At 38.6% G+C, this 570,853-nt stretch overlaps 6 protein-coding genes, 1 long non-coding RNA gene and 3 pseudogenes across 10 annotated transcripts; 5 read left to right on the top strand and 5 right to left on the bottom strand.

Moving 5' to 3' along the window:
• Positions 1–21,977: 21,977 nt before the first annotated feature.
• On the bottom strand, positions 21,978–63,597 carry LOC127653776 (uncharacterized; annotated as a pseudogene).
• Positions 58,127–58,245, top strand: LOC127654516 (uncharacterized; annotated as a pseudogene).
• Positions 63,598–118,193: 54,596 nt separating the features above from the next.
• Positions 118,194–278,100, top strand: LOC127654359 (receptor-type tyrosine-protein phosphatase gamma-like). The gene is made up of 29 exons (XM_052141498.1): positions 118,194–118,656; positions 157,705–157,791; positions 209,741–209,920; positions 213,787–213,935; positions 218,938–219,033; positions 227,142–227,208; positions 231,752–231,909; positions 232,889–233,084; positions 239,794–239,978; positions 243,327–243,435; positions 243,574–243,623; positions 247,028–247,787; positions 250,360–250,483; positions 257,469–257,560; positions 261,783–261,874; positions 265,436–265,532; positions 268,768–268,850; positions 268,935–269,069; positions 270,096–270,230; positions 270,322–270,482; positions 270,734–270,869; positions 272,222–272,368; positions 272,479–272,572; positions 273,020–273,096; positions 273,783–273,911; positions 275,070–275,216; positions 275,358–275,500; positions 275,699–275,834; positions 277,365–278,100. Exons 1-29 carry the CDS (start codon positions 118,569–118,571, stop codon positions 277,509–277,511), a joined length of 4,200 nt encoding a protein of 1,399 aa, XP_051997458.1. The 5' UTR covers positions 118,194–118,568; the 3' UTR covers positions 277,512–278,100.
• A 7,713-nt stretch (positions 278,101–285,813) lies between these two features.
• LOC127654363 (TAR DNA-binding protein 43-like) lies at positions 285,814–294,641 on the top strand. Of its 4 annotated transcripts, XR_007971919.1 has the most exons (7): positions 285,815–286,060; positions 286,259–286,518; positions 287,799–287,977; positions 288,618–288,758; positions 288,898–289,068; positions 292,105–293,179; positions 293,943–294,634. XR_007971919.1 is itself a non-coding variant. In XM_052141501.1 (5 exons), the coding sequence occupies exons 1-5, from the start codon at positions 286,278–286,280 to the stop codon at positions 292,591–292,593; spliced, it is 1,221 nt and encodes a 406-aa protein (XP_051997461.1). In that variant the 5' UTR covers positions 285,815–286,277; the 3' UTR covers positions 292,594–293,887. The 4 variants fall into 4 exon arrangements, 1 of the variants encoding a protein (XP_051997461.1); XR_007971920.1 differs by having other exon boundaries at positions 285,814–286,518; positions 287,814–287,977; positions 293,943–294,641; XR_007971918.1 differs by having other exon boundaries at positions 285,815–286,518; positions 293,943–294,632.
• Positions 294,642–295,996: 1,355 nt separating this feature from the next.
• Positions 295,997–299,041, bottom strand: cenps (centromere protein S). The gene is made up of 5 exons (XM_052141506.1): positions 298,942–299,041; positions 298,687–298,810; positions 298,574–298,607; positions 298,383–298,449; positions 295,997–296,162 (listed from the first exon to the last, which is right to left on the bottom strand). Exons 1-5 carry the CDS (start codon positions 298,966–298,968, stop codon positions 296,061–296,063), a joined length of 354 nt encoding a protein of 117 aa, XP_051997466.1. The 5' UTR covers positions 298,969–299,041; the 3' UTR covers positions 295,997–296,060.
• Positions 299,042–299,456: 415 nt separating this feature from the next.
• Positions 299,457–300,929, bottom strand: rbp7b (retinol binding protein 7b, cellular). Its single transcript, XM_052141505.1, has 4 exons — positions 300,666–300,929; positions 300,293–300,471; positions 300,017–300,118; positions 299,457–299,911 (listed from the first exon to the last, which is right to left on the bottom strand). The coding sequence occupies exons 1-4, from the start codon at positions 300,736–300,738 to the stop codon at positions 299,858–299,860; spliced, it is 408 nt and encodes a 135-aa protein (XP_051997465.1). The 5' UTR covers positions 300,739–300,929; the 3' UTR covers positions 299,457–299,857.
• A 6,802-nt stretch (positions 300,930–307,731) lies between these two features.
• On the bottom strand, positions 307,732–319,349 carry LOC127653774 (GDH/6PGL endoplasmic bifunctional protein-like; annotated as a pseudogene).
• A 3,834-nt stretch (positions 319,350–323,183) lies between these two features.
• LOC127654360 (ephrin type-A receptor 2-like) lies at positions 323,184–338,855 on the top strand. The gene is made up of 17 exons (XM_052141499.1): positions 323,184–323,310; positions 323,474–323,541; positions 325,674–326,337; positions 331,930–332,085; positions 332,484–332,816; positions 334,690–334,817; positions 334,962–335,139; positions 335,277–335,379; positions 335,650–335,705; positions 335,943–336,068; positions 336,176–336,361; positions 336,491–336,552; positions 336,663–336,872; positions 336,987–337,136; positions 337,421–337,614; positions 337,717–337,872; positions 337,990–338,855. Exons 1-17 carry the CDS (start codon positions 323,223–323,225, stop codon positions 338,096–338,098), a joined length of 2,967 nt encoding a protein of 988 aa, XP_051997459.1. The 5' UTR covers positions 323,184–323,222; the 3' UTR covers positions 338,099–338,855.
• An 11,144-nt stretch (positions 338,856–349,999) lies between these two features.
• Positions 350,000–355,613, top strand: LOC127654367 (uncharacterized). Its single transcript, XR_007971921.1, has 3 exons — positions 350,000–350,107; positions 350,273–350,393; positions 351,421–355,613. It is a non-coding gene; the product is annotated as an uncharacterized LOC127654367 (long non-coding RNA).
• A 3,406-nt stretch (positions 355,614–359,019) lies between these two features.
• Positions 359,020–515,817, bottom strand: LOC127654362 (contactin-4-like). The gene is made up of 21 exons (XM_052141500.1): positions 515,738–515,817; positions 504,846–505,021; positions 489,625–489,720; positions 465,585–465,788; positions 461,130–461,232; positions 460,316–460,500; positions 450,530–450,669; positions 437,040–437,166; positions 434,057–434,207; positions 412,675–412,802; positions 384,979–385,154; positions 383,049–383,169; positions 382,460–382,618; positions 379,514–379,663; positions 378,570–378,640; positions 365,811–366,045; positions 365,456–365,571; positions 363,439–363,625; positions 362,952–363,064; positions 359,516–359,684; positions 359,020–359,121 (listed from the first exon to the last, which is right to left on the bottom strand). The coding sequence occupies exons 1-21, from the start codon at positions 515,800–515,802 to the stop codon at positions 359,030–359,032; spliced, it is 2,964 nt and encodes a 987-aa protein (XP_051997460.1). The 5' UTR covers positions 515,803–515,817; the 3' UTR covers positions 359,020–359,029.
• Between the last annotated feature and the right edge of the window lie 55,036 nt (positions 515,818–570,853).

Raw genomic sequence — 570,853 nt, 5'->3', positions numbered from 1 at the left:
CTAATATATTCATCCTGTTTAAGGCAGGTTTCAATCAAACAGAGCACATCCAAACTATGTTCTCTAATAATTGCCTTTACAGTTTTAGTAGAAAGAGATCTAATGTTTAGTAGCCCTACGTTTATATGATGTTTATCTTTCATTTATTTTTTCAAGTTTGACCTTAATCAATTTTTTCTAAACGATTTAGTGAGAGTTTTGTGTTTGGTAGTTCGGAGAAACAGACACAGTCTCTATATGATATCTAGGTGATACAGTCTCTGTGTTATAGATTATGTGAACTGTGTGACATCTCAAGACAGCTAGCAGATGTTCAAAACAATCAGTTTGTCTGCTTCCTAACCTGGGCCCCAGTTAGTCAAATACTGTCACTATTAAGACTATGAGCCAAATTACTAGAGAGGAGAGCGGCACCTTCCCTAGAGGGATGGAGTCCATCACTCTTTAGCATGTCAGGTCTACCACAAAAACTCTTCCAATTATCTATAAACCCTATGCTATTCTCTGGACACCACTCAGACATCCAGCCATTTAGTGACAGTAATCTACTATAAGCTTCATCACCACGATGAGTAGGTAGGGGGCCAGAGCATATTACAGTGGCTGACATAATTTTTGCAAGTTCACACACATCTGTAACATTATCTGGCGAAGCCGGACATCATTAGTGCCGACATGAATAACAATTTAAAAAAATCTACATTTAGCATTAGCCTGCACTTGTAAATTAGATCTGATGTCAGATGCTCGAGCCCCGGAAATGCATTTAATAATAGTGGCTGGAGTCTGTATTTCCACGTTCCTCACAATAGAATCAGTAATTATTAAGGCTCTTTCAATATGATTCTCAGTGGGTACATCACTGAATGGGGAGAATCGATTGGAAACCCTAACATAAACGGGAGAGTGATTTCCCTTTGCCGAGCGAGTATGCTGCCGAGACGTCACCCAAACGCCCTGCTGCGGGGGCTCTACATCTGTAACAAATGTGTGTGTGTTGCTCAGTGTACTACCTGTATCCGAAACAGTATCTACCGATTTCTCTTTCTCACTGACCTAACTCATTAATCTTCTCTATCAGCCTGACTAATTCCTTATATTTATCACATGTGAATCCCTCACTGCTGACGGAAGAAGCTATAGTAAATATGTGGTATGCAATGCAGGAAGAAATAACATGAACGGATGCCATGACTTCAATAGTTTGTTGTTGTTGTTATGGTTGCTCTTTAGCGGCAAGGGTTTGAGATGGATGTGGTTCCTAATCAGCAGATGTTTGAGATTGATGCAATAATCAGTGTAAAACACAGTAGAGAAAACTAATGCAAACAGTTGAGATTTGAGCTAGAAAAAGGGGAAAAAAAGAGAGAAATGGATGTATGTGGTAGAATACATGCAACTGAAACAGCAGAAAAGAGGAAAAAAATCGAAGCACGTGGTAAAATGGCAAAGAATAAAATGATGTATGTGAATAAGCAAGAATAAGCAATACTAAGCAGGCTAGCAAGCTACAAACACAGACTCGTGCAGCATGCTGACAGCCCACGAATTATGCCCATAATGGGATAATAAAAGAAATATATGCTACTCCTGTAGTTAAATCCATATCTTCTTAAGTGAAAGGATAGATAAGGGTGAGAAACAGATCAATATTTAAGTCCTTTTTATTATAAATTCCCCTCCTTGCCCAGTAGGTGGCAGTATGCACAAATAATACAAATAGCCAAAAGCAAAAAAAGAATCCTGGAAGTGAAAGTGGAGATTTATAGTTAAAAAGGACTTATATATTGATCTGTTTCTCACCAACAACTATTATATCACTTCTGAAGAAATTGATTTAACCACTGGAGTCGCATGGATTACATTTATGCTGCTTTTTTGTGCTTTTTGAAGCTTCAAAGTTCAGGCCACCATACGCTTGCATTGAATAGACCAACTGAGCTGAGATATTCTTCTGAAAATCTTTGTTTGTGTTTTGAAGAAGAATGGCATGCACATGTGGAATGGCATGAGGGTGAGTAAATGACAATAAAATTCTAATTTTTGGGTGAAATATTCCTTAAAACTGAATTCACTAAATAAAAATAAGTAACTGAACTTGACTGCCATCTGCTGGCTGGGATATGTATATGCAAAGGATATAAACTTTCCAGAGTTCAGCCCCTTTGTGGGTACATTTTGAAGTGAGATTAGGAAATAACAGTGGAATTGGGCCAGGTTATAAATTAAGGCTGAGATTAAGCTTTTGTTCATGACTTTGCTTTCAGTCTCAACAGCCTCCTTAAACAATGTGAACATGCTTGCAAGTCTAGGTTAGTTCCCTGCTGAAAAACAAATCATTTAAGATGGTATGTTGGTCTTAGCTGGTTTTAAATGGTGTAGCTGTCTCCCAGCCTACCCAGCTGACATTTCCCCATTTCTTCTCTGTCCCATCTCTGATCAGGGTCTATCACGGATCCCATATCAGAGACTAAATCTGAAAGAAGGAGATGGGTAAAATAATTTTTTGTTTTTAAAGACCACACACTTGCCTGTAGACCACTAGAATGTATCGAATGTGAGAGCAGTGAATGTTTTAAAAGTGACAACCATACTCTATTTCCTTCCACAGATTATAGCACACAACATATATTAATGCAATTATGTCAAATAATATAAGAGAAACATTGAAAACCTGATGCACCAGGTCCAACAAGTGGTTGTGCACAGCTGGATTTATGATGTTGATGATTTTGATCTGCCGAAGGGAGAAAATAGGATATGACTCATCATAAACATTTGAAAAATATACAACACAAAACTTTTATATTTTAGTTTTTTACATAGACATGGCAACAAAATCTAAATAGTAAATAACTAATATCTATAAATAAGTACTGACAAAATTTCTCCCAAATTCCAAATAAAGGTATTGTCATTTAGTGCATTTATTTGCAGGAAATGACAACTGGTCAAAATAACAAAAAAGATGCAGTGTTTTAAGACCTTGAATAATGCAAAGAAAACAAGTTCATATTTATGTTTAAACAACACAATACTAATGTTTTAACTTAGGAAGAGTTCAGAAATCAATATTTGATGGAATAACCCTGATTTTCAATCACAGCTTTCATGCGTCTTGGCATGCTCTCTGTCAGTCTTTTACATTGATGTTGGGTGACTTTATTCCACTCCTGGTGCAAATATTCAAGCAGCTCGGCTTTGTTTGATGGCTTGTGGCCATCCATCTTCCTCTTGATCACATTCCAGTGGTTTTCAATGATTTTCAGGTCTGGAGATTGGGCTGGCTGTGAAAAGGCTTTGGCGGTGGTGCTCCATCCACACCTTGATTGACCTGTCTGTGTGGCATGGAGCATTATCATGCTGGAAAAAAAACATTCCTCAGCGTTTGGAAAAATTGTCAGAGCAGAAGGAAGCAAGTTTTCTTCCAGGATAACCTTGTACGTGGCTTTATTTATGCATCCTTCACAATGAGGAATCTGCCCGATTCCAGCCTTACTGAAGCACCCCCAGATCATCACCGATCCTCCGTGAAAATCCCAGGAGATCAACAGTTACACAAATACTCAAACCAGCTCATTTGTCACCAACAATCATGTAAAAATCACTGAGATCACATTTTTGCCCCATTCTGATGGCTGATATGAACATTAACTGAAGCTCTTGACCCGTATCTGCATGGTTTTATGCACTGCTGCCACACGATTGGCTGATTAGATAATCGCATGGCATGATTGTTGGTGACAGATGGGCTGGTTTGAGTATTCCTGTAACTGCTGATATCCTGGGATTTTCACGCACAACAGTCTCTAGAATGTAATTCGAATGGTGCCAAAAACAAAAAACATCCTTTGAGTGGCAGTTCTGTGGACAGAAATGCCTTGTTGATGAGAGGTCAACAGAGAATGGCCGGACTGGTTTGAACTGATAAAGTCTACGGTAACTCCTATAACGCTCTGTACAATTGTGGTGAGAAGAATAGCATCTCAGAATGCTATACTGAGATGAGGGTTGGCGCTGTTTAGGTGGCACGAGGAGGACTTACACAATATTAGGCAGGAGGTTTTAATGTTGTGGCTCATCTGTGTGTATATATATATATATATATAATATAACTGATATAAACTTTATTCATATCACATGTATATATTACATGGCTCTTCAAGATTACCATTTTGTTGCCACTATCCCATATATTGTCCAAATCCCATAACTTTCAAAACCATTCAACCCACTAAAATGTAAACATTGTTCAACATTCAATTGCTTGAGTTCTTTTTTTTATTTTAGTTAAATCAAGGTGGAGCCTAAGTTAAAACCTGTAGTTAAAAGTACATTGCACTTTTTTCAACCATTTAATTTAATTGCTGATAAGAGGGGGGTAAGCGGGGGTAAGTAGAACAATACATTTAAGAAATTAGATACATTATTAAGACAAGTTAAATGATTAAACATTGCAAAAATCATGGTAATAACATGGTACTTTCCTGTTATCCGATCTTTGATTTTTCATTAGATATTACACTGTCTCATCCATATCTGTCCGTCTAAACATTCAAAATGAATCTCCAAAGCTGCTGATGAAGTAGACAATAGTCTTGTGTGTGTTGAGAGAAAGCTGCACAAACACAAGGCTGGCAGTGTATGTGTGTGTGTGTTAACACCACGCTGGGTTAATCATATTGGACTAAAATGGTTTCGTGACCAGTTGGTGTTCTGCTACCTCATTACTGGCCCTGCCAAACCAACTTGCCATTTTCTTGTCATTTGTTTGTTGTCTAGATTAGAATGCTATTGTTGCAGGAGAGTCATGAGGAATGTGCTTGGACTAAATCGCTGAAGAAAAGTAAACCAGGGTTGAAAGAAAATATTTCAAATAGGGTTGGTGATTGTTAAACATATGACCAAGCTTTTTTTTTTACAGGTGAAACACTCTAAATTCTAAATAGATGAAAGGTAAAGATTATGTGCTCTGACGTTAATTCTACCTGGGTGATATACTCATAAACAGACAGTAAGTCAATACAGAGGTGGGTTTAGTTGCTGTAGTAATGCTTGATTTTACACAAATGCTTAAGAATCAGAACTAACAAAGCTGTAATTTGATACTGTATATAATGCATGTTCAGCGAATATGATATATTTTAGCCCAGACCTGCAATATCAGATGATAGAATGTGACACCCCAAAATTATTTGGACCCTTTAGCCACACTAATAATGTGTGAATGCCATTGTAATTGATAACAAAACATCAAATCAAGTGGCATTTACAAAACAAATGATGCTAGACCTGTTCTCCGAACTTTTTGTTTTTTGCCATTACATTTAACTAACTGATCTAAAGGTAATTTTTAGTGGATTTATGAAGTCAGTTCCTCATAGTTCCTCTCATGTATCTTACCATAGTAAACAGAGGTGTACACATCAAATTGAGTAAAACTCAAATCAAACAAATATATTCAGCTCAAAATTATAATTTTTTGGGGGATTAAACAGTTTATCAACATGATCCACATACATTAATCCGTGCCTTTAGAGTTTTGTAAATCTGACATTATGACACAATATGACATTCTCACACTCAACACATAAACAAGTTGATAAGCATTTGGATATGTGACATTGCAACAGTTTCCCTAACTTTAAATTGGATTAAAATATCCTTACATTCTTTCCATGGGTCACTCCCATGATTCCAAAAATGCGGACCACTCACTGCCACAGGACTGTCCCAGAAACTTCCACTCTGCATCAAGGGCTTCCACCTACTATCTTCACAGAAAGCAAGAGGAGAAATGGGAGGGGACCTACACCCATCCAACCAAACTCACATACACACTGATGCAGACTAAGCATGACCCCAGAGTGAATACAGAGCATGCCGTAACTGGTACTGCAGAAGGAGGGGTGTGTGAAATATATGGACTGTTTTAAAACTGATGTCCCTGACTCCTTACAGTTAATGTGAATAGCAACAATGTTACCTTTATAGAGTCTAAACCATGTGTAAAGAATTCAGTCAGGTTTTAAATCAGGTCTTTTTTTATCTTTCTTATTTATTTATGATTTACTATCATGTTGTACTGTATATTGTATAAAATATAGTGTAAAAGGAACAGTAAACAAAAAAAGGTAAAATTCTGTCATCATTTACTCACTCTGCTATTTTTACAAACCTGAACAACTTTATTCTGCAAACAAAAATAAATTTAGCCAAATGTTTATTCTGCTCATTTCCATACAATTAAACTATATATTGACATGGGGCTGTTGAGCTCCAAAAAGAACAATAAAAGTACTGTAGTTCATACGACTTATGCACGGGAAATTGACATGTTGCTTCTGAAAGTTTATGTACCTGAAATCAACCAAATTTAGCCAAATTACAAACCCCGCATCAGACATTTTTTGCATCAATTCAGGTGCGAATACAGTGCTACTGATGGCATATTGCACAAGCAACCTCAGAAAGATGGGATCATGTACAGTGGGAACCAGGAAGTAACTGCGTTGACAATAACAAAAGTAAGGCTGTTTCAGATGTTGCATTTTCGCTTTAAAATTAAATGTTTACTCAACTGTTGGTTAGGTTTAATATTGGGGTTTGGGTTAAGGGGTAGGGTTAATAATATATGCATTCCTGTTGACTGTATTACATAATTTACGTGCTAATATACAGCTCGCTTTTAGCGCCACTCTGTGGACATTTCTTTAAACGTAGGTGCCCATATGTTCAATAACACTTCCAGCTTCGGCCACTGGGGGCAGTGATTCGAAATTCAGTAAGTTCAGACCGATTTCAGCAGCAAAAGTTTCAACCTACTGAACATCTGCTTTTGTGTACCATGGAGAAAAAAAAAACAGTCAAGACATGAGGGCGAGTATCTAAATGACAATTTATATTTTTGGTTGAACATTTCCTTTAATGTTTATTGCACCAGGGAAGGAAGTTAAAGTTGCTACACTGTTACGTAATGTCCTATTTCCACATGTCCCAAACAAGTCATGATCTGTGGTTGGTAGACGCATCAATCTCAATTATATATTCTGGGAAAGCATCCAATGATCTCCCCAATCTCTGGCCAGTCTCCATATGCATTCGTCGCCATATTATTTTGAAGTAGCTAATCATAACAGAAAAATGAACTTTATGCTTTTTTTTTCACAAAAGAAGATGTTAAAAAGAGATTGTTAATGGTGCATGTCTCAATTTTTCACACAGACCAGCTTCTTTAATTCGATATGTGCATGCAAATACGCAACTATCCCTCAGATTTACAGTTCTGACCATAGTGCTGCCCAAAACACTGAATATATCTCTAATTTCATCAGTGACCCTGGAATATAGGAATTAAGACAATGTATGAATAATTGAACTCATAAAAAAAGGGTTAATAATTTTGACATGTGTGAAGGCAATTTTTACTTTGTTGCAGGATTGACATGCAAGGCCACAAGTACTATATTTCCTGGCATAATTGTCTTTAGATAGGCAAGTAATTCCTCTGCATCTTGAAAAAAAGATGGTGTCAATGTTGAATATAAAGTGTTTTCTGTTTCTCACCCACACCTATAATATCACTTCTGAAGATGTAGATTTGACCACTGGATCCATATATATTACTTTTACGCTGCCTTTATGTGCTATGATGAGAGAATTTTCATTTTTAGATGAAATATTCGTTTAATGTCATGTGTGTTCTAAAACAGATTTCATAGTTGTGTGCTGCTCTCTTTTGGCTATATTTGGTATACTGGGGCACGTTGTCACACTTTGACCCATTGACCCTTGCCTGTCTGTCGATGTGGTTTTATTGCGTTCACTAATTTACCCAACAACTACAGCAAAAATATAATGATACTGGAATTTCAATATGGAGGGTAAAATCCACAAAAGAAAATATTCAAATTCAAAAGTGTTTTGAATAGGTGTTTCAAACCAACATACAAAACCTCTGCTAGAAGAAACATACATTAGTGTAACTGGACTTTGACTGAGAACATTATAGTTACAGCTCTTCTGGCAACTTCACTGTGTGAAACCCAGTCTCACCTAAAAAAGGAAACACCTAAGTTTATCAAACACACATTAAATATATATTTTATTTATTTATTTTATTTTAAACTTTTTTTTTTCAACAGTCATTGGTGGGAAACATTCCAGTCTTAATTAACAAAATGATGGATATTTGATACATATGCAAAGTACAAACATAATTAGCGAGAAATAGAATTTAATCATCAAAAATTGAATTTATTGCCCACAATATTGCGGTCAACACGGTCACCTTAAATCAAGGTAAATACCAATGCCAGCATGTGCTAAATGGTTTGCAATCATTTTAATTTAATTGAAATAATACAGATTTCACAGTAAAAGTTTCCAGTAAGGCACACAAGATATGTCAGTTTTACAGCATAAGTACAGTTGATATAGTAAAACTATTAATACATAAAATTATTAATAACAAAATATGAATAAACAGTACAACAATGTTTGTAAATATTATATTATGTTATTAATTATACTATTGTTTATAAATGTGTATTTTTTATAATAATATTTAATATAAATTACAATATAAAAAATATGTAAATGTATTATTAAATAATACAATCAAATATTTGAAATAATAAAATATATTCTAATAATAATAATACAATCATTTAAGCTTATTTGTAAACTATAATAATTAAAAAATTATAAGAACTATAATTTTAAAAAGTTTAGAAGGCAACTACTTTTATAGTGTCACATTTATCTGATAAGTGTTCTAGTCTTTATAGTGCTAACCTCATCTGAATCATCATACTCTTCTCTGGCAGCGTTTTGCTCTCTCTTCCGTTTTTCGCAGTTCCGAGTATCTATATGTCACATGACGGAAGCAGAAGACATGTATTTAGAATAAACTTTTATTCAGTACATAAAGCACACAAATGGAGAATTGGACATACTTCTGCGGACAGCAGCTACTGTAACATTCACAACAGACACGATCACTCTGAAGTCTTACTGCCTGGGAAACATCAACCTCAAATCAGGTATGGCAAATATTAAGTATGTAGTAGCCTATGCAAACAGGTGCTCTTGATAGATAAGTGACTGCTGCAAACAAATCAATCACAAACCTGTTGATCATCTGGTGTTGATGTGGGATTATCCAAACTTCTGAACTGTCTGGATTCACTATTGATAACAGCGGAAAGGAGATGGTTTTCTCTTCAAGAATAGAGTATATAACAACACTGAAACTGTAGGTCTTCATATTTATAGAGTCAAAAAATCATAACCAAATTATAGCTCATAGCCAACAATTTGAAAGATTTATTTAAAATGAAAAACATATTACAAACAATTAAATAAATGTATACTTATCAAATCAAATGACATTTATAGGTCAGCAAGCAATACATACATGGGGTCAGAATGGATCAGCTGTCTTCTTTATAACTGTGGATCTCATAATATTTCCCAGACTGTGGATCAAAGTAGCAGTTGAGGCAGGGATCATACAATAAATATCTCCTCTACAATGCTGTCATGTAACTTTGACCCTGTGAATAATGTAAAAAAAATAAAAATAGTTCAGTTCTGTGACCACATATCTAAACCTAGTTGAAAGTGTTTCTAAAATATTATTTATTTTTAGCAAAAGAGCATTGAGAATATGAGCCTTGGATGATTTTCCTCTGGTAGAGACCTTGTCCTTTGCCATCTGCCATCTGTTGATTTGGATGAACTGTTGGAGGGCTGAGGATATCCATCCATTCTCTACAAAAGAATAAAACCATAACTCATTAAAACACTACCTGATTGGACACATGAATAATTATTGTTTTTTTTCAAATAAATGTTTCTTATAAACCTTGGGATCTAAAGGTGTATGCTTAAATGCTTGAAATTTGTTTTTGGAGACCAATTCTGAATTGTGTTTATGTATGAATTTCTTTACAAAAAAACTAAAGTATTTTTTCTTTTTTTATATGGATGAGCTGGACAAGAATGTATATAAAGCAGCCAACAAGTGACCAACATACACGGGAGCTCCTTCAAACCCATTTAAATTTGGTTGAGAGAATACCAAGTAAAGTTAAGGTTTAGGATTTGGGGTTAAATTTAGGAAAAATCATAAAAACATTGTTTGTTGGTAATTTTTGCTCAGCTGCGATTTAACCTTCTCAGTACTACTATTACAACTTGTTATGAGATCAAGTAAAATGTGTACATTACAAATAAGTAGGTTTTTGTCTTGACTAGACATGGGCTTGTGCAGCAATCCAAAATTATAACCTTCTCCTTTTTTTCTAGTTTTAGTCTGGTCTAAATGAAAATCTCTCTTTCCAAGCCTTGTCTGAACATAAAGCAACTTAAAGCAACTTAAAGCACTTTTTTAATTTTGAAATTTGTGACCTTTGGAGTTTGAATTAAAGAGCGGCCTGTTTGAAGATTCAGTTCAGGCAAATTAGCAAAAACCGCATACTAAAACATACCAAGATAAGAAGTAAGATACTGTACACTCACCTAAAGGATTATTAATAACACCATACTAATACTGTGTTTGACCCCCTTTCGCCTTCAGAACTGCCTTAATTCTACGTGGCATTGATTCAACAAGGTGCTGAAAGCATTCTTTAGAAATGTTGGCCCATATTGATAGGATAGCATCTTGCAGTTGATGGAGATTTGTGGGATGCACATCCAGGGCACGAAGCTCCCGTTCCACCACATCCCAAAGATGCTCTATTAGGTTGATGCTCTATTGTGGGGGCCATTTTAGTACAGTGAACTCATTGTCATGTTCAAGAAACCAATTTGAAATGACCAATTCGAGCTTTGTGACATGTTGCATTATCCTGCTGGAAGTAGCCATCAGAGGATGGGTACATGGTGGCCATAAAGGGATGGACATGGTCAGAAACTATGCTCAGGTAGGCCGTGGCATTTAACCTATTTGTAGTGGAGATGAGTGGTACCCGGTGGGGTCTTCTGCTGTTGTAGCCCATCCGCCTCAAGGTTGTGCGTGTTGTGGCTTCACAAATGCTTTGCTGCATACCTCGGTTGTAACGAGTGGTTATTTCAGGCAAAGTTGCTCTTCTATCAGTCGGCCCATTCTCCTCTGACCTCTAGCATCAACAAGGCATTTTCGCCCACATTTTCGACTGCCGCATACTGGATGTTTTTCCCTTTTCACACCATTCTTTGTAAACCCTAGAAATGGTTGTGCGTGAAAATCCCAGTAACTGAGCAGATTGTGAAATACTCAGACCGGCCCGTCTGGCACCAACAACCATGCCACGCTCAAAATTGCTTAAATCACCTTTCTTTCCCATTCTGACATTCAGTTTGGAGTTCAGGAGATTGTCTTGACCAGGACCACACCCCTAAATGCATTGAAGCAACTTCCATGTGATTGGTTGATTAGATAATTGCATTAATGAGAAATTGAACAGGTGTTCCTAATAATCCTTTAGGTGAGTGTATATTCTAATAATATGAGAAATTATTATTTCTCATATTGTAAATTGTAAATTTCTTTACAAAAAAACTAAAGTATTTTTTCTTTTTTTATATGGATGAGCTGGACAAGAATGTATATAAAGCAGCCAACAAGTGACCAACATACACGGGAGCTCCTTCAAACCCATTTAAATTTGGTTGAGAGAATACCAAGTAAAGTTAAGGTTTAGGATTTGGGGTTAAATTTAGGAAAAATCATAAAAACATTGTTTGTTGGTAATTTTTGCTCAGCTGCGATTTAACCTTCTCGTACTACTATTACAACTTGTTATGAGATCAAGTAAAATGTGTACATTACAAATAAGTAGGTTTTTGTCTTGACTAGACATGGGCTTGTGCAGCAATCCAAAATTATAACCTTCTCCTTTTTTTCTAGTTTTAGTCTGGTCTAAATGAAAATCTCTCTTTCCAAGCCTTGTCTGAACATAAAGCAACTTAAAGCAACTTAAAGCACTTTTTTAATTTTGAAATTTGTGACCTTTGGAGTTTGAATTAAAGAGCGGCCTGTTTGAAGATTCAGTTCAGGCAAATTAGCAAAAACCGCATACTAAAACATACCAAGATAAGAAGTAAGATACTGTACACTCACCTAAAGGATTATTAATAACACCATACTAATACTGTGTTTGACCCCTTTCGCCTTCAGAACTGCCTTAATTCTACGTGGCATTGATTCAACAAGGTGCTGAAAGCATTCTTTAGAAATGTTGGCCCATATTGATAGGATAGCATCTTGCAGTTGATGGAGATTTGTGGGATGCACATCCAGGGCACGAAGCTCCCGTTCCACCACATCCCAAAGATGCTCTATTAGGTTGATGCTCTATTGTGGGGGCCATTTTAGTACAGTGAACTCATTGTCATGTTCAAGAAACCAATTTGAAATGACCAATTCGAGCTTTGTGACATGTTGCATTATCCTGCTGGAAGTAGCCATCAGAGGATGGGTACATGGTGGCCATAAAGGGATGGACATGGTCAGAAACTATGCTCAGGTAGGCCGTGGCATTTAACCTATTTGTAGTGGAGATGAGTGGTACCCGGTGGGGTCTTCTGCTGTTGTAGCCCATCCGCCTCAAGGTTGTGCGTGTTGTGGCTTCACAAATGCTTTGCTGCATACCTCGGTTGTAACGAGTGGTTATTTCAGGCAAAGTTGCTCTTCTATCAGTCGGCCCATTCTCCTCTGACCTCTAGCATCAACAAGGCATTTTCAGCCCACATTTTCGACTGCCGCATACTGGATGTTTTTCCCTTTTCACACCATTCTTTGTAAACCCTAGAAATGGTTGTGCGTGAAAATCCCAGTAACTGAGCAGATTGTGAAATACTCAGACCGGCCCGTCTGGCACCAACAACCATGCCACGCTCAAAATTGCTTAAATCACCTTTCTTTCCCATTCTGACATTCAGTTTGGAGTTCAGGAGATTGTCTTGACCAGGACCACACCCCTAAATGCATTGAAGCAACTTCCATGTGATTGGTTGATTAGATAATTGCATTAATGAGAAATTGAACAGGTGTTCCTAATAATCCTTTAGGTGAGTGTATATTCTAATAATATGAGAAATTTGAGTTGATGCTGATACAGCAGATGTTGTTGGGAAACTTCAAACTGTGCTATTTAACCGAGCATAAGATTATAATAAAAAAATGATCATCAACTCAACAATCCTCAGCCATTTGCACTGAAATGGAGATGTACAACACTTGTACTACTATTTATTTAATTTGTTTTTATTATTTTATGAGGCTCCACCAAAGCATATTTTCTAAAATCTTTCCAAGCTTCTGATGGGCTTGTTGTGAATTAAGACCCCCACTCTTCCTGTCGCCCTTGCTCATATTCTCTCATTTACATGACACATTTAAGGCACCATGTGGTGTTGATAGACAGGCTCCATGGTGGGATGGGAGGAGGGTGGATGATGAACTCCCAGTGGTGACAGCTAGGTGACACATGCAAGCCTCTGAGCACATGCACAACTCCTGCTTATTCATTGTCCCTGACAACCATCCTTAATTAATCATTGAGGTGTGGCAGTGTGGGCAGCTTCCCTTGACAGAAAACGTTTTGCATAGGAAATTAGCCATAGGTATGCTGAGAGACTGTAAATAGTAGTGTGTAAAGAATTATTAGCTCCATTAATGCGTTTTAAAAGTTCAATTTAAGTGTCTAATTTAAACTGTGTTGGAAATATTACTTGAATTATTGTTATTTTTATAATAAAACAATTATTTAAAACTATTCTATTTTAATATGTATTATTATTGTTGTTGTAGTTATTATTATTGTTATTTACCATCATAATTCTGAGGTTTATAACATCTTTAAGTTTTTTGGAAAATTTGTATTATTTATATTTTTATATTTATTATCAATGCTGTTATTATTAGTATTATTATTATAATTATTTACCCTATAATTTATCAGGTTTACAACATATATTTATTATTAATATTATTGATAATAATAATAATAATAATAATAATAATAATAATAATATCCATATTATTTTTCAGGCTTGAAACATTTGAATTGTTATTTATATTTTGATATTGATTATTATTTTTGTTTTTGTTGTTGTTGTTATTATTTACCCTATAATATTTAAGGTTTAACAATGTTTTTTTATTTAAATTATTATTTCTGTTTTAATATATTTATTAAAAAAAATTACATTGATGATTACAATTATTATTATTATTATTATTTATCCTTAAATCTTTACAGGTTTATAACATCTTTATTTACATTTCTATAAAAATGAGGACATTTTTTAAAAAGTTGCATCGCTCCATTATGCCAAAAATCTGCCAGATTCATTATGCATGAGTGGCAGCTCAATCTTTAAAGACTGAAACAAAAATGTTGTGAAGCATGCTACATATTCTCCTGTTTTGTTCATTGATGCAGAGAAGTTCTTATGTCTTAGAACTGCTGAATTAAATTGAAAACGGAGACATTTCAAATGTTCGGGTCTAAAATGTTACCATTTCATAGTGTTACAAAAGTCCAAACTGGTGAAATTATTTATAAGGCCTGAAGGCTAGGAATAGTTGTATGAACTCACCAGCTAAAGTTAAGTTATGATCCAGCCTCAACACTCAGTTTACCACAAAGAATAGTAATTCGAGTTATGCCTTACAGTTATGATTTCAAGAGGCCAAAAATCTCTTTCCTGGGACTAGATTGTAGAAGAGGGTTAATTTCTTTCTGGTAATGCTGACCTTGTTCAACTGGCTGTGAAGCACAAAGGGGATATGCATAAGCACATAATATTCGCTGAAAATGTAGCTCTTTGCCATAGCTCACAAATTTCCTTTTGCATTCCACAGAAGTTACAAAGTAATAAGAGTTTGGAACATCATGAAAGTGAGTAAATTATACTTGTCATACAGTATTATGCATGTACCTGATGGTGGCAGTATTACTATGCTTTCACAGTCTTACAGTCCACTAATATGCTTCTCAATACCACACACACCACACCAGGCATGATTAACAGTTGCAGCATATCTCTCTAATCAACTGACAACAATAACTGATGGATGTGGTCTTATGCTGCAATGCCATGGGAGTTTATTTCACTCTGGCCTAATTAGTGGTTTGTATGGATAAACTGCTTGATTGTCCTTCCTAATAGGATGCACATTATTAAAATTCACCCTGTTATGTGCCCAATAGCTGCAGAACATGCAAACGAGACACTGTTTAACTGTGTAGCCTAATGATCATGGTTAAGTATAGACTTTCCATTGTTGTACTCAAGTGAGACAATGAGGCTGACTACTTTAATTATAAATGTACTAAATGTCTGGATAGTCTGTGTGTGTGTGTGTGTGTGTGTGTGTGTGTGTGTGTGTGTGTGTGTGTGTGTGTGTGACTACGCATTACTGTACGGAGAGCTTAAGACCTACAAGTTAAGTCTTGCCCTAAGACCAGGTGGTGCAACCAAATTAAGCACCGACTTAATTACAAACTAACTAGTAAGCCCTTACTGTTAACTTTACATCCTAACTTATGTGAGAACTTTCGCACAGCTGGTGCAACCATTCCCAGGTGTTGGCACGCAAGTCAGAACTGAGGTATGCTATGAAAACATGATAAATCTAAAGTAAGTTTCTAAATAATACCGATGATCTTATTTTTACTCAAACATTATTGGCTTCTGTAGATGGACATCTAAAATGATTTGGACGAAGCAGGGACAGGAAAGCAGAAAGGAGAGATGGTTTGAGGGAGATGAGACTTGATAAACAAACTACATCCTCAGAGTCAGATTTCAGACATCAGATGAAAAAGCATCAAGTTTCATGAAATCCTCTGTCAAGTCTATGGAATTGCACAGAAAATAAACACAATTTTTGTGTTCTGTAGTGCTGTCTTTGATTGTGTTTGATAACAATGAATCCATTTTTGGATATGAAATGAATAACTTAAATTGCAGTAACTGTGGCTGCTGTGTGCTAATTACCTAGCGACTTAAAAGGACCATAGTTTGGCTTGTATTCAGTTGTTGTTGCAAGTAAACTTAAAGAGTTTCAAACATCAGTTTGCCAAACTTACACCAATTATGTTAGCTAGCTAGTTATTAATTTATATAAATGACACTTGTGCATTTATAAAGTTAGATAACTCAGCTAGATATGCAAGCTAGCAACCAAACTCAGTTTATCTGCCAAATCAGCCTAGTGACCAACGCTTACCTAGCAACCAACTATCTGCTCATTCTAAGACTTCTTTGTCTAAAGCCGTTTCATGTGAGGCCGTTTTGCCTGACGTTGGATGATGCAATTCCATAAACTTATTTGACAGAGGTTTTCCTGATGTGTAATATAGAAGAATGCAAATGTGCAAGAAAGTTTTCTCCGGTTGTGTTATTTGCATATACAGTGTATGCATTATATGCCGTAAAACATGTTGAGAATTTTCATGTACATTATGTTGAAGATACTTAAATAAATATTTTCATAAAGATTAATATCTCTACATGTTTACCTTTCCCAGTACTTGTTGCAGTTTATGAATAGTGGGTTAAGCAATGGAAGTTTGTATAGTGCATGTGTTACACACTTCTTGAACGCAGCTGTCTTTCAAGAAAGAAAAAAACAAGAGATATGAGTAAAGGGGGGTCTGTGCCCCAGTAGAGCTTTATGTCTAGCAATGCCCCTGTATATGCATATATATATATATATATATATATATATATATATATATATATATATATATATTTGCCCCTACAACACTACAAAGGAAAAGAAAAAACTGTACTTACTGTAAGAAATATATGCTATTTGAAATTATAAACCCATATCCTGCAATATGATGTGTCATTATGTTGGCTTAACACACTGTTATTAGTCTTTTTCACATGAATCGGCAACTACGTCACCACAGGGTAACGCTACTTCCACTACGATTTTAACAATATTAATATTAACATGTGCAAAGTGGAGTAAGCACTACATGCGTGGATTTACATAGTAAGAACATTAGCTACACTTCACAAAAATTATAAAAAAATTGTCCCATATAAGGGATATCTTTTGGAGCATTTCACAGCCATGGTTCCGATCTTTTATTTATAGTGATAATAAAATTCAACCGTGTGCTATGTATGGTTTGGCTTCATGGTTTGAAATGCACAGGGTTTAATGAAAACTATAACGAATGACAAACATTAACTTTACCACACTCAGTTTTGTGATGATGTCAGGAGCATGTGAGTGAGATGAAAAATCAGATAGAGGTATGACAGATGTGTCTCTGTTTATAAAAGTGTCCATGTGTAAGCGATCAGATGTGATTTTACCTGCCATTCCCTGCTTCTCATTCTGGAGCTAAATAGGTGTCTGAGAAAGCGGAGCTGGCTGCCGATGTTTTTCCCGCACACATGCTGTTTTACTTGCAATAATGCAGCGCCAGTCCAAACAGATACGGAGAATAACAATGAGAATAAATTATCTTATTGTTATAGGTATTTATTACCGGTATAGTCTAAGACCAGTAGCAGCTTGAATATGCTGGATTCAGTCGCATTATGCCTACCTGAAAGTTGACAGAATGTTAATTAGAGCTCTGTAGTGTTGCATACAATCAGATCAATCATTTACATGCCATTTCATTTGTATGAAGACTTAGATTTCAGCAGATCTTGCTTACTTTTCAATAGCCGTTGTTGATACCGAAAAAAAAAAAAGGCCTATTCACTGCCTGATCTCATGAAATTCACGCGAATATGAAAACATTTTTGCATTTCATAATTTACGTGCTGTATAACATTTTTGGCTGCAGTTTTTCAGTGGAATGTCCAGCTGGGGGCGCCAAAAGCGAGTAAAATAGTGACAAATTCAGACAAGGTTTTAAGGTGAATTTTAGATGGATATTTTTTTCAAAAGATGCGTTAGAGTAAAAGTGTATTGATAATATAAAATAGCAGGGTTTAGAGTGAAAAATAAGCATTTTTAAAGTCATGGTTTGATTGAAGGGGATTAAAACACACAGTTGTTGTAACGCCTCAATTGTTCATTTCACCTGGAAACTGCAGGGAATTGTATCTGGAGATACGTATAACAGATTTACAAAAATTTTATATAGAGTCACATTTTCACTGTGAGACCAGGTTGGTTATTAAATCCCTAAATGAGACCAACATTTCTAACACCAACTGCTCCTAGAGCTTTAAAACCACATCCATCAAACCTTGTACAGACCTTCAGACTGTACTGGAATAGTGTGCAATGTCTTCTCTAACTGATCAGACTTACAGTTTTGCACAGCAGACATGCACAAATCTGAGAAATCCCAAAGACTTACACTGACGGAATGTTCAAACAGGCTTGTTAATTCAAATTAATTAAAATGTAAACAAACCAGCAAAAAGCATTTGATCTTGACAGACTTGACCATTCTAACCATTTGATGCAATCTCTATCCACCATTTTTCTACCTGTAAGCTGTGACACACTATGGCCTGGTCCACCCATGTCTCCATGCTCTTCCTCCTGCTTTTTCTTCAAACTGGCCAACATTCGCAGCTCATCTTCCTCATCCTGTTCGTCTTCTTGACTTCTCCTTAGATTGAACCTGCTGGAGCCCAGAGGCTGAACCCTCCCACGAAACTCACCTGTATTTTCCCAAAAACTCATTACTTCATCAGTGCCACTTTGTTATGAGAACGATCATTACTGGGTATGGCTAATTATCAAGCAATCAATCAGAGCATACAAGCTAATTGGCACCCCCATTAAGGCCAAGACATCAGCAGGGATGGCTGCCTACTGCTTAAAAATCCATTTACATATAGACCTGGATTGATGAGTGACCTTCCAGATCAGCAAATCTCAACTGCATTAAAGATATGTGCCATTTTTAAATGGGTAAAGTGGTGTTTTAGGGCACTCCTAATGATCCTCTATAATTCCCATATCAAACTCCATTTAAGTTGTTCAGTTCACCATTTCAGATAAGAGTCTGTGACAATTACTGTACACTAAATGTACTGTGCTGAAGAAAATGTGCTTCATGTGCTAACATCTTAATTTACTTGTTTTAATAAATAAAATAAAAAACTGTATATTTTAACATGACTAAATCAACCTGACTACATTTGGCTACACTAATAAAAGTAATGTTTAAGGATTAAATAAAGCTGAAATTGATCCTTAAGATAACAATTGCTGGTTACCACTTTTTACAGTGTATCTTAACTGGTAAAGCATGGCGATAGCAGCAGCAAGATCATGAGTTTGATTCCCAGGGACATAATCCTGGTTAAAATAATTACCTTGAAATTATTGTCGCTTTGGATTCAAGCATTATATTATAATATAATTAATTACTATGCACTTCACATTTATTTTAAAGCTCTATACTCATACTACATTCCAACAATTGTCTCATTTGTTGCTATTTTTATTTCTCCTAAGAAAATGTAGTAGTCTAAGCCAGTTAATACTTGAATAAAGCATAACTGAGTCTAAGCCAGTTAATATTTGAATAAAGCATAACTGAAAAATCCTAAACCATGAAATAGGTCTAAATGGCAAGAAAGTTCCTATTGTAGTGTATACTATATCCCCCCCTTCAATTATGTTCTTGATTTGATCCCATCGAACCCTGCATGCATTGAGTGCTAGTTACTCAAAAAAACATTTCACCCTCATAAACATAGATGCTAATAACATGCATTATTTGTGTGGGCCTCTACACAAAGTTCATATTCTGCTTGCTATGTTTTTTGGTCCACCTCTCAATCTTCACATTTTATGTCTTGTTTTGCCTTGTTTGAATGCCTTAATGTTTAGTATTTTTGTTGTTCCAAATATATACTTTTATAAGGTATATCCTTATAAAACATGTTTAAAAAAAAAGAAAGACATTTGGCTTCATCGTGATATAAAATTGCCTATGTTTGGAATGGCATATTAACATACTAATCTAATTATTGCTGCAGTACATAGTATGTATACTGAGCACAGGTTTTCTTTATGCATTTAATATCCAGATGTCCTATTACTTTTGCCAAAATGTGCAGTGTTGAACATACTTAACCTTCCATTTTCAGTGTGATGAAGTAATAACAGATGCAATTTTAAAACATAATATTTTTTTACTCATTATTTCATCAGACTGCCAAAAAAGAAGACATTTTATGTAAACTAAACTAAACCAAAAAATAACTATATTTGTTTCTAAGATGATAACTAGATAGCACTTACAATGTGCAATGTGCAATGTGATGAGATCATGTGTCAACAATGTAGCATACTGTGTGAAATGTTGTTAACACTTTCCAATAAGGTTCTATTAATTAAAGTGAAGTTATTAATGCAGTTATGACCTAACAATGATGATCTACAGCTTGTATTAATCTTGGTTAATGTTTAACATGAATATTAACATGAATACAATTGTTAATTCTTAGTTCATATTAGTTCATAATTTATTAACCAATGTTAACATAGACAACTTTTAATTTTGAAATTGTTTTAGTATATGTTGAAATTAACATAAAATAGATTAATTAGTGCTGTATAAGAGTTGTTTATTAATAACTAAATATAACTTCTTATTGTCAACCTTATTGTAAAGTTAAATGTTATATAATTCTCAATGTTATGTAACTATAATGTTATGTATTAATGGCAACTGTTCTCCTTCTGTCACTCACTCGATGTTGTGTAGATGTAGTGACACTAGGGGTCGCTCTTGAGCGCCCCTGAACACCTCCCATTCTTTGAGAAAATGCCAATGAGAACACAGGTATATACAGGTATTATACAGGTATAAAAGGAGCTGGAATGCCACTACATTCAGATTTTTTTCTTCGGAGCCGAGCGGTTGTACTATCAGCGAGCTAAATACTACTGCTGTTCCTTTCACCTCTTAAGAAGCATATGCTGTTGGATATCCAGCGCATTTCCAGCGGCTTCCTCTCCTTCTGCACGACGAGTAAAGATTTTGCCCCTGGGCGCTTTGACAGCGCTAAAAGAGTGTATATTCCTGCTAAAGAGTATATTTTCTCTATTTGAGCACACACATTGACTTTGAACGTCTTTTTAAAGATGCGTCTTTATTAAGATGCCTTTCCGTCTTTGTGTGATTCCTGGATGCGGTCGTTATCTCTGCACTTCTGACGGCCACGGGCAGCGATCAAACTGAGGCAGTGTTTGTGGATGACCATATCTTGCGAGAATATGACCATATCTTCTGTGGGGAAGCCACTCTATGAGGCTTGCCCGGCTGGCGCTGGAGGCGATTTGGGGAGTTCAATGGCTGTGGTCTCGCCGGGTAATTTTCCGTGGACCTCCCGTTCCCCAGCACGCTCGTTTGCTCCCATCCGCTTCTGAAATGAGACCAGCCCGCCTCACGGCCAGCATGATGTCTCTTTCGGGGCCTGCAAGCAGGATGAGTCTTCAATCGCTGCATCGGCGAGAGCACTGGCAATGTCGGACACCGATGACTCGACTGAGCTGCCACCTTTGGGTCTGCCCGCCCAGTCTGAGTCTGACGCAGAGCTGACCACCATGCTTGCCCAGGCCGCCGTGTGCATTGGGTTGGACTGGAACCCTCCACCTTCCCCTGAGTGCTTGCGGCTTGATGATTGGTTCCTAGGTTCGGCCATGCCCCCCCGGTCCCTTTCTTCCCAGAGGTGCACAATGCACAGACGAGTTCATGGAGGGCACCTTTTGCTGCCAGAAACAGACTTCTGGGTTCATCTGCTCTCACTACCCTCGACAGCGAGGGGTGGTCCAAGGGTACACAGAGGTCCCTCAGGTGGATAAGGCGGTTGCGATGCACTTGTGCCCATAAAAAGCCACCTGGTGGGATTGACCGGCTCTCTCCTCCAGAGCCTGTAAGACTGCGTTATCTCTGGCAACCTACAGGGCCGCTGGACAGGCTGCCTTCACCCTGCATGCCATGGCCATCCTGCAGGTACACCAGGCCAAGGCACTAAAAGAACTGCACGTGGTCAGTCTTGATCCCGATGTGTTGCAGGAGCTGTGCTTGGTGATCGACCTCGCCCTCCAGGTGACGAAAGGCACAGTGTGAGCACTCGGGGAGGCAATGTCCACCTTGGTGGTCCAGGAATGCCATCTGGTTAAAATGAGGGATGCCGAGATGGGCGTGTTTCCCATCTCTCAGATCGGACTTTCGGCAACACCATTGCAACTAGCAGACAGAGGCCATCCAGCACATCTTGCCCCAGCGCGGGTCAAGATCCCGTATCCCGCCCTATGCCGGTTTCGCAGAGCAAAGTAAGTGCTTTGAGCTCTCCCTCCCAAAGCAACACTGGCCAGGATCATCCGACTTGGCTACATAATTCAGTTCACCAGGAGCCCGTGAGGTTCAGCAGCATCCGTTTCAATTCGGTGCAGGGAGAGAACGCCGCAAACCTGCGTGCGGAGATCATGACCCTTCTTCGCAAGGGTGCGATAGAGCCTGTACCTCCAACCAAGATGGGAAAAGGTTCTACAGCCGAGCCCTTACTTCATCGTGCCAAATAAAGGCAGTGGGTTGAGGCCAATCTTGGACCTGCGAGTTCTGACCTGGGCCATACACAGACTCCCGTTCAAGATGCTGATGCAGAAACACATTTTGACATGTGTCTGGCATCAAGATTGGTTCACGGCAGCAGACCTGAAGGACGTGTACTTTCACATCTTAGTTCTACCTCGATACAGACCCTTCCTATGGTTTGCGTTCAAAGGGCAGGCAAATCAGTAAAAGGTCCTCCCCTTCAGTCTGTCCCTGTTCAGTCGCAGATGTCAGAGAGGCAGCTCTTGCCCCATTAAGGGAAGTGGGCATCTGCATACTCAACTGCCTCGATAACTGGCTGATTCTAGTACACTCTCGAGAGTTGCTGTGCGCGCACAGGGATTTGGTGCTTAGGCACCTTAGCCGTCTAGGGCTTCGGATCAACTGGAAAAAGAGCAAGCTCTCTCCGGTTCAGAGCATCTCTTTTCTTGGCATGGAGTTAGACTCGGTCTCAATGATAGCGTGCCTCACATGACGAGCTCATGCAGTCGGTGCTGAACTGCCTGAAGTCATTCAGGTGGAGGACAGCGATTTCACTAAAACACTTTCAGAGGCTCCTGGGACATATGGCTTCCTCAGCGGCACTCAGGTTGATGCATATGAGACCGCTTCAACACTGGCTTCAGACTTGAGTTCCGAGATGGGCATGGCACTGCGGCACACATCGTGTAACTATCATGCCGCTCTTCCAACACTTTTTACTCCCTTTGATAGATCTTGCATTTCTACGGGCAGGAGTTCCCCTACAGTGAGTGTCCAGATGTGTTGTGGTCACCACAGACACCTCCAAACTGGGCTGGGGTGCCGTGTGCAATGGGCACGCAGCCGCCGGTTCCTGGTCAAGACTACGACTTGGTTGGCACATCAACTGCCTAGAGTTGCTGGCTGTACTACTCGCCCTGCGGAGGCTTTTGCCGTTGATCCAGTGCAAGCATGTGTTGGTCCGTTCCGACAACACAGCGATAGTAGTATATATAAATTGCCAAGGCGGTGTACACTCTCGTTGCATATCACAACTTGCATGCCATCTCCTCCTCTGGAGTCAGCAGCGGCTGGCCCCGGGGGCTGCGCAAATATGCATTCCCCCCAGTGAGCCTTCTTGCACAGAAACCCTGTGCAATGTCACGGAGGACAAGGAACAAGTCACCTTAGTGGCCCCATACTGGCCCTCTCAGACTTGGTTCTCCGACCTCATGCTCCTCATGACAGCACCTCCCTGGCAGATTCCTCTGAAGAAGGACCTTCTTTCTCAGAGATGGGGCACAATCTGGCACCTGCGCACAGACCTCTGGAACCTCTGTCTGACCCTTGGATGGGACGCGGAAGGTCTAAGTGTCCTACCACCAGCAGTCGTAGACACTATCACTCAAGCCAGAGCTCCCTCTACCAGGCAGCTTTATGCACTGAAGTGGTGTTTGTTCACGAATTGGTGTTCTTCCCGAGCCGAAGACACCCAGAGATGCGCAGTAGGGTCAGTGCTTTCCTTCCTGCAGGAGAGGCTGTCCCCCTCCACCTTGAAGGTATATGTAGCCGCTGTAGCCACACACCATGACACAGTGGATAGTAAGTTCCTAGGGAAACACACCCTGATCATCAGGTTCCTCAGATGCACCTGGAGGCTGAATCCTCCCAGACTGGTCCTCTTTGGCTTTTGGAGAGCCCCATTTGAGCCGCTCGAGTCAGTCGAGCTGAAAGCCCTCTCCTTAAAGACGGCCCTCCTGATTGCGCTCACACTCCATCAAGAGGCTGGGGGACCTGCAAGTGTTCTCTGTCAGTGAATCTTGCCTGGAGTTTGGTTCGGCAGATTCTCACGTGATCCTGAGACCCCGACCGGCCTATGTGCCCAAGGTTCCCACGACCCCCTTCAGGGATCAGGTGGTGAACCTGCAAGCGGTGACCCAGGAGGAGGCAGACCCGGTCCAGTCATTGCTGTGTCTGGTGTGTGCTTTGTGCACCTACTAGGATCGCATGCAGAGATTCAGAGTCTCTGAACAGCTCTTTGTCTGCTTTGGTGGACAGCAGAATGGGAACCCTGTCTCTAAACAGAGGCTTGCCCTCTGGATCGTGAACGCCATTGCATTGTCCTACCAGACCCAGGCCGTGCCAACCCCCTTGAAGGTTCGAGCACACTCTACAAATACTGTGGCATCCTCGTGGGCACTGGCCAATAGCACCTCTCTAGCAGACATCTGCAGAGCAGCTGGCTGGGCAACACCCAATAACTTCGGAAGATTTTACAGGTTCTTTCAGGTACGAACAGGTAGAGTTTGGTAATACTGAAAGGCTGGCCAGGTGTATCGCTTGTGTATAGCACCTTTCCCCTCCCCTGAGGCAAAGAAGTCTGGTGATCCAAAGTTGTTGTACTCGGAACCGTCATATCCTGCTTGAGATAGGAGGAATGGGGGAGGAGCCTACCCCCATACTGGATGGAACTCAACTTGTGGTGGTTGGGTGGTGGATGTTGCTGTTTTAGCACACTGAAACATCAATGTGATAGATTGTGATCAGTCTTATAAAGCAATGGCTTACATGTGATTGGCTAGGAATTACCCAGCTAATGGTGCAATGATGTACAGCTGCTAATCTTCACACTAGAACTACACTGCGCTTACATTTAGGACAGTAACCATGACTTTTCACTTACTAGGCAGCATACAGTGTGTCAGTGACAATAAAAACTTGACTTGAGTGTATACTGCACTGTATTCAGTAAATAATAAGCTAGTATTCCATTTGAACATATCCAGACTATTAGTAAACAAGCTCGCCTTTTGGAGATCTTGTGAACAGATGCTTTGTTGATAGATTTCCTATTTTCTCCAACAGGCTGTGCTTTCTCAGCCCCGAACAGATCCAGTCTGCCCCCATTGTCTGGAGGCATTGGGTGAGAGGTAGCAGGTTGGTCCTATGCACATGGCTTCGGTCCTTCTTGTGCCCTCAGATACTTGACGTATGGGGGTCCGCCCAGCTATGGAGATCTGGGCCTGGCTCAGGGGAGAACTTGGATAACAATGTGTATGTTGGTATAGAATGTGGAGGTGGAGGAGCATTAAGTGAATGGACAGCACATCTATGGACGAGAAAGCCAGTATGCCTTTCATCCTATAAGAGAGGAGAAAGAGATGAAGAAAGAGAGAAAAATATGAGATCACTAGACTTTTACACTTTCTGATTAACATGTAAATGGCGCTGGCTTGCGCAAGGGAGTTCTGTGTGATTTTAATGGTGTTGCTATGAAATTGCTAGGGTGTTCCTGTTGATTTTATATTTGTTAGTTGATAAAATGTTCTGGGTAATTATTAGGGTGTTGCTATGCAGTTGCAAGGGTGTTGCTATTAGTGATGTGCAGCAAAGCCACTATCTGTATCTGTTTCCATCTCTAGCTGGATGCTGGATGCTATGTTTTTGATGATATTTAGGGTGTTCTGGGTGATATTTAGGGTGTTATGCAGCTGATAGGGTATTCTGGGTAATTTTAATTGTGTTTCTATGTTGTTGCTAGGGTATTCTGGGTGATTTTTAGGGAGTTGGTATGCAGCTGCTAGTATCTTCTGGGTGATTTTAGGGTGTTATGCAGTTGATAGGTTCTTCTGGGTAATGTTAAAGGTATTCCTATGTAGTTGCTAGGGTATTTTTGGTGATTTTAAGGGTGCTGCTATGCAGTTGCTAGGGTCTTCTGGGTGATTTTTTGCATGCTTCTATGCAGTTGCTTGGGACTTCTGGGTGATTTTTAGGGAGTTGATCCGCAGTTGCTAGGGTGTTCTGCATGATTTTTAGGATGTCACTATGTAGTTTCTAGGGTGTTCTGTGTGATTTTTAGGGTGTTGCTGTGCAGCTGCTATGGTGTTCTGGGAGATTTTTATTGTGTTGCTATGCAGTTGTTAGGGTGTTTTGGGAGATTTTTGTAGGTGTTGCTATGCAGTTGCTAGGGTTTTCTGGGTGCTTTTACTATGTTGCTTTGCAGTTGTTACAGTAGGTGGGTGCTTACCCACCACAAATAGTCAAAAGAGCTCAATCCTAAATCTTAATGATATTCTGGTTCCCACCATTAGTGTCAGTCTAATCGCTTTGAAAACTACTAGAGCAACATTTTTGGCATTTTATTTTGAGGCATCATTCTTGTCTAGCACAGTTTAGTTTCAAAATCAAGGTATAATATTTAGGGTTAGGGCTTTGTTGAAATTGCTAACTTTAAGTATGAGCAATAAAAATTATTTGTCATAGATAGCACCACATTTTATACCATACCATGATTAATAATGTAACTTCCAATCATCGTGTTTCAGTGAGGGCTATGAAAACAAGTAAAGAAAGACATTAATAAACCAAACTTCTCCCAAAAAATTACCCCCCACACACACACACATAAACACACACACACACACACACACACACACACACACACACACACACACACACATTGAGATGGAATCATAAAAAGAATGATGAAACCTCTTGCAAGAATCTCAGCACTGAGCACGCCAACGCTGTCACAGATGAAACACATTAATAGCCATGATGCGAGACAGTCTGGCACGGGCGGAGTAACATCACAGTTACCTGTAATTAATCAGGGCGAAAAGTTGTCTGTCTCCACTCTGCTTTGGAAAAGATAAGGTCTTTAAATCAGTGAGGCTTTGATCCACACTAATGGTCTTAAACAGCAAGCTTCACACTAATGATGACAACCTCAGTAAAAGGGCAAGGCCAGCCGTGCCACCAAATGAACCACAATTTTTGTCTTCTTCCATCCATCTTCATATCCCCCAGAGAACCCATTTTTATCTTTCCTTTTTTGGAACAAATGTGTCACCTCGTCTTACTTATCAGAAATGATGACATTCGGTAAACATAAACAAACATCAGTCTCGCACAGTGTCACGTATTTGCAATGAAATCATTTAAACTGGGCACATTACCCACTGAATTGAAGGTTCTAAGGGTGTGTTTAGTGTAAAGGTGATATCACACAGGTGCAAGTGATACATATGTAATATATAAACACAATGTTTGGAATATTCAAACAAGTCATTATTTCATTTCTTCCCATCCTCCATCAGTAATAAGACAAACAAAATAAGACATACTTCTTGTCGCTAAAAAGAATGCAAAAAAAAAAAAAAAACACAAAAAAAACATATCTAGGACGGGGAAGGGGAATGAACAAACAATAAAACTGTCAGTGCTATCAATCAAAAATCTCCAATCAAGTGTGGCAGAACATATGCATGCAAATATGAGACTGATTTCCCAGGAGGCGACAAAACAGACTGAGAGAATAAATGGATGATGTGCTTCTCAATGGACGAAGAACTCAAGAGTGTCGTGGAGCTGAATGATTTTTCGTAAGAAAGGAACTGAACCGATGAAAACTGATGACTTTCTTTATGGACTTAATTGCATGGCGGGCCCCTGGTGTGCCAAATCCAGTTGTGTATCATTAATAGATGACTCTATAGGAACATACAGTATGTCCTTGACTGGAAACTCAAAAAAAAATTATCTGGATGATTAAGGTTTTTTTTTTTTTTTTTAGATGGTACTGGTAATACTATTCAGCATCCTCTCTCCTGAAACCAAAGGGTCATGACAAAAAATTTGGCTAATTAAAAAATAGATTAACTAATAACTAATTAACTAATAAATAACTGATAAATAATTAAATTAACTAATCAATAATGATCAATTAACTAATACATAATTAACTATTTGATACAAATAAATACGTGTTTAAATGAATTGTTAGTTATTACTGTTATCATTTTTTATTAAATATAAATAACTATTAATTATTTTTTATAATATAATCAATAATTATTATTATTTGTATTAAATATTCATTAAAAAACATAACAGTGTAAATAAATGCATTATTGTTGTTATATTATTATTAATAAAATAATGATACTAATTACAAAAATATTGTTAAAATGTATTAATAATCAAATAAAAAACTGCTCACTTGTCTATTTATATTCCTCTATAAACAGAAATCTGGCCAACATAAAAGTCATTTCATTTGTAGCTCTACAGTAGGACTATGATTTTTTATTTTTTATTTATTAAACATAAATTACGATCAATTAATGTTTAATATATTTAATAATAATACAAATAATTTTTTGTGGCTCAGTGGAGAAGGTCCTGAATTTGAGTCCAGGCTCATCTGGGCCTTTCTGTGTGGAGTTTGGATGTTCACCCCATGCTTGTGTGGGTTTTGCCTGTAGGTGTGAGTGAGAATGTGTATGTCTGTGTGTGTTGCCCTGTGATGGACTGGCCACCTGTCCAGAGTGTTTTCCTGCCTTAGGACCAAGACAGCTGGGATAGGCTCCAGCACTACTTGCAACCCTGCATAGGGCAAGCAACTATAGAATATGGATGGATTATTATTACTATTATATATAGCAGTAGTTTTTGTTAACTATTTATCAAAAGGTAGCTCTAATTATCCATTGTGCTGTTCTGCTGGCCACTTCAAATTCCTTAAGCAACATTCAGAACATCCTGAAATTCATTAATTGTACATCAGAAGCAAGTCTCAATTAATTCTCGTTAAATTAAGTACTGTCAAAGCCCAAAATATGCATATGTGTCTCAGCATTTTAAATTATATGTTTGTTTTCTGCATGTCTATGCCTCTGCACTTTCGCTACCGACAGTAGCGTTTATAACCACTGCGCAAACCACATAATTGCGTGGGGCCCTAGACGGACAACTCCACAAAAACCATTTGAGGGGTAACAATGAATGCTTTTTTGCGTGGTTTGCTGATTTCCATTGTTTTTCTACGTACACACGCGCTGGACAAACATCCTTGACTGCTGCATCGCATCTCGCTGTTTCTTCAGTGTCTCACACAAGACTTCCACATTTTTAGACACAGTGTTATGTTAAATATAACTTCAGTGTGGGTTTTTGTGAGACAGGACTGTGACAACATCGTCCTATGTCTGTCTTGTGTTTCGTTGTCTGTCTTTGTGTGAGCACACGGCTTCAGTTTTGATTTCCCTGCCGTGCGCTCTATGGTCTGTCTTGTGTTTCATGTCCGGAGCGTGGTGTCTGGATCCTGACTTTCCTGTCTGGTTCGGTTTCGGTCAGTGTAGGGATAAATATAACTATAAACAGGTCTCAAAAATGCATGTCTGTGTTTTGAACTAGTTCAGGTTGCACTGAAGTGATTATTACAATGTTTAACATTATTAAAGATTATTCTGCACCAAGAAAATTTTCAGCGCATGATAAATGGCAGCTCCAAGTGAAAGTAAAATATATAAGACAGAAATATATTAATATTGTATACAACAAATAATCAAAGTAATAATAATACTGTATCATTCTGCATTATAATGAAAACTGGACAACAGTTAGTAATGGTTAGGTTATAAAAATAATAATAATAAATAACAACTGAATTCCAAAATGCTAGTGAGTGAAATAGTAGGTTTTTCACACCCTGTTCATAAAAAAAGTGTTTTGTAAAAATATACAGTACTGTGCAAAACATTTAGGCACTTGTGAAAAATGTATGTCTTCAAAAATAATGTCATAAAGAGCTTTCATTTATCAATTAACATCATACAAAGTCCAGTAAACATAAAAAAGTTAAATCAATATTTGGTGTGACCACTCAATGTTCAGTGGGGGCAATGCCATCTGTTGAAGGGCTCCCTGTTCTTTTATTCTATTCAATTAGCAAAAGGAATGGTTGGGAGACTAAAATGTACATTTGCTAATGACACTCTAAAGCTGAAAATATAAATAAACATCTTAAGACAAATATTTTTGTAAAACATCTTATGTGCATTTGACTTTTTCACAGTAGCTTTTTTTTGTATCACTGTATTAATGAAAAACTGGAAAACCTGCATTAAATATCTTGAACTAGAATTTTATTTTATTAAACATTTTGAATGTACCTGACTACAACGGCTGATAGGATGAATTTAAAATTATGATTTAAAATACATTTTATGTAATTGTTTAAATAACATTTTCTATATGGGGCCCCGGATTGGTTGCTTGGGGCCTCAGAAATTGTAAACCCGCCCCTGGCTACCAACAAAATCATCCTCCAGATGAGCGTCTTTGCGCTCTCCTTCGATTACCGGTTCGTAACCTTTTAGGCCAAAGCTCAATTCACTGGCAGGGTCGCTGCTAGCCTGATTCCGTCTGGTCGAGTGCAGGCATGATGAGAAGGTGAAGACTTCCTCTTCTTATTACTTATCGTGGAGAGAGTGCTCAGTTTGTTACAAAGGTCAGCATCATCTGTAGTCAGCACACACTCAGGAGGTAGAGAAGCACATGGAGGCTCGAGAGCTGACCCAGATGTATTTACAATAGAAACAGTGTCTGCAGAAATATGACAGCCAGATTTATGGTTATCATCACCATTTGTTGCAATTTTAAAAGTGTTGTATTTTATATGGTGAGAAGCCTTTTCTGAAACATTTTAACAACAAGAGCACCCTTTCTGTATAATCTCTGGAAAAAAATCTGACTCAAGTGAGAACATGTCCTGATGGTAATATACTGCTCATGTAGAAAACATAAAACTGTTCTTCTTGTTTCTCCCACAGGGACCTTCTATTGACTCACCGTCTCTATAAATATCAATAATGGAAATCTAATTGCTAACATACTGTCAAGGATTTGAAGAGGCAGGACCCAAACGCAGTGAGAAAAAAGGGAATTTATTAAACCAAAACAGTCTGAAAATATACAATCACATAGGGGAAAAATAATCCAGACAGGCACCCTCTGAAGCTGGGCTGGGACAGAGGCACTGGAACAGGACTGACCGGAACCAACATGACCAAAACAGGAAGTAGTGAAAACCAAACTGACATACACACGCAAAACAAAACAAACTGGCACTGGACAGCACACATGAGGAGAGTAAAATTGAGGGAGAAATTAAACAGATTAACAGACAGGGAAGGTGTGACTCATTAACTAATAATAGGCATACAAGGAGGCAGGGCATGATGCATGACTGGGAGACACACGGCAATACAGAAACAAAACAAATCCACGTGCTCTCACAACACACAAACACTCAAATGGCATGAGCGCACTTCACCAAGACAATAAGGCAATATATGCTCATGCCAGCCAACAGACAATATGAGAGAATGCGTAGCAACACTAGAAAAAGCCTGAGCATACATAGCGAGGCAAACTCCACGCGATGCACGCAACAGGTGACAAAACGAGAAAGTACACTGTGCGAAACTTCGGCCATGAATACGGGTGTGCCTTGCGTTGCGCTCTCATAGCGCTGCACGCCCGGGTGGCAAGTTGTCTTCATGTTTTGCTGAGCTCAGACCAAAGTGACCGAAACTCAGCAAAACATGAAGACAACTTGCCACCCGGGCGTGCAGCGCTATGAGAGCGCAATGCAAGGCACACCCGTATTCGCGAGATACAGACATAAACTATAGACATGAGCGCATGCCGCTAAGATGACATAAGCGTAATGCACTCACGTCAACAACAGACAGAACATGGAGCATGAGTGTCCGGATCCCTACACTGACCGAAACCGAATCAGACAGGAAAGTCATGATCCAGACACCACGCTCCGGACATGAAACACAAGACAGACCAAAGAGCGCACGGTAGGGAAATCAAAACTGAAGCTGTGTGCTCACACAAAGACAGACAACGAAACACAAGACAGACATAGGATGATGTTGTCACGGTCCTGTCTCACAAAAACCCACACTGACAGGACCATGACACATACATAATGTTTCATCTTTCATTTTTATACCAGCGCTCATGTTCCTCCTCGCCTGTGTTCTTTTTAATGAGTGTATGTAAATAAGTGCATAACCAGATTCCTTGAAGACTGAGATGAATTCCACAAAGCTTGCCAACTGATTAATTGCCGCACTGAGGATGCCCCAGGACTGCTCTTCAGACAAAATATCTATTTATAGCCCCTGGAACCGGCGCATCCTGATGATGTCACCGACAGAGGCTATAAATTCTTGTCAATTTCATTGACGTTTTGCACACATATTAACAACTCTAATAGAATAGAACGCATCCAAACTCTTTTATTTGTGCTGGATTCTATAACTGAGGCATTATGCTTTAATGATCTCTTAAAATATACATACATGGGGCTGATGCACTGGAAACAATATTTAAAAAATGTGGATGGAAGGAATTTACATATGCTGTCCTGAGAGAATAACAGAAAATGGAAAAATAGCATTAAGATTGCCAGTGTGTGCATATGTGTGCTTAGTTTTGGGGCAGGAGGGGCACTTTCTGATCTACCACTGGCACACAAACAACATCATTAGTAGATAGGGAGCAATGGTACAGTAAGATCATAATTCAGACACGCCGATCTGCGCCTGTGGGGTCTGCATGCCCTCATACAAAAGAGAAGACACCCAGAGAGTAGTGAGCAAAAAGATACCGCAGAGACCAAGTGATGAATTTGTGAGAGAAGAACACTTTGATCTGCTTCAGCAAAATACACTGCAGCAGAAAGTCTGACTAAAGCACTGTGAACTGTGAACCTGAGCTTAACTTGCACTCACCGAGAGACAAGGAAAGGGCATTACGGGAACAAAACAAATTGTTTCAGCTTTTATTAACAATGGCTGATGACTGGCAATGTCCACCATGACCTCTAATACTGGGCTTAATGTAGTACATTACATTTCCCATAATGAGACAATGTCATAAGTATTGCAACATTGTCGTAGAGAAAAAAAATATTGCTTAGAGGTTGCTTTTTCATATCTCACAAGACTTAAAGGGATAGTTCACCCAAAACATTTAAATGAATTGTTTACTCACCCTCATGCCATCCCATATGTGAACGACTTTCATTCTTCTGCTAAACACAGTCAAAGATTTAGAAGAATATTTCAGCTCTGGTGGTAATCACAATGCAAGTGAATGGTGAACAAAATGTTGAAGTTTCAAAAGCACATAAAGGCAGTATAAAAGTAACAAATAAGACAAGATGTGAATCACCAAAAACACTAGAAAAACAATGTGAAAGTGAATGTGGAGATTTAAAGTTTAATATTGATATGTTTCTCACCCACACCTATCATATCGCTTCAGAAGTTATGGATTTAACCACTGCGGTCTTATGGATTACTTTTGTATTGCCTCTATGTGCTTTTTAGAGCTTCAAACTTCTGGTCACCATTTACATATACACTGCATGCCCAATTATTAGGCAAGTGAGTATTCTGATCTTATCATTATTTCCATGCACATTTTCCAACTCCAAACCATATAAACTTGAATGCATATTGGATTCAATCATTTTCAGGTGGTACGTTGTGTAATGACATTTATATCAAGGTGTGTATAATTATTAGTTAGCTTCAAATCCTCACAAAAAAGCCACAAAAGAGATTTAACTTACACTGAAATGTCAAATATTGTCAAATGCCTTTCAGACGGCTGCAACACTCTTGAAATAGCTAAACTATTGAGGCGTGAGTACTGGACAATGAAACGTTTTGTTACGAATAGTCAACTGGGGCGCAAGAAAAGGTGCAAATTACCTGCAAAAGACTTATAATTAAAATGTGAAGCTACCAGGAACCCATTAAGATTCAACTTTATTGTCATTGTGCAGAGCCAATGAAATGCAGTTTTTTTTAGCATATCCCAACTAAGCTGGTGTCAGAGCACAGGGTCAGCCATGAAACAGCACCCCTGGAGCAAATAGGGTCAAGGGCCTTGCTCAAGGGCCCAACAGCTGTATCTTGACAGTGCTGGGGCTTGAACCCCTGACATTTTGGTCAGTAACCCAGAGCCTTAACCACTGAGCCACCACTAGCTACCAACCTGGAGTATCCAGAAGAACAAGTTGCCAAGTGCTCAGAGAAATAGCCAAGGTCAAGAATACGGTGGCCGAGAGAGCTCAACGTGCTGCAACATAAAGAAGATGCATGCAAATAGAAAAAAACGCATGCAAATAAAAAACACCCGCAAATTAAGAAAACATCTTCATCAGTTTCACAACACACGTGTGGTCCAAATACTCACAACACAACCAAATACAGAAACGCGCTTCAAAAGTTCACAACACAACCAAATACAGAAACGCGCTTCAAAAGTTCACAACACAACCAAATACAGAAACGCGCTTCAAAAGTTCACAACACAACCAAATACAGAAACGCGCTGCAAGTAACACAGTCCACAACGGAAATGTTTCCGGGGGAACCAAATAAGTGATGAACCCGGCTGGGACGTGCTTATTGCACGTGAGCATCCCTATGCCCTACTCCCTTCGAAGGGCAGACGGCAGAGCTCTTCAAGTGGGACTTTGGAATGAGTGTGCCATTTATGTAGCCATTTGGAACGCACTTGAAGAAGGGAGCAATGAAAGACAACTTCCAACGTAATTATTTTCACCTGGGATGTTCCCATGACAACGCAGCACATTGTCCATCAGCTGAATAGCTGTTCTGAGGACAGAAATATAATGCTGTTAACGTAACGGTTGCAAATAAATTTATTTTTACTTTACAAAAAAACTGTTAAAATATGCGTTTTATATATCCGTTATATATCTGTGTGTCAGTGTCTCAACTTTAAAACATTGGACCCTACATTACCTAGACCTTCTTATGAAACTTTTCTTTATGAAAATTTAAACATAACATGAAACAATTTGTATAGTGTAACTCAGAGCCATGGAGAGAATGTAAAGATTAATATCTTTCCTTCATGTTCTTCTTCTCTATCTTTTTTATTTATTTTAGTTTTCAGCTCATTGTTCTTTTCTCATTTCTGATGACATTGAACATATTGTTAATACATTTTGTATATTGTATACAAGTTGTATGTCATAAAAAATTAATATCTGTATGTTTTGCAGAAAAAAAGTTAAAATAAATAAAATAAAATAAAGAAGAATTTTGAGCTGTAAGCAAAGAGTAGAAGAACTATAAAAAAGAATAATATTACAATATAATATTCTAATATTATTTCTATATACAATATATTACAATATAATTTTAATATTATAGTTTATTTATAAAAAAAAATCTAGGCTTTCACTTCTTGTCAATATCAGTTCTTTGCTGTAAGCATGTCCCAGCCGGGTTCGTCACTTATTTGGTTCCCCCTGAAACATTTCCGTTGTGGTCTGTGTTACTTGCAGCTCGTTTCTGTATTTGGTTGTGTTGTGAGCTTTTGCAGCGCGTTTCTGTATTTGGTTGTGTTGTGAGCTTTTGCAGCAGCGTTTCTGTATTTGGTTGTGTTGTGAGCTTTTGCAGCCGTTTCTGTATTTGGTTGTGTTGTGAGCTTTTGCAGCGTTTCTGTATTTGGTTGTGTTGTGAGCTTTTGCAGCGTTTCTGTATTTGGTTGTGTTGTGAGCTTTGCAGCTTCTGTATTTGGTTGTGTTGTGAACTTTTGCAGCGCATTTCTGTATTTGGTTGTGTTGTGAGTATTTGGAGCACACATGTATTGTGAAACTGATGAAGATGTTTTCTTAATTTGCGGGTGTTTCTTTATTTGCATGCGTTTTTTTCTATTTGCATGCGTTTTTTTTCTATTTGCATGCGTCTTCTTTAGGTTGCAGCACGTTGAGCTCTCTCGGCCACCGTACAAGAAGGCCAAAACATGACAACCACTGAATATATTCACACATTGAAGCATCAAGATTGAGCAAAGAAATATATGATGGACCAGATGGATGGGACCCATGGCAGGATCACTAATGGACACAGGGTACCACTTCGAGTCAGGTGCCAGCAAGGTGGAGGAGGGGTACTTGTATGGGCTTCTGTCATTAAGGATGAGGTAGTTGGACCTTTTCGAGTTGAAGATGGACTGAAACTCAACTCTCAATCCTACTACCAGTTTCTGGAAAGTACTTTCTTTAAGCAGTGGTACAGGAAGAAGTCCTCACCATTCAAGAAGTCCATGATCTTTATGCAGGACCATGCTCCATCACATGCATCCAAGTACTCCACTGCTTGGCTAGCCAGCAAGGGCCTCTAAGATGCCCAAATAATGACTTGGCCCCCTTCCTCACCTGATTTAAATCCTTCTGAGAATTTGTGGGCCCTTCTCGAACATGAGATTTACAGTGAGGGAAGACTGCATTTAAGAGGCTGTGGTTGCTGCTTCAGCAAAAGTTGATCTTGAACAGATCAAGAAACTGACAGACTCCATGGATGGAAGGCTCATGGCAGATATTGAAAAAAAGGGTTGCTATATTTGTCACTGAATATTTTTGAAAGGCCAAAAATGTTGCTTAATTGTCATTTTGTGTTACTTATTTGTTGCACCTACTCTAAAAATTGAAAATGAACAACTGAGTTGGGAGAAATTATTTTTGTAATTTAGTTGCCTAATAATTGTGCACACTAATGGTTGCCTAATAATTGTGCTCACTTATATATTCCCCTGAGAAAGACAAAAGTCACTTTTTCTTTGTTAAACATTCAGGTTTGAGGTTCAATAACATTTTGGATTGACTGAGAGCATTGTGTTTGTTCAACAATAAAAAGGAAAACAATTTGCCTAATAATTGGGCACGCAGTGTATTGTATGTACCTACAGAGCTGAGATATTCTTCTTAAAATCTTCGTTTGTGTTCTGCAGAATAAAGAAACACATCTGCGATGGCATGAGGGTTATTAAATGATGATAATTTTTCATTTTTGGGTGTACTATCCCTTTAATGGAGGTCTAAGTTATGTTCATTTAAGTATTAACTTTAAAGATGTTTCTCCTAAAATTCTTAATAAAAATTGCTTAGAATAGCAATTGAAACAGAAAAAAATGGAACAATTGTTGAGATACAGTAAGAGTATAGGTATGAATCTTGAAAAACACGTCATGTCAGAGTCATGTGTCACGACAAAATCAATAGAATGAAATAAGAAATAGCATTTTGCACCAAGACAAATAAGCACATTTTAGGACCATTATGCATTGTTACATTACTTTCATGTGACCTGGGTATATTTTCGTGAGATTCATAGACCCATACATCTTTCAAATTATTATGAATTGTATAGCTCAAATAATTTGGTTTTGGAAGTATTTCATGAGAAATGTTTGAGCTCATATTGGAATCTCTGAGTTTTGACTGCAGACTTTAGTATCTTGGCAAATCTTTTCTGAAACTATAGATGAGGCACATGTGAGATTATATGGCTATTTTTCTCGGGAGAAAAGTCTGAGAAGCAGGATTGTAACGTGATCAATGGAAAGGAGGAGGCGAGAAACGGCTTTTCAATATAAATAAAATTTTAATGAGAAACTTAAAAGACAACATAACCACACACATGACGGACATGTCCGCTAACGATCTCTCTCTCCCGCACGACCCCCTGCAGTCGACCTTTATACCTCAGAGGCTTGATTAGCCTAATACGGGACCGGGTGTGTATGATCACGACCCGGCCCCGCCCTCCGCCCTGTCACATTCCTCCCTCGTTCTCTCAGGCTGGGGAGCCCCCGGCCTGATGTACAACCCCCTTTCCCTGGGGGAGGGCGCGCCTTCTACGCTGTCTGCCGGCAGGTCATCCCCATCTACCTGGACGAGGGAGGGGACAAGAGGAGGGAAACAGAAATAATTAAAATGGGGGGTATTTCCTGTAACAGTGTAGTACCCCCCAAATCACTGTAAAATTTTAAAGAGGGTAAAGGCCAACGCAGAGCGACAGTGAGAGAGAGAGAGCCCCTTCTCCCCTCGCGGTTGGCGGCCATCGTCCTCTTTCAGGCGGCCTCCATCAACTCTCCATTTAATCTCATTTATGTCTAGGAGAAACAGTTAAGGAATTCAACCTGATCTTATGGAAATAACAGTATGTGACTGTCAAATTTCAAATTTAGTGTGCCACTAAAAGCTAATTAAATGTTCTCCCTAACAGATGATATTTTTAAGGTTAATGATCTATTAGGATTAAAATAAAAAATAAAAACTACCTACCTACCTCACCTAAACCTAAACCTAATTGAAAGTGTCATAAAAAGCAAAAGTGAGATGAAAAATGCTGCAAAATGTTGTGCCGCTTCTGACACTTTTGGTTCACGTGTTGACTTGCATGCTCCTCTAGACTCAAATCCTGGTACTTCGCATTGCAAGTGCAGTTGAGCTATACCACAGAACTTGATTATGTTTGAAACACTTGTAAATGTAATTGATTGTGTAATGCAGACATAAACATCACCTTACAAGTCAAGTGTTTTAATGTCATAAGTTAGCATTGTGAGAGGAACAGAGCAAAAAGTAAGTGTTAATGAACGAGATTCTGCCATTTTACTCACTGTGAAAGTGAATAAAATCATTGTTATAGCACCTCTAGTGTTTCTTTAGAAGGCTATTGCAGTATGTACTAGAGCCACATAAAAATAATTTTGGACAATACAGTATGTAGGAATAGTAACATGATTCTATAAGGTTGGCAAAATTAAAGAGATCTCTGTCATTCTTTCCAATGGTTTGCTTTAAATTCAGCATTTTGTTCTGTTTGTTTTGCTCATGGCCATGGATCATAAATACTTAATCAGCTGAACAACTGATTACATGTTAAAATGAAATATGAAACATAATGACCATGTCAGATAAAGAGATGTAAAGGCTCCATTAAGCTGTTCACAGAGTAACACTTCATCTAATTAAAGCATGCACGCTCACAGAGCACCTCTCAAGTGTTGCCTTCGCTCTTGCGGTTCCGAGGGGTTTAGTATATTTTGATTCCTGGCACGTTTTTGGAACAGGCTTATATTGTAATCACCTTTTCTAATTGCCCACAGTGCAAGCTCGCCTAAACCCCCGGAGAATTCTCCCTGACCTACACAGTGTACGTTATGTCCCATTACCACTAATGAACTCTATTTTCCTCAGCTAAAGGGAAGTTAGAGTTAAACCTACTCTGCAGGAAAGGATTTTTAACTTGGAACAACTAATCGTGTTCTAAGTGTTGGCATCAAAACAACTGCAAGAATTGCTAATTTGAGAAGTTTGGTTGGTTAGACATTCACTACTCCAAGACAAGTGGATCCAAACTGTGTTGTGAGAGTGAAGGAAGCTTAAACAGATAACAGAGTTATAGGAATGTTTAGTAGTTCATTTTGTAGTTAAAATTTATCCTAATCTACACACAAACACCTGTTCACAAACTATTCAGTAATTTAAAGGGATAGTTTACCCAAAAATGAAAATTCTCTTATCATTTACTGATGCCATTCCAGATGTGTATGACTTTCTTTCTTCAGCAGAACAAAAACAAAGATTTTTAGATAAATATCTCTGCTCTGTGGGTCCATAGAATGCAAGTGAATGTTGATCAGACCTATGTAGCTTCAAAAATCACATAAAGGAAACAAAAGTAATTCATATGAAGTGTTTAAATCCATATCTTCAGAAGCAGTATAATAGGTGTGGGTGAGAAACTCAACAATATTTAAGTCCCTTTTTACTCTAAATCTCCACTTTAACTTTTACTTTGTTTCCTTTATGTGATTTCTGGAGCTACAAAGGTGAGATATCTCAACACATGAGATATTCTTCTAAAAAATCTTGTGTGTGTTCTGCTGATGTGCAAAATATGTGATGGCATGACCCAGGTCCCATTATCAATGTAAGTGTAAAGGTATTTTTTTTTAATGTTTTATCATCCAGCAGCTGAGAAATTAAAAGGATGATCACTTCGAAAAGTAATAGCCAACCTCACCTCAACAAGACTCTTGATTTGAGGAATCAGTCATATATGTAGCATGAACAATGCAGGCTGAAGTACGTGCCAACATTTATTTCTTAGGGTTTGTTCAAATCTCTTACCATAAGTATATCAAGTAATAATAGTGCTTGCCTTACAAAGCACCACTAATAATGCTTTCACACATCTGAGTTAGATGTCAGGTCATTTAACATACTGAGCACAGCAGCAGTTTAAGTGTCCCCATATAACATGTAAGGAACATAATTACTCACTTTGTAGATTAAGATCAGTTAATTTATCTTCCACTGTTAAGTCAGAGCACATGGTTTGAAGTGCAGTTTTTCCTTGAAGCTCAGGATCCTCCTGATTTGGGCTAATTTTGCCACCTTCTTTATGTTAAAGAAACATTTGAGACCAAAATAAAACACTTTGTGTCCCCATTAGACTTCAGAATTCAACAAGGAATTCGTTTAAAAAGAGCAATTGACATGACAAGGAAATAGTATTGGCCAAAAGTACTGACAAAGTATCTGTGGGCAATGGAGGAGTCAGCAGACAACGAAGCAGGTTGAAGGTCAATTCCTTTTATTAAATAAATTGTCCACAGTTGACGGTTACAGTCAAAACAGAAACAATAACAAAAACTCTTTCTCTCTGTGTTTTAACTCACTGGACACTCTCTCCCCTCTGATGCTCTGGCATGCCTTTTAAGTGTCCCTCCACCATCACTATAATGAGACAGGTGTTAAGAGACAATTATGAGCCAGGTGACGAGCCTTACCGCACTCCCTCTCCCGCAGACCGATACATGACCATGCCCCCCATGTCACATGCCCCCACAGCTGACTCAGGTCGAGGGCAACATATTCTGAACAATCTTTTTCTTGTGTTCAGGAAGACAATAGGTGTGGCTAAGAACCACCACCTCGATATGGTGCTCTATGAGGTTTGTGCGACCAGGTAGGGGTGAAAACACATCAGCAAATTCTGATGGCAATAGATGGCAATATCTGTAAGCTGTGACAGCGAGAGGTGGTCTCCGCAAGGGACCTTGGTGAATTAACTTGATTTGGGAGATACCTCCGGCCTCAGCTACGCCCTCTCCGGAACGACCGTCACCAAGGCTACAGGTACCGCCTCCCTCCATGGTGGTAGGTTTGACGTGCCCCTCCCCTATCTATACCAACCCATCGGTTTGTGGGTGAAAAAAAAATCGACTTAATGCCTAATAATTTATATAGTTCACATGACATGAATGTAGTGCCTTGATCAGTGAGGATTTCCATTGGAATCCCCACTCGGGAGATAATTTTGAAGAGTGCCTCCGCAAGACTGCATGCTGAGATGTTGCATAGAGGCACTTCGTCCCTGTGAATGGGATCCCCCTCGTCTGCATCATCCTGATGCAGAGCCGACATTGACAGCCCTGGCACCGCTTCACCAGCCATATGGGGATTTTCCACTGCACGGTACAACTCAACTCAACTTGACTCAGCTCACTTTTTTGGGGTTTTCCACTGTGGATAGTACCTAGTACCTGGTACAACCTCAGTTGAGGTTCCAAGCAAGCCGAACTGATACTAAATGTGACGTCAAAATCCTGCAGATCACTGATTGATCAGGGAGAATCGTCACTACTAGCATCACTGGATTTCCGATACGTGACATCAACCTGCTAGTTTTAAAAGTTAGTAACAGTGATAGCAGTATCATTTGTTCACGCGACTTTCGAATTGTGAAAATAGAAATGGCTGTGCACAAAACCAAGCCATGGTCAATAAATAAGGTGCAGACGGTCCACTCGTTAGCAATGAGCGAAACAATAAAGTCTCTCAGGAAGTGTCTCAGCTGTTGGCCACACAGGTACCACCGGACCTACCAACAGTGTAGGGAAAAGTAAAAAAAAACTTAAAAGTGAATATATTACCATCAAATAAAAGTGGAAGTGGTTCAACCAAATGGACACTATCTGAACTGGCGAGCAATGGGAGGGAGAGTGCCCTGGACATAGCCACGATGGAGGATGGTACGTTTTGTTACGTGAAGTCTATAATCTGCTTGAAAGCTTCATTTTATTTTGTTGACCAGCTACTGGATGCTTGCTTCTAAAACAACCAGGCCAATTTAACTGTTACACTTGTGTAAAATCACCATGCAAGAACTGCTTTATGCAGCACAATGTGCTAGTAACTAACAGCTAGATGTTGTAATACTGTTTTGGTCAGTTTGTGTCATGTTTAAGATGATGTCACAGCAGTAGAGGCGGTGCAACTATGACGATCAGTATATAATCCCACCCACGTTGATGTGGCACTAAACTGCAGTGGAAATGCAAGCTCAGAAATGTAAAGCGAGTAGAGTTGAGGCGAGTCGAACCGTAACGTGCAGTGGAAAAGTGCCAATAGTATCGCATGCCACACCCTGCCCCACTACTTTGCAGGACCCATCCACACACATTACCCTGAATAGATTTTTAAAACCAATTGGTTCCCAGAATTAGTGGATGGATGAGTTGGGGATTAACCGCAGCCTCGAATATATGCCTTTTTCCCCTGATTCGTATCTCAATGGTAACCACCGGGTGCTTGTGAATGTCACCATGCACACACCTCACCCTCAACTGTTTTTTTTTAATCCAATGCCCCACCTTGCACCAAGCGTTGGTGGATCGATCTGGTGGAACTACTCCAGAACAACCAGATCGATGACTTCCACGACTCCACGGGATCCCCAACCAGCAACCACTTCCGGCAGGTGTCACAGAGCGTCCTTCCTAAAGATCAGAGAGTGGAAAATCTGCCGACTCTGCTCCGGGGTCTGACCGACACGTTGCTGGATGGATTTCTTCAGGTGATTGTAGTCCAGGAGGCTGGCGGCGGGGAGTTGTTGTGCAGCTGGCTGCGCCTCCCCAGAGAGTAGTGGCAACAGGCAGGCCGCCCACCTGGCGATCAGGACTTGTCGGTCCTCTGCTTGTGCCTGGAGCATGACTTGGAAGCGTTGTTCAGGCGTACCTCCGTGAGAGCCTGTTGTTGTGTTTGCTGAATGCTGGTGAGGGTCTTGAAAACTTTGCTCCATAACGGCGTACTCCTTCGGCACCACTGTAAAAGCATCTTGGTCGAGCCTTACCATTCTCCCTCTCCCGCAGACCAACATATGACCATGCCCCCATGCCACAGTATCAATGATCTATTGGACCACATAAAGAAAGCTTTACAATCTTTAAAATGCCCCCCAAAAAAAACATTTAATCCAATTTCTACAATGACAAAATGAACTTAAGCTAAAAGGCAGTAAGTGGGCCATAACTGTATCTTATCTTGCACCTAATACAAGTTAATAAAATCAGATCTTCACCTGTGCTTGATTTTTCTCTCCCAACTCTGTGGATTCTCTGAGCTCTTCTAGTGCCCACTCTCTCCGCTGAAGGCCTTTCAAGTGGTAGCTGAGGCTGTACATTTTCAGCCCTGTCAATATTGAGAAATACATTACTAAAAAAGCATTCCTTACTCCAATATGCACAGCTGAACTACTAAAGTTATTTAGTGATTCCAAGGCAGCACTTAAAATTCCTCTTTTTATTTTTCTTCTATGCCACAATTTTCTGAAATTTAAAGCTGAAGTATGTAACTTTTTCAGTAATAAAATAATTTATCATATCCCAGCTTAGTATGCAGAGACAACTCTTAGTAAGCCATTCATAGTTGTTTCTCAAAAACTTTAAGCACTGTCTGAAAATGTTTCTGTTTGTTTTGAGTGACCTTCTTAGACCTGCCCCAACAAAATAACTCAATCAATGGTGAGTTGGGGTGGGGCTATTTCTTTATTTGACTAAGACTAGGGGTGTATTCAGAAAATTGTTTGAAAACAAACTCAGTTTGGTGGCACATACATTACATACTTCAGCTTTAATTCAGCTCAAACAGCTTACATACTACATAGAAAGTTTGTTTTGTCAGTTTTACTGTAGGTGTGCTAATGTGGTTTTAATTATCTTCGAAGAACATTTGAATCTTATTTTAACAAGGTTAAGATTTTAGTAGAAGTATAAATATGACAATCTCCCATTGACCACTGATAGAATCTTCACCATTTAAAAACACATTGGCATCTTTGTATTATTTGCATACTGAGTTCCGATTAGTCTTCTTTCTTGAATTTCATGAGTTTGCTGGTATATATAGTCCTGGAGCGTATTAAGGTAAACATATTTTGTGTGATGTCCAAAGTGGTGGGGCTTGAGTGCGAGACTGAGCTCTGAGATCCCCATGGACTATCGGACAAAAGGGGGAAATGGAGACACTATTTGAAATAATTGGTTTAGACATTTATAAAATATAAAGGTGGAGATGGGGAGGTGAAGGGATGCCAAAAGAATTGTAGCCGCAGCGAGGGAAGCTACCACTTATATATATCCTTAGGATATGATTGGCAGGCCTAGATGAACAAGCTCCTCCCAAACTTACATTTGTAACTTCATTTATTTAGATACTTTTGATTGGTTTTATGATTGGTTCTTTCTTTCCTGCATCTATTCATAATTTTTAGCTTCCTTGTTGATTTTCATCAATAAGTCTGATAGCATGTGTTGATTCTTATGTACAACAATCTTTGTGATACTCTTTTAGTACAGTCAATGGCAAGCACATGTGCAGATAAGGACTGTCCGCGTGACCACCTGGAAAAAAGGAACACATATGTGAGAATGCTGTTTGTAGACTACAGCTCAGCATTCAGCTCCATAGTGCCCTCCAAGCTTGATGAGAAACTCCAGGCTCTGGACTTAAACAGCTTGCTGTGCAGCTGGATCCTGGATTTCCTGTCAGGCAGACGTCAGGTGGTTAGAATGGGCAGCAACATCTCCTCATCACTGACCCTCAACACTGGAGCCCCACAGGGCTGTGTTCTCAGCCCACTCCTGTATTCACTGTACACACATGACTGTGTGGCAACACATAGCTCCAATGCCATCATTAAGTTTACTGAAGATACAACGATGGTAGGTCTGATCACTTATAATGATGAAACAGCCTGCAGAGAGGAGGTGCACACTCTGACATGCTGGTGTCAGGAGCACAACCTCTCCCTCAATTTCAGTAAGACCAAGAAGCTTGTAGAGGACTTCAGAAGGAAAGACAGAGAACACAGCCCCATCACCATTAATGGAGCACTGGTGGAGAGAGTCAGCAGCTTCAAGTTCCTCTGTGTCCACATTACTGAGAAACTCACATGGTCCATCCACACTGAGGCCGTTGTGAAGAAGGCTCACCAGCGCCTCTTCTTCCTGAGACGGCTGAGAAAGTTTGGAATGAACCACCATATCCTCACACGGTTCTAGACCAGTACAGTAGAGAGCATCCTGACTGGCTGCATCACCACCTGGTACGGCAATAGCACCGCCCACAACCACAAAGACCTGCAAAGGGTGGTGCGAACTGCCAGAAACATCATCGGAGGTGAGCTTCCCTCCCTCCAGGACATATATAACAGGCGGTGTGTGAAAAAAGCTCGGAGGATCATCAGAGACTCCAGTTCTCTGTCTGGAGACAGAGTCATGGTCTGCTCTCACTGCTACCATCAGGCAGGCGGTATCGCAGCATCAGAACCCACACCAACCGACTACATGACAGTTTCTTCCCAAGCAATCAGACTTTTGAACACTTCTCATGAACAATAATCAGCACTTTATTAATCTTATATCTCACACTGGACTGTCAAATATATTCTCCACAATATAACTACTGCATATATATTTTTATATACTCTTATTTTTAATTTTTATTGTATGTGTATTCTATATTGTTTGTATTGTTTACTGTACATTGTATATTAGTATTGTGTTGTGTAAGTATGTGTACATTTGATATGTAAATTGTGTTGTGTAAATATGTTGTTTATTGTACATTGGTATGTGTCTCGTCACTGTCATGACTGCTCGGAACTGCACACAAGACTTTCACCTACTGTTGTACTTGTGTACATAGTAGTGTGACAATAAAGTGATTTGATTTTATTTTGATTTGATTTAACCTTATGGATTATTTTATGCTGATTTATGTTTGTTTGATTAGCTTTAAAATGTTGCCACCCATTCACTTGCATTGTATGGACCTACAGAGTTGAGAAAGTCTTCTAAAAATGCATGAGGCTGTATAATGAGTAAATAATGAGAATTGTAATTTTTGGGTGAACTAACCCTTTAAGGGCTCTTGTCAGATCTGGATGAATTTGTCAATAAGAAGAGATGTTTGGAAACATTTCTAGTAATTGTTACAGTGAAAATGTCCCACAAGGACATTATATATAATGCTGAAATATAATCCCTTCTTTGCTATTTCATAGCTTTTAAAGTCCTGTGTGGATTCTTATTTTCAGTGTAGTTACAGTTTGTCGTAAGTATTTAGATTGTTGGTTCTGTACAGCAGTACCGCCGCGCTCTAAATGCAGAGAACACAGCCTAAGTAGGGCACCAACTCCGGTCGTGGAATACACACTGTGTCTGAAACCGCCCCCTATCCACTATATAGTGAACTATTTCAAGTTTTCACTATTTTGTAGGTGTGTCTGAATTCTGAGTGAGCCACTCATTCCCTACTTTTGTTCACTCATTCTTACCCACAATGCACTCTAATTTCAAGTGTACATTTCAAGTACGGTTACTGGCGGTTAATTTCCCACAATCCACCATGGGGAAGACATACGAGCTAGGAGTTCACTGCTTCCTTCACTCTTGCAATATTTTATTTAACGCTGAATGTATTACATTACTTTTTGACAAATCATTACTTGATTAAAATAACATAATAACATATAGAGAGGCAAAACATACAGATACATTTTAAAATGTACTCTTTATTTATCAAATGTGCACCAGCCCCAGAGCTCCGACACTTTCGTCTGAATTCACTCATTTTGTTCACTTACTGCTGAGATATCGTGCACTAACTGCCATTCACTATATAGGAAATTGTGAATGAGTGAACAATAGTGAACACAGCCACTCTCTTCGCACGATCACCTTGCTCCGCGCACCTCACTGTGCATGCAAATGCTGTCTGTTCTCGCTCCAGTTGGCGATCACGCGAATGGCAGTGATTTATGCTCAGTTTGGATGTTTACGTGGATTTATAGAGTTCATCCGCCTGAAGTAGCTGCGATAATTTCCAGTACCCCCGCGAGGGCGCAGCGTAAATGCATAAATACTGCTTGACATGCGGGACAAAGCACATAGATATATTGCTGCACTAATTGTACACTTAAAAACTAATGTCATAAGAGCTCAGTTCCAAAATCACCCTGAAAATGACCATCTCATTACACAGAAAAGCCTGCATTAGAATTAGAGCCAAAACTTATCTCGACCCGCTCCGAGCAAGATTTTAACCAGCATCTCCAGGATGGGAGACATTCTAACGAAGAGGCTAAAGGCTACAGCCTCAAGCGTCAGTTGCTAGCGTGCCACTTGAGGCTAGGGGAGTTTACACACACTGCATAGCACATACCAGCTGGCTACCGTTACACTCATCCCCCTAAAGTTCACTCCCATATGGGTCACGGCACCATTGTAACCGGCCCTGCTCAACCTGCTCCAAACTGGAGTCTCTGGCCAGGGAGGTGGGTGCGCTAACAAGGAGGCTAAAGGCTACAGCCTCTAGCATCAGTTGCTAGTGCGCCTCTTGAGGCCGGGGGAGTAAGGTTTACACACTGCACAGCTACCTACCAGCTGGCTACCATTACAGATGCATTAAAATGGTTAAATTAATTATGGTATTAAGCAAGAGAAGCGAGGCAACAACAATATGACTGCCTTTGTATTCAGTTGAAGGTTTGCAATCCTAGCAATTACGGACCCTTGCCATCTGTTGGTTCAAAATTGGCATATTTTCAATTGTTATTTACTGCAATGCTGCAAGGAAAAGCAGTGTTAAGGTCATGCCCACCTGGCAACAAAACAAATAATACTGCAATATGCCATTTCAATATAACAGCCAGCTCAGTATCCAAGGTTGTAAGCTATGACTACAGGGTTTCATTTACAAGGCCCACAGTGTTTTGATATGTAGTTGCTAGGTGATGAAAAAGGAAAAATTACTAATGGAGAACGAGAGTCTGTAGTCTTTTGTTGCAATTTTTGTATACAGAGAAACATTTAGCATGATCTTATTAAAGGGATAGTTCAACCAAAAAATAAAATGCACTCATCATTTATTCACACTCATGCCATCCCATATGTGTATGACTTTCTTTCTTTTGCAGAACACAAACAAAGATTTTTAGAAAAATGTCTTAGCTCTGTAGGTCCATACAAAGCAAGTGAATGGGTGATAAAACTTTGATGCTACAAAAAGTACATTAAGACATCCTAAAAGTAATCCATGATACTTCCGTGTTTTAATCCATATCTTCAGAAGTGATATGATACGTGTGGGTGAGAAACAGATCAATAATTGATTCCTTTTTTGGAAGAAATTCTTCTCCTGTGACCAAAAACACAAGAAGAAGAATATGAAAGTGAAGTTTATAGTGAAGATTGACTGAGGATCACTTCCGAAGGCATTGATTTAAACACTGGAGTCTTATGGATTACTTTTATGCTGATTTATACATTTGCATTGAATGGAACAAAAGAGCTGAAATTCTTCTAAAAACATTAATTTGTATTCCATAGATGAAAGAAAGTTAAATACATCTTTATAGTGAATAGTGTATAGTGAATGATGATAGAATTGTAATTTTTGGGTGAACTGTCCCTTTAAAGTCTCCAACATTTTTGGTCATTAATTTCCGTCTAACATTTTGTTATTTCAAAGGGTGAAATTTAATTTTCAAAGAATGAAAATTCTGTCATCATTTACACACTCTTATGTCATATGACACTTTTCTGTATGACTTTCTTTCTTCTGTGGAGCACAAACTTTACACAAACTTACATCTAGTTTTGAGTACCACATAAGAAAAAAAGTCATACAGGTTTGGAACTACATGAGGGTGAGTAACAGATGACAGATCATTCATTTATGAGTGACTATACCTTTAATATGTTGCGAGGGCAGATGTCACATGTACGAGTCATTTTCTAGAGTCTAAGGGTGAGATGACAACAGTCTGGCACTTTGACATGAGGCCAGCAGATGTCTGAATAAATAAAAACTGTAAACAGTATGTATGTCTCAGTGGACCAGGAGAGTGGACAGGTATGTGACTAAAGAGACATGATTAGAGCTCTCTTGGCAAGAGGCATCTATTGTCAGCAAACTAATAGACAAGAAATAGCAGGAGAATTCTGCAGAGGTGTCTGACCTTCTGTTCAGGAAAGAAGAGAACAGAACAGAACTTTGTGACTGTGTTCAGTTAAATGATAAAACAACCAATGTACAAATATAAAATTAGCTAAGATGTGAACTTTGTGAAGTACCTCTAAAATATGATTGGATGAGCCACAATCAAAGCAGTTATAGAATGTTAAACTCTCGTTTAGCAGCATTGAAAAGTTAGCAATAGTGCCTGCTCTTTGAAGGCTGAAAATGAAAATCCCTGTCATCATTTACTCACACTCATGTTGTTTCAAACTTATATTACTTTCCTTCTTTTGTGGAACACAAAGAGAAATGTTATAGGCAGAATTATTGGCAAAAGTGACTCACAACCTCAGTCATCATAGACTTGCATTGAAGGGATTGAATATGCATTGATACTGTCATTTGGCCAAACATCTAATTGTATGTTTCATGGAAGAAAGAAAGTTATTCCTGTCTGGATCAATGTGAGGGTGAGTGAATGATGACATAATTTGTATTTTTGGGTAAACTTTTCCTTTCAGCATTTGTGTGTGTGTGTGTGTGTGTGTGTGTGTGTGTGTGTGTGTGTGTGTGTGTGTGTGTGTGTGTGTGTGGGAGTGATATCTACACTACCGGTTTAAAAATGTTTAAACACTTGACTGAAATGTTTCTCATGATCTTAAAAATCTTTTGATCTGAAGGCGTATGCTTAAATGTTTGAAATTATTTTTGAAGACAAAAATATATAATTATATTAATTTATTTGATTATAAAACTGAAATATAATTAAAAATTATTTTTTTTTAAATTGATGACTTGGACCAAATAATAAAGAAAAGCAGTCAAAAATTGCCCAACATAGATGGGAACTCCTTCAATACTGTTTAAAAAGCATCCCAGGGTGAAAACTCAAGAAGTTGGTTAAGAAAATGTCAAGAGTGCATGTGCGTCTGCAAATTCTAGGCAAAGGGTGACTACTTTGAAGATGCTAAAATATAACAGTTTTGATTTATTTTGGATTTTGTTTAGTCACAACACAATTCCCATAGTTCAGTTAATGCTATTCCATAGTTTGATGACTTTAATATTATTCTAAAATGTAAAGGAAAAATAATTATAATAATGTGTGTTTCAAAACATGAAACCGTTAGTATACATGCATGAGAGTGTGAATTAATTCACTCTCTGTGTTAATAAACCTTCTATGCTTTCAGAGAATTGAATCGATAGAAATGATAATGTAACATATGCAATACAAAAAAGCAATACAAAAAAATTAAATAATTCAGTAGCTTGAGGATATGGTATATATTATAAGAAACAACCTGTCAAAAATAACACTAAATGGCAAAAAAAACATACAAAAATGAAATGATGGCATTTACAGAAACTCGGTGGAGAAGTATTTTCTCAACGGAACATTGACTTGCAGAATAACGAGCTTCTTAATCAGAGCAACTAGAAGAACAAGAGATACAAGATTAGAAGATATAAAATAAATGTTTCATACAGACATATATAAATGAAGAGGCTTAATAATAAATCAGTCCTTGCATAACAATGTGATTTGATCTTTTATGAGACAAAAAAAAAAAAAATACATAGGCCAAAACAGAATCCTCAAGTCAACTTTAAAGATTAGTATAAGCCTTTATGCTATTCGTTCTCTTACGAAAAATGTACAATGTAAAATATAAATGTATTCCATATGATTTATTCCAGTTTTAAAAGCAGTTACAAGCTATCTTAGGTAACTGTATCTTGTGGGTTTGACTTCTGCCTTCAAGACTATATACAAAACCCTATTCTTTATCAAACACCTGAAAAAATAGGTACAAATTGACATCATATCAATAAAAAGCAAAGAATGATTCAAGTCATCTTATTTCTTAAGTCATCTTATTTCATGTCTACCCATGGCAAAAATGTAGAGATACAATTTTATATCAATAATAAAGTGGTAATGAATGAATTACTGTATAACCAATTTTACAACTTCATTGCAATGACAACATTACACCGTAAACCCTCAAATTAACTGTAAAAATGTAAACTAAATTAATACAGGGGTTTAAACAGAAGGATTAATGCAAGTGCTTTTTTAAAACTAAAAGCTTCATATTTCTGGCTTTAATCCCTCTAAAAATTGGTCCAATTCACTTCCATTGTTAGTGCTTTACTGCAACCTCAATTTACTTATTTTTTGAACAAGGAGGGACAAGAAGAAATATTTTTTTTAGTGGGTTAAAGCACATAACTGTTAATCAGAAGGTTGCTGGTTTGTTCCCCACGGCCACCACCATTGTGTCCTTGAGCAAGGCACTTAACTCCAGGTTGCTCTGGGGAAATTGTCCCTGTAATAAGTGCACTGTAAGTCACTTTGGATAAAAGCATCTGCCAAATGCATAAATGTAAATGCTGTCGATTTAGCTTAGCTTGTATTGAACCCTGAATATTCCTTTACTGTTCATGTTGGTTTGTTTTGTTGTGATATCAGTTTATTTATGCATTTATTTCGTTTTTGCATTAGCCTACTGGGGTTATTTTTCACTGGTCAGGATTCAGTGAATGTAAAATGATAGCCATAATCTAATATAGACAATCTGAGATGATTTAGTGAGCAGATTCTGCAATGCCTGAATGTGATTACTGTATATATTTCTATCTAAATAGATTGTTTTCTATGACTAGTTAAAAATAGAAAATCCCTCTTTCATTGCGGGATAATGTGTCATTCATTACTTATTAACAATTGAAACATGCTGTAGTTATTGAGGATTTCCAGCCATAGTTTTCATTTGGCCACAGGATCTTTCTGTTGAGCACTGAATCAACAAATTAATCTGTGATCCATAACAACAGCAGCACAATGATGCATTTATGAAATGTCATCAAATATGTTGTAGCAGTTACTTTCATAATGTTATCTATCTTAACAGAAAAGAAAGCTAAAGTGTTCAGTCAACCCTTTCAACCACGTTGACACAAAACAACGAAAAACAATGTTACAATATGCCTTATTAATACTTTCTCCATCGGTTTTGTCATTTATCTGCTGTAAAACCTTCTTTATTAATTAAAGGACAAGTTTGTTAGCCGGTTAGCCTGTAGTGGATCCTGGCATAGGCAATAATATAGGCAGGCGCCTAGGGCGGCAATGCTCTCTAGGGCAGCTTGACAGGGTACCTGCCAGGCTGCCCCAGCACAGATCTCGCAAAATCGTGATGGGAGAGAGGCGCCCTGAATTGTGCCGCCCCACCCCTGGCTCACAAGATCTCGATGGGAGAAAGGTGCCCCAATTTGTGCCACCCTGACCCTGCACAGATTGCAAGATTGCGATGGGAGAAAGGTGCCCTGACAGGCTACTCAGCCTTAAAGGTTCTATATGGTTAAGATTATGGATGTTCATAATGTATTCTTACATTATGAACAAACATGAGATAACCATGATAAACAGTAGTCCTATAGGTAGGCTACATCATAACACAGGATCTTCGTAGTGGCAATATTCTTGCAATAATTAGAATCAACCATGTGATTGCTTGGCAGATATAACAAAGTCATTGATGATATTGCATCAATGTAAACTAGGAGGGGAGGGTTACAATTTAAATGAGGGATTAGGTGTAATAGCACAGAGTAGCAGCAATTTGTAAGAATTCTGCCAAATACTTTATTTATTGAATCTATAATTTAATTGTGCAATTAAAGCTATGCACTGTATATACTGTTTCTTGGCTGTTTCTATGGAAACGGGTCTCTGTCATCCATCTGTATTCCGTCTTTCTTTCATCTTGTCTTTTGCTTGTTCTTCAGATCATGTGAAAATTGGAATCTTTGGAATGATTTGAAATGCAGTGGTTTGAGAATAATGCATTCAATGCATTTTTTTAGTAATGTTTCATGTATGCCTGGGCACTTGCTAACTGTTTTTCCCCTTCACTATTTGGTCCAATTCTTCATTTAAAAAAAAAAAAAAAATTGTTTTCTTCAGGTATTTAATCATACGCCTTTAGATCAAATTTCTTCAAGATCACAAGAAACATAAATTTAGTCAAGTGTGTGCGTGTGTCCAAACTGTTGGTATATCATGGTATCACCAAAACAGAGTATTACCATACTAAACATCCAAAAAAACTAAATATTATCATGGCACATATCCAATAATAAAAAAAAGGTTACATGTTACTATGCTACTATGCTACATGTCCAAAAAGCATGGTATTACCAGGGCAAACTTCCAGAAACTTGCCATGGTATAACCAAAGTACACGTCCACAAAATTTGGCATTACTATGGTACACATTAAAAAAATATAGCATTACCATGGTACATGTCCAAAAACGTGTTATTACTATGGTAGACATCAAGTACCATGGTATTACCATGGTACATGTCTAATAAAACATGGTATAACCATGGTACATGTTACAAATGTGGTATTACCTTGTCACACATCCAAAACAAACATGGCATTACCATAACAAATATATATATATATATATATATATATATATATATATATATATATATATATATATATATATACTTGTGGCCAAAAGTTTGGAATAATGTACAGATTTTGCTCTTATGGAAAGAAATTGGTACTTTTTTCACCAAAGTGGCATTCAACTGATCACAATGTATAGTCAGGACATTAATAAAGTGAAACATTACTATTACAATTTTAAAGAAATGTTCAGAACTTCATAAACTACTTCAAAATCCTCCACGTGCAGCAATGACAGCTTTGTAAATCCTTGGCATTCTAGCTGTCAGATTGTCCAGATACTCAGGTTACATTTCACCCCACACTTCCTGTAGCACTTGCCATAGATGTCTTGTTGGGCACTTCTCATGCTCCCTACAGTCTAGCTGATCCCACAAAAGCTCAATGGGGTTAAGGTCCATAACACTGTTTTCCAATTATCTGTTGTGCAATGTCCTTTATTCTTTGCCCACTCTGATCTTTTCTTTTTGTTTTTCTGTTTCAAAAGTGGCTTTTTCTTTGCAATTCTTCCCATAAGGCCTGCACCCCTGCGTCTTCTCTTTACTGTTGTACGTGAAGCTGTCAGCTGAGGACATATGAGGCGTCTATTTCTCAGTTTTTTGTGTGGGGCACTGGTGGCTCAGTGGTTGAGGCTCAGGGTTACTGACCAGAAGGTCGGGGGTTCGGGGGTCGAAGGTCGGGGGTTCAAGCCCCAACACCACCAAGACACCACTGTTGGGCCCATGAGCAAGGCCCTTGAACCTATCTGCTCCAGGGGTGCTGTATCATGGCTGACCCTGCACTCTGACCCCAGCTTAGCTGGGATATGTGAAAAATAAATAATTTTTATAATAAATAACTGTTGGGCCCTTGAGCAAGGCACTTAACTCCAGGTTGTTCTGGGGGGATTGTCCCGTAATAAGTGCACTGTAAGTCGCTTTGGATAAAAGCGTCTGCCAAATGCATAAATGTAAATGTTTGTAACATCAGTAATGTCCTGATTATTCTTTGTGATCAGTTGAATGTGATCAGCAAAATCTGTACATTATTCAAAACTTACCACCAGTAGATAGATAGATAGACAGATAGACAGATAGATAGATAGATAGATAGATAGATAGATAGATAGATAGATAGATAGATAGATAGATAGATAGATAGAAAGAAAGAAAGAAAGAAAGAAAGAAAGAAAGAAAGAAAGAAAGAAAGAAAGAAATGTTATGAATAAAGCCTTTGGTGCAAGGGCGTAGCCAGAATATTACTTTTGGGTGGGTCTCAATAAAAGTGTATGGGTCAAATTTTTGCCCAGTTTTGTTTTCTCCAAATTTCCTTAGCAACAGAAAGGTGGCACATTCAAACAGTTCTTTCACACTTTCAGAAAGCAGAATTTATCAAATTTGTAACTATTTTATAAATATATATTTGAAGTAAAAAAATAATCTGTAATATTCTGGGTAGGCCTGGATCTAACTTGGGTGGGTCCAGGCCCACCCTAGCCCACCCTTGGCTACGTCACTGCTTTGCTGTTACAGACTGTTACAGACTTAAACATTAATCAACCTTAATAAACCAATAAACCAATTCAGAAATACTAAAGCATTTATGGACCTAATGTCATGCTGACGCTACATGTCACTCTTCAGTAATGCAGAATGTCTTAATATTGCATACTAGGTTCTATTGAATTTTTAATGACATTGAAATGGCACATGTTAGCAATTACATCACCCTTAGACTTCCAACACCTTTAAGACATACAGCTGCAAGTATATTGTGAATCAATAATCATTGTTGAATGACAAATGTCAAATGCATACATTCTTGTAATTTAGTGATTAGAAACTTTCAGCATTTTACCCCATGACTCTGGAAACCAGCAGTATGATGACTAGAATTCATTGTGTATTGTGCAAAAATGGAAGAAAGAAAAAAAAAAAATCTATCAAGGTTCTATCCTTGATAATTTGGGGAGCAACGTGTGTCCTGCGTTTGGATCTGACAAAGGTTTAACTACTTTAAGCAGATGGTAGGTCTTTACATGCATTTCAATATTAATGATGCAGCAAATGCAAACTGCTCCCAAAATTAGATTTTTCTAGGGTTTTAATAAGTCTATTACGAAGCAATTTAAATTAAGGACATTGTCACTGAAGGTCAAATATGTTATTGATAGCAGCTTGAATCATACATGAATAGACAAACTCACACAATCAATAAGCGTTCAACAATTTGACACCACAAAGGCTGGCCATTGATAATGACCCCAATTTTCTGAAATTCCCTCAGTGGTAAATTCTGTCATTTAAGATATAATAAAAATGTATAATTTTGGACTATGGATGCAAAGAGACATTTACATAATCTTGTGATTTAATAAATTATGTATTATAATTCAGTCCATATTATTATAATATGCATAATATATGCTTATTTTAATTATTGCTGTTGTTAATTTACTTTGCATAAATACATATAAATGAAAAATTCTGCACTATTGAATAATCAGTTTGTTCTGGTGTGAATGTGTCTATGTTTGGAGGACAACTGGCCGGGTATACCGCTTGTGCATAGCGCCTTTTTGTAATGATGAGGGAAGACAGACAAGAGTGCGGATCCAAACGCGGGCTTTATTGGGATAAAGGACAAAATAAACAAACACTAGAACAAAGCAAAGTCCACGATGGGAAAACAGGCAGGAGCGCGAGAACAGCAGGGGAACCTTGGACGGACAACAGGGTAACCATGAACGAGTAGACAGACTGACAGGGAACACGGACAGAGGGCGTTTAAGCAGACATCGGAACTGATACAACTGAAACATTATACTAACATTAACGAACGACAACCACAGAACCAACAGACAGGGCTTAAATACACAGACAGAGAGCAAAGGAACCAATGAGCAAACAAAACCAATGACAGATTAACGAAGACAGGTGATAATAATGAACAGTGAGCGGGCAAGCCGACAGAGAGACAGTGGAGCTAAACAAGTGACAGAAGTGAACCTATGGAGTGCAGAAAGTGACAGAAGCAGAAAACAGAGAACACGGGGATCGTTACATAGCCCCCCCTCAAAGGGACCGGATTCCAGACGGTCTCAACAAACTGACACACAAAAAGACAAAAATATTCCAGGCGAGGGGAGCTAGAAGAGGGGAAGAAAAAACAGACAGAACGGGACACAAGGAACACAAGGACAGATCAAGGAGGTACAAGAGACACAGAGATGGATTCAGGAAGCACAAGGGGCAATTAGGCAGACCACGGGGAAAAAAAGGGAGATGGGACTGAACACACTGGGGCAACTAGGCAGTCCCTGGGGGTGTGCGCAGGAAACCGGGTCAGGTGGCCCGGGGGACGTCCACCGGGTAGGGACAGGTTTAGGAGGCCTGGGAGGTGGCCGTAGAGCAGGGGCCTGTTCAGGGGGCCTGGGAGGTGGCCACAGGACAGAGGCCGGTTTAGATGGCCTGGGAGGTGGCCACAGGACATGGGCAGTTCGAGGAGGCCTGGGAGGCGGCCACAAGACAGGGACAGGTCCAGGGGGCCTGGGAGGTGGCCATCGGACAGGGACAGGTCCAGGGGGCCTGGGAGGTGGCCATCGGACAGCGACAGGTCCAGGGGGCCTGGGAGGCAGCCTTAGGACAGGGACAGGTCCAGGAGGCCTGGGAGGCGGCCTCAGGACAGGGACAGTTCCCGGGGGCGAAGCTGCGAGGGGCTCTGGAGACAAAGCTGAGGGAGGCTCTGACGGCTCAGGAGGTGGAGCCGTGGGAGGCCCAGGAGGCAGAGCCGTGGGAGGCCCAGGAGGCAGAGCGGGATGCGGAGCCTTAGGAGGCTCGAGAGGCTTGAGAGGCGGAGCCCTGGAAGGCTCGAGAGGCGGAGCCCTGGAGGGCTCGAGAGGCTTGAGGGCGGAGCCCTAGAAGACTCGAGTGACTTGAGGGGCGGAGCTCTGGGAGACTCGGGAGGCGGAGCTCTGGAAAGCTCGGGAGGCGGAACTCTGGAAAACTCGGAAGGTGGAGCTCTAGAAAGCTCGGGAGGCTCGGAAGGCGGAGCTCTGGAAAGCTCGGGAGGCGGACCTCTGGAAAGCTCGGGAGGCGGAGCTCTGGAAAGCTCGGGAGGCGTTGGCGCTTGGATGGCCATACCACCCTGTGCAGGCCCGAACTCATCTGATCTTGGAAGCAAAACAGAGTTGGGCCTGTTTAGTACTTGGATGGGAGACTTCCTGGGAATACCAGGTGCTGTAAGCTCCATATGCATCAGTCCCACGAAGAAAGCCACTGGATCCATTGTGGTTCGTTCGTTCTGTAATGATGAGGGAAGACAGACAAGAGTGCGGATCCAAACGCGGGCTTTATTGGGATAAAGGACAAAATAAACAAACACTAGAACAAAGCAAAGTCCACGATGGGAAAACAGGCAGGAGCGCGAGAACAGCAGGGGAACCTTGGACGGACAACAGGGTAACCATGAATGAGTAGACAGACTGACAGGGAACATGGACAGAGGGCGTTTAAGCAGACATCGGAACTGATACACGGAAACATTATACTAACATTAACGAACGACAACCACAGAACCAACAGACAGGGCTTAAATACACAGACAGAGAGCAAAGGAACCAATGAGCAAACAAAACCAATGACAGATTAACGAAGACAGGTGATAATAATGAACAGTGAGAGGGGAAAGCCGACAGAGAGACAGTGGAGCTAAACAAGTGACAGAAGTGAACCTATGGAGTGCAGAAACTGACAGAAGCAGAAAACAGAGAACACGGGGATCGTTACACTTTTCATGAGCTTTTAACACCCAGCAGTGTTCACAAAGTCGTGGACCCTGGGTGTCTTTCCTCCTTAGCCCTGTGTCAGGCGAGTTGGCGGAGAAACTCAATGCCGGCACAGTACGTGTGCTAAATAGGCCCTGTACTGGAGTAGGTGCTCCAAATGTGCTAGTTGCTTGTATGTAACCCTGTGTGATGTATCTTCCACAAGATGTGGAATGTGAAAGCCAACTCACAGAGGCTTACTAAACACATTTACTACATTAAGTGAAAGGTTGATTTTATTACTCTGATAAAGCTGAATTTCTTCTATGGGACTCTAAAGGCAGATGTGTTTTTATATCAGAGAAAATTATTGGCTGTAATTCATAAATGTATAATTTTCAACACCACACAACACCACAGAAGGAAGAATGACAAATGGACTTTTTTTATTCAATTAGTCAAGAACATCAATAACATATTAAATCTCATACATTCACAGTAATGATGATGAATCATCCAGCTCCAAATTATTGTTATCTTATTGTCTTTTTATTTTTGGTCCTATTTATTTACATTCTCCAAGTCAGTGAAGGTTGATGTTGGTGCATGGAATGTGAACTATAAATATACCCTTATTTGACTACAAAAAAGCTTGACAATTTTCAAGTTACAATACATGTAACAGCTAAGTAAACCAATTATAGGGAAAATAATTGTGCTACATAACTATTTTAGATTCTCTGTCCCTTGATGGTGTTATGTAGAGTGGATGTGTTTTTTTTTTCACCGTACAGAACACATGCAAACAAGCTGCTAATAGACTGCTAATTATTCACTGACCGTAAGGCAAAAGCAGAGTGGCCTACTAGGGAAACAAGTCCCTTTAAACAAATAACCACTGTCTCCTTCTCTGATTGAGGTGTGCAATTATACTCTTAATGAAATTATTTTAGACATCTGTTCCCGATGATCATTTCTTTACTACATAAAAAGCAATATATCAGTCTTTTACAGTATTGCAGGTTCATTTTGCTTGCATATTCTGTAATTGTATACAGTTTTATTCTAGCTTCGCAATGGTTTACAGTTTAGTATGACTGTACATGTATGTAGGAGAGACCGTGGCTAGTTGTCACATGGGGAAGTTGTTACAGTCTCAGTAATTATAAGGTGAGCCGAGACAGGTTCCTGGCCATTTTAGCAGGTAGTTCAGTGTACACAATGTCTCATTCCCTCCATCAGGGAACGGAGGTTACGAAAGTTACCAGGACGTTCCCTATCTGTCACTCTCTCAACGTTGTGTTGATGTAGTGATACTAGGAGTCCCTATACGAAGGCCACAACTAGCTGAATTGTGTTACGTGGACTGGCGGTGCGAGATGGGTAAACAAATGTGTGCCTTGCAGCCAGCGCAACTGGCCATCACGTAACCTCCCCCAACGTACCTACGAGTGGCGTACGGTCACCCGTACCTCGGGGACAAGTCGACTGCCCAAAAAATGGGGACTGGCTGCCCCAGCCATGGCCTCTTCTCTTCTTTTTTCTCCCCCAAAAAGAGTGGAAATCGTTCAACTGGGGGCCATAAGTATCCGCGTCGGGGATGTGTCACCGCGGAGACCACACCCTACCAGAAGTGGAGGTAATTGTGTGAAAATATGCCACATGGTTTTACCGAGCTTACTGAGCTAACGGGGAAACCATCTTGTGGAAGATACATCACACAGGGTTACATACAAGCAACTAGCACATGTGGAGCACCTACTCCAGTACAGGGCCTATTTAGCACATGTACTGTGCCGGCATTGAGTTTCTCCGCCAACTCGCTTGACACAGGGCTAAGGAGGAAATACATCCAGGGTCCACGACTTCGTGAACACTGCTGGGTGTTAAAAGCTCATGATAAGGCGCTATGCAGAAGCGGTATACCCGGCCAGTTGTCCTCCAAACTTACCTGTTTGTACCTGACATCACATGGGACGAAACCAGATCAAGCCAGAAATTGTAGAACCTCACAAAGGTTTTGGGTGTTGCCTAGCATGTCTGCTAAAGAGGCACAATTGGTCAGAGCCCAGGAGGCCACCACACTCCTAGTAGAGTGTGCTCATATCCTCGTCCTTGGCGGGATATGCCATCGTGATGCGTCAATGACCAAGTGGGCGATCCTCTGTTTGGAGACAGAGCTCCCATTTCGCTGTCTTCCAAAGCAGACTAAGAGCTGCTCAGAGCGTCTTGCTCCTCGTCTTGCTTCTCGTCCTCCATGACCTTGTACAGGGTCTGTGCAAGTAGGCTCACTGGGGGGAATGCATACTTGCGTAGCCCCGAGGCAAGTTGTGTGCCAGTGCATCTGTGTTGAGGGGAGCCTTGGACAGGGCGTACCAGAGCGGAAGGTGGGAGGATTCCCAGGAAGCAAAGAGGTCTATCTGCGCTTGACCAAATCGACTACAAATAAGCTGGACAACCTGGGAGTGGAGTCTCCACTCTCCACTGAGCGTGACCTGCTGCGAAAGCATGTCCGCCACATTGTTGAGGTCACCCAGTGGCTCGTACGATTTGAGTCGCTGCTGACTCCAGTGGATGAGACGGCGGGTGAGTTGCGACATGCGACACGAGCGCATGCCATATTGGTGGTTGATTGTCCGTCCGGACCAATATGTGTTTTCCCTGGATTAATGGCCGGAGCCTCCGCAGGGTGAGCAACACTGCCAGAAACTCAATGCAATTGATATGCCAATGCAGTCGTGGCCCAGTCCAGCAGCTGGCAGCTAAGTGCCCGTTGCACACTGTGCCCCAGCCATGCTCGGTCTGTCCAAGGGATGAACAAGTGGTGGCAGATCGGTGTGATGGTCACATGATGTGCCCCGTGGCGCCATGCCCATCTTGGGACTCGAGTCTGAACCAGTGTTGAAACAGTCTCATATGCATCAACCTGAGCGGTGTAACCACCTGCAAGGACACATATGCCACAGGAGCCTCTGAAATTGTTCAGTGGAACTGCCGTTTTCCACCTGAACAACTTCAGGCAGTTCCTGCACTGACTGCACGCACTCGCTCGTGAGGTGCACCATCATATCTAGTCTAAGTCCATCCAAATAAAAGCGATGCTCTGAACCAGGGAGAGCTTGCTCTTTTCCCAGTTGACCCGAAGCCCCAACCAGCTGAGGTGCCTGAGCACCAGGTCCCTGTACACACACAACAAGTCTCGAGAGTGAGCTAGAATCAGTCAGTCATCGAGAGAGTTGAGGATGCGGATGCCCACTACCCTTGATGGGGCAAGGGCTGCCTCCACGACTTTCTTGAAGACGCGAGGCGACAGGGATAGGGCGAAGGGGAGGACTTTGTACTGATATGCCTGGCCCTCGAAGACAAACCTCAGAAAGGGCCTATGTCGAGGTAAAACAGAGATGTGGAAGTACGTGTCCTTCAGGTCTACCCCGTCGAACCAATCTTGATTCCGGACGCTCGCTAAGATGCGTTTCTACATCGGCATCTTGAACGGGAGTCTGTGCAAGGCCCGTTTCAGTACTCACAGGTCCAAGAATGGCCGCAACCCACCGCCTTTCTTTGGGACAATGAAGTAGGGGCCGTAAAATGGAGGGACAGGTTCTATCGCATCCTTCCAGGGAAGGACCAGGATCTCTGCACACAACGGAGTTCTCTCCCTTCACTGAGGTAAAACGGATGCTATTGAACAATGCGGATGCCTGGAGAACTGAATCGCATAGCCGAGTCAGACGGTCCTTGTCAGCCACCGTGACATATTGTAGAGCACAAGTTGTGTATGTCTGGGTATATCGAAGCACTTACCTGTCTCCGGATACCCACCATCAGACCAGACAGGGATGGGGGAGGAGGGAAATCGTCCTCATAATCCATCACAACCGCCCTGGTGTGGGTGTGTTTGTGCCACAGCAGGGAACGCAGGGGTGGGCGTAAATGTTCAGTGTCTGGCGGTTGTGATAATAATGGCAGTGAACACCGGGTGTGTGACCCAGGGAACGAGGAAACTTGAAAATGTGGGTACTGGAAAACCCACATCTCGGGTGTGCGGCAAAATCAAAAGAAAAGGTAACAAAAGATTCTCCTCCCGGCCCTCCACCGGAGCATGGCGTGGCCTGCTTACCATCTATAATGCAGCAGGTCTCCACGTCCCTGGGTCACCCATCTCAGTGCTTCAAAGCCTTCCTCAGGTTCTTGGCGGCTGGTCATGAGATGGGAGGCATCTGCTTCCTGCGTGTGGCTCCACACCTGGACCGGCCTGCTGGGGCGGGCTGTGGCGAAGCCGGTGTTGTTGCCACAGGGGGATGAGGGGGGATGGCAATGAGCAGATGGGGTGCGGAACCTTGATCCGCATTGGAGCAGGATGTGTTGAATAGCCTCCGTCTGCTTCTTAACTGCCAAGAACGGCTGGGTAAAGTCCTTGATGGTGTCGCCGAATAGTCCAACCTGGGAGATGGGGTGTCAAGGAATCGTACCTTGTCAGTCTCCCTCATCTTGATCAGGTTGAGCCAAAGATGGCACTCCTGGACAACCAAGGTCGACATCGCCTGACAGAGAGTTGTACCTTCATCACCTGGAGGGCAAGATTGGTCGCCGAGTGCAGCTCCTGCATCAATCCTTGGTCAGAACTACCCTTGTGCAGTTCTCACAGCACCTTGGCTTGGTACACTTGGAGGAGAGCCATGGTTTGTAGGGCAGAGGTGGCATGTCCAGAGGCACTATAGTCCTTTGTCACCAGTGACGACGTGAGCCTACAGGCCTTGGACGGGATTCTCAGGTTGTTCAGCCAGGTGGCGGCGCTTTGCAGGCACAAGTGCTCCACAACCACCTTATCCATCTAGGTAATCGTCGAGTTCCCCCTGGCAGCCCCACTATCGAGTGTAGTGAGAGCGGAGGAGCTCAGAGATTGGGCCCGGGCAGTAAAAGGTGCCTGCCATGACCTTGTGAGCTCCTCATGCACTCATACTCCGGGCCAAGGAACCAATCATCAAACTGTGAGGGTTCAGGGTGGGGTGGAGGGTTCCACTCCAGCCCGACGCTCGCAGCCACCTGGGCATGCATGGCCATCAGCTTTGTGTCAGCCTGCGACTGTGGGACCACACCCTAAGGTGGGAGCCCAGTCGAGTCCTCGGCGTCAGACTGAACCAGCCCGCTCTCTGATGCTGCTATCGAATGCTCATCCGCGTCGCGAGCCCCAAATGAGAAAGAAAACTCGCCTTGAGACAAGCCGGTGGCCTCATCCCAGAACTCGATGGGGGCAAACAAGTGTGCTGGGGAATAGGAGATCTGTTGGGGGATGCCTGGCGGATTGGCTCCCATTGAAGTCCCAAAATTGCCCCCAGTGCTAACCGACATGGCCTAAAACCCATAGGTAGAAGGAACGGCGAGGGAAGCCACTAGGGTGGCTTTCCCTCTGAGGTAGGAAAGCTGTGACCGCAATGTTGCCATTGTCATGTTCTTGCAGTAAGGACATGACCCGTCCTCGAACGCTGTCTCCGCGTGGGCAGTGCCCAAGCATGTGAGACCGCGATCATGGCAGTCGGAAGCGGAGAGGTAACAACTGCAACCAGGAAATACACACAGACAGAAAGGCATCTTTAAAAAGACTCTACATCAGTGCCACTCTTTTAGTAGGTAATATACTCTTTTATTAGTAAGAATACACTCTTTTAGCTGCTGAAGCATCCAAGGGCATTCTCTGCACTCCAACGGTTCATGAGGGGGAGAAGCCGCTGTAATGCGGCGTAAATCCAACAGCTTGCACAAGAGGTGAATGGATCGACAGAGGAATTCAGCTCACTGAACACAACCACTCTGCTCCGAAGAAAATATCTGAAAGAGTGGTTGCGAGCCAGCTCCTTTTATACCCGTATATCTGGGATAGATAGATAGATAGATAGATAGATAGATAGATAGATAGATAGATAGATAGATAGATAGATAGATAGATAGATAGATAGATAGATAGATAGATAGATAGATAGATATCGATCCTTTATTTATCGATCGATCCTTTATTGTAATTGTCACCAGTACAATGAAATTTAAAGTGCTCACCAGTCAGTACATCGTTCATAAAATAAAAAATAAATAAAAAATACATTAAAACATTGTATATAAAAACTGCCCAAGTATGCCCACATACCCACATAAAAGTACATTTTATCATTGCACATCCCTTTTTACAGTCAATTGTAAACAGTATTACTTCATAATTAATTAGCAGTATTGAGTATGGTAATTGCTGTAGGATAAAAGCTGTGTTTGAATCTGTTTGTCCTTGTTTTGACTGATCTGAATCATCTGCCTGACGGCAACAACTCAAACAGAGAGTGTCCAGGGTGTGAAGAGTCCTTTATAATGTTCTGTGCTTTTTTGATGCAACTGGAGCTGTGTAGTTCTTGCAGTGTGGGGAGAGGGCAGGCGGCGATTTTTTGGGCCATGTTGATGACCCTCTGCAGCTCTTTCCTCTGAGCCACTGTGCAGCTGGTGTACCATACACAGATGCAGTATGTAAGAATGCTTTCGATGGAGGCTCGATAGAAGGACACTAGCAGTTTCTGTGTGATGTTATTCTTCCTGAGTATTCTCAGGAAGTAAAGTCTCTGCTGGGCCTTTTTCAGTAGCTCAGAGGTGTTGGCGCTCCAGGTCAGGCCCTCCACAATGTGAACTCCCTGGAAGCGGAAGTCTGCCACCCTCTCCACACAGTCCCCGTTGATGATTAGTGGTGGAGTGTCCGTTTTCTTTCTCCTGTAGTCTATTATGAGCTCCTTGGTCTTTGTGGTGTTAAGGAGCAGGTTGTTGCCCCTGCACCATGCTGTCAGCCGCTCAACCTCGTCCCTGTAGGTAGACTCATCCCCCCCAGAGATGAGCCCCACCACTGTGGTGTAACCAGCAAACTTCACAATGGTGTTGCTATGGTGGACGGGGGCACAGTCATGTGTGTAGAGGGAGTAGAGCAGGGGGCTCAGTACACAGCCCTGGGGTGAGGATGTGGCATGCAAATTCCACTCGCCAAATCCCATTGGCCTTTTCTCAAAGATCAGAGGTGTTTGGGGCTCCAAAGAACGACCCCTAGTGTCACTACATTATTAATAAGACACTCTTCTACATAACATCTCCTGTTTCCTCAAGCATACATTGTTCCTCTTTTAAAAAAATGACCTAGATATGTCTGGAGATGTTAAAGTGGAAAAGACAATCAAGATACTTTATTGTTTTATTTGCCATGTGACTTGCTCATATTGGGGCTTTATTCTAAATTCAGATTAAATAAATAAAAGCTCTAATATTACAGCAGAAAACTATGTGAAATCTATTAATTTGTAATGTCCATATTCTTCCTTCCTCTTTAAATAAATATGAGCCTACTGGTTAGTCCCATTGGGAGGGAAGCTGAACAAATCTACTCTTCTGGAAATGTCAAAGGCTCGGCCAAGTCGAGTGCAAATCTGAGGCCAAAATACATTAGAAAGCTCTCCAACCGATCTGCCTTGACATGCAATGTTAGGGGTGCTGCCACAAATTGTGACATATGTCATGGGCATCGTTGTTGACTGAGTAAGTATGTGATATTTCTGTGTTATGACAGCACTTTAACCATATGTCCTTAAGCATGTGCTGTAGAGAGGTTATGCAAAAGTGTTCTCCTATTCCTGTGGATGTCTTTAACACAGCCCAAGGATTATTACATGGTGATGGGTTGCTATAATGAATAATAAAAACTATTGCAAACCAACAAGTTCCTTAGGGGATGGTATTTTATCTGACCCTGAATGGAACAAACATAAAATCACACATATTTATGAACAGCCTTTTGATTGTTATTAGTTTTTTCAGGAAATAATCTTATGAAACTAGATTTAAGTTCTTTGCCTTAAAAAAAACATTCCCTGTCACAATTCTGGGGTGTTGTTGCTATGGTGATCTGAGGGCTTTTAGCATTCAGTGGCTGCGTCCGAAACCAGGGAAATGTTGCCTTCGGTGGCTGTATATGGAGGCAAGATGAAAATAAGGTCCTTTTCTAACTGTTTGGAGACCAGTTTCTGAAGAGTTCCCTTCCATTCATTCAAAACCACTGTCAACTAAGCCATTAACTGATTAGGCAGTAAGGCAGCAAGTCAGCTCAGTCTTATTATAGTTAATGAAAACAAACGAAAACTAACAAGTGGTTAAGCTTTTAGGGCCATACTATAATAGTCAATAGGGTCCCAAACTCTGAAGATCCAAAAAGCACATAAAGGAAGCATAAAATTTGGATAACTTATGGATATAAGTGGTTTAATCAATGTCTTCTTAAGTGATCTAATCTGTTTTGAGTGAGACCAGACCGAAATACAACTCCTTTTTACTGCACATCTTGCAATCACAGTCTGAAGGACCGATTATTATTTCAAGCTTGATTACACTTACTAGTAGAGTCCGCAGAGTGCTAGATGCTGCAGAGAAATATAATAAAGACTGAAATCATGATAGCAAAGGATACAGCTGATGTAAAGGTTTACAGTAAACAATTACTTATATATTATCTGTTTCTCACCCACACCTATCATATCACTTCTAAAGACATGGATTTACCATCAGAGACTTATGGACTACTTTTATGCTGCCTTTATGTGTTTTTGGAGCTTCAAAGTTTTCCCCTTTTTGACTTGCATTGTATGGACGTACAGAGCTGAGTTATCTGTCTAAAAATCTCTAAATCTCTATATATTATATGTAGATATCTGGGATGGCATGAGGTTGAGTAAATGATGAGATAATTTAAATATTTGGGTGAACTATACCTTTGATTGTTTACACAAAGATTAGTTTAGTAATGATTATAATAATTACATGAAATACATATGGATACAATGTGGATCAGGCTTAAATATCCTTTTGTTCATATTCATGCTGCATTATACAATTTTAAACATTTACAATCCACATTAAACATGAAAAATACCACTAGATAGAGATAACACAAGACTGCCCTGAGAATTGAAATTATATTATCATTTTTAAATTACACCAGTAAACGCTCAGCTTTGGCAGCCATAAACAAATACTAAAACTAAAATAAAAACTAACTAAATTGAAACTACAAAACACTGAGAAAATGAAAACTAAACTAACAAACTGTGAAAATAATGAAAACTAAACTAAATTGTTATGACAATTTTAATATAAATTAGAATTAAAAAACAATTAAAAAATTCAAAAGTTATAATAACACTGAGTCAGCTGCCTATGTTTTCAGATGCAGCATATGTGTGGTTCATTGGATGTTTTGGGTGGTTGCTAGGGGGTGCTGGGTGGTTGCTAGGTGGTTACTTACTGGCCCAAGTTAAAAGAGCCCATTCCAAATCCTCCAAAGAGATATTCTGGTCCCTATGGCTCAGGTTCCTCCTTCAATATGAGTCTATAGGATTTGTATTTTTACCTTTTCAAACATTTTTACATGTTTGAATTATCATTCATGTCTGCAGTGCACTGTTTAACACTTAAGGAGTTTGTTCACATCCCTAACCCGAAGTTTACTGACAATTTATCATGCAACAATTAAGGAAATTAAAGGAATAACTAATTAAATATATAAATAAATACAGATAAAATTACAAATTTAGAAGTCATAAAAGTGGTTTACTTGGAATGTATTGAATGCAGAATGCTCCAACCATTACTGAAAAAATAACGAGCAAGATTAAAATGTTTTATTATTATTATTATTATTATTATTATTATTATTAATTCAGGGTTTTCCACAAATTTTTTTAAAGTAAATGTAATGGTCTAAAATTAAGTAAAATCTACTTAATTTCATAGCATAACATTCATTAAAGTGAGCGAGTAAGTTTAACTTACATATTTTCAGTAACTTTCACTTACAAATCTGATGTATATGTGATTTAAATACAATTTAAATGAATTTAAAATGAACTTTAAATGAAACTTTAAATTTAAATGAACATTTTACTAGAACATTCCACATTTTCAAGTTTCATTATTAACATGAAGGTGCACTCAGTAATTTATTTCCTCATTTTAAATGATTTACTTCTAAAGAAATGAATAGTCATTTTGAAACAAATGTATAACATCATGAGCACTCATGTGAGATAAAGAGTTTAGTCATATCAGTTACCTTGTAAAAAACCATTTTATTCTACATGGGGCAGGGGCACTGTAATGTGGCAGCCATGTTAGATTCATCTCAGTAATTGCCCTGTTTTTGGACACTTTCACTCATGGATTAAATTAATTCTGGCTTACTGTACATAGTGAATTTCTGAAATGGTATTGGTAACTGAAAACTACTGTGTTTGAATTATGCAGCATCCAGGTCACTAGGTGTCAGTGTAAGCCATAATTAAAAAAAATACAGAGTGTGCCTTTAAATAATGTATCACATGACTTACGGAAACTTTCCACAAGAAACTTGGTACTGTGCAGGCAGACCTCATCACTTTGTGGACAAAATACAATCCATCCAATTTCTATAGCCGCCTGTCCTATGCAGGGTCACTGGTGGTGCTGGAGCCTATCCCAGCTGTCTCAGGCAGGGAGACAGGGAGGCAGGGAGACACCCTGCACACAGACAGACACATTCACACTCTCACCTATGGGAAATTTAGAGTCTCCAATTCACTTAACCTGAATGGCTTTAGAATGCAGAGAAACCACAGCACCCAGCAGAAACCCACGCAAACATGCAAACTCTGCACAGAAAGGCCTGGTTGAGCCGGGACCTTCTTGCTGTGAGGTGGCAGTGCTACCCCACTGAGGCACCATGCTACAAAATACAATGAAGGTAACTATTAACAGATAATATTTGTGATCGTGAATGGGTATTTTTGAGTACAAATTTTACTTCAGACTTTACAAAATTACAAAACATGACAACAAAATCAACAATAAAAATGGTGTAAATGAACTTGAAAGCAAATGAATTATTTAAGCCTGCTGAGAAAATCAGATTCGAAAAAAGTAAACCTTAATTATATTATTAACTAGTAAAGTTTACTCAAATTAGTGAATAAGTATGGCAATGTTTTGTAATTTAGGATTAATGCATGATGACACTTTCTAAAGATAACAAATAATCATAAAAAAGTTGACTTACAGCTAGAGCATTAATTTTTACATTTACATTTAAAACAAATGTAAAATTTTGTTCATATTTTCAATTTCAAAGTACTAAATCTTTTCTGCTATATTTACTCCACCACAATTTTTTTTCCAGTGAGTGGAGAAAAGCACACAGTGTGACGAGCCCAGAAATCAATAAACGGCTTCTAACTCGGTGTACAGTCATTTAGTATAGACATTCTTGTTTGTTTCTGTTCATTAGATGCATTAATTCACTTAAAGTTTTAACCACATGTGAGCATTACCACACTCCAAATTTGGAACACTGTTCTGTTGTTCTCAGAGAATAATCTTGGCACAGTTAATGAAACCTTATATGACACAAATCCATGCTTTGTGAACTTTATTGCACAGTTGTGTACCAGCAGATTCCTCATTTCTACCATTCACGGTTTGTTCTGTACATTTCATTTCAAGGAAGAAATTCATTTAGAATACATTTATAAGTAATATTTCTCTACATTTTGTTTATGTAGCTATTCACTGTTTCTACAGACATACAGTGGGGTACAAAAGTATGAATCCATTTGTGGAAACATTTGATTAGTGTCCTAGAAATGGTGCAAAATCTGATTCATGTTATGACATAATATTTCTGTTTATTGCCAGGTTTAAATTACCATTTGAATCCCAGATTTTCCATGAAGACTCAAATGTATTTTGAACCCCTGCAAATCAAAGCAATGCTCTGTAGATTGGGAAGGAATGAAATGTTACTGTCAAAGTAATTGTATAGAGAAATATTCTATACAAGCAGTAGGCCTAATGGTCTTTATCAATAAAGTGATCAAAATTGCCTTTATATTTAACTTGCCACAATTTTTCTGTGTACACAGAATAAAAATGAACAGTTAAGAGTTGAGATTTTCTCTATACTTTCCTAAAATATCCTCTTTCTTCTGAATGAAAACCCAGAACTACAAGAATATTTCTCCATTTCAGAGGAATGTGATATATTATTGAACTCGGTACATGAAACACTCAACAGGCACTACAAGACTATTTGAATTGCTCATGCAACAGTTCCAGGAATCATAGTAATGGTGGTGAAAATATCTTTCAAAGACTTTTTCAAAATGTTAAAGAGACCACTGCTTTTTCTGTATAAAGGTTTCATTTCCATATAAACTTCTCAATGACAATAAAGCTTTTTAACACATGTGCTATTCCCACTCTAGATCATTCATACAGTTGCTTGCTTTGAACCAGCCTCATACTGAGCATAATGAGCACTAGACATATGCGACTCAAACATATGGTAATGATTAAAATGAAAACGTTTTCCAGTTAACAAGATTATATATATTATCATCCATCTTATACTACATTTCTGTGTTGAAATATCAATACAAATACATGCTGTTGGCAAGTATATCATCAGATATCAAGATCAGGAGCACCAAATGAAAAATATACAATCTGTTGTTGAAGCAGTACTGTATTCTCAATACTGGGAAACATATATGCCCCTCGATTAGTTAAAATGCCAGTCAGAGGCACATGAGTAACTTTACCAGAAAACATAAATGTTGCAAGATATTGCTCTTTATTAATAAGCCACTAAATATAGGATTCATTTTTTATGTTCCTGAAATAGGACAAGAGAGGTCGTGGAAAAAACAATATGGGGATGAGGACATTAATCACAGATTTCTCAAGGAGAGTTAAACTGATCTTTTGACAGGCAGGAACACAGTAATATTCATGCTCACTCTATAGATTCACATGAAATATGCTACAGTAACAAACAGTGCTAAATATTTTCTCAATGGGGACAAAAATGGTAGTATTTACTCAAGGATATTATTTTAGAATGTTTAAACAATAAGATTGACCCCTAATTTGCCAAATGCACTCAGAATTGCTAAAATGTTTTCTTTTTGCAGAATTTAGCTGTCTTTTGACTTTTTCTCTTCGCATGACCTCGCATTCAGCACTGACTTTGACATAGCTAATATCTGAAAAAAAATTAAATAAATTAAAAAAACATTATGAATATAAGTTTCGCTCACTGAAGTCGACATAAAAATGCATTCACAACCCATTTAACCTCCATAATGTGACAAATTTCTGAGAAAAACAGGATATTCAGTAAGCAAATATGTAGCATTCCAACAGCACTGAAAAAGTGTGAACATCAAATTGTCATCTTAAAGGGCTAGTTCACCCAAAATTTTTAATTATTTTATAATTTACTCACCCCCATGCCATCCCAGATGTGTATGACTGTCTTTCTTTAGCAGTCAGATATTTTTCAAATATCAGATATTTTTCAAAAATCTAATATTTTTAGAAGAGCGTCTCAGCTCTGTAGGTCCATACAATGCAAGTGAATGGTGATCAGACATTTGTAGCTCCAAAAATCACATAAAGGAAACATAGAAGTAATCCATAAGACTATGGTGGTTGAATCAATATCTTTAGAAGCAATATAATAGGTGTGTGTGTGTGTGTGTGTGTGTGTGTGTGTTTGTGTGTGAGCGTGTATTTATCACTTTGTGGGGACCAAATGTCCCCATAAGGATAGTAAAACCCGAAATGTTTGACCTTGTGGGGACATTTTGTCGGTCCCCATGAGGAAAACAGCTTATAAATCATACTAAATTATGTTTTTTGAAAATGTAAAAATGCAGAAAGTTTTCTGTGAGGGTTAGGTTTAGGGGTAGGGTTAGGTTTAGGGGATAGAATATAAAGTTTGTACAGTATAAAAACCATTATGTCTATGGAAAGTCCCCATAAAACATGGAAACACAACATGTGTGTGTGTGTGTGTGTGTGTGAGCGTGTATTTATCACTTTGTGGGGACCAAATGTCCCCATAAGGATAGTAAAACCCGAAATGTTTGACCTTGTGGGGACATTTTGTCAGTCCCCATGAGAAAAACAGCTTATAAATCATACTAAATTATGTTTTTTGAAAATCTAAAAATGCAGAAAGTTTTCTGTGATGGTAAGGTTTAGGGATAGGGTTAGGGTCATGGGATAGAATATATAGTTTGAAAAGTATAAAAACCATTATGTCTATGGAAAGTCCCCATAAAACATGGAAACACAACATGTGTGTGTGTGTGTGTGTGTGTGTGTGTGTGTGTGTGTGTGTGTGTGTGTGTGTGTGTGTGTGTGGAACAGATATTTTGACAATATTTAAGTCCTTTTTTACTCAAAATTTAAACTTTAACTTTCACTTTTACATCTGAAAGTCACATGTGGTGCCTGTTTAGTTTCACTTTCACATCTGAAGGTGAAAGTTAAAGTGACAATTTAGAGTAAGAAAGGACATGAATATTGATGTTTCTCACCCACAACTATTATATTGCTTCTGAAGATAGGGATTTAAACACTGGAGTCATATGGATTACTTTTATGTTTCCTTTATGTGATTTTTGGAGTTACAAAGGTCTGATCACCATTCACTTGCACTGTATGGAGCTACAGAGCTGAGATATTTCTCTAAAAATCTTTTTCATCTGCTCAAGAAAGAAAGTCAGAAACATCTGGGATGGCATGAGGGTGATTAAATGATAAGATCAATTTCATTTTTGGGTAAACTATCCCTTTAAATAGCTTTTTCTGCCTGATCTAACCCATAAAATGAGTTTTGTTGGTAATCGTATGTATTAAGGTTAATTCAATGATAATATATCATATTTTTAGGAGTGCACAATAGATTGGCGGCTTGTATAGAGTATCATTGAAATTAATAGTGTCCATATTCCAAACTATAATAACACCTATTTTGTTTCAAGTGAATATTTTTTAATTAATTAGTACGTTTAAATGGTTAAAAAGCATAAAGTAAAATTAGCTCTATTGTCCAAAGTAAGCTGTGATTTATCGGTTATCAGTGCGTCCCTAATATTTTTGGCTTTAATAAAAATAGTACATTTTGATGAAACCACTTGAATGTTTTTCAGTAAGTAATGCTTCATTTTCCAATCTTTTATTATTATTAACAATTACTGACATAACATTGATTACATTGTTTTGAACCTGTATGAAATTACAACAATGTGTTAGTATTTGGCTATTGGTTAACATTATTTCCAACACCAGTGCAGAAATAGATTTTATGTCGACTTTGACTGTCTTGTAATTAAAAATAAACTCTTTCAAACTCAGCTCTGGTCTTTGTAGTAACTGGAAAGTCACTTAAATCTGTCAAATAGAACAAAGTTTGTGTATATGTTTGAGTTCTAAGGTTTCTAGTTGTAATTTAGTATTTTTAGTTCAAGTTACTTCAGGAAAAAGTGCATGAAATGTTTTGGAAGTTGTGTGAAATAGGATTTTAGTATGCTTGAGGCTTGAATCATATCTCTGCACTCGTCCACCTTAATTAAACAGGCCGGCAAGTCCATCACTCTAATTCTCTTCCATTCTCTGCCTCGCTCTCACTCCGAACCCCCTCCCCAAACCCTCTTCCCCATCTTAAGCAAGCTGCCGTTTCTGTCTCTCACTTGCTTTCTATCTCTTGTCGTGATGACTAATCCCTCTGTCTGGAGCCTCGGGCTTTGCGACGGCTCCCGCTCACATACTGACCTTTTCCGCTCCCCAGGATTACTGTACACTTTTAGATTACTGTACAAAACAGAGAAGTATGAGAGTGCCAAATGCTCAAGGACCTTTGGCTCTGCAGTTAATGAGTTCTGTTTGTGTCTTCCCAGCAAGTTCGTAATGGAATATAGAGGTAAAAACCAAACAAATCAATTGTGAGGTGCATAACTTCTTTGGAGTTTGGTGTGGAAATTGGGGTGTTTAATAATTTTTTTCCAGAAAATGGATGGTAGTTTGGAAAAGTAGATTTATGGAACCAAATTTCTTAACCAGTAAACTTTATGAAAGGAATATTCTGGGTTCAATACAAGTTAAGCTCAATCGACAGCAGTTGTGGCATAATGTTGATTACCACAAAAATTATTTTGACTCGTCCCTCCATTTCTTAAAAAAAAAAAAGCCAATATTTTGAGAGTTTAAAGGCAGAAATATTAAGCTTACCATTTCATAAAAGTATTTAAATGATTTCTTCCGTTAAACCCCAAGTATTATTTGATCTCTAAAATTGTCATTTTTACAGTCAATTTAAGGTTTGTTGACATTACATCGTCATAGCTACGAAGTTGGAAATTTGGCTAGAACTTTACACAGAAATTTTAGTAAGTTATTTAATAACACTACAATCATGTTTACACATATTGTTTATGTTTTGTGGCAATACTTGAAAAAAGTGAGTACTTTAACATACAAAAATTGGCCCCATTCACTTCCATTGTAAGTGCCTCACCCAGAATTTTGCTTTTATATTTTTAAGAAAAGGAGGGACAAGGCAAAATTATTTTTTGTGGTAATCAATATTATGCCACAAATGCTGTCGATTGAGCCTAACTTGTATTGAACCCAGAATATTTCTTTAAGAGCTTTTACCTTGCATTTTTTTATTATTTATGTGGTGATCTTTGCAATGAAAAAATGACATTTATATGAGTTGTGTACCCCTATCAGTTTAGCTTTTTTGGGAAATTTTTGGCAGCTGTAGCCAAAAGGAAAATCATTTAAATGAAGTTTTTACAATAAAAATATCTATAAAAAAAAATATATATATATATATATATATATTTTAATTCAACACGAATCACACAACCCATTCTACGTCCATACTCTGACATGAGTTTGAATGTGGGAAAAAGGATATTGAACCACAAAAATGTAGGACATGACTTGATTTAATCCCAACATGAAAGGTGGTTGGAGAGACAGGGTATAAAATAAGAGGGATTGGTGATGTCAGCTGAAAAGTAAAGTTGCTTTAGCGGTGGAGGAATTTATTACATTTTGATGAAAGTTTACGGAATGAAAACTTTTTTCCAGGTTAATTACAAGGTACAATCTTATCTTATTATAGAAACACATTACTATACCTACATTTTGGCAAAACTATTTTTATGTGGCTTGTTGTAGGCTGCACATTGTGGCAGATTCTGATGAAATTAACACTTGAAGTGCGAAAACAACAATTACTTTATTTACTTTCACACAAATCACATGTAAAAGGACATGAAATTGGTTCACAAACACTTACTTTATCTTGTGTAATCTAAGCACTTTAACTGTAGTGTATAACTTTTGAGGTGATACATTTTATCATTTGCATTATTTAACCAACTACATATGCCCTTTATACAAAGGAATTGCTATAAAAGGCAGCAGATGCCCTGCCCCATCCCTAATTCTAACCATATGAGTAGCCTCCCAGGAATATCTTCAAGTACTCAGATCAGGACTATACAAGCTTGTTAATGTGTGAATTGCGCAGTGGCTTAAGTCCACAAGAGAGTCGAAAGTGTCATAGATCCATACGAAGACAAATCAGCAAAACTTGGGAGCTTGCATATTTTGATTTGAGAACTTGTATAATAAATATTTGTACTCGTATGTTGAAATTTACACTTACAGCACTGATGTGAAAACTTGAAAACTTTGTCTGGAGTGGTGGTGGTGTAGTGGGCTAAAGCACATAACTGGTAATCAGAAGGTCGCTGGTTTGATCCCCACAGCCACCACCATTGTGTCCTGGAGCAAGGCACTTAACTCCAGGTTGCTCTGGGGAGATTGTCCCTGTAATAAGTGCACTGTAAGTCACTTTGGATAAAAGCGTATGTAAAATGTTAAAACTTGAATGTTGCAATCTGCACTCACAGACAATAATTCAAAGCTTGTGTTCTGAATTCACAATTGCAGACAAGTTGTCACAAATGTGTAAAATGCCATTCAAATAAATACAACTACGGACACAAACTTGTATTTCACATTAACCTTTGTACTTTAATTACTTTTCACAGTAGGCCTACAACCACAAATCAACATTCAAACCTCTCAAATCTGACACTGCAACTTTAAATCTTCACACCTTGACTTTTGCAACTACTTTTGGGAAAACGTGTAGCAAAACTCACTTGTGCACTTGTAAAATCGTGATGCGAGAGAGCAAGACCAGTGTTCGGCAGAGGAGGAGGTAGGGGGAAGGGCCAAGGAAGACATTTTATTCATTGATACCTAGCTATTGAATGTTACCTGTGTGGATTTTACAGACTGTGGTCTGTAATAACAGAATTAATAAATTGTCTTTTTTTAACATAGAACATTTCTTTAAAATAGTGTTTTTGTGAATGTACCTGAAATTTAACTGGGAAACCATCTGCAATTCCGTACTACCCGTTTCCTAGACAAGTGATAGCACAACTCCCATTAAAAGCAGTCATTAGAGCTGGCCTCTCTCTTAGATCATTAATCTCACAAGCACGCATGATGGATTCTCCAGCTCTCAGCACTTGATGCATGTTTCTGACCTCTAAAGGATTACATTATCAGTTAGAGTTATCTGCCACAAGGCAGCCGTGTGTGCAGTTCATTGCTCTGCAAGCTGCGGATCTCATGAATAACTTGTTGGCAACTTTGAGCAATCTGTGACCTCCTCCTACATTTATCTATACAGAACTCCTCTGTCACATTTACAAACACTCATGATTCATGAGTTTCTTTGGGTTCTCTCTGAGAAAAGATGACGAAAGGAATAGCAGTAAAAGCCCAAACAGTATTTGGTCAGTCATCAACAGTCATATGTTCTTTCTGCTATAGTCTGACTGAAATGTCAAAACTCACCAATAAATACTCCTCTTTATTTAGCATTTTCTTTCATTCAGAGTCAGTGTTATTATTTATCTATAATAATTGATTTACCTGGATATAGTAGATTAAATTTTGCCCATGCAATTAAAAAAAAAAAAATTCTCCCCTTTTCTCCCCAATACGCTCTAAGTCCTTGTTGTGGTGTAGCGACTCGCCTCAATCTGGGCGGTGGAGGACAAATCTCAGTTGCCTCCGCATCTGACACGTCAATCCGTGCATCTTATCATGTGGCTTGTTGAGCGTTACTGTGGAGACTTCATGCTATTCTCCGCGGCATCCATGTACAACTCACCACGTGCACTACTGAGAGCAAGAGAGCCAAATTGGCCTAGCAACTGGGCCAATTTGGTTGGTTAGGAGACCTGGTTGGGTCACCCTGGATTCAAACTCATGAATCCAGGGGTGGTAGTCAGTGTCTTTACTTGCTGAGCTACCCAGGCCCCCCCTGTCCATGCTATTGTTTAAAGAATAGATGAGAAGTACTTACCATTTATTCATGAGGTAAATAAAAGCCAGCTTTAAATGCCATTTGAAGGCCACATTTGATTGTTTGTGCAATTACAACAAAATTCAACTGGAGCAAAACATTTAGGCAGAGAATGTGTGCTGATATCTATTATGTGATCCTTAATTGACAGTGAGGTTTTACAATAACAGAATTGTCTGAAAGACAATATAATGTCAAATGAAAAATGCTTGTTGTATTACAGATTCACAGATACAAAACATTCAAAAAGTTTTGTGAATATATCATCTAAGAAAATCAACAGCTTTTCTAAAGGATGCAAGGTTACATCAAATTAACTTTTCAGATACTGGATACATGTATTTCTCTTTGAATTTTCCTTTACAATGAACAATACACGGTCAAAGGAAAAATACTGCATCATTTCAAGGTGAAATCTGTGTCATTTCTTTGCTACTAATGTTACTAAATGACATTGCAACCTCCATTGACTGGACAAATAGTCACGTCCGAAACTTACTCGATTGGTCGAGCCAATGTTGCTGTGTCAGGCAGGTCAGGATGCTCAAAAAAACTGAGGAATGTTTTGATAGTGCAGCAGAGCCACAGTGTTTACACTCATTTCAGGGAATTCAACCTATGAATTACTTATAGTTATCTCTGTGCATTAAACTTGAATTGAAGAAAAGTATTTTAACATAGCATATCAGCCCTGGCATTTCTTTTAGGTTTGTATGAGAGTTAAGACATTGCTGCGCCTTGCATATATCTATTTTTTATGTAGTCCTTTCCCTTAGGAGAGATAAAGATGTGTGTACCAAAATAATTTTGCTTCCAGGCTTATGTGGGTTGACATTTAATAAATAACTTTGCCTAAAGTGGATTAATCTAAACATGACTTTGAGAAATACATTTCCTCCATTTTTTTAATGTAGTGTGCAGTTCTGGTATTGGTAGTGTGGCAGTACGGAAAACTGCCAATGCCCGATTGATTACACCTGTCTTATTTAAGAGATGCAGAGGGAAGAGAGATAGTTTAAAAATTGCAGACTCATACAAAACATGGGGAAGACCGGTGAGATGAAAACGGAGTGGAGTAGAACGCAGGTGTAGGGGCGTTTGGTGAAACGAAGCAGGTGGAGGTGGAGTGTCTGATCAAAGCGCTGCCATTGCACTGTCCAATACAACAGAGGTGTTATCGCTGTTATGGTGAGTGAGATGTCTGGAGGACCACGTGGCAACGCAGTGACGAAAGCCAATGATTGTAGTCTACACTTAATTTGCTGACAGCGGATGTTTAGGAAGTGTGTAGTGACAAGATCCAGGTATTTGCTTCTAAATGTGTTTCCCACCTAACCCTAGGAGTTCCCAATCGACTTCCCCCTCCTCCACCACAAGCATGGACGCATGCACGCACGCACGCACGCACGCACACACACACACACACACACACACACACACACACATACATAAATCAGTTTGAGTATATTTGTGAAGTGTATGTTGTTTAATATCATGTTGGATTTCCAGTGTTTGATTTAAATGTATGTCCTTCTCCTTTATGTAAAAAATAAATGTTGCATAATTCAGTTCTTTGGTGGTTGATTCTCTTATAATTACTTTAATGATTATTCAAAGTGTTTAAATTTCTCATTTGTAACTTTTTAGTTCAGTTAAAGCTATACTGGGCAAATTATTTATTTTGACAGGCTAAACCTGTCTGGCTACCGAATATATTTAATTTGTTTATAAATTTAAACTTTAGTTGGGTGTGCCACCGTTGAAGTAGGTAGAAGAGCTTGTTTGATATGATCAACTGTTTTTTCCACCTCACTCTAACAGTGGAGAGAAGTTTTAAATCAGTTAAATCGCAATAAACCATCATTTTGTGGTAAAGAACAACAATGCTGGGGTATTTTCCATTTTAGAGAGGAAGTACAGCATCTTAAACAATAGTTGACTGCAAAATGACGAGCAATAAAAACCTGTAGCATTAGTCTTACTGTAATAATGAAGAGGTGATTTTGGCTTTTTACTGACGTCACATAACAGATATACCTGCTGGTTATGTAAGTAGTTTTCATGTTTAATGTCAACTTGAAATCTATTTATATTCTTTCTTTTTATGTGCTATTATTACTGTTTACATCTGATTACAAATTAATTAGTCACAGTAATCTAAGCACTTTTGGTCGAAACCTAGTGTAAAATATTACGTTTTAAATTCTTGTAATCAGGTTACAGTTAATGACTTTCAATTAAATCAATTACGCAAAAAAATTGAAATAAAACTAGAAATATAATGAGCCCCCTAACTAGTCCTTGTAATGGAGGAACGAGTGTATGACTTGCATGTGACAATGAACAAGAAAATATACTATAGACACATAGACATTTTAAATTCATTAAGCATGGAAAACAAGCTTTTCTGTGAAAAGTGTTTTAGAAAGTGACTTAAAAAAGTAATTTGTAATGTGATTACTTTAAGTAACAAGTAAAGTAATCCAATTTCATTTTAGAGAAATGTAATTTGTATTGGATTACTATTTAACTTACAATTAACAGTTTTATATTTTTTATAAAAATTAACGTGTCTTAAATCAAAACATTTACCATTAGCAATATATTAAAAAGTTGGGTAAATTACTTAAAAATAACAAAAATAAAAACAATTTTAAATTACTAATTAAAAAAATTATTTATTGATTGCTTTGTGGGGAAAAGTCATCATAAATTCCTTTAAAGTTACCTTGTAAAACATATTTATACAAAAAGTTTTGTTTTACCACTCAACAAATTCTAAATAATGTCTATGTATATTTCCTCCTTGTTCATTATTGCTGTTCTAGTGTCCCTTCAGCTTTCACAGAAACACACAGAGACATACATATGAACATAATTAATCGTTTACATTTATTCTACATGAATAATATTATTTTAGAAATGTGTAACCCAAGTAATGCTTGACTGAAATTCAATGAGAATTTTAACTGATATGCGTTTTTACTCTTTGACTAAAAATTAAGTTGATTACAGTAAATGAATTGTTATCAGATTACACCCAACACTGATAAGAAAGGCAGCATTACCTTTAACAGTAGCCTATGACAATTTCTAAATCTCTAATTGGCCATTGGTTAACATTAAGGTGTCATAAGTGTAAAAGGAAAGTCATATCAGAAACGGATACATTTATTAGATTTGATAATAGTTTATGAAGACTTTTTTTTGTCTTTGAAGTAATGTGCACTGAAAAACATTTAAATAAAGCCGGGTATGTGTATTCAAAAATTAAATGGGGTCAGTTGTGAAACAAACTGTGAGAATGGGCTTTTGTGAGAGGCTTTTGCCTTTCTCATTGTGTTGTCTCATCCATAGACATGCTGCTTAAGTCTCTTCATATCTTGGCATGTGTGATATTTGTTCATCAGCATGCATAATTACCCATCACAATCTGTCATGCCAGATTTTGTGTGAAGGAGACTAATTAAGTGCAGATTGATAACAAGCCTTTGGTTTTTATTTAGCACAGTAAGAGGCATGGGTCAACCGGGAATCTGCCACAGCTTGGAGTCATACCACATCTTGATTTAGGACTCTGACTTGTTACAAAGATACTAAGATGATTTTATTTAAGGCATAGTTTGCCTTAAAATGAAACCCTCATGACGTTCTTCTGTGGAATACAAAATATGTTAGGCAGAATGACACTTTCATCAAGTCTGTTTTCCGTACAATAAACATGAATGGTGACTGAGGCTATGAGCTCACCATTAAATGATGTAAATGATGACATACATTTCGTTTTTGGGTGAACTATCCCTTCAAGATTTCCTTCAATAATCATCTATAATAAACTCCCCAAAAACAGAAGGCTATGAATATCAGTGGTACACCATTGCAAATTTTCAGTTATACATTCAGTTTATTTTCTTTTTTTTTTTTAGCAATTATGATTTCAATAATTAGCCCTCTTGATGGTTGCTATTGAGACCATTTCTGATATTGAAAGTGGTGTCCTGGTTATTTGCTTTTATTTCAGTGAAGGTACTTGTATCTAGCACTACAACTTCACTGGTACTGTGCTTCGGTCTTTTGATAAAGTCATTAAGTCTATTAAGCTGATAAGAATGCATTTGTCATAATGTGCTGTTCATGTACAAGAGCTCTTTGATCATACCAGTTTTAATGATTCTGTACCATTTGTCAGGTCTACCTTTAAATTGCCCAATCAGAACTGATTTCTGCCATGTAATTCCACAATTAAACCACTCACCAGAAGTTCTGACTCATAAACAGAGAGAGCCTTGTGCCTTGATGGGCTTAATGCCTTCAGTTTGTTTATGATATGTGAATTGGATTCCAGAATAGAACAGAAATAAAATGATAACTGTCAATAGTTTCCATATTCTTGGCTAAATTAATTTGGTGGGTTGGATGACAGCTTGAGGGATGTGTTATGAAGTGTGCTTTGATAAGATGATGGAGTTTGCACTGAAATGATTTTTTATGAAGACACAGGTGATATTGATAAAGGAGGATATTTGTAATGCAAAATGTGCTACTTGCATGGAACTATATTTCTGGTTATTTATTTTTTTTCACACATTTTAGCTGATACTTTTTAAAATTGCTTTTAGAAACACACCTACACTATTTGTTAGCTTTAAGAAACTATTTAAATCAACCAGGGCATCCTCCTTTGTGTATTGCATTATTCCTGTGTTTCCGGAATAATACTCAATAAACAAACTGCATTATGCACATTATTAAGTTACAATGGTTTGACAAGCGAACTATAATGAACCTGAAAACCAATTTCATCCATGAATTTGTGGATTCCATTTTTTCCACCACTCTAAAAACTGCAAATCAAATGCGTACATGGAATATATTATTCAAATGTATTTAAATGAAGCCTGAGTATTCAAATGAAAATGGCAACAGGTAGGTAAAGCTGACTGCATTATACGTGCTGAGGTATATACTATTCTTGTTGTGGTTTGTGAACCATGAATGCTAAACAAATGCACATATTCAGCATGTAGTCACAGAATGTGTTACAGAAGAGTGCTCTGGTACTGGATTGAATGCAACAACTATTCACTTTCATATTTCAACTGTGTCATCGTATGAATAACAGTTTATTGAATAAATTGCCTGCTTAAAAACAACGTAAACCAGTATAATGTGGGTTGGTGGGCTTAGTTGCATGGTTTCAGCTGGTTTAACTGGTTGGCCAGCTGGTCTCCCAGCCTGAAGTGTCCAAAACCACTCTAGAACCAGCTAACCACTAGGTTTCTTTTAATTCTGGGTGTATTTATCTTCAAATGATATGAGGATAAGAGACAACAAGGATCCTATTATTATTGAAGGACAGAAGAGCAACCCTCTGTTAAGCATACTTGTCCTACATGGGTTGCAGTCGCCATCTGCATGCAGATAAATCATTGATTACACTGATCTATGGATAGCTGAGACCTCTGGGAATTAAGTATAAGTAGTACCGGGAAGGGAGTAGGAAAAAAAGAATGGAACAAACAAGATTAATAATAGCTTGCCTCTGGCAATCCCTTTGGGGATGACTGCTAAATGTTGTTGACAAAAGGTTGTAAGGCACAGATGAATAGTCCTCAGAAGCTGACACAATGGGGGAGGGTGGCGTTATTGTAGAAATAGGAAAGCAGCCAACCTATTTTTAAATTCCAGCTGAGGATGGCCGGCATATGCAAATCTGACACTTCTCTGAAGGTTCTCGAATAAGTGAGCCCAGCACAGGGGGCCAATCAGAATGCAGCCTTCTGGATCTAGTAAGACAGCATTGCTAGGAGCAAGGCATTAAATTTGAATATGATGATTTGAAGCCAACAGGTGAAGATTTGTGAGTATAACAACTGACGAATGCAAATTAAGTCTCAAAAGAAACAAGCGTGTTTGTGGATTTATGTGTTGTAATTGTCAGCATTTTTGTTTGACTTAAATTGGAATTTAAGAAGTGGTTAGCTTTCAATGTATTGGAATTTAAATTAAACAGGCTAAGCTTTACAGGATGTTGATGAAGAACTTGAATCAGAATAACAGGAAGAAGAATTTACCGAATTTAAAGAAATTCAACACAATTTAATCAGTCCAACACAAAGTTTTGTCAAAACATTAACAATCATAAATTGTCTATATATAAATGTCTTTTTGCTGTCTGATGTAGAAATATATATATATATATATATATATATATATATAAAACTCGACATCCCTGGTAACACTTTAGAATACTGTATCTTACTTAATGCATAACTAATAAGGAATTACTGCAGAACTAATAGGTCATTCTTCATCAGCACTCAAGTCACTACTATTAACTACTAAGGAAGATGTGTTAACTAATCAGTATGTAATAGCATTTTATAGTTGTGTTAAGTAACAATTAGCTAATCAATAACTATTGAATTCAGTCATGCCTCCTGATGAACTACTTTTAATTATCTACTAATTCAGCTTCAGGAGAAATAACTATTGAGTAACTACTAATGAACAATCGATTAATTACAATTAATCGATTAATAATATATAACATCATACATTATAATAATATCATAACAATTAGCCATTGCAATATTCAGGTTGTGGCCCTTTCTTCTTCCTTATTTCTACTGTTATTATTACTATGGAAATACAATACGCATTTCGTGGAATTATTACACTCCCAAAATGAGTCATTACAGCGAATTTAGTAGTTTTGGCATAGTGTGCTACTGGGTGAGACCTTTTAGCCAACTTCATACTGCTGAAAAAGTTCTATTTAGGTATTGATTTAATTGAACAGGGCTGACAGTTATCAGGCCTGGGTGTGTCTAGTCCAGCTGAATCCTATTATAAATAAAGTCTCATAGATTTGGGGATTTAGTAACTAAAGTGGCAAATACTAATTCATACAGGCCCAGTTGGTATTGGACACTTTTTTTGCCTCAATAAATAACATTTTAAATTAAAAACTGTATTTTGTATTTACTTGGATTGCCTTTGTTTTATGCTAGATTTAGTTTGAATTATTGAAACAAATTAGTATGAGATATACACAAAAACAGAAGAAATCAGGATGGGGCAAATAATTTTTCATAGCACTGTGTATATACATATATATATATATATATATATATATATATATATATATATATATATATATTACATTTACCAGACAATTTTATCCAAAACAACTTAAAGTGAACTTATTACAGGGACAATCCCCCCAGAGCAACCTAGAGTTAAGTTAAATACTCAAGGACACAATGGTGGTGGCTGTGGGGATCAAACCAGCGACCTTCTGATTAACTGTTATGTGCTTTAGCCCACCTTTGTATTAAGGTGGCACGGTGGCTCAGTGGGTAGCACTGCCTCACAGCAAGAATGTCCCGGGTTCAAGTCCTGACTCAACTGAGCCCATCTGTGTGGAGTTTGCATGTTTTCACTGTGTATGCATGGGTTTCCTCCAGGTGCTCCATTTCCCCCAAAGTCCAAAAGACAAGCAGGATAAGATAATTGGAGCTTTTATATTGTATTACAATACATAATATTACACTACATTGGTAATTCAAACATTTATTGTGAAGATCATCAAATATAATGTTTCTGGAAATAACCATGTTGTGAGTAAGGTATGATAATATTTTAATTCATAAATTAGTTTTTTTTTCAATCAATCTTTTTATGAAAATTTTAAATTATTAGAAAACACTACACTTACAGCAGTTACAATAATTTATTTTCATTTAATTCCATATTAATTCTACTTTCTAATTTGAATTAAACTTTCACTTCCTCATCCTGTTTGCTGCTTTAAATAAAATTCAAGAATTTACTATTTAAACGGCATTCTCGATTCATTTCTGGTTGGTGCACTGCCCATCTCTGGAATGTAGATGAAGTTTCATAATAAACAAATCCATTTATAAATGATGTGTTATGTGAATTTTCAATTACATTTTCTTTCCATTTAAATTAACTGATGCATTTTTTTGCCCATGGGCGTACTCGAACTAATCATGCCACTTCCACTAAACACAAGGGAAGTCTTGTCTCACCACCTATGGACATTTATTCAAGAAAAACACACATTAGCCAACTGAAAGTGATTGAAGCGTAACCACCACTCCCCCGGCCCGCCTCCTTAAGGCATGGCCTTAATTAGATTTTATGAGCTATCCCTGCAGGCCTTAATATGTCCCATCATTCCATTTTAGATGGCATGGAATGTTAAACTCTGCAAAGCAGCATTCAAATGGGCCGATTACATAAGTAAATAACAATAATACATTTATACAGCACAGCAAGGGGGCTGTTCTAATTAAATCTGAATATGGGTCCTGTAGCTGACCTTGTGCATTCGGGGACTGTACACCCCAGACTATTTCACACCCATTTCTGCCTTGCATTGCAGATAGTGCTTAAGGATTAGTTCACCCAAAATTTAAAATTCTGTCATTATTTACCTTCATGTTAGTCTGAACCCACATTAATTTTGTCAGCGGAAACAAAAGATTACATTCTGAAGCTTCTGATGCTCTAAAGCTTCAAATATACTGTTTGATAGTTTGGGGAAGGAACAAATGCGGTATATTAAGGAGGTTCCTAATTATCCATTCGCCTCCTGGCGTGTCGGTCAGAACACAGGATAGGATTCAAACAGTCAGGTTCCATTCAAAAGGGGTTTATTTGCATAGAAGAAGCCACAAGTCACAGGTAAATGACAGGTTGCATATTTAGGTAGTCAGGTTGATATGAGGGTATAGGAGAGTATTTGAACAGGTGTGTGTGTGTGTGTGTGTGTGTATGTGTGGTTAGTCGCTCATGGACGCACACTTTAGCACCCACAACAAGTTATCTAGCACATATCACGGGCATGTATTTCGTCTGCCTTGCTCCGCTGTATAATGCGGTTGATTGACAGGCGCTCTAAGCTCTGCCTTTCACACATATACAGTATACAATATGTATTATATACATTCCTGATACTGTAAAGTAGCTTTATTTGAGGAACACACTGAAATGTAAGTCATGTTGTATGGCTTCAGAAGACACTGTATACTAGGATCATATAGATCACTTTATGATGCTTTTGTATCTTTTTAGAAGTTTGATAGCCTCAGTCCTCATTCACAGTAAATGCATGGAGAAAAAAACGACCTGTACAATTTTTCCTTTTGTGTTCCATTGTAGAAAGAAAGTCATACTGGTTTGCAACCGACATTATGGTGAGCTTAACAGCTTTTTTGCTTTGTTTTATTTACCAAGATACACAGGAGCCTGGTGGATGCCAAATGTTTTTGACCTCTCGTACCTTCTGTTCCAGCAAGCTGCTTTGTTTGGTGCCAGCACGGTAACATTTCGGTCCATTTGACCTCCTAGCTCCTGGGGTGCCCATTAGGGAAAGCATGTTTCTTAATGATTTCTGTGTAGCACTTACAGGCAATGCCTGTAACCTCACATTTGGAGCCATATACATCTATATTGCTGATAGCGTGCTCTTGTTAGTAATATTTTTCAGCAGACCTGCTGCGGAAATATGAGAGTTTATAAAGTGACATTTTGAACTGCAATTTCAATCTCACTGGGGCTCCGGGGAATGAGATGTTTATGGTCTATTATTTCCATCTCTGTCTTATCCCTTTTCAATATTTGATATATAGGTCACTATGTGTACTGCTGGCAAAAAGTGCCAGATATATAATAGATGGTCTCATTATGTCACTCGTTTGCTTTATTTTAAAGAGGCATGTGTTCAGGATCTCACTTAAGCTTTTTAAACTCTGATTTGTTTTCTCAATATTTTGTATGTGAATAATGTTTTCTAAGTAGGAAAAAAAAAACAACATTTATATATTTCCTTACAATTTGCCTGCATTTATATAAGCTATTACTCTTAAAACACATTTGCCAGATTCATATAAGAAAAGATTATAATTCAATTCTGAAAATAACTGATGGAGCCAGACTGAACAATGTAAAGAAAAAAAAAATTCAATTAGCTAGGTATATAGCAGTCTGAAAGAACCAAACCAAAGACAGAACTGCAGCTTGGTGTTTTTGGTGACACTTTATTTGAGAGAACTGACAGCTACATTGAAAACCATGTTTTTATCCATACTAAACTACTGTAGATATATCCGAGCTAAACTGTAGAGTATATTCTGATTTATGAGTTATGTCTGTAAAGCTGGGGAATATTTTTAGTGAATCTGATGCTAAAACAACATAGACAACATGTGTAAATGAATGGGGCTATGAGTGGGCATAATTCATATAAAAAGTAGGAATAATTCAACCAAATGTGTTCAGTAATTGATATAACTTGTTACATGAAAGCAAGCAATACAATTCTAGATTAAGAAAAGATACTTCTTGAACACAGTGATGGAAATGAAGCTCTGCAAGAACAGAATCACAAGGTCTTATTTGTTTTCAGGGACTGTTTCACACTCTAATTACTTTGCTGATGACCCATATACTGCCTTTGGATTTCTTCACCAAAGCATTTGATCGGCTTGAACACAAAGCATGCACAGCTCGTGGTCATTTAAGTAATGAGAGCTCTTTCTTGTTGTGTGTTTTTCAGTTACACAAGAGCTCAAAAACACATGCCATGCATACCGTTAAAGACTGAGTCATACATCAATGCCGCTGTTAGACAAATAGTCATATTTCAAATGGAACATTACATTGTTTTATTCCGTTTCCTCTAGCTTAAAGTCAGATAAATGCATTTTATCGCTATTTATAGAAACATTAAATGGAACAATTTTAAACTGATATTATGAAACTATAAAAATTCATGTCTTATGGAACTCACAATAAGAAGTAATTTTGTCACCCTTTTTTCTATTAGATTATAGTTTTAGTAGTTTTAGTTTTCTAAGAGAACTATCTTGTATTCTCTTCAGCAGAACTCACTCCTAGTTTGTGTTTTCAAATGCTTACATTGTTACAATTAGCGCTGCTGTCTTATAATTCTCCAGTGTGAAAGATTTATAAATGATAACTTTCATCAAGAAAACACATTACTTCATGGCATCTTCTAATCAATGATATATTACCTTCAAATGTAACCAATCCCATTTTTTTCAATGGACTTCATCTATCATGTTTTTAGAATAAGCTGCGGACCTGACAACAAGAGATAGTTAACAGAAATTACGTTTTTGTCATCATTTACTTTTACCCTCATGTTGTCCCAAACCCTTAAGACTTTCTTTCTTCCATGGAATGCAAAAGGAGATGTTAGGCAGGATGACAGCCTCAGTAAGCATTTACTTTCACTGCATTATTTTGTATCCATACAATAAAAGTGAATGGTGACCAAGACGGTAGCACTTTACATTAATATTCCCTATGTAAAGGGTTCATAAAGGTGTTCATAAAAGGGCGACTTTCATGCAATACCTGCCAAATAGTGAGCCCATTTTAACTCATGTTATAAATGCTTTATAAAGTACTTGTTCATACTTATGTTAATCAAAATCATGAAATGTCAATTCATTGTTTATGTAATGACCCAGAAAAAAATAGATTAGTATCTAATCTAATAAGATTGTGTCTATATTCATTACTGTAATGTCTGTTTTCCTGGTAATGTTAATGTACAAAATAATGGTGCTACTCCGAGTGGTGTCAGTCCTCTGCAGGTCTTCAAGCACACACACAGCATTGTTTGAAAATTCTGATTTCTTTATTGTTTATCAAAAGTCTGTTCAGGAATGTCTAATTTTTGGGCTATTTATGAACTTATTTTTTCACTTTTATATTATAGGAAAAAAGCCACAACGAAAGGGAATGGTGATTTTGGCTAACATCTTTTGTGTTCCACTAAATAAACTAAAGAGTAAGTGATTTTTTTAAAAAAAAATGTTTTAGACTATGCCTTTAAAAGTTGAAATACAGTATAATATCAGTGGATCAAATGCACAGACAAAAAATAAAAGCACATACCAATTTCTTTCAGTTATGTTCACTCACTTTCACTTGTATGCATAAATTTGACAAGTGACCACATGCTTTACAGAAGAGAAGGAACATAAGTTTCATTTGAGGCTTCAGGTAAACCTGTCATACCACCTTAATTTTTTTCCAGATTGAATTGAGGCAGAGCAAACATGTCCTCACCTAGTTTTCTCTGTGAAAATTTGAACGGACAACAGAGCATATACTCCCATATTAGCTACCTTGCCAGTACGTAATAAATGAGATGCTGTAAAGGATATGATAATGGACTTTCTTTGTTATTTGAAAAATTGTCTCATTAAATACTCAATTTCTTTGTATTGATCATACTAGGAGTTTTTAACGAATCAGTTCAATCAATGATTCAATGACTCATTCATAACACAGAAAATACACTAATTTCTCGCCATCACCGTCTGCAGAAACGGTAAGTAAATAAATTAGTAAATTTCATGCAAACCAAACTTGTGCATGCATGCTGTCTGTCTGTCTTCTGTCCGTCTGACCGACTGACCGACCGACCGGCCTTCCCACACAGTCTGCCCTATGTTCTGTGTGTGTTTATTTTCTGTGTGTGTTTGTGTTGTGCATTTGCATGTGTCTTAGTGTTGTGGTTTGCCATGTGCTGTCCTGACCCTGCCCCTCATTCCCTCTGGTGCCACTCTCTAGTCTAGTCCTCGTTATATTGATTGTCTTCACCAGTTCCTAGTGTGCTCAGTCTGTATATATTGTGCTCCATTTCCTCTTGTGTTTGTCGGATCATTTGTTCTCATATTGTTAAGTTAGTGTTTTGTTTGCTCCGATTCTAGTATGGTTAGCCATTTTGTCTTTCAGTTTAAAAGTTTGTCATTGTTTTTCTTTCAAGTTTTTCTCCCTTTTGAGAGTTTTGAATTTAATTGTTTTATTTAATACAATATTTATTATCCCTCTTTCCTGCAATTGGGTCCTCATTGCTGATTCATTCCGTGACAGAATGATCTGACCACAAATGGACCAAGCAGGAATTCAATTTTTTTTTTTGGTTCTGAGTCTCTGGTTTGCAAAAGAGTTGCAAAAACCGAAAATATTTTTGGTCTCCTCCAGGTGAACCAGCAGGTGGGGGAGTATTCGCTGGAATTTCTAGCGTTGGCCATGGGTTTGGGCTTCAACCAGAAATGCCTCATTGATCTCTTTGTGGCAGGCCTGGTTGAGCACATCAAGTTCCGTATTCCTGTTGGGGGTGAAGAGGGTAGTCTTACCGAGACCATAAAATTGGCTTTAAAGTGGGATTATTTTATCTCAGCCTGTGTCTCAGAAGGCTCTCTCTTCATCCCAGCCCGAGGACAGCGATGCCCTCCTCTCCGATTGTGGGTGCTGCAGCCCCTATTCCTATCACTCATAGGAGGAAGACACTGAGCTCCACACCTGAATACCTGGCTGCCCGCCAGGAGGCGGCGGCCTTTCCCGTTGCCAACCGGCAGGAGGCGGCGGCCGTTCCCGCTCCAGTGCTCCTGACTGTCAGGCCACGGAGGCCATTCCCCTGGCACTGTCAGCGTCCTCATCCATGGAGGCCGTTTCCCAGTTGCTGCCAGCGTGTCCAGTTCCCTGTGGTCATCGAGTCTGTCTAGTTCCTGTCGACAAGCCTGTCCTGATCCCTGTGGCCATCGACAAGCCTGTCCTGTTCCCTGCGGCCATCAACAAGCCTGTCCTGTTCCCTGTGGCCATCGACGAGCCTGTCCTGTTCTCTGCGGCCGTCGACGAGCCAGTCCTGTTCACTGTGGCCATCGCTGAGTTTGTCCTGTTCCCCGAGGCTTTCCTCTAGCCTGTCCAGTTCACAGAGTCTGTCGACTGTCCAGTTCCCTGTGGCCGTTGACGAGCCTGTCCAGTTCCCTGTGGCTGCCGATGAGCCTGTCCTGTCCCCAGCGGCCGGTGACCAGCCGTTTGCTCAATCCAGTGATCAGCATCTGTCAGACACCAGCTAACAGTCTGTTTCCCAGGCCCTTCACCAACAACTAGCTCATGAAGGCAGATGGATGAGCATAGAGAGGAGGATGAGGACAGCCGGATGATAGAAAAGTGCTGGATGGAGTGATTTGTGAACAAATGCAATAAGGCGTGCTGTCATCCTCTCCATATCCCGTCAGACCTTTTTCCTCATCAGCATGGAAGAGCTCAGATAACATTTAATTAATTTATCTTTCTCTCTCTCTCTCTCTCTCTCTCTCTCTCTCTCAGAAACCACTCAACACACCTTAACAATCACACAGCAATGCCATAGCAACCCTCTCCGCAATAGCTTAGCAACCAAATCAAAGGGTTTAAATAAAATTCAGACATTTCTAATGCCTTTTTTAACTTTATAAACTTTTGTAAATTTAAACTGTCACAAAAGGCTTTGTCAAGTCGACATCAGTGTTTGTGTTCATAAACGTTTTCTAGCTTATATAGTTGTTGTGCAACTAAATTATCCCAACGAATTTGGATTTGCTCAATAAATTTAAGAAACCTATCAAAGACAAACATCACTCTTTAATTTAAAGGGATAGTTCACAAAAAAAGAAAGATGCTAACATTGTGCCTAACATCATCTTTTGTGTTCCAGTAAAGAAATAAACTCATACAGGTTTGTAGCAACATGAGGATGAGTTGGGTGAACCATCCCTTTTATCAGGTTTAACAATTAAGTTTAGAAGGGAGAGGCAGCTGTCGCTTCTACTGACCTACACTCGCAGCAGCAATCAGTCTTGTCCACTTCAGGGAATTAGTTTTCAATTAGCTGTTGCCACCTTACATGATTGACTCTCTGTAATTAAGAATGATGATGTAATTTTGGAAACCTATTTTACTGGCGAATAACTCGTAAAGCCATCAATCAGTATCAGAACTGGAAAAGATGCCCAGCGATTCGACCATGCTAAAGTTTCAATCTTTTAAAAGTTATTTTGAGGATCAGTGACCAGCAATGTTAAGAATTATAGATTAAAGTAAGACTTTATAATGACATCATACATTTTATGACTTTAAATGTCTCGAGTGAATGGCACTATCAAGTTTTTAGATTTATGGGGATGTCCCATTAAACATTATTCATCAATCCATCATATGCTTAGATGAGAGTCCATACACGGGCACTGGCTCAATTTCCTGTTGAATGAAAGAACTCATTTATGTCTTACATTTTTCATAAGCACTAAATTCGTGTGATTAAAAATAAAATATACATATCTTATCAGGCATAAATACTGATTTTATGCAAACATAAATGAAAGCACAGCACAAGCTTTCACATCTCACATACATCTCACATACAAGTTTCTCAAGAATTTCTATCTCGAGACATTTCTATTTGTAAGAATATGTATTATATTCAGTCTCAATTTTAACCAAGACAATTAAAGGAAATGTCTCAGACACCCCATACATGTTTTGATGATTAAAATGTGTGTACGCCAGCTAAATTTCTAGCATGTTCAGAGTAAGCAAAGGTTCCTATTAGCGCATGTTCATAAATCATTACCAGCGTGCTGTGTCAGCATATCACAAACTTCAGTGAAAACATTGAGCTTGTAGAATTAGATTAGCATGAGCAAGTGACAGAGGACAAAGGGCATTTAAAAAAAAAAAAAAGCATTGAGGAGATTAGATACAGAGGTCTATAGAGTAGCTGATATAGACCAGGTCACCTCCATAAAGCCTCCCAGAATTCTGCGCAGGCTTTCTGCCTAGGTAGAATTGATGTGTGTTGCTAAACACTTCAAAATCTGCCTACCATAACAATTAAGTATAAAAGTGTATCTCTTGTGACCATTTCCACATGTGTATATATAAAATCTGTTCTAGAATAGGTTCAAGTCTTAAACAATGGGAGAATAGGGCTAGTTGACAATTTTTTTACATCAGTGAATAATTTTTAGGATAGATTTACCTTTAAAAGTCAAATTCCCTTGGAGTCTTGCCTACGAAGAAGCTACTGAACTTTTTCAGTTTTTGCCCATGTAAAAAGACACATTGAGCTTTTGTGGGGTAATTTGTCACAATGGAACCTGGCATTAAACCAGTGTCATGGGTTTCATGTGAGTAGACATGCTTCCACATCACTTGGCCAGTTAGAAACTAGCAAACACACAGAACACCATAGCAACCACTGTAGCAACACCCCAGCAACAACCATAAACACCCTAGCATAATTGGGGAAATTAGAAATTGTACAATTCTAGTCAAGTCAAGTCAAGTCAAATTTTATTTCTATAGCACATTTAAAAACAACAGAGCTGCGCCAAAGTACTGTACAATATTACAATATGCAATTTAAAAGCATTGAAATAGACAAGGCAAAAGACAGGTTTATGCATATAGCACCTGATATAATTCATTCAAAAGATTCATATACAATCAATCAAGCAGTTTATTTAAAAGCACTAGAGAATAAATACGTTTTAAGAGCCGATTTAAAACTTGTTAGTGTCGGAGCAGACCTCACAGCGAAGGGCAGACTGTTCCAGAGCTTAGGAGCAGCGGCAGAGAAGGCCCGACCACCCTTGGTTTTGCAGCAAAGCGTGGAACAGTTAAAAGAAGCTGATTACACGATCTAAGATTTCTTTGGGGAGTGTACATAGTCAGTAAATCACATATGTATGTTGGTGCAGCACCGGATAGCGCTTTGTACACCAAAACTGCAATTTTAAAATCAATTCTGAACTTAACTGGGAGCCAGTGTAAAATTTCTAAGACAGGAGAGATGTGATCTCTCTTTTTGTACCAGTCAGAAGTCTCGCTGCAGCATTTTGAACAACTTGCAGACGAGTGATTGTAGATTGAGGCAGACCACAGTACAGGGAATTACAGTAGTCCAGTCGTGATGTAATGAAGGCATGGATTACAGTCTCTAAATCTTTTGGGGACAAGAACTGTTTTACTTTTGCAATAGATCTCAATTGAAAGAAACTGCCTTTTACCACTGAGCTGACTTGTTTTTCAAAGTTAAGTACCGAATCTAATGTAAATCCAAGATTCCTTACATGAGGTCGAACACTGACAGGGAAGGAACCGAAATTAAAAGTAGCTGAGGAGCTAGGTGGGCCTAAAATCAAAATTTCGCTCTTACTTTCGTTTAATTGTAAGAAATTGTTTGCCATCCAGCATTTGATCTCATCAAAACAGTCACACAGGGCTTCCAGGGGATAAGACATATTGTTTTTTGCCGGTAGATAAAACTGTGTATCGTCAGCGTAACAGTGGTAGGATATTCTATGTTTCTCAAATATGGCCCCCAGTGGCAGCATATATAGTGAGAAGAGAAGCGGGCTTAAAATGGACCCTTGGGGCACACCACAGACTAGGGGAACAGATACAGAAGTAAACCCATATTTACTGTGAAGGTTCTGTCTTTGAGATACGAGGCCAACCACTGTAAGGCCGCACCCTGAATCCCCACCACTTTTTCCAACCGATGCAACAGGATACTATGGTCGATAATATCAAAAGCGGCGCTTAAATCTAGTAGGACAAGCACTGCATGCGATCCGGTGTCAAGGATTTGCAAAAGGTCATTATTGACCTTCAACAAGGCAGTTTCTGTACTGTGCATAGATCTAAAACCAGACTGAAAAGTATCTGAAATGTTAGATGTGCCGAGATAAGTATTCAACTGGTCATGCACGACGCTCTCTAGAAGTTTAGAAATAAAAGGCAACTTTGATATAGGTCTAAAATTATTGAGGAGAGATGGATCTAAATGAGGTTTCTTAAGAAGAGGGTGAACTACAGCATGTTTAAAACTAGCGGGAACAATTCCAGTCGCTAGAGAACTGTTAATGATATCTGTTACAGTTGGACTCAAGGTTTCAAAAGCTTCCTTAAAGAGACGAGTAGGGACGATATCAGACTCACAACTGGAACATTTTGCCTTAGAAACAATATCAGCCAGCTGAGAAGAGGAGATAGGATGAAAACAAGTTAAAGAATTCATCGGTGAGCAGGTCAAAAGTGGATTATATATTGCTGGCTTTATTGAACCCTTGATCGTCAAGACTTTTTCATGAAAAGACTGTGCAAAATTCTCGCATGTTTCTCGAGAAGGAATTAGAGTAGGGGCTGATAAAGGTTTTAGCACAGAATCAATTGTCTTAAACAGCATTCTCGGCCGATTTGCATTTTCTGAGATGATTTTAGAGAGGAATTTGAACTTTGCCTCTTTTACTGATTTTTGGTAATTGATTAAACATGCAGTTAAACATTCATAAGAAATTTGAAGTTTATCTCTTTTCCACTTTCAGCTCAGCCTTACGACAATCTTGTCTAAGAGAGCGAGTAGAGTCATTTAACCAAGGCTGTGTGGGCGCTTTCCTTATCTTTCCTGGGCTTAAGGGGAGCAACAGCATCTAAAGAAATGGAGCAGGCTTTAGTAAAAACCTCCACCATCTATTCAGTGTTTAATTTGTTGCATGGGATAAAATCTGCAAAGTTGGCCTGATAGTGCTCAGAAAATAAGCTGGCCGTAGAAGGCTGGATAAAACGAGAGTAATTCAACAACTTTGAGTGAGACAAGGTGGAAGAATCACAGACAGAATCAAACACAATTGGCAGATGGTCTGAAATAGCAGCATCAACTACTCTCAGATTTGTTACGGAAAAACCATGTGATAGCACCAGGTCTAAAATGTGCCCCCGGTTATGAGTAGGACTAGAAACCGATTGTGACAGGTTGAAGGATTCAATAAGACAAGACAAATTCTAGTTTCTAGTTGCTATATTCATAATGGACACACTAGACATACTGCAATAGTGGTGTGATAGACTCCTGGGCAAAAAAGAGCAGCCAGACAAATAATGTTTAACAATCCATTAAATATTACAATGCTTTCTCGATTGTGTAGACTTTCCTCTTGATTTTGTTTAACTGGTAAGACATGAATAGAAGAAAGATGTGATTAACAAATCATGACATACAAAGATAAAGTGGCCCTTCTTCAAACAGAAAGACAACTGTCATTTGTAATTGAGAGTTTGGCAGAAATTTGATGATTAAATGATGGGGGAAGAGGGGAAGCACATTCCTGTCAGTTAAAAGCTACAGGGAATTTTTTTCTGTAACCCAGTCGCTATATCGCTTCATTCTTCATTTGTAGGCAGCAAATGTTTAGCAGCTGCTTTTAGAACAAAAGAAAAGTATAACATCTAATTATATTTATGCATAATACTTGAACTGCTTTATGGGGGAAAAGGTCCTAAGCAGCTTTTTAGACACTTTTTACCTATAATTATATTAGTTGCAATTTTGCACAAAGCTGCATTCAAAACATGTATATTTTTTCATGATTTACCCACCCTCATGTTCTGTATCTGTAAATGTTATCAATTTTAGAGTGAAGTTTCCCTTTAAAATGTATCTTCATAATGACAGGATAATGTTATCAATTTCTAACAGCAATATTAACATGCTATGTGTAATCATTCATATTTAATCATGTAGCTCTAATATAAAGAGTTAGATTTTCTGTTTTGCTTGGTTTAAATGAAATGGAAGCATGGCTTAAATAAATAGTTCACCCAACCCCCCATGCCATCACAGATGTGCATGACTCTCTTTCTTCTATTGAACTTAAATTAAGATTTTGAAAAGAATGTCTCAGCTCTGCAAGTTCTCACAATACAAGTTTATTGTGACGAGAGGTGGTAGCACCATGTCAAGGTAGCATAAAAGTAATCCATACAACTGCAGTGGTTAAGATGTGGGTAGAGTAGCCAAAAACTATACTCAAGTAAAAGTACAATTACTTCAAAAACATAATTACTCAAGTAGAAGTAAATGTACTAACATAAATAATTACTTGAGTAAGAGTAAGAAAGTATGCAAATAAAAGAGTACTCAAGTAGTAACTCATTACTTTCACAAATTATATAATAGACATTAACTCCTCTATATTCCATTACATAATACACATTGAACATGTACTACAGAATTATTATTATTATTTTTATTATTGGAAATTCTGTCATCATTCACCACCATGTTGTTCTGAACCCGTATGACTTTCTTTCTTCCATACAACACAATAAGGAGATATTAGACAGAATGTTTGCCTGAGTCACTATTTACTTCCAGTGAATGTTTTTTTAAATATATATATATATATTTTGAAAGTGAATGGTGACCGAGACTGTCAGTCCCTAACATTCTGTCTAACATATTTTGTGTTCCACATAATACAAAGCCTCACACTGGTTTGGAACAACATGAGGGTAGAGAAATTATGATTGAATATTACATTATGACTGAGCTATCACTTTAAAGAGATAATTTTTTTTACCAACCATCATGCAACCCCAGATGTGCATGACTTTCTTTCATCTGCTGAACTTAAATTAAGATTTTAGTCAGATCTGGATGAATTTGTCAATAAGAAGAGGTTTGGAAACATTTCTAGTAATTATTACAGTGAAAATGTCCCACAAGGACATTACACTCACCTAAAGGATTATTAGGAACACCATACTAATACTGTGTTTGACCCCCTTTCACCTTCAAAACTGCCTTAATTTTACGTGGCATTGATTCAACAAGGTGCTGAAAGCATTCTTTAGAAATGTTGGCCCATATTGATAGGATAGCATCTTGCTAGTTGATGGAGATTTGTGAGATGCACATCCAGGGCACGAAGCTCCCATTCCACCACATCCCAAAGATGCTCTATTGGGTTGAGATGTGGTGACTGTGGGGGCCATTTTAGTACAGTGAACTCATTGTCATGTTCAAGAAACCAATTTGAAATTATTCGAGCTTTGTGACATGGTGCATTATCCTGCTGGAAGTAGCCATCAGAGGATGGGTACATGGTGGCCATAAAGGGATGGACATGGTCAGAAACAATTCTCAGGTAGGCCGTGGCATTTAAACGATGCCCAATTGGCACTAAGGGGCCTAAAGTGTGCCAAGAAAACATCCCCCACACCATTACACCACCACCAGCCTACACAGTGGTAACAAGGCATGATGGATCCATGTTCTCATTCTGTTTACGCCAAATTCTGACTCTACCATCTGAATGTCACAACAGAAATCGAGACTCATCAGACCAGGCAACATTTTTCCAGTCTTCAACTGTCCAATTTTGGTGAGCTCTTGCAAATTGTAGCCTCTTTTTCCTATTTGTAGTGGAGATGAGTGGTACCCGGTGGGATCTTCTGCTGTTGTAGCCCATACACCTCAAGGTTGTGTGTGTTGTGGCTTCACAAATGCTTTGCTGCATACCTCGGTTGTAACGAGTGGTTATTTCAGGCAAAGTTGCTCTTCTATCAGCTTGAATCAGTCGGCCAATTCTCCTCTGACCTCTAGCATCAACAAGGCATTTTCGCCCACAGGACTGCCGCATACTGGATGTTTTTCCCTTTTCACACCATCCATCCATCCATCCATCCATCTTCAACCGCTTATCCGAAGTCGGGTCGCGGGGGCAGCTGCTCCAGCAGGGGGCCCCAAACTTCCCTATCCCGAGCCACATTAACCAGCTCTGACTGGGCGACCCCGAGGTGTTCCCAGGCCAGTGTGGAGATGTAGTCTCTCCACCTAGTCCTGGGTCTTCCCGAGGCCTCCTCCCAGCTGGGCGTGCCTGAAACACCTCCCTAGGGAGGCGGCCAGGGGCATCCTTACCAGATGCCCAAACCACCTCAACTGACTCCTTTCAACGCAAAGGAGCAGCGGCTCTACTCCGAGCTCCTCACGGATGACTGAGCTCCTCACCCTATCTCTAAGGGAGAAGCCCGCCACCCTTCTGAGGAAGCCCATTTCGGCCGCTTGTACTCGCGACCTAGTTCTTTTCGGTCATGACCCAACCTTCATGACCATAGGTGAGGGTAGGAACAAAAATTGACCGGTAGATCGAGAGCTTTGCCTTCGGCTCAGCTCTCTTTTCGTGACTAACGGTGCGATAGAGCGAGTGCAATACGCCCCTGCTGCCCCGATTCTCCGGCCAACCTCCCGCTCCATTTTCCCTCACTCGTGAACAAGACCCCGAGGTACTTGAACTCCTTCACTTGGGGCAAAACCTCATTCCCTACCTGGAGTACGCACTCCATCGGTTTCCTGCTGAGAACCATGGCCTCAGATTTAGAGGTGCTAATCCTCATCCCAGCTGCTTCACACTCGACTGCCAAGCGATCCAGTGAGAGCTGAAGGTCACGGACCGATGATGACATGAAGACAACATCATCTGCAAAAAGCAGCGATGAGATCCCCAGCCCACCAAACCGCACACCTTCCCCACCCGACTACGCCTCGATATCCTGTCCATGAATATCACAAACAGGATTGGTGACAAAGCGCAGCCTTGGCGGAGACCAACCCCACATGGAATGAACTCGACTTTGTGCCGAGGACCCGGACACAGCCCTCGCTTTGGACGTACAGGGATTGGATCGCCCTAAGAAGGGACCCCCCACCCCGTACTCCCGCAGCACCTCCCACAGTCTCTCCCAGGGGACCCGGTCATACGCCTTCTCCAGATCCACAAAACACATGTAGACTGGATGGGCATACTCCCAGGCCCCTCCAGGATCCTTGCGAGAGTAAAGATCTGGTCCGTGCGTTCCACGGCCAGGACCGAAAACCGCATTGTTCCTCTTCAATCTGAGGTTCGACAATTGGCCGAACCCTCCTCTCCAGCACCTTGGAGTAAACTTTACCAGATAGGCTGAGAAGTGTGATACCCCTGTAGTTGGCACACACTCTCTGATCCCCCTTTTTGAAGAGGGGAACCACCACCCCGTTCTGCCACTCCTTAGGCACTGTCCCAGATTTCCACGCAATGTTGAAGAGGCGTGTCATCCATGACACCCCCTCCACATCCAGAGCTTTCAGCATTTCTGGTCGGATCTCATCAATCCCCGGGGCTTTGCCACTCGCGGAGTTGTTTGACTACCTCAGTGACCTCCCCAGGGAAATAGAATCTGATCCCCCATCATCCTCCGGCTCTGCCTCTACCATAGAGGGCGTGTTGGGATTTAGGAGTTCTTCAAAGTGTTCCTTCCACTGCCCAATAACCTCCTCGGTTGAGGTCAACAGCGTCCCATCTTTGCTGTATACAGCTTGAATGGAAGAGGCCTTCCGGGATTTGTTGTCCCGGAGGTCTCCGGAGGCAGTTGCAAGGTACCGACAGGCTCGAAGGGCTGCGGCCTCGGCCGTGAGGGAGGCAAAGCAGTGGGTGTGGGAAAAGTTCGGAGAAGCCATGGAGAAGGACTTTCGGTCCGCACCAAAGTGCTTTTGGAAAACCGTCCGCCACCTTAGGAGGGGGAAAAGAGGAACCTTTTCACACCATTCTTTGTAAACCCTAGAAATGGTTGTGCGTGAAAATCCCAGTAACTGAGCAGATTGTGAAATACTCAGACCGGCCCGTCTGGCACCAACAACCATGCCACGCCCAAAATTGCTTAAATCACTTTTCTTTCCCATTCTGACATTCAGTTTGGAGTTCAGGAGATTGTCTTGACCAGGACCACACCCCTAAATGCATTGAAGCAACTGCCATGTGATTGGTTGATTAGATAATTGCATTAATGAGAAATTGAACAGGTGTTCCTAATAATCCTTTAGATGAGTGTATATATATATATATATGCAGAGAACACAGTCTACGTAGGGCACCAACCCTGATCATGGAACACAGTGTTCAGACACTGTGTCTGAAAACACCCATTCGCTATTTTGTAGGAGTGTCTGAATTCTAAGTGAGCCACTCGTACCCTACTTTTGTTCACTCATTCTTACCCGCAATGCACTCTAATTTCAAGCGTACATTTCAAGTACACTCGATGACGATTAATTTCCCACAATCCACCATGGGGAAGACGTACGAGTGGAGCACAGTGGGTTACAATGAGGCACTTACAATGGAAGTGACTGGGGCCCAATTTGTTTACATAAAATACTTACTCTTTCAAAAGAATAAAAGGCATAAACAATATGCGTGTAAGCATAATTTAACTGTGATAAAATTACTATGCTTTTCTGTGTAAAGTTATAGCCAATTTTACAACTTCATTGCCACGTTGATGTAATGTTAAGAAATCCTAAAACCTTAAAATGACTGTAAAAATTACAATTTAAACAACATTATAGCTCAATAATACATGAGTTGTAACAGAATAATTCATATATAATTGGTTTAATAAAATTTTAAGTGTCACATTTCTGCCTTTAAATCCTCCAAAAAATGGCCCCTTTCACTTCTATTATAAGTGCCTCTCTGTAACTCAATTTTTGTTTTTTGTTTTAAAGAAAAGGAGGGATGAGTCAAAATAAATGTTTGTGGTAATCAACATTATGTCACAAATGCTGTCCATTGAGCTTAACTTGTATTCCCGGAACATTCCTTTAAATCCAAATCTTTAAGCGATATTAAAGGTGAGGGAAAAACAGAACAATAATTAAGTCCAACTTTACTAAATGCCCACTTTCACCAGACCTAAGAGGAGTTCTTCTTTTGTTTTTGGTGATTTGCATTCTTCTTGCATATCACCACCTATTGGGCAGGGAGGAGAATTTATAGCAAAAAAGGACTTGAATATGGATCTTTTTCTCACCCACACATCATATCGCTTCTGGAGACATGGATTTCACCACTAAGTTTGTGTGAATTACTTTAATGCTGCCTTTTGTGCTTTTTGAAGCTTTAAAGTTCTGGCCACCATTCACTTGCATTCAATGAACCTGCAGAGCTGAGATATTCTTCTAAAAATATTTGTTTGTGTTCAGCAGAAGAAACAAAGTCATTCACATCTGAGATGGCATGGGGGTGAGTAAATTATGAGCAAAAAGTTTCAGTTTCAGTGATCTATCATCTGCTATTCTCCAGAGTTAATACAATACACTAAAATTCACTAATCAATTGATTCAGAGCAGGCAAACACCATCCATTCTAATGATAAGCTTATTGAAGAACTGCCACAGCTAATGTTCAGAGATGAACCGTTTGTCTTGGAATATGTTGGCCCACAATAAATCTCTTCAGAACAGGTAGTGCTTTCTTTCTAAATAAAGAGCCAGATAGTTTTATGGTGAATAAAGTGGACTGTGGGTAGAAACATTTTCTTTTTGCCAATGGGAAGCATGTAATTGGAACAAAAAGCTCTGTACTTCTGATGAACTGTAACTGGATGCTCAAAGTAATAAAGTAGCAATAATAAAAAGCAAAGCACTTCAGATGTGACCATTGAAATATATTATGGATACTTTTGGTTCAGTAACACTCTAATAATAATAAGTGGCAGTGGCAGATGGTCTAAAGTGTATCTTTTAAGAGTGCACATATTTTTTTACATATTATTTTAGAAGTTTAGTCCAAAATATAATGACTCTTATTAGTCAAGTCAAGTGTTTTTTATTGTCATTCAACCATATACAGTTAGTACAGTACACAGTGAAAAGAGACAACGTTCCTCCAGGACCATGGTGCTACATAAAACAACATAGGACAAACACAGAACCACATGAGACTACACAGACTAAATAACATACCTATATAAAGTGCATAAAGTATGGAGCAGTACAATAAATTACAAAAACATTAACAGGACAATAGGCACAGTGAGAGACTGTACACAGTACACAGTAGTGCAAAAAGATGACATTTTCTAAAAATGCCAAATGTAAACATAACATACTACAGGTGAAACTCGAAAAATTAGAATATCGTGCAAAAGTTCATTCATTTCAGTAATTCAACTTAAAAGGTGAAACTAATATATTATATAGACTCATTACAAGCAAAGTAAGATATTTCAAGCCTTTATTTGATATAATTTTGATGATTATGGATTACAGCTTATGAAAACCCCAAATTCAGAATCTCAGAAAATTAGAATATTACATGAAATCAATAAAAAAAGGATTTTAAATACAGAAATGTCGGCCCTCTGAAAAGTATAATCATGCATATGTACTCAGTACTTGGTTTGGGCCCCTTTTGCATTAATTACTGCCTCAATGCGGCATGGCATGGATGCTATCAGCCTGTGGCACTGCTGAGGTGTTATGGAAGACCAAGATGCTTCAATAGCGGCCTTCAGCTCTTCTGCATTGTTTGGTCTCATGTCTCTCATCTTTCTCTTAGCAATGCCCCATAGATTCTCTATGGGGTTCAGGTCAGGCGAGTTTGCTGGCCAATCAAGCACAGTAATACCATGGTCATTGAACCAGGTTTTGGTACTTTTGGCAGTGTGGGCAGGTGCCAAGTCCTGCTGGAAAATGAAGTCAGCATCTCCATAAAGCTTGTCTGCTGAAGGAAGCATGAAGTGCTCTAAAATGTCCCGGTAGACGGCTGCGTTGACTCTGGACTTAATAAAGCACAGTGGACCAACACCAGCCGATGACATGGCTCCCCAAACCAACACAGACTGTGGAAACTTCACACTGGACTTCAAGCATCTTGGATTGTGTGCCTCTCCATCCTTCCTCCAGACTCTGGGACCTTGGTTTCCAAATGAGATGCAAAATTTGCTCTCATCAGAAAAGAGGACTTTGGACCACTGAGCAACAGACCAGTTCTTTTTTTCTTTAGCCCAGGTAAGACGTTTGACATTTGAAGCCCATGTCCAGGACTCGTCTGTGTGTGGTGGCTCTTGATGCAGTAACTCCAGCCTCAGTCCACTCCTTGTGAAGCTCCCCACACATTTGAATGGCCTTTTCCTGACAATCCTCTCCAGGCTACGGTCATCCCTGCTGCTTGTGCACCTTTTTCTTCCACACTTTTCCCTTCCACTTAACTTTCTATTAATGTGCTTTGATACAGCACTTTGAGAACATCCAACTTCTTTTGCAATTACCTTTTGAGGCTTTCCCTCCTTGTGGAGGGTGTCAATGATGGTTTTCTGCACAACTGTCAGGTCAGCAGTCTTCCCCATGATTGTGAATTCAACTGAACCAGACTGAGAGACCATTTAAAGGCTCAGGAACCCTTTGCAGGTGTTTAGCTGATTAGAGTGTGACACTTTGAGCCTACAATACTGAACCTTTTCACAATATTCTAATTTTCTGAGATTCTGAATTTGGGGTTTTCATAAGCTGTAAGCCATATTCATCAAAATTATATCAAATAAAGGCTTGAAATATCTTACTTTGCTTGTAATGAGTCTATATAATATATTAGTTTCACCTTTTAAGTTGAATTACTGAAATTAATGAACTTTTGCACGATATTCTAATTTTTCGAGTTTCACCTGTATGAGATAGTGTTCTATGCATATATTAGTTATTGAGGTAGCAGCCAGGTATAAAGTGACAATAATTAAAGTGCAACTCAGGACACGTGTGTGTGTGTGTCAGTCCAGTCTCTGAGTATTGAGGTGTCTGATGGCTTGGGGGAAGAAGCTGTTACACAGTCTAGCCGTGAGGGCCCGAAATCTTTGGTACCATTTGCCAGACGGCAGGAGGGAGAAGAGTTTGTGTGAGGGGTTTGTGGGGTCATCCACAATGCTGGTTGCTTTGCAGATGCAGTGTTTTTTGTAAATGTCTTTGATGGAGGGAAGAGAGACCCCGATGATTTTCTCATTTGTCCTCACTATCCTCTGCATGGCTTTGATGTCCGAAATGGTGCAAGTCCCAAACCAGGCAGTGATGCAGCTGCTCAGGATGCTCTCAATAGTCCCTCTATAGAATGTAGTGAGGATGGGGGGTGGGAGATGTGCTTTCCTCAGCCTTCGAAGAAAGTAGAGACACTGCTGGGCTTTCTTGGTAATATAGCTGGTGTTGAGGGACCAGGTGAGGTTCTATGAATTTGGTGCTCCTGACCATCTCCACAGAGGAGCCGTCGATGTTCAGTGGAGAGCGGTCACTCTCTGTTCTCCTAAAGTCAACAACCATCTCTTTTGTTTTGTCCACATTCAGAGACAGGTTGTTGGCTCTACACCAGTCCGTTAGCCGCTGTATCTCCTCTCTGTATGCTGACTCGTCGTTCTTGCTGATGAGACCCACCACAGTCATGTCATCGGCGAACTTAATGATGTCGCGATTACAAGTATCACAGTTACTTTTGATCGTACTTAGGGTTAAGCATGTGAACAAACCCTTTATTTTTCAATCTTATTTATTGATATTTAGCTTTTATTAGAAAGGAAAGTGGAGAACTTTCAGGAAAGTGGAGGAAAAGAGAGGAATAGGATCCCAACATGGCCCAGGTGGGATTCGAACCATCAACTCCTTATTTGACTTTAGGAACGTACTTCTGTGACTTTACCCTGACAAATAAATATTTACATATTTTTTGCTCATATAAATGCTTATTGAAAATGGCTGACATCATATGCACTTCTAGAAAGTTGCTTTGAGACTTGAGAATTATTTTTTTTGGAAATATGAGTGATGACTGCCCCCTGAGGCTACCTTATTCTTATCTCTACTCGAGGTGTTAATTGTCTTTAGAGCACTCGCTCTTTTTCCAATAGGAAATGTGAGTACAACATCCATTATTCATTTCCTCCAAGTGCAGCCATAAACAAATATAGATTGCACATTAACAATGCATAATGTCCTAGATTGAAAAAATCTTTAACAAAGCTTCTTCAAACTTTTTTTGGTCATGTTTGGTGAAAAAAAAAAAACATTTTTATAAAAAAGAATCTTTGTAAGAAAGACTGACATGACATGTTGGGTGGGTCATGTTAACATTAGCATGTAAGTGTACAATCAGTCTTGCATAATGTACTGATAAAGTGGAAAAGGCTGTGGAAAATAGACAGATTTCACAGATACAAGTTCCATTTTATTCTGGCAAATCATGTCACACAGTAGCAGGCCTTGAGTCCACTGAATGAAAACTGAATTATTTATATGAATGATTACTTTAATCGAATTTTTTCCAAAGATGATATCTTTTTGAATCTGCATGGCAACTACATGGGGGGGCAAGACATCACAAGGTAATGTTAGTCAAAATTTGGAATATAGACTTTGGACTACCACACTAGGGTATTTTTTTTTTACATTTTCTTCTCATCAAATATCATTGATTGAATTATTTATTCACTCATTTCGGTCTGTTGTTCTGAATATGAAAGGGATATTTCACCCCAAAAAAGTGCTGTCATCATTTACTCACTCTCCTGTCATTCCAAATTCATAAGAGTTTCTCTCTTTCTTGGATGGAACACAAATGGCATTATCTGGCAGAATGTCCAAGATACTTAGTACCTTATTGTCAAGGTTGAGAGGGTTACTTTTGAAATGTATTCCACTACAGATTACAGATACATGCTGTAAAATGTCATTCGAAAGGTATTCGGTTAGATTACTCAAGGGCAGTAATGTATTCTAAATACTTTGTATTACTTCTTCAGCACTGGTAGATTTTTTAACTTGTTTTGACTATTAAAATTCAGCCAGTACAATAAGACAACATACACATGTTAAATACCTTATGCGGTGTTGTTTCTAAAACAAGAATCTCTTCAGTAATCAAAATACTTTTTAATGTAACTGTATTCTAATATCCAGTTATTTAAATTGTAACTGTAGTGGAATACAGTTACTGATATTTTGTATTTTAAATACATAATCCCATTACATGTATTCCATTACACCCCAACCCTGCTTATTGTCTTCCTACACTTTTATTGTATGGAACAAATGACAATTAAAATGAATAGTGACCATTGACAGTATAGCTTGGCTATTCTGCTAAATATGTCTTTTTTCAGGTTATAAGCAAAGACAGAATTTTACATTTTTGGGAGAATTATGCCTTTAACATGCAAAAATGTATGTTTCATGCATTTCATATATGTCCACACTTCTTAGCCTAACATGGATGAACATTCCAAAAAAAAAAAAATAAACTGACCCATTGTAGAATCTTGGGAAGAGAGATAGAGGACTTTCAGAGTTGTGGATAAGGCCCTGTGGTCATATGTCCACAAAACAAAATGTCCACACTTTTTAGCCTAACATGGACAAACATTCCATAAAAAACTGACCCCATTGTAGAATATTGGGAAGAGAGATAGAGGACTTTCAGAGTTGTGGATAAGGCCCTGTGGTCATATATTAAAGGTTTAGTTAAGCAGTCACATGCTATTAAACTGATTTATAGCAGAGTTGCAACACAAGCCTCTGATTCTTCAAAATGGGCCATTCTTCAACAGAGAATGGGAGCCCTTTTCAAATTGTGCAAATGTAACTGCATTTTACTTTATGTATGGCTTCATTTTCACATGCATTGATTTAATATTTTGTATATCACACCATGTGCAACATTTCGAGTTAATAATATTGAATTAGCTCAGAATATTTGATTGCTTATTCATTAGACATTTAAATTGAGCAGCCATTAGGTCATGTTTGGCTTTCTGAAAAATACATGTATTTTGATGTGGTCACAAACAACATCGGCCCCAGTGGGCCCATTTGGCAAAGCTAATACAGTATATTGGAATCTCAATGCTGAGTGTCCATTCAGAGAACAGTAAAGGGACTTTTCTGGAAGCTAACAACCTTCCGGCTTTTCGCCGCCTGTCTCCATCAGCATAATTAGGTTGAGAGGCAGCATTTGACCCTTCTATTCACATGTCCTTGGGAGAACTGATGGTTACAGATATTGACAAACAGAGAGAGATTGCTGTGGGGGTTGTGAGGGGAGAGAGAAGAGAAGAAAGGGTGTTCTGGGAGGTGACACTGACAGTACATATAGATTAATTGACATCCCTTGACTCTCAAAAACCTCTGACCTTTTAGCACTGGCTACATTTGTGATATATAGATGTATAGAATAAAATATACATGCACTAGACCCAAAAAGTTTAAGGCAAATAAAAAAATGTACGAATGTCATTGCATTAGATAACAAAATATCAATGTATAATTTGTTTGAAAGACATACACAAGCACAGTTAAAAAGGTTTTTTATAAAAGGACGTTTGTTTTGATGTACTATTCATAAAGGCCCAAGCACACTCACTCCAAACTGCTTCTTCATTCTTCGTTCAGAGCCTAAAAAAGTTTGAAGCAGCTGAGTGACTTAATAATGTTTGTGACACCGGCCACAACGCTGGGGAGGTGATAGAGGTATATTTAAATATGAGGAAGCTCAAGACTAAACATTTACTCATATGACATTAAAATGTGTTATCAATGACTTCATGCCTCAAACTATGTGCAGAATTCACACAAGATAAGCTGTATTACCAACTAAAAGTTTATATAAAATACCATGTATTGTATATATGCAGTAGATAATGTGTCATTTGTAATGCTTAACTTTTGCAATCATGGCGCTAATGCACTTACACGCTAATGTTTTTTTTTAAAACATTGCAAATGTATGTAGCCAGTGAAAATCCCTGCAATTAACAAATGTATTTTGAGACAAAATACTTATTTTTCATTTTGTTTAAAGTCATTAAATCAAACAAATTTCATTACCTGTCAAATTAGTGAAGGGAAAGTATTTAGAGTAAAAAGCCCCCCTGGTGCAGGCTGAATGACCCTATTAAACACATTGTTATTCTTGAGTGGGGGGGGGGGGAGATTTGTTTTGAAAAATGTTCAAAGTGGACTCACATCGACAATCATACATAATAGAGATTAGTTTGTTTATAGAATAAATTAGATGTAATAAAATGCCAAAAGTGTTTGAAATTAACTGGAAGTGAATTACTTTTCCTGAAGTAGATATTTTGAGTAAGCTTCATCTTAATTTACTCAAAAAAAAAGCATAATTCTGTCTCTAATTATTTGCATTAGTTGACTAATTGTACCCTATAGTTATTGCCCCCCTACACAATATCACTTTAAACCCCCAAGGGGCCTTACATATATATATATATATATATATATATACATTATTTATTATTTAATTTTTTTACCTTGATACATTTTGTAACCAGAAACAAAGCAAAATTTCCTTAAGGGGTGCCTTTAGCCCCGCTATACCCTATTTGAGTAGATTTGTTTTTTATTTTGTAGAATAATCTATTCAAATGACATATAGATGTAGGTAAATTTGCACCAGCTGAGATGACAAAATCATTGTCACAACTTGGGCATTGAACAACTTGGCTCGTAAGAAAAGGTACAACTTTTATTCCTATTGAGACCAACCAATTAACAAACAGAATTTTAAATCAGTACAATACAGGCATCAAATTTTAGCTACATCCAATCCAACAATTTATTTAAGGGTGTGTTCACACTTGGCAGGTTTGGTTCGATTAAAACTAACTCTGGTGTGATTGCTCTGTTAGTGCAGTTCATTTGAACAAGTGTGAACGCAGCCACCAAAACCTTGGTGTGCACCAAACAAGCGGACCGAGACTGCCTGAAAAGTGGGTCTCAGTCCGATTCCAAATGATCTCTGGTGTTTATGATTGATATATGAACGCAACATGGACCAAAGACGTCTAAACGGACCAAAAAATTATTTGCTTAATACTGACCTCAAGCATACCTTGATCTTCTCATCATAGGAGCTATGTTGCCCCTTACAGTTCGGTACAGGCGTTGGAACCGCAGTCCGTTGTCCTTGCAGCATATCTTCGTTTGTGTGTGCAACAGAGGAATTCCTGGCGCTGCTTAGACTCCTTTACACATTTGACTGGCTCTTCGTTTGTTCTAAGCTGGTATAAATACCACCATATAAACAGTATATATATAAATATAACGAGCGCATTTCACCCAGCAGCCAGCATTGTTTTGAAAGATTGGCAAGTTCTGTCAAAAAATATATGTCATAAAAGCTCTCCAATCAGGTTGTGACTTTTTCTTGATGCCTTTGGTTTTGTATCGTTAGGTTTGGTGTTAAAAATGCCAGTGTGAACGCTAAGTGAACCAGGACTATATTTATCATTTTCTTTTTTGGTTCGGACAAAGGACAAAAAGAACCGAACTACAAGTGTGAACACACCCTAAAAAAAAAACAAGAAAATATCTGTGAACAAGTTTTCTTACTAATTCCATTTTTATCTATGCAATTCAAATGATTGATATACAGGCACTGTCAATGGCATGTAATATGCTTCCCTCATCTTATTCCAAACACAAATTTTTCTTCCTTCTGTGGTACACAAGATATTTTCTGATTACGACCATAGTTTTAGGTTTAGGGTTTGGGTAAGGGGAAAAAGAAATATGGTTTGGTTTTGGTTTGAAGTTAAGCATATGAAAAAAATTCATAAGTAATATTTTTCGTTGGTTTATTTATTTTTATCTATTGGAGTAAATGTTGCACATTTTGTACAAGCCAACTTGTACGATTACTTTCTTATGATTTTGTCACCTTGTACTATTATTACGGCTTGTCATGTGACCGGGTTGTATAATCAGTGGAAAACTGCCAAATCCCAATAAATTGGCACATTTTCACATTTAATTCTTTAAAACAAGCCCATTATAATAGTAGCTGTTAAGAGTCACCCAGTCAGAGTTTGTAAAAATGGAAAACTAATTTTTCCCCTACTCTTTCAGTCTTTGGGTCAGCCCCTCTATCTGACTTCTCAGCTCCAACACTAAACCTGTGAGTCAGTTCCTTCAAAATGTTTAACTCACATGGCCTAGGGCAATTGGCACAATGAAGCAGAAATGTAAAGCAGTCTTGGAACAGCAGTGGCACAGCAGATTTTTGCTGAAATTCAAATTATCTAATCATGGGCTAAGGCATGTGAAAGCTGAGGAAAATCTCCTATTCTTATCTCCTACTTATTTTGACAAGCCTCCTCAGGTTAGTATCTGGTTTGTCTTGTGATGTGGATGCTAAGTCGATTTTGCTGTGTATTGAATTTGCTGGTGTGATGAAATGATATGCTAAATTGCATATACTGTATATACAAATGTGATATTCATCATATAAGCTGATATGTGTGTGTAACTCAAACCGAAATACCACATGCATATTTTGGCAATGATACCTTATGTTTTACAAATAGGCTACATTTGTATGCAGTTGTCAAGAACATCTAGATATTTTTAACCACAGCCAAGGTCTTTATGAAGTTCACAAATAATGTAAGACAAACCATGGTGACAAACCATCAAATTTGCATAAATATTCCTCTCAGAGTTGAGGCAGACTGATTGCAGAGATACATTCAGATAAGTCTTTAATAAGGGTTTCAGGTCTGTTTTTGATTAGTATCAGCGCTGAGGGAAAGGCAAGATAATAATTCATGGAAAGCCGAAAAATGAGCCTCCCCCCTCTGGTTTCAGAATCATCCGAACATCATTAAGAATTTTCTAACATGCCTTTCTATTAGTGAGACTTCAGCCATTCCCTGTTGTATAATGACCTTAAAGTTGAATTGCTGTGCTGTTTCTTGTAAAGCGCTTGTCTTCAAAAGATTCTCACTGTCTTTTTAACACTTTTTTTATGAGGAGGAATAATTGCAGGCTGTATTGCTGTCAAGGTCGACAGGCAGCCATCTCTTTCTTTTCATGGACAAACTCTTTTTCTATAGCCCTTTTCTGGATGTGGTTTTCTTTGCACCATATCCTTCCATTATGATAAAACAAGAAATATGACTGCAATGAATGTTTGTCAATAAATGGTATTATATAAGGTATACAAGGTGCGATTGCATTCCAGAGTTTCCATTATACTTTAGAACTCTCTTTTTGACCACAGTCTTTACACTTTTATGAACAACACTGTGGCAGCGGGGGCATGGTTGAGCATTTGTCCGGAGAGAGAAGGAGGTAAGGGTGCACACACCTATAATGTCTAACACCTGTTTCTGATCGCAGTAAGCACTGGGGGAGCAATATAAGGAGGAAGCATGCCAGCAACAGGGAGAGAGATCTACCACATACAAGCAGAGACTGTGTTGAGCTGTGGATGCTGAAAAGTGTGATCATTGAGTGTTAGCTGAAAAGCCATTTTGAGTTTGTCTCTAGTTTCCTGTTACCTCCTTTTCCACCCAAAGACCTCCTTTACACTGGTACCAAATCCTTGGAAAATTGGAGAAAATATGCCGGCATGGAGACCTCACAGTTGGCAGAAGTCATCAAGACCCTCTCCAGTATGCATAACATCAGGCCCTGCTCCAGAAGGTGCTCCAAGCTCAAGCAGAGGATGGCACGTGATCCAGAGCTTACTGCACCAGGAGAAAGCCCTGACCGAATCCCGGACCCAGCAGCCCCCATGCCTCCAGTTGCCCTCATGAAGATGGGGGCAGGAGATGATCCCGAGGCCTTCTTGGACTTGTTTGAGAGGACAGCCGAGATCTGGGGATGGCCGCGTGCTCAGTGGGTGGCCAGATTCATCCCACTGTTGTCCGGGGAAGGTCAGCTCGTGGCACAACAGCTCTACTGGCGGCCAGTCTCCTGGTGTATAATGATCTGAGAAAGACCATCCTGCAGCGGGTCGGTCGCATCCCTAAACAATACCAACAACTATTCAAATCGATAAAGATGGATGTGCACGTCGACCCATTTGGATGCATGCCGGAAGTGGCTGCTAGCTGAGGTCTTGACTCCGATGGAGTCATTGATCTTGTGGTACTGGAACAGCTTATCCATCATCTACCGAAAATAACGGCAGAGTGGATCCAGTGCCAGTGCCACCGCCCGGTGTCACTGAAGAAAGCCTTCCAACTTGCAGAGGACCATATGTTGGCGTATCAGAGGGCAGAAGAGCCTTGAGAAACCCTTAGGCATGCCCTTGACCAAGTGAAAGTTATTGATGTTCAACGGCTCATGCCAAACATCGCACTTTCATATCCGTATTTCGCTATTATACAAGAATGGTTATATCGAGTGATGCTGGATGCTCAGACAAAAGAGGATACAACCCAATTGTTAATACTGCTGAGCTGTCGGGAAATGTTAAACCAGACGGCTCATTATAATCCGATGGTGGGTCACTTAGGGCAGGAGAAGACACTGAACTGACTAATGGCCCATTTCTATTGACATTCATGGGGATGTTCGCAGGTGGTGTATGGTATGCTGTGAATGTCAGCTGGTGCCACCGGCCACCCCAAGAGCGCCTTCTATTAATCGAGGTCCCCTTCTAAAAAATTGGTATGGACCTCGTCGGGCCATTAGGGGGGACGGCATGCGGGCATCGCTTTGTGTTGGTTCTGGTGGACTGTGCAACTCCATATCCTGAAGCAGTGCCTCTGAGCAAAATCTCAGCACATAGTGTTGCGGAGGCACTCTTCAGGATAGAAGATTCCAAAAGAAATCCTCACTGATCAAGGCACTACATTAATGTCACAAATACTATACAAACTGTATGAATTATTAGGTATTAAATCGATTCACACCAGTGTTTACCACTCACAAACAGATGGGTTGGTGGAACGATTTAATAAAACCTTGAAAAATATGATTTGTAAGTTCGTACATGAGGATGCTAGAAATTGCGATAAATGGCTCGAACTTTGATGTTTGCAGTACGAGAGGTCCCACAAGCCTCCACAGGGTTTTCCCCATTCAAGCTGCTGTATGGGCGTTGGCCGCATGGCATGCTCAACATCATATAGTAAGTTGGGAAGAGGGACCGTCAAACATCAAAAATGAAATTCAGTACGTTCTTGATCTTAGAGCAAAACTCCACACTTTGGGTCAACTAACACAAAAGAATTTTCTCCAAGCTCAAGAACATCAAAGCTGACTGTATGACAGGGGCACTCGACTACGGGAATTCGCACCGGGAGATAAAGTGCTCGTATTACTCCCAATATCAAGCTTTAAATTACTCGCCAAGTGGCAATGGCCCTTTGAGCTCACACGACGAGTGGGAGATCTAGATTATGAGGTAAAACAAACAGGTAGAGGTGACGCATGTCAAATATACCATCTCAACCTCCTTAAGTTATGGAGGGAGGCAGTCCCTGTGATGTTGGCATTGGTAGTTCCAGAGAGGGCAGAGCTTGGGACAGAGATGAATGTAAAAGCCAGTCATGTCACCCCGGAGACCACCTCTCACCATCTCAAATCACAGAGGTTGCCAAGTTGCAGAAACAATTTGCAGACGTGTTCTACCCTCTGCCTGGTCGTACAAACCTCATTCAGCACCACATTGAGATGGCGCCCAGGGTAGTGGTACATAGCCTTCACTACCGACTGCCCGAGAACAGAAAAACAATTGTTCGGGAAGAATTAGATGCAATCCTCGATATGGGAGTAATAGAAGAATCCCACAGCGATTGGTCCAGCCCGTGTGTTCTTGTTCCTAAGAGCTATGGGTCTGTACAGTTCTGTGTAGATTATAGGAAAGTCAATGCAGTGTATAAATTTTACACATACCCAATGCCTAAAGTTGCTCAATTGGTTGGGCACAGCTCGCTTTTACTCGACACTGGATATGGTAAAGGGTTATTGGCAGATCCCTTTAAAGCCAGTGTTCTGTGAGAAAACTGCCTTTTTCACACCGTTTGACTTACACCAAATGGTGACACTTCCGTTCAGTTTGTTCGGGACCCCGGTTACGTTTCAGCGCCTTATGGATCGAGTCCTCAGACCACACTCCACTTACGTTGCTGCCTATCTGGATGACATCATTATATACAATAATGATTGGCAGCAGCATATGCAGCATCTGGGGGCTGTTCTGAGGTTGCTGTGGTGAGCGGGACTTACGGCAAACCCTAAAAGTCCCTATTTTCCCGTTGCAAACATCAAATCCTTTCAAGTACTTTCTTCAAATTCCTTTATATGTTTTCTATTAAAAAGAACTATATGCTCATTTGCATAAACTATGTGCGCCTGCCCCTCTGGGAAGATGTATTTGCCCTTCATAAAAGTGAATTATGACTGTCTGAGATTTACAATGCACCGTGTTGCACAGATTCAATGAATTTTACATACTGTATAGTTGTTGCCTGAATAAATGGTACATAATTGATGCACGCCATATATTATGCAGCAACTGTCAACATGTGAAATCAACTGAAAAAATAATAAATAGCTGCAATATTTAAAGGATAGGGTGTGTTTGTGTAAAAGTGAGAGAAAGCTGAGAAGTGAAATCGAAAAAGATTTCTTCCTTTTTGCAGGGGTCACCAGAGAGCGCTCCAGAAGTACAGGCAGATGGCTCACACTCTGCACACTCAAAACACTGTGACAATCCCCAACAGCTCCTCTGAGGGAAGGGTAATTAAATACCAAATTTAATCAGATTCTTCAAATTGAAGTCCAGCTGGGCAGCTCTCCCAAACTCCCCTGCTGTTCCCTGTCCCATAGTCTCTTTCATGTCAGTCTTCAGAGAAAACTGGAGTCTCACACAAACACACCGGCATGTGCACTGGTGAAAAAACCTGGGAGTGATAATTAGAAATAAAGTATTCAACTCACAGCTCTGACAGGGTGATGGAGAAGCACTGGCCCATGAGAAATTTCTTAGAGCTTGACCTGACAACAAAGACGCAACATTATTTCTGTGAGTGGAGAGACTGTCATTTTTTGAAATTAGAAATCTCTAAGCATTTTTTGTGTAATTGACAAGAAATTATAGCTGTTTGATGAATGTTTTATGAGGTAACCTAAAAATGTGCTTCATGTGGTAACATCTACATCTACAAATATTGTTTAAGATGACAATAAACCAAGTTAGTTTACACAGAAGAATGTAATTTGTTATCATGTCATAATAGTTATTTTTATTTTATGTAACAAGTGCATATTTTCAAAAGGGTAAAGACTCTTGAAATATTATAGTTATATTACATCAAAGCAGATAACAGACAAAATACTGGTAAATAGAGCTATATATTCTCGATTTAATCCATGGCACTGTCATTCTGATGATTAATGTACAAACAGACTGTTATCTAAAACAGATTAGTCAGAGCAAGTCAGTTTTATTTGTATATGGCTTTTCACAATACATACTGTTCTGAAGAAGCTTTGCAGATAATAGGGCCTTAATATCATGACTGAGAAATCCAAAGGCAACAGTGATGAGCAGTTATTAAGTACACACTCTAAAAACATTTGTAAAATTATTTAAATGTAATAATATCTGGTTTACTGTAAATTATATATATATATAATTTACACATATTGAATTGAGTAATCTTACCTGGAGGGTTAAGCTGTTGGTTGTTGCATAGGAACTGCAATAACTTCAATAACCAAATTTACAAAAAGTGAAGCAGCCTCCTTCTACTGAAAGAAAAAAAGAAAATTACCTACAAAATTTGCTTCATCTGGAAACATCAACTGATTTGAATCGAGTCAAAATTATTTAACCTGCATGCCTGAATCGACTTGGTTAAACCCACAAAACTATTTTCAAGAATTAGCTTCAGGCATAAATAGCTCTTTTAGGGTAACCCTTGCAATTTAAACTTTTTACAGTGTAATTGGTGCCACTGACTTGAAAGAGGAGCCGTCACATGAATAACGCATTAGGGGTTGGGAAAGATTCAGTACCTCGGACAGCGCCTGTGTCTATGGACACCGTAAAATCCACATGAATAATCGTTTATTATAAGCAGTGAAGCAATAATAAAAAATATAAGAATAATATATATATATATATATATATATATATATATATATATATATATATATATATATATATATATATATCTTATATATTTTTTTATATATATATAATTTTTTTATATTTTTTATATATTTTTTTAATTTTTTTATATATTTGTTTTATATATATATATATATAATTTTTTTTTCATGTCAAATGGACACGAAGGAAAACTTTTTCATATTTACGTATATTCAGAACCAAATAATTTGTGATATTTAAAAATATATATATATAGGCTATATATATATATATATATATATATATATATATATATATATATATATATATATATATATATATTAAGTATTTTAAGGGAAACATTTTAATACCTTTTACTTGATGGTTACACCGCTTGACATTTTAAATATTTGATTTTTTATGATTATTATTATTTATCTTTTAAATGAAAAATTCTAATTTTTATGAACTCGGGCAACCTTATTTGTCAACACCGATTTTGTAGAATTCAAATCAAGAGCTCTCCCAACAACTAAAATAAGCCTTTACCGGAGTAGCCTAAGACCTTTTTGAAAGAGACATTGAGAAACAGGTTGGTACTCTTCAGCTGTCCAGTAGCCAATCCTCGCCTTCAGTAAAGGCGTACAGAACTTCAGCCCTCGGCGCTAGGATCCAGAGGGCAGGGCTTTGATTTTCCTTCCCGGCTGTCAACTAATTCCTCTGGCAAAACACGAAACGCTCATTTGCACAACTTCCTGGATAGAGAAGCGGAGCGCGCTGAACGTGATTGAACGTGATCAGAACGTTTCTAGATATGCAGAGACAGCCTCTATAACCTACAATAGAGGGACTTAAGCAAGTGTTTTATGCTACCTTACAAACGAGCGTCTTCAAGTGCGTCCGACTAAACGTACCGGTCGGGATTAACTTAGAGAATGTAAAGGACGCCACCGAGAACAAGTGTGAGCGTGCGGATTGTGGGCAGCACGAAATGTCCCACAAAACAGGCACGAGATTTGTCGCCGGTCATTAAATCACTTGCAATTGTTTTAGTCGTTCAAGTTTAGTGCATTCTTCGCACTGACGCATCAATTTGATCCGCCATTCCGTTTAGCTCAATTTGCGCATTTTGACATGTGGAGACTGCAAGGACCGTGTCGTTTGGGGATGTTGTTTTTGACTTTGGCAGCCCTTCTCATCCAACGGATCAGCTGTCATCCCGGTAAGAGGGCATTCGTGATTAATATCTTATAACCATGGCGGTGATTATGTTAGATTTCAATGTAAAAAGTTGCGTTGATGATTGATCTCTTAAATAGCCAGGTGCATTAATGTCGAACAGCGCCAAATATCACAATGCATATAGAGAGGGGTTTCCATGCATTACGAGTTATTACTCAAAAAATACTATGCAAGATTAAATGTGTGCATCGCAAAGCTAAAGGATCCGTACGTGCTTTAATTAAATATTTTCAAAGGGTGCCAGTTTCTGGCATATCGAATGCCAGTTTCTTGGTGCTCTTTGGTAATAGAAGTCAGGGCATCACTGGGAGCTCGAAGTCATGTGGACTTGATTGTTCCCAAGGTGATGTAATCCAGGCTATGTGGTCTCCAGAATGAAAAAGACAGGACTTCTGTTAATAAAACTCTTTTTTCTTTTCTTTTTGGGATCATGTAGGCTGCACGACTCACATTCAGAAATGCATCTCTTGCAATCTGGCGCACATGAAATACATCTGCGGAGAAATAACGAGAGTTTTTATGAAGTTCGTGCAGGTTGTGATGGTCCAGGATTTGACTAATTGTCTATTCGCTGTTTTATCTACGATTGTTCATTCATCATTTCCATTGTCAATTTTTGTTTGACCTTGAAGTATAATGTGCATATTTTTGTTGATTTATGTAGCCTACAATCAGGGGCGTAGCAGTCATTTTAAAAGTGGGGGGACACAAATTTCAGTAGGTGGCTCGCACAGACCCAACACTTAGTGTAGTATTAATACATTACAGTACATATTCAAATATACGTATAAGTATTGTATTAATATGTTCATATTATTTTACTTTCAATATTTGTAGTATTTTAAAGATTCATGTATTGCAAAATATTAGCAACATTTGCTGCAAATATAAAGGGCATCTTGTGGAGCATTTACTTCTGTTTCACACATGACAGTAAAAGACTGAGTACAAGCTGGTCCTAAATAAATTATTTAATCAATTACAATAATGACAATTGTGCATGTGCATCACTGAATGTTTTACTTTGTGCATGTGCATTGTGGGATTTAAATCAAAGTGGCTTGTGTGTTTTGACTACATTCACCATCATTTGTTTATATCCATTTAATGAATCTGTGACCATTTCTGATGATGCCAGAAGGGGTGACAAATGAGTGTCTTGTGTGAAATTAGTCACTGAATCAATGATCAAAAGAAAATTGTAATCCTTTTAAATGTGTATGTCTACAAACCTACAAAGAGACTTTAGTAGAAGTTTGAAGCATTATAAGAACATAGCAAATCTATAATTCCTTACAGTTTGTGAGCTGCTGAGCATGACTTATCAAAAGACATCATTGATAGTCTGATAATAAATATAATGAGTTTCAATTATGTCAGTTCATTTTCATGTATAAAAAAGTGTCTAAATATCTATTCACTTCAGTAAAATGCCTAAGTGTTCTAAGAACACAGCAGATCTATCTTTTTCCCTACAGTTTGTCGACTGCACACCAACATAGATGTAAAAAACAGGAGCTGATATTACAAATAGCTTTACATAATTAACACAGACTCATCCGCTGATATAAAATCCACTTACAATAAAAATATTAAAATATATATATTTTGTTTTCTGCATTTCACATACAATATGCTGATAAATAACTCTCATTTGTGTGTTCCTCGTTACTAGATCATTCATTCAGATCAATATCAATTCTGATAAAAGACATGGATAAATGAGCATTCTTGAAAGCAACTTTGTAGAAAAGAATGGAGCCACATTGATTAGACTGTCTGACTGACAGCCTATTATGTATGGGTTGTTTCAGCTCATGAAACTCACCTGTGATTGGCTGGATGGTCACTCAATCAGCCCAAAGTAACAAAATGCCAAAAATACTGTATACACATCCACCATTTGGACTCAGTATGGGTTTAGCTTGGAAAAGTGTGGGGGACAAAAATCTAATTTTTAAAGAGTGCAGGGGATGTGTTACTCACGTCTCCAGTGGCTGCTACAACCTTTGCCTACACTTTGTGGACTACTGTGTCGTTGTTGCTCTCATTAGCTGTAAAGGCGCACATAGGTTGTCTCGTGCCCTGTGCAGCACACAGTATCAGTGCAAACTATCAAGAAGGTGCACCTACTCGTGCAGTACGTGCCTTCAAGTGCAAATCAGATTTTAGGCTACATATTGATTTATTTAAGCAATGTTAATGGATCAACAAGTTAAGCTCAGTTAACAGCATTTGTGGCATAATGTTTATTTACACATACACAAAAACATTGACTCGTTCCTCCTTTATTTAAAAAAAAAGGCACATTGGAAGTGAACAGGGCAAGTCCATACATGTTCTAATAAGCACTGTTTCAAAAGTATAGCCACAAGATGTAAACATTACGGATGTTAACATGATTTCAGTGCGATATGATCGGTTACTAACCTTATCTGTGTGAAGTTATATCCAATACTGGAATCACAGGGTTTCGTTATCATGACAATGAAGTTGTATATGTATTTAATTTTACACAGATAAGGTTAGTAAGTGATTTTGGCACTCGGAAATTCAGTGAACATATACAGTATAAGGTTTATGTCTTGTAGCTATCCTTTTAATGTGTATTTTGACATCTGTGGACTGGCCCCATTCACTTCCATTGTAATTGCCCTATACTGTAACCGTGATTTTTGCTTTTTTGTTAATAAAGTAGGGATAATACAAAATGACTACTGACTTATTACTCATCCTCATGCCATCTCAAACTCATATGAATTTCTTCTGCAGAACACAAAGATTTATTTTGAAGGATGTATGATGTGTTTTTGTCAAAGGGGTACAAAACCTTTAAGCTTTGAAAAGAACAAAGGCAGTATGAAGGTAATCAATACGACTCAAGTGGAAACAAAGCAAAAAGCTTAACTTTGACCCAGCTCTTATGTGTGTTCATGAAAGAAGCTTGTTCATGCATCAAATGTTCATGTGAGAACTGACACGTTTGCGAAAAATCATACGAGCATGAAACGAAAGTCGAACGAGTTTGAGACTGCATGGGGGTGAGGAAATAATTGTTTAAAATTATTACTTAAACTTGGATTAACCCGGAATATTTCTTTAAATAATAACTCAAGTAACTGCTCAATACTGAATTTACTGTAATGTCTTAGCAGTTTTGTTTAGTCTGTATACATACAGTATACTGTACTGGCACATAGTGAAAAACCAACAACCCTCATTGAATGTGGTGTGCAATGCAAGTAGCTTTCTTTCAGCGCAAAACGTACCTTTTCCTGTAGCGCAACTGGAAGCATGTTGTGTAAGCAGATTGGGACACCTAGGTTAGGATCAATCAAACCAGGAAGTAATCACGTTTGCATAATGAGTGACAAGTGTAGTTCGGAGGTTGCATTTTTTCCCTCTAACATTATATTTTTATTCCACTAATGGTTTGGGCTTGGTGTACAGTTTATAAAATATGCGTTCCTTCTCACTGTATTACAGCTTGTATTGCACAAAAATATGTTTTACAACTCGCTTTTGGTGCCCCACTGTGGACATAACACCTGGAAAATGGAGCCCAGTGGAGCCCCATATCCCCTTCAACACTTATTGGTTTGGCCACTGGGGGCAGTGTATTACATTTCGCCAAACACAGAAAATTTAAGCTCAAGAAAAGTCACCCTACTGAATCCGATTTCACTATGAGATCAGTATTGGTTTCAAACCATCAGTGGTCACTTGATAGTTACTTTTTGTGTACACTCATTATCACATTACCATTGTAAATGTTGTCGTACAGTGTAATAGATCATGGATCATGTAAACAATTACAGCAAAGACATAAGGCATGCAAGCATAGCCATTCTTTATGAGTTTTGCATGCCAACATTCCCTTTGAATTTGAAACTGTGGGTCATGGATGCACTTGACATTGTGGGGGAGCATGATATTAAAAAGCTATAAGTCTGCCTAGGAAAATTATACATGATAAGACCTTTCTGATACTACCGTGGAGAATACACTGAAATTAAGAGAAAATGTTAGCTTGAAAATTTGTTGAGACCTCATTAGTCAGGGATAATAGCATGTGCGTGTGATTAGATGAACGGAAAATCGTAGGCATCACAACTCAGTGTTTCCTTTTCCTGTCCCAGCATTCATTAGATTTTGTTAAGTATAGACATTCACTTTTGTATACTGTCGCACCTCATGTTGTCATCAGCTCTCATCAGATCTCATGTAGAGTTGTAGATAGTACTATTTCCGTGGACGCAGAACAAAAGTGTCTCACTGATCAGCAAGGCGAGGCGCAGGTCACATCGAACACTCCTACTGACTTCAAAATCAGTACAGAAGTTGTATTGTCATGTAGAGAGTATGGCCACTGAGCACCAGCATTTAGTGTTCAAACTTTCTCTCTGTGCTAGGGAAGGTCAACGATCTCCAACCCCATGGAGGGCATCTATCATCTCTTCTGTCCGACACACGGCCTGACACCACAGGATGATTTAGCCTGACACCAGTATCCATCAAGGACCTCTTGTCAAAAGACATTGTCTTTTTAATGCTGTACCTTGCCCTTCACTCTCAGTTGTGGCGCGCTCACTCTCCCTTAATGAGGAGTCCTTTCCTGTGTGATTGAAAGGCAGTCGTGCAATAAAATCAGAAGAGAACCCCTCTATTCCTCTGCTGACCATATTTGCCTGTCTCAAAAACCACAAGCTGCATACAAAGCACCTGTAAACCGTTTAATTGAAAGCAGAGTGTCAAAAATCAATATGCAGGAAGCATTAAAAATAATGGGAAGCAGTGATCCAGATCCATATTTCATATCCAAAGATGGATGTGACTTTTACATATGTCACTGGCTCACGGCAGCATGCATTTTACAGTCTTTTTAAAAGGGATTCGAATTTTGACTGTAGGGAAGTGGTTTAATAGACTGTTTAAGGTTGTAGTTCCCACTCTATATGTAATGGTAGATGTTGTGATAATTTTATCCATTATGGCTTGTTAGACTAATAAAGCCGAAACATTTCTCCCCATAGTTTTTAAATTATAATCAGTGGTTGGAATCCAAGTACAAAGTAATGATTTTACAGTGGTTTAAACACAGAGTTCGGATTCTGATATATCTGTAAGGATTTGCAACATATTATTCTTGGATGCTAAGCATGTACTGTATCTTACGGCTGATCATCTAAAGATGCTCTCAAATCTGCTTTATAAGCAGGATGTTGTCAGCAAGGGAGGAATTCAGGAGGGACCTCTCTCCCCCTCCCACCTCATACCTTATTTTACTTGCTTTGCATAGTAATTTCTGACATTCAACAATATATGTTTTTATCTTGGCCACAAGAAGGCAAATTCTCTCATCATTTACTCACCCTCATGCCATCACAGATGTTTTTGACTTTCTTTCTTCTATGGAACACAAATTAAGTTTTGTAGATATTTCAGCTATGTAGGTCCATACAATTCAAGTCAACAGGATCCAAAAATGTCAAGTGCCAAAAAGCACATAAAGGCAGCATAAAATAAATCCATATGACTCCACTAAAATCTATATCTGTTATTTGATAGGTGTGGGTGAGAAACAGATCAATATTTAGTACTTTTTCCTATGAATATTCTCCCTGCCCAGTAGGTGGCAATATGCACGAACAATGGGAATCACGAAAAAACTCTTAGGGGAGAAGAGCACTTAGGAGGGCTGTTTGAAAGTGGAGATTTATAGTAAAAATAAAAACTTAAAAATGTATCTGTTTCCCACCACCCACATGGATTTTACTGAGGTTGTGTTGATTACTTTTTTTACTTTTTTAGCTTCAAAATTTGGGACCCTTTTTACTTGCATTGTATGAACCAACAGAGTAGAGAGATTCTTCCAAAAATCTTTGTTTGTGTTTTGCAGAAGAAAGAATGTCTTACATATTTATTTGGGATGGCATTAGGGTGAGGAAATGATGAGAAAATTTTCATTTTTGGGTGAACTATTCCTTTAAAAATCTACATTAGTCATTGAAAGTCCACATTACATATTTGAATTGATTGTGTGTTAATGCATGTAAAATATATTATTGTAATGTTAATTCCTGTAAATTCCTGGAGCAAAAGGTAGAGTGGTGCTAGCAAAAAATTAATGCACTGTAAGTCACTTTGAATAAAGTTATCTGTTAAATTAAAATATGTAACAATAGAGACAAAATGTCACTTCAGAAATAGTATCACGGCTTGTACTGTTTCTAACAAGTTATAGGATAAACAATGATGGGTGTGTGTATGTGTGTGTGTGAGAGCGAGAGAGAGAGAGAGAGGGAGAGAGAGACACGGAGTGTGCGGTCCCCTGTTGCCACACCCAAGCAGAGATGCTGTCAGCTTTCTGGAGATCAGCTTTCTCAGTGGAAAAATAGCCATCCAAGCAGCGGTATTTCTCCCTATTTCAGCCAGTGCGCAAAATTCATTCATTATAGAACTAACTGTTGTATATTAGTGTGGCAGGGCGGAGGGCATGGCCGGGTTGTGATTATACACACCCGGTCATATATCAGGCTAATTAAGCCTCCGAGGGATAAAGACCTATGGCAGATGGTGGTGCGAGAGAGAGAGAGATAGTTTACGGACATGTCCGTCATGTGTGTGTTTGTCGTTTGCTTCAGTTTTATGTTCAAATATTATTTATATTATCAAGCCGGTTCTCGCCTTCTCCTTTCCATTGAACTGATTAAAATTTGATTATTTTGTGTTTTTCTGGTAAAGAATATTCTATATTCTTTTCTTTTAAAGGTACACATAACATAGAATTTCATACTAATTACAACTCCAAAAGACAAAGAGAAAAAGAGAGTGAAAATATTTATGCAACCACTACCTATTTAGAGCAGAATTTCCATGGTATCTTTACCGGCAGGGTAGCCGCCTGGAGCAAATTAGATATTTACATTTTTTTTGAAGATGCAGTGCACAACTTGAGGCCAAAGCATGGGTCAAAGATTCTTCTTTTATCATATGATTTCAGTGGCCACATACTGTGATATGGATGTGGGGCAGTCATTGGTTGATAAAGGGCTCTGACCTGGTGTAACCTTGTATTGATTCTCTGCCGATTGTCTAGTGCCCCACACCAATGACTCTTCCTAACTGTGATGGAAGGTTTAGGATGCTGAAATGAAAGATTGTGATTACTTTCTGGTGGATCGTAGCCTTCTTTGATGAGAACACTCGAGCAAGCTACTTAGCTGGAAGGCAGTCTCATGTATCTTTTATGCATGTGGTGTATGTGTAGAATGTTACTAATAACATGTTTATTCAGAAATATTTAAAGGGTACAGCTAGCTACTAGAAATTAAAAGGATAGTTCACCCAAAACATAAAAAATTCTGTCATTATTTTCTCACCCTTTTAGAATGTTAGCCTCAGTCATCATTCACTGTCATTGAGTGTGTTTACATACACGTTCTTACGCCAATAATTCATATTAAGCTGCCAATGTTTGTGCTCATGTAAACACCCATTACCCTGATTTTGCATTGTATGTAAACACCTTTACCATCATTCTTACCGACTTATGGTCTTACCGACCAAGGTATGCATGAATGAAAAATGAAAGTGAAGGATGACTGAGGCTAAATTTCTGCCTTACATCTCCATTTGTGTTCCATGGAAGAAAATAAAGTAATGTGGGTTTGGAACAGCATAAGGGTGGGTAAATGATGACAGAATATTTATTTTTGGGTGAACAATCCACAATCCCCTAGAACTCAGTTGAACTATTAAGAAGATGACTACCAATTAATGCCATCAGATTGTTAAGTCTATGTAGCCTCTCACAAATGATTATGTGTTATTTTAAGAGAGAAGTTATATTATCTTAATGTTATGATTGATTAGTGCCCTTGATAGGCTGACAGCTTCTGGATAATTGAAGTGGTCATCTCTTTCTCGCTCTCTCATGCATTTGCTTTGTCCTTCTCTTCCCTTCTCACTCACTATCATCCTGACCTTAATATTGAAGTATAAATGTGTGAGAGAGTTCTCACCCAGAATTGTAGGAAGCCTGGACAAAACCTCAGAGAAGTGGTAATTTCCTCCTTTCAGATGTACTCCAGGTTAGATGAGGATGCAGAGGATGGACAGCAGATGGATATGTGCAAAAAAAAAAACACTTGCACACATACTCAATATGACACATACAGTACACTTTGCACACAGTGTCCTGCCTCATCACTCCCCACAAAAAACAAAACAAAGAAAAAACACTTTTGTGCTTTATTTGAAAGCATTCATGTGAGATCATGAAGTGAAAACAAAGGTAAAATAATGATTGTGCGATTATGTGAAGTAGTAAAACTGTATTTCGGAAACCACGAGGTGAAATCATGACTTAGAAATCATTAAGTGAAATCAGTGTCCTGACTATTCCTCCCAACAAAAAATTTATCCCTCTCTCTCTCTCTCTATCTATATATATATATAATTCATAGTATACTTAGAAGTCACAAAGCCATGATTGTGAAACCATTAATCATGATTCTGAAATCGTCTCGGTTATAACCTTGGTTCCCTGTCTGTCGCTCACACTAGGGTCTTTCTTGAAGGCCTCAGTTACCTCTGAACTTAAGAAAAGGCTAATGAGAAATTGGTAGACAGAATTTGCATGTTCGTCCCCCGGTCATACAGTGCATCTGGAAAGTATTCACAGCGCTTCACTTTTTCCACATTTTGTTATGTTGCAGCCTTATTCCAGAACTGATTAAATTCATTATTTTCCTCAAAATTCTACAAACAATACCCCATAATGACAACGTGAAAGAAGATTGTTTGAAATTTTTGCAAATTTATTAAAAAAATAATTATAAAAAAAAAATCACATATACATACGTTTTCACAGCCTTTGCTCAATACATTGTTGAAGCACCTTTGGCAACAATTACAGCCTCAAATCTTTTTGTGTATGATGCTACAAGCTTGGCACACCTATTTTTGGGCAGTTTCTCCCATTCTTCTTTGCAGGACCTCTCAAGCTCCATCAGGTTGGATGGGGACTGTTGGTGCACAGCCATTTTCAGATCTATCCAGAGATGTTCAATCGGGTTCAAGTCTGGGCTCTGGCTGGGCCACTCAAGGACATTCACAGAGTTGTCCCATAGCCACTCCTCTGTTATCTTGGCTGTGTGCTTAGGGTCATTGTCCTGTTGGAAGATGAATCTTCGCCCTAGTCTGAGGTCCACAGTGCTCTGGCACAGGTTTTCATCAAGGATGTCTCTGTACATTGCTGCATTCATCTTTCCCTCAATCCTGACTAATCTCCCAGTCCCTGCCGCTGAAAAACATCCCCACAGCATGATGCTGCCACCACCATGCTTCACTGTAGGGATGGTATTGGCCAGTTGATGAGCGGTGCCTGGTTTCTTCCAGACATGGCGCTTGCCATTCAGGCCAAAGAGTTCAATCTTTGTTTATTCAGACCAGAGAAATTGTTTCTCATGGTTTAAGAGTCCTTCAGGTGCATTTTGGCAAACTCCAGACGGGCTGTCATGTGACTTTTACTGAGGAGTGGCTTCCGTCTGGCCACTCCACCATACAGGATTTAAAGGTGTAGTGCTTCAAAGATGGTTGTTCTTCTGGAAGTTTCTCCTCTCTCCACAGAGAAACGCTGGAGCTCTGTCAGAGTGACCATCGGGTTCTTGGTCACCTCCCTGACTAAGGCCCTTCTCCCCTGATCGCTCAATTTGGCTGGGCTGATCGCTCCCCTGATCGCTCAATTTGGCTCTAGGAAGAGTCCTGGTGGTTCCAAACTTCCATTTTCGGATGATGGAGGCCACTGTGCTCATTGGGACCTTCAATCCTGCAGAAATGTTTCTGTACCCTTCCCCAGATCTGTGCCTCAATACAATCCTGTCTCAGAGGTCTACAGACAATTCCTTGGACTTCATGGCTTGGTTTGTGCTCTGACATGCACCGTTAACTGTGGGACCTTATATAGACAGGTGTGTGCCTTTCCAAATCATGTCCAATCAACTGAATTTACCACAGGTGGACTCCAATCAAGTTGTAGAAACATCTCAAGAATGATCGGTGGAAACAGGATGCTCCTGAGCTCAATTTTGAGTGTCATGGCAAAGGCTGTGAATACAGTGTACATGTGTACATGTGATTTTCTTTCGTTTTTATTTTTAATAAATTTGCTAAGATTTCAAACAATCTTCTTTCATGTTGTCATTATGGGGTATTGTTTGTAGTATTTTGTGGAAAATAATGAATTTAATACATTTTGGAATACGGCTGTAACATAACAAAATGTGGAAAAAGTGAAGCTCTGTGAATACTTTCCGGATGCACTGTACGTGTGTACAGGTTTGGCTATACATTTGAGTGCCACAATTTTGAAAATGTCCTCACTAATATAGTGAAATTTGTAGAAAACCACTAGTGTGTGTGTGTGTGTGTGTGTGTGTGTGTGTGTGTGTGTGTTATTTACTGAGGGAGTTTACTTTTAAAGAACTTAACCGGTATTTTCCCATGATAAAGGCTTGATAATTATACAAAGTAAAGCAAATTATGTTGGTGATTTTATATTGAGTAATTAGATGTGAAAATAAAAAGTAAGATTGAATATATAGTAAATTGTTTATATTATCTTTAAATGCACAGTAAAAAGTTAAACTGTACAGCGTTTACCTTAAAGGAGTAATGACGCACAATAAAATTTTCCTTGATCTTTTGAATCTTTTTGTCTCAGATTCTATTTGCACCCTGGTACAAATAATGGTATTTATTTTTTTGTAAATTTACAGTAACCAAAAATTGGTTACTATATTGCCACCATATCACTGTACAAACATCACCATGTTTAATATAATTCAAACTATGGTTTCTGCCAAAGAACATGGTCACTGTAATATTAATACTATTGACTAGACTTTTATGTTGAAATTCTTGTTTAGTACCCTGTTCCTTTTTCCTGTATTAGTGTTGAATTATTTAGTTGTTTCATTTTATGATCGGTTTACCCTGATTGTTTCCCCAGGTATTCCTCGTTCCCTTGTGTATTCAAGCCCTTGTTTCTCCTGGTTTCATTGTCAGTCTTAGCATGTGTTATGTTATGCTCTGTGCTTGGTTTCCTGTGATTTGTTTCTTTATATTCTGAGTTACTTTATCTTTGTTAATGAAAGCTGTTTCTATTTAGATCCTTTACCCGTGTCTGCCTCATTACAATGTACATTTTTGCCTGTTATTTTTAGTATTAAAGGAAATATTAAGAGTAGAAACAGGAAATCAGATGGAATGGGACAAAACGCAGAATCAAGCCATGGTCACTAGGACAACAGTACACATTCACACACTGTCTTTACTCCTCGTGCCACAGCAACAAGATATATTGTGTAGTTTGTTGTATATTTCTGTGGTTATAACTCTAATAGCTGCCCTGTGTGGCAGATGCTATTTACACTGGGAGTGCAAAAAGATACTCTGTTTATTGAAACCAAGTTGCCAACACGACTCGTTCTCTACTTCCTCCATATTGTGATTTCACACTTTGGTACTGTAGACATTTGCATCTGAACGCCTCCACAACACATGAACGCTTACTTTATCACTCCGTAGCCTGGCAAGAAGTGGTGAGCAGTGAGATGGCAGGTCAGTCTAAAGTGGAGAGCCAATCATAATAGTGGGTGTTTACTGCCAAGTCTTAAAGGAGAAGCAGACCAAAAACAAGTGTTTTTGAGAGAGGGTCAAAATGAAGGTTTAAAATGATCATGTTTAACAAATATGTTTTTTTTTTCTGGGGCTTTTTTATTAAAATAAAAAAAGGCATGTCGTGATCCCTTTAAGAAACCCTTTAAGAAACCCTAAATTTACTTTCACTGCTGTAACTTAATGTCATCAAGTTGATTGAGTCATTAAAGTTTTAACATAACCTTTCAAACTATATAACAAACACTCACTCATATATTAGAAACCTGATGAAAATCGTATGATTCTATGATTAAATTTCTTCTTTTAAATGTTGTTACACTCACTCTATTACTTGGTAATTAAAGGTCAAAATGTGTTTGCCCTTTACTCGAACCTATAACATATGATTAATCCAGCTAATGGATTTACCCATACCTTTGATAGACTCATTCACCAGAGCATTTAGCTATAGCAAGTAAGCCTTCATTGTTAGCTTTGGCAGTTTTAGTTGATGGCTACCGGTCTGAGAGCCTCAGTCTATAGGGATCTTAATTACACTGTAATTATCTCTCACACCAGGCAGATGTTAAGACATTCTCTGCTCTTAATAGCCTCGATGGAATTTTATCTTGTGCGGTCTACTTTGCCATATTAATTTTATTCATGAATGATCACGTAATACTCCAGTGAACCCTATGGCGAATTCTATGAAACAGAAGAGCGCTTGCTCAAAATACATTGTCTGTTTAAAGGGATGGTTCACTGAAACATAAAAATTCTGTCATTATTTACTCATCTTTATGTTGCCCCAAACCCATATGAATTGTCATATGAGTTGTCATTTTCATGTGCACTATTGCTTTAAATGTTGGCTTTTCCACTCAGGAGGTCATACTGTATTGCTGCTGAAAACAGGTCAGTCCTCTTACCACACAATGAAACAATAGGCCATCACTAGTTCCATAAATACAGGATAAAGCCAGGATGTTAGTGATTTGCGCACACAATGTGGGCTGGCTTGCTTTGACTCTAGACTCTTATGGTATGGGGTCCACCTTGTCCCTTGCCTTTTATCCTAGATATGATTTTTTCTTCCTTTTCGGCCATTGATTTAGAATTGAATGAATGAGAATGTATGTTAAGTACTTAGGCTAATTAAGTTACAATAGGCCATCTCCATTCTTGCTAAATGAAAGCCATTGCCCTCCTTCCTTGTTTGTGTCCCTCCCTGGCAGCTAGTGTTATAGACTGCTGAGGGGATTATTGGTGCCCCCTGTCCACCCTCCAAGACCTGTACATCTCCAGAGTGAGGAAACATGTTGGTAGAATCACTCTGGACCTGACACACCCTGCCCATCCCCTTTTTGAAGTATTTCCCTCTGGCCGGCGCTATAGAGCACTCAGTGCCAGGTCAACCAGGCACAAGAACAGTTTTTACCCCCTGGCCATGTACCACATGAACAATTAAACTGCCTTCAGTACACCCCATAGTGCAATAATGTAAATAAATATCTCATGTACATATGTAAATTCACTCATATTTAATTCAGTAACTGTATAAACACCTACCTTGCACATATATTACCATTTGCACATGTACATATGCCATTCTATGTCTATTTATACCTTGTTTTATATTCTGTGTCTCACTGTAATGTTCTGTGTGCACTTGCTTTTTTCTCCAATCACCAAAAAAAAAACAAATGTGAGCGTGACACACTTGTCAATAAAGCTCATTCTGATTCTGATATTTAGTGGTACAGATGAACATTAACTTTTATTGTTGGTAACACTTTTTCAACTTAAAACTTCGATGCATAACTCTTCCTGCACCGTTTTTGCTGCAGATAAGAATAATACCTTAAATCAAGTAGCCAACAATTTTTTAGCAATCAGAGTTACAGTCCATATATCATCATTTTGACGGTTTAAGAAAAAAGATACGAACATTCTTAAGAATTATTTTCATGTATACAAAATTTTCTTAAGGCAAGAAATATAGTAGTTAAGGAGAATTTTATTCTTAATAATGTTTGTTAATCCAGCCCCAGAATATTGTATATACTTGGTGGTGGGCTCTTTTGGTTTGGACCAATAAGTAACCTTTAAATGCCCTAACAGCCATTCAAAACACCCTATCAACACTCTGGAAACCATTACGAATGCTATTGCAGTGGCTGAGCAATTATTGTGAAAATTGACATCATAGCAGCCAGTGTTGCATTGGTGCACTCTCATTTTCTTTTGAATGTGTCAAAAATGTGTTTTTATTTCAATTTTATTTAATGATGACAGTGTTTCAGTGACAAAAAAAGGGTTGCATTTTATGATAAGATATATGCACTTTGTGTAGACATCGCTGATGCTACTTATGTACACCGCTGCCAATGCCATGCAAAGCCCTGCAACCACAGTTTGAAAAGGGTATTTCTAATTAAGATCTTGCTTTTCTGGTGATTTCACAGTTTGTAAGCTGGTTTCACATACAAAGACACATAATCTTGGGTCAGCTCTTTAACCTGACGTCTTTTTTAGATGATCTCCACTGGGTCGACAGGCAAATGTAAACACTAACCGCAAAAATAGAGGCCCAGTTAAATATAACTCAAGAGAGTGCACGCTTGGCTCTCGATTTTCCCTTTGAAAAGCCACATTAACGAAAGCAGATTATGTTTATTTGTGAAATTAAAATCACTACCATGTCGAACCATTTATGATCATTTATTAATCATTTGTGGGCACAAACTAGAGGTGGGGGTAAATTTACATTTCAACAATAAGGTGTTTTATCTCAAAATACTGGATATTCTAACAAAGAATCAGAATTCTATTATAATTTTTTCACATTAATATTTTGTGAAAAAAAAAGTGATTGAGCACCACTGCATGCATGTGAGAAGGTAAAACATACTGTCAATTTAGGTCAACGCACACTTATTTTTTTCTTAGATATTGGAAAGTGGAAGAGATTCTGTAGTTGACCGCAAACTGCCTTTTGCTTGCTTCCTGCCATCCAAAAAGAAAAACATCAACGTCCAACTCCACATCTAAATTAAAGAAACATCTGAATGCAGTGTTATGTTCATGAAATTTGCTGACAAATAGCCAGCAAGCTGTTTAGACTCACTAAGTGAACTAACTTGTTAATTGTGGTGATGAGAGGTTCAGATAAGATAATAATGACATGTCACACATAATTCCTCCAATTGTGCCTTGCCTTTATAAGTATGTATTCTAAAAGTATTCTAAATTTGTATATGTAGTATGTCAGACTAAAATACTGAATACATAAGAAAGGGTATTTAGTATTCAGCCCAGTATTCTACCCAACCCTGGACATTTAGAATCACAATATAATAGTTTCTGCACTTGTTGAGCGAAGTCTAATGAAGGTGAATGAGAAAGCAAGTAAATGATCACAATATATTACAATCGATTTTGAATCTCAGAACACTGAACATAAAGAATCACAATTTTATTGTGACCCAGATGTTCTTATAATGTTGTATCTCCAGGTCCCTTCTGATTACCGCCCTTAGCACAAACACGGAATTAAGTTTATCCCTACTGTTTATCCCTACGGTTTATATATCCGTGCACGTCAGGTGTTTATGTAGGAGAGCGGAGTCGCACATCCATTATGCTTCACTGACCTTTTCTGCTTCCAGGTCTGTGTGTGGCATGTTTGCCCTTTCAGAACTTGCTTTGGAACACAGTGTAAATGTCTGGCGTGCCATTTAAGGATGTTTGTGTGGCAGATTTTGAGCTTTCAGTAAAGGTTGAAAAAAGAGAGGTATTGTTATGTAGTTGAGTAGTGCAAACGAAAGACTCACCTTCTGCGACCTGTGCGTTGAATAAGGATGTGCTTAGACCCTCAAAACTGTCCTACAGTACTGCTGTTGATTTGCTTATTGCTTACCCATGTGTGCACGAAAAAAAAACACACACTCACACTCACACACACATGCACGCATGCACACACACTCGTATGATGTTTAGAGTGAAATACTTTATCACGCTGTCGTCAGTGCATTAATCCTACATTTCTCTGACAGTTTTGCTGCTTTGCCTTTTTACGCCTCATAAAAATTGTGCACATTTAAATATAGATGAAATATATATGAATGCGCACAACTACAGGTAACTGGAAATGTATTATACTTAAAACATATTACAGAGCTGGTTCCTTGTGCATAATTATGGATGAGGGTAGCTGATGCATAACATTATTAACATCAAGATTTGTTTTAAAAGTTAAATTTAAAAGTAAGTTTTTATGCCAATTTAATCACCATTTTATGTCAACTACCCAGTAACATAAACTATGTCACAATATAGTGTTTATTTGTATTTATTAAGTCTGGGCAGAACTGACTTTGATAAACAATGATAAACAAATGTTACTTTTTCTAAATGACATTTGTTTGGCGCAAAATTGCGAGAACAGTTTGTTTACATTTGCCGTTGTAATCATTGGATTGGTAACAGTTATTAGAATGGCTATTCATAAAATGCACAGTCTGATGGAAAAATTTTAAAATGCTTCAAATAAATGATCACTCATGCAACGCAATACATTATTGTTGATAAGAACCGTGTGCCAACACATCACGGCATCAGTGTTTTAGCATGGCTTTACTTTAACCATGTTTATTTGTCAAACAAGGCCATAGTGGGTGTTTGGGCTTAATTAAAACTCTGAGTTCTCATGTTAAAGTGTGACGAGCTATTTTCAGCAAGTCTAGTGGGAGTATGGGTTGTTTATGTATTATGCTCGAGTCCGCTGAGAAGCTTATGTGAGCATGGTGACAGTAACTTTATATTGTCCAATGCACAGCAATGGAACATCTGGCAAGTCTGAGGTTTATGGAGCTGTGTGTAACAAATTACCAAATCCAATATTTAGTTCTGCTAAAATGTTTAGATCTGTCTTGTCCTTTGTAAGGAGTATATTGAATATATTTGGCTTTATTTCACATAAAGAAATAACATTTCACTTCATTGGCTTTATTTGTACATAATTAAGATTTATGTTGATTGAGCTTAACTTGCATTGAACTTGTTGAACTTGAGGACCACAAAAGTACTTTTGTTCCCTTTACAAAAGGCTTCACTACGATGTTGCGCTGCTAAGCGCTACGGGGAACAGCTTTAGCTGTGAGCCGAGCTGAATAAATGTGTGGAACACGTCAATGAACATTGACCGGAATTTATAGCCTCGGCTGATGTAATCATTAGATGCACCTGAGGCCAGGCTATAAATGGATACGTCACCAGGTGTCGTCAAAACTCTTTTTTTCAGAGCGATTCTGTTTCTGTGTGTTTCACACACCCTGTCAAAACTTTCTTTCCTCTGTTAGGAGATAGATTCAGTTAGGCAGTGTGCAGTGAACATTGTTCTATTTTTCTCTTCTGTTTAGAAAATATTATATATATATATATATATATATATATATATATATATATATATATATATATATATATATATATCTAAAAAAAAAAAAAGAGAATGACTGAAAGCAAACGGTGCGTGTTCCCCTCTTCTTGCTCTATAGCTGAAGACGGCACACATCAGTTTTTGCTGTTTGTTTGGGGGTAGAGCACGCTGCTCTCACGTTGCAGCAGGGCGGTTGCGAGCACTGCGATTTGCTTTAACAGGCAGAGTGCGTCGTGCTCGCCTCGCTTGCTTCCGGGAGTCAGCACTCACGAAAAGATTGTTCGTGGGGCTCGTGCATGGATGTGGCTGAGGAGCAAGAGACGGGTTGATCCCTTTCTCTCACTCTCTCCTCAAACCCAGCTGGTCCTTCACATGATCTCGAAGCGCGTTACGACGCTTCTTTGGATCATGAGGTGGATCGCTATTCTCTTCCCGCCTCCGAGCTTTCCGTCCGCGATAAAAAATCTACGGAGGAATTGCTCGATGTTGTTACTCGTGCGGTTGCCAGATTGGACTGGCCACGCAAAAAAAGAGACCCCCAAACGCTCCAATTAGGGGATAGATTTTATCTTCCAGTCTAAGAAAGGGAACGCCTCATGGGTCCCTTCCCTTTCTTTGATAACCTCCTTGAAGAGCTTTTTCGCTCATGGAGAACCCCTAAAAAAAATAAAAAAAAATAATAAAAAAAATATATATAAAAAATATATATATATTTTCTTCCCGTGTTCACATACCCTCGACGTGATGCCGCCGGTCGAAGAGACGCTTGCGGGCTATCTCTCGCCGGGCTCGACATCGTCACTTAAGAAGCCCTCTCTCCCCTCAAAGCCTTGTAGGACAACCTCCACTTTAGTGGGAAGGGCTTATCAAGCAGCAGGTCAGGCTGGTGCTGCTCTGCACACTATGCTGTTTTTCAGGCATACCAGGCTGACCTCCTGGACGACCTGAGTGTGGGTTCTGCGCTTGACGAGCAAGCCTCAGACCCACCTCGGTCCTGACTGAAGGGAGGCTCAAAAGCAAAGCGTGGCGAGTCGTGCTCCTCCTCCCAGGGATTGGGGACAGTCTCGCCACCCTTGCCAGCCCTCAGGACCATAAATTCTAGTAAGAGAAAACCCTGACAGTCTTGCACCTAGATTAGGGGGTAGCTCCCCTCGGGATGGGGCGCGTGCTTCACTTCACCCCTCCCGGTACCCCCTCGAAGCCCCTCCATTCCCGCCACCTCTTGGTGTTTCGGGTTGCAGAGGCTTCCGTCAAAATTGGGTGTTTTCGCTGTTCCTGCATTTTATTCAGGACGCGAAACACCTGACAACCCCTCAACAGGAAGTGTTAAAATATAATACCCATCTCAGAGATCCTGGCAGCGTGGAAACTTCTGCCGGATATATCCTTTTCTGTGGGTCTTATAAGGGCGTCAGGATTTAATTCTCTCGCCGCTTTCCGTGTTTCAACGGCGTGTTCTCACTACCGTGAACCGGATTTCTTTTTTGTAAAAAAAAAAAACTCTCAAATCTCCTGGTTAAAGGGGCCATGGTATGTGTTCCCCTTCCAGAGAGAGAGTTAGGTTATTACACTAAATACTTCCCGCTTCCCATGGAGGGTGAGGGGTGGCGTCTGGCTTAGATCTTAAGCTTGAACTACCCGTGGGTGTTCAAGTCCAAGATGATGCCTGTCAAGACGGTCGTGTCTCAAGCCCTACAACTCGTTTGGCTGGTCACCATCGATCTTATGACGCACTTCTATACTTCATTTAGAAGTTCTGCCACAACATGGAAAGTTCCTGAGGTTCACTTCCGGGGGTGAAGTCTTCCAGGGTCAGGTTCTTTCACTCAGCCTAGCCATTTTTACCCGCACATTCACAATGCATGATGTAGCGCTGGCTCCTTGCGACTCCGGGCATCTGCATTCTGAATTACGTAGACGACTGGCTGATCCTAGCGCAGTTCCAGGAACTGGCAGTTCAGCACAGGGACATCGTCTTAGCTCATCTGTTTCTCTGGGGTTGAGGCTCAACGCCAAGAAAAGCGTCCTCTCTCCCACTCAGAACACTGTCTATCGGGCATCGTATGGAGTTCAATCACTATGCGGGCACAACTGTCTCCCGCTAGGATTGAGTCCATTCAGATCACCCTGAGCAAAGTCAGGCTAGGTTGCACTGTTATCAGTATCAACGATTTCCAGGTCTCAGGGCTTAACGCGCCCACGGTGATCCCTCTGGACCTTCTGCTCATGAGACCTTTTTGTTGTGGCCAAAAGCCAGGGATTTCTTCCAAGGGCCAAAACCCCTGGGCTAAATAGGGTTACGCGCCTCAGGCTTCGTTCCCTTTCTATGTGGTTCAGACCCCGGTTTTCTGCCTTGGGTCCCACTCTAGGTGCGTCTTGTTGTCGCAGACTGCTAACGACAGACGCCTCCCTGACGGGCGGGGTAGCGGCCTTAAGTGGTCGTCCAGCTTAAGGGGATAGGAGGGTCGTCGGCTCGGTTGTCACAGTCACTGTCTCGGGTTGATGGCTGTATTTCTGGCCCTGAAATACCTCCTCTTGAGGCTGCCATGTCTTGGTGCGGGTGGACAATACAGCGGTAGCCTCTTACATAAATCATCAAGGAGACCCACGTTCTTGTCAGCTGTATTTCTGACACGTCGGATTCTCCTTTGGGCCCAGGGCAAGCTTCTGTCACTCAGGGTAATTTACATCCCTGGACGCCTAAATGTGGTAGCAGATTTGCTGTCCAGACAGAACATACCGAGGGGCGAGTGGAAACTCCACCCCGAGGTAGTACAACAAATTTGGGAGAGATTTTACAGAGCAGAAGTGGACCTCTTCGCCTCTCAAGAGACTGCGCAATGTCCCCTCTACTTCTCTCTGAGTCACCCAGCCCCCTGGGTCTGGACGCGATGGCGCATACATGGCCCAGAATGTGTCGGTATGCTTTTCCCCGGCTTCTCTGCTCCCGGAGTCTTAGCCAGAGTTCGCCAGCAAGGGTCTTGCCTCTTACTGATAGCGCTCACTGGCCGAACAGGATTTGGTTCTCAGAAATTATATCTCTCCTCGACGGCTCAGCCTTGGGCGATTCCGGACAGGAGGGACCTTCTGTCTCAGGCACAGGGGACGATATTTCATCCCCGGCCTGAATTGTGAAACCTTTCATGTCTGGCCCCTAAGGGTACCAAATGAGGTTCATAGGGTTTTCTCTTGAGATTATCGAGACCATTTCAAGTGCTAGGGCTCCCTCCACTTGGAACTGATCTGGGTAGATTTTACAGGGCAGAAGAGGACCTCTTCGCCTCTGTTGATAGTGCAATGTCTCCTCTACTTCTCCCCGAGTCGCCCAGTCCCCCCCCCTCCCCCTTGGGAGGGGCTGAACGTAGTAACGCAAATGCACCTGCATGCGTTTCCTTCTACTAAAGTTCTTATTACAGTACCAGCTAACTGCCAGTTTGTTTCAGTTCTGGATTTTCTGTAGAAAGAACTGTCAGCGGGCACTTGCCTCGCCACTGCCAGGTTCTATGTGGCCACTGCGGTTTGCCACGGCTTGGTGGGCGGGGTGCCCTCAAAGAGGCATCCTCATTATAGCCCGGGCCTACGAGGCGCGCGGTCAAGCTTCGCCAGTAGGTTTCAGGGCGCACTCTACCAGAGGGCTCTCCTCCTCTAAAACCTTGTCTAGAGGTCTCCCTCTGCAGCAAGTTTGTGATGCGGCAGGTTGTCCTCTCCGCACACATTCATTGGATTTTTTATAGTTTGGATGTTTTGCCACTCCGGGCTCTTATGCCCTTGAGTCGACATCTCAAGCTCATGTCTGGACAAGTTTGTGATGCGGCAGGCTGGTCCTCTCCGCTCACATTCATCAGTTTTTATGACAAGTTTGTGTTGCAATAGGGTTCTCTTCGCACACATTCATCGAACTTTATGGGTTAGATGCTTTGCTACTCCGGACTCTTATGTCCTTGAGTCGACATCTCAGCCCATGCCTAAACAAGTTTGTGATGTGGCAGGTTGTCCCCTCTGCACACATTCATTGCACCTTTTTAGTTTGGATGTTCTGCACTCCGGGCTCTTATGCCCTTGAGTCGACATCTCAGCTCATACCTGAACAAGTTTGTGATGCGGCAGGCTGGCCCTCTCCGCTCACATTCATCAGTTTTTGTGTTTGTGGTGCGATAGGGTTCTCTTCGCACACATTCATCGAACTTTATGGGTTAGATGCTTTGCTACTCCGGGCTCTTATGCCCTTGAGTCGACATCTCAGCTCATGCCTGAACAAGTTTGTGATGCGGCAGGCTTGTCCTCTCCGCCACATTCATCAGTTTTATGACAAGTTTGTGTTGCGATAGGGTTCTCTTCAGCACACATTCATCGAACTTTATGGGCTAGATGCTTTGCTACTCCGGGCTCTTATGCCCTTGAGTCGGCATCTCAGCCCATGCCTAAACAAGTGTGTGATGCGGCAGGTTGTCCTCTCCGCACACATTCATTGGACTTTTTTAGTTTGGATGTTCTGCACTCCAGGCTCTTATGCCCTTGAGTCGACATCTCAGCTCATACCTGAACAAGTTTGTGATGCGGCAGGCTGGTCCTCTCCGCTCACATTCATCAGTTTTTATGACAAGTTTGTGGTGCGACAGGGTTCTCTTCGCACACATTCATCAAAATTTATGGGTTAGATGCTTTGCTACTCCGGGCTCTTATGCCCTTGAGTCGACATCTCAGCTCATGCCTGAACAAGTTTGTGATGCAGCAGGCTGGTCCTCTCCGCTCACATTCATCAGTTTTTATGACAAGTTTGTGTTGCGACAGGGTTCTCTTCGCACACATTCATCGAACTTTATGGGTTAGATGTTTTGCTACTCCGGGCTCTTATGCCCTTGAGTCGACGTCTGAAGCTCATGTCTGAGACCTCTCGCATTTTTGTGAGTACACTGCACAACCGTAGGGGTCCGGACAGCCCCAAGTGCGGCGGCGTGGGTATTGCGTTCCCCGTAGCGCTTAGCAGCGCAACATCGTAGTGAAGCCTTTTGTAAAGGGAACGTCTCGGGTTACATGTGTAACCCTTGTTCCCTGAAGAAGGCGGAACGAGATGTTGTGCTGCTTTGCCGCGCTGGGGCGTCCCAGGACTGCTCTTCAAAAAGAAGTATCTGACGACACCTGGTGACGTATCCATTTATAGCCTGGCCTCAGGTGCATCTAATGATTACATCAGCCGAGGCTATAAATTCCGGTCAATGTTCATTGACGTGTTCCACACATTTATTCAGCTCGGCTCACAGCTAAAGCTGTTCCCCGTAGCGCTTAGCAGCGCAACATCTCGTTCCGCCTTTTTCAGGGAACAAGGGTTACACATGTAACCCGAGACGTTTTTAATTGTTTAGAACGCAGAGCATTCCTTAACCCTTGTAGGACCTTCTGGGTCAATTTGACCCGTTTTAGATTTGAACACCTATTTACATCAAGTGAACTTAAAATGTTTGGCCTTTTTAGTCCCTCTGGGCAGGGGTGTATTATGACTTGCGAGAGCCCCCTCGGGAAAATTATATTTTAGATTGAATTATCTTTTAAAGCTGAGATCCACGCAATGCATTTAGTGTCTTTTACATAGTCGCGGGAAGTAGGGGTGCTGTCGGCATCCACACTTAACCCCCTGTTAAGTGCTGTCAAACCATCGTATTCTCTGTTAATCTTGTTAACGAATGTAATGAAAAATTTAAGGTGTATTTTTGCACCCCCTGTTAAAAATCTGTTCCCGTGGCCTTGCTCTTTTAATACCCATTCTGTTATTTACTGTCAGATTAATTCAAATATACAATACGGATGTGGTAAAGAAACCGCTCAACTCTTCACTGAACAGCCACTGTCCTTAAAGAGATATTCTCTCTTGTTTTTGTTATTCATATCAATGTAAACTCTATGTAAATACTGCAAATTATGCATACAAAAAAAAACAAGAACAAAACAAGCATGTAACAAAAACGTGTAAACGTGAATATATTTAAGGCGCAATAATGCATTATGTAATATTTTAACATCATCAAACATTTTAAATATTGAAGAATTAAAAAAATAGGCTCTTACAGCATCTATGCATAGGTTAGTGTAACTCGGCAAAGAGTTCAGGCAGTTCTGGCTTGTGCTGCCATATCTTTTCTAACTTATCAGCATTCTATTCAGAAGTGATCAACTTTAAGACAAGGTTTTGTCAAACCAAAATAAAATTTTGTCTCGACAAACTTTAAGTATCTAGTTAAATCAGTACTCGTATCTTAGGAGGACATCTTGGACTCTTCAGAGATGCCAATTTCCTCTTTTTGCTTTATAGCTGGGGTCAGGCACGTTTTTGACATGGAGTGCCATTTTTTATTTTCCTGTGTCGACTCCGATGTATGCGATTTATTTTTCATTTCAAATTATATTATCAACATGACAGTTTGAGTGAAACTTTTGTGTAAAACCTGATGATTATTATATAATCATGACCCTGCATGTGAATTTTCACAGAGCATCATATGAAATTGCTTTAATGAATTCAAAACCTGTCCTTTTGTACAAAATGAGTTAACACAGTTAATGTCACAAATTTACTGATCACAAAATAGTTTGGAATCTTAAATATTTCTTATATTAGGTCATTGTAATCATGTAATCAATAGCATGTAATCAACAGCAAGAGAGGAGCAGGTTAATTTATTTATATGAAGTTTTTCACATCTGCATTCCAATCTACATCTTGATGTAATTCTTTTAAATATGTCAGTAATTTAAAAACATTTTATTGTGGTGGACATGAATGGAATTGAATGATGATTAAGAGATATACCTCAAATGTCTGTTGTTTCACATTTGATACACACATTTTCAACAAAGTTGAAAGTCTATAAAATAATGACATTTTAAGTTAGCACATTTTTCTTTAATTCAATAAATACTCATTTTGAAATATCATTAAAAATATAATTGTTATTGCAAACAATAATATGAAAATATATTACTAGGTCTTCTACTTCCAGAAGAGCATGGCAACTTTCATCAGGAGGTAGTAAACATTTAGTACACAACATGCAACAGGTTTTCAGCTAAGGTTTAGTCATGTTGATGATGTAGAGGATCTAGAATGTCATGTATCAAATATGATACAAGCAGTGTTATAGGGTTAAAGAGTGGTTAATTTTTTTATTAGAAACAGTAAGGCAAAAGGGTTCTATAAGAGGACTGAGGGCCCTCATAGTCACAGCGGCCTTTTGAGGGGGCCTTGAATAAGCTGTGGGCCGAAATATTCAAGTAGATAGCTGTGAGACTTTGCAGCCCAGGGCCCTCCTGGGCCCCTGGTAGTCAAGGGCCCCTGGGCACTAGCCCCATTGGCCCAGTTTGTAATTCACCTATGCCTAAAATAAAGACTCGCAAGAAAGCGGTAAAACGGTAGTATAGTTCCAAATGTTATTTCTAAGTACACTTACACTCATAATTGAATGCACAACCCCCTTCCCACAAACACACACCTGCGAGACCTTGCAGCCCAGGGCCCTCCTGGGCCCCTGGTAGTCAAGGGCCTCTGGGCACTGGCCCCATTGGCACAGTTTGTAATTCACATATGCCTAAAATAAAGACTCGCAAGAAAGCGGTAAAATGGTATGTATAGTTATTTCTAAGTACACTTACACTCATAATTGCATGCACAACCCCCTCCCACACACACACACACACACACACACACACACACACACACACACACACACGTTGGTGGGGCTATCCTTATGAGGACTCTCATAAGGCTATATAGACATAATTATTTTTTTTATGTAAAAACTATAGATTCTATCCCCTAACCCTACCCCTAAACCTGACCTTCACAAAAAAACTTTCTGCATTTTTACATTTTCAAAGAAATATCCTCATAAACCACCCCAAACCTGCGCACACACACATACACAATTCTCAATTGGACTGCTGGCAGGCCAATCTCTGCTTAATCGGCCAGTATGCGGTTTGAAGTTGTCCTGCTGAAAATTACAGGACATCCCTGGAAAAGAAAAAAAGTTGCTCCACTATTTGTTCATATCCGTCTGCATTAATGGTGCCATCACAGATGTGTGAACTACTCATGCCATGTGCACTGACCAGCCATGGCCCATGCATTTTAAATCTAGGATTTCAGTGCGAATCATGACATTAAGAATACCCAGTTTCACAATGAAAAGATGCCGTATGATCATCATGCATTACATGGCAGTCAACTAATAATACCAATTGATATTTTAAAAACACGTCCATGCACAGCTACAAGGCCTAGACTGGGATATATCCTAAAGACCACACCCACAAGAACAAATAAATCAATCTGATTGGCTGATGAATCTGACAATCTGACTTAAGATGCCTATTCACTGCAGTGTTGAGGGATTCTGTGGAAATTCTGAAGGCCTTAGGGGGTGGAGCTCAGACTCACGTGCTGCTTTGGCTAAGGAGCATGGCTTCGGGCATGCGATTTGTGAAACAGTTGTCACAATTTGCTTGTAAACATCTACGAATAAATTATGATTGGATAATTTTTTTAAAAGTTTTTTGCTATTCAATGTTGATTAATTAACAGTGGAAAGCGATAGAAAATGCATATGCAAAAAGGTCAATGAGAATGAAAGGATGAAAAAATATGTATTTATTAGGCATGTTACGCCAGCAGAGAAGGCTTTGCTGACCCTGAGAAATCGCCACTGGCACTGACACATCTCTGGCCCATACAGACACTGGCTTTTGGACCTGACGCTGATAACAGCTTGTATGGTCCTTTTCCTCTTTGGCCCGGAGAACACGCTGGCTGTGTTTTTCAAAAACTATTTGAAATGTGGACTCATCGGACCAAAACGCTTCTGGACAGTGTTTATGTAGAGCTTCTGCTTTGCATAGTATAGTCTTAACTTGCATCTGTGGATTCAGCACAAATGGTGTTGACTAGCAAAGGTTTCTAAAGCAATCCCAAGACCATGTTCATGATATCCATTACATATGAATTATGTTTTTTAAGACCGTGATTTTCGTCTTGCCCTTTACACACCGAGATTTGACCATATTCCTTGATTCTTTTAACTATATTTTGCACTGTACATTAGAAGGTGAAGTGCACCAAATTCTTCCAATTTGTCTTTTGGGAACATTGGTCTCAGATTTCTGGATTATTTGCTGAAGCATCTGTTGGCAAATTGACAAGACTAGTTCTTGAAGGACTAGGCTGTTTTTGGAAGCTCCTTATATACTATAACACGATTGCCTCACCTGTTTAACATCTCATGTTTCACATTGCCTTGTTATTTTAACTCGTCAAATTGATATGTCTTAAATTGCCCCTATCTCAACTTTTTTGGAGCATGTTGCAACATACCTGTCAACACTCCCATTTTTCGAAATTTGTATGGCCCATACCTCGTTATATGAATAATGACATCAATATATTATTTCAAGGTTGTCCAGTTGCCAGATCTTGTATGAAACGCATCCTACTCACACAATCAACACATAATAAACATTTCAACCCATTTGTGACCTCAACCTGGCAACCTACAACCCAGTTGCACTGTTGATATCTGCGCACGTAGTAGATGTGGGAAGTTGAATCAAGCATCTCTGGTAGATGGGAGGAGAAGATGCAGGTGGTGCTCCGGAAAAAAATAAAACATATATGAGAGAAAAAATATGACTCAATGTTTTTGAATTGCATAAAAATATTTGAAATACATAAAATGACTGAAATATGCACTAGGAAATTAGTTAAAAGTAGGTTAATGGTTTATGATCAGCTTTTGGGGGAAACACTGGTAAATGTGGATGTTGAGTTGTAATTAATAATGCCATGTTAATTTTACCTGGTTAGGTCAACAGTGGAACTTGAATGTCAGAACCAAGGTAGGATTAAACTTGGTTACCTAGCAACCACCCAGAACGCCTTAGCAACTGCATAGCAACACCCTAGTAACCACCTAGAATACCACAGCAACTGCATTGCATAACATACTAAACACCCCTTATCAACTGTATAGCATGCCCTGGCAATTTCCCTTGCATTGTGGCGTCAAGTTTTGCATAGACAAGCACCACTTGCATTAACCTTGGAAACTGCAAAAATAATACAGTGGTTAGGGATGTTATTCCAATGCAAACAGCTGATCTGGGTACAAAGAGACATGCTAAACACAATAGGACCTGTCAGTCCTTGCATGCATGTACATGCGTTTACCCAAGTGTAGGTAACCAAGGTTACCTGTTATGTTGATATTTGGGAGTTCAGAGACAACAGTTCCTTTAACGTCATATTTAGCTGCGTAGAACTGCATAAATGCACCTGCCATCACAATCTGCCAGTGCACATATTCCCTCACTCTTTTGTTATTTTGTCCCTTCTGTCTCATAACAACAAGCCTACAACATGTACACACAAAAAAACAAAAACAGTCTCTCATCTATAACACTCCATATCTCATTCACATTATTTGCAATCTCCTTACCATGTCACATGGCAGACATGCAAACATAGTCCCTCAGAGAACTGCTTTGCTGAAGTGGCAACTGTTGACTTGTAGATACTGTTTTGAAGGCCCATGGGAGACACATCAAACAAGCTCTACATAAGCATTAAAGTATCAAGCCCTTTATTTGCAGTCGAATCCTAATGTTTACCCTTTGTAACAAGCTATGAGAAAATCATTACAGGTTAGTGTTGAGCATTCATAACCTTTGAATGCTTTGTGATGGCTTTTGCAGATGTTTCTAATTGTTTGCTGTGCCTGTACAGCTCTTCACGTTTTCTGGGTTGCTGTCCATCTGGGATTAAACAATGAACAAACCCAGACAGGTCATTAACCAATGAGAGTCGGGTCTAATTGCTTACTAACCAATAAGAGTGGACATAATTGCTGCAATGGAGGGAATCGACTTAGTGCAGCAACTAATTAATCTCCAAAGTAATGATGCAAGTGAGGGCAAGAGCAGAGTGGAGGATTGGAAAATCTGTTTATGCAAGACGAGCACGGCTCGGGTGTCTTATCCTGGGAAATTTTGAACTGAGATAAAACAAGGAATTCTACTTCAGCTTTGAGCTGAAGATCAAGTTTGTTTCAAAGTGATCAGCTGGGAAGGTGTTCTGTTTAAGTGGTTACCAAGTTAGGTAATGTTTGGTGGTGTCAGTACATCTGGTAATGGTGTGTTAAAGGAAAAGTTCACCTAAAAATTCAATTCTGTCATCATGTACTCAACTTCAAGTTACTACGATCCTGTATAGCTTTCTTTTTCATTTTGTTTTGTTTTCTTGATTTTTTTGTGGAACACAACAACAACAACAACAAAATTAGCTGAATGATAATGCTTTTATTTCACATTCCAAGAATTTGAACCTGGCTGCCAAGCTCCAAAAAAAAAAAAGCTCAATATAACATTTATGCTGTATTTGTTGTATAAGTCTTTTGTAGCTGTCAAATCTCATTAGCACTTCAGCAATTTCAAACATGGCAAGTCACATTTGGTTAGGGCTACATAATTAATCATACTTTAACCACGATCACGGTTTCTGTCTCTCATGGTTAATTACTCATAATGGTTTATGGAATTAGTGAGCTAGCAGGCTGAAATGATCTGCCAGGTAAAGTTGCAAATTATTGTTCATTTTCATTGAAGGCTGTGTCTACAGATAATAGACTAGAATCACAAGCTCCATTTTCACCACAACTGACCAATCAACCTCTCTTCAGAAGTTCAGCACTGACCAATCACTGTCTGCTCTGAAACGTGCGCTGACAGCGTTATATATAAAGCGCTCCAGATTTACTTCAGCTGCACATTTGCTTATTTCTAAATATGACTGGCCATTACAAGTTTCTAAACTGGGGTTTTGTGGACCAAGGAGGATATGAGACCATTTCACCATTTATGGAAAGAGAAGCACTAAGCTGTCATCTCTTCCTTCAAAATAAAAGGCTTGATTTAACAATTAGGTTTCTGCAAAAATAAAGGTTTGAGACTGTATAGCAAGGCTGCTTGCTAAATTATTATAGAAATATATTACTAATGTATTTTACTATTGTGTATTATAATATAATAATAATCTTATTAGTAATAATAATTATTGGGGGGCCTGGGTAGCTCAGCAAGTATTGATGCTGACTACCACTCCTGGAGTCGCGAGTTCAAATCCTGATTGAGACCAGAAATGTCTCCTAAGCAACCAAATTGGCCCGGTTGCTAGGGAGGGTAGAGTCACATGGAGTAACCTCCTCTTGGTCACGATTAGTGGTTCTCGCTCTCAATGGGGTGTGTGGATCACAGAGAGTAGCATGAGCCTCCACATGCGGAGTCTCCGTGGTGTCATGCGCAATGAGCCACGTGATAAAATGCATGGATTGAGTGTCTCAGAAGCGGAGGCAACTGAGACTTGCCTTCCACCACCCGGATTGAGGTGAGTTACCGTGACCCACGAGGACCTACTAAATAGTGGGAATTGGGAAATCAAAATTGGGAGAAAATTTATATATATATATATATATACACTCACCTAAAGGATTATTAGGAACACCTGTTCAATTTCTCATTAATGCAATTATCTAATCAACCAATCACATGGCAGTTGCTTCAATGCATTTAGGGGTGTGGTCCTGGTCAAGACAATCTCCTGAACTCCAAACTGAATGTCAGAATGGGAAAGAAAGGTGATTTAAGCAATTTTGAGCGTGGCATGGTTGTTGGTGCCAGACGGGCCGGTCTGAGTATTTCACAATCTGCTCAGTTACTGGGATTTTCATGCACAACCATTTCTAGGGTGTACAAAGAATGGTGTGAAAAGGAAAAACATCCAGTATGCGGCAGTCCTGTGGGCTGAAAATGCCTTGTTGATGCTAGAGGTCAGAGGAGAATGGGCCGACTGATTCAAGCTGATAGAAGAGCAACTTTGCCTGAAATAACCACTCGTTACAACCGAGGTATGCAGCAAAGCATTTGTGAAGCCACAACACGCACAACCTTGAGGCGGATGGGCTACAACAGCAGAAGACCCCACCGGGTACCACTCATCTCCACTACAAATAGGAAAAAGAGGCTACAATTTGCAAGAGCTCACCAAAATTGAACAGTTGAAGACTGGAAAAATGTTGCCTGGTCTGATGAGTCTCGATTTCTGTTGAGACATTCAGATGGTAGAGTCAGAATTTGGCGTAAACAGAATGAGAACATGGATCCATCATGCCTTGTTACCACTGTGCAGGCTGGTGGTGGTGGTGTAATGGTGTGGGGGATGTTTTCTTGGCACACTTTAGGCCCCTTAGTGCCAATTGGGCATCGTTTAAATGCCACGGCCTACCTGAGCATTGTTTCTGACCATGTCCATCCCTTTATGGCCACCATGTACCCATCCTCTGATGGCTACTTCCAGCAGGATAATGCACCATGTCACAAAGCTTGAATCATTTCAAATTGGTTTCTTGAACATGACAATGAGTTCACTGTACTAAAATGGCCCCCACAGTCACCAGATCTCAACCTTCGTGCTTCGTGCCCTGGATGTGCATCCCACAAATCTCCATCAACTGCAAGATGCTATCCTATCAATATGGGCCAACATTTCTAAAGAATGCTTTCAGCACCTTGTTGAATCAATGCCACATATAATTAAGGCAGTTCTGAAGGCGAAAGGGGGTCAAACACAGTGTTAGTATGGTGTTCCTAATAATCCTTTAGGTGAGTGTATATATATATACATTTTTTGTATACCACAGTTAGTTCCGGTCCTCGAATCTGATTGGACGAGATATGTTCCATGAGCACTGATGGTCTGACACCAACAGCACTCAGATGTGTGTGTATCACTCCGCTTCTGTTCATATTGTTCTAAACTAAAGTGTACGAGTAGCACATATGTGTTAAGAGTTACTGTCTTTATTTTTGAAATTACATATGTTAGCCAGCAGGTGGTGGCAAAAGATAATTTTTGCGTGTAACATGAGCCAGTTGGTGACGTAAAGTGACGCACTGATGTAGGGCCATATCGCACTCTTACTCGTGTGATATTGCTTAAATATATAGTACCGGATTACTTTTTAATTGTATTCAGGTACTGATTACAAATAACATGACAAAAGATTTAATCAGTAATGTAATATTGTGTATTACATGTATGGGGTAATTTAATCAAATATATGAATATATTATATAATATAACATAATATAATAATAATAATATTACCTTTGGATTACTTTCAACCTAATTCTATTTTATTTTATGGCATATGCATTTGAGTAGTATAATAGTTTTAGCATAAAAGTACAAAGAGGAAGAAAATTAATTCCATTCTTTATTACTAACAAAATTAGCCCCACAAAAACAGCTCCTTATGACATTTTTAAAAGTGCATTAAACATGAAAGAAATAAACATTAAATCTAACAGCAATGTCCAAAGTTTATAATTCAAAACACTGAGTTTTGAACATCAATTATATTTTAAGTGCGTAAAACAATAGCAACATTACAAACATTAATGACCATAAAATCAACAGTTTCAAAGGTCAAAGGTCAAACAAGGTCAAAGCTTTCATCTAAAAACACTGAAACACTTTTAACCCTTACTGCTTACTGATAATCCATCACCTATTCCAAAACTGAGGTGCAAGATATTATCTTTTAAACAGCAAGAATATTCTAAATGAGCAGAAGATTTTAAAACAGCAGAAATCCACCGAGTCACACAAGGAAAAATTGTGTCAAGTTTTATGTCAAGCTTCATGCAGTGGACTCCAATGCATCAGCAGCAAAAGTAGAGTGATGGGATTTGATTAGGAATAAACTGACAATGATTAGGATGACAATGATTAGGAGGATCAATAAATAAACAATTTACTGCTGTTGCCTTGTTAATATGTAATCATGTAATCTATAAAAAAGTAACTGTGTTCAGATTACAAGTATTTTAAAATGTAATTTAATCCAATTACAAGTACTTTATTTTTGTAATCTGATTGTGTAAAATACAGATTATATGTAATATGTTACTATCCAGCACTGTGTGTGTGTGTGTGTGTGTGTGTGTGTGTGTGTGTGTGTGTGTGTGTGTGTATATATATATATATATATATATATATAAGCAAAATAATTGTGATTTTATTTTTCACAAATATCATGCAGCCCTACGTTTTGTTATGAGACACATGAGAACCAATGCCGTGCCTTTGACCTTGATGTGAAAAGTTTGAATCTTTGCATATTATATACAATGAGATTTGAGAGTCAATGCCGTTGCAGAAGATTAGCAGTTAATAACTAGGGATAGGCATTTTAAGGAATATAACAATTCTGATTCCTCTTAACGATTCCGGTTCCTTGACAGTTCCATTAAATGTTATTTTAGTACTTTTGAGGAAGAAATATTTGAAAATATTAAATGCAACTTTTACTGTATTTACTCAGCAGTCTGTTAAAAGGTTAGTCTGAAGTCTTGCAAAAGGTGAGTAAACAGTCTTTTAAAATGATATTATATTAATAAATATATTTTTTAATAAAATACAACTAATTACAACAAAACTCTTTAAGTGTATCTTTAACAACACGTTGGCATATCATTGACCATCCAGTAATTACTCTTAAGCCTTATTGAAGTCTCACATGACTTGAGCACATAACACAGAAACAGATCTTGTGAAATTAATGACTTGTGGTTCAGGAAGTTCATTAAATTCTCTGAAAACGTTAACTAAATTAACTAAATCCATTCACTTAAAAGAATCAGTTATTCGAAAAGTAGCATTGTAAGTTTTGTAGATTCAATAGAATCGGCTTTTAAGAATAATTTGTTTGGGAATCAGACTACATTGGTTATGCTGAATGTTTCGTGCAGTAGATTCAAAAGAATCGGGTCATAAATGTCATGCAGTAGATTCAAATGAATCAGCTCTTAAGAGTAATTTGTTTGGGAATCAGACTACACTGGTCGGGCTGTATGTTTTGTGTTACTTTGTATGAATGTTGCAATGCCTCTGAATGGTAGCACATGAAACAAGTTCAGAGTAGCATGGTGTTGAACAATTGTGACTGGTTAGTTCACCTACAAATGATGATGAAATGCAGTGATGTTTTGTTCTGCCAATGTGTTCGTTTTGTGATATTTCTCCTGCTCGCACACACCACTGAAATCCTTGATTTGAACTTGGCTGGTTGAAGAGCTTTGATGATTATTTACAACTTATCATTATTTTACTTACAATCACACGTGCCAGATAAAGAGAGTTGTTACCTAGGTTACTGTCATTAAAATTGATAAATTTGAAGCATGTCTCTCAGAGATTGTGAAGAAGTAAAAAACAGTTGTATATGATTTGCAGCATGAAATCCACAAAGACAGCGAGGCTACATCAAATGAGTGGTGAAAGATTGCATTTGTTTATGAAGTCATATCAGATAACAAAAGTGAAAGGGGCGCTGTGACCAGTGTAATAAGGCAAAGAAGCGATGCACTGACTAATGCAGCACTAAAAGCAACGATCAGTGGAGAGAAAGACCAGCATTATTGTCATTACTTCCGTGTCTGAACAGTACGTTAAACACAGTAATGTCACCCTCAACTAACTAATTTTAAAAACGACACCACGCAGAGTATAAATGGCAGCTTTGTTTGCCTAGGGTGCTTTAGCTCCAGGAGAAAAAAGTTTGGTCTTTTCATAGTAAATCAGGCTAAATAATGTTCGTTCAAGAACCGTTAACACAACCAAAAGTCTTGAAAAGCATTTGACCTTTTATATATATATATATATATATATATATATATATATATTATTCTGAATAAGAAATGCCAGTTCTAAATACGAGCCACTTCTCAGTTTCCAATTGAATTTTGGTCTGTTCCTCACACAAAGTGATTGTATATGGCTTCAGAAGTCTTGGACTATAGCTCAAGATTCATATGGACAACTATTATCGTACTTTTATGCTGCTTTTTGTTCTTTTTGGAGTTTGACAGCCTCTGGTTGTTGTATGCTTACATTTTATTTTTTTAAAAAAGGGCGGTATGATCATTCTTCTGTAGTGTTTGACTGATGGAATAAGTATAAAAAGAGTAAATGATGACAGAATTTTCATTTTTGGGTGAATTTTTCCATTAACATACTATTACCAGATGTACTGAAAAACTGTAATAGACCACCCAATATGTGATCTGCCATATGGTTCTACAGTATGAAGCAGGCAATTGGAAGATCTTCAAGATGACAGCGTTGAGCATGAGAAGGCATAGTGCTGTTTAGGTTTTTTAATTGTCTTGAAGAAACACTGGGGGTTTATCACCAGGAAGCTTTGAAACACACAGAGCAAGATATGCAAATACCCTTAGAGCCAAAGTGAGAATAGCAGCGTATACGAGACACTGTTGGATAAACTCGTACTTTTAGGGTACTGCTGTTTGAAATATTAATATGTCTGGAGGTGAAAACCTATTCTGCACAGCCCAGCATGCATCTTTCTGATGCACTTCAGGACATGTATACTTCAATACTTTTGATTCTGTCCCAATATTCCTAGCAGTTCCTGGTACCATGAACTTCTCACATCTGCCAAACAACATGTTGCATGGATTTACACTCTTATACTTTGTCTTAACTTAGGTTTCTAGTGGTAAGTAATTTATAGATTTACATTGAAAGAGAAAATGATGAACAAAGTCATAAAAACACTGCTAATCAGAACATATTAGATGTGTAATATGCAGTAATGTGAAGTATGATTTTGACCAATGAGATTTCATTGTGGATAGGAATTCCCAGCACAGTGCAGCAGAAATAGAAAGTGACCAGCAAACAAAAACAAAAAAATTAATTAAGCTGAACTGTGTAAATTCTGCTTCTCTAGCGTCACCCATCTGAACTGCAAAATATTTTTTTGTTTTCAAACAGCTTTCTGAATATGCACCCTGTCACGCCTAGGGGCGCATTAACGCATGGGCTTATACAGGCTGAAGCCCAGGGGCCTAAAACTCCCATGGGGCCCGGCCTACAACTCCCATGGGGCCCAGCGGGAGGAGCGCATTTAAACGCTTTCAGCGGGAGGAGCGCATTTAAACGCTTTCAGCGGGAGACACGGTTGTTGACATGTGTATAATGCACAACCGTTAAAGATGTCTGTGTAGTGCTTGTTCAATGCACAGTAGATATGTGTGCTTTCTTTCTGCCTTGGAACACAAAAGGAGAAGTTAGGCAGAATGTTAGCTTCAGTTAACATTCACTTACATTGTATGATAAATAAATAAATAAAGATACAACAAAAATGTATTCCTTTTGTATTTCACAGAAGAAAGAAAGTTATATGGGCTTAGTACAACCTAAGGGGGAGTAAATTATGTCAGATTTTCATTTTGGAGTGAACCATCCCTTTTTTAAGTTAAACAAAGGCATTCATTAGGTAAATCCACAAATGTCCCTAAGAGCACTTTTTTGTGTGCTCAGAAATTGTCAGAAAGTAGATTCTACTGTACATCATGAAACTATCCAGACTCTGCTTAGAAAAGTCAGTCCCTCAAAACACCACATGAAGAATGAGACTTGAGAGAGAAGCCACAAAGAGCAAAATAATCACTCTGAAGCAGCTACAGAGTTCTGTAGCTGAGTGCCAAGTAAAGGTGCACTAGTCAACTGTATCAGGAGCTTTGTATAAGACTCGCCTGCATGGGAGGGTTTCACAAATGGATGAATGGTATGTGCAAAATACTGCAAGGGAACTTGTTTAAGTCTGCTATAAAATTGCTCATATTTCATGACAGTGATCTCAAATAAGAGAACAAATTAATGTTGGAATGGCTCAAGAACAAAAAGGTTGAGGTCCAACAATGGCTCAGTGAAAGTACTGATCTCAGTCTAATTCAGAGTTAGTGTCACTATTTGAAATCTAATCTGGCCTAACTAACCTGGAACTGATCTGCTATTATAGGGGTCCAAATTTACTCCCATGCAAATCAGAAAAGCTGTACATATTTGCCCCCAAAGACACAAAAATTTTATTCTAAAGATCATATATATATATATATATATATATATATATATATATATATATGGGGAAAATAAATCATAAACAGGAGGTTCTCTCATTTATAAAAGGTGATTATTACATTTTTGTTAAGAATATTTTCTACATTTACATTTGTTCATTCAAACACTTGAATCAAAATTAACAAATGGGGAAAAATGGTTATTCTCCCCATTTTTGGGGAATAATTGTTATATTTTAGGATGTACATTTTTTTAAAATGTAGCATCTCACAGGCGGTAGCAGCAATCCTTCAGCAAAACAGACTACTGGGTGAGTATTTCACCATGTAATTATTATTCATGAGCCAAGTTGCCCCTCACACACTCTTTTCAGTTTATTCCTATGCCCCTCTGCTATTACAGTACATTTCCGATTTAGAGCTACAGTTCTTTAAAATAAAAATATGATATCATTACATTTTCTTCTCAGCAATTTAAAGGGATAGTTCACCCATAAGTGAACATTTTCTCATCATTTACTCTCATTACCCTCATGTCATCCAAGATGTGTATGACAAATGAATGTAAATTAAGATTTATTTCAAATGAAGATTTATTTATTTCAAATGAAGATTTATTTCTGAAAAACATATTTCAGCTCTGTAAGTCTATTCAATGCAAGTGAATGGTGGCCAGAACGCTGAAGGTTCAAATATCATATAAACGCATTATAAAAGTAATCCATATCCATACGACTCTATTGGGCTAATCATTGTCTACTGAAGCAATCCTATTAGTTTTAGGTGAGAACAGACCAAAATGTAATTCCTTTTCCACAATAAATCTTGACTGCATTCTCCTTGGCGATCGTGATTTCAAGCTTGATTACACTTTGTAGTGCTATCTAGCGCTCTGCACATGCGTCAAGTACTAGGATGTGTAATCGAGCTTGAAATCATTACCATGCCTAGAGACTTCAATGGCAAGATGTACAGTGAAAAAGGAGTTCAATTTTGATCTGTTCTCACCCAAAGCGATTGGATCGCTTCAGAAGTCACTGATTAAGCCACTGGAGTTGTATGGATTACTTGGTAAGACCTTAAAATAAGGTTCCATTTGTTAACATGTAAACAAACACAAACACACACAGCTCGGCTCTCTCTCCCGAACTGGCATCTCTGGCTCCCCTTAATCTCTCCCTCCACCTGATTAGTTGACTCAGTGCCGGCTATGCACCCTGATGGCCCAGCCACGCCCTCCTCCTCGTCACACTCCTCCCCGCCCAATCCAGGCCAGGGCGCAATCCCGACTGGCCTAACCCCCCCCCCCCCCCTCCAATTTCTGGAGGGGAGATGTTGCCCTTCCAGCTGTTCCACCAACCGATGTTCTACCCGCCTCTTGGGAACCTGGAGAGAGATGAGGGGAGAGGGAAAGAGCGATCAGGAGAGACACAGAGAGAGAGGAGAGAGAGAGACAAACTTGCTTGCCATCCCCCAAACACCCCGTCGCCTGGTCCTCAGCCACTCCTCCGCCCTCTGGTGGACGACAGCCGTTTAATTGTTTGTTTATGATGCCTGATGCATTAAATAATGTTAATTAATGGAACCTTATTGTAAAGTGGTACCGATTACTTTAATACTGCCTTCATCGGCCTTAATGAGCTTCAAAGTTCTGGCCACCATTCACTTGCATAGAAATTAAATATCCTTCTAAAAATATTTGTTTGTGTTTAGCAGAAGAAAGAATGTCATACACATCTCGGGTGGGGAGTGTGAGTAAATAATGAGAACATTTTCATATTTGGGTGAACTATTCCTTAAGAATAGGTTAATTGGTTGAGGGTCTGAATTCCTTTTTGCAGCACCATCTGGTACAGAAAAATGTGAATCATTTAAAACAAAACTGCTGAAGCTCATTTACCCCACCCACAGGACTGATGTCACTTTGCTTGAATGAGTTCACATTTACTATATTGTCTACTGTCCAAATTGTTAATAATGTTGACTAGGTTCTAACTTCCACTGATCAATTCATTGATTCATGAACTCTTTTTCATTCAATTCACGTCTGATGATCAAAAATAAACTTTCTGATTGTCAAGTATGACCACCTACTACTCATTAGAGTTAAAAATCATGTATTTCTTTGTTATCAAGTCGACCGTTACTTTAGCTAATTTGAGTGTTTCTAATGAGAGGAGAGAAGTGCCAGCTTTTCCGCAGGTATAGAGCCCCATTGAGAACTCCTTGAGTGTTATTATTAGTGTTGTTATTACTTCTGATTACTTTGTCGAGAGACACTGCATGTGGGCGATGTTCTAGTGAGTTGTGTATGCAGATACGATTTTGACGTACACTTCAAGAACTCAAGCCAGTATTGAGCCAGTGCAAGATGATATAGATTACTTACATGACAAATGCATGCATTAAGGGTTACATGAGCTTTCATTATGCAGAGTGCTGCCAAGGTGTCAGATGCACAGTGTAATGTACAGTACAATGTAATTATTGTAGAAGGCCAGTTTATGTTACATGTAGTTTTACTGTTGTCATAGAAAATGCCTTTAACTTACACATAAGAATAACAAGCATACAATAAGTTAAAGCTTTGCTTATTCCTGAGGATACTAGCAAATTGTCAATCTAGTTTAACTAATAAAAAAAAATATATGTCAAAATAGATTAAAACCTTGTGACGTGTGAAACTCCATCAAAGTGATTAAAGAACATAAAATAAATAGTATCAACATTATCTAAAGAATAAACCGTTTCCCTTAAATGTTTACATTTTGAAAAGTCATGAAAAAGTCAAATTTATGTCCATGTCTATCAGCTTCTCAGAATACATGTTCCTATAGTATTCCAGAGTGTACAATATTGCAGTCTTGATATGATGTTGCATTGATTGTTTCAATGGTTTGTAGAAATTCTCCATTATGATGCCATCTGATTTATCTCTGATAGCCTTACGAGTGGAAGCGGAGGATCATGGGAGCTCAGCCACTCAAAGGGAGCGGAGGGCGGCCGGGGAACCCTATTGGGCATATTCAGGTGAGTCATTCTCTCTGTCGACCAACAAACAATGATCATGTGTGCTCAGCATCAGTTAGCAATAGCAACAATGTTTACTCAGCATAAGCCTGTCTGTCCGTGGGAATTCAGCCCTATTGGGAAATTTAAGTAGAATATTTCCTTTAGAAAGCCTGAAGGTGGGTTTGATCTATTAGTTTTACTTGTTTTGTAGCAAAAAAAAAATCACTTTGGAAGCCACTGGACAAAATCAATGAAAAAGTTGGATGCTTTGTCCTAGAAAGAGAATTTTAACATAATATACAAGTGATCCAACTCTTCCAAAGACTTCTGCATTTTTCGTATTTCATACATCTATGGTATTTAAAAATGAATCAATCCATGTCACTGGCAAACATCCAATCAATGATTGTGAATAGTAACCTATCTTGTCAAATTTCAAACTCATGTTGAAATGTACTAATAGCTCGATGTTAATTGCAATAGGAAAAAAGTGCTCAGTTTTGTGAATAAGATGCAATGATAACAAAACTAATTTAAAAGAAGCATGTTTGTGCTGAAAAGTATGTATATTAATTCATTTAAAGAAATCACAGCGCTATTTCAGTGCATTTAGTGGCTTGTTGGATTGTGGGTGGTTATTTAATAACGAATACATTTTTTGTGATGAAATACAAAAAAGTGTTACAACTGTTTTGTGAATTCGCCTTTGTCTCTCTTTTCCCCTCCTATTTTTAGTACATCCTTGGTATTTTTTCTTTTATTTCTTTTTTTTTCCCTCTCATTTCTTTGGGCAGCTGAAGTGCTCGCTTCATCAATTCTGACAGATCAGTGCTGGTAGTTCTTCTAGACTTCTGTTGGTGCTCAGAGGCATGAGGAACATTGATGCCTGCGGTTCCAGCAGCCCTCTAGCAGGGAATGATCTTTAAATGGTGCTTTTCCTTTCATTTGTGTTTCCTGGCAGCCATGTATTTGTGTTTACCATGTGAAGTCGTGCGACAAGCCCTATGAGGCTTCCTCTCTCAGTGTGCATGCTCTAATAGGCAACGCAGCAATTTTGAAATGTCATTTCCATGATCCAGTGGTCTCGATGTCAAATGATACTGTTTTCAGAGCAAGTATTTGTTGCGGTTGGTCCCATGAGAAAGAAGAATCACAAATAAGATATTTTTGTATCTCAATTGTTTCTCCTAGGCAGCTAAGATATGTACTTTTGCTTACATCATCTACTTCTCTGAATTTTCTCTTGAGAAATAGACACCAGTAATCTCACATGTGTCTCTTCTAGAGTTTCAGATGAGATATTAACAATACTTTTTTATCATTTCCAATTCTGTTCAAGGTGATTTTGATAGTGTACATATTTTGCTCTCATGGAATGAAATTAGTACTTTTATTCATCAAAGTAGCATTCAACTGATCACAATGTACCCTTGACTTTCTAGCTGTCAGTTTGTCCAGATACCCAGGTGACATTTCACCCCACACTTCCTGTAGCACTTGCCATAGATGTGACTGTCTTGTCTAGCACTTCTCATGCACCTTACAGTCTAGTTGATCCCACAAAAGCTCAATGGCGTTAAGATCCATAACACTCTTTTCCAATTATCTGTTGTCCAGTGTCTGTGTTTCTTTGCCCACTCTTTCCTTTTCTTTTTGTTTTTTTTGTTTCAAAAGTGGCTTTTTCCTTGCAATTCTTCCCATAAGGCCTGCACCCCTGATACTTCTCTTTACTGTTATACTGTGTGCATGAAACTGGTGTTAAGTGGGTAGAAATTCAAGCATTGTTTAGCTTTCTTTCATCAATGATTGACTTGCGTTTCTAGAAAAAGCTGTTTCTTTTTCGCCATTTTTGACCTAATGTTGACCTTAAGACATGTCAGTCTATTGCATACTGTGGCAACTCAAAAACAAACACAAAGACAATGTTAAGCTTCATTTAATGAACCAAATAGCTTTCAGCAGTGTTTGATATAATGGCAAGTTATATTCTAATACCAAATTAGCAATTTAGCTTGATTACTCAAGGATAAGATTTTGGAGAGTTGGCTGCTGGAAAAGGGGCCTGTCTAAATTTGATGAAAAATAACTTTTTTTCTAATAGTGATGGTGCTGTTTTTAAAATCAGTATTTCCTGACTATTCTTTGTGATCAGTTGAATACCACTTTGTTGAATTAAAGTACCCATTTCCTTCCAAAACAGCAAAATCCATAAATTTTTCCAAACTTTTGATAGCCAGTGTATATACATCAATATGTGTCCAATAAATAAAAGGCTATTATTTGGGGTAAAAAGCCCCCCTGTTGCAGGGTCTAATGGCCCCCATTAAACACATAGTTTTTCTTATGTGGGGGGAATATAATTTTTATGAAAGTGTTCAAACTGAGTTCACATTGACTAATCCAACCACAATGGAGATTAATGTTGACAAATAGCTTTTACCCTATAACTATTGCCCTGTTATCTACGCTACATCAATATAACCCCCCTGGGGGCATTTTACTCCAGGTTCAAATAAATTATTATTATTATTTTTGTTTTCATTCTGTAGTTATTACTTTTCACACAAATTAGGTTGCTCCATCATTACTCAACAAAATAAAAGTTCTTCATACAATTTGTGACTAGAACAATAAAAGTAAGGCACTTACAACGGAAGTTAATGGGGGCAATCCGTAACATTAAAATACTCACTGTTTCATAAGTATAGCCACAAGACACAAACAATACGTGTGTAAACACGATTTTAATGTGATAAAATCACTTGCTAATCTTTTCTGTGTAAAGTTACAGCCAATTTTACAACTTTGTTGCAATGATGATGTAATTATGATTTAAACAACTCTACAGTTCAAATAATACATGAAGAATTAATATAAGAGCTTTTATAAAATTATAAGCTTCACATTTCTGACTTTAAACCCTTCAATAAATTGGCCCTATTCTTTTCCATTTAAGTGGCTCACTGTAACCTCGATTTGTGCTCTTTTTATTTCAAGAAAAGGATAGACGAGTTGAAATAAATTCACCATTATGCCACACATGCTATCAGTTGAGCTTAATTTGTTTTGAACTCGGAATATTCCTTTTAATCTCCTGAGCTAAGAAAGAGAAACACAATTTTCCTCTTGCTTTTATTTCCAAGCAGATTTCCTTGTGAATGTTAGACATGCTATACCAGGGGCAGACTGGTAAGAGTAATTGGCCTGGGATTTTACATAGAAACCAGTCCAAAAATAGTTGAGCATGGGGGAGGGGGATTGGGGTGGTGTCGCTGTCAAAATTTGGCAGCCCATTTCAGTTTATCGCTGCCCATTCGGCCCCGTTTCGCAGCCGACCCACCGGGGAAAATTCCCGAACTTCCCAATGGCCAGTCCGCGCCTGTTCTATACTGTAGATATTCCACAAGTTTCTGTGATTTCTCTCTATTTAGTGTGTTCAACAGATGCTGTTGTTTATCTGGTACAGCTGTGGTTGCAATGGAGTTTCTCTGAAAGTATTAATGAGGGTAGTCAGTATGTGGAGTTTATGATTCAATTTTTAAGTAATAGCTGTCTATGCACTTGCTTATGCGCTTGCTTGTCATTCACACATTTTTCCTTCGACAATAAGCTTGTTTTTCTCCTCTCACTAGACACTAACTTGTATTTTTTTCTCTCTCTCTTGGAATCAATTTCATTGTTTTGCAGCTTGTTTGTGTCAGAGCAATGCTTTTTTGTTTTCAGTGTCAGGTAAAACTGACTGCCAACATCACTTGTTGGTTTGACTTAACACCACAAGAGCTGATGTTCAATGGACTGTAGAGACCATTGTCTGAACTGAAGGAATGGAAACATTTTTAAAAGTTATACCAGTGTATTTTGGAGGTTTTTAAAAAAGCATAGTATTACACAACACTTGTGGATGTTTTTGGAAAATTCTCTGTTCCAAAAACAAGTGTGCTGCTTATCTAGACAACATTTGATAAGAAAACATTAGACAAGATTGTCAGCAATTAGCAGAAGGCTAGATGGAGAATGGAGAAAAATGTTAACTACGCAGTAAATGCACTATTATTTAATTATGCACTTAAAAGTAAAAGGTTTACTGAAAAGAATAGGAATGTTCATCGTTGAGGCTAAGTGAAAATAGACTACTTTAGTAAAACAGTTAATCTATGTGCTATGTATTTGTATGTTTATTAGAATACTGCTTCATTAGATTAGCGTCATGCTAATGTCAAAATCTATTGGAATCAATCGTTAGTGTGTTTTTCATTGGAGGAGCATTATTTGTTTGGAATCCAATATTGCTAAAGTAAGAACATTCCAAATTAGTCACTTATGAGATTCCATTTCGGTTAGGATGCTGCTTTAGAAAGCATGCATTTACATTACATTAAGGGGCAATATTTGCCCCCTGGATTTAATTTTAACGGGCATCTTTTGCCTTTATTAGGGCTTTTTTTCTAACCATTTAAGCACAAACTGTATCTCATCTATGTCAAAAACATCAATGTAATCAATTAATTTAAACAAAATCTCAAGAATGAGTAATGAAAGAGTTAAATCTACATCAACTCGTATTGTATGCTATAATATGTATAACTAGGACTATAATAGAACATTAAGAACTATATGAGATGTTACAAAACTAAAGAATTCTTTATGAGGGCATTTTTCGCCATCTCATTTTGAATTTAGGGGCATTTTTGCACTGAGCCCTTCTTAATTTCTGATCCTGGCATTAACCTATGTACTCTTGCTTGCTAGGTGGTAAAAATGGAATGGTATAAAAACTAAGTGGAAATTGGTAAATGATTCCTCAGTTAGGGAAAGCTATTCCACAGCTATTGTGTCATGTGAGGTTGACCTTAAAATGAACTTTATAAAATAACGTTTTACAACCAAAAATATTTTATGCAGTCTGCAACATACTGAGTGTGCCTTATCTGTTTTCTAGAAGCTAGTTTACACCACACTAATAAATGTTAAAAAAAACACCAAATTCCAACGTTTGATGGTTTTTGTTGTATCAGGATGCTACATCTGATCTTGCAAATATTTTTCTATGTTAAAATGATTTCTATTTTCCCAGCTTATTAAGCGGTCAACTAAAATTAAGCCATTTTTAGGTTTATTTCCTCATAAAAAAGTGTAACTTTGCAGCACTATCAAAATTTGAAATGACTAATCGACCAATGGCGGGAGTTTGGGAGTTTGGGACTATCTATTTGGAATCCTCTGGAAAATGTTTGAAAACAGTGATTATTTTAGCAATTTTATTTTGTGTTAGTGCCGCAGAATTTACAGAGCTTTAACAATTGACAATTCTGATTCCCAACATTGTAAGTACAACAGCCAAGTTTAGAATTTGTGAAATGTTATTTCTCGCCCTTGTTGCGAACCAGCCTTATTAAACTGATGCTTTTCTGAACAATCCCTTTGTCATTCTTAGGTCAATCCATGCTGCTAACTGCTTTTTTTGTATGTATTTTTTTTAGTTAAGGCATTAATGCTCTTTAAAAATTGGGTGACATTTGAAGCATTTTAAGTTTTGAGTCAATGTGCTAGATCCTTTCATGCTCGCACAATCATTTCTGTGCCAGAAGGGTTCTGCAGGCTTACTTCTTTACCATTTCCTTCTTTAAACCTATTTTCTCAGTGACAGCAAATCAAAGCTTGACAGGTGCATGAAGAATTACAGATTACCAAAAAAACCTTCTATCTGAACTCTATTTCAGGAGTTACACATTTGCATTCTGCAACTTATTGTGAAGAATGCAAGTATGAAAAAAACCAAGCATGTATATATGAAGGAGATTTATCATACACTCTTTATCAGTCATTTGCTTGTTCAGATGTTGTATATTATGTGTGCACAAAAAATGCATACATGTTGAGTTTGGACTTCCAATCATGTTTACATTGCATTTTCACCATGTTAAAATTATGCTGCTACATGCAAATCAGCATTATTTATATGATTTCATGCCAGTGACATATAAAGGATTACACTGTCTTTATTAAACCATACCTCTACAGGTGGTTGATAAAATAATATTAACACCATATTGATCTTAGGAACCTAACAAGACGTGGGGGCAGCCTTTGCCTTTAGAACAGCTTTCTGCACAATCTCAACTGGAATATTGCACCATTCTTCAAGTAGAAAAGCCTCCAGTTCTGTGAAGGATGAAGGAGGTAGAAATCTATTTCTCACTCTGCATTCCAGAACTTCACAGAAAGTTCACAAAGTGACACATTGCGATTCACCACTCTTTTCTTAACTGCTTGTATGAAAACAGTATCTCATGGAAATGGCATGATCATGAAGGGGCAGCATTTGCAAAAGCTGCACCCAGACCTGTAAATATCTTTTCGTATTCCTAGCAGAGCAATCATAAGAGCAACCATAACTGCCCATAAGATGCCCATACCAATGGTGATCTCTCATTAACTGTGTTGAGGGTTACAAATAATCAAATCAACACAAATTACTTACTTTTTCTAAATTATTTTTTTTATTATTTTCTACTTATTTAAAGATTTAGAGTGTATTTTTCTTCTAAAACCAAGTGGTTTTCAAACAGGTTTCTCAACATGTCTCATGACAATGAGATGGTAAAATCGTAAAATATCATACAACTTGTCTCATAACTTGAATGCATAGAGTCCAACCAATCAACAAACATTATTTAAAATTGACATAACATAACTATACAGGCATAACATTTTAGGAAAAAAGTAACATTGTTTGGTGTCATGATGAGGTGTTGGGTTTTCACGAACACTCTCCGTCTACCATTAGTCGAACAAAAAAGTTAGTTCCACCTCAAACTCACGCTATTAGTTGAGCCCATGTTGCTATGTTTTGAGCAATGTTTTGATAGTGCTGCATGCAGAGCCACTCTGTTGAAATCTTTTTCATGTTTGGCATGTAAAATAAGAATGGAAAAAACATTTTAACATCGAAAAGGTTATTTACAGACGAATACATCTGAAAACCTATTTCCTCCCTACAATATAGTCGTGTGGGCCAACACAGTGTGTGTCACCATGTTTACACATCAAACGACCAGCGCAGTGCGACAAAGATAGCACACATTAAAACCAATGAAGCTTTATACACTCCAAGTGGCATAAAAAGGGAGAGAGAAAACTTCCACAGCAAAAATACAACTTGGACTAAAAAAAAACACCTCCATGCCAAGCATAGTGCTTCCATTTTGGAAGAGAGAGAGTCATGGGACCATTTACACACATACAATTTCTTTTGAAAATGCATTGATTTTGCTATGTTTATGACACTCATCCACACTGGAATGAGTTTTCCTCCACCAAAAATGGAGACTTTGAAAACATATGAGGTCTCTAGTACCTCATACTTAGAACACGATATCAATAAACACAATTTGTTTTTATTATTTTTTATTTAGACCAGAAATGTGTCAAAGGAATATTCCGGGTTCAGTACGTTTAGCTCTATCAACAGCATTTGTGGTGTTGATGACCACAAAAAAATATTTTCTTTAAACAAAGCATAGATCTGGGTCACAATGGAAGTGAATGGGTCCAGTTTGTGAAAAGAAAATACTCGCTGTTTCAAAAGTACAATCACAAGATTTAAATAATATGCATGTTATTTCAGTATGATAAAATCACATACTTACCTTTTCTGTGTAAAGTTATGTCCAATTTTACAACCATTGCCATGCCGACGTAATGCAAAAAACAACCATAAAGCATACATTTTAACAACTTTCCATCTCAAATAATACACAAGTTTTAAAGAAGAATTAATGCAAGTGCTTTTATACAATTATAAGCTTCACATTTCTTCCTTTAAACCCTCCAATAATTGGCCCCATTCGCTTTCATTGTTAGTGCCGCACATAATCTTGATTTTGGATTTTTTTAAAGAAAAGGAGGGGCAAATTTGTGTGGCAATCAACATTATGCCACAAATGCTGTCGATCAAGCTTAACTTGTATTAAACCCAATATATTCCTTTAATGTGGTTGTGGCCTTAGCCATTTGATGGTGAGGAACTAAAAAAAAACAAAACTCAAAAGTAACTAATGTGTTGTTAATTACTTTTTGAAGTAATGCAATAATATAATGTGCTATTTTTTATTTCTACATTTCCACAACACTTATTATCATGCTTAGTAATTGGAAACAGGCGTAGTAGTCATATAAGTTTGTAAGGAAGGCAAAAAAAGATGAGTCATTAGATCATATTTCAATACAGACATTTTTGAGTAGCAGCTTTGTAATAAATTTCAACATTGTGAAGCTCTTGATGTAAAGTTTTAGTTTTTTTTTTTTTTTTTGTTCCAGAAGGGTTCTGAATCATACGGAAGAGGATTAGGGCCAAGCAATAATAAAAAAATAAAACCATCTCGAGAATAAAGTCATTATAATGCGAGATTAAACTCGTTAAATTTCGAGAAAAAAGTCGAAATACAATCTTGAGAATAAACTCATTAAATATCGAGAAAAAAGTCATTATAATGCGAGATTAAACTTAACGAGTTTTTTCTCGAAACACAACGACTTTATTCTCGATATTTAATGAGTTTATTCTCAAGATTGTATTTCGACTTTTTTCTCGAAATTTAACGAGTTTAATCTCGCATTATAATGACTTTAATCTCGAGATGGCTTTATTTTTTTTTATTATTGCTTGGCCCTAATCCTCTTCCGTAGAATCAGTTTGGTGGCAGTCTCTAAGGCTGTACATTTTTTACGTTTTTGTTTTGGTAGAAATAATAACAGAAAGGGTAGGAAATGAAGGGGACAGTGGTTTGAACAGGATCAGGAATTCTCAAAGGAAGCTTTTTTTGCTCAGATGTTGATTTTTCATTGCTCAGGAGGCTGAATGGAGTTATATTTGGTTGAAATATATTTATCCATTGTATGTATTAGTATTCATTTAATGGACTTTGTTTATGGGATATAAGGTATATCACTAGCCTCCCACAAACTATTTTCAACCATATGAGCACCACATAATGCAACATTGTGAGAGCACGTGTGGCAACCACTACACTACAGCTCTTCTGAGGCTGTACTTTTTTACATAGCAGCATTTTCACTGCTATTCAGTGATTTTTACATCTGTCCCTGTCTGTAAATTTAGAGTGCAGATCATGCAATTTGTCCATGCTTGGCATATTCGGTCATAATCTTTTAGACTGTCCCTTTTGACACAATAAATAATTTTGTACGTTTTGTCACTGATGTGCCAGCAAATTCTGATATTGTCAGTATTTTTGGAACTCAGTTATGCAAACTGTCGCTTCTGAAAATGGACATATCAATGTGCTAATCATCAAGTCTCTTTAATTGCTAAGACATACCGCTAATTGCCTGTTTACTTAACGTGACTTACCTTTGCAGCTGCATTTGTCATTTTAAATGACTTCCCTGTTAAACAAATTTTCACGTGTGTGTGTGTGTGTGTGTGTGTTTTTATTGCGCCTTTTTACCTGTCTAATCCAAATATATGTAAAGCGGGTATTTGAATGTAATTTAGACACAAAGACTCTATAAGCACAGCTATTTTGTTTCTGCTCAAGAAATTTAAGGAACTGAATATAAAGCTTGCATGTGAGATTTGATTATGGATTATTTAAAATGTGTGAGAAGGTATTTTTCAAAAAGGACAGATAATATGCCACACTGCAGGGTCCCTCCAGGAAGTACGGGCACAAATAATTACTCATATTTTCCCTCTCATATTCTGCCAGGTTTTCATTTTTTTCTGCCAGAATTCTCTCGTTCCTTTCCTCTCTTGCTCGCGCTCCCCTGTCTATCTATTTTCCTCCCCCTTCCTCTCACTGTATCTGAGCAAATATTCACTTTGTGCTAAAAAGAGAGTATCTGTGTTTGACAGCTCTCGGTTGTCACAGTATGCTATCATTATAGGAGTAGTTTGCATTTTTAGGTTTCAGTCATAGTTTTGCATTCCATATAACAATTCTTCCTGCATGATTTTGTAATCATTTACTCACCCTCATGTTCTTCCAAACACCTATGACTTTCTGTATTTCATGGAAAACAAAAGGAGAAGTTTAGCTAAATGTCTCAGCTGCTCATCTGCATACAATGAAAGCTGATGGGGACCAGGAAAAGTACAAACAATCGACGTACAAGCTTACTAAAAGAAGACTATGTGAGCTGTGTATTTGACAGCCGGTTGTGGTTGGCTACTGGAATAAATCAGATCAACATTCCTCAGCATAATTTTTCTGTGTCCCTTGCAACCTTGTGATTGATGGGTCAAGATGGCCAACCTAGATGGTAATGCAAGAAGAGCCCTCATAATTTGTAATGATAAATTGCAAAGACAGGAACCAATTTGTCTGGGAAATCCATCCCCTATATCATCCTCATGCTTTCTGTGGCAAAGTGCCTGTCCTCGCTGAAAAAAAACAAAACAAATTTGAATTCAGATTAGATAGGATTTGCTTAACATAATAAAATTTAGAGGGACATAAAGTTAGTGCTGACCCAGTGGCAATTTTTTACCACAGTGGTGGTTAAGGGCCAATCACCGCTGGTGAACGATACAGGGCGTGCCGAGTGACTCCAGTCAGGCTTCCTAAGCAACCAATTGGCCCGGTTGCTAGGGTGGGTAGAGTCACATTGAGTTAACCTCCTGGTGGTCTCCTTAAAGTGGTTTTCGCTCTTGGTGGGGCGCGGATGCCGCGGAGACGCGGAGAATAGCATAAAGCCTCCACATGCGCTAGGTCTCCGCGGTAATGCGCTCAACAAGCCATGTGATAAGATGCGTGGACTGACGGTCTCCGATGCGGAGGTAACTGAGATTTGTCCTCCACCACCCTGATTGAGGCGAGTCACTACGCCACCGCAAGGACTTGGAGCGCAATGGGAATTGGGCATTCCAAATTGGGGAGAAAAGAGGAGAATAAATAAATAAATTGTTAAACTCCAATATTCAATATGACAATATATCACTAAACAGCTGGACAATAATGAAAGAGTTCAGTCCCACCTTTGATGGAAACTTTTCAATTGTTAAATGCTTTTAATTCATATGATGTTTCCAGTCGCACTGTATACACTTCCAAAATACGATTTGAATCTTTTCAACGAAATTCCACATCAACGAGTTGGTATTTGATTCCGTTTACAAAATGGGGATTATGAGGATCATTTTAACAATTCTACTTCAAACTTGACAAAATATGATGAGAAACAAACAACACTGCAAAATATTACAAATGCACTGACAGTTTTTTAGGAGAATGAAAAATATTGTTTATTGAGATGATTCAGTCTTGGTATTGTGAGGATATTTTTTGACTAAGCTGTTTTGTCGAGACATAAAACCGCCGATCCCTGCTAAATTCATATCTTATGAATACACTGTAATTACAATGTACTCTGTAGTGCTAAATCTATGTCAAAGTCTCTAGAACATTTTAAATGTATACATCCCTATGGTGGATAATCCCCAACACAGTTACTAAAGATCCAATATTCTATTATACTCAATAAATGGCACCATTTCAGGAATTTATTTTTTAATTTAAGTTTTCGTAAGGTCTTTTATTTAAGTAGATATATTAACGTCACATGCATTACCGCCAGTGGCACTCTACCACCGCGGTAGAGCATTTTTCACGGTGATGCTAGCAGCCTTACAGAAATTGGATGCTTAAAGAATACTTTGCCCAAAAATAAAAAATACAATTTCAGTGTGTTCCACACACAAATCTAGCATATGTCTTCAGAAGACTTGGAATATAGCGCATGAGTCAATTATATGAACCGGTTTTATGATATTTATGAAAACATTTTTACCAGTATGTACTTTTGGAATGTTATTTGGAACGTGAATGTGAGAAAGTTATGACAGAATTTGTAGTTTTGGTCAAAATATCTCTTTAAAATAATCTCAGATGTCTGTTGATTACTTAGCGAAAAGCAAAAGTAGAATATTCAAAAGAAGACTCTGTCTGTGTGTTGTTTGTTTATATCTGGAGGGAAATGAGTAATAGTTGAAGAGAAATGATGCAGTAGCACTCATTGAGTCTAAAGTTATTAATTCGATTCCCAATGCAATCAAATCTGTACAAAGAAAAAAGTTTCTGTGGAAGGCATTGAAGTGGTATGTGGTATTGTTTTTCTGACTGCATCCTGTCCCAGAGGAAAATGTTATTGCTCAGAGGTTGTTCTTGTCAAAGCTTAGAAGACTTAAAGGGATAGTTCACCCCAAAATAAAAATTAATTTACTCATCGTCAGGTTGTTCTAACCTGTATAACTTTCTTTCTCTTATGGAACACAAAAGGAAACATTAAGGCAGAATGACAGCCACAGTCACCATTTAGTTCATTGTATGGGATTTTTTGCATTTTTACTGACCCCAGCAACACAAGGGTGTTGAAATCTTGACTCTTGTTGAGGAGGGGATTATTTGACAAAACTTCCCTCCCCACCCATAACATCGTCTCTGCATACAATGGATGTGATCATATCTCTCAGTTTGAACAGGACGAGAGGAAATTAACACATTTCGAGGGCGGACTCCAGAACATGCAGCTACACACTAGATGGTTATTTGAAAAGTTATATAATTATTTATATATTCATTTACATTTTTAGTTTCTTGTTGTAGTTTTTCTTCTCTGTGTAACCACTTCAAAGTGCCTGAAGCTAGAGTCGTACCCCCTTTCATAACTCACATTATTGCAGGAATAATATAAGAATATCATTGTGTAATAAACTTCCAGAAAACTAATTTCTGCTTTTGTTTACTTCTACAAAGTGTATCAAACTAAGAGGCAAAAGGTTCTATACAAGTTTATCTTTAAAAAATATAATAAAATAAAAAAACTTTTTCATCTTGTTTGCGGAAGTATATTACCTGTTAAAAATAAAATACTTCATAAAAGGGTTCTAAGACATTAACCAAACCAACCAACCAACATTACACACATTGATTTGAAGCAACAACAACAAATGTTTTTTTTTTTTTTTTTTATTAAAATCAAACAAAAAGACAAAGGTACAAAACTCTGTAATTCACCATTTTCATGAGGGAATGAACTACAGTCCTATGACACATTGAGAATAATACTGGCAACACTGTTGCTGGCTAGTAAAATAGTAATAGTTAAAAAAATGAACAATTTAAAAACATATTAATTCATGTAATCACTCATTAAACACATTGAAAACATATTTAACTTTACGGTTAACCATATGTAACACTAAAGATAACATTACATTAAAATAATGTAAACATTCCAGAAGCATTACAAACTGCAACTCCAATAATACAAATTAATTGTTACTTTAATTATAAACAGCCATTACAAACACAGTGTATGAACTCATATAATAACACATTAGATATTTCTAAAATACATTTCATGTAATTATCAGTCAATATAGTCAGCATAAAATCACAATATAAACCTATTTAATAAACAGGTAACATGACTATTCTACTCAACACAAAAAAATTAAAATTCCATCAACATTTAAATAGAATTAACATAGTTTTTGTGTAGTACTAACTACAACTGGTTACAATCAGTAACAAAGTCTAGAAACGACAATCAACCAGAAACATAAAAAGGTGAAGTACCAAGGCAATAAACATGGATAATTTCATCTATGGCCTTTTTTACCTTGCTATTTTGGTACTTCACCAAGCCATTCACATCAGAATTGCAGTGTGGCAGTCATTATAGGCCCAGGATAAGGAAAATGCTGAAATAATAATAAAAATAATAATGTTACCCAAATGACAATCTAAATACAACTTGAAGCGCCTAAAGTAATCATATTGCACCCTCATATTGCCGATAGTCTTCTATATTTGGCTAAACACACTTCAGTCACATACTTATACACGTATGAATACAATAACTTAAGGCACATTTTTTTTTAATATTTCCATAAACAGATTTTTGGCGAAATTCCAATGAAAATTCTGTCATTACTGTATGTACTTTAGCTTAATGTTCCTCTAAACCTGTATGTCTTTCTTCTGTGGAACATAAAAAGGGAAAGTTTTATAAAAGTGAAGAGACTAGAATTATATGGAATATGTTGTCCTGTCTTTATGTGCTTTTTGGAGCTTCAGAGTTCAGGACACCATTCACTTGCATTGTATGTACCTACAGAGCTGAAATATTCTTCTAAAATTCTTAGTTTGTGTTCAGCAGAAGAAATAAAGTCATACACATCTGGGATGGCATGAGTGAACGCAATGCAATAGAGAACACGTAGGTCTCGAGATGCCTTTTAACGTGACGCACAGTCTTAAAAACACAACACTCACGAAGCAAGAAAAAACAGCAAGACGCAATGCGACGACTAAAGATGCAATAACACAGATGGAAAGCAAGAAATGAGAGCGTCCTCTGTGAACAGCCCAAAGTAAACTTTAATGACATCCTTTCAATTACATTTGAGTTCTCTTACGAGAGGTTCTCTCGTATTGCGTAAGCTAGCTTACGCTACGGGAAAGATTAATCTTTTCTGAGATATTGAAGCCAAAAAATTATCCTTAATTTTGTATCCATTGTCAACGCAGTGCGGCAGCTGCAGACCTTGAGCGGGCTAGCTAGCGAGCTCATTGGTTGCTCTGCGGCAACTGCTGCAGCCTATAGACGAGCTTGGGCGAACTTCGCATCCAATGAGAGGCGTCCGCGCGCTCACTGCATCAAAGCCCGCCAAAAAGGGCGTCCCTAGAGTGCATATAAGCGTAGTTCGTAGGCTGGAACCCTGATTTTCATCTCTTCAGCGAAGCTCTTCGCATCTCTGAACTGGAAGCCGCGTCGCCGTTCGAGGGGCATCTAGCAAGCGTGGACAGCGCTCGAAGAAGCCGGCCGTCTTCGCCACCTTCAGCCATCCTGCGAGCTATGCCATCCGGCGACGTATCCTTTTTTAGAGCAAGCTAAGTTCCTCAGCGAACTTCACAAAAGAGTATCGAGCGTCTTTTTAAAGATGCCTCGCACTTCCTGTGGCTCATGCCGCGCTCCTTTCAGCGCCGGAGACCGACACATCATCTGCGCTCTCTGCCTGGGACTGGGGCATGCAGAGCTCACCCTCGCTGACGGCGGATGCGACCTCTGCGAGGAGCTTCCAATGTCGACCCTGCGGGCTCGACTCGAAGTATGCAAAACCGGAGCTGCCGCACCGCCTTCTGTTTCGCCGCGCCGGAAGAAGCGCCGCTCCCAAAGGCTGCCGGAACCGGTTTTAGAAGCGACTGTCACGCCGGAGCCCCTCCCTCGAGCATCGCGTTCACCCTCCCCGCCCCCCCCGGGACGCGCAGTTGCCGCCGAGCGGCCGCACTGCTGCCACCTCGGAGAGCGAGGCGGAGGACAAAGGCTGCTGTTCCATCATGGCTTCGGACAGCAGGAGTGGTCACAAGCCTCCTCAATGGCCCAGGAATCCAGCAGGACCAGCGCCCGAGTCGAAGGGGAACTGATACGCCTCCTCACACAGGCCGTCGACCGCCTCGGGCTCGAGTGGTCACCGCCCCTGAGCAGGCTCCCAACAGACTCGGCGGCTGTTTTCTTCAAAGCTGTCACCGCGCGGCGCCGCGGCCGCTCCTTTCCTGCCGGAACTCCACGCCGAGCTCTCTAAATCGTGGAGCAGCGCCTCTCTCGGCCAGGACTTCGATCCCACGTCTCCACCGCTCTCGCTTCAGTGGACGGCGCCGCCGAAGGGCTACTCTTCCATCCCCGGTCGAGGATTCGGTAGCAGCACACCTTTGCCCGCCCTCCGCGAGATGGCGGTCTAAACCAGTGCTCCAGTCTAAGGCCTGCAGAACTGCTTCCGCCTGTGTTGGCCGCGCCTATTCCGCCGCCCGGCCAAGCGCATCTGCTCTGCATTCCATGGCCGTCTTGCAGATCCTCCAAGCGGACCTTCTTCGGGAGTGGGATGAGAGAGGCAGGCACCCAGAGGCTGTTACAGATCTAAGGAGCGCTGATGGACCTCGCCCTCAGCGCCACCAAAGCTGCAGCCCAAGCTATAGGGAAGTGCATGGCCTCGCTGACTGTAACCGAGAGACACCTGTGGCTAACGCTAGCCGACATGGGAGAAACTGAGCGCTCCACGTTCCTCAGCGCCGCTCTCTCCGTCCGGTCTCTTCGGTTCCGCGGTAAGTGGCATTGTTGACCGTTTTCGAAGTCCAGAAAGCCACCCAAGCCATGAATCTCTTCCTGCCTCGCCGCGCTAGCTCCTCTGCAGGCCACCCACGTAACCAGCCTCCTGCACGAGCATCTTCACAGCGCCCAGCTCAACAAAGCCAGACTTCCCAGCGCTGACAGGGCGGCCGCCCCAGATCGGCTCAGACAGCCGCCGTAGACCACCGCCCCCGAGGGCCTCGGCCTAAGATTGCGCTGAAACCTGAACAACCGAAGTCCTCCTAGCTTTGTTGAACAAGCGGCGGCTCAGTCCGCCACGGCCGGACCACCGTCAAAGCTTAGCCCCTGTCAGTCCCCTTCTCTCAGGCTACTGCAGTGGTGAATTTAGCAGCCAACAAGCCGGTGACACTGCCCGCTTGCCTGCACTCAACGCCGTTTTCACGGCGACCAAATAAATCTTGTAAAGAGCAAACATGTCTTATGTGTAGAAAATGTGCCCACAACCCTGTGTTAGCCCCTACACACAAGCATAACACATCCCGTGCCCCTATCAGAGCACGCTCTCATAAAGCGATTACTGAACCGCTCGAGCATCAGAGTCAGTGAAGACGCCCACAAATGCGTCGTAGCGCCCATTCTCTGGCCGCTCTGTCACACGACCAGCCCTATGTGTAGAAAACTTGCCCACAATCCAGTGTTCACTTCTGCACACAATCACTGCATGTCTCGTGTCCCCACCAGAGCACGCTCACATAAAGCGGTTCACGAACCGCTCGGCGCTAGAGTCAATAAATGCGCCCACGAATACGTCGTGGCGCCCATTCTCTGCCCGCTCTGTTACACGGCCAGCAAACATTCCTCTGTGTGTAAGTCCCGTGCCCATGACTATGCTTCCGCATCCGCGTAACAGATGTGACTCTTTCCCCATTCATTCCAATCGGAAGTCACTCACAAAACAGCCTGTTCATGCTGTCTGCGAGCAATCATGCATAAACACACTAAACGGCTCACACATTTTGTTCAGCTCTGTGTGCGGCAATCAGAGCGAATTGGCCATTCACCCTCTAGCGTTACGCTTCAAAGCGTGGGAAGCTATTCCAGGGATATCCAAGTGGGTGTTAAGCACAATACAACAGGTCTATTTGCTACAGTTCGATCGCCGCCCTCCTCGCTTCAGAGCGGCTCGAAACCACTGTGAACACGGAAGCAGCGTGCATGCTTCGTTCAGAAATAGCATGCCTTCTGTGCAAAAGGGCCATAGAGAAAGTGCCACCCTCTCTGAGCCGAGTCGGGGCTTTACAGCCGTTATTTTCTTGTTCCCAAGAAAGACGGCGGCCTCAGACCCATATTAGATCTCAGGGTTTTGAACAAGGTGCTTGCAAAAGACCGTTCAAAATGCTTACAATCAGGAAACTCCTCGCGCATGTGCACCAGGGGACTGGTTTATTTCTCTCGATCTGAAAGATGCATACTTTCAGATTCGGATAAATCCCGTCACAGGCCATTCTTGAGATTCGCCTCGGCGGCCAGGTTTATCAATACTCCGTCCTTCCGTTCGGCCTGTCCTTAGCACCCGTACTTTCACGAAGTGCATGGATGCGGCGCTCGCACCCCTGCGGAGTCAGGGTTTGTGAATTCTGAACTATTTGGACGACTGGCTGATTATGGCTCAGTCATATATGGAGCTTCTGTCTCACAGAGCAGTTCTCCTCAGCCATCTGAACAGTTTGGGTCTTGCAGTCAATTGGACCAAGAGCTCACTACAGCCCAGTCAGACAATTTCCTTCCTTGGGATAGAACTAGACTCCGTGGCAATGACGGCTCGCTTATCTACACAGCGCACGCGCCGTGTTCAGCGACTAGCCGCATCTTTTCAGATGAACAGCCTCACGCCTCTGAAGTAATTCCAGAGAGTGCTAGGTTACATGGCCTCAGCCGCAGCAGTACTTCAGCTGGGTTTACTGCACATGCACCCGCTTCAGCATTGGCTAAGCACCCGAGCGTCTCGCCGGGCTTGGGCCACAGGCCGCCAGCCCATCAAGGTGACTCAGACCTGTATTTCAGCTCTGCAGCCTTGGACAGTGGCCGAGTGGTATCAGCGAGAGTGGCAATGGGAGCTGTATCTCACCGAAAAGTCATCTCGACAGGCAGCGTCCAACACGGGTTGGGGCGCGGTCTCGCGAGGGCTCTCCGGTTTTCGGCCTATGGTCAGTTCAGGAAAAGCTCCTTCACATAAATTGTCTGGAAATGATAGCGGTCGAGTACGCGCTCGTGCGCTTTTCCCGGTCATTCAGGGTCACCACGTCCTGGTCCGTTCGGACAACAGATCTGTGGTATCCTACCTAAACCGTCAGGGCGGTGTCAGATCCAGGAACCTTTTCCATCTGGCCGGACGCATACTGAGTTGGTCCCAGTGCCACCTGCGCTCGCTGAGGGCGACGCACGTGCCAGGCCACCTGAGCGGCGGCCCGGACAGACTGTCCAGAGACAATATTCCCCAGGGGAATGGTCCTGCACGCTCAAACAGTCCAGACGTTATGGCACCTATTCGGCAGAGCAGAGATAGACCTCTTTGCGTCAGAAGAGAACTCTCACTGCCCGATATTTTTCTCGAGCGAGGACGCGCTGGCCCAGGACTGGCCCAGGCGCCCGCTTTACGCCTTCCCACCCATCTCGCTATTGCCACAGGTAATGCAGAGGATCAGGAAGCAGCGTCACTCGGTGCTCCTCATAGCCCCGCGTTGGGAGACTCAGACATGGTTCCCGGAGCTTACGCAGCTGTCACTGACAGCACCGTGGCCCATCCCAGTGAGAGCAGATCTCCTCTCTCAAGCTCGCGGCACAATCTGGCATCCCCACCCAGAGCTGGGGCTGCATGCGTGGGTGATCAACGACTACCCGTCGCTCTGCCAGAAGGAGTAATAAATACCATTATACATGCTAGAGCCCCTTCCACAAGAAGACTCTATGCGTCAAAATGGTCTGTGTTCTCAAAATGGTGCACCGACAGAGACCTGGACCCGCGGACATGTGGGGTGTAAGTCAGCTGCTCGTATTTCTACAAGAGCTGCTGGATAAGGGCAGATCCCCATCCACGCTCAAAGTGTATGTGGCAGCCGTTGCGGCGTTCAGCTGAACCCTGCACGGCCAGTCATGGGGAAAAAGCGAGCTGGTCATCCGCTTCCTTAGGGGAGCTAGAAGGATGAACCCCAGCGCCCCCATCGGTTCCTATCTGGGATCTTTCTATAGTTCTCGAAACTATGAAAGCCCCCTTTCGAACCACTTCAATCCGTGGATTTGAAATACCTTTCACTCAAAACCGTTTTTCTGACTGCCCTGTCATCAGTCAAGCGTGTGAGAGACCTTCACGGCTGTCTGTCAGCGCTGCGTGTCTTGAGTTTGGACCAAGTGACTCCAAGGTCATTTTAAAACCTAGACACGGCTATGTTCCCAAGGTGATCGGTACTCCTTTCAGAGCACAGGTCATTTCCCTATCGGCGCTACCAGCATCCGATAGCGAGCAACGCCAATCTCCTTTGACAAGTCAGAGCACTGAGATTGTATACAGCGCTCCGCCCGCTTTCAGGCGCTCTGAGCAGCTTTTCGTTTCGTTCGAGGGCGCACCAAAGGTCTCGCCGCCTCGAAACAGACACTATCTAGATGGATAGTGGACGCTATTGCTGCTGCATACGCGTCAAAAGAACTGCCATGCCCGTTGGGCAATAGGGCTCACTCCACTAGAGGCATGGCATCCTCGTGGGCATGGTCCAGCGGGATTCCCATTCACGACATATGTGTGGCAGCGGGATGGACTTCCCCCTCCACATTTGTCAGATTTTACAATATGGAAGTGCCCGCTCTGCAGGCAAAATTACTAGTGGTTTAATACGCTACAGCTCCCCTGGAGAGCTGCACTGATGGGACACATTCCACACAGACCGGCACCGCCGCTCTGTCGTTCCCTTCCCACTATGTGCTTATATATTACACAAACACTGACCCGCATTCTTGCCGGCCAAATCTTATTTCCCCACTCATAAGGGCTCCCCCGGTTTCCCCCTTAATTCCCTGGGGCTCAAACAGTGGATGCTTGGCGCGCACAGCGTTGACAATGGGTTCCCGTAGCGTAAGCTAGCTTGCGTAATACTGAGAGAACCTCTCGTAAGAGAACGTATCGGTTACCTAACGTAACCTCGGTTCTCTCTAGATGAGGAACGAGTATTGCGTAGCCGGCCATGCTCGCGCCACGCGGCGACTTTTCAGCTTCAGTCAATGAAAACCAGGGTTCCAGCCTACGAACTACGCTTATATGCACTCTAGTCACGCCCTTTTTGGCGGGCTTTGATGCAGTGAGCGCGCGGACGCCTCTCATTGGATGCGAGTTCGCCCAAGCTCGTCTATAGGCTGCAGCAGTTGCCGCAGAGCAACCAATGAGCTCGCTAGCTAGCCCGCTCAAGGTCTGCAGCTGCCGCACTGCGTTGACAATGGATAAAAAATTAAGGATAATTTTTTGGCTTCAATATCTCAGAAAAGATGAATCTTTCCCGTAGCGTAAGCTAGCTTACGCAATACTCGTTCCCTCATCTAGAGAGAACCGAGGTTACGTTAGGTAACCGATACGTTTTCGTATTTCTCTATAAAAAAGAAATTCTTGAATTATCCTGTTATTTGTGCTTGTTCTTACTTAATTTCATGTTTTCCACTCAAATTATGTGGGACTCTGCTCCACTCAAATGCAACATTCCTCAGACAGGCGTCGGGCTTGTACCTGAGTTAAACTTCGCCTCCACCCATCGGGGGTGGAGGAAGGTACAGGCAGAGCCAAAATTACAGTTAATTATCCTTACCAAATATACAGTTTACCTGACTACCAAACATTATAATTTCAAATATTATAGAGGCAAGTTTCATGGTTTAATTTACCTGCAGTTGTCCCTGTGTCAACCCTCCCTAGCAACCAGGCCAATTAGATTGCATAGGAGACCTGGCTGGAGTCACTCAGCACGTCCTGGATTCAAACTCGTGACTCCAGGTGTGGTAGTTAGCATCTTTACTTACTGAGCTACCCAGGGCCCCTGCCTATGAATCTGTTAATGCAAGTATTTACCAGGATTTATGAATAAAAAAAATAAAAAATGGATGAACACAGAAAGATGTAAATCCCTCAGGAGAAGACGTTGTGGGATTCCCGTCGATATACATCTACAGTAATATGCTGTATTTAGTTTCGGTTTGATACTGTATTAATTAGATAATAAGTCATTTACTTTTATTAATGAGTGACATCACAGAAATTACCCATGATGCAATTCATATTACAGTTAAATACTGTAATGATTATATTATAGTAATTTACTGATAATTTTAGTTATTTACCCAATAAACTACAGTAAGGGTTAACAGTGTATGTTAAATATATATATATATATATATATATATATATATATATATGTTAAATATATATATATATATATATATATATATATATATATATATATATATATACTGTATATACACGCATACATACAAATATACACTCACCAGCCACTTTATTAGGTACACCTGTACATCTGCTTATTCATCTACTTACATCTACTTACAGTACATCTACTGATTCATGCAATTATATAATCAGCCAATCGTGTGGCAGCAGTGTAATATATAAAATCATGCAGATATTGGTCAGGAGCTTCAGTTAATGTTCTTATCAACCATCAGAATGGGGAAAACATTTTATATGGGCTGGTTGAGAATTTCTGTAACTGCTGATCTCCTGGGATTTTCACGCACAATGGTGAGTGTAAAGAGTCTCTAGAGTGTAAAGAGAGTGGCACGAAAACAAAACAAAAAACATCCTGCGAGCGGCAGTTCTGTGGTCAAAAATGGTTTGTTAATGACTGAGTTCATAGGAGAATGTCTAGACTGGTCCAAGCTGACAGGATGTTGACTGTAACCCAAATAACCACATGTTACAGCAGTTCTATGCAGAAAAGCATGTGTGAAAATACAACACATCGAACATTGAGGTGGATGGGCTACGACAGCAGAAGACCCTTCCGGGCACCTCTACTGTCAAAGAACAGGAAACTAAGGCTGCAGTAGGCACAGGCTCACCAAAACTTGACAGAAGACGATTGGAAAAATATCACCTGGTCTGACAAATCTGGATATCTGGATATATACAGATCTGAACACAAATGGTAGGCCCGCTGCAGCCTCACTTTTCTGTTCTTGGCTTACAGAAGTGGAACCCAACGTGATCTTCTGCTGTTGTAACCCATTTATCTCAAGGTTCGACATGTTGTGCATTCTGAGAGGCTATTCTGCTCACTACAATTGTACAGAGGGCTTAGATGAGTTTCCGGAGCCTTTCTGTCAGCTCAAACCTGTCTGGCCATTTTCTGTTGACCTCTCTTATCAACAAGGTGTCTTCGTCCACAGAACTGTCACTCACTGATTTTTTGTTTTGTTTTGTTTTTCGCACCATTCTCTATACATTCTAGAGACTGTTGTTCGTGAAAATCCCAGGACATCAGCAGTTACAGAAATACTCAAACCAGCCCGTCTGACACCAACTATCATGCCATGGTCCAAATCACTGAAATCACATTTTTCCCCATTCTGATGGTTGATGTGAACATTACCTGAAGCTCCTGACCCATATTTGCATGATTTTATACATTACACTGCTGCCACAAGATTGGCTGATTAAATGATCGCATGAATAAGAGGCCGGTGAGTGCATGAGTAGTTTGACAGAGTAGGGAGACCAAATTCGACTGTCATTTACAGTGCTTCATGGGAGCATGCAGTGATTGCCACGATTCTCTGCTTGGTGGATCTTTTCCCTTCGGGATCATGGCTATTGTAGTTCTTTGCCATAAATTTCACTATTAAACCTTTTTATTAATGAAGTTGAAATAATGCAGACTGATGTATTCAGTAGAAGCATTTATCATTGATAAACAACCTCAAAGCTCACAGTAGGTCTGTCTTTAAAGGTTTATAATTTATCATTAAAAATCAATCCTAAGGAAAGCTCCACCAATCAGAGAACTTGCTATTAGTTTTGGCAAAAGAGCTCAGCAGTGACCACTCACATGAAGCACTGCGAATCATCTACACACTCAAACTACTTATATTTTTGATTATTTTAAAAAAATTGCAATATTTGTTAAATATGTTGTTTTTATACTTATAATCAATGACTATTAGACAAGTTTTTTATTTTTTTATTTTACCATTGTTTTATATTATATTATGTCATTCTCAGAACTTCAAGCAGTTCATTCCCTCAAAAAATAACTCTTAAGTACTCAGTCTTGTACCTTTGTCTTTTTATTTCATATACATTTTTGATGCAAATCAAAGTTTGAGATAATATGATTCATCTCAGAGTTGGTTTGATTCTCTTTATTAATGATTATAATTTTTTTAATCCCTTTGGAGATTTAATACCACCGGAACCAAGGCAGATGAAAAAGATGACTGGTGGTAAAATAATTTCCTCAAAGATTTGTGTGAAATTTATATAACAGGGCTTTTTGATTACCAAATCTGAAAAATACCCTTCTTCTCTTCTATAAAGATCTTGGGAAATGTAAAATGTTGAAATAGATATAATTCAGCCTGAAACAGCATGTTCCGAACAAAAGCACAGAAACCCAAATTCCCTTATTTTCAGCCTCCTAAATAAAGTTTCAAAGAGTGTGGAACAACATTCAGTACACTTGAACTCTTAGTAAAAGTTCTCAGTGCTTAGAACAGGAAGTTTTTTTTTTACGCGACGATAATAACAGAGAGCAATGTTTTGTCTTGCCAGCTAATTAGACGCAAATAGCTATTTGATTTATTATTTCCTTACTTGCCTTGTTTCACTGTACAAGTGGAACGCATCAAGATACTTTAGAAGAATGGGTCAAAGATTAGCATTCTATAACATATGGTTCTTTTTTAAAGAGGAAGCTTTTGAACTATGTATCCATTATGTTTGTGTATAATGTGCCTCACTTCTCAAGTCTAAATTAAGTGAAAAATAAGTGCAATTCAAGTCTCAGATCTAAGGTCTTTCCTTATGAATCTTTTGTGTCATTCATTTTAAAGAAGATTTTTCAGCAAACAATTGAACTTAAGGTATTACAACCGATTTGGGTCTTGAGGCAAGAATGTATCCAAACCTGCTGGTCTTTGCAGTGCTCTCAGAATGTTTGCTGGTGTTAGAAGGGCTGTGAATTTGTCAGGCAAGGAGACCAGCTGGCTAACCAGTTATCTGGTTATGAGCACATCTTTAGTTAGATTGGGAGACAAAGTAGATGAGCTGAAGATGAAATTGGCCAGGCTGGGAGATCAGCTAGACCAATTTAGACCAGCCAAGACCAGCAAATCTGCTCAGGCCGGTATAAGTTTGTTTGTTTTTTCAGCAGGGATTTTATGGTTGTTGGGCGCTGACTGTGGTCTAATGTTTGGTGAGTATTTGATTTGCATATGTGTGTGCGTGCATGCTTGTGTGTATGTTCTGGATTCATTATAGTGTAGGCAAAACACAGTTAATCCCAGTACACATTCCAAAGGAAGTGGGTGGAGACAGCGAGATAGGTTGTAATTCACTCTGAAAGGTATCAATTAATGAGTCCTGTTCTATCTCACTGAACAACACCAAAGAACACATTTCCTGTTACACACATTTTTTTTTACTCTAATGAAGATTACATAACCTTCAAAAAGTCAAATGAAAGTTTCAAATACAAAACTTCAAGCTTGACAAGGCACTTTGACTACTTATTTTTATTGAATTTATTTTTATTTTATCTGCATTCCATTGTATCTACTGAGTGTTGCTTGTTAAATGTATGATCAAATGTCTTGCCTTAGCAAGTAAGCCCCACTAAATATAATTTGTATAAATAAATATAAATATTTTGGTAACACTTTACAATAAGGTTCCATTTGGTAACATTAGTTAATAATGTTAGTTAACATGAACTAACAATGAACATTACTTTTAAAGCATTTAATATTCTTAGTTCCCGTCTGTCGCTCACTTCAACGTTGTGTCGAGTGAAGCGACACTAGGGGACTTTCTTGAAGGCCTCAGTTACCTCTGAACTTGAGAAAAGGCCAATGAGAATTTGGCAGACTTTTTGGCAGAATTTGCATGCCCCTCCCCCGGACATACGGATATAAAGGGAGGTAATCATGCCTCTGTACATTCAGATTTCTTCTCGGAGCCGAGCGGTTGTGCGATCAGTGAGCTGAGATCACTTCTGTTCCACTCACCTCAGCAGTGCTTATGCTGTTGGATCTCCACCTTCGGGTCGGCACGCCCAGTCTGAGGCTGACGCCCAGATGGCTGACATGCTTGCCTGGGCTGCCGTCTGCGTGGGGTTGGACTGGAACCCTTCATCCTCCCCACAGCCTTCATGGCTAGATGATTGGTTCCTCGGGTCAGGCGACCTGACCTCTGGACCCACGACTGCTGCCCCCGGCTGGCCGGTTCTGATGAGTCCAGAGGATGCCTACATGGGACCTCCTCCTCAGTCACTAACCCGCCCCCTGCCGGGTGTGTGGAGCAAGGTAAGTGCTTTGCGTCTTCTCTCAACACCAAAGCCTTGGGACATGCTTTTGCCTCCCGACGCCACACTACCTGCTCTGCCCGTTGGGAAGCCTCGACAGGTATGTCAAAAACGATCGTCCCCTTAGTGCCCCTTGACCGGAGCTTGGACATACGATGTGTTCATCACCCCTGCCTGCCACCAGACTTTGTTGAGTTGGCACATCAACTGCCTAGAGTTGTTGGCTGTAATTCTTGCCTTGCAGAGGTTTCTCCCGCTAATATGGGGCAAGCACATCTTGATTCGCTCAGTCAGCACCGCTACGATAGCGTACATAAATCCCCAAGGTGGTGTACACTCTCGTTATATGTCACAACTCGCCCACCACCTCCTCCTTTGGAGCCAGCAACGAATCAGGTTGTTGCACGCCACTCACATCCCGGGCAACCTCAACACTGTTGCGTCAAGATACGCTCAGCAGAGAGTGGAGGCTCCACCCCCAGGTGGTCCAGCTAATTTGGGTGCGGTTCGACCAAGCACAGATAGACCTGTTCTCTTCCCAAGAGACCTCCTACTGCCCGCTCTGGTACTCCCTAGCAGTGGAAGGTAAGTCCCTAGGGAAGCACGATCTGATTATCAGGTTCCATAGAGGTGCCCAGAGGCTGAACCCTCCCAGGCCATGCATGTTCCCCTCATGGGATCACTCCGTTGTCCTTTCAACGCCCTTCGAGCCGCTAGAATCAGTCGAGCTCAAATCCCTCTCCTTGAAGAAGGCCCTCCTGATCACTCTCGCTTCCATCAAGAGGATTCGGGACCTACAAGCGTTCTCTGTCAGCGACACGCCTGGATTTCGGTCCGGCAGACACCCATGTCGTCCTAAGACCATGACCTGGCTACGTGCCCAAGATTCCTACGACCTCCTTCAGGGACCAGGTAGAGAACCTGCAAGTGCTGCCCTGGGAGAAGGCAGACCCAGCCTTTGCGTTGCTGTGTCCGTTGCATGCTTTGTGTACCTACACAGAGCTTTAGATGTTCTGAGCAGCTCTTTGTCTGCTTTGGCGGACAGTGGAAATGGAACGCTGTCTCCAAACAGAGGCTTTCCCACTGGGCTTTTCCACAGGCTGTGCCCACCCTCTTACAGGTTCGAGCACACTCAATGAGAAGTGTGGCATCCTCGTTGGCACTGAACCAACAATTTTATTTCTATTTACTAACATTAACAAATATAAATTAATTCTGTAAAAAACAATATTGTTAATTGTTTGATCATGATACCTAAGGCATTTACTAATGTTAACAGATGGAGTTTGTTTTTTAGTTTTTTGTAAAGAGTATAAATTGCTTTTAGCATACCAAATTATAGTTACTTGCCATGTGTGTTTTTTGATAGTGAACGCATGTAATTAATGGACTACAGCACTTATTAATATATATTGATTATTATAGCATTGAAGAACCTGTCAATTTGATCAATGTACTGAATTTGTAACAGTTTGCTGCTCTTAAATGGTTATAATGCACTCTATCACCAGGACAGATTGTATATTGCTTCCCATTTCTCCTTGAATCAGAGCCATTTAGCATATTTTGTCATGAATATTAATATTTGGAAGTTCTAGTCATCCATTTAAATATGCATATCTATAATCTGCTCACAAAGAGACTCTCTAAATTCTTTATTCCCGTGACTAATATGTTTGATTACTTTTGAAGCTTTACCATCATATGTTTGTGCATTGTATAGAAGCTCTCAGTTTGCACAACTTTAAGTTTTTTGAACACAAAGCAAAGCTTTTTCACATATTTGTCATGCCCTAAATGTTATGCACTAAAATGAAAAGCTGCCATTTCAAAATATTCCAGGGGTTCTTAATTCATTTGTATTTTATTTATAAATATATATATATATATATATATATATATATATATATATATATATATATATTAGGAATATTGTTTAAATTGGTAAGCAACTCATGTCCTTAATTTTTTTCTCATGTCCTTAATATCACTTTTCATACTACTAACTTTAAGTAACATTTGCTAACAAAATATAGGCTAACTCGCAGCTATCTTTTACCATTTATTTTTGATACTGTTAGGCATCCTGTTAATAATACCATTGTCTAAATAAGCAATATTAGCATATTTCTGAAAGTCTTGTAAACACTTTTATATAAATAAAATGTTAAGATTTTTATTTTTTTTAAAGTTACAGAGTTTATAATGTACAGCATAACAGGAGTGAACCATTAACGTTTTATTGATTTGTTACTACTTTTCCATACATTTGCCCAGCTCCATTCAGCTTGCATTTTTACCATCACTTGAAGCTATCAATGAAAATTGGCAATAACCGCAGGTCTCCTGTCCAAAACCCCAACCTGTCACTATCAAGCACATCAGAATTGCATGTTTGTTTCTGTCGACTGTGCAGCATCCACAGACCAGGGAGGGTTAGATTGAACATGACTGGTGAGCAAAGCTGTGCCAAAAAGTGTGACGGCTGCCAAAGTGTGCGCTACGTGTCCCATTGGGGGTGAGAGGGGGGCAAAACAGACATGACAAGGCAATCTCCATACAGTCAGTGTTCCCTTGGCAATGGCGGTCGGGTTATTTATCTGCAATGTTAATGGGATTACGGCAGGTGACAAAGATAGTGGATTGAGACAAACATTTGCCTGTTGGACTGAAGGGAATGTGACAGAGTGTGATAGCATTTGAGCTAAATGACTCAGCTGTAACCTAAACAGATGGTACTCAACACACAAGTTGTAAAACAGTTTTATGGCTGGCGTTCCTGGTTATTCCTCCAAAAGATGATCTGAATATGGCACTGCATATTTGGCAACATTTTGCATTATCTTGCTTGCCAACTCAATTGTTTTTTACAGCCACTTTCGTTCTGTTTTTGTTACATAACACAGTAAATATTTTCCTAAAAGTTTAATTTTTGTCTCATCTATCCATTGAGCATTGTTCTAATAGTGTAGCCTGATAGTCCTTGGCAAACTCAAGACTGGAGCTGTTCTAGTTTTTTGAAGAGAGAAGTTTCCTCTGTGTTCATTTCCAGAGGATTACCTTGTTCAGTTTTGTGTTTTATTAATGGAGAGTTTTGATAAATTAGCATCATGCCTCAAATGGTGTTAATCGAGCTTGTATTGAAACTGGAATATTCCTTTATTCTGCAGCATGATCTACGGAGTGAAGCTTTGCACAAATCTTTACAGGAAATTCAGTCCTAGAGATCACAGCATCTGAAAGACTTCTGACATTTCCAACCAAATTCTGCTAAAGCAAGGAGGATATGACCATAACTGCATGTTTTTAACCATATCTCTTACTGGAACACCATCCAATTACCCTTTTTTCAGGAGGCCATTAGCACATAAATGCTGTAACATTTTCCATTAAATTTGTGGTGAGCTTTTTGGCAACCATCTATTAACCACCTATTGGAACACCCCAGCAACCACCTTAGCTATTGCATGGCAATGCACTTACAACCACTTAGCAACTGCCTATAAGATCAGTCTGTAACAACACCTTGGCAACAACTCAGAACCTCTTAAATCATGTGATGTGCATGGTGCATTGGTGAACACTACTCATATTTTCTTCAGAAAGGTCTGTAGCATATTTAACAGAGAAGAAATCTATATACAGTAATTGCAAAGGATCCCCCACTTAAAAAGTCTCATTGGATGTTAAATATGCAGCATTATTAGTATTTTTACTCTGTCTATTATGCCCAAAGGCACACCACAAACAACATCATTTATATATTTTTTATGCCAGCCTCTGTTGTCAAATAAACAAAAATAAGTCTCTACTTCAAGTTTTACAGTAAACCCGAATTGTTTACAATGAAAATTAGCTTGAAAATAAATCAGTTTGTGTTATTGTTGTGTATCTCTCAACATTGCCAGACCTGTGAAGGAAGAAAAAAATCCTGTGATTTCATTATCATTATCATTATCTCGCTCCTGTCTCTTTCTGGGAATCAGATCATGCAGAATTAATCCAATTAGTATCTCTGTTAATTACACTGCTATTCCAAGACTGAGATATAAATTAGAGCTTTCAAATTGTTTGGTGAGATTTTTCTGAACACTAATTAAAATGCAGTGAGAATTATATGAATTGGCAGGACTGGAAAGTTTGAAGAAGGATTTCTCTCCCAAAAGTGAAAGAAAGAAAGAAAGAAAGAAAGCAAGAGAAAAAAGTAATAAATAAATAAATAACAATTAAAGTTAATCTACAGTCACAACTGTGGCAAAAGGTTTGGGAATTAATGCATCTTCAACTGGCCAAGAACTGCCCACTTAGACAGGAAGAGCTGTCAAATTGGTATGTAAAAGGTATCACAGATTTGTTGTCATTACATGCCGATTTATGGCAGGTTATCTGATATAATGTGATAACATAATAAATGACCATAGTAAGGAACAAAATAAGTTAAATAATGGTGCTGCATTCTTTACAAGTGATAGCACAGACAAACACACAGAAAAATACCAGAAAATGTGTTGCGAGTCTAAGTACAGTACAGATCAGAAAACATAAATACATACTATTCTGCCTGTATTCCTGTCAACTAGTGGTTTACCAACTGAATATGTTTCTCCACACAGCTGAATGTGCTGTGGAAAGATACTTGGTTCAAAATATTGTAGGTCACCCATTGAAGCAAACGCTGAAATTCTTTTGAGTAGATTTTATAGAATTGTATTGACATTTCCGCTGTATACAGAAAGGTCATGTAAAATAATGGCTGATAAAGTATAATATATCTGGAAAGGATGATGAGTCATACAATAAAGTAATTATACAAGTTACTTTGCTAAATAAATGTAGGCCTATATGTAACCAAATTTGACTGTAATGTATGTAAATAAGGGAATACATACATTAGTCTATAATAAGTCATATGAAAGATGTGTGTATAGCACAAGGGGTAAAATATAAGGACTTAGTTCTTTTTTTAAATAAATGGTATTCAATTTGAAGATGTTTGGACCAGCAACAGCTGCCCATTTTAGCACAGTTTCTGTGATGCAAATTTATGTTTAAATCAAGGCTAATTCTAAACTGATTGGAGCTCTAAGAGAAATAAAGTATTGCACTGTAATTGCATCTCTCAGGGAACAGTTTGAAAATGCACACATGTAGCACACAACGTCTAATGGTGCCTTGATGTCAATGTATCAATAAAAAATTCAAAAGGGCTTTGAGGCACAGTATCTTCACTATAATCCATAGTGATGCCCTTAAATGCTTTTAAGAGGTATTTCAGCAGGAGCTCTCAACAACCAGTGAAAGGTAATGAAGCCATCAGGGCATAATTCATTCATTCACTCTGAGAGTGCTTAAGGCATAACCTTTGGTTAGACATAAACTTTAGGGTCCATAAATCCTAGATCCTTTAGGTAACAAGATTTTCTGGCTTGAGCTTTGTCTAGCATCTTGTAATTCGGCAGCTGAAGGTTTTGGTGATTGGATTATAATTTCAGTTTGTGGAGAACCTACTCTTCTCAGTTTCAGTGTTTCTTAAATTTTTTGGGACACAGAAGTAAATTTGTTTTGAAGAATGCTTTTTCTTTTCTCTCCCATTCAAATGAATATATATAGTGGCCAGGGACTATAAAGATCCAAACAGAATGAATTGTAGTTTGTCATTCACTAAAGACGTGTGAAAATGTCATAAGCATCGGTTCTTGCATGTTTTATTACTGATTACAGTATGTCAAGTTTGAATATGTTGATGCTTTAGATTTGAAAGCTAGTTCAGTGCATAAGACTGAAATTTTGTTCTATTCATTCCATAAAGCTATCGTATGGCTAATGTTTCCTTTTTTTTTTTTTTTTGTTCTTTCTGATTACTGCCAGCTTTCAATGTATGGAAAAGAGCAGTATGACAGAAAACATCCTAGATTGCATTCCATAGAAGAAAGACATATATAATTGATATGACATTAGGTTAAGTAAATGAATTTTCATTTTTTGGATAAACTATTCCTTTAAGCCTACTAAAGAGTTTCACAAATTATGATGTCAGATCTGGGCCTTTTTCTCATTCTGTGATGTCGAGTTGATAGGTTTCATCTTTGATGTGTTATTGAAAATTTGTTGCATCTTGAGAGTGCAGTAGAGAAGAGATGTTACAACACTGTCAGCTGTCATGACTCCCTCAACACATCTCTCCGTGCGATGCAGTAGAAGCGGTTGCATCTTGAGAACTTGTGAACTGTGATGTTTGAGGTGACTGGTTGTCAGACATTTGTATGGTCTTTAAGGACCAACACAGTGGAGACACTGAGAGACTTTTAAAATAGCCCCAAATATAAAGGGTCCCACTCACTAATAGCGCTTTTCCACTGGCATGGTTCAGGGAGAGTTCCTGGGCCAGTGTGAATTCTAGAACTGTTTTCCGCATTTCCACTGTAGAAAAGGCCATTCCGAGGCTGAAAACACCGCCCCCAAAAGCTTGCTGGTCTCCATACAGAAACCATTTGTGTCAAGGGTTGGAGGGTGGGATAATGTTTCGTCAACAAATGTTTTACAAACAACAAAAGTAGCTACCATCTGCAGCAAAAAGTACTTCTTCACTCTATAAAACAATAAAAAAACTCACAAAATTAGAATACATCAAAAGCATTCACGTATCTACGAGAAGACATAGCACGAAATGATACACGCTGGTCTGAATCAGACAACTGACCAAATAATAAACAAAAAAAAAACTTAACGGAGTGCAGGAACCGTAAGAAGGACCTAAACAAAAGCGACAATGAATGGAGCAACAATGTTTTGGACTCGGACACTGACCAGCCTACTATCTAACTGGGACATTAAATTCAGGCAGTCAAGCTCGAGATAAACACAGAATCATGGTGTCCTCTGCTGCTGATCTCACTAAGTTATTATATTTGTCAACTTTGTTAACTTTCCTTACACTGTTGTTCTCTAAATTTGTGCATTGTTTTGTTCAGTAAGGGCATTTTTGACCAGCTACCCTAACTTTGGAAGATCATGGCTATCCATAAGGGATTCTCAATAAAGATGAAAACAATGTTTTATGCTATGGCAAAACTCCAAATATAACCATCTGCTACACCAATGTTAATAATGATTCCACTGTTACAGTTTACAAAATTTAGCAATTTATGCCATAATTCATACAAAATAATGTAATTACCTGTCATCTTTAGCTTAGAAGTCATCTCTGACAATCTTGTTAAACAATTTAATAAAGTTGGATTGCAATACTCAATATATTTAAATATGTCCTCAAAAACAAAACTAAAAGCTGTACACAAACACTGTTGTGAGATGCCATGGCTGTGAACCAGTGGGAGCACAGGCTCAGCACACGAATCATCGCCATTTTGGAGAATAAGGGCTATAAACATGTAGAAAAACATATTTGTGTGTAATATAGATAGATAGATAGATAGATAGATAGATAGATAGATAGATAGATAGATAGATAGATAGATAGATAGATAGATAGATAGATACTGTAGATAGATAGATAGATAGATACGTAGATAGATAGATAGATAGATAGATAGATAGATAGATAGATAGATAGATAGATAGATAGATAGATAGATACATACTGTAGATAGATAGATAGATAGATAGATAGATAGATAGATAGATAGATAGATAGATAGATAGATAGATAGATAGATAGATACATACTGTGAGATAGATAGATAGATAGATAGATAGATAGATAGATAGATAGATAGATAGATAGATAGATAGATAGATAGATAGATACATACTGTAGATAGATAGATAGATAGATAGATAGATAGATAGATAGATAGATAGATAGATAGATAGATAGATAGATAGATAGATAGATAGATAGATAGACACAGACACACACACACACACACACACACACACACACACCAGTTAGTTCCGGTCCTCAACTCTGATTGGACGAGAGACAGTCGATGAGTACTGATGGTCTCACACCATCACACTCAGACGCTTCGCTGTGTGTATCACTCCACTTGTGTTCATGCTGTTCTAAACTAAAATGTAATGGTGCATTTACATACAATGCAAATACATGAGCACGAGTTTGACCACTGGATTTTAAATTTGTGTTTAAACTTGCGTTTGTGCGAGTAACACGAACCCGCGAGTATTCCACCTTCTCTTCCGGAAAAGGACTGGAGGAGGGGCTTTTACGACTTGGTTCATAGTAAAGTACAGCCATTAGCTGGAATCAAGTGTGCAAAATGCATTCATCTCAATACAAATCTGCTTGACCTGGAATTTCACTATGCAAATTTTGTATGGGGTTCAAGTTTGGTGAACTTTGACAAGCAAATTTGCAGTGCTGACCAACAGGAAACTTAGTCAGTGATCTCTGTGTGGGCAGTGGTTTGTACATAGCTACACTAAATATTCACAATATACAAGAAACACTGTGTGTTTCTTCATAACCTCATTTCCCCTCATTATGTGCAGTGTAAAAAAGAGGCTGCTTGACAAGTAGTTTTTGGGGTTTTCAAACACACTTAAATTCACCCACACCTTCTTGGCCCATGGATTTTTGCATTGCAAAGGTAAATGTGACCATACCTTAAGGATATGTTCGTATAGTGTGACAAATCGCTGTTCAGGAGAGATTGCGTGGAAAGCCCTAACATGGTGATCATTTCAGCAGATGATTCTGGAGTGTTTTATGCAAATAACTAACTGCATACTCTCTCCTTTATTCGTCATACTAATACATACTAATCCAAATTCGTCAACATTACCAAGAAAAATGTGTTAAAACAAATTTATGTGTGTATGCTCCTGTTGCGAATCCAGTGAAAATTTAAGTATGTAACTTCTACGCAATTATTAGTGAATGAGACCCAAAGAGAGCAATCCACCAATCACGCTTTTATTGAGTCGACAGAAAGGATTCATCAACCCGGCAGGGGGAATGTAGTCTCACTGTCACAATTTAGAGACACGGGCAGAACTGATTGTTTAGTCTGTGATGGGAAGAGATTAAACAGTTCAATGAAGATTTGTAGAGTGTCAGTTGGATGGACAGAGACAGCGTGCAGGAAATACCATAGCACAGAAGCTTAAAATGAGAACAGCGTCTTGGTCCATTCACAAAGGAACCAGGAACCCAGAATTAATTAGGAGATCAGAGTGTAGAGAATTTGACTTTGCTTTGCACAGGTGTTTTAAATCTATTTCAGAGAATATGGTGACCTGCATTGCAGCGGGGGGCTTATGTCAAATGGAGTTAAATTTGTAGGAGAGATTGAGTGTTTAAAGTGAAGTGTCTTTGTGCGTATGTCCAATCCTACTTACGCAGAAGGAGACAGCTGGTTCGTGCACACCATGCCAGCACTTAACAGATCAGAATGGAGAAGCCTGGTCCAAGGGGAAATCAATGGGCAGGTGGAAAGTGGTAATCCAGCATCCATCTAAGATTCATATTAGCACAGAGGCCTTGCAACTGGGCAGAAAAAACAAGTGGCTGACTGTGATCTGAACTGCCACCCTAAAAGCAATGACAAAGACCCCTGAGGAGGAATGATGAAAGCCAAAATAACGCATCTGGCTTCAGGATGTGTTTAAGTGGGCCGTGATGTGTTTGTAATTTTGGATTATAGTGTCACTGTATACCGCATAATGTTTGTCTTGCACAGCAGTATTGTCTCAATGCTAAATATTCAGAGCTGAGAATCAAGCTGCTTTTCTGTCACTGGAAAAATTGGTGTCAATTAGCGGAGCTCCCATGGAGATTTCCGCACCGTAGCAGTGGCCCGAGAACTTTGGAATGACCTACTTGTCCTCTCATTAACTGGGTAAGAGGAGTAACCTTGCCTTTAAAGTGGAGAACTGTGACTTTATTCTCTCCCAATGGAAAGTGATTTGACCTTAATCTGTCAGATGGAAAAGAGAACTCCTCCCAATCTCTCATGGTGTCCACATTCCTGTCTCTGAGACGTAGCAATTGGGTTTTATTTGGTCATGGCTAGGGATGGTCTAAACTGGAAGTCTAGTCATCCAACAATTGGCTAGTCACTTTGTGAAGTCAACTATACAATATATACTGTGCATACACATACTATATATATATATATATATATATATATATATATATATATATATATATATATATATATATATATATATATATAGTTGAATCTTTTCATGAGTAGAGTCTAAATTCCCTTCAGTGCCCCCTAGAGTGAGTTATTTTTGCATGTGGGACTATACAGACAGTATAGGGGTAGAGGGGGGCTGAGTGCAGATGAGTATTTTATTTTATTTTAATTTTTGATTTCTTGCCATGTCAAAAATAAAACAAAATACTCCATATAATATAGTAAACATATGAACAAATGGGTTATGTCTGCTTTGTTTGATTTATTTAGTTTTTATAGATGAGTGGTGGTGGCGTAGTGGGCTAAAGCACATAACTGTTAATCAGAAGGTTGCTGGTTCGATACCCACAGCCACCACCATTGTGTCCTTGAGCAAGGCACTTAACTCCAGGTTGCTCTGGGGGGATTGTCCCTGTATTAAGTGCACTGTAAGTCGCTTTGGATAAAAGCGTCTGCCAAATGCGTAAATATAAATGTTATAGCTGTGAAAAACGAATTAACAAATAATATTAAAATAAAACAAATAAATAATAGTGTGCGTGTGTGTGTGCGTGTGTGTGTGAGCATGTATTTATCACTTTGTGGGGACCAAATGTCCCCATAAGGATAGTAAAACCTGAAATTGTTGACCTTGTGGGGACATTTTGTCGGTCCCCATGAGGAAAACAGCTTATAAATCATATTAAATTATGTTTTTTGAAAATGTAAAAATGCAGAAAGTTTTCTGTGAGGGTTAGGTTTAGGGGTAGGGTTAGGTTTAGGGATAGAATATAAAGTTTGTACAGTATAAAAACCATTATGTCTATGGAAAGTCCCCATAAAACATGGAAACACAACATGAGTGTGTGTGTGTGTGTGTGTGTGTGTGTGTGTGTGTGTGTGTGTGTGTGTGTGTGTGTGTGTGTGAGACAAGCTCTAATGTAAACAAACTTGGCTGCATACATTGGATAATCACGCTCGATCAGCATGTTTTCACTTTGAGTATACAAAGTACAAGCCTTCGTTAGTAATTAAAAAATGTAACTTCAGAAATAGCATCATAAGCAAGGATGGATGTATGTGTGTGTGTGTGTGGGGGGGGCATGTGCAATCACCTGTTGCAACTCCCAAGCAGAGATGCTGTCAGGTTTCTGAAGATCAGCTTTCTCAGTGGAAAAATACCATCCAAGCGGGGGTATTTCTCCTTTTTTCGTGGTAGCCGGTGTGCAAGAGTCGATCACTATAGAAACTGCAATGTCCTCTGCCATTTTAAACAGCACCCATTGTGTAATTAATCAGTCTTTTGTGTCTCTCAGCTGTGATGAGCCATAATGCTGAAGCTGTTCGTTTAAAGCTGTTTAAAGCAATAAAGCTCGTTTCTCCGCTTCAATAAGGAATTTGTTTCTTTCTGCTGTACCGCCAATTATTTGCAATTCATGTCACAATACTGACATCTATTCCTGCTCCCACTAAAACAATCAATGGACGGCAAAACTACTGTATTAGGGAACACATATGACTCATTTTAGTTAACCTAGATAACATGACTTTCCTCTTAAAAATGCTATTTTTAAATTATATGTTGGGTCCTTGACAGCATCTTCACAGCTTGAAAGCATAAATTGCACTGAATTGTAATGTTGTTTCCCTTTTCTCCTTTGAATAATATAATATTATAATAATACATTTTCTCCTGTGGCCATCGCGATGAAACAGCCCTTTTAATGGTTTGACGTTGTTTGCCTCAAGAGCACTTTTTTTTTTTTACTTTGCATTTATGTATTTGAAAGACAATTTTATCCAAATGACTTACAGTGCAGTCAACGTATACATTTTATCAGTTCACTGGGAATCGAACCCATGATCTTGGCATTGCTAACACCATGCTCTCTAGTTTTCTTATCTAAAGGCCAATTAAGTAATATTGAGTTAGTTTTACGAAAACTGCAAATCTCAGATTCTTGTTGTGGGCTCTTTAGAGAATCACTGGCATTATTAATTTAAATGTAGACCCCATTCGCCTTCAGACCCTCTGTCTCTTCCCCTTAAGTTTTTTTTATGATTAACATTTTTTTTTTTATTAAAACACAGAAAAACAAAACATAAATACAAAAAATTCACTTTTATCACCCACTAGATTCTACACACCCGGCCACTTATCAGGCTAATCAAGCCTCCGAGAGGGATAAAGGCCGACTGCGGAGGATTGTGTGGGAGAGAGAGATAGTCCAATGTAAAGCAGTCAATGGAAAGGAGGCGGCGAGAACAGGCTTGATTATATAAACAATATTTTAATGATAAACTTAAAAGACAACAAACACACATATGACGGACATGTCCGTAAACGATCTCTCTCTCCCACACAATCCACCGCAGTCAGCCTTTATCCCTCTCGGAGGCTTGATTAGCCTGATAAGGGGTCGGGTGTGTAGAATCACGACCCAGCCCCGCCCTCCGCCCTGCCACACTGCCCCATCTCCCAAAATACAAAGTCTGGGACAAAACAAACCAGAGTGCCCGAGATGTTACGTACAAAATTCTGAACTCTCACCCAAAACCCTTAATGAACCCCCAAAAAACATGGGTTGTATATCCATCCTGCGATTGGCATCGCCAGCATCTAGGTGTGTCTTTAAGACCAAACCTATACAGTCTAGAGGGGGTCCAATCTATATAAAATCTTGCACTGAATAAGTTGTATCTGTGTTGTTGATACATAATTTTGGGTTCAGACATATGCTTGAGGCAACATTTAAATAAATGTCTGAATTAAATTCTCTGGCCACTCTTGTCCAAATAACACGCAAATGTGAAATTACGGGATGTGACTTAACTTCTCTGGTTAGTTTGATAGAAAGGCTTTGTAATGGCGAAATAGGGGCAAGGAAATCTTGTTCAATAGAAAACCAGGGAGGGGCTCTTTCAGGTGGAAGCAACCAATGAGTCAAATGGTTGAGACTGAATGCATAATGATAAAACAAATTCTTGGGTATTCTATAGGGAGTGACTGTAGCAGGTAGTTGAATTTTGGAATACAGTTCCTATTAATAACATTAACCTTCCCAATCATTGATTAATGTAATGAAGCCCACCTGTCCGCATCGCTCGAAAATGTTTTTATTAAAGTGTCAAAATTAACCCACTGGAAGGCACCTGGCTGGTAGGCCATAACTGGACAGTACGCTGTCAGAGCCAAAGCTTCGGATTTAGACCAAATTACTTTGTATTCTAAGAACTTGGAAAAGGAATTAATAATTCTGTGGAGGCAAGGCATATATCTTGTAGGGTCAGAGACGAATAATAAAATATAATCTGCGTAAAGCAGAAGATTATACGCCACACCTCCCACTATCACTCCTGGAAAATCATCATCCTTTCTTATCGCAGCTGCTAATGGTTCCAGGGCAAGACAGAACAATAATGGGGAATGGGGCAACCCTGCTGAGTTCCCCTTTTCAGAGTAAAATAATTTGAAATTAATCAATTCGTTTGTACCACTGCTACAGGGTGTCCATAAAGTAACTTAATCCAACCAATAAGTATACTCCTGAACCCATACATTTCCAAAATCTTAAAAAGATTATCCCATTCTACCACATCAAATGCCTTTTCGGCATCAAGTGAGATGGCAGCGACCGGAGACTAATCGTTCACTACTGACCACATGATGTTGATGAAACGCCTAATGTTATCAGAAGAGCTACAGCACCAAATAAACCCCACCTGATCTATATGTATAAGAGATGTCATAATAATTTTCCAACATTCTTTGCAACATTTTTACATCTAGTTGGATCAGGGAAATTGGAAGGTAACTTTTACACTCACCTGGATCTTTGTCCTTTTTAAGATTCAGACTGATCCGGGCTTGTGTCATGGTTGGGGGAAGCTTTCCTTTCTTTACGGATTCCATATAAACTTCTAACAAAAGTGGAGCCAGCTCTGTATCATAAGATCTAAAAACTTCAGTGTCAAAGCCATCTGGCCCCAGAGCCTTGTCTGTAGGCAGGGCCTTAATTACCTCGTCAAGCTCCTCCAAGTTTATCTCACAAACAAGATAATTTATTTGCTCAGTTGTCAATTAAGGAAGTTTTCATGGTTCCACAAAGTTTTTAATATCTTCATCAGTAGACAAAGACGTAACTATAAAGATCAAGATAGAATTCTTTAAACGCATCATTAATATCAATGGCCGAGGCAAATATTTCACCACCAGCATATTTCACTGAGGGAATGGTAGAAAAAATAATTTTTTCTGCTTTGTCCCCCGACTCAAAGTATGACTGTCTTGCCCTGAATAACCAAAACTCCACTTTCTGCGACAAAATAGTATTATATCTGTATTTCAATCAGGTCAATTCTTTGAGGCCATACGACGACATTCGTCGCTTCTGCTCTGCCTAGACACTTTTAATATTTCCTTCCAACTCCACGAGTTCTCGTGTTTTGGATTTTTTGATGAATGAGGCATGCTGTATGATCCGACTCCTAGGCTTTAATATTGGTTGGAAATCAGGATTTTGCAAATGGGATACATTAAAGTGCCAACTATATGATTTATTTTTCTCCATATATGGCAACACCTCTAAACTCACCAGGGCATGATCTGAGACTAAAATGTTTCCAATTGAGCAAATCAACAACATTTGAAATGAGGGATTTGTATATAAAAAAAACTAAATCTATTTTAGTGTAGCATATTTAGGGGTTTCAATGAAAGTTCGCTAACTGGTTAGTTTAGCGGTGTTGTGTTATGCTATTTGCTTAGCTGTACTGTGTTTACAATATGGCGTTGGCAGGTTGCGTATGCACGGTGTATTGCCCCGGAAGGGTCTCTTTAGGACTTCCCGTGAACTTCGTCGCCATAGCAACGGACACCAGTGATTGGTGATCTGGGTCAACACTAATGAAAACAGTTTCATCGATGCATATTAACGTCAGCTCGTTCCACAGTGCACAAACAACAGTAATCAGTTAAAGTGCCAAGATTCTCACACCAATATATGTAGCAAATTTGGTATAATAAATGTTCACTGCACGGGTTAAAGTGTTGGGTACATTACCTTTATTTGTAAGGGAAACAGTATGTGTGAGGTTCGAATTAAAATTAAACGGTCCTATTTCTACATTACTATTTAAGGAAATGTATAATAGAATCAGTCACGTTTGACAACTGTTATAATTTATATAAATTACAAGTAACTAGATTATTTGTCTGAATAAAATTCTCCACCATTAAAATCATAAATATTTCTACTGTAGGGAATTAGCTTTAATAAGATAATTATGATTCATTCTAATTGCAGGATTAGAAGTTTTGCAGTTTTGATGGTTCCTTGAGTCAATGGTGTTGAAGTTGCAACCAATTTCTTCCACGTTGAATGAAGAAATTATGATGAAATATGGTGTTCATTGACTCCATGTCGAGGTAGTTGCACATGGCTTGAGGTGTCGAGGCCTGCCGGCCTGCCACCTCGTGGTCAGCACGACCAGCAGCAGAGGGAAGAGAGAGTCAGGGGAAAAGAGCCAGAGGAAAAAAGAGTAAGAGGCGGGACATATCTTTTAACTTCTGCTGGAGGTCCCTCCTCTCGAGTTTGGCTTGACCAATGAGAAAGGTGCAATTTTCAAGCAGGAAATGTTCCTTTGTTTGGAATCATTTGCATGATTGGGGTTAGTTTTTAATGTGTGCCCCTTTATGCTCTGATTAATATAGCAAGCATACAATGCATGCTATCAGAATTATATACAGGTCCTTCTCAAAAAATTAGCATATTGTGATGAAGTTCATTATTTTCCATAATGTAATGATAAAAATTAAACTTTCATATATTTTAGATTCATTGCACACCAACTGAAATATTTCAGGTCTTTTATTGTTTTAATACTGATGATTTTGGCATACAGCTCATGAAAACCCAAAATTCCTATCTCAAAAAATTAGCATATCATGAAAAGGGTCTCTAAACGAGCTATTAACCTAATCATCTGAATCAACTAATTAACTCTAAACACCTGCAAAAGATTCCTGAGGCTTTTAAAAACTCCCAGCCTGTTTCATTACTCAAAACCGCAATCATGGGTAAGACTGCCGACCTGACTGCTGTCCAGAAGGCCATCATTGACACCATCAAGCAAGAGGGTAAGACACAGAAAGAAATTTCTGAACAAATAGGCTGTTCCCAGAGTGCTGTATCAAGGCACCTCAGTGGGAAGTCTGTAGGAAGGAAAAAGTGTGGCAAAAACGCTGCACAACGAGAAGAGGTGACCGGACCCTGAGGAAGATTGTGGAGAAGGACCCGATTCCAGACCTTGGGGACCTCGCGGAAGCAGTGGACTGAGTCTGGAGTAGAAACATCCAGAGCCACTGTGCACAGGCACCAGAAACAGCGGCAGAAGCGCCTGACCTGGGCTACAGAGAAGCAGCACTGGACTGTTGCTCAGTGGTCCAAAGTACTTTTTCGGATGAAAGCAAATTTTGCATGTCATTCGAAATCAAGGTGCCAGAGTCTGGAGGAAGACTGGGGAGAAGGAAATGCCAAAATGCCTGAAGTCCAGTGTCAAGTACCCACAGTCAGTGATGGTCTGGGGTGCCATGTCAGCTGCTGGTGTTGGTCCACTGTGTTTTATCAAGGGCAGGGTCAATGCAGCTAGCTATCAGGAGATTTTGGAGCACTTCATGTTTCCATCTGCTGAAAAGCTTTATGGAGATGAAGATTTCATTTTTCAGCACGACCTGGCACCTGCTCACAGTGCCAAAACCACTGGTAAATGGTTTACTGACCATGGTATTACTGTGCTCAATTGGCCTGCCAACTCTCCTGACCCGAACCCCATAGAGAATCTGTGGGATATTGTGAAGAGAAAGTTGAGAGACGCAAGACCCAACACTCTGGATGAGCTTAAGGCCGCTATCGAAGCATCCTGGGCCTCCATAACACCTCAGCAGTGCCACAGGCTGATTGCCTCCATGCCACGCCGCATTGAAGCAGTCATGTCTGCAAAAGGATTCCCGACCAAGTATTGAGTGCATAACTGAACAAAATTATTTGAAGGTTGACTTTTTTTGTATTAAAAACACTTATTTTATTAGTCGGATGAAATATGCTAATTTTTTTAGATAGGAATTTTGGGTTTTCATGAGCTGTATGCCAAAATCATCAGTATTAAAACAATAAAAGACCTGCAATATTTCAGTTGGTGTGCAATGAATCTAAAATATATGAAAGTTAAATTTTTATCATTACATTATGGAAAATAATGAACTTTATCACAATATGCTAATTTTTTGAGAAGGACCTGTATATATATATATATATATATATATATATATATACCACTTTGCAGTGTGTCACACAAGGATTTATTTGGTAGGAAACATGATACTAAATAATTTTACATTAGCAGGTAGTCCTGTCATAAGTCATGCATAAAATAGAATACAGTACAAAAAACACTTTACAAGACAGTAAGGATCCTATACACAATGTCCTGGGGATATACATGTGAAATTATAGACAGTTTGTTTATAATTTAATGAAGAAAAGTCTGTCGGCTTTGAGTCAATTTCTTATGGGTGAAAGGAGTGAATCAATCTTTCTGCATTCTTTTCTCTAGCAGGCAGCTAACCTCCCCTGCATGAAATGTCACCGGGGGTCCACTCTTTGCTGGTCCAGTGGCAGCAAAGACAGTGTAAAGGCTTGATAATGATCAGTGGGGGAGCAGACATTATGTAGTCGGCTTGGGCCTACTTGGACCTTTGCTCGTTACAGTCTTGAAACATCTGTTAGCTTATTCATTGAATGATGAATTATTGTGTGTCTGATTGTTCCAGATGCTACACTAGAATAAATCTTATGGACTGATGAAAAGAATGTATAGTTCCTTCCAGATGGGTTCAAAAGTCTCCAAATATCTTTAAGACCAATATTTTTACACATCCTGTGAAGCATCAATGTTGCTCTAGGGGGCTTACACACTTTTTCTTTACTATGATTTAGTCCATCAATAGATTAAAGTCTCCTCCCAATATAATATCATGAAGGTTGCCAACGGTTTGCAACATCCCTTCAAGATCTATAAAAAAGCCCTGATCATCAGCATTAGGTGCATAAATATTAGCCAAAATCAACCTTTTCCCCTGAATTTCAGTTTAACAATAATGACTCTTCCTAATGTATCATTAATCTGTTTGAATAATTTGAATTGTAGACGTTTATTTATCAAAATAATGACTCCCTTGCTCTTACTTGAGCCAGTACTAAAGAAAACATGTCCACCCCAACACTTCCCTACTTTTTCAGCTTCCTGCAGGGAAAGATGTGTTTCATGAAGAAACACTGTATCATATTTTTATGTTTAAGAAAATAAATAAGATTCCTTCTTTTTATGAGATGCCCCATCCCATTCACATTCCATGTTGTGAGAGACAATCTGCTCATATTAACATTTGACATTTTTATATAAATGAAAAAAATAATTGTGTCAAAAACTAAATTATAAAGATGACATTTCAACATTAGTGCAACAATAAAACCCTGAACTTCCCCCCGAACAAAACAAACAGACAAAAGAAAAACGAGCACATTAAACTCTAAGAGTCCATGCAAGCCTACGATAAGTTGACTCAGAGGCCACATAAGAAACGCACCATGATTTCCTCAGTCTATCAACTCTATAAAAGACATCGCTTGTTGTAGGCATGTAGCTATTCTGCGGTCATCCACTTCACTGGTCGGGAACAGTGTAAAAGCGGTCTTCTGTCAATACAAAAGTTTCTTAAAGGAGTGTCATGCCACAAAACAAACTCCAGCCGCTAGGCGGAACATCACAAAAAGAAACAAAAATGGTGCCCAGCTCCCTCAAACTGCCAATAGTAAGTACAGCAAGTCAATCCACTCAAATGAGAAACACCAAATAATACTCACTCCAATATTTTTATAAAGGACAGTGCTTGCTTGGGGCATAAAAATACTTTGTGGCCATCCTTAGTATTTATACTCTGTTTAGCCAGAAACATCAGTGCAAAAGCGATCTTTCATTGACGTAAAATTTTCTTGAATCGATCACGTTTCTCTTGGGACGAATTCGCAAAGTCTGGGAACAAGAAAATGTTGTGATTCTTCCAAGAAAGCTTTCCTTTGCTCCTCGCCTCGCGTAACACAAGATCTTTATTGGATGATCTCAGAAATTTGGTCAGGATTGATCGGGGCCTGTCTCCCTCAGCCGATCTATGATCCAGAACCCTGTGAGCTCGATTGATTTCCAACTTATGGCATGTTATGTCGAGCAGACTCAGGAGGAGCTCAACTAGGAATTTCACCATATCTCTGACCTCCTCATGGTCAGGAATTCCCACAATTCTAATATTATTCTTGCGGCTCCTATTCTCAAGAGCTTAACATTTTTCAAGAACGTGTTCCAAATCAACTTCGCCAGCGGATTATCAGATAATTCCCTCTCCAATGACTCCAGATAAACTCCGCTTCTCAACATCTTTCACTCTTGTAACCAACTCAGAGAATTTTGTTTCCATCACCGTAATCGATTGGCGTATTACAGCGAGATCTTCTAAATCAGCAACAATTTTCATCAGCATCATAAACATGTTAGATAGTTGACGCTGAATTTCCCTTGACGCGTCATATAAAAAATCAAGTCCCCGGTCCGCTGGCCCGTCAGAGGTTTCAGCTGGAGCACGTAAGATTCTTTTAATATCTCCAGAGCCTGAGGATTAAATTTTTTTTAAAAGAGCAAATATGTAGCAGGGTGTATCAAATCTACCCGGATTATAACACAAAAATAATTAAAAACTAGCAAAGTGTGCAGTGCTCGTCGCTCACACGTCCGCTCCTCACATGGCATCACATGACTCCCGAGAGCACAGTTTTGATGTGAGACATTTGATGTGATGGTAAGTGGCGCTCCTGATTCATGTGAGTCATGAGAAAGAACCAGAAGAAATGTTGTGTATCCATCTGAGCATATCATTTTATGTCTTTTGTTTCTTTTTTTATAGTCAAACATTTTTATCCTTCTAGTAATCACAATTTTTACTAAATGTAACTTGGAAAGGCGGAGCTTAGAGCCAATCAACTGCATTATACATCAGAGCAAGGCAGACAAAATACATGCCTGTGATATATGCTAAGATACTTGTTGATGGTGCTAAAGTGTCCGTCCATGAGTGACTAACCACACACACATATAGACACATGTACACACAAGTATAAACCTGTTCAAATACTCTCCTATACCCTCATATCAACCTGACTACCTGAATATGCAACCTGTCATGTGCCTGTGACTTGTGGCTTCTTCAATGTAAATAAACCCCTCTTGAATGGATCGTGGCTGTTTGGATCCTATCCTGTGTTCTGACCGACACGTCAGAAGGTGAATGGATAATTAGGAACCTCCTTAATATATCACCTTTGTTCCTTCCCCAAACTATCAAACAGTAACTGTAATCTGAATACATTGGGTTTGTATGGAACTGATTACAGTTAAAAAAAAATTGTATCCTGATTACGTAAAGTTATTACAAGTATTCCGTTACTCCCCAAGCCTTGTTAAAAACAGTACAATTTTGAAAAATGCGGCTCAAGATCCTTGAGTTCTGTTTCATTCTGTTTGGTTCTGTCCAACTGTTTCTGAACACAATAACAAATATTACATAGAATGCCCCCTTAAGGAATTGACAAATTGCTTCCAAATGAATTGTGGACTAAATACTGGAGTGTTATTGCTTTTGAACCAATTGATCACATAAAATATACCCCAGACTTCCTTTTTTTGTAGACTTAGTTCTGAAAACTGCTTTCACACCAAGACTCTGCGTTTAGATTTCTCACCCACACTGGAACGTCATTTTCCTCCAACTAAAACAGAGACTTTTGAGAATAATCTCCATACTTTGGAAAATAATAAAGTGAGAAATCTGAAAATGTAGGTTACAAATTTAAACAGATTAATGTGGATGCAGCCTATATGAACCAAAAGTTGATGCCAAACAGACTCAGTTTTGCACCAAATGTTCTTCTGTTTCTTCTGAAGCTCTCAATTTATCATCAGAATGCCATACAGTATGGTAACTTATGTGGAACTGAGCTTAGTTTGGAGTTGATAGACATTTAGCACAGAAGATTAGTGACAACATTATTCTCGACACCATGATCAGACCTTCCAGCCAGAGGGCAAAACTGATATGCAGCTGTCTTTGGACCTACTGCACATAATAATTTGGTTGTAACCTAAAAAACTGCAAGTGCCCTAAACTGCAAGTGCCTTTTTGACTATGCATTGGATTTATCCCAACGGACTGGCACAGGTCGGTGTGTGCATAAGATAGCGTTGTGATGGCAACTGGGCACTTTTGGACCAATCCCAGGAGGCTTTTCTCATCTCCTCCCACTTTCTGCTTTCTAGGCTGGCAAGAATCTCACAGCGAATGGTAATGATGATGAAATTATAGTGGTTAGTTAGATTTCCTACCTTGTAAGAGAGTTTGGTTGCCATAGCAGTGTGTTTAATATTGTGAGTTATTATAGGAGTTATTAGCTTCAGGCTCACATTTTTGCTCTTCAGAATTAATAATAACATATTACTGTGTACATTTGTCCTTGTAGGAACCTGGAAATGGTGATTAAAATGACAGCTTCACTTAGTAAGCTTCCTTGAGCTTGTTTGTTGTTGACACAGCTTTCTGAAGAGAAAAGTCAGTGCAAAAGTGAATGCACTTAAAATTAGCATTATCTTTATTTAACTACTAACATCATACTTCCATCCACACTTTTAGCTGTTTAGCATATCCCTCTACATTTCTCAGTATTCATATAATGTGTAGGAGACTTAATTTGATGTGCAAGCCATATACCATTAAAAGGCAATTTACAATTTACAGTCTGAGCTCCACCCCGTCAGGCCTTCATAATTTCCAAAGAATTCCTCAACACTGCAGTGAATCGGCATCTAAAGTCAGATTGTCAGATTCATCAGCCAATCAGACTGATTTATTTGTTCTTGGTGGGTATGGCCTTTAGGATATATCCCAGTCCAGGCCTTCTAGCTGGTCCTGAGTGACACAATCATGCTTTAAGTGATGTACGTAATTTTAAGCAAAGAGTGCGAGATATTTCTGACAAGTCGGATTTCACTGCCACATCACCATTGAGAAAGAGATCCTTATTGATTTAAAAACCTGAGATGTTGGTAATGTCAATTGGTATTATTAGTTGATTGCTACATAATGTATGATAGTTATAAGGTGTCTTATTCATTGTGAAACTGTGTTTTCTTCATGGCATTATTCGCACTGAAGGCCTAGACTTAAAATGTATGGGCCGCAGCTGACTTTGACATGGGGTGTAATATGACTACCGCCACAGTTTAGTGCTTCGTGTGTGCCGAACTGCCGAATGTGTTGCTGATGAGCATCAAATGATGAGGGATTGAGCTGCAGTAAAAGTGTGTTGAATTTGTGTTTTGCTAAATTTACATTGCAAATGTAGACTTCTACTTTACTTGTAGACAAAGACAAGCTGGTGTTTATAGTCAACAGTGAAATTTAGCTCTGCTTTATGAAATTATAAATTTTATAATTCTATTTTTTGTAAAGTTGCTAGATGACTTGAGTAGACTTAATATATTTTAGAAAAGTTTTTATTAGGGGTTTTATTAAGTGCTAGAAACCCTAGAGTTTTTGCTCAGATTTGCTTTTTTTAAAAGCAATAATTTTTTATTTGGGGGGCAAGAAGCGAAGCTGCTGGAACTCTATTGTAATTGTACTGATTTTCTTCTTTTTATTTTCTTCTTTTCTGTCAAATTTGATCATTTTAGTCATCTTGCTACATGTGCTTGGCCCCCGAAATATTCGCTTGCGTCTATATTTATTATTATTATTTTTCTGCCTTAAAAACTGATTGTGGAGCCTATACCGTAAGGCCTAGAGACATGAAACTTGGTGGGAAGGTAGTGCTCAGGCATAAAGTATCGCCTCAATCGGCCTGACAGTAGTGCTGTAGTGATCAAATAAAAAAGTTATAATTTTAGCCCATAACTTTTAAACCGAATGTCAGAGATTCAAGTGACTTACATCATTGGAATCTGTGGCAAAACGTATATATCTGATTTAATTTCCGTCATTAAATATTTTCCACGATATTGGATTTTTTTGCAAAACATACATTTGCAAATTAGTCCTAGGTCAGACATCCGATCGGGACAAAACCAGTGCCAAAAGATTCTATGGAGTCTAAATATCAAGAATTATCAAAAAAACAAAAAAAATACTTTTGATTAACGGTAGCTACAGCATGCCAAAATAAAAGAAGTAGCATAACTGTTGTACCATATGTCAATCAAGTGCCTTATATCATGATTCCTTGGCACAAGACAAAATCTCCGATTTCATTTCCGTCTTGAAAATTTGTTCACAATTTGCGATTTTTCATAAAAACCTACGTTTGCAAACTAATCCTAGGCTATTTGACCGATTGAAACCAAACCAAATCAGAAATATTCAGTGGAGTCCAAGTATCAATAATTACTAAAAACATGTTGAACTTTTTTTTCAGGATGGCCACGCCCATCCAAAATGTCCATACTAGGCACAGCCAATTTTACTTAAATGGCTATAACTTTTGAACGGAAATAGCTATCTTCACCAAACTTGACATATTAATGTAGGGGATCATTCTGAGGACACACACAAAATTTGCTGGCGATTGGCCATACTATAATTTGAACAAAAATTTAAATGGCTCTTTCTCTGAGACGTTGCCCCAATTGACTTGAAATATTTTATTTAGCCTCTTTGTGAAACACCCCATCAATACCTAAGAGGACATTTGCATATCTAAAACAATATGGCCACCATCAGACAATTCAGAATCAGATGCTTTTAGACAAGTATAGCAATGGCAGATCAAAAGGAAACTTCATGGGCTTATTTGACTCTGGATCACAGACATCTGTATGAAATAAAAAAAATAAAAATAAAAAAAAATCGGCCACTGGAAGGCACTATACATTTTTTAGAGCACAGAAATGACTGTATGTCTTGCAGTGTATAACAAGCACACACGTAATTCATATATCTAGATAGGTCTCCTCAACCTAAACAACTTTGCCTCAAGAACCATTGCTTTTATCAAATAATTGTTTTAGCATCATCAATTATTTTAAAAACCTACTTTTGCAAATTAGTCATAGGTTTATTGTCCAATCAACATCAAACCAGTTTAGCAGGATTTTTGAAATCCCTAAATCAATATTTATCAAAAACATGTTGAAGTTCATGTTTCGCATTGCTATAATAGACCAATCTTGTGTGCAGAGCCTAAACACTTATAAGGCTATAACTCCTGAACACAATGAGCAATCTCAACAAAACTTGAGAGAAATTTGTAAGAGATCAAAGTTAGGACACTTAATACATTTTCCTGTAATTTGCCTCTTGGTAGTGCTATAATAATGATAAAAAATCGACAAAAGGCTCTTTAGACTGCCAAGATCAATAATCATCAAAAACCTTTTAAAAACAAGTTATTTTAAAAAATGGGAATGGCCAAGTGTACCCAAAACCCTAAAACTCGTACAAAAAAACCTGATTTTCATCAAATTATATACACATACTGTATATGACATGATTTTCTTTAGATGTGTGCAAAATTTGGTGTAAATTGGACAATAGGTGGCACTTTAACAATTATGAATGTTATAAATCCCATATCTTTATGGTACCTAACCTGATAGTTATGAAAATATCCATTTTTTTTTTCACTGTTTTAGGTGACATCTGACAACAAGTACATATGTAACTGATTTACTGATTAATAATTAAAGTTGATATAATTAAATGCTTGAATCCCATTAATTGCTGCTTACAGCTATATTTTCATTTTGTATTTTTGTATTAACATTGTGCGACCCCATGTCCACATGTGTGGACATTGTATTTTGGCTTTGCTATATGCAACTCATAATTTAAATGAATTAAAAACTGTCATTTAAGGGTTAAACTACTGGCGCCTGCATCACAGTGTGACGTTGATTTCCAGGAAGTGCTACTTCAGGCACAGCACCAACAAAAGTGCTTCTGATAAGAAACCTCTTTAAGTTTTTTGATTGAAATCTGATTAGTTGTAAAGAGTAGCATCTCTAGTTTCGTTTGATGTGCCGCTTTAAAAAATCCATAATTTTTTCACACATTAACACATCTGTGGGTCAATTCGCTTCATTTTATGTACATTTTGTTATTGTTTTATTTTGTTATCACTGTAATATACGGTTCTGTTCATTAACATTAGTAAATACATTCCTAAATATTTAATGTGCATTTGCACATTTCACATTTTCAGGTTACTTAAAAGGTGTCAGTTTCGTAAACTAAAAAAAGAGAAAGTATTAAATACTCGTCAAGCTTAATTTGTTTGAACTAATTTGTATGATAAAATATTTCCCAACTCAAAACAATAAAGTATTTTGAGCATTGGGGTTTACAGTGCAGTTATGTTAATCAACACTTTTTAGATCAACTAAAGATTTACATTTTCATCTGTGCAAACAGTTTTTATTTTTATTTTTGTTAACAAACATATATTAACGTTTATTCAGTGCTAGTGTAACCGGTCCTACTTGACGCGCTCTGAGCTGGATTCGAACTAGCGTCTCTGGCATGGAAGGCAGGCGCTAACGAGGAGGCTAAAGACTGCAGCCTCTAGCGTCAGTCCCTAGTGCGCCTCTTGAGGCTAGGGGAGTGAGGTTTACAAACTCTGCACAGCTACCTACCAGCTGGCCACCATTACATTCACCCCCCTACACCTCACTCCCATCCGGGTCATGGCACCACTGTAACCAGTCCTACTCGACCCGCTCCGAGCGGGATTCAAACCACTGTCTCTGGCATGGGATACAGGAAAGCTAGGAGGAGGCTAAAGACTCAGCCTCTAGTATCAGTCACTAGTGTGCCTCTTGAGGCCAGGGGAGTGAGTTTTTCTTGTAGTCATTTACGATAAAAAATCTTGGTCTCAAGAGCGAGAAACTTGGAACACCAGTCATAGGCTTGATTCACAGAGATCCCTAATGAAAAGTATACCGTAAATGTATTGTAAATTGCTTATGTAAGTCTTTGATTTAATAAAAAAAAATATTCTCTATTTATTTGTTTATATCCATTCACAGGGACCTATGGACCTCGGAGATGGGCCTCTGCTTATCCTGAGTGTGGAGAAAAGAATCAGTCCCCAGTGGATATCCTTGATCAAGATGCCCAGTTCTCTCAGGAGTGCCAAGAACTCACACTAGATGGCTTTGAAACCAAGTCCTCAAACAGAACCACCATGAAGAACACAGGAAAAACAGGTTTGTCTAGAATTAAACTCGAAAATGCAAATTCTAATAATATATTATTAATATTATTTATAATCATTTACTCAACCTAATGTTGTTCCCAACTCATAAGACTGACTTTCTTCTATGGAACGCAAAGGTAGATGTTAGGCAGAATGTTAGCCTCAGTCACCATTCACTTTCATTGCATCTTTTTCTATACAATTAAGGTGAATTGTGACTAGGACTGTAATTCCTCCTAACATCTTATGAGTAAATTATGACAGAATTTATATTTTTGGGTGAACTGTCCTTTTAACAAAACTTGTCTGCTCTCAAGTTAATTGGACCAATTGTGAAAATGACAATCATTGCACTCTTTGCTTAAGGCCACCTAAATGTTTAACTATATCAGAATAATTTCACTGTATGAAACAGTCAGAGTTTGCAAGCTTTCCATCATGACAGACCATTGCATCATACCAGTGAGGGTTTGAAAGTTCTCTTCCCTGATCATCCAAAGTCAAAGCCCAAGCAAATATCAGACAGGATGTCTGCAAAGTCTAACAGCTCCCTCACTCAGATCCTATAAGATTCCTCTGGATTCCATAATTCCTGTACATCTGTTGTGAATGTGAAAATCTGAACAGCGTTAATTATAACTTATTCCAAGAATTAAATGAATAGGATAAGATATATTGTGGTGAGTATGCTCAGTGAGATTCTCAAAAAAAAAAAACTGTCACTGCTTGTAAATATTGTTATAGAATATCTCCATTCTCCAAATTTTTGCTTGTATTACTTTTTAATTTACAGATGCCATTAAAAGATTGAGGTTGCAATTAAAAAATGATAAAGGTTGCCTATACAAAAAAGTACTGTATTGGTACCATGATACAGTGATGTTATCATGGTAGTACTTTGATTTACACTACCTGTCAAAGGTTTGGACACTTGACTGAATTTATGTTTTCCATGATCTTTAAAATCTTTTTGATCTAAAGACTTACGTTTATATGTTTGAAATTAGTTTGTAGACCAATATACAATTTGCCTATCTATTCATTTTTTTTTTACAAAATTTAAATTGTATTTACTTAAATTTTATAAGTTGGACAGGATAGTAAGGAAAAGAAGCCAAAAAGTGCCCAGAATACATGGGAACTCTTTCAATACAATGTAAAAAGCATTTCAGGTGACACTCCATGAAGTTGGTTGTGAGAAGCCGAAAGTTTTAATCTAAGTGTTGTTACTTTAGGGAAAGCAGGGCTATAAAAGTAAAAAAAAATATATAAATAAATTAAAAAAGTTTAGTTTTTATGTCTATTTAAATTTTAAATTGTTCTTCCAATTTATTTTTGTTTTCATTACTTTACACTCTTTGATGTTTAGTTTAATTTTTGTCTGTGTTTTCTAGTTTCAGCTTAGTTTTAATTATTTAGTACATTTCGGTTTTATTGTAGTTTTATGTCTGCCACAGCTGTTATGGTTATCTAGATTAAGTTTTATGTTTAAGGAAGGCAGGTTGTACATTTCTAATTTAAGCCTATAAAATACTGCTGAGTAATAAAACGTATAATTTGTGTACATTGGATTTTAATTTCACTTAGATTTAGAGTCATGAAAATGTATATTAGTTTAGTTTTATTTTTTCCAATTATCTTAATGATAACAACCCTACTTTGTATTATCTCAAATGTTTTTTTTTGTTGTTGTTGTTGGTATAATTGCACTAATTATGCACCATTTTTATCACACTCTCTAGTGCACTATATCTACTTCTGAGTTGATTTTGAGAACACTTGCCAGGAACATCAGCACACTATGGCATAAAATTCATAAGGGCTTTTTCCACTGTTTACAAAGCACAGCATTAGATCCTTTAAAAACCCTGGCATCAACTGCCTCTCATGAGTACCGCGAGTCTTTAGCTTAGTGTGTGCATACAGCGATATATTTGTGTATTCACCATAAGAACCATCTCTCCACAAACATTCCTCTCATCCTCTAGAATCAGTTTGTTTGTTCTCAAGCTATCTCTTAAGTTTACTTAAGAATTAAGCACAGATTTCCTTGTGAGAGCTTTTGTGATGCGAGATTTGCTTGAGTGGTTTCTTGCACTTCATCCTTTGAAGTGCAAGAATTACGCTCAGCAATGGATAAGAACTTGACCCCTTTCATTATAATGAGAGCAATGCAGTCAGCACTGAGTATCTGGCAAAGCGATGAAAGTTATGTCCAGTTTAATATAATATGAACTAATAATAACATATTTTAGTGGCACACTAAATGAAAATCAATGAAAGCTGCCATTTAAAACTGCAGGAGTCCTGAGGAATGAATTGAAGTGCCCTCAAAAGACACATTGTGAGGATAATATAGTTATGATCTGCATGTCATAACTATATGAAATGGTGTAAAATTGTTTGAAATGTTGTTTGCTCTTTAGTATTAGGAACCGTATTTGAGTCAGTCTCAGTTGTTTTTCGAAGTAAACATGTGCTAATAAGACTTTTTTGACCATTGCGCCACATCTTAGGACTGTGCAGTTTTTTCATGCAGTGTCAAGTTTAAAGTATGCAAAATGCATCTCAGAACATCTGCATTCTTCATATTCGTTTCACTGCATCTAGCTTTTTTGCCACAAGAATGCAATAGGTCTGAATGGCGTCTTAATGCCTTTTGAGTTAATTAATGGTTTTATTTGTATATATAAGTATTCAGTCATAACACTATACCTAACTGTGACAAGGAGGAGGGGAGAGGGATAAGTGCAGCGGGACATGGCAGTTCGAGAGAGAGAGAGCCTATGTCTTTTTGTTTAAATTAAATATTATTTTGACTGTTCAGCCGGTTCCTGTCTCCTCCTTTCCCATTTTAACCTTTGTTACATTGGTGCTGAAACCCGGGAAGGAGGAGATATGCGCTGTCTAGGAGTCCTCACCACTGCCATCCGCCCAAAGGAGCAGCCACTGCCATCCACCGGGGGCCTGGACGTGGAGGAATGGCCGCAGTCTGTGAGGGAAGGAAGGGGCTCGCTGTCAGCCGCCTGGAGCGGTGGAGCCAATACCAGGGGTGGAGGGGCTCCCTACCGGCTGCCAAAACGTGGAGGGGAGTTCCGTCCACCAGGGGTTGGAGGAGTGGTTGAGGACCAGGCGACGGCGTGTCAGGGAACCGGCGAGCAAGTTTTTTTCTCCCTCCCCAGCTCTAGAGAAGCGGGGAAAAGCCTGGGCAGGAAGGGGGGTGTACGTCATGAGGCCTGAGGCAAAGGAGGGAGGAGTATGACGAGGAGGGGGGATAAGCCAGCCCAATCAGCCGAGGAGAGGGATAAGTGCCGCAGTTTGAGAGAGAGAGAGAGAGCCACACGCAGCTGCCGTGTGTATTTGTGTCTATGTCTTTTTGTTTAAATTCAATATTATTTTGACTGTTCAGCTGGTTCCCGCCGCCTCCTTTCCCATTTTAACCTTGTTGCACTAACCCACCCCTCATTTAGTCTTTTCTTACAGTTAAAGTGGTGAAAATCTATAATCATTGAATATGACTAATTAATTGGCCATGACAAACTCAGCTTTATTAAGTGACAAACTGTGTGGCCCAGCTAGACTAAGTGACATGCATTATTTGTGCGAGAAGTTATCCTATTTCAGCAGAAATGTGGGATGAGGAAAGTTGACAGATTACTGAATTTGTTTACCAATGCAGGCATTAAAGAGGTAAGAGGTTGACCATTAATGCAGTATAATGTGACAGTCTGTGCCACAATATCTTGTGGAGCTTATTTATGTGTCTGTTGTTCCTTACTGTCAACACATCTTCCATTCTTTTTCTAAGTCAAAGTTCAAAGCAAGGGAATGACCATTCATGACTTCCTAATGATTTCTGTCTTATTTTCATTGCAGTGTCTATTATTCTGAGGAATGATTACTTTGTGAGAGGGGCTGGTCTACCTGGACGCTTTAAAGCAGAGAAGGTGGAGTTTCACTGGGGCAGCACCAATGGCTCGGCTGGTTCTGAACACAGTATCAATGGCAAAACATTTCCAGTAGAGGTAAGAATGGCACACATTTTCACATTCAAAAATCGTAATTTGGGTGGACAGCAGAGGATAAGGATAACTGAGTTTTTTCAATGGAGTTCAAGGATTCCAACTTGATTTGAGAAGGTTGACTGTGGTGCGCTAATCTGTACTTAATGAAATACCTCTCAGTGAAACTCTGATCAATGAGTTTTATCGACTCACAAGGCAGCCATTGCATTTCAGGCAAGTACAACAATATTTGGCTTCCTTTTTCACCTCAGGGTTGCATCTTTTACAATTATATGTTGATCTCTGATTTGTCCTCCTCCAACTTGGCTTGGTGAGGAAATCAACATATTTATATTTAATATTTAATTAAATATTTTAATCAAGCTAGAGTTTTTACGAAGGGAACAATTTAATTGGAATTCCATTTGAGAAAACAGGATCCTTGTGTGACAACACCTTTTGGAGCCATTTACACTGAATAAAATTTTGCTAATTTCTGCGCTTTTTTTCAATAGTTTTTTTCAGTAATCATACACTAGATGGACATCTTTGAACATTGTGCAACGTCACGCTGTGTTTTCAGCATCTTGCCCAGGAGCATTTAATCTTTTTCAGATGCCTTGTCAAGTAAAAAAAAAACACTTCTTATGGCAAGAACGCATTTCCGACACGCCCTGAGTTTCATGTGGTCTGATGCCCTTGTACAATCATGCCAATTTATTGGCTGTTGGCGCTTAAGTGATGCCCCTAGTGAGCTATGTCACAGGCTTCATAAAAGCGCTCATTTTGGCATTATCAAATCACATTTTCTGCAGGAAGGTACAAACCTATGCAGCTGCTAGAGAGTATGGCCAGCTTACGCAGTGTCTCATTCCCACTCAGGGATCCAGGGTTACATTTCACAAAACTCAAGCTACGTAATCGCATTGGGAACAATATACATTCACGCCATACGAACTGTCTACGCAATCACTGTGGCACTACGGTACCACGCAACTGTGGTAATCATATAGCAGTGCACAAGTGAGCTAAAGTTTCTGGACAAAACAGAGAAAATTATGAGTTTACTCCTGTTCCAACAGAGAAAACCTGGGAAGCAGGAGTCAAACCCTCATCCAGATTATAAAATCCAACATATGTATGTGGAGAGGACCACCCTACCGCCATACAAATGTCCTCCAATGATGCACCTCTAGCCAAAGCCCATGAGGACATGGCTGCCCTGAATCTCAGGGAGGAAAATCTTTAACGCCATCAGCACCGTGAATATCTCCAGACAGTGCCAATATTGCCGCTGGCCCATCCAAATCCCATAGGCTGGACGACCTTTGTATAAAGTGCCCTAACCCCAATGTCCGTTCGCACTCCAATCTTCTGAGACACAAAGCCGAAAATCCCAAACTGCCCCTGCTCACAGAGCTCTAAACTAGAGGCCGTGAAACTGGAATATGTGGTGAGATATTGTGAGCCTGAACAGCACTGTTGTCCCCGTTTGACCCTTGTAATGTTCTGGAAAAAAATGGCTCTGAAATTACACTGTATAAATTGACATCACTTGATGAGTTATTTCTTAAATTGTGATTCAATGGTGCCAAAGCAAGCACTTTTATAGAGCCCGTGACGTAGCTTCCTAGGGGTGACGCTTAAGTGCCACCAGCCAATAAATGTGCGTGATTGTACAAGGGCTTCAGACCACGTGACAAGGATGTCAAGGATGTGTCCTATTGCGATTACGCAGCTCGAGTTTCTATGAAAATGAACTATTTATTTTGATTTCTTAGGGTCTTTAATGTAGTAGTCTGCCTGTGTTCCTTTCGCATCCCTTACAGGGTACTTTAAAAAAACATAAATTCTGCTTTCAACCTCCTTAAAAATGGCTCTTTTGCATTTCAGTAATATTTTGTACAAGAATGGCATTACCTCTTAAAGGAATATTCCAGGTTCAATACAAGTTAAGCTCAGTTGACAGCATTTGTGGCATAATATTGATTACCACAAAAATTATTTTGACTTCTTATCTTAAAAAAAAGCAAAAATCTAGGTTACAGTGAGGCACTTACAATGGAAGTAAATGGAGGCCAATTTGGGAGGTTTTTAAAGCAGAAATGTGAAGCCTATAATTTTATAAAAGCACTTGCATTAATTCTTCTGTTAAAACTTGTGTATTATTTTAGCTGTATAGTTGTTTAAATTGTCATTTTACAGTCATTTTAGGGTTTTAAGGTTTGTTGACATTACATCGTCATGACAATAAAGTTGTAAAATTGCCTATAACTTTACATAGAAAAGGTTGGCAAGGGATTTTATCACACTAAAATCATGTTTACACGAATATTGTTTATGTCTTATGGCTATACTTTAGAAAAAGTGAGCCCCCATTTACATCCATTGTAAGTGCCTCACTGTAACCCAGATGTATGCTTTTATTAAAGAAAAGGAGGAGCAAGTCAAAAAATGTTTTTGTGGTAATCAGTATTATGTCACAAATGCTGTCGATTGAGCCTAACTTTGCATTGAACCCAAAATATTCTTTTAATTGAAAATGCTTGCTAATTGGCCTTGATAACACTGTACATTCATTCAAGTACAACACAAGCATGTACAAAATAAATAAATAGTCTCTTGGAATCAGTTTTTATTTAGTGATTTCTGAGTCAATGATGCATGGCCAAAGAATTCAGTCTCTATGAACCATTGCTATCAACTTTATTATTGTTACACTCGAATGAGTCAGGTTTATGGTGTTTGTTAGCCATTGTGTTACAGAGTATGGTTTCTGTCCTATTTTGATTCATTTACTAAACATGTGCTGTATTATTGTGGTCACATAATCTCTTTGCTGCTGTGAAGACATAACAAATGGACACCATTAAAGTCTGTGATGTATAAGAAGTTTGAACGAGACTGATTTGTTTTCATTAACAAGGCTTTAACTTTGTTCATTCTTTATTTATTAGAGAATTCTTTGATTCTCAAATGTTCACTCCACTCTTCAGACATTGTCTAGTCTTACATATATTTGTGGGGTTAATTTTCTTTTCAGGCTTTGCATGAGTTGCCCTGGGATCTTCAGATGTGTCTGGTGCCTTTGTAAGGGGTGCACTGCTTTCTGTTACCGAAGTAGCCCTTTATTTCATTTATTTTCTTTTAAATCTTTTAACAGGGTCAGGATACACTTAAGAGTAAAAACAACCACAAGTTGCATTCATACAGATAAAATATTGGGCCAAAATACCTTAAAAAAAACCTGTTCTTTAGGTCTTGTCCACATACTGTTGTTTTTAGCAATATTTCCTCTCTATCAAAATGACATCTATAGAACAACAGTTTAAAGGCAGGAAGAAGTGATTGTTTGTATTCATCAGTATCAGTTTATTCAGCATTAGTTGGCACTGAATTTAGAAGACATGGGCTGGAACCACAGAGGACACCTCTTTGGCAGCACTTTCTCATTAGATGGATCGACTTCAGCCCATAAATCCCATTCTATACAAAAATACAATTGAGATGTATCTGCACACCATTTTAAACCCCAAACACATTGAAGCCACAGACTGAAAGAGATTCATCCAATTATCCCTCAACTTCCTTAGCTGACCTCTGGCACAAATCTAGTTCAGTAAATTAAACAAAGACAGCAGCATAACATACGTGTCATTTTGGGCCTTTTCCGTCTTTTATTCATGGTGCTTGCTAAGCCAAGTATTACTATTACTCTTGTTCATTAGAGTTAAGGATATCAACAAACCCTTAACTCTATTTCTTTTCTGCACGTAACTCCCACACCCTTTGTCCTATGGCCATGAATGATAATTAAAATGCCCTAGCAACTGCATAGCAATGCCCTGGCAGTTACATACTGTATACTTAAATATGCATTAAGCTTAAAATCAATGCCTTTTTCACGCATCGATAATCAGAACATTTTCCAGATGATTAACCAGGGTTCAAGTAAAATATGAAAATCACTATTGACCAAGTTCATTTCTTAATTTAATGTCTTAATGCATTTTCGTGGTCTGATTCAAAACAATTAGCTGGTGCATGTTATTCCAAATAAAAAAATGGTTTATCGTTGGAATCATCAATCAACATTGAATTGAACTTACTCTTCCTCTAAAATGACCTAACTTGTCTATTTACATCACTTAGGCACAGACTCTAATGAATAGCTATTTTCAGCATTTGGCTATTTACAGTATGCCACATTATGGAAGTAAATTGGTTGAAAACAACAATTCACATTGACTTTAGGGATGGTTTAACAGAGTGAGAGAATAGATTCTGTGTTGTGTTTCTTGCATGCACCAATAAATGACAACAGAAATGTGCTAAACAAAACTCCACAATGTAAAATAGTGAGAGAGAACAACTTTAGCAAGCAAATAATGTCAGAACATGAGACGCTGCCAGAGAATAAGCTCAAATGGAACGTGATTGTCATAGAGAGGCTTAATCTTATTCCCTGCATTTCAACAATCCCTTTCACCGATTGCTCAGCTGCTGCGGGCTTTGACGTGCCATTCATCCTGCTTTCCTTTCTCTCCCTTTCTCTCTCTCTTTCTCTTTGTGCGAGTGTCCCTGTTTCTTCCGCAATAGTAGATTTAGCATTTATGTGACACATGGCACTTTGTGCGTTTGTTCAGAGACAATGTTTAAGGCAAAAGAGACATGGTGTTTATTGCGCCGCGCTGAGGGGATTTAGTTCTGAGGTTTTGCTTTCTTCCTAAATCTTTCCTTAGAGAGGGAGTATAATCCTTAGTTGTCTCAGATGTCAAAATGTGGAGTGATGAGAGAAGTCGAATATGACAGATATGCAGTTATTGTGCATGTTTTGTGTGAATATGATGAGACACATGTCAGTCCATGGGGATTTGACAGCATACTGTACCAATTCCGATACAGCAATGCATTGTGTTTACCAAACAGGAAATTCAAAGCGGAACATTAGTGTGAGATGTTTCATATGCTGTCAAATAAAAAATGTTGTTCATAAACCCTGTTCTCATCTCTTTGTCTGCAGATGCAGATTTATTTCTACAATTCTGATGACTTTGACAGTCTGAGCACGGCGATAAAGGAGAGACGGATCGTTGCCGCCATGGCTGTCTTCTTTCAGGTGGAGATCTTTGAGTTTTTGGATTTTTGAATGTTATATTTACCAGCTTGTGAAGTAGTGCTTTATAGGTGATGGTACCTTCTAACATAGAGTGTTTTTTTTTTTTAAACACACCACTCAAAAAAGAAGAACAGAATTTGATGGGGCAAGACATTGCTGCAGAATAAACAGTAAAAAACTCCCTGTTACTAAAGTATAACCACAAGACTTAAGCATTGTACATGTTAAGATTAGTTTAGTGTGATATAATCACTTACTTACCTATTCTGTACAAATTCTGTCCAATCAATGACCATAGAAACCCAGAAAGGGATGTGGAGTAACTATGCACAAAGTACTCTATTTCCAAAGCAAATTCCATCCATAAGAAATTACCTTGGTAGCACAGAACCAGAAGTGCATCCACCAAGAAAACTAGCCCTGCTGCTAAAAGACAATTTACAACATTTTACACTTCAAATAACACATGTTTATATAGAATGAATTTGCTCTAACAAATACATGAGCTTCACATTTCTGCTTTTAAATCCTCAAGAAGGCCTTGGTCCATAGACTTACATTCTTAGGGGCTGTTCAGAACAAGCATGTTCCTGCGTTAAAAAAGCTAAAAGCAGTGCAACGAATGAAACAGAATTGGAGCAGGGGTCTCAAAATGTGTTTTTAAAAGTTTATTTTACTTAGTACAGTCTTAAAAAAAGCAGTGCTCACGTACTAACACTGGATAAATCTGTTTAGAAATGTGGACCCACTGCCACAAGGATGATTTATTCATATTGTTAAAGTAACACATTTTTGTAAAGAAGAATTATTGTAAGTACCGTAATTTCCGGACTATTGAGCGCACCTGAATATAAGCCGCACCCACTGATTTTTAAATAAAATATTATTTTGAACATAAATAAGCCGCACCTGTCTATAAGCCGCAGGTGCCTACCGGTACATTGAAACAAATGAACTTTACTCAGGCTTGTAACAAAAATAAATATGCTTTAACGAAACACGGTGTGGCAGCGGGGGCGTGGTCAAGCGCCCGTCCGGGAGAGAAAGCGGTAAGGCGCTTACACCTGAGCTAAATTATGTCTAACACCGGTGTCTAATTTCAGTAAGCATGGGGAGAGCGGTATAAAAAGGCAGCAGCCACAGAGCTGAGAGTGTGACACACGTCAGTCTAGTGTTGGTGCATAGAAGAATTGAGAAACTTTATAAAATTGATTGTAAACATTGCTGTGGCCATTAAAAGCCTTACCTGGAACGTCAAGTGCCCTGCTGAAAACTGTCACACTGGTGCCCGTGTGACAGTTTTCCCAAGAAGGACACGTGAAGCAAGGCGCTTGACCACGCCCCCGCTGCCACACACGGCTTGTAATAAAACATTTGCAGTAAACAGTAGCCTACCAAGAAAGTCATTGGTCACTATCTTCCTCGTCCTGTGCACTGAAACCACTGAAGTCATCTCCTTCGGTGTCGGAGTTGAATAACCTCAGATTTAGTTGTCTTTTTGCACTGAGTCAATTCCTCACGCTGCTGTTTCCAGCGTCTTATCATCGACTCATTAAGACCAAGCTCCCGTGCAGCAGCTCTATTTCCTTTTCCAACAGCCAGATCACTCGCCTTCAACTTGAAAGCAGCATCATATGCGTTTCTCCATGTCTTTGCCATGGTGAGGGTGACAAAATTACTACCGTAATCAGAATGATGGGAAGTTTGAGCGCTTCGATTTAATCTAAACAGTAAACAAAAAAAGTTGTTTTGACCTTAACCCGTTCGGCAATTTCATTGGTCTAATGAAAGCTTCACGCCACCAAAAAACTGAGCACGTCACAGAATGTTTTTTTTTTTTTTTTTATAAAATTTGAAAGCGGGAAAAATCCATATATTAGCCGCGTCATTGTATAAGCCGCGAGGTTCAAAGCGTGGGGAAAAAGTTGCGGCTTATAGTCCGGAAATTACGGTACTCTAACAAATATATGAGCTTGAAATGTTTAAGCCCCTTGGAATGCCTTGCCCCATAGACTTCCATTCTGTTATGTATACCCTGTCTTGTTTCACTGTTGCCCTTTTGTTTGCCATTTTTGTCACTTTTGCATTTCTTAGTTTTCACTTTAGTCCCTTATGTAACTCCATAGTCTCTTTGTTAGCGTTCGTGTTTTCTGTCATTGTTTTCACCTGTCCTCATTAGTTTGCCTTTTGCTTCTGTTAATCACCTTGTTATCTTGTTTGAGTTCTGTTCGTTCATTGGCCCCTTTTCCCATGTTTATGTATTTATACCCTGTTTCTTTGTTCAGTCCTTGTCTATCGTTGTTTGATGTCAGCCTGGTGTGTGTGTTTCCTTCCCGAGTCCTCTGTTTGTTTACATCGTGTTTAGTTAGCAGTTTTTATGTTTGATTTCCCCATTGTGGGTTGTTCCTTTGTGTTTACCTGTTTGTTAATTAAATAAAGTTTAAACTGCGTTTGGATCCGCATCTCCTCGTCTGCCTCGTTGCTCAAGCGTTACAGAACGATAGACCACACATGGATCCAGCAGCTATACGGGCCAAATACCGGCTGCTCAACTTGCGGCAAGAAGACCAGCCTTTGGTAGACCACGCTCTCTACTTTCTCCTCCTGGCGACCTTTACGGACTTCCCGGACTCCGCATTGGTGGTTTTTATTAAGGACAGCTTAAATCCCTCGCTGAGGGAGCGGGTGCCACAGGCAACGCCCGGCTGCACTCTCCGCGACTACCTGGAGACGACCCTACTAGCGTGCAGCTCACCGCTCCCTGTTACACCAGCCTCACCTGTCAGCGAGCAACCCCCCACGCCAGTGGCTTCCCTTGAACCTGCACAGTCCACTTCGTCTGCCCGGAGGAGGAGGAAAAGACAGGCTTCCGCCTCCCGGCCCACGCCTGCCCCGGTCTGCGAGCCAGCGCCCACGCCTGCCCCGGTCTGCGAGCCAGCGGCCACGCCTGTCACAGTGAGCGAGCCAGCGGCCACGCCTGTCACAGTGAGCGAGCCAGCGGCCACGCATGTCACAGTGAGCGAACCAGCGCCTACGGCCTCTACCGTCAACCACGTTCAGCGAGCCTGAGCCCTCGTCAACCACGGCCAGCGAGCCTGAAGCCACGCTGACCAGGAACAGCATCCCAGCTTCGCCAGTCGCATCAGCCTGGAGGAAGAGGAGAAAGGGAGAGGTCTCTGCACTCCAGCCTCCGCCTGCCGCAGCCCCATGCCCTAAACCCCCCTTGGCTCTGCCCTCAGCGCCCGGCGAACCCAAGCCGGCACATACCACGGTAACCCAGCCAGAGCCTGTAGCCTCAGACGTCAGTGAGCCAGTGCCTGTAGCCTCAAACGTCAGTGTGCCAGCGCCTGTAGCCTCGACCGTCCCTGAGCCAGCGCCTGTAGCCTCGACCGTCCCTGAGCCAGCGCCTGTAGCCTCGACCGTCCCTGAGCCAGCGCCTGTAGCCTCGACCGTCCCTGAGCCAGCGCCTGTAGCCTCGACCGTCCCTGAGCCAGCGCCTGTAGCCTCGACCGTCCAAGAGCCAGCGCCTGTAGCCAGGACCATCCAAGAGCCAGCGCCAGTGGTCATGCCCGTCCTAGAGCCAGCGCCTCCCGAGCCTTCCAGGGCTCCGCCTCCCGAGCCTTCCAGGGCTCCGCCTCTCGAGCCTACCAGGGCTCCGCCTCCCAAGTCTCTCAAGTCTCTCGAGTCTTCCAGGGCTGCTCCTCCCGAGCTTTCCAGAGCTCCGCCTTCCAAGTTTACCAAGATTTCCAGAGCTCCGCCTTCCGAGTTTCCCGAGCTTTCCAGAGCTCCGCCTTCCGAGCTTTCCAGAGCTCCGCCTTCCGAGCTTTCCAGAGCTCCGCCTTCCGAGCTTTCCAGAGCTCCGCCTCCTGGGCTTTCCAGAGCCCCGCCTCCCGAGCTTCCCAGGGCTCCGCCCCTCAAGCCTCTCGAGCCTACCAGGGCTCCGCCCCTCAAGCCTCTCGAGCCTACCAGGGCTCCGCCCCTCAAGCCTCTCGAGCCTCCCAGGGCTCCGCCTCTCAAGTCTCTCGAGTCTTCCAGGGCTCCGTCTCTCAAGCCTCCCGAGCTTTCCAGAGCTCCGCCCTCCGAGCTTCCCAGAGCTCCACCTCTCAAGCCTCTCGAGCCTGCCAGGGCTCCGCCCCTCAAGCCTCTCGAGCCTCCCAGGGCTCCGCCTCTCGAGTCTCTCGAGTCTTCCAGGGCTCCGTTTCTTAAGCCTCCCGAGCTTTCCAGAGCTCCTCCTCTCGAGCCTCCTGGGGCTCCGCCTCTCAAGCCTCTCGAGCCTCCCGGGGCTCCGCCTCTCGAACCTCTCGAGCCTTCCAGGGCTCCGTCTTCCAGGCCTCTCGAGCCACCCAGGGCTCCGCCTCTCGAGCCTTCCAGGGCTCCGCCCCCCGAGTCTCCTACGGCTCCGCCCCCAGAGCCTCTTGAGCCTCCTACGGCTCCGCCCCAGAGCCTCCTATGGCTCCGCCTCTTGAGCCACTCAAGCCTTCGACGGCTCCGCCCTCAGAGCCTCCCGAGCCTCCTACGGCTCCACCTCTCGAGCCACTCAAGCCTTCGACGGCACCGCCCTCAGAGCCTCCCGAGCCTCCTACGGCTCCGCCTCTCGAGCCACTCAAGCCTTCGACGGCTCCGCCCTCAGAGCCTCCCGAGCCTCCTATGGCTCCGCCTCCCGAGCCTCCTACGGCTCCGCCTCTCGAGCCACTCAAGCCTTCGACGGCTCCACCCTCAGAGCCTCCTACGTCTCTGCCCCAGAGACTCCAGAGCCTTCCTGGTCTCCGTTCCTAAAGCCTCCCACGGCGCCGCCTACCTCGGCTCCGCCTCCTGAGCCTCCTTCAGCTCCACCTCCTGAGTCTCCCTCAGCTCCGCCTTCTGGGTCTTCTGAGCCATCACCTCCCTCGGCTCCGCCTCAGAGGTCCTCCTTGGCTCCGCCTCACGTGGCTCCGCCGGCCTCCCCTGTGGCCACTCCATCTCCTAGGCCACCAAAACCGGCCTCTGTCCTGTGGTCACCTCCCAGGTCCCCTGAACCGGCCCTTGGCCCACGACCACCTCCCAGGCCACCAAAGCCGGCCTCTATCCTGTGGCCTCCTCCCAGGCCTCCTGACCCGGTCCCTGTCCTGTGGCCTCTCCCCAGACCTCCTGACCCAGTCCCAGTCCCGTGGCCTCTTCCCAGGCCCCCTGACCCAGTCCCTGTCCTGTGGCCTCCACCCAGGCCTCCTGACCCTGTTCCCATCCTGAGGCCTCCCCCCCGGCCTCCTGACCCAGTCCCTGTCCAGTGGCCTCCTCCCAGGTCCCCCAAACCTGTCCTTGCCCTGTGGCCAGCTCCTAGGCCTCCTGCACCTACCCTTGCCCGGTGGCCAGCTCCCAGACCATCGAAACCTGTCCCCTTGTGCCCCCGTGGACTGTCTCATCTGCCCTTTGTGCCCCCATGGACTGTCTCATTTCCCCCTTGGACTTCCTGTCTGCCCCTTGCACCTCCATGACCTGCCTGTCTTGCCCTCTGTGCCCCCTGGACTTCCTGCCTGCCCATTGTGCCCCCCTGGTCTGTCTGTCTGCCCATGTGCCCACTTGGACTGTCTGTTTGCCCCTGGTGCCCTCATGTTGCTTTTGTGGGTTTTTGTCTTTTTGTTTTTTGTCTTCTAGGATCGTCTGGAAGCCGATCCTTTGAGGGGGGGCTCTGTTATGTATACCCTGTCTTGTTTCACTGTTGCCCTTTTGTTTGCCATTTTTGTCACTTTTGCATTTCTTAGTTTTCACTTTAGTCCCTTATGTAACTCCATAGTCTCTATGTTAGCGTTCGTGTTTTCTGTCATTGTTTTCACCTGTCCTCATTAGTTTGCCTTTTGCTTCTGTTAATCACCTTGTTATCTTGTTTGAGTTCTGTTCGTTCATTGGCCCCTTTTCCCATGTTTATGTATTTATACCCTGTTTCTTTGTTCAGTCCTTGTCTATCGTTGTTTGATGTCAGCCTGGTGTGTGTTTCCTTCCCGAGTCCTCTGTTTGTTTACATCGTGTTTAGTTAGCAGTTTTTATGTTTGATTTTCCCCATTGTGGGTTGTTCCTTTTGTGTTTACCTGTTTGTTAATTAAATAAAGTTTAAACTGCGTTTGGATCCGCATCTCCTCGTCTGCCTCGTTGCTCAAGCGTTACACATTCTAAGGGCTGTTCGGACCAAACATGTTTTTAACTTGACAGTCTTAAATGGATAGTTCATCCAAAAATAATTCTCTCATAATTTACTCACTCTCATGCCATCTCAAATATGTATGACTTTCTTTCTTCTGCTGAACACAAACAAAGATTTTTAGAAGAATATCTCAGCTCTGTAGATCCATACAATGTAAATGAATGGTTACCAGTAATCATAAGGTTCAAAAAAGGACAAAAAGGCAACATAAAAGCAATCCATACGACTCTATGAATATATTGAATATATGTCTTCAAAAGCTATATGATAGGTGAGGGTGAGAAACAGATTAATAATAAAGTCCTTTTTATACTATAAATCTCCACTTTTGAACAGCCCCAACCAGTAGGTGGCTGATTGTGAAAGTGAAAGTCACTTCCACACCAGAATGCAGTAGTGAAAGTGAAAGTGTGGATTTTCAGGAAAAAAGGATATAAAGATTGATCAGTTTTTCACACACACTTATCATCGCTTTAGAGCACTGGAGTCTTATGAATTACTAATTCACCATTCACTTGCATTGTATGGAACTACACAGCTGAGGTATTCTTCTAAATATCTGTATTTGTTTTCAGCAGAAGAAAAAAGTCACGCACATCGAGATAACATGAGGGTGTTGAGAGTATTGTATTTAAAATGTTATTATGATGAGAGAATTTTAATATTTGGGTGAATTATCCCTTTTAAAAAAATGTCATGCTCAAAACACTCGAAAAATCTGTTTAGAAGAGTAGTCCTACTGCCACTTATACTTCCACTCTATTGGGCTGTTCAGACCGAACACATTCCTGCTTTAAAATAACTTGAAGCAGCTCAACAAATGCAATAGAATGCTGGTGAATCGAGATGTGTTTTTAAAAGTTATTTTAACTGAGTACAGTCTTATAGTCTTTAAAAAAGTGCAACGCTCAAGCGTGAGATGCTGAAAAACAGCAAGACGCGATGCAATGGCCAAAGACATCTGTCTAGCGCATCTTTACATAGAAAGCGATTTAAAAATAGGGCAGAGAAACAAAAAAACAATTTTTTTGTGAAAGGCCTCTTAGTGTGTTACTGTAATCTGCTATTTTTTCCCATTTGTTTTAAAAACTGCCATCGCAGAGCAGAAAAGTATTAAAAAAAGTATGCAATCACAGTGGCTCCTATGTTTATTTTCACAAATAGTCTTATCATGGTGAATGCGGTGCTATTTCATGGTTTTCTTAATGGGTTAGACAGAAAAGGAAGATCTGTGGCGAAACCCTTAGAATTCAAGGGTATCATATGAATATAAAAGCAATACAGCTTAACAGGTCAATATCATGATCCGTGAAAATATTATAAGCTATTTGCTCCGCAGCAGTACCCCATTCATTCTCCTTTCATTCTCAACATACTTCACATACGACCTCATACATTTTTATACATCTTAACTAATGTGACAGGCCTTATTCTTCACGCTGAAAGTGGAACGCAGGTGTGTCCTATGTTTATCCATTGTCAAACGGGGAAAGAATAACCTACATTGGCCGACTTAAACACCTCCGCCCACATGTGTCAGCGTTATGGCTTACCGCTATTAGTGCTTATGCGAATGGTGTCATATGAAGTGTGACATGTGCATTCCTAGGTTTTTTGTATAGTTAATCGATGTGGAGCTCCTGTACTGGAGGTTCCCATGGGCACTTTTATTGCCACCTCTCTTAACCAAATGAATCCTCGGAGAGCCCAAGTGAGTATATTTCATCTCTGACCTGAATGAGGTTCTCCATCAACCTGAATAAAAGCTGTTTATGTCAGCACGTTCCAGTTTTTAATGTTGCATAAGTGGAGAAGATGAGAAATTTATGTTTGATAATTGCACTATTTAAGTGCAACCCATATTTTTTTGTACATACACAGAAAAAAACAGGGTAATCGCTAAATTCATGCTGTGTTTCTCTGATTTTTCTAGGTGGGGAAGAAAAACAATTTGGCAGCTGAGCCCATCATCACAGGTCTCAAACGAGTAGTCCATCATGGTAAATTTAACCATTTTAGAGTGCTCTTTAGAAGCACTCATTGAGCACCCTTTTCCTTTATATAGGGCTCCTTAATTTGTTATATGTGGTTCTTTGGACATAAATTACTTGATGCTATACTCTAAAAAGTGCTGGGTTAAAAATGACCCAATTTGGTTCATTTTGGCAACCCCAATAGGGACGAACACAATGCTGGGTTGTTTTGACCCAATGGGGTTGGGTTAAACATTTGACCCGGCATGCTGGAGTATTTTTTACCCAACCATTAGTTAAAAATTACTATACCGCTGGGTTAAAATATACCCAAATTGGGTTAAAAATGTATACTAGAATTCTTGCTCATCGAAATCACTTTTACCACCCTCCCCCACCCTCCAAACACAAACAAAATAAGGGAGGCAGACAATAATAATTGTCATGGTCCTGTCACTGTGTCAGTCTGGGTTTTTGTGTGACAGGGCCGTGACACCATCATCCTATGTCTGACTTGTGTTTCTTTTTCTGTCTCTGTGTGAGCACATGGTTTCAGTTGTTATTTCCCTGCCGTGCACTCTTCTGTTGGTCTCATGTTTTATGTCCAGAGCATGGTGTCTGTATCCTGAATTCCCTGTCTGGATCGGTTTCGGTCTGTGTCGGAATCCAGACACACATACTCCACGTTCTGTCTGTTATTGATGTGAGTGCATTGCACTTATGTCATCTTGGCAGCATGCACTCACATCAGATGTCTGTTTCTCACGAACACGGGTGCAGATGCATTGGTCTTGTTTCATGTTCACGTCAGTCTGGTTTTTCCCTTTTCCTGTTCAGTTCGGTTGGCCCTGTGTTTCTGATTTGTCTGCTCCAATCCAGCTCCAAGAGAATTGGTTGCACTGGATGGATTGTTTCTCCTACGGGGTTGTTTATGTTTGTTTTTGCTATTTTTCTTTTTTTTTAATTCCACTTTGTTTTTTCCTCTGCATTTGGATCCTGAGCCTTTTTGATTCTCTGCAATCTCTGACCAATTACAATCAAAAGGTAGAAATGTATTGTCAGTTTCAATAAACAAGTTACCCGTCTGTAGAAATTCACAGAACACTTCTTTGTATAATTAATATTTAAGAGATAGAAAGCTTTGAAGTAAATGTCCACTGTGCCCCGGAATGTATTTTGCTGATGCGCTTCTCTGTGAATGTTAACAAAAGCTTGAAAGCACTGATTGTTTTCTCCAAACATCAGTGTGTATGGAAATTTGATGGCATCTTTTGCATGGTGCAGGTAATCGGCCACTGGTACGAACCTGGGTAAAAATAAATGACTGTTTATCAATGCATGAAGAAGACTAAGTTTAAAACCTTTAAGTACACATCTTTATGTGCAGTAAAATCATTATGCATCTCACACAGTACTCATGACTTATTAGTGCTTCTTCTAAAGTATTTGGTATTTTCAGTAACACTTTACAATAAGATTGTATTTGTTAACATTAGTACACAAGACAAGTAGCAATGAAAAATATTTTAAGTTAATGTTAATTCATGAAAATCGGTCATTGTTAGTTCATACTTCATGAACTAATGTTAACTAATGTTGTTAAAATAGTTCACCCTGTCATAATTTGTACAGCATATGTACATGAGTAGAGTGTGTACAGAGCTCTGCATGTGGGTCAAAGGCAAGGAATGCATTTAATAATGTTAACAAACAGGCCTTGAACAGTATTGTAGTGTTATTGCATTTTCTTCTGAAGGCAAACCTAACCAAACACCCCCATGACACCAACCCATGGCAAACCTAAGGCCCTTTTTTATGCCTGTGTTAAGAACAGGATGATGTGCCAATACCATGCACTACTACTACTACTACTACTAATGTACAATTGTTTAAAGTTTATCTGTTCTTTATCCCCAATGTCTGCTGTGATGAAGCAGATGAAGAGCCACTTCTCTCTATTGGCAAAGTGCAGAATCATGTTTTTGAACACTGGCACACAAGTTCTCTTCGAGCTTTGAGGTGGAGTCAGGATTCAAAGCTGAGAAAGTCTTTATATATCAAAGTAAAGAAAAAAGACAAACACTGTCAGATATTTACAAAAATGACCAATGGTTTTACTACAGTAAGCATAGTTTAACCATGGTATATGTAGTAAAATAATAGTAGCCTCAAAATAACCATGGTTATACAGTCATTGTAACAACAAATTTACTACAGTAAAACCATGGTTTCCACCAAAAATTAAAATGAAAATGTAACCAACACAGTCATGGTTACTACCATAGATATCTATTGTTACTACAATATTATTTAGTAAGGATTGCGAGAAGCATGTCTTGAGCATGTCTAGACGCCCGTCTAGGGTCAAAATAACTAGTTTAGATGAAGAAATTATTTTAACATGAAAGAGCATCCTGACGGCGAAAATGTGAAGGTTGTGCTTAAGTAAATGTGTGTTATTCATGAGATAAGCATGGGATTTAAAAAAAAAAAAAGACTTACTTGTGTACAGTGTCGTCTCTCGCGCTCTTCAGTCTTCACGTTGGTTTGAAATTTCACGTGGCATCTGCAACACAGCACCGATCGGTTACAGATTATTCAGTGAATTGTTATAAACCCAAGCTGAAAACCTGAAAATGGGTTGAGGTAAAGAAATGCATATGTGGTTGTTATGTACTACAGGATATGCGTGGTAACCACAGTATCAGCAGAATAACTGAATCCAAACCGTGGAAGTTTTAAAAGTTAATACATATCTGTGGCGTAAAGGCCGCTTCGCTTCATGCCATATTGTCACCTCAGAATGCACATTCATTTTCATTAATTCAATCGTCCGTCTCTAATTATTCCTTCATATGTTAAAAAAGTATTAAATAAAATCAACTAATGACATACAGCTTACATCTTCCAGTTTCCAGCTTTGGCGTTCTTTCTCTCATTCACAAAGATTTGAAACTGTTTGTAAAGACGTACAATATATATGGTTTCTTTTACGTTGGCTTTTACAACACATATTGGGTCAAATCAACCCAATAGCCTCAACCCAGCATTTGGGTAGAAACAAATAATTTTTTAGTGTACATTATAAGATCAGCTTTTTGGTTTATTGTAAGTATTATATGTTAAAGAGCAAAATTGAAGCTCTCCTTTGTTCTTTCAATTGCAAGAACATTCAGTAGATGTTTATCTAAAGAAACATATAGCTTAAATAAATGTTCCATGTTCAAGTTAAGTTCAATCGGCAGCATTTGTGGTTGATTACCACAAAAATACATTGACTCGTCCCTTACAATGAAAGTGAATGGTGCTAGTCCATACACGTTAAAATACGCACTGTTTCAAATGTACAGCCACAAGACAAAAATTTAATGAGTTAAATTGATTTTCATGTAATAAAATTGGGGATTTACTGGGATTTTACAGTGTTTACCAGATTACAGGGATTACCCTGGTAATGTTGTCACAAAAACAAAGTTGTTTTTTGTTTTTTTGAAAATGATAATAAGCAAATTATGCTAACACGTAACACGTTGTTTAGTTTCTGTGGCTATACTTTTGAAACAGTGAGCGTATTAATGTTTATGGACTGGCTCCATTCATTTCTGTTGTAAGTGTCTGACTGCAACTGCCATATTTGATAATATAAAATAAGCGTGGGATGTGACTTTTTACACTACACATGCTGTCAATTGATCTTTACACTATACACTTGTTAACCTAACCCTAACAACCCGGAATCTTCCTTTAAAATGGATCTCCTGTGGAATCATTATAACTTCAAAGGGTCATATCATAAGAAATTTAGTTTTTCTTGATCTTTTGAAATAAAATAGTTATGTGTACAGTGAAAACAAACAGCAAGTATTTGAACTGAAAGCTTTCTTTCTATTTGGAAAAAAAAAGACCATTTATTTTATATAAGCTGCAAAAACAGCTCCCTCTGAAATCCTTGAATATCCTTCATCAGAAACCTAAATTCATGAACAATGATGTAGGATGATTGATCCAGTTATTCCTAAACACCAGAAGTATTAACAATAAGAGTAAAATGTGGAAAAGTTCACCAAACCTAATGTTGTTTCTGGCTGTGTGTAGCACCTACGGCTCTGCATATGAAGTCATATTTATTACTTTAGTGCTTTTCACAACACACTTTGTTTCAAAGCAGCATTACAGAAAATGTTGCTGTTATGTCTGTAATATCTTAAAGTCCTTATTGCAGACATTACAGCAAAATGCTCCAGAGTGATTCCATGAGTTAGAAGCGTGGCTGAAGTTTGTTTTTATATTAAGACCCTGATCATTTCAGTCTAAGTTTAACCATTTGTACAGCACATTTCACAGCATTTATGACTGTTCAGATGCAATAAAAAAATTAAAATTAAAATTTGACTAACGTTATAAATGGACCACGGGAGGAGGGGGTTTATCTGACCCCTTTAAAAATTTTCTTTAATGGCAGTTTGTGAATGTAACATCCAATTAACATATGTTTGACCTCACAGCACTTCATTTACATGACATCTCAGACAGTTTTAAGAGTATTTATTCGGTGTCATCTATTAAATAGAGAAGGAGACAAGCCTTGGTCCGTTTATACTGAGAGATCTACTGCCATCATCCTTGGATAGTTACTACCGTTACACTGGCTCCCTCACGACACCACCATGCAGTAAGGTAGTGGAGTGGATCATCTTCAGTCTGCCTGTTTACCTGTCCTACCACCAGGTTAGCATTCAAACACACACATAATCAAGCATACATGCACATCAACATTCATATGATCTTGTATAAACATCACCTCCAGCTGTGTGCACTATGCTTGAAATTGGTGTGTTCAGTCCCCTCTATCAGATTCATTCCATCTGCAGAATCACACACACTCACAAACAAGTGATGTGACTCATCTGCTCAAATGTTCCTGGGAATGAGGCAGTGCAGAAGATTTCTCAAAAAGATTTATATAATCATCAATGTTTGTGCACAGTTTATGTGTTGTAGTCAAACAGCATCAGCAAACATACTATATCGAAATAGTGGTTCCTTTTAATGTATATATATATATATATATATATATATATATATATATATATATATATATATATATATATATATACATACATATACATGCATGAATGACATTTACATTTATGCATTTGGCAGAGGCTTTTATCCAAAGCAAATTACAGTGAACTTATTACAGGGACAATCCCCCCGGAGCAACCTGGAGTTAAGTGCCTTGCTCAAGGACACAATGGTGGTGGCCGTGGGGATCGAACCAGCAACCTTCTGATTAACAGTTATGTGCTTTAGCCCACTACGCCACCACCATTCGTCAAACAAACAGAGGAATGTTGTAAAATCTTGTTTGCATCTTCATTTTAAATCAAGCTTAAAATAAAAACAGATTTTTATAGGTCCAGCTTATGCGTGTTCTGGAGTTAAAAAATTGTCCCCTTGTAGCTCAAAGGTGGGACCTCCATTCTTAAAGTCACCATATTGAGCATTGTGATTTCTCAAATACATTTTTCTATGAGTGTTCCATTTCCTCCTATACTGTCTCTGACATCACATTTTATCTTGTCAAAAAAAAAAAAAAAATTGGCAATAATGATTACATTCTAAATATTTCTATTTGCTTCTTTCTTTTTTACATCACTGATTTTCTCTCTCTCTCATTCTGTTCTTTATGTCTCAATTGCTGTAGCTGGAGTCCTTTTACTCCATCTTCACCACAGAGCAGCAGGATCATGTGAAGTCTGTGGATTACCTGAGGAATAACCATCGGCCCACTCAAGATCTTAATAGGCGGAAGATCTTTAAATCATCTGTGATGGATGCTTGGCTCCCAGACTTCATGACTGACAGTATGGCCAGTGCTGCAGAAACAGAAACCAACAGAGGTATGACTGCATTTATCCTTGAACTGTATGTAACAAAATCAACAGGGGTCCTGTTGTTCTGAACTCATTAGAATTTCTTTTTTCCATGGAACACAAAAGTCATTATTCACATTCCTTGCTTATTTTCTGTACAATTAAAGTAATTGATATAGGTTAAAATTTTGCCTTACATTTCTTTGTTGTTTTTAAACTAGTTTAGAGTTTATGAGGGTGAGTGAAGTTTTTTTTCTTTCTCCCCTTTTCTCCCCAATTTGGAATGTCCATTTCTCAAGGACTTGTAGTGACGTAGTGACTCGCCTCAATCCGGGTAGCGGAGAAGGAATCTCAATTGCCTCAGCTCTGAGACCGTCAATCCATGCATCTTATCACGTTGCTTGTTGAGCACGTTACCGTGAAGATGTAGCGCATATTGAGGCCCATGCTATTCTCTGCGGCATCCACGCACAACTCACCACGTGCACCACCAAGTGTGAAAACCACACGTTAAAGCAAATCACAAGGAGGCTACCTCATGTGACTCTACCCTCCCTAGCAACCGGGCCAATTTGGTTGCTTAGGAGACCTGCACAGAGTCACTCAGTACACCCTGGATTCGAACTCATGACTCCAGGGGTGGTAGTCAGTGTCAATACTCACTGAGCTACCCAGGCCCCAGGTGAATAATGACTGAATAAACATTTTTGGGTGAACTATCCCTTTATGAATGCACTCAGTTTGTTTACCGCAGAGTCTGTGGTAAAAGTCCCATAGGAAAATGATAGTTTTTCTTCCTAGACTTCTTGTTTGGGCTTCTTCTCATTCATCTCATGCATAAAGTGCAAAGCTGGTTGTTTTTAGGATATCCGTTGCTCTTGAGACAGAACCTTATATATAGGATTTATTAATGCAGTGACTACACCAGCACAGCTCTCTGAGCCCAGTAACTGGGGGACTGTGTACTCTGTGTGTTAATGATAGTGTTGTTTTCCTCCCTGGCTGAGGGAATAGACTGCTATTGGTTGTGATGAAGTCGGGAGTGATGGAGCACAACAGAAAGGCGAAATAATCATCATTAATATGCTCTCTAAATATAAACCCCTACAGATGAACACAGTGTGGCCAGATAGCAATTCTGGCATTTATGACGCAAGCAGAATGAGTAGTGAAAACACTTTGCAATAGTTTTTTTTTTTTTTTTTTTTAAATGCTTAGTTTTTATTCTTTTTCAGATTGTTTTTCCTTCCTTATGTATCCTTATGTAATAGTGTTCCCAACTTGTGGGTTGCAATATCTTCCCATATCTTTTGTTTTTTGACATCATGGACAAAGTCATGTGTGCAATCAAACTCTACACTCTACATTTTAGAGCAGCTTCATCAAGCTAGTCATGGACAGGTTACCCTCATCCTAGAAAACTATGAACAAAAAAACAATGTAGTTTTTGCCGTTATAAATATTTAAAAATGTATAAAACATCATAGAACAGATAGTTCCGGTCTTCTTATCCGATTGGTCAAGTGGCGTCCCAAGAGTGCTGATATATAGTTTAACAGCTCTGTGACTCCTCACTGTTTGTATCACTTCGCTTGTCTGTGTTTGTGGCATTCCTGTCATGCTTTCAGTCTGTACATTGCTTAGTGACATGCAACGATTGGTCCTACTTTGGCTTTGTTTATAACTATAGCAAAAACAGACAAAACAACTGGCCATGTTGTGTCTAAAGTGTATGTTTATGATAGGAAATTGAGTTCTTAACAAAAGTTCGGGAGAAGCATGTTCATTTAATCCAACCAATCAACACTGGAGTAAGTGTATATAAACTGCTGCTAATCTCTGTCCTGCGACAGTTCTTGAGGCATCTTGATGTACCCCAACTCCACCTTCATTGCTAGTTACCACTAAATCAGACAAGAAGTCCAGGGGGTTCCTCGGGCTCAGGTCGAGTCTCGAGCTCGAGCCCTCCATTATGGACAGTGAGCCAGAAATATTTAACTTCTCTTCATTTCGAAGATTACATGAACATGTGAACTCCTGAACTTCTTGTTTTGAACCTAAAGCTAAATCACAGCCATGCAGCTATTCAGTACTAAAGTATGTCAAGATTTTTACTGAAAATGACTTAAATTCTGGGTTGTTTCTCACTAAAACATATTGTTGTCTTCAGAAGATTTGGAATATGATGCGTAAGATGCCTGAAATATTTGTATGGTACTTTTGGGTCCTTTTTTAAACTTGAACACTTTAAGTCCATTCTGTTGTATTGAAAGATAGAACATTACATCTCCTTTTGTGTTTCACATAAAAAAGAAAGTAATTCTGGGAAGTAAATTATGACATAATTTACATTTTGGGGTGAAATGTTACTTTACTATCATGTAACTAATGTTTTAACTCTTGTTCATGTGATTTTTCTTACTTGTAAATAATTATTATTACCGGTAACCACATTTTTGTTTACTTTAATTTTATTGCTACTGTAAAATGTGGATCCTGAAGAAAAATATATAATATATGGCATATAATATAAAAGCTTATTTAGCACACAGCACCACTGTCTCACAGCATACCAGGACTGATATCTTAGCTTGTTGACTACATAACCCAAAGAATTGCTTTGACAATAGTCAATTTGAATCATCAGCTTGTGTGTGATCTCTGTCAGACAGTAATGGCGGCAGTCATTAGCATGCTGATGATTGAACTGATGAAAATAGTGGGCTCTCGCTGAGTCACCGGGGCTAATGGAGAACTCGAGGCTGGCTTCCACAGGCAGATGCCCTTTTCGAATCACCCTCTCGTCCTCATTTCAAGTCTTGTGTTTCTCTGGCTCTGCCTCTCGCTTCACAGACATGTTTATCGCTAATGTTGACAGGTCGCTAATGCTGATACACACATTTAGAGCACAGGCTTTTGGTATAATGACCTTATCAAGCACTACTTATGCGGTCTGCACTGCTTGATAAAAACACATCCCACCAAATTATTTGTGCGATAAGTGACGTCAATCGAGCAATTATGAGTGTTCGTCTTTTCAACAGTTCACATAAGCCATAATTAATTTTTTTTACTGAGACTCAGTAAAAGACGAACTGAGTTAAAGAAAGTAAGAATTAAAAAGAAAACACAAAGTTGGAGCTGTGGTGCAGCAGTTAGTACAATTACTCCAGGGCAGGTATGTTAATCCATGGTGCTCACTCAGGTAATGAAGGTTTGAATCCGACCTGCATGTCACAATCATTTCCCCCCTTTTCTCTCACAAAAGTTTTAACTATATATATAATAAAAAGATAAAGTTTCAAAAATCAAAAAATACATGACTTGAATGTCAACCATATATGGTTGCAACCTTAACTTTGGGAAATGTCATGTCAGGTTAATTTTTACAAATAAACAGAGATAAACTTGTTACTTTTTGTTATATAAAGGTCACATTAAAACTGACTTAAAATTGTTTACTGTGCCTTGTTTATACATTTTTGGTGAATTTGAAATGCCTTTTAGGTATAGATTTGACTGTTTCTGCCTTATCCCAGACCCAGACTCTCATTGTTAAACTTTGAAAATTAATTATAAAAATAAAAATTATTACATTTTTAAAAGTATGATAATCTAAATAAAGAGTTAAATGAACATAAACAATTTCAATATTCATTTGTTAAAAATTATTACCATCCATTTAAAAAAACTTACCAAACCAAACAATTTTGCCCCTAAGCGTTATCAAAAGTGTAATTAAAAAAAAAAAAGTGTATTTGTGAACCAAGAAAATTTGCTTGGGAAAAAATAAATACAAATTGACTTTACTTCCTAGAATTTCACAGTGCTAAAAGTCCTTGAAGTTGATGAAGCACCCATGTGCAATAGGGCCTTTTCCCACCTGGCTTGTTTGGAGCATTTATTTCAGAACCTGATGTGTTTTCTCCCTTAGTTCAGTTCCTTTAGGCATATATGAATACGGCAATTGCACTCGGATCCACAGCAAATCAATCGCATTCTGAAACCACCTTTGCAAACAAACACTGGAGCGATTCGCTTGTGGTGAGAATGCAGTCCGACCCAATGGACCAATTAACCAAATAATATTCTTTTAAAACCATGAATATACCTGATGGATCTTTGTAGAAGACATCTATAGGTCAACACTTCAATTCATCATCAAAATGTGGATAAAGCCTTTTGGCAACTATAGGCTTACTATAGATATAATTACACATTTAAAATGTGATTTGTTGAGTAATTCCGGAGGTAATTTAAGTATGCCGATATCCCTTCTTCTCTCTTAGGGATATCGGCAGAACACAGGTAGGACTACATCAGCAACTTTTTGATAAAAATGTTTTACTTGGTTTCATTCTGCTGTGTGCGTGCATGCGTCAGGAGAGCTCTGTGGCCACTTCAATGCAGAAAGAATGTGAGCAACTAATGATGAATAAAAATAACCATGACAGAAATTGTATAGCTCATATTCATCTAACTGATGGATAATGGGTATTTGCAGCGCAACCTGACTGGAACTTGCATTCTGTGCCATTCGGCAAAGCTTTGCATAAACGTGACATAAGCAATACTCAAACATTCGAAAATGTACAGGTAAAAAAATCTTAGGCACGTTATATTTTTCACAAAAAACATTTGTCTTAAAATGGTTATTTAATATAATCTGCTTTTAGTGGATCAGTAGGAAATATCAATTTTAGGTTTCAACATTTCCTTTGCAAATAGAATTGAATAGATGAAGAACAAGGAGCCATACAACAGATGGTATGGCCCCCACAGAGCCTGGATCTCAACATCATTGAGTCAGTCTGGGATTACATGAAGAGACAGAAGCAACTGAGACAGCCTAAATACATTCAAGAACTGTGAGAACTGAAGTTCTCCAAGAAGCTTGGAACATCCTATCTTCCAACAACCAAGAAAAAGTGTGTCCATGCATACCTAGGAGAATTGGTGCTGTTTTGAAGGCAAAGGTTGTCATACCAAAAATGTATTTAGATATTTTTATGGTTTCTGGACTTTTTAAAACTATTTATGGCATTATTTTTTAAGTCATCCTCACTATGCAAAAGTGCCTAGAACCTTTGCACAGTACTGAATATAATTTTTACCAGTATATCAATGGATGAGCTAAATCCGGAACAGCACACAAACATTCTGACGAATGAGGAGACAGTTTGCTCACATGTGACTTTTATTGACACAGTTTTGGTCCATTTCAAAATGATGCCTTGTGTAAGGGAATGGAACCAAGAAGAAAATGCAACATTCAAAGTGCAGCTAATGAGTGCTAATCAGTTCCGACGTATCATTGCGTAGGTGGTGCCCATGCACATATCAAAATAGGGTGGGAAAAATGATTCAACATTAAGTTTTCTGGCCCTGCTGAAAAAACTACTTAAGCTAATCTAACCAGCCTGGTTTTAGAGGGGTTTGGGGCATTTTCAGCTGCTCAGGCTAGGAGTGCATCAGATGGCCACCCAGCTAAACCAAATGAGCACCAGCTTGGCCAGGCTGGGAGACCAGCTTAAACCAGCTAAAACCAGCTTAATCCAGCTAAGACCAGCAACCATCTCAGGCTAGTTTAAGTAGGGATATCAAAGCAATCACCAGGCCTTTTTTTCTGCTCTGTGTTCAAATACATGTTTGCTCTTTCATTTGCTTTCACCATCTTCACTGTTTACTGTGTACACATCCCGTTTTCTTGCTACCTAGCAACCTAGTAAATCGCCCTTCCGTGACGCTATCTGGCTTTTCATGTGGATTTCAAAGCAAAGCTTGATTTTTTTACATTGAGAAGTGCATTGAAGCTGTGATGTGTCATGAAAGGGACTTTAAAATACAAGTTTAAAAAAAATGTGCAACGTTAAAGGGATAGTTTACACCAAAATGAAAATTCTGTCATCATTTAATCACCCTCATGTTGTTTCAGGCCCAAATGACTTGAAAGTGCAATGAAAGGGAATGATGCCTGAGGCTTAACACTCTGCACAACAGAACATTTTGTGTTCAACAGAGGAAACCAACTCGTAGGTGTTTGATTGAGGTGTTAATTTTTGGGTGAACTGTTCCTTTAATGTAATCCTAATGGACTATTTTTATACTGCAAAACTGGAACCTGGGGTTTATGTTTGTTGTGGCTGCAACATAAAATGATACTAACAACAAGATCACTGCAACAAGAAAGAAAAACAATAGCCAATGAAGCATCATGGTGAGAATATTCTGTCATGCTTATCAAACTCAATGGTCTTCAGAGACCTTTGCTGTGAGGGTTTATTTGAAGGGCCGAGTCAAGTGTCCACTGTTAAGTGAGCACCACAGTATTACATGCACACGTTATACTTCCTACTGCGTCCAGTGTAGTACACACTACAGACACGCATGCATGCACCCACCGAGAGGCTGTTTGAAACCCTGGGGGCATATTGAGATGAACTCATGTATTATTTTCCACTTTGAAGCAGTATCTAGTGAAAACGCTTTGGTGAGTCAGACAGCAATGAAAGATTTAGCTTCACCTCCGGGCTGCAGCCAGGGACCCGAGCGTCAGAGATTTGGCTCTGCTCCCGCTGCCGGAGAGCCGTAATGCCGACCTCTAATCTTCTGTCACACATCCCTAATCAAATGAAAACAACTTTACCTTCTTCCCATTTCTAATAAGGACATGGATTTCATGGTTTTATCTGTCTTATCATACCTGTCTGCCTTTTTCCCGCCTTCTCCATTTCAGTCTGTAGTAGCGTCCCTGGCAACATGAAGGTCCATCCGCTGAACCGAACGGCCCTTGTGTTGACCTGGGATCGTCCGTCAACGATCTACCACCCGCCTATAGTGGGCTTCCTGGTCTCCTACAGCTGGGTGAAGGATGAAATGCCTTTTGAAAAGACCTTCACACAGAGCAGTGAACACAGCACGGTGAGGTTTCCTGTCTGAAAGGGCAAGCAGAGTAATCATAAGAGCAAATTGGTGTACAATATTCACCACCACAAGCCTCATTCACACCGTCATGGTTCTTCAGTTCGGTTCAGTAACTTTGTTATCCACAATGTGTACATTTGTCTTCGGCTCCATCATAGACTGTATAAACGCCAACAGATCAACATATTTCAGCATAGAAAAAACATGATCATTTAAAAGTATACCTTATCCAGGCATATTCACATACCCACACACATATTCTGTATACACACATATACTGTATACACACAGATACAGGTCAATAACTTAAACTGGCAGTGTAGATGATGGGAAAGAGCCTCTATAATGACCAAAGCCTTTTGCTTTACTTTTGATATATGGGTCAATGACGTGACGCTCATTTTTGTCTGTATTATTACATTAATGAAAAATACCTAAAAGATTTGGTAGCACTTTATTTTACAATACTGTTCTATATTTACTTACTATATAATTACAACAACTACTAGGTCCTAAACCTAAACCTAACCCCAACCCTAACCTTAACCCATAGTAAGTACATGTACTGTAGTTACCTAATACTACTCAGTACTTTCTTGGGTAAGTGCACTGTAAGTTTCCTGAAAGTACATGTACTATAAAATAAAGTTCAACCAAATATTCAACTCACACAAAGCAATTACATAAATGCACCTCTTCTATAATGAACACATGTTAAATTACTGAGTTAATTTTGCAATTTTAGATTTTTTAGACGTTTAAAAAGGTACATTTTATTAATATAGTCATATGGAGTAACCCTGAGAAAAATTTATTCTTGACTCAAATTCAGGTGCTTTCACACTAGCACTTTTGGTGCGCACCCGATGACGTCGAATGACGTCAAAGTTTGGTTCATTTGGGTGGTGTATATCGGATGTGCACCCGCAAACCGAGTCCACTTGAAAAGGTGGTCTGGGGTACGGTTCACGTGAACTCCAGTGCGGTTCGCTGCTGATATGAACACAATTGTACCAAATCGCGGAAGTGAACCCTTATTGATGACGTATAATTTGCATCTTTGCAGGTTCCCGATCGCAATTATTTTTAATGAAGGTTTAATGAATTTCTCAAACCAGAAAATATTAATTTCTTAATATTTATTTATTGTCACATGATAACAAAATGCAACCTACTTGTTGGTAACACCACGTGACAAATATTAATATTTTAAAACAAAATTGTTTTACTGCATTCTTGTTTTTTTAGAAATTTGTTGATATGAAGCCAACATTAAGCCAACATTTTTTCTAGAATTTCAAACTGAATTTATTTATTTATTTTAATTTTTACTGTCTCCGGATGGTTACACCATTTGACAAAACTTGTTTATTATTGAAGGGGTTATTTAAGTCATTGTTTTATGTGAATTTCTTTTGTAATTTATTTTTTAATAACTTAATAGATCCGGAAAAACTACTGACCATCACAAAATGTACCCATCTGTTTAGATATTAATAAGACAATATACGTTTTACATTTGCTGTAAACTCTCAATAGCCTGAATATGCTTGTCCCACCCCCAGCAAAATGTATCCATGATTGGTCTATTGTTTTAAAACTGGCACTGATGTGCTATGCTGCATACTGTATGTTTATTGATTATGTTGAAAAATTAGGGGCAACATAGACATTTCTAAATAAATATATGCTTGCTACTTTCCTGTCAATATCCTGTAAAAAAGAGAGACAATCTGACATGTACATAGACCACAAAAACACACCCTATAAAAAGTTTACCCTCTTATTTGAGTTCTGGAAAAACAAAGAACAAAGTGTCCCTTGTTGACGTTATCTTGGTTCCTAGCATTTCCTCATAAGCCTGATGGATGGACTGCTTTGATGGATTTGGAGAGCATTTGGTCTTTCTTCCGTCAAGTCTATTGAATGACTTACACCCATATCTGTCAGTCACCTTATTGGGGTATTCTTACAAATATGGTATTCATGACAACAAGAGAGTGTCAAGCAAGTTGAGGGAACTTTTTGTGATGAGTGCTGTCAGTCTTTTTTTGGAATTTGAAATTAGTTGAGGGATATAACTACCATGGTTAAAGTCCAATTACTTTCTTTCACTCTACAGCCCATCATGACTCCCTCATCTTTTCTATTTTACATTTACATTTTTATTTCAATTTTAGCCACATGTTGTCCTGAAGAACCAAGATCAGATTTTGGCATATGCAATTCAAATGAACCTACTATCTATTTCTGGGAAATGAGGATGCAGATCCACAGGTCCACACTTAAATAAGTGTAATTTTATACAAATAATAATGGAATATGTCAAATTTGCTTTGACATTTAATAAAAATTACATTCTGTCAGTCCATGTTGTGTAATGAGGTTTTTTGGGTGTGTTTTCTCAGAATTTTGAAGGACACATTGACTGTGTCCATTATTCAGAAACATGCGTATAAAAGAACTCTTCTTTACTATTATTTCATTGTCATTTTTTATTATTTATTTATTTATTTCAATGGATATTTTTACAAGTATACAACTAAAAAAGACAGTATTAAAGGGATAGTTCACCTAAAAATTAAATCATTTACTCACCCTCATGCCATCCCAGATGTATGACTTTCTTTATTCTGCAGAGCACAAACAGATTTTTAGAAGAATATTTCAGAACTGTTTGTCCTCACAATGTAAGTGAATGGTTCCCAGAACTCAGAAGGTCCAAAAAGGACATAAAAGTAACATAAAAGTAATCCATACAGCTCCAGTGGATAAGTCAAAATCATCAGAAGCGATATTATAAGTGTGAGCGAGAAACAACATTTAAATATTTATGTAATTCTTTATTATAAATCTCAGCCGTTGACTGGCCCCAAAAAGTTGGTGGCTGAAAATGAAAGTCACTTCCAAACCAGAATGTGGAATGTGTTTCTCAACCACACCTATCATATCACTTCTGAATACATGGATTTAACCACTGGAGCCTTTGGGTGACTTTTATGCTACATTTATGTCCTTTTTGGGCCTTCTGAGTACTGTTTACCATTCACTTACATTTTATAGACCTACAGAGCTGAGATATTCTTCTAAAAATGTTCATTTGTGTTCAGCAGAAGAAAGAAAGTCATAAACATCTGGGATGGCATGAGGGTGAGTAAATAATGAGAGAATGTTCATTTTTGTTTGAACTATCCCTTTAAAGTAAAATATAAAATACACAACCACAAACAAGTGACCAAAAGCCAACCCGTATTAGATGCAGAAAAGTGCCAAGACAACCCTTCTTGTGTCAATGTCTATTTCTCTCTTATATGTGACATATGTGGTGTTGTTTGCCTCCTGTAGAGGGCAGTCATCACACTTGTGTCTCCAGATGTCCTGTATCTGTTCAGAGTGCAAGCTGTATGTCAAAGAGATCAGCGCAGTGACTTTAGCCAAACACTTTTACTCAGAGGTTTGTAAAATTACCCAATTGTAATTAAAAGTACAAATATTAGTGTCCATTCTTCCTATACCACTTGAAATATTATTCATGCAAATCCATCAGGTCATTGGTTAATCTTGTTGTTGTTTTTTTTTGTTTTTTTTAAAGCAAACACCACAAGGATATTCGAGGGAACAAGAATTGTGAAAGCTGGAATGGTGGGTAATAGCACTGATCTAGTCCACTGTGGAAAAAGATCCAGTGTGTTTACATTTGTTCATTGCTCATTTTGTTTTCATTTTTGGGGCGATTCTCACCAAAACACACCCAGGTTACATTTCACCCCAAAATCAAATTAATTGGAATTATATTTTGCATTTAGAAAATGAAGCTGATTTTTAGGTCCATAAAAAACCTAAGGGCTGCGATAGCAGCGACATACACCTTCAAGGTGTATGTCCTGCAGGAATGAAAGCACTGACTGAACTGCGCATCTCTGTGGGTCTTCAGATCTGGAAGAACATAAATTTGCTAACAGACGCCACTTGAGTGCGTAAAGTTTCCTGGTAGAGGCAGCTCTGGCTTGTCCATAACTGCAGGTGGTAGACCGCTTAGGTTCTAAGCGGTCTACCGTTCCAGAGGGTGCCCCGTCCCTGAGAAAGAAGGTCCTTCCTCAGGGGGATTTGCCAGGGAGGTGCTGTCGCGAGGAGTATGAGATCTGAGAACCAGGTCCGGGTGGGCCAATAAGGAGCCACCAAGGTGACCTGTTCCTCGTCCTCCCTGACCTTGCATAGCACCAGTGCAAGAAGGCTCACTGGGGGAAATGTGTACTTGCGCAGCCCCCGGGGCCAGCTGTGTGCCAGCGCATCTGTGCCAAGAGGGGCCTCCATTAGGGAGTACCAGAACGGGCAGTGGGAGTTGTCTTGGGAGGTAAAGAGGTCTATCTGTTCCCTGCCGAAGCGGTCGCATATCAGCTGGACCACCTGGGGGTGGAGCCTCCACTCTCCACTGAGCGAGACCTGTCGCGACAGCGCGTCTGCCGTCATGTTTCGGTCGCCAGGGATATGAGTGGTGAGCAGTGGCTGACTCCAAAGGAGGAGATGGCAGGCGAGTTGTGATATGAGACGGGAGCGTACGCCGCCTTGGCGATTTATGTACGCTACCGTGGTGGTGCTATCTGAGTGGATCAAGATGTGCTTGCCCTGAATCAGTGGGAGAAACCTCCGCAGCCAACAACTCGAGGCAATTGATGTGCCAACGCAGGCAGGGCTCTGGAACTGTTTGAGAGGAACCGCTGTGCCTGGCTTGAAGCGAGCAAGGCAGGTAAGCACTGACTGTGCACACTCTGTCGTGAGGCATGCTGACATTGAGACCGAGTCTAACTCCAAACTGAGAAAGGAGATGCTCTGAACCAGAAAGAGCTTGCTCTTTTCCAAGTTGACCTGAAGCCATAAACGGCTTAGGTACTCGAGCCCCTGGTCCGTGTGGGCGCATAGTAATTCTTGAGAGTGTGCTAGGATGAGCCAGTCATTGAGGTAATTGAGTATGCGGATGCCCTTTTCCCGCAGCAGGGCAAGAGCTGCCTCTGCGACCTTGGTGAAGTCGCGAGGGGACAGGGACAGGCCGAAGGGGAGGACCTTGTACTGATACGCATGGCCGTCTATGGCGAACCGTAAGAAGTGGTGGTGTCAAGGCAAAATGGAGACGTGGAAGTACGTGTCCTTCAGGTCTACCGCTACAAACCAATCTTGATGCCGTACGCAGGTTAAAATTCGCCTCTGCATGAGCATTTGAATGGGAGTCTGTGTAAAGTCCGGTTGAGAACTCGCAAGTCCAAGATTGGCCGCAACCCACCACCTTTTTTTGGGTACATTTACATTTACATTTACATTTACATTTATTCATTTGGTAGATGCTTTTATCCAAAGCAACTTACAAAAGAGGAAAACATAAGCGAATCATCTTAAGGAGACAGCGGTACGAAAAGTGCCATACTACAACGTTTCACTATCATCAGAATAGTATACAAAACAGATTTAAGTGCAACAAGAATTGTAAATAATTATAATTATTATTATTTTTTGTGACTGGTTAAGTGCTTTTAGAAAATGTGTGTTTTTAGCCGTTTTTTGAAGATAGAGAGTGAGTCAGCTTCACGGATTGAGTTGGGAAGGTCATTCCACCAACGTGGTATGATGAAACTGAAAGTCCGGGAAAGTGTTTTGGTGCCTCTTTGTTTTGGTACGAGAAGGCGACGTTCCTTAGCCGACCGCAGGCTTCTGGTGGGAACATAACTCTGCATAAATGTTTTTAGGTATGCTGGAGCAGACCCCATGACTGTTTTGTATGCCAGCATCAGGGCCTTTTGAATTTAGTATGTGCATGAACCGGCAGCCAGTGGAGGGAGACAAAGAGTGGTGTAACGTGTGCTCTACAATGAAGTAAGGGCTGTAGAAACGCTTCTTCATCTCAGCAGGAGGGACAGGCTCTATCGCGTCCTTGAGTAGCAGAGTGCTGGCATTTTCGGCATGCAATGGAGTGGAGCGAATACCCCTGAAACGAGGCGGGAGCCTGGCGAATTGAATCGCATAGCCGTGTCGGATGGTCCTGGCCAGCCAACGCTACGGGCTGGGAAGCGCAAGCCATGCGTCTAAGCTCCGTGCGAGAGGCAGTAACGGGACGATATTTTTGGACATACCGGGTGGGGCTTCGCGGCTGGGGGGGAGCAGGTTATAGTGTGTCGGGAGGCAAACACGCGTCCCGAGGCTTGGGTGCAGAGAAAAAGCTCAAAGTACTTACCTTGCTCCACGCACCCGGCAGGGAGCGGGTTGTAGATAGAGGAGGGGGTCCTGTAGGAACGTCCTCGAGACTCGTCAGCGCTGGCCTGCCGGGGCTGGGCAGTCGTGGGTCCGGATGTGAGATTGCCGCGTCTGGGGAGTGGGACTGCAAGGTTTGGGCTGAGAGCTGGGCCCAGGTTGAGGCGGAGCTGCCGGTGGTTTCTTCACAGGTGGACGCCCGCGGCGCGGCATGATGTGTGAGATGGCCTCTGTCTGTTTCCTCACCGCCAAAAACTGCTGGGCGAAGTCATCGACGGTGTCGCCAAAGAGACAGAACTGGCAGACGGGGGCGTTGAGAAAGCGGGCTTTGTCAACATATGCATCTCGACCAAGTTCATCGCCCGCCCGAGTGCTTGCGCTGTGACCTTGGTAGCCCTGACAGCGAGGTCGGTGTGTCACTGACACGTCGAGTGAATGACAGAAGGGGAAGTGTCATTATGATAGTGAGAAAATTATTTTTGCATATAGAAAATTAAGGTTATTTTAGGACCATTAAATGGTTTTGCATTGTGACATTTTTGGAATGAACATTAGGTACATAATGTCTCCCCAAACTCTATTTTCTATTTTCAATGTCTATCAAATCTATTGCAGTTTAAAAAAGTTATTTTTAATAAAAAAATCTAGAAGTCTGCATAAACAAAATGTAGTACAAAAAATACTACCATAATTTGGAGATTAAATACAATATGACCTGGACATGATCTTGATACGTTTTGTGAGATTCACCCATCTACTGATATTAGAGTTCTTTATTTTTCTTGTCCTGTCCTGCCCAATTCTAGCCCACCGTTTCCCCCGCCTCCTCTGCAGACATGGCCCCTATAAGCTCAGGCTCTTCCACCTGGACGTCCGCTGGCCTCCCTTTTTCTTTCGTTTCCATGGCTACTGGAATGGGGCCTCCATCCAGTGGTGGGCAAGCCACTGTAGCATCTGTGGTGACCAGCACTCTGTTGGCAGGGCTGGGTTTCAGCGGCAGTGTGATTTCCTCCATCCCGGGTTCCCTTTGGCCCACCCACTCTACAAACTCAGGCCCAGCACCCACCCAACAACCAGCCGCTACTACTGCGGAAACCATCGCTTCTGAGAACAACATCCTTACCGCTAAAGATACAACAGAAGGAAATAATAATGAGGAAGAAGGAAGTGAAAGAGATGAGGAGGAGGAGGATGAGGAGGATGAAAAGGAGGAAGAAAAAGAGGAAAAGGAGGAAGAGGAAAAGAAAAAAAAGGATAAAAATGTCAAGGACAAACAGCAGGAGAAAACGGTGCCTCAAAAACCATCGGCCCCCGTACCAACTTCAACATACTGGGAGAGAGGACGAGAGACGGCGGATGTTAACAATGAGAACACCATACTGGCCCCTAAGATAGTGGAAGAGCTTTTATCTGGTGCCACAGAAAAGACTTCTGGGGAGGATTCATCAAAACCAACATGGTTGGAGGATGACAACACTGCAGATATGCAACTTCCTGCCAGCTCAACAGAATCAACCAAACTAACCAATGAAGAGAGAGTTCACTGGCCATACTACATTCACACTGGTAGGTGAGCTACTACTGACTTTCCCACTCCAAAACTGAACCCACAGTCACAATCGGGTTTGAGCATGCAACATAATTTCAGACACCGCAACTGATAGGATATGATGTCATACTTGAAGGCTTCTGGTTTCAGAAAAATTCTAAATCACAAAGTATTAATAGTGCATTAAAAATTTTAAATTAGAGGTAGACCAATAATATCGGTTTTACTGATTAATCGGTTCTTATAAATGCTTTTTGAAAAAAAAAAATAAAATAAAAAAAAATAAAATATATATATATATTTTTATATTACACTGTTTCAGTGATGTCACGTTTCCCTGCAGTCGTCATATTTGTGACCATCAGTGGGAGGAAACAATGGCGGTTAACGGAAATACCCCCTAAAAATGATATAAAGAAAAACATTTAAAAAAAAATGTATCAATGCCAAGTACCAGGAAAAGTTCATATTTGTCTGAGAACATCACAAACATTGCCAAATTGAACTAAGCAGACATTTAAAGATATTTTATCCACGATTCATCTCTGTGCGCCTGCGAGTCTGATGTGTGACAGGCGAGTACACACGGCCATGGTATATAACCGTAAACAACTCTCATTTAGAAGTTATAAATGGTTTTGCTTTTTTTTCTGGTCTGATTTAGTCACAGTATTAAAACAATTCTGTGAATGTAGGTACTGCTTTTAACTCCTTAAGAAGGTTTTTGCTGCATCTCAAAGCACATTCAAAGTATATGAAAGTTGGGTCACAAACATGGCTGCGCGGTTCTAATGTGACATCACATGAAACAGGTAAATACTGTATATATCCAGTGTGTGTGTGTGTGTGTGTATATATATATATATATATATATATATATATATATATATATATATTTATATATACATACACACACAGGCTTGGGGAGTAACAGATTACATATTTCACTACAGTTACACTTTAAATCATCATTGGTAATTAGAATACAGTTACATTCAAAAAGTATTTTGATTACCGAAGAGATTACTTTGCATTTTATTGTCATTTGTTTCATTTAATATTTGTACTTTCAGTGGAAAACATGTATACATATAAATATCCAAAGTGCATTTGAACAGCAGTGAAACACTTTCTGTTATATTCATACGAGCAGACAGAAAAATAGTTTGATGTAAGTTTGGAGCATAAGGAATAGAAATAAACCTGTAAATTGTCAGCTTTATGCTAAGCTAAAAAGCTTTTTACATGCACATGTTACCAGGCACAATTTTTTATCAAGAAAATTCACATTGGATCATAATTTCTTTTTTTCTAGTAAGACCTTTGATATAAGGGCAAAAATCATATTCTTGATAATAATTTTTGTATTGTTTTCCTGTTATAATATAAAAAAAAATCCTTAAAACAAGATCAAGTTGATATATCTTGCTTTAGAAACAACACTGCATAAGATATTTAGGTTTTTCAGAGAATGTGTTTTTAACACGTGTATTTTGTCTTACTGTACTGGAGTTTTTATAGTCAAAACAAGTGAAAAAATCTACCAGTGCTGAAATAATCCAAAGTATTTTGAATACGTTACTGACCTTGAGTACTCTAACGGAATATGTTACAAATTACATTTTATGTAATACATTTCAAAAGTAACCCTCCCAACCCTGTATGTGTATATGTATATATATATATATATATATATATATATATATATATATATATATATATATATATATATATATATATATTTGAGTGGAACTACTTTCTTCCACTTTAATACCACCCGAGCCTTTGTTGCTAGTTCGAAAACGTCACTTTAGAACTAGCAACGGAGTATAGTGAGGCTTGCGCTGCTTTACTGGAGCACTTACTGGAGTAATAAGGTGGTGCATTTGTGTGTGTGTGTGTGTGTGTGTGTGTGTGTGTGTGTGTGTGTGAGAGAGAGAGAGTTTCTTTTTGTGTTTCTTTTTGAGGGATTCAGAAACTGAGAGATGTCACTTCTAGGATTACCTTTTTTGTTGCAGCTCTCATCAGATGTTACGTTGCTTCAAAATTGCCAAGATTTAAGTTTAAGCACACTTCTCAGCAGCAGCGAGTGTCTCCATACTTCTGTTCTAAACATTAACAAGCAGCTAGTGTCGCCATATTTCCATTGTAAACCGTAAAAAAGTTTTTCAACCCCACTGAGATGCAGGTGTGCACTGACATGACAGCTCTGTTTTTCACTTGCGAGTAAGTGAGTGTATAATGCATATATGTATATGTGTCCACATGTGTGATGGGGGAGGAGGAGGGGAGCGTGCTTCCCACAGATATTCTATATAATATATAAACTGTTGTATTGATCAAGTGTATCTAGCTTTGATACAGCTCAAGCCTTCATCACTTTAGAACTAATAACGGAGGATAAGCTGCTTTTCGGCATTATTCCTTACATATACAGTATATTCATCCAAATTTTTATCCTCACTTCAATGCATATTTTTTATTAGATGATCAAATGTTCTAAAAAAAAATTCTGTGTCTTATATTTCTTTGTTAAGAAATTTATGTTATTTTTGCCACCCTCCTCTGGTCTTTGTGATCATTTTTTAGAGAGGAATAGCATCTCCACTGTAACCTCATCCAGCAGAATGGAGTGGATCATCCCTCTGATGGTTGTCTCTGCTCTCACACTCCTCTGTCTGATTATGCTGTTGGCTGTCCTGGTCAACTGGAGGTAAGACAGGGTTGAAGAACAACAGTTTAAAATACAGCAATAAGTTGATTTTACCAAAGGTGGTAAATCCAAATGTTTACTTATTTAAAAAAATATTTCCTGTAATAATCAGCAGCATGCTTTAAAGAGCAGTATTTTGGACCAATGCGATTTCTGAGCTACCCCCCCTCCCTCTCTCTCTCTCTCTCTCTCTCTCTCTCTCTCTCTCTCTGGCCTTTATAAACATGGCTCAGCTCTCTTGAGAATCCCGGCCCCATCTGCCCGCCCTCTCCCAAACCTGTCTCTGTGCCCTATGGTAACCGAATCAAAATCCTCCTAAGGAGCTCCCTGCCAAATACCACCATCCTCCTGTTCTGTCCAGTTTTGTCTTGTGTCTGTGTGTGAGCTAAGAGGTAACAGGCCCCCTAGGGACTATGAGTCTTGAGCGGATGGACCCAGCTGTGCTCCAATCTGTGATCTTGACTGATCTAAGCATACCATTAAATGGCGATCACGAAACATTAATGTAACATTACATTAATAGGTAACATTACATTTTAATTGAAGTGTGTAAGTTGTAATATTATTTACAGTACTTACACATGTATCCCTGACTATAAGCAGGAATTTTTATAGATAACAGATATTCGGCACTTTATGTTTACCTATTTATTCTATATATATATATATATATATATATATATATATATATATATATATTTTTTTTTTTTTTAATGATATTAGACCAAGTAGAATGAGCACACTTTGCTAATATATGTGAACAGAGTTTACACAATTAGCCAGGGTTAGTTTTAATTGATACTAGGGATGCATCGAAATTTCACGGCGCTACCAAACAAAGGCCGATCATGTCAGCGGTGTGGAAATTCTTCAAAGTTTCTGATAAGGACATCACATTTGCGATCTGCAGTGTTTGTTCTGCAGAACTTTCAAGATATATATATTTACAGAGTACAGCAAGAGATTCTACAGGAAAGCGCCCTGATCCACAGCAGTGCCACAACTAGCGCAGCTACACCACAACTTCAGACGTATCTAGCTGAACTACCCATTGCCAGAAATGACAATCCCCTTGACTACGGTTGCATAAACAAAGACCGCTTTCCTTTGCTTGCACGGATTGCGCACAGGTATTTATATCTGCCCAAGCACCAGCACAGTGAGTGAGAGTCTGTTCAGTGCGGCATCTCATGTTCTTGATGAGCTTTCTGACAGGAGAGACTGTCAGAAAGTTTAGCAACTGTTCTTGAAGAGAAACCTGTCACTTGTACTTAAATAGAAAGCAGTCCAATTTGATGTGTTTAGCAATTACATTACACTTGTTCTTCACTTGAGGATACATCTGTCGTTTACAGTTGAGGTTGGATTTAGTTCAATTACTGCTGTTTTGCACTGTTGTTTTGCATAATAATTTTCACTTAAAGTGTACATACGTTTACATAAACAGAATAGAGCACTGATCTATATATATAATTATATATTATAGTTATATATATATAGATCAGTGGAATAGAGGCCCTCTGCCATTCTGTGTTCTGCCTGTTGTTTGAATTAAAATGACTGTTGCATATTTAAACTTTTTGAAAGATGCTAGCTAAGTTCATTACTTGACTGTTGTTTTGCATATAATAGTTTTCTAAAACTTTAACAGATTTGTTAATAAAATCTGTAAAATTTGATTTTTACAGAACTGAATAAAGAATAATATTTAATAATGTTTTAATATATTTTTTGTCCAATATTGGTGTAAAAGTGTGATTTATTTTATTGGTTTGTAGTTTTTCAATTCAGATTCATAAAATTCATGAAATTCATGAAAAAGTATAATGTTAATACATTTATAAATGTTTTTGTTTTTCTTAAATAGGTTAAAAAAAAAAAAAAGTACATTTCGGCTTCGGTTTCGGTTTTCAGCCAAGTGCATCCTGGATTTTCGGTTTCGGTTTCGGCCCAGAATTTTAATTTCGGTGCATCCCTAATTGATACAACTAATCAGTCAAATAAATCTAACTATATTTGTATACTTTCTTAAGAAAGCCAATGTAAACGTCACCACCAACGTCACCACCACCACATCCAGGGTGTTGTGGGTGGTTTCCAGGGCATTGCTATGTGTTCTGAGTATTTTTAACATGTTGTTATGTGGTTGCTAAGATGTTAGGGTGGAGGTGGTTGCTATACCATTGCTAGGTGGTTGCTATGACATTGCTGTTTGTTTGCTAAAGTGTTCTGAGTGTTTTTAGCATGTTGCTATATGATTGCTGAGGTGCTCTTGGTGGTTGCTAAGGCATGCTATGCATTTGCTAAAGTGTTGTGAGTGTTTTAACACATTGATGTGCTACAATCTGGTGACTAGGGCATAGCTATGTGGTTGCTAAGGTTTTCTGGGTGGTTATATGGCTTTGCTATGTGTTTGCTAAAGTGTTTTGTATGTTATGGCTTGTTAAGTGGTTGCTAGTGTGTTCTGGGTGGTTGCTAACTGGTTGCTAAGGTGTTTTGGGTGATTTCTAGGGCATTGTTAGATGGTTGCTAAAATGTTCTATGTGGTTGCAAGGACACTGCCATGTTTTTGCTAAAGTGTTCTGATTGTTTTTTAGCATGTGGCTATTTTTACACTTTCTTATGAAGATGTGATTGGGGCAAAAGTGCAGAAGTCACTAGGGTGTATTTTTAGCATGTTGTAATGTGGTTGCTAAGATGTTATGGGTGTCTGCTAGGATGTTGCTGTGCATTTTCTAAAGTGTTCTGAGTGATTCAGCACATTGTGTGGTTGTTGGGGTGTTCTTGTTGGTTACTAGGGCATTGCTTGGTGGTTGCTAAGGTAATCTGAGTGAATGCTAGGGTGTTGCTATGCATTTGATAAAATTAGTGCTTTAGCATGTTTTTACTAGGGTTGCACAGTATACCAGTAATATTGCAATACTAAAATATTTTAAATGGTACGATATCATTTTGTTGTTAATTTTGGTACCATATTAAAGTATGCTGCCAAATGTAATGCAATGTGAGAGATTTAAGATGAAATAAAAGACCATTTGAAAATAATAATAAAATGGCCAAGTGTGCTCATTAAACAGCAGAAGGATTTCAATCAATGAAATAGTATACAGTCAAATGCGCTGCATGCCACAGCATGAATAAAAGGTGCCTCTATGCTCTGTCATCACCTTCATGCACACAAGCAGGCATGCACACCAAAAATAGGTACACCAAATGCTATATATATATATATATATATATATATATATATATATATATATATATATATATATATATATATATATATATTGTTGGAAGTATTATATTTTCATTTGATTAAAGCTGTACAGTATGTATTTGATTAAACACAATTTGATTTGTGAACATTTAATTAAAACATTTAACATGAAATCCAGAAAAAAAAAAAAAAAGGCATAATTTGTATCTTACATTTTACATTTTAATTTGTATGACTTTATTCAGTTAAAGTTAATTTCAAGTCAAGTCAAGTCAAGTGGTTTTTATTGTCGTTTCAACCATATACAGTTAGTACAGTACACAGCAAAATGAGACAACGTTCCTCCAGGACCATGGTGCTACATAAAAACAACAAAGGACCAACATAGGACCACATGAGACTACACAACGAAATAAAATACCTATATAAAAAAACCTATATATATCTATATAAAGTGCACGTGCAAACATGTGCAAAAAGTACAGGACAGTACAACAAATTAATGACAATGAACAGGACAATAGACAGTGCAGCACCGACCAGTACTCAGTAGTGCAAAAAGATGACAGTTTCTAAAGATGTAAACATAACATACTATGAGATAGTGTTCTATGCACATAGCAGTTATTGAGGTAGCAGACAGTTATAAAGTGACAGTTATTAAAGTGCAACTCAGGACACGTGTGTGTCAAACCAGTCTCTGAGTATTGAGAAGCCTGATGGCTTGGGGAAGAAGCTTTTACACAGTCTGGCCGTGAGGGCCCGAATGCTTCGGTACCTCTTGCCAGACGGGAGGAGGGTAAAGAGTTTGTGTGAGGGGTGTGTGGGGTCGTCCACAATGCTGGTTGCTTTATGGATACAGTGTTTTTTGAAAATGTCTTTGATGGAGGGAAGAGAGACCCCAATGATCTTCTCAGCTGTCCTCACTATCCTCTGCAGGGCTTTGCGGTCCGAAACGGTGCAAGTCCCAAACCAGGCAGTGATGCAGCTGCTCAGGATGCTCTCAATAGTCCCTCTATAGAATGTAGTGAGGATGGGGGTTGGGAGATGTGCTTTCCTCAGCCTTCGAAGAAAGTAGAGACGCTGCTCTACTTTCTATGTAAGTTCATCAAAAATCTGAGTTTTTTTATTTGTTGCCTAAGTTTCGAGTTAGTATCAATACTGAGGTACCAGGTCTGGTATTGGAGCAACCCTAGTTGTTACTGCATGTGGTTTCTAGGGTGTACTGGGTGGTTACTAGGTGGTTGTTAAGATGTTCTGGGTGGTTTCTAAGGCATTCCTTGATGGTTACTCAGGTGTTCTAGGTAGTTGCTTGGTGGTTGCTTACCAGCCAATGTATAAAAAAAGCCCACATCCAAGTCTTTATGAAAGGCTGGGGTCCCTCCTTCATTGCAAATTTATGGGATTTTATTCACCCATTTTGTAAACCACCAAGTAAAATGAATCTTATAATTAAAGGTTGATCCCCTCAACAAACAACACGTTTTTAGGTGTCATTTACAGTATGGTAGTAGCTGAAGCACAAAAAGTGCAGGATGGCTTGCACGCACAGATATATGAATACTTAAGCCAGGGGATTGCTCAAATTCCTAAAACTAAGTGATGCATAAATATGATAATTTAACAATTTCAGCTCTGTAACGAATAATGATTGCATTTACCAAAAGTTGATCGGTTAAAGTAAAAGGCTGTTTGAGTTTGCTTTTTTTATATAGTGATCTATCGGTCTATCAAGCTCTATTAAGCTTGTTGTTCAACCTTGATGTGGCAGTAGGGGGCAGTCAGCTCCAGCTGATCCAGCTGATTTATTTAAGGCCTTTCTTAGTAAATATTGATATGTGATTAATTGCAATTAATTTGATTAATTAATCGGCACATCATGTCATTAAATTGGTTAAAAAAATGTTATGGACTGGCAGACCTAGTACATATATTTTTCTTTCAGGTATTCCTGTGTCATCTGAGGTGAAAAAGTGCAAAACTACCTCCTTTACCAAAACTTTCCCATTTTTTCTGAACTTGAGCTCAAATGAGTGTTTACCACAAAGTATGCTATTATTTACAGAAATGAAGTATTAATGTTGCCAAGGCGATAGGCTAATGAGAGCTTTATGTAGGCAGGGTTCCATCTGGATAGCTCAGAGGATTTCAGAGTCTGTACAAACTCACAGATGCCCATTAAAGACCAAAGATACTGCAGTCGTTTCTGCAGTACATTTCTACATGTATGCATGTGATCTCCTATGAGTGAAAGAAATTTAACACTCGAACAGATAGAGATGCAGATGGGGAATGATAAGAGGTTATATTTATATTTTTACCATATGCTATTTTTGCATTCTCAAGTCCAAAAACTTCACCGAAGGATCCAGCTACACCATAAGTCTGCAAAATGTGCGTCTGCCAACAAAAGAGCCCCTATCCTATAAGGTCATGAGTGCAGGGTACCTGCCCCCAACACCCACCCACCCTCTTTCTATCCATCCAGTCCCCCCTCCCTCTTCAGGGATCCAGCCAGCATTCTCCCTCTCTTGCCCCTCTTTTTATCTCACCTTCTAAGGATGAATAGCCTCTGCTGTTTGCTCTGCATACAGTACAGGTAGGGGCAATCTTGTGAAAATGCAACACTAATATTTAGATGACAGTAAGTCATAAATGGGGGTTTGGGAGGGATAAATCTTTCTTGTGCATTTGGAGTGAAATATATTTTTATTAGATTGTTTCCCAGGCAGAGAGAACACAGCAAAAGGGAGAGTTGCAGGTGCAAAGTTTGGCTAGACAATATGTATCATCACTTTGTTGTTCATGTATTTTTTGTGAAACACAGAGGGGGAACTAGACATTTAGGAGTGTTTGTATATGCTAATGTATGCTTGATGACAATACTTGTATTATATATTTTGATGTTTTTCTAACTTCTTTTTAGACGTCTTGAATGCAATACTTTCATGTTGTTGTTCTAAACTCACCTTGCTTTTATTTGCTTGTATTTATGTCTATTTAAATGAAGTTATCCTCTGTAACTTCAAACAAATACCGTAAGAAAAAAAAACTCTTTCATGAGCACTATTTAAAATTAGTTTTGGTTTTTTGGCGTAAGTTTGAGTAAATTACATGTAAAATAATCTGTGTACATTTAATTTGCTTAGATTAAATCTTATTATATTTTTGTATATACAAATCGACATCATGCACCCTGTTCTCTAGATTTTCGGCATGGGTTATATGGCAAAATATATGGAAATTTTTTTAATGTGATGCAATCTTAGCAAATTACTTAGATTCAGGGCTCTTTTTAATCAACACTTTACACATCCTCTGTAATAACTTTCACTCTAAAAGATGATCTTAGAGACACTTAGCAAAGACATCCTCTACAGCTCTTTACAAACAGTAGGGTACCGCTTGATTCCTAAAGTGGTTTGTAGGTTGGACAAACTTGATGTACCACATCATTTGATGAAAATACATTAAGCCACTTTCAGCAAGCCCAAGGCTTCTTCAGATTTAAAGAGTTATTTTAAAAACATCCTGTTTACCTGCACCTGTAAGCTCTGCATCCACAAAAATGTAATGCAATTTAGAGCCATTGTCATATTTGGTATATATTTATCTGCCTTTTCCAATTGTGTGTGTGTGTGTGTGTGTGTGTGTGTGTGTGTGTGTGTGTGTGTGTGTGTGTGTGTGTGTGTGTGTGTGTGTGTGTGTGTGTGTGTGTGTGTGTGTGTGTGTGTTCTACTAACCTGGATCCTTTCTGCCCATGCATAGGAGATTCTTTCAGACTGCACATTTCTACATCGAAGACAGAAACTCCCCAAGAGTGAGCCGCCATGATAATTTTCCCATCCTTTCTGCAGCAGGTGAGTGAAAATATAAATATTACTAGAAAAAATGTACTGAAAAAAATTCTTGCACAATATATTTGTCTTGTTTTTCAGGTAAAATCCTTGAGAAAATACTAATTTAATTGAGAAGCAAACTGACATATGATTTAAACAAAATTGTATGTGATGCACCTAAAACAAGAAAGAACCATTTGCCAATGGGGTAAGAGTGTAAACTTGTTTTCCCTGTGAGTTAAGTTTATTTTCTTACCCCACTGGATTTTTTCGTTCTTACGTTAAACGTAAACCTCACTAAATTACGGCAAGGAGTTTGTCCAGTCGCTCACCCTAAGTTTGACCAACAGTAATAGTGATGTTTGTGCCTCTAAATATTAGCGCCAAGTTTGATAGATCACACTTCCAAACCTCTTATTTCAGCATAGGAGTGACTGGCTCCATTCATCATCTTTAGTTTTGATGGACTAGTAAAATGGTCAATCTGTTTTGGATGGTTTATGTAATCTGAAACCCAGACTTACTTTCTTGGTTGTATAGTTGATACATATTTAATGTTCTGTGAGTCATTGTGTTTCTTCTTCTTCTGTTGGCGAAGAGAAAGTGTGGTTGCTCAGTTTGAGCAGTACATGATTTTGTAAAATTGCTCAACTGCTGCTGGTATTACCACTCTTCTAGCATCTTTTCTCTCTTGCTCACTCTGGCTTCTTTCCTTTGTCCCTTGTGTTTTTTTCTACCAATGTGAATCAGCCCAGCTCTTGACTGACATATCTATATAACTGTAATCCCAGGGATGTAAAACTAGCCATTAATGATAATGAGAACTCTGTTTGAAGTGATAGTTTAATGTCTCTGTATAATAATCATCAACAATCCCTGTTAAATTGAGAAAGAAGCCAGTGTGTGCATGTCTCAATAGTTTATTAGGGCAAAACCTCTACGATAAATGGTATAGACAGTATATACAGAGTGGGAGTTGACTTGATGTGTATTTGATCATCCATTGCCATGCCAAAGCTCTAAATGCTCCAGGGGATTCTGATCTTTTTAAAATATGGTCCCAGCTGTGTGATTCTCTGGGCAGTAATGAAGCATGCCTTTATATGGCCATTTAACATAACAATAGACCATCAGACCAGCTCCTTTCAATGATATAAAACTTATTGGCTTTATTTGATGCAGATGTGCCCAAAAATCATCACTCATTATCATCAGCCAGGCCACAACAATAGAGTCTAAGGATTTGGTACAGAGTCTATTGTCTTTTGAAACAGGGTTTTATTTTTTTACTTTATTTGAAATTAAATTTTTTTGGAGATTCCTATCTTAGTCACACTGGATATTCTGAGATGACAAAAAAATGCATTCAATAAGTGCAATTGAATGAATGAGTGAAAAAACAACAACATAATTGTATGCAATTACTAAGCAACTTATGTGTTATGTTATGTGTATATCTTAATTCCATAAATCATATGTATTTAGGTATACATTTTTTTTATTAAATGTAATTTAAATGTAATATATTCTAAATAAATATATTATTATATTATATAATACATATAGTGTAATGTTATCTCTCTCTCTCTCTCTCTCTCTCTCTCTCTCTCTATATATATATATATATATATATATATATATATATATATATATATATATATATATATATACACTCACCTAAAGGATTATTAGGAACACCATACTAATACTGTGTTTGACCCACTTTCGCCTTCAGATCTGCCTTAATTCTACGTGGCATTGATTCAACAAGGTGCTCAAAGCATTCTTTAGAAATGTTGGCCCATATTGATAGGATAGCATCTTGCAGTTGATGGAGATTTGTGGGATGCACATTCAGGGCACGAAGCTCCCGTTCCACCACATCCCAAAGATGCTCTATTGGGTTAAGATCTGGTGACTGTGGGGGCCATTTTAGTACAGTGAACTCATTGTCATGTTCAAGAAACCAATTTGAAATGATTCGAGCTTTTGTGACATGGTGCATTATCCTGCTGGAACTAGCCATCAGAGGATGGGTACATGGTGACCATAAAGGGATGGACATGGTCAGAAACAATGCTCAGGTAGGCCGTGGCATTTAAACGATGCCCAATTGGCACTAAGGGGCCTAAAGTGTGCCAAGAAAACATCCCCCACACCATTACACCACCACCACCAGCCTGCACATTGGTAACAAGGCATGATGGATCCATGTTCTCATTCTGTTTACGCCAAATTCTGACTCTACCATCTGAATGTCTCAACAGAAATCGAGATTCATCAGACCAGGCAACATTTTTCCAGTCTTCAACTGTCCAATTTTGGTGAGCTCTTGCAAATTGTAGCCTCTTTTTCCTATTTGTAGTGGAGATGAGTGGTACCCGGTGGGGTCTTGTGCTGTTGTAGCCCATCCGCCTCAAGGTTGTGCGTGTTGTGGCTTCACAAATGCTTTGCTGCATACCTCGGTTGTAACGAGTGGTTATTTCAGGCAAAGTTGCTCTTCTATCAGCTTGAATCATTCGGCCCATTCTCCTCTGACCTCTAGCATCAACAAGGCATTTTCTCCCACAGGACTGCCGCATACTGGATGTTTTTCCCTTTTCACACCATTCTTTGTAAACCCTAGAAATGGTTGTGCGTGAAAATCCCAGTAACTGAGCAGATTGTGAAATACTCAGACCGGCCCGTCTGGCACCAACAACCATGCCACGCTCAAAATTGCTTAAATCACCTTTCTTTCCCATTCTGACATTCAGTTTGGAGTTCAGGAGATTGTCTTGACCAGGACCACACCCCTAAATGCATTGAAGCAACTGCCATGTGATTGGTTGATTAGATAATTGCATTAATGAGAAATTGAACAGGTGTTCCTAATAATCCTTGAGTGTATATATATATATATATATATATATATATATATATATATATATATATATATATATATATATAACATTTAATAAATTATTTACTACAATAATAAATTATCTAGTTCATTTAATTAATTTAATATTGTATTATAATACTAGATTTTTTATATGTAGAATATGCAATTACTAAACATTGGTGTTGTGAGTGTATATATGAATTCTATAAATTGGGTATTTTTAGGTATATTTTCCAAAATAGTTTATAAATATAATATTTTAGTATATGTAATAAGAATTCTATAGTATATACAGTATACCTGTATTAAAAATTAAGAGACCACTGAAAAAAATATCAGTTTCTTTGGATTTAGGTATGTGTTTGAGTAAAAGTAACATTTTTGTTTTATTCTATAAAGTTTCTCCCAAATTCCAAATAAAAATATTGTCAATTAGAGTATTTATTTGTATAAAATGACAACTGCTCAAAATAACAAAAAAGATGCAGTGTTTTCAGACCTCAAATAATGCAAAGAAAAACAACAAAGAGTTCAGAAATCAATATTTGGTGGAATAACCCTGATTTTCAATCACAGCTTTCATGTATCTTGGCATGCTCTCTACCAGTCTTTCACATTGCTGTTGGTTGACTTTATGCCACTCCTGGTGCAAAAATTCAAGCAGCTTGGCTTTGTTTGATGGCTTGTGGCCATCCATCTTCCTCTTGATCACATTCCAGAGGTTTTCAATGGGATTCAGGTCTGGAGATTGGGATGGCCATGACAGGGACTTGATTCTGTGGTCCTCCATCCACACCTTGATTGACCTGACTGTGTGGCATGGAGCATTGTCCTACTGGAAAAAAAAAACAATCCTCAGAGTTTGGGAACATTGTCAGAGTAGAAGGAAGCAAGTTTTCTTCTTGGATAACTTTGTACTTGGCTTAATTCATGCGTCCTTCACAAAGACGAATCTGCCCGATTCCAGCCTTACTGAAGCACCCCCAGAGCATCACCGATCCTCCACCTGGTCATCTAATGGTTAGACGAAGACCTGGAGAGGCCTTCAATGTCTCTCACCCACTGTGAAACTTGGTGGAGGACCGGTGATGGTAATAAAATATACTTTATAGTTAAATGCAATTTAATTTAATATTGTAATTTACTACTAGATTTTTACATTTTCCCCACAACATAATGCTGTGAAAAAGTAGGTGGTGAGTGTCCTTACATCCGTGACAAGCACTTAGCAAACATCACTAATTATAATATGTTAGATATTTTATCAGATTTACTGTGATCTGTTCCATTTGAATGGGATTGTTTGTATTTTACTTAGCAGATTCAGAATGGCATGTGTATATGGTTTATCTATTACAGATGACCTGGAGGCTGTCCCAGTCAGGCAGTTCATCAAACATATCATGCAGCTGTACTCCAACAACCAGCATGGATTCTCTCAGGAGTTCGATGTGAGTATAGTCTTTGTAGTAGGAGTGTGTGAGAATGTATGTGTGTGCGCTACATGAACCGGTGTTCCCAGTTGCACAGAAACACAGATGGCTTTGGGAAAAGGGGTAATTAATGAAGGAGAACCTCATTAAAATCACTCCTTTTGCTGGAGGAATCTATGCAAAAATTCAGGAAGTCCTGAGCCTGGTCCATGCCCATAGCAAACATTTACATGATCGGAATCCAATAGGGATTCATTCAAAGCCAAGAACTCAATCTCATTAACAAGATTCACATACAATTATGACAATTACCTATGATACATTAAATAACAGAGGTGTTTTGTTTTACAGTTATAGCCAAACAAAACCCTTATCGATAGATTAATATCTAAATTCATTGCCACACACTGGGGCGCTAATTATTATGCTGCTGTATAAAATTTATTTCCAATTGCATTGATGTGACAATAATTAAATGATTTGGACAAATGGGGCAATTTATGGAAATTCTAATCAAAGTATGCCTAATTACTGGAATAATTAACACATTATTTTGCAAATGAGTCTTAAATAATGTAACAATTATATGGTCAACAAAATTCCATTAAATGTAATTTTGACAGAACTCTGCACAGTATTCACTGTAAACTGCATGCAAATTTATTAATAGAATGGAAACAGTATGCATTATGCAATGATAAATATTTCAAGCAGTAGTATGCTACAATATTGTCACATGACCTCATCCAGCATGCCTAATACAGAAACTGACGTCCAGTCATCATCTTGTATATACAAAACCTTATTTTTCATTTCTAATCCAAGATTGTTTAAAAAATTGGTTAACTTTTGGAAGTCTGAAAAGTTAAAAGTTGATATTACATCTGGTTCATTTGCCAAATGTAGTAGCCCATGTCTAAAAAATCTTCATACTGTATAGCATACATACAGTCTACTGTGGATATAGTAGTGTTGAGAGAAGTATTGTAGTGTGCTGTTCCATTCTACCATACTACACTATGTCTGATGAAGATCTCTCTGAAAGAAATGTTGCTGTTGTTGTTTTTTAATTAATAAAAGGGAAGATTAAAACAGTGTGTGGATTTTCCTCATTTTATTTTCAAACAGTATGCTATTCCAAACATAGTCTATGCATATAGTACCTGTCACAGTGGAACTAAACCAAGTGAAGGTAGGATCCAATCATTGGACTTTATTGACTCAACTGTGAAGCAATAACAGAACGAACGATAACAAGAAAATAAAGGTAGAAAAACAAACCAAATAATCCACAATGAGGATATTTAGACACCACTGGGAAGATATACACACAGTGAATATAATGGGAGACAAGATAATGGATGACTAAACTAGAACGTCTAAATGTACAGATGAATAGCTGAAAGGGAAACGATGAACAGGTGAGAATACTAATCAGAAGTCTGGGGAATTCATTCGAGTAAGGATGTATTGGAGTGGACATATGAGGGTATGAGAGTAATCTACCCCCCCCACGGACCTTCGGAGGAGAGCCTGACGCCGAGGTCAAAACCTCAAGACGGACTGGAAAGCGTAGGGTAGAAATCGACTCCATTCATGCTGATCCCGGTGACAGTAGGTATGAAGGTACCTGCCGATCTCCTGAATCTTCCTCTCAGATTGACCACTGAATTGAGGATGATATCTAGAAGACAAAAGGTGGGACCAGGGCCACTGAGGGATGGGCAGAGGTAGGAGTATACCTGTTGGGAGGTGACGCGGAACCTTGAAGATGGTACATTCCTCACAGGACAGGTCGAAGTTACTCACTTCTTGAGTTAGCCAGGGCCACCAGTATCTTTGTCAAACTAAGTGGAGAGTCTGGTTGATCCCACGGTGTCCAGATCCAGGGATGAGTTACAGGAGATGCAAGCGCAGCAGTTTTGGGACGAAAGTACAGCCACGAGGACATCGGTTCAGGACTGGAATGTTCTCCCTAACCATTGGAAAGCTTGACTGTCTGCAGGAGTCCAAGAGAGAATTTTAGGTTTATTTTTTAAAAGATCAGTGGGTGGTGAGACCATTTTATTGCAGTCACTGATTAATCTACTGTCGAAATAAACAAAGCAGAGAAAATTTTGTAATTCTTTGAGGGTAGTGGGTTGTGGCCAGGATGTAATGGCGGTCACCTTTTCTAAGTCCATCTGTACTCCCTGAGGTGAAATGATATATCCTAAGAACTGGACAGAGGGTTGGTTGAAATTAAACTTTTTGGCTTTGAGATAAAGGTGCTGCTAATGGAGTCACTGGAGTGCCTCTCATACATGGTGGATATGCTCAGTGAGGGAGGACGAGTAGATTAAGATATAATCGATGTATGCAATAACAAATCTGTACATGAAGTCCCGGGACTCACCCCAAAAATGTAGAGAGAGTGGTAACTGCTGCTGTGAGGGTATCAAGAGCGATTTGTATGTCGTGCAGGGTGTCAGCATGTTGTTGAAGCATTTCCGCTTGTGCCGACAAATTGTGGGCGTTAGACAATTCTCCCGCTGGATCCATTACAATCGGTCTAGTCTTCTTTCACAGAGGAACTAAACCAAGTGAAGGTAGGATCCAATCACGGGACTTTATTGACTCAACTGGCGAAGCAATAACAGAACGAATGATAACAGGAAAATAAAGGTTGGAAAACAAACCAAATAATCCACAATGAGGATATCTAGTCACCACTAGGAAGATATAAACACACAGTGAATATAATGGGAGACCAGACAAAGTATGACTGAACTAGGAAGTCTATATATACAGATGAATAGCTGATAGGGAAACGATGAACAGATGAGAATACTAATCAGAATTCCGTGGAATTAGATTGATGACTGATCTAGGAAATCTAAATATAGTACTGTGCAAAAGTCTTAGGAACATTAGATGGTTCCCAAAAACATTTGTCTTAAGATGATTATTTATATCTGCTACTTTAGTGGGTCAATAGGAAATATAAATTTTATACTCCCAAACCTTCATTTTGCAAATTGAATAGAAGAACAGGGCAACAGATGGCATGGCCCTCACATAGCCCCCTAATGAACACTGGGTCAGTCTGGGATTACACTAAGATACAGAAGTAATTGAGACAGCCTAAATAAATCATAGAACTGTGGTGAATTCTCCAAGAAGCTTGGAACAACCCATCTGCCAACAACCAAGAAAAAATGTGTTCAGGTGTAAGTAAGAGAATTGGTGCCGTTTTGAAGGCAAAAGTGTTCACAACAAATATTGATTTAGATCTTTTTCTGTTTACTGGACATTGTATGACGTTAATTGATTAATGAAAACTAGTTATGTCATAATTTGTTTAAGAAATCCTTACTTTGAAAGTTACTTACTCTACAAGTGCCTAAAACTTTTGCACAGTACTGTATATACAGATGAATAGCTGATAGGGAAACGATGAACAGGTGAGAATACTAAACAGAAGACCAGGGAATTGGATCGAGGAAGGATGGGATTGGAGGAGACTGATGAGGGTATGACAGTACCAGGACTGAGCGATATAATAATAACTGTAGGATTCATTTAAAATCTTCTCTGCAGGAGGTTCAGCGCTGCACATCTGACATGAAGATCACAGCTGAGCATTCAAATCACCCAGACAACAAGCACAAAAACAGATACATCAACATTGTTGCCTGTAAGTTGTGAAAATGGATGATTACATTTACAGTTGAAGTCAGAATTTTACATACCATTAGGTTGAAGTCATTAAAACAAATTGTTTAACCACTACACAGATTTAATATTAGCAAACTAAAGTTTTGGCAAGTCATTTAGTACATCTACTTTGTATATGACATATGAAAAACTCATTTTTCCAACAATTTCTTACCAACTGATTGTTTCACATTTAGTTACCTATGTCACAATTCCAGTGGATCAGAAGTTTACATACACTAAGTTAACTGTGCCTTTAAGCAGCTTGAAAAATTCTGGAAAATGATGTCAAGCCTTTAGACAATTGCTTCTGATAGGATGTGTACTGAATTGGACTCTATAACAACATCAGTTGCCTGTGACAGAGATGCCTCCCTTCCAGATGCGCTGTATGACTTCTATGCTAGGTTTGAAGCACAGAACGACGTGGTGGCGAGGAAGACCACCCCTCCTCCCAACGACCAGGTGCTCTGTCTGATGTGAGGAAAACTCTACGTAGAGTCAACCCACAGAAGGCTGCTGAACCAGACAACATTCCTGGCAGAGTGCTCAGAGGATGTGCAGACCAGCTGGCAGATGTTCTTACTGACATCTTCAACATCTCTCTGAGCAGCACCGTCGCTCCAACTTGCTTCAAGGCCACCACCATCGTCCCATGCCAAAGAAGTCTTCAGTGTCCTGCCTCAACGACTACCGTCCCGTCGCACTCACACCCATCATCATGAAGTGCTTCGAGAGGCTCGTCATGAGGCACATTAAGACCCAGCTGCCCCCCTCACTAGACCCACTGCAGTTTGCGTATTGTCCAAACCGTTCAACAGACCACACCATCGCCACCACCCTCCATATGGCCCTCACCCACCTAGATAAAAAGGACTCATACATTCGAATGCTGTTCATAGACTTCAGCTCAGCATTCAACACAATAAGTCCTCAGCACGTGTTTGGAAAGCTGAACCTGCTGGGCCTGGACACCTCCCTCTGCAACTGGATCCTGGACTTCCTGACTGGGAGACCTCAGTCAGTCCAGATCGGGAACAGCATCTCCACCACCACACTGAGCACTGGGGCCCCCCAGAGCTGTGTGCTTAGTCCACTGCTGTTCACTCTGCTGACTCACGACTGTGCAGCAATGCACAGCTCGAACCACATCATTAAGTTCGCCAAGACCGTAGTGGGTCTCATCAGCAAGAACGACGATTCAGCATACAGAAAGGAGGTGCAGCGGCTAACGGACTGGTGTAGAGCCAACAACCTGTCTCTGCTCACATGTGGACAAAACAAAAGAGATGGTTGTTGACTTAAGGAGAGCACAGAGTGACCACTCTCCGCTGAACATCGATGGCTCCTCTGTGGAGATCGTCAAGAGCACCAAATTCCCCCCCAGCCTCACTACATTCTATAGAGGGACTATTGAGAGCATCCTGAGCAGCTGCATCACTGCCTGGTTTGGGACTTGCACCGTTTCAGACCGCAAAGCCCTGCAGAGGATAGTGAGGACAGCTGAGAAGATCTTCGGGTTCTCCCTTCCCTCCACCAAAGACATTTACAAAAAACACTGCATCCGCAAAGCAACCAGCATTGTGGATGACCCCACACAGCCCTCACACAAACTCTTCACCCTCCTGCCGTCTGGCAAGAGTTACCGAAGCATTCGGGCCCTCACGGCCAGTCCGTGTAACAGCTTCTTCCCCCAAGCCATCAGACTCCTCAATACTCAGAAACTGGACTGACACACGCACGTGTCCTGAGTTGTACTTTAATTATTGTCACTTTATACCTGTCTGCTACCTCAATAACTGCATAGATGCATAGAACACTCATCTCATAGTATGTTATGTTTACATTTGGCATTTTTAGAACTGTCATCTTTTTGCACTACTGTGAACTGGTTGGTGCTGCACTGTCTCTCACTGTGCCTATTGTCCTGTTAATTTTTAGTAATTTATTGTACTGTCCCATACTTTTTGCACACATTTGCACGTGCACTTTATATAGGTATGTTATTTAGTCTGTGTAGTTTCATGTGGTTCTGTGTTTGTCCTATGTTGTTTTATGTAGCACCATGGTCCTAGAGGAACGTTGTCTCGTTTCACTGTGTACTGTACTAACTGTATATGGTTGAACGACAGTAAAAACCACTTGACTTGACTTGACTGAAGTCAGCCAAGACCTCAGAAAAAATAATTGTGGACCTTCACAAGTCTTGTTCATCCTTGGGAGCAATTTCCAAAGCCTGAAGGTACCACGTTCATCTGTACAAACAATAGTATGTGAGTATAAACACTATGGGACCACAAAGCCATCATACATCAAGGATGAGGTTTGCAAGATGAAGAATACCATCCCAACCGTGAAGCATGGGGGTGGCAGTATTATGTTGTGGGGTGCTTTGCTGCAGGAGGGACGGGTGCGCTTCACAAAATAGATGGCATCATGAGGAAGGAAAATTATGTGGATATATTGAAGTGAAATCTCAAGACATCAGCCAGGAAGTTAAAGCTTGGTCTCAAATGGGTCTTCCAAGTGGACAATGACCACAAGAATACCTCCAAAGTTATGGCAAAATGGCTTAAGGACAACCAAGTCAAGGTATTGGAGTGGCCATCACAAAGTCCTGACCTCAATCTGATAAAAAATGTGTGGGCAGAACTAAAAAAGTGTGTGCGATCAAGAAGGCCTACAAACCTGACACAGTTACACTGGTTCTGTTTGGATGAATGGGCCAAAATTCCAGCAACTTATTGTAGGCTAACTAAAACATTTGACCCAAGTTAAACCATTTAAATGCAATGCTACCAAAAACTAACAAAGTGTATGTAAACTTCTGACCCACTGGAATGTGATGAAAGAATTAAAAGCTGAAATAAATAATTCTCTCTACTATAATTCTGACATTTAAAATAAAGTAGTGATCCAAAAGACAGGGAATGTTTTCTACGATTAAATGTCAGGAATTTTGAAAACTGAGTTTAAATGTATTTGTGCTAAGGTGAATGTAAACTTCTGACTTCAACTGTACCTTCTTAAGTGTAGGTGATTGTGTACACTGTGAATTCATCTGTGATCCAATTTTCTGAAACTCTAGCACAACATTAAAGATATACATATCCCTTTTTCCCTCGTCTCACATGCACTGCTAGCATTTTCAAATAGATTACATATGTCAAATGATGGTTCAAATGATACATCATTTATTGCATTTTAATACCCAGATGATCACAGTAGAGTAAAGCTACAGCAGCTATCTGGGAAAGACTCCAAACACACAGACTACATCAATGCCAACTATGTAGACGTAAGTATTTATTAATGTGTGTGTTTGTATGTGTGTATTTGCTCCTTATATATTTGTTTTATGATTAAATATTCTCATTGTCAGGGTTATAAGAGTTCCAGGGCTTATATAGCTGCTCAAGGCCCTCTGAAGTCCACCTTTGAGGACTTCTGGAGAATGATTTGGGAACAAAACAGCAGCGTGATTGTCATGATCACCAACCTGGTGGAGAAAGGCAGGGTACGTTATCAGTACTAAGCTCACCATGATGAAGTACATTTACCTAGTACAAATCTCAATTCTGGACCCTCTTAAAGGTAGAAGGGACAGTCATATTTGTGGTATTAAATAACTTGACAGATATGCACAAATGAAGGCAGTGCTTCTTCATGTCCACATCAAGTTTGCCATTTGGGACAAAAAGAATCATCTTACATGAGAAGAAAAAAAAACTTGCTTTGTCAATAGATGAATTGTGTACCTGGTGAGATTTGTCCATACCATGCATTGTACTGCTTTTTTAGCTGATGTTTTAGATTGATCTGATGAAATTGGAAACATTAGGTTGACTTTCCTTTAGCTAAAATCTGTCTGTGCTTACCGAAATTCAAAACTCTGCCTCCAGTGTTCAAAGTGGTAAGTGTTGTTGGATGTATGGGCACGTATGGGCTCCATATTTAGGGTGAAATGTCCACAGAGGGGACTGTCCCGGCTGTTTTATAAACTGTACCCCCAAACCTAAACCTAACCATCAGTAGAGTAGAAAAGGAAGAGGGAAAAATGCAACCTCTGATTCAAGCTTTTCACCAATTATGCAAACATGAATACTTCCTGGTTTCAACGCGGGATCTGAACCCGGGTCTCCTACGCTGCTGTCACAACTTGCTTCTGGTCGCAGCACAGGTGAAGATAAACACACTGGAGGTGATGCAAACATATGTGTAAGGAAATATCACCTTTGTGAGTCTACATGATCCTAGGGACTCTCAGAAAAAACATGCAGACTTCCTGTAAGATCATGTTGGAAATTTACAGCAAAAATGTACTCTTGGTGTGGATAAGTCTTTAAAATCTGCACCTTAAAACCTTATGTTGACACAAGCTTATTTATTTGTGTCTCTCATGTGCATTACTTGCCTTTTACTTCCTGAAGGCTGTATGAGAGTAATTCCACACTTTACTGTTTAAATACACAATACCTGTACAAGTATACATACATTTTTGTTTTGAAAAGAAAAATTAAATGTATTTGTGTTGTTTTTACAGAGGAAATGTGATCAGTATTGGCCATCGGAGAACAGTGAATTATATGGAAGCATAATGGTGATTCTGAAGAGTACTAAAGTTTATGCATGCTACACGCTGCGTCAATTCATCATACGCAACACCAAAGTTAAGAAGGTGAGTCCGAGCATCCTTAACACATTTACAAAGCACTATTATCATGTTATTAGAGTCTGCATTTTGATCTCTCTCTCTATTCATCTCTCAGGGTCCGAGAGGGAGGCAGTATGAAAGATTGGTGGCCCAATATCACTACACTCAGTGGCCAGATATGGGCGTACCCGAGTATACACTACCAGTCCTCAAATTCATTTCTCGATCATCGGCAGCATGCACGCCAGGCAAAGGCCCCGTCCTAGTGCACTGCAGGTACTGCCTGCGTTAGAAACATAAGCTCCGCCCACCTGCCAGCTAGCATTGCAAAATCAATATTATGGAGTGTGTAAATGTCAGTTCCAAATGCGAAATGGAACTATTTGCCATTAAAAATATACAGAGAAGATTGTTCAAGGTTTCTTCTCAGAGCTTTATGGAATTACAGAGAGATATGGAGTAATTGTTTGTTACAAACATATTTTGTTACATATTTCTCAAACCCTCACTTTGTGTGTGTCCTGCAGTGCTGGGGTGGGAAGAACAGGCACATATATAGTCATAGACAGCATGCTTCAGCAGATAAAGGACAAAGGCACCGTTAACGTTCTGGAATTCCTCAAGCACATCCGAGCCCAGCGGAACTACCTGGTCCAGACTGAGGTTCATGTTTGGTTTATTCACACCATATTAGTAGTCACCCAATATGGGTTGATATGTTTTTTCATGGCTGATACTGATATATATTGGTACTTAATACATGTATTTTATTCAGTATTTACCTAAAATTTGAAATGGCACTTACAATACATATTGTCTCAAAAGTATAACCAGAAGTTAATATGATTTCAGTGTGACAAAATCACTTACTTACCTCTGGGTAATGTTTTAGCCAATATAAAAACTATATTGTCATGGAAACAAAATCCTTAAATAAGGTTAGTAAATAATTTTATCTTAATAAAAAATGTGGCCCCATTCACTTTCATTGTAAGTGCCTTACTGTAACAACTTTCTACTTTTTCTTTTCTTTTTTTTTTTTTTAAATAAACAAAATAAAATAAAAGGGACAGGTCAAAAAAAAAACAATCTGTGGTAATCAACATTATGCCACAAATGTTGTCGATTGAGCTTAAAGGAATGTTCCGGGTTCATTACAAGTTAGGCTCAATGTTGATTACCACAAATATTAATTTTGTTTAGTCCCTCTTTTTACAGTGAGGCACTTACAATGGAAGCGAATGGGGACAATTTCTGGAGGGTTTAAAGAGAAATGTGAAGCTTATAATTTTATAAAAGCACTTGCATTAAATCTTCTGTTAAAACTTGTGTATTATTTAAGCTCTAAGGTTTTTTGACATTACATCATGATGGTAATTAAGTTTTTAAATGTACTATACTGTAACACTGAAAAGGTTAGTAAGCAATTTTATAACACTAAAATCAAGTTTATGCATATGATTGTGGCTATACTGAGTATTGTAATGTTAAAACTTTACCCCCATTCACTTCCATTGTAAGTGCCTCACTCGAACCCAGATTTCTGCTTGTTTTTAAAGAAAAGGACAAGGGCAAGTCAAAATACATTTTTGTGGTAATCAACATTATGCCACAATTGCTGTCGATTGAGCTTAACTTGTTTTGAACCTGGAACATTCCTTTAATAAAGCGAGTGGAGTCCAGTTATAATGCAAGAAATATTTTTGTGTATTCTGGTCAGATAATGAGTCAAGAAGGAAATCATTCATAATACTGGAAATGGAAGCTTACATCCAGCATACTGAATTATATACTGAATTCTATAATTCAATATTCTATACTAAAAATAGAGTATGTCATCCAGGTACTCCATACATTCTGAAAATGTGCATTCTGTGCACAATACATGCCCATCCTACAGAAATAGTAGTCATACAGCCATATTTGCTTCTGTATTCATAAATATACTGTGCAAATTTCACATTCTTAGGTCAGCCTACTTTGTCTTCATGAATATGTGTATGTGTGCCCTACAGGAGCAGTTTATCTTTATCCATGATGCATTAATGGAAGCTGTGATCAGTAAAGACACAGAGGTGCTTGCCTGGCAACTCCACCGTTATGTCAACAGCATCCTCACCCAGAGCCCTACGGGACAAACATGCATGGACAAACAGTTTAAGGTCTGGACTTGATGACTTGTGTTATGCCTCTGTGCATCAGTTTGATCATTCACTCAGTTAGATGACTAACCTGCTCCACTTTGTGGCCGCTCTTGTAATTGTTCCTCCAGTTGGTGACGCAATGCAATGCATATCTCACAGAGTGTCTCAGTGCACAGAAAGACAGCAACAAAGAGAAGAACCGCACCTCTTCAGTGTTGCCAAGTGAGTCACCAAATCATAAACACCCATTCAACAATCTGATCTTCTCAACACACAGAGTAGCACAGCTAAAATAAAGACAATATAAGAAATATATTAATATTTACCTATACTTATATCTATACTCAAACTATACTGACACCTATCAGTGTGGCAACATCTTGCAAAAGCAAAAGTTCCTGGTTACTGATGCCATCAGTGTCCCAATTACAAAGAGGTTACTGAAATAAAGTGATTAATATTCAGCTAGGATAATTATGTCAACATGTTGGCCACCTTGAGAGGGTTCCACCCTTATATAGAATACAATAGCTTTGTACTGATATGACTGGAGTCATCATCATATCTGTCAAAGTTATTATTTGTTTCTTTAGGTCAAAAATAGCAGAGTTAGTTGATTTTTAAATGAAGAACAATAGGTGTATGTGATTTGTTTGTTTCTCCCCACAGCGGAACGAGCTCGAGTGGCATTAGCTCCTCTCCCAGGGGTAAATGGAACAGACTACATTAATGCCTCCTATATTATGGTACAGCACTGACACTTCACTGGAACCTCATCCATTGTGTTTGGATTGTTCATGCTTTGAATGATATCTAATAACACATGAAACATAAATATTTGTGCAGAAATATAATAAATGATCCCGTTTCACTTCAAGTTAAGCTCAAACAGCATTTTTGGTATAATGCTGATTAACACAAATAAGCATTAAAATAGTTTGAATTTTCCCGTATTTATTTAAAACACACACACACACACACACACACACACACACACACACACACACACACATATATATATATGGTTAATAAATGCTGTTTCAGTGAGGCACTCGCAATGGAAGTGAATGGGGCCAGTCCATTTATGTGAAAATACTAACTATTTCAAAAGTATAGCCTCAGGATGTAAAACATTGTAAATGTAAACATGATTTTAGTGTGATAAAATCCCTTACTAACCGTATGTGTGTAAATTTATATCCAATATTACAACTTTGTTGTCATGAAGATGCTTTTTATTTATAAATGATGGACAAGTCAAATTTATTTTAATTTTTTTGTGGTAATCAACATTATGCCACAAAGGCTGTCGATTGAGCTTCACTTGAATTGAACACTGTATTTGTTACATATTTGTGTAAATTTACTGGTGTTTTAGCTCTCTTCAAAATGTGCAAAATATTATTTTATATGAATGCTTAACACATCACAGGGCTACTACAGGAGCAATGAGTTCATCGTTACTCAGCATCCTTTGCCCCACACAACCACAGACTTCTGGAGGATGATCTGGGATCATAATGCTCAAGTTATTGTGATGTTGCCAGACAACCTGAGCCTTGTAAGTAGACCATTAAAAAGCCATTTCTGAACATGGGCTCTAAAACAAATATTGTACATGTCATGTTATATATACAGTATCTAATTTCCTTTTTTAAAGATATTTAGAAGTGGAACCAATCCAATGTTCTGGTATTGCAACCTAAAGCTTTTTAGGCCCCCAAAGCCTTTAGAGAATTCTTCTTAAAAAAAATTTATCAAGGGGATACTAATGTTTGAGAAGGTTGGGGGAAGGAGCAATGAGTGATTTGGCCAATTTGAATAAATTACTGAAAAGGGAGTCCTGCTAATACTGAGGTCATTTAACTGATTTAAAAACTCTGGAAACTGCTATAAAAGAAAATCTTTATCTAAAAGTAACAGCATTCAAAAGCTGACCTCGAGCCACATGTTTTCAAATCATTTAAATGTAATTTTAATGAGATATAAAAATGGCAAAATTGACAATAAAAGCAATATTTTCAAGAAAACATATTATTTTATATATATATATATATATATATATATATATATATATATATATATATATATATATATATATATATATATATATATTAATAATATTTATTATATTTAAAATATTTAGAATTCTTATTAATATTTAATATTCTTAGTATAATGTTTAATATTTTAATACTAAAGCATTAACATGTATTATCTGAGCTCTTAAGTGTTTTAAAATAGCAATTAATAAAATGTTGAAGGTATTTGTATGTTCTTGCCCTTATACGGGCTAATATTAGACCTCCATAATACTCATTAATTAAACTATGAGTGTGTTTGTAGTACTAATGCACTTATAAATTAATTAAAGAGTGTACAAACTATGTATACAAACAGTACAAACAGAACTGGGCAAGTAGTGTGCAGTACATTACTTAATTTGTGTATTAGAACCGTATTGCGTTATTTATTTATTTACATATATTTTACATTTATTTACATATATTTTAGAAGTGTTTATTATTTAAACAATGTAGTTTCAAAATGACTGAATTTGCTTATACATTTATGCATTATGACTTACAATTTACAAACTTTTTAATTTACATTTTTGTCTGTGGAAATAGACTATGCATAATTAGCCTTAAAAAGTGATATGATGTGATATATGATATGATATATGATGAGCTGGCCTGCCCTTCTCTGCTTTTGACAGACAGAGGATGAATTTGTGTACTGGCCCAGCAGAGAGGAACCCATGAACTGCTTTGCCTTCACTGTCACCCTCATTAACACTGACAGACTCTGTTTGTCTAATGAGGAACAACTCGTCATCCATGATTTCATCCTAGAGGCCACACAGGTATCTCAGTCAGCACGCATTTTAAAAAGCACTGAAACCATATCACTTATGTTTTGAAATGATTTGTCACAAATAGTTAAGAGCAGCAAATCCACATTTTTGACTGCATGAGTTACATGCCTGTTTATCTTTGCTGTGCAGGATGACTATGTGCTAGAAGTCCGACATTTCCAATGCCCAAATTGGCCCGATCCAGATGCATCTATTAGCAGCGCATTTGAGCTCATCAACATCATCAAGGAGGAGGCCATGACAAGGGATGGTCCAACCATCATACATGATGAGTGAGTATTCTGTAATATTAAAGCTTTTTGATCACAACCCAAAGTCAGGTCAGCCCCTGCATATTTTAGTAACAGTTTTATGCAGTTTTGCATCCTGAATGCGTTTTGTCAGGTTTTGTATGTGCATACACTATAGATAGTGTGGATTCTGGTTTTGGAACCATAGGCAGCGATCGAGTCATTGATTGTGTGTTACAGGTTTGGGGCAGTTTCTGCTGGACTGTTCTGTGCTCTGACAACACTTTCCCAGCAGCTAAAGAATGAGAGTGCTGTGGATGTGTACCAAGTGGCCAAGATGATTAACCTCATGAGGCCCGGTGTCTTCACTGAACTTGTAAGTTAATAAAATTAGACATCACATATGAACACATTTATGACTGATGATAAATCAAATGTGGAGGACAGCAATAAATCATTTTCTTCATCAGTATTTTTGTAATGACATCTAAACATCCTTAAAACAAGATCTTTTTTATCAACAAATAAAACTGTAAGATTATAAGACTTGTTTTCCAAAACTTTTATTTTAAATTTATTTTATGTTCATTTTTCTTACTTCATTGGCAAAATGAAGTCACTCACTAAAAAAAAAGGAAAACAATATGTTTTATTGCAGTAAGAGAAATAAACTTAAAGATATTTTGTGAAAATGTCACGCAATTTTGATTCTCACATAAAAGTATCTTGTTTTAACTCTAAAAATCTGTGCGTATCATTGGTACAGTATTTTCTAAAGCCTCTATGTCATCAACGTGACCAATACTTTGATGAAAAACCTGTTGTAAGCAATGTACTAGATTTGTACTGCCTCCTATTGAATGTTTCCTTGCTCTTCTGGAAGTAGAAGACCTTGTAATATAATTTCCAAAGTTACTGGCTTCGTATTGTGATGCACATGTCTTTTTTCTGTGAAATCTTTGCTGATTGTGTTAAAGTAACACTAACATTAATATTTACATTGTTGCTGATATTTCAAAATTAGTATTTACTGAATTGAAGCAACATGTGCTTTCTTCAAATTTTGTATATTATTTAATAGACAAATCGTGTTTTGATACAGCAGGCTTTTGAGGTATATCTCAATCATCATTAAATAACATTTTTACAAACAAGAATAAATATTTAAACTGGGAACTGATATGTACATGTATTTTTATATATCCAGCCATGCTCTGTCATTATAACGATTTCATTGTTTTACATTACAAGCGATTATGTCATCGTAATAGAACCAGCAAAAATTGAATTAATACAAAAATTGCAATTTCACTTTTTTAACGTCATTATAGTGTTTTTCAGTCCATTGCTGTTGATTTTCTTGACATTATTATTAATTTACTTCAAGTCAAATGATTGGTAACAACATGATTATTTTATGTCATCTCCTCAGGTCAGGTTTGACTGTAAGCATAATGTGACATTACAAAAACTGACACTTCAAAACAGTAAAAAAACAAAAACAATGGCCAAACTTTGAAAAATAATAGTTTGATAATGTATAATATACATCTAGATGCATAACTTGTGATCAAATTTAGAATTATTACATAGTAGGTGCCTGCATAGAACACTGCAGCCATCTACTGGCTATTATTGTCATAACATCATGTTATTTTTCTTTTTCACAAGATGGCAGTAATCTACCATATTATACTTTTCTTGTGTCAAATTCTAGAAGTGTAGGTTTTTAAGTTGTTGTTTGTTTGTTTTTTGGTTGTTTGTTTGTTTGTTTTTGTTTTCTTATTCTGTGCAGTGGCAGGAACATGTAGCAGTTCAAAGCACACTCGATTTATGTTACAGAGCTGTGCAAAAATGGCCCAATAAAAAACTTTAATTTCCTTCTATCGCTCTCCTTCTCTTTTAGGAGCACTATCACTACCTTTACAAGGCTATGCTCAGCCTGGTCAGCTGTAAGGACTACAGACTTGGCTTCAACTACCTAGATAAAATTGGTGGGATAGTGGCAACTGAAGAAACCAACCAGGCAGAGAGCATGGAGTCTTTAGTGTGAAGTTCCCGGAAAACAAGACAGAACAACTGATTCCTTGAACTTTCTATGAGGCCTTTTTTCCCCAGACTCTTGGTGAAATGAAAAAAGAAAAACCACACAACAAAAAATAGCTTTTATATACTGATAAAAATAAATTCTTTTGATATTTATTTTTGCTGCTTTTTTGTTATCCTGCTGAGCATCACAAACTGCTCTCCAAAACACACACACACAGACAGACACAAATCTCACAGGAACATGCAGCTGTCTACTTTGCACTACACTGTCAGTGTTAATACTTGATGCCTAGCTGATTATTGTTAATTGTGTTCAAAGCGTTTCTGATCAGCGACAGCACATTAACACACACATCAGCCTCATACACATGTATGTATCTCTGTACACAAAGAAGCTCCACATTCAATTTAATGCTCATCATGATGCATTTATCCGTCAAGCATTGTGACTTGTTAGATTAATTTGTTATTTTTTATTTATTAAGATATGCCATTTGATGTCTAACTTATATACATTTATTTCAGTGTGGTATCATAACAGCAACTGTGAACATATATTGTTATCAGTAGCATTTCTATTGTTTTGTAAAATATAAAGATATTGATCAAAATATGTCTGTTTTCCTTTATTTCAGTTTAATTTTGTTATAGACACTCATAAAACTGAAAATGCATAATTGATAGAAGTAACTTTGGGGACAAAATACTGAAGAGTGAAGGGGAAAACTACTTTATAAGTTAAAACATCACTTTATAAATAATACAAAAAAGTTACTTTGAAAGTTAGTTATGGGATTACACTTTTTCTTTAAGTGTTATTTCAATTTCTGTAGACACTTGCCTTAAAGGAATAGTTCACCCAAAAATGAAAAAGCAATGGCAAGATGTACTAAAAAGGTGTTACATTTCATGAAAAAGGAGGTACCTTTTGGTCTGTTCTCACTCAAATCCAAAAGGATCGCTTGAAGACATGGATTAAACCACTGGAGGTGTAAGGATAACCGATTAATATTTAAGTTAAATCTCCACCTTTGACCAGCCCGACCAGTAGGTGGCAATATGTAGGAAGTATGCAAAGTCATCAAAAAGCATGTGGATGAGGAGTTAAAAAACTACTTTAATATTTATGTTTCTCAACCCCACACCTATTATATAGCTTCTGAAGACATGGATTAAACCACTGGAGTCGTATGGATTACTTTAATGCTGCCTTTATTTGCTTTTTGGAGCAATGTTTTGGTCAGCATTCACTTGCATTGTTTGGATCTTCAGAGCTGAGATATTTTTCTAAAAATATTCGTTTGTGTTCAGCAGAACAAAGACAGTCAGCCACATCTGGGATGGTATGAGGGTGAGTATTTTGAGCCAGGTGTTTGAAATAATAAATAATAATAAAAACCAACCAATTGGACTTTTCAAAACCTTCTAGTTACTGAGAAGTGTCCCTTGTTACAACTTTCCCTACAGTAAATTTAGCCAGAACTGATTTTCAGATAAACCTTTTTTTTATGGATGTTCACCAATATAAAATCATTATAACGTTGATAAGATGGATAACTATTAAATATGTCTTAGACCTTGTATAGAGGTTGAAAAGGCCAGTTATAATTGATGATGTACCCATCACTGTACATCTCACGTAATTTACAATGTTATTATACCAAAGGTCATCTCACATCCCAATCTCTGTGGCTCAACCATAGACTTAAAAAAAAAGACCTTAGGAGAAAGCGTAACGTACAATTTTGCGGATACCTTACAAATGAACGGAGACCGTAAACCGACACCCACCTGTCACAAAATTGTCCGCGACTTCTCTGATAAAACAGCATTTTTAGTGTCTTAAACTCCACACATAGTTCACTCTTAAAGGATTGTTTACTGTTAAATATTATGAAGATTTGCGAACAATACATTGAAGTGGTTATCTGTTTCCTCAGAAAAGCAGCTTACTTTATTTAGCAAATTGAACCATCTCTTCCATTAGCATCCGTTCAAAAAGACGGATCTCCCCACCAGTGTACCGCCACGTTACGCTTTGTTTTGCTACCCAATGGCTCGCATTGTAGAGGGATTCTGATTATACCAGTCTTTTTAGCAAGTCAGTCCACTCGGCGGCCATCTTTGGAACAATCTCAGGGAGGCTGGGTCGCTTTTTTGCTATGTAATCGAGCGGAATAGCCTACAAGTGCAGCTATCTACATGAATGGGGAAATACCGAAATATCCAAAATGGATGGTTAAGATTACGATCAAAGAACATATTTCAAATCGTTAGTAAAATCTGACAACACTGGTATCATGAATTGTGCTTCTTTACCTCAGATTCAGAATTGTTTTTTCTACTGAATGTTCTTGGAAATATATTGTTTCAATGATTTGTCCATGGAACGATCAAAAAAACGCTTTAAACTGTAGTACAGTTCACTGAAGAGACTGTACATCTATACCTTAGCTATAGCCGTATTGTAAATCAAAGATGGCACTGCAATGAAGACCTATTTCTCCCATTAATTGTAATAGAAATGGCCCGTCCCTGCTATGCCAAAGATTTTTTTAGCAAGTCAGATCACTCGGTGGCCATTTTTCGAACGCTCCTGGCAGCTGTCTAGTCAAGTCAAAGTAGGTTTTTTTGTCGTTTAACTATATGCTTACTTGCTTAACGACGGCTTCATCCAAGGTGGATATGCGTCGCTTCACGAGTGATGTCCTTCCATTGATGGCGATCTTTGGCAAGCGTTTGTAGGTGTCCGGTCCAAGTGTTTGCATATGCTTTACGACTAAGATTAAACAGCTTCATAATAAATTGTTCTGCTGCTTTTTGAAAATAGCGTTTAGTGGTCGTTAATACACCACCTCGGGCCGCTTCCAGCGAGGGTCATCTGTGCATAGAAACACTTTTTGTAGTAGCCTTTCCTCAGGCATTCTTAGCACATGGCCGAGCCATTTCTAGCGACGTTTGGTAATTAGTTCTGATAGCGGTAGTTGGATTCCACATCGTCGCCGAATTTCCTCATTGGTAATTTTGTCTATAAGGTGAACCTTCGTGATAGACCTCAGGCAGCGGTGGTCAAATATTTGTTGAGGTCCCCTTTCTTAGTGTTCCACGATTCACTACCATACAGCAACGTTGCACGTACTGTTGCCATGTATACCCACCCTTTGGTTTTGTTTCTGATATCCTTGCGGTTCCATAGGCATTTTAGGTATAGAAAAGTAGCCATGGCTTTACGTATTCGGCTGTTGGCCTCACAGGCAACTTGGCCGATTACTGTTATCAAGCTGCCCAGGTAGGTGAAGGAATCAACAGCATCTATTATATTGGGGCCGATTGATAGCATTTGTTGGTGGTGGTCGGGATCTGGGTCATACGCAACGAATTTGGATTTTGCTGGGCTGAGATGTAAACCCAATTGCGCTGCTTCTGCTTGAACTCTGTCGATCATAGCTTACATGTCAGTTGTTGTTTCGGCTAATAGGGCTACGTCATCGGCAAATGTTAGGTCGGTTAAAGGCATTTGATACGGGTGCAGAGAGATGCCCCCTGGCTTATTGTCAAGTGCGTTTCGGAGTATGGCGTCAATGTAAATATTGAAGAGGCATGGGGATTAGATTCCGCCCTGTCTCACTCCACTTGCAATGTTGAAAGTTTTACCCATTTCTCCATAGACGCGAACCAGGCTTTGAATATCAGCGTACATTATTGAACATAAGCAAACCAATGTTTCGGGGATTACAATAGCCCTTAGGAGTTCCCATATGCCATCCCTATGGACACAATCAATTGCTGTGAAATCTAGGAATGCCACGATGGTGGGTTGGCGAAATTTGTGCCTCTGCTCAAGTATCTGCCTGATGTCAAAGATTTGATCTATGCAACCTCGGCCTGGCCGAAAACCAGCCTGGTTTTCTCTTGTGTGGGAATCACAAAAGGGTCCAATACGGCGCAATATGATCTTCTCCATGATTTTGTAGGCAATGTTAAGGAGTGAGATACCTCTAATCTGGCGCAGTTGTTTTTATCACCCAGGAACTATGATCACTGTTCAACCATATACAGCGAAACGAGACAACGTTCCTCCAGGACCATGGTGCTACATAAAAACAACATAGGACAAACAGAACCACATGAGACTATACTGACTATATAGCATTTCTACATAAAGTGCATGTGCAAACGTGTGCAAATAAGTACGGGACAGTACAATAAAATACAAAAAGGAACAGGACAATAGGCACAGTAATCTGAGTAATGCAAAAAGATGACACTTTCTAAAATGCTAAATGTAAACATAACATACTATGAAATAGTGTTCTATGGACATACAGTAGCAGTTATTGAGGTAGCAGCCAGGTATAAGTGACAATGAATTAAGGTGCAACGTTGGACATGTGCAAAAGTTGGATGGTGTACAGGTGTGTGTGTGTGTGTCAGTCCAGGCTCTGAGTATTGAGGAGTCTGATGGCTTGGGGTAAGAAACTATTACACAGTCTGGCCGTGAGGGCCCGAATGCTTCGGTACCTCTTGCCAGATGGCAGGAGGCTGAAGAGTTTGTGTGAGGGGTTTGTGGTGTCATCCACAATGCTGGTTGCTTTGCGGATGCAGCGTTTTGTGTAAATGTATTTGATGGAGGGAAGAGAGACCCCGATGATCTTCTCAGCTGTCCTCAATATCCTCTGCAGGGCTTTGCGGTCCAAAACGGTGCAAGTCCAAAATCAGGCAGTGATGCAGCTTCTCAGGATGCTCTCAATAGTCCCTCTATAGAATGCAGTGAGGATGGGGGGTGGGAGATGTGCTTTTCTCAACCTTCGAAGAAAGTATAGCCGCTGCTGGGCTTTCTTGGTAATAGAGCTGGTGTTGAGGGACCAGGTGAGGTTCTCCGCCAGGTGAACACCAAGGTATTTGGTGCTCTTGATGATCTTCACAGAGGAGCCGTCGATGTTCAGAGGAGAGCGGTCACTCTGTGCTCTCCTAAAGTCAACAACCATCTCTTTTGTTTTGTCCACATTCAGAGACAGGTTGTTGGCTCTACAATAGTCCGTTAGCTGCTGCACCTCATCTCTGTATGCTGACTCATCATTCTTACTGATGAGACCCACCACGGTCGTGTCATCTGCGAACTTGATGTGTTTCGAGCTGTGCATTGTGAGGGGGGCAGTTGGGTCTTAATGTCCCTCATGACGAGCCTCACGAAGCACTTCATGATGATGGGTGTGAGTGCGATGGGACAGTAGTCGTTGAGGCAGGACACTGAATACTTCTTTGGCATGGGGAGGACAGTGGTGGCCTTGAAGCACGTTGGAATGACGGCGCTGCTCAGAGAGATGTTGAAGATATCGGTAATAACATCTGCCAGCTGGTCTGCACATCTTCTGAGCACTCTGCCAGGACTGTTGTCTGGTCTAATGGCCTTCCGTGGGTTGACTCTACGTAGAGTTTTCCTCACATCAGCCGTGGTAAGACAGAGCACCTGGTCGTTGGGAGGAAGTGTAATCTTCCTCGCACCGCATCGTTCTGCACCTCAAACCGAGCGTAGAAGTCGATCAACGCATCTGAAAGGGATGGATCTTTGTCACAGGCAACTGATGTTGTCCTGTATTTGGTGATGGCCTGGATGCCCTGCCACATGCACCACATGTCACCACTGTCCTGGAAGTGACTGTGTATTCTCTGGGCGTGTGCGCTGTCAGACTCAGGATCAGAATAGCTTTACTGCCAAATGTGCTCAAGTACACAAGTACTTTTATTTTAATTTTTTTGTGATAGGAGAAACAAGCAAGTGCACACATAACATTACAGTGAGACACAGAATATAAAACAAGGTAAGAGTATAAATAGATATACAAAAACATAGAATGGAATATTTACATGTGCAAGTGGTAATATTTGTTCAAGGTAGGGGTATGTACAGTTATTGAATTACATATGAGTGAATTTACATATGTACATGACATATTTATACATTATTGCACTATGGGAGTCCTGAAGCCAGTTTAATTGTTCATGTGGTAAAGTACCTGAGGGTAAAAACTGTACTTGCATCTGGTTGTCCTGGCGCGGAGTGCTCTGTAACACCAGCCAGAGGGTAACACTTAAAAAAGGGAGTGGGTAGAGTGTGTGGGGTCCAGAGTGATTCTACCTGCATGTGTCCTCACTCTGGAGACATACAGGTCTTGGAGGGTGGGCAGGGGGGCCCCAGTAATCCTCTCAGCATTCCTGACTTTCCGTTGTAGTTTTCTGAACCAAACCAAACAGTTATAGATGTATACAGTACAGACTCAATGACATCTGAGTAGAACTGAGTCAGCAGCTCCAGTGACAGGTTGAACTTCCTCAGCTGGTGAAAGAAGTACAACCTCTGCTGAGCCTTCTACACATTTGAGTCTATGTGGGTGTCCCACTTCAGGTCCTGAGAGATGGTAGAGCCCAGGGTAGGGTTGAACAAGCTGTGCGTAAGGTCTCACGTAAGTTGGGATGTAAAGTTCACACTAAGGGCTTAGTAACTACTAGTTAGTTTGTTACTAAGTCAGTGCTTAATTTGGTTGCACCACCTGTTCTTAATGTAAGACTTAACTAGCAGGTCAAAAGCTCTCTGTTATGTAATGCGTAGTCGCATAATATGACATTTACCTGTATTGATCCAATAAACAGCCTTCAAATTTGTACACAGAAGTGTTAAACAGTCGTGAACTTCGCATAACTATCAGCTGTAATAAATTATATCCCCATTAAAATACAATACGTAATAAAAGTAGATTTGATAAATAGTATATTTGTCCTGAGTAAATAACAATATATAGGAATACAAATAATTAAGGGGTGATAAAGAAATGCTAATACAACAGGTTGGAAAAATATACAATTATTCATTTTAATGTCCTAAATATATTTTGAATGTGTTGAAACTTGACACCGAGCAACGCACCCTGAAAACTGCACCATTAGATCGGTTTCATGTTGAAGAGCCGCTTAAAAGAATGTTTTACTCTCTTGTAAATGTCAACTTCATACTGTATGTCGAAATGATTGATGCATGTCACGCAAAAAATTAGCTCATTGATGTCATAAAATATCAGTCTGCTTTTTATTGGAGTGCGGGGGGATTTCTCCTGAAGTCCACTATCATCTCCAATGTTGTGAGCATGTTCAGCTCAAGGTTGTTGTGACTGCACCAGACAGCCAGCTGATCAACCTTCCATCTATATGCAGACTCGTCACCTTCGGGGATGAGGCTAATGACCGTAGTGTCATTTGCAAACTTCAGGAGCTTGACAGAGGGGTCCTTTGCAGTGCATTCATTCATTTGCAGGGAGAAGAGCAGTAGAGAAAATAATGCATACCTGAGGAGCACCAGTGCTAATAGTGAGGGTCCCAATGTGATTTGACCTTGTCTCACTAGCTGCTGCCTATCTGTCAGAAAGCTGTTGATCAACCGACAGATTGTGGTTGGCACGGAGAGCTGGGTTAGTTTGGTTGAGAAGATCAGGCATGGTGGTATTGAACTGAAGTCCACAAATAGGATCCTTGCATATGTCCCAGGTCAGTTGAGGTGTTCCAGTATATAATGCAGATCCATGCTGACAGCATCATCCACAGACCTGTTTGCTCGGTAAGCAAATAGAAAGGAGTCAAGTGATGTCCTTCAGGTAGGCCAAAACCAGTCTCAAATGACTTCATGACCAAAGATGTGAGAGTGACAGGTCTGTAGTCATTAAGTCCTGTTATTTATTTATTTTTTCGGGAAAGTAATGATGGTGGAGCATTTGAAGCAGCAGGGAACTTCACATTGCTCCAGTGTGATTGGCATGATTGTGTTTACATACAATATTGCCAAAACGTCAATACACAAAGCATATAATGACAAGACAAATAATAATAATAAAACAGTAACAAATAACAATAAAAACAGAATTAAAATAAGGTGCCAGGAAATTAATAAAATAAAAACTATAATAACAATATACATTATCAAATAAAAAAGCATTTAACAAGACATCATGTACAAGTGACTTGTCTCTGCTAAATACTCTCTGATTACACTCAAATCTACCACTAGGAGTAGAACATCCCATCGCACTGACAGAGAAAGTTGCATTTTCTGTCATAAGAAAGCGCTTATTTTACTCAAAAGTCACAACCATATTTATGGTATATGTAGTTTACAGGAATAGCTTATTGTGTTATTAAATATTGGACATCTACATAATAAGCCATGTTTTTCACTTTAGTATCGCTTAAACGTTTGTTTTTGCTTTTCCCACCCTGTGTAAATGAAAGAAATGAGCTCGTCCCCGTGTGACGCATTTCCTTCATGACTTGGTAATGCCATTTTGCTACGAAAACAGTGTCGCGTGAGTTGAGGAAGAGTATTATTCTTACATACATAAATTACACTATTTTGTATTATTCCGAATTAATCTAACATAACTGACACTGTAGAGAAATACAGTTCTTCGTTAGGGGCGTGAACTGGCTCATTTATTCCTGAGAGCCACTTTTTCAGACAGGGTAGCGCTAACAAAGGAACATCAGGATCCAAGCAGTTATTAACTGGTAAAGTTCTTTGCTATTTCCCCTGGTGTATATAGTTTACTATTTATTTTTTGCCGTATTTCGATCATTAAGCGATCGATTAAGGCTATATTTTACCGTTGCTAAGCAATATATTTGTTATTCGTGCTCGCACGCGCTAGCTGCTAACGTAAACGTGCGCACGCCCTAAAGTTCACGTTACCGCATTTGTTTCGCGAGGTTGCTCGATTGAGAAGAGATGGCGGAGATGTACATTCGCGTTGCGGAGGAGGAAAATGAAGAGCCGATGGAGATCCCGTCTGAGGACGACGGCACGGTGTTGCTGTCCACAGTGGCCGCTCAGTTTCCAGGGGCGTGCGGCCTGCGCTTTCGGAGCCCAGTGTCGCAGTGCATGAGGGGAGTGCGCTTGGTGGATGGAGTTCTGCACGCCCCCGAGAACGACTGGGGAAACCTGGTTTATGTGGTCAATTATCCCAAAGGTAGGTTAAGTGCTTGGTGTTATGAAGCGTATGCCTTATGTGATAATGGCATGTCGTGCTTTGACTATGGGATCAGGCTGTGTCTCCAAACCTTCCTAGACAGAATTTTGGGGATCAGAGTTGCACTAAGTAGGCAGCTCAATAAGTTGAGACACAGCTGGGATCTCATTAAAATATCAAGTGAATGGTTAATATTAAATTAGTGTGATTTAGGGGTGAATCTCATTCAAATATGTCCAAGTCACATTTCACTTCGATAATCAAAGAATATAAAATAAGAATATTCTGCACAACATATGAAGCCTATTTTGGGACCATTGCGACTTATTGTATTGTGGCATTATTTCCATAGCAATTAAGTACATTTATCCACCAAATTCTTGTTATTGTTGTGCAAAAATATCCAACTTTCTGTATGGGCTTCGTTTTCTTTAAAGGGTTTGTTCACCCCCAAATATTATCATTCTGTCATAATTTATTCACCCTCAATGTTATTCCAGATGTGTATGACTTTCTTTCATCTGCAGAACACAAAGATTTTTACAATATCTCCGTTCTGTTGGTACATTCAAGTGAATGGTGGCCAGAACTTTTGAAGTTAAAAAAGCACATAAAAGTAATCCCTATGACTCCAGTGATTAAATCCATATCTTCTGAAGTGATATAGGTGTGGGTGAGAAACGGATCAAGTTTAAGTACATTTTTTACTATAAATTTCGACTTTCACATTCTTCGTGCGTATCGCCGCCTCCTGGGCAGGGAGTAGAATTTATAGTAAAAAATTGACTTCGATATTGATCTGTTTCTCACCCACACCTATCATGTCGCTTCTGAAGATATGGATTTAACCACTGGAGTCGTAGGAGTACCTTTTATGCTACCTTTATGTGCTTTTTAGAGTGTCTAAGTTCTGGCCACCATTCACTTGCATTGAATGCATGTACAGAGCTGAAATATTCTTCTAAAAATCTTCGTTTGTGATGAGCAGAAAAAAGTTAGTCATACACATCTGGGATAAATTAATGAATATGACCCAGACATGTTCTTGTAAATTTTTACAGAGTTTCACCGTTAATTTTTGACATTTAGATTTTTTAACTATCATATAGTAAAGTATTTGTTCTTCAAAATGTAGTTTACACGTGTTATTAGTTGTCACGTTGTATTGCGTTTTTACATTATGGGGTAAAGGCCTCCCTTTTAAGGCTTAAAGAGTGGTTCTAGCTTTGTGGATATAAGAATGTGTAACAAACACTTTTCTGTCAACTTATCTATCTAAGAATCCATCCTCCCAGATAATAAGAGGAAGATGGATGAGATCGATGCCTCATCAGCAACAAAGATCAAGAGAGGGGACCAGAAGACCTCAGATCTGATTGTGCTGGGTTTGCCATGGAAAACTTCAGAACAAGACCTAAAAGACTACTTCAATACATTTGGGGAAGTCATCATGGTCCAGGTAAAACATTAATAACAACAAATTGGAATGCAATACTTTAAGGAAGAGTTCGCTCAAAAATGAAAATTCTCATGTTTTACTCACCATCGTGCCATCTGTTAACTCACAACTTTCTTTCTTCTGCAGAGCACAAACAAAGATATTTTGAAGGAGATACGATGTGAATATAGTGCAAGTCAATGGGGTCCAACACTTCCAAGTTACAAAAAGGACATATAAGCTTGGTTTAATCATGGTTTGATCGATGTTTTCTGAAGCAATATGATCAGATTTGGGTGAGACCATGTTTTAAATCACTAGAGTTGTATGGATTTACCTTTTATTCTAGCCTTCTGTCGTTTAAAGAGCTTGGAAATGTTGGACCTCATTGACTCCCATTGTATGGATAAAGTCACATCATACCTCCATCAAAATATCTTTGTTTGTGTTCCGCAGAAGAAATAAAGTCATACACATGGCATGAGGGAGAGTAAATGATGAGAGAATTATCATTTTGGGGTGAACTATTCCTTTAAGCTCCGATTGTCTTTCTACTTCCGTAACTTGATGAAAGAAACTTTCAAATGGATCCATGATTACTGCCAGTAGCCAATTCCAGATAATTGTGAAGGCAATATTTGACTTGAATCTGTGTCATCAGGTCAAGCGGGACTTGAAGACTGGTAATTCGAAAGGATTTGGTTTTGTGAGATTTACCGAGTGGGAGACTCAGACCAAGGTGATATCACAGAGGCACATGATTGATGGCAGGTGGTGTGACTGCAAATTGCCAAACTCAAAGGTTAGGATATTCTGTTTTTGTTTTCCTTTGTGTATAATGAACTATAAAGGTTTATTTGAAATCTACATGAGCTTTTCTTAAATAAGGCATTCATTTTGGAGGAGCTAAATAGTATGCTGTGTATTTGAACATTTAATAGCAAGGTCCCGATGAGCCAATGAGGAGCCGGAAAGTGTTTGTGGGCCGTTGCACAGAAGACATGACCGCTGATGAGCTCCGTCAGTTCTTCTTGCAGTACGGGGAGATAACCGATGTCTTCATTCCAAAACCCTTCAGAGCGTTCGCTTTTGTCACCTTTGCTGATGACCAGGTAAGCTGCCATTTTTTTTCTTTTTCGATCTTAAAGGGAAGGAGCACACAAAATGACAATTCTGTTATCATTTACGCAGCCTGATGTTGTTCCAAATCCATATGCCTTTCTTTTTCCTGGAATGTAATGACATTGAATGGTGACTGAGGCTAACATTCAGCCTAACATCTCCTTTTGTGCTCCACGTCAAACAGGTTTGGAACAACATGTGGGTGATTGACAGAATTGTAAGTTTTGGGTGAACTATCCCTTTAAAGGCTTTTTCACACCAAATGCAATCCTTCTATTCGATTTCTCGCTGCAATTAGATTTTTTTTACTGAAACATAGATTCCTAATGAGCCCTTCGCACCTGGAACGTACATTCACGGCGAATCGCGTGCTGACAAAGCTATATTTTTTTTATAAATAACTAATAAAATGTGAGCTGTGAATCACGTATCAGGAACTGCTGCAGTTCCCATAACTAGCAGAGCAGGTGGCGCTAAAGCACAGAAGCACAACTGTTTTGACCATTGACATTAACTGAAGCAGTGAGGTTGTGTGTTTCGTTTGCATCAAATGCCTTAAAACGGAAACCGTTTTGTCTCCTATGGGTTCTCTTAACATGTAAATGATATTGCTGCATCACTGCCTTACATCCCCTTTATAAGCTCTTTTATCTTACATGGATTGTCTTCATATATTGCTGTATTTTTTTCCTTTGCATTTAATTTTACGCAAGTTCTCTTATATCTCTAATATAACATATATTGCATATGTTTTTAATAAACACATGTATGGACCTTAAGGGTTTTTATTCGCCAAATATTAATAAAATGAATGCTTGCTGTAGATTGTATGTCTTTGTAATAATGTGGTATTGTCTCCTCAAAATCTTTATTCCTGTGCAATTTTTAAGTCATTAACAGCTGCTGTTGGCAAGTATTAAAGGATCTAACAATGGGTCAGAGTGCAGATGGTTTTATTGGATGAGGTGTTCTATTTCTTGCATTGTATAGCCGTTTTAATGCAGTCACTTTTAATTAGTAACATGTTTTGAGCAAATTTAGATATACATGCAATGAGATGCTATCAGTATAGTTCAAATTGACAAAATCTATTATAGTCATATGTGTGCAATACGCCGTGAATAATGTTTATTTTTTTACTTGCATGTGTGGCAGTGGCATATAACCACTGTTATTTCAAATGATAACATGTTTTAACCATTAATATTTTTTACACTAGATTTTTTTGTAATCACCCCTTAGACTGTGTACACATGATCATTTTGCCAGTCAACTTGTCCAGAAAGTGAACTGCAATAACTTCAAATGTTTTCTTTCTCATTGAGCAAATCAACAACAAACTCTTCCATCACCGCTGCAGCCTGTAGAGAAATCGGTTTTCTTTTTTTTTGACAGCCCTAATATATACATGTCTAATATCTATATTTTTTTTATATTTTTTAGCAGTGATGCTTTAATTAAAGCTGTCATTGTGCTGTGCTATTGCTGTTAGTTTGCATGTTAAAATTCTCCTCTGAAATATGGTCTTTTAATTGATCCCCTTTTAAAGCCCAGCTGCTACACATGCAGATGGATGTCATTTTATTATGACTTGCACTGCTTTGCATGTCATGCCACAAGTACTACTTTAAGACGCTGTCATGTAAAAAACATTCCAACTTTTAAAAAGGCATCTCAAAATCCCTTAAATTATTCAAGGGCACAGGTATTTCCCACAACTTCAGTTCTGTACTTGGTCGTTTGAGTTAAGGCAAGTCAAGTTTATTTATATAATTTCATACACAATGGCAATTCAAAGTGCTTTACATATACATTTTAAAGAAAATACGATACATAAAAAAACAACAATTAAGAACATGAAATAAGAATAAAAAGTAATGCACACATTGAGAAAAATAATAAAATGGCATCAAAATCAGAAAAACTAGTTCTAAGAGCACGACTTCAGCGAATTGTCGTCAGTTTTATTTGTACAGCGTCTTTCACAACACACATTGTTTCAAAGCAGCTTTACAGAAGATCATGCATTAACCAGAAGATAAAACTGTAATGTCTTAGTCATCATTGTGTAGTGTGATAAAATGCGAATTGTGTTTAAAAATAAGTAATTAAATAATAATTGTATTTATAACGCCAGTGAGCAAGCCGAAGGCGACTGTGGCAAGGAACACAAAACTCCATTAGATGTTGATTAATGGAGAAAAATAACCTTGGGAGAAACCAGACTCACTGTGGGGGCCTAACATCATGAATATAATGCCAATAATACTTATGTATAGTTCAATTCATAGTTTAAAATTATTAAACTAAGTGTTAAGGGTCAGTGTTTAAACAAAGATTTTTATGAACTGTAAGATTAATCACTAATGTCATTGAAGTTCAACCTGGATTAACTGCAGAAGTTCACATAGATGCAATTGTCCATGTTGGTTTGCTGATGAAGGGTTTTGTTGGCAATTCATTTATAGTCTCTGTATTCCATTATAAGTGTTTAGTCCATCATTAGACCGAGGGGATACAGACAGAGATCAGTGAGGTGCATCGCAGTTTGACCTGGACGATATTTGTGGTGGGGTCTGCCCTAAATCCAAGTTACAGGCAGTGGCATATGAAGTATCCCATGTCAAATCAACAACAAACTCTTCCATCACCGCTGCAGCCTGTAGAGAAATCGGTTTTCTTTTTTTTTTCTCTCGATCTGCTTGTCAAGTACCTCTTCTTCTCATGGACTGTCATGGGCAGAGTGTAGACCAGCTCAATAGTGCACAGAGCCACCTACCGTACCGGGGAAAAATTGCTTGTTGATAAGCACCACATATTGTAAAGGCGTGATGCTGCCAACGGCGGTCATTCGCATTGCTTTCTATGGGAAAGGGTAATTTGCGGCAATTCTCCTCTCATTACCATGTTGAGTTTGGTGTGAAAATAACTTATGATAAACAAGGCACAACAGTTGAAGCATCCAGGACGTGTTCTGTTTTGGATGGCAAAGTTCACCATTTCATGTATTTCCATCTTCCCTCCAGGTTGCCGCCTCACTGTGCGGAGAGGATCTGATCATCAAAGGAGTCAGCGTGCACATTTCCAATGCTGAACCAAAACACAACAACACTAGGCAGATGATGGAACGAGCGGGACGCTTTGGGAATGGGGTCGGAGGTCAGAGTTTTGCAGGCAGCCGGGGTGGCATGGGGGGTAGCTCCAGCAACATGGGGAATTTTGGCAATTTTAACCTTAACCCAGCCATGATGGCTGCCGCCCAGGCTGCCCTGCAGAGCAGTTGGGGCATGATGGGTATGTTAGCTCAGCAGAATCCGTCCACAACATCTGGCACAAGCGGCACAAGTTCTAATCGGGACCAGACCCAAACATACAGCTCGGGCAACAGCAACTACAGCGGAAGCTCAGCCGCTCTCGGGTGGGGCTCTGCCTCCAACACTGGCACTGGTGGTAGTGGGTTTAACTCAAGCTTTGGTTCTAGTATGGATTCAAAGTCATCAGGGTGGGGTATGTAAGTTGTGTTCGGTTTTTGATTTTGAAGTGTTGGTAATTCTAGTGTGTTTGGTAAGTATATTTCGAGAGACATATCTCGTCACGTGTGTTTGGGGAGTGGAGATGGGTGAAAGGGGCGTCTGGGGACATAAAATAAACAGATTTTGTACATTAAATGCAGTTTAATTTAGTGTTTGCAGTGAGATGTTAACCAGGATGTTGCATTAATGTACCATCTTTGGGGTTGTTTTTTTTTCCCTCAATGTTGTATCGTCTTAGTTGATGCAAAGCATTTCAACTGGATTCTTATAATGCATGTTGTTCTAATCTATGAATATCTGAAAATGCATGAGTTGCAATCGTCTTTAAAGAAAGAAAGAAACTTGCATTTTGAAAGTTGAAACCTGAAAATATTTAAGTTCAGCTATAATGCAGTCCAGTTGTTTGGAAACACCTTAAAACAAGCCTTCATCATAATCTCTTCTGCAGTTGACATCTGTGGGGTTTGCCTGGGAAGAGGGCCCTCTATGGCAGCACAGTGTGGCTGAGGTCATTAGGTCACCTGCCTCCCCATGTCTATATGCTCTCATCGCACGGCTTGATGACACGGTGGGTGTCTCCTTTTTAATCAACATTTTATGACAAGAACTGCGCAGAAAGTGACTTTTTTTTTAACAACACTTGAGTGCGATTGGTGATGGCGAAGAGTGAGAAGGCTGCGAGTGAGCGAAGAAAGTGTGGAGCGCACGAACGGAAAGACTTGCGAGTGCGATGAAAGAGAGCCCAATTGTGACAGAAGTGGATGGCTTTAGTGAGCGTGTGAATGAGAGCTGTTAAAACTTCCCAGCTTCCCCTTAATTGAGCCCAAATAATGGACATTTAGTTAACGTGTGTACCTTTTTAAAGATTTTAATTTTTTTTCTCCCTAGGTCCCCCATTTTACTTTTCTCCTTTAGAATACTGACAATATGCTTAAGTAGTTAGTGGAATGTTGTGATGATGATGCATACTTTGTGTCTTGCTTCTATTATCCCATCTGAATGCTGTATGGTGTGTGTGTGTGTGTGTGTGCTTTATTTCCTTGTAACTTGACCTGTAAGTGTGAACTTTGTGGATGACATCTTTAGTGGACACTGAGGGGGGGGGACACATGAGTGATGGTGTAAGAGTGACCTGTATGTAGAGCTGTGGATGTCTGTGTAGTTCTCTCTAGATAATGTTGCTCTGTGTTTTCAAAGGAATTTTATTAAACTTGTCAAATGAAGGGAGTGCTTCAATAAAACTAATTTGAATAGATTGCTGTTTTCTCTTACTGGTTTGTCACATATTCTAAGAGCAAAGATCAGAAAACTAATTGAATTCACACATTTAGGGGCCTGGAATATGGCTGGCAGCAACAGAAACCCCAGGCGGGAAGTCCGTTTGGGGATGGAGGAAGATGGAGGAGGCTGTGGTACCCCATTACAGCATTAGCATCTCTGGTAATGGTCATGGACACGGTAGAATGTTACAGAATTGGTAGATGACTCAAGATAGGCTGCTTTCTCGGAACAAGTCTAAGCCTAATGAACCAGTCTCTAAACCTTGATGGTATTAGGCTTGAGCTGGGGCTGGACTCACAAAACATTTGTGAATGTGAGTGTTACTGTACATGCACACCAATACACTGGTAACTGCCAAAATCTATTTATTCATAAACATTTTCACATGAGACTTGAAAGTACTGAATTATTTTCAGCTTTTGACGTCAAAACATAAACGGTCATGCGCAAAACACTTGCACACATTGGGTAAGCCGGTAAGGATGCTGGTAAAGGTGTTTAGGTTCAAAGCAAAATTGTTGATTAAACTTGAGCTTACCAAGATAAAAGAAAGCAGTATAAGGCACTTCACTGACCTTACACATTTTTGTCTTATTAAAAATAATCTTGTAAACATGCTTTTTTGTCAAGAATTTTCTTTTCTAATTTAAGAAAAAGGTTAAGAATATTTTGTAGTCACAAAAGACATTTGCATGTTCTCATATATATACATACATATATATATACACACATACACACCAGTCAGCCACAACATTAAAACCACCTGCCTAATATTGTACAGGTCCCCCTCGTGCTGCCAAAACAGCACCAACCCACATCTCAGAATAGCATTTTAAATAGAATTTCTCACCACAATTGTACTGAGTGGTTATCTGAGTTACCGTAAACATTGTCAGTTCAAACCTGTCTAGCCAATCTCTGTTGACCTCTCTCATCAACAAGGCATTTCTTTACTCAAGGTTTGAGTATTACTGTAACTGTTGATCTCCTGGGATTTTCACACACAACAGTCTCTAGAATTTACTCTGAATGGTGCCAAAAACAAAACATCCAGTGAGGGGCAGGTCTGTGGATGGAAATGCCTTGTTGATAAGAGAGGTCAACAGAGAATGTCCTGTTCAAACTGACAATATCTACGGTAACTCAGATAACCGCAATAGTGGTGAGAGAAATATAATCTCAGAATGCTATTCTAAGATGTGGGTTGGCGCTGTTTTGGTGGCACATGGGGGACCTCCACAATATTAGGCAGGTGGATTTAATGTTATGTTATGGCTGACCGGTGAATATACTATATTGCACAAAAGAACTTTCTTACAAACACCTAATTTGTCTTCAGACTTTTTTCTGAATGTTTTTGTGAATCTGGCCCCTGGTTTCAAGAAAGTAGCTCATTGTACTTGGAGATAGTTCACCCAAGAATGAAAATTCTCATAATTTGCTCACCCTCATGTGATCCCTGATGCACATGACTTTCTACTATGCATGTTTCAAGCACAAGTGTAATCAAGCTTTAAATCATGATTGTCAAGATACTGCAATGGCAAGATGTTCAGTGAAAAAAAAAATAAAGTCTGTTCACACCCAAAAATCAATTAGCTCACTTCAGAAGATATGGATTAAACCACTAGAGTATTTTATGATACTTTTTGTGCTTTTTGGATCTTCAAAGTTTTGCTCATCATTTACTTGCATTGTGTGCTGTGGACCTAAAAAGTTGAGATATTCTTTAAAAATCACCATTTGTCCTGTAGAGGACATACATGCCTGGGATGGCATGAGGGTAAGTTAAATGAGAATTTTCTTTTTGGGTGAGATTACTTCTTTAAATTCAGGTATAGGTTATTCAATATCCATGTATGAAATGTTTCTATTAAAATATTTTCACATTACAAATCTGCACTGTTTTATTCTGCTTCATATTCCAAAGAAAGAAAAAATATTTGCCATATTCTTTATTACAATAAAATATACAACTGGATGTATGAGTAATTCTGTAAAAAAAAAAAAAAATAATGTTTAGTATTTAATGTGACCCATGTGAAGGTGTTTTGAGGATTCAATCTCACATGCACCAAACCAAAGTAGTTTGTATTTTTTTTTTTTTTTTTACTCAAAACATATAGATCTTCTCTAAACAGTTTTAAACCTCTTTTTCCTCCTCCACTTCAGTCTTTACTCTTCCTCTTGGCAGCGCTATTCTTCCTCTTCTCCTTAAGCTCTTGGTTGTTCAAAGCCAGCTCTTCACTTTTCCGCTGAATGTAGTTGTACTGTGGAGGTATATGAACAGCACAGAATTACTGAAATATCTTGATTTGCTAGAATATCTGCATTTAAACAGATATAGTGGACAACTAAACCTTTGTACAACACAACAGCACAGCAACAACAACCAAATTATGTCAGCCACCTACCAGTACTTCTGTTGGTGTGATGCTTGTCTTGATATTAAACTTCTGATTACCTTTTGATCTTTAGCCTTATGTTGGATTGCGTGTTATCTATGTCAATACCTACATCAAGGTAGGCCATATATATAAGTATTTTGTTACATGAAGGCAAGAAGAACTTGCAAACATGTTCAATTAGAAGTCCACACATATTTCGTTAGCCATTTGTGTTAAGTCACCAATATGCAGAAAATGGCCATGTGTTTAATTATTTTGACTTCAACACCATCCCAACTGAATTAATAGTTTTATACGTATACACTAATCAGTCACAACATTAAAACCACCTGCCTAATACTGTGTATGTCCCCCTCATGCCACCAAAACAGCACCAGCCCGCATCTCAGAAAAGCATTCTGAGATGCTATTCTTCTCACCACAATTGTACAGAGTGATTTTCGGAGTTACCGTAGACTTCATCAGTTTGAACCAGTCTGGCCATTCTCTGTTGATCTCTCTAATCAACAAGGAATTTCCAACCACAGAACTGCCCCTCACTGGATGTTTTTTTGTTTTTGGCACCATTCCAAGTAAATTTTAGAGACTGTTGTGTGTGAAAATCCCAGGATATCAGTGGTTACAGAAATACTCAAACCAGCGCATCGGACACCAACAATCATGCCTCTGTCTAAATCACTGAGATAAAATATATTCCCCATTCTGATGTTTGATGTGAACATTAACTGAAGCTCCTGACCTGTATCTACCTGGTTTTATGCATTGCACTGCTACCACACGGTTGGTTGATTAGATAATCGCATGGATGACTGTTGGTGCCGGACAGTCTAGTTTGAGTATTTCTGTAACTGCTGATCTCCTGGGATTTTCACACACAACAGTATCTAGAATTTACTCCAAATGGTGCCAAAAGCACAAAAAAACAACATCCAGTGAGGGGCAGTTCTGTGGACGGAAATGCCTTGTTAATGAGAGAGGTCAACAGAGAATGGCCGGACTGGTTTGAACTGACAAAGTCTACGGTAACTCAGATAACCGCTCTGTACAATTGTGGTGAGAAGAATAGCATCTCAGAATGCTATTCCGATATGCAGGTTGGTGCTGTTTTGGCAGCACGAGGGGGACATACCCAATAATAGATAGGTGGTTTTAATGTTGTGGCTGATCGGTGTTTCACAAAAAGCATTAAAAAAAGTGTCTACAGTTGATGACACTTGTGTAGCAATGAAAGTGTTATTTTATGTGCACACTTAGTTTTAAGGTAAAATCATATTTTGCTCTGTGTTAAGAATTTACAATTTATGTCTTTAAAGGAATAGTTAACACAAATGTAAATTCTCTCATCATTTACTCACCCTCATGCCATCCCAGTGGTGTATGACTTTCTTCTACAGAACAATAATTTTTAGAAGACTATCTTACCTCTATAGGTCTACAGTATACAGTGGAAGTGAATGGTGGGCAAAAATTGGAAGCTCCAAAAAGGCAGCATGAAAGTTATACATCTGCCTCCAGTGGTTAAATCCATGTCTTCAGAAGCAATGTAAGAGGTGTGGGGTTGAGAACGGATCAATATTTAAGTCCTTTTTTACAATATATCCCCAGTTTCACTTCAACATTATTTAGTTTTTTGCCGATTTGCATACTTCCTACATATCCAGCAGGTCAAAGGTGGATATTTATTGTAAAAAAAAAAAGGGGACTTAAACATCAATATGTTTCTCTCCCACGCATATTACTTCTGATGACATGGATTAAACCACTGGAATTTTATGGATTACTTATGTGCTGCCTGTATGTGCTTTTTGTATCCTCAAAGTTCTGGCCACCATTCACTTGCATTCTCTGTATCAACCTATATAGCTGACATATTTAAACTTTAAACTTTATTACAGGCTCTAGGCCCAACAACAGGACATACATCTTAAGAACATATTCTTAAAAAAAAAAAAAAAAAAATTGTGTTCTGCAGAAGAAAGTCATACACATCTGGGTATGTGTAAATGATGAGAACATTTTCATATTTGGGTGAACTGTTCCTTTAATATCTGAATTAAGGGTAACATTTTTGAGGTGATCTACCAGTGCTGTGGTTCTCCTGGCCGTGAGCTTCACATCATCCACTGTAACAGTGTTTCTTTTAGCGTGCCTGCGAAGAAATCCAAAGTTAATAATCATGGGCAGTTTTAGTATAAATTAAGGTCAATTGTGTGGCTAATTAACAACCTAACAAATGAACACGCTGTTTCTCGTGAAGCGAAGCTGAAATTTACCTCGCGAAAGCTTCCAAGTCCTTGGCAAATATATCTAAAGGTAAGAAACAAAACGAGGGTGAATAAAGACATACCATATTCAGTTTGGCTAAAGACCAAATATTAAATCTTACCACACTGTCTGAATGTAGTCTCAGCAATAGCTGCTATTGTCTGTTTGGTTATTTGTTTCTCGCAGTCAGCAGCGATGTTTTGACAGAGAAGGCCAACAGTATAATGCACAGCTGCTTTGAGCCTCTAAAATCACATAAATCCGTTCGGTGTGAACGTATACACAAACTGCTGTATAATGAATTTAAAATGAAATATGACAGTATTGTATGTAGACATTACACATTAGTTGGTTATTAAATTTAAAATGTTTTTACCTGCGTTTGAGCCTCGTCCTCATCCATTTTCAGCAGATAAATATGCAGAAGCTGCTCAATTTAGTGCCTTTACAATTGAAAATTGCGCGTAAGACGTTTTCTTCGCTTTGCAACAGTACTGCCAGTGTTTATGTCATCAGCGCCAACTACTGATGTGGAGTGGAAGTGAGTTCTACATTTGTATGATTCTTTACCAAGTATTTTTAATTACAATATCTCATACCAACATGCTATTCCTTTCTTAAACTCGTAAATAATGGCTAGAATTACAGGTGTAATAAGGTATTATGCATTCTTTATGATAAAGCATTTCTGCTATTTATTTTTAATATAATATTTTATTATTATAATTATTATTATTATATATATAACAGTACATCAATATCTATATTTTACTGATTCTTTGGCCATTTTTCCTTAATATGTTTTTTTTTTTTTTTTTTATGCAGTAGGGTACCTTATCTGGTAGAGCATGGCTCTAGCAATGCCAAGATCGTGGGTTCGATTCCCAGGGAACACACACACAAACTGCTCAAATATAAACATTCTATGCATTGTAAGTCACTCTGGATAGAAGCGTCTGCCAAATTCATAAATATAAATTTAACATACTACTTAAAAAAATGTGTGGATGACTGAAATCTGATCTGACTTGGCAAACCAAAGAGAAAAAAAGTCTCTAAAACACTTTCAAGATTATTATATTATCATAAAACCATTCAGATAAATTTAATAAATAACCACTGCTTTTCTGAATCTTACTGATATCTTCATAAACACTTGAAAAATGTTGGCATGCAATGCCACATTGAATAGTTAGAATGGTGCAATTTATTATTATTATTTTTAAAATAACAAAAAGGGACCACTGACATTTGTATTAAATTCAGCATAATATTAATTTCAGCAAAATGAATTAAGCTCTTCTTTTGTAGGTTTGCTTGCAGGTCTGGTCTTCACATTTAAGTTCCTTAAAAAGGAGCGTTGGAGAGAAAATAAGGTTTGCATTTCATCTGATACTCACATTGTATTTATACCATGCATGCTTGAATTATCAGGCCTATATTTGACTTACAAGGTATAGAATATCTCCATCTATCCAGTGTGTCCATCCTCTGTTCCTTTTCTCTCCTTTCTGAACACACACAAGTTTGTCGTTGTCCCAATTCACTGTTGTCTAAAAAAAAAAAAAAAAATGTATTTTATTTTTAAAGTTCTTCCCAGGGAGCTCTAAAATGCAGGTTCTGACCAAAAAAAACCCTGCTTTATCCAGAATATGACAAACCTCAATTTATTGGCCTATAGCCCTGTATGTATATGCTTATGTAAATGTTTATACATATGGAATGACCTGGCATTTTCTGTTGTCCAGCCCTTTAGTAACCTCGTCAAACTCTTCGCCGATTTTGAATGTACAGAAGTAATTTCGGAAGGTTGTTAACGTTTTAATGGTGAAAGAGTCTCCGTCTTGCTCAATAATCTTCTGTGGCTTTAACATCCCTGCCATCTTCCGTGTGGCGAAATCAATTCCTGTTTTACAATGAGTTAGATGAAATACCAATTTCTAGTAAAAATGCCCACAATACCACTCCAAAAATTGAAATGGCTAAAAATGACATTTTAAGAGAAATATTGCTACTAACCATTTATATGAGGTATAATATTTGAAACCAAACAAATAAGTGTGATTAGTTAGTAGACTCTGAATGAAAAATATTACTCACCAAGGGCCACCATGTAAGCTTCTAAATTTTCATTTTCCACTATGTCCCACGTTCCACTGTAGTTTGCAGGCATTCTTAAGGATTTTCCCAAAGTGTTAAGTGTCACTTTCTCTCAGTTCTACCTTCTGTTTGAACCTAGATGATGGAATTTAAGTGTATATGTATGGTAATGAGAGAAACAGATGTGATGTGTCGTATTTCAATGGGTCTTTGTTTAGTAATGTGGAGCAGGGGTGATTCCTTGCACACAAAAGCTATTTTAGAAGCATGGTGAGTGGGGCTGTTCTCTGAGGCGGAACAAAACTTTTAAATACTTATTGCGTACATGTCTCTTGGGGACTGAAAGAGAACAGTGTAACTCGAAAGGCACATGTTGCTTTGGCAGTTGACTAATATCATACATACTTTGGAAATAGTATGTCAGAGATTTCGAAAATTGCTTGAAATGGTTTTGTTTCATTATCTGGGCCAAACGTCCATTAACAATGCAATGGCTTTGAAGAACTTGTTATCGACAGCATAATAATGGTTGGTGTATTTTTGGTGTCTTTTATTATTATTATATATATATATAAATAAAATATATAATATGTCAATTTTATTTATATAGCACCATTAAACACTACCAGAGTTGACCAATGTGCTGCACAATAATGAACAGAACAATTACACAATACAGTATCATTATCAAAATACAGTGCAATAAAACGTTGTCATTGGTTAAATGCCAAATCAAAGAGATAGGCTTTTAGCTTAGATTTAAAAAACAGATTGTGATGGTACAGATCTAATACAGAGGGGCAGAGCATTCCACAATCTGGTTGCAGCTATTGAAAAGTAGCTGCCACCCCTACATTTCAGCTTCGACTTCGGGATGTACAACAATATCTGGTTGGACGACCGGAGAGAAAAAAATGGGACAATATTCAGTCAGTAAATCTGAACGATAAAGAGGAGCCAAACCATTTAAAGATTTAAAAACTAAAAGAAGAATTTTGAAATGTAATCTATCTCGCACAGGCAATCAATGCAAGGACCGTAACACCGGCGCAATGTGATCTAGTTTTTTAGTATAGTTAAAAGTCTTGCAGCTGCATTTTTGAACTATCTGGAAGCGGGATAAAGCTGATTTGCTAATCCCGAAATACAGTGAGTTACAGTAATCCAGCCTCGATGTAATAAAGGCATGAATTACTGTTTCAAAATTTTTACTAGACAGAATAGATTTAACTTTTGCTAGTAGTCGAAGCTGAAAGAAACATGATTTAACCACTGTGTTTATCTGTTTGTCAAATTTCAGACCATCATCAAAAACCACACCCAGATCTTTAACCCAAGACTTCACAGAAAATGATAAATCACTGAGATTTATTTTGGGAGTACTGAAAGAATCCGACAGACCAAACATTATTATTTCAATTTTACTCTCATTAAAATTAAGAAAATTTAAGGACAACCAAGGCTTCAAATCAAATAAACAAATCATAAGTGCTTCCAAGCCATCAGGACCTTTTTTTTAAGGGTAGATAGATTTGAGTGTCATCAGCATAGCAATGGAACGACAGCCCATGCTTCCTAAAGATAGAACCCAATGGAAGCATATATAATGAAAAAAGAATGGGAGCTAAGAGAGAAACCTGGGGCATACCACACGAAAGAGGATCTGACAGATGAATGTTCACCAACGTTAACTTTAAAACTTCTATTAGAAAGATATGATTTAAACCATTTAAGTGCACTTCCTTTTATTCTAGCACAGTGCTCCAAGCGAGCAAGAAGATCAGCATGGTCCACTGTATCGAAAGCAGCACTCAAGTCTAGCAGCACAAGCACAGCAAAGTCCCCAATGTCGCCAGTTAGTAAAATATCATTTAAAACCTTCAAAAGTGCAGTCTCTCTCGAGTGGTGTTTTCTAAAACCCAATTGAAAAACCTCAAATATCTTATTTTCATCTAAATTCTGCAGTTGTTGTAAAATAATTTTCTCTAAAATCTTTGTAATAAAAGACAGATTAGAAATAGGTCTAAAATTTGCTAAAACAGTAGGGTCTAAGTTCGGTCTCTTCAGCAAAGGATAAACTGTAGCATATTTTAACACATCAGGTATAGTTTCAAAACATCGATTTATATTATTCAAAAAGTAGGGACCCACTGTATCAGAAACTTGTTTCAGGAAAAATAGAGGAATACCATCAATGGTGGAGCCTGATGGCTTTAACTGACCCACAATTTCTTGAAGATTTATAAAAGAGATAGGTTCAAACTGACTGAACTCAGCAGTATTAACAGAGGGAATGGAAGGATCAAAAACAGGGGAGATATCACCAATCTGATATAATTTATCTTATTAACAAAAAATCTAAGAAACTCCTCACACACATTTTTGACACAGCTGGGTACTCACAAACTGTTGGATTAACAACAGCAATAAAAAAGAGTTTTGGGTCTATGGTAATTCTTGTTAATGATTTCCGCAAAATACCTGGACTTTGGATAAAGAATCACTAAATATTTCAAAGGAAATCTGGAGCCTGTACTTTTTCCACTTACGCTCCGCTCTTCTATAGATTTGCCTCAAAGTATGTTATCGTCAATCTAAGGCTCAGATCTAGGTTTAAGTTTTAAAGTCTTAACAGGATCCAGTGAGTCTAAAACATTTAGACATATAGAATTTAGCCTAAGTAGAAGCTCCTCAGCACTCAGATCCAATTGACTGATCTCCACTGATTGAATAGTATCACAAAAAGCTTTGCTAGTGGTTGAGGTAATTAAATGAGATTGACGGACATATTTAGTGGCTTTTGAAGTATTAGATACCCAAGGAACAGACAATATCACAGATTTATGGTCTGAAAACCCATTATCATATATACCTCAAAATCATAAGGAGAAATACCATATGATAAAACCAGGTCCAAGCTGATGAGTAGGGACATTCACACGATGTTCTAAATCAAATGGATTAATCAGAGTAATGACATCTTTAGCTAATGGGTCTGCTGTGCAACATACATGAACATTGAAATCTCCAAGAATTAACAGTTTATTGTATTTCGGTATTCCCCAAGAAGTCTGCAAACTCATTTAAAAAGTCTATGTTGTGCTTAGGGGGTGGTATATCAGAGTAACCAAGAGTGGGCAATTCAGATCCAGCTGCAACAGCTGCAACTCAAACCTCCTATAGTCATAATCCATAAGTGGGCGGCAAGAAAATCTATCTTTAAAAATACAGACCAGTCCCCACCGCATCCCGTTGTACGAGGTGAATTAAAAAACAAACAATTTGGGGGTAGAAGTTCAGAGAATGGGCTTATGTCCCCAGTAGTAAGCCAAGTTTCAGAAATTAATAAAAAATCCAACTCCCACGGAGAGAAAAAGTCATTAATAAGTCTTATTTACCACTGATCTGGCATTAAGCAACGACATCCTTAGCCGAGGCGAGTTATCAGTCGACTTCTTAAACTGCCGCACCCAAGAAGTGTATGAAGATAGCTCGAACAAACTCCTCCACGGTAGACACAGTGCGAGCTGTATACAGGGAGCGGAGCAGCTGCAGCCGGATTTAGTGAAATGTTTCATTTTCATTCTGGATCCATAGAGTGCCAGTGAATGAAGTAATTGCCAACAAAGCCCCTCAGATGGAGACCCAGAGAAGAGCAAGACTCACGTTGTTGAGCCAAATAGCGCTTTAGCTTGACAGCAAGACCACCTTGTCTCCCGCGTTTCTTCTTACGCTTCCTCGCCGGTAGAGAACATGGCCAGTGGTGCAGGTAACCAGGTATCGACAGCAGAAAAGGAGGAGCTGAGTGATATGAGCCATTTTGCGCTTGATAGAGCAGATCGTTTGCACTGGTTTGCAAGCTTAAAAGAGTTGATTTGTCATAGACCAATATAGATGAGTTAAATAAAACAAAAAACAAAGTAAAACGAACAAACTAGGGACTAGACCATGAATTTGACAGCAAGCCACTCACAACGACGCCATCTTCATCAGACCTCAGACCACACAAAGTTGTGGAGTGTCAAGTTGGTCCAGTATGTATGTATGTATGTGTATATATATATATATATATATATATATATATAATATTTATACTAGATATTTTTTTCCAAAATGGTGTGATAATGACAGATGTTCTCATCCAGTCAACTATCTTTTCTCGAAATTATCCTCTGGGAGATGCTTTAGAGCAGAGCTTTAACATAGACAGCTGTAGCACAGAGCTGTAACACCATAGACATTGAGGCTCCATAGATGCATTCATCGTGTAGTCAGATTAGTGCTTGATAAGGGTTTTGCAATTGTCGATTCTTTAAGTTCACCAAAAATGAAAATATTTCCATCTATACGTTTTACCGGCAAAAAAATGTCCTTGATGTAATGCTCTTTACAATTATTTTACAAAAGGCAATATGTCCAGGCTACTCTTTTCCAAACAGTGAAAGTGAATGGGGACTGGGGTTGTCAATCTTCAAAGAGTACAAAAATAAATAAATAAATAAATACAACAAAAAAACACCATTAAATTAGCCTGTACATCTTGCACTATATTTCGTGTGCTAATTCTTCTGTGTGATAAACATCCTGATATTGTTATTTATAAATTGTTATTTGCTGAAAATATGGGTTTGGAACAATGTGGGTTTCGAGTTATTGATGACAGAAATTGTATGTAGATTGAACTACTCGTTTAAACAATTGATATGTTCAAGTAAAACTAATTAAAAAGGGTATGTAAAAGATATTAAATTATTGTTCTAAGGAATTCATTTTCATATGGGGGTATTGGCAAGATCCACCTCCTAACCATTTGGACCTCAAAATTCTAATTATGTGGTTACATGGTTAGAGCCATAAAAACCAGCCAATTCCTTTCTCTTGCCTGTGGTGTTTTACACTTTGTGATAATCTGAAGGTTTTGAATGTAGTACCCTTTGATGTGTGCTGTGCTCGTCCATGCTGTGTCATTGTGACCTCTAGCTCTTTGCATGAAGGCCTAGACTACATTTTTATATCTAAGTAATAACATTTATTTGATCCAGAACTTCAAAACTCTGAAATGGTACTCAGACTAACCACTGGGAGGTGCTATTTCATTTAACCCAATGTACACAGAATGATCTTGATCTATCTATCGATCCATCCATCCATCTGGCAATTGACACTGAGTAATAATGGTCCTAACATTGCTCTTTTTTTTTGAATGAAAATGACAATTTTAAAAGTATTCTTTCTCTCTCCGACAGTGAGATTGTTCTTTTCATCTTTGTGGTGCTTTCCTGGCACCTCAGTTTTATGTCTTAACAAGGCAAGTGCCATTGTGTCCCTATAAGGTTTGACATATATATATATATATATATATATATATATATATATATATATATATATATATATATATATATATATATATATATATATATATATATATATATACTATTCCTCTCAACATTGGATGTCTAATGTTTTGAAATAATGTTCACAGGCCAAAATCCTCACGCTGTTGTAAAAGCCCTGTTGAAAAATCGAATAGTCTTCATTGTATTCTTTATAGCAACAAGTAATAATTAATAGTAATCAGTACAGTTTAGAAATTATGTTTTTACCCTATTTCTCCATGTCATAATTTTAAAAACAGATTATCAAACACTCTCTCCCCACTGAAGGTTTAGCTATAGCTCTTATATTGACCGATCCAGTTCCTAAGAGGATCAGGGTAATGTACCACTCATTTGGGGTGTTCTCATTCACAGAGGGACACTGTACAGTCATTCTTACCTTGACTGCATCTGAATGTGTAGGTGTGAATCAAAATAACAATAATAAATATGGCTTTTTGGAATGTAAAATCTTCAAGGATGGATGTTCCTTTATGTTGAATGTACAATAACATTTTCTTTTTCTCAGGCAAAAACCACCCCAGAATTGTATATACTGTATTTTCTTTGGTAGCTTGCACAACATCAACAGTTAAGATATTCACACAACCACTAACAGATATAATATAAGTTTGTGTTTCTCTACCCAGCTTTCTTTCAAGTCAGAGGAGATCTTTTTCTATTGGTTGAGAGATACTTGTTTCTGGTACAAAACACGAGCCACATGTTGTGTGTTCTTCTACTGACACAAAATACTGGTACATTTATTATTTAGATGGTCTCATCTGTTAGAGCAAGTGGACAGGCGCAGGCTAAGGTGGATTCTGATACACCCCTACAATACTGACTTGCAAGGGATGAGGTAAATAGAAAAGCAGAATGCTATTCATTTATTGTAAACTACATGTATATGATATTCAGTGGAGTTATTTTTGCATTGAATGTTTTTTTTTTTTACAATTAAGTTTCCACATATATTTGAATTAGATTTGTTTTTGGGTTTGAATGTCAACCAACGTTTTGAGGTATCACACTGGGATGCTTTTTAAACCGTATTGAAGGAGTTCCCATCTATGTTGGGTGCTTATTGGCTGCTTTTCTTTATTATTTGGTCCAAGTTTTTATAATGAAATTAATATGGTGGCACAATGATATTTGTGTCTACAACACTAATTTCAAACATTAAAGCATACACCTTCAGATCAAAAAACTTTTAAGATCATGAGAAACATTTCAGCCAAGTGTTTCAAAACTTTTGACCGGTAGTGTATATACCCTGTGGTCTTAAATGTCGATTAAGTGCTTGAGTGTGGAATTAATATTTTATTGCTGTCTAAATGGTAAAGTCTAATCTTGTGAATGTACTTTAGAAACATAACTTGAATTAGCATGTTAAAAAAACCTTTCTGTAGGATACAAATATTCCTGAGATTTCAAATACACAATAATTTTGAAGGCAATCCATTGCAAAAACAGTACAATTTTCAGTTTCAAAAGTCAGTATCACAGCATTGAAATAACTCCTACACAAATCCTCTCCTTTCCAACTGCTCAAACAATTTAAAAGTCATCACACTACATTTAAAGACAAACTGAAGCTTCAAATGAAAATATTTTGAAATGCAGCATTCAATGTGAAGGTGTCTTCATTTTTCTATACTGATTTTTATCAATCTTTATGGCACTTATCTTTATAATGCATCATAGTCAAAATACATAGTCTTTGGCTGTACTTTGGTTATGGGATACTTGTATGATTCCCCCTTAATTTGGCTGAGCTGAGTGACAAGTTCATGCTTACCTTTTCCCATAACTAAAACACCTATCCTTTGAGCACTATTGATGGCTGTAAAAGTGAGACTCATCCTCTTGTGAGCTTAATTGGTCTTTCTGTCAGAATTATCAGTCGTTCTCCATCACTGTTCAACTTGGTGTCCTGGAACAGTGAGGCGGTGTGGCCATCATGACCCACAGTGAGTAGGATGTATTGGAACCCAGAGTCATAGACAAATTGCTTGATTTCTTTTTCATACAATATAGGACCACCATCCTCCTCCACACATAATCGCATATTAAGGTGCACTGGCATGGGGTGATATTAAAGTAGGGTATGCGAAAGATGTAAAGGTTCAGGGCAAGTGCATGGTGTAATGTCTCTGGGCTGGAGCCGCCAGACAAAGCAAGGTGTAACTGACCTCCTTCACGAATGGCCTCTTCAGCTGTCAGCAAAAGATCAGAGGCCAACCGTTCCACCAATTCCTGTTCCTATGCATACCCCATATCGCAACTACGGAACTTCCCTTGCATCACCTGAAAGTTCTCCTGTGCACCTGGTTTGATCACATTGACCATAGCTTCATGGCTAAAGGCAACTTGATGGCCGCGCAGTTGAAAGTTCAGCAGGTTGTCATTGGCTACACCACCAGGGTATAGCCTAGGAAAGACCTGAGCACAGCTGTCGAGAAGTGGAGCCCAGAATGCCCATGAAGCAAGGAGTCCCTCTGAACTGATAAAGCTGTCTTTGCGTCCAATGAATACATGTGAGGGGAGCTCGCAATAAGCCTCTCTAGGTACGATTGGTGACTGGATGTAATAATCATTGAGTGGTAACCCCAAAACATTCACATCTTTGTACTCTGTGATCTGTTTCCAATTGCTGCTCACCAGGTCAGGTTTGAAGAGATTTTTGCTGACAAGAATCGCCGGGTGCTGAAGGTTCCCATGACTCAGAAAAAATATAATCTGTTTAGGTTTGCACTGAAAATTGTTGGGATCCTGGATGCAAAATGTTTCACTCCTGAAGAGAACAGGAGCATATGCAACACGTTCATCAAGGTTCTTGCCTGAGGTCATAAAAACGGGATGCTTTCGAACTGTGCATTGTCGACATGAATGACAAAACCTGTAAACACAACTATCATCAACACAAGCATGTCTTCAATGTTTTCAAGCCCAAATGAATCAGTTAGAAAACTAAAAAGCTTGACTTCCCAGCGGGAGAAACAAGCAGGCCGGTGGATCGGCCGCAAAATGTGCCGAATTGGCCACAATAAGCAAAAATGAGCCGCCGCGTTATGCAGAACAGACCACAAAATACTGCTGCGAAGCCCAACCCCCCCAGTTGAATTCTCTTCCCAGTCCAGCCCTGCTTCCCAGCAAATGTGGGGGTAAGGCTTAAGTAATCCTTTGTTTTATTAAGCTCTTCCTGAACTTTTCCACTGTATGCTTGGTACTGGCCTATAACTGCATTGCTTCTATCCATGTGCTGAAGGGATGCCAAGAAACAGAATTTTTTTTCTAGTAGTCAGATAGATTTGCAGGAAGGTTCATCAACATAAGGCTCATGACTTCTGTAAGGTGATTCTGAAGCACATCCCTTATGACGCCATATGGCTCATAAAATTGTATCCGCCCTGTAAATACATTATATTACCAATAGGCATATGGTTGTACCTTTCCTATATTTCCAACATATGTTTGTCCAGACCTTTATGAGCACATCAAAAAGCAATGCAAATGCAAAGAAGCTGTTTAGAGAAAATATAATTTTTCAAAATTAGCTTTCACTTGTGAGGAATTCAGTATCTTTGGAATCCAAGGTTTCCTTTAATACAATTTATATTCTCTCAATATGGTGCTTGTTCCAGATAGGGTCCAGATGTATCTTATTCTCTTTTCTAAATTTCTAAATTTTAGAGACAACCTTTGGGGCACAAAGAGCTGTCATTCATTACTTACTGCTTCTACATAAATATGTGAAAGTGTTTTAAAACAATCTGGTCTCATGGAATCATGCAAAATAATTTGTGGTTGCTTTAGCAATTGCTTTTATGACACTACTGGTTAGGTTTAAGGTTTAGGATGGGGAGGTTGGTTTTGTTTATTTAAAACTCAACAGAGCATTAACCTTAACCTCCTCAGCTACGTAATTTTCATGAGACCAGGCTGGTTTATTAAACCGCTTTGTAACTGCTTCCCTAAATATTGGTCAATCCTGTACATCTCCTCCTCACTTAGCTTGCCTGAAAGTTGTTTTGAAAGGAACTGGGTGCTTCCAAAATCATGTCAAAATGGCTTCTCCAGTATCACCATCAGCCATGCTTTGTGTGAGGGTCGGGAAGTTGTTGATCTTGTCAGCAATGTTTGCATATGAACAAGTAGAAGAGCCTCCCTGCTTCCACATACCTTCCTGTTCTTCCTGCTGTTTGATCTGCTGGCTCAGCTTGTCATAGTCCTCAGAACTCTTCAGCTGATGATACTGGGCCAGATGCAGGAACTGCTCTTTGATCAACACACAGCGCTTTGCAGACAGCTCCAAAGGCAAACCAGCTCCTTCAAGATCCTAAACAGCACCGGGGTACCCTTCTCGGCCGGCGAAAGGCCCCCCACTGTAAAATGAGAAGGTGGTCCTTTGACTACCTGGTCAGCATAGAGCTGGAAAAAGCCCTGCCACAGGTATTTCCTAGCCAAGTCACCAGTTCCACCCACAGTTACCACAGACATATGCCCAAGACATTGCTTGGTTTTGATTTATTTCTGTGTGGCCTATCTGCCAGTATATGATGGCCATTAATAGCAGCTTCCATATTATCCTAAGCATTTTAATGCCAAGCACCTTAGCCTTTAGAATATAAAATAATTTGAGGGTGTGTCTGTAACACTGACTCATTCACCCATTCATACACACACACACACACACACACACACACCAATGATGACAGAGCTGCCATGCAAGGCGCTAGCCTGCCATTGAGAGCAACTTGGGGTTCAATGTCTTGCCCAAGGACACTTTGGCATGTGGAGTCTTGTGGGCCAGGAATCGAACCACCAACCCTGCGAGTAGTTATGTGCTTAAATAGTTTTTCATTTATCACTTAATGTCATACAAAGTCCAGTAAACATATTTCCTATTGACACAATAAAGCTGAAGATATAAATAACCATCTTAAGACAAATGCTTTTGTAAAACATCTAATGTGCCTAAGACTAAGACAGTAATAATAAATATATATACACACACACACACACACACACATATATATATATATCACATATTTATATTCATTAACCTAGTTTAAATAACTTTTAAAATTATGTATTAAAATAATTCATTATCTTTAACTAATTTTATCAGTGACAGGATCAGTGCGAGCACGTCAACTGGGCGCTCCTTAAAATGTGAACTCTCGTGACAAACGCAGCGACTCAAATGCGTGATTAATACAAGCTTCCAACCCATTTGAATTTTACATGACAATTTGCTATTTAAAAGTACCGTGGAGCAGTTCAACAAACGAGGGAAAGAGAAACACCTGCTCCCCAGCAGCATCAGTTATAAGATTTTACACATCTACATATCAACACCCTTACTAACATTTATACCAGTTAACTGTAACAGAATTTTTCATTACAACTGCGGAAGTTGTATCCAAGAAAATCACGGATAGTTGGAAACAAGTCATAAGTATGTAAGTTCCTTTGAATTGGATTCAACTGAAAAATAAGCTGTAATCAAATGACTGATGATCACTTGTGTGTGAGACGTTATTTTTCTCCCATTTTCGAATGCCCAATTCCCAATGCGCTCTAATTCCTCATGGTGGCATAGTGACTCGCCTCAATCCGGGTGGCGGAGGATGAATCTCGTTTTCCCCGCCTTCTGAGACCGTCAACCACACATCTTATATCGTGGCTTGTTGAGCGTGTTACCGCGGAGACGTAGCGCGTGTGGAGGACAACGCACAATTTACCTTGTACCCCACCAAGAGCGAGAACCACACGCTATAGCGACCATGAGGAGGTTACCCCATGTGACTCTACCCTCCCTAGCAACCATGTCAGTTTGGTTGGTTAGGAGACCTGGATAGAGTCACCCAGCACACCCTGGATTCGAACTTGTGACTCCAGGGGTGGTAGTCAGCATCAATACTCACTACTCTGGCCCCCATGTGATGATATTTTTTTATATTATTATCTGTATAATTTTTTAAGTACCTTCTTTTGCTGTGGATGTCCCAATGTGGATACAACATTTTCACTTTTCAGAGAGTTCAATAAAATATTCAAATTATATTTTGGTTGCATTTGAGGGGGAAAAAAAAATTAATTGATTATGTAAAATAGGCCCATAATATTGCATTATCAATAGTAGGGCCCTGAATCGAATCGAATCAAAGAGCGGCAACTTTGAAGTATTGGCAAATATCGGATCTCAGGCCAAGAGAATCTATATAAGATCGTATCCTGATGAAACGTCTGATTTACACCGCAGATATCTAGATAGATAGATAGATAGATAGAGATAGATAGATAGATAGATAGATAGAAAGATAGAAAGATAGAAAGAAATGTGCAACTCAACCATATTTAAATTGGTTACAAAATACATAAATAAACTCTGGCGAGAAGTATAGGCCTACGTTTTAAATAATAGGAGAAAATACTTTGTTTAGGCACAAAAACATTAGGCTATTATGAGAAAATAGCATACACCAGAAAGTATGGTCCTGACAAGCACCTGAGCTAATACAAGCTTGAACACAGGCAAATAATATATAGGCCTATATCATCTTAAATTTCAAATTATATGTATGATATCAGCACCCTGAGTGAAAATACATAACAAAAAGTTCATTTTTGTTGACTGTTGATATTCCTGATTCACCTCTTGTTAAAACAAGCTGGTACTGTGAAAAAAAAAACATTTAAATCAATCGTATTCTTTGACAGACCCGTTTTCAGACCGAACGCTGTCTATATGTTTAATGTAATATTGTCCATGTTGAATATGATGAACATATGTTTCATGTGTGTGTGTGTATTTATATATATATATATTTTTTTTATCGAATTGACTATCCAAAGTTTTCATGTATTGAAAATCCACTGTTGTTTGTTTTACAAGGAGTCGGTGTGTTGACCAGATGGGGGCGATATTTGCCAATATGTTGTGGAAAGTCTGGCTTCATATATAAATTGATGCTTGCTGTCATATAAATATGAATATACTATAAATACAAAAATTCTACAGGTAAAAAAAAAAAAGTACATTTATGCACTCAATACTTGGTCTGGGCTCCTTTTGCACAAATTACTGCATTAATGCAGTGTGGCATGGAGGCAATCAGCCTGTGGCACTGCTGAGGTATTATGGAAGCCCAGGTTGCTTTGATAACAGCCTTCAACTCGTCAGTATTGTTGGGTCTGGTGTCTCTCATTTTCCTCTTGACAATACCCCATAGATTCTCTGTAGGGTTCAGGTCAGGCGAGTTGGCTGGCCAATCAAGCACAATAATACCATGATCAGCAAACCAGTTACTAGTAGTTTTGGCACTGTGGACAGGTGCCAAGTCCTGCTGGAACTGAAATCAGCATCTCCATAAAGCTTGTCAGAAGATGGAGCATGAAGTGCTCTAAAATCTCCTGGTAGACGGCTGCATTGACTCTCGACTTGAGAAAACACAGGGGACCAACACCAGCAGATGACATGGCACCCCAAATCATCACTGACTGTGGAAACTTCATACTGGACTTCATACAATTTGGATTCTGTGCATCTCCACTCTTCCTCCAGACTCTGGGGCCTGTGATTTCCAAATGAAAAGCAAATAATAAAAAGGCTTGAAATATTTCACTTTATGTGTAATGAATCTAGAATATATGAAAGTTCCACTTTTGAATTAAATAATGGGAAAAAAAATCACTTTTCCACTATATTATGTTTTTTGAGATGCACCTGTATACACCAAAACCTTTTTTAATCACACAATACAAACCTACAGATAAGAAAGTCTGTGCCCTCTTATACCACTGATTTCACAATATATTGAGTAGTGAGTTTTCATCTATCTAACGTAAGAGAGATGAGAACATTCTTATCTATGTGTACATGTGTCTATAGTCTGCTTGAAGCACATTTCCAATTTTTCTTTAGGGAGAGATAGTGTTAGGCAAAGGCAATTCAAGAGTCAATCTCACATAGTATATTAACTCTCCCCATGAAGAAAGTTTCAATCTTTCTGACCCTGTTTTTAAAGCACACATTCTCTTCTAGCAAGGAATCAAAAATAAACAAATCAAGCATAAAATTGATGAAGTATTAAATTTGAGATATCACCAGGGTTGGGAGGGTTACTTTTGAAATGTATTCCACTACAGATTACAGAATACATGCTGTAAAATGTAATATTTAATGTATTCCATTAGACTACTCAAGGTCAGTAACGTATTCTAAACACTTTGGATTACTTCTTCAGCACTGGTAGATTGTTCTTATGCAGTGTTGTTTCTAAAACAAGTTCAGTTAAATTGATCTTGTTATAAGGATTTAAAAAATATATTTTTACAGGAAAACAATACAAAAATTATTATCAAGAATATGATTTTGGCCCTAATATCAAAGGTCTTACTAGAAAAGACATTATGATCCAACATGAATATTCTTGATTAAAAAAATATGATTGTGCCTGGTAACGTGTGCATTTAAAATGGCTAGAAATAGCATTTTAGCTTAGCGTAAAGCTGACAATTTACACAAGGTTTATTTCTATTTCTTCTGCTCCAAACTTACTTCAAACTTACTTCTCTGTCTGTTCGTATGAATGTGACACATCATAAGAAATTGTTTCACCGCTGTTCAAATGCACTTTGTATTGCATCATTTATATGTATAAAAGTTTTCCAACTGAAAGGACTAAATATTAAATTAAACAAATGACAATAAAATGCAAAGTAATCACTTCAGTAATCAAAATATATTTTTAATTGTAACTATTTTAATTATGATTTAAATTGTAACTGTAGTGGAATGCATTTTTATATTTTAAATACGTTATACCATTACATGTATTCCGTTTCTCCCCAACCCTGGATATCGCACTAAATGTAGTAATAATGGTTGATCAGATCCGTTTAACGACCAACGAACTTGTCAACATAATTCAATAGCTCTGAAAAAACTGCCTCTGTGAGCAACATGAATTCAACATTTTCTTAATATTAAATGGACAGCCTGATACTTCGATACTTGATTTGAGTCTGGATCTTGGGGTTAGGTCTTGGGCCTTGAGGGATCTACTCTGGGTCTGGGTCTGATGGGGTTTGGTGTTGATCATGGCCTGGGTTATTGGTCTGCATCTGGATCTCAGGTCTTGACTCCAATTCTGTTGTTAAGGACCTTAAGAGCTGAGATTAAAAACACATTAGGAAAATCAATCAGAGCTTTGAAGTTAAAGGCCTGGTGAAGGATCTGATTCCTCTCCTACGCCTATCTAAGGAGGATTATGGTCCTGCGAATCCCCAGGGGCACCAGCCCCTTTAAAGGCCTCTCTTGTAATATCATATTACAATCCCATAAAATAACGATAAATCAGAATTCAAATATGACAAATAAAGATGCAAATTTCCAGCTATAAAAACAAACATGGGCCTCATTCAAGAAACAGAACTCATTCCTGTAGATTCGGTAGATGTTCATAAAACTGGTAAATTAGTTCTGCTAGTGTTTCATAAATGTAGCCACAATTGGTATACAACATCAAAGCTGCAAGGAGCCAGAAACAGATAACATTTCTTGTTTCATATTTTATATTGTGGCAATAGTCACTGGCACACATTGAATCTGTTTATCCGTCTTTATGAATTTTGCAGTGGCTTGTTTCCAGGTGACAAGCCACCCCTTACACAAAGAAAATATATTTCCTTATATATTAAGGCTGACTACATTAAATAATTTCAGTATATTCATAATTATATTGAATAATACATTGTGTTAATATATTCAAATATACTAAGTAATACATAAGGAATTGCCGATTTTCATATATTGTGAAATATATGACAATACATTTCCTATATTGTAATATATGTCATTTTATATTCAATAATATATAGATGTGCATGTGATACAAATTGGTAGTGTGTTCTTAAATATATTTTAACATATATGTTGTACATATAGTCACATTTATATGGGAATATGAATGAGAAATATATTTACAAAATTCTGAGGAAATATATACTGTAATATATATATATATACTGTAATATATATATATATATATATATATATATATATATATATATATATATATATATATATATATATATATATGTTACAAATATGTCTATATTTAAATATATCTATATTGAGTATACATATATTTGAACATATATGCACTATATTTTAAAACATACATGGGAACATATATATATATATATATACACACATCTGAGAGAAATATATTCTGTAACATATACCCATATGTATTAAATGTCTGAATCTGTAAAGAACTGGGGACCTTTGTAGGCATATTGGGAATATATTTTTGAGACATGTAATGCTGTATGTAAACCCATGCGTTTACTAATGAAAGATAAATGATTTGAGGGTTTCAATAAAGCTACAGTACAGTTTTTGTATGGTTACTGCTATTATATATATATATATATATATATATATATATATATATATATATATATATATATATATATATATATATATAGCCATACATGTTTCATGCTTATATTGCATAATATTGACAAATATAAGCACTAGATTCCCATATCTGAAAATATATTGTTTCATATATCATATTATATTTTCCAATATATTCACATCTATTTTGTTTTTATCCAAAGTGACTTACAGTGCACTTATTACAGGGACAATTCCCCCGGAGCAACCTGGAGTTAAGTGCCTTGCTCAAGAACACAATGGTGGTGGCAGTGGGGATCGAACCAGTGACCTTCTGATTAACAGTTATGTGCTTTAGTTTATAGTTTATACTATAAAGTATCCTCCCTGCTCAGACAACCTCCACTTTCACATTCTTCTTCTTGTGTTTTTGGTGGTTCACATTATTTGTGCACATCACCCCCTACTGGGCAGCTAGAGGAATTTATAGGGGAAAAATATACCTAAATATTGATCTGTCGGACCTATGATATCACTTCTGAAGATATGGAATAAAACAGTCATATTGATTACTTTTATGATGCCTTTATGTGCTTTTTTTAGTGTCAAAATGTTGGCACTCATTCACTTGCATTTTATGGACCTACAGAGCTGAAATATTCTTCTAAATATATTCTTATAATTTGTGTTCTGCAGAAGAAGGTCATACACATCAGGGATGGCATGAGGGTGAGTAAATGATGATATTTTTTTGGGTGAACTATCCCTTTAACTTGTATTGAACCTGGGACATTCCTTTAAATCATTGGTACACTTCTTCTGAACCATTCTTAGTCATATTATTTGATAATGTATTATATAATGTCATATGCTGTTATATGCCTTTCAAAACAGTAAGGAACGTTGTATTCAACTTATAAATGTTGCAAGTTGCCTGACAGATTTTATACCTAGATGCACACACACATGCTCACACTTTTACCCACAGCTGGGACCACACTAGCGTAGGCCTCCCAGCAAGATCTCCAGTTGAGGTCAAAGTGAGATGTAAACTGTAAACAAAGTGACAGCAGTTCCTGTGTGTGTGTCAAGTGTTTCTGGTGTAGCAAGTTTTTGAGTGTGTGTGTGTGCGTGTGTGTGTGTGTGTGTGTGTGTGTGTGTGTGTGTGTAAGTGTCATGCAGAAAAAAATAAGAGAGCTCAGCTGTCGCCATCTTAACGTGCTGCCAATGGGGTTACGTGTGTTGTGTGTGTGCGTGCGTGTTAAAAAGAGATAGAGGTAAGAATGGCTATGGCACCAGGGGGCTTATTGTGTTGAAGATCTCCCACACTTCTTACAACCATCCACGTTCTTTCCATCACCCCCGTCCTACTGCCACCCTGCCACTTGCCTTCCTTCCTTTAGATTCAAGTGCTTTGTTCCTCCTTAAGTCCTTTATTCTTCCTCCAGTACAGCATTCCAATCAAGCTCAGCACACAAACACATGCATATGAATGTGTGTCATCTTCTTTATTGGGCCTCTTCTCCAGTACACATTACATTTATCATTCCTCTGTCTATGCACTGACGAATTTTAAGCCCTGCCTGCTACTTAAGAACTTAATACTGCAAGACTGTTAAGATAAGTAGTGGATCAAAGAAACTGAATTTATTATGTTTGCTTGAATAATCCAACACACACCCTTACAAGACCTTTATCTATCTATCTATCTATCTATCTATCTATCTATCTATCTATCTATCTATCTATCTATCTATCTATCTATCTATCTATCTATCTATCTATCTATCTATCTATCTATCTATCTATCTATCTATCTATCTATCTATCTATCTATCTATCTATCTATATACAGTCAATCAGTCAGAAAGAATATGAGTTGCCAAAAACAAAAGAAGAAGAAATTGGGTTTCTCACCCACACCTATCATATCACTTCAGAAGTCATGGATTTAACCACTGAAGTCATTTGGATTAATTTTATGCTGCGTTTGTGTGCTTTTTGGACCTGAAAGTTCTGGCCATAATTCACTAGCTGAGATATTATTCTAAAATGTTTAATTTGTGTTTTCTACAGAAGAAAGAAGAAAAGTCATACACATCATGTATGGCATGAGGAGAGTAATCAATGAGATAATATATTTTTTTGGCTATAGGCCTACCTTTCAGGCATTTTTCAAGTTAGGGTTAGGGGTTAGTGTTAGAAATGGTTCTTAAAAGTAGTTCTGAATTAGTTTTGTAAGAACAATTCTCTTTACACCAACGTCAGCAAGCCTGAACTAGCTGCGTGGTTCTAAAAAAATGAATCAAGAAATATATATATATATTGTATATGTATACATACAGAATTTATATTTCTGTTTGGATACCTGATCAAACAAATATTATCCACAAATATGTTTTAGTGAGAAGTACTTAGACTGTGACAATTAAAATGATTTATATTTATTTAATTGTGTACTTATACATATAAAATCAATTTATGGCCATGAATGATTTTGTTAACTTTGCATTAATAATGTGTTAACATCTCGCCATATGTCACTGGCACATATCCCACGACAGCAATCCCTTCACCCCGGGTTAAGGGATCAGTCGGGACTATTAACAAAGCTTTTGAAGGGCAGACAGATTCAGCGGAACCCACAGCGGAGGGCCGCCTCTGTATTTGCGTTTTCGGCGAGAACTGGTGACGAGGGTGACAAGAGGGTGGCGAGGGGTGGAAGAGTTGAATGACCTGCAGCACTGGTCCCACTGCAGATCCTGACCCCCAGAGTAACGGGCCAACCTCCTGGCGTGAAGTGCTTTGTAATGGTGTTTGTGTGGAACAGGGTGGAGGGGAGAAGGGGGGATGATGGGAGTGCAGCAGATAATTCAGGCCTCCTGCACCACACATGGCCCTTGAATGAAAAGGGACCTCTGCACTGTGAGGGCATCTCAATGGCTCTAGCTTCTTATTTGTTGAAGACAAATGTTCCTCTGAACATAAGTGTCTTGTGCTTACACGCCACACAGAGTAAAGTAATTAATCATCCATTTTGTGTGGCCGTGCACTTGCTTTAAAAACTAACAAGCATACTCGATATTTAAAAGAAGCTCTCTGGCATGATAAACAAGTGTTTTCTTTGTTTAAGCATTAGGTTCTCTCTTATACATATACAAGCAAATACATTAGAAAAAGTGCATTATTTATAAGCTGGTCGCTTTCAGTTTATTGTTTGTGTCCAACTGGTTGCCCCACAGTCTATATTCACAATAAAATTCCATCTTATTATACTTACTGAATACCGTGCAGTATACACTGTATACTGCTTACTATTCTTTAAAAATAGTTTGTGAAACAGAATACATTATATATGCAGCAATAAGTGATGCCAAATTGTTGTCTCATAACCTCATTGAACTGTATTTTTAATTTAGCAAGTAGCATGCAGTCTTGGAACTAAATTATGGAATTTACAATGTTCATATTGCAATTTAAATCCAATTTTGAGATAAAATGACTTAACTTCTGGCAGTCTAATCAAATAAAGACATATATGTTAAAAAAATACAAATTTTAACCCCTCACCCTAACCTAAACCAAACCATAAAAGCTAACCCCTCGCCCAAACCTTACTATAATTTAATGTTGCACTAATTTTTTACAGATTAAAAAAGTTTTACTCCTAAAGAAATGAATAGTAATTTTGAAACTTATGTATAAAATCATTAGCACACACATGAGATGAGGACTACAGTCATATCAATGACCTTATAAAAGCTATTTTATTCTACATGGGGCAGGGGTGCCCTCATGAGGGCTGCCATTTTAGAATTACATGACCAGCTGAACATTACTCGCTAATCTCAGTAAATGTCTTGTTATTAGACACTTTCACTCTTAGATTAAATCAATCATGACTGATTGTGAATAGTGAATTTCTACAATGGCATCTTTTTTTGAATGATTTTGAATGATACCGCATCCACACCACTAGGTGTCACTGTAAGCCCAAGATGACACAAGCAAACGTTTGCTGTGCACCTTTAATAGAAAAATCACTGTTGTGTACCACCGAAGAACAAGAAAGATCGGGGTTTGGTTTGCAAAAAATGCATTCTCTATTTAGGGACAGAATTCTACTTTGCTGTTTAGTTGTATTTTCTCTCCAATATCATTCATTTTATTTTCTTTCTGTGTTTTAATCATTTGATTTTGGTTAGTTGCATTTCTTCTGGTCAAATCCTGGGGTTCTGCCAGACATTTTTGGCATACAAGTCATTTGTCAATGCAAGCTGAAGACCAACTGACTGAGGACATTCCATTCTGATGTCATCTCTTGGTAAGGGTTTTGGAATGAAGGGTCTGGTTTTCACTTTGTCTTGAGTGGGTATGGATTTTGTGTGTTATGGAAGAGTTTACTCCAATATGAATTTTATCATAGGTATTTATTTATTTTTCTCCCCTATTCTCCCCCATTTGGCATGCACAATTCCCAGCTGTGTATGACACCGTGGAGACTCAAAGCATGTGGAGGCTCATGCTATTCTCCTCAATCCACGCACAACTCACCATGCACCCCATTGAAAGCGAGAACCACTAATCGCAACCACAAGGAGGTTACCCCATGTGACTCTACACTTCCTAGCAACCAGGCCAATTTTGGATTCTAACTTGTGACTCCAGGGGAGGTAGTCAGTGTCAATACTCTCTGAGCTACCCAGGCCCCCGGTATAGGTATGTATTTTTAATCCAGATTGGCATTATGTTGAGTTTTTCCACTGCATGCTCTAAATATTGCTGGGTTATTTTTTTTAACACAATATGCTGGGTTGAGTCTACTGGGTCATTTTGTTGGGATGTTTTCACAGTTCGTTGTTTGTAACCCAGCCAATTTTAGAGAGTAATATTCATAAAATATAAAATATTTTTCACATTAAAGATATAAATGTGAGTTTGAGACACAAATGAATCATTTTGAGAGCTTCAAGTCGTATCTCAGATTTAGTCTATTCTTTAAATCAGTATAAAAATCTTTCTGCGTTTTGATTTTGTCCAGAGCCCTGTCACATAAATGCCCAGTCCAAAATTAAAGCTGAGGTCTTTTATTCATTGTCTGTCCAATGAATATTCATAGCAGCTCTCACAATGCTGGCAGCCTGTAAAGCTCTTGAGAAGAATTCAGCTTGTGTTTGAGTCCCAGGTCAAGGAAATCTGACAGACTGTCGCACAAAGGAGTCTTGACTCAAACATTCCAGCGAGTTGCCTGGCGATGCTTTTGTTTGTCTTATTCCACTGTCTAAATATTCATACTCCTTCAAATCATTAGTTATTCATTCATTGAGGCAAGCCTACTTAACCCCTCACTTGTCATGGGAAAGAAATAGTAATGGTGCAAAATCAAAATATTTTCAGTATGATTTACTTTTATTCATTAAAAAAACTCTCATCTAAACCTTATACTACCTTTTGGTTAAAAAGTTTAAAAACACCACTTTACTGATATGTTTTTACTATTCTGATTTACTCACTATAATTCAGTATTGTGGCACTATTAAAATTGTTTGCTTTGTCATGACTTTTGTGTGTGTGTGTGTGTGTGTGTGTGTGTGTGTGTTTTGAATCATTGCTTAGATAATAATGTTATATCTCGTGCAAAAATCAAAAGAAAGAAATAACAAATTATATTTTGCTCAAGAAAGTGAAGTTTTAGGATACTTCCACATTTTTGCATTGTGACATTATTTTCATGAGAATTAAGCATATTTGCTTCCCCATTTTCATTATGCAAAAAATATTCTACCATTATTGTAAAGCAATAAATAATGATAAACTATTTACATGGCAAAGTATTTATACACTGTGGTAGTATTTTTGGTACTGAATTTAAAGAGCACTGTATTACAGTTATGAGAATGTAATTAGAATATCATTTGAAAACTAATGGCAATTACATTTACATTTATGCATTTGGCAGACGCTTTTATCCAAAGCAACTTACAGTGCACTTATTACAGCGACAACCCCCCTGGAACAACCTGGAGTTAAGTGCCTTGCTCAAGGGCACAATGGTGGTGGCCGTGGGGTTCGAACCAGCGACCTTCTGATTAACAGCCCTGTGCTTTAGCCACTACCACAAAAAATATATATATAAAAAATAAAAATGAAAGTCCAATTAAATCCAGATGCATTACATTAATGAGGATTCATGTAAATAATGTCATACCAAAAATCTTAATGGCCCTAAAAACAGGCCTACTTTCCATTGTAGAAATGCAATTTGTTTTCATTTCTTTTGATTTTGGGGTGAAATGAGATGTGTTTGAGAAATTCACCCCAAACCTAATGCACAAATGTAAAAGTACCATACCATTTGTGATCTGAAGACTAGTTTAGTAATTCATTGCACAGGGCGGTGCATAACAAAAACACGTTCTGGCTGTCTGCTTAAACATGAAACTGGTTGCAGTCTGCAAAGAATTCACCTGAATATTAGCTTCAAAGAGGAAGCATTTTAAAAGCCCTCTCTTTGAACTGATCCCGTGCCCAATCGTCTAAAATTACTATTGTGCAAATGAACGTGGACAAACATCCGAAACTCATTGAACAGGTGTGAGAACCGTCAGTAAAAGCACCCAAACGTCCCTGGCCACGACCACCGACTCCATATATGGAGCGCATTCCAGGGGGCGGAGTCACGGGGCTTCTCATATCCATGAATGAGACTCCAATTTACAGTTTCGCGTGAGTTTCGTGTGGACCAACACGTTTAGATTGAGAACCATAATGGAGTACCACCACAGCACACAACTTCGTTTCTTATATTTGTATTTATTTGTTAACAACGTATTTATTGTAATCCAGTCAAAAGAACGTAAGTAAAATCGGACTTTCTAAAAGATTAGATTAAATGCATTTTTATTTTTGGTTTATATTTCGTAAAATGTACTTATTTTTCAGCAGTCCTTTCTTCAACAAAAATATTTATGCAATTAAGGTGTTTTAACCTAATTTAACATTTTAAAAATGCTCTGTAGATGTGCTGCTTGATATGAAGGCTGCCGGAAGTGAGTTAGGTTGGTTAACCTGGCCGAATGAAGAAGGGGTGAGTAAACTTCTGTCTTTATGACTACAAACATAAATTAATTGATTCAGTTCAATTCCGTTGTGTTGGCTATAAATATGAAGGCAGCATAGATAGCCTACACGAGTGTTAAGTTACTGAGTGCTCTAAAACAACAATCTCCTTTGAGTCATAGCCTCAGATGCATTCAAAAGTTCTTCCTGCTATTAAAGTTGATACCTGATGAGTGACATCATTCTGGTTTTTCCTGACACCAGGCTTGAATAATATCTTAACACACACTGTTGTGCAAGTTGTCCAAGGCTGTTATGATTTGTATGATTTTGTTAAATGTTATATTTACAGTATATGTACAGAGGAACCCCTAAAAGTTATTTGAACACACATTGCTTAAAAATGTATGAATGTCATTGCATAAGATAACAAACTATCCAACTGCCATTTATTTTATAGCAAAGATAGCACAAGAACATTTTCTAAGCAACAAATTTCACAAAAAGAAGTTTAGTATGTTTTAATATGCAATAATAGATAGATACTCTTCAAAACTGATTATGAAAAGGACATGGAGACCTCCTGGTTGTCAAATATTTTATAACATTGTTTCATTGCAGATGGCACACTTATTTAGATGTTTTGTTACCAGGCGCAATGAAATTCATAAATTTAAGTATGGCTTTCCAAATACAATTTGGGCACTGCATTTTGATGTTTCACTTTGAAATATTAAAGATTGGCATGAATGGGTCCGTTATATGTCTAAACTCTTTGCTGAATGATTTGAAAAGTAATGCATTGGTTTTTCAGACAGTGCACTGAAAAACCTAACAAGTTGACTAAATAAATACATTTTCTCAAATCATTTGAGACTTTAAGATAGTTGAGAGTTCAATTAATCGTTAAGAGTTTAGTTTAATTATTAAATAAACTTATATCTCCAGAGAAATGCATTAATGCCTGTAATTCAGCTGCACATGTACATGGAGAAATGAGATTGTGTTAGCAATGTTCAACTTGACCAAAGAGGACACAGATCACCCTAATGGTGACATCACACGAAACAACTATTTGCAACAAAACAACATAAATAATACAAAAAGCTAAAACCGATGTGAATATTTTAATGGCAACTTTATCAGTGCCCACAAATGTTCCCTTGGGCCAAGGAAACATAATTAAAGTCTATGGATTTTTAAGATAAATAAGAAACTTACACATTTGAGTTTTAAGCCCAAACCTTAACATTTTAAGTAATGTTTTATTAAGACAACTTGATTATTCCAGTAAAGACAACATTAAGAGTGTGCAGCGAGCAAACCACTTTTTTTCTTTGAAGCTTTGAGTTATAAGAATTCTCGGCAAATTCCTCTTTAGCCACAATAAGACCTCACAAGAGGTGTACTGCAAGGGTCCCACCACTTTCTTTGAGCATGCATACTCGCAGATTAAAGTGTTTAATTAGTCTTTTAGAGGCCTGTCCTGTCATCTTCATTCCCGATGTTGTGAAGGTTTCCACCAGCTATACTAAGCTGCTGTGTCCAAAAAAGCTATTTGAGGTCATGGTTGTTCTACAAACTATTTCAGGGCTTTTTGAAGAGCCAAGTCAAGGGAGAAAACATGAACGTTGGTGGGAAAGCGTAGGACTGTTCTTTCACGGAGGCCTGCTTTTTGTCTCCCACACCCTTCTAGTGAGATAATTTTACAACTGTGTGAGTCCCCCTCATTCAGTGTTTCAGTCCAATATTTGAAAATAATTAACACATTTAGAAACATTACACTATCTCTGAAGTAGATTTGTATCTTAAGTCAACATGAAATGGCATTTAAAATACATTTTACGAGTGAAACAGGGAATTCAATGATACATTTTTTTTTGGTAGGGACTTTATGTATCCAATGGGAATTGATTGGAATGTGAAAAGGTTATTAGAAGGAATATATTGAAAAATAAGAGGCCTTTGATACGTCAGACAAAAAAGATTTTTGGTTTAAGAGTTGGAGCGAGATTTACATTTTTATAAAAGATTGCAAAGGCAAACATGTTTTAAGAAAGTAAAAAGGTTTTGATTTCATAAAGTTGACTTCTCACATATTAAGGGATATTAATAAAACCATCTCTGTCTTTCTTTGTTGTCCTTTTTTTTTTTCTTCAGTGGGAGATTGTCCAGACAGTGGTGAACGGCTCTCTATTTTATACCTACAGTGTGTGCAATGTCGCAAGCGATACTGAACAGGACAATTGGCTTCGTACGACCTTCATCCAGCGTAGGCCTGACGTTTCTCGTGTATCAGTGGAGCTACGCTTCGTCGTCCGAGACTGCAACACATTTGGTGGTTCTTCGCCATCCTGTCGTGAGACTTTTGGCCTCTATCTAGCTGAAACCGACACAGATGTTGGCACAAATTTTCGCAAGAGCCAGTTTAGAAAAGTAGCCACTGTAGCGCCAGATGAAGTAACAGCTAATCGTGGAGGGGGCAGAGCGGATTTACGGGTAAACATTGAGACGCGGAGCATCGGGCCACTCTCTAGGAGGGGGTTTTACCTGGCTTTCCAAGATCTAGGGGGCTGTGTTGCTCTCTTGGGGTTGAGGGTGTTTTACACCACCTGTCCGGCCACAATGAGAAGCCTGGCCGCCTTTCCTGAGCAGGTGGCAGCGGGTGCGCTGGCGGAGGTGGATGGCACCTGTGTGAAGGACGCAGTGGTGGTTGGAGAAGTTGCTCCGCGAATGTACTGCACAGCTGAGGGAGAGTGGGTCGTTCCTGTGGGCCAATGTCTCTGCCGAGCGGGGTACCATGCTGTTGGAGAAATATGCAAAGGTAAGCTATATTGCTGTTGTTAGTGCACTGAAAAAATGTTAACCTAAAAATTGTGGTAACCTCTACGTGAACTGATTTGATTTAAGTCAATATATTATTTTGAATGCCTAAATCGACTTGAATGCATTAGGTTACACCAACAAAACTAGATAAATGGCTGATGCCGATATAAGTTTGATATACTATATATAATGCGATTTAAAGCTGAAATGTGTAGTTTAATACTTTCTCCTATTCCAGCTAATATGTGTATTAATGTTATCCATTCAAAAACGTTAAACACTGTGGGTCTTTGGCACTTTTTATAAATATTGCTTTTGTTTGATTGAGTATCCCAACCCATCCCAGAAACATTGATTCAACCTATGGTGTGATTTTGGGGCAATGAAATACAACAAACACATGTCAAACAAACTGTTTTTTACCATATTTGCTCAAAGTTCACTAAGAGAATTGAATGTTGACAAGGTATATTTTGGAATTGATGCAATGGAGAAAACTACTGCTGTTACTCGGTAAAGCTGAATTGGCCAAAATATGGCCGATATATCGGTCTCTCACTATAACATTTGCTCAAAGATCACTAATAGGATTGAATTAAACTTTTGACTAGGTAGATTTTGGATTTGTTCCAAGGGAGGAAACCACTTATTATTATCAGCCAAGCCACCATGGGTATGGGTTGATGCCGATAATTCTCCAACTGGCCAAATAATTACCGATATATCAGTCTATTACTATAAAATATGCTACTGTTTGAGGCACTATAAATAGAATTTCAACTGAGTAGTTTGGTCAAAAATGAGATAATTCACAAATTGCCCATAAAATGGCAGAAATATAGGTTTATCAATATAATGTACTCTACTGCTTGAGCCGTTAACCTACTCAGGAGAAGCTGAACTGTATATTTCAGTGGTTTGGGAACAACTGCAGGTCTTTGTGGGTGGGCAGATGGCAAGTGTGTTGCGGGTGAGGGTGTGTACTGGGAAGCTTGAGAGATTTTTGTGGTTGCTGCAGAGCTGTCTGAGAAGATTGTGAGAAGCCAGTAAGATGACTTCAGTACAATGGAATGTCGGCTCCACACCCTCTCACCTGCTGGTGTATTATATGTGTATTTGTTCTTAGTGATTCAGGAAGGAAGTGTGAAGATACCAGGCTACCATTAAAATTTAGTGTTTGCACATTATTAGCCATGACATGGATTGCATTCATAGTTTTTTGACCTTTGGACGTTTTCCAGCTATCTAATTTGAATGGAAAGAACTTGGAAGTAACAAACATGAATTAAAAATTAATCAAAAGATAATCTGAACGCAGATAAAAGGGGTGACAAAGTGTTTTTATTCAAATATGTCAGTTTGGAATTGGAATATACAAAGGCCTCATAAGGCCCAGTATTTGGACACCCAAGTCACTTCTGAATGTACTGTATGAATAGCACAAGATAACAAGATATCAAACCAAGTGAATTCTGCAAACAAATAACAACTAGGCTTTTTCTCAGAACTTACTAACTTTTCTTAGCCATTTTTAACCATCTTTTTAATCAACTTGTCCCAAGGTAATTTTTTTTCAGTGGATATATGAGTAACCACATGTAGTTCATCACTTTAAGTATGGACATGTTCCGCTAAGTTTGACTACCAAATTTATTTTTAATGATATATTCTTTCATTTGTAAGTTTGGTTTAAGTGTCCAAATACATTAAAGGGCCACTAAATTAGAATTATTATTATTAGTTTTAAGGTTTTTCCTCAAAAGAATTCCCCAAGGTCACATTACACTTTTCCAATCATCCCACCCTCCAACAGCTGATATGACTCAGTGGGAAGGGCTACAAGTACTTGAGTAACTTTGTATGTGTAAGTGTGTTGCCATGACAATGCCTTACCGCAGATTACAGAGAACGTTTGGCATGCCCAAGCTCCCTCTGGCATAGTAATCATGTAATTAAAGGTTGGGTTGGCACTCTCCGGACACCTTTTGTATTTGTGGGAAAATGTGGTTTTATGTTGACTAAAAAAAATATAAAATGTTTATATGCTTATAAAAATGACACTCTAATGTAACATAAAACCAACAAACTTTCTACATTCTTCTTCCTCTGAAAGGAAATTGTACAGTAATTTTCCCCCCATAAAATTATGATTTACGCACTTAATTATACAAGTAATTATAGCTGACTACAAAAGTGGTATTACTGTGATATTATCAGAAACTGTAAATATACTTGCTTTTGCATATTTGGTTATCAGTAAGTCCAAAGTCCAGAAGGCCCACCATGCTGGTCAGCACAACACAGACAAAATATACTGAGCACATCTTTAATCGAAATGTTAAAACTGTATTTTTACCCAAGTTAGTTTTATTAAAGATTTTATTGTGTCCCCAATATTTAAGCACCACTAGAAAATGCCGTCCAATTGTTTAATGTTACCATTGGAAAAATATATTCTCAAGCCTTTTCAAAAGAGCAGATATAGTTACCATTAATCAGGGCAATTTCAGGAAAGAATGTTTTGAAAACCTTGGCCTCTGGCAGTCGTGCAGGAACCTGCACCTGAAACGGACATTGAGGAACATCAAGGGAGTTCTGAATATTTGAAGGCATTCAGGGTTGCTGGAAAAGGGCAGATTCCACACATTTCCTTCATAATGTTGTTTCCAGGAGACGTGCTAAATGTTTTGACACTCTCGGAGGAAGTGTGATGAGTGATGACCCAAAGAAATAGCTTGTGGGTGAGATGTAATGGAGACTGCTATCTTGTTGTCTTTGAATGATGACATGTTTCAGGAGTGAGGAGTACATGTCCAGACATCCCAACCTGTTTAAAATTCTGACAAAGACATTTTTCCTGTAAACGATTGTTTCACTCTATAATTTTGTCCATTTACTCATCTCTATGAAAGCCTGCAGTTATTAACAACCTATAGCCGTACCTCTTGATTTAAGTTGGCAAGGTTCTTTGTCTGTATAGAGTGAAAAGATGCCTCAAAAGCATCCAATGTAAAAGAAGGTTCTTAACCCCAAACAACCGCTGAAACAATGAAGATTCTGTTGTCATTGTTTTCATGGGAGTTTTACGAGTGGCTTTCTACGTGACTGCTGTTCTGTTAAGCTTATCGCCACCTGCCAGTGTTGTGAGCAATTGTGGTTGGTTACACAGGCTGGGATGGGGGAAGAGGTGTCATTTGGATGGTTGACCATTAGAAATTTTTGTGTTTCAGTGGCGATCCCCAGTATTCCCATGTTTCTGTTCCCTGAACTTCATAAGACCATACTAGGCTACCAAGGATTCTGCTTTTAGGTTGACCGTGATGTATCAGTTGACACACCAGTTTGGGGTCCAATATATTCATATAAATGTGAGCAACTGTGTATGTTTAATTGACATAGTGTTTGACCAATATATATTTTTTTCATTGGCCTTGCCATGCCTTGACTTGCAAATTAATTGGCCTGGTTATTATACCATTATTTTCATTTACCATTTTTTATTTTATTAAAATGGCTTGAAACTAAACCACTATTTTTCCCCTGAAAACGTAGTCATATTAATCTCATACATAGTTGGAGAGTACTGTGTTGGCAAAACTGCTATTCTAACTCTTGACATTTCCACCCAAAGGGCATTAACTATTCCCATTGTGTGTTGTGTACATCCGGCCTACACTTGTGTCATGCATATTTCAGCAGTTGTGGGAACATAAACGTAGTACAAGTACGCAAAAACTGGCCTTAGTCACTTTTCCACACTTCCCTCACAAACGCTCTGATGGCAGCTTGTTTCCACCAACACAACTCTGCCCTAAATAGATCCTAGTGAAATCAGTCAGCCTTATGCTTGCGTCAAAGGCACTGCAACAGTGGTACAAGTCTCTTTCTTCACTTTTCTGTAAACTGGTATAGCCGGTAAGGGATATAAAAGTATAATTCTGTCATCATTTCCCAAGTCATATGGGCATGGAATGATGACGGTATTTTTTTTTTTTTTTGAGAGAGAACAATCCCTTTAACATGCTCTCGCATGTAGTCCCCAAGACACAACATTTACATATTTAAAAAGACTTCTCACTCGAGGCTGACACACATTTTGGCATTTGGTGAAATTTGGAATCATTCAAATTTATCCAATTTTACATATGCCATTCGCAATGGTCACAAACGAGAAGATTAGAGGAATAGAGTGGGAGTGTCTCGATCTTGTTCTGGCTTAAATAAAACAGGCAAAGAGAGGCTCCTTTTCTTATGCGTACCACCTCCTATAGACATCCAGTCTTATACACAGAGCAATACACAAAACCCGATGTAAAATCCCAGCGGGAGAACTTCTGTCAGCAATCCTTATGCACCCATTCATGCTCACGCTCACACTTGCACCACCTCCCACCGATCGTCAATCTGAAACTCTGCCCTTTGTTTGAGGCGTTCACTGAGAGACGGGGCCCCAGTGGGGACATACTCCCTTCAAAGGAAGTTCCTTCACTCTGTGGAATCTATATTCACACTGATTTTGCAAGCCAGTGAGTTTCTCATGCCCATTAAATGTACACTTTTTATAACTGGCCTCTCTTTAAGACTTTGTATGTGATTTGAAATCATTTGTCTTTCTCTTCTTTGTTAATTATTGTTATATCATCTCCACCTCCATCTGATCCTTGTGTCTGGAATTTCTTTCCTTTGTGTTTGTTATGGCATGTCCTCATCCTTCAGCAGAGGAAGGAAAGGAGGAGAAGAGGAGACCAGAGGGCTAACACATGCTTGCAATTCCAACATCCTGTTTTGTCCAACGGACATCCACATATGCCCTACATAGATCACCTGCCTTGCTATTGCCATCTCAATTCAAAAAGAAAATCTCTTTTTGAGACTAAGTAAAACCAAAAGTTCAGTTTTGTGGCTTTTAGTCCATGTGCATTTGCTTTAAATTGCATGTATATGCTAGTGTACCACTAAAAGTTGACAAAAGTCCCCTTTAACAGATTTAGAATGTGCAGTCTTTCACTTGTGGGTAAAACAGACAAAAATATTCATGACTCATGCTGCACTGCACATATCTTTGACCAATCAACTGCTCTCTAGATTGAGAAGAACCCTCCCCCTGCAACCCAACCTTTAGTTTTAACATCTTTTGGGGGTTTCAAACCCACATAAACCCCCTTTAATAGCACTTTGGATGACGTGTACCAAGGACTGTACAAAAGTTTGGTGACCAGATTGACTAGTTTGTCTTATTTAAATTGAAAAGTCTTCCGCTTGGTATTGTAATGTGTTGCTCAGTTGGAGTTGTATTGCTTTGTTTGATGCACTGGTATGAATGCCTGTTTGTTATGGGCCTCCTGTCTGTTTCATTGGCCTGATTAGCTCTTGTTTTGCAGATTTGAAATGGTGCTGAAAGAGTGACTCTTCCCATAGTTTTTCTGCGGTTGCTGTTCCGCCCCAACTGTGTGCACACAATGGAAGAAAATAAAATAGAAATCATTGTGTGGTTCTCAACTGCATGTATTATCTAGTAAAGGTGAACCTTTGTCATTTTATTGATTGTCTCTTTGCTCACCTGTTTGTTTTGCTGTTGTTTTTTCTGAAGCTTGTGAACCGGGTTACTACAAGAGCACAGATTCCAGCCAGCTATGTGAAGTGTGCCCAGATAAAACCCAGAGCTCGAGTCTTGGAGCACTCCTGTGTCCCTGCTTGGAGGGTTTCTTCCGAGCCCCCACCGATCCTAGCTCTGCTCCCTGCTCTGGTATGTATGGATAGATATGTTTTGTTATGTACATCCATGGTTTTCAACCCTGAGGGTCCATAAAGGTACCCTAGAGGTTCAGTGGAGAATATAATAATAAATATACATGAAATTGAATTAAATTTTTAAGAAATTCTAACTTTTTAAAGATTCTTTGCTAATGATTATGTAATTGAGTATCTTGTGACTGTTGGGTTTGGCTCAACAATAATTATATTACAAGAAAACGGAGTAAGATTATTTCATAAAATCACATTTGGCTGAACAAACAAACTTTAAAGCCATTTTTCTTTGTTCATAGTTACTGCAATTTTGCTTTGTAAAGCAGAAATTGTTTTAAGATTTCTTGTTTATAGAATTTAGTGTCCTTTTTATAAATGTTTTACTTTCTCTTTTAGCCCTCCCTAGCCCACCTCGAGACATAGTATACACCCCTCTCCTGACAGCAGGGAGTTTGCAACTGGCCTGGCGCTCCCCGGTAGACACTGGCGGCAGAAGTGACATCACCTATAGTCTGGCGTGCGAGCGCTGTGAGAATGGTCTGTGCTCATCATGTGGTGGGAGGGTGCATTTTGAGCCTGCACAAACAGCCTTGAAAGACCCTGAGGTTGTGGTTAGTGAGCTGGAGCCTCACATAAACTACACATTTACAGTTGAAGCCCAGAGCGGCGTGTCCCATTTCAGTCGAAAGAAAGCTACTGCTAGCATCACAACAGTGCTTCACTTTACAGGTAAGATATATAATGTTTTCAAGTTTGAAATTGTCTTAAAATATTCCTTTTTCAGTCTAAAACAATGTTCTAAAAGTGTGTTCTAAGCAGGTATATTGTGATAAGATTCTAGCAACAAGTAATTTTCTGTCCATACTTAAAGGGATAGTTTACCCAAAAATAAAAATCCTCTCATTGTGTACTCACCCTCATGCCATTCCAGATGTATATGACTTTCTCTCATTTGCAGGACACAAATAAAGATTTTTAAAATAACATTTCATTTCTGTTGGTCCTCACAATGCAACTAGAACTTTGAATGCCCAGAAGGCATCTCTAAGACTCCAGCGGTTAAATCCATTTCTTCTGAAGTGATATAATAGGTGTGGGTGAAAAAAAGATAGATATTTAAATCCATTTTAACTGTAAATCTACACTTTCACTTCTACATTCTAGTGTGGACATGACTTTCATTTCACATTCAGCCACCTACTGGTTGGGGCTGGTCAAATGTGGAAATAAGGACTTACACATTGATCTGTTTCTCACCCACACCAATCACATTGCTTCTGAAGATATGGATTTAACCAATTAAGTTGTATGAATCAGAATTAACTTTATTGTTTATAAGGATTTTTGGTGATAGGAGAAACAAGTGCACACAGAACATTACAGTGAGACACAGAATATAAATAGTATAAATAGACATTAAAAAAAAATGGACATAGAATGGCGTATGTACATGTGCAAGTGGCAATGTATGTGCAAGGTAGGGGTCTGTTGTTGAATTAAATATGTGAATTTACATATGTACATGAGATATACATTTACATTATTGCACTATGGTGGAGTCCTGAGGCAGTTTAATTGTTCATGAGGAAAATTGGAGGTTTAAAAACTGTTCTTGTGCCTGGATGACATGGCACTCAATGCTCTGTAGCGCCGGCCAGAGGGCACCAGTTCAAAGAAGTAGTGGGCAGGGTGTGTGTGGTCAAGAGTGATTCTACCGGCATGTTTCCTCAATCTGGAGATGTACAGGTCTTGGAGGGTGGGCAGGGGGGCACCATTAATACTCTCAGCACTCCTCCTGACTTTTCACGGTAGTTTCCTTCTGTCTGATTTGGTGGTTGAACCAAACCAGACAGTTATATATTTACACAGGACAGACTCAATGACGGCCAAGTAGAACTGAGTCAGCAGCTCCAGTGGAAGGTTGAACATCCTCATCTGGTGTAGGAGGTACAACCTCTGCTGAGTCCTCTACACAATGGAGTCTATGTTGGTGTCCCACTTCAGATCCTGAGAGATGGTAGAGCCCAGGAACCTGAATGACTCCACTGCTGCCACAGTGCTGTTCAGGTTGCTGTGGGGGAATAACTTGCGGATAACTTTTATTCTGCCTTTATGTCATTTTTGGACCTTGAGTTCTGGTCACCATTTACTTGCATTGTGTGGACCTACAAAGCTGAAATATTCTTCTAAAAATCTTAATTTGTGTTCTGCAGAAGAAAGAAATTCATACACATCTGAGATGGCATGAGGGTGGGTAAATGATGAGAGAATTTTCATTTTTGGGTGAACTATCCCTTTAAAGCAAAAATGCAGCTGCGTGACAAAGCTAAAGTCAGTTTATGTGAAGTGGGACTTTGGTCCAATGAGATTTCAATGTAGGCAGGGCTTCTTGGTGCATTGATCAATTTCTTGTTGCTTGTCGTGGCTGGACAAGATTAACATATTAACATGCAAGAGATCGTGACACATCTGTTTAGGACATGGTGTGACAAATTGAGTATTTACTTATGTACATTGAGTATTTACATGTAGATTGAGATTACATATTGGGTTCCATTTTTGTAAACCTCAAGTACTGATGATTTGTGCCTTTTTATTTCAGATGGCCCCAGGGTGTTGTATCTGAGAGTGGAAGATCGAACAACCAGCAGTATGACTTTATCCTGGGTTGTGGACCACAATGTGCAAAATCACCACTCTCCCCGCTATGAGCTCATGTATCGAAAGAAGGTAACTTAAGATATATCTGAATTATTTTGAAATAACTTTTGAACTTTCTTTCTTGCATGCATATTTTAGAGCAAATTTTCTTTCAAACTTTCTTTTGAGCTTTCTTTCAAATGAAAATTCTAAAATCTTCTCACTCTTTTATAGGAGGATCCGGGAGAGTTAGATGTCACTACCTACACTGTTCTGGTTCTAGAGAAGAACTCGGTCCAGATCAATGACCTTTTACCTGGCACAAAGTATGTGTTCCGTGTTCACACCCTTACAGCCGAAGGTCACCCCAGCAGCCACAATGCGGAGCTTGAGTTTGAAACACTGGCTCTTGGTAAGTGTGTGAGAACGCGTATGTGGGCGATTTTGTTTGTGCACTTTTAGCTTTCGCATACAAAAGTGTGTTGCTTAGATGCATTTGTGATTGTCTGTGGGTGGCATTTTTCAATGCATTTTTGTGTTCTTCAACAGCTGAATCTCAGACCCAAAACAGTTCCATGGTCGTCATGGGAGCCATCGCTGGGGGCGGAGTCATGTTGCTGCTTGTGGTGGTGATTTTGCTGGTGCACAAAAGGTTTGAGAAATTTTCTCTTTCCCCCTTTTGTGTTTCTTATCTCATTTTTTCCATCCCAGTTCACTTCTTTATCCTTATCACATCTCTTTCCAAATACCACAATGGGATTTCCCAACTTTCCCTCCTGCTTTGCCTTAGTTGTCTCTCCCAACCACAGCCCACACTGTTTACATTCCAGCTTTGATGTGCAATCATTCTCATTTTAGATATCATAAAGATAACAGCTTAAATTAGCATATTGTAGTAATGTTGAATGTTCTCTTTCATCAGAAGGCTTAATTCCCACGTCCGACGGAGAGTGGATGGTGATTACTTTTCATGTCCAGGTATGAAACGGTTATTAACCTGAAACCCTTTAGCAAGTGTGGACATTCATGTTTTTAATATTATGGATCTCCTGTCTAATGCTTCAATGCAAGTAAAGATTCTTATCAGAGATGCCTTGGCACGAAAATCTACATATGTAAACTCAGAAGCTTAATGTTTATCCTCAACCATCATACTGTATAGTTGGCATCATGGGAGAAGTAACCAAACTCTACCTCCTCCTGTTCATCCTACAGAGAAACTCCTTCCTCTGAAGACCTACATTGACCCCCACACATACGAGGACCCCTGTGCGGCCGTCCTCAAGTTTGCTAGCGAGATTCACCCCAGTTATATCATCAAACAGAAGGTCATTGGTGCAGGTATGTTAAAAATCTTTAAAAAATCTTTCATGTTACATTTGTTTTACACTTTAACTTGGATGTTCAGAGGACTAACATAACAATTGTGTTTACCTGTTGTTCCATAGGAGAGTTTGGTGAGGTGTTTCGTGGTTCTCTGAAGGCACCTGGGCGCTGTGAGGTTGCTGTCGCTATAAAGACGCTGAAACCTGGCTACACGGAGAAGCAGAGGCAGGACTTCCTTAGTGAGGCCAGCATCATGGGCCAGTTTTCCCACAAGAACATAATCCGCCTGGAGGGTGTTGTGACCAAGTGTAAGTGTGGAATGCCCCATCACACTTCTGGTCGTATCTGTTGAATTTCTCAACACTTAATTTCCTCGTTTTGAACACCATCCCACTGTACTTATTTTAACAGGATGTTTTTTCTGATTGTTATTTCAGTCAAACACGGCATGATTATTACAGAATACATGGAGAATGGAGCTCTGGATCAGTATTTAAGGGTATGTATTAGACAATGAATGTATCATTATTTTCTGTCAAAATGTTGTGCTAAATCTGCCAAGATGTAGCTATTATTATTATTACTGATGACTTTCTCTGTGCTCCATAGGATCATGATGGGGACTTTTCTTCATACCAGCTTGTGGGCATGCTCAGTGGCATTGCAGCAGGGATGAAGTACCTCTCTGATATGAACTACGTCCATAGAGACCTTGCAGCCCGCAACGTCCTAGTCAATGGCAACTTGGAGTGTAAAGTCTCTGATTTTGGACTGTCTCGAGTGCTGGAAGACTTTCCTGAAGGAATCTACACAACCACGGTAAGTAACGTAAGATGCTTAGAATCATTCATAATAAACATTGAGTTGTATAATTGTATAATTTGAATGAAATTCCAAAACGCATCAAAATATTGAACTAAAATCTTTTTGTAGGGAGGCAAGATTCCTATTCGTTGGACAGCACCGGAGGCTATAGCATACAGGAAGTTTACGTCAGCCAGCGATGTGTGGAGTTTTGGCATAGTCATGTGGGAGGTGATATCATTTGGAGAGAGACCCTACTGGGACATGAGCAATCATGAGGTATGCGCTAATTTTTCATTGCTCATTGTTTTGTCTTAAATGGACACTTGCATTGAAGGAGGGATCCTAGAAATATCGTAAGATATTTGGGGGTAGGGGGGCTCTTTTGCCTTTGGCCAGAAAAGCAAGTACCTAGCAACACCTGAGCAACCACACAAAACCCTATAGAAACCAAATACAATTTGCTAAAAACCTCTTGGGGGCAAGGCCCCCTTGAACCGGCCATGCTAGCAACATGGTGTGCAAAGGTTGTACAAAGTTTAACGGTTTCCTTTTTTTCACAGGTGATGAAATCCATAAATGAGGGATTCAGGTTGCCAGCACCGATGGGTTGCCCATCTGCGGTAAATCAACTCATGCTTCAGTGCTGGATGCAGGAGCGCTCCAAACGACCACGCTTTGTTGACATTGTCAACTTGCATGAAAAGCTGCTTCAGAACCCAGAGTCTCTCTCGGCCATCGCCAGTGTCGACCCACGGTAAGAAACTGTTGACAAATCCAGAACTGTACTGCAGTTTAATTGTGGAGACCTACATTGTTTTATATTTCCTTTATTAATCACCAAATCTCTTCTCCTCAGAGTCTCTATTCGTCTACCAAGCACAAGTGGTAATGATGGTGCCCCATTCAGGTCAGTGGATGAATGGCTGGAATCCATAAAAATGGCCCAATACACAGACACCTTTGCCCGTGCTGGAATTCAAACTATGGAACAGGTGTTGTGCTTGAAAATTGAGTAAGTATACATATACGTACAAAACCGAAAACAAAACAAACCAATAGTTATGATATTATTGTAAATTACGGATAAACCTTCATCTTTAACCTTATAAATTTTTCTTTCTTTAATAAGGGACATTAGGAACATTGGAGTGTGCTTGCCGGGACATCAAAAAAGAATAGCTTACAGCATTCTGGGCCTGCAAGACCCACCAGGGACCCTGGATTTGTTTGCAGTGTGACTGACTAAAGCACCACTGTTCTGAATAGACCAAGAGCATGGCTTAGCTGGCCCAAAATAAACTGGACTGAGCTGGCTGAGTAAAGCCCAGATTGTCATCCTCTGATTTAATGGACTCCCTTTGAGAAATAAGAAGGAACACTTTACGGTTTTGATATTTTATATTTCTCCAAAAAAGCTTTTTATATATTGTTATACATAATTTTATTTCAGATTGACCCTTATGGTTTTTGTGGTTCTATTATTAACTTAAGCCATATTGATTAAGTACATAAGTAAATAGTGGATGATGGTCTGGTTTAAAACTGTAAACTGTTGTCCTCAGCTTTGATGGTGCAAAAAAATGGCAGAAGCTGGACAGTTTAAACAAGGGTACTATCAAGTGCACATGATGGTAACCTTGAGGACCTCAGGTTATTGTTTGACGTCTCAGTGGCCATATATTACCATAAGCCCACATATATTTAAAAGAGTTGCCAAATGTAAGTTGTTGAATTTTTGACTTTTTTTTTTTTTATGTAAGTTTGTACAGTTAAAAATGTAAAGATTTCGTATGTGTCTTATTTCGGTCAAATCGTTGACAGGCATCCCCCTGTTTTCAATTTGGAAATAACATCTTAGGATGTTTACATGTTTAATTTCAGCTCTTTTTATTTAATATTTATTTTTGTATTTATTTTCTGTGTTCGTAAAAAGAATAATGTACTGTGTAGTATTAAAGTATTTTGTAAGTCTCATGAACTTGCGTCATGTGTTTACCATTATGCACCTCACATAAATGTAATGAACTGACTATTATTAAATATATTATTAAATAAAAAATATGAATGTTAATTTTAAGCTTTAAAGTGCACTCAAATCATATTACAATTTATGCATTTCGATTTCATGAAATACCATCAAATTGAATTAAATAATCTTTAACAAAAAATAAATAACTAATTTAGATTTTTATTATTTTAATTTAGATAAAAATTACATAACTCAATTTGATGGAATTTTGTTCTGAAATTGAAAAGCAAATATCTTAAAAATAGGTTTTGGAGTGTGAGTCACTATTAACTGCTATTGTGCCTTTGACTGGAGTACAGACACCACAATCTTGGACTGTTAGTGAGACATACATGATCAGTGCAATGAATCATGAATTAACCCATTTTTATATACAATATACTGTGTGTGTATATATATATGTATATATTAGACAGGGTTGTGGAGTGGCGGATACATGTATCGGGATTACGTATTTAAAATACAAAATATTAGTAACTGTATCCCACTACAATTACAATTTAAGTCATTGGTAATTAGAATAGTTACCTTCTATAAGCATTTTAATAACTGAAGAGATTACTTTATATTTTATTGTCATTTTGTCCTTTAATATTTAGTACTTTCAGATGGAAAACATGTATACATATAAATATGTGATCCAAAATGCATTTGAACAGCGGTGAAACACTTTCTTATGATGTGTTACATTCATACGAGCAGACAGAGAAGTACGTTTGAAGTATGTTTGGAGCAGAAGAAATATAAATAATCTGTGTGTAAATTGTCAGATTTACGCTAAGCTAAAATGCTATTTCTAGCCATTTTACATGCACATGTTACCAGGCACATTTTTTTATCAAGAAAATTCCTGTTAGATCATAATTGCTTTTTTCTAGTAAGACTCTTAATAGCTCTAACCAGTGCTAGAATTTAAATGCCTGTGAAGAATGAATGTTGACTAAGGTCTTGGGTGTGTTTTATAGATAATAAATAATTGTACAATTTGACAATTGTCATGGTGAAAGGTCAGGGCTTGTCTGATCTAGTCTAGTGAAGTGTAGGCTTCATTCATCCATTTAAACTATGACTGTACATAGTGTAGCCTATATGATGACTGTAATTAAGTGTTCTAACAAAGAGGAGACTGAATGGGATAATACATTTTATATAAGGCAAGGAAACTTGGTAAATGATAATGAGCAGGTGAATGTCTGAGAAAAGAAAAGAGAAAAAAGAAAATAGCAACAATACCAACAATTATCCATATATTAGCTAATCAGCTGATAATGTGGCAGCAATGCAGTGCATAAAATCATACACATACGGGTCAGAAACTTCAGTTAATGTTTACATCAACCATCAGAATGGTGAAAAAATGTGATCTCAGTGATTTGGTGCGTGGCATGTTTGTTGGTGCCGGACAGTCTGGTTTGAGTATTTCTGTAACTGCTGAGCTCCTGGGATTTTCACACAGAACAGTCTCTAGAATTTACTCTGAATCTTGCCACCTTGTTGATAAGAGAGGTCAACAGAGAATGGCCAGATTGGTTCAAATTGACAGAGTATATGGTAACTCAGATAACCGCTTTGTACAATTTTGGTGAGAAGAATAGTATGAGATGCAGTGCTGTTTTGGTGCATGAGGGGGACATACGCAATATTAGGCAGGTGGTTTTAATGTTGTGGCTGATCAGTGTATATATATATATATACATATATTGATCTGTTTCTCACACACATCTATATATTTGCTAGTATGTAGACATGCATTTAACCATGCAATGTAAACATTATATTGTTAAAGGGACAGTTCACTCAAAAATGACAATTCTCATAATTTACTCACCCTCATGTTTTCTAGATGTGTGTGACTTTCTTTATTCTGAAAAACACAAACAAATATTTTTTGAATAATATCTCAGCTCTGTAGCTCCATACTGAGCAAGTGAATGGTGACCAAAACGTTGAAGCTCCAAAAAGCACATAAAGGCAGCATATAAGTCATCCAAACGACTCCAGTGGTTAAATCCATATCTTCAGATAGTGAGAAACAGATACATATTTAAGTACTTTTTGTCCTTTAAATGTCCACTTTCACTTCCCATTCTTCTTCTTTAGTTTTTGACAATTTGCATTATTTGTGCATATCGCCACCTACTGGGCAAGGAGGAACATTTATATTAAAAAAAGTTTTAAATATTGATAATTTCTCACCCACTCCTGTAATATCATTTCAGAAAACATTTAACCACTGGAGTAGTAGGGATTACTTGTATGCTGCTTTGATATGCTATTTGGAACATCAAAGTTCTGGTCAAAATTCAGTTGCATTGAATGGACCAACAGAGCTGAGATATTTTTCTAAAAATCTTTATTTGTGATCAGCAGAAGTAAGTCACACACATCTGGAATGACATGAGGGTGAATAAATGATTAGAGATCTTTCATTTTTAGGTAAACAATTCCTTTAATGTTTAGTGTGATTAAAATTGCTTGCTGACCTTGTTTTTGCAATATATCCAATATGTCACATCCCATCATGATCATGTTAAGTCGTTAAACACAGAAACTTTCACAAAATACATGCAAAGATACATTAACATGGCATGAATAACTATTCGCAAAGTATTGTTCACATGATTCAAACTCCACCCACAGGAATTTCAACATTCACCAGAAGTTCATCTGCCTAGAAAATACTCCCACATCTAAAAGGAAGGTTTTGACAAATACAGTGCTTTCAGAAAGTATTAAGACCCCTTCATTTTTTCATATTTTATGCTGCAGCCTTATGCTAAAATGCTTTTCCATACCCCATAATGACAAAGCACAATTTTTTTTTTTGATAACTTGAAAAGAAAAAACTGAAATATCACATTGACAGAAGTATTCAGACCCTTTGCTATGACACTTGGAATTTAGCTCAGGTGCATCCCATTTCTCTGGATCATCGTTAAGATGTTTCTACACTTTTATTGGAGTCCACCTGTGGTAAATTCAATTGATTGGGCATGATTTGGAAAGGCACACACCTGTCTATATAAGGCCTCTCAGCTGAAAATGCATATCAGAGCAAAAACCAAGCAATGAGGTCAAAGGAACTCCCTGAAGAGCTCAGAGACATGATTGTGTTGAGGCACAGATCTGGGGATGGCTACAATTTTGTATTTTTTTTTGCTATATTGAAGGTTCCCAAGAGCACAGTGGCCTCTATAATTCTTAAATGGAAGAAGTTTGCAACAACCAGGACTCTTCCTAGAGCTGGCCACCTGGCCAAATTGAGCAATCTGGGGCAAAAGGGCCTTGGTTAGAGAGGTGACCAAGAACCTGATGATCACTCTAGTTGAGCTCCAGAGATCATGTGTGGAGATGGGAGAAACTTGCAAAAGGACAACCATCACTGCCATAAAGCCCAGATCAGTGTAGTGTTGCAGAGTGGTCAGACGGAAGCATCTCCTCTGTGCAAGACACAAGAAAGCCTTCTTTGAATTTGCCAAAAAAGCCCCTAAAAGACACTCAGACAGTGAGCAACAAGATTCTCTGGTCTGATGAACCAAAGATGGAACAGTTTGGCCTCAATTCCAAGCATTATGTCTGGAGGAAACCAGGCACCGCTCATCACCTGCACAATACCATCTTAACGGTGAAGCATGGTGGTGGTAGCTTCATGCTGTGGGGGTGTTCTTCAGTGGGAGGGACTGGTCAGGGTTGAAGGAAAGCTGAATGCAGCAAAATATAGAGCTATCCTTAATGAAAACTTGGTCCAGATTGCTCAGGACCTCAGAATGGGCTGAAGGTTCACCTTCCAACAGAACAATGACCCTAAGCACACCGTCAAGACAATGCAAGAGTGGCGTAGGGACAACTCCCTATGAATGTCCTTAAGTGGCCCAGCCAGTACCTAGACTTGACCCCAATCGAACATCTCTGGAGAGACCTGAAAATGGCTGTCCACAGACGGTCCCCATCCAACCTGACCGAGCTTGAGCGGAACTGCAGAGAAGAATGGAAGAAAATCCCCAAATCCAGGTGTGCAAAGTTTGTTGCATCATACCCAAAAAGACTTGAGGCTGTAATCGCTGCCAAAGGTGCTTCAACGAAGTACCGAGTTAAGGGTCTGAATGAAATGTCAATGTGATGTTTCAGTTTTTTTCTTTTGAATAAATTAGCAAAGCTATCAAAAATCTGGTTTTTGCTTTGTCATTATGGGGTATGGAGTGTAAAAAAGTAATTGACATAAGGATGTAAAATAACAAAATTTGAAAATGAAGGGGTCTGAATACTTTCTGAATGCACTGTATATTGCTCAAATAACACCATTAAATAACCATTTCTGTACTCAAACTAAAGGTGCTGTAAGCAACTATTATTATTAAAATTTTGTTTTAGTGTTCTGAAGCTTTCACGTGACTGAACCATTTTAATTAGCCATGCCCCTCATTCCAAAATCATGCCCCGCAAAGATCATTGAGACCAAATTTGAGCAATAGTGTAGCAATGTTTGTTCCTGTGGCTGTCAAATTCAACAGTGGCACAATAGCGCCCTCAACTGACAAACATTATGAACCATAGCCTCAATGATCTGCTTAAAATAAAACGCAATGTGAACAAGCTAAATTATTGACTGGTGAAAAACTTTCACCTGTTTATAAAGTCTACAGCTGTCACAGAGACCAATGAGATATCGCAGGAATCTTATTTCATTAATATCTTTAAGGGAGTGGGAAAATGTTTTGCATAATTTTCCATAAAAAAATAAATCTTTTTAACCCTCCAGAATGCCTTGTCCTATAGATGTCCATTTTAATAGCATTACTAATGATCTATATATTATAGATCAGTGGACTCTCCATTGGAAATGAATAACTTCCGGTCTATCATCTGTCTTTTGTCGGATACAGTGAAAAGGTGGCTTTAAAGGCAGAAATGTGAATCTTATAACTTTATAGAAGCTCTTAAATAATTCTTTGGTTCTTTACACAATTTTGTGTATTGTTTGAGCTGCTAAGTTTTTTTTAAATCATCGTTAATATGGTTGTTTCAAGGTTTTGGGGTTTGCCGCGCAATGTCGTCTTGGCAACAAAGTCTAATGTTGGATAGAACTTTACACAGATATGTTAGTAAGCGATTTTATCACACTAAAATAATATCAACATGTAAAACTAGTTTTATTGTATTGAGTATTGTAAAGTTCACAAATTGGCCCCATTTACTTACATTGTAAGTGTTTTACTGTAAACTTGATTTTCGATTTTTTTTTTATTTTCATAAAAAGCAGAGACAATTCTATTTAACAAAATTCTATTTAAAAATGTTTTTGTGCTAATCAACATAAAGCCACAAATGCTGTCGATTGAGCAAACCTTTTTTTAAAACTCAGAATATTTATTTAAAATAAAATTAAATTATATATATGTATATATTAACCACAGTAATGAAATGAAAACAGTGGTGTATGTAGTATTTGCCATTTAAGTGAATAATGGCACAAGTAAACAATAAGTAATGAAGAACAAATAAATAAACTAAGAACAGAGAGTGTGATTTTTGTCTTCTTTTGTCTATTTTTGTTTTAATTCATATTAATGCCAAAATAGACAGTGACTGGTCTGTTAGGCTATACTTAGACTGCAAGAACTAAGCACCGATCTGTTATGAAACATATTAGATTATTTTGTCTCTCATGTTTACATTCCTTTAGGACAAACCGACTTTGTTTAAATTAATATCCCACCAAGTTTTTTGTATTTAAGTATTTTGACCAGAAAAATGCATTTGCACAGACAAAACTAGTCAGGCTGCCCTTGGTTACCATCGCTTGGATCATGTGAGTTTTTCAAAACTCAAATGACTGTCTTGTTTCTCTGCGAATTTTCTGGTGAACATGAGACTGATTTTGTCTCAGCAGGAGTCGGAGGGCGGATGGCCCTCGGGGAGATGCAGATAGTGCAGGAAACCAGACAGTTTCTCCTTGACAACGGAGTGTCTCTGGACTCATTCAGGTAAAATGTGTTTTTTTGACCCACAGGATTAAAGGTGAAGTGTGTCATTTTTCAATCTTAATAAGATTTCCTCCTACTTAATATGCAGAGACAACTAGAAGTGAAACATATATAGGTTGATTTCAAAGAGTGTCAAAACCATAATTGCAAACCGTGTTGTAAGAACCAATTCTCTCTTTGTATATGCATGTGTTTGTATGTAGACAGAGGGCCAGTGGTGTAACTCTGTTCTTGCCTCATGGATCACTGGGAAGAGTTCTGCTGCCCCCCTCTGGCCTCACTGCTATAGTGGAGTTCCTAGAGCCCACTGAAGCCAAACATGCCTTCATAAAACTGGCATACACAAAGTTGATTGGAGGTGTATTTGTAATGTACAGACCTGAGCTACTTTTTTCACCGTACTTGAGTTATTTAGTTATATAAGATATAATTTTGTGCCTTCAGTTCCGTTGCTAAGCTTGAACAGGTGACAAACACTGGTATAAGTTTATTCCATGTTCTCTCTCTCTCTCTCTCTCTCTCTCTCTCTCTCTCTCTCTCGCTCTCTCTCTCTCTCTCTCTCTCTAGTTCCAGCATCTTCCCTTGTATCTAGAGTACACTCTATACATTCATACTATCTTGTACATCTTACTCTTTTCAGAATCTGAAAAGGACAAATCAGCTGAGGAAACAGATGTAGTGAAAAAGGTAGAGGAGGAGGAAAATGATGATGATGATGATGATGATGAGGAGGATGAGGAGGAGGAGGAGGTTTTGCCTGGCTGGACACTCTTCATTTAGAACCTCAAGTTTAACACCTCAGCGTAAACATTACGAGAGGTGAGGACAGAGTTCATAGGCCTAAGGTGAAAGGTGGACAAAGCAAGAGAGTTCTTGGTAACACTTGACATAATTGTTCAATTTGTTAATGTTAGTTTGCATATTAGGCATCATGAACAATGAACAGCATTTATTAATGTAGTTTAATGTTAAAGATGCAATATGTAAAATTTTTCATGTAATATTCACCTTTTTTTTTTGCCAATGTGTTAAAGGCTTGTAATGCAACTTAAAAAAATAGTCCTTCCTTGTTTGCCTATTAAAGCCTGTAGACTTATTTTCATGTGAAGGGAGCGGGTCGCTTTTGCCGGGAAAATCCAAAGGATGTGACGTTTATTGGCACTCCCATGAGTCTTGCCTCGGTGCTTCCGCTATTCAACAGTGACAACCAACTGCAACACCAGGTAAAGTTATCTTAGAGATGGAATCCAACAAATGGCCGGCTCCCAGAACAACACCCACTCCGAGTAAGCCAAAAAAAAAAACATTTATCTACTGAATCCCGTCTGGCTAAGCGGGAACGTGATCGTGGTTGAGTGAAAACTAGAGTGAACATCGGCAGGGCATTTGATTCCTGGAGGGACCTTCGTTGAATTGGCGTTCTTATTGAACATGTAAGCTTAACTGCAAAGCATGTTAAATATAGTGCAATAAGGATTGATCTGTGTCATTTTAGCTTACTTGATTTTGCCTGCTAACGCTGATGAATTGAAAGCTACCTTGCTTCACAACTTTCAAATAATTTAAACGATCTTCTTTTTATACTTGAAGTCAGGTTAATGACAATGTTAATCTTTAATTATTGAGAAAGGTAAACTACAATAACATGTTCAAGATCATGTAAAAAGCTCCATTCATTAGTGTAATGTAACTTGGTTATACAGAAAATATATACATTCTATTATTATAAAACAATAGTGAATCGATATATCAAAATTACAGTTGCAATGGAGTCACATCAATATTGAATTGTGTCAACATATTTATAATGTACAGACAATTTATAAACCGCTACTGTCATCATCCACTAAATTTGGCTAACAGCTATTGATAAAGCTGGTTAGCTAGCTAACACTGACATGGGATATCGTATAAATTCAGTCAATGTATCATGCAAAGAAAAGTTATTACTTCAAATTACAGTCTCGCTAGAGTGTGAATTACACACTCATTGAGTGTGTGTGTGTATATATACATATATACATGTATGAAAAGATACTTTGATTTTGAAGTAAGAAAACTGTTTTCTATTTTCTTTTCTGTCTTTCACATTTTGTCCTCTTTCTCTCTTTTTGTCCTTATCTAATCTTGGTCTCTCTCTTTCTCTGTCTCAGGTAAATTGCTATCTATGGGTTATGGCTTGGTGCAGTATAAAACACCAGAGGCAGCACATAAAGCCATGAGACAGCTGCAGGTAAATGACCATCTGCCACTCTTTCAATGCAAAAGAAGATTTTTAGATGAATATTTCAGCCCTGTAGGTCCAAACAAAGCAAGTGAATGGTATCTACAATTTTGAAGCTCCAAAAAGCACATAAAGGCAGCATAAAAGGAATCCCTATAATTTCGGTGGTTTAATCCATGTCCTTTGAAGCTATCAATAGGATTTGGGTGAGAACAGACCAATATATATATACAGGTCCTTCTCAAAAAATTAGCATATTGTGATAAAGTTCATTATTTTCCATAATGTAATGATAAAAATTAAACTTTCATATATTTTAGATTCATTGCACACCAACTGAAATATTTCAGGTCTTTTATTGTTTTAATACTGATGATTTTGGCATACAGCTCATGAAAACCCAAAATTCCTATCTCAAAAAATTAGCATATCATGAAATTGGTCTCTAAACGAGCTATTAACCTAATCATCTGAATCAACTAATTAACTCTAAACACCTGCAAAAGATTCCTGAGGCTTTTAAAAACTCCCAGCCTGTTTCATTACTCAAAACCGCAATCATGGGTAAGACTGCCGACCTGACTGCTGTCCAGAAGGCCATCATTGACACCCTCAAGCAAGAGGGTAAGACACAGAAAGAAATTTCTGAACAAATAGGCTGTTCCCAGAGTGCTGTATCAAGGCACCTCAGTGGGAAGTCTGTGGGAAGGAAAAAGTGTGGGAAAAAACGCTGCACAACGAGAAGAGGTGACCGGACCCTGAGGAAGATTGTGGAGAAGGACCGATTCCAGACCTTGGGGGACCTGCGGAAGCAGTGGACTGAGTCTGGAGTAGAAACATCCAGAGCCACTGTGCACAGGCACCAGAAACAGCGGCAGAAGCGCCTGACCTGGGCTACAGAGAAGCAGCACAGGACTGTTGCTCAGTGGTCCAAAGTACTTTTTTTCAGATGAAAGCAAATTTTGCATGTTATTCGCAAAACAAGGTGCCAGAGTCTGGAGGAAGACTGGGGAGAAGGAAATGCCAAAATGCCTGAAGTCCAGTGTCAAGTACCCACAGTCAGTGATGGTCTGGGGTGCCATGTCAGCTGCTGGTGTTGGTCCACTGTGTTTTATCAAGGGCAGGGTCAATGCAGCTAGCTATCAGGAGATTTTGGAGCACTTCATGCTTCCATCTGCTGAAAAGCTTTATGGAGATGAAGATTTCATTTTTCAGCACGACCTGGCACCTGCTCACAGTGCCAAAACCACTGGTAAATGGTTTACTGACCATGGTATTACTGTGCTCAATTGGCCTGCCAACTCTCCTGACCTGGACCCCATAGAGAATCTGTGGGATATTGTGAAGAGAAAGTTGAGAGACGCAAGACCCAACACTCTGGATGAGCTTAAGGCCGCTATCGAAGCATCCTGGGCCTCCATAACACCTCAGCAGTGCCACAGGCTGATTGCCTCCATGCCACGCCGCATTGAAGCAGTCATTTCTGCAAAAGGATTCCCGACCAAGTATTGAGTGCATAACTGAACATAATTATTTGAAGGTTGACTTTTTTTGTATTAAAAACACTTCTTTTATTGGTCGGATGAAATATGCTAATTTTTTGAGATAGGAATTTTGGGTTTTCATGAGCTGTATGCCAAAATCATCAGTATTAAAACAATAAAAGACCTGAAATATTTCAGTTGGTGTGCAATGAATCTAAAATATATGAAAGTGTAATTTTTATCATTACATTATGGAAAATAATGAACTTTATCACAATATGCTAATTTTTTGAGAAGGACCTGTATATATATATATATATATATATATATATATATATATATATATATATTTTTTTTAATTGCTTTAGAAGACATGGAGTCATATAGATTAATTTTATGCAGCCTTTTGGAGCTTCAAAAATTTTGGTCACCATTCACTTGCACCTAAAGAACTGAATATTCCTATAAAAATCTTTTGTGTTCTGCAGAAAAAAACTAAGTCATACACATCTGGGATGGCATAAGGTTGAATAAATGATGAGAGAATTTTCATTTTTGGGTGAACTATCCCTTTAAGTGTGGAGAAAAAAACCACATATTGATTTATTTACATTAATGCATTTGGCAGACGTTTTTATCCAAAGCGACTTACAGTGCAATTATTACAGGGACAATCCCCCTGGAACAACCTGGAGTTAAGTGCCTTGCTCAAGGGTGGTGGCTGTGGGGTTCAAACCAACAACCTTCTGACTAACAGCCCTGTGCTTTAGCCACTACGCCACCACCACTCCATTTAATCCATTTTAACATTTATTGTTTTTTATGCAGCTGCCATTGTGCTTCTTTCAGACATTCTTCACGTTCAATGGATTTGTTTGACCATTAAATTGACAAACATTAATAGCTTTACTACATACCATTCAATAGCTTTTTCTGTTGTGGCTGTCACAGGTCAAGTGTGACTCATGCCAAGAAGAAAAAACAGACTGCCAGGAAACGGATGACGTCTAAGATCCTGGTGCAAAATGTCCCATTCCAAGCCACAGTGAAAGAACTGAGAGAACTATTCTGGTGAGACTTGTTTTTATATTTAAAGAATATTTGTGGTTTCATGTGAATATCATATACAAGGTTTTCTATTTTTTTTTACCTTCACTAGTTCATTTTAAGTGGTCCCACAGTGTGACAAATTAATTATTAATATAAATATTCCACATACTTGATACATTTTTTGATTTTTAAACATTTGTAAGTGTAAACATTTGGATAATGTTTATGAGCAGGTGATTAAGGAGAATCAAAGATTTTCAATAGTGTTCCTAATAGACATACCTCAAGATGTCTGATTATCATAACATTGTACCCTAAAGTATGAGTTGTGATTTAAAATGCAGGTGTTTTATTAAGGTTTTCTTATTTTCAGTACATTTGGAGAGCTGAAGACAGTTCGTCTGTCAAAGACAGTGATTGGTGGAGCCCACCGTGGTTTTGGCTTTACTGACTTCCTCACTAAACAGGATGCCAAGGTAGGTGCATCTATCACTTTATCTTATCTTTAACATAAATGACCAATAAGGCGTTTCCAGTATGCCCAATATATCAGTAGTTTATTAAAATATTTCAATCAGTGTATGCCAGTTATAATGCCAATACAACTATTAAGCTCTTAATTTGTACCCTGTCTCTCACAGAAAGCCTTTGAAGCACTGTGCCACAGTACCCATCTTTATGGCTGGAAGCTGGTGTTGAAGTGAGCAGACGCAGAGGAGACTGTGGCCAATCTGCGACTGAAAACTGCTCAACACTTCCACAGTAAACTCTCAGCTTAATATAGAAATATGCTGTAGTTATTAATAATTTAGCATCTACAGTTGCAAGCACATTTTGGGAGAAACTTTTCCAGTAACAGTATGTTTTTTCTAAGTAGCAGTGCAGTGTGAAAATGTTACTTTATTGCAAAAGCCTTCCAAATGATTATATTTTTTCTTTGTTTGGATGGTTGATTTAAATGAATCCATAAAAAAAAAAAAAGATTTATCACTCAGTAGTTTTCTTAGAAGTCCATTCAGACATTTTACATCTATTTTTGTACAGAAAAAAGTAGTAATACTGATGATTCTCACTGTTTTTGATTCAGTTTTTTTATTTAATCTATATATTTATAGCATGACTTGACTTTCTTCTGTAGAGCATGAGGAAAAATGTTGAAAAATGTTGTCATTCTGCCTAACAATTCCTTTTGTGTTCCACAGAAGAAAGTCATACAGGTTTGGAACAACACGAGGGTGAATAAATAATTAATAATAAAATAATATTCATGTTTCGCTGAACTATCCCTTTAAAATAATACAAATTTAAAATATAAAAAACTATAATAACTTTAGTATTTCGTGTATTACTGTATGTGTTATTTTATAAAAATGAATACAACTATGTATGAATAAATATGAATAATATTTATTCATATTTTTTTATTAAACATATAGATTAAATTGATTGTTAACCAAAAACAATATATTTATAATATTTATTAATAAATATAAAGAAAATAAATATTTATGTATTGTTTATATTTATGCTGTCTCCATAGATCCTAATAATTTTTGTGCCAGATAAATAATACTCTTATTTTTAGTTTTCAATAATACAGTTTTTTTTGTAAGTAAATCATCTATTTTGCAATCATAATTCAAAAGATATTGCTTAAATGCTTTGCAAACTAGTTCGTTTTGCAGTACCTTTCCCAACACTGGTTGCAATTCATAGAAAATCTGTTTCCTTTAATTCAATTAAAATAAGCAAATCTGTGCTCCAATCATATCTAAGTTTTTCCCCTCAGTGCTCCTATGAATCATAAGAAGGTGGAGGTGTTAGATGCTTGAAGCAGATGGAGTTCAGGGAAGAAGACATGAATGAACAGCAGCTGTCAGTCACTACAACATCAATAAGACAGTAAATCATCCAGTGGAACTCATTTTTCTCTATTATGACTCTGTCTTAAGCAGCTGCTTTGCAGTCTGTTCAGGAATCCTTCCTTTTGGCCTCAGATGCTCCCAATTAGCTTTTTATTAGATACTCATACATCATCCCTGTTATTGCTGTCAATGAATTAAACACAGCGTTTCTCTACAGACCAGCTCCGGTTGAAGGTGAAGTCAACGACTGAGTCCTCTGAAAAGATGCCCAAAGGCCACGTTTCCTTTAGCTGTTTTTAAATAGTCATGGAGGGCCAAGCCATTTCGTACTCTGCTGCGTCATGGGTGACTTTGAAGAATCACAATGTTATTGATGCAAAACAATATTTGAAAGCAGAAACTCTAAATAAAAAGTACATTTCTGATGTTGCTTTTAACATCTTTTATCAACATCAAGTATGTCTGTTGTCTTAAAATGACAGTTTTGTCATCATTTACTCATCTTCATGTTTCAAACCAGTATGACTTTAGAGGTTTGGCAGAATGTAAGTCTCAGTCACCATTCACTTTCATTGCATCTTTTTTCCGTACAATAAAAGTGAATGGTGGTCATTCTACCTAACGTCGCCTTTTGTGTTCAATGGAAGAAAGTAAATACAGGATTGAAACAACATGAGTAAATTACAAAATATTAATTTGGGATGAAATCTACCTTTACATAAGAATTGTACACTTTCTTTTTGTACACCTATTTGTGTTCAACAAATGACAAGTCCTTTCACATTGTTGGGATCATACTGTATTTATTGAAGTGACAATAAATAGTTTTGTCTGTTAAAGAAATTGTTCCTATTTTAGGTTGTATTCATACTAGAAATGTCACATTTTAAAATCTGCTATTTGTACAGTTAAGAGGTCAAAACAGTCTTGGTCTACACAGAGATGCCTTACACACCACATAATGTACATTATAGTGTACTGCATCACAAGGGTTTTGCAAGGAGAAGGGCATGACATCATTGTAATGTTGCTTCTATAGACTAGCCTGTTATGTCATCTGTCATCATATTCTTCTAATTTGCTCTTTCAATCATTTCCTGATTTATTAAAGGGATATTACACCCAAAAATGAAAATTCTGTCATGTACGCAATCACTTTTGTTCCGAACCCATATTTCTTTATTCCATATAACGTCATTTTTTTCAAATTTGTCATGTGACAAATAAGGACAAGGCAAGTTTGAAAATGTGGAACTGTGATTTAAATTTTAGAGCTACAGAGGAGGGGAAGATTATCAGTGAATAATGTCTTAAATTTTAATTTTCTTAAATAATATCTGTTCCTCACACAAAGCAGTTGTATGGACTACTTTTATGGTGATTTTTGGAACTCGACAGGCTGTGGTCACTATATACTTTCATTACATGGAAAAGAGCATTCCGGAGGTTCTTCAAATAGTTTGCTATGAAAGAAAGTCATACAGGTTTGGAACGACAAGAGAGTGAGTAATAATGGTGAGCTATCCCTTTTAAGCATTTTAAACACATTGTCTCTTCTGCGAGTCCATCACAGCTAATGCGGCCAACAAAACATTTGTGCAGCCAAATGCAATCATTTATATAAACTTCCTTTATTTTTTAACCCAGTATAAACAGAGAACCTTAGAGGGGAAAAAAACAGTATGGATCAATAAATGGATATCTGATAAAGCCAAGAAGTTTGGTGGAAATCACCGGTTTCAAGAAAGACCGTTCTGGCTATGGTACACAAACCAATGCACACATCTTCAGAAATGGACGACTGAATTGTATCATTAATCAAAAGGATGTCATTACCAAATGAATTGAGATGGAAATGAATACAACCACATGCAGAGCCACGTTAAGCTTATAAACATCAATTCTTTAGATAAAACGGATGAGTTTGTGGGAAACTTTGATGTCCACTTAAATATAAATTATCTGGAATATACAAAAAGCATTTACATGTACATTTGTTTAGAGCTCCACATGTTCTTAAGTAGTATGTCTACTAGCCTATTTGCCTCTCAATATATGTCAAGCTACTTTACCGCTGTCCCACATGGCATTTAAACAAATGCAGAAACTGTAGCCGCTACATTAGAGGTCACACACACACACACACACACACACACACACGCTAACACACTGTATTGCCTTGAAACAATGAATAACAGCATAAGGCTGTTATAATATGGAACATGGAAGAAATAAACTCACACCGGCAACCCAAACCCCAATCCGAAACCCTGTTTTGATGTGACCAGGGTCCAAAATTAACTTTTTGCTATACATGTCATTGCCAATGACAAGTAATTTGACACATTTTATTTTTCATTATTTTTATTTAAAAAAATGATATTGTCTTTATACTTTTTGCTCAATGACAGAATTATTGGGTGAACATTTAATATGAGGAATAGAACTTTTCCACATACTGTATGTCACCCCATGGAGTTCAAGAAATGCAAGTAGTGGCAAATGTTTTCCATAGTATATGGGTTGATTTGATAATGAGCTAAATCATTATGGCAAGCCGAATTGACATTTAATCACTTGCAGAATTGTGACAAGCCGAATTGACTTTTAATCACATGCAGGATATTAATTTTAGATATCAACTATTCAATTTTCACTAGTAAAAATGCTAATTCTTGAGACACTAGAAATGTCTTATATCAGTAATTACATAATAAAATGGTTATTCTTGATAAAGAAAATTACATCACCAAGAAATGCTCATTCTTGACATCAAAAATATAATTTCAACTAGTAAAAAGCTATTACTTATATCTGTTACTGCATTTTCACTAGTAGAACTTCACTCATGTTCAAATGCAGTTACAGATATTAAATTATTGTTCAAATTCCAAAATACACATATCAGCTATGTATTTCCTACTAGTAAAAATGATAATGTTTGATAGCAATAATTACATTGCTTCAAGTGAAAATGTGCATGCCTTATATGAACAGATTAATTACATCTAGTAAATATGCAGATATAAATTATTGCAGATATCAAAAAATAGGATGTTCAATTCCTGTAATTCAGTTCTTGACATCAGGAATGGATATTTGTACTTGTAAGAATGTAATTATTGACATAAAAAAATGACATTTTTACTAGTGCAAACCTAATTACAAATCCAAAATTAGCATTTACACTAGCAGTAATTCTATTCATGATAACAAGAATTAGCATTGAATCTTGTTAAAATTAGGTTATAGATATCTATAATTCATATCCTGCATGTGATTATACAGTATGTTGAAAGGACTTGCGATAATCTCAGCAAGGGTGTATTATGTTGCATTTATTAAACCATATTTTATGTTCCTAATAAAGTTAACAGCCAGCTCTTGAGGATCTCTTTTTTTTTTTACTCATCAAAGCCAATATTTACTCATATTTAGCACTTGCCAAGAGTTATTTTGGACCCTGGACTTGACGATGACCCCAGCCTTCTGCTCGACGCAGTCATAATAACTAACCACTCACAGTCCTGGCGTCCAGCACTTACCTAGGTAACGCTAATAAATATGTATTAAGGCTTTTTCAGGACCTGAGGATTTCAAAACACACAATGAGGCACACAAAAGGCAAAGAACAGGTCTAAATGCGATACATAACAACAGAGAAGCAGAGAATGACGGAAAAGTAGAGCCACATGAACGCCCAGTTTCCAGTACAAAATAAATCATCAAAGTTTGCTGCTGACCAGTAAGAATGGAGGTGACAAAGACACCAAGCACGGACCTTCAAAGATGCCCATCTTGGCCTTGTAGCAGCAGTTCCAGCAGTTCAGAGTTCTTGGTCAGTGTTTGCGTATATTTTTTTGTTTGTTCACTTTCTTTCTGACGTGATTTCAGTGCAAGTATTCTCATGTCGTAAACAGTAGTTAGTCCTTGGAGAGTCTTTGCTTGGAGAAGGACCTCAGAAGACCGTCACCACAAATTATGATGATTAGTTTGTTTTCAGTCAAATATGTCTTGCTCTAAATGATTAAGGTTCACACATCTGCATTCTCATTCAAAACATTGTACATGACATGCATCTAAAGCAGTTCCTACACACCCCGCCTACAATTAAAGAAGCAAACAGACTAGAGATTGACCCATACTGTCTATTTTTTACCGATACAATACAGATTATTTCAATGTAAAGTGTCCGATAACCGATATGCAGAACCAGTTTTAAACTATTGTTTTATTTCTGCTTTTTGACACAACGATAGCTTAATAGCTTTAGACTACAACAATTATAAAATAATATGCATTATTTATATATATATATATATATATATATATATATATATATATATATATATATATATATATGGGGTGTAACGGTTCTTGGTAAAAATCAAAAAGTACAGTTCGCCAACCACAGTTCGGTAAGCATTTTCTCACCTCTAGTTTAATAGCACATCTGGATCACATAGTTTTGCGAAGAAAATAAAGCGCCAAATAGACATGCGCAGTTGTAACCTCTGCCAATATACCTGTATGGCTCTGCAGGTGGACACAGTCTGCCTGTGTTTCACATGGGTCAGCTTTCTACAGAGAGAAGCTGTCCTATGAACTGTTAGTATATTTACTTGATTGATGACATCACAGATCTGCACACGTTAGTTGGCAAAATGGCAAGTGGAGAAAATAAGCCGCAAGAGAGAAGCCCCTGCATTATTTAAGTCTCCTGTCTGGGAACTTTTTCTCTATGCAGTAAATTACAACAGCGATGCTCAAAACATTTTTACAAAACAGGGAGTGTTTGCAGACATTGTGCGACGTGAGTGCCGTATACTGGTATATGACATCCATTCTCATATTAATTTTAATAGTAAGTTTAATTCTTGATCTTTGAAATGCACTTTATGGTGATGCATGTCATGTAATAATACAGGTATTAAGTTAAAATATTGAGTTAGTAATTAGAGAAAACTTTTTTTAGTTAAGGACCCTAACAAAAATTAACCATGGTTTTACTGTAGTAATATTGTAGTAACCATGACTGTAATAACAAGGACTGTTGTCACCATGGTTTTCTTGGCAGAAATCATGGTTTTGATAGATTTAACCATGGTTTTATGTAGTAATACTGTAGTTGCCATATAGTAACCATGGTTTTACTATAGTAATATTGTAGTAGCCATGATTGAAGTAACAATGACTCCTGTCACCATTGTTTTCTTGGCAGAAATGATAGTTTAGATACAATTAACCATTGTTTTACAACAGTAATACTGTAGTTTCCATCCAGTAACATTGCTTTTAATATAGTATTGTAACCATGACAGTATCCATGTTAATGTTGTGGTTACTATGATTTTACTACAAATACAATGTTTAAACTATGGTTAATGTAGTAAAACTATGGTGATTTGTAGTGAGGGTAAATCTCTTGAAGTGTCTGTTAACAAATAGAATATTTTTACTTTGGATTTGGCAGTAATATTGTTTTTTAATGAACATAGCAAATACGGAACCATATCAAAACCGTGACCCTAAAACCGTGAGAATTTTGAACCGTTACACCCTAATATATATATATATATATATATATATATATATATATATATATATATATATATATATATATATTGTATATACACATATAAACTGCCTGGCCAAAAAAAAAAAAAGGTCGCCGTTTGGATTTAAATAAGCAGATACTTAAGAGCCTATGATTATACCATTATTGCAGTGATTAATATGTTTCAGCTGGCAACAATTCTTTTAACTGATGCAATGTGTAGCGTCTCATTTCTTAAAAAAACATGTCGAATGACGTATCCCGTAGTCATGGAAAATATGTTACTGAGTTTCAGAAGGGGCAAAATATTGGCCTGCATCAGGCAAAGAAAACAGGAGATTGCTGAATCACTGGAAATTGGGTTAAGAACTTTCAAACGCATTATTAAAACCTGGAAGGATAGTGGTGAACCATCAGCTTCACGGAAGAAATTTGGTCGGAAGAAATGATCGTGATCACTAAAACACTTGGTGAAGTCACATAATAAAAAATCAACAGTAAAACTCACGGCTATGTTTAACAGTGAAAGTAAGAGCATTTCCACATGCACAATGTGACGAGAACTTAAATGATTGGGAATAAACAGCTGTGTGGCCACAAGAAAGTCACTTGTTAGTGAGGCTAGTAGGAAAAAAGGACTTACGTTTGCTTGGGAGCATAAAGCTTGGAATGTGGAGCAATGTAAAAAGGTCATGTGGTCAGATGAGTCCAGATTTACCCTATCCTAATGCGATGGGCGCTTCAGGGTAAGAAGGAAAGCGCATAAAATGATGCACCTGTCATGCATACTTGCCACTGTACAAGCCTCTAGAGGCAGTGTTATGATCTGGGTTTGCTTCAATTGGTCAGGTGTAGGCTCACCAAAGTTTTGCAGCAATAAAATGAAGTCAGCTGACTTCCTGAATGTACTGAATGGCCAGGTTATCCCATCAATGAATTTTTTCTTCCCTGACGGCATATTCCAGGACAACAATGTCAAGATTCATCAGGCTCAAATTGTGAAAGAGTGGTTCAAGGAGCATGAGGAATCATTTTCACACATGAATTTCCCACCACAGAGTCCTGACGTTAACCTCATCAAAAGTCTTTGGGATGTGCTGGAGAAGACTTTACGGAGTGGTTCGACTCTCCCATCATCAATTCAAGATCTCAGCCCAAAATTAAGTTATATAAGTTGTATAAAGTTGTCGAAACAATGCCACACAACGAATGCGCGATGTAATAAAAAGCTAAAGGTGGTCCAACTAAATATTAGAGTATGCAACTTTTGTTTGGGCCAGGCAGTGTGTTTGTGTGTGTGTATATATATATATATATATATATATATATATATATATATATATATACAAATATAAATTATGTTTCAAAGTGACAAAGTGGAATGTTTCCACCCTACTGAAGAAAAAAAAAAAAAAGATTAAACCACCCTAAGCTGGTTTGCTGATCTTAGATAATCAGGCTGGTCTTTTGGTTGGTTTAAGAGGGGTTTTGAACACTTTTCAGCTGGTCTGCATGTAAAATCAACTAGACCAGCTGGAGACCAGCTTCACCAGGCTGGGAGATCAACTTAAACCAACAAACCCTCCAGGCTGGTTTTGAAACAAGATTTTGCCATATTAAAGTAGACTTGATACTACAGAACTGATAATTGATTAAGTAGAAAAGTGTAAATATCGGTAAAAAATTCAAACCGATTATCGGTCTATCTCTAAAAGAGACCAAATGGATCAATAAAAGTAAAAAGCTAGCTATGTCATACATACAAAATAAGCATGTGACATATTTTCTCTCTTTTTCTGTTTATGTAAAGCTGCTTTGGTAACAACAAATTCATTCCATCAAGCCTTCATTGTCTTTTGAATTGGCGACCAAATCACACACCCATTTCCAGTATTATCATTCCAAGTCAATTGTTTCAGAGTCTCCTCTTGAGGAAGAACGTCAGGTGTGAAGTCAGCGGCCCGTGCTGTGTTCTGTCATAAAGATGTGCGAGCTGTGAGAGAGAGAGCTATTGTACTGAGAGCTGAGAGAGTGGAGACACTGGACGCAGAACCGATAGCATTGGGACCTGAAAGAGAAGGATTGAATGAGTGAAGATAAAACAAACAAGCTTACAATGTAAAGTAACAGTGAAGGCCTGAGTGCCACTTTAAAAGAATAGAGTAGTTGGAGTTGAACATTATCCCTTACATAATGCATTCATATTAACCTTTATAACAACTCATGTCCAGTTCTCATAGATCATTGTATCCACAGTTAAAGTCAACATGAAATGCCATTTGTACACCATTTTACTTCTGTAACGTATTATGATGTGGTTACATTATATTATTGTTACATTATACATGAATGCATGAATAATACATTTATAATGTATTTGTATAATGTATATACATACAATATAAGTGGACAATAACCACTACAGTAACTAATTAATAAGTGGATCCCTTAGGAGGATCTACCTGATATTCTAGGAATGGTGATTTGTCGGCTGCTGCTGCCCTCCCCTCCTTCTCCAAATGGTTTGATCTGGATGATGTACTCCTCATCTGTGGGCAGAGAGAGCTCCACTGAGGTGGTGTTGGTCTCCATAATGCTGGGCCTGCTGAATCTGTTCCGCTTGTAAAGAACCTGCAGATTGATTCCCCAGTGTAAGACATTACTGAGACAAAGACAATTATCTCCATCTACATAAACCCACTTTATATTAGCTGCAGTACTAATTAGTGGTTGACTGGTATAGGTTTTTCTATTGCTAATGCTAATACAAAGATTGCAGGGGTCTAGCAAATGAGATGCATGCATGCACACACACGAGTACGCACATACACACACACACACACACACACACACACACACACACACACACATGTTGTGTTTCCATGTTTTATGGGGACTTTCCATAGACATAATGGTTTTTATACTCTACAAACTTTATATTCTATCCCCTAAACCTAACCCTACCCCTAAACCTAACCCTCACAGAAAACTTTCTGCATTTTTACATTTTCAAAAAACATAATTTAGAATGATTTATAAGCTGTTTTCCTCATGGGGACCGACAAAATGTCCCCACAAGGTCAAAAATTTCGGGTTTTACTATCCTTATGGGGACATTTGGTCCCCACAAAGTGATAAATACACGCTACACACACACACACACACACACACACACACACACACACACACACACACACATGTTGTGTTTCCATGTTTTATGGGGACTTTCCATAGACATAATGGTTTTTATACTGTACAAACTTTATATTCTATCCCCTAAACCTAACCCTACCCCTAAACCTAACCCTCACAGAAAACTTTCTGCATTTTTACATTTTCAAAAAACATAATTTAGTATGATTTATAAGCTGTTTTCCTCATGGGGACCGACAAAATGTCCCCACAAGGTCAAAAATTTCGGGTTTTACTATCCTTATGGGGACATTTGGTCCCCACAAAGTGATAAATACACGCTCACACACACACACACACACACACACACTAATATTTTTAATTACCTCAAAGATATCTGAATAAGGAAAAGGTGCACTACGCACTCCAACTATTACATTCAATAAAATCAATTATAAACAAAAAATAGGCTGTCAGAGATTTCAAAACGGAAAGAAATCTGTTAATCGGCCAAGTATCAACCAATACCAATAATCACAAATTGTCAAATATAGGTACAGTAGATTAACTGGCCTGGCCGATATATTGGTCAACAGCTAGTTCAAATATTTACATCGCTGTACAGGTAAATAGTAGATGATTTGCACTTTTTTAACCTTAGCGGGTTTTCAAAGCGCTGTCACTGTTACTCGTTCACCCATTTTCACACGCACACACACCGATGACGGCAGAGCTTCCACACAAGCCCGCAATTGGGAGAAACTTGGGGTTCAGTGTATTCGGACACTTGGACACTTCGGCATGTGGAGTCTGTGAGCCAGGAATCAAACCGCCAACCCTGTGATTAGTGGCCAACCTGCTCTACCACCTGAGCCACAGTTAGAGGTAACACTCTAAGCCCATGGTTTTCAAACTTCGCGGCTCCCGGTTTGAAATCCTTGGGCATAGAGTGTTACCTGTACAGCTATGTAAATATTAGAACTAGCAGTTGACCAATATATCGGCCAGGCCAGTTATATTATGAAAAATTCATTAATAAAATCAAAAGATAAATAAATAAATATAATAAAAATGTATTGTGAAGATAAAATGAAAATAATTGGCTTAATATACCATAGTCCAGCTTAACAGACAGTAGCTCTATGGCGTTATAATTCTGTTAAATGTCATGAATGCATGCATATCACGCAAGAGCGCATCTGTACCAGTTGCGTGAGCATAAATCTCTCCGCTCGCATGAGGATTTACTCTACGCTGCTCAATGTTGTTAAGTTTGATTGATTTGTTTGGTTGCTTTTTTACTGTCTCGGACGACTGTCGTATTTCTTCCCCATTCACAACCTGGTCAAGAATAATTTTACAATAACTACATTTTTGCAAAATTATTTTATGTGGCCTGTTGTACGTAACAAAGCAATTTCCCTGTGAAATGAACACTAGAGGCTCTACAACAATTACTTTTATACACTTTCCCACAAACCACAAGTAAAACAGCAGTTTATCAGTACATGAACACTTGCTTTTCACTCAGTTCTTCACACAATGCTATCTTATGACATATAAACACTTTTAATATAGTGCATGACTCATTTTAACCTTTGCATTACATAAGCAACTACATTTACAAGCTTGTTCGAATGTGATCAAATTGCACAGTAGCTCAACTGTTCGAGTGTTGCATATGCGATACAAAGGACTGGGGTACAAGTCCTAAAGAGCACGCTAGTCAACACGTGAGCCGAAAGTGTCAGAAACAACACAAAATGACGTGGCTGCTTCAGAAATTGTGTTTTCATGTCACATTTGCTTTATAATGACATAATCGGTTAGGTTTAGGTTTAAGGGTAGGGAGGTCGGTTTTGTTGATTTAAATCTCGATAGAACATTAATCTTAAAAACCTCATCTGTTCAGGAGAACATTTTGACATTTCCCTTCGGAACTGCCTTCAGATGTGTAATGAACCACATCATTTTATTTTCGAAAAATGTTGACACAGTCACGCAATTTTCGTTGCACAGGAGAGGGCCACACAAATTGCAATGTCATAAAACACAGCCCCTTGAGACATAGAGCTAGATAAAAAAGACTTTTAGAATAAAGTTTAGGACAAATCTGCCAGTGTTTCTCACTTCATGCTCATTGTTTTGAATGAATACTTCACATTCCTTCAGGTGGTCACATAAGGTCTATTCGCTTAAATATTTCAATGTATCCAAAGCTTAAATCAGATCCGAAATTCCGCCACCTTGCGACACTCAATTTGAAGTGACTGAGCTGAAATGTCAGTCATCTGTCTTTTGTCAGATGCAGATAAAAGGTGGCTTCAGTCCAGTAAGATGAAAGCAAATTATCTGCAAAAATGTAGTGAGTAATTTTCAAGATTAAATAAAATTGTAAGGAGTAAAAAGTACTATTTTTTCTTTAGAAATGTAATTAAGTAAAAGTGCAAGTATTCTGTTTAATTTGCACTCGAGCAGAACAAATACCAAAAAAAAGTAATTTTACTCAATTACTTTACACCCCTAATAATATGCCAAATATTTATCACTCATCCTGTGTATGATGCATTGAATGAGTCTGTCAGACTGAATTTAAAGTTATTGATCATTATTGATGAATTGCTCCAATGCCTGAATTATGATGATTTTTAATAATATAACACTAGAGGACAACACCTGATGAAATTTCAAACATTACAGTACAGCTGAAATTACACAACATTCACTTTCAGAATACACACTCATCAGAATAAAGATATGGTTCACCTTATATCCCATGACCTCTGACTCATTTTCCAGTGGTTTCACCTGTTCCCAGTTCAGAATAATTTTGGAGTTTGATGTATTCCACATGACTTTTGAAGGAGGTTGACTGGGAGCTTTATGAAGATGTACAAAAGACACTTTATTGGTAACTTTTTTTACTTCATATTCACTACCCTAAAAGGGATAGATCACCGAAAAATCATTTACAGTATTCATCCTCTTGTTGTTCCAAACCCGTATGACTTTCTCGCTCCTGGAACACAAAAGTAGATGTTAGGCAGAACACTAGCCTCAGTCACCGTAGACTTATATTGAATATTTGTTTTTTCCATACAATGAAAGTGAATGGTGACTGAGGCTAACATTTTCCATACATCTCCTTTTGTGTTCCATGGAAGAAAATCATTGACAGAAAGTCATTTTTGGGTGGACTATCCCTTTAAATTTAAACACTCAAGCATGCATCTTTAAAAATGTTTAAACTTACGTGGTTTCTTTGTGGTAACGTTGACTGCAGGACTTGGTGGCCCTGTTCCTGCGGTGTTGTAGGCCCTCACTGTTATATAATAGGTGCTGCTTCCTCTTAACCCCTGAATAATGGCGAGTGTTCGATTTCCTACTGTCTTTACAACACCAGCCGTGTCCTCCTTCTCATTCTTCTCCCAGTATCTCAACTATAGATGATGATAAAACAGAAAAACACCTGTTACAAATTGCATTAAAGCTGTAGTGTGTTTCTGTGGCACTAAATTTTTAGAGAGTGCCTAGTGTGTCTTACGTTCTCTGTTGAGATGAGCTCGCTGGACACAACAACAAACACAGCAGGGGACGTTACGTAGATTTGCAAAAAAATTACATTTGGACTGGGTTTTTTGGGGGTTTTAATGAATCAGCTAAAAAAAAACCTCACAAAATCAGTTTTAACTCGTTAGCAGGCAGTGCTATCATAACTGACAACCGGAATTTACAACTTGTGATTGCAGATGATCAAATTTTTTATAAATTACTGCTCATTTTGTTCTATGATGTTGTAGAGCTGTAAAAGTACCTCTTGTGTTTCCCTTATCTGTTTGTGAGTGCAGACATTTCAAAATAAGTGTCGCCAGAGTATTTAGGGCTTGTTTATAATTAAAATTCCAGTGCTATGCACCAAATCCTTTTTTTTAATTATTATTATTATTGGTATCTTGGTAGCACAATAATCTGCGTCTGGCACTTCATCCAATCTGGACTCTTGTAGTATGTCTTTTCCACCCCATCACAATAAGAAAAGACTCAAATAATTTCATATACAATATATTTCTTGGGCTTTTTTCTTGCTTCTGAACAACCATCTGAATCAAGCAATTCTGTAATTTTGACAACTAAGAACAGCATTTTGTCTCCTAAATGTTGCAGTAAAAACAGATTTTTCTGCCTCAAACTCACACCATTGGCTGAGCCAATGTCGTCTTACAGCTGATGGGGGTCAGATGCGCTTTGGTTATTTAGCCGCTGAAGTGCAGCAGTATTGAAATGAACCTGTCACAGGCAAATCATAATGCGTAACGTTTCCCAACTGTCAGGTTGACTGATGAACCTTTCTCACCCAAAGCCTGGACAGGCCCTGGTGAAAACTCAGAAATGGGTGATGACATAAACATAATCTGTATTTGTCCCAGAACTGTTTGCAGAGGACAAAAGGTCTCGGTTCTTTACATTTTGTTACTCTGCCGTTAGTTTCTTAACAAAATAACGTACAATATAGCGAACAAATCACTCTTCTTGCATGTTACACAAAGCTGGCTAAGCTAGGCCGAAGTCGCTAAGTAAAGGACTGATAGAATTACGATATTAACTATTAACTTGAGTCATCAAAAGTATGTTAGAGAAAAGACTTGTAACCTTATTAGCTACTCAGTATAGCAAAAAAGTAATCTTTCACTTACTATGCAAAACTTTTGTGTATTTTGTTAAATATTACTAACAACCATTCAATTTAATTTAATTTAAAATGACTTCACTTACAAAAAATCTAGAGTTCTGGAAAACTTGCCGCAAATTTGCCAATCATTATTTTCACATGCAAGTTTGCAGCTCTTTGCCGGTAGTTGGAACCTGCAGCAAACCTTTGGCGATCACTGAAGAGTTTGTGCAAAGCTAATTTGCATATGACAATTAATGAGTGGTAAATTTGCAGCAAGTTTGAGGAAACTCTAGATTTTTTGTAAGGATTCTGAAGAAAATGTGAATGGTGAATGGTGCTTGCCCGTGCAAAACTTTCCACCATAATATATGGGCGTTGTTATGTGGTTGCTAAGGCATTGCTGGGTGGTTGCTAGGGTCGTTGCTAAATGGTCAAGGGCAAAAGAGCAAGTCTCTATGATAAGCTGCAAATGTAATACATAATTTAAGGGGTTTTGAAAAATGTTTAAGCACAAATAATGATAAGACAACAATAAACAGAAAACGTAGTTAAGCTTCGAAAAATCCATATCATTTTAATTGTAAAGTGTTAAGTGTACCTCATAGCCGAGAACACGTTTCTTGCTTGTACTCCACGGAAGGGCTTTCCAGGACACCTCAACGTCAAATGCTGAAAGGCTTTTGGCTCTGACTCTTGTGGGTGCCCTTCCAGGCTCTAAATTCGAAGGAGAAATTGTTCGATTAGACCGTTTCATTCAACAATGTCTAGGAATGTCCATGTCTTTTGAAAAACAAGGTCTCCATGATTAATGGGTTCTGGCACTATACACTTTCAGTTAACTTGCCTCCTATTAACTGCCAGCTAAGTGTTCCAAAGCAAAATGTCATAAGGTTCATTCCACTTTAATTTCTCTGTTGTATACTCAACCAAACACTACAGTTAAAGAAACTGACCCTCCTCAGCAGAGTAGATGGTGATCATGGGTCCAAAAGGCCCTTCGCCCTTGTTATTGTAGACCCCTACTTTGACCTGGAACGGGGAAAAGGGCAAGATGGTCTCGTTTTTGAAGATGTATTTGGAGGCTTCAGCAGAGGGAACCGCCGCTTGCATCCACCCGGTGGCGCCAAAGGGCCGGAAAGCAACCACGTAGCCAAACCCTCCTCCATTCTGCAGCTCTTCGGGAACGGGCTGCAATACACATCCACAAATAAAACACATATGTCTACTTACAGAACATTCCTTGGATTGTAATATCCCGTCAATTATTTTAATATTCATTACACAAACCATATCTTTTTGGCAATACAATAATATTCAGTAAGGCACATATTCAGAACCATTCAGTATGAATGTTTTTTATTAAGTAAAAAATACCAAAGCAAATTACATTTATTTAAAGAAAAATAGCGCAAGTACAATTTTCAAGCAAACCATTTAAAAGAGGTTTGTTAGGTTTCAGATTACAAAGCAGTATTGTTCATAATATACACAACAGTATTTGGACACTTTTTGGTTGTCAAACGTTAGTGAAACTTGTCCATAGTTAATGTGATACACCCACTTAAAATCACCATAGGACCAGTTGCTTAAAAATAATTGCAAAATTAACTAGGACAAGTGAACTTGGTTCTGAGAAAAGGTCAAGAATGATTTTTGGCAAATGCCACTTTGGTAATACATTAACTAATTCAATGAAATTCATACATTTTGAGTATCACTTATGAGTCTAAATACATTTGGAGCCACTGTACATATTAAAGTAACATGGGTACCATCTATTATCATCACTGTACGATGGTACAGCATGATATTTTTGAAAGAGAAGTTTTGCTGAATCTTCAGTGCTTTTAAAAGGAAATATTGTGTAGTACTATTGTAGTGAAATTCATGAACTATGGTATTTACATGGTACTGAAAGGTACTTCCAAGAATACCATGGTACTATCATAAAGTACCATAGTCCTATAAAAAACAAACAAACAAATATAGAAGCAGGGGTGTAAAGTAACAAATTACAAATACTCAAGTTACTGTAATTAACTACTTTCCCCCAAGAATTTTACTTTTTTAAGTAGTTTAACAATGGTATACATTTTTACTTTAACTTGAGTACATTTTAAACTGTAACAGTACTTTTAATGCACTATTTTCCCACCGTCTGTGTTTGATAATTCCCTGTCCTGATTTTATTTTTATCTGTCAACATGATTGGCTAAGGAGAGTCTCATGACTCCTGTCAAATCAAATCACAGGTAAAACACTTGAATGGCAGCAGTAGATCCGGCGCCAACTGTGGAGGATGCCTCAAGCACAGTTTACAGCTGAACATCTCGGCCACACCTAAAAGGGCTTTTTGCAGTGAAAAAGGACAATTGCTTGATCGTGTCATGTGAGTTTGCTCAACTTGCTCAAGCCAGATATCAGCATTAATCCTGCCTCTCATTTGAAGAAACATATCGAGGTAAATTTCAGATTTCTGCTTACTAGATTCTGTGTCTATAATGTAGCCTGTAAAATAATTATCTATCACTGAGATTATTGGGTTTGATTTGAAAGAATAAGGCAATGTTATCAACAGAGCTGTGCGATAAAATAATCTTGATGTTTATCTGAAAAAATAGAGAGAGAGAGAGAGATGTCCGTGATATCGATGATAAACATTTGAGTAATTGTCTATACTTAGCCTTTGTTCTACATCTAGAACAGGGATCTTCATTACATCGATCTCGATAACAAGATCTAGATAAAATATAAAAGATTTACTTTTTATTTCCTGACTTCTGTCGCTGCGTGCTGTTTGATTGACAGGCGCTAATGTCAAATACACTTGACAAGGAAATGAGAAAACCACTCACTACTTTTGGCCGAATAACTTGAGTAGCTTTAAAAGTATTAATGTAATAGAATAAAACAGTAACATTTTTAATAATAATAATTTTGGAAAATATTGTTTGTTTTTTAATAATACTGACTCCCTGATGTAGAGAGTGTGTTAATTGGTATAATATATTACCAGGAAAGTAGAGATGATACATTTATTTATAATTATGATTAGCCTTTATAAAGATCAACATTTGTAGAGCAATACTTCATCAGAATATTCCACTAGTAACAAACTTTGTGCATCATGCATTAGAATTTCTTGGTTTAAAAGATACAAGAACTAAATCAATGTGGAACATTGTATCTCAAAAGGAGGACAATGTATAACATTGTATCTCAAAAGGAGGACAATGTATAACATTGTATCTCAAAAGGAGGACAATGTGGCCCCCCATGTGCTACTTAAAGAAACAGTTCACTAAAAAATGAAAATTCTCTCATTATTTTCTCACACTCATGACATCCCAGATGTCTATGAACATGATGTCTCATTTGTGTTCTCTTTCTTCAGAACACAAATGAAGATTTTCAGAATAATTTTTCATCTCTGTAGGTCTATACAATGCAAGTGAATGGATGCCAACATTTTGACACTCCAAAAAGTACATAAAGGCAGCATAAATGTAGCCTAATCCATGTGACTCCAGTGGTTAAATCCATGTCTTCAGAAGTCATATGATCAATATTTAAGTCTATTTTTGCTAGAAATATTTAGATGGCGATATGCATGAAGAATGTGAATCACCAAAAACAAAAGAAGAAAGTGAAAGTTAAAGTGGAGTTTGAGCAGGGAGGAGAATTTCAAACACTTGCATTGTATGGACCAAAAGAGCTGAAATATTCTTCTAAAAATCTAATTTTTGTTCTCCTGATGAAAGAAAGTCATACAAATCCGGGATGGCATAAGGGTGACTTAATAATGAGAGAATTTAAATGTTTGTGTGAATTATTCCTTTAAAGCCTGATGTGGCCCCTGTACCAAACAACTGCTCTACCACATCTATTGTGCCAAGTGAACCTGCATTTGTAGTTTTTTTTTTTTTTTGCATTCCTTGCATTGTTTTGAAAATGTTTTATGTGCAACAATAACTCTCTCAGTCAGCATTAAGGGGAATTTAGACCCTGTACATTATGATATTGATTTTTTTTAAATCAGATTCATGTAGTGTTTACAGTATAATAGATAAGTGATGTATTTTAAAAGTTTTCAGTCACAAACACCTATAAAATACCTATATTTTTTTTCTTTCTGGCAAACAGCCATGAATGGGAATGTAAATTAGGGTATGTCAAGTCAAGTCAAGTGGTTTTTATTGTCGTTTCAACCATATACAGTTAGTACAGTACACAGCAAAACGAGACAACGTTCCTCCAGGACCATGGTGCTACATAAAAACAACAAAGGACCAACATAGGACCACATGAGACTACACAATGAAATAAAATACCTATATAAACTACCTATATGTACCTATATAAAGTGGACGTGCAAACATGTGCAAAATGTACAGGACAGTACAACAAATTACTGACAATGAACAGGACAATAGACAGTGCAGCGCCGACCAGTACTCAGTAGTGCAAAAAGATGACAGTTTCTAAAAATGTAAACATAACATACTATGAGATAGTGTTCTATGCACATAGCAGTTATTGAGGTAGCAGACAGTTATAAAGTGACAGTAATTAAAGTGCAACTCAGGACACGTGTGTGTCAAACCAGTCTCTGAGTATTGAGAAGTCTGATGGCTTGGGGAAGAAGCTGTTACACAGTCTGGCCGTGAGGGCCCGAATGCTTCGGTACCTCTTGCCAGACGGGAGGAGGGTAAAGAGTTTGTGTGAGGGGTGTGTGGGGTCGTCCACAATGCTGGTTGCTTTATGGATACAGTGTTTTTTGTAAATGTCTTTGATGGAGGGAAGAGAGACCCCAATGATCTTCTCAGCTGTCCTCACTATCCTCTGCAGGGCTTTGCGGTCCGAAACGGTGCAAGTCCCAAACCAGGCAGTGATGCAGCTGCTCAGGATGCTCTCAATAGTCCCTCTATAGAATGTAGTGAGGATGGGGGTTGGGAGATGTGCTTTCCTCAGCCTTCGAAGAAAGTAGAGACGCTGCTGGGCTTTCTTGGTGATAGAGCTGGTGTTGAGGGACCAGGTGAGGTTCTCCGCCAGGTGAACACCAAGGAATTTGGTGCTCTTGACGATCTCCACAGAGGAGCCGTCGATGTTCAGCGGAGTGTGTTCACCTTGTGCTCTCCTAAAGTCAACAACCATCTCTTTTGTTTTGTCAACATTCAGGGACAGGTTGTTGGATCTACACCAGTTCGTCAGCTGCTGCACCTCCTCTCTGTATGCTGACTCGTTGTTCTTGCTGATGAGACCCACCACGGTCGTGTCATCGGCGAACTTGATGATGTGATTCGAGCTGTGCATTGCTGCACAGTCGTGAGTCAGCAGAGTGAACAGCAGTGGACTGAGCACACAGCCCTGGGGGGCCCCAGTGCTCAGTGTGGTGGTGGTGGAGATGCTGTTCCCGATCCGGACTGACTGAGGTCTCCCAGTCAGGAAGTCCAGGATCCAGTTGCAGAGGGAGGTGTCCAGGCCCAGCAGGTTCAGCTTTCCAATCAGGTGCTGGGGAATGATTGTGTTGAATGCTGAGCTGAAATCTATGAACAGCATTCGAACGTATGAGTCCTTATTGTCTAGGTGGGTGAGGGCCAGATGGAGGGTTGTGGTGATGGCATCGTCCGTTGAACGGTTTGAACGATACGCAAACTGCAGTGGGTCTAGTGAAACGTATCGACGAGGATGGGACACTCATGTGTGCTACATTTCTAAATTGCCGCATAGAGATTTTATTATAAAGGGGCATAGCTTTCGCAACTCGGTACTCAATACTCACTACTCATGAGTACTTTTAAATGAGCTACTCTTTTACTCTTACTTGAGTAGATATTAGGACAGGTACATTTACTCTACTACAAGAAGTAACAGTACTTTTACTTGAGTATTATTTTTCAGTACGATTTCCACCCCTGCATGAACGTACCATGATACATGGCCGAAACAACATGACAGTAACAATATGTGCAGTGCATGTAATCCTCACTTCCCTGGCCTCAAGAGGTGCACTAGCGACTGACGCTAGAGGCCATGGCCTTTAGCCTCCTCATTAGTACACCCACCACCCATGCACTGGTTCGAATCCCACTCGGAGCGGGTTGAGCAGGACCGCTTACAGTGGTGCCGTGACCCGGATGGGAGTGAGGTTTGGGGGGTGAGTGTAACGGAAGCCAGCTGGTATGAGATGGCTGTATACAATACAAATATAAAAATAAATGGTAGTGCCATTATAAATTATCAAAAAAACAAACAAACAAACAAAAACAACAACAATAAAACATAGCAAAAACAAAGTAATACCATGATACATGGACAAAAAACACAGTGCCATGATAAATGACCAAAAAACCATGCAAGTATCATGATGCATGGCCTATAAACATGGTAGTGGCATGATAAAAAAAAAAAATATAAAAAAAACATGGCAGATACATAGCCAAAAAAACTAATAAATCAAATAAATGGTATTGCCATGATAAACTATCAAAAAACAATGGTAGTAGCATGATGCATAGTAAAAAAAAAACTTTTGGTACATGGCCAAAAAACAAACTATTACCATGATACAAAGGACAAAAATAATATACTAGTACCATCATACATGGCCAAAAAAAACCATACTAGTACCATGGTACATTTTTGTAAGTAAACACATAAACACAAATCATATGGAAAACCGTAAATTATATTTTGGACGTGCAGACGGCAGGATGTTTTCCTGACACCTTTCAAGCATCAGACACCACATTCCTGCTAATCTCTGCTGCAGCATGGTCTGAGCCAATAGCTGTCACCCCTGCCTCTTCAGCAAGAGAGGGATACCATCTCCCTGGAAATCATTTTGCCAGGTAATGATATCATGGTGGTTTTGTTTGAAGTATCGGTCTGCCTCTGACCATGTGGTAATGTGGCGAGGTAACGGTGAGACAACCATAAAATAGCATTCATTAGTCTGAAACCATAGCGTGGGATTTAAAGACGGGGGATAGATAATTTTTTCACGCTTGCGCACATGTGCTTTTTCAGTCCGGTGGGAGAGCTTAATGAGTAAATGAAAATGTACCTGTAATCAAGCGCTCACTCCAATACCTGCTGTGCAAACAACAATTTGCAATGGAGAGACCAAAAACAAAGGGCTGTGTTCCAAAACATAGTGAGATGCCTTGATATATTCTGCCTATGAATATAATATATTGGGGTCAAGACAGGACATGATGTTATGCTATGAGGCTTCTGTTCTGAATAAATTTATTCACACACACACACACACACACACACACACACACACACACACACACACACACACACACACACACACACACACACACACACACACACGTTGGTCTACCTATCATTATGAGGACTTTCCATAGACATAATGACTTTTATACTGTATAAACTATAGATTCTATCCTCTAAACCTAACACAACCCCTAAACCTAACCCTCACAGAAAACCTTCTGCATTTTTACATTTTCAATAAAACATTGTTTAGTATGATTTTTAAGCGATTTGAATTATGGGGACACTAGAAATGTCCTCATAAATCACATTTATAGCATAATACCCTTGTAATTACTAATTTGTAACTTACAAAATTGTCCTCGTAAATCACACACACACACACACACACACACACACACACACACACACACACACACACACACACACACACACACACACACACACACACACACACACATTATATGTAAAATGTAAATGTATATATATGTATATATAGACATTCAAAGAGGTACTATAATACTATCTACTACACTTTCCGGCAACACTTTTTGTATTCCTAGTAATGAGCTAAGAGTTCAATATGTGACCAAAATGTGATGGTCATTTTCAGGGAGATTCTGTAACTGGGATCTTATGACAAGTTTTTAAATGTAAATTTTTAAATCTGCAGTAATATATCAGTGCGCTTTGTCCTGCATCTTGCATGTCGTGAGCAGTATTTACGCATTTATCTCACGCAGATATCATAGCTATTTCGGGCTGATTAACTGTATAAATCAATGTAAACATCCAAGTTAGGTGTAAATGCCTTTTGTTCTGCCGTTCACAGACAGCAGTTCTGCGCGTGCACAGCGATGTGCACGTGAGAGATATGCGGGCACAAGGTCGATCATACGGCGAAGAGAGTGTTCCGTGACCGGTGTAGGTGCCTTAGCATGATCATGCATTATGTATAATGTCCCTGTGGGACATTTTCCCATTTTCACCATAATATTTACTAGAAATGTTTCCAAATCTCTCTTCTTATTGACAAATTCATCCACATCTAACAAGAGGCCTTAAAGGCATAGTTCACCCAAAAACTACAATTCTCTCATCATTTATTTACCCTCATGCCAGATGTGTATGACTTCTTTTTTCATCTGTTGAACTCAAATGAAGATTTTTAGAAGAATATTTTAGCTCTTTTGGTCCATATAATGCAAGTGAATGGGTGCCAACATTTTTAAATTCAAACTCACTTAAGTAGGCATAAAAGTAATCCATTAGACTCCAGTGGTTAAATCAATATATTCAGAAGTGATGTAATAGGGGTGGATTTGGAGTGTAACGGTTCACGGTAAAAAAACAAACTGTATGGTTCGCCACCCACGGTTCGGGAAGCATTGGCACCACGGTCGGTTCACTTCAAGTTTAAGAACGCATCTGGAGCACAAGTTTTGGTAGAGAAATCAAAGCGTCAAACAGACGTTGCTCAATGTGAGTGCCGTATACTGGTAATATGTCAAATATGTGCGTGAAGGTTTATTTAAAATACACACGCAAGTTCTTCCTGTTTCCTCGCACAGTTTTGATACAACGAACCATGGTTTTATAACAGTAATACTGTAGTTTCTATATAGTAACCATGATTTTACTATACAAACATAACATGACAGTAACCATGTTAATTTTGTGGCTACTAAGACTTTTAATACAAATGCCATGGTTAAACTATGGTTACAAAAAGATTGTTATTTAAGGGCAAACCTGTTAAGGTTTTTACCAAATAGATTATTCTTTGGATTTGGCAGTCATTTTTTTTTCTGAGTAAAGTAAAAACCGAACCATACCAAATACAAACAAATATGGTTGATACAAACCGTACCTAAGAAATTTGAACCATTACACCCCTAGTGTAGATGAGAAACAGATCACTTTCACATTCTTCTTTTGTTTTTGGTGATTCACATTCTTCATGCATATGCCCCCTGCTGGGCTGGGGGAAGAACTTCTAGCAAAAAATTACTTCCTAAATATTTATCTGTTTCTAATCCACACCTATCATATCACTTCTGAAGACATGGATTTGAAGTCTGCATGTAATCTAAATGGACCCTATTTACATTGTTAGCACACATTACTAGTCTTGTGGTGAACAATTCATCAGTGCAAATTAATCCACAGAAAACAATTGCTTGTTTTTGTAATCTTCAATCAAAATCTGAAAATTAGCTTCGCCTATGGAATGACAGTCCTTCTCTGATGCTGTCATATTGATGGCTTGGGCAGATCATCCTTTAACCACTCCCATCCAACCGCTAGCCTGCGATGAACTTTGACAGCGAGTAAAAAAAGATGCATAACACACAGAGATGGCGAGGAGTTGCGTTTTAGGTTGTGGCTCTCCCAAAATGATTTTCCCAATCCCCCAAATACCCTGGCTTGATGTTTTGCATGTCGAAGAAGGAGGGATATCAGACAGGTTGCAGTTGTGTTCAAAGCATTTCACCCATGAATGCTTCAAAAATTGGACAGAACACGAAATGGGGTGTGTGAAATATCTGTCCTTAACAGATACGTCTTTCCCGTCAATGTACACTGTTGGTACCTCACAAAGTTTACCGGTAAGTGAAACTAGCTAGCAAGCTCGTCAGAAACGGTTTTCGACGCTAGCAGTGTTATCTCCCAGCTTTATATTTCTATATAGTTTTGGGCTACTGTTCTAAGCAATGCACCATATTTAAAACCTTGCTAAAGCGCTGTAATTAAACACTGGTTAATTTAATAAAAATTACCGCAAATAACAATTTGTTTAGAAGAATTAGCATAACCACTGGGATACATCCATATGCTCTCGAGGGTGACCTTGCTCCTGAGCCTCCACATCCAGGTCACCGTTAGTACACTCAGCAGGTAATGGCTCAAACATATAAGGCCTGATTCCCGCGATAAAATTATCCTCTGTGTGCTCCTGCTCCTCATCCTCCTCCACCTGCTGCAAACAAACTTTCGAAAGCGATTGCTAGTGGTGTGTCAGACAGCAAATAGTCCTCCACAAACGATTGTAAACTTGTGTTCAGATCTGACTCCATTTTTGTATGGAATGCTTACTTTTCTAGATCCATTCAAGTTCCACTGGATAAAATCAAGCCTCGCCCACTATTTCATTTCATTAAATATTCCATTTCACTCGAAAATACGTCATCATACTGAAGGAATGGCATGAGGGTGAGTAAATGATGAGAGGATTTTCATTTTTGGTTGAACTATCCCTTTAAAGCTCAGCCATCATTTAATATTCTATCATCAATTCCCTACCCTCATGTTGTCCTAAACGCGTATGACCCTTTGTATTCTGTGGAACACAAAATATGTAGACAAAATGCTAGGGACTGACAGTCTCGGTCACCATTCACTTTCAAAATATATATATATATATATATATATATATATAAAAAACACATTCACTGAAAGTAAATGGTGACCAAGGCTAACATTCTGTCTAAAATCTCCTTATTGTGTTGCATGAAAGAAAGAAAGTCATATGGGTTTGGAACAACATGATGGTGAATGATGACAGAATTTCCATTAATAATAATAGAAATAATAACCATTCTGTACACTTGTTAAATGTGTATTATGTAATGGAATGTATAGAGTTAATGTCCATTATGTCATTTTTGAAAGTTATGAATTACTCTTTCAATTGCATACTTTCTTTCTTTATTTCTTGACTAATTATTTTTTTTAAAGTAATTGTACTTTTACTTGAGTACAGTTTTTGGCTACTCTACCCACCTCTGATGGTGACTTCAAATAAAAGCCCATAATTCTTATCACCAAACAGCATGAGTAATATTAAACAGAACTGGAAACACAACTGGAAACTTTATAAATTACCAGCAACAAATATTTATGCTCCACATTAAATGCAATCCTGCCTTAGGTCTTAGAATGCCATTTAAGGAGCTGTTCAGACCAAACAGGTTCTTGCATAAAAGAAAAGACACAGCAAGATGTGCATTGTTTTTGTTGTGATTAACATATTTAATTGATTAATACAGTAAACAAAAAAAAAAATCAAAACATATATACATATAATCAATATTTAACCCCCACTATTACCCCTCCCCCTCCCAATCCCCAACCCCGCCCCATAACAAACAATCATGTGGTCACACATGAGTATATATAAAAAAAATTAAAAATCAAAAAAATAATATATATATATTATCCACTTTCTCCCCGAGAGCCCTCAATTTTTTTTAGTTGCCCCATTTCCCAACAAATCAAAGTTCCACAGCCTTCTAAATGACACTTACTCGAAAGCTGCCAACCTCCCCATCTCTGTGCACCACTCCTGAAATGGGGGCACTCCAGCTGACCTCTATCCCATTAAAATAATTTGTCTGGCGATCATTACACTGGTGAGAACCCAATTTACTTAGTTTATTCCCCACATTGATGATTGCCCCATTGCCCAAAACACAGAGTCTGGGGCTAAATTAAATCTGAATCTTCAACCAAAATTCTTGGATCTTAACACACCACCAAAAAACATGGGTTGTGTCTCCATCTTCTGATTGGCATCGCCAGCAGGTGGGTGTGTCTTTAAGACCAAGCCTACACAATCTAGAGGGGATCCAATAGAATTGATGTAAAATCTTGAATTGCATAAGGTGCACCCTTGCATCTCTAGATACAGACTTGATATTTTTTATAATCCTAGCCTATACTCCTTCCTCCAATACCAAGTTTAAATCTTTCTATTTAACTTGATAGAAGTTAAAGCTCTGTCCCCCAGACACTGAATTAGCAGGGAGTAATACACTGATGCCTCATGACCTTTTCCAAAAGCAGTAATCACCATTCCCAGAGTATCTGCCGCTTTAGGGTAGTGTATGCTACTCCCAATTATAGTTCAGAGCAGGTGGCGCAGTTGTAAATACCTAAAAAACGGAGATCTGGGAATCCCAAAATGTTGAACAACATTTTCAAAAGATCTCAACACTCCAGTCTCATATAGGTCACTGAGTGTATTAACCTCCCTCATGATCCACTCTGACCAGCAGAAAGGGGACTTGTTAAGACATCATTTTGGGTTCAGCCATATGCTCGAGGCAACCTCTAAAATAAATGTCAGAATTTAACACTATGGACACTTTTGTCCATACCTTGTGCAAATGCAAGATAACGTGGTGTGACTTAACTTCTCTGGTTAGTTTGATAGAAATGCTTTGCAATGGCAAAATAGTGGCAAGATCTTCTTGATCAATACAAAACCAGAGAGGGGCTCTCTCAGGTGGAAGCAACCAATGAGTCAAATATCTGAGACCGAAAGCATAATAATACAAGTAAATTTTGGATAGGGCAAGATGTGCTTTTAAAAGTTTGTTTTTAAACATGACAAGCCATCTTTAAAACGCATAAAAACAGAGAAATGCAGGGCAGCATATATGTTTAAAACTACTGAAAAGCAGAGAGAAAGACGCAAAAATGCGTTCAAACTGAATGACCCCTAAGTATACTGCCCACCTTTTGGAACAGCCTTCGACTCAGAAGCGTGCCAATGATGTCCAAAAATGTTGCTTACCTAGCTCTTTATGCTTTTGCAAAAGAAACAAGATGATCAAATACACTCATATAGACAAGCATATGCACTTTTCTGCATTTGTGGAATGTATCAGTGCTCTTAGGGTAAAAAATATGTTCGTTGGTATTTGTCTTTTTCATTTAAAAGACAACACACTTAAAAGAACTCTCGAAGTTTCAAGCTGCTTCTGACAAACTTCCACCTCTACAGATAATACACCATCTCTCAGCAATCGATTCTCAAACCTGAGCAATAGAACATGCCTTGTGAAAAGAGTTACAGAGACAGAGAGAAACAATCTTCGAAAAGATCCTCGCAAATTGGAAGAAAACTCCATTTAATTATCTTTGAACTCTCTTTGCTGCTTTTTCTGCATGACAGTGGCAGTTATTGCTGCTCAGCTCTTAAAAAAATTAAATGTCATCTGTTATGTGTATCTGTTTTCCTATGATTAATGAATGCTTCACGTATAGGGAACAATGGTGTCTAGCCAGCTTGAAAATGTAGACGGTATACAAAGGATTCAAGGACAGAAAGAGCAACACACACGCGTGCGTACGTTGGTGCGGCTATCCTTATGACGACACTCCATAGACATAATTGTTTTTATACTGTACAAACTATAGATTCGATTCCCTAACCCTACCCCTAAACCTAAACCTCAACCTCAAAAAACAATTATTTTCTGTATTTTCAAAAAACAAAGTTTAATATGCTTTTTAAGCTATTTTAAGAGACACTAAAAATGTACTCTTAAACCAAATTTATAGCAAAATACCTGTGTAATTACCGGTTTGAAACCTAAAAAAACATCCTCGTACACCACCAATCCCCCCAACCCCCCAAACACACACACTGGCAGGCAAGTGAAGTGCACTGGTCATCTTACCTCCCAAGTGATGACTAACTCTGATCGACTGCCACCTCCTCCACTCACGTTTGCCGGGGTGACCTTGGGAACTGGAGGAAGGGAAAGATTTACTCAGTTCTGATCAGGTCAAGACATATTTGAATGATTTAAATGATTTTACTTTAAAATGTATTTTAATGTATAATGTGTTTTAATTTTATGTTAAAATGAAACATTTTTAGTCAGCCTTTTTACTTTTATGGTTCACTTAAATGGTTCTGCAATTTGACAAATACATTTTTAAAAGTACAAATAATCATTGTAGACATTTAGTAGTTAACATGAGGTTATAAAACCACACGCATAGCTTGATTTGTAAATGTTCTGAAGAAAATGTAAGTGGTGCTTGCCAGTTTTGCTACCACAATGCTAAGGAATTGCATTACAAGGGCATTGCTATGCTGTTGCTAAGATGTTCGTAGTGGATTTTTACACATTGCTATATGGTTGCTAGGGTGTTCTGGCTGGTTGCTAGGGCATTGTTAGGTGTTCAATATGTTCTGGGTTGAATACAAGTTATAAAAGATCAATTAACAGGTTTTGTGGCATCGTGCTGATTTCCACAAAAAAAACATTTTTGACTCATTGCAGGTTTATTTAAAAAAAGAAGCAAAAATCTCAGTTACAGACACTTATGACGGAAGTGAATGGGGCCAGTCCATTAATGTTAAAATAGAATGTTAACATTGAATGTTTTTCGGTATAATAAAATTGCTTACACCAATCTGATATAACTACTGTAAGTTGCCATGACAATGCATTACAGCTTAATCCTTAAGGTTAGGAGTTTCTAACAAAATAAAAACTAAAATAAACAGATAATGCACATCAAATTTACAAAAACAAGCCAGTTTTGTGATGGAACAAATTTAAAGAGCCATATGCCGACATCGAGGGTTAACTAGCGTGTTTCAAGCACTCACGTGTTTCTTTGGTCCTTGCTTTCTTTGAGGGTTTGCTGGGCTCTCCTGTGCCCACTGCATTGCTTGCCAACACTCTGAACTCATATTCCACCCAGGGGTTAAGCTCGATTACTGTAGCTGTCAGATGCGTGCCCCTCACCACCTCTGGTACTGGCACAAAATAAAACACACACACTTACTGTGAGACGGGCCCCCCGTGTGTCTGCACAGGCCCTTCGCACACTCACACAAATACAACATACACAGCGCAGGCCTCTTCGGCTCGGCGAGATAATAAGCTCTGCAGGTTAAGGTACAGGGACTGCAATTATCGATAGGTGACATGAAAGCAGAGATTCATATACAATCAGTATAGAGCATAGGTGTAAATTTAGGTAGGGATGATAGGGACATATCTCAAAATTTGGGCAATTTTACCACTTAGAAAATACTTTGACTTTATATCATGTTTTTTTTTTTTTCATGTTAATGATTATTAAAAATGTTCATCATCATAATTCATGTGTAAATGATTGTCCATCATGTTCTTAAGCGACACATGTTTCCTATCTAAGACTAAGTCAAAAAACATCCTGAGTTTTGTATGTGGCCCAATGGTAGATGATGCATTTATGCGCAGTAAGCACCCTCTTAAGCAAGAAACCTTTGGATTTTAGTGACTGTACCAGGTAAGGGGGTTGAGATTTTAAAATGCTAATATTACTGCACAGACTACTGACTGCCATCACAAAATAAGAATATAGTGGTGGCCAGTGGGGCTGCATGATATATATAAAAACATTTTTTATAAAATTAACTTGCAGTATGATTTTAATGCATTCATCAATAAAACGTAGTATGTGCGTGTTTCTATGACGACATAAACGTGCGTGAAAGAGTCAAGCAAGCAGCTCGTCAAAATGAGTCGGTCTATGTCAGTGCAAGGATGTTCACCTTTTAAACTTTTAAATATTTCATGTTTTCTGCACACAAATTATAGCATACATTTAGCCAACACATGTTTTTATTTTGCATACTGGAGAAGATCAGGGTAGGCAGTAAAAGCTTGTTTTCTCTATGAAATGCAGGAAATGAAATGAGACCTTTGGGATAGAAATAGTGCTAGTAATAAATCAGGCTAATATTTAATGTGGTGGGGCAGAGGAATAGAAAATTAGACTTGTTATATGAGGAAATATTATTCCTATAGACACAACACTTTCTTGCATTCTTAATATCAAGATTTTGAATAAGGTCCTCCTTGTAATATGCCCCTAACAATTTTCAAACCAAACCTATGCCCTTGGTATAGAGGCCAGCACTTCTGATAAGGACAGTCAAGTGATATTTGGGGATTGACATTGCATGGTTTTTATTTGGTATACATTAATGGCTAATTTGATTGTTTATTGCATGTTTTTTCTTGATCATATTATACCACGGCTCATTAGCTTTTCATTTGTGGTTTTTGTCTGCTGAGACAACTATAATCAAATTTAATTACATTTTTAATACGTAATCAGAATGTTGAGGTTAGCAATACATCGTTTGGATCTGAAAACTTTCTATTAATAAACAGTATACTATTCACAAGCAGCAACTTGTGGGATTTTTTAACTATCATTTTTTTCTACACATCTGCTGATAATCTATCAAATGTGCTATGTTTTTTTCCCTTTTTTTTTGGAATGCTTGATCAGAAAACTAGATGAACCTCAACATTAATATAATATAATATAATATAATATAATATGAAATAGTTCTTGTACTTTTATACTTGTAAAATAAAATGTCTAAAGTCTGAACTAATCATATTTAAATGTGCAGTATGTAAGATTCAGAAACCCTTGTTATTACTGACACCTGTGGCTGTTAAGTGAACTGCGGCCAGCTGCCTGTTGCTTGTGATCGCACGCACACACACCATAGGGACACGAGCAGGGCTAGACTGGTAATCTGGCATACCAGTGGCATACCGGTGGGCTGACACACTTTTGGGCCGATCAGGGGCACACTGGCCAACGGGACAACCGAGTGGGCAAGTGGTTCGGCCACGAAACGTGCCGAATTGGCTGCGATAAGCAACAATGAGCCGCTGTGTTATGCAGAACGTGCCACAAAACGGCACCGCGATATGCTGAAAAGAACTGCGAACAACATTTGGCAAGATACAGTTATCTAAATGACACAGATCAATCCTTATGGCACTGTATTTCACATGCTTTGCAGTTATGTCCTCCAGGTCCCTCCAGGAATCAAATGCCCTGCCGATGTTCACTCTAATTTTCGCTCGACCACTTTCCCGCTTAGCCAGACAGGATTCAGTTTTTTAGGTTGCGTTACAAGCCGTTTACACATTAGCAAAAACAAGGACAATATTACATGATAAATGTTACATATTACATCTTTAAACTTTAGATTTTAAATAAACAGTTAAAAGAAGGATTTATTTTTTCTTATGTCCCAGCTAATTAGTTTTATTCATTAGCTTTTCATTTGTGTATTTTGTTTTGTTTGAACTACTTCTCTATTTATCTATTAAATATATAACATTTTATTATATTTTCAATACTAGATATATAATAGAAAACTAGATAAATCACTATATATTTATATAGATTTAGTGATTCATATTTAAACTAAATGGTAAACAAAAAAAAATTGTTTTGTAAATTGTTAAATCTGTTTAGCAGTATGTTGAGCAACACAATGATCATTATCGTGAGCTAAAGCCCAACAGAAAACTGCGACTACAGACAATGCATAAATACAAATGGTCATTGAAACCAGGCACTTCACAGTATCAGTTTGGCATTGAGTAAAAAAGCAAAAAACAAACCGAAACCAAAACCAACAAAAAACTCCAACGTAAAATCTTAGTAGATAACAGTAGAGGACAAAGCAGGGGGTCGAACAATAAAACATGGAACAAATGTTTTGATCTGGAAGGCTGGTTAAAAGCCCCACCTGTGCTAACAGCTTGCCAGCCCAGGGAGAAAGGGGTTCTAGCCTGGATGGTGTATGCAGTAATTGGACTGTGATTATCAGGGCCAGGCCTCCAGGAGAGAGTGGCTGTGGTATCTGTTATTTCTTCCACATGGATGCTGGTAGGAGGGCCGGGGGGACCTGAAACAGAAGCCGTGCACACCAGAAACACACAGGCATGTTGTCACGTTTGTAGCTTGCATATAAACTGCTGCCTAAAGCACAGCAGTACAGATGGTTGAGGCTGCACTACATGTTTTCATTGAGCTAAAACCTCTTATTAGATTATGGATAATTTTTCTGGGTATAATTTTTCCAGTACAAGAAAAAAAAACAGCACAGTTTTGGTTAATATTTACAATGCTCAGTTTTCATTGTAGATCTTTAGGGGTGAATTCATCAGTTGTGCCACTTTATGTGGATTATTTAAGAGCCAAATCTTGCACCTCATTCACTAACCAATGACAATCCAGTTTAAACTTACGCTAAATGAGCTGAAATGTGACATATTTTAATTTAGTGTGATGTGATGCCATGTGAATGTGTATTATAGGTTTCACAGCTTTATTACCTCTGACAATCAGGTCAGTTGCAATAGAGCTGCTGTCCACCTTGGTCTGCACGGCACATGTGTACTTCCCAGCATGCCTCAGCTGAATGTTCCGGATCATGATGTCACCTGCTGAGTGTTGCTAACAGAGAGAAAGAGATTAAAGACATGGTAAGGGGACAGAACAGGAGATGAACACAATTTGGGGGTTTATTTTAATATCTTATGCTTATACTGAAGTTTATTAGGAGGAAATAAGGATTTATATCCCAGAGATTACAATCATAGTTGTTTTTGTTCCAAACTGCATATAAACTGCATATGATATAATCTGTTTTACCATTAGCTGCATATTTTGAGTCAGAAACGAACATCAGACGGTATGCTGAACTCATATCTAATTGCCCAGTCTGTGAATGTTGAAATGGCATGGACAAAATTAATGGGGAATATCTCGAGACTTTTACTTAAATAAAGTTGGCTGTGTAAGTTTAATAACATTATTTACATCCAGGGTCCATTCGCTCAAAAGACTTAACAGCGAGTGCTGCTAATGACATACATCATTAATTTTAAATCACAGTAATCCAGTGAAATAATTTAAGAGTTGCATTTTATTACTCTGAATATAGAGCACTTCAATTTAGAAAGATCTCCATTGCTTGTTTCTTTGGTGAAGGGGCACCTTTAGATGGCATGAATAACTAGAGGATGAGAAAAGCCCCCCTCTTTAAATTTTTTTTTTTTAATAAAATTCGATGAAACACATGTGACTGTCACAAATGCTGTAGTTCATGTCAGTGAGTGGGACGCTTAATTATAGTCTAGATTATTACAGAATGCCATGTCAGTGCCTGCAAATTTAATGAGTAAATCTCAAATCCAAATTTCACAAACTAAAAACTGCGGCATTATATGAAACGTATTAGTGTGATTTCTTTTTAACAATTTAATAGAAAGTACTGGATATGAATATACAGAAGCATAATATGTTAAAGGGACAGTTCACCCAAATATGAAAAATGTAATTTAATCCTCCTCATGTCTTTACCAATCCGTAGGACTTTCTTTATTTTGATTAACACAATAGGAAATGTTAGGCAGAATGTTAGGGACTGATAGCCTCAATAAATAATTAAAAAAATAACTATATTTGTTGCAGTATTGGTTGCACCATCTACACTGTAAAAATGATTACCCAATCATTTGGGGATCCTTAGATGCCACACTGGTGGAACCCCATTGAAAACCTTTAGGACCCTTTGATGGAGTCTTAAAAAAAATTATATTTATATTCTCAAGGCACATTTATGTATATTTCATGTGCCTCAAAACATTATTATAATGGGGTTACTGAAGGTACAGTCTTTAGGTCAGTCTTTAGGACTTCTTGTAGAGACTAAAGCCATCTTTACACTGCAAAGTTGGCACAGAAGCTGCATCTAAAGTGGCATTTAGGTGCATTTACACAGACCGTTTATTGCTGCACAGAGCAGGCATACAGTAAATGAATTTACACAGAAATTATGATATTAAAGTTTTTAATATTAAATTATGAAAACAGAAACATGAAACTATGAAGTTACAGTATATTTTTAAATATGAAATAATGAAGCACATGCTCTATCATAACAACAACAAAGTTTATTTCTGCTCTGATGCAGCATTTCATTTACACAGAATTTATGCAGCATCAAAACTGCCTTTGATACTAGGGGCTGAGCAGCTTCAGAGCAGACTTAACTCTGCTGTGTAAAGACACCTTAAGAGTAAGTTTCTGCAGAGAAATTAAATGGTGTCTAGAGGTTCTCCATAAGGATCTGTCATGTGTGGCATCTCAGGAACACCAAATATTTCCTCGAGTCCTGTATCTTTAAATTTTTTACAGCACACAGCTTCAGAATGCTGTGAAATGTTCTACTTGCAAATTAGAAAATTAATGTGCTCATACTCCGCCAACTTTTTCAAAGTATCCCCCATGACTGCCGAAGTGGATGAGTTGCTCATTGAAGAACCACGTAAACTTGAGTTCCAGCGAAGGGTCGTAGGACACTTGACAGGGAAGAATGATGCTTTCGCCTACAGTCACATCCAGTGTAGACGGAGTGGTTGTAATGATAGTTGGTTCTGGAAAACAGTACATTAATGGGTGATAATTTGAGATTGTGCCAATATCTTGACTGACACGCGACCAAAAACTACCATCAAATCAATTAAACTTTCATTTATTTGCAATTTAGCAGTCACATGACATTTTACCCCTAAAGTGTATAGCCGTTTTGCCAAACATTGTAACATAGCTTGGGTCTTTAGTGACCTGGCACTTATAACCTATTAAAAATGGACATGCACAATATGTGTATGTGTATGTGTAGAAGCATATGGGATACTCATAATTCAACATCATTGCAGAGCAAATCGACATGATATGGTAGTTAATTATATGAATATGGCACTCATTTGTCTTGCAATAAACAAACAAATAGATATTATGTCATAGTACTTTTAAATAGATATGAAATAATCATAAACCATCTGATTTGTAGAAGTGGAAATATACATTTGGATACTATTACATATATCAGGTCACTAAATACCCTATACGCTTAAGGTAATTACACTTAACCAGTTAGAAATTATTTGTTTTATTCGTTATTTTAAAATTTTGCCATTTTTTTAATGTTAGATGATTCAAAAGAAGCATACCTTTAAAAATAAAAAGAGATAAGGAGGTGGAATGAGGTCCAGGGTCACTAAAGACCTGAGGTATGCATTTAAGGGTTAATGTTGACTCTGAGTGTTTTGCATAATAGGGTGTTCAATTATGTTTTTTATTAATTATTTATGTTTAGTCCTGTGGAGAACATATGTAAGGAAAAAAAAAACCCTCAGGGTGATACAAGACCCCTCCGCATCACCCTATCTGAGTTTATTGTGCGATAACAACCGGCTGACTGTACATTATCCTGCTTATTACAAGACTACTTGCCAAATAAACAAATAAATGGACATAAAATATTGATTTAAGGTGAAATGATGTAATTATGTGAAAACAAATAAATTGGTGAACAGCTGAAATCCACCAGGGACATAAACATGGGTGTATTTAAAGAAACACACAATATAATACTGAACATTATTGTAGATCTGTTGTACATCCAGACTTGAACTTTGTCCAGGATTGGACTGGGAAGAAAAACTCGGCCAAGGATTTTACATGGCAACTGGCCTTGTTGAGTGGGGTGGGGAGGGGGATTCTGCATATCTGCGGCTCGTTTTGACTTTACGTGCCCATTGGGAAAGTTCCACGGCCGAAACACCAGCCCGCTCGGTTTTCTGAGCGGGCTGCTGTTTGGCCAGTCCGCCACTGATCGGCCCAAAAGTGCATCAGCCCACCGGGAAAATGCCAGATTACCAGTCCAGCCCTGACTATGTGCAACCGTCATCTGCAAACGACATTTGTACATAGTTCAAGGGAAACTTTGAGGATGGACAGAGAGGTGAATATCCCCTGACCGGTCTCTGAGCTCCACCATGTGTCATTGCCTCATCTCTGCTAAGTCTCTAAAGTCCCATCTGCTCTCCCAGAATGCACTATACTATACTCCAAAAAGAAGATAACACAGCAGCACTGGCAGGTCTAGCACCCATGAGTCTCTATTCACACAGGAGCTGGTGCCATTTCACTGGGGAACATGACAAGCATGCCTGCATCTTCACTTTCAGAGTGCAGCCTAGTGTAGAACAGGTGCATTAGAGAAATGATAAGAGAATCATAGAGTAAAAACACTCTTTGCATCTGTGTATTGTTTTTTGACCACATGAGGGTGCTGTGTGTATTCCGCTGAAATATTCACCAAACAAAACGAAAGGAATAATGCATCCAAAAATGAAACTTTTGTCATCATTCACTCACCCACATGTGTTTCGAAATTAGCATGACTTTCTTTCTGGAACACAAAAGGAGTTATCTAGTAGAATGTATAAACTGCACTATACAATAAAAATTGCTGTCAAGCAAAATATTTAAGCAACCAGGTCTGATAAAATCACATTACTAGACCTACATATTTGCAGAATTAACTTTATGTGGCTCGTTGAACATATCGTGGCACTTTCCTGGTGAAATGAACACATGAGGCCCTCCAACAACAATTTGACTTTTATTGCCTTTCACACAAATATTAAGAAAACTGCAGATTGTCAGTTCATAAACACTTACTTTTCACCCTGTTCCTCCCACAATGCTTTCTTATGAGAACTAAACACTTGAACTATAGTGTATGACTATAGGTGATGCATTCTTTTTTGTCCTTTTTTACTATATGTTTTCACCTTTTACCAGCCCGACCAGTAGGTGGCAATACGCACGAAGAATGCAAATCCCCCAAAAAACTAAAGAAGAACAATGTGGAAGTGAAAGTGGAGATTTATGGTAAAAAAGACTTAAATACTGATTTGTTTCTCACCAACACATGCCATATTGCTTCAGAAGATATGGATTTATCCACTGGAGTCATATGGATTACCTTAATGCTCACTTTATTTGATTTTCAGAGATTTAAAGTTCTGGCCACCAATGACTTGCATGCTATGGTCCTACAGAGCAGAGATATTCTTCTAAAAATCTTAATTTGTGTTCAGCAGAAGAAAGAAGGTCATACACATCTGGGATGGCATGAGGGTGAGTAAACGATGAAATAATTTTTATTTTTAATCTCATCTGTTTGGGAGAATATATAACTTGCTTTAAGTACCACAGTGGAAATTTCACCTCGGAACTGCTGCAATTTGTGTAAGGAACCATGTAATATAATTCTGCTAAATTTTTGCCACAGTCACATAAGATTTGTCTTAACTTCAAATTTTTTGTTCCACAGAAGAAAGAAAGTCATTCAGGTTTGAATTGGAACAATATGAGGGTGAGAAAATGATGACCGACTTTTCATTTAAGGGTGAACTAAACATGGCAAATGATGCCCCAGACAAGCGCAAATTTATGCAAGAAGCAAGCGCAGGTTCTAATCTGAGGATTCAATTCTGAAATTATATGTCTCTGACACATGAAACAACCTTTCAAATCTCAACTGATATCAAACTGGAAAGGCAAAGCTAACAGGTGCATAGCTATGGGGTTTTGTGCAAAACACAATGAGGGGGCCGTCGGATGAGGCTCGGTTCTTTTATTGTTTGAATAAGATCCCTCTCCGTCTGTCTGTCATATTCACACAATGGGATAACAATACGCCACTACCTGGTATTCTACTGTCAGCTCTTACCCTGGATGTTAGAGGCAATTTTATTTGATATTCAACAGCAGTGCCTGGAAGCACCGAGGGGCGAATGTAACTTGTTTTTCTCCTGTAGGAACAGCACTTTTTGGAGGCTAGGTAGAATGATTTACCTTTCTTTTCTGAGTCTGAGCATCCCCAACCCCTAGATTTTCCCTCTGACACTTTCATCCCGTTCTCTGTGCAACTTTATAATGTTGTTTGCCGTCTCTTTATCCAAGCCAGCCTCTACTGTCTATATTCAAATATGCATCAGACGTATGGGAATTTCGTAAGTCTGAATCTCTTAGCAGACTATGCTGAAAAGGTGAAAAATTACCATTGTAAGCAAATGAGAAGCTATTAATATCTTCTATTGTAGTTGTAATGGATGAAACGGCCAAGGTGTCTCATTGTGAGAGTAGAGGGAAAAATGGCTGTGTTGATCTATAGGGCTGGGTGGTATGACGCATATACCATGTGGGGGATTTAGCTGTATTGTTTCTACTGTTGTAATTATATTGGGAACCAGGGCTAGTTGTTACACTTTTTACTCCAGGGAATATTTCTCAGGGTATGTTTATTTTTCATAGTACACTTCTGCATAGCCACACACTGTACCTTAAAATTTCATTGACAAATAATCTACCATTATTGCCCATGAAAAAAGATTTTTAGTTTAAAGTTTTAAAGTTTATTTAACACACAGTGACCTTTTGTGACAACATTCCCCAATAGTTATCATTTGCTAAATTGTTGTTGCTGATTGACATAGTTACCATTAATGAAATAATATATATATATTTTTTTATATTTCAAACAAAAATAAACAATATTTGTTGCCAAGTATTATAATGAATAAATTAAACCATTTATATATTTAAAATGCCTGCCATTAAATTGCCTCATTAATTAATGAAAAGAACACCCCCCCACCACCACATAAAAAAAAAATTATTATATATATGGTTTTGGCTAACAAAGCACATGGCAACTTGTCGATCTGACATTTTTGAAAAATACTAAGGATATTTCCACCGTTATTGCTCAGAAAACAAATCTGATTATTTAACATATATTAACCTCTTCTGATAACATACCCATATATATATATATAATGGTGTTGGTATATATAACAACATATATATAACACCAAACTATAAAGTGACAAAAAAAATGACAAAAAAATAATTATTTGAATAACTAAAATAATAATAATAATAATAATAATAAAAGAGGATATTTGTAATTTCACCTCTACATCCCCAAACAGGAACGTCAGGAAAATCTCTGAACTGCAAACTGAGAATTCATTCAAGGCAAAGCTGACATTGCTGACTTGCTAGGGAGGTTGTTGAACTGTAGAAAATGCCTCTTATTACCCTACTCCATCATCATTTATGACAGATTGCATAGATAACCTCATTTAAAGACCCAAAGCCCTCCGGTTCTCGTTGGCGTAATTTGAGTGACATCCATCTTGCATAATACCTTGTTACTGTTACTGTCTGTCATTAAAGCTGCCAGAAAAGACGCCATCCTCCATGTTAACAAGGTCAACTGAGACACAACTGTGAAACCTTTCAGACGGATTCCACCCACTTTCCAGCAAGTAGTGTGAGCTGAGGCATAGAAATCGCAAGGGAATCATGTTGAAAAGAAAGGTCAATGCCGGGAAACACAGTTTGTGTTAACACGCATTTGAATTAATGCAGTTACATCCATAGCGGTGACTTCCTATTTTACAGTGAAAAAGGGCAAGTGGCAGGAATTAAAAACAACTACATTAAAACCAAGCATGGCTGAATGGCCTGTTACAGCATCTAGAATTTGTCTCTACATTTCTAACTTAATGCAGTCTCACAGGGGTAAAATGCTCTAAGAATTTCACAATGATCTGGCACAAAGGAAATTAAGGTGAAATGAAAGCAACATCTTTGCAACAGGTTTCCACTGGGACAAGTGTCAAAAATCTAACTCAAAGAGGTCAAAGAGGGAAAAATAAAGTCTGTCATCTTGTTATCTTTTTAAATATGATTTTGCAGTATAACTTTACAGTATTCATATTAAATGTATTACATAATAGTATAATTAATTACAGTTGCAATTACAATACAACACTAGAAGCTTATATTTTATTATATTATAATATGCATTTATCAGCATTTTAAAATAGCTTCAAAGGTGGCTCATACAGTCAGAATTTAGAGTATTTGTTCTATAAATTATATGTTAATTTGTACTTGGTACTTTACAATATTTACAAAATTTACAATATACAATTACTAAGAAACGAAATGAAAAATGAAAACAAATGAATTGCTTTGCAGAACATATCCGAGAATGGGAACAAAGACATTTTCAATTTTTCCTGTGTAAAAACTTTAATTTAAATGGTGATAAACGATTATAATCGGTTGATTTTGTTATAATATTTTTTTTCCCATGAAACTTAAGGCCAAAAAGCTTATCACAGAATTTTTTGGGAATTACACCACTTCATGTTGCATGGTCCAGATACAAGGAAAAAATTATTAGAGGTAAAAAGTACATTTCTCAGTTGATTACAAGTCTTCACTGATTATTGTTAGATATGATACATTAATACAGATTTGATGCTGCTGGGTTTTGACTCAGAAGCAGATCTGTAATTAAAATTATACTTAACTGTTCATTAACTGTGTGCTTGTTATGATTTCTATGCTGATAAATTCACCACACATGAAAAAAAAATAACTGCTTATTTTGTTGAGGCAAGCGGCTTATTTTGGGCTTGTTTTTACAGATCAGGTTGATTGTTTTCACCCACACCTTAGTGCAGAGTTCTTTTATTTTGTTCTAACCAGTAACCATTGAACCGGAATGAAAAAAAAAAAAGATTTGCTCAGAACAAACCGCAATGAAAAACATATAGCATTAAGTCACATTTTATCATGTACTGCACTTAAAATGCGATTAATTTTTTAATTTTAGCTTTTGTAGTACATTTATTATGTTAAAGTTAAGCTAACAATATAACACTTTTCCCTATATATATATATATATATATATATATATATATATATATATATATATATATAGGAAAAGTATATATATATATATATATATATATATATATATATATATATATATATAGGGAAAAGTATATATATATATATATATATATATATATATAAAACCTTTTTCTTTATATTTGTCAAAATATGTATTAAAAACAGGTCAATGCTGTATTATTATTACCACCATGTTGTCTGGCAAACAAAGTCTTATTTATTGCAATCTGATATAAACCAAAGTAAGAAAGCCCCTAGACAAGGGTGTTATTATCTGACTTACAGGGGCCCAGGTCAGGAAGCAGACAAACTGGTTAATCCGAACGTCTGCTAGCTGCCTTGAGATGTCACACAGGTCACATAAACTACAACACATAGAGACTACATCACCTAGCTATATCATAGAGACTGTGTCTGTTCCCTGAACTACCAAACACAAAACTCTCACTAAATTATGAAATTATTGCAGATCATAGTTTGGACACCCTCTGTTTCACTGAAACCTGGCTTAAACCAGATGAATATATTAGTTTAAATGAATCTACTCCCCCAGGATATTTTTATAAATATGATCCTCGTCTGAAGGGTCAAAGAGGTGTTGATACAATTTACAGTGAAGTTTTAGGTGTTACTAGAGGACAGGATATAAGTTTTAGTCTTATGACCTAATAATATTTAATGTGACCATCAGATATAAATAAAAAACTCTGTTGTCTTTTGCCCTTGCTACAGCATATAGATCACCTGGGCCTTATTCTGATTTATTTGGTGAATATGCAATTTTTTTATCAGATATTGTAGTTACTGCAGATAGAGCTTTGAATGTTGGTGACTTTAACATTCACATAGACAATGAAAATGACACATTGGGATTAGCATTTATCGTTATTCTCAACTCTCTTGGAGTCATACAAAATGCGACAGGACCAACTCATCGACATAATCATACACTAGATTTAATTAATTAATTAATTAAAGTCATTTGGAGTTGATGCTATAGAAATTCTTCTGCAGAGCGATGGCACCTCAGATCATTACCTCATCTCTTGTATGCTGCGATCAGCTAATTTCACTCAATCTACATCATGCTATTGTTCAGGTAGAACTATTCTTTCGACCACTAAAGATAGCTTCAATAATAATATTCCAGATCTATCTCATACACTCAATAACCCCCAAAGTCTAGAAGAACTTAATGAAATAGCAGAAAATATAAATAAAGTCTTCTCTAGCACTCTTGATAGTGTCGCCTCCCTTCTATTTAAGTAAATTAAAGAAGAAAGCTCTGCACCATGGTACAATGATCACGCACATGCTCTCAAAATAGCAGCTCAAAAAAATACAGAAGAGTACAAGTGGAAGAATACAAAATTAGAGGTATTTTGTGGTGCATGGAAGGATAGTGTCTGTAGCTACAGACAGGCACTAAAAGCTGCCTGGTCAGCATATAACTCATAGAAAATAATCACAGCAATCCTAGGTGTTTATTCAGTACTGTGGCTAAGTTGTTAGGAATGAAGTCTCAACTGAACCAGATATTCTGTTGCAGCGCAATAGTAATGACTTCATGAATTTTTTTTATGATAAAATTTAAATAATCAGAAATAGAATTGGAATTATGCAATCATCTGTCACAGTACCTCAGAAAACAGTGTCTAATAATTTTCCTCACATGCAGCTTAGGACATATGTAGACAAATAACAAAATTATCGAAACAGCAAAAGCCACAACATGTATGTTAGATCCAAAACCATCTAAACTCTTAAAAGAGGTGTTCCCTGTAATCTCAGAACCTATTCTTAATATTATTAACTCCCTGCTATCCTTAGGATATGTCCAAAGAAACTTTAAAATGGCAGTTATCAAACCGCTTATTAAGAAGGCACAACTTCATCCTGGAGAATTGGCTAGTTACAGACCGATTTCAAATCTACCGAAAATACTAGAAAAGGTAGGCTCCTCCTAACTATGTTCATTTCTATAAAGAAATAGTATATTTGAACAATTTCAGTTAGGATTTAATTAGGATCACAGTACAGAGACTGCACTTAACAGAGTTAAATATTACTTGCTCTTATCATCTGATCTGCATTTTACTTCTAGTGCTTTTAGATCTTAGTGCTGCCTTTGACACGATAGATCCCAACATTCTCTTGAATAGGCTAGAGAATTATGTTGGCATTTGTGGACTTGCATTAGCATGGTATAGGTCCTATTTAGCAGACCGCTACCACTTTGTCTATGTAAATGATGAATTGTCAAACCAAACAAATGTTAAATATGGAGTACCAAAGGATTAAGGTTTTAGGACCTTTGCTTTTCTCCTTGAATATGCTTCCCCTGGGAGATATTGTTAGGAATCGTGGAATAAATTTCCACAGTTATGCCAACGATACCCAACTTTATATTTCTTCAAAACCTGATGAAATTTCACAATTCTCCAAATTAGCACAGTGTATCAATGAAATCAAAGATTGGATGGCCTGAAACTTCCTTCTACTCAATTCCGACAAAAAAGAGGTACTAATTATTGGACCAAAAACCTCTACAAACAAGCTGCTAAAATATTATTTGACTCTTGATGGATGTACTGTTATATCATCTTCAACAGCGAATAACTTAGGTGTTATGTTTGATGCCAATCTGTGCTTTGAAATGAAAATTACCAATGTTTGTAGAACAGCATTCTTCCACCCAATAAATATTGCTAATTTACGACACATGCTCTCTGTTGCTGATGCCGAAAAACAAATTAATGTGTTCATGACCTCAAGACTAGATTATTGTAATGCAATCCAGCAAGGTCAATAAATAAAGTTTAAATGGTTCAAAATGCAACAGCCAGAGTGCTGACTAGAACCAAGAAATATGGTCATATTAGCCCCAATTTATTGTCGTTACATTGACTACCTGTTAAATTTCATATTAATTTTAAAATTCTGTTAACTACATACAAAGCTTTGAATGGTCTAGCTCTGCAGTACTTAAGTGAACTTCTACCTTGCTATATTCCATCACGTTCATTACGATCGCACAATTCTGGCCTGTTAGTAGTTAATATCTAAATCCACAAAAGGAGTTAGATCGTTTTAACATTTAGCTCCTAAACTATGAAATAGTCTCCATAACAGTGTTCGGGATGCAGTTACATAGTTTAAGTCTAGACTAAAGACTCATCTATTTAGCCAGGCATACACCTAATTTATCCTTCAACTCTCAATTAGGCTGCTTTAGTTAGGTCTGCCGGAACCAGACCATTGATCATGATCTATAACTCTTATAATTATAATAGCATCTATGCTAATATTATTCTATTTGTATCCCTGTCTCAAACTCAAGACTCCTATCCTGCAGGTTACCAGAACCGGCTGGATCCAGCTCCATTCCTGCTTCGTGTTGGAGTCCACTGCTACGTGTGTCTGAGAGATGATGGACTAAATGCAGCCGGTGCCAGCCAAACATCACTTCAGTTTATTACAAACTAACAAGGGAGAATGCATCTATTTGAACTTCTGCAGTTAATCCAGGATGGACTAATCTTTGTTTAAACACTGACCCTTAACACTTACTTAGTTTAATAATTGTAAATAATTAAGCAAGGTCGGTATTAGATTCATGATGTTAGCCAGAGGGGAACTGGCCCCCACAGTGAGCCTGGTTTCTCCCAAGGTTAATTTTCTCAACATCTTATGGAGTTTTGTGTTCCTTGCTACAGTCGCCTTCGGCTTGCTCACTGGGATTCAAAATACAATTATTATTGAATGACTTATTTTTAAACACAATTCACAATCGTATTTTATCAAACAACACAACGATGACTCTTAAGACAATATAGACATTACAGTTTAATTTACTGTTAATGCATGATTTTCTGTAAAGCCTCTTTGAAACGTGTGTTGTGAAAGGCGCTAAAGAAATAAAAATTACTTGACTTGTTTGAGACATTGTAAAATTCTGTCCAATTTATAATTAGGAATTTATCTGTGCAAACATACTGAGCCTTAAAGATGCAGATTTATTTTCAACTTGTTCTTCATCTGCATTGTGAAACAACCATCACTGAAGCACTATATTTTCCCTTAAAACTGTTAGGAAAACATTGTAATGCAGCACTGACATTGAGTCAAAATAAAACAACTAAAGTAAGTGTTTCTCAGTCAGTCTGTTTGTTTTAGGAAAAACAGTCACCATCAAAACATTGTGTTCCACATGAGTGTTAAAAAAACCCAAAGACCCAACCCAACATAGATACAATTGACTGGGCATAATGAAGGTGCTTTTCTATAAGGACAAAAAGCATGCTTTTCTTGGCCTTTTTGGCACTATTATTTATAGGCTAAGAAAATGTCACAAGCAGGATTAAAACCTGTATTGCCTGCATGAGCACCATAGCTCAATATATCAAAGTGTGTAAACAAACCGCTCAGCCACAGCTCTGTACCATAGTGTACCTGTTGAAAAATTCTGCATGTGGTTTGTATGTATATTTTTAGGTGCATATGTCATTTTCGAGCCCTTTGGACAATGGAAGGGTTAAGAGTACATACTATTTTTCTTACTGCTTACAAGTACCAGCACATTTAAGATTCCTGACCAAGATAATGTTGTATAACTTTCCCGTCTTAATATCTGTTTTCTCTCCTAATGCACACACTAAAGCAGTTTAGAAATGTCCAATGCTACTTGTTTTCACTCCAATACCTCTGCAAAACCACACCAAAAGGAAGCTGACAAAAGGTCTGACCACTGATACTTCTTCCAATTGAGTTTCCACCCTCTGCGATAACCCTGAGGATTTTACAATCCCTTTTTTGAACCAGTTTCTCACACAACACAGGTGGAAAACAGCACGACATAACAATTGAAATAGAGCCTCTTCTACCAAATAGATAAGTGTGCAACCTTTTGACTGTGTTAGTCCTTTTGAAAAAGAGCGCTCGGCAAAATTCCATCAAATTACAATAAAATAATATTTAATGAAAAGCTTTAGATTCAAACAGCAATAGCCTATTTGTTGACAATGAAATTTATTTTTTCTGAAAGCTTACCATAAAAAGAAATTACGCATGAATATAATACATGAAGTAGACCAAACATACTGTAATTAAAAGAACAAGTGATAGTAAAATTATAAAGCTATAAAAAAATATTAAATTATAAAGTGGTATTTGAGAGTATTGTAAAACATTGTGTACACCATTAGAGTATATATACAGATAACAAACCATAACAAGGTCAGCTGAAGTGTTATCTAAACAACATTGTTTAATACAAATAAAAAAATAAATGTATAAATACATTTAGAAAAAAATATTTTAATAAAAAATAAAATATAATAAATAATAATTTTTGTTTTTACTAATATATATAAAATTTGTTATAGAATACATTGATGTATATATATATATGTATTTTTTTTTTTAAATATCAAAACATTGAGAACAACAGTATGCTGACCTAGTTGTGCTTTGTTATTTTATATTGAATATGAATGGTTCACATGATTGTTTATATTAGAATATAACAATAAACAATACATTATACTTATATTTTCAATATATATATACTTATATCTATACTTATATATATATATATATATATATATAATATGTATAGTATGTATATATATATATATATATATATATATATATATATATATATATATATATATATATATATATATTGTATGAGTATACAGTAATTAATTGCTTATATTAGAATATAACAACTGAAGAGTCCTACAGCCTAGTTTACTAGTTAATTATGTGCACTGCAACTTTAAGTGGGTGGAGTGATGTTGAGTTACTGTGTACATCACATGCAACACCAAAGAAACTCATAATGAGAATCATCTCTCACCAGCACTGACATCACTGTCCAACATCCCAAACACATAATTTGATCCCCAGTTAATCTCTGTCCAGCAAAACCAATTTCTAATTAAGACTAATTAATCTGGGTAATTTCCTCTCAGTGTTCCCATGATTGGGACATCACCAGGGTTGACACGATACTCTGTTTCCGACCGCTGTTTGGCATGGGGATTTACTTATCCACAGGGAATCTAATGTGACAGATATTTTTCAGCCCTCATTTCACCACAGTCAATTTAAATAAACCACTGTCATCTCCCATAAGGGCTGCGACAGACGCTGATGTACACAGGCAAAGCAGGTTTCCACTCTTAAATGAAACTTCAGATGTACAGTAAATTACCGTCTTAGCCTCGCCACCTTAATGAAAGTGACAGTAAGGAGCTAGATCTTATAGGTGAACATTTGTATGTCAGCGAAGGATGAAAAACAAGTAGCCAGCACAATAAAGACTAAACGGTTAGGCTGGATGTCAGAAAGATGCCCATGACTCCTTCTCAGAAAGATAAATGTGAAGATAATCATGCAATTCATCCAGATTTTCTCCCGAATGCTCATTGATAACCAATTTAATGGGCCACTCCTGTCTTCAGACACATTTCAAAATGTGTAGATAAATGTCATTGATAATGACAGAGTGGACAGGTTTGGGAACTGCATTAATGAAGAGAAATAATGGAATAAAAGGTGTGAGATGACTTGACCAACAAACAACATGCAGGATGCAAAGTGTGCCTTGAATTAATGAGGCAGAATGACGGCTAATCACAATCCTGCTAGACTGCAGAGAAACTTGTTTGTTTCAGAAATTAAGTTATTGAAGTTTAGTCCTCTCTTGGAAGCTTTAAAATCAAACAACATTGAAAATTTAGTTCTTGCACAGTATTTATATTTAAAGTGATAGATCCACTGATCTATATATATAGATCAGTGGATAGATCGCTAAAAATGACAATTCTGTCATTATTTACTCAATTTAATAAATTTTTCTTGTCATTTCAAACTTGTATGATTTTCTTTCTTCTGTGGTACACAAGAAAGAAGATGTTAGGCGGAATGGCAGTCTCAATTCCTATACACTTTCATTGTAAGGATAAAAGATGCAATGAAAGTGAATGGCGACTGAAGCTGTCATTCAGCCAAACATATCCTTTAGTGTTCCAAAGAAGAAAGAAAGTGATATGGGTTTAGAACAACATGAAGGTGTTAATAATGACAAAACGTCCAGTTTTGGATGGACTATCCCTTTAAAATGCATAAAAAAATATGTAATAAGTAATATGAGGTCTTGAATCCATATGTTAAGAACAACGAATGACATTGACTTAATTACTACTTGACGAAACAGCACATATTTCTGTAGTCTGCTCTGCAAATAGAACAAATGAGAAATAAGACATGAGACCCTTTAAGGACATGATTTTATTTTTAGAGACGGCAATTTATACTGAACGGCTCATAATAATAATGAGCAAACTTTTCAACCTTTGGGATGTGAAATGATCTGTGGAAATTGATTCTTTAATGAAATAATTCAAGATTAAAGGATTCCGTTCTTGAATAATTAATTATGCCAGGTGAAAAAGTGAAAAATATGCTTAACTGTTTGACACTTGCAGTTGCATGTTTTCACCTGGCGAGTAGAAAATTCTTTCAAAGAAAGCATGGAGCTAAGATTCAGTATAAAGACTTCTAAGACACTCCATCTCGCTGTAAGCTTCCTCGACTGCATATAATCTATAATGCAAGTAATGCATTTTTTAATTATTAATCAGATCACAGAGAAATTAAGATTTTACAAGTAACAGCCACAAAAAGCAAATGATTCTTCTGCATTAACAAATATCTGGTTTATGCTGCTGAAATATGCTTTTTTGATATAAATATTATTAGTAAAATGCAAAGCAGCACTTCTGGATGCTTTCTTAGAGAGCTGTCGAGCTGGTATCTCAAGAAGGCCTTAGAGATTGAAACTGAAATGGATTGAACCTTTAAGTAAACATGACAGCATGCTCAGTCACTACAGTTTTTTCGGGGGCAGAAGACGGCATTAAACTTCAAACAGAGAACAAACACATGCACTCAGTGTCCTATGTGAGCTTATTAGTATTTGTAGGTAATGTGAGTGCATTGTTTTCCATTTTGATGGACAAGGGTTACTGATGCGTAAAATATCGATGGTTAGACTGCTTATGTAAACAATTTATTTATGTATGCTTAGAGACATGCAACTCTTTACAAATGCTCAATATTTCTAAATTACCACATAATTATTATTAATGCTCAATATGTATGTAATACAAAAACAGAATTTTTGACAAATTAATTTCTATAAATTTTCCATGAATTAAAAGATGAAGGATTTAAAAAATTACACACAAAAAATAAGATATTATAGAGATTTAACAAAGCAATTTCTAGCCAATTAAGTATTTAAGAGCTTTGCTTTATATTCACTAGAGATTTACAAGAGTTTTTGTGACTTCTAAATATTGCATTAATTTCCAAGACTTTTCATGCCTTTTAAATATTGTAACGGTTACCCTGTCTAGTTTCACTGTTGCCCTCTTGTTTTCCATCTTGTCACTTTTGCATTTCTTAGTTTTCACTTTAGTCCCTTATGTAACTCCATAGTCCTCTGTTAGCGTTCGTGTTCCCTGTCATTGTTTTCACCTGCCCTCATTAGTTTGCCGTTTACTTCTGTTAATCACCTTATTATCTTGTTTGAGTTCTGTTCTTTCATTGGCCCCTTTTCCCATGTTTGTGTATTTATACCCCGTGTCTTTGTTCAGTCTTCGTCGATCGTTGTTTGATGTCAACCTGGTGTGTGTTTCCTCCTCGAGTCCCCTGTTGCTTACCTCGTGTTTAATCCGCTATTTTATGTTTCATTTCCCCATCGTGGGTTGTTCCTTTGTGTTTTCCTGCTTGGTTCACGTAATAAAGTTCAAACTGCGTTTGGATCCGCATCTCCTCGTCTGCCTCGTTACTCAAGCATAACAAATATTGTATTAAAAGGAATATTCCGGGTTCAATGCAAGTTAAGCATTTCTGACAAAATGTTGATTACCAAAAAAAATAATTCGAAAACTAGTATTTGATTTGTGAAGCTGTTTACAACATAATTTACAGTCATTTTAGGGATTATTGTCATTACATCGTCATGACAACAAAGTTGTAAAATTGGCTAAAACTTGGAAAGTGATTTTATCACACTAAAATCTGGTTAACATGCATATTGCTTAAGTCTTGTGGCTACACTTTTGAAAAAGGGAGTATTTTAACATTAGAGAATTGGCCCTATTCCCTTTCATTGTACATGCCTCACTGTCACAATTATTTTTGCTTTTTTTTTTTTTTAAGAAGTGGAAGGGCAAGTCAAAACTTTTTTGTAATCAATATTATACCACAAATGCTGTCGATTGAGCTTAAATTGTATTGAACCTGGAATATTCTGATACATTTTAAAATGAATTAAAAAGCTTTTCAATGCAAGGTAATTGCAGATTTAAACGTATATATTTTACAACCTGGTCTCATAGAATCAAGCAACTATAACTGCATATTTGCAAAAAGAAATTTACGTGGCTCGTTCTATGCATCTCAAAAATAAACATTGGAAGCACTACAACAACAATGACTTTTATTCACTTTCACACAAATCCAGAGAAAAAAAGGCAGCTGTTCAGCTCAGAACATTTACCCTTACACTTATTTTCCCCTGTTACTTATCTTATGACATAAAAAAATTATGTGGTTGCTTTAATTCCATTTTTCATGTCATATTTGCTTTTTATGACACTGTCAGTAACACCATGTCTACACCAGACGCAAGCAGCATGGCACAATGTGACAAAAGCAAATCACAACCTCAAGGCATTGCGAAGTAAAGTAACATCTCTCACATCCGGTGTAGACAGGGTATTAGGTTTAGGTTTAAAGTTTAGTGTAGGGAGGAAGGATTTGTTGATTTAAAACTCAATAGAACATTAACCTTTTTTTGTAATCGACATTTTTTATTGATTCATATGTACATGACAAATACAAACCAAACACATATACCAGGAATCAACATTTTACATTCCAACCCCACTAATACAATCCAACCTTGAGCCCCAATGAACATCTCTGTGGTCCCACTTACTATCACACCCACACAGAGGGCCCCCCCTCAAAACAAAAAAGATATATATATAAAGAAACAAATAATTATAATAATAAACATACAAAATTAAACTAAACTACACACTCCATATCTCTTCCCTGAGAGTCCCCCCAAAAAACAAAAAGAATTACACAATTTTTAACAAATAAGTCCCTAAACCCCAGCCTTCTACTTACCACTTCCTCAAATAAAGCTACCCTCCCCATTTCCACACACCCTTCCAAAAAAGAGGGTGCTCCATTCGACTTCAACCCCTTAAAATGATTTGCCTGCCGATCGTGAGACTGGTCAGGACCCAATTTTTAATGTGATTATCCCCCAAATGTATGTACGCCACATCACCCAAAATACAGTCTGGGACAAAGTAAAATTTTAATGTTCTAAACGTCACAAAAATAATTCTGAACCTTTAACCAAAATTATTGGATCTTAACACACCCCCTAAAGACATGGGTTGAATCTCCAACTTCTGATTGGCATCGCCAGCAGGTAAGTGTGTCTTTAAGACCAAGCCTATATAATCTAGAGGGGGTCCAATAAAATCTATGTAAAATCTTTAATTGCCTAAGGCATACCCTTGCATCACTAGATGCAGACTTGAAATTTTTTAGAATCCTAGTCCACACTCCGTCCTCCAATACCAAATTCAAATCTTTCTCCCATAATCTGTTGATAGAAGTTAAAGCTCAATCCCTGTTATGTCCTGTGTGTGTGTGGCTATTTGCCATTGTCTGTGTGTTATTCTGTCACCATACAGAGACCTTCCATTGGTTGTTCCCGCTGGAATCCCTGATTAGGTCATCAGACTGCCGCCGATATAAAGCCCGCCTCAAACACATTCAAGTTTTTTGGTTTTGAGGAGGAAGCTTGTTGTCAAAAGTTAAAGTCGTGAATTGTTGAAAGTTACACATTGTTTGATCGTCTGTACTAACTTACCTAATTTGTGTTCTTGTTGATTTTGGTATGTCTGTTTTGTTTTTCCCTATTGGTCTTCGTTACTTCATCATTCTGTTTGTTATCATGATACTAAGGAAAACGGACAGGTAAGAAGGTCACGTGACGTACATTGAGCACACGTAGGCATTTTTGCGACTGTATATAAACACTAGGTTAGGAGTGAGTGCCACCCTCTTTATGTTTTGTCTAGGAAGAGTAGTTTAATTAGGGCATCTTGAATGCTGAAGATCTTTGTCTTTTTTTATTTCTAGGCAGCTTAGAGGTTTACAAGTAGTCAGTGGACTTTTGCTTATTTCCGTGTCCTGGTATTATCAGGTATTCTAAATATTGTATATATCTATTTTTCCACTTACCACTTGCTCACCCTGCACTAGCACCTGTATAATAAATTACTTATGTAAAACCATATTTATTTAATTGTCATTTGTTATCCAACACATCAGATATGTGTTAATGTCATTGAATGCTTCTCCCAGTACCTCTAGACAAGCTTGGGGTTGTAACAATCCCCCAGACTCTGAGTTAGCAGGAAGTAATACACTGACGCTTCATGACCTTTTCCAAAAGCAGCAATCACCTCTCCTAAAGCACCTGCCGCCTTAGGGGGTAAAACCCTGTTTACAGGGTACTACTCCCAAAAAGAGTTCAAACAGTTAACCCCCCTTACAATCCACTCTGACCAACAGAAAAGGGACTTGTTGATACGTCATTTGGGGGTCAGCCATATTCTTGAGGTAACATTTAAATAAATGTCTGAATTAAATACTCTGGACACTCTTGTCCAAATCACGTGCAAATGTGAAATAACGGGGTGTGACTTGACTTCTCTGGTTAGTTTGATAGAAAGGCTTTGCCATGGCGAAATAGGGGCAAGGACTTCCTTTTCGATAGAAAACCAGGGAGGGGTTCTTTCAGGTGGATGCGTCCAATGAGCCAAATGCCTGAGACCGAATGCATAATAATAAAACAGAATCTTGGGTAGGCCTAGCCCACCTTTGTCAATGTAATGTGTTGAAATGTAGTCTGGGACGTTTACCATTCCAAATGAAGGACTTCAAATTGCTTGAAATAAGAGAAGGGGACATCTATAGGGAGTGACTGTAGCCGGTTGTTGAATTTTGGAGCACAGTTAATTTTAATAACATTAACCTTCCCAATTATCGATAAATGTAATGAAGCCTACATGTCCACATCGCTCGAAAACCTTTTTATTAAATGGTCAAAATTAACATATTTGCTGGGAATAAAACACCCCAATTCTTAATGATAGAATTCTTTAAAAGCATTATTAATATCATTGGCCGAGGTAAATATTTCACCACCAGCAGATTTCACTGAGGGAATGGTAGAAAAAAACTCTCTCTGCTTTATATATCTAGCCAAAAGCTTCCCTGCTTTGTCCCCCGACTCAAAGTATGACTGTATTGCCCTGAATAACAAAAACTCCACTTTAGTATTAGTATTATATCTGTATTTCAATCAGGTCAATTCTCTGAAGCCATCAGACGACATTCCCCTTCTGTCGCTCGCTCCACGTTGTGTCGGAGAAGCGACACTAGGGGTCTCTCTTGAGCGCTGATATTCACCTCTGATCTATTGAAAAGGGCCAATGGGAGTTGGCAGTCAGTATTTGCATACCCTGCCCCCGGACATACGGGTATTTAGGCGGGGCAAATACGGGAGTTCATTCAGAAAATTTCTTCGGAGCCGATGGTCTGTCTGCAGTTGCTGCGAGTTTACACACCACTATAAAACGTTCCTGTTTCCTCTGACGATCTGCATGCTGTTGGATCTTGACGGCGCACAACAGCGGCTTTCTCCTTCACTTTGCACGGCGTGCATTGTTGCCCCTGAGCGCTTCGACAGCGCAGACACACATACACACTGTGTATATTAAAAGAGTTATTTTCCTTAAAAGAGTAAATTTCTCTAAAAGAGCAAACACAGCGGCGTTGAACGTCCTTTTCAGGACGCGTCTTTCTGAAGATGCCTTTCCGCCCCTGTTTAGTTTTTGGAGGCGGTGATTTCTCCCCACCTCTGACGGTCATAAAAACCGCCTGGTGTACCTGGGTTGCGAAACACGCAGGCAGCGTTTTTTATGAATGGTCTATGTTTTCAGTACGAAAACACAGCCATGACAGCATTGCGGTCGTAGGCTTTCTCTTGTAGTGAGAGAGAGCCGCTTCAGCCGCCCCCCGCGCTTCGCCTCCTTCCCACGGGATTGAGGCAGGCGCCGCGGGTGATGAAAACGATCTGGGGTCAATGACGGGCTGCGTTTCGCCGGGTGAACCCCTTTGAAACCCCCCGCCTCCCCGGCACGCTTGCTGTTTTCCGTCCGGGCTCGGGATGAGCATGCTCTCCAATGGGTTATGTTTTCAGCCTGAGATCTCTGCTGTCTTGTGAGGAAGAAAGCCACTTCAGCCGCCCTCCGCTCCTCGCCTCCTTCCTACGGGATTGACGCAGGTGCCGCGAGCGATGAAGATGATCCCGGGATAATGGCGGGCTGCGTTTCGCCGGGTAAAAAACGCTCAACCCCCCCTGCACGCTTGCTTGCTCCCCTCACGAGCTCGGGATAAGCGCGGTCCGCCTAACGGCCGGCCGCCCGGTCCCTGGAGCTCCCGGACATTGGATGACGACATCACCGCTGCATCGGAGAGCGTCACAGCGGCATCGGATGCGGATAACTCGCCTGGGCCGCCACCTACGGGTCTGCTTGCCCAGTCTGAGCCTGACGCACGGAGATCCGCTATGCTTCCTCGGGCTTGATGATTCACGGGCTGGTGCGCCGCCCACAGCCGCGCCCCCCCGTTCCTTCCCGGACGTGCATGACGAGCTGAGCGAGCCAAGCTCCCTCGCTCCTCCGCTCTCACTACCCTCGGCGGTAGAACGGTCCCAGACCGCTCCCCCCCTGCATGCCATGGCCCCTCCCTGCAAGTCCACCGGGCCAAGGCACTTCAAGATTTGCACTTGGGTAGTCCTGTTCTTGACGTGCTGCAGGAACTGCACTCAGACAGGCGATGTCCACCCTCGTGGTCCAGAAACATAACAAATGGACTGGATCTGGTCGTAGTACAGGAGGTAGACAAAGCACGCTTTCTCAAAACTCTCCAGTCTCCCAGCTCCATTCGGCGACACCACCTGACGACTCCACCCAGCAGTCCTCAGTGGTGAAGAAACAGACAGAGGCCAGGTCACATGTCCTGCCCCGCCGCAAACCTGCCGCCAGGGGCCATGCCCTGTCTGCTCGCCGAGGGCGTCCTCCTGCGGCTTTCAAGGAAGAAAGGAAGTGGTGCTCCGCCTCAACGAACGAGAGCGGGCCTAGCTCTCAGCCCCGCGTTGAGCTCCCCGCAGAAAGAGGACGCCCCCTCGTCTCACGGACCCCCTCGAGGACCCGGAAGGCTCCCAGGCGCTCCTGAGACGACCGACCCAGAGACCGAGACGTTAGCTCCGGAGGTGGTAGACCTCTCTGTTCCCCGGTGGAGGGCCGGGAGGAGAATCCTTTGTTTTTACATTTTCCACATTCTCAATAATAGAGCTATTTCCTTTGCCTCTGGGTCACCTGGCCCGCAAATGCCGTTCTCACGGCAATCTGCTTTCAGATTACGACAGTCCCGGGACACCGGACGCGGCGATCCCGCCTTCCGCCTGCCCACGACTGTCCCCCGGCCGGCTGGTTCAGACGAGTCCAGAGGACGCCAGCATCAGACCTCCTCCTCAGTCACAAACCCGCCCCCTGCCGGGTGCGCGGAGCAAGGTAAGTGCTTTGAGTCTATTCTCAGCACCTCAGCCTCAGGCCGCAACGAAGCCGCCCGACGCTGCATTACCTGTTCCGCCCCACTGCGAGGCCCCGCCGGGTACGTCCAAAATACTCGTCCCTTTGGTGCCCCTAGCGTAGAGCTGGGAAGCGTGGCTTTCGCTTCCCAGCGCATCACGCTGGCTGCACCGGACCATTCGACTCGGTTACGCAATTCAGTTTGCCCGGCTCCCGCCCCCCTTCAGGGGCGTCCGCGGAAATCACGACCCTCTTAGCCAAGGGGGCGGTAGAGCCCGTCCCTCCAACCGAAATGAGGAAGGGTTTCTACAGCCCTTACTTCATTGTACCCAAGAAAGGCGGCGGCTTACGACCAATCCTGGACTTGCGAGTTTTCAATCGGGCCTTGTTAAAACTCCCGTTAAAAATGCTCACGCAGAGAAATATTCTGGCTGGCGTTCAGCATCTAGATTGGTTCGCAGCGGTAGACCTGAAGGACGCGTACTTCCACGTCTCAATTCTGCCACGACACCGACCCTTCTTACGGTTCGCGTTCGACGGCCAGGCGTTCCAGTACAAAGTCCTCTCCTTCAGCCTAGCTCTGTCCCCTCGCGTCTTTACGAAAGTCGCAGAGGCGGCCCTTGCCCCGCTACGAATAGCCGGCATCCGCATTTCTCAACTACCTCAACGACTGGCTCATCCTAGCACACTCTCGAGAGTTACTATGCACACACAGAGACCAGATGCTCCGGCACCTCAGCCGTTTGGGGCTTCAGGTCAACTGGGAAAAGAGCAAGCTCACTCCGGTTCAGAGCATCTCTTTTCTCGGGTTGGAGTTAGACTCAGTCTCAATGACAGCACGTCTCACGAGCGAGCATGCTCAGTCGGTGCTGGACTGCCTCGCTTCCCTCAAGCCAGGCACAGTGGTCCCTCTAAAACTTTTCCAGAGGCTCCTGGGGCATATGGCGTCCTCCGCGGCAGTCACGCCGCTGGGGTTGATGCATGTGAGACCACTCCAGCACTGGCTCCAGACTCGAGTCCCAAGACAAGCATGGCACCATGGCACGCATCGGGTAAGGATCACCCTCGCCTGCCTCAAAACACTCCAACCCTGGACAGACCTCTGCTTTCTACGGGCAGGAGTGCCCCTGCAGCAGGTGTCCCGACGCGTCCTGGTCACAACCGACGCCTCCCGGTCCGGGTGGGGTGCCGTGTGCAGCGGGCATGCAGCAGCGGGCCATTGGAAAGGGGCCCCGCTGCGTTGGCACATCAATTGCCTGGAGTTGTTGACCGTCCTTCTTTCTCTCAGGAAGTTCCTCCCGTTAGTTCGGGACAAACATGTCCTCGTGAGATCGGACAGCACCACAGTGGGGGCGTACATAAATCGCCAAGGTGGCGTACGCGCCCACCACATGTCACAACTCGCCCGCCGTCTCCTCCTATGGACTCAAGTCGCTGCGCGCCACTCACATCCCCGGCAAGCTCAACGTCATAGCGGACGCGCTATCATGACAACGCCTGCCCGGCGGGGAGTGGAGGCTTCACCCCCAGTCGGTCCAGCTGATTTGGGAACAGTTCGGCAAGGCCCAGGTAGACCTGTTTGCGGACTTGGTTCTCAGAACTCAGGCTTCTCGCGACAGCTCCTCCCTGGCGAATTCCCCTGAGAAAGGACCTCCTCTCTCAGGGACGGGGCATGCTCTGGCACCCGCGCCCAGACCTCTGGAACCTCCACGTCTGGTCCCTGGACGGGGCGCGGAAGAGCTAGCCTGCTTACCGGCGACCGTTGTGAATACAATCAACCAAGCCAGAGCCACCTTCACGCCCTAAAGTGGCGCTTGTTCGCAGATTGGTGTTCTTCCTGAACTGAAGACCTGCAGAGATGCGCTATCAAGTCAGTGCTCCTGTTCCTACAGGAGAGGCTGGACAGGAGGCTGTCCCCATCCACCCTCAAGGTTTATGTTGCCGCCATTGCCGCCCACCACGATCCTGTAGACGGCAAGTCTTTGGGCAAGCACGACCTGATCCTCAGGTTCCTGAGAGGCGCCCGGAGGTTGAATCCCTCCCGGCCAGGCCTAGTTCCCTCCTGGGATCTCTCGGTCGTCTTGGGGACTCCAGAGACCTCCCTTCGAGCCGCTTGAATCAATTGGACTCAGGGCCCTCTCTCTTAAGACGGCCCTGCTGATCGCGCTCGCCTCCATCAAGAGGGTCGGGGACCTGCAAGCGTTCTCTGTCAGCGACACTTGCCTGGAGTTCGGTCCGGCAGATACGTCTGTGATCCTAAGACCGCGACCGGGCTATGTGCCCAAGGTTCCTACCACACCATTCCGAGATCAGGTAGTGAACCTGCAAGCGCAGCCCCGGGAGGAGGCAGACCCAGCCCTTTCGTTGCTGTGTCCAGTGCGCGCCCTGCGCATTTACCTGGACCGCACACAGAGCACCAGACGCTCTGAGCAGCTCTTTGTCTGCTTTGGGGGACGGCAGAAAGGGAATGCCGTCTCCAAACAGAGGCTTGCCCACTGGGTTGTCGATGCCATCACACTGGCTTATCACACCCAGGCCGTGCCCCTACCCTTGCGGGTCCGAGCTCACTCAACAAGGGGTGTTGCATCCTCGTGGGCACTGGCCAAGGGCACCTCCCTAGCAGACATCTGTAGAGCAGCGGGTTGGGCAACACCCAACACCTTCGCGAGGTTTTACAACCTCCGCGTTGAGTCGGTTGCGTCTCGTGCTTCTCCGACACAACGTGTCGTTCCCTCCCTCGGGGAACGGAGGTTACATACGTAACCAAACGTTCTCTTCACCTCTTGAATCAATGGCATTTCTCTCTTGTCGAATTCGCAATGTCTGGGAACAAGAAAATATTGTGATTCTTCCAAGACAGCTTTCCCCTCCTCGCCTCGTGCAACACGAGATCCCTATTGGATGATCCCAGAAATTTGTCCAGAACTGATAGGGGCTTGTCTCCCTCAGCAGATCAGCGAGCCAGGACTCTGTGAGCTCGTTCGATTTCTAGGTTATGTCCTGTTATGTCAAGCAGACTCGGGACGAGCTCATCTATGAATTTCACCATATCTCTGCCTTCTTCATGCTCAGGAATTCCAACAATCCACACTATATTCCTTCGGCTCCTATTTTCAAGATTTTCCAGTTTTTCCAAAATGTTTTCCAGGTCTATTTCTATTTCCCAGGTCGCGAGCGTATTAGCGGTATTTCCCATTCCAATGACTCCAGATAACCAATCTGTTGCTCAACATCTGCCACTCTTATAGCCAACTCAGACAATTTAACTTCCAATGCCATAATCGATCAACTTATTACAGCGAGATCCTCCAAGTCAGCAACAACCTTCATAAGCATCACAAACATGTTGGACAGTTTATGCTGGATTCTTCTCCCGCCGTGACATCTAAATCGAGTCCCTGGTCTTTGTATGTTGATAAGTGTAAACACCCCCACTATTACGCGTGTGTGGGGTTGTTTTGAAAACTTTGGGTGGTTAAAAAAATGTCAACTGGAGGAATTCATCCATATGTGTTTGGGCTAGAGTCTGATCCCAAATTTGAAGAAAATGAACCCCCTTCTCAAACACCACTGATACTGCAGTCCGTGACAGCGCGTTAAGTAATCACTGTAATTTATTTGTGTAATAGTTATTACTTTTATTGTTGTTTAAACCAAGACACGACACAACAATGTGTATCTTGATACATAGTTGGGGCATTTTCCAACGGTGAAACATTTCTGTGTTTTACAAATGCTGTGTTTTAGTAAGGCATGACAGTACCAAATAGAGTGTAAATACATGGTGCTATCACATATATAACCGTGAAAGGATACACTTACCATGCAACATGTAAACATTTACAGATACATTTACCGTTGTTCGTGATATAATCATCTTTCATCATATATTCAGTGTAGTGACAAATGCATATGTTGTTTATTATAATGAGTCATGTTTTCATTAAAAAGGAAAGAGATTGTCTAAATATATTGATATCAATACTCTTTAGGTGAATCTGTGGCAATTGTGCCATCATGCCAACAGAATAAGAAAATATATGCTGCTTAGAAATCCCAGTGCATTAAAACGAATACACAAGCATCTATAATCACTAGGATCAAATCAAATGCTCAGTACACATCTAACAGTCTTTAACATATGAAGAAAAACAATTAACATGGATACACACACTTGTTTGTTGCGACTTCACTGTCGGGTCCAATATAGTTAGCACAGCATCAACTTTTAATATAAGTCTCTCTGCAAAGCTTGCTTCGAACTGTTTCTTTTTTGTGAAAGAATCATCGGTAAAATTAAGCGAGCAAACAAACACGATCTTACGGTCGCGATCCGGGACTTAATTAAAAATAAACATCAGCCACTCTTTCTTAATGTTGGGATCCTTGTGAAGCAAATACAAGAAATTTTGTTTACCACAACCTGGCACTGCACAATGTCTTGACATCTTCGTGGCCATCATCACACCTCCTGTTGCTCCAAAAATTATCTCACTGCTCTACTCTAACCGCAAGACCAGTGGGTGGGCCTAAGCAGTGTCGACGATAAAGTAGGCCTTGATCTGTTTAAGCAGAGGCTGGCCTGTACTGATGTAATACCTCACTTTGAAGTATTAGTTAGGAGGAAGTAGAGAAAAAGTCATTTTGGCACCTTGGTTTCATTAAAGCCTTTTTTTGGATCAACAAAGAAGTTTTCAGTTTTGAAATGTACTGTGCTATGTATAGTGCTATGAACACTTATATTTCAAGATATCATGGTAAGTTTGATTTTCCTATTCATGACCCCTGGTCCACTCCGTCTTTCTATAAACATCATTTACTCCCGCCATATCCCCCTGCGTCATGTCAATAACTTGACAACATAATACACACGAATATAAAATGAGGGGGATCAATGTTTACTGAATTTTTGATGGATCTACCCATGTCAGACAATGATTTGGGGTTTCAATGCTTGACAAAGGTTAATGAAGTAGACTAAACTTAGCACTTATGGTGGAAGAAACAGTGCTGTTATTTACTTTTATAAGTTTTGCGAGGGAGGCAATGGATATAGAGCTTTTTATAGACCTAAAGCTTTATTTTGTGTAGGATGAAATGAAAAAGATCCTCTTGAACTGTTGTTCAGAACATTTATTTAAGTGTTTATACAAAATGGATGGAAGTGATTTTACTTAACTGCAACTCATAGCATGAAATGTTAACTAAAACTAATGTATATTGTTTTAAATAAAGTTTAGAGAATAAATATGATACCTAATTAGTACCTTATACTTAAAAAAACAATTTCTTAAATGTATGTGCAGTATATGGGTCAAAGACAATTTTTCTGAGATGATGAAAAGATGATGAAAAGAGAAATCTTTAAAATACAGATTAAACTGCATATGCCATGTTAATAGAAATGTAATCTCTGTATTTATGTTGGTTTCATACACTTTTGAAAAATGTTTCTTGCATTTTCAGCAAAACAAATTTGATCTAATGACTCTAAAATATATATTTATCAAAAAATATAGGTATATATATATATTCCTTACACATTGAATACACCATGTGCATAAACTTCCAATATTAATTTTCATTATTTAATATTTTTTCTAGGATGTATTTCTTTTTGATAGTTATTTTACATTTTCAAGATTTTTTAGAATTTAGAAATTGAAAACATGTTCATCATAGAGGAGTATTTATGTCATTGTCTGTATGAACTGCTATTTTTAAGTATTTCAGAATAACTTAAAAAAAAAAAAAATAATAAGCTTCATGTGGAAGAATTATCATTTAACCTCTTTTACTCAAGTAAATCATTAATTAATATGACTGAATCAACCAAACTACATTAGGTTTCTCCACTTAAAGTCATATTTAAGAGTTAGATAGGTTAGCTATAGCTCCTTAAGGTAACAACTGCACGTGTTAACTTTTCATATTTTAAATAAGAGAGTTTGAGAAAAAAAAAAGAGGGTTGTAAAGCACACACGTCACAGAGGGTGTGGAGAAGTTGTGCTTACATCCTGAAAATACCCCCAGCTTCAGAACACTCCTAAGTGAACATGCTGTGCACTGCACACCCACCTCTCATTCATATTTAATTCAGTGTAATAACTCACTGCTCCAGTGACTCAAAACAAGTGTGATCTGAGTCCTTCTGGGTCCCCCATGCTGATGCTCCAACACTACACTCCTTCTTCATCTCATTAGGAAACAAAAGGTTTCCACTTGCCAAAGACCAGATATCGATATGTTCTTAAACATATACTACTGCTAAGCAGGAAAGAGTGCTGTCGTTCTTTTCATGTGACTTAAATGGGGGTATAAGTCAGAATAAATTTTTTGTTAAAAGGTTAAACGTGCACAATTTCTGTACCATAAAAGTTGCCAAACTAAACTGCAAAATAACTTTTGTTTTTACACTTTTTGAACCCACTGACAAAAAGTACATCCCTTTTTAAAATAACATCAGATATCACACTTACAGTATAATACAAAATATAGACTAACAGATTATGCAAAGATTTTCAGAGAACTGACTGAACTGTTGATTCAAAGCAAATACCTTTAACAAGAAGATTTCCTGAGCTGCTGGCCATGCCAAATTGGTTTCGGGCGACACACGTGTACGTGCCAGCATCTGCTTTGGTGGCGTTGGATATTCGAAGGCTTCCACTTTCCAGTACAGCAACTCTTCAAGAAAAACAGCAAACATGATAATATTACTTCAAACTGCATGGCAGCATCTTAAAGCCAGCAATCAACAAAAGCAATTTATTTTCTGACAACATAAAATTACGACAGGTTTTGCAGCTATTTTAGATGAGAGTTGTGAAGAGATTTTAAGATTTGTGTTATTTAAGATGATCTAGACATTCTTACAGAGACAATTTTGCGAAAGAATGCAATATTGGAACAATATTGAAGGAAAAATAATTTTTTTGCAGATTGCTATGGCTATTTTGTCTTGACAGCCTCCACTTCAACCTCCACTTTCAAAAACTGCAGTCAGCTCACACCCAATACAGATGTTAAGAGACTTTTTGGAGTAACATTGCACACTGAAATGTCGTGCTTAAGTCTATCCACAAAGAAAAGAGTTAAAATATTTTTTTTGTTACAAATACCATGTTTCTGTGCCTCCAGAATATTACCAATGCAAATTTATAAATTGTTTCCAAAGCCATGCAAATTAGTTTACTAGGGCTGATTTAACGTGTTAATTCAGTGCAAATAATTATATAAAGCATTACTGCAATAATTTATTTTCTAACCATAGGAGCGGTTCAAGCTTGAATACCACCTTCACGTTTTTATGAGTCTCAAACAGCATGGGGCAGTAAGAGCTACTCCAGCTGTACAGCACAAGATAAGGATGCATACTTGTATTCAAACACAGCTGGATGGAACACAACTTACATGTTACATTACACATACCATATGCTATATTATATATATATATATATATATATATATATATATATATATATATATATATATATATATATATATATTTTTTTTTTTCATTTTATTAGAGTGGCTTGATGTATCGGCGCAGTGTCCTGGTGATATGAACACTAGAGAAACTACAACAACAATGACTTTTATTCAGTTTCACACAAATCACAGGTAAAGCTGCAGATTTATCAGTTCATAAACACTTACTTTCTGCCCTGTTCCTCACACAATGCTTTCTAATTGCATCTAAACACTTTACTATAGTGCACGATAAGGCAATACATTTTTACATTTGCATTACAAAACCAACTGCATTTACAAGCTTGTTCGAGCGTGATCAAATTAATCGGTAGCGACAGATAGGGCATTGTACTTGTGATGGACCAGGATAAGAGTCCTAAGGAGCTTGCGATTTGACATGTGAGCCAAAAGTGTTATAGAAGCACAGCAAAATGATGTGGTTGCTTCTGAAATTGCATTTTTAATCTCACATTTGCTTTTTATGACACTTTTGGTTAGGTTTAGGTTTTAAGGTAGGCAGATTGGTTTTGTTGATTTAAAACTCAATAGAGCGTTAACCTTAAAAAAATAATCTGTTTGGGAGAACATTAAACTATCTTTTAGTCCCACACGGTGGATGTTTCACCTCGGGACTGCCACGATACATGTAAGGAACCATGTAATATAATTTAGCAAAAATGTCGCCACAGTCATATGATTTTCATAATATCAATTTGGGATTTGTAAAAGTATATGCACTAAAAAAATTCAGGTCACTACAAAGCAGGTTAAATACAGTTTTTCAATGATAGTAGTGAGGTTTTTTCCTTCTTCCCCCTTCTCCCTCACTCCTCCAATATGCACCCTACCTCCAGAGACTGCCAACAAATAGGCCAGCACATTGTCTTATCTAGATCAAGGAGTGACCTGCTTTTGTGCAGCTTTCCTGGTTTTGCAGCTGTTGGTGATGCTTGAAAGTTATGAGATACATTTGTTCGGCCTACTCTTTATAAAGGTACTCGCTCTCTCTTCCCACCTTTGGGCTGTTCTGCCAGTCATACATTTCAAAGATTTTCACAGAGCATGTGCTGGAGTTTAGAGCAATTCTAACATTTTTTTTTTTTTTTTTTCATGGAGGTTGTGAATGGATTTCAGATCATGGTGTCAGCAAACAAAATGTGAGGCGTCAACAAAGAATGGAATTAAAGTCAGTCTAAAGCAACACATACAGTTCTGACAAAAACAAGCGTGTTTGGTCGCCAACATAAATTGTGTTTTGGATGTGGTCTGCTTAATTCTGCAATATTTAAATTTTTCTCCAGTCAAACAGACCCCAATAATCTTAAGTGTTTCCCCCAGAGTTGCATAAGTGATCTAAAAAATGTCACAAAAGGTGTTCAAATTTGCCAAGAGATCAAGGTCTGCAATTAAAAGTCAGAGATTTCATTATGAATGCAAACATTTCTCATTAAATTCTTCCAAGAACAAACTATCTCAGCTAAGCAATCCACAATATTTTTACAGCTAAATATTTCATTTGTCTCATTTGTGTCTTTTATTATTTCTCATAATGAAATTTCCAAAAGCCATCTGAGACAAGGTAGCGTAAATGACAATTTCACAATGTATGTGAACATCATAATAATGCTCTTTCTAGATTAGCACCAAACCAGCTCTAACCAGTAAAACCAGCAAGGCAATGTATGACTTTTCGGCAGCGTAAACAAGCCTAACACATAAAGTTAATTGTGACAATTCCGTTAACAGTCTTGATAGTGATAGGTTCAAACAGAGGAGATTCCTAGAGTTGGTGGTGCGGTATGTGCTCTTGAACATACTTGGAGAGCACAACTATTCTTAGATGCGCACACGAGTCCCTCGCCCACGACTCCAAGCTCTTTATCCAGCCTGTGCGAACGATGACATATCAATAATTTACCAGTGAGATGAACCTGAGTGCTGGTCTCCTCATCTCTAGATTATAACAGCTAATGAGGACAGTTGGAAACCTTCACCAAGGATACAAGTCTGGAGAGCAGCTTAAATAGGAAAAGAATGTTGTAGCGAATCCCCAAGAAGATCTCGCAAAAAACACTTAGTGCTGGCACAAAGACAACTATGGAAGCAAAGGCAAGCCATTACCATATGTCCTTTTATTTTATTTTTTTAAATTTTAAAAAAATTTGGGGGGGGGGATGGAGGTGTTAATAGGAAATCAAATAGGAAAACTCTGGGAATCTTAAATTTATTTTGAAACATTTGCCTATAGTCTCTCCAGGCCATATTTAATCTGATGTGGCTCAAATAATAATTTATTCAATGACAAATTGGTTACTGCCCTTCTCCTGTGTCTCTTTTGTTGTTTTCATAAACATAAGAATGAGACAAAAACAACAATTGTGAAAATCATGTAACGTGTAGAGGAGCATGACCTTTGTTAGTGTATTCTTTTTCAATTCGAAACATTTGCTCCTGAAATTGAAGCATGACTAGAATAATAAAAAAATCTGTTGATTTCACTGAGACTTTTTTGCTCTTAAACATGCTCCTCACAATCTCTTCCACTTTACACTTAGTCAAACAGAAAAGTGTTATATAAAGGTGAATCAAAATACTTTCAGTTTCAAGAGACAAAATGTTAAAATCGCAATGTTGTAAGTATTATTCTCTCATCACAATATGCTGTAAATTTCACCACCTTGCCTTCAGCTGTATATACACCAGTACTGAAAAACTCTGAATTATGATGCAATTAGCAATTGCTCAATTATTGAGATGAGGCAAAAATGTACCTTAGCATTTAATTTGATGGTCTTTTGAATCCAAACACGCAAAAAATATATAAATAAATAAAATTCCCAAAATGCAAGCAAACAATCAAATAACTGCTACAGCTGTAAACATTCTCCAATTACAGTATATATTCAAACAAAAGATCTAACGGCCACGGCGCAGTGGGTAATGCATGTATTAACTCGGACAAAGGGTTCAATTTCAGTCATGTTCCTCCTCTCTCTCCTCCACTTGTCAGCCTATTTCGATTTTACTGTAAGTTAAGAGGCTTTGAAAAGGGTTAGTTAACAATAATTTTTATAATAATAAGCTTTATACTTAAACTGTATGAAATATAATTTGTGTCTTTCTTATTTATTCTAAGGACATTTACAAAAACATCTGAGACAAGGTTTATTCTGAAAATTAGTGTAACTGGGAAATTAAGAATCTATATGAACTGGATTGTAATGCTCGACTTGCAAAAAAACAGCACTAACCAGTATACATTGGCAAGGAAAATCATTCTGGCCTTAGCTGTATTAAACAAAGGTCACGTTCCCCCATTCTTTGCCAGCTTCCTTTCGTGTAACTCGAGCTGCATATGATTGCTCTGGGACACATTCCGAGTGTCACGTGGTCTGAAGCCCTTATATAGTCACGGCAATTTATTGGATGATGGCGCTTAAGCGACTCCCCATAGAGAAATATGTCACAGGTTCCATAAAGGATCGAGTCAGATTTTCTGTTCTTCGGAGCACCAATTGTCTAAGCCCGTGTTTGTTTCTAGCGGCTCACGTCGAAGCAAGGGTTTTTTTTTTTCGTTATGAATGGCAAATTCGTAAGGAGTTCACACAACGTAAACACAACGTAAATTTCAGAGCAGTTTCAATGTGCGTTTTTGAACCGACGAAGACAATGGTGCTTCATCGAGGCTCACAATTTCTCACCACAAGGCATAATCCCCCAGTTCTACGGCCTCCAGATTTGGAGCTCCAAATCCCCCCTAGCAAACCCCCATGGTTATGTCATTCAATTCAGGTGGGCTCTGCCAGTATTCAATGGAATTGTTCTGACAGACTTCCCTGTTTGGGAAGCCCCAGTTTTGATTCGGGAAATTCACACTCTCTTAGAAAAAGATTCCCCCTTCTCAGAGATAATAAGACTTTTACAGCCGTTATTTTCTTATGGCAGCTTAGGTCCCATTCTGGACCCTAATGAAATGTCAATTCAGAATGCTGATGCAGAAACAAATAATGTCACATGTATAGCCGGGTACTGGTTTGTGACAAAAGATTTGTAGGACGCTTATTTCCAAATTCAGATTGCGCCATTTTCTCAGATTCGCTTTTGGGGCAAAGCATACCAATTTTGTATCCTTCCATTCTGACTTTCACTGGCACTTGATCGCTTGAGGCTTCAAGGCATCCGCGTTTTGAATTATCTCGATGATTGGTTGGTGTTAGCTCACTCAGAGACTTTGGCTGCCCAACATGTTGTTGAGATGTTGTTCTCAGCCAATTGAGGCTGCGTGGAAACCTAGACCTGTTGCCATGACAACAGACTCTGTTTCTATGTGTGGAGCTGAACTACAGGAATTACAGATCCAGCTCACTTTCTGTCATTAAGCCAGTGTCTAGCAATTTTCAGAGTGGGACGTGTTCACCCTGCAAGAACATTTCACAGGCTTTTGGTGCTCATGATCGTGGCATCTGCTGTCATTCCCCTGGGCATGTCCCTTAAGAGTGACCTGTGGGTGCTACCAAACTCTGCTGCCATGTAAACTAACCCACCCTTTGATGTCGGGTGTTCTGTTGGGACAGGTATGCCGCAAGGTGATAATGATAGACACCACCTCTACGGGTCGGGGTGCTGTACACGAAGGACATTCAGCCTATGGTGTCTGGATGGGACAGAGGCAATACTGGCACATAAACTGGCTGGAGATCCTCATGGTGCTGCTGGCATTACGATTTTTCCTTCCAGAGAATCAGGACAGTCATGTCCTCATCTGGTCAGCAACAGAACGGTGGTGTCCTACATCAATCGCCAGGAGGGGGTGTTCTCTTGTGACATGCTAAGGCTGGAACGTTGCATTCTTCTGTGGGCATGGGACAATGTACTATCTCTATGAGCCGTACATGTTCTCGGCTAGTTGAGCTTGGAGGCGGATCTACACACTCTCATGTTGTTCCAAACCCATATAAATTATTTCTGGAAAAATGTAAGGGAATTGACAGCCTCAATCACCATTCACTTTCATTGCATCTTTTTTTTTTTAATGAAAGTAAATGGTGACTGAGACTGTCAATACCTAACATTCTTTCTAACATCTCCTTTCATGACCCACAGATGAAAGAAGGTAATAGGTGTTTGGAAAAACACGAATAAATGATGACAGAAATGTAATTTTTTCAGTGACCTATTACTTCAGATACAGTATATAGTATATATATATATATATATATATATATATATATATATATATATAGTGGATACATATTTGTGTGAGCTTAATTTTGACTCAGTGAATCTAAGCATGTTGCTGCTCGCTTGCACTAACTGGCTGTCTCTGACCTACCTGCAGGTAATGTTCCTTTAGTACATGTAATAATTTTTTAAAAACATTTACTGAGGACCCAGAGGGAGGGAAGTTTATGTAGCAGGGTGAAGCAGCATCTACAGAAACACCAGATAGGTCATTTTATCCTCCAAATGGGGCACGAGGGTTGACCTATGATCTATGTTGAGGGCTAATACCCTAAAGAAGGGTGTGAGAGAGCTCATGGCATTACTCAGATGGATCATGTGTCCACATCTCAGTAAGCCTTCTGGTGAGAAGCTCGTTTGATAAACTGATGACCTTGTCAGATGGATAAATAAACCAAAGGAGGCAGAAACAGGTAATTTCGGATCATGCTCCATCAAGAGATCTGTTTATGGGAAGCCATCTTGATTAACGTACCTCTGCTTTTGACTCCTTAACCACAAGGTTAGTTGACAATTGCGGCCAAAAAAAATAAAAACAGCCTTCTGATGAGGTTTGTTGATATCACTAGAAAAACAAGCAATCACTTGTTGGTCGGGGGAAAAGAGGAGCAGGGAAAAATAGGACATGGAAAGGTTGTCTTCTGACACTTTTCCAATAGCCAGGTAATTGATATAGATTTTTTTTAGTGTGTACGAGCCAATGGTTCTTAAGACATAACATTCATTACCACCACATCTGACACTCACATAACCACGTCAAACTTTTATATTCGCTGTACTGGATAACAGCATCTATCCAGGCTGATATACAGTTAACGTGGATAAGTTTCATTTATAATGCAGGCCTTATTGATTAAAATCCGTATAAATCCAGAATAAGAAGAAAGACATTGATTTCAGTGAGATACACTGATATATAAAGGTGTTGAACAGAAAAATATAAAGTGAAGTAAATTCAAAGTGCCATAAATGCAATGTCCCCAAATTTGTGAGGATATTTACAAGAGAAAATGCAGAAATTGGTTCACACAGGATTTATCTGCGGCTTTTTAAGTCTTCAAAATGAACATTATTTGGTTTGACAGTCAGAGGCTGCTCTTGGGTTTAATAATACAGGTGTCGCTCACTCCACGGGTGTCCAAAGGACTTGGTAATTCAGATATAATAGGAGTGATAACAGATGATTGACAGAAGGATCTGGAAACCTATCCCAGTTTAAAGAGCAGGCATTTTGGACAATCAGCTGTGTACAATAGAGTTTTTCTCCTTTTGGTAGAATGGCAAAGCAGCAAGCTAAAGCGCCTGTGACATTTTCCTGCATGTGCTCGGCATGCTGACCCTTTGTCTCCAGGGGAGTAGAATTAAGTTGCCATGGCAATAAAGATATTTGCAAAAATCGAAAAGCCATTCTAACCATTTCTTACAATTTTGAATAGTATTCCTAGCCTAACAATGCCAAAGAAAAAACTTTATTTCTCAATTGGAATGATAGAACTAAATTATCTTTATCCCACTGGCTTACACTTCTTATAGAACATTCAAATTATGCAAATTTTGCATAAAGTTTAAGAAATAAAACTAAAACATAAATGGACACCACTTATTAAATAACTGCAGAGCTGAATCCTCATGAATTTCTGTGTATAGTTTGCAATAAAAACGTTAAAAAAAGTAACCCTCAGAGACTCTGATTGATATTGATCATATATTTTTTCCCTCCTTTCAAATATTTTTAAGAAGACACTGATTATAAAATCTTCTTGCATAATTTGCCTATTGGTGAATTGTATATACAGTATATGACAAAAAAAAAAAAAAAAATATATATATATATATATATATATATATATATATATATATTTTTTTTATATATATATATATACACCATGTATATAAAATATGATATATAATATACTGTATATAATATTTTAATAAGCGTATCTATATTTTTCACACACACACACACACACGCATGATGTGTTTCCATGTTTTATGGGGACTTTCCATAGACATAATGGTTTTTATACTGTACAAACTTTATATTCTATCCCCTAAACCTAACCCTACCCCTAAACCTAACCCTCACAGAAAACTTTCTGCATTTTTACATTTTCAAAAAACATAATTTAGTATGATTTATAAGCTGTTTTCCTCATGGGGACCGACAAAATGTCCCCACAAGGTCAAAAATTTCGGGTTTTACTATCCTTATGGGGACATTTGGTCCCCACAAAGTGATAAATACACGCTCACACACACACACACACACACACACACACACACACACACACACACACACACACACACACACACACACACACATTGGTGCAGCTATCATTATGATGACTCTCCATATACATAATGATTTTTACACTATACAAACTATAGATTAAATCCCCTAACCCTATCCCTAAACCTAACCCTCACAAAAAACTTTCTGTATTTTTAAATTTTCCACAAAAAATAAATAAATTGTTTAGTATGTTTTTTAAGAGATTTCAATTATGGGGACACTAGAAATGTCCTCATAAACCACATTTATAGCATAATAACCTTGTAATTACCAGTTTGTAACCTAAAAAAAGTCCTCGTAAACCACTTAAACGTAACACCCCCACCCCCACACACACACACTTATATTTTGCCTATGTTTACAGTGTTCATTCAGTCTTTGCACTGTTCATTATCATTTCATGTATGTCTCTTAAGAAGGATTAAAACGAACTTGCATGTCAGCAGAAGAAGCATTAAGCTCTACTTTGTAAACCAGAAACAAACAGGTGCCAAACTTTATTTCTGCCACAGAGGTAGATGGGGAGGTCAAGACTGATTCCCTTTGGTGAATAATTTGCGACGTAAATATACAGCTGTTTTTTTCTCCCTTTGAAAGGAGGCAAACATTGCCTTACCACTTATCCAGAGGTAATTTTCTTAACACATTCTAGGCTGTTCAATTATTCATTGAGCTGATTTAGTATGGGTACATTTGGCTCTTGCTACTTCACAAGACAATTCTAAGTCATTTCTCATCTCGAAATAAATCAACAAGGCACCAGCTGGCATAATAATTTAGCTCCAAATCAGTTGTGTGCGAAATGGACTTATAAAATAGATTTACTTCAAGACAGTAATATCTTACTTACAGTATATTCAGTGGCTCCAAACGTACTTGGAACTTCATTCAACCAATTAAAAATTCATGAATGTCATTGCATAAGATAATTACATATCAAACCAAGTGTCATTTCTTTTAAAGAAAGCACACTTTTCATGCACATTTTTTTTTCATGCTTGTTGTGTTTTAAATGATAAAACAATAGATATACTGTTTTTAATGAAGACAAAACGTTTATGGACACTTTATGGTTGTTAAATATTAGTGGAACATGTCCATAGTGTATATGATGAACTGCAACTGTTAAAAATAACAGCAAAAATGGCTCAGAAAGTGAAAATACTGTAGTTCCAAGAAAATGTCTAGCATCATTTGATTGCAGATTAAACTTAGTCTGTGAAATTTATAGTCTATGCAATGATATTCAGGCATTTTTAGGTGTTGCTTGAACGTCCAAATACAACGACAAAAAGCTCCAAACAAAAACAAATATGATAACAAATGGAAATTGCATGATTTCATTTTTGCGCCGCAGAGCGTATTTCCAGTAGCAATAGAGTCTTTTAATTTCTACAGTATCTATCCCCTGTGACAGCAGCAGTGGAAAGAGAGAGAACAGCAGAGGAAATATGTGAGAAATTGCATTTATCAGGTCCAAACACTGTGAACTTATGGGTGTACTCAAAGCAAGCACTTTTAATCACAAATGGCTCTCCAGCTTCATTCTTTCCCACTGATATTAATCTCTCTCTCATATGCACACAATTTCTTCTATAAAGAGCAACACACATGTGCTGCCCAAAATCTGTGCAGGGACCAAGATGGATTACTGGTGCTGCACTAGCAGAATCATTCTTTGAAAAATGATATTAGCCTCCGGTCCCCTAAGATAAAACTGATCCCACAGAGTCTAACATGGCACTTAGACTAGTAAAGAGCACGGCAAACTAATCACGGTCAAACACCTCTGCATTCACTTTCACCAAATTGATCTGATTTCTCCAAAAGAGCATTAGTACTGCTGTAAAAAAAGGAGGGGGATTCATATAAAGTGGGGTCCAAGTCTGAGATTACCAGTAATCAAGATCCTATGGTGCATTTTTCTAATTTAATACACTTTTTTTTTTTTTTTTTTTTTTATCAGTATAACAATTTTTTAACATTTGAATTTAAGAATGCATAACATTTATATATAGTTTTAATTGAAAAGACATTTACTGTGGTCTCAGATTTTTGACATTTTTTTGGAGAGTTTAAATGTCAAAAAACGAAACGAATTTCAGAATAATTCTTGCATGGTGAATTTAATGTAATTAAAGCTGTGCATCAGTTGTGTGCTACTGCAAACATAACATTAGTGACAATCGATGTGCTGCCCACCGTCTTGATTGACCAATTGTCTGCCGTGCAAATCTATACCTATAGATTGTCTGTGGCACAGCCGCACCACACGGCATATCAAATTATGCTTGGTTAGTTACAGAGTCTTTTAGCCACCATTAGCAAAACACAGCAATAGAAGGTTAAGTAAATGACATTCTATTTAAAGGGCTGGTAATATGTTGATAGAGACCCACTATGGTTGGAATTTAACCAAAAATTTGAAGCATTGGGGCATTTTCTAGATCTCCGCTGGTGTGCCCATTCCCCTTCACATGACATTCATCCAACAGACACCACCTAATTTCCCCAGTTGAGAGAGGAGTATGAAATTAAATTGAACCATATGAGCTGGCAACAAAACAGTTTAGGTGCTTGAGCCCATGCATTGAGGTGAACTAATGAGGAAAATGCATTCTGTATTTAATTTTTGGCAATGCAAGATATTGAGTTCATTGGTGCCATCATGTCCAATTTTGTGTCAATGAGACAGCAAGTTACAAACAGGTGTTCAATAAAAAATAATAATACAATTAAATAACAATAGGCTTTGGTGGGGAAAAAAACAGATCGCAATATCAAAGAATAATAAACAACCTGCATTTGTTAATAAATGCCACAGTATGTTGCCAAAATAAAGTCTCTTGCTTTGTATTTTTAGCTGCTGATTATTAAATCAAGCTCTTTATTAAAACACCTGCTTTTAATGAACATTATTCTGCTATTCCGTGCAGTGTCTCAACAAATTAACAAATTGTGATGCTTTTAAGCATTAGATTACAAATCAAGTTATTTTCAAAATAACAAGATAAGAGATCAAACGCTATATTAAAACACCTGTTTTTAAAGAAACAGTGTAGCAATGGTTGCAATTTCCTACAACGATAACACGTCAATTACCTTTGCGAACAAAGTAGGATGATTTTAAGCATTAGATTGAAAATGAAAGTCAAGTAAATAATAAAGAAAATAAAGTTAAAGAAAATCAAGTTCATTTCCTTTAAAAACAGCATAATGGAAACCAACTTATTTATGAAAACAGCAGTATTTAAAGGAAAATAATGTTGTGACAGTTGCAATTTTGTGCAATGGTGACACGTCAACACCTTTGCGAACAAATTCGGATGCTTTTGTGGATTAGATGGAAAATCAAGTTAAAAATGGATTCTGAATTAATAAGATAATGGGATCACACAGGAGCATAATATCAAAATAGTTGCAATTTCGAGCAATAGCAACACAACAATGACGTTTGCAAACACGTTCATATGCTATTAAGAAAAGAGATTGGAAATCAAATTACAGATTAATTCCGAAATAACAAGATAAGGGAATCAAACTCTTTGTCCCATTTTGGAAGGAACATTACATTGCGATGTTGCAACAGTTGCAATTTCATCAACACGCCAATGACCTTAGCAAACAAATTAGGATGTTTTGGGATCAGGCATTAGATTGGAAATCAAGTTAAAGCTTAATGCTGAAATAACAAGATAAATGAAAATGGCCTTAATTAGATGAGTAAACGGATCTCAGCCCTTAAACTTGTCCTATTTCACCAATGACAGCAGCACGGCTTGCCTCTGCAACCTACTCTATCCTGAGCTTTTTGAATTGCTATCACGCCGGCCTTCACTCACCTGTGCTGCAGCCTTTAGTGGCAGATGCGCTTTTAAATGGAAATCATCCTGACAAGCAATCACTTCATAGAGTAGACTAATCCCACTCCTCCTTTCTTTCTGCTTCATCTTTCTCTCGCCCTCTACACAGACACCGACCGCATCTACAAGTGGGTTGAAGTTAACTGAACACGAATGTGTTACTACAAAATGTTCCGTATAAAGTTTTATGTATGAGTATAATTATGTTTTTAGGTGAAACGCAGAAAAAACATGTGCAGGTCACATTTCACCATAAAAAGCAAAGGAAAAAAAAGAAAATATATTTTGTAAGAAGAAAATGAAACTGGTTTTTAAGACAATTATAATGTTTTGCATTGCTTATATTTTCATGACAATCAAGCATAATTTCCTCCCCTAAATTTGAATGTGTCCAGATGTTCTGTTTGAAATTCCCATTATTCTTAAAGGTGATTTTCATTAGATTCTAGTGACTATAACATTATTTTTTTTTAACTGTATTACAGTATCTTTATTATTATAATTTTTTGGTAAATATAAAGGATAATCTAAAACAGATAACTACCTTAATGTATAAATATTGTATAAATAAATATATTTTTTTTATTTGTTTTGCGTTACTGTAATAAGGGGAATGTGCCTAATTGTTATGAAAATAACATCACAATGCAAAAAACCTTAATGGTCCCATTCCGAAAGTCAAACCTAAAATAGGCTTCATTTAAAGGAAAGTTTAATTTCTAACGTCTTTCTTTTGATTTTGGGCTGAAATATGACCTGACATGTTCTTTGCAGGTTTACGTGAGATTCACCCTTACGTACATTCAGCCCTGTTTTTATCTACTTCCCTTCCAATCGTCTAAAACCAAATATTTCAGGAAGATCAAAAGCAGACAGTCCAAATTTCCTCCAAAACCCATACCATCATGTAAAGCAGACAACCTTTCATCTTCTTCAAAAGGCTATTCTTTGAGAAAGGGTAATTTTAGACACATATGGCTTTGTAAAAAAGTCAACTCTCCATTAGTTTCTTTTACAAATTATGCTTCCGCACAAAAACCTTTGATCCTTTGTGTTAACTCAAATTCATATATCTAATAATTTCACCTAGTACCTACCAAATGTACAGATTTCACATAATGAACACTAAATGAATCACCTTTATTGTTCGAAAATGGAGGCAACTCTTTTTGCAAGTATGTGCCAAATATTCTATTATATACAGTGGGGTCCAAACAATCTGAGGCTGCACTGAATTTGTTTTTAATTACATATTTTTTTCCATTTAAAACTGGATTTTTTTTTACAGATAAAAGTTAATAATACGCTAAATAAATTAGAAATATTACGTTTCGGCACTCCATCTAGTTTACTAAACAAATAAGTATTTTGTGACATTGATCATGTTAACTAATTTATATAAAATGTCAGATTTATTTGCTTCCACTGAAATACACAAGATGCTTTTCATCAACGTATGCTAAATAATCATGCTAAAAACGTAAATGAGAAAAATAGAGTAATTTTCACTAGTGGTCTCTGATTTTAGACCACAATGTATGTGCAATGCAATTAAAGAATCCTCCATATGTAACTGAACGTGCACAATAGCTACAACTGGCAGACCATACAATAAACTTTTTATGTGCAATGTTACATATTCAAAAGGACACACAGTAGGTACCATTCCATCCCACAATTGGCCACAGTAATAACCTCCCTTGGGTTCCACGGATCTGCAGACAAACTTATTATACCCTACTGTTTGTTAAACAAGTGCACATCAGCAGAGCACAGGCAAAATTAGCTGTCAACTCAACCGGCAGGATCCTACACTATTCCACAGCAGTCATATACAATCAACTCAAAATCAGCCTCAGAAACATCAGCTCGGACACAACAGAGTCAGCTTGTAAATGTCAGCCCATCTGCTGACACGTCCTTCCTAAAACAGCTGATTGTATATCTGCACCAGATCTCCAGCCTTGTCTTCCTTATTTATCTGCTTCTCCTACGGGTATTATTTCTTTCACTGCAGTGTATGATTTTCAAAAGTGTTTTTTTGTTGCTGCACCCCAATCTTCTTACACAATCAACAGAAAAAACTCTCCCTGCCATTTCAGCTGCTTTTTCTTAAAGGTGAACCAAGTAAGTTTTAGCTCACTGTTCACACTGAAATTCACTGTCATCCATGATTAATTTAATCCATTAGTAAAAGTGTCCAATAACAGGGCAGTTACTGAGAGTAACCCGTTAAGCGAGTAGTATTTGGGTGGTCATGTGATTCTAACATGGCAGCCCCCATGAGGGGACCCTCAACAGTTTTTATAAGATTACTGACATGACCTGAGTCTCACATGAGTGCTCATAAATGTATACATATTTTTGAAAATTACAATAAATTTTTTTAGAAAGAAAACTTTTTATATTAGGAAAAAAAATTACTAAGTGCACCTTTAAGAAAACACATTTAGGCATTTTGGTTAACCAAAAATTTTATTTTTGTCCTCATTAATTCACAGTCATAACGTTACAAACCATAGGCGTATATTCTTTCTTTCATAGAACACAAAAAGATACTTTTTGAAAAATATACTGGTGGTTCTCTTTTCTATCTAATGAAAGTGAATGGGGACTGGGACAGTCAGGCTCCAAGATGAAAAAAAAAAAAAACTCAAAAAAGCACCTTAAATGCATTTTAAAGGACTCCTGCTCTATATTCCAAGTCTTCTAAAGCCATATAATAGTTTTGTCTGAGAAACAGACATAAATCTAAAACGTTTTTCACTGATAATCTTCTCCAACAGTTAGCTGTTAGCTGCTACGACTGGTTCATTGCATCAGTGAGCTGAACTTGAGAACTGAATCAATTCAGTTTGTGAACAAATCATTCTTTTGAGATGGTTATTTTCAGTGAACCTGTTTATCCAGTCCACAAATCAAACTGTTTCAATTTCCAAGTTAACAGAAGGGAATATTGTCAGTGAATAACGACTTCAATTTCAATCTGTTCGCCACACAAAGCAAAGACTAGAAATATAGTGTCATATGGACTACTTTTACAGTGATTATTGGCATATTCTGTCCTTTTTAATGCTAACTATGAATTGTCATTTTAAGGAAACATATGAGCTGTGTGTTGAATCTGCAAAAATAGACGAAAAACATCAGCATACAGGTTTGGAACAAAATGAGGGTGAGTAAATAATGACAGTGTTATTATTTCTTTAAGGAAGAGACATAAACCGCATCAATGCCCCCCCTTCGATATCTCTTCTCTCTTCTCTGTAGCAGAAAAAAAAGTGGCTGCTGCTATGAAGATGGATTATCCTACTGGTGACACCGCCTACTCTGCTTCTCAGACATCAAGGAGAGCTCACACAATTACGCCAATTAATCTTACACAAAAAGAGTTCAAATGCACCCTGCTTTGATTAGGTCTGGATCCCAGACAGGTGCACGCACTCAGCATGTATCTATGCACACACAAGCGCACACTAACACCGATTTGCATAAAGCAATACATCTGATTATGAATTAGTCTCTAATGGCATTTTCTTAATGAGAATGGTGTCTTTTTACCTGCTGCTGTTTACAGGTTAGCAAGAGCTGACAGGGACGGAATATTCTGTAAATAGGTGGAAAGAAACAGCTCATCAAATCTAAGTTTAAGTCAACATGAAATGGCATTCCCCAACCATTTTACTTCCATAATGAGATGCATTTTGGAGTAAAACAGGATTAGAAAAACAATAAGGGCGAGTGTGGTGAGAAGGGTGGGTCCGAGTGGCATCTGGGCAGAGCGAGGCTGGAAAGATAAGTGGTGAATGAGTTCCACCTGTGTGCCACACCAGTCTCGTGTTCCAGTGAGGGGCGGTGGGAGTATTTAGGGAGAGGAGACAGCGGCAGACGGGAGAGAGAGATGCACAAAGGTATGTGTGTGTTGAAAGTTCGGCTTTCTACGTGTTTGTCAAGCCGGTCCCAGCTTCCTCCTTTCCCGAATTTTTAAAGTGAGATTTGACTTTATATATCAGTAATTGATCAGATCATTACAAGTATGCTTTGCGTACAATAATGATTAGATGGCAGCTCGGGCATTAAGGCATGAACCTGGCCTGTATCGGAGACTGTGTGAGCCGAACTAACCTATCCTAAAACACAGTCAGTGAACAGCTGCTAACTCATCTTTAACGCATGTCTTTGAGTGAGAGCGCTTGTGCAAAACACGTTATATTATACTTAAAAAAATAATGCAATAATTTACATAACTGTAGCCTATATTTTATTAAATATATATTATATTATCAAAATAATATTAATCATATTTTTTAATTTATTATTACAAAATCGAACCAAAAGTTGTACTCAAAAAACTGTCCTGAAAAGGGATCAAAAGGTTTGTTGGGTCCTGTCGGGCTCGATTCAGGTGTCAGGCCTCTAGTTGGAGGGGATTGGCCAAAAAAAAAAAGGTCTAGGTGATAAAAACAAATTGAAAAAAAAAGAAGTTGTTTAAGGTATTGGTATTGCATTTTGATGAAAAAACACAAAGACTAACATTGTTTTATTTCTTTGGAATAATGTGCACTAATGGATTGTGTACAGTAAGACCAGAAACGTGTATTGATTTCAAGATAACTTTAAAAGTAAAGTGCATAATTCAGTGCCTCTAGCGTCACCAAAGGAATAGCAAAAATAATGACTGTTTTCAAACAGGTGTCCCTCTGTCTTCAATCGTAGCCCAAAACATGCCATTGGTTTAACCGATGCTTAGAGCTGGGCAAAACAATAGATTTTTCGATTAATAGTTTTTTTTATTTGGCCGATTCAATATTGATTCTGAAAAGAAGCAGATCGATCTTTGTGTACTGGGTCTGATTAACGTGAATCCTGCAGCCCAGGGGTCCACAACTCCCAGGCAGTCCGACATCCTTCTTCCCAGTTGGCGTTTGCAAGTGGAACGTATCTAACGTGTACAGCAGGAGAAACAGATGTAAACAAGGAGATGTGTGCAACAGCTAAATCCTCGGCTCTGTAGCCAGAAGTAATGTGTGTGTGTGTGTTTGTGTGCATGTGTGTTCCAAGAGTGCTCACGATGTGGATTCAAGCAAGAATGTTCAAAAATGCTTAAAAAGTCTGTCAAAATACTCATCTGGTGATTTATCAATGTATGAATGTAAACACAGAGAGTTATTTCTAAGGTAAACATAAACAGTAGAATATATATATATATATATATATATATATATATATATATATATATATATATATATATATATATATATATATATATATATATAATTTGAGGAGGCGGTCTACAGGTCTTCCCCTACTGCTCAGAATCCTGTAGGAAACACTGCACTCTTATTCATTTTTTTATTTGTATCGCCAATTAGTAGTACTGAATTATCAATGTCTAATGAATTTATATTAATTAAATCAAGAATCGAATCAAATTGAATCGAATTGAGATCTTGTGAATTGAAATTGAATCGAATCAGGGCATCTGTGCCGATACCCAACCCTACCGATGCTGCTATGTCAGGGTGGTCAGGATTCCCAAACAAACAGAGCAAAATATTGATAGCATCACAGAGCCACAGTGTTCACATTATGAATGGCCTACTTTGAAAGTTGACTATTTTGCCTTTTAAGCTAGTATAAGAGTAAGTATTTTAACATAAAAAAATACACACTTCAACTTTAAGACACAGAAGTGAGACACTCTATAAATAAGCGTGAAGATGAAAGCATGCGTAGGCAAACATGCAATGCCAAAGGGGGGTAGAAAGAAAGTCAGCATTTTCCAGAAATACAGTCAATTCTGCTAAAAGTTTCCCTGGCTGGCTTCCATCTATCGACAAAGCAATCAAACATTCTGACCAGGCCTCAACCGGCCACAATACAACCTGGGACATGTGTGAACAAACTTGTGATTTATCCATTTTTCTTTTTAATTACCTTTCTGTCAAAGATAGGTGAGGGGGTCTAGATTGAATACCGTTCACAATCAAAGAAAAAAAGGGGGTATTTATTTTGTTCCAAACCTTAGAAAAGGCCTGCAAGGCATTCAAATGCTGTAATGAAGACTTCCCATCCATAAATACTCAGACATTGCCTTTATGTTTTCCTAAATGCAAAGGAAGAGAGGCAAGATTTAACATCTAAATATCTTGTAAGTTATGCATGCTAACTTTGAGTCAGTAAAAATGCAACCACTTAAAAACCAAATTTTTGGAACATAAAAAACATTCAAATAAGGCTCTTGCAAATTTTGTAACTACAGAACAATTAGTTCATCAAAACAAATACTGCCTAGAATCTAGCATGATATTTACAGAAAATTAAGCAGAGCAATGACTATTAACCAAATCATTAGGTTTTAGGATTTTGAAGCCAGCTAAAACATGTAAAGACATTCCAATTCTAGCTGACATCAAAATTGGTTTCATAGCAAGGCAAACATACAGTTGCTCAATAAATATTTGGGCCACATTTAGAAATGCATGAATAATGAAATATAAACATTGATAACAAAATATCCACTCAAGTGGAATCACACAAATTATACTATAGACCTTTCAGAAGCACTAATGGCCCCAATGTAATTTTTAGATTCTACCATTATTTACTCACCCCCATGTTTTTTAAACTCATATAACTTTCTTTCTTAAGCAGAACACAAAAGGAACAAATTTAATACTATAAAATGTCTTCCAATTCTGATTTTTTGTCACCAAAACATATAATATACCTTCAGAAGACGTGTTTGATACTTTTGGATGCTTTAAAGCTTTGTGGTGTGTCAACTTTCATTATATTTAATAGATGGACCGTGATATTCATCGCATAAAAAAGAAAGTCATATGAGTTTGGAATTATATGAGGGTGAGTAAATGATGGTAACATTTTCATTTGTGGGTGAACTCTCTCTTTAAGTGTATAAGGAGAAGCCTGCAAAGTTGCAAATTAGAAGAGAGGTGTCACATGGAAAATCAATTTCCTGCGCCCTTTCTTCAAGGTGTGGACATAAAGAATTCTTCTACTTTGCTGTCACAGGACAACTCAAGGACATCAGCAGCATATCCCCTATGCAAACGGCCTGCCACTCTGTTTGATGAGTGCCAACGCCAACTTTGTTTATGTAAACGATGGGCAACCATGGTGTGCACATAGTGACTGATGCATACACAAACACAAAGACACATTGAACTTTGCCTGTCTCAGTGTGGTCAAATGAAACATCTTTGGTTGGTAACATACTGCAATTTTCACTTTTTTCAAGCTGGGTCTGGCTGCCAATACATTGTTGAAGCGGGGACATATGTTTGTTGGTCTGGCAGGAACACTGACCTCCTACTGAGGGTGTAGAGAAGTTGATTAACACCCTGCCTTAGCTCAGGAGGGGATACCACTTTTCAACTGCAAAAACCACAGAGTCCAGTTATAAGTGACAGCGGGATCCTTACTGGAGCTGTTAATAAGAACATCAGGCTTCATTTAAATAATCGGATTTCTGCATGAAATGTGCATGTAATCTTTTTGAAAATTTTGAATGCTTCAGTTTAATATCACAGATAAGTGCACACATAATTAAATAAGTCCTCATACCTCAAATCAGCTGACGAATCCAGCAAACCTTATGAAATGTAAATGGCTTTTTGCTTTAAATATACTTATACTATTGTGACCTGCCTTGCAGGCTAAAGCCTACAAAAGCATCTGTCTTCAATAGCAGCATCGTAGCTGAAATAGAACCTGACTGATTTTGAACACAGTACATAGGCAGTAACTCTGTGTGCCACACAAATAGTGAGATTCTCGCATTATAATGACTTTATTCTCGATATTTAATGAGTTTATTCTCAAGATTGTATTTCGACTGTTTTCTCGAAATTTAACGAGTTTAATCTTGCATTATAATGACTTTAATCTCGAGATGGTTTTAGTTTTTTATTATTGCTTGGCCCTAATCCTCTTCCGTACAAATATATGTATATTTATAATAAAAATAATATTGTTTTTAGTCGCAGTGCAGTCTGGGATTGAAAAGTTTTGTATTACATTAGAAAAATCCAGAATAGGCCCTATTCTGCATTTTTCTAATTTAATAAAAAACTTTTCAATCACTTTTCACTTTTACTAGTGGTCAAAGACATTTGGATCCAAATAGTAGCCTACCTAAAAAATTGTATGACATAATTTACATATATTTACATCACCCGTTTTGTTTTTAATGAAAATAGAAAGCAAATTTGAAAAGAGGGCATACATTAGTGGTCTCCACAACATGTTTGTAGAAAATGGCCCAAGGCGAGGCCCTTGTGTTTTGGTGAAGTGAGCAAATAACAGAAAGAGATAGTAAAATCGACTGAAAGAAAGAGAATAGTGCAGTTGAAACTGAAACGCAAAGCCCACTAGAGACATATATTTGTGACCCTTAGACAATACGTGCTGAGACACGCTCTTTCTCTGCTTGCTGTAGTGTGATGCCACAGGCAGAGATAAATGGCCAAAGTCAGCGCCAGTGCTTTGTTGCTGTGAATAATAGAAATGATTTGACAAAGACATTATATCAACAACCAGATCTGGAGCAGTATTGTGGACGCATACCACAGCCCTACTGACTGTTCCTAGTTCAGACTTCCATGCTGAAAAACTACTTAAAACAATCCAAAGATATTTTCAAAGCAGATAGTCTCCTAGCCTAGTTTTGAAGGGGTCTAATTGCTGTTTTTAAAAGGGTTTTGGGCACTTTTAGTTAGGCATGCTGGGAGCCCAGCTGGCACACTGGCTAAACTAGCAGCAGACCAGCTTGGTTAGGCTAGGAGACTAGCTAGAACAACTGAAGACCAGCTTGTCTTTTTGAAGAACAACTTCGTCAATCTGGTAGACCAGCTAGACCGGCTGAAAACCCCCTTGGCCAGGCAGTGAGACCAATTAGATAAGCTGAAGACCAGCTTGGCCAGGCTCAGAGACCAACTAGACCAGTTTAAAACAGCCAAGGCCAGCAAACCATTTTAGGCCAGTTTAAACTGTTTAAAGCTGTATTAAAAAAATGACTAAAGTCTCAGCAGAGATGAGTGATGACATACCTGCTGCTTTCTCTGAGGGCATCATTGCCTTTACGCCAGGAGATGGTGCCTCTAGGAGACATCTTGGGCTTGCATTCAATCAGGACATCGGCGCCTTTCTTTACCAGAGTATGGCTCTTCAATTGGTTTTGGGAGAAATCAGGAGAGACAGCTGAAGCAAAAGAGGGAGTTTTAGATTAAATTAAGCACAAACATCAACAGAAGGAGCAATTTCCGCTAAATTCAGCAAAAGGTGTTTTTTTATTTCATTGTGGTTCTTCTAATTGACAAAAGAACTGTGAATGTCATGTACCGGTAATATCACTATCTGTGTTAATAACTGGCGAAAATAACTGTCAGAGCTGTATTTACATGCAAAGAAATTAATAAAAATCTGATTGACAGAGCTGGTGCAGATCTTAGTCAATTAAATAGAGGACTAATTGCCATGTAAACATTTGAATCTGACTTTTAATGGTGTGTGCCTTTATGAATAAAACATTATTTGAAATGTGATATTCGGAGTAGAAAATCAAATTGCTACAGTATAAATAAATAATTCAGACTTTTTTCAGAAGTCAGAAAACATTTCTAAATTTTCCTTCCATTCCAAATCTGTATTCCAAATATCTCCTACATACGCTGATACAGTGATGCTCAGACATTTGTGAAGTAAATACACATTAGGCTCAGTAAGTTCAAAATGAATACATTTTCAATGTAAGTTGCGATTTTCAGCTATTTCGCAGTTCTTCTCCCTCTCATTTCCTGTTCTATATTTAGTGTCCTTATAAATCCCTAAAAAATAAATTATATAAAAAGAACCATGTCTTCATAATGAATCAAAATATTTAGAAGAACTGAAGACCATGAAGGATTAGGCCACAAACTGTTCCCTTTCATATTTGACCATAATTACAGGTATGCCGCCATGAGGATTAAGGAGTATTTACAGAGCACATCCTCTCTAATCGTTGTACTTCAAAAGAAGAAATGCGTGTACGCCTATAATGTAGAAACAAGAGATGACAGAGCAGAGACTCATTGAATGTGGCATTACTTAATTGTCGTATGCTCCTTTTCTCTGCTAAGAGAAAAAAAAGTCTTTCTTCTTTTTCACCATGTCCCCCCTCAAATGAGTTTCTATTATGATAATTTATCCTGCTCTGAAATCTTCACACTCTGTCTTTTAAAAGGCACTTCAATTACTTTATCTGTGCAAGGACTGCCAATTAGTCTCCTCTATCTGTGGGTTCAGTTTCTTGGCCACATTGATGGTTGGATTTTGATGGCAAAACATTAAACCAAGGAGGAGGTAGATGAGTATGATGTGGATGTAGAGAATTTCCTCCACTGACAAGTACAGGGTTCTGGAGTGCATATTGCTGCCCATGACATCTGCAATTGCTTTCCATCTCATGAAAGCCTCTATTAAATTACTTCTATGTAAAATAATTTATCCTATACAAATTTGATATGAAAAGACAACTAACTATAAGTGAGCCATTAGGTTGATTTCTCAAAGAGTGTAAATACTGTTGCACTATCAAAACATTGCACGGTATATTTGTGACATTTGACATGTCAGCTTCTGGCACAACCAATAGCATGAGTTCTGGGTGGGACCAGGATGCACCAAATGTGGTAATTTTTTCCTAGAACAATTTTCATGTGTGTCTTGGAATGGATGAAAATGATGGGTAAAAATGCAGAAATAGGTATTGTTGCTATGTCTCTGCTGGTTTACTGACTATACAATGACTTAAATAAAGTGTCCTGCGGTAGTGTGGTGAAAGAGATAAAGCATAAATGAATCAGTTTCCTACAATAAATTCATACAATTCATAGCAATAAATTCAGGCTTATGATTTTTTGGAAATAATATAATTTAATTTAAGTCATACCGGAAAAAAAGAGGCAGGAGTTCATCCAAAATAATTCATTTCAGAATGATGCCGTCCCGAGCTGCTCTTAATGATACGAATGGAAGTAATAATGAATAAAATGCAATCAATTCATTCATTTGATATGTATAATTAACAGTATTTTATCATAAAAATAAAGTGGATGGAGCTTAGAGATCTGAGAGCATTTTAACATCCAATGTTATTTAATTCAGCATCTTTTGTCAACTCCATCTGGTTTTGATTAACAGGTCAGAAGTTATAAAAATATGTAGTCTAATTAATACAACTCACAGCAAACAATTCACATATATGACATTTGTTACAGATATTATTTAGATGGGGAAAATAAAGTGATTGGTGCCGTTGCATGATACAGGATGCCCATCAGCTGAACACGCATCTTATCGCCGCATCGGGTGTTAATGGTGTAAATAGATTTGTTGTAATGAGAGCGATCTAAAAACATAATCAAGTCAGTATACTTACAATCTCAAACAACTTATACAGTTGTAAGTTTTCATACTTTGCAATTAATTTAAAATATTTATGTTATAAGGTTAATCAATCATATATAGTCAATACTTTTATATTGTACCACTGTTTGATAAGTTGTACATTCTCTTTAAATTGTACAGTTATTTTTCCCTTCTGATTTTCAAATATTTTTTGCTTGAAATCAAATATTTCATGATCTATTTTACATTCACATCAGAGCGGGTTGTTTTGGATTAAGGTTTATAATTTTTTTTCTTTTTAAATTAAGAATTATGGAGAAAATATGTAACTTCTCTTCAAAGTAGAGCTAAGTCACCTCTGCGATGAGATGCATTGAATGCAACATTGACAAATAATTATATGCCTGCCTACTTGCACACACAAAAGCCAATGAACAATATAAAAAAATCTAATTACATTATCACTCATATACATATGTGGTCACTATCAGTAACTGTGTATCAGCAGCATATATTTGAGATAAAAAAGTGTAAGGTATATTAATGCAGGCATTATTCAGTGCTTTTAGTTGTACTTTCTGCCTTTACATATCAACACTAATGTCTCTGTCAAATGCAGTGAACCAGATTTAGAAAACTTACCGATAACTTTCAGTTCGGCGTTAGAGTACACTTCCCCGTACTTGTTCCCAGCCACACACTGGTACATTCCGATGTCGGACATTGTCAAGTGCGTGATTGACAGGGCGCCATTAATGACCTGCACCCTCTCCTGTGGAAAGCAAGACATCTTGTTAAGAGTCTTTTACCGAGATTGCTAATATGCATAAAAGCACAAGGTTGTCTGGGAAGGTAAATTATTTTTGGAGGCTGATGGAAATGACCATAAATTTGAGAGTTCATTACTAATGGGAAACACTGCGTAGGGAGGCTGTTCAAAAATTATGGCAATAAATCTGTATTTTTATGAGATGGAAGTAAAGTCTGGCTTGTTTACCTCTTAACTAAAAGGTTGAGACACTGTATTCCTTGGACAAACCGTTGGGGGGGTAGCAGAATGTTTGCCATCACAAATGAGCTCGGTTATTATCTTTAAGCCGACAGCTTTATACCATTTCTGATAAAAAATGGTATGTATTTTATTGTTTTCTGGTGTAAAAGGGTTCTGAGTTCACTCAAAAATTATAATTCTATCATGATTTACTCACCCTTATGTCATTTCAAGCTTGATTTAAGTATGATTTACTTTCTTCCATAGAACAAAAACCTTTGAAGAATATCCTGGGAACTATTTTCCATTTAATGTAAGTGAATGGGGACTGGGACTGTCAAGCTCCAGAATAAGAAAATAAGCACCATAAAAGTATTATAAAACTTATGCACTATATTTAAAGTCTTCTGATGTGAAAAGGTAGCTTTACATTTACATGTATTAATTTGGCAGAAGCTTTTATACAAAGCCACTTACAAAAAAAGCAGAATAATACAACATAAGTGATCCATATTAAGGAGACAGTAGTATGAAAAGCAGGGGTGTGCAATATCACTATTTGTATTCAAAAAGAACCAGGTGTGGGTGGTGCTTAAACTGGAAGTGAGTCACAATTAAATGAAATGCCAACTTTTAAATGTTACTCTTACATATAGTTTCTATAATAAAAGATACCTTGTATATGCCTTTTCATAATCATAGTGTAATAATAATCATAATTATTATTAATATACGACAATTATTTAAATATATTTGATTTTATTAATATTTTTCTTACCAGATGAAGCAGAATTTGTAGGCTGCATTAACTGTGGAATAAGTTGTGGTTTCTCCTGGTATTTCTGATATTAATAACTGCATGAAACAATTGTCTGTGCATGTATAATAACATTATTCTGGAGGCAGGAGGTGTCAAGCAAAATGTGAAATGTCACATTTTGCAGTGAATAATCAATACAAATAAAACATTAATACAATTTAAATATAATCAATATAGCATACAAATAGGTGAAAGTCCCATAAATGTATCAATAATTTTTACGATAAGACACCATTATTTAGTTAAATAATAATAATAATAATAATAATAATAATAATAATAATAATAATAATAATGTTACATTTATATAGTGCCTTACCAGATGTAGCACAGTTTAAAGAAGAAGAAAAAGATGGTTCATGTTTTAGTTTCTTCATAACGAGGAATATTCCTAATAGATGAATATGGAGAATTTAAACCTTTATGGAGAATTTTAACTTCATAATAAGTATCAACCAGATAATTTCCTTAATCACTGATGTGGACATAAATCTTTAAATTTTAAAAGGTGGATAGACGGTCTCCGACGTCAAATCATCACTTCAGGTCAGGAATTTAACATTGCGCTCATGTTTAGGCTATAAATGAATACATGGGAATCACGTGTGAATCGTGAGATACATTAACAAAGACATTTCAAGTGGAAGTGTATATGATGTCGTATCTTAATGTTACACATGACAAGCTCCAGATGTGCACAATTAACAGAGACCACTAACGGAGCCAAGACCTTGCCCATCAGATTTGAAATCACAATGTGCATATTTTCATTCATAAGGTTTACACTTTATAAATATTCACTGCAAAGATTCATAAATTATTTTAATTTTGTATATGTCTATTTAAAATGTCACTTTATCCATGTGCCTCTTAGATAATCAGTCATCCGGACATTTTCATGCTTTTCTGAATAAGGTATTCGGCTTTGAGCTCATCCCTAAAAAGGCGCTGCATTACAAAGTTTCAATTGCATCATAAAAATACTATTCAAACACTATCCACAAAGCAGACTCTGTATCGATCTTCAAACAACTTGACCATACACTCAATATTAATAAATAAATATATATATATATATATATATATATATATATATATATATATATATATATATATATATATATATATATAAATACAGTGCATCTGGAAAGTATTCACAGCGCTTCACTTTTTCCACATTTTGTTATGTTACAGCCATCAGGATAATCTTTTGGACTTGAATGGGGTTTATGGTAAAAATGGATACTGACTGCAATGGAGAGGAGGAAGGCACAAATGTACAATATGGGACAAATAAGCCAGCACAGAAAATCACATGGTGGCATATAGCAGTTTAGAGTGAGGCGATGCTTTGCTATTGTACTAATTAAGCGTGACTGTCTTCTTAAATCAGCAGTTTTGCATGTGGTGGGAACTGAGGAGAGGATGAGGATGGACCATCTGCCTTGCTCTGAATTGCAATGATTGGCACTGTCACTGCTTGCAACATAAGAGTCAGTTCATAGCACATAATCCTGCGACGCATCATCATAGATGCTGAAAATCTCATCCTGCTATAGAGTAGATTAATCATAAGTAATATCACCTGAGATTTTGCCTCATAATTTAATTAGACTACCATATGTAAAGATATCGTTTTCACAAAATTCTATTAAAAACTCTGCAAACATTTGCAAGATAATAAACATGCATCAAGATGTGTTCATGTGACAAACCAAGTGAGGTATTGTGACAACAATAGCTAACTCTTTGTAATATTTGTAGTGGAATAAAGCTGTTTCGGTTTCACTTGTAAAGTGTTATTTTGGGAATAGCGTACTACAATACAGAACTGCTTTCACTATCTCTGAAATATAAAAACGTTGCAAATACAAAAAGTAGTATGGTAGCATGCTTTTCCGAACACAGCACAACAACTGTTTCACTTAGTGTTTTTTTTGGCAGTACACAGTGTATCAGATTTCATTAAGTATAGTAAATTTGTATTCAATTATAAACATAAGGTTAGTCTCTTTTCGTTATTTAAACATGTTAGGTCTCATTGCCACTTCTGTAGTGGTTGAAAAGTCTTATTTTATGTAATACATTATAAAAGAAAAATTTCAATGCGGTCAGGAGGAATGAAACTATAAATATAGCTATAAATGTTCTGTGTATGCTATATGAACTGGCATCAGAGAAGCACAATGTCATGGGTGAACAGAACCACTGACACGTTTATTACAAGATCAGCTAAGCCACGGTGTGTGCCTCACATCAGCCTAAACCATATACAGTATATTGTGGCAGGCTTGCATAAATATGCAATCCCCTTTAAAGCAGATAGTTTTGCACTGGCCATTTTAAGACAGCCTGCCAATCAGTTCCAAGTGGAAGGAGTAAATGTCTAGGTGGAGAACAAAGAGAGGGAGATCACCAAACTCTTGAGCAACACTGTTCCAGTATGTTTGTCACTGTGAAGGGAATATCATTCACAAACATAATTTCTTCAGGAGCAGGGTTGATATTTTTTTTATTATTATTATCTTTCTTCTCTGCTTGTTTGCTCTTGGTACTTTGTGAAGGATTATTCCTATTTGAGATGCAAGTGTGGGCTGGATGTTTGTTGAAGAAGGGTTGCTATATGCTTCCTCCATATTGCCAAAAACGGATCTTTTTCACTGCCCTTTCTCATCGATCTCAATCCCCCTCTCCCTCCAACAAACACACACACAAACACATACTTATTTTCAATACTTTTATTTGAAACACTGGCCAGAATTTGTTAGTTTGATTTTGAGTTCAATCGAACATTTACCTTGAACTGATTTTGTTGATGGACTTGTTCTGAAATTCTTTTACTTCAACTTGATGGACTTTTAAGTAACTGGGCCTTCTAAATGTGAATCTATTTTGCATTGCAAACTATATAACATTTTATGCTAATACATTTTGTGATTTATTGAATTAACTTTTAAAGAACTTGAACTTCCAGTCCTATGTTTTGTGTAGCAGGTGGATTATTCGTTAGTTGGGAAACGTATATTGATAAGTTTTAACCTGTCTGGCGCCCAACAATAATTATTGCTACTTTAAGTAGTTGAAACCTAACAGATCCCACTACATAAGTGGCGTCCAACATGGGGCCCTAACAAAAAAAGTATAAATTTTTGCTGGTGTTTCAAATGAATGATCTTGTCTTATGTTAATTGCTCTTTATTGATGTTCTTCTTGTGGAATCTAAATTGTTACCCTTTACCTTATTCTTTGTATGTGAAAAATGTCTGTGTTTGACCATTTACAACATGACCTACATTTCCTTAGTCATCGAGGGTCCCAGTGTTTCTGATATTCAAACTCCCCTTGTAAGACATTTTCCCATTCAAATCTATTCCCAAACACCAAAATATCCCTCTCATTGATGCCATGTGCAGTTTTTTCAAACGATTGGAATTTGAAATGTCAACCATCAGTAACTAATGAGCCAGTTACCACTGAACCACAAGACACAAGTAGGATGTATTTAACTTCTTTATCATCAGACTATGCGTCTCAGCACAAACTGCGATTTCCTATGATTTCTACACCTGCAGGGGATTTGGGTCGGTTTGCAGCAGGAGCTCAGGATATATGTAAACAATTGAATGATGGGAGGGAAATGCAGAAGAATGAAATATAGAAACTAACACTGAGTGTAAAGAACAATCAAAAACATTGTGATGTGCAATTCAAAGTGGTGGCTGATCAAATGAATGCCTGATTTTCTTAGCTTCAATCAAAAATGATTGTAAAGAAAGGAAAATGTGTAAACTGAAATGGAACAAGTTGTGACAATGGTCAAATCTCCATTTCAGATGGAGTGATGTCTTTTGTCTGAAGTTTGGTTTATGGTGGAGCAACTACACTACAGGTGGAACTTCAGCATGATATGCGGGCTTCTCAGAAACATCTTCAAAACAGTCATGATTATTTGTCTAAAGGAGTCAGTATTTGCATCTTTCAAATAAGTATATTGTTGTCCAATTTGGAAAAGGTAAAAACTGAAATAGAGGATCAAAGAAAAGCCAAAAAGGAGAGATGTGCTTCTTTGGAAACACAAACAGATATTGATCATTCTACCTCTGCTTAACAAAGTGAAATGCAATCACTGCCAACAATAAGTTCTCCAGTTGTTACAAAGAGTGATCACATTAGGCTGTCTTTCCCAACTTATGGAAAACCAAGTGATGATCCTGACCATCTGAATTATTTGTCAAAATGCACTGCATCCATTATCAGATTATGATCTTCTGGCAACCATCTGAACGGTTTTTCATAGAACAGCTCTAGACTGGTGGAAAATAGCCAGATCCAGTGTGTTTACATGGATTGAGTTTGAAAATGCCTTTCAGTCTGCATTTCTTGCTGAGGACAGTGAGGATGAATTGGCTGAGCGAGTGAGAAACTGAGGACAAGGGGAACGAGAAAGCATCAGAGACTTTGCCTTCTCGTATAAAGATTATAAATCTTTATATGATTTTTGATTTGGTAAAAAATCAACCAGTTGAAAAACCTGTTCTCTGTAGGAGATGTAAGGGACAGCACTCTCCTGGCTTCTGCCCCCATTACAATACAGCAGCTTCTACTCACTCAAACAATTCATCCTGTCCACAGTAGGGTAAACGACCCTCTCGCTCTTCTAAAAACACAGGACCTCCTCGCAATCCTTCAGTGTCAGCAGTAACTTACAAAAGAACCAAACAAGACAAACAAAGTCAAGCATCTACCAATTTACCAGGAAAAAACACAATCCTAATCAGCAAGTCCACTAAATATACTTTAACAACTGGTAGTGCCAATCCACATAGGTACCTAGCATGGGAAAACCATAGTGGATACAGAAGCTAGTTATACTCTAATGCATGAGTATCTCTGGGTGGAACTAGAAAGGCCTGAGCTCAAACCATGGAATAATGGACCCTTATACATGGCAAATTGTGAGTAAGAGACTCCAATCAGACTGATGGATGTGTATATCGAGCTACGAGGAAATGTTGTAAACTTACTTGCTGCCATACTTGCCTCTAAGGCTTTTGCTTATGTGGTTGTCCTTGGCCTTAATTTTCCTTAGTACTCTGCAAATCAATGTGATCAGTACAGTTTTAAATCAAACCTTTCTGTTTATCCCTTCCAGCCAGGTGGTGCATGAATACCAGAAGTAGGAGCTGACCATGAGAAAGATGAGAAAGATGAAAAAGAGAACTCTTCCGATGTCTGTCTCTGGTGAGTTCCATACCTCCTCCTGTGTTATCCTTGGAGCCTGTTTGCATGGATCTGCCAGATTACATTCAGCATGCAGTTCCCAGTTCACATTTGAAGACAAATATAATGAACAACTGCAGCATCTCTTGGAATCCAATCCTCAAATGTATAGCCATCAACTTGGATGAACAGAAGTGTTACAACATTACATTCATACAACATACAATATGCCAACCAAACAAAGGCTATATTGAATGTTCCCTGCAATTCAGGCCAAAATCAAGGAGCAGCTTGAAGAAAAGAGTACAGCTGGTATAGTGGAACCATCAAATTCAGGATGGGCTTCTCCAGTTTTTTTAGCTCCAAAGAAAGATGGTGGCCATCGGATTTGTTTAGACTTCCGAAAAGTCAATGCACATACAGAGACTGATGCATACCCTCTGACAATCATTAATTACATTCTTGAGTCCCTCTAAGGTGCTACCATTTTTAAAAAAAATAGACCTAAATAGTGGTTACTGGCAAGTAACTTTTGCATCCAGACAGCCTTCATTACTCCATTTGGGCTATATCAATTCAATGTTATGCCATTCGGTTTAAAAAATGCTCCAGCAAACATTCAGAGGTTGATGGAGACTGTATTGTGAGAGCTGAGGGGAAGAACTTGTGTTGTTTATTTGAATGACATTACTGTCTATTCTTTATCTGTACTCCAACACTTCCAGGACCTCCAGAATGTCTTAAACAGACTTCAAAAAGCCAACCTGAGGGTTAACCTCAAGAAATCTCAATTCTGTCTTCAAGAAATAAAATTTCTCAGGCATATTGGCAATGTTAATGGTGTTGCTACATATCTTGACAAAGTACAGGCTATTCGATGTTATCAAGAGCAAAATAAACTTCAAAGAGGTTCAGTTGTTTCTTGGGCTAGTTGGATGGTATAATAGTTTTTTTCCCATCTTCTCTCAAATAGCACAGCCAATCAATGCCCTCAAGAAGAAAGGAAAAACTTTCATCTGGAGTCCAGAGTGTCAATCTGCTTTTCAAAGACTGAAAACATGCTTGTTGTCTCCTCCAATTCTTGGTCTACACAGATGCAAGTGAAACAGGTCTTGGTGTGGTGCTGGTCAAGAAAAGAGATGCCAGTACAGAAGTAATTGCATATGGAAGCAGGACCTTAAACAAAGCAGAAAGAAACTATTCAGCAACAGAAAAAGAATGTCTGGCTATAGTCTGGGTTCTCGAAAAATGGCAGTATTATCTTGAGCCTAAACTCTTCACAGTTGTCATGGATTATGCTTCTATACAGTGGATCCTGACTTCAACCAAGAAAACAAGCAGACATATTAGGTGGGATCTAAGTCTGCAGCGATTTAATTTTATCGTGGAGTATCAGATAGGAAGCTGAATGTAGCTCCAGATGCGTCTCTATTCAAACACAAAATACATAAGAACTCTTCCACTGTCACTCGAACTAATTTGGGAAGAACAACACAAAGACCCGAAAATCGAGATAATCTTTTATCTCTGGCAGAAAGTGATGAGATGCTTGATCCAAATTATGTTTTTCTGGAAGAAAAACATTATTGCCAAAACAAGAAGTCAGATAAACAAGTCCATTTCTGTTTGTATATTCCCAAGAGTCTCATCCAACCCATACTTAAAACTTAACATGCAAGCCCTTTAAGCAGCCATGTTGTTATCTTCTAAACAAATAAAATACTTCAAGATGTTGCTTTCTGGCTGGGAATGTGGAGGGATTTCAAGCACTTGCTGTTTTCAAATGCTGTTTTCCCTGTCAGTCGCTAAAGCAGACAACCAAAATCCTGCAGGGAATATACAACAAACTACAGTCGAATAGCCTAATGTAATGTTGGGTTTGGACATAATGGGACCTTTGCCAAGTAATCCTGAGAGGAAGAAGTATATCCTAGTCTTTGTGGATTATTTCACTTGATAGGTAGAACTTATCCCCCTCTGGGTTGCTACTGCACAGACAATTTCTCAGATTCTCAGAAAAGAAATCTTCACAAGGTGAAGCATTCCAGACTACATATTATCTGACAGAGGACTACAGTTTGTATCATCCATTTTCAAAACACACTGTGAAAGATGGACTGTTGCACCAAAACTTATCACAGCTAATCATCCGCAAACTAATTTGACCATGAACTGTACACTGAAATGCATGATTTGCTTCTTATGTTGAAGACCACCACAAAAGCTGGGACAAATACATTCCAGAGATTAGATTTGCCTTGAATTCTGCCATTAAAGAAACAACAGGAGTGTCACCAGCAGAATTTCAACTGGGGCGAAATATTAATAAGTCCCATGGACAAAATTCTACAAACACAAGTTCCTACCCCAGATTCTTCTAGTTATAATGTTGTCCATCAGTTGAAATAACTACATGCTAGAAGGAGAGTGCCAAATAAGCACAGCAACATCAACTAAGGAACTGTAACAAAAAAAACACTAAATGCTGGATCCAAACCAAAGGAATGAGTGAGGGTTAGAAACTTCCCACTATCCTGTAGTATAAGCAGTAGGAAGCAGTCAATGGCAAGGTGAGAACAAAGAGAAGGTGATCACCAAACTCTTGAGCAACACCGTTCCACAGTCTGTTAGTCACTGGGAAGGGAATATCATTCACAAAAATACATTCTTCAGGAGCAGGGTTTTTTTATCTTCTCTGCCTGTTTGCTCTTGGGACTTTGTGAAGGATTATCCCCATTTGAGATGTAAGTGTGGGCTGGATGTTAGTTGAGGGATGGTTGTTAAATGCTTCCTCCATATTGCCAAAAACCGACCTTTTCACTGACCTTTCTCATCGATTTCAATCCCTCTCTCCCTCCAACAATCCCTAATAAACACACACTCATTTTGAATACTTTTATTTGGAACACTGGCCAGTATTTATTTGTTTGATTTTGAGTTCAAATGAACATTTGAAACTTCTTCAGATATTCTTTGGGACTAAGGATGGACTTCATGGACTGGGCCCAAATGTGAATCTATTTTGCATTGTAAAGTATATAATATTTTCTGTTAATATATTTTGTGATTTTACCGAATGAACTTGTGAAGAGTGATTTATTTGATGTTTGCATTCCTATGTTTGAGTAGTAGGTGGATTATTTGTTAGTCGAGAAATTTATATTGATAGGTTTTAATCTGTCTAGCACCCAGCAATCATTTTTGCTACTTTTAATTAGTTCAAACCTAACAGATCCCACTACACAATATATAGTCATCAATTAAAAAAAAAATAAAAAAATGTAATAACATTTTAGTTTTATAATGAAATAATTTAATATGGTGGCATAATTATATTTTTGTCTACAAAACTAATTTCAAACATTTCAGAATTCACCTTCAGATCAAAAGATTTTTAAGATCAAGTGAAACAATTCAGTCAAGTGTTTCAAAATGTTTGACCGGTAGTGTGTGTATAAATATATCATATTTACCAAAAGTTTGGAATAATGTACAGATTTTGCTCTTATGGAAAGGAATTAGTACTTTTATTCACCAAAGTGGCATTCAACTCAATGTAAAGTCAGGACATTAACAATGTGAAAAATTACTATTACAATTTGATTTTGTTTTTTCAGAACTTCTTAAACTACTTCAAAGAGTTCTCCTTAAAAAATCCTCCATGTGCATCAATGACAGCTTTGCAGATCCTTGGCAATCCAATAAAGCCTGCACCCCTGATTCTTCTCTGTGCTCTTGTACATGAAACTGGTGTTGAGCAGGTAGAATTAAATGAAGCTGTAAGCTGAGGACATGTGAGGCATCTATTTCTCAAACTAGAGACTCTGATGTACTTATCCTCTTGTTTAGTTGTACATCTGGCCTTCCACATCTCTTTCTGTCCTTGTTATAGCCAGTGTCCTTTGTCCTTGAAGACTGTAGTGTACACCTTTGTATGAAATCTTCAGTTTTTTTGACAATTTCAAGCATTGTATAGACTTCATTCCTCAAAACAAAGATTAACTGACGAGTTTCTTTTATGCCATTTCTGAATTAATATTGACCTTTAGACATGCCAGTCTATTGCATACTGTGGCAATTTAACAAACCAAATAGCTTTCAACTGTGTTTGATATAATGGCAAGTGATTTTCTAGTCCTAGCAATGTAGCATGATTGCTCAAGGATAAGATGTTGGAGTGACAGCTGCTGGAAATGGGTCTAGATTTGATTAAAAATAACTTGAAATCTGTGGAGTAGTTAAAAGTGTATGCAAACTTCTGACTTCAGCTGTATATATATATATATATATATATATATATATTAGCAATCTGCTAAGAGTTACAAAGTAGAGGTTTTGAGCTGGTCACCTTAGCACTGCTGCATTCCTATAAACCAGAAAGAACATGAAAGGTCTTCATTGATTAAGTGCAAAGGAAAATAACAAATGGTAGAAGTCAACAACCCATGCTTTTGCTACATCAGTGACCTTTAGTTATACAATTGATTAGAGTGCTGATGTTGATGGTGACATTTGGAGATTGTAATAATTCTACACTGATTAATTCATTTAACTGGGATACATTGAAAATCAACATTTCTGAATCAAATGGTAAGCTAGGCGCATGATTCAATCAAGATATTGTGTTTTACCCTTGGGACGATAGTCTGTCACAGCACAAAACGGGTGGTATTTCGGCATTACTTAAAACAGATATGCCCATGCTTTTTTCCCCAGAAAGAAACTCGGTTATGTCTTTTATATTAGATTTAAGGGCCGGTAATGCAGAATGAAGAGATCACATTTTAAATTCAAGCGTGATTTTTGGGCCATTATACAAACATACTGATTTTATGCCAAGAGTTATGCTGTGGGTTTTGTCATATATGAATATGAATAAATGAATAAAGTAATTTATTTGGGCATTTCCATTGGCTGACACTAGTGGTGTGGGAATTAGACACACTTTACCTTTAATAAAGGGCAAAACAAATTAACTGTACTGCTGATTATGCAATTTTGAAAGATGTTACAATCCGGCCCTGCTAAAAAAAAATCTTAAACCAGTATAAAGTGTTTTGCTCATCTAAGATAGTTTTAGATGGTTTAGTTAGTCTCCCAGCCTTGCCAAGCTGGTCTTCAGCTGGTCGGCCATTTGGTTTCCGACCCTGATCTGCTCACAAGTGCCCAAAACCCCTCTAAAACCATCAAAACAGACCAGGCTGAAAGACAGGCTGATAACCCGATTAGACTAGATGAGAGTGTCTCTAAATGGATCAATATCTTTATTTTGTTTGCACTCAAATCACGTAGTGAGGCTAATTTACATGAAGTTTGCTTATTTGTTTATTCACAACACCGTAGTTTACCGTAGCCGGTAGCCTCTAAAAATAACTTAATGTGCTGCAAAACCACAAGCCAACAATCATTAGCCATGTGAAGTGTTTGGCATTCCTGGATAATTGCTCTTAGTTGAGATCGGTTGTATATTACATAGGGTGTCAAGACATATAAATATTTATCACCACTTTTACTACAGTTTAAGTGGACTTCAGAGAAAGACAAAAACATAAGAGATTGTCTGGGACACAATAATGGTTTATAAGCCTTCTCTAAATGGCCTTTGAGGAAACAGGTTTAAAAGCAGTTCTTTTAGAGATTTAATGGAAGATTGCTGTCTCTTGATTTTAGGTTCACAGCTTCAAGTAACCACACTAAATCAAGACATAATGGCCATAACATTTATTTCACTTTATTAAAGGACTGCTTGAATGCCCTCCAAATGCAGCACTTCTATTGTTCTGTGATGTTTGTAGTGTACTTATTGGTTACAAACCATTAATGGTGTTTTCGTAATGAGCAATAATGATGAGTTAGAAGAGTTAGAGCAATTAGCATATTCCTCTGCACCCTTTTATTAAACTTTGACAAACACACAAAACTGTATGAAATGAAAATGTGTTGATTAGGTCCTTAAAGTGTGTTGTTAGAAATGAATGGTACAGTTTGTCCTGGATAATGCCACTCTTAGTTTATTACATTTTTGCAGAGCAATTCCATCACATTTTTCGAACAAGTGGTGGATGTTTCGAAGCTTTTATGTTCCCAATTTTGACTTTTCCTATTGTTTCAACATTTCTGTAAGGGCTTATACAGAAAGTGTCCATAACATATCAGGTGCTCAAGAGAATTTTCTCCGATTTACTGTAGATAGAAAAGATATGGAGTCGTAGAGATGCATTAAAGGGTTATTTCACCCCAAAATAACAATTCTCCCATCATTTACTCATCCTCATGCCATCCAAAATGTGTCTGACTTGTTTTCATCTGCTGAACACAAATTAAGATTTTTAGAAGAATTTCTCAGCTGTGTAGGTAAGTGAATGGGTGCCAACATTTTGAAGCTCCAAAATTCACATAAGGACAACATAAAAGTACTCCAGATGACTCAAATCTTCAAGTGAAAATCAGATCATTATTTAATTTTTTTGTCCCGACTCAGTCAATCTCATCTCCACTTTCACTTTCTTCTTTTTCTGTTTTTGGTGATTCACATTCTTCTTGCACATTACCCCCTACAGGACAAGGAGGATAAGTTATGCTAAAAAAAATGATAGAAAAATGTATCTGTTTCTCATCCACACCTAGCATATTGTGTCTGAAGATGAGATTTAACCTTTTATGCTCCTTTTCTGTGTAACATTTTGGCACCCATTCACTTGCATTGTGAGGACCTACAGAGCTGAAATATTTTTCTAAATATCTTAATTTCTGTTCTGCAGAAGAAAGAAAGTCATACGCATCTGGGACGGCAGGCAGGTGAGTAAATCATGAGATACTTTTATAGCACATTCTACCACTTGACAGCCTTGACAGATCTTATTCACTTTTAGTGGATGGAAACAAGTAGCTTGGTCATTCTACAAAATAACACCAATGCGTTCCATGGAAAGAGAAATATCATATTGTTTTGGATTGGAATGACATGGGTGTAAGTAGATGATAAAATAATTTTCATATTTGGGTGAACTACCCCTTATCAATTATTAGACATAACATCTCTAGAATATATCTAATGAAACAATTTGAGTGACCGTTCTCACACCCCTGAGGAGAACTGACCTCAGTTGGCTCCAAGTTCTCTCCATTCTTCATCCATCTGTAAGAGGGTTTGGGCTTCCCTGTGGCTTTGCATTCCCACACCAGAGAGTCATCTATGGCCTTCTGTACATCCTGTGGCTTCTCAATTAGCTGGGGAGAGGCTGCAACACCAAACACCAGAGGTAATGGTTACACAAATCTGCCTTAACCTTGATTATTGCGCTTTATTTGCCCTTCAAAGAGAACTTATATTCTTAGAGCTATGAAATATGAGGAACAGTATGATGTAATCACAACGATGCACCATAAGCAAACAACAACAATGATGACAACAGAGGTCAGGCTCAACTGATACACTCATCCACTTAGATGGGTAGACACAAGCAATCACATCTAATATATTAGCTTTGTCCAAAGGTAGTGCCATAAATCCCTACACCATTACCATTAGGGTAAATTATGGCTTAATTATACAGACGTTGTATTGATCTTTATCTTTACAATGCAAGTAACTCAAACCTAATAAATAATTGAACAAGACACAACAGCACATTCAGAGCATCATTTATGGACAGTTTCCCTAAAGGACAACAAACGGTTAACAAAAAGTAAGTGTAGAGAGCATGCAAACAAACAATAAACAATATAAACACACAAAGTGCCAAAATACAAGGTAACTCAGCCTAAAATAAAGTGTACTGTATACTAGATACATAAATATATAAATTAATAATAATAAAAATTAAAACAATTACTCACCCTAATACCATCCTAGATGTGTCTCTTTCTTCTGTAGAACACAAACAAACATATTTAGAAGAATATTTCAGCTCTGTAGGTTCACACAGTGTAAGTGAATGGTGACCAGAACCTTGAAGTTCAAAAAGGCAGCATATAAGTAATTCATCGAACTCCAGTGGTTAAATCCATGTTTTCATAAGCGGTATTATAGATCTGGGTGAGAAACCAATAAATATGTAAGTCCTTTTAATTTACTATAAATCTGCATTTTCAAATGGCCCTCCTAAGCATCCTTCTCTTCTAAGAGTTCTTCTTTTGCTTTTGGAGATTTGCATTCTTCGAACATATTGCCACCTTCTGAGCAAGGAGGAGAATTTATAGTAAAAAAGGACTTAAATATTGATCAGTTTCTCACCCACGTCTGAAGATATGGATTTAACCACCAGAGTTGTATGAATTATTTTTATACTGCCTTTATGTGCTTTTTGGAGCTTCAAATTTTGGACCCTATTGACTTTGTATGGACCTAAAGAGCTGAGATAATCTTCTAAAAATCTTCATTTGTATTCTGCAGCAGAAAGAAAGTCATTCACATCTGGGATGGCATGAGAGCAAGTAAATGATGAGAGAATATTAATTTTTGGGTGAACTATTGCTTTACGGCAGGGCTGTCCAAACTTTTTCGGTCGGGGGCCAAATGCAGAAATAATATGGTGCCGCAGTAAATGTCAAGTAGTTAATAGATTGCCACTATGCAAATCATTATATTGTACGCTTTATATTATGCAAGTTTTAATCATAATTTTAGCTTTATGGTATGCTTGTGTAGGCCCATCATGTAAATAAAGTATAAGGTATTTCACTCACAAAGTACTTTTATAATGGAACAGTGATGCTTCTTATACAAAATGTTACACTCATCCAATTTAGTGGCACTGCAAAGAACAAAGGGCTGTGTCTAATTTCGAAGGCTGCATGCTATGTAGGATACGTCCTTTGAAGGCTGCAGTATACCGAGTGTCATCTACTGAGGTAATTCAACTTGTGAATTTTGAAAATCATATTTACAGGCAAATTGGCGTCATATGTTTTTTACATTTCCGTTGAAGTAAAGTATTGTGGGTTGCGAGTGCCCACGAATGATACACCTGCACCTGACATGCATCCTACGAATTCCTGTGAAAGAAGGTTGCATTCAAAGGCTGCATTCGAAGTATATGAAATGAGACAGCCTCGATGACGTATGTGACCGACAAATGCGACCTCCGGAGAAGTATCTTGTTTTAAAGGTAAAGTGCTATTTCTGCACATTCAAGACATATTCCCTGAAATCAAGTCTTATATACATTTTTGCTTCTCAAGTAAAATTTTCTTCATTCAAGCATGTTTAGAGATATTTTACTGGTAAACAAGACAACTACTGCAGTGTAACTGATGACTGATTCCTACTGCATTCTGAGAACTCTTAATTATCTGTCTACTACTGCAAATCTGTTGTATTCTGTTCTTAAACCTTCTACAACTAAAAGCGAAGTGCTGCTGCTTTTCCCCTCAATTCCTTAAGTCACTGCCACTCTGTCTATCTCTTGCTCACTGGGAGAGTATTGACTTTTAAACCCCACTGTTTAAATGAGAGTAAGCAGCCAGGACCTGACTTAGCTTTGCCCACAGGGCACACAATCACACTCAACATTTCACACCCACAAGTCAAACTTAGAAGGAATAAGGGGTAGAGGGGTCAAAATGAGTTCTCACCTGCATCCTCAATGCCAGCTGAAAGCTTGTTCACTCACATACTGTGATTATGATAGATACAGATCTGTCTGTGGTCCAGAGCAGTCATGCAGTACTCTCTGGTTGAACATCTGCTTTTGTAAGACCTTCAGCTATTCTTTTTTGGAAAAAAGCTATTTCATTAAAACTATGTAACCTTAAACTGAGCTCTGTCTATAGATGTGGAAGATGAACCATTCATACATGTTTCTTTGAAAAAGTAATATCATGGAAAATTGAATTTTCCTTTCCTTTGTATTCATATACAAAAAGATTGGCCAAACATAAGAGGACATTTACTATAAGCCTTAAATGTACAGTTGGGAAAAAAAACAACCCATTTAAAAAGGATAGTTCACCTCAAAATGTGTGTATTCTCATAATTTTCTCACCCTCATGCCATCCCAGATGTGTATGACTTTCTTTCTTCAGCAGAACACAAACAACGATTTTTAGAAGAATATCTCAGCTCTGTAGGTCCAAACAGTGTAAGTGAATGGTGATCAGAAATTTGTAGCTCTTAAATATAGGACTTAAATATTGTTTTGTTTCTCCCCCACACACATTATATCACTTCATGTGAGACATATGGATTACTTTAATGTTTCCTTTGTGATTTTTGGAGCTACAAAGGTCTGATTACCATTTGCTTGCATTGTAAGGACCTACAGAGCTGAGATATAATTCCAAATTCTTTTTTTGTGCTCTGCTGAAGAAACAAGGTCATACATATCTGGGATGGCACGAGGGCGAGTAAATGATGAGAGAATTTTCATTTTTGGGTGAAATATCCCTTAATTACATCTGTTCAACAAACAGAATTTCAAATAGATACTATACAGGCATACAATTTTAGCTAGTCTCTTATTTAAAAATGTATTGTAAGAAAGGAAACAGCAGTATTTGGTTACTGATTTTTATATTTATTTATGCAATACAAATGACTGACGCAGACTGATGTATGCCAATAACCTTTAATATGCTAATAAAGGTTTTCTTTCTCAAAATAGAATTTCCAATAAAAATCATGGTTAGGTGTAGGTTTGGGTTGGGGTTCAATCTTTGACATCAATGACATTGTTTTTCATTGTACATTTGTACGTTTTAATATGAAACAAGATGTTGATTTCGGAATTTTGTACTGTTATCACAACTTGCTGTGGGACTGGGTTAAAACAAACACAAATACATCCACACGATTAACACCTCTCTCTTTATGGGTGATTTAAATACAATTAGAGATGCACAATCTTGAGAGCCCAGCAAAGAAAAGACCTAATGAAAGCAACAAAACATTTGTGGGCGATTTCTAATCATGCCAACAGCAGCAGAATGAAAGACTTGGAGTGTCTCCCCTGGTTTGCTGCTGTCAGAGGAAGTGATAAACATGAGATACACTTATTGATCTACTCATTCCCTTGCTCTGCTGACGAATGTCTCGTAGGCCTAATTCCATGGGACTTCAAAATAAGATTACAGATTTTATCACCTGGCTGGCAGAGGGAAAGACGGTGGGGAAAAGGAGATACAGAGGAATGAAAGAAATCACAGTGGCAGTGAAGAGGTCTGGCTGTAGGCTAATCCAGACAAACAAGAATCCCCTGAGATGTGAATGGGATAAATGTAGCATTGTTTATTTACAGGCCTGCAGTGGATTCAAAGTGTGTTGTAAATAATAGCAAAAATGTGAGTAAATTTCTCAAATAATTATACTTTATTACTAGGGCTGTCGATTTAACGCGTTAATTCAGTGTGATTAATTTGTTAAAAAATTAATGCGATTAATCGCAATGCCCCCCCCGGACCGTAAAATGGAAGATTCCTGAGAAATGCAAGCTTGTAGTACCAAATGTTCACTCCGGCAGGCAGTAAGTGAAACTTCAGCTGTATGGCAACACGCATTTTATACAGTGAAGAAAACAACCATCCAGCAGACAACACAAACATGCGTTATGTTTTGCGTTCAAAACACTTGGAGCGCAAATCCGAACTAAGGGATCTCAAGATGTGCTCTAAGTATTAAACTATCTTTAACTTGACACAGTGACCTTAAAATTTTATGTTTATGACACAACGCACCTGAGATGCAACACAAGCATGTCTGATGCAGGTGTTCATTGACGGGTCCTTAAACAAGCCCTCATAATAAATCTCGAACTGATTGACAAATTCACTTGTGAAATGGATTACTGTGAACTGTATACCAATGATTGGCTTATGTTCAATAATATGGTAGTAAACAATACATTGTATTCTAAAGCCGCTTTTTGTATTGTCTTATCAATGATTAACTCTTCTGCCACAAGAATTTAATTCATTTTAATTATCTCAATATTTCATATATATATATATATATATATATATATATATATATATATATATATATATACTGTATATATATATATATATATATATATATATATATATATATATATATATATATATATATCTGTGTATGTGTGTATATATGTGTATATATATATGTGGAGCGGAGGGGGCGGGCCGGTCGAATATCATGCGCCCGGTCCCCAATCGGCCTGATGAGGCGCTGAGGGATAAAGGCGGCTGGTGGCTGATGGTTAGAGAGGGAGAGAATTACGGGCATGTCCGTCATGTGTGTGTTTGTTTATGCTTTTGGTTTAAGTTTTCATTAAATTATGATTTATGTTGACAAGCCGGTTCTCGCCTCCTCCTTGCCCATCATTAACAGTGTTACAATATAATTTTTTTATATTAAAGATAACTATGTATCATTATTTCATCATTATATATTGACTTATTTTTGAGGGGCTTTCTCAGCAAATATTTGTATATGTGATTAAATGCGATTAATCATGATTAATTAATCAGGACACCATGTAATTAATTCGCTAAAACATTTTAATCGATTGACAGCCCTATTTATTACTATACATGTGTATTTACATTTTTTCACATGTTTCTATGGTATACTGGAAAACAATGATAAGCTTTTCTTAAGTTTTAAAGGCTTTTATTGGCAAAAACACTCATGCAAAGAGTCAATAATTACAATGTTGACCCTTGTTCTTCATAACCTCTGCAATTCGCTCTGGCATTCTGGATATCAACTTCTGGGCCAAATCCTGACTGATGGTGATCCATTCTCGCCTTATTAGTGCTCGGAATTGATTGTGGGCTTTTGTTTGTACACTCGCCTTTTGAGGATTGACCACAGGTTCTCTGTGGGATTAAGATCCAGGGAGTTTCCTGGCCACAGATCTAAAATTTCAATGTAATGATCTCTGAGCCACTTCATTATCACTTTTGCCTTGTGACATGGTGCTCCATCATGCTGGAAAATGCACACATCATCACCAAATTGCTCCTGGATCGTTGGGAGCAATTGCTCTTGCAGGATGATTTGATACAATTCTTTATTAATGGCAGTGTTTTTGGGCAGAATTATGAAAGAGCCCACTCCCATGGATGAAAAGAAACCCCACACAGGTCCTGGATGGTCTCAGGATGCTTCACTGTTGGCACGACACAGGACTAATGGTAGCGTTCACCTTTTCTTCTACGGAATATCGATTTTCCAGATGTCCCAAACAGTCAGAAGCGAACTTTGCACCAGTCTTCTGCTGTCCAATCCTTGTACCTTGTCTGTCCTTGATGCTTTTCTTGAAGAGAAGTGGCTTCTTTGCTGCCCTTCTTGACACCAGGCCATTTTCCAAACATCTTTGCCTCACTGAGTGTGCAGATGCACTCACACCAAGCTGCTGCCAATATTACTGGTGGTGACACAATTCCGTAGCTACTGGTGGTGACACAATTCCGTAGCTGACTTCTCAGGAGGAGATGGTCCTGGTGCTTGCTGGACACTCTGGGACGTCCTGAAGCCTTATTCACTGCAGTTGAACCTCTCTCCTTGAAGATCTTGATGATCCGGTAAAAGGTTCTTTCAGGTGCAATATTCATTGCAGAAATTTCCTGGCAGGTGAGGCCATTTTGATGCAAATCGATGATGGCTGCATGTCTTTCTTTAGAGGTAACCATTGCTAACAAGAACACAACGATTGGAATCACTTCTTCCCTCCTTTTATAGCAATCAGTCTACTCTTATAATCCAGTCAGAATGATAGAGTGATTTCACCTGACTAGTACTCATTCACACTTTCCCAGTTGCTGCTGATATGATTATTGAAATTATGTTAGCTGGTCATTTTGTGCCAGGGCCAAAAAATTGTGAAATTAAGGTTTTTGTGATAATGTTCATTTTTTGGCCAATGAAGCTTTTGCAATTATGTAAAATGCATCTGATCACTCTGCAAAATATTCTAGAAACAATGTGAATCAACACCACAACAACTGCAGCAGAACACTTTTTGTTAAACGTTTAATTAATCATTTTAATTAAATATATTTTTGGCAAGATTCTTTGACATTTAATTAATTCAGCTGTGTCATAGTACCCTTACTTTAACTAAAGAAGTTAACTTAAAACTAATTTAAAAACAACTTTTCACAAGAACAGAGAATAGTTGAAAAGGAGGATGGAAATAACTGCACAACAGTAAAAGCAATGTGAAAAATAAAGGAGAATTATCATAAATATTAAACCTCTCCAAAATAGAGTGGGAAGGTGTGCTAAAGAAGTGAGATCTTTAGTGAAAAACAACCACACCTATGACCAATCACCTTGCCGACTGGATTACATTAGTTTTTACAATACGCCCATGCTATTTATACAATTAATACGTTTATACATTATTGCAAAGGTACATATCTGGGAAGCCCATTAGGAAAACTTCCTTTTTGGAGGAGCTTGTTCCCCATACATTCCACAATGTTTGGTATATAAACAATGAGACAACACGGATAATAAAACATTCAGCGAGCTCCATGCCTGCTATTCTTGTAAATGGGCCAGTGGGCATGCGGCTACAGCATTAGAGCTAGCACCAGATCCCATAAGGGGAGGATAAATCCCACTGCTCTCTTGCCTACAGGTACTTACTTAATAGGGAGCTGTCTTGTATGAACAATGTGGCGGAGCCTTCACGGCGAAGAAAGGAAAAGGTTATGAACCCTTCATTTAAAGTCCATATTAAATATGCTTCTCTTCTTTATCCTGTGAGTCACACAATACTCTATCTAGAAACCTAGGCCTAGAATTTTGGGGTCTTATATTACTAATCATGCCAATTTCAACTGGTAAACAATGTGGGCAAAAGGTGAACATGCAATTTAATAAATGCAAATTAAAAAATTATCATGCTTTAACCTAATTTATTTTGTTCCATTGAACCATATCTACACAAGAAGCGACAAAGCACATCTGCTTGAGGTTGTCTAGACTTGTCTAGCTGCATGTTTTATCAAAATGTTTACTTCCTAAGGACCAATAAACTGTAAACTTAAAGATGTAATTAAGTGACAGTTAAATGCGTGATTTTCTTTTGTATCCTACAACAGAAATCCATTGATATAAAAATTCCACTCTAGTATTGTTGGTATAACTCCATATATGTATCAAGGTTGGGCAAAACTTTTGAATTTAAGAATTGGCTCCCTTTCGATTCATGCGTTGGAATTTGAATTGAATTGTCCATAACTTGTGTTGGGTAAATTACACTAAATTAGTAATCCATACAAATAACTAATTATTTTTCTAAAATTGTAATCAGATTACTTTACTGATTACTTAATTGAAAAAAGTTAGTACATTACTAATTGCTTTACATTAAAATGTAATGTGCTAAACTACTTAAATGATTTAAGGTAATTGGATAACAGTTACTAGTTAGATTTTAATCTGATTACACCCAACACTGACCCACAGATGCTGAAATGCTATTTGAATTGTAAAGACAGGCAGATGACTTTGATTAGTTGTGTCAAAACATTTTGACATACTATTCTCTGAAATGCAGAATACATGTTTTTTGGGTCCTTTTAAATTTAGGATAAATTATAACATTTTGACTTACGGGTTTCTTAAATTATATATATATATATATATATATATATAATTGTTTTTGTTGAAAGTCATAGGTCAAAATGTCTTGTAGGTATGTATAAGCAATATGTATATATTTTATGTGTATATATGCATATATATATATTTATGTAAAACCTTTATTAATAATATCATCTCATGTTAATGAAAATATCCCATATGTTGCCTGTATGATTACATCTTTATGGGTAATTCATAGTGGAAAAAAATTACACATTTATTATTACAACATTTATGTAAATTCGTTCCATTTTATTTTTACTTCCTTTTATATATTTAAACTGCAGTTACATATATGCATCATGTTTGCTACCTCCATTTAAATCCAGGAGCTGAATAGCAATTAAAAGGCATTCTCAATTTCATTCTGAATAGGGCACAACCCTAATACCTATGGTTAGAAACAAAAGAAGCTTCGTGTTTAGTGTAAACACAATGCTAAAAGGGCATGTATCCTTAATTCTTTTTTCCTTCTAAACTGCAAATGAACATAATTAACATTTTCATGTGACAGGAAAACACATTACTGTCAAGGAATTAAGCCTGAAAGGATTCCACAAAAAATTCCCCAGTATAACTGGGTCCCAAGTCTGCAAAAATGAATGTTAAAATCAACAACTATTTTTTGATGAATACAAAAATTAGCTGACACCCCTGATCCAGATGATCCAGAGTATTTTCCTGCCATATGTGTCCCTCATATAAGTATAGTACATTTAACAGCTTTGATCTGAAGTCAAATTGGATCCCAATCACAGTGCCATCTGGTATTACAGAACATACACACACAAACACACATACAAGGTCAGGCACAAGGTCTTTTTAGATTTGATCTTTTTAATCTGGATAAAATTATTAGACTGGGAGGCTTTAATCATTTTGATGCACTGTTAAAACACAATATCCCAGCATTAAAGGGATAAAAAAATAAATAAAAATGCCATCATTTACTCTCCCTCATTTCATTCCAAACTGGTATGACTTTCTTCCATGGAACACAAAAGGAGATGTTAGGCAAAATGACAGCCTCATATACCATTCACTTGAATTGCAATGAAAGCGGTGACTGAGACATTTCTACATCACCTTTTGTGTTGTAGAAAGCAAGCATAAAGCATATAGGTTTGGATTGACATGATGAATAAATGACAGAATTTTCATTTTTGGGTGAATTTTTCCTTTAAGTTGATTTCCTCTTGGTTAGAGGTTTGGAAGACTGGAAAGGCAAAGTACTGCATCATGTCCTTTGGTTTGAGTGAAAGTGACATGTGGCTTTTGCTGTTCAAATATTCATGTATCTTAAGACAACTTACCAAAGAAAGACAGCTTTCCTTGTACAGAGTTCCTTCCTTTCGTGTTCTCTGCCACACACTCGTATGTGCCCGCGTCCTCTTGCTGAAAGTAAGGGATTTCCATGACACCACTGGTTTTCCGTACATCCACTTTGCGAGAGAAGGGAACTCCATCCATTCGATGCCAACTTATGGAAGGTACCGGACTGAAATGGGGGGAGACATTGCAAATACAGTACATATTATATCTAACATTGTATATTAGGTGATCTTTAAGTCGACATGAAATTTACATTTACATTTATGCATTTGGCAGACTTACAGTGCACTTATTACAGGGATAATCCCCCCAGAGCAACCTGGAGATAAGTGCCTTGCTCAAGAACACAATGGTGGTGGCTGTGGGGATCAAACCAGTAACCTTCTGATTACCAGTTATATGCTTTAGCCCACTACACCACCAATGGGTTGCTAAATGGCATTAGACATATTTTAGAATGAAACAATATTAAACAGGGCTCAACCTGATTTTATCAGGAGTAGATTGGATAAAAATAAAGGGCAGAATTATAAAATATGGCATTCCATAACAGAATAGATTCAGATATGAATATGAGTTTGCAGTCAGTTGTGGAGTTCATGCACTCTCTTTTGCTTATCATGTGAAGACTTGAGACTAGACTTTAACTTTTGACAAAAGACTTGAGACAGATTTTTTTCAAGTCGGACACTCAAAAATTACGGTAATTTTAACATGCCAAAATGTGTCCACTTTCCATTGAAGTTATCTTTCTGAATTGATGTTTCTTCTTATTTCAAAGCATATAACACTTACTTTCCCAATGCAAAGCACTCTAGGCTCACGGTCGAACCTTTGGCCACCTGAACAACCTCTGGAAACTGCACCTCAATCTTAGGCTCATATTCCCCCATAACACCTACAAGAAAAAGCAATCATTATACACAAGCATATTGGTAATCATATTTAATCAATGCTATCATTTAATGAATCTGAAAATGAAATCTTAGAAAGCAGTCAATCTTTTTATTGACCATTTCATTATCATTTGCATAATCTATTTTGTGTCTTTTGAAAGGCTTTAAGCATAGGAGGGAGGTGTGATACTGTATCTCCTTCTGTGATTTGTTTTTTTTGTGCTGTGGTGTTGGGCCAGATACTAAGCTGTCTGAGCGAGTCAAAAGATGCTTATCTCAAATGTCTAACACAGGCCGTTTATGTCAGTACTGCCAGATGGGAAGGGTTGAAGAGAGGCAATCATATCATTTTGTAACATCCCGGGTAGAGAGACGTGTACAATGGGGTTTGAAATTGTTTCTGGAGATCACACTGTGACAGTTGCCACTGAGTGACTTGTGTTGGTCATTCAGCAGAGATTCAAATATCAGGTTATTTTAAAAAAATGTATTTTTACACTACAGTTAAAACATGGCATTGTCTGGATCTCAACACAATTTGTAAATACAATATTCTTTAAAATACAAGTTGTAAAAATATATGATGCCACAGAATATATTTAGGCTTATTTACCATAGTTGCATATCTAATGTGAAATCTATGCTACCTTTATCAGTGATACAGAAATGTTGATTCTAATTATAATTAAATCATAACTGAAAAAAAAAAACAATACCTCAATACTTAACAATTTTAAATGTACTAAAACAAACTATTTTACCAAATATTTGTGTTATACATGAGTATGATTATCAGAGTATAATGTCGTTACCTATATTACAACATGCTAATGACAAACTCTATTGAAACCAATTACACTTACCTTTACATTTATTCATTTAGAAGATGTTTTCTTTCAATTTGAATTATAAATGGAATAAAGAAACAGAAATACATTTTAAGAGGAATTTCTAAAATAAAAGACGACTCTCCCACTTGTATGACGTACAAAGAGTTGCTGCCTATGTAGAGCATTCCAGATCAGTCACTAATGAGGTTTTATGACCACTAGCATGATGCCCTTAGAAGGTCACTCCCTATGTAGGCAGTATACACCATAGTGGCTCACTAGGGTTTGGAAAGAGCTTTATAATGCAATTGAATTCTATTTATCAAGAAATGCCATAAACCGTTTTGGTCGCAGATTATATTGCAACATATAAATGTGGCAACCAAGAAAAAATAATATTTCTTTTATGATATCAGTCAGACAAATTTGATTCTGTATGTCTGTTATGGGATTTGACAACTCCTTTTCATATCTGTGGCACATATGTATGGAATGATATTCCGGACATTATTCAAAAGGAATTGCAAATTGTATTTGCAATTGCGTTTTCAATTTGTGGACGCATAAAATGTGACATAATCCAAACGCAATTGCAAATTGCGCATTACCGTTTGCATTTTCGTTTAAGCGAACGCACAGTGACTGCCAGATTTCAAATGGAAAAGCAAAGTCCGTTTGCAACTGTGTTTCCCATATCTTACGAGTTTTGGCCCTGTCATATTTAAATAGCAATTTCAATTACCACGTCTGCTTTTTCACTTTCTCAGCGTCGCGTATGTAGCCAGCCAAAACTCAAATGGAATACTAATTCCCTTAGTATTTCCATTTCCGATGCCTTACACAGAAACCTGTCAATCAGGGTCAAGGGTGGGATTATGCTATGGGGCGTGTTTGTCTTGGGAAGTGACATCACTCACAGTCTATCAGGATCAATAATTAGCACTGCACTTTATTCATCTATAATCTCACACTGGACTGTCAACATATTCTCCTCAATATACTACTTCATAGATATATATATATTTCATATACTCCTACTTATTGTATTGTATATTGTGTGTATTGTTTACTGTACATTGTATATAATTATTGTGTTGTGTAATTATGTGTACATTTGATATGTAAATTGTGTTGTGTAAGTATGTTGTTTACTGTAATTGGTATATGTCTCGTCACTGTCATGACTGCTATGTTGCTCGGAACTGCACACAAGAATTTCACCTACTGTTGCACTTGTGTACATGGTAGTGTGACAATAAAGTGATTTGATTTGATTGATTTGATAAACCGCGTCTGTTCAGGGCATCACCTCTTGACCGTCGACTGTGAGTGATGTCACTTCAAAAGACAACCACGCCCCATAGCATAATCCCACCCTTGACCCTGATTGACAGGTTTCTGTGTAAGGCATCGGAAATGGAAATACTAAGGGAATTAGTATTCCATTTGAGTATTAGAAAATCAGTTATTTTGAATTCTTATAATAAAGGTGGCTTAAATTTCATTGATTTTGATTCTCTTAACAATACCTTGAAAATTAATTGGCTTAAACGTTTCCTTCACAATCAATCTTCTATTTGGAGTATAATCCCAAGATATATTTTTTCTCAATTAGGAGGTATACATTTTCTTTTAATGTGCAATTATTCAATTAGTAAACTTCCTGTCAAACTTTCCAAATATCATCAGCAGATGTTTATGGCTTGGAAACTTATTTACAAGCATAATTTCTCGCCACACAATTTTTTAATTTGGAACAACTGTAATATTCTTCATAAGAGGAAATCTTTATTTCTTGAAAACTGGTTCAATAATGGGGTGATATTAGTAAACCAGCTATTTGATAGTGAAGGTAATTTATTTAATTATTCCGATTTTGTTTCAGGATACCAATTCCCAGTATCTAGTAAAGAATTTAATATAGTTTTCAAGGCCATCTCTTTGGAAATCTGTATGCTGTTTAGAAACAATAATAGTGCTACAGTGACTTCTGTTTCTCCCCTAGCCCTGAATCTACTGTGGTTGGTTCTATTTGTTTTTCAATACATAAATCCAATTATAAAATTAGGTCATTATTTTTGGACCCTGTTACTTCAATTCCTTCCTCCATTTCTTATTGGAATAACCTTTTTGATGATATTAAATGGTCATATGTTTGGTCACTTCCTCAGAAATTCTTTCTAACTAATAAAGTTAAAGAAATATCCTATAAAATTATTCATAGATTTTATCCAGTTAAATACTTTTTAAAGAAATTTAGAAATGATATTGATACTTCCTGCTCTTTTTGTGAAGCCTCCTCTGAAACTGTTGATCATTTGTTTTGGGAATGTCTTTTTACTCGGTCTTTCTGGAACAATATTGATGCTCTGATTGTCCAAAAGGTTTTATGTAACTTTTCTTTATCATATAGACACATTCTTTTTGGATTTTATGTTAAAGACAAGAATCTAATTAATGCATGTTTTTGTATAAACCTTCTTTTATATATTGGAAAGTTTCATATCCATAAATGTAAATATATGAAAAGTAAACCCCACTTTAGCTTTTTCAAAGAAGAATTGAAGATGTATTTAAATACAATTTCAACTTCTGTTAACAAGAAAGCAATGAAAACATCCAGAATTAGTGCCATGTTTAATATTCTCTCTTAATGTTTTTTTTCTTTTGTGCCCTCTTCTTCTTTTTTTTTCTTTCTTCTCTTACTCTCTTTTCTTTTTAGACTATTGTTGAATATATTTAAATTTCTTTCACATTTCCTCTCTTAATGTATTCTGAACCATAATTTCTCTTTTGTTTTGAAAGATTGTTTATATTTCTTGTATGTATGGTCTTGTTCTGTTTGTTAATATTGCAATAAAAAAAAAAAAAAATAGTATTCCATTTGAGTTTTGGCTGGCTACATACGCGACGCTGAGAAAGTGAAAAAGCAGACGTGGTAATTGAAATTGCTATTTAAATATGACAGGGCCAAAACTCGTAAGATATGGGAAACACAGTTGCAAACGGACTTTGCTTTTCCATTTGAAATCTGGCAGTCACTGTGCGTTCGCTTAAACGAAAATGCAAACGGTAATGCACGATTTGCAATTGCATTTGGATTATGTCACATTTTATGCGTCCACAAATTGAAAACGCAATTGCAAATACAATTTGCAATTCCTTTTGAATAATGTCCGGAATATCATTCCATTCATATGTGTTCAAATCGCAAATCCAAAGAAACCAACAATTAGATCAGTCAAGACAAATGACCTTTCAGTTGGAGGGCCTTTGATAATGCCAGCCTAGAGCACTGAAACATGCTGCTACAGCATCTTAAAATTTACAAAGAACAGCTCATTAACCTTTAAATATAATTTGTATTCCACAAAAAGTGAACATTTTATTTAAATCATATGTTTTTCTTTCTTTTTAAAGCTAAGTTACACTATTCTGCAATGCATACATGAAGAAAGCATTGAATGATTAGCTTAGATTGATTGCACACCATATAATGACACATAATTGACAGGCTTCCTCACCATCAGTGCGCAATATCAGCGGAGTGGGCGGACCTTGGACGTGTGTCTTGGTGACAGTATTGGTCACGACACAGGTGTAGTTGCCCACATCAGACAGCTCCACTTTAGCAATATATAGATTCCCGGTCTCCTGTGACACAAATCGACGGGAATCCTGCTTCACGAACGATGGGTACTCGTTGAAAATCCAAGAGAATGCCAAAGCTGTTAGGAAAAAGGAAAAATCGAGAAAAGACTGTCATGGCAACACATGAGAAGAAAGAGGTCACTCGACTGCCCGGAAACTACATTTGCATAAACATAACTAGAGTACACAGTGACATTTCCTCTCTCTGCAGAGCCTAAATGGCATATGTGGACTCGGCTCATGAATCTTGCGTGTCCCTAGAGTTACTAAATTAGCATTGGGGCTACATGCTAGGGTGAAAATTAATCAGCCTGAGGAGGGTTATGTGGCTTAGGGGGTGAAAATTAATGACAGAAAAGGATAACCAGAGCCCTGTGATTATTTGACCTCTATTCAAGTGGGAAAGTGGTACTATGTAACCAATACTCAAAAATCCAGAGCAGAATACATGTAGGTTGTTCTCATACTTGGTCCGAACCTGTGTATGATTCCACTTTTCCTTATACTTTTGGGTCTAAATTGCATTACATTTTATTTACTGTGTTAAGTATTTGCCCTTTGGATTTACCAACAACACTTTACATGCACAAAACATCACTTGCATTTGTCTGCCGCAGATGCATTATGAGAGATGCGAAGAATGCGATTTTCTCTCCGAAGTCAATTTATATGTCAGATATTACATTTAATAAATACAATTTACATTTGCAAGTTTGCTGGAGCACAGCTAAGTTCGGAAAACCAATTTCACACCATCCAAAAAAAAATTTTGATGTCAGACGTAGGTCTGCACCAAAATTGATATATTGTACTTTTAAAAATGCATGAAAAATGTAAAATAGATCCAACTTAGACCTGAGTCCACATCCACATTAATGCATTTTTGTTTCAAAGCACATTCTACGTTTACGCCTCTCATCCACACCAGAAAGTTGTTGTCCCCTACTGAAAACTGAGCATTTGCAAATGCTCTGAGTTACCACATACTAGAAAACGATGACAATAAGAAACTGAAAATTAAAAATGAAAAGCTGATTAAGGCAGAAACATACTCAACACAAGCACATGTGGTTCAACATGCTTTACTTGCATTATTTTATTACTTGGCGGGAACAAGCCTCAGTACTCAAGGGGGCGATAGAGCTACTGTCAATCATCCGTGACATTAAACTGCATATGTGTTATCATTCAGGTACGTTGCTATAAATATATTGACTTAAACTTACTGGCTCAGCAACATTCTCTTCAAACTGTTGCTCCACCATGACAGTAGTTGAGTTGAAAGAAAAAAACTCACCGTAGAAGCAGACAGCTCACACAAATCACACTATAGCGCCCCTTGCGGCAACACTGAGAATGCAATGCATAGTTGCGTTGTGTTATGACATGCTGTCTGACAGATTTCAGAATGCGACGACAAGTGTAATCTAGCTTGTGTCAAGTATGTTATGGCTGTAAGTGTGAATCTGGCCTAAAACATCCTCTAAGCAAATGTTTCGAACCACACAGACTTAATTCCACAAGCTGTTTTCTACAGTCAACTGCTTTCATGGGGGTGCAATGGCTTGAAGAGAATCGTCCTGAGAAAGTGTGTTAAAGTTAGTTAATTTGTCGACATGTTTATTGCTACCTGAATAATTATACAGCTCAGTGGTACAGACCATTTGAAGGTAATTATATCTCCCCCATGAGCACTGGAGATTGTTACCGTCACATTAACTCAAGAATATGCGTTTAGCATGTACAATGAGACAATTCTTGCAATGTGTTGGCAAAGCATTAATATCTACATAAAAAACATTTTTTGTCTTAATTAGTAGCAAAAATTAAATTTTAGCTCACCCTAGGAATAGTAGCGTATCAACTAAAAACCTCTCCATGTTATGTTTCCAATTATATAGCTTTCTATTCTTTACAAATCACAACATATCAGACAAATATACAGATAAATAAATTAAACAGTCAAAGCCCTGCTGAGCGGAATGGTTTGGAGAGGTACATTCCTTGGCGTCTGTTCCTCTCCTCAAAATGTGGGCATACACTTAATGTCACATCTGTCAGTGGTCGGTCCTTCTACCAGCACAGAACAAAAACAGTTTCAAACCTGACCTCCGGGAGTAACAGTACAATTGTTTTGCCTTTTGCTGATTCAATTATCCACAATACCTGTCATTTTCTGAGTTCTGCAGGCAAGAATGGGTAGAGAAAAGGGAAAGGTGAAAAAGGCAATTCTGTATTATCCAGGTATTATTTGCAAGGAAATTTCCTTTCCAGAGGACACACTTTTTTCTTTGGTAACAAATCTGTTTTAAACAACTTGGGACCTCTTTTTACAATTATATTACTTTGAAAATGCTAGCACATTGAGTCCCAAAAGTTTAGCATAGTGAGTCCCAAAAGTCTAAGTCTTCCTGTTAGAATGCTTCTATTTTGCTGCTCAGTATAGGCAAAACCTGATGATCCATGTTTTCTCAGCATGATTTAAGAATGTTCCAAAAAGCATCTTGTGGATTTCAATGGAAACAAAGAAAAACTGACCTTTTGCACAAAGGAGTGGTCAGTATCACAAATTTGCTTATTTGATTAGTGACCTAGAAATGGTGCATGTTTTACATGTTTTTCAAAATCCAAAAACTTTCTATTTATTTCCAGGGTTTAAATTATATTTTGAATCCCAGATTTAGTATCTTTGTAATGAGAATTCATGATAAGTAAACATTCTGCCTTTGACTGCAGGCCCTAGCATAAAACAGATACCTATAAATAATGTTTTTACTTAAATAAAAAATCAAATCGCTGCTTGTGACAGTAATAAAGAAATCAGTTGTCAATCTAATAAGCATACACAGTTAAAATCATCCACATCCGCATGTGTGGAGGAACAATGCACTGAAGCATTAATAAGCCGATGTGCATTTCCCGTCACCTCCCTCCTCCACGTTTCCACAAACTGTTCAGCATCACTACATCTTACTCTACCGAACCACTCTGTGGCTGGACATGTTGGCATGTGAGCTTTCCATTTGTGCCGTCAATGTTAAATCCATTTGCAGTATGTTGTAATGTTCTACTCAGTGGCTCTCGGCTCCCTGGCAGAGCATTTAATCGACAGGCACATAGCACCTCCCCAGCTTAGCCCAATCAAACCCACTCACTCGTTAGCTAATTAAACAAAACAGTCTTGGAGGAGTCCTGCCTGAGCCCTGGTCATTTATCACAGTTTGATCTGATCCATAACCATTGGCTTCGGCTACCTTGTGCACAGAAGGGGTTTGAGAGGCTTGCCCCCCTTCCCCCCGCCTCTGAGCCCTGAGAGTTAGAGTAAGCTAATGTCATATCTACTATGGCTAAAAGAAAAGATGAGAGTCATGTAGAGATGAGGAAATGATGCAAGGGGCTGGATATCTCTCTGACAGTGCTCTGAATTGTTTGATAAGCTGCTTGCAAGAGATTTTAGCAATATCACAATAGCAACATTATAGCAACATTTTTGCGTTGTTATTTTCATGACAATTAAGCACATTTACAAATTTTCTTTAGTGTAGAGCATCCAAACATTTAGAGTTTATTTTTTTTTTTTGTAATAACATTATTCTTAAAAGGTGTGTCTCATTACTGTAATACAATATTGTAGAGCAGAGGGGGGTGGGGCTGGGCTGGAATGACGCACACCTGGTCCCCAATCAGTCTGACGGGGCACGTGAGGGATAAAGGCGGCTGGTGACATGAGAGAGAGAGAATTATAGGCAGCAGTCCTGTATGTGTTTGTGTGTGTGTCTTTTTATTTAATTAAGTATTATTTATATTGTCAAGCCGGTTCTCGCCTCCTCCTTGCCCATCTTAAGTTAATTCAGTGAAAAATACTGTAAAACATTTTTTTGTTATTTATTTAAATGAGTTTAAATCAGTCAAAGGCAGTACAACAAATAATACAACTTTGTATAGAGTAATGAGATTTTATTTTATTTTATTTTGCTGCATTATTGTAATAAGAAACAGGTGGGAAAATGGGAAAAGTAATTGTCAAAATGTAATGTCACATGCAAAACATCTTCATGGTACTAATTATAGATGTTTTCTTTAAACAAAAATCTATTTTATTATAATGTTCTTGAGATTTTGTTGGTGAAAAATTACCTGGACATGATCTTGACAGGTTTGTGACAATTTTGTATTACTCTAATGCATCCGGATATAGTTATAATTTTTTTTATAATTCCCGTTTTTTTTTTTTAAAGATGATTCTCATTGCTGTAGCAGTATTTTTACAGTTTTACTGTAATACAGTTATTTCAAGAAAAAATACTGATTTTTTATTTTTTTTATTTAAATAAGCTCAAAGGCAGTACAACAAATACTACACATTTGTACAAACACTACAATTTACCTAACACATTTATAATTTTTGTAATACAGTAATAAGAATGTGATTTACTTATTTAATTATTAATTTTAGTTTGCATTACAGTAATGAGAATCAGGTTGGACTTGCTTATTTACCATGAAAAATAATGTAATACTGTTAAAAAATCTTAATAGTCCTAAAAACAGGCTTCATTTTTTGAGAAGCAAAATACAATGTATTGTTTCTTTCTTTTGATTTTGTTGGCAAAATCTGACCAAGACATGTTCTTAACCGGTTTCATGAGATCACCCATATTTAGACATCTGGGGCTTGCAAGAAGTTAAATAGTGATTTTGTGTTAATGCACAAGGCAAAAAGAGGATCTGCTTTCTGACATTAATCTTGTCATCCATTCAATCAATGCATCTTAACAATGTTGCATTTTTTATACATTTTCAAGGTAAACACTTAAATGGTCAAATCACTACTGCTGTTGGTATTAGGAAATACTTTTTAGCACCAAACACTAAGCTTTGTGTTGCAAAGAAAGGCCATCACAGAAGTGTATGGTAACTCAAATGTTTTTGTTGCAACATAACAACAAACCAAAGATATTTTCTTAAAATCTATTATTCAAACCTTTAGATTTATATTATTTCATATTCGGTTTGATTTGCTTAGGTATCTAGGTCTAATGCAGCAAAATGATAAAATATTAGAAGACAATCGCAAAGCATCATGGCAAAACTAAGCTTTGAAATTCTTCCACTGTATGAAACCTTTCCTTATAAATCATGCTGTTTGGTTCCTACTAAAAATATAAGATTAAAAAAGATTATAAATGCTACAGGATTTTCCATAGACTGTGTGAAATGTTCAAGGTGCACTCGGAAATTTGATGTGTAAGAAGCCGAGCTTCTTCACTTTGAAGGGTCCCTGGAGGGGACTGTCAGATGCTGACAAAACTCAGTTTGCATAATACCAAGAATGCTGGGGTTGCAGAAAGCCAGCAGAGAAGTCAACATTAAACGAAAAGGGAAAAAATATACAGACATTATAAGATTTGTGCAAACTGTTAACACGTGAATAATATTAGGGAGATGAGGGGAACATATTTTGCTTTCTAAGGTGAGGGTCTGCTTTATGAAACTGAAGATTTTACCAATGTATGTAACATTTTCTGTATAGATACCTTTTTATTTATTTACACATTTCATCTTTAAGGTATGATACACTATACAGTAATCACATTTCATTATGAGCACATAACATTTTCTGAAGAAAATGACAGATTAGTATGTGGTTGCTAGGGTACTCTACATGGTTGATAGGGTGTTATGCTGGATGCCTACTAGCCCACATCAAAATAACTGTAACCCGCACACACACACACAAGATGAGACAGTCACAATGTCGGAGGAAACTGCTTTTATTAATAGCAGTGCAGGCAAAAGTACAAACAGAGTAAATCCAGAGAAGAGTTGTCGAGGGAAGCGTAGGGTCAAAAGCCGGGGAATCAAAGTGGAGTAAAGGGGCAAATCCGGGAGAGAGTGGTCAACGAGAGTGGGGGGGGGTCGAAGCCGAGAAACAGGATCAGAGTAACTAGATGGGACTAGTGGGGAGCAAAAGACAGGGGAACAAGGGGAGCTGGCAAGCTAAGAGGAGGACAAGAGGAGTTCAAAACTAGACGAGACTAGCGGGGGGCAAAGACACGGGAAACTAAATACAATAACCAACCGGAGTGAGACGAAAGGGCAGTGATATATATAGGGGAAAGTGCAGGTGTAAACAATGAAAGGTGATGAGACGAGTATAGGTGAAACTAATGTGGAGATTGAGACGAGTGCAGGTGTACATAATGTTCTGGCGATAGGAGAGCGGGCATGCGAGCCCGAGGAGGGAGCAAAACGAGCGTGCGAGCTCGAGGGGGCGGAACGAGCGTGGAAGCTCGAGGGGGCGGAGCGAGGGAGCGGGGTTCGTGACAATAGCCCTCTCCAAGATTATCTAATATTCCAGTCCCTAGATTTGGCTCAAGTTCCTTCTTCAATGTACATAAATGAGAATATTTTGCCCATTTTATTGTATGCCAGGAGAAAATTGTATGCCTTAGCTTTAGTACGAACCACTAAAAATAAATTAGAAAACTAAAAATCCCCATAATCTACAATACTTTTCTCATTAATTGAGTAGTTATTAACATAGCCATGAAAAAAAAAAGAAAAAAAAAGAAAATCTATTTGTTTTCTACTTTTTTGGGCCATTAACATGATATGATGAAGTTGACAGTGTAATCCGGCTCAATGACAAGTTATCTAATGTAAGAACAGGCACTACTGATGTGTGCCAGCATCACCTGGCAATACAATTAGAAGAAAGATGCTTAGACTTCAGGCTAAGTTCAAAGTACCCCTCCTGATTAGTATAAACAGTCTAAATGACAACAATCTCTCGCCTTCCAATTAGCATCAACAGTGCACGCCCAGGGGAAAATACTCCAGTAGGAAGTACCACTTTCATCATATTTCTTTTTAGCTGTAAGAAACCATTATCGCACAGGTGAAGAAACAGAGAAAAAAGATGTATCTGACGACAAAATAAATCTATCACCCCCAAACAGTCTCAGTTCCAATCAAAGAGACCCATTCATTATTTTTCCGCTCTGTCATGCTGCAAGCAGGAAATAAAGCTCTATGAAAAGATACACATATCTGGCTCTTAATCGCACATTATTGATGTGCATGCTCTTGATGAATTTTAATAGCACCACAGCTGCCTGATCGCTTGTTAATAATACATGTGAGACATGTTGTGACAACAGTATGCATTTTTAATAACTGTGGCTGGGATCACACACAAGCTTGTTGTTTGGCAAATGCATTCATATCAAAATTATTTATTTAATAATTACATTAATAAAAGCTTAAAAGTAAAGAATAAGCAAGGACAGTGTCACTTTGTAACTCCACACTCAAGAGAACACCAATTATTGCAATATTCTTTCTACCCTCCTAAGACATAAAGTATAAATGTCCGTCTTGAACACTTGATTCTGATTGGTCAATCACAGCATCCTGTGGGCTAAATAGTTTTGTATAATGACCACCAAGCTGTATAAGTGACTGTTGTTCCAGGCAACCAATGCCCTTTATACTTTATTTGTGCTAGTTTCATGTCTCTCATTTGACACTTATCTCTTTCTTCTGATAATACAATCATTTAAACTCAAATATAAATCTAAAATATTTTTAAGTACCCATGTAGCAAAAATAACTGTACCATATCTCTTTCCTCAGTAGTTCTCAACTAGAGGATCACAACCCCAAAATGGGATGTTTAGATAGCATCGCAAACATTAGGAAATCTATGCTGAATGCAAATAATAAAATGCAACTAAGCATTCTGTTGAGCACTGGACAAAATAAATAGGCTCATAAACTATTTTAAGAGAGGAGAAAACATTTCCCTTATGTTTTGTTGTTCACGTCTAGGGATGTAAAAAGTACTTGGTACAAAGTCGATGCTAAAATAAAAAAATATATATAATGGTACCAGTGTTTCTGCAGTACCAAGCACCAGCTAAATTCGGTCCCAACACTATCTGACTGAAACACGTGTGCTTCCAAATGCTCAAAAGCTTAATTGAGCATGTGCTCTGTTACTCTGTTTGCACTGAAATGGAAAATTAATCAAATTAAAATCATGATATGCCCTTGTGTGATTATTAAACTGCAAAAAGATTCAATTTAATTAAATAAAAATACAGTATGCATGTTCTGCATGCTTCAAAGTGAATATGCTGTATGAAGTCACTCATTCCCTGAAAACACCACATTTTATGAGCATCACATGCTGTTTGTGATGTAGTAGATGACAGAAGAGTTCGCACATTCACAGTGAAGCATTCAGTGCTCACAAAATATATATTTATTTAATTAAATCACAGCATTTTGAGTTTTAAGAATCACAGTGGGCCATGTAACCAACCACTTATCCGAAGGTGTAAAGCTACCATCAAAAACACAGAAATGTAATTATTGTCTACCGAGAGCATAAGCTATAAATTAAACATGGCAATATTAATATATTTCAGAGTTTGATTTTAAAAAACATTTTGGTTTACCTTTGTATGATAAACAACTGGTTTAACAGTGTTAGGTTGCCACGAAATGTCCAAAATAAATATTGGTCCTTAAGCAAAACCAGCTGAGAAACACTGCATAGGTAAACCTTACATGCAGCTTTTACCGACTAGCCATGTGTTGAATCTACAATCACGGCCCGATCCTAAAAAAAAGCCTGAACCTTAAAAATGGGAGGAAAAACACTGTAAACCACAGAAACAGACAGAGAAGCACTTTCAAGCTTTGTTTAAGGCCTTCAGAATATCTTCTAACAGGACTAGACAGAGTGCACATTCTCTGTGCTCTAAAAGCCCACAAGATTATAGGGCAGATACCATCAAGTCCATTGTTAGCACGAGTGCAGAAAAGAAGCGATTTGAGCATTGGCTACACCCGCATTAGGTCAGCTGCATTATATTCCCACACTAAACATACTGTATTTATTGAGTAACATGCAGTATGATTTTTAATTACATGTATGGGCTTGGAGAGCAAGGTGGAGGTGAGAGCATCTTAACTGCTTGTCTGTGACTGATCTGATCTGACTGTAAGAGTGAAGAGGGGATGATGAGGGGATGATTAGGGTCTGTGCTGCACGCTTCTGGAGGAACGGCCACTGCCGAAGTAACTCACATCGCACGTAAACATTTACGCAGACCCATAATGCCGTGTCCAGCGATGAGCAATGCGTTTTTCTGAAGAATGTTGACAGCTCTGCACAGATGTAATCTCAGAATGTTCTTTTACTGTGTGCAATACAGACATGCAAGGACATGTCATGGTACAACAAGGAATGGAGAACAAAAGACAAAGAGATGACACTGTGTTTCAGACATGGAATCTTTGCAGTGAATCTCAAATAGCTAGAAGCCAAGAGCTACTCTATTATTATTATTATCACCTCTCTATTAACACAAATAGTTTGTCCTTGGTTTGACTGCTGGGTGATTACATCTCATGCAGACAATGTCTAAGCATAACAGAAGCATTCCGAAAATACAAATCCCATTCATTTTCTCCCTAGAGAAATTGACTTTTTGTATAAAAGAGTAAGCCTTTTAAGACAAACCTAACCAGAGAGCCAAAGTTTTTTTAAGTGGTGATAAAACTAATGCATAACATGTCTATTGTATATTTTTACAAGATATTAGGTTAAAATGTATATGTTTATATAATGTAACTGAACATTTCATTTCATCAATTTAAATGACTTTTTTGTCTTTATTAGTTAATTTTAAATGGTTCTGCGTTGTAACAAATTTATTTTTAAAAGTACAACTATTCCATGTAGTATCACAATTCAAATGAGGTCTTATATTTTATATAAAATCATTATCAAAATTGTGTTTTTAATTAATTATAGCATGTCACACTGCAAGATTATCAACTTCCCAAAAGTATTTTGTCAATTTACTATGCGTCAATACAGAAGCCACGGGTGAAATCAACTTTATTTTTATAAAATCATATTTAATTGCAGTCTTCTACTTTGTTCTTTCTTCTTTTTTTTTTGTTGCTTCAAATCAAAGTCTGTAATGTTGTGATTCATCTCCGAGCTGGTTGGTTTGGCTCATGGCTTACAACTCATTACCCAAGTTTTTTTTTTTATCCCTGTGGAAAAAATGAATGGGGAAAACACTTCCAGAACCAAATGCACTGAAATAGTGTGCGGTCACTGTTGCTCTCTATTGTTATTAATATTCTATAGCACCACACCATTTGCTATATCACAATTAGGTTTCAGCATAATAGAAGCAAACAGATTTAATACATCACAATAATGATTTTATGGTAATTGCTTTGAGAAATTTTATTTACAGACTTATTGCAAGGCAGACAGCGCTAAGCGTAGTTCCTAAGTCTCCTAAGCCAAGGAGCACAGCACATAATCAGTTGTTTTGTTGTTGAGAATGAGTGGCATTGTATTCCAGCAGGGCTGAAGTTATTCCTATAGGAATTGATAGACTGGTGTATGGGTGTTTATGTGGCTGTTTCTCTGTGTGTGGGGGTGGGAGTTTGTTACTAGGAGGCCTTGGGGACATCATAATGTGTGACTGGTGTCCAATGGAGAGGGACACACTGTTTCCTGACACCTAGACAGCGGTTGGGGTCAGAATTGTCCTAGAATTTTGAGCCTTACTGACATGGAGGTAAAGCATCATGTGAGGTTTTATACAGTGTGTGCTGTTGTCTATGCACCATTGTTTTTTGTTTTGTGTGTTTTTGTTATTTTTTTTGTAATAATATATTTTTTTTAATATTGATAAAAGGAATGAAAAAGGCATGTCATGAACACTTTAAATAACTATAGAATACTTTCAGATACTGATAAATTAGACACTGTAAAGCTCCTTACAGTTCCTTTTGGTCAATATCAATAAAATGTCATGCTTGCTAAAGTGTCTCTCTCTCTCGCAGCCAAAAGTTTGGAATAATTTAAATATTTTGTTGTTTCGGAAGGAAATTGGTACTTTAATTCACCAAAGTGTCATTCAAATGATCAAAAGTATAGTCAGGACATTACTGATGTAAAAACAGCACCATTACTATTTGAAAAAGTCATTTTAGATCAAATCAAGACCACTCCAACACCTTATCCTTGAGTAATCATGCTAAATTGCTAATTTGGTACTAGAAAATCACTTGGCATTATATCAAACACTGCTGAAAGCTATTTGGTTCGTTAAATAAAGCTTAACATTGTCTTTGTGTTTGTTTTTGAGTTGCCACAGCATGTAATAGACTGGCATGTATTAAGATCAATATTAGGTCAAAAATGTCAAAAAAAGAAAAGGCTTTCTCTAGAAACTTGTCAGTCAATCATTGTTTTGAGGAATGAAGGCAATACAAATGCTTGAAATATTTCATACAAAGGTGTACACTACAGTCTTCAAAGACAAAGAACAACTGGTGCTAACAAGGACAGAAAGAGATGTAGATGGCCAGATGTACAACTAAACAAGAGGATAGTACATCAGAGTCTCTAGTTTGAGAAACTACTTGACTCACATATCCTCAGCTGACAGCTTCATTGAATTCTACCCACTCAAAACAAGTTTAATGTTCAACAGTAAAGAGAAGACTCAGGGGTGCAGGCCTTATAGGAAGAACTGCAAAGAAAAAGCCACTTTTGAAACAGAAAAACAAAAAAGAAAGGTTAAAGAAACAGAGACATTGGACAAAGATAATTGGAAAAGAGTGTTATGGATCTTAACCCCACTGAGCTTTTGTGGGATTAGCTAGACTGTAAGGTGTGTGAGAAGTGCATATTTGGCAAGTTCTACAGGAAGTTTGGGGTGAAATGTCACCTGAGAATCTGGACAAACTGACAGTTAGAATGCCAAGGATCTGCAAAGCAGTCATTGCTGCATGTGGAGGAGTTTTTTATGAGAACTCTTTGAAAGTAAATTAAAAAGTTCTGAAAATAGTTTTCAACTTGTAATAGTATTTTTTCTTGTTATCAATATCCTGACTATAATTGTGATAAGTTGAATGCCATTTTGGTGAATAAAAGTACCAATTTCTCTACATAAGAGCAAAATCTGAACATTATTACAAAAACTTTTGGCTGCCAATGTGTGTATATATTATATGTGTGTATACAATTTATATTATAGTGTATACAATTTCTATTATACAAATGTGTGTATACATTATATATATATATATATATATATATATATATATATATATATATATATATTGTCACACATTGTACATACATTTCTGCATATACATGGTGAAATTATTTATTTTTCACATATCCCAGCTAAACCCCTGGAGCAGATAGGTTCAAGGGCCTTGCTCAAGAGCCCAACAGGGTTGTCTTGGTGGTGTTGGGTCTTGAACCCCTGACCTTCTGGTCAGTAACCCAGAGCCTTAACCGCTGAGCCACCACTGCCATATGTATATTCATATATATATCAGTGACTGTATTAGCGACAAGGGCTGTTGATTTTACACTTCATTTTAGTGGGATTAATTATAGAAAAAGCAATTAATCACACCCCCTGACCAATATGTAAATTCTGTAATAAAAGGATGAATTTTCCTACCATATAACCAATTCAAGCTTGAAGTAATTTTTTTACGAGCCACTTCAAAAGGTGAAAGGATGCCTCTACAAACATGAAAAGCAGCACAGCCACAGAATGGGAACTGCTCACTAAGGAGGAAGTATAACAGGTGGGCGAAGGACAACAGAATAAAACAAACAAAATATTGAGTTAACTATCTATCTCGATATTGTGTCGATGTAGTGAAACTAGGGTTCACCCTTGGGAGCCCCAAACACCTCTGATTTTTGAGAAAATGCCAATGGGAATTGGCGAGTGGAATTTGCATGCCACTCCCCCAGACATATGGGTATAAAAGGAGCTGGCTCGCAACCACTAGAATTTTTCTTCGGAGCCGAGCGGTTGATTCACCGAGAGCTGAATTCCACTGCTGGTCCATTCACCTCACTAAGAAGCGTATGCTGTTGGATATATGGTGCATTTCAGCGGCTTTCTCTCCCTCGGTGCGACTGATGCAGAGTACACCCCTGGTCACTTAAACAGCTAAAAGAAAATATATTCTTGCAAATAAAAGAGTATATTTCCTTTAAAAGAGCACGCACTGACGGATAGCGTAATTTTAAAGATGCCTTTCTGTCTGTGTGTAATTCCTGGTTGTGGTCGCAATCTCTATGCTTCTGATGGCCTCGATCGTGGATGGTTCTCGCTCATTGCAAGAACATGACCATGGCAACGTTGTGGTTGCAGCTTTCCTTCTTCTGGGCAAAACCAACTCCAGCCACCCCCCATGCCAGGCCTTCTACCTACGGATACAAAGCCGGGTCGGTTGACGCTGGAGGCAATTTGGGGACATGCAGCCACTGGCTCCTGGACAGGACCACGACTGTGTTGGCATATAAACTGCTTCATGTTGTTGGCAGTACTGCTCGACCTGTGGAGGCTTTTGCCATTGATCCAGGGCAAGCATGTTTTGGTACGGATGAACAACACATCGACGGTGGCGAGTCGCATGCCACAACTCACCCACCATCTCCTCCTCTGGAGTCTGCGGTGACTCAGGTCACTGCGGACCACTCACATCCCAGGCGACCTCAACCGCACAGAGGATGCACTGTCACGGCAGGTGACACTCAGGGAGAGTGGAGACTCCACTCTCAGGTAGACATGTTTGCTTCCAAGTGAATCCTCCAACTGTCCGCTCTGGTATTCTCCAATAGGGGCTCCCCTCAGCATAGATGCGTTGCACACAGCTGACTCCAGGGACCGTGCAAATGTGCATTCCCCCCAGTGAGCTGGCTTGCACAGACTTTCTGCGTCTCCCTTGGGCAGAGCTCTCTTTGCCTCTGGTCGCCGTGTTTGTAGAGCTCCTCCTCTTTGGGCAGGACCTACCACCGTGCCTCCTCCATGTGTGGCTGGTAAGCTCACATGATGTTTTTGCCACATGTTAACCTTCCCTTCGGGCAGGATGTATTCTCTGTGGTGTCTTTTCCTCCTGAAAGAATAGGAAAGGAAAAGAACACCTTCCCAGATGCAAATAAAAAGCATTAAAAGGCCCCAGCCGAAAATCTAAATATTCTGTGGAGAGAAAACATAGAGAGAAAAGGCCGCACCAGCTCCCAAACTCCCAAACTCCCATATTGTGTCCCTCTTGCCACAATGCTGTACTACCCGCTGAAATATCCGGGACCCTGTCTCTGCTCCTAAGCACAAAACCTGAATGAGTGGTTGCAAGACAGCTCCTTTTATACCTGTATGTCCGGAGGAGTGGCATGCAAATTCCACCAATTCGCCAATTTTCAGTGGCCTTTTCTTAAAGATCAGAGGTATTTGGGGCTCCCAAGAGTGACCCCTAGTGTCGTTTCATCGACACAACATCTTGTTCCCTCCATCAGGGAACGGAGGTTATGACAGTAACCAAGACCACTTTGTGTACCGTTCAATCAATGCTTTATTAATCTGCCACATTAATCAAATTTTTTTCAAACTGAATTTCAATCTGTAGTACATATTTCATATAGGCCCTACATATTATATATATAAATATTCAAATTATTTTGCCTTATTTATTTGAATTAACTTTATTTGGGGGCCTTTCTCTGCAAATAATGATGTATGCGATTAATTGCGATTCATTTGATGAAATGATCGTCATGTAATTTTATTAATTTGATTATGTTCGATAAAAATGCTAGTCAAATGAAAGACCTAATACACATATATATATATATATATATATATATATATATATATATATATATATATATATATATATATATATATATATATATACACACTCACCTAAAGGATTATTAGGAACACCTGTTCAATTTCTCATTAATGCAATTATCTAATCAACCAATCACATGGCAGTTGCTTCAATGCATTTAGGGGTGTGGTCCTGGTCAAGACAATCTCCTGAACTCCAAACTGAATGTCAGAATGGGAAAGAAAGGTGATTTAAGCAATTTTGAGCATGGCATGGTTGTTGGTGCCAGACGGGCGGTCTGAGTATTTCACAATCTGCTCAGTTACTGGGATTTTCACGCACAACCATTTCTAGGGTTTACAAAGAATGGTGTGAAAAGGGAAAAACATCCAGTATGCGGCAGTCCTGTGGGCTGAAAATGCCTTGTTGATGCTAGAGGTCAGAGGAGAATGGGCCGACTGATTCAAGCTGATAGAATAGCAACTTTGCCTGAAATAACCACTCGTTACAACCAAGGTATGCAGCAAAGCATTTGTGAAGCCACAGCACGCACAACCTTGAGGCGGATGGGCTACAACAGCAGAAGACCCCACCGGGTACCACTCATCTCCACTACAAATAGGAAAAAGAGGCTACAATTTGCAAGAGCTCACCAAAATTGGACAGTTGAAGACTGGAAAAATGTTGCCTGGTCTGATGAGTCTCGATTTATGTTGTGACATTCAGATGGTAGAGTCAGAATTTGGCGTAAACAGAATGAGAACATGGATCCATCATGCCTTGTTACCACTGTGCAGGCTGGTGGTGGTGGTGGTGTAATGGTGTGGGGGATGTTTTCTTGGCACACTTTAGGCCCCTTAGTGTCAATTGGGCATCGTTTAAATGCCACGGACTACCTGAGCATTGTTTCTGACCATGTCCATCCCTTTATGGCCACCATGTACCCATCCTCTGATGCTACTTCCAGCAGGATAATGCACCATGTCACAAAGCTCGAATCATTTCAAATTGGTTTCTTGAACATGACAATGAGTTCACTGTACTAAAATGGCCCCCACAGTCAACAGATCTCAACCCAATAGAGCATTTTGGGATGTGGTGGAACGGGAGCTTCGTGCCCTGGATGTGCATCCCACAAATCTCCATCAACTGCAAGATGCTATCCTATCAACATAGGCCAACATTTCTAAAGAATGCTTTCAGCACCTTGTTGAATCAATGCCACGTAGAATTAAGGCAGTTCTGAAGGCGAAAGGGGGTCAAACACAGTATTAGTATGGTGTTCCTAATAATCCTTTAGGTGAGTGTATATATATATATGTTGTTGATACAACTACTGTTATATTGTGCAGCCTTACTCAGAATTTGCAGAATCTTGAAATCAACTGCAAATCTTGACTTGACTTACTTCTGCAACTACTACATCACTTGCTCTGCAAATAGCAAAGGTGGGTTATTACACTCTCTCAATGCATCTGGCTTTATTTAATCTATTCACAGCATGTTCACATGTTAAGTAGAGATGGTATTTTAAAATACCCTGTGAATTAAGTCTTTATGATGTAAAAGTGCTTGTCCCTGCATTAAGCAATACAGTTACTTTTTTCAATGTAGTATCTTGACTGTAGTTGAACCACTTTAAATTATGAGTAGCTTGTTGGTTAACAAGCTACAGATTCAAAGTAGCTTTCCAAACATTTGTTAGAGCCTGCATTTATTTTTACAGCCAGAATGATTCAGCCTCATAATATATGGCATCAGACCAGTCTTTATTTATTCACTATTCGCACATATACATATATAGGATCTTATTTGTATACATTTCTTGGGTTTAATTATATATTTCTTGTATGTATAACCACTATTGAAATTTCCATGACTTTTCCAGGCCTAAATTAAGCACAATTTCAAAATGGGAATGGTAAGCCTGCATAAAATGTATACATGTTATATTAGATTATAATAAATAAAAGATAAGTGTAGGGTTTTTATGCATTAAGCTTAGTTCAGAGCCTGTTCATGCAGTGAATGATATGGCCCATTTTTCAAACTCATGTGTAAAACCTCTGATTTAAGCAGAAAATGTGAATTGGGCACGTAAGGTTGAGGTGTAAACACAGTCATAGTCTGAGTCACAAGTTTGCAAATACGGTATATGCACACTTGGGCGGTTTGGCACACTAATACTGTATATGCCCACACGCTTGTACGTGGATAGACATATAATTTGTATTGGCGAAGCATAACAGCCACCACACAGTCTCTCCTCCAATCATCAAGCCCTCTTGTCTCTCTCTCTCTGTCTCCCTTGCCAGTGGATCACATACAGCTCAATCAGCATGTGTGAGCACATCCTCGGCATAAGGATGCAGGGGGCCAGCTGTCTTCTCTGCCTTATGTTTCCCCAGACAGTTGCTCTGGCAGGCAGGCCTCTGCTCCTGACGAGAGCTTCTCTGCAGCGTATGAGTCCTCAAAGCTGTAGCCAGTCATTCAGACCGCGAGTGCAGAAGGTAATGAATAGCGCAATGCTGCGATATCATTCGTTACTGCGCCACCCACGGACTACACTAAGTTTGACTGTGGAGGATACTTGGGGGAGAAACAGAGTGATGGCATAAATTATCAACGTCATTATCAAATGTCACAGGAAGTCACTTTTTGGAAAGCAGATACAAATTGGAGTCTTTTGCATACTGATATCAAAATACTACATAATTAATTATACAAGACTAATGCTTTTTATCTGTGTTACTGGCCCTATTACAGCATGTACATGAAAATATATGTGATTTATGTATGCACTGAAGAGAAATGCATGCTCTAACAAATGTTTGGAAAGCTACTTTGAAACTGTAGCTTGTTAAGCAACAAGCTACTCATAAATTAAAGTGGTTCAACTACAGTCAAGCTACTACATTGAAAAAAGTAACTATATTGCTTAATGCAGGGACAAGCACTTTTACATCATATAATGCAATTAGATATAAATATACATTTATATGTGTCACGAATAGTTGCTGAGGTGAGACAGGAGACGTAGGATCAATTTGCAGGCTTTAATAAAAATTATGACAGTGAAACAACAAACAAGAACTGACAAAGGAATGCAAAAACTAAAGGGTATTTATACAAATAAGAGCTAATGAGGGAATGGAAAACAGGAGAGAACAAAAAGGAACAGATAGGAGTGATGAGGGCAGTGCATAATAGGTAACGTAGACCAGGAGAAGCACTTCAAAATAAGAGTCCTAGGAAACACGAGGGAGGGAGACTGTGACAACATGTTTCAGTTAAAATATGGGTGTGATAGCATCAAACTTAGTATGTGAATACATATACATTAACAAATAAACAAAACAAATACACAAATAAGTGGCTTAACATTCTGCCTAACATCTACTTTTGTGTTTCATGGAAGAAAGACAAGGCTTTGGAACAACATCATGATGATAATTGATGACATAATTTAGATTTTTAAGTGAACTATCCCTTTAAGTTTGCAACTTTTACCTAGTTACTCCCCACCACTGTATCTAACATACCTAAAGAACATTTAGACATCTCTTTCAGTTATTATTTTCTTTCTTTGTAAAGTTAACAGAGAAAGTCTTGCTTCCTTTCGCAGTGCTTTTCCTTCCTGAGTGCCACAGAGACAAGGGCATCATATGAGTTAGCATACAAAGGCTTTATTCTGTTTAAATCGAGATACGTTGTTGTTCAAGAACTCCGTAATAAAAATTTCCTTCCAGACAGTTCTGCACTCTTAAACGCCACGTTTCCTTCAAGAAGTAAAAGAAGGAGATAAATCACGCTCCAATACCAAAATGTATTTCATCTTATTTGTGAGGACAGCTTAAAAATACAACAACAAAAAAACCTTTAGTGAACCAAGCAGCAGCTACACGCAGTGAGGAAAACACATCAACAAATCCAACACAGGCAATAAGTTCTAAAATTCACAGATATTTGTGAACCAATATCAAAAGGCAGAAAAGAAAACAAAATGTGATTCTTCTGCTAGAGTCCTATGTCCTATTTTGCTAACCAGGAGCCTGTTACAGGATAATATTATGGAACATATATATATAAAACTTTTGAAAAACTGATTTACACAGCCAAAGGTATTCTGGTCTACGCTCACATCCAAGTCTGGCCAGGCTGGTCTAATTGACAGTTTTCAATTCGACAAATTTGACATCACAACCTCTCTGTCTTGTAGCTTAAAGCATAAAATCATTACAAAGTATGGAACATGACAACAGAAAAAAAAACTTCTATATTCATTAGTCAGTTTAATTAGTTAGGTAATGGGCATGGCTTACACACAAGGTTATTTGTGAAATGTGTAATTTCTGTGTCACTTACGGTACCAAACAGATTTGCAAAACTGATGACAAACAGGTTTCCCAAACATTCCCCCAATATTCCATTGATCTAACAAACAGGTAGTCCCACCCCAAACTCATGTCATTGGCTGATCCAAAAGTTGACATGTCAGACTGCTTAAACAAACAGAACAATATTTTAAAAGCACCACAAAGTTTACACTCTTTTGGAAGTATAAATCTTTCTATATTATAATGGAATAGGAGAACAGTATATTACCATAGAAAAAAAACCATTGTTGCTTCCGAAAGTTCTAGTAGGTTACCCTGACATCAACCCTATTCAGCAGATTTAATGATGAGCCCTATTTCCATCAGATCATTTTGCATAAATTCATAGGTGATTTTCCCTTTAGTGCTATTGATAATGCTTTGGGCAGGCAGCCTCAGAGACAAAGGTTTTGGTCCCAGGGGAACCAGGAAGTAACTTTTTGACTGTATTACATCGTAAAAATATGACTCACTTTTGGCGTTACTCCATGGAAATTTCACCTGAAAACTGGAGCTCACATACCTGCATATCCATGGGTTCAAAAACACTTCAAGCTTCGGCCACTGGGAGGAAATTATTAGAATCTCTGAAAGCACAGAGCAATTTTAACAGCAGACTTTTCCGCCTACTGGCGCTGAATTCCCAGTGTGAGCCCACAAGCGCTTCCTTAAAGTTGTTTGATAATGGGATGTCAAGAATCAACTTGTGTGTAGCTATGTGTGTGTGTTTGCGATTTTGAAATTTTAACTACAGCCAGGGAGGAGAATGATTGTTTTTTCCATTTGACATTGGTAGCTTTGTTTTAAATCCAAATAATGCATTTGTGCTGTGCTATAAAAAGCATATATGAATATATTGTGCAATAACCGCTAACAAAGCATTTCCTCTAACAAGCAACACAGTTGGCACCATTTTTAAGCAGTTAAATCACACGCTGCTGGATTAATTGATAGAGGCCATCAAAGTGATGGCAGAGTTAATCAACATTTCATGTTGGAGGCAGAGTAAACATTCAGTGGGGCAACTCTGGGAAATACATGGGAGGAGCAACCCAGCATGTTGGAAAAATAGTAACTAAGGTTTTCCAGCTGATGTTTCTGAGTTTTGACCATTGTTGAAGTACATTCTTTAGTTTTAGCGGGAGACATGTATTATAAATACATTTCTGAACATACTAACATCTTCCATGTACTTTGGTCTATTAATGGGCTATTTCACCTCTAATACCTTTAGTAGCAATTTTTTATATAATTTTGGGTTAAAAAAACATAAAATAATGAGTCAAGACAGAGAATGGGGCAGTAATTGCTTCAAGTTCATTCATCACCCTGGAAATCGAAGTTCAACTCTAATTATTACATTGTGGGATACGGTCTTCCAGGCAGATAATTTTGTTGTATACGGCTCATTATGACAAACATAGTACCTATAGATCATTGGGGTATTCGACGCATTCAGAAAATGTGGATACTGTGCATGGTATACATCCTGTGCACGGTATACATTCTAAACACTGGCGGCCAATATTTGGAATAATGTACAGATATTGCTCTTATGGAAATAAATTGGTACTTTTATTAACCAAAGTAGCATTCAACTGATCACAATGTTTAGTCAGGACATTAATAATGTGAAAAATTACTATTAGAATTGGATTTTTTTTTTTCTTCAAAACTTCTTCAACTACCTCAAAGAGTTTGCATCAAAAAATCCTCCACATGCAGCAATGACTGCTTTGCAGATCCTTGGCATTCTAGGTCTCAGTTTGTCATGATACTCAGGTGACATTTCACCACAAACTTCCTGTAGCACTTGCCATAGATGTGGCTGTCTTGTCGAGCACTTCTCTCGCACCTTATAGTCTAGCTGATCCCACAAAAGCTCAATGGGTTTAAGATCCATGTGGCAGGGCGGAGGGCGGGGCCGGGTCCTTATCCTACACACCCGGTCCCATAATTAGCCTAATACGGGACCGGGTGCATAGGATAACGACCCAGCTCCGCCCTGCCACATTCCATAACACTCTTTTCCAATTAATCTGCTGTCCGATGTCTGTGTTTCTTTGCCCATTCTAACCTTTTCTTTTTGTTTTTCTATTTCAAAAGTGGCTTTTTCTTTGCAATTTTTCCCATAAGGCCTTCACCCCTGAGTCTTCTCTTTACTGTTGTACATGAAACTGGTGTTGAGTGGGTAGAATCAAATGAAGCTGTCAGCTGAGGGCATGTGAGGCATCTATTTCTCAAACTCGAGGCTCTGATGTACTTATCCTCTTGATTAGTTGTATCTGGGCATTCAAAATCGCATTCTGTCCTTATTAGATCCAGTTGTACTTTGTCATTGTGTATATAGTGTATTTGTATGAAATATTTTTGAAATTGAAATCAATTTCAAGCATTGTATAGCCTTCTTTCCTCAAAACATTGATTGACTGATGAGTTTCTAAAAAGCTGTTTCTTTTTTGCCATCTTTTACCTAATATTGACCTTAAGACATTCCAGTCTATTGCATACTGTGGCAACTCAAAACAAAAACACAAAGACAATGTTAAGTTTAATTTAACAAACCAAGCAATTTAGCATGATTACTCAAGGATAAGATATTGGAGTGATGGCTGCTGGAATTGGGGCCTGTCTAGATTTGATCAAAAATGACATTTTTTTCAAATAGTGATAGTGCTGTTTTTTACATCAGTAATGTCCTGACTATGCATTGTGATCAGTGTATACTGCTACATCCTATGTCTTTTAAACTACATGGCACAACACTATAGAGAGGCAAGTGAAGTTGGAAGAGGGCATGCGCACAAACAGCAGTGTCTCAAGAGGGTGGTAGGGCTTGCCTACACATGCTTTCAGAGAATTGAAAGGTACTGATGGGATTATATGTGTTGTGGATTAGACAGCCAAAGCACCAAGGGAAAAGCTCTTCTCTGGAAAAAGAAGTGTAAATGAAATCTGCAAGCAGTGTGAATCTCGTCAACGACATTACAGACACATATGCTAATAGAAGGTTTTTCGATAATGAAGATGAGATAAAAAAGATCCATCAAGGTAATGAAATGTTTTAATAAAAAATAATGTTGACGAAAACATGCAGAGAAAAAAAGAGAAGCTGAAGAGAAGCTGCCGCACCTCACACCCCGAATCAAGAAGGGAGTGTGTGCGCCCACTAGGCCCCGTCTTATCATCGATCAAACCCTGATCTGCATTCCCCTTACTTCATGATCCCTGATCATGGTGAGGACACCATGCACCCCCTTTTAGTTTCTGCACTTTATTACACAGCTCTGTAAAATACTGGATTGGTCCATCGCAGTATCCAGTAATCTGATATTTCTGAATAATGTCTGCACTCCCAGTGATAAACAGATATTTCACTGGTCATCCAGGTATTGCGAGCCATCTTTTCTACTTCTCGTATCAATCTATTCTTCTAACTCAAACTCTACAAACTCTACTAATAAAATAGCTAATAAAATAATTTCAGTTCAAATCAATAATTCATGTCCATTAACAGAATTAATTTCATTTCCAATCATATTAACAGAATCTGTGTGAAATGTAAAATTTTTGCCTACTTTATCTTACATCAGTGGATCCATTCATTGGCTCCAAAAAATTGTAATAAGAACTCTGTACTATCCTGTACTGGTACTGTACTGTCTTTGTAATCTCCTCACCCAAAAAATTAGTTCAGATTTCATTGAAAATTTCTGCAAATTACACTTTAGTGCCAGTAGATGGCACCAAATGACCATCTTTAATACTTTGAATGAGGAAAAAGTGTTTTTCACAATCTGAAAATTTTAGTTATCATTTATAAAAGTTTGCGTCTCAACAATTCTACTAAGAGACTTCAGCATTGCAAAGTGTTTAGGCATCATAAGCGTTTCCCCACAAATGCCATCAAAGCATATCTATCATACTGTGAACTGCTGAGCATACATTTTTATCTAGCTCTAAAATAAAGAAAAAAAAGACAATACTCGCATAACAAATAATTATGAGTTTCACTAAGGTCTGTATGCCATTGTAATAAGTTGTTTTTCACATTTTATTCATAATTTATCTTGCCCATTTTCTTGTTGAACAAGATTGTCGAATTGATCAAATGACTTGCCTCCTCGTCTCGTTGAGTTGTTCAGCAGATTCTTAATAATGATGAATGATTCATGCATTTAGCTCCTGAAAAAGTTTACCAGTACATTCAGTTCCTTCATGAATGAGACGTCTTATCTCGTTCAGACTCAAATGACCGACTTGAACTTCAGTGAAGTGGCATATTCGTTCAGCGGGTGAAACCAATGATATGCTCCTTAACAACCTGCACTTGAGTATTATTGGCTCACACTGTAGTCAGTTTAGCAGGCATGAAAAGCCACCAAAACAGTCTCACGGTTCCAGTGCGGGCCAGTCAAAACGTGACAATCATGGCTCCGCAGGCCTGTCAAAACATTTCGGAGGTCCGTATTCGGCCCATGGGCTGCAGATTGGGTACCCATGGTCTAGACTAGTTCCTGGAGGGCCACAGTCCAGGAGAGTTTAGCTCCAATCCTAATTAAACACAACTTAAGCAGCTAATCCAGGTCTTTGGGAGTGCTTGAATATTACAAGGAGGCATTTTGGAGACTAAACTCTGGATGGCTTCGGCCCTCCAGGAATTGAGTTTGACACCCCAGGTCTAAACACTTTATTTTCGCTGTTTGAATTTTTATTGTTAATTTTATTTTAAACACCACTGTGAGACCTGACACCACACCCATTGTATTGGTCTTCAATGACTGAATTTGGCATGATGAATTACTGTCTAATTTTAAAGGACATTTTTACCAAAAGACAAATCACTAACCTCCCGAGTAAGGGGGTGGACCGCAGAGAAGTACCACTCCTTGCCCTTCCCGGACAGACACAGAACTCCGCCTGTGTGTTTTGAAGTTTTCCAAGTCTGAAAGAAGAAAAGAGAGGGGGAAATGAGGGAGAACTTGAAATAATGAGAGATTCCCCAGTTTTTTGTCATACATTTGTGCAGAGATGCAGAAATGACTGTCAGTTAATAAAAATATATGTAGCACATTCCACATGATCTCATGCTACAATCAGTGATTCACACAAAGTTGGGGCCTTGAAGTAGTGTGTATAAAGGCGTGGTAAAATAGCCTTTAGCTGGACTAGGGGCAATATCACCACCCATTGTGTCTGTTTATTAAGAAAGCTCAAGCCTCTTGCTGATTCAGACTTGAATACATGAAAAAGTTTGAGGATACAAGTTAAAGCAAATGGAAGGGGCCAAAGAGACAGCCATTGGGAAACTGGGATAGTGTCTTGCAGGAATTATTGATATGACATCCTGCTGTTCTTTGAGTGAAATTAGATTTTTTTCACAAGGAGTTGTGCTTGTCCGTGCAAAACTTGCTAACACAATGATAGGATGCTGTTGTTGGTTGCCAAGGCAATGATGCTATTGAAAAAGGCATAGTTCACTCAAAAAATTTATTTTACCCCTATTCCTTTTTTTCTTCTTCTGTGGAACACAAAAGGATATGTTTGGCAGAATGTTAGCCTCAGTCACTATTCACTTTAATTGTATGGAAAAAAAGATGCAAAGAAAGTAAATTGTGATTGAGACTAACATTCTGCCAAACAACTTTCCTGTTCCATGAAAGAAAGAAAATCATAAGGATTTGGAACAACATAATTGATGATAAAATGCTTATTTTTTGGGTGAATTATCCCTTTAAGGTGTTCTGATTGTAATTATAATACAGCTGAAATCAGAATACAGATGAAACAACCAAATACATACTGGCACTAACAACCCAATATTGCACAGTAAAAGCTTACATAGAGAGCTCAATCCCAAAACTCTACAATCTCTAATCATGAGCAATGTTATTTTATGAGGGTTAAGAGATTTGCAATAAGAAGAGAACAAAATCAACGAGTCCCTTCAAACAGAAGAGTGCTCTTGCAGTTCACTGCACCTCAACTGTGGCATTGTTTTGCTAAGTGTGGGCCACACATGAGTGATTTTAATGGTTCTTGCATCTATGAGGCCCCCTTTGAATTTTATTCATCACAAAGTGTGCAGACAAACCATTACAAAGCCATTCCAAAAAAAAAAAAACATCAACAACTAAATGTACCTTTCAGCTGAAACTAATTTATGTTTGACAATTGACGGGAAACAATAGCAAGACACAGCAGCTTCTAGCTTGTCCCTTGCGAAATTGTTGCCGAAAATCTTTTGGAAAGGTATTTCATAAAGGCAGATTGAATACAGTACATGGATGGGCGCCTTGTAAAGTCTTGAGGGAAAGCTATTTACATGCAATTGGTTCCAGGATCATTTACAGTTTTTTTTTTTTTTATGCGACTATGAAATAGGTACTAGACATAAAAATTGCTTTTGTACAAAACTGTGGATTTTTGTGAGAAATGGAAATCTGGAGGCTTCAAGAACTAATTTGCTTAATTACTACCTAATTAAGTGTGATTCTCAACTGGTGCGCTGAAAAATGTTATCTACTTTTAAAATGAGGAAATGCTTCCCACACATTTTGCAGTTCAAATGGACGATTGTCCAATCAAACTTTCTGGTATTTTGGCTCATATTCATCTGTCAATTGGTAGAAGCTGCAGTAGCCAAATTAAATAGATGCCAACATGGAGAGGTTATGTGATATTAAATCATCGATGAAAACCATGAAAAACAAACCAGAAAAATATGACCCAGACTACTTAAAATACAGCAGAATGTACCAACAACAGCTTTACTTGTGTGGTGAATTATTAACTGCCATTGGTAGACCTTTGCTGTTCTTTTGTGATATGAATAATTGCAATATTTTATTTTAAGGCCATTATTGTTTACTTACTGTGTTGGGTAACCACTCGAGACCAATTTATAAATCTTGGTCCTGAAGCAAAACCAGTATAGAACTTCTAATTTACATCACAAAAGACATCCCTGCTGCAATTCATGGATACAAAATATTGATGCTGATGTAAAAGAATTTGCCAGACCAGCAAGCTTTTAAATTTGAAAGAATGAAGTCAGCTTGCGATCCCATGCTGTCATCTTACTCAAAGGGACTTTGCAGTCACTCAGCTGAAAAGTGCATCAAAGTTCACAGATTCCTTTACATGAATGAGTCATGTTCCACAAACCCTTACAACTGACCTCATCAAGAAATCTTCTAACAAAATAATAGTAAAGAGTGCTTCTATATGTTTAATTTACTTGTCCATTGTAAACTAAGCTGTATGAAGCAGTGGCAACAATTTTGCCTCATTAATTTTGTGGACTAACTAACTAAAAGTAACAATATAATATTTTGCTCATAATGACTAGCTGTAAAAAAATTGCTATTTTGCAATGAACTGAATGAATGAGGAAATATTCAAACACACTTGCAATAATGCCTTCTCCGTCTCAAATATTTTTTGTGGATTGATTAATTCGCAGGTTGCATTTGAGTTCAACAAAAATATTATTAGAATTATTATAATAATTTTATAATAATTTCACAAACTATTATTAGCTAAATAATATAATTCTTAGTAAAATGCTGCTTTTAATGTTTCCGTGTTATGTAAATGAAAGTGTTTTCTAGTTCTATCAGAGGCCAAATAATAACCACTAATAAAATTAATAATATATTAGTGTTAAAATAATTAGTGTAAATGGCAACACTTTACAATAAAGTTCAATTTGATAATATTCGTTAACTACATTAGTTGATATGAACTAACAATGGACAATCATTTTACAGCATTTATTAATCTTAGTGAATGTTATTATATACTAATGCATTCTTTAAATCAAAGGTTGTATATGTTAACATTAGTTAATGCATTATAAATTAAAATGAACTAACAATTAATTATCATATTTGTGTAAAATTACATTAACATTAATAAATGCTGTAAACAATGTATTGTTTTGTTCACTGTTATTTCATGATACCTTATGCATTAACTTAAAGTGTCAAGGGTTGTCATTTAAATTATATATATATATATATATATATATATATATATATATATATATGCACTTTTTACATATACTATTTATTTGCAGCTTGTACTGTAGCTAACTACTTTTTTAAAAGGGTAGATTAAAGGTGTAATTATCCAAAATTAAAACTCTGTCATCATTTACTTACTCATTAGTTCCAAACCTGTTCTTAATTCTGTGAAACACAAAAGGAGATGTTAGGCTGAATGACAGTCTGAGTCATCATTCACCTTTATTGAACAAGAAAAAAAAGATAAAAGGATGCAATTAAGTCAATGATGACTGAGAAAATTCTGCCCAACATCTCTTTTTGTGTTCCACTGAAGAAAGCAAAATATTTAAAATGGGTTTGGAACAACATGAGGGTGATAAAATTATATTTTAGACTTTTTATTTTTGGATGAACTATTCCTTTAACTGCAGTTGAAATACTTTACATTATAAGAAGCTTTTAGCTTGACAAGTTGCAAAGTAGCTTCGCCAACACTGTGCCACATGCTAACCAGTGACATTTAATGGCAAATATTGCTCAAATCTGATGAATTAACCCACAAATGGTTTCAGGTGCTGTGGTGTCACCTGGAGCACTGATGCAGGGATGAAGAGGCTCTTTATGGGCTACATCAACGCTAAATCCTCCTCACTCCCTGCAATCACTTCCCCTTAAATACCAGCTACTCACTGGTTCTGCTTCAGGGCCAGGTTTAAATGTGAAATTATGGAGTTCAATGGCTTATGAAGAGGACTATAAGGTCAGCTAAGATGTGACATTTTGGCTTGAGGACTAGTCTATTAGAAGACTTAGCCTAATTATTTCTTAAAACATACATTTATTTTTAACCCCGGGAGCCAATAGCAATTTGAGACACTGGTCTCCTATTAGGAAAATCAATTCTTGAGAATTTTTCACAGATTAATATGTGACTGCGGTAAACCATCGTACACCTATGCACTGAGCACTTTGTAATAAAGAAGTAATTTCTGTAATTGCTTTTTCACTGGGACTGAGAGAATCAGCATCAATGAGCTTTTGAAGTCATGCTGCTTATTTAATCTCTAACGGATGATATTAAATGCATAAGAAATTACACTAAATTACAATGAAATTCATACTGACTTATAATGCATCTTTTATGCCATTTGTGCTTGTTTAAAAGTGCTTTTATAAACAGACAGTGCTTAAATTAAAATTAAAATTAGACTTTAAAATCTGTATTGGGACAGCTGGCCCCTTTTCCCAAAAGCCCACCAAATGCTCAGTTTCCAAAGGCCACCAAAATGAATTCAAGTCACAGATGTGTCATGAATTGTATGAAGCTTATTGACAGATTGGTAATACTTGTAATGCTTGCAAGCTAATTACCCTTATGAATGTCAGGGCACAGCCGGGAATGAGGCATACTAATTATTCATCATTTGTTCATATTAATGTGACACAATGTCATATTTCTTTGTTTTGATAGGAAATTACAGAAATTCTGTTTCAGTATCTGTTATCAATTCGGATGAAGATAATTTAAAAACATAAAGATTTTTAGTGACAAAAACCAAATGCAGGAATATAAACTAGGGATGCAGGTGTTTGAGCAATACAGGTGGAAGAGAGGTTGAATAGAATTTAACATATAAGAAGAGTTCAGTGTTTAGAAGTAGACATAAATATTTAACTGCATTATATTTGTTTACAAACTGTAAGTTTGCATATTACAAAAATGTTGTATCATTATTTTAACGGATTACTTGAAACCCAAATATTTTAATTCTGTAATTAATTTACTCACCCTTGTTTAAATCCCACATTACTTTATCTCTTGTGTGGAACCTTAGAGATATTTTAAAGTAATGTACTGTTTGCCCTTTTCCATGCAATTACAATTGGTGACTGGAGCGTTCAAGTTTCAAAAATGACACAAACACCATACAAATAAAAAATATAATTAACTGTGGTTCATATGACTCGTTATATTCCAAGTCTTCAGAATACAAACAATAGCTTTGGGTGAGAAACATAATTAAATGTAAGCTCCTTGCTCTCCTTGCCATGTTCATGGCAGTAAATGAAGGTAGAAGTTTGCTAACTTCAGAGCGTTTTTTTTCAATCAACCAATTTTTTAATTATCCATAAACAAAGAGAACAAATGACTGAAAAGAAACTAAATTAAAAGAACAATCCAGTTCACATTAATTGCAACTGCATCAAAAATTCCAGGGAAAAAAACTCCTTGTGTTCCACTGAAATTAATTACAGGCTTACAGGTTTGGAACAACATAACTACATAATTTTCATTTTTTGGGAAATTATTCATTGAAACGCTGCTAAAATTTAAGCAAAATTCTACTAGATCATGGCAAGCGAACATCCAGCCAAAAAAACTGCTCTTGAGCACTCGTGATTATAAGCCTATCGGAATCAATCTGGGGATGATGGGGAGGCAACAAAGGGCTGGACTGCGACTTTCATGTCAATGAAACAGGATGTTAGATAAAAGCCTAACAGAAGCCATACAATTGTGAGCCTAGAAGAACAAAGTGGACAAACACATTCAACATCTAAGGTACTGAATTAATTTGAGAAAAAAGAAAAAAGTCTTTTTTTGGGTATATTTTGGATAGAGATAAAAGCCATAGTGATTTTGAGAGGGGACATATGGTCACCGTCAGAGCGAGTGAGGAACAGCAGTTTTGATTGTGGTATGTGTACCTGAATTGGGATACCGACAACTGTATTTTGATGTCACTTTGTTGTTTTTTTGTTTTTGTCTGCCTTTTTGGGGAGGTTACGAGGGGGTCACATCAAGACAGGCAAAAAAGAGCAAAGGGACTATTGTTCTTTAAAGTAAGTACTCCAGGATAGCATGCAGCTGAGGTCTTTCAAAAAGAAATGCATGTGCGATGGACGGAAAGAAAGAGAGGGGGTACTTAAACACATGCTTCTTGTAGTATACACAGTAGAAACCATTCACTTCTTTATTTCACCTGAAGAAATGTGGCATAAAAGCATCTCGCACCAACCACTTGCTCGAAGGGACAACTTGAGAAAGAATATATGCGTGCACATCCCCATTACCATGTGGGGCTGAGGGAATCCAGATGGTGGTATTCATTTGAGCAGTTCATGTTAAGGAAATGCAGTGTTGTAAAATACAAAGCATTTTAACACATGCACAAACTAAGGGACAGGCAACAATTCTTTCAAATAAAACTACTGTACAAACTAATCTAAACCCTTTCTTTTTTGTGCACTAGATTGTTTATTATTATACAAATTGTCTAAGGAAAGTATTTTACTGAAATATAGCTATTTAATAAAACTACTTAAAGGGTTGTTCAAATTATGCCACATACAGTATATTTAAAGCAGCAAAATATAAGAAATAAAATTAAATTCAACAAATTGTCATTATTGATTAAGTACATAAACAATCAGTGTTCAAAACAATGTCCTTACCTTACCCTGATTCATTTTGGTAAACCTATAAAAATAATTTGTATTTTGAGCTGTCGGGTCGGATTTGGCGCAAAATCGCTGGTTTATATGGTTCGTCTTTGCGTCATGACGTCATGTCTGTAAACACAATCACATGTTCCAGCTGAGGATGCTGTTTAGTTCAGTCAGTCACAATCATGCAGTTCAGGATGTTATCACTGCAGTCTGAATGGATCTTTATCTGTTATCCATTTTGCGATGTTGTTTACCTGCTATAATGCTTGGAATTGGATACAGTATGTTGTCTGGTAGGGTTGTCATGCTTTTATGAATCGAACATTACTCGTGTGTTTACAGATCGTGATCCATTGTCAGGGGAAGTTACTGTGCATATTTACTAATACGTATGACTTCTGAAATTGTAGGCTACATATTATTTTTATGTTTAATAAAGTATATTTTATCCCCATTATTGCATATTTAGGTCAGTGTTATTAGGCCTACAGTTTCACTAGCTTTATCAACTGTCATGTTCCTTTTTTCATTGGCTACAGTTTGTCTTTTGATGAAAATATCCTTTAAAAATCCTCAAATTAATGAATATGACATGACGAAATATTTAGTCAATTTTACAATGACAAAAATGACAAAAGATTTTAGTCAAATATTTGATCAAATATTCAAATATTTAGAAAAAAATATATAAACAGAGAGTAGAGACTATTCGTTTGAAGTTTGAATTTGTCTGTCTTCATGTCCATTGCTAAATATATCCCAGGTGTTCCTCATCTTCTTAGCCCTTATATATACCCTCTTGTGCTTTATTCTTTTGTTGGTTCTTGTTTGTGTGTATTGCGTTAGTAGCAGCATACTGCTGTTGAGTTTTTGTTTCCTTCTTTTTATTACTCTTTCATCATTATCATACTCTTCGGTTGGATCCCCACTCTCTCACCTCTTCCCTTCACAAAATCCTGACATACAATACTAACATTACTAGCTGATTAAACACTTGAGTAATCATATTAAATATTTGTAACTGGTGGTGATTCAGGAGAGTCCCTTGTTCTCTATGTAAAAGTGTTTTGAGTGTAGTGGCAGAAAAATGTACAATTCATTCAAAATATGTAAATAATAGTGTTGTTTATCTTCATCAAAGCAAGCAATATTTAAATACAGGTGATGTCCATGTAACTTGAAATCATGAAATTCATCCACCAGAGGAGCAGTGTCAAAACATGATGTCGCTAGAGAGCACAAAGATATGTAGTGCAGCTTTAAGTCATAGCAACAGTACTATAATAAAAGCTATTGAGGATTTTCACAATATTTTCCAGAAAAAAGATACATCTCTCATCAAGTGGGAGGTTGCTTCCGGTCTTATTTTGTGAGCTTTCTTGGCCACAGTTCTATAATTGGTGGATCTTTCACTGCATTACCAGGGGTAATGTAGTTGTTCACTAGGAATTCCGCTATTAAATGCAATTTTTCAACAACGTTGAAATAACGCAGATGGATGGCTTCAACAGAAGCATATAACATGGACAAACAACCTCGGAGCTCATGGTCGGTTTGTCTTTAAAAGTTTATAAGTTATTGTTAATAATCAATTAATCTATGGCAAAAATTAAAATACAAATGAATGGGACTTTTGCTTTTGGAACCTGACTGTTGCAATATATTATAGTCTTTTCAGCAAAATGTAAAAAGTAAAACAATCATGAGACACAAAATTATTTATGAAACACACACACACAGAAAAGGAAAATATAAAGAAAAAATAATTAAAAAAAAAAAATTGGCCATTTTGTAATTTATAAACTTAAACATTTTTTAGAAACAAATATGACATTTAAAATAAGCGACAAGCTACCCTGATAAAAATGTTTCAATTTGCTCCAAACTTATTTTCATAAATAATACATTTGTCTAAAAAGCACACTTAAACATTCAGGTAAAAATCTGCATTCATAATATTGACCCTTGAACACAATGATGACAGAAAAAGATTTACTTTGGAGGGAAGAATTCAGATTGAGACACAAAGCCTCAGTATACCATATATATAAAAAGTAACATAATTTAGTTCAATTAGGATCCCTTATTTATTTTAAGACAACCCTCCATTTTTTTATTCTATCAAATATTAATACTATATTAGTATGGTAAAAAAAAAATGGGACTGATGGGACGGGATGTACAGTAATCTAAATGAACCTGACTAACATGTGCCACAACCGTGGGCGATTTTTAAATGCCAGCATAACTTATCATAGCTCTCGTGAGCCGTTGTGTCTTGATAAAGACTGGTGATTCACGCAGCCCTCCCACCACACAAGGAGATTTAACACTCAAATCAGAGAGGCTCAGGAACTCCAGCTGTTTTTCCCTGTCAAAAAAGACGGAATTAAATGAAATCCATCAAAGTGCTTGATGTCTGATTAACTGGTCTTTTTTATGAACTGTATAAATAGGGGAGACTAGGGCTAGTTGTAACACTGCTTCACTCATGTGTATATTTCCTAGTGTAGGTTTGTGTGAGTCAGCTTCTCTATATGGTAAATCCCTTAAAACCTATTGAAGCTATTGATCATTTCCACTGTACTTTCCCAGACACAGTGAATCTAGCACATATTACCCCTATAGCCGACCACGTTGTTACATTTAAGAAGATTCAAAAATGTTTTTAAATATGAAATACTATCTAACATAAAATAAAAGCCATCTTTTACAACATACAGTATCAATATTTAAAATGTAGTATACAAGGCTATTTAATGGTTTGTATCACTGTTTTAATTGTAAAACAATTATGAAACATAAAATAATTATTAAAAACAGCAAAAATGGACAACACATATGAAATAGAATACATGACAACTTCCTCCAATGCGACAACCTGCTCCAACCTGACATTTATGAAACCCTTGTCCTAAGAACACTTCAACTTTTCGATTTAAATCCCCCTTCAGAACAAAGTTTCTCTTTGATTTAATGTATCACATTGTGGTTTATTATGTTCACTTGTTTATTCAAGAGTTAGAATATAAGATATATATATATATATATAAGAATATGATGGAACTGGAATTTTAATTTGGAGGAAAGAATTCACAAAAACGATCCTAATTTAAGACTAGGATATCTACTTTTGAACTAGATGTATGGAGTCAACGTGCTACAGAAAACAAGAATACATGCAAATTGACTTTTGACTCAGATCGACAGAATTACAGACAACTAGTCCCAGTCTCCCCTATAAAAGTAATGTCTTCAATATTCTCTGAGCCCTCTAATAACATCATCTGGACTGCAAAATATTCTATTTAAACCTGTCACCACACTGTTCAACATGTTGTTATTGCAAGAGATGCATAAATGAATTGTTATTTCTCGCTATATCAAAGAGAACTTTAATTGCTATTGCACATTAAGAAAGGGGACTTCTTGAAGACACAAGAAAATATGAAAATGAGAAGATGGTATATGTGTAATACTATTAAGATGCAGTACACAGTCTTCTCTATCAGTGGTATTTTAATTAAAAACATTCTGCAATTCCCCAGAATGCAATTACTGCTTTAGGGACTGGTGCATTGACACTAACAATTTTTCTCATTTCCTATGCATTTACTTACAACTCTTTCAATATCTGCTTAATTCATCCCGTTCTATTCAGAAAGAATAATACAAAAAACATTTAATCAAATTCAATGAAAATTTCATTTATAACCTGCACATTTGATCATTGGAAAGCGCACAAAGCGTATACAAGCTTACACCACAGTACCCATAAATGTATTTTCACACATAAAGTGATTTTCAACAGTAATTTATTTCAAAAGAAAAGGCAGAGCTGTTTAGAGACAAATCCATTCTAAGCAACACAACATAGTTCAAGAACTACTATTATTTCTGAACCTAGTCCTAACAGGAAGCTGCTAAAATTCCTTATAAAATAAATAAAAATAATGCCCTGTTGTAAAAATTGTACACACATTGTAGACCCCATGAAATGAGGTTATTTCCATAGAAAAGCAAGCATCACTTTGCTCTACTCAATCTGAAGTGCAGTGCACCTGAAATGAGTACTCTGAAGAGTACAAAGCATTACTCTCCTATAAAGTATGTGGCCATTTGGAATACCCTACATGAAGACATACATCATTGCTACTTTATCTTTATTACAGTCAAAATTCATGCTTATATCAGTTATGATTGCTATAGCAAATATAAACTCAAATATTGCCTCTATTAATACAAATGTATATGTTTGATAAATTAATTATGCCAGATTAAAAAAAAAATCATAGTTAAGTACCACTCAGGATCACGTGCTCATAAACATCATGGTTACTGATGTAACCTCCGTTTCCTGATGGAGGGAACGAGACGCTGTGTCGATGAGTTGACACTAGGGGTAACCCTTGGGAGCCCAGACATCTCTGATCTTTGAGAAAAGGCCAATGAGAATTAGCGAGTGGGATTTGCATGCCACTCCCGCGGACTTACGTGTAGAAAAGGAGTGCTGTTTGCAAACACACACTCAGGTTTCACACTGAGGAGCCGAGCCAAAGACCCGGCCATTTCAGCGGTTGGTTCAGTGTTGTAGCAAGAGGGACATCAGTAACCATGACGTTCCCTATCTGTCACTCACTCGACGTTGTGTCGATGAGTTGACACTAGGGGTCCCAATAGAAAACCCCACAAGAGCTGCACCATGTTACGCAGACTGGAGGTGCGAGATGGGCAGAACTCTGTGTGCCTCGTAGCCAGCGCAGCAAGCTGTCGCTTAACTACACCCAACACGCTGGCAGGCATGAAGCGGTCCCCTACACCTTGGGTAGCGGCTAACTGCTCAGAAGTTTAAGGACTGGCTGGCCCAGCCGTCGCCTTCTCTCTATTGTTCTCCCTGAAAAAAGGAACAAAATCATTCAGCTGGGGGCCATATAATGTCCATGTTGGTGGGTGTCGTTGGAGGACACTGCGGAGACCCCACCCGGCCCCAAGTGGGGGGGTAGGGGGGTGGGGGCACTTCTAAGTGTAATACAACACATGGTCTTACCGGGTCGAGTGGAGGCATGTTTTGTTCGGAGCGGCACCAGGGTAGGTCCTACCCAAGGAAGCAAAGGAGTTACTACAAACATGGTGACCAAGGACAGAGGGCCCTCTGCCCAAGGAAGACGCGGTTTACCAGCTGGGAAACCATTTTGCGGAAAATACATCACATGGGGTTACCCAAGGAGACAATCAGCACATGTAGAGCACTTACCTCAGTAAGGGGGCCTAAGTGACACACGTACTGGGATGGCGGCGAGCCCTTGTAGTGAGAGCATGACCCGTCCACAAACGTTGACCCCGCGTAGGTAGTGCCCAACACGAGAGGCAGCAATAGTGGACGTGGGAAGCGGAGAGGTAACAATCGCAACCAGGAAAACACACAAATGAAGAGGCGTCTTGAAAAACACTCTTTCATTTGCGCGCACTTATAGAGGAAAATCGACTCTTTTATTTGTGTGTATAAATATATATATAAGAAGCTCTGCTCGGCTGTCGAAGCACCCAGGGGTGTTTACTCAGCACAACCGCTGTGTGTGAGGGGAGAACCGCTGTAATGCGCCGTAGATCCAACAGCCTATCAGAGAGAGAGATGAATGGAATAGCAGGAGGTATTCAGCTCTGTGAATACGTCCGCTCGGCTCCGAAGAAGAAAATTTGAGTGTGTGTTTGCAAATGGCACTCCTTTTATAACCGTATGTCCGGGGGAGTGGCGTGCAAATCCCACTCGCCAATTCTCATTGGCCTTTTCTCAAACATCAGAGATGTCTGGGCTCCCAAGGGTGACCCCTAGTGTCTACTCATCGACACAACTGCTAAATTACTTCCTTGAAGTTACCATTGAATTCTATGGAAACCCTGAACCGCAAGGTTAAAAAAAATTTGTAAATGTATCTCTTCAAAAAAAAATGCACGCGCACCAACCTTGAAGAGAGAAAAAACTAATTTTGAAGAGAGACATTTTTTTTTGTAGAGAATAAAAAAAAAATTTTGAAGAGAGAAAAAAATGTTTAGGAAGCGACAAAAAAAAAAAACAATAAAGACAGACTTTTTTTTAAATAAAACTATTTTGACTGCACTCTTGTGTGCTAATACATTTTAATTTGTGCTAATGACAAAGAGAACTTTAATTACTATTAGTGCACTTTAAGAGAGAAGTCTAGAAGACCCAAGGGCATTTGAAAATGAGAAGATGGTATGCATGATTGAGGCGCAGAACAAAGTCTTCTCTATCAGTGGTGTTTATTTAAGATTATAATATAATTAATAAATAATTAATTTTAGAGAATAAGGATTTACACATTCTGTGGTCAGTATTGTAAAGGATATTGAGAAGGTGTTGTAGAACCATGATGCATCTTGTAAAAAATATTCATAGTACTAAAATATAATTATATAAAATAATTCAAAATGTGATATTGTCTCAAAATTGTAGTTGTAGTAGTATTAAGTTGTATGAAAGTGAATGGTGAGCACTGAGAGCAACATCTTCCTCCATCCCCTATACAGCATAAGAATGTTAAAATCTTCAAGTTGGAAATATGACTTCTCAAATTCAGCTTTAGATATTGTCATGCACGCCAACGTTTTCTACAAATTCTCCCGCATTAGATACCAAATTAGAAAATATCCCATCTAATAACATCAGCTGCCCTTTAAATTATTGTCTTGAACCCACACCACTCCATCATGCGGCGGAGTTAATTAAGCTATGGAGAGAGTAATAAAGAAGATGGATGTGCAGCAGTCAGAGTCGCGTGCCCCCTCCACACGAGAACAACTGGAGCCTAGTAAGGTCAGAGACCGACGATTGATGGATCTGTCAGCCAATCGTCTTATGGTGACAGCGGACCCCCCACCCCAATGGAATTGAGTTGGTCCTGACTGGGGGTGCCATCATTGTCAGACAGTGGCCTTGCTGGTAATGTGGTGAATTAGAATTTAATCGGAAAGGCCTATCAGTCATTTGATATCGATGCCGTATGCTAAGACGGATCAGCCAATTGGTGTAATTCTCTGCCTTTTTTTTTTGTTGGGCTAGGGGGAGATTCTTGAGCAAGTTAGTATATAATTCACTACCATGGAATCATATTTTTGTTTCATTTATTCCATGCCTATTTGCTTGGAGGACCTTGATAATACAAATATATTTTAGAAGATATACGCATTTAAATTCACTAATCTTGTATGTACCAATGTACCAAAAATGTACCAATACTCTTGATGACTTCGGCTGCTTAGAGGGATATACACTTTTTTTTCTCAATAAAATAGTTTTTCTTCTGCTAATACCACCAAGCACCAACCAGTGATATATCATATAGAAAACCACGGCTTTGATGTACTGTAAACCAAAGGCTTTTAATGTGTCCCACACCAACATTCCATTTCAATGGGAAATACAGTATATCTACGTACATATGAACGACGAAAGGGGCTTTCGTCAAACAATGTATTTGATTATTTGGAGTATTTGATGAGACTTTCAGCTGTTTTCGAAACTTAAAGGCCGAAAGATACTCTATGCAAGTACGTGAATGCAGTGGCTTTTTGTGTGTCGTTGTGATCCAAAAATGTTCAGGTCACATAATTTATAACAAAACGCATGTATGTGTTGCATTCTCAATGTTTTCACAAGGGGTGCTATAGCCAGTGGTTAAACTGAGATTTCAGATGTGGAGGAACCCTAAATTTAGTTGGAACTGTCTACTTCTATGGTGATTTTTTTGTTTCAAATGAACTACTGTCATGGTGGAGCACCAGTTTGAAAAGAAAATTGCAAAACAAATAAGCTAAAGTCAATATATTTATAGCAACTTATCTTAATAATAAAATACTTTTAAAGGTTACTCTATGGTCCCCTTGAGTTCTGTGGTTTGATACCGTCACGGTAATGCAAGAACGCATATTAACCATGTTCAACTGATCATGTCAAAGCATGTCAAATGATCTAAAACAAATTCAGGTTTAGAGATCATTAAGCAAATATCTGGTAAAATAAGTTAAGTAAAAATTAAAAACTGGACATTTATTAATTAATTTACTGCTTTCAACTGCTCCATTAGACAGCATTTGTATTCTTTCAACCAACTGACAAAGTGCACATACCAGTTTATTGGGATATCAAATGGCTTGAAGGACTCATTAATGCTGCTTCCAATGAACGACTTAGCTGCCAGTCATTGCTTTCAAAAAATGTATTATAAGGAGTGCAAAGAATGAAAGTGTTATACTGTGTCTATTTTTTTTTATTGCAATTCTGCATATTCCCTACATTTCCCTATCAATATCGACTGCAAGACTGAATCTGGACCCTGAACAACCTGAGTACATGTTGAGTACATGTGTGTGTTTGTGAGTGAAAGAGAGAGACAAAGTGAGAGAGAAACAGGAAAGAGAGAGTGCAAGAATGCGACTAGGCTCTCCTTAGGGGAAACATTTCCATTTTGATCATGTCATCAGCAAGGAGAACAAGGGCAGCATACCAGTTTGCATCGTCAGGTCTGCAATGTCCTAATTGTTGGGCCTGAACTATGCTGTTGGTTTGATCAGAGATTAGACCGTGACTTACAGGCAAAGTTTAGGCTAGCCTCCCTGCTGACGATAGTCCCGAAGGAGTTTGAAGCAAGGCATTGATATGTCCCAGCATCTTCGTCTTTGTTGAGATGGGTGATGCGAAGATTGCCACCAGAGAGGCTGTGGTGGGAGCTGGTTTTAGGGTTGATCAGAGTGCCATTTAGCTTCCACCTACATGACAAAGGAGCACAGTTTTAGAAGCTAAACCAAAGAAGAATTGTAAACTTGTACCAGGAAACGAAAGATGTTGGGTAACTACCCATAGGGAAGACAAATCACAAATGCAAGATCTTTAATATCAACATTGTTTCTCCTTGAAAGCAACAAAACTTTTGCGTACAATAAAGCCACATTCACACAAATTCGTTTTCATTCCTAACATCCTCATTTTACTAAGTATGAGAAAATGGAGAGTGTTCAAAACGCAATGTTTTTGGTGGTGGAAAATGCCATTCTAGACTGAGTAGAAGGAGTAAATGTAGAGAAATGAATGCTCTTTCAAACTAAAATGTGTTTTAGGGCCTCAGGTGGAATCTTATGCTTCTTGGATGTTTCTCCTGAGAAAACGATCCTAGTAATCTCACATAAGTCTCCTCTAGAGTTTCAAAATAAATACCAACAATGTCTCTATCTGTGCTTATATTTGCCAAGATACCAAAGACTACATCCACAGTAATCCAGATACATTTGACAATGGCTTTTTTCATTTTTAAATGCTCTCGTTCCACACTGCCGTTGGACGAAAGAAAACAACAGGAGTGTTGGAGTGGTGGTGGTGTAGTGGTCTAAGCACTCTAAGGTCATAACTGGTAATCTGGTAATCAGAAGTACACTGGTTCGAACCCCACAGCCACCACCATTGTGTCCTTGAGCAAGGCACTTAACTCCAGGTTGCTCCGGGGGGATTGTCCCTGTAATAAGGGCTCTGTAAGTCGCTTTGGATAAAAGCGTCTGCCAAATGCATAAATGTAAATGTAAATGTAACAACAACTAAGAAATGTGGTCTGAAACACAATTGCCCTCGTGTTCTGTCGACAGAGAGCAATTCAGAGTAAACTTTTCATCTCCTTCGAAGGAATGCAATGTGAAGGTTGCATTAAGTAACACTTATAACACTAATAATGCTCTCAAAGTGGATAACAGGCACATCAACCCTGCTAAAATATGGGCTACCATCTTGATTGTTTTGGGATAAATAGATCACATGACAACAAATTTGTCAAATATCATTTTCGAATATCACTGCTTTCCCAGTCCACACCACAACGTAAATAAACATTTTTTTGGGAGATCGTTTTCAAAAATCTCAGTTTTCGTTGGAAAAAAAGGCAGTCTCAGTGTGGACATAAGGCCAAAACCAAGAGAAAAAGATGCATTTTAAAATGTTTCCTGATTAATGTGGGTGTAGTCAAAATCTGCCAGATTGAGATTATAAATTACTTAGTTAACAAATTCTTCCATGAACATATTATCGGATCCATATCATCCAAATTTTTATTTAGATCTAGACTGTTACTTCAAAAAGAATATTTACATTTTGGTTACATTTTTTTTTTATATTTTAGAACTTTATTATAGGGTAGTGTACAATTTCTGCACCACTAAAGGCACCAAATGGAATTCCAAAAATAATGAGGTTTGCCAAAGTTAATGAAGACTAAGGATAACATTTTGCCTAACCTCATTTGGGTTCCACAAACAAAAGTACATTTGGAACACATTAGGGTGAGCAAATTTTAGACGATTTTTTGGGGGGTCAACTTTCCCTTTAAGACAGACTTTAATAAGAAAACAAATGTCTGGAATCAGGCAGATTGCTTTCGAAGCAGCTACTGATGTGCCAATCAAGTGCAGGCAGTTAATAGTGTACAAATCACAAATGACACAAAAAGTTCCAAGTGTGATTCCACATAAAGACAACCAGTGAACTGTACAAGCTACTGAGATACAGTTTATTATTAGGCCCCTGAGTAAAGCACTTAGTGCACTAGACTATATCCAAGGGGATTGTACCACCATTTAGTGCACTGCAAACTACTGTAAACAACTTTGCATAAAAATCTGTCTCTTAAATGAAAAGCAACCAGCTTACTCAGTACTGATTAAGCCAGAAACCTGTTTTTTTTATTCCAAGATTAATGTCCAAAATATCACATCCTGTGACCATCCATCTTGTTTGAACACCACGTCATGTGGCATCAAATCTGAGCTTCATCATTGCAGAGGACCAATTAGAACTAAACTGCAGTGAGCACCTCCGTATTCTATAGCACACAATGTAATCACGACAGGAATTTAGCAAGATTACTGAGGGATATAATCCATTTAAGACAAGCAGCTGAGTCCCCACCCCTTTAAACAGCCTTATTAAAACAAACAGTTTCCCAATCAATATGAATAAACTTCAGGGTGCCTTTCTGGAAACCCATTATTCATGTACAAACCAGCCTTTTGAAATATCTCTCTTTTTTGTCATCGACAGAGGCAATGTTTAGAAGATTTATTTTCCCTTAGGTTAAGACACATGCACATTATTGTTATGATATCCAACTTTTATAGGAGCGATCCTGATTAAGTTATTAACAGCCCGTGGTTAAGACTAAAATGCCATGTTTCACTGTATGGATTTAGAAACGTGCCATTACTAGACCAATTTAATTCATGTTTCTGCATGGTTTGTCACCAATTACTAGTATATCTCTATTGATATCTCCCATTGCAGAAACTTCATGTTCAAAGTGAATGGCCATAACTTGAGATAAAGGGGTTTTAACCCCAGATAGCTACACCATCTGCAAGCATGGGCCCAGACCATGTATACAAAATGAGTCAATAATTGTAGTAAATATTTTTTAAATAAAAAGGACTGAACATTGTACGTGTATGTCCACTAAAACTAATTATTTATCAACTTTTAGTTGTTTTAGAGTACACTTGCATATAGATAACATCAAGTCCTTTAAGTAGGGTTAATTCAGATTTATTGGGCCAATTTTTTATTGAGATGCCTGTCAAAAATTCACCCAATTTATTTGAGTTCATGCTAAAGCTGTCAGACTTTTTTATTTTTAAATGTTACTGTCATGGAAGCTAATACTAAAATATCCAGTTCAGCATGTGGTACATTCAGACTAGACTTTCATAAATTGAGTCTGTAGTACAACATCTTGTTTTGTTTGGCTTTTTCACATTTGTATACAAATGCTTCTTATTTCCTTAAACAAAAACAGAATCTACCTAATGCACAGGAGAGGAAGGTCATTTGCACACACAAAACAATCTTTCCACCAGAAAGTTACTGCTCCTCTATGCTAGCCTGAGAAATAGTATGGGTGCAACTCTTTGTTGTTTCTTTCAGGATCTTTATGCCATCTTTACTTTCTTGAGTCTAATTTGAATCTAGTAGCATTAGTGTTTTAAAAAGACAAGAATGCAATAAATATTTCAGCCCACAGCGAATTATATTGTGTGGTCTTAAGAGACGCTAGTAATTGATGGGAATGGAGGCTTCCAAAACTCATGCTCAATAATAAAAAGATTTTTGTTCCTTGTTAGCTTCCAGGATGTCTTTATCTGTTCTGAGATTGTTCTTAGCGAGGCTGGAGAAAAGTACCAGGTGCTTTCCACGAGTAGCGGTACAAAATAGGGCAACAAACTAAAAACTTAGGGAGGGGCTGTCGCGAGGAGCATGAGCTCCAAGAACCAAGTCTTGGTGGGCCAGTACGGTGCTTCATCCTCCCTGACCTTGCACAAAGTCTGTGCATGCAGGCTCACTGGGGGAAATGCATACTTGCGCAGACACTGGGGCCAGCTGTGTGCCAGCGCATCATTGCCGAGGGGGGCCTCGGCCAGGGAGTACCACAGCGGGCAATGGGAGGATTCCTGGAAAGCAAACAGGTTTAACTGCACTTCGCAGAATCAACTCCAAATCAGCTGAACAACCTGGGGGTGGAGTCTCCACTCTCCCCTTAGCGTCACTTGCCATGAGAGTGCATTCGCTGTGTGGTTGAGTTTGCCCAGGGTGTGAGTTGCCCATGACGACTTCAGTCGCTGATGACTCCAAAAGAGGAGATGGCGGGTGAATTGTGACATGGAACTTGAGTGTAAACCGCCATGGCGATTTATGTACACTACCATCACCATGTTGTCCGTCCAGACCAACACATGACTTACAGGCATCTGTCATGACGGCGATACGCCTAGACACTTATTCTAGGGGAACCCCTGCCCCTAGAAATGCAGAAACCGTGCACGCAGCATCCCAGCCGTGAATGTTCGACGTATGGCATGTCATGACAACGACACCTCCAGACATACAGCGGTTCTCCTCACCCCTGGATCGCCTGTCTCAGGGATACTTCTAAGCCTTCCTGGGGTTCTTGGTGCCGGACCGTGGGACAGGGAGCATCAGATTCCTGCAGGGGGCCCTACGCCGGGGCCGAGCCGCTGTGGAGGGTTCCACTTAAGCCCGACGCTCACTGCAGCATGGGCAAGCATGGCTGTCAGCTCCATGTTCGCCTCAGACTTGGCGACCACACCCGAAGGTTGAGCACTGCCGAGTCCTCTGCGTCCGACTGTAGCAGCCCACTCTCCGACGCTGCGATCAAGAGCTCATCCTCCTCCCAAACCCTGAATGAGTCATTAAACTCATCCTGGGGTGAGCCGCCTAACTCATCCCAGAACTCGACAGGGGCAAACGAGCATACAGGGGAATGGGAGGTCTGTGGGGGTTCACCTGGTGGATCCACTCCCATTGGGGTCCCCAAATCACCCCCAGCACTAACCGTCGTGACCTTGTAGGAAGAAGGACCGGGAAGCGGCTGGAGTGGCTTTCCCTCTGAGGAATGGTCATGCTCTCCCATCCACGAATGCTGTCTCAGCGTGCCTACAGCCCATACATGTGAGGCAGCTATCGTGGCCATCAGAGGCGGAGAGATAACGACCGCATCCAGGAACTGCACATAAACGGAAAGGCATCTTTAAAAAGACGCTCTCCATCAGTGCTCACTCTTTTACAGAAAATATACTATTTTAGTCTGCTCAAGTGTGGCCTGGTGAAGCGCCCAGGGATGTTCTCTGCACTTATCTGTGCGAAAGGGGGAGAATACGCTGTAATGTGCCGTATATCCAACAGCCGCCTTTAACACTTTCGCTTCACTCTCGTCAGAGGTGAATGGAATGGCAGTGGATTTCATCAACTCCGCTCGACTCCAAAGAACAAATCTGAATGAGTGGTTGCAAGCCTGCTCCTTTTATACCTGTATGTCTGGGGGAGTTGCATACAAATTCCACTCGCCAATTCTCATTGGCCTGTTCTCAAATATCAGAGATGTTTGAGGATCCCAAGTGCGACCCCTAGTGTCACTACATCGGCACAATCTAGAGTGAGTGACAGATAGGGAACAGATGTTTAATATGTTTAAAACAAGCTACTTTTGTGCCAAAAGAGTTAAATCACAATTTCTAACAATACATTTCATGTTGAAATACTGTACTTTTTCGATACAGTAGAGTAGCTAGTTATTTGTAAAGTGTGAAAGCAAATTAAGAATAATGACAATACAAAATCTAGTGTGACTTGCAAAATAAATGTTTATTAAAATGTTGCAACATTATTTTAGTGCTATGACATATAGTTATATAAAACAACACTGCATGAAAACAAAAGAAGTGTTTGAATGGATGTCATCAGATATCACTAAACACGGTCCCTGCAAGAAATGAAGATTTCACCACCTACAGTTCCCATTTTGGGTGACAAAACATCCAGTCCATGTCACAGACAGCCTGTGTTATTTTCTTTATCTCTGAGCTTTTTTGTGACACTTTTGCATTTTCACACTATGCCAATGCTTTATTCGCATTTCATCATACAGGCCAGAAATATCAACACATTCCACAAAAACATATCAACTTTATTTCAAGAGTTCAATTATCAGCATACAAATGAGAATGCTGCTATGTGACAGCATGTAAAAAAACTAAAATAAAAAAAAAACTGTGTATCCGTTAAAAAAATTACCCACATCCCATCTGCTGCTGTAACTATGGCTACGGGCGATACTTTGATTGACAATTTTCCCTTAACTTTAAGATGAGGTGATGCAAGAATACTCCATAGCATTCTGTAGTCTCCTTCATGTCTTAAGTTGAGATTGTAGGAGTGAGTTAGAATCAGAGGTTGTATGGAGCTTCGTAGAGAGAAGGTGGGAAGTCTTAAGTATAAGGAGAGGCTGTTGTCTCAGATGAAGTGAGTCTGGCAGTATAATTTACAATATGTTGTTAAACTTTAATTATACTGCCTCTCCAACCTTCTCCTAAAGGAGTAGGTGTTAGAAAGTGTCAGACCAAGTCAGGTTCACAAAGGCGTGTGACCTAAGTGGGTTTTACTTATGGTTTTTGATATAAATTAGTATTTATTCCAGTAAGTGGTGTTATGACATGATCTACTTTAAATTATATTTTATATTTGGCCTTGTGCCATTTAAAAATAGGGACAGTGAAAGAAAGAGAAAGGGAGGGATAAGGAGGGAATTAAATCAGGAAATGACACAAGCCTGACTCAAACTCGTGTGGTCCGCACAAGCTCTACCAGACAATGCATGTCTCAGGCTACATAATATGTTTCTATGTTAGCAAAAAAGATAATAAATGAGCATATACTCAAAACATTTACAAAATATAAAGAACATTTTACAAGGCTGTCAGTATAGATTTTCAAACTGATACACTGCTCTTCAGAGACCAAGCAGGCACGGTTATAGGCAACTCTCAAAATGACCAAGCCAATTAATCAGCTGAAATTTCAGTATATCTCTACTATAAATCACCCTTCCATCCATTCATCCATTAATTTTCTATACTCGCTTCTCTTATGTAGGCTCATGGGGGTGGGGGTGCTGTAGCCTTCCCCAGCTACCTCAGGCCGAATATAAATCAGCCCAACTTCTATATTTGAAACCTAAAATTTCATTCACAGCACAAATATACTAGAAGTTAAAAGTTTGCAAATGCAATTGAGTTTAAAATTGAACTCTTTGAAATCTGCAATCTACAACAAATATTTCCTGTAGCCTAAAGCTGGCTCCACACTAGCAGTCTCAAAATTGGATTTGGGTGGGGGGGTGTCACACCTAATGACTGTTTTTGCTGATCTTGCCCTCCTAGTCAGTGAGCCTGTCACACTTCTCGATTAAAAATGGATGGAAGGCGTCACACTTAACGACTGCCTTTGACTTTTCTCAACGCTTCACTGTCACGCCCCATTTTCACAGCCAATCAACCAGAAGCTTTTGAATACACAGGTATTTTTCAATATTACTCTTAAGAGTCTATAGCATCTGCTATGTTTGGTTGTTTGTTAAAGGCATGTCCTATTGAGAACATATATAAAAATAAATTGTATCCTTTACTTTCACACAATTATTGTCACATTGTCCAAAGAGCTGGGAAACAAACATGTCATTTGGTAGAAAGTGAACTATTCAAAAGTATATTAAAGCCCCAAACTAAATAAACAAAAGTACAAACTTGTAAGGAATGCATATTTATACATCATGTTATATAAATGTAGACTACTATATATATATATATATATATATATATATATATATATATATATATATATATATATATATATACTCTAAAGCTGAATACAAATATAAAGCTTATGTTTACATTATATAAAATAAAATAAGACCCAAATATTAAATGTAAAATGTTTTACACATTTATTGTCACATTGTGCAAAGATCAGGGCAGCAGAAATGTTTTTCTTTTAACATTCTATTAGATATGTCATACAGCTATGTCATTGTTTACTCCAAAGAGCAATAAGCTTCTCTGCAAGTTTGGTCAGCTTTTGCAAAGTTATGTTTTAAAACGGAACAAAACTGGAAAATTTGCATTGTGGTTATTTTTATCCATCATTAGTTTCTTTTGCATTATTACATAGAGCATAATGTTTAGTACATTGCATTTACTAAAGTAAATTTAAGGGTCAGATCAGATAGCAACAACTCTTTAAAGTAACTACAACACATTTTAGCCTTTCGCAGTGTAGTTTGACATACAAATTGAACAAAAGTATGATTACATAGCATCACAATATCAAGCACCTTGCAGCAGTGACAGCTTAAACCAGACGCTTCATTTGCTGAGCACATGCTTTACGTGATAGCGCTCAAACAGACATTACGTTGCGCCATACAACACCATCTGGCACAGGAGTCGGTTTGAGGATCTGTTGCATACTTTAAATCTTCTTGCGTAACACGTCGCTCACTAAAACCTTCTTCCAAGAAGGGAGACACATGCCAGATGCCTTAGCTCAAAAGCTACAATCACAGCTTTGATTATCCTGTGGGCTTGTATGAGCTTAAATAATGAGTAATGAAACAGGCACCGGGGAATGTTGGGCTAGCCTTGCAGGCTAAATTAGCTTTGTGCAGGATGAGAGCAGTTCAGAAGGTTGAACTTAATGCACTTTGAAAGTGATGGACACTAGAGCTGCCAACAGAGGGACATTCATCAAAAGGGCTCCATGATTCAGCCAACCTGACAGGAAACAGGAAGCTCCTGATTAGCTTTTCCATTAAGCTTGATCAATTCCGGAACAGCACATGGATCCGTCTTTCAACGGAAATCTGAACAGTATTAGGGGGAAACATTTGAACCTATCGAACTGGATGCCTTTTTAACTTTATACTTAAGAACACACTGTACTGAAAAGGAGATGCCATTTTTAAAATGTTAAAAAACTTTCTCCTATCACCACTTAAAAGGATAGTTCAGCCAAAAATTTTATTTATGTCATAATTTACATACCCTCATGTTTTTGGTAACCCATAAAATTTCTTATGTTTCTGTAAAAAATACATATTTTTTCCACCACCTGGCGTAGCAATAATGACAACCAATGACATGAATTTATGTCGGAAGTATGCATTTGACCGACCGATGGCAGGTGGGGGAGTGTTCTGTAATCGTGCTTGGAAACTTACTGTTTTTTAAATTCTGTTTGGTGAAGCTTGTGGCACAGACATTACACATTTTATCTTTAACAATTTGTGGGGCACATTTTAGCACATATGGTTTTGTGATCCTGTCACAAGGTATACAACTTTTGAAAAAAGGCTATCATTAAATGATTGTGTGGTGAAGCTATATCAGACAGCATACCCACATCCCCTGAGGAAGTGCTGCATCTCATTTCACTTAAGAACAAGACATTTACGTAGATATAAGTAGCAAAAAAAAAAAAAAAAAAAAAAGATTTTAAAAGTCACATTTATTTTCTCTATCTACAAATGTATTTTTAACAATAACTTATACATATTTGAAGACAGACCTACCATGAGCTCTGAGGTTGTTAATCGATGATATATGCAGCTGTTGAAGCCATAAGTCCACTTTTATTTTTCAACTTAATTTTTAGAAGAAAATTGTGTTTAAAGGAATATTCCAGATTGATTTCAAGTTAAGCTCAATCAACAGAATTTGTGGCATAATATTGATTACCACAAAAATGTATTTTGACTTACCCCTCCTTTTCTTTCTTTTTTTTTATCCCCTTTCTCCCAATTTGGAATACTCTATTCAAACTACTTAGTAGATCCTCGTGGTGGCACGGTTACTCACCTCAATCCGGATGGCAGAGGACAAGTCTCAGTTGCCTCCGCCTCTGAGATAGTGAAATCACGCATCTTATCACGTGGTTCACCTTGCATGACACCGCTGAGACTCACAGCATGTGGAGGCTCATGCTACTCTCCACGCTCATGCAACTTACCACGTGCACCATTGAGAGTGAGAACCCCTAAATAGTGACCACGAGGAGGTTACCCTATGTGACTCTACCCTCCCTAGCAACCGGGATTTGGTTGCTTAGGATACCTGGCTGGAGTCACTCAGCATGCCCTGGATTCGAACTCATGAATGGGGACAATTTTTGAACATTAAAATACTGACTGATTCAAAAGTATAGCTACAAGACATAAACAATATGCATATAAACATGATTTTAGAGTAATACATTTGCCTACTAACCTATCTGTGTAATGTCAACAAACCCTAAAATTACTGTTTAAAAATTACAATTTAAAAAAATTACAGCTCAAATAATACATGAGTTGTAACAGAATAATTAATGTAAGTGCTTTTAAAAAAATGCCACATTCATTTCCAACACATGTATGTCCCAACATTATGGTACAAAGGCTGTCGATTGAGCTAGACTTGAAATATTTCTTTAATATTTCTTTAAAGACACACAGCAAATAATGTAATCGATTTGGTCTCTCTACACTCTCAAACTACTTGTATGTTTGCAAATATTTTAACATACTGTAATACAATCTAAATATATTGTTTCTGTACTTAGAATCAGTGATTTTAAATCAATAGTTGTACAATTTCCATAGATTTATTTGAATGCCATTGATAATGCTTCATGGGATTATAGTTCACTCCCTCATTAAATATGTTAAGTATACAGTCTTGCACCTTTTAGTAAAAAAAATTAAATACTATTTTAAATACTTTTTACTTTAAATCAAAGTTTGTAATGACCTATGAGCTGGTTGTTTTGGTTCACACCTTATAACTAGTTATGAAGGATATTTTAAAATCTGAATCCAAGGCATCTGAAAAAGTTGCCAGGCACTGTTGCGCTCTATTATCTGAGAGTGTGGAACATAGTCATTTTAAACAACTTTTTTAACTCACCATAAAGCTACTGTGGTCATGTGTATTGGTATGAAAGATACCCCAACGGAACATTTCTTGGAATTTGACCAAAAAAACTATCTGAGGGACAATTTACTGAAGCAATGATGCAGATGACCAAACAATAGTGTTTTTACCATGCCAAGCTGGCAGTCAGCTCACCTGTAAAAAGGAAGAGGGTGACCTTGAGCTTCACAGCTGAATACCACCTCCCTGTTCTTCTCCATAGAGTCTACTGGAAACACAATGCTGCCCGGCTGCTTAGTGAACACAGGGCTCTGCAACGTGTTGCCTACTGAGAAAAAGAGAGACATAGAGAGAGAGAGAGAGAGAGAGAGAGAGAGAGAGAGAGAGAGAGGGAGAGAGCGATCAGCAAGCTCCACTTACATAGACACTCAACCTGCTTGCAAAACAAACTACTAGCTGGTGGCGTTGAGCAGGCCAGCACTGATAAACCATTAGAGGTTCCAACCACAAGTAGACAATATCAATTAATTCAGGTGACATCACAGCAACTGTAATGGAAACTCCGTTTTGATTGATATAGAACAATGGTTTGAGGACTCATGTTCATTGCTTTCCGTCACCCCCTGGTCTGTTTTTAGCCTTCGCTATGCACCGCAGTTGTAACAGGAAACGTGTAGGCAATTAAATGTGTGGTAAGCACCACTCAGTTGCCATTTGATGCTACTCATGTGAGGTGACATGCTGAGATTGCTCATGCAACCTTCTCTGTTAAAGGCACAATTAAAAAATGCTATTGCTATGCCCAATCTTTAAATTCACAATGTATTTTTTTTACAGTATATTCATGCCAAACAGTTGCTGTCCTTTCACAGTAATTTGTACAATAGTAGCATATTCTAATTTAAATTGAGCAGGGAAAAAGGCAAGTAAATTACTGATGAACTGTAATAGCAATAGTGTAAATAATGTATATAATCTTACATATCTTCAGTGTCATGCAGTCTTGTTGCAAGTTGATTTTTTATTTAAACTAAAGTCTCTTAAAAACGGACTTGGTGACTTTTAATCAGGCCTTAAGAATTTGTATTTTTTTGTACTTTTCAAATGACTTTATGCATGTTCACTGTTTTAACCTGGTCCCATCTAGACTTTAGTAATAAACTATGAAAATCCATTACAAAAACAAAAATAATTACAAATTTACAACTATGATAATGTAAACAAAGAGTGAAATAAACATTTCAATATTTATTGTGTGAAAATTAATTGTATTTGTATTTGTATACACAAAAATTACGACTGTCCCAGTTGAAGGGACATTTCCACCTCACTGAACAATTTTGCACTGAATAAATTTTTTCAAAGGTTAGTGTACTTGCTACATGACGAATGCCTGAAAAGGGATGGAGAAAATGATCCATATATGCCCTCAGCACTTTCCCACACTGTGTTGTTGGTTCATTTTTGCTGGCTTTTTGCAAATAAATCTCATTAAAATCAGCACTCTACCTTGTTGGATCTCTGCCCAAATGATCTCAAACAAATTTGGTAAAACAAAAAAATAGAAGCAGATCTGAGACTAAATAACTTTGATTGCTGCAGCTGTAAAAAGCTCTAAAGGTCATCTGGCTTACTAACAAGCCACGGAAGAGAGTATTTTCTCTCTAAAGCAGAGAGCATCTGTACATATTTCAGTTCTAACAACCAGAAAAAAAGAGTAGAAAAATCAGTGCATTATTGGTAGCAATAAATACATACAAGCAGCTTAAAATCAATATTCAAAACCTTTAACTCTTTCCCCGCCAGCGTTTTTAAAAAAAGTTGCCAGCCACCGCCAGGGCTTTTGACGATTTTCGCTAAATTTTAATGGCCCGCAGAATATTTTCTTCCATGAATATATGAAGATGCTATATATCAAAATAAAGATCTGAGCCTCTGCTTTTAGGCAAAAAAAAAACTATTTTATTTTATCTTCATTTGTTCTTTTTTTATTGCCACTTGAACAGAGGTAGGTTTTATCAAAAACAACATTTCGGACAAAAAGCTGAGAAAAAGGCATTTTTATCAAACAAGTGCTTTAGTATTAGTATGGTGTTCCACTTCACGTTTGAGACGATCGCAGTCTGTTTCTTTGATCAAAAAGTTGCGTACTCTTTCAAAACATGCGTGCGGGTCTTCCTTACCGTATACCACCTAAAACACGGATACCCGGAAAATTCCGTGTTTGGCGGGGAAGCGTTTTTTTCATAAAACCCGGAAAATTCCGTGTTTGGCGGGGAAAGAGTTAAAAGAGCAACATAATCTGGAAAAGCAGATTTTTTTTTTTTTCTTAAAAAAAAAATTATTATAATTTTATTCCATGTTATGCATTTCTTAAAAACTGCTTTCTTGTTTGTGAACATATTGTATTGCTTGCAGGAGATGAAGCGAGAGACAAATTTTAAGAATATTTTTTTTAAGACAGTTTGGTTGCATGTTGGGGTTTTGCTATATAATCAATGTAAATGTGTTTTGTAACACTTATAATATAAAAAGTTTGCTATACCAAAAAAAAAAAACAAATATATAATAATAATAAATATAGCTGCAAGCAGCAATTGTCAGGGTTCAAGCATTTTAAGAACTTTCAATGTATGCAAAAAAGGTATGTATTTGTATATGTACTTTGTAAGTTGATGAATTTGCAAACTGGTGTTAATGCTTACAAGCTGGAGCGTTAAAATTTGGGAACAATTATTCCCATGGTTCCTGTCTCAATATCTTCACCATCTAATCACTGATTTTATTTCTGAAAACTGCCAGATTCTCATGACAATATAAGCTAAAAGCTTTGTTAAAGGGTTACTGGGCATGAATAATACATGTATCGCCATCATCGTCATCCTCCATTTGCCTGGGAGTTGCCAGAGAGGATATCCCAGGAGATTACTTCTAGTGTTGGACTTACTGCTTGAAATTGAAAACTGAGGCAATCTTTCGAGGTAAGACAAGTAATTAAACATGTGTTGTCAATATTGTCTATTGAAAGTTACATTTGTTTAGTTAATAGCATTTATTTGTAGGAGTAATGCTAGTTTTCTCTGGAAAGAATTGTGACTGTCATCGGCGAGCCTCTTCTTTTTATATAATGTTTTGTTTTGGCAGTTTCTGTGAAACTTGATAAATAAACATTAGCTAGCAGTACTATTTAAATTTGTAACTAAATATCAATAACTTTTTTGCCAATTTTGTCACTTGTGAAAAATCACCCTGAATTAATCTGAGGCAGAGGACAGACACTGTTCAGACCTGCCTGGAAACTGGCATGCTAGTTAGATAAGTTAGCTTGTTGATTTTCCCATGTAATAAAACAAATGGTAGATATCCTTCTATAATTTAGCATATAACCTTACCCATCCATCAGACAGACATGATTTTAGATTTTCCTGTTCACAAGGAAAGTGTGAGAGGGATGTTGGACATTCTGGTTAGTCTGCAAGCCTTTGGTGAGGGCTCCTGCAAGCCGGAGGACTGCCTCCAATCCACCCAGGGAGGCATGGCTGTCATCCGCTAGAGGGTGGAAGAGTGGCCGAGGACCAAGCTATGGCATATCAGAGAACCGGTAAGTACGTTTTTTTTTCTTCTCTCTCTCCCACTGCCGCTACGTGTTGGCCTTTCCCTCTCTTTTAAATTTGACTTTGGTTTTTAGGGGGTACTGCACTGTTACAGGGAATACTGTGTTTTCAATTATTGTTGTTTTCCTCCACCTGTCCCCTCCCAGATTCAGGAAGGCGGGGATGACCTGCCGGCAGACGGGTCAGAAGGCACACCACATATGGTCATGAAGGGCAAGCCTACACTGTGGGGCTTTAAATTGTGGGTAATTGCAACTTCAGACTCAGAATATACTCTCAACTTTAATGTTTACACAGGTTGTCACTGACTTGGCCACCAAAGTAGTTGAATCGTTACTGCAGCCATTCAAAGACCAGGGCCACAATGTTTGGTTTGACAACTTTTACACATCCTCAGCTCTTATGGTTAAGATGTTAGAAATGGGAACTAATGCCTGTGGGATATGTAGGGCGAATCATAAACTGTTTCCTGCAGAATTTAAAGACATCAAAAGATGGGAACGTAAGACAGCTTGTGGGGATATGAGGTGGTGTAGGATTGAGGGGAATATACTTGTAATTCAGTGGAAGAACACGAGTGCAGTTACATGCCTCTCCAATTTCCACAATGCAAATGGCTCAACTGAAATTATTAGATTTCTAAAAAATGATGGCGACTGGACAAAAGAAGTAGCCCTCCAGTCCACTGTCATCAGCGATTATAACAAAAACATGGGCAGTGTTTATAGGTCAGACAAATGATAAACACTTACGACGTCCTACAAAAAACTGAGAAGTGATGGAAGACTTTTTTTCCACTTCATAGACATTGTCGTCGTCAATAGTTTCATATTGTTTAAGAAATGGCAACACATTCATGTGGCACCAGAGGATGAGCATAGACCGGTGAACTTAACCCAGATAGATTTCAGAGAAAACCTGGCTCGTCAGCTGGGAGGTATCGATATTCACGCAAGTTTCCCTTTGCATACACTAAAACCTGTACTCCCTCCTTCATCATGACTCCACACAGCCCAGAGTCCTCTAAGAGATGTTGGCTATGCTATTGGAAAAGTAGGATTGAAAATAAAACTAAAGTACCTTGTTGCGTGCCGGAATGTAATGGCAAAATACTTTGCTTGGTTCACGATAGGAACTGTTTTCAGTCTTAGCACTCAGCTGAGTTTGACCAGTATCGCGAAGAGGCTTAGGTTGGGCTGTGTTTACTGGTGTTGTCATCCTCCCCCTCCCCTCTTTTCTCCCTCTCTTCTCTCCACAGGTATTGCAGTTGTTGAGTATTTATGAATTTATAAATATTCTGTTCCTGCACTCTTTATTAAAAATGTATTTACTGTAGCTGGTTCGAAAGTTTTATTTTGTATGTTTTGCTATGTAATTAGTGTGAAATTCTAATGTTCAAATTAAATAAATGATGTGTTTTATTGAACACATATGTAGGGCTCTGTTTAGGAGTGGGTTTGGTTATTAGTAATAATTAATAATGATCATAGATAATTATCAATTATTAAAATCAATAGAACACGGATTAGAACCAATATTAGCTTTTTAATCCCGTAAATCAACAATCAAAGACAACCATCAATTATCAAAATTGAATAGAAAATGAAATATCAAAGATAATCATTAATTATTAAAATTAATGGAACATTGATTAGAATTAACACTAGCTTATTGATCCTTCAAATTCAACAATCACCAATGATAATCAATTATTGTCAATTATCAAACTCAATACAATATTAATAAGGATTCATATCTGTGGGGCACCACCCTGGAAACAGGGACTAATACCCATACAGTATAACTGTCTCAATATTAGATTGTTCTCTTAGAAAAATTGACATCCAGAGAACATTAATACTCAAAAGGGAACAACAAAGGCTTGAATCCGAGCACTGGAATACCCTGCCAGCCTTTGACACAGGTGTATGCAAAACAAACCAAAACACTTCTCTTTGAAATATAACAAAGTTTATTGATGCAGTAATATCAACTAATAATCAATACAATGCAGTCAATACACTAAACAGGGACGTGATTAGATATGGTAACCGACATAAGCCTATAACACATGAGAGGAAGGTGTATGAATGTGTGTGCGTGTATTTATCACTTTGTGGGGACCAAATGTCCCCATAAGGATAGTAAAACCCGAAATGTTTGACCTTGTGGGGACATTTTGTCGGTCCCCATGAGGAAAACAGCTTATAAATCATACTAAATTATGTTTTTTGAAAATGTAAAAATGCAGAATGTTTTCTGTGAGGGTTAGGTTTAGGGGTAGGGTTAGGTTTAAGGGATAGAATATAAAGTTTGTACAGTATAAAAACCATTATGTCTATGGAAAGTCCCCATAAAACATGGAAACACAACATGTGTGTGTGTGTGTGTGTGTGTGTGTGTGTGTGTGTGTGTGTGTGTGTGTGTGTGTGTGTGTGTGTGTGTGTGTGAAAAGGAGTGACGTGCACAAAATGGTGGACGTGACTCTTTTGGACAATCGTGGATTTCCAGCCAGAGAATATGGCCGTGAATGTGGCGGAGAGAAGCCGGTTAATGGCGTCTGCCCGTTTACCACGTTTTTCCACTTTTATGATAACTTGGGGACAAATCTGAGCTTTATCACCGAGTTATCTACCAGCCAAATGTTTGTGAGGGGTCACGTGTGTAAGCGGTTAGTACGACAGAGAGAGATAATAAAGTGGCGGCGGAGGGAGGGAATAAAGTGCCTGCGCCGAAGCCGGTTTCGCAATCGTGGGAGAGAAGGCAGCTTTTAGTTTATCACTCAGAGACTATGTGAACGGCTCGTAACCTGTCCCACGATATTTGGTCCTTTAATGGATAAACTCAGTGTGCCAGTCTCATCCGCGATAGCGAATAGTTGTGTTGGACACAACAGTCCAACGTGGTTGGATTACAACACAGCAAATCTAATTTGTGGTAACAGTACGATACAGTAATACCTTAAGTATTATTTAGCAGCAATGAGCGGACTCAGCGGTACAAACAATAGGCTGTACAAGCAATAACCTTGATACACAAGAATAACACACTAAAATATTCTATCTCTTCCCAGACATAAACCTCTTACTTGGATCGCGTGAGGATGCAGGTAGAATGTGTGTTCATCTGTCCTTTAACTCTCGGTTCCTCGATGCTCGGGTGATGACGGGATGACATTTCCTCGTTCTGTCAGTGGGCGGTACGGCTGCTGATTCAGCGAAATCAACATGGTTGAAGAGGGAAGAGAATTCTTTCTTCACTTCTGCAGGCAAACAGATGAAGATGCGGATTTCTCGTCGGTCTCCTTTGGATCCGTTAGGGTGTTTGGTGAAACACAGTAATCTCAACTCGTCCAGCGAGATTGTATGGCCACAGTTTCAAGTCGTACGTTACTTCCTTGTGCAATGAAGCTACACCTGAGAGCAGCGATGAACTGCATCTATCCACGGCACGGTAAAGTCGCTGGAAGCAATGCTCAGATGGATCTCAGAGGTATTTCTACTCCTGATGACTTCATGGTTGAGGGGCATTCTGTTGAGTGCCTCATCCAATGGGAGTTGAGATTTCAATCCCTTGGAATTTATGTAAAGTGTGCAAGGCTTCATGGGATTTTCGTTTTTTTTTACTCCCTTTGTTTGATTTTGGCACAGTTAATTTATGACTGTGTGTTTGTAGGCCTCAGTCAGGCTTTACGACTGTGTTAGGCCTGCCTTTGTCTTGTACATGAGGCCTTACACATAAAATGTATATTTCAGTGTTTGTGTCCTTCAATTTGAGATGCAATCTCAATTTATTATTACAGGTGCTCTAAAGGAGTATTTGAGGAGTGGTCATGTGAAATGTATTCTCAATGTTTGTTTTATCCAGTTTTCCCACTAATCACTAAAATGGTTATAACTTTTAAACAATAGATAATTTTTATAATCTGTCTGCTATTCTATATTGCCCACAAAATTATGTATATTTCATACACTCTATGTTTCCCTTTAGCTTGTAATTAAAATAGTTGAAAATGCAGTTGTCTGATGAAGTATGGTGGCCAGAGAAGATTTTTGTAAAAATTGCAGTGTGAAATCTTATTGATAAAGGATGATTAGCCTTAAATAATCATACATATATTTATATAATGTTAAAGCCCTAGATCTTCTCTTCAATATGGTATATACAGTTCAGGCGTGTGATGTTATATGAATATAATCAGGGGTGGAAAGAGTACTGAAAAATCATACTCAATTAGAAGTACTGTTACTTCACAAAAGATGTAGTGTGAGTAGAGTAAAAGTAGATGTCCTAAAAACTACTCAAGTAAGAGTAAAAGAGTAGCTAATTTAAAATGACTCATGTGTTGTGAGTATTGAGTACTGAGTTGCAAAACCTATGCCCCATTATAAAAAACACTGTATGCCAACTTTTAACATACATCACATATCTATGATAAACACTACCTGAATCTGATTCCAAAAAATAAAAGGGAGACATGATAACAGATATGAAAATATTAACAAGTTGTTCTCTTACGAGAGGTTCTCTCGTATTGCGTAAGCTAGCTTATGCTACGGGAAAGATTCATCTTTTCTGAGATATTGAAGCCAAAAAATTATCCTTAATTTTGTATCATTTGTCAATGCAGTGCAGCAACTGCAGACCTTGAGCGGGCTAGCTAGCGAGCTCATTGGTTGCTCTGCGGCAACTGCTGCAGCCTATAGATCGAACTTGGGCTAACTTAGGTCCAATGAGAGGCGTCCGCGCTACTGCATCAAAGCCCGCCAAAATGGGCATGGCTAGAGTGCATATAAGCGTAGTTCGTGAGGCTGGAACCCTGATTTTCATCTCTTCAGAGAAGCTCTTCGCATCTCTGAACTGGAAGCCGCTGCCGCTCGAGGGGCATCTAGCAAGCTTGGACAGCGTCGAAAAACCGGCCGTCTCCGCCACTTTCAGCCATCCTGCGAGCTACGCCATCCGGCGACGTATCCTTTTTAGAGCAAGCTAGTTCTTAACGAACTTCACAAAAGAGTAACGAGCGTCTTTTTAAGATGCCTCGCACCACTTGCGCTTCATGCCGCGCCCTCTCAGCGCCGGAGACCGGCACATCATCTGCGCTCTGCCTGGGACTGGGGCATGCAGAGCTCGCCTCGCTGAAGGCGGATGCGACCTCTGCGAGGAGCTTCGATGTCGACCCTGCGGGCTCGACTCGGCGCTCGAACCGAAGCCGCCAGCGCCTTCTGTTCCGCCACGCAGGAAAAAGCGCCACTCCCAAAGGCTGCCAGAACCGGTGATAGAAGCGACTGCCTCGCCGGAGCCTCTCCTCGAGCATCGCTCTCACCCTCCCCGCCCCGGACGCCGCGAGTTGCCGCCCAGCGGCCGCACTGCGGCCATTTCGGAGGATGAGGCGGAGGATAAGGGCTATTCCATCATGGCTTCGGACAGCGAGGAGTGGTCAGGACCTGCGCCGGAGTCGAAGGGGAACTAACACGCCTCCTCACACAGGCCGTCGACCGCCTCGGGCTCGAGTGGTCACCGCCCCCTGAGCAGGCTCCCAACAGACTCGACGGCTGCTTTCTTCAGAGCCGCCGCCGCGCAACACCCGCGGCCCGGCCGCCCCTTCCTGCCGGAACTCCACACTGAGCTTGCAAAGTCGTGGAACGCGCTTTCTCGGCCAGGATCCGCTCCCACGTCTCCACCTCTCTCGCCGGTGGACGGCGCCACCGAGAAGGGCTACTCCTCCATCCCCCCGGTCGAGGATTCGGTAGCAGCACACCTTTGCCCGCCCTCCGCGAGATGGCGGTCTAAGCCAGTGCTCCCGTCTAAGGCCTGCAGAGCGACTTCCGCCTATGTTGGCCGCGCCTATTCCGCCGCCGGCCAAGCCGCATCTGCTCTGCACTCCATGGCTGTCTTACAGATCCTCCAAGCGGACCTTCTTTGGGAGTGGGATGAGAAAGGCAGACACCCAGAGGCTGTTACAGATCTAAGAAGCGCGACGGACCTCGCCCTTCGCGCCACCAAAGCTGCAGCCCAAGCTCTAGGGAAGTGCATGGCCTCGCTGACTGTGACCGAGAGACACCTGTGGCTAACGCTAGCCAACATGGGAGAAGCAGAGCGCTCCACGTTCCTCAACGCACCGCTCTCTCCGACCGATCTCTTCGGCTCCGCGGTGAGTGGCATTGTTGACCGCTTTTCAGAAGTCCAGAAAGCCACCCAAGCCATGAACCTCTTCCTGCCACGTCGCGCTAGCGCCTCTGCAGGCCGCCCACATGACCAGCCTCCTGCACGAGCCTCTTCACAGCGCCCAGCTCAACAAAGTCAGACTTCTCAGCGTCGACAGACCGCCGCCCCCCCGCGGGCCTCGGTCTAAGGTTGAGCTGAAACCTGAGCAACCGAAGTCCTCCTAGCCTTGTTGAAAAAACAACGGCTCAGTCCCGCCGCGGCCGGACCACCGTCAAAGCTTCGCCCCCTGTCAGTCCCCCTCTCTCAGGCTACTACAGTGGTGGATTCAGCAGCCAACAAGCCGGTGATACTGCCCGCTTGCTCTGCACTCAAACGCCGTTTCACGGCGACCCAAAGAAATCTTGTAAAGAGCAAACATGCCTTATGTGTAGAAAATGTGCCCACAATCCAGTGTTCACCCCTACACACAAGCATTACACTTCCGTGTTCCTATCAGAGCCCACTCACATAAAGCGGACACAGCCCGCTCGAAGTGTTAGAGTCAATAAACGCCCACCGAATCCGTGCGGCGCCCTTCTCTGGCCGCTCTGTCACACGACCAGCCTTATGTGTAGAAAATGTGCCCACAATCCAGTGTTCACCTCTACACACAAGCATTACACTTCCGTGTCCCGATCAGAGCCCACTCACATAAAGCGGACACAGCCCACTCGAGTGTTAGAGTCAATAAACGCGCCACGAATACGCACGCATGCCCATTCTCTGCCCGCTCTGTCACACGGCCAGCAAACACTTCTCTGTATGTAAGTCCCGTGTCCGTGACTATGCTCGCAAGATCACTTAACAGATGTGACTCTTTCCCCATTCACCTCAATCGGAAGTCACTCACAGAACAGCCTGTCCCTGCTGTCTGCGAGCAGTCATGCATAAGCACAGTAAGCCGCTCACACATTCTGTTCAGCTGCCATGCGCAGCAATCAGGGCGATTTGGCCATTCACCCTCTAGCGTTACGCTTCAAAGCGTGGGAAGCTATCCCAGGGATATCCAAATGGGTGTTAAGCACAATAAAACAGGGCTATTTGCTACAGTTCGATCGCCGCCCTCCCGCTTCAGAGCTGGCTCGAAACTATTGTGAACACGGAAGCAGCCTGCATGCTTCGCTCAGAAATAGCAAACCTTCTGTGCAAAGGGCCATAGAGAAAGTGCCGCCTTCACTGAGCTGAGTCGGGGTTTTACAGCCGTTATTTTCTTGTTCCCAAGAAAGACGGCGGCCTCAGACCAATATTAGATCTCAAGGGTTTGAACAAGGTGCTTGCAAAAGACCGTTCAAAATGCTTACAATCAGGAAACTCCTCGCAGCATACGTGCCAGGGGACTGGTTTATCTCTCTCGATCTGAAAGATGCCTACTTTCAGATTCAGATAAATCCCCGTCATAGGCCATTCTTGAGATTCGCCTTCGACGGCCAGGTTTATCAATACACCGTCCTTCCGTTCGGCCTGTCTTTAGCACCCCGTACTTTCACGAAGTGCATGGATGCGGTGCTCACACCCCTGTGGAGTCAGGGCTTGCGAATTCTGAACTATTTGGACGACTGGCTGATTATGGCACAGTCACATACGGAGCTTCTGTCTCACGGAACAGTTCTCCTCAGCCATCTTAACAGTTTGGGTCTTGCAGTCAATTGGACCAAGAGCTCACTACAGCCCAGTCAGGCAATTTCCTTCCTTGGAATAGAACTAGACTCCGTGGCAATGACGGCTCGCTTATCTACACAGCGTGCGCGCCGTGTTCAGCGACTAGCCGCGTCCTTTCAGATGAACAGCCTCACGCCTCTGAAAGAATTTCAGAGAGTGCTAGGTTACATGGCCTCAGCCGCAGCAGTACTTCAGCTGGGTTTACTGCGCATGCGCCCGCTTCAGCATTGGCTAAACACCCGCGCATCTCGCCGGGCTGGGGCCACAGGCCGCCAGGCGATCAAGGTGACTCAGACCTGTATTTCAGCTCTGCAGCCCTGGACAGTGGCCGAATGGTATCAGCGGGGAGTGACGATGGGAGCTGTATCTCGCCGAAAAGTCATCTCGACAGACGCTGGCGTCCAACCACGGGTTGGGAGCGCCGGTCTCGCGCAGGGCTCTCCGGTTTTTGGCCTATGGTCAGTTCAGGAAAAGCTCCTTCACATACAATTGTCTCGGAAATGATAGCGGCTCGAACGATAGCCAGCAGACTGTCCAGCGCTTTCTCCCGGTCATTCAGGAGTCATCCGACGGTTGGCCCAGGACTGGCCCAAACCGCCCGGCTGTCACGCCTTCCCTCCCGCCTCGCTATTGCCACAGGTAATGCAGAGGATCAGGGAAGCGGCCACTCGGTGCTCCTCATAGCCCGCGTTGGGAGAATCAGACATGGTTCCCGAGCTTACGCAGCTGTCACTGACAGCGCCGTGGCCCATCCCAGTGAGAGCAGATCTCCTCTCTCAAGCTCGCGGCACGATCTGGCATCCCCACCCAGAGCGCTGGGCTGCACGCTGGGTGATCAACGACTACCCGTCGCTCTGCCAGAAGGGGTAATAAACACCATCATACACGCTAGAGCCCCTTCCACGAGAAGACTCTATGAGTCAAAATGGTCTGTGTTTTCAAAATGGTGCACCGACAGAGACCTGGACCCATGGACATGTGGGGTGTCGTCGCTGCTCGTGTTTTTACAAGAGCTGCTGGATAAGGGCAGATCCCCATCCACGCTCAAAGTGTATGTGGCGGCCGTCGCGGCGTCCACTGAACCCCTGCACAGCCGGTCACTGGGAAAAAACGAGCTGGTCATCCGCTTCCTCAAGGGAGCTAGAAGGATGAACCCCCCGCGCCCCCATCGGTTCCTATCTGGGATCTTTCTATAGTTCTCGAAACTATGAAAGCCCCCCCTTTCGAACCGCTTCAATCCATGGATTTGAAATACCTTTCACTCAAAACCGTTTTTCTGACTGCCCTGTCATCAGTCAAACATGTGGGAGACCTTCACGCGCTGTCTGTCAGCGCTGCGTGTCTTGAGTTCGGACCAAGTGAATCCAAGGTCATTTTAAAGCCTAGACACGTCTATGTTCCCAAGGTGATCGGTACTCCTTTCAGAGCGGCGCTGCCAGCATCCGATAGCGAACCTGATGCCAATCTCCTTTGCCCAGTCAGAGCACTGAGATTGTATACTGCGCGCTCCGCCTCTTTCAGACGCTCTGAGCAGCTTTTCGTTTCGTTCAGAGGGCGCACCAAAGGTGTCGCCGCCTCTAAACAGACACTGTCTAGATGGATAGTGGACGCTATTGCTGCCGCATACACGTCAAAAGACCTGCCATGCCCGTTGGGCATTAGGGCTCACTCCACTAGAGGCATGGCCTCATCGTGGGCATGGTCCAGCGGGATTTCCATTCACGACATATGTGTGGCAGCGGGCTGGGCTTCCCCCTCCACCTTTGTCAGATTTTACAATCTGGAAGTGCCCACCCTGCAGGCAAAACTACTAGCAGTTTAATACGCTACAGATCCCCTGGTGAGCTGCACTGATGGGACTCATTCCACAGATACCGGCACCGCCGCTCTGTCGTTCCCTTCCCACTATGTGCTTATGTATTACACACACACTGGCCCGCACTCTTGCCGGCCAAATATTATTTCCCCACTCACAAGGGCTCCCCCGGGTCCCCCCACCCCCGGGGCTCATGCAGTGGATGCTTGGCGAGCACGGCGTTGACAATGGGTTCCCGTAGTGTAAACTAGCTTACGCAATACGAGAGAACCTCTCGTAAGAGAACGAATCGGTTACCTAACGTAACTTCGGTTCTCTCTAGATGAGGGAACGAGAATTGCGTAGCCGGCCGTGCTCGCGCCACGAGCGACTTTCGCTTCATTCAATGAAAACCAGGTTTCCAGCCTCACTGAACTACGCTTATATGCACTCTAGCCACGCCCATTTTGGCGGGCTTTGATGCAGTAAGCTGCGACGCTCTCTCATTGGACGCGAGTTCGCCCAAGTTCATCTATAGGCTGCAGCAGTTGCCGCAGAGCAACCAATGAGCTCGCTAGCTAGCCCGCTCAAGGTCTGCAGTTGCTGCACTGCTTTGACAAATGATACAAAATTAAGGATAATTTTTTGGCTTCAATATCTCAGAAAAGATTAATCTTTCCCGTAGCATAAGCTAGCTTACGCAATACTCGTTCCCTCATCTAGAGAGAACCGAGGTTACGTTAGGTAACCGATTCGTTTTCATTACACTGATCACCATTTTAAATCGTACTGTATGAAACAATTACAATAAAATCAGTTTATTTGTAGGGTCTAAATTTCTCTTAATGCCGACAGAGTGTTATTGTTGTGAATAAAACATGTTCAAACAATGAAAGAAATGCAAAAAAAAAATGCTAAATAGTTATGTCCTGCACAATAGAGGAGGTAGAGCAGGCATGGGAAAAGTTTTTTGGTACAGGGGCTACATCATGATTAAAAAGGACTAATTCACCCAGAAATGAAAATTCTCTCATCATTTACTCACCCTCATGCCATCTTGGATTTGTATTTTTTTCTTTCTTCTGCAGAACACAAATTAAGATTTTTAGAAGAATATCTCAGCTCTTTTGGTCCATACAATGAAAGTGAATTGGGGCTAAAATATTAAAGCTCCATAAATCATATAAATCAGCATAAAATTAATCTAATCCATGTGCCTCCAGTGGTTTAATCCATGTCTTCAGAAGCGATATGGTAGATGTGGTGAGAAACAAATCAATATTTAATTCCTTTTTTACTATTAATTCTCCTCCCTGCTCAGTCAATCTCCCGTATAACTTTCACTTTTGTTTTTGGTTATTCACAATCTTCATGCATATTGCCACCTACTGGGCAGAGAGTAGAATTGCTTGCAAAAATTGACTTAAACATTGATCTGTTTCTCACCCACACCTGTCATATCATTTCTGAAGTCATGGATTAAACAACTGGAGTGTTATGTATTACTTTTATGCTGCTTTTATGTGCTTTTTGGAGCATTAAAATTTTGTCACTCTTTCACTTACATTGAATGGACCTACAGAGCTGAAATATTGTTCTAAATATCTTAATTTGGGTTCTGTAGAAAGTCATAGACAGATGGCATGAGTGTGAATAAATGATGATAGAATTTTTATTTTTGTGTGAAAAATGTCAACATTTTCTGAAGATTGCGACTGGTGGAATGTTCTGCTGAATTATTGCTCTGCAAATGTTGATATTTTTCTATTTTATAAAGGCAAAGCATAATTATAAATAATTGTATCATCTATAATTTCCTGGTAATTTATTATACCAATTAACACACTCTCAACATCAGGGGTCAGTATTATAAAAAAAAAAAATCTATATAAAAAAAATATATTATTATAAAAAATGCCAAATACATTATAAAGTGTATTTGATTGTTTAGGCATGAACCCGCATTAGCTCCTGTCAATCAAACAGCACACAGTTACTGATGCCAGGAAATAAAAAGTCAATCTTTTATATTTCATCTAGATCAACCAACCAGTGGTGCTCTTAATATCTTGATTGATGTAATGAACACCCCTGTTCTAGATGTAAAACATAGGCTAAATATAGAAAACTACTCAAAGGTTTGATCGAGGACATCTCTCTTTTTTTCCGATAAACATCTAGATCTATTGCCCAGCCCTATTGATAACATTACATTAATCTCTCATAGCAGCCTAATAATCTCAGTGATAGACAGTTCAATTACAGGCTAGGTTATAGACACAGAATCTAGTAAGCAGAAATCTGAAATTATCCTGGATATGTTTCTTCAAATTAGAGGCAGGATTAATGCAGATATATGGCTTGAGCAAGTTAAACTCACATGACACAATCAAGCAATTGTCCTTTTTCACTGCAAAAAGCCCTTTTAGGTGCGGTCAAGATGTTCAGCTGTAAACTGTGTTTGAGGTCTGTGTCTCCACTCTTGGCACCAGATCTGCAGCTGCCGTTCAAGTTTTTTTATGAGTGGTTTGATTTGACAGGAGTCATGAGACTCCCTAGCCAAACCATTTGATAGATAAAAATTAAATCAGGACAGGGAAGTAGGGAACACAGACAGTGGGAATATAGTGCAGTAAAAGTACAGTTACAGCACTTTAAATGCTCTGTATTTATTTATTTTATTATATTAAAAAAGAATAATAATTTATTTAAATACAGGGTCACACAGTCTCTGGTATAGTGCCTATTTTTAACTGTGCAGACCTCTAGAGCTGATGCATCTTTCACTGGTAAGTGGATTGGACACCAAGAATAAATGGTTGATTACTCACAAGCAAAGTGGAATTCTATCCACGGTGTTCAACATGGGGATGAAAGCACAGAGGTGAGTGTGTGCTGATCACTGCCTCCTGTATGGCTGCTCTCTGAATCCCAGGTGCTTTAATTGGGTTTGTTTTGCTTCCCATCAAACAGACAGATACTTCATCTCAGATCTAACCATCTCCACTAATTACCCCTGTGACATGACACTGACAGCCCCTTATTCCATTGTCAGAGGCACTATGGAGCATTCTCTCTGTACCTTGTGATAAACACCACTCGACAAACATCAGTTGGATATGATTGTTAAAAGTATGGATCTTATTTGTGCAATTTTAGTTAAAATAAAAAATTGATATCTGTGAGTGTTTTTTTCATAATAAATTGTGTCTGTAATCTTTTATCAAATCACTGATTCTTGAGATAAGGGACAAAACATGTTTAAAATCTGAGATTTTATTTTTTAATACTAAATTAATTTGAAATGGATACATATGTAGACAAAGGTCTCAGCTAACGAACCATATAAGGAAACGTCTTGGGTTACATGTGTAACCCTTGTTCCCTGAAAAAGGTGGAACGAGATGTTGCGCTGCTAAGCGCTACGGGGGAACAATCTTGCATTGTAAGCAGCTGTGAATTTGTGTGAAACACGTCAATGAACATTGACCTGAATTTATAGCCTTGGCTGGTGAAGATCATTAGATGCACCTGTGGCCAGGCTATAAAATAGAGGCGTCACCAGCGTGTCGACAGATACCTTTATCTGAAGAGCAGTCCTGGGACGTCCCAGTGCGGCAAAGCAGCGCAACATCTCGTTCCGCCTTTTTCAGGGAACATGTAACCCGAGACGTTCCCTTTACAAAAGGCTTCACTACGATGTTGCGCTGCTAAGCGCTCACGGGAACGCAATACCCACGCCGCACGACTTGGGGCTGTCCGGACCCCTACGGTTGTGCAGTGTACTCAGAAAAATGCGAGAGGTCTCAGACATGAGCTTGAGATGTCGACTCAAGGGCATAAGAGCCCGGAGTAGCATAAACATCTAAACCATTCAATTTTGATGAATGTGTGCGGAGAGGACCAGCCTGCTGCATCACAAACTTGTTCAGGCATGAGCTGAGATGTCGACTCAAGGACATAAGAGTCCGAGTAGCAAAGCATCTAACCCATAAAGTTCGATGAATGTGTGCGAAGAGAACCCTATCGCAACACAAACTTGTCATAAAAACTGATGAATGTGAGCGGAGAGGACCAGCCTGCCGCATCAAAAACTTGTTCAGGCATGAGCTGAGATGTCGACTCAAGGGCATAGGAGCCCGGAGTAGCATGAACATCCAAACTATAAAATCTGATGAATGTGTGCGGAGAGGACCAGCCTGCCGCATCACAAACTTGTTCAGGCATGAGCCTGTCATAAAAACTGAAGAATGTGCGCGGAGAGGACCAGCCTTCCGCGTCACAAACTTGTTCAGACATGAGTTTGGGATGTCGACTCAAGGACGTAAGAATCCGGAGTAGCAGAAACATCTAACCCATGAAGATTGATGAACGTGTGCGGAAAGGACCAGCCTGCCGCATCACGAATGTGTTCAGGCACGAGCCTGCCATAAAGAACTGAAGAATGTGCGCAGAGAGGACCAGCCTGCCGCGTCACAAACCCGTTCGGGCATGAGCTTCGGATGTTGACTCAAGGACGTAAGAGCCCGGAGTAGCATGAACATCCAAACTATAAAATCTGATGAATGTGTGCGGAGAGGACCAGCCTGCCGCATCACAAACCTGCTGTAGGGGGACCCCTCTAGCCAAGGCTTTAGAGGCGGCGACCCCTCTGGTGGAGTGAGCCCTGACACATACTGGCGAAGCTTGACCGCACGCCTCATAGGCCAGGGCAATAGCATCCCTCACCCAATGTGACATAGTCTGCTTGGTAGCGGCTGCCCCCTGTTGTGGCCCCCAAAGCAGACAAACAATTGCCCAGACTTACGCCACTGGCTAGTGCGGTGGACATAAGTTTGAAGGGCACGGACTGGGCAGAGTCTGTGAAGACTTTCCTGCTCCGCGTTAAAAACGGCGGGAGCAGAAGGCTTCCAGAGTGACAGGGTGTAGTGTCGAAAAAGGCACCTTAGGAAGGTAGTCAGGATGAGGATGCAGGATAGCTTTGGCCATACCTGGGGCAAACTCTAAACAGGCCGGCAAAACAGACAGAGCCTGTAGATCCCCGATTCTCTTAAGAGAGGTAATCGCCACAAGAAAAACCAGCTTGAGAGTCAGAAGTCTATCAGACGCTGACTCTAGAGGTTCAAAGGGGGTTTCGGCCAGACCCTCCAGGACTATTGCTACGTCCCATGAGGGAGTTCTGGTCCTAACAGGAGGCCTCAGTCGCCTGGCTCCACAAATGAAGCGAGCGAGTAGAGGGTGCCTCCCCAAAGGCGCCTCGTCCATCAAGGCGTGACAAGCTGAAATGGCAGCCACATAAACCCTGAGAGTAGCAGGGCATATGCCTTCTGACAGTTTTTCCTGCAGAAAGTCCAGAACTGAAACAATTTGGCAGTTAACTGGATCTGCACCATGTAAACTGCACCACCTTTCGAAGACACCCCATTTATTGGTGTAGATTCTTCTGGTGGAGGGAGCAATAGCACTAAGAATGGTCTTGATAACTTCAGGCGACAGCCCTGTGTTCCTCAGTTGGTACCCTTCAGGGGCCAAACATGAAGTTTCCACAATTTGGGCCGGTGATGAAATATCGTCCCCTGTGCCTGAGACAGAAGGTCCCTCCTGTCCGGAATCGCCCAAGGCGAGCCGTCGAGGAGAGATATAATTTCTGAGAACCAAATCCTGTTCGGCCAGTGAGGCGCTATCAGTAAGAGCCAAGACCCTTGCTGGCGAAATCTGGCTAAGACTCCCGGGAGCAGAGAAACTGGGGAAAAGCATACAGACACATTCTGGGCTATGTATGCGCCAACGCGTCCAGACACAGGGGGGCTGGGTGACTCAGAGTGAAGTAGAGGGGACATTGCGCAGTCTCTTGAGAGGTGAAGAGGTCCACTTCTGCTCTGTAAAATCTCTCCCAAATTTGTTGTACTACCTCGGGGTGGAGTTTCCACTCGCCCCTCGGTATGTTTTGTCTGGACAGCAAATCTGCTCCCACATTTAGGCGTCCAGGGATGTAAATTGCCCTGAGTGACAGGAGCTTGCCCTGGGCCCAAAGGAGAATCCGACGTGCCAGCAAATTCAGGTGGCGAGAGCGTAGACCTCCTTGACGGTTTATGTAGGAGACTACATAAACCATAAGTATTTCAGGGCCAGAAATACCGCCATCAGCTCGAGGCAGTTGATGTGCCAATCGAGCTGATGACCCTCCCATTCCCCTTGGGCTGGATGACCACTTAAGGTCGCACCCCAACCCGTCAGGGAGGTGTCTGTCGTTAGCATCCTGCGACGACGTGACGCACCGAGAGTGGGACCCAAGGTAAGGAACCGGGGTCTGAGCCACATAGAAAGGGAACGAAGCGCTCGGCACGTAACCCTTATTTGCCTTAGGGGACTGGCCCTTGGATGAAATCCCCTGGCTTTTAGCCACAGCTGAAACGGTCTCATATGGAGAAGGCCCAAAGGAATCACCGTGGACGCAGATGCCATGAGACCTAGTATTTGTTGATACTGATGAACAGTGCAACTTTGACCTAGCCTGAGATTGCTCAGGGAGTTCTGGATGGAGCTGACACGAGCGGGAGACAACTGTGCCCGCATCATGAACGAGTTCCATATAATCCCTAGATAGGTAATTTCCTGGGTTGGAGCAAGAACGCTCTTCTGGACGTTGAGTCTCAGACCCAGAGAACCTAGATGAGCCAAGACGATATCCCTGTGCTGAACTGCCAGTTCTTGAGATTGTGCTAGTATCAGCCAGTCGTCTAAATAATTCAGAATGCGGATGCCCTAGAGTCGCAAAGGAGCCAGTGCTGCATCCATGCATTTCGTGAATGTGCGGGGTGATAGGGCTAGGCCGAATGGAAGAACCCGATACTGGAAGGCTTCGTCCCCGAAAGCGAACCTCAGGAACTTCCTGTGCTGTGGCAGAATTCCAAAATGGAAATATGCGTCCATGAGATTGATCGTGACCAGCCAATCGAGATGTTGGATCTGAGACACGACCGACTTGACAGTTAGCATCTTGAACTTGAACACCCTGACCGAGCGGTTCAAGCCTCGAAGATCTAGAATCGGACACAACCCCCCACCCTTCTTGGGAACCAGGAAGTATCTGCTGTAATAGCCTGACTCTTTCTCTGGAAGGGGAACATGTTCTATGGCCCCTTTTGCCAAGAGATTTTGCAGTTCTTTCCACAGTAGACATGCCTGCTCCGGTCTTACGGTAGTGGGAACCACGCCGTTGAAACGCGGAGGGCGGCGAGCGAATTGAATTCTGTAGCCTCTTTCTACTGTCTTTAGAACCCACATAGAAATACCTGGCAGAAGTTTCCACGCTGCCAGGTTCTCTGAGATGGGTACTAATTTCAACACTTCCTGTTGAGGGGGTGTTGAGTGTTCCGTGTCCTGGACTAAGGCAGGAAGCAACGGTACACCCAACTCTTTGTTGGAAGCCTCTATCACCCGAAACACCAAAGGCGGCGGGAGTGAAGAGGTTACGTGAGGGTATCGGGAGGGCCGAAGTGGACGCGCCCCGTCCCGAAGGGAACTACCCTCACAAAGTTGGGTACAAGAACGTCAGGGCTTCTATCTTTTAGAGATCACAGCCCTGAGGTCCTCCTTGGGCGGCTGCTGAGGGCGACGAGCCTGTCCCCAGTCCCTACGAGGGGGAGCACGACTCGCCACGCTCTGTTTTTGAGCCTCTCTCCTAGCAGAGGCGGGGCGAGACTGGGTGGCCGACGGCCCCACCCCCTGTGTGCGGCGAGGAAGAAACTGCCCAAAGGCTTCCTCATGGCTTTTCGCCTCCTGGAATCTGGAGATAACCGTATTCATGGCGTCTCCGAAGAGACCAGAAGGCGAAACCGGGGGATCGATTAAGAAAACTCTGTCCCTATCTTGGATGCCTGACAGGTTAAGCCATAAATGCCTCTCCGTACTGACTAAAGCGGACACAGACCGGCCAATGGCAGGGGCTGACTGCTTGGTCGCGCGGAGAGACAAATCCATAGCTCGACGAAGCTCTGAAAAGGCCTCTACGTCGAGAGTTTCACCCGCACTCAGATCTTTTAGCAGGTCAGCCTGGTACGCCTGTAACACAGCCATGGTGTGCAGCACAGCACCAGCCTGACCTGCCGCTTGATAAGCCCTCCCTACTAGCATGGATGTAGTCCTGCATGGCTTTGAGGGGAGAGCAGCTCATCGTAGAGGTCATCAAAGAAGGGAAGGGACTGATGAGGTGTTCCCTTCCCTTGGCCATCAGACAGAAATCTATCCTCTAATTTGGAGCGTTTGGGGGTTTCTTGGTCACGTGGCCAGTCTAATTGAAGTCTGGCCACAGCACGAGTCACCACATCGAGTAACTCCTCAGAGGATTTTGCATCATGTTTTGAGAGCTCTGATGTTTGTAACTCGAAATCTATAGACCCAAGGGAATCGAGGTCCCCCTCCTGAACTGAAGAGGCGCCGGAGCGCGCTTCAAGAACACGAGAAGGACCAGACGGATCTGGGGAGAGAGCGAGCGAAAGGGACGCACCCGTCTCTCGCTCCTCAGCCAGATCCATACGAGAGCCCCACGAATGAAGTGCCCACTCCCGCCCCAACGCGAGAGCCGCGTGCTCTTCCCCCAAACAAACAAAGCAAAACTCATGCGTGTCCTTGTCCGTCATGAGACGTTGACAAGGAAACACACGCATCGTTTGCTCTGTTTCTCCGTCATTCTCTCTTTTTTCTTTTTTTTATATATAAATATATATACTCTTTCAGAGCAGAGAGAGAAAGAAAGAAAGTTCTGTGCACTGCCTAACAATTTCTAACTCCTAACAAAGTTTTTTAGCAGGTTGTGAGACACACAGCATAGTATGCTCTGAATGAAAAATATCTGTCGACACGCTGGTGACGCCTCTATTCTATAGCCTGGCCACAGGTGCATCTAATGATCTTCACCAGCCGAGGCTATAAATTCAGGTCAATGTTCATTGACGTGTTTCACACAAATTCACAGCTGCTCACAATGCAAGATTGTTCCCCCGTAGCGCTTAGCAGCGCAACATCGTAGTGAAGCCTTTTGTAAAGTTTTTAAGAAAATGCTTTTTTTCTGAAAATTAACAATTATTCACTTTATAACTTGCATCTAACTGTAGTTTATGTCAACTCCATCAGATACACTAAAGGCATGCTATTTTAATTTGATCCATCCAGCAAGAGTGTGAAGTCTTTAATTATCTAATAATAGTGTTCAGTACAGGAGTTAAGTGATAAAAAGCATTCTGTATATATTTTATTTCTGTTTTCACACTATTCTGAGTTGACAAAATTAAATATTTTTCCATCGTCACCATATGTTTTACACTGTAGCAGTTTAGTTTTTTTCCTCAGTTAAAGCTGATCTATAACCTAAACTAAAATGCCAAAATTGATCCCACAATTCTAACACAAATTATCATAATGCGAATGATAGAGTTGACATTTTGAAGCTATGTCCGCAGACTTAAAGAGGCTGTATTATGCTTTTTGGAATTTTACCATTCCTTTAGTGTGTAACATAGCTCTTTGTGCTTGTAAAAGGTCTGAAAAAGCACAAAGTCCATGCAAAAGGGAGTTCTCTCTCACAGAAAACACTGTTCAAGAACTACAAGAAACCACTGGATTGTAGTCCAGCCATTTCTTCTTTAAATATGTCACTATGTAACATATTTGCATAATGCCCGCCTAGGGGCTACTTTGGCCCACCCGCCAGGATGAGTTGGGTTAGTGTTGTCACCATGTCGAGAAGATGCTGTTTTCTTCACTGCGAAAGCAAAACCTCTTTGTTTGGACTTCTAAAGGGAGACAAATTGAAGTATCAGTGGTTAAAGGTCCAACATGTAAAAATGTGTCCAATTTAGTCCTAAAATGTCCTAAGTTGGACATTCTGGTTAGTCTGCAAGCCTTCGGTGACTATTCAGTGTACAGATTTGTTTTTGAACACACTGCTGGGTGGGTTGGGGGGCAGTGGTGGCTCAGTGGTTGAGGCTCAGTGTTTCTGACCAGAAGGTCAGGGGTTCAAGCTGTATCATGGCTGCACTCTGACCCCAGCTTAGCTGTGATATGTGAAAACTAATACATTTCACTGTATATATGCAAAAACATGTGTGTAAAATGTGTGACCAAAATAAAGGATTCTAAGGATTCTTCTATTCTGCTGGTTAACAATTGTGTACTTTTTTTCTGTTGTACAAATGGATAGAGACTATGGCTCCCTGCTCAGCACCCTCAAGAGGAGGAGGCAGCTGGCTGCTGATGAGCTTAGGTTCCAAGCAGAGTAGGACATGGCTCATGAGGGCATGAGCACACATGTCTGGTCTGCTGGACCAGGAACTACTGCATGAAGATCCGGATTACAAGGAGATGGAGGATGAGATTGAACTTTATCCCCAGCCAAAACCATCAACTGGGTATATATGAATGTGTATGTATTGTTTGTTTCTATTTCTCATATGACTGATACTCACAGTAACATTAACACTGTTACTCTTATTACTTTGGGTGTGGCTAGCCATTCTCACACAGGTCCCAAGTCAGCTAAAAAGTGTAAACGCTTCCCTGACTCTGTTTCTTATCCCTTGTACTCTTACATCAATTCACAGGCACCAAACCTTCTCCCATTTAAGCCTAGCAGTCCATTCGGTATTGACTTAGGTAGCGTGCGTCAGGCTGTGTGGTTGCTCATTTACATGGGTTTTCAATTCTCCCTGATTTCCATCGTCATTGGGGAACCAAGTCATTTCAGGGCTCGTGTGAAAGGGGATTTACCACTACAAGGCTCTTTTAGCAGCTCTACATGTTGTAGATCTTACCACAGAGGATAATCAGGATCGCCTTAGAATGTTACGTTATCTTATGGACCACCTCAAACAAAAATGCCAGCAGCTCTTACCAAAGATCTCCTAACCAAAATCTCACAATTGACCAGACCTGTGTGCTCATGCCCTCATGAGCCATGTCCTACTCTGCTTGGAACCTAAGCTCATTGCCAGAGCGCCAGCACACAGAAGAGTTTTTTTCCCCTACAAGTTTAATGTTTATGAATAGATTTAACGTGAAAGAACATCATTAATCTTGGCAAACTATATATCATTTTAAAGGTGTAAGCCTCAAGCATCGATGATAGAGCTCTGTTTTTCGATGAAAAGCTTATAACGAATGTATTTCTTGCATTTATGTAAGCAGTACAGATCAAAACACACGTAATCAAAAATGGAGTACATACCAGTAGTGTCGTAATAACCAGCCACACACGCATCCACTGCTAAAAGTTCCAGATTGAATGGAAAGGTGAGGGTCCACTGAATAACATCCCATAGAGCATTTTTAGTCCAAAGAAACAATAACGTTGTAACATCGATGGTTATTCCTTTGTTTACATCGAGTTTCTTCAGGGTGAAGTATCATACTTGTCGGTTATGCAATAAAATTATGCATAAAAACAGACTCCCTGTAGCCGAACGTTATATGGGTGTGTTGCTTAGAGTGTAATGAACAAATTAAGACCGCAAACACACACACAAATACAAAGATAGGCAATATATAGGTCAAAATATCCAAACACTGCGGTCAGTTTTTTTGACGTCATGATATGCTGATCCTATTATTTTGTCTTTACAACGAAAGCCAATGAAAGAATTGAAATTATATGACTGATAGAAAATGTAGCCAAGCAGTGCACGATTCCAACGATACCCGGGAAGTCTAAATTCCTCGCGAACAAGATGTTTTTTTATTTATTTGAATCAGCCACTCTCTATTGAGGAGCTAACCTGCGATGTAGGCTGTGACCACACCCCCGTCATTTGACAACAAACAAGCCATAGTAAAAAGACGGTTCTCCAGTCAATATCTGTTTTCGCGTCTTACTTACTGGACGGATTATCTCATCAAATGGATCATCAAAAGAAGTTTTTTTCTGCTGAAGATGTTTTATTTGCGATCACTCGAAGCAGCGATGACGAAATTGAGGAGAGTGAAGACAGCATCGAGGGTGATATGCTTGAGGACGGAAAAGATGGTCCAATTTTACATCGGTGAGTTGCTATGTAACATGCACACATTATACGTGTCTAAACGACTGCCCATCAGTTTGATTGTATGGACGACCTTTAGTATGAATGCTGTCTAAACGACTGCGCATCAGTTTGATTGTTGATTTATGAATGCTGTCTAAACGACTGCCCATCAGTTTGATTGTTGATTGAATGGCCAGCCACATAAAAACTATACAGAATTATTTACTTGACATGCGGTGCTAATTATCTTTCCATTCTTTCCCATGCAACAGCTGTGTGGATTATTTTATAATTGAAAAAGCATGGAACAGTGTATATGATGACTAAAATAGCTTGCAGTATCCTTCATAACATTTGGTCATGAGGTTGCTTTTTGAGGTATCCAAGGAGGCTTCTTGGTACCTGGACATAGTCTTGGAAAAAATATTGCAGAGATCTCATTTTTCATAATATCTTCCTCAAATGTGAAATATAAACTGATGAGACTTGTGGCTTTCAATGAATTACCTAACTGGATTCCTCCAGGTTTGTTTTCATTTATTTTTTCATAAAATAATGCAATGTTACTTGCAGTACAAATTATCTTCAAGACACTTTAAATTCTATAAATGTTTGTCTGTGTAAGTTTTTTCAACTTTTACATTTGGGTAATAAACTCCAAAGTGTCTTCTTTTTAAATATGTCTAAATTGTGCATGTAGAGCAAATTGTTCAGTAACTACAATTATTTTAGTTTGGGGATGTCATTTCTGGGGATGTGCCTCACGCAGGGGAAGGGAGAAAGGGAACTGACATAGTCTTGGAAAAAAGCTTGCAGGAACCCCATTTTTCATTATATCTTCCTCAAATTTGAAATATAAACTGATGAGACTTGTGGCTTTCAATCCTTTACCTAATTGGATTCCTCCAGGTCTATTTTTATATATTTGTACATGAAATAATAAAACATTTTTTGAAGTTCACATTATTTATGAGGCACTTCAACTTTTATAACTTTTTATTTGTTTGAGCATTATCAACTCTGATTTATTGTTAGTAGAGTGCCAAGTGTCTTCTTTCCAAAGAGACCTTAATTGTGCCTGTGGTACACTGTTCTCAGGAGCTATATTTATTTTAATTCAGGTATGTCATTTTCAGCTGTGAGCCCCTGAGTGGGGGTGCAGGTTAACAGGTTAAGCCTACTCAGTGGGGTTGTAAATCATGGGTAATTGCAACATCAGTTTCGGGGTATATTCTCAACTTTAATGTCACTGACTTGAATCGTAGGTGAATCATTACTGCAGCCATTCAAAGACCAGGGTCACAATGTTTGGATTGACAACTTTTACACTTTCCCAGCTCTTATGGTTACGTTTTTAGAAATGGGAACTAATGCCTGTGGGACATGCAGGGTGAATCGTAAACTGTTTCCTGCAAAATTTAAAAACATTGAAAGATGTGAATTTAAGACAGCACATGGGTATATGAGGTGGTGTAGGATTGAGGGGAATATACTTGTAATTCAGTGGAAGGACACACATGCAGTTACATGCCTCTCCAATTTCCACAATGCGAATGGCTCAACCGAAATTACTAGGTTTGTAAAACATAATGGCGACTTGACAAAAGAAGTAGTAAATGTTTGTTTCATTCCGTTTTCCCACTAATCAGTAGATTGGTCATAACTTTTAAACAATAGATTATATTTCTAATCTGTCTGCTATTCTACATTGCCCACACAATTATGTATATTTCATACAGTCTATTAAAATTGATGAAAATGCAGTTGTCTAATGAAGTAATTGCTGTGTGAAATATTATTGATAAAAGGATGATTAGCCTTAAATAATCATACATATATTTTTGTCATTTGAAAGCCCTAGTTCATTTCTTCATTACGGTATATACAGTTCAGGTGTGTGATGTTATATGAATATGAATATAATATGAATTTGTATATGTGGAGCGGAGGGGGGCGGGGCCGGTCGGAATATCGCGCGCCCGGTCCCCAATCAGCCTGATGAGGCGCGCGAGGGATAAAGGCGGCCGGTGACGATTGTTCGAGAGAGAGAGAATTACGGACATGTCCGTCATGTGTGTTTATGTTTGTGCTTTGAGTTTTATTAAATATGATTTATGTTGACTAGCCGGTTCTCGCCTCCTCCTTGCCCATCCTTCAACTGTTTTACAGTATATTAATATCATATTCTGGCACAGAATGGAATTTTTTGAATTTTGTGCTCAGGCTTTAAATGGTTAAAGCATGTAAACCTATTCTGGTAGACCCCCAAAATACAATTATGAACCTGTAAATTAGCATAATATGGGCTCTTTAAACATTGTTTAAAATATGAAAACAATGTTTGACACCAATGTGTTATATTGTTAATTGTTACTGTCAATGTTGGATGCACAGGGGCCAATCACCTCTACAAACACACAAATAGGTAAGACCAGAAGACACATAACACATGAGACATTGCATGAGATACATTTCACAAGCCTTACATCATATCTCACTCCATGACAACATACTGCATAGTAATAACAACACCACAACAGCAGACAAGTTTGGAAGCCATTATTAGTTCATACAAGAAAGACTGAACTAAGCTAATATTTTAATTTCAGCTGGGATCTTTATAGTTTAATTAAATGGTGGCACTAGCACATTACATCAAGTGCAGGTGTGTACTTTGAGATGCAAAATTGTTTCAAAACTGCAAGGGAGCACCTCCTGTTCCTCCTTGTTCTTTCAGCACATGTTTTGATAAACCACATAACCCAGTTAGTCAATGCATACTCAGTAAATAATCCCTGTAGTGTCGAGAAAGACACATTTTAAATGAAAAGGGAACAAATTTTAGTCTTTAGCATTTTACTTTTCCATTCTAATGATAAGCATGAACTTTACGGTTTCCTGCAAATATCAAATTGCATTGCCTAATTGTGATGAGGAGGAGTGCGTGGCCGGGCTGTGAGGGTGCACGAGAGACCAGTTCTAGAGAGAGAGAAAGAGCTAGGGGAGAAAGGGAAAAACTTGCACGCTATTCAACCACTCCTCCGCCCTTTGGTGGACAACAGCTCGCTCCTCCCCCAGTGGACGACAGCAAACCCTCCGACCCCTGGCGGATGGTACCGCTCCTCCCCTTCATGGCGGACGGCAGCAGTTTCTCTGGCATCTCCGGCCCCTCTTTATCTCGCACTCCCGCTGATCACCTGATTCAGTGCCGGCCGTGCACCCTCATGGCCTGGCCACGGCCTCCTCCTAGCAAGCCACTCTTATTAATTCTGTAGCATATAGTATGTACAACCTCAATTCTGAAAAAGTTGGGACAGTATGAAAAATGCTAATAAATATAAAAAGGAGTGATTTGTGAATGATATACAGAATATACAGATATGTATATTTAAAAAAAAAACTATGAAACACACAGGGTAAAACATCATATTATGTGTAGCTGTAGTGCTGTCAATATAGCAAAAGGATGAATATAATTTACAAATCACTCCTTTTTGTTTTTATAAGCATTTGTCATATTGTTTTTTGTATGCATAGAGCACCCAAACCGCAGTATACAACAGAGCACACTGTTTGGAATACTGTAAAGTATTCATTATTATTTTTTTTTATTGGCTTAAAAGTGCTAAATAGAAATTTGTATTACTTAGTTGACAACTGGAAGCCAAACACAGAATTATGTTTTGTATTCGGATATTCTGTATTTTGTTTTGGTTTCCAGTAAAAATATGTAAACATCCTGAAAGCATGAGATATTAAAACTTGTTTTCATAGAAAGTATCTTGCATTGGGTTTATTTTTCTTAACAAGTTGGCAGATAGTTTTTTTTTTTTCTTTTATTAAAGTTTTTAAATAGACAGGCTTCATGCATCCACATTTTTTAGAAAGAATTTAACTCATTATTATTATTAGTGCTTGGTTGATATGTTGCTATAAATGTATGTGGAAATTGTTTACATAAAAGTACCTTCAAATTTAAATAAATTAATTAAATTGTTAACTTCTTTATTATTTTATGTGTTTGTCTATATACATATATATATATATATATATATACACATATAGCTGTTGCTTAGTTTTGTAATTTCAAATTTTTAAATACTTTATTTTAATGCAGTCACTTTATTTGCGGTTTATCTGAACCGCACTTGATATATGAAAGGTGCCATACAAATACAATGTATTTTTATAAGCATACATTTTGTTTTTTGGATTGGAAAAATAAATAAAAAATACCAATGAGATATGAAAAATAAACTTAATTAAAGATATAATCTCAAAACCTTTTATCAAATTATTTCTTGGAAAACAAGACTAACAAGACAATACCAATTAAGAAAAAAATGTCTAGTAGTGTGTTTAAAAAACTATGGTAGGCAATATACAGTGTATGCTGAGCAGTAGGCTATTCCATAAGCAGTAAGCATTCCTAGTATCCATTCCGAACACAACCATGAGCTTGCCATTAAGCTCCTTTGAAATGGAAAACTTGGCTCGTTCTGCCAAAACATGTTGTGAATATGATAAACAAGGGTTAGGTGGAAGCCATGTAGATCGAGAAAAGCAGTTTGCAGTTTCTATGAATAAAACATTTATCGATGTATGCATATGCAGGAGAAAGTGTCGAGTAAGCGCAAACAAAAACAAAATGAAACAGGTGCCAAAATAGAAAACCAAAAGATAAAAAAGGTAGAAAAGAAAACAGGGCCAGCGGTGAATCGCTGACATTACCAATTAGCAAGGGCTTGCCTGCGCAGCCGTCTAGGGATGTGTGTGCCTTCATGCAGCCGCAGAAAGAATAATTGCATCCCCTGAGATGGAGCAGGTGAGTCCACCTGGAGCAGAACAAGGGCTTCTGTTACTCAGAAACAGTCTTGACTTTCATCAACAAGAAGTCACTACCCGCTAATACGGTCATCAATGAAATACAAAGCTAATGAAAGCTTTAATGCAGTCACTTGCAGGGACTTAAGGGTGCTTCTTCAACTACTTGAACTTTTATGTCACATTGTTTGATTTTTATCACGACTAACACATTTAAACTTTTTTTTTACTATATGAAAGTAATATGAAGGTCACTTTTATTAGGCTACAATGCCTTGATTTATTTTTATATGCTTTTCAAATGCCTTTTATGTATTTTACATGTTAATTCAGTGCCCCGGAACTGTAATAAGGAATAATCCAACCATCGGCGCAATTCAAGTTTGAAGTGCCACCTTCACATTTTTGCACATCCCAGTTAGCAAGGAGCAGTAAGCGCAACTCCTGCTGGACAGGCAATGGACAGATGTCAGATGAAAAACCAGACTTACTGACAGCATCAGATGGGGAAACGTTCTGTCATTGAAACACAGCTGGACGGAGCACATCTCCGAATGCAGGGGTCTTGAGATGTGATTTTCTAAGTTTCAAACTATATTTACCTTAACACAGCATCCTTAAAACAATGTGTATATGATTCGATGCAACCAAAGTGAGACGCTCCGGTGGACCTGTCATTAAAAAAAAGGCCTTATAATAAGTCTATCTCAAACAGATTAATAATTAAATGCAAAATGTACGATGATATGGAAATAAACAACATATTGCATTCTATCACTTTTTGTATTGTCTAATCAATACTTTACTCATCTGCCAAAATAATAAAACTTTAATTATATTAATTATTATTTATATACAAATATTTAAATGTTAATTAATCACATAATAGGCATACCATGTAATTTATTCAATTATAATTATTATATATTTAAAATAATGTAAATATAATAATTTATAATTATTTAATCATTATATATTTATTTGATTATACATTATATGGCCTTTCTCTACAATTATTGATGTATGGATTAATTTATAAGCATTTTATGTAAGTAATTTGATAAAAAAAAAAAAAAAAAATTGACTGACAGCCCTAATCAAACCAGACTTGTAATCTTAAAATATGAAAATCCATCATAATCATATTAATTAGGGGGCTATTTTTTTAATACATTTTAAAATTATGATAATCTAAAACAAAGAGCGAAATAAACATGTTCCATTTTAATATTAATTGTTTAAAATAATTTTACACAAATTATAACAGTTGCACTGTCATTTCTACCACAAATACATTTTTCCCCTACTAAATTTGTCTTTTTTCCCATAAAAGTTAGCGTACTAGTTTACCGAGGAGACAACAGTATGATTGGAGCACATGATTTAGATGAAGTTTGAGACATGGTGCATGAAGAAAACATATAAAATCAAGGTAAATATCTTTTGGCAACAGAATGTGTTTATTTTGCATCATTTCCAATCAAGCTCTAACTTTGTATGAAAATATTATTTATTTGCTATTTACATGAAATGCTAGCTATGAAATTTGCCTTTGCAAAACAATGGAGTCAAGAGCCATGTTATTCCAAAAATGTAATTCCCACCACAAAATGCTATCAAACAAAACATAATTTAATATGTGGATGAAATTAAATTTGTTGGTAAAAAAAAAAAAAAAGTTGTCTGTAGACAAATTAAACAAACTAGTGAGTTTGAAAAGAGAGTAACGTATGGACTTCAAGTCCACAAGGCTAAAAGTGCCTTTAGTTGAAGAAAGACCCTAAAGTGGACTGGTATTAAGACTTAAGATTATTTTTCACCGTCATGTTCTTGAAAAATCACAGGTGCTGTTATGTCCCACTAAAAATGTATTACTTGGGGGTAAAAAATGTCTCCTTCAAAGACCAGATGGAGAGATTGAGGACACAAACATGGACGGGGATCAGGACTGCGCTGTATCACAGCCACAGCTGTGCTGGATGGGCTTATGGAGGAGTCCGCAGGGCTGCACTATCAGGGCACTACCACTGTTGGCCTGGCAACAGGACATACAACAGGGTGCCACAGAGCAGATGTTGCAATCCACAGATTGTGCTCTATCAGACAAGCATGGGTACAAATAGCAGTGTGAAAACAAAAAGATAGAGCCTTAACTTGACAAGAGGTTGTAAGCTTTCCTTATCTGATCCTCTTTCACACCCTCTGCAGTTTACAATGATTTATGATAAACGTAAAACACAAAAGAAAACAGCTTTGCACATTTATAAGTCATCAGCAAACAATAAAACACTGCAGATAAATCTAATATCACATTTTCCGTTTCAGGCTATTTTGCATCTATAATATGTCCTCATTAACAAAGATAGTATAGAAAATCCTCATTTTGTTTATTGTTTTTTTTATTTACAGTATTTATGATTATCCGTATATTCATGACATTTAACTTAGTACTGTATATGGATTTAACTATAGCTATTTACTGTAACATGTTAAAGTATATACAAGTTAGGTTCTGAAAGATATTACAAAATATAATACATGTTATTACTCAGGATTCATGCTAAATTAGCATATTTTAATTAATTAGCGTCTAATATACATATTTACACATTTTGGGGCAACTTGTATTACAAAAACATGAACAAAAACAAAAATTAAGACAACATTTTTCATTAAAGTTCCATAGGAATTCCTTTTTTTCCCATGTCCACTTGTCCTGTCTTCCCATAACAGTTCCGTGGTACTTTCCAAATATAAGACTATGATTTACTTGCGCATTTCATGCACGCTAACTGCCTTGTTGGATCAATGCCTAGCACGAAGACCTGCGATTGGTTGGGGCACTTGACACACTCCGATATTTGATCAGTCCCCCTGAAAATTCATGAGCGAAAATTCAACGTGTATTGAAGGCTTTCATAAATCTGCCCCTGAGAGTATTAGTTCCGCTGTGTGGCTAAATCATGGCCTGTCAATAATTCAGCTGAAATAATTCACTTCTCAAGTGCTTTTGACAGTAAAAATATATAAAAACTTTGCATGATAATGGGCAAAGTCAGTGGCGGCAGCTGCTAGGACTAGTTTGCTTCTGATTAATGAGGTATTAATTGATTTTAACACTGTGCTACTCTTCCTAATGATCGGATTAAAGTCTCAGATACAGATTCTGTTATTAATGAGGAGAGATGCATTAGATGAGGTAGGCCAAAAACTGGGAGCTTAAGACTAGGTCCAAAGAACAAGAGGTGTTTGTTCATGGATATCTCTTCATTTATAACTCAGAAAAAATAAAGTGATAAGCCACAAATCACTAACAAAAAAGTATTTATTTATATATACACAGTGTATGTACTGTATATTTTTATAGGTTATATATTCCATATTCGTACCATAGTACTTTTTTGTTAGTGATTTGTTGTTTTATACTAACATTTTATTCAGATCCGTGTGAGCTGTAAACACTGTTTGACAGTGGGACATTTGCGATGTTTAGTGGGGATATTACACTCATAAATACGTAAAAAAAAAACACAACAGTGAGTCTGTGTCAATGACCAAGTGCTGTAGAAAGAACCTCTTATAAAACTAATGCTTAAGGGACATTGCAGGACTTCACTGCAGTCCTTCACGTGTCATTTTACCACAGAAGCTCGCTGTGCAGCTAGTTTTTCTCCCTGTTGACACCCCGCTAAAATTTCATATAATTTCAACTTTTTTACCCATTGCCACTGAGCTTTTGAAGTGTCAGCAAATCACCACCGGACAGTTCGGATTAATTACCTTTATATTGTAAGTACCAGCGCTAAAAGCAGAACAAGACGCGCTTTCATATGGAGTTCAGTGCGGCCAAGGATGTCCTGACATGAATCATGTGCATTCCAAATCTAAAGTGAAACGACAGCCTGCTAACTTATTAATATTAAAAGAGGGTTTAATGCACATTGCAGTGAATACTAGTTCTTTCAATCAGTCAGCATCCCACTTAGACTTTGGGAAATGTTTAATCTTACTTGAATTTGAGCATTTTTAGTGAATTTCTATCTTTATACTGTGGAGTTTGCAAAATGTTAATAAAGGATTTTTGTTACATAGGCTACTGTATTGTTTTGTTCTATTGTGTTGTTCTTTCCAAAAACACATAAATGCATTATGACAGGAAATAAGTATGAATAGAGTCAAATTTGACTACTATTAAAATATGAGATTAATTGCGATTAAAAATGTTAATCTACTGACAGCCCTTTCTGCGCTTTCTGAACTGAAATAATCCCAACATGCTTCCAAATACTGAGATAAATTGCAGTTTCCCCTTAGTGTACAGAACTAATGATCAAACTTTTTTGACACTAAAAATACTGTAACTACACTGATCAAAGAACACATACAGGACTTTAAAAAGCAACATGACTTTTGAAATAGTGACAGTAGGTGTTAATAAAGCATGATCTTGTTTCATTGTATTCAGCATTACATATAATTGGACCTGTGGGACATTGTTCACATTTTTCACCATAATAATTACTAGAAACTGTTTCCAAACTTTCCTTCTAATTGACAGATTCATCCAAATCTGACAAGCATCCTTGAAGTGATAGTTCAACCATAAATTAATCTTCTATCATAATTTCCCGCCCTTGTGTTGTTTCAAATCTCTGACTTTGTGTATTTTGTGTATTTCAAAAAAGATATTATACATAGTGTTAGTGACTGACAGGCTCAGTCACCATTACCTTTTAAAATGTGGAGGAAAAAACATGCAGTGAAAGTCAGGGTTGGATTGGGAAGAGAAATCGGACAGGGTTTTTACATTGCAACTGGCCCAAAAGTTGTTTAGCGGGTGGGGGTGGGGGGGGTGGGGGGTTCGCTGTCTGCTTATCGCGGTGCCATTTTGTGGTCCGTTCTGCATAACGCGGTGGCTCATTTATGCTTATCGCGGCCATTCGGCCCGTTTCGCGGCCGACCCACCGGACCCCTCGGTTCTCCCGATGGCCAGTCCTCCCCTGATTGGCCCCAAAGTGCGTCGGCCCACCGGAAAATGCCCGGTATGCCAGATTACCAGTCCAGCCCTGGTGACAGTAAATGGTGACTAAGACAAACATTCTGTCTGTGATCTTTTTAATTGTGTTGCATTGAAGAATGTCAAATGGTTTGAAACCATATTATGAGGGTGTATGATGACAATTACCATTAATAATAATAATCATTATTATTATTAATATAAGTAGTACAAGTAGTAGTATAATTATTATTATCATGTAATACATGTTAAATATGTCATATGTAATGTAATATTGGAGCGTAATCTTCCATTATATTTTACGTGGAAGTAACTAGTTACTCGCTACTTGAGTATTATTTTAATACTACTTTTAAAACTACTCAAGTAGTTTTTTTACATAAATACTTTTACTTCTATTTGAGTAATAATGTTTTTAAAGTAGTTGTACTTTGACTTGAGTAAAGATTTTAGGTAATCTACCCACCTCTGCGAATACAGTAATCATTCAGTACCATGGTATTTTTAAAAGTACCATGGTAATATCATGATTTTGGAGGAGATACCATGGTAATGCCATGATTTTAACATATAGCAAGGTAAAGCTATACCATCCTTAGAAATACCTTGTAAATTCAGTACCACAATATAATATATATCAAGTACCATGGTAAGAACATGTACCTTGGAGTACCATTTATATGGCATGGTGTAAGAATATGGTAATCATTCAGTATCATGGGGTAACCATGTTTTTACATATACCACGGTAAACCATAGTATTCTTTAAAGCATTTTGGAATATCATGGTTCATAAATATTGTAATTGTTCAGTGTGCGTATACCAAAGCACCATGATATTACCATTTGATACATCACTGTACCACTGCACCACAGTACTTTGTGTAAGGGGATGCCATGCAACAAGGTTTTGCCCCTAAATGTGGTAAAATCACTGTAAAGCACAGCCTCAAGTTGCTTAATGCTTTCATAATATTGTCAACAGCAATATGATAAAAAGAAACACTGTCCAATAAATATTTTAATATTAATTACTAATATAATAACTAATATTAATATTAATTACTAATATAATAACATTAAAAACTAATTATTCTTTTTATTCTAAGTAATAAAGAATTATTCTAAGTAATACTTTGTTAATATAGAATTCACCTAATGTGCTTTCACAGGTATGCATTTATTGGCTATTTGATGACGACTTTAAACTGGGCTCCTCCAATCAGATTTCAAATGGAAATATCAATTTTATAACTTTTAAACACTTTGAAAGCAGCCAATGGAAGTAATTTACTGAGGTATGACAGGTTTACAAAGGTGATATTCCCAATTCACCTGTTCATTGTGCTGCCTCTAAATGACAAGTGGCAGACATTTAAAGAATTTCACACATTCAAGCATTTTACATAATACATGAATGGGAAACTGATGGCAGTGTCTGTCACCATGACAACATACAGTACCTTCAATTCTAGTACAGTCTGCACATGAGAGTGACCTCGTATATCCCTGTCTGGGAAATTACACTTGGCAACGGGCCGGAATCAATCAATGATCACCAAATCAAAAACTTCAGTTAACTTCTCTCTCTCTCTCTCTCTCTCTCTCTCATCTGGATTTGCCGCTCTCTCTCACTGTCTCATCTGGATTTGCAGATTAAACTGTTATTCATAAAGATGAAAGGCATAATGTGAGGAAACATTTGCATTCTCAAGGTGAGAACATGGAAACAGAGCACTTGCATTTGGTCGCTCATATTGACGAAAAATTCAAGTTTACTAACTAAATACTTTGAAGAGAATGTAATGATTTAAAAAAAAAAAATGTATTACAAACCATTGCTGTTTTTTTTTTTTTGGTTTTGTTTTTTGGCACTTTTTTCCTTTTGAAAAAAATATCTTGGGTAAAAGGCTTTTGAAACATGTCAAAATTTAATGATGGAAAATCTTCATTAGCCGAAAAAAATATTTTAAATGCATGACTCCAGGGAATGTATCCATAATAGAAAAATACACACCCTGCCAGACTTCAATATGTCTAAAGGAAAGCATTTAAAGATTACATGTACTTACATGCTTTATAACAAAATCCCATACCGAATAAACCAAACACAAACCACCAGTGGCGGCTGCTGGTCTTTCAAAGAGGGGAAGCTCATTTTCGGCCTACATTATAAACTTATTTACCCTATTTTTTGCACTAAATCAATCTTAGGTGTTGATCTGCCCTGCTGTTTAATTCTAATTTTTTCCTCGTAAGGAAGACTTTCAAATGGCTTCGACAAAATCAGGTCGACAATATTAGCACCGTCTGCCATCGTGCTCAGTTTCACCCGTACGACGCTAGCCTAGCCTACTGTATGAATGAATGAATGAATGAACGAACGAACGAACGAACGAACGAACGAACGAACGAACGCTCTAAAACAAAAATATATTAAACTTGGTAAAACTGAAACAAGGAATGTGGTGTATAATTGTGTGAAATTTATTATGCAAATTGACTAGCAATTTCGCCAAACAAATATAAAGAAATAGGTTGCAGCAGTTTGTCTTTCGACTACACTTGAGAAATCCGCGATGGGACTGAGCGCGAAATAGCTTCAGTGACTTCTTATAGTACAGATTCGCTGTCAATCAAAAGGAGATGCAGTCTTTCGACAGATCCTCCAATCATCACGCGGAAGCCCGGAGTCCGGGCCAGCCCACTCCTCATTCACCCCCAGAGACGCTGAGCGTCCGTGGGCGGGACATAATCGCAGCATTTATCCAATGACCGTCTATTTTCGGAGCACTGAAAAAAACTGTTCAGAGCAGCCCCATTGAAGTCAATGGACGCTCGGCTTCAACAGGGAAATGCACTGACGCTACGGGAATGTATGAGAAGTAAATCGAGTCAGCCGACCTGCTATATGTAATGTAGCTGATTCTGAACGAACTCGTCTTCGAGATGAACGTGTTCTAACGCATTTTTAGTCAATAAATTGTTTACACAATAGTACATATTTGACCATTATATTTTTGACATTATAGGGGAAGCTGAGCTTCCCTTGCAGTCTTAAAGAAATCCCCACTGCAAACCACACAGGAGATGGTAAGTGAATTTACAGATTTCACCACAAACCACAGTGTGAATAGAGAATAAAATCACAAACAGAAAAGCACAGAGGCAAAACCTACTTTGGAAAATCCTAAATCTATTGCATTAATTTCCACACACCATAAGCCATGGGTAGAGCAGCTTTTCCTGGTCAGCTATTATAGATACAGGCAGATAAGTCTGTTTAGAACCGAGACTCAAAACCAATTGTGTGCTTGTCCTCCCATGGGTCTGGGTTGGTTAAATTTAGAGGTACGGTCTCCTCTTTTTCTGAAAGGTGGCAGGATATCAGTAAATCCAACCGTAGCAGACGACACACGGCGTGCCCTGGTGAACTTTCAAGAAAATGTATTCCTCCATGCTTGGATGGGGTCTGCAACACATCTGATCATGCATTTGTTTGAAGGGACTGAATGAGCTCTATATAAATTGGTTCATGCTCTATAGGAGCCATTAGAGTGAATGGGGTTCTGTGCGATGGGGCTAGTCCAGCACCAAAGGGGAATATCTATCTTTGGTTGATATATGATAATGTAAAGAGATAGATTTAGATACGAGTATTTCTCCCACAAAGTTTTGGTATTTTTGTTCACGCAGGCAATGGAAGGTGGACACATGCATTTGGAATTTGACATTTTTATTCCAAAAAAATTTTAAGCAATCTGAGTACATATAAAATGACTATTTTAAAGTCAGTTGTAAGAGCCACACTTCCTGCTGCCAGGTGGTGGCGCTATGACTGTGACCCAAAATAGTCAAATCCATGTGATTAGCCCTTAAGACTAAACATACATCTCAATTTTGATCAAAATCACACATTGCATACAGAAGATATGAAACACTTCCTTTTTCCCATTTTTCAAAATTAATTTAATTTAACTTTCTGTTGGGTGGACCTAATGACTCTAATTATGAAAGTTGTCTGTATGTCTGTATATATGTGCCAATTTGGTGACTGTAGGTGAAAATGGGGTGCCCATTTCTAAGAGGGTGCTACAGAGCCCCACCCCCCCCACCCCCCCCCAAACCAAAAAATAAATAATAAACACTTTGCCAAGCCATAATGGCCGATGACTCTGATGTGTGTGCAACATTTCATGGAATTTTAAGCATGCCAAGTGCTTCAAAAACAAATAATATAATAAATAAATAAATACATTTATAATAATTAATGCTTTGCCATTGCATAACTATTTAAGATATCAAATATTCCTTTAAAATTTTACATCACCAGTGTCTTCACATTACTCTAAATAATTTTGAAGCATTTATGTAAACACAAGAGGGCTATTTCAAAGTCTGTTCAAAGTGCCATACTTTCTGCTGCCAATTGGTGGTGCTATGACCGTGACCCATAATAGCCACATCAATGTGATCAGCACTCATTACCAAACATACAGCTGAATTTTCATAAAACAAAATTTTCATCACTTCCTGTTTTCCATTATTCGTCATAAATGCATTGCTTCGCCATGGCGCCACCATTCACAATATAAAAAATCAGTTTGCAATTTAGCATGTACAATGTCTTGGCATGATGTTGCACAAATTTGGTGTAAGTCACACGAAATCCCTAGAAGGAGTATACAAAAGTTCAGGGCCCATTTATTTGAGGTTAATCTCAATACAAGTTAATCTAAATTGACAATATTCAAATTTGTGGCATAATTATTAATTATCATGCATCTTTGAATTGAATCTTTGAATATTATGAATAAATCTTTGTTTAAACACTGGCCCTTAACACTTACTTTGGATGCTAATTTTAAACCACAACTTACATTACATACAAAAAATTTAAATTGGCACTATATTCATGCTGTTTAGCCAGAGGGGAACTGGCTCCTACAGTGAGCCTGGTTTCTCCCAAGGTTATTTTTCTCCTTTATTCACCAATTTATGGAGTTTTGTGTTGCTTTCCACAGTCACCTTTGGCTTGCTCGCTAGGGTTCTAAAGACAATTATTATTTAATGATGTATTTATAAACTACAAAGTGATGACTCAGTTTCATTTTCTGTTAATGCATAATTTTCTTTAAAGCTACTTTAAAACAATGTGTGCTGTGAAAAGCGCTATTCAAATAAAAATGACTTGACTTGAATAATTATTGTGCCACAAATGCTGTAGATTGAACAGATAGTTACAAATTCTGTCATCATGTACTCACCCTCAATTTGTTCCAAGCCTGCACAATATTGTTTTTTTCTTCTGTGGAACACTAAAGGAGATTTCAGACAGCATGTTAGTCTCAGTCACCATTCACTTTAAGTGCATCTTTTTTTTCCATACAATTAAAGTAATTAGTGACTGAGGCTGCCAAACAATTCCTTCTTTTTTGCATGGAAGACAGACTGGCATACACGTTTGGAACAACATGAGGTGGAGCACATGACAATGCAACAAAAATCTTTATGGTCCTAAAACGTGAAATGTTACCTGAAAATACAGTACATTATGACATTCAGCCCTTATACATTGTACACTGTCTTATTCCACAGTTGTCCTCTCCCTCAGTAAGTTATCTTGGGAAGTTCCATTGGCCCTAGCAATAAATGTTTTTAAGGGTAAGCCTGGATGTGATTAGGAGCAGGGCATGGCCGGGCCATGAGGGTACATGGCCGGTGCTGATTTACCTAATCAGTGGGAGAGAGAGAGAGATAAAGGGGAGCCGGAGATGCCAGTTCAATAGAGAGAGAGAGACACACACATGTGGTCACTGTGTGTGTTAGCGTTCCTCCTCCTTGCCCATCTCTTACCTGTTACATTGGTGCCAAAACCCGGGAAAGAGGAGGGATGCGCTGTCATGGAGTCCTCGCTGCTTCCATCCACCAGGAGACGGAGGAGATCCTGCCAGCTGCCTCGAGTCGGAGGTACCACTGCCTTTCGCCAGGAATGGGAGGAGCCGTTTCTGAGTCGGAGGACTCACTGTCGTCCACCCGGGGAGAAGCGGCTATCCACCACCAGAAGGAGGAGGAGTGGCTGAGGACCAGGCGACGGTATGTCCGGGGACCGGTGAGATTTTCACTCTCACTCTCCCTACCTTCATCTCTCCCCACATTCCCAGGAGGCGGTTTGGCTGGTGGAATGGCTGTAAGGGATGTGTGTGTGTGTGTGTGTGTGTGTGGGGGGTGTATGTAGGCCTGTCTAGATGGCACCCTGGACTGAATTTGGCGGGGGAGGAATGTGACAAGGAGGAGGGCGTGACTGGGCCATGAGGGTGCACGGCCAGCACTGATTCGCCTAATCAGCGGGAGAGAGATAAAGGGGAGCCGGAGATGCCAGCTCATGAGAGAGAGACACACACGTAGCCGCTGTTTGTGTGTGCGTGCGTCTATGTGTTTAATGTTGTTTTAAGTTGAGTTTATGTCATTAAAGTTTACGCTGACTGTTCTGCTGGATTCCGCATCCTACTTGCCCATCCCTTACCCGTTACGCTGGAATACAACAAAGTTGATGACAAAGTGCATGACCAAGTACTCCTCTTTGCCCTCTCTTTACTTTTCAATCCTTTCCTCTCCTCTGTCAGGATATCTTTTGTGAACTTCAGGTCTCTGTCTGCGAGTAACTCTTGCCTGAGGCAAAGTGTATTGGCCCTCCCATGAGACTCACAAATGAGTCCGGAGAAAGCGGTCCTCTGATCTGCATGAAAGCAGCATCTCCAAGCCAGAGGCCCAAAGAAACAGCAACAAATACTTAATGCAAATCAGTTGTAAAAAGAATGTACTGTAGACCCCAAACCTGTATGTCTCAGTTAATACAACCAGCAGCTGGGTGTAAATGTAGATGCTTTCTCTCAGAAAATGACAAAGGATGGTTTCAGAGACGGCAAAATAAATGAGAACAAATATAAAGACATGAGCCTGGGATTTTGGATGAGTGACAAGCATATTTTCACGACAGCGGGGCTTGGCACAGGCTTCTGTTTGATGAGTTCAATTTGTTTCAGGGTTGACAAGGGATTTGCATGGGGCCAAATGTTGGGATTTATTTGCATAGAATTCTCATGCCATGGTGACACCTTTGATTTTGTTCAACCTCTCCTTTATTCTCACGTCCCAACATCCTTCTCTGTAGGGCTCGGCAGTATATAGGGTGAATATGTTTAAAGTGGGACACTTTCTAATGATTTTTCACTGAAATTGTCTTTTAAAATATCAAAGGATGAACATAAAGGAATAATTCACCCAAACATTAAAATTCCCTCATCATTTACATACTCACCCTCATGCCATGTGTATGACTTTCTTTCTTCTGCAGAACATAAGATCTCATCTCTGTAGGTCGATACAATGCAAGAATGGTGACCAACATTTTTGATCTCCAAAAAGCACATAAAAGCAGCATAAACATCATTAATATGACTCCAGTGGTTTAATCCATGTCTTGTGAAGCGATCTAATCTATTTTGGATGAGAACAGAATGTAACTTATTTTTACTAGGCTATAAATCTTGACATACAGTAAAAAGGAGTTATATTTTGGTTTATCCCCAACCAAAATTAATTAGATAGCATAGTCGTATTAATTAATGTTATGCTGCCTTCATGTGCTTTTTGGAGCTTCAAAGTTTTAGTCACCATTCATTTGCATTTTTATGGAACTGCAGAGTTGAGGTATTCTTCTAAAAAATATTTGTTTGTGTTCTGCAGAAGAAAGTATTTCACATCTAAGACGGAATGAGGGTGAGTAAATGATGAGAAAATTTTCCTTTTTGGATAAAAAAAATTCTCATGCTTATTTTAAGTCATGGAAGAACATACACACGATAGATCTCAACGTTTAAAGGAATAGCTTCCCACAAAACAATATTTGTATTATTGAATCACCCTCATGTTGTTCCAATTAAAATGATGAAATGTATAAACATTTTGGGTAGAATTTCCAGTCAAAAATAACTATATCAGGAAATACACCATAACTGTGATATATAATTACTCATGCTGTGATATAAGATTTTGGTCAAAACATTCACCGCTATTTCTCTCTCTCTATTTAGTCATTTCTGTGAGTAGACGATCCCTTGGTGAAGCCTACCTCCCAATCCTTCCCACCCAATTAAAATAAGTAGCCTTAAAACTAAATCAATCACTTACATGAAAGAAAATCAGACCTCTAACCAAACAACAGGGCTGGTTTCAGTGGCACTTGACAAAAGCACTAGGGCCTACACCTCAAACTACTCTCATGTCAAATAGACACAGGATATTTTCATTCTCATGCAACACTGTATCTTTTGGATATCAAAAAAGCTTATACCACATGAGCTCAACCCATTAATCTGAACATGGCTAATCAAATCTTTCATGCATAAAAAGTGTCATTAGAACAAATCACACTTTTACTAGTATACTTGTTACTCATAATTTCATCCCAAGTGAAACATCAGAAGTCAATTTATCAAATCTATTTATTCACAAATGTCTCAAAGGCTAGATATACATCTCATTTGAATGTGGCTCATGTGATATGGATCTGTTTTTTTAGTTTAGTGTACACAGCAAAAATCACATTGAATCTGAGGTGTTCAATTCAAAGCTGGGCCCTTTTCATATGTGAAGATAAACTGGGTACATACTTTATTTATTTACTTTTTATCTATTTTATGCATGACTTCAGTGTGAAAGGCCAAAATTCGTTTTTGGTGTCAATCTAAATCGATATCCATCATTCGCCATTTTGATGTTGGCGTGAATCATAAAGTTTTTTTTTTTTTTTTTACTATTTGTACTATATTATGTATTAAATACATTATTTTTCAAAATCCCAGAATGTTCTGTTTATTTTAAGATACTTTGCAAAAATATATATTTTTTGGTGTTGTTATGATGATTATACCAGGGTAGGTTGTTTTACAAATATGGGTTATTTTAGAAGAGTCGCTTTTAGACCTGTATCTGATATTGCCTGCTTTTAAAAGCTCATTGAAGAACCTCACTAATGAACCAAAAGAAATACAAAATTTGATCAGAAATTTGGGAAATGTGGCCAAAATACATTGTGTACTGTGTGTCCAACTTGTATTATGTGATATATTAAGAATACCACTGTTTATGATAGTAATGACAGAAAAACGATTCTGAAATATATATATGTAAGGTTAAAAGATGAGCTACAAATCCTAATGAAACATGAAAACCAAACACGTATTTCCATGATCAAATGCGGTATTACTGTATACACGGTATACGGCCGGAAAAGCATTCCCATTCACATGAAGCACACAAAAAACAATTAAGATTCAGATTACCAATTCATATTTATAAGGAGAGAGGAGTGTGGAATATATGCAGTGAAATGTGATAACATATGATACACAGCTAAATGACAACATCTTTTCTTGCTAGTAGAAAAACAAACCCTAGACATGCATGCTGCTTTCAAAAAAAGATTGCACAATGTGATTGCATAGGTTTTCAATATGGAGAGTCGTGGAGGCGAGTCATTTGGTCTTCCATTAGCATTTGTATGAGTTATGCCAGCAGTAGGTCAGCCAGACAGTGCTTCTTAGAACATAACACCTTACGAAAAGCTAAAATTGTATCGTGAAAATGCTGTTTACAAAATCCCCACTGGGCCTCGTCTTTACAAGCCATGAATAACTTGGTCACCAAATGATGGGTTTCAGGGTCCCGATGGCTGCCTTCTCATCTGTTTGTGGTGCACATAAACCAGACAGCGAATGAACAGCATTAGACCAAGCCTGCATCTGAGCTGATTGCTATATCTGACTGATCTACCCTTACATTAATCGGGATAGTTTGGGATGTTCTTGTGATATTTCTGAGGCCTACAATTCAAGCAAACAGTACATGATTTTTGACAATACACCCTCCACAGCCTACAGGATAGAGAATGAAAGTATTTTACAATAGACTCAAAGTTAGGATGATATTCTTGGTTATTTTCAACCTAATGTTTATATATCACATTTGAGGCATGCTGTCCATTTCCACAGACAATAATGACTCTTCCCTCAGTCTGTGTAAATGAGTGGAAACATGTTTACATTAATACACTTATAATGGAAGCTTTGCATGCCAGCAGACTAGAGGGTTTAAAGCAAAAATATGAAGCTTGTAAACTGGTTTAAATTCTACATTTGAGGTTGGACTACTTCTTTAGGTGGATAAAAGTTAGTCATCCTTCTGGTTAAAGGCTAAACAAATTTAATTCTTTCATCATTTAAACACATTTGCAAACATGTAAGATTTTCTTTCTAGCGTTAAACAGGAAAGAACATATTTATCTTAGCTACCAACATAAAAAGCACCATTAAAGTTCTCCAAACTACTATTTCCAAACTTGTCTGAAGCCATTAGAAAGCTTTGTTTGAGGAACAGACAAAAATTTAGTTTCAGAAATTGTCCCTTCCACTTTATCTCTCAAACATAATTTTTGCACATATTTATACTTGGCACGAGTCAAATTAAATACTTTTAAGATGTTTTTTTCTCCTTCTTTTTGTTATTTTTGGAGCTAATCAGAGCTTATCCCAATTCTTTAACAATGTATGGAAAAGAATAGCTTAGACATGTTGCAAAATATCATTGATTGTGTTCCACAGAAGAAATAAAATTAGGTATTGTCACAACATGTGGGTGAGTAAATGGTGAGATGTTTATTTTTATTTTGGGGTAAATTATAACTATAAGTATTTTAGATTTTAAATTTAGTACTATTGATTACTTCTTTAAATCACTGTGTCTGTAGTGATTTTCTGAAGAACCTTGAAGCACTCTTAACTTTGAGGAACAGGTGCTGTGAGGAATTTGGAATGAAATCCTTTTTGTTTACACAGAATCCTGCTTTCCATTTGCAGTTGATGGTAAAGAGCACTTCACTGACTGGAAGGAATTTGTAATCAAAAGAGAACAAGGTGGGCAAATTAAACAGCTCAGTCGGTGAGGGAAATGTCAAGTGGTAAGTTTGTATGGCTCAATTGAACTACTTCACTATGGTCACCAAAGACAAAAAAAAAACATCTCAGGCCTTTTAAAGGGGTCATATCACACATTTTAAAATACTGCGGTAACAGTTTACAATAAGCTTTTATTTGCAAACATAAGTTAATGCATTAGGTATAATGAAGTAACAATGAACAGTAAATTATTTACAGAATTTGTTAATCTTATGTTAGTTTATAAAAATACATTTGTTCATTGTTAATTCAAGTTAGTTCATAATTCATTAAATAATGTTAAATTTAGATTTTTAAATTGTAGTATGTTGAAATTAACATTAACCAAGATTAATAGATAACACTTTCTAACAAGCTTCCATTTGTTAACATTAGTTAACATGATTGATGGTTAATGGTGGCTCAGTGGTTGAGGCTCTGGGTTACTGACCAGAAGGTGAGGGTTCAAGCCCCAGCACCGCCAATATGCCACTGTTGTGCCCTTGAGCAAGGCCCTTGACCCTATCTGCTCCAGGGATGCCATATCATGGCTCACCCTGCACTCTGGGATATGTGAAAAAAAATGTCACTGTATATATGCAAAACAAAAATTATGTATAATGTGTGAACATAATAAAGGCATCTATTCTAAATGCTGTAACAAATATATTGTTCATTGTTTGTTCATTATTCATTAACTAATGTTAAATAATGGAACCTTATTGTAAAGTGTTACCAATTAATAAATGCTGTAAATGTATTGTAAAAACTCATGTTAAATAATGTTAATAAATGGAAAAACAGATATTATGGTAAAGCATTACTATAACAAAGGGTTACCAAAATGTTAATAATTGTCATATTTTTTTTTCCAAGACCTTAGTGTTAAATAGATTTTTTTGCTTCTGTACCTTTAAGAGACACACTCTTCACATATGTAATGATACAATTATGATTTGCAGCTCTCAATCAAAGGATGCGGGTTTGAAAAGAAAATAAATGTCTTTAACTTCCACATCCACAATAGGAGACAATAGGTCGAAAATGTTGCTGCCGAAATTGGAACCAATGCCCCCAGTCACCAAAGCTGGAATTATTTTTAAATGTATTGGCAATCATGAGCTCCAGTTTACGGGTTAAATGTGTCAAAATGGCACAAAAAGCAAGTAGTATATTTAGTTGTAAATGATGTGATACAGTCAGCAAGAATGCATGTTTTATTAACTCTACCTCCTAACCCAAACCCCAACCCTAAACTTAGGGACAGTGGAGGAAATGCAAAATCAGAGTCGTGCTCACCATTGTTTATGTGAACATGGTTACTCCATGGTTCCCATGGAATCAGAATTCATGCTCGGAGGTTTCCTGCACACTGCTTTACCAGTAGACCATGATGCAAACTGATGCAAAAATGTCTGTCGGGGTTCTGAAATGTAGTGTTTTCACAGTACACCCAACGGTATTTCTCTTGGAAGATTATGAACAATTTGTTTCCTTATCATATGACCGCTTCAAGATAAACTTACCATTTCAAATCTGGTTTCAAAGGCTGTCTCCATTTTCTCCATGGTATCTTTTTGTTTTTATTTACCTCAGTGGAATGCTACACTGTGAGATTGTGTCTTATGATTTGCTGTCTCAGGTGGGGAAATCAAATGTTTCTGAATAGGGGAATCATTTGAGGGTTGTTTTATGCAAGTGTGTTGATGAAAAACTCTAATTTAAAACAAGCAGCAAGCCACAGAGGGTGTCGAGAAAAGGGAAAGCAGATGAGGAATTAGAATGCAGCATGTGCTCTTGTGAAGTATGTGTGATGCTAAGGTAATCACATGCTAACTGGATGGGCGATCAGAGTGGAGTGTGTGTGTAGCAGACAGCTCGCCCTGTCACTATGCACTGCTGTGTGAGAACAAAGAAAGATGCTTAGTGGGTGACGAAGATCATTGCGGTCCCCTCTCAGCATTCTGAGCATTCGCCCTGCCAAGCCCCGTCTTTTCAGGGGCAAACCTTCCTCGTCTCCGCTGTTCGGCAGGTTGCGCGACCTTTCCTGTCAATTCTACGTTAGGAGGGAGTACAACACTGAAACAACCTGTGCCACCCACTACTAACTGAACATACAAGGAAAGAACAAAGATCCCTCAGTGCAAGAAAACCAAGTACCATCAAACACAGCATTCTTTCTGATCCAATATATGAAAGCAAAGCTTGTGGTTGCAGATAATGTAACTAAACAGATTAAAAGGAAACTCCAGGGGATGTAATATCATCAAATCAATTTAGGCAAGGTACTACACTAATATATAATGCAGGTTTCTGTAATTCAGAGAATTTGAATAGGATATATTCTGCATATTTCATAAATAAGTATATATAACAATCCCCTTGGGGGCTTATTAACAAAACAATGAGGCATTTAAGCACAGCGGAGAACAAGACATCTATCCTCAAAATTAATATTCTGGTGGTAGAAACATCTATTTTGTGCTTGTAAAACAGTTAATTGGTTCATTTGTATATTAGTGCCCATTCCGTCTCATGCAAAAAATCATGTGGTTTGGCTGTCGCATTTGAATTATCAATGGTAATGTTCAAAGAAATAACAAACAGCACAAATGTATTGATAATTTTTACCATTTTGGGATTTTAACCAGTTAATACGCAATTTCACCAAACTCGGGAGTGACGTCACTCAGCTTACATTTACAATATAATTTACCATCTATAAATGTTATTAATGTTAACAAATTATACATATTTTCAAAGGTATAATGGTTCAACATTGATATCCGATCTCTGTTTCACGATAGCATGCTTCAGAAACAGCAATATAATTAGTTGTGCCAGGAGTACAAATTAAAACATGCAATATTAAAACGGGACTTCATACATTTGTTATGAAACGCGATAGCCAGATGAATCCATTTCGCCATACTTGGGCCAATTGTCCATGACAAGCGTTCATTGAAAAATAGCCAAAAGCACTTTTTGCCCATAAAAGTGATCAATCTGGGAAATATTGATATATTCTCCATTCTTTACATGAGATCTCGTCTGAAAGATTTACCCTTTGTCATCGTTCTTCAACAAACTATGCAATCTGAGCAGAATTCATGTTGTAAAACTATATGATCTTATATATTAAGAGTCTGATAAACAAAACGAGCGTGTCTCCAAAGTCTATTTTTAAAAATGCGGCATAGTTTTATTCATAAAAGCCAAGCAGTGCAGTCAGATTTTGTGTCGTCTTGAAAGGCGGAGCCTTAATTTAACTCTGTACGCTTCCAGGAACCTCATTTTTTGTTAGATCATCTTCAAATTTGAAACATAACTTCTTTTGACTTATGGCTTTGAGAACATTGTTTTTCTGGGTTGTTTTGGAACTTTTATTATTTTTATTTTTGATTATAAAATATTTCCATTATTATAAACTTTATCTAACTTTAAAAAATATCAACATATATTAATTCTGAAATAAAGGAAATACTGATATACTGAAACTTAGGAAATAAAGCCCAAAGTGTCTTCTTTCAAAAGATACTACAAGTGTGAATACAACCCTTTAGGTTCGGGTATGTCATTTTCATGATTTGTGCTCAAAAAGGGGATGCGTATCAACAGGTTAAAGATCCAAGTACTTCTCATTGGGAAACTGGCTAAATGTTCTAGTATGGTAAAACAAGCCATTGTCACAAACAAATACTGTGAAATAAACTGGTCTGAATAGGTTAATACATTGCATCCATTAAAGTAAAGCATATAAATCAAACTAAATGCAGAAGCTAATCACATTAAACACCTGTTGTGCATATACAAAGCACATGTAGGACATGCTTATTAATTTAAAGAGCTACATTTGCATTATCAACTACAATACAATTTGTAACACTTTATTTTAGGGATCAGAAATTAGACAGTATGTAATGACTAATAGCTGGACTTGTAAGGGACTGGTTATGAGCTTGTTTTGAATAATAAAGTATTTATTAGGCCTTTGTTCGTGGATTTCTTACCCTTGCCAAATAGCCTCTTTATATTATTAGGTAAAATCAAATCATACCAATAGCAAGTAAGGTGCAAAATACATCCTTTATAGATTCTCATTACACTATGTGAATGAGCAACTTATAAAAAAAGTATAAAATAAATATAGAAGGCAGAGACTTTTGATGCTTAGTGTAAATAGCAACAAAAAGTATCCTCTTTGCACTAAGGGCAAATAGTGTTAGATGCTAATTAAACAATACCATACAGTATAGGGGCATCACTGCAGCATATGTATTGTTTTTATTTAGATTCCCAAAAAACACTATAACATTCCCTATCCCTAAACCTAACCATAACCTTCCCTGTTATGTTGAAATACTATATACATTCTACATTTATTTCATACTTATAAGCTGCATATTCTCACAGAGAACTGAGAACCTATAAAGAATGTATTTTGCATCATTCTAGCTATTGATATCGTTTGGTTACGTATGTAACCTCCGTTCCCCGAGGGAGGGAACGACACGTTGTGTCGGAGAAGCGACACTAGGGGTCTCTCTTGAGCGCCAATATTCACCTCTGACCTATTGAAAAGGGCCAATGGGAGTTGGCAGTCAATATTTGCATACCCTGCCCCCGGCATACGGGTATTTAAGCGGGGCAAATACGGAAGTTTAGTCAGGATTTTTCTGAGGAGCCGGAATGTGGAAAGTATGGTGCGGTGGTAGATCCAGCCTCGAAAGGGGGGAGTTGCTACAGCACGGCGACCGAGGCAGCTGTAACTGCCTAAGGGGGACACGGGGGTCCGCTCGTAAGGGGACAGAACCGTGGGATTACACACAGGGGGAGTCTGAGCAGGAGGCCTTACCTGTGGAGCACCTATGCCAGTACAGGGTAGCCATCAGGGTACCCGCAGTGGCTTGGGTCGGCGAGTTCCTCCGCTGAACCGCGGACCCGGAGGGCTGGGGAGGAATCGACCAGGGGCCCCACTCGGAGTGGGGTGCCTGGGAAGAAGGCGCACTACTTTACCTTGACGTCAGGAAAAGGGCGCTGGGCGCAAGCGATCCACCCGGCCGGTCGGTCTATGTGTTACCAAGTTCTACGGGCTCGGACCTGACAAAACACCAGACACAACCGACTCAACGCGGAGGTTGTAAAACCTCGCGAAGGTGTTGGGTGTTGCCCAACCCGCGGCTCTACAGATGTCTGCTAGGGAGGTGCCCTTGGCCAGTGCCCACGAGGACACAAACACCCCTTGTTGAGTGAGCTCGGACCCGCAAGGGTAGGGGCACGGCCTGGGTGTGATAAGCCAGTGTGATGGCGTCGACAACCCAGTGAGCGAGCCTCTGCTTGGAGACGGCATTCCCTTTCTGCCGTCCCCCAAAGCAGACAAAGAGCTGCTCAGAGTGTATGGTGCTCTGTGTGTGGTCCAGTTAAATGCGCAGGGCGCGCACTGGACACAGCAACGAAAGGGCTGGGTCTGCCTCCTCCCGGGGCAGCGCTTGCAGGTTCACTACCTGATCTCGGAATGGTGTGGTAGGAACCTTGGGCACATAGCCCGGTCGCGGTCTTAGGATCACAGACGTATCTGCCGGACCGAACTCCAGGCAAGTGTCGCTGACAGAGAACGCTTGCAGGTCCCCGACCCTCTTGATGGAGGCGAGCGCGATCAGCAGGGCCGTCTTAAGAGAGAGGGCCCTGAGTCCAACTGATTCGAGCGGCTCGAAGGGAGGTCTCTGGAGTCCTGCCAAGACTACCGAGAGATCCCAGGAGGGAACTAGGCCTGGCCGGGAGGGATTCAACCTCCGGCGCCTCTCAGGAACCTGAGGATCAGGTCGTGCTTACCCAAAGACTTGCCGTCTACAGGATCGTGGTGGGCGGCGATAGCGGCAACATACACCTTGAGGGTGGATGGGGACAGCCTCCTGTCCAGCCTCTCCTGTAGGAACAGAAGCACTGACCTAATCGCGCATCTCTGCAGGTCTTCGGCTCAGGAAGAACACCAATCTGCGAACAAGCGCCACTTTAGGGCGTAAAGGTGCCTGGTAGAGGGGGCTCTGGCTTGGTTGATGGTATTCACAACGGTCGCCAGTAAGCCGGCTAGCTCTTCCGCGTCCTGTCCAGGGACCAGACGTGGAGGTTCCAGAGGTCTGGGCGTGGGTGCCAGAGTGTGCCCCGTCCCTGAGAGAGGAGGTCCTTTCTCAGGGGAATTCGCCAGGGAGGAGCTGTCGCGAGGAGTCTGAGTTCCGAGAACCAAGTCCGAGTGGGCCAGTAGGGGGCCACCAACGTGACTTGCTCCTCGTCCTCCCTGACCTTGCACAGCACCGGTGCAAGAAGGCTCACTGGGGGAAATACGTACTTGCGCAGCCCCGAGGGCCAGCTGTGTGCCAGCGCATCTGTCCTGAGGGGAGCCTCTGTTAGGGCGTACCAGAGCGGGCAGTGGGAGGTTTCCTGGGCGGCGAACAGGTCTACCTGGGCCTTGCCAAACCGTTCCCAAATCAGCTGGACCGACTGGGGGTGAAGCCTCCACTCCCCGCCGGGCAGGCGTTGTCGTGATAGCACGTCTGCTACGACGTTGAGCTTGCCGGGGATGTGAGTGGCACGCAGCGACTTGAGTCGCTTCTGGCTCCATAGGAGGAGACGGCGGGCAAGTTGTGACATGTGGCGGGAGCGTACGCCACCTTGGCGATTTATGTACGCCACCACCGTGGTGCTGTCCGATCTCACGAGGACATGTTTGTCCCGAACTAACGGGAGGAACTTCCTGAGAGCAAGAAGGACGGTCAGCAACTCCAGGCAATTGATGTGCCAACGCAGCGGGGCCCCTTTCCAACAGCCCGCTGCTGTGTGCCCGCTGCACACGGCACCCCACCCAGACCGGGAGGCGTCGGTTGTGACCAGGACGCGTCAGGACACCTGCTGCAGGGGCACTCCTGCCCGTAAAAAGCAGAGGTCTGTCCAGGGTCGGAGTGTTTTGAGGCAGGCGGGGGTGATCCTTACCCGATGCGTGCCGTGGTGCCATGCTTGTCTCGGGACTCGAGTCTGGAGCCAGTGCTGGAGTGGTCTCATATGCATCAACCCCAGCGGCGCGACCGCCACGGAGGACGCCATACGCCCCAGGAGCCTCTGGAAAAGTTTTAGAGGGACCACTGTGCCTGACTTGAAGCGAGGCAGTCCAGCACCGACTGAGCATGCTCGCTCGTGAGACGTGCTGTCATTGAGACTGAGTCTAACTCCAACCCGAGAAAAGAGATGCTCAGAACCGGAGTGAGCTTGCTTTTTTCCCAGTTGACCTGAAGCCCCAAGCGGCTGAGGTGCCGGAGCACCTGGTCTCTGTGTGTGCATAGTAACTCTCGAGAGTGTGCTAGGATGAGCCAGTCGTTGAGGTAGTTGAGAATGCGGATGCCGGCTACTCGTAGTGGGGCAAGGGCCGCCTCTGCGACTTTCGTGAAGACGTGAGGGGACAGAGACAGTCCGAAGGGGAGGACTTTGTACTGAAACGCCTGGCCGTCGAACGCAAACCGTAAGAAGGGTCGGTGTCGTGGCAGAATTGAGACCTGGAAGTACGTGTCCTTCAGGTCCACCGCTGCGAACCAATCTAGATACTGAACGCCAGCCAGAATATTTCTCTGCGTAAGCATTTTGAACAGGAGTTTTAACAAGGCCCGATTGAAAACTCGCAAGTCCAGGATTGGTCGTAAGCCGCTGCCTTTCTTGGGTACAATGAAGTAAGGGCTGTAGAAACCCTTCCTCATTTCGGTTGGAGGGACGGGCTCTACCGAGCCCTTGGCTAAGAGGGTCGCGATTTCATGCAGGAACTGGCGTGTCGCCGTACTGCGGAGCGGACGCCCTGAAGGGGCAGGAGCTGGCAAACTGATGCGTAACGAGTCGAATGGTCCGTGCAGCCATGCGTTGGGAAGCAAAGCAACGCTTCCCAGCTCTGCGCTAGGGGCACCAAAGGGACGAGTATTTTGGACATACCTGGCGGGGCCTCGCAGCGGGCGGAACAGGTAATGCAGCGTCGGGCGGCCGTTGCGGCCTGAGGCTGAGGTGCTGAGAATAGACTCAAAGCACTGACCTTGCTCCGGCGCCCGGCAGGGGCGGATTCTTGACTGAGGAGGAGGTCTGATGTTGACGTCCTCTGGACTCGTCTGAACCGGCCGGCCGGGGGACAGTCGTGGGCAGGCGGAAGGCGGGATCGCCGCGTCCGGTGTACCGGGACTGTTGTGATCTGAAAGCACATTGCCGTGAAAACGGCATTTGCGGGCCAGGTGACCCAGAGGCAAAGGAAATAGCTCTTTTATTGAGAATGTGGGTACCACAGCCCCCATCAGGGGGTGTGGCAAATGACAAAACAAAGGATTCTCCTCCCGGCCCTCCACCGGGGGACGGAGCGGACTTACCACCTCCGGAGCTAACGTCTTCGGCTCTGGGTCGGCTGTCTCAGGAACGCTTGGGATCTTTCCGGGTCCTGGTGGGGGTTTGTGAGACAGGGGGCGTGCGCTGCCTGCGGAGTGCTCGACGCTGGGGCTGAGAGCTGGGCCCGGGTTGAGGCAGAGCAGGAGCTGGTTTCCTCGCAGGGGGACGCCCTCGGTGGGCAGACGGGGCAGGGCCCGTAGCGGCAGGTCTGCGGCGGGTCATGATGTGCGAAATGGCCTCCGTCTGCTTCTTCACCGCGGAGAACTGTTGGGCGAAGTCCTCGACGGTGTCACCGAAAAGGCCAATCTGGGAGACAGGTGCATCCAGGAAGCAGTTTTTGTCAGCCTCACGCATCTCGACCAGGTTGAGCCAAAGATGGCGTTCCTGGACCACTAGGGTGGCCATCGTCTGTCTGAGTGCCTGCGCTGTGGCCTTCGTCACTCTCAGGGCGAGGTCGGTCGCTGAGCGCAGTTCCTGCAGCACATCGGGATCAGGTCCACCCCCTGTGCATGTTTCTGAGAGCTTTGGCCTGGTGGACTTGCAGGAGGGCCATCGCATGAAGGGCGGAGGCAGCGCATCCAGCCGTAGTGTAGGCCTTCGCGTTAAGCGAGGATGTTGTCCTACAGGGCTTGGATGGGAGTACGGGGCGACCCCGCCAGGAGGTAGGGCTACCGGCGCATAGATGGTGCACAAATGCCCTATCGACCTGGGGAATCGTGTCGTACCCGTGGCGCTCTCCGCCGTCGAGGGTGGAGAGAGTGGAGCGGGTGGCACCTAG

This window comes from Xyrauchen texanus, chromosome 13 (assembly GCF_025860055.1).
Source record: "Xyrauchen texanus isolate HMW12.3.18 chromosome 13, RBS_HiC_50CHRs, whole genome shotgun sequence".
Classification (NCBI taxonomy): Eukaryota; Metazoa; Chordata; class Actinopteri; order Cypriniformes; family Catostomidae; genus Xyrauchen; species Xyrauchen texanus.
The sequence above is the reverse complement of the archived record's forward strand: the minus strand, read 5'-3'. Positions and strand labels throughout refer to the sequence as shown.

Coding starts and splice junctions, on each gene's coding strand:
- LOC127654359 (XM_052141498.1), top strand. CDS start 118,569: ATGTGGAGACTGCAAGGACCGTGTCGTTTGGGGATGTTGTTTTTGACT. Junction 270,483..270,733: donor CCCGTCCTAGTGCACTGCAG/GTACTGCCTGCG, acceptor TGTGTCCTGCAG/TGCTGGGGTGGGAAGAACAG. Junction 275,501..275,698: donor CCAACCATCATACATGATGA/GTGAGTATTCTG, acceptor TGTGTGTTACAG/GTTTGGGGCAGTTTCTGCTG.
- LOC127654363 (XM_052141501.1), top strand. CDS start 286,278: ATGGCGGAGATGTACATTCGCGTTGCGGAGGAGGAAAATGAAGAGCCG. Junction 287,978..288,617: donor GGGAAGTCATCATGGTCCAG/GTAAAACATTAA, acceptor CTGTGTCATCAG/GTCAAGCGGGACTTGAAGAC. Junction 289,069..292,104: donor TCACCTTTGCTGATGACCAG/GTAAGCTGCCAT, acceptor TCTTCCCTCCAG/GTTGCCGCCTCACTGTGCGG.
- cenps (XM_052141506.1), bottom strand. CDS start 298,968: ATGGATGAGGACGAGGCTCAAACGCAG. Junction 298,608..298,686: donor GACTACATTCAGACAGTGTG/GTAAGATTTAAT, acceptor TCTTACCTTTAG/ATATATTTGCCAAGGACTTG. Junction 296,163..298,382: donor CCAGGAGAACCACAGCACTG/GTAGATCACCTC, acceptor ATACCTCCACAG/TACAACTACATTCAGCGGAA.
- rbp7b (XM_052141505.1), bottom strand. CDS start 300,738: ATGCCTGCAAACTACAGTGGAACGTGGGACATAGTGGAAAATGAAAAT. Junction 300,119..300,292: donor TGGACAACAGAAAATGCCAG/GTCATTCCATAT, acceptor TTTTTTTTTTAG/ACAACAGTGAATTGGGACAA. Junction 299,912..300,016: donor ATGGAGATATTCTATACCTT/GTAAGTCAAATA, acceptor CTCCTTTTTAAG/GAACTTAAATGTGAAGACCA.
- LOC127654360 (XM_052141499.1), top strand. CDS start 323,223: ATGGAGTACCACCACAGCACACAACTTCGTTTCTTATATTTGTATTTA. Junction 336,069..336,175: donor ACAGAAGGTCATTGGTGCAG/GTATGTTAAAAA, acceptor GTTGTTCCATAG/GAGAGTTTGGTGAGGTGTTT. Junction 337,615..337,716: donor ATCGCCAGTGTCGACCCACG/GTAAGAAACTGT, acceptor TCTTCTCCTCAG/AGTCTCTATTCGTCTACCAA.
- LOC127654362 (XM_052141500.1), bottom strand. CDS start 515,802: ATGGAGAAGAACAGGGAGGTGGTATTCAGCTGTGAAGCTCAAGGTCAC. Junction 489,721..504,845: donor GGCTAGCCTAAACTTTGCCT/GTAAGTCACGGT, acceptor TTCTTCTTTCAG/ACTTGGAAAACTTCAAAACA. Junction 460,501..461,129: donor GAGTGCTTTGCATTGGGAAA/GTAAGTGTTATA, acceptor CCCCCATTTCAG/TCCGGTACCTTCCATAAGTT.